Genomic DNA, 576716 nt, shown 5'->3' on the forward strand with positions numbered 1-576716 from the left:
TTTTTGTGTGTGTGTGTGTGTGTCTCTGCTTCTCTCTGATTATCTGAATTTTCTATATTCTATATTTGTACTATTGTTTTCCAGCACTTTGAATGTAGATCTACACTCACATGAAGCAAAACCACACTATGTTTCAACAGGTGGGGTTTTGCCCCATTTGATCTGAATGACCACTCCTCTCTTTTTACTTGTCTAAGGGATGTTTGCAAGTTTAGACACTAGTTGACAGGCTGATGTTTCAGACCACAGATGTTCTTGTTGATCTGTTTGTTTCATCATTCTTGTCAGCACGACTTTTAACTTTTATGGTAACTTTCACATTTTAACATTTCTAGTAAGGCATTTTTTTATTATTTTTATTTTATCATTATTATTATTATTTTATTTAGTTAACCTTGTTAAAGCCCTTCTCGCGTTAGCTCACATGACTCATACTGCATTGATGTGGGCTGACCCCAATGCAAAACAGAAACATTCTATTGTTATTAGATTAATTTTAATGACTATCTAATTAGAACCAAGCAAAAATGACCCAGAAAACCCACCCACAGCTGGGATAACTGGTGGTTTTCCACTACCGACTGATGCAACACACTCTTCTCACTTATGGCTTGTACAGAAGACTCTGTCTAAATAGTTGGTTTGCTATTACTGCTTAAGGAAACTCAAGCTCGAACACTAGCTTCATCCCTTCCTTTCTTTTCTTCTTATTGCTGCTCTTCTCCCAGCATGGGGTTCATATTGCGGAAGTGAGTAATGAGACCTGGGGGCATACTAGTGTGCTGGATTACCAATACACTTGCAGCAGATTAATATGAAGCCAGGTTTTCTAAGTGCATTCACTGTGCCGCAAAACAGACTCCAAGAACAGCAAACATAAATTAAACATCTTTAGAAATATGACCTGAGGTAGCTATTGCCTCCCTCAACCAAGTGCTGAGCGGCCAGTGGAGATAGCATCTCTAATCGTTTTCCCATGCTGTGAGGCCATGCTGCAGAAAGGCTAAACAGTGTTTTCATAGCTCCCAGATTACCTCCCAGAGTATGACTAATACATATCACACATACATCAGTTTTTTTCACCTTTTCTTACACTCTATCTCTGGCTGTTTCTCTCTTATCAGTCTGTATATCTGTGTCATGTCTGTTTCTATCACACACACACACACACACACACACAGATGGAGGAGGAGGTGTAGTGCAGTACTCTGGCAGCAGCCTGTCAGCAGCGTAAATGACCTGTGAAGAGTTTCACGGTGCGTGTCATTAGGCAGCTTAAGATTTGTTTCAACAGTGCTTTACCTGAAGGCTCCATTCATGGGCCCCCAGGTATGACTGCCCTCCCCACAGGGGGATTCAAAGGGTAGTTGCCAAATTCCAGTACTCCATCCACACCGGACAGTGATGGAAAACCAGTGAGCATCATCGGGCAGTATTTAAGTGTCGAACATGCTTTGAGAAAGAGGTGTCATGTTTTTCAAAACTTGTTTAGACTTATTTGTGCCGTTTTGCTGGGACACTTATTTTAATCATTGCTCGGTATTTTACCTTGTAACTGGATTTCTTTGGAAATTCACTGAAAGTAGATGGATTGTACGGCATTAAAGATGGAGTCACATTTGCGTAAAAGGATTTTAACAGTGTATTTGCGTCTTGTTAAGATATTGGAAGCTTTGGTGTGAAGACAAACATACATCCCTTGCAGTGATATTACTGTTCACCACTTTTTGACCTCCTCGGGCAGAACTTATACAGTATGTTGTTTATTTAACTCTGCTGTCTGACTAATTTGCAAGTAGTTAATCACTATGATATATTTTGTTGGCTAAAAAGTCATGTAAAGGTCAATGGCACTCAGACTTAAGAGCGATAAGGAGGATGAAGCTGTCTACCGAACTGTCTTGTTATTATAATCTAAATCATTGCTTTGGAATGGAACAGAGGAATAGAAAAAACACTATTTGTGAAGGATTTATTATCTCACTGAAAGCTCTGCAGTCAACTCAACTTTCTTAGATTCCTAAACTTGTACACTTTTCAAGCTGGATTATCACTGGGTTTTTTTTGTTGTTGTTGTTGTTGTTTGTTTTGTTTTTTGTTTTTTAATCTTCATCCAAATAGATCTCATGCTCTATTAAGCATGCTGATAAGGGGCTGCAGACTTTACTTTGTTTTGAGAAGCGAGACTTTCTTGCACACAGCCAACAAATATCTCCGCTGCCACATTCCTCAAGCCTATATCTGCCAACACCTTTGCGCTACAATGGCTTTGGCCCTTTTCTCCCCAGCCCATAATAGTCAACGTGGGCTGTAATGGTCTGTTGACAGGTTTAGGCTGAGGTAATTTTGTTGCTGGGCTTTACAGTGAGGTGCCAAATCTTCCCCTGAGGAAAAAAAGAGCAGCAGAAGCATTGAAGCTAGCTATTAGCTTTCGACCACTTAGTTATAAGCAGATTGATATTAAAAAGTCTGGAGAGAATGAGGCAGCAGATCCTTTCTACATTGGGGCCTTAAGGATCTGGAGGTAATTGGAGGCTTAGTTTTTGCTTTGTTGTTCAGTAAGTGACCCAATATATAAGCTGGGTGCTAAAATGTTAAGTGGCGCTAGCTTCTGTGAGTTGTGTGCTCCTGAGTAAAAATGGCCCCCACTGTGCAGAGACACAGTTCATTATTTGAAGCAGGACTGCATAAAGAGAGGCCAGCTGAGTGGAACTCCAGCTGCCAAACTAATACACACACGCACACAAATGCAATGCAGAAACACACCATGGAAAATGCAACGGAAAGCAAGACTGCTGGGGCCAAGGGGTTCCCTATGCAATGTGCAAAGCAGATCAACCACACACACACACACACGCACACACACACACACACACAAACACACACACACACACACACACACACACACACACACACACACACACACACACACACACACAGGAGTGCACAAGCACCTGCCAGCTGACCTCTCCTGTGGGATAGAGGTCCCAGGCTTCCCCACTGCTCCAGAGCCTCCCACCCACTGCACACACGCACGCACACGAGCTGTTGTTGTGACCTTTTCAGGGTCATGCTGGGCCCTGCCTGTGCCTGCAAGCTGATGGTGACTAGCTAATGATATTCGTCTCTGCACTGCTATATCATCTGGCTCTCATTTAAGACTTGCTTCAGAGGAGGGAAGGAAGTTCATTATAGTGTACGCAGAGTATGGATGTGTTTCTTGTATTGTAAAAAAGCCAAAACAAATGTAAATGATTCAAAAACATTCTGTTCTTCCTACATGCAGTCTTCACTGTATTTTTCTTATTCTTTGCCTTAAAAAACTACTTTTAAACTGAAGTACTGCTGCTGTCTGTACTGCAACAGTAGCCTTTACTCAACTCCAGTCCCGAGACTAACTCTAATCTCAACCCTTCCAACATAACACTATCACTCACATTGATCATTTGTATTTACCCTTGTTTCTCATTTGAATTAAACAAATTAAAAATAGCAAAATAGATAACCTCTTTTTGTATGTAGAAAAGTAAACAGTTCACACACACAGAACATGGAATGATAAATTCCTTGAACAAATGCCAAACACCAAGTCTCAGGCTTACTCGCCCTGGACATTTAACTCCAACCTCCCTTCTGGGGTAGAGCATATTAGCTGCAGGGGTGTACTCCTCATCTCGGCTCAGATGTCTCCCCTGTTTCCCAACCCTCTTTACATACTGCAGACTTGGCAGCTAACTAGCCCTACAAAAACAAGGTAGTTTCAGTTACTACCCGATTGGTGTACTCCCACGCTGCCAAGCAAGGCCCCGACTCCTTGTGAAGACATGCAAAACTGAATCCTCAAACAAAAACATACAAATCTGCGTCTTGCTCTCAACGTAGAAAACACAGGGCAAAGTCTTGATGGAAATGTTTCATTTCTTTTGCCTCCCAACAGATGCTAAACGAGCAGCACAGCACTCTCTCGATTTGCATCTTTAGTTGCTTTGTTGATTTGGTAACACATATTTGCATTTGGAAACAGCTCGAGTAATTTGACTGGGGACCCCCAATTTGCCTTTGAGGAGAAGTCTGTTCTACAAACATTGCTGCGTGTTGGCATTCCTTTCTTTTCCTTGCTGTTTGGTTTTTAGTGTGTTTGGGAGTGTGAGCTAGAAAAAGTGAGTACATTACTGAACATAACTTAAGTCTTATAACTGGGCGAGAGCCTCGATCTGCGATACATATGAGCCTCTTCTATGTGTTATACTTTATCAGAGAGAGAAAACAGAAAGCAGTAGGCTCTGGATTTGGACAACTTTCTGCTCTATACTGGGATTTGTATTTGTGTGTGTTCTTGTCTTGTACACTTCCAAAGAGAGATGCATAAAAGATAGATTAGGCACAGATCTCGAGGTTTGGTCTGTTCTCACATTTCTGATGGGCTACGTAAAGGTTCCGTTTCACTACACTTGCTGAAATACAAAACGTAATCTATTAAATCTTGTTCAATGACACAAATTCCACATTTTTAGTCAATATGGACACAGAAAACAGCTGCACTACAGCCTGATGGCAGTCTGTGAAATAGTCATGACATTTTTGATTTGTGCTTATGGACACAAACTGGAAAATACCCATTGGGAAGAAAGAGATAATGCAGGTGCAATCACAGGAGGTTCACATGAGAGACTAGAGTTTGAATCCCACACTAGACTAGTCTTATATTTCTTTGTTAGATTTAGACACTAAAATTAGTAGGTTACGTTTGGAAAAACAAAAGTCATGGTTTGGTCATATTTATGGAAAAAGTGTGCAGAAAAAAAATTATGAGGCCCTAAAAGACTACAAACATAAAAGAAATGCCACTTTTTTGTGTGTTTTCAAAATGATCCATCAGGTTTTTGTGTATTTTTATTTTGGCTGCATCCCTGCTGGTAATCATCAGACCTATGATGTTTCTGCCCAGGACATTTGGCTGGCGTATTAAATGCTGATTCAACACTGAGAACTGTTGTGAATACCAACCTTCCACCTTTGTTTACCCCAAACAAACTGCTATTCCCGCTACAGGAGGCCACGTTCCATGTGTGCCCGGGACATTTTTCCACAACAGACCTCAAACTGAATGTTTGGTGAAACACACGCAAAGGCTTTCATGACCTGGATCTTCTGTGCTGTGTGTGCTGTAGCTGTGCATGGATAACAAAACCAGCTCTTTGATTCACATTTTCAGCTTCTGTTTGCAGAAAACAAATGCAGTCAAAGCAAACAAGGACTTGCTTTGGTGGATGTGGGAAATCTCAGAACAGCTTGCATCATCTGAAATATAAGAATCACTCGTGCAGCCATAACTGATTTGTAGTTTTTCATTCTTCGAGTTAAATTAAGTGTAGTTTTTATTTGGTTATAGGTGCCAGTTTTCTTGCATCTACACCAAGCAGAGTACCCCCAACGAATCACCTCAACCGTGGTTTTCTCCATCAATACTATCAAAACAAGCCTGTTCTGTGTCACACATGCCACCTTGACATATAAGGCCTGTTTACATGCTGCAAACCCCCCCACTACACAGCCACTCAACCGCCCACATGCAACCCACGCTAAAGGTTACCATGCTGGGATTTTAATCTACATGTGAAATGTGCTCTCCTACGCCTCTTCTTCTGTCTAGTCAGCAATCTGGCTATTGCCCTGCGACTCAGAGAGCCTTGCTTTATTGATTGAATGGGTTTTAGTTTGGAACACACACACTGGAAAACATCCATCCATCCACGTACACACATACTGGTGACTTTGTTGCAAGATGGAGGGAGGGAGAGGGATGAGTGTCAGGCCTCGCGTGATGGGCGAACATCAATCATTGCTTGTCAGCCTCGCCTTTTTTCTTCACCCCGCTCTGCCCCCACCTCCTCTCACTTTTTTTCTGCTTCACTGATCAGCCTTTGTTTTGAATGGTGGTGCTGGTGTGTATGTGGGGAATGCAGTCTGGCCACACGGACAAGACGTGGGCAGCTTCCAGGTGTTATTATTCTCAGATGCCAATTAAATCTTGTGTCGTCTACTTTTGTACCTCCAGGTCATGACAAACACCATGCATTTTAATAAGTCTGACATGTGATAGACATTAGCATTGTGGGTCCATTAAAGTTTACGTGTATGCGTAGGAGTCGCTCATCTATGCATTTCTGTTCCTCTGTGTTGAGTTCATTTGCACTGTGTTTGTGAACGCAAGAATTTCAAGCAAATATGAAAGTCATTAGAGGTCTGTTATGAAAACTGGTCTTCAGAAGCAATTTTATTTTAATTTTAACAAATTGCAAAAAGGTAGCATATTACAAACTTAATCACATTTGACTTTTTTTAATGGTTCCCATCAATGCACCATTAAGATTGCACTCAGCTGTACTGTACTGTACAGTGATCACAGACATGATCTCCAGACACATTCATCCATTGAAGAATTCCAAAAGAATTTCCCACTGAAATCATCACTGTCTCCATGTGGTGTGAAGTGTGTGCATCCAAAGCGTTTCTCTCTTTGCTGTAACTTAACAAACGCCACCAGCTTTCAATCCCACAGAAATATAATGAAGAGGGTATGTCTTTGCAGATTTTATTTTATACTCACATATCTGCTGTTTAAGAGGTTGCTTGCTTTGCCCAATGTAGAGTAGGCCACAGGGACATGATAACTTGTAAATCACATGAGTGATACAGTCTTTAAATTCCCTAAGAGGAATTTTATTCCCAGCGTGGGGGTGATTTAATAATTCTGTGTTTATTACATCTTTCCAGGAGGTACATTTCCACATACACATGCCATTTGTTGTAAACCATGCATTCTTGATTTGATATTATTTTATATGGAAGAATACCGTAATTTATTTTTTCCTTTTCTTCTCTGACTGTGCTGCAAACGGTCGAGATGCAGGTTTTGACAAGAAAGAACAGTGTGCAGCACAATAAGGACAGCTGATGTAAGCCGTAGAATCAGATATGTCTGTTCTACTGCACTGATTTTAATCTAAAACTGTCAATCATGGGTCTCTGACTTATCATCTCTTTTCACAAGATACATTATGAAAAAAAGCCCTGACTGAGCTTGATTAAAAAGATATTTAAAGGTAAATGACAGAAAACTATGCTTTTTTTCTGTGCTTGGAGTGGCCTTGTATAGAAGCATATATAAGAACTGTACAATATGTTTTTTTTTAGTTTATTTGTAGAGGAACAAATATGTTGCATGAAGACACCACAGCATTCACGGGCTTATAAAAACATAAACCTGAATAAAAAATTACCAAAAGACGGTACAAAATATAAATTGTTAATTTAAAGCTCTTTTATTTTTGAGGATAAAATGATCCTAGCTATTATTCAATGTGAATTTTGCAGGTCAGGAATTCCGCATGTTGAAACCTAAAACTAAACAAACAAAAAAGCTGTTGGTCCAAATGAAGAATAATGTAAGGACACCTTAATTTCCTTTTGGATCCTACATGTGTTAAAAAAACCCAAATTCTGACTATAACAACAAGGTCACTGGGCATACGAGGAGCCTGATTATGAAGGCATTTATAGATCAGTTATTTGCTTTATGGCTGTTTCTTTTCATTTGTCCATCTCTGTGTTGGTTGACTTTTCTGTGTGCTTCATGTTCAAATTTCAGAGAAACTGGAGGATAAGAAGACACCCGGAACTAATAGACTTTCCAAAGACTTGAGCTCAGAATATAACGATTTATGAATCGGCCAGGGACAAGTGCTTCGTCTGTTTGTCAGGGAAACATATATTTCTTCTTTTCCCTTTTTGGAAAAATGGATTTGGCCCTCCACCAATCACTGGGAGTGTGTTCTCTTCATGTTGTGCCAAAAACTACAGCATGCTTCTCTTTCTCTGTTAGTCGCTCTCCCTCTATTTGTTATTATGCTTTGTGTTGTGTGGAGAAAGCCCCAGTGTGTCTTATTTGTAATGGGTGCCAGGGGCTGGGGGAGATGTTTTCAATTACCACTTGGTAGAATGACTGATGGTAAGACAATCAAGCACAGAACTTGAGCTCAGTGTGTATGTGCGCGTGCACATGTGTGTGTGTGTGTGTGTGTTCATCCACACGCAACAGCTACATTTGAATGTGTGCAAGCTTGCCCGTGCATGCTTCTTTGTGCACTTTTATGTGTGCATGAAGGCATGTGTGTTTCCATGAGATCTGCACTCTGATTTTTCTCATATTCTTTCATTCAACATTTTTGGGTCAGCAAGGAAATTGTCACCATTGTTAAAGAAATAATTGAACATAGCAGCCAAAAGCAATAGATTTTTTTTCTTTTTTTGCTAAAACATAATGACAGATTTCCATTGCTTAAAATTATTACTCTTATCTATTAAGTTTCAAAATGATCCTCGGGGATACCACCACATCATTTTTTCTTCTTTAGCTGTTTGCCAACATTTCCTCTTAAACCAAAATCAGACCACAACAATAAGAGGCATATGATACTAAGAGCAAAACCAATCCTGACCATGGTTGTTATGAAAAATATCTAGGAAGCATTGGTGGTCCAATACTGAGGGATTGTCCTCAGGAAACCAAAGCTGTAAAGACACAAGATACAACAGTCTGCCTTAAATGTACGTGTACTGAACAGTATAAAAAACAGAACAGAGTAATTTTGTAGCATTAACATAAATCGCCTTAACCATTACATCCAATCAAGTGCAATAAACTAAAGTATTAGATCCCATTGACGTTTCTTTTTTCACAATAACTGAATTGTCGTTTATCTAGAAGCAGCAACTCATTTGGCGCAAAGGCCTCCCTACTGGAAGTAGAAAGCCGCTTTGCTGTAGTTGTACTGTATATTTTTTATACCTGTAGTTGTGGATAAATGCATGACAAAATCCTCACCTTTTCCATTTAACATTATTCCACAATTTTCAGTCATTTTTAAAAGTGTTTCAGAGAATGCTTTGCTTATTTTCACTCATAAGGTGTATACCCTGAGTGTGGTCAGCAATATATAGCAATATGCATGTGCCGAGATTCTTGCAATGAAAGTAGATGGAACATATTTTACCCTAATCGAGGCTAACTACATGTTACCACATTACTGTTTTACCACACATAAATATAACAGATCATCGCTCAAACTACACCTAGTACTAGCTAGAGGTAGCAGACAGTTCTGTCGAGACGTAACAGTAACGTAACCTGACACTGTTTACTTGGAGATGCCCCCTGTGTGAACTTTGCCAGTCAAACAAACTTAAGTAATGGCAGCAGGTACTGATGACAATGAAATAACACTGAAGAAAGAAAGTGTCTAATATTTAGCTTTTACAAGTCCAACCTCATACATATGTTCCACAGCTAAACAATATACTTGCGAATAGGACATTTTCCCTCATCCTGTTGTGTTTCTCAAAAACTGGGCTCATAGCATTTGCTAATGTGATGTTAACCCACAATGTATCACTCTGTGCTACATTAGTACACTCTACATTCAAAAATATTTTAAAGTTTATGTAGTGCATTCAGTATGAAGGGATGCTGCTCAACTGTAGAGCAAGTTGGGAAGATCAGGTGCACTTAGTGAGATTATTAACTGAATCACAATTGTGCCATTTTCTGTTTTTTTATTTGCCACTAAAATGCACTAATTTCATCCTGTAAGATACTGTGCTTACTTAAGCCCCTCAGCATGCCTTGGTTCAGATGCTTGGCTAAGTATGCTTTCATGCAGTAGACTCCTACACTACATACTTACTTGTGTAGTACATAAATTTTGACAGTGTAGTGGTGTCTCAATCTGCACAACTTGCACATGGTGAATTGTGCACTTACTGAGAATGATGTTTCTCAGTGTTTGGCTGTGTTGTCATGCTAGCTTCTGTCTTTTCTGGACATTTTCAACTAGCCATGCCAAATTTAGCATATATATTAACAAAAAAAAATGTGTGGATTTACCTAAAATGCTTAAAAAATAAGGTTTAAGTAGTTAGATATCGTTGGTATGATTATAAGGCATTAAGTATACACTGTCCCACAGTCATTAACATAATAGAGGGTACAGGGGCATCCACACTTGGTGAAAAGACAGCCCCAAATGACACTCAGTGACTTCAAGTGACGACAGACAAAAGAACCAGTAGTGATGCAAAGTGGGAAAGATCGCTGGTTCAGTTCCAGCTGAAGACACAAATCCCATTTGTGGTTGTGCCAGGAAGCAAAAAATAGCATAATAGCCAAATCAATTATGCAATGCTACCCCGTGGGGAAACTCTGTGGCAAGGGAGTAGTTACTACTACTTAAATGTTGTTGAAATGGGAGCTTTACTGACTTCACGAAATTCCTCCTGGGTGTCAGTCTTTGAGATTCTTCGTTAAGTTTGTTGGGCTGCTGCGTGTTCGGCTGCTAGTGAGGGGAGGGGACGTGTCCTCGCCTGTTTGCAGTGCTGCTGTGTGAACTGGATGAGGCCAGGTTGGCACTGTTGGCATCAATACTATTGCAAATAAGTTTCCAGTCTTATAGTGATTTTTAGTATCAGTAATCACGTATACATTTTTTGACAATCATACTTGGTATATACACTGCCTACAATACTTACAGTACTGAGAAGAATGAGTAATGTAGTGTTTTCAGAATTTTATAATCCATACGTACCATACCTATTATTCTGGTGACATTCCTACTGGCGAACTTTTTTTTTTTTTTTTTTTGCCTGTCCCGTTTGGCTCTTTTGCCATCAGAATTGTTGTCTAAAGGCAAAGAAAGATGCCCAACGGATTTGCTTTACCAAATTGACCATCCCAGCCTTGCCGTAATGGTCCATTTGATTCACCTTTTATTGTTTATTTTATTTTCATTTACTGAATACGGGACAGACTTGACTGGGGGAAAGAAGGGGAGAAAGAAAGAGGGAAAGAGAAACAGCTGAGAAGAGGGATGGGGGAGAAGGGCAAAAAACAAAAACCAACAGAATGAGCAGAAAAAAAAATGCATATATCAATCACCTGGATCACCTGCTGAGAAAGAAAAAAGAAAACAAGCAGAAGAGAACAAGAGTAATAGAATAAACAACATCACAATGATATATGGGAATATGACAGTAAATACTAAATATTAAACATTATTGTGCAGCACATAAGATCAACAGAACACAGTGTGCTTTGAGGTAGAAGCCAAAAAGGGTGTAGTTTGTGGGTGTGATCACCCGTGTGTACACCTGTGAGCATGGACGCGCTTGTTTTTTTAAAAGGTTCCTTCATGTAATGATCTGCTAGAGGGTGTGGGGGGGCCACTACTGGCGAACTATTAACAACTGGAGTCTACAACGTCTGCTGTCTACAAAGTGTTGTGCAATGTGAAGTGATGATCCCCTTTAAGTATAGAAATATGGGATTTAAGACAAAGTGCTTGTTTTCCATTTTATAATGAGTCTTAGATATGCTGTTAAATGAGTGCTTAAATAGTCACAGTTGATGTGTTCAAAGTTCAAAGACAACCAGTTGCAATTTCAAGATGTGTAATACTTCTTGTCAGTGGTTTCTTAAAGTGTAAAAAAAATTGGAAGCAAAATTAGGGCATCACTAAAGAAAACAAATCCAGATACAATATAAAATCTTTTTGTCATTTTTTTGCCAGCATGGCTATCCAAACAAAGTGGAACAGTACTGTTGAATAAAAACACAAAACATCCACAGACACAGACATATGGGCACACTCTCATATCAGCACACAGTGTGATGAAAAACGGTGTATTAGAAGTGCATTGTATATTTATGAGGCCATGTGGCATCACATTTAGCCCACATTCATTAAAATATTGAAGAGCTTTCTCTCCCCTCTCTGACGGACTTAAACTAACTCAAATGACTCAAAACAAGAGCACAAGTTTTTTAGAGTGAAGATGGCACCTATTTTAAATGAATTTAATAATAATTTATATTATTTTTTTCAAACAGATTAAAAAAATATGAACACACAAAACAAGTTCTGCTAACAGGTTTACTCAACAGTAAAATTCTCTTTGTGGGAGTAATAGTCATAAAATCAAAAGAAAAGTAGCAGTCACATGTAGTGTGACTCATATAGTCTCATATAGTGTATTCAGTAACATTCAACTAATTTAAATAAGTAAGCAACTTAAGAATTAAAACCTCATTAGGAATAATGTCATTTTTATTCCATTTCTTTTTTTTCTCTTTTGATTTTTTGCTATTGATCCTCTTTTCCTTTGGAATTACAACAGTGACCTCTAGTGTGGTTGTATCCCTGAAGACCTGAGAGTAAGTCTGCAGCAGCAGAGATGATTGCACAAGTAACGTGTACGTCCATGTATGAAATTTTACTCTTGATTTTAGCCCACATCGCATCGTTTGAGCCACGGCTTAACAGCGTGTTTAAACTCGTTGCCTTTTTCAGTAGCTCCAGGTGATTCTGTTGCAGCCCAACAGTCTGAGTAGAATTTCCAAATAATGTTTGTTTTACTCAGCTTGCAAAACCAGATGGATGGAGTTCAACACTTGCAACAAATACCGGGAAGTTTAGATAATTTTTGGAACATAATAAAAAAAATACAGCTGAGTTTTGTGTGGCTGAAACTTTATCCACCATCATCTGAAGGATTTTTTGCGCAGTAAATTGAATTTGTTACTGCATGAGGGCTAATTATTCCCGCAAACTACAACGCAGCAATTACTTAGCGACTGAATGCTACGTAGATTGCAATCTTATGTTCTCTTTCAACTCAAAACAGATGACGAAGTGTTCCCCAAAAATCTGGAAAATTAAAATGTCAAGCAGTACACACACACACACACACACACACACACACACACACACACACACACACACACACACACACACACACACACACACACACACAGCCTAACCCTGTAGTGTGTAATATAAAAAGTGATGTGTGATCCCCTAAAAATCACTTTACGTTTGATGGGCAGAATTCAGAGTAAATCTTGCAAACCGAATGTTCCTTAAGGCAACAAATGGCACTGCAATAAATTATAAACCTTGTGTTCAGGTGTAAACACAATCACAGTACTCAGACATACTGACAGCAGCCACATGACAACAAACTCCCACCAGTACAAATGCCACCCAAGACCAAATCACCACATCTCAGAAACCCCTCTCTCTTTCTCACACACATGCTTGTTGAGGCCCTTTAGCCTCAGACTCTCCACAATGAAATTTTCATGCAGCCATATGGAGGAGTATTGGTGAGAGAGATTTACTGTCAGAGCTAGACGTCCCGGTGGAGAAAACAAGGAAACTTGAACATATTGGCTCCTGTAAATCAGAAGGAAAGGAGAAGAGCTCCTGGATTTTGCCACTGCTCCTCCTGACTATATGAAGTTTTAGTATAGGGAAAAGTCTCTGTGTTTATGTATCAGTGTGGGAATCTGTGTCTGCATTGTGTGGCATTTGTGTCAAAGTTCAGCTAAGCAGGTATTGCAGAAAAACAGTGGAGGTGTTGACCCCTATTCTTTGCCATGATATTATGAAGGAAATGGAGGAAATGGGGCCTTTAAATTGACCACAAGCTTTAGAAAAACAACCCACTGTAAGGGGAAAGGTCACTGTTATTGTAAGACAACTCTGCAGTGATGTTAATACTGCCCCTGTGAATGTGTGTGTTTTACATTGTACTGTAAATAGCAGGTATAGCTGGTTCTGTGTTGTATTTGTAATTAGCTGTTAGTGACAGAGCAGGTTGAAAATGATCCACATGTGGGTTGTTAACATTGTCAGATTCCTTGTCATTGTTACCCAATTTTCAGTTAAAGCAACATTTCAACATTTTAAGAAATGTGCACTCGATGGTGTTCGTTTTTCTTGTTATATAAGTTATATAAGAAGTTAAATTTGATTTTGAAGACTGTATGTTAATTTTGGAGTTAGATCAAGGGGATGATTAGCTTAGTTTAGGATTAAGTCTGAGCCAAGCAGCACTGACCAAACTTCCAAAATCCACCCTTAAGCTCATCTAAAGCTCACTAATGAAAGCATTTTTGTTTAATCCTCAAACTCAGCTGTAAGAGTTTCCTGGTACACTTTAAACTAAATTACAAACAGACAAAATAGTGTATAATCAATAAAAAGACAATAAATATCAGGTAGTACCGGAGGTAAGTAGATAAAAAGCAATATCCAAGTTACAGGCAGGTGAAAGATATAAGAGATACATGTATTGATCAACATGGCAGATAATGTAATGTAATTTACATAGCACTTTTCTAGTCTTACCGACTACTCAAAGTGCTTTAGACTACAAGTCACATTTTAGTGAATGGACGAACTGACATAATAAAAGTAGAAACTCTTTGCTGTTGTCACTGTTAAACCAGGAAAACTGTTCCTTTGATCACAGACATGCCAGAACCCAAATGTGCCAAGATGGATCAATGAGCAGCAGAAATGTCAACCAGATTCCCAGTGTTACAGAGCAAGGACGCTGAGGGGGATTATGGCGCATGGTCGTTCTTCCTGATAGCCTTTTTATCATTCATACATGCTAATGACTGGGTTTAGGATGGATGCATGATTAGGCAAAGACGGGCAGCCTGAGTGTTGACACTGTAATGAGACTGAGGGAGGAGATTTAGGGATTGGAAGTTGTCTGAAGTAAAAATGAAGCTTATGGGCTTACAGTTTTATCTTAGGCAAACGATCACACCTGCCGATACAGCACATTCTCACCTTAGAACATACTGAGGTTTGGTTAAGTCACATTTAAACACACTGGGTACACCTTTGGGGTCACTTTTCACCCGCTGTGTAGCATCTTTCTGTGATGGCATGAATGAAAAGATTTCCATTCAAAACACAAACATTTGCATTGCATTTACAGCAGCTATCAGTCTGTGGCAAGATTAGATGTTTTACAGATTAAATCTTTATTAACAGATATCTGCAGCTGAATGTGCAGAATGTGTGTTACCCGAGTCCTATGGGTCAGTCATTTTTGAACTGTTGAATAGGCTTTGGTTGCCTGCTGGTAAACAGACCTTAAAGAAAACAAAGAAAGAAAGAAAAAAAACAGAAATGTTGTGGAAATGTCTACATACACAGTTGCTTTTGGGTGTTACGTTACCTGCATGTCATAATGTTGAAGCATGTTATCGTACTGCATTCCAGTTCCTATGGATTTGCATGTGTTTAAGTACACACACATAGAGTAGACTTTCTTGTATATCCACATTCATGAGGGCATTTACTTTAAATGAAATCCCCAGGACATTGTTCTAAACTTATACATTAGAGGTAAACTTTGGCCACCCACTCTGAATCCAAACGTAATTTTTACCCAAACCCTAAAACCAGGTCTTTAGCTTCAAAGAGCCGTTCATAGGTGTGGCAGAACATGAAGACAGGCCAGAATGTCGCAGTGGAAGCTAGAGATTTCTGCAGACCAAAGGAACTTTGTTCTAACAATGTTAAATATAAAACACACAGTTTCCTTGAAGGTTTATCACTACTTAATGCCCAGCATTATTAACATCGGTCATTTCATGTCAAAAGCTTGGGGTCTTTCTCGTCTACAGTCTCTCTATTTCTCAAGTGAACCTGAATCGATGCCAAGATCAGGGGAGCAGTGTAAACATCCAGGTCTCAGCTCAGAGCCTGCCGGTCCAGACTGCACAAAGCCTCCAGCCTCACCTCAGCCAGCACATTCCCCCCGCGTCACTCAAAGACCACAACAATCCTGTCTTTGTTGGCCAGTGATTGATGACACACAGGAATTTCATTCATGACCGCCTTGTGTTTTTGGGTTACCGTGACGACCAGGTGAAAACAGAGTGCATTGGGGGTATTGAGTTTCCCAACCTTGATCACGGGGAAAGAGTTTAAGGGGGGGAAAAAAGGAGAAGCAACATCGGAGAGGTCACTGTAGAAGTTGAACAAACAGCCATCACCGTTATCTCAGAAGATAAGCAGTGGGAATTATATTATTGATCGTTCGCAGGTCCAGTCGATGCTCACTGTGTGTCGTTTCACACAGGTGACTTGAAATGTAACATTTCCTTCTCAGGTTCTCTGTTTGTTTGTTTTTTTGGTGCATTTGTAGTTTTTCTGAATTCAATAGAAGCCATAAAGTTTTAAGATAATTTGTTTAAGGTTTAAAAATTTGCTATTACATCATTTTTGGACAGATTGCATCGGTTTCACACAAGCCAAGTACACAAATGTGTTCATAAAACTGAAGCAGTGCGAAAGCAAATGCCACATTACTTATAAGTAAAGGGTCCCAACACACATGCACATACACACACATTTTCCCTGAGCACACACATACACACACACTCACATTAAGCGCACTCATTTAATGGACATAGCTAGTTGGTAAAGTGCACCATTAAGAGAGTCGAGAGGCTGAGCATAACAAAGCTCTGATGCAATATTCATGCCTTCTCATTCTGGGCTAATGCTGTTTTTCCTCCATTCCAAAGCAATGGATTTGCACATTACATGTCCCTATAAAGATTCTTAAAGTGTACGTGAAGATTTTCTTAGAGCACTTGATCACCTTATTCCACAGTGGGTAATTAGGAATTTGTTTGTCCACATACCCATCAGATAGACATAAACACATTAAATTGGAGGGGTCAGAGCTGCAAAGAGCAAGTTAAGTGTTTAGATGTCTTACCCAAGGACAAAGCACAGAGATGGACAATCTGAAAATCAACTTTAAAAACGTCATTCTAAGTGCTTGCTGGTCAGTTTAAGTTAAGCAATAAAAACTACTAGAGTACGATAATGGCAGAATCAGAAAGGCATTGAAAGTCCACAAACTGTGGACAGCAAGGGTCTTCTGTGTTTTTCACTGTAATTTCATTATGTCTGCCTCAGCAGTTTGTCTATAATGAAAAATTGTTTCTGCCATCAAAACACAAAACAAAATTAAGGTCATTATCTCAAAATTTATATTTGCTAACAAGCTTCCGTACCACTCAAATCAATACGAATAACAGCAACATTTTTAGATTTGAAATTGTAGAATTTCAAATAACGAACAGGAACCTTTTTAATCCAATAAGTTTTGTATAAATCTGTACATTTGTGTGACTATTCAGTTTTATTTATCACAACGTCACCTGAAGCCACTTTATATTTTGAGGTAAAGACCCTACTTTAACAGAAAATGCCAACAACCAGATTACAGCCTGGAAACAAGCACTAAGCGACATGGGGAGGAAACAGCACCCTTTTAACAGGACGAAACCTTCCGGCAGAACCATGATCAGAGAGGGGCAGTCATCTACGGAGACTGGTTCAGGATGAGAGGAGGGAAACGGGACAAAAGGCAAGCTGTGGAAGAAAGCCAGAGATTAATAATAACTAATGACTAAAGTGTTGCATGAAAACATGGAGATTTTGGAAACCTATCTGTAAAACTGCATAACATAACATGCTGACCAAAGCTGCCATTCAGCAACAGTCCGAGGTCATATTTCTGCAATGGCAAAAGTAATTATTTTAAGTTTAAAAAATGTCTAGATCATATTTCTAATTGAGAAGCATCATATGTTATATAGTCAAGTGGCCGTGCATAGCTGTATAAGATTTAAAAAAAAGATGAAAAGAAGTATTCAGTATCCTACCAAACTCTCCTTTAATCTCACTCAAACAAAGGCCTTTTAGTGACATAGATTTGCAGCTAATAAAGCACTCTAGCATATTTTAGCCTTCATCTGCCATGCAATATGTGAATATATAAATATGTTTGATATCCTCGTCTGAGCTCCCATCCAGGTATGAATTATTCACCTCAGCATGGCCACTCCATTATGTACCATTCCTGCCACTTAGGCTGATGCTCCTCCTCAGCTCCATGAATACAGAGGCATTAGGCTTCTCACTCTAACACGTATACACACAAACATGCACAGCTATATACAGTTCATGCACACAGACACAGGCATGCACTACAGCATGCACATTATAAACTTTATTCACATTTATATAGCACATAAATACAAATATGGAATATAAATACAACACAGGCATGCACACTCACAAGACATGCACGCTTGCCAAGTGATTTAGAGGCTGAATAGCCTTACACAGCCAGACCTCTCTCCACAGTGCTGTGTAGTCACTGAATAAAAGCCTTACCTTGAACATGAAGACATTTCTCTCTCTGTTCTCACACACACACTAATCAAACAGGGTCCTCTTTCTCTACTGGTAATCAGTGCCATGTTGAGATCATCTCCCACTCCCCACAGTGTACACACACTGTAACCTATCATTCCATAAACCTAGAAGAAGTCATTATCGACTTCCCTCTCAGTTTAAAATACCACTCCTTTATCAAAGGTTAGTTGTTATCGGCTGTTTGTTTTGCACACAAACCACAGGCAGTACAGAGGGAGAAGTGAGGAAGCGACCTCTGGCAGCCCAGACTGATGATGACAGCTTTACGGCCCGTGATTGGAATACAACCATCAATTACGGCACATTGCACGTAGAAAGTAGACAGTATCAAACAACAATGCAGACTAGCCTGTGAGTGATCTTACACCACACAAACTCTAATGTTATAAAGTATGCAAACAATCTAACTTTTGTTTATGTGCTTAGTCGAGTGATAGACCTGTCAAGGGGCATGCTCCAGTATAGGCTCCAGCCTGCCAATGACCCTGAACTGGGAAAATGAATTGATGGACAGACCTAGTTTTGTTTTTCTCTTGAACATAAAATTGTAAGTTGACTACTACTGGACTTACTATACTGATATAATGTTAAAAAGCACATTAAGTGACATAAAAGTACATAGGAAATATTTGTTTTACATCAAGCTAAAGGATGAACCTTCAGTGCACAAAATAGTTGAATTTTAAGGATTCATCTGCTCATTTAAATTTTGATTCTGATAATAATTGAACGGAAAACCTTTCAAGCCACAGTGGAAAAAATGTTTTGCCCCGTTAAGTTTTCCTCCATTTTTAAATTGGACAAAAAACTTTTGAGAATAGCCCTTAAGTCAGTGATTAACTTTCTTCCCGTCTGCCGCAAGCCCAGCACGCCTCCAGTTCGAATAGCACCAGCAGTGTGATACATTACACTGCGTTCTCCTTATGGCCACCTAGGGTTTTCCAACAGCTTGTACGGTCCACGGTGAGTCGGCTTTCCTGCAGTGCTTGAAGGGTTGGGCACTGCTGCTAGCTAGCACCAGGTGTGAGGAGAAACTAGAACTCCCTTTCTCCCTTCTGTACCACCACATGGATCTCAGAGCCAGAATCAGTTTATTTTAATCATGTACAAATGCAGAACGAGCTAAAGTGGGCTTATTTACTTGCACCTGTTCAGGATATCAAAGAACAACACACCATTCTAGCCTCTACCCTCATAGCCTCCTTATTGTGCAATTTAAGTCTATTTAAAAAGTCAGTCAAACATGGCCATTAATGAAATAAAGGAAATGTGATCCTCCGAAGGGATCTGTGGTTTTGATAATTGCATTCCTTGGTGACTTGTAATGCAGTCTTGATATAAGAGAAAGGAAAACAGGTTTTTCTTTTCCGTTAGTTTGTACAAAAACATGCTAATTATCCAAGTCTAATCTAAAAGTGCAAAACCTTACATATACTTATATATCAAACAATAGAACCTCATCTTGTTTAGTCCTTCTTAATCAAGCAAACAATTAAGAAAACAAAATTATGATAATTAAGGTATTATGTCAGTTTGTGCTGTGAAGGTTAGTAGGAATTGCTGCAGATTTCTCACACTTGGCCGTTAAGGCAGTTGTGATAGTATCAAGGAATAAGAGGAAGCCCAGTGTAGACACTGTAGGTTTGGGTGAGAGGGGAGCTGTAGCCACAATCCACGGCATCACCCCATGAAACATGCATGCAATCAACAGGGTCATAGCTCCACCGAGTTTCCAGCCAAAGCCATCCATCACAGGGAAACTGGATCTGCGGGGGCCTCCATTCTGGCTGCAGCACTGACCAACTCACCCGCACAGGACAGTCCATCAGCAGCATGCTAACACTAACAGGAATATGGAGCAGCAATATGATACATGATAAGCTTTGTTCTAACAGCTCCTGGATAGCTTCCAGTCTTTTTTCATTGTTTTCGCTCTTTTCCTGCAACCCCCTGGTTTCATACTAAAAGGCATTACCTCAGCCGCGATGAGGTGATGACTGAAAAGTCAGTGGCCGTAACATTAACGTGACATGGTGTAAAAATTTCTAAATGAAAACCAACGAATGGCGCTCCGCAGGCTGTAATGTTTCAACGTGAAACCCCGGCTCCCATTAATGTGGTCTGTGTTTTGAAATAAAGAGAGCTGCTCATTTGATGTCCACCTCTTTCCCTCATTCGCCTTAAATGGGGGGAAGTGAATTTTCAGCAGTAAGCTAGACAAGTCGGTTTTGCCTTTGGATGTTTTTGAGGGCACCGTACATCTCCCTTCAAAACCGCGGTCAAGCGGTGTGGTTGCTAATACTAGATTTCTAAAGAGTGAGTATGTTCTATCATCTTTTCCCACACTTGGATGAGCATGCTTCTATCTACGTATGTGCTGTTCAGAACGAAAATCCGACACTTCCAGTTTAATTGCATTCTCTGCTCTGATGCGGCATGTATATCAATCTCCCCTTTTTCTCTCTGTCGCCTCCCCTTCGACAGCTTTATTCGCCCTGTCGACGACCGCACATAATAAATTTGTGCCATCTATGCTTAATGTTTATTCTTTGTAAGAGAACTCCCTGTGACAAACCAATAAAAACTAGATTTACTGCCTGCTGAAAGCCATACCGAGGATTATCGCAAAATTCCAGCACCGCTTCCCTTTCTTTTGCTTGCCTATCCATACGCCATAGAAGCGCGCATTTATGGTGCTCATGCTTACGCGGCAAAGGTAATATATTTCAATATGCCTTTTAATCCTCTTTTTCCTTGGCATGGGAAATGGCCAACCCCTTAAATCAGCCACAACACCGGACTCAGCGTGGCAGGAAGAAGAGCTGCTGTATCCAGTGCCCCTGGCTGACCCTCTTTAAATAGGATGTCTGGATGTGTTATGGGGGCTATTGTTTCCTATAAACATCTAGCACCGGGGCAATAACAATCGCATCAGGCCAAATGAAGTTATCTGAGAATGGAATTAAACTCAGTGTGACCCCGCTGTCTGCTCAGCTCACAGGCCCTCCATTAATAATGCCTAATCTAATCAAGGGGCTAAGATGGATGGATGAGAGGCCTGCATGTGTGTAAGTGTGTATGTGTGTGTGCATGCGGGTTTCGAAGGAGGTTTTAAGTCTGCACATACGTGTCTGTACTTACATGCATGTTTGTGTTTCTGGCTGAGTTTCTTTTCATGTATGTGCTGGAGTGTCTGTAGCTTCAAAACCTGCACGTGCATGTCTCAAGTATATGTGCACATTTTTTTGTGCGCTTGTATGTGCGTAACAGAGGATCACAGTCAATGCCAGGCTCTATGCCAGAGCAGTGTTCTCCTGTTCAGGCCTCAACCAGATCCATGCCTGCTGCACTGGGCTAATGAACACAAACAGAAGACAGAGGGGAGAAGGAGGGAAGGGAATATGTGTGTGTGTGTCTGTGTGTGTGTGTGTGTGTGCATGTGCGTGTAATGTTGCAAACAGGGGGAAAGGGAGCAAAGATGAAGACAGAGGAAATGGGGCCAGATAAGGAAGGCTAAAGGAGAGAGAACAGACAAAGCAGAGTGGAAGATGAGAGAGTCAGAGGGAAAGAGGACCGCCACATGGTTTCATCCACTGTTATCTCATTCTTGGCAAAGACTCACTCTTGTAACTGATAGACAAATAACCCTACTGTGACTGATAAAGCCTGGTTACAGATGGAGAAAGAGGGAGGGTAAAAAAGGGAGCAGGGAAATGAAGAAGGGAGGGGAAAAGAAGTGGATCACAAAAACAGACAAGGAAAGAAAAGAGTAAAGAAGAGACAGAGGGGGATATGAGGGGGGAGGAGAGACTGTGGGAGAATGGAAGGCACTAAGGACCCGGGGTGAGATGAGGCTATGGAGAAGAAAGAAGAAAGAGGGAAAAAAAGGAATGTCAGAACTTTTCAGTAACATATTATTAAGCCATCTAAAACTTAAAAAAATGTCAGATCACTTCTTATAAATAACACATGAATTTGTCAGCCAAGAGACTGTGGTTCATGTACAAAGCTCAGTGTTTGGTACTATTCTTTGGTTTCATTGACTGATTTGTCTAGCTTTCACTTTTCACTGCTTTCACTCGCTGAGTAAGTTTAGACACCAAAACATACTTATAAAGGCTTACACACTAAAATACAGTTCATGCCTTGAGGATGAAAATTGGCTGCTTATCATGAATATCTACACAAATGTTCAATTAGATTGAGATCCGGAGGATCTGGAGGACAGTTAAACACTGTAAACTTTGTTTTCATGCTTCTCAAACTATTTCAGAAAAACTTTGGAGTGCTGTAGTGTGCAGTCTTTCCTTTTTTTTTTGAAGGATTCAATTAATATGATTACAATGAAGCAGTGTGTGTCATTAGGAACAATAAAGTAAGAATGACAAGAGAGCAAGGACCTTATGTCTTCTAGCAGAACATCACTCAGAGCATCACGCTGCCTCTGTCAGCTTGTCTTCTTTCAAAGTGCATCCTGCTATCTATTCCCCAGGTAACAACACACACACACACACACACACACACACACACACACACACACACACACACACACACACACACACACACACACACACACACACCTTGGCTGACCACATGAGGTAAAAGACACACAGAAAACTCCATTGTCCTTCATTTCTCTTCATTTTTTTAAACAATGGTCTGTGGTTGGCACAGATACTCAGACTGCTTGATAGCTTTTCATCCCCACGTGCAATAAGACACATTAACTGCCCACACTAAGGTGTTAAGGACCTTGAACTTTGAGATTAAATGTTGAACTTGGAGTTGTTCTAATTAAGTCCTAAAGCTATCCCAGTCTTATCATTTCCAAAATTGCTTTGATCATTATGTTTACTTCTTGTCATACTTCCAAAACATTTGATTTGCTGATTAATATATCCCACCTCCTCACAGGTGCAGTGTGACTGTATAATTAGTGTAACTCACTTCACCTGTCAGTGGATTTAATGTTGTGGCTGATATATGTGGCTGTCTTATTATTTATATTTCATTCCTGCACAGTTGGTGTGCATAATTTCATTATGTGTATACAGTGACAGTTAAGTGTCATTCTATTCTATTCTGTCCTAAAATGTATGTGACGTGTTGATCTGTAAAATGTGAAGATAACCTAAAGTTAAGTCCCAGCACATATAACATCCCAGGGACCAAAAATCTACTTTCATTTCATTGAAACATCTGGCCATCAAATGACCAGGCGTGCTTACAAAAACAGGAACTGCGGGGGAGTAGAAATGGTGGATTTCAATGCTGAAAAACATGATGATGTGGTAGAGGAAAACAAGGAAACATTAGAAAAAGTAAAGACTTAACAGGAAGTCCGGGAAGGACAGAGAAAGTGGATTAGGAAAAATGGAAAAGCATACAAGGGTTCAAAAGCTATTGAAGAAATGTTTTTCTGTAATGATGAAGAAAAAGATGATTTTTTTCCCCAACATCTGGGAGATGCTGACATGGGAATTTCTAAATGAGACCCAGAGCTGGTTCAAGGACTATTTGCAAACACTGTGGATGTTATATGTGAGTACCAGATGGCAGGGTTTGCAAGTAAATTCACTAAAAAAGTGTCAGAAAGTTTAGAGATTAAAAATGTATGTGAAGCACAGAAGGCAACTTTGGATATGAACAGGTAAAATAATGGCAGCCAGATTTTTACTGGTTTGGATTTCTGTAATACTACCACAGTGCGACCAACTCTTTATTTGAACAAGCATATCTGTTTTTGAGGTGAGTTCCCACTCAAGCTGACACCTTCACTTATTAACACAGCTCTACTTGTTTGTGCTTTGTTTTATAATAGTGCTAATAGTGGTAACAGGTTAGACTTAACATCACCGCACACTGAAGCAAACATTTGGAAAAAGTAAATAAACTGGATAAATTTAGGCTTATTCTAAACCGATGTGTTTAGGCTCCCTTGAGTACAAAACAACCATGTGATTTTTTGTTGTGTGTCTTTTACAGAGTCAAATGAGTAAAAGATCACTGAATTGTGATCATGAGTAGATACAAATACACAAACGATAATCCAAACAGATATGCTCGCCTAAAACGAATACAATTTGTGTACATGTGGATTGGTTTGTTCCAGCTGTGGGGAAACATGTTTACATGATTATGTATCATGTAACACAATTATTCAGTCAGGAAGCATGTAGTTTTAATATTGTGTGGGGAAGTGATCGCATAATCTGTGTTTTGGTGAGGGAAACAAAATCATGTGTTAGTGTATATGTTAAAAAGCCAGGTTTAAATATATTCTACCTAAAGTACATCAGATCCAGACACAATCTGGATTCATGTTAATTCCAGGTGGAAAGCCCGCTTTCCTGTTTGGACATTCATCTCTTCTGCAGGGTCCCCATGTTATTGTGTGCTCCTCTCAGCTTCAGCCTCCATCTCTCTCTCTCTCTGTCTTTATCAGCCTCTTGGCCCGTTTATATTTACGAGGCCTTATCTTTATATCACCCCTCTTCTTTTTTATTAGATGTTGTTTCAACTGTGAACTGTGTTGGGAGTCCTGGGCATTTCTCTTTTTCATGGGAACATAGTCTCACTTGACTAACAAAACTTCAAAGCTATAGGCAAGCTCCTTATAGAGTATATTATGTGTACACTTCACGTGCTTCAATCTGTGTTCACCAGAACCAACGCTCTCAACTCATTACACCCTGTGTTTTAGCCATGTTGACATTGTACCATATCACAAAATATCTTCCAATAGAGTTTTGACTTGCATAGAGGCTTTAAGTGATCTGAGTTGAACAAACCAGATATATCTTTTTAACCATCTATAGTCTTGAAATGCTATGATTGTATAATTTAGATGTGTTTTATTGATCTGTAAATTTTTGAGCTGGGTGAAACATGGTTTATAGAATAATAAGAATATTGATATGTTTTAATATTGATTGTATTATTAGCCAGAGATGCTATTAATTTCCAAGAATGGTGTTTGTGTTCTAAAAAAAAAGGTAAAACCAGCTGTGGTACTTGAAATGTTGTTTTTTCAATTATATTTAGGCTCATTTAGTCTCTGTATCATTTAGCTATCCATATACTGAGTTTAGTTCACATTTATTAATTTTTTAATTTCATTTTTTCATTACGTATTTAGACAAGGATTAATGTTAACATTGAAAATAAAATGAACCAGGATAAGAAAGTACGCACTATACTTCTCATAGACTATAAAAGACCGTATTGCTGAAAAAGGCATTCCAGCGAGGCTAACGACTGGGGCCATGTATTGGTCATGACATAAAGAATCAGATAAGCTCACCAACTAGCTTACCTTGCTGTTGCTTGTTCCGCACTCAGCCTCTTCCTCCACTCTCCTCCTTCCCCTTTCTGACATAAACAACTCTAATTTACGACCAATAATATCCTGATTCAATCACCTGATTGATTTTGGACTTGTGTCCCACTAATAAATCTCAGCTCTTCTTCTCTTATTGAGTCCTCCATCGGCTCTCCACACTCCCCCACCCAAACACACACACACACGCACACTCACTTATATATAGTCTAATGGTATTAGAAAATCAAAGTCTCTCATTTTGTCTCAGTATATCCGCAGGGCTTGGTAATAGATCTGGCTGTACTTATATCCGGAGAAGAAGGAGAGGATGAGGAGGAGAAAGAGGAGGATAAAAGAGAGGAGAGGAGGGCTATAAGCAGGGAAAAGTAGAATTAGACGAAAGAAGATGAAGAGGGTATAAAAAAGAGTAAAAGGAGAGCGAGACAGCCGCAGATATAGAAAGTTAATCAGGATCTGTAAGGTTTAGTATGTGTGGACTGAGGCTGAATTTACTGAATTAGGACATTTTATCTGTTCGGCAGCAGAGCGACAGGAATAGTAAACCACAGCAGGCGGTGGTTGTAAAATTTTCGATGTTTTCTGCTTGTAGATAGGCTTTAATCCACTGTGAGTGTTACAGCAAATCACCTCGAATAGAAGCATCACCTAAACAGGAATGAAAATTTCTGATTGTGCTTTATGTGCCCTGCGTGAACAGGGAACAGCCATGTGTAGGCTTTCAGCAATGAGGCCTATTTTACAATAATCGCCATTCGGTGCACAAAAGTTGCCATTTCCACCCCAAAAAAAGCAAAGCAAAATTAAAGACCGAGGAAGACTGTGGTGTTTTCAGGCTACAAAAATATTTTGCTTGATAAAATCCAAACTGTGCCTTATTATTTTATTTTACAGTCATACTCGTTTATGTGACACATGACAGACTACGCAAAGAGCCTGTTGTGCTTTAACGCCTGTATTACATCGGAAATTGTTGGAAACAACGGTTTACTTGTGCTTGAAAAGCCTTAAACAAAACACACATATTTAGGATGAATCTGTCTACTCTGATATCACACATTCATTTCTGAAACTCAACTTTGAAGATTGAAGTCTTGCATTTTCAGAGTCATCATCCTGCTCCATGTACTAGGGATAGGATGATCTGAATAAAAACCTAAGGACACTATTCACATTCATATGGTAATGACTTGTTAATCACAATGTAGCCACACCCTGAAGCGTGCCTTGTGTTTTTTTAATCTACTGTACTCTAAATGAGATCAAAATTTCCAAAATGAACATAATGATCTATTGAAGAATACTTTAAAATAGCAATTGAGACCATAGTGATTACGAACATTTTATACAGAGGTTAAAAATGGAGCAAGAAGTGGGGTAATATTCGTTTCCACTGGAATACAGTCTGAAACCCCTTGCTGTACAGAAGATACACATCTAAGTCACAAACTGAGCTATATCAGTTTATAGCAATATTCAAACTGAATACAGACTGCTACAGATCCAGGTGACTCTATGTCACCAAACACTAAAACATTAAAGCACATCAGCTCCTTGGCTGGCAACTCGCAATATACCAGCAGACAAGTGGACCAGAAGGTTAAAATTAACTAATCATCTCTAGTGATTTAAGATACATTAGCTAATGTTGTTGACTGTTTTTAGAGAACAAATAAAAATTAGCAGACACCTTATGAGTCACAGCATTGTCCCCGCATTATCAGAACAGTTTGAACTTTTGCTGTATTTCAGTTAAGGTGTGTTTTAAATCTGCATCACTGATTTGTGTCATTAAATTTACCTCTTTATCTTCTTTCTGTCACAGCATCAAAAGTCTTATTGTTGATGACAAGTGATGACACTTTATAAGTCACAATGCTGTGACTTATAAAGTGTCTGCTTCTGTGTGAGCGCACAGAAGACAGGACATGAAACATGTTTTCATTCTTTCACGTCAATGGATAACTTATTAAAATACACCATTTCAATATAATTCCACAAAATAATACTAGAATATGATATTATTAATACTTTTAGTAGTTATTTTTAGAGATGTTCTGATAAAATTTGGGGGCACTTGAGCACCCATGTCTCCATCCATGTCACCTATGTCTTTAAGCCATTAATAACATTGTTAAAAGGGTGTATTTTAACCAAAGCAACAATCTTAATGTACTTAATTTACTAGTTTTATTCGTTTATTTTACCTAATTTTATATTTACAAATAAAAAACAAATCAAAATGTTTAAAAAATTCTCTGAAAAAAAGGCTTTTTGACATAAGGTTGGCGTGTAATAAAACAATGAGCTTCAGTCACTTAAATGTTGTGACTGATTATAAATTGCTTTTAATTAAAAGAGGTTGGAAATGTGGGCTGAGGGGGGACAATCGGCTTTGTGAAGTTGTTTGACTTAAAGTTAACATCAACTTTGAAGTCTCTATGAATTCCTTAAAGCCTCTATGCTGACAAATTGCCAGCCAGGCGTGACATAAATCTAAAGAGTGCTGTGTGTCTGCATGTGAGTGTATGTACATGCACAAACACAGGTAAAATTGCACATATAGCCACACACATGCAAACGACATGAAGAATGTAATCACATCTGAGTTTGTGTCCATGTATCTGTTTACCAGTTCTCTTGTTGTCCACCTTGTGGCCTCCCCCCCATTAATATAATTAAATTCTATTACAAACTTTCCCTTTGAATCAAATTAATTAAGATGCTATTATTTAGCCATTGAGAGGTTAATGACCACCATTAGTTACAAAGGCTACATCCACTATCATCAGCCAAACTCGGTTATTTGGTCCATTTTGGTTATTTACTGAGCGTGAGATTGATGGCTCCTGATACTGCTAGTGACGCTAATTAGCTTTTAAAACATAACACACTCCATCACTGCTCAGGACCAGCAAAGAGGCTAAAGAAGAATCCCATCATGCTTTGCTGCTGACTGAACACATAGCATGTTTAGAAACTAGGATTTAGAAAACACATTGTGTGGTGTGTGCTGTGCATATTTAAAAATATACATATTTTGTACAGAACCGTGTTTAAATGTGCATTTTATGTATAGTTTACCTACTTATTCACTTACCTAGCAATAAAATATTACAGTCAATACTAATTTTAAATTCACTTCATAGTGTATGGGTAGAAGAATATTTCAAATGAAGGGTCATATAATTTATCAGTAAATCACACTTAGAATTTGAGCAACACAAAACTCATATTTTCAATCAAAACATAAATGATGCACTGTTCTTCCTCCTTATGTATATAAAATGCATTTGACACTTTTAATCTCTCCAGAGCCGGAGCTCCTTTTACATTTTCATCAGTTCCACACAGTACGAAAATTAAGTAATCCTCTGTGGTGACAGCAGTGTGTTTGTTGCACAAACACACAAACACTCGCACCCACAGATATTTTTAAGAGATGATAACATTTTCTTTCCCCTTCATTTCACACTTCAACCCTAGATTAATGGTTATGCATCACGATGTCACTGAGTGGACAGCAAGGGCCTAGCGGATGTTACTCCCACCCAAATCGAGTTTTCTCATTGGAGGACCCCGGAGCCGACCAATGGCAGCACGGGTTGAAACCACAGAGGGGTCTGGATGAGTAATGGCCGCACCACTAAAGGGCATTCAAATGACATTGCGAGGATAACACAACTTATTGTAAAACGTTTACGCTGCAGGCGATTTACGGCCATTCCATAAATGTTTACTGGCTTTTCCTCTATTTATAACTTCTGAAAATCATGACAGGCTTGACTACGCCCTTGTGTCCCTATACTTTTATGGTCTTGAACATATCCTGACATGCACTGCTGATAGATAGGTGTCTGATGGTGTGTGCGTCTGTATAGGTTTACTGTATCTACAGTTGCATATACAGTATATATATGTGTATATATATTTACAGCATTTATATGTATGCACACTGCTATATCAGATCTCACAGACATCCAGCCATAATCTCTCTCCCTGCCCCACAAATAATCCATGGATATATGGATTTAAAGCAAAAACCGCAAAAAGTGAAGGATGTGCTAAAATACACTCAACTGGACTTGCATTTAATCTCTACTTACAATACCACTGCATCAAACCTTTTATACTCCTGTTATTGATATAGTGTACATGAAACCTGATGAGCCTGAGTGATAGTTGCTAGAAGACAGTTTCACAAAGTCCAGATCTGTCACTTTGGACTCCCTTTGGCCTTCAGAAGGGCCTTAATTGTTTATGTCATACATGTAATGAGGAAACATTCCTGGAATGCTGGGAATATTCCTCAGAGATTTTGGCTCATCAGCACCACCAGTTGCTGCAGTTGCATGATGCAAATCTACCATCCCACCTCATCTCAACAGTGCTTTATTGGATTGAGATCTGGTAACTGTGGAGACCGTTTGAGTAGTGAACTCATTGTCATGTTCAAGAAACCAGTTTCAGATCATCTGAGCTTTGTGACACTATCCTGCTGGAAGCAGCTCCAGAAGATGGAAACCCTGTAGTCATAAAGAGGTGGACATGGTCAGCAACAATACTTAGGTAAGTGCTTAAAAGATACCCAACCCAGATAGCTGCAGCTCACTGGATGCTTTCCCTCTTTTGAAAAATTACCCATGATCTAAAGCTTTCTTTCAATCCTCTTGGCCTGAGTCAAATTAAACTGACTACAAGCGTAGGATGGGATTTTACTGAACGTTAAAGATGCAGCATTTTAAACAAAGAGGTATGCTGATTTTAGGACAAGCAAGAGCATAACTTGGAAAATATAGGACAAGCAAATTTTTTATTCTTATAAAAACTATTTCAGAAGTCACTGCTGTTTCAGGAAAGAGTAAAGATCAACAACAGGTCTCAACGTCTACAAAGTCTTAGATCCCAAAAGTTCACACAAAATGAGAAACATTTTCACGGTCTGCTATTACTTCAGTATGTTGCGAGGCAGGTGAATGCACAAGTCTCAGAAAAAAAGATACATTTATATATAAAACTATGGGAATTAATACATTTTCCTTATATGATAATAACAGGATATGTAACGCTTTTCTGCGTCTGATGCCCTTGGTGCCCCTTCCATCTATTTGTCATGCAGAAGGTATTTCTACAAATTGAGGTAGGCCGTGATTTTCCCTGGCTGCCTGCCTTCAAACATTAATCATTAGCTCAGGCTTTTTAAGTGCTGGCCAACTGTGGTCATCTGTGACAGCAGAGGTGTAACTTTATGAAATAATTACTTCTCAGGCCTTCGGAGTATGTGGAGGGCTGAAAATAAACAGCGCTAGGGGAGGGGAGGAAGGGCAGAATGGAGAGAAACCCGTGCGAATGAAATGCAAACGCAAGCTGTTTTCTCACCCCCCCCCCCCCCCCCCCCCTCCCTGTCCCTCTCTATGGGACAGAGATTTATGGGAGAACTACATGACATGGCAGCAAGTCAGAAGAAACTTCTCTCTTTCCTCTTCTCTTGCCTTCTCTTTCTCTCCCTCGATTCCATAGCAGCTGCTCTGGTCCACTTCTGCACCTGCCCAAAATGACCGCTGATAGAGGCTAGGATGAACAAATCAATCAACACTTGAAGGAACGCATCCAAACTATTAATGCACAAACATACTAGGATAAAAAAAAGATTATGGTTAGAATAGAATTATAGATTTGACTTTGTGCTTTCTTTGCTTTTGACCGCTGAAACAAAGATAAATGAAAGCATGTTTTCTTTTCCGTGACTGTCTTGCTTTTAGCTTCCTTGTGACTTTCATAAACCAAGAGAGGCAGATTCACCAAATTTACAGCAGCATCCTTTAACCCCAAATCACATGATTTTTTCTGCTGTAACTACTCCTGGCGCTTTGCGGAAAAGGGCTGTCTAATGTTAGTCCCACTGTCTGGGCTTGGTTGATTTATATGACTGAACGGCTGGCGAAAATGGTCCATGACTCCTTGTCCCAGACAGGAAATCAAAGAGAAGGAGACAGCATTATCAGTGGAGCAGGCTGACCTGGATTCAGATGGCCTTACATCCTTCTGGAACACAAGGTGGTGGACTTTAAGGATTGAAATTTGTTTTAAAAAATGGGAAATCTGTTAATATTTTACATGTTTTGGCAAAAGACATTCGTATTATTCAAATCTTATCTAACATCATGACATCTGGCATTTTACTGATAAGTGGATATTTTTTCACATCCTCAATGAAGATGGAAATTTTTTTTAGTGCATTACAAAGTAACAACACTTCATTTTTATTATCCATCAATTTTCCCCAATTTTTGGTTTGTTATTGTTATTAAATATTGTAATTCATTTTGAGACTTAATCTGTAAAATCGCATTCGCTAAAACTGATGCAAGCATTTAAATGTAACATGCAGGAAATAATAATCAGAAATCTTTGCTTAATTATTGGTAACACTTCATGATGTGGTCCACCACTAGCTAACTATCATGGAGTGAATTAATCTTGCCTTTTTACATTTTTTTTTTTACACACATTACTTTATTTCATATTTATTATGTTGAGGTGCAAGATGGATGTTCTAGAACAATTAGTCTCATTTCCTGTAAAATACCTGGAGTTTTGCAATACTTAAGTTATACATTGTACTTCCTAAAATTACTTGTGCATTGCATATTTTACTTGTTACCCTCTTATTCTTGTGTACCTACCTCTAAGTATTTGTAGGTAAATATAATCACAATGTAATTTTGAATAAAATATGCTGACATTTAAACATTTTTTAAGTTGAATATTTTCTTCCTGCTTACAGCAGATCTCAAATGTCCTATATTGTCTGGTATGCTGTTATAGATATGTGTGTATATGATGCATATGTAACAGTCTGGTTTATATTTATGCATATGAAGGTATTTTGCTGTGACATTAACATAAAAGTACTATGTTGCCCTTCTCCACCAGGAATGTATTAGATAAAAGTTATTACTGTGTCTCACAAGTTTATGTACTGTATATGATTCCATGTCTATGATAGTATCTGTGAAATGGTCAGTATGTGAGTTTGTGCAAATGTGAATGTGAACTCATGTATCTTAGTGAAAAATCTGCCTCTAATTCTCGTTAGAGCCCTGATGCAGCCATGAGTTGACACACTGCCTCAGCCAACCGCCATATGCATTAAAGTGACTGAAGAAAGATAAATGCACAGCACCCAGATTAAAGTGACAAATAGACTCTGCATGCAAAGTGGCAAAGGTAAATTGTGTTGCTAAATGTGAGTGGAGACACTTTCTGTGACTGCTGCGCCCAGACTGCCTGTGATAAACGAGAGATAGGCGCTTAAGCACCCAAGCTCAAGCCACTAAATTTCCCTCTGCTCTCTGTCCACTTACTTCCCTCCAAAAAGCATCAGATGCATAGCATTCAGGGATCAGCTGTAAATCAAATAAATGCACCAATATACAAAAATGCATGCTTTAAATTAAGCTTCCTTTTTTCCCCTCAACTGTTTGAAAATGCAGCTATGTTGTGGAGTATTTTTGGGTGTACATCACACATTAAACCCTGAAGGGAGCAACAATAATACAACAGGACAGGAGGCTATTACTCCAACCACCACACAACCTAACGAACTTTGCTACGGAGCCATTTCAAATTATTTTTTCACTTATAGTAAAGACTCGTACAGTAATGACTCTGTGAGTCTGCCACACAGTAAGATATAATAGAGTCCTTGCATGGTTTCCCATCAGGTGTCTTAAACACTATACACATATCCACACTTTAGGGTATGAGCGGCATGTTGTACGTGACACATGTTTCAGGAGCCAAGAGCAGACTGTAAATCATATCTGCATATTTTCTTTCTCACATGACAAGTCATGCAAGCACACATACACCACATGTGACACACAAGTAACAGAGGTAGCGGATAGCCAAAAGACATGCAGAAGTAGGAGCAATGGTGGTAACTGTGGTATCATTAGTAAAAAAATATGTTGGTTAATAAACCGCACAGTTTAGAAAGAAAGAGCCAATTAATAAAAACCAGTATTGAGAAAAGACACAAATTAATACAATATGAAGAATTTAAGTTGACATTGAGCCAGTATACCTGTTTGCTCAGTATGATGCAAATTATTCACAGGAAACATTTTGATTTAGCTACTCCTCCACTGTCCAATGGTAAATCATTAACATAACATTATATTTGGGGTAGGGCTGGGTATCGTCACTGATTTCTAGAATGATTTGATTCCGATTCACAAGGTCCCGAATCGATTCGATCCACGATTCGATTCGATTCAACACTCGCAAGACTTTTTCAAAGGTGTGAGCATCACAGCAGATACCTTTGTGTCAAAGTAGCTGAAGATAAAACACAGAAAAACATGAAGGTGATTTTCCTGTCCGGGATTTTATAAAAATATTCTGCAGTACATCAAAAACGAAAGAAAACCATTAATCAACATATGAACATTATCTCTGAAGTTACAGGGGTTTTATCAGAGACACAGCTAAGTGTTTTGCATTTTGTATAATTTTAAAAAGTTTAAATTTGTTCAGTAGCCTATTGAACGACAGAAATTAGGTTTTCTAAGTAAAAGGGAAAAAAACAGCGCTGTAAACAACAGTAGACTTGTGCATAACAAGCAAGCGAATAATGCAGAAAACAGATTTTTAGATGGGAAACTGTTCTATACAGAGAGAGCGAGAGAGAGAAAGAGCTGTGCATGAAGTGGGATTTTATCGTGGTGGAAGCAAAACAGCAAAAGTCAGAGGGAATTCATGACGATGTTTATGTGAAGCATAGTTTGGATCTTCTTTTGCTGCTGGTTCGGTCAATATTGTTTGGAGAGAGATCAAACTAACAGCTTTAGAATCAGCGCAAAAAGGGCGTAAACATAAATCGTGACCCGCCGAAACATCAGAATCAGCGAGATGTCGGCTTTCAGCCCCGACCGTGTCCGTGCTGTCGGGTGAGAAAGGCGACATCTCACTGATTCTGATCCGCTTTGTGTTTACGTCTTTGTGCAGAATCCGTGTACCTGCTCTCATTTACTGTTTTAGCTTTTGTGTGGATTAACCTGAGATTCTGGCATTTTGGGCAAAATTAATTTAGATTAAAAAATCGATTCAGGATTTTAATGAATCGATATCACGTTATCCAAGCCAGAATCGATTTTAATCGATAAATTGATTATCAAAACCCACCCCTAATTTGGGGAGATAACTGATGTTTGTTAAAAACACAATCTTGATAATCTTGATAGATATTAAGTGGTCCAGGGAAAAATATGAGAGGTGGGATCTTCTAAAAGTAAAATAAAATCAATTTATTTAGCACTTTCAGCGGGATCATCCTGACTGTCAGACTGTTTTATTTATTTTTTGCTCAATATCTGGCATCATGACTTTTTGTTTTTTTACTACTTGCTGCACCTGTTGAATCAGAGCTGTGCAGCCATGCAGAGCTTTCTTTTTTCCTTATACACTTGATTTACGAAAAGATAACCACAGTGGCCACGACTAATAAAAATGTCAACAACTAGGCTGAGCTAGTAAAATCTGGAGGCATGTTGAAGGCAAAAGGGTTCATTCCCACTATATATTATATATTACACAGCCTTATTTTATTTATTTATTTTTAACTGCAGAATTCACTACTGTTGATTCTGCATGATCTCAGCGGATGTAACTTACTTAACTACACACAACACCTCACACGGGAAAGGAAATTATTGATTAACAGTAGCAGCTGCATCAGTTTTCTGGGAGTGTTATTATTATTGCTTGTAGCAGTGGTGCAAATGTGTATGCAAATTTGCATGTGTCAGTGAAAGAAAAGCCAGGAGGTTGATCAAAGATAAAGGGGATGCACTGCAGGAAATGTTGATTCATTGCCTTATTTGCATCTTTGACGGAAAGTGTTGAAACACAATCCCGATCCTCTGCCCGTGGGGCACCTCGTTACACTATACTCCTCAGCTGCACCTGTGCCTTACTCATTCACACGCACATACTGTACGTGCACACAGCATGACAAAGGAAGAGAGTTAGATAAACACAGAGAGAGAAATGGAGGAATACAGAAACATGCCCATACATTATCTTGGAAAAAACAAAACTTAAACAAAGCTTTACATGTGATAACGTGACACTCTGGCTAAAGCAGAAAGAGAAAGCGCTGTTGACGCGGAAGATTTATTAATGAAGGTTTTTTGGAAAAGTTTTCAAAAGTGATCAAAGCACTGGATCAACACAATGTTCAGATATAAGAGATTAATAAAAGGAATTCGTGTTTGAATGCTATGGTTGAATCAGGTGTCAAGTTAGAGATGCATGACTGGTGGGAAAAACCCTACAACTTACAAATGTGTTGGCACTTTGATACACAGTAGGTGGAAACAGCCCATAAAACATATAATTAAAATCACAAATTGCTACATCAGGAACTCCACAATATTAAAACTGTTAAATCAGTTTAAATAAACTGTAATGTCTGATGGAAACACACTAATTTATGTATTGTTCAGCCTTCAGAATTAATGACCGACTCTGATGAACTAACCTTGTGACTCTACAGCACATAAAGAGTGCATTCACAGGCGTTTGGATCTGTGCATGTTGTTCCATGTTTGTGTTTGAAGAGGTACGCTCCTACACACTGTGGGTCGGCATGCGAGTGTTTATAAGTTTCGGCACAGACCTGCTTCTTTGGCCCTCTGGGTTGAAACATGAACCGACAGAACAGAGTTTACATCAGCAGACGGCAATCACAGGAGCCAACTTCCCAAAAGACTTGTCTCTGACCACATCAATGTGTCCTTCGAAACATAAACACACTTGATTTAAATACTGATACAGACATATAAAAGACTAGATGAACTTCATTTTACATTTACCCTTTAGACTTTTAAACTTTAACGTCTCAGTTTGACATTTGTTTTAAACTTCTCTTACAGAGAATCATCACGACATGTTCCTGCAGATTTTACTTCAATAGCTGGAACGTTGTGTGTTTATTACTTTTATTATACCATTATTATATATACTACTACATTTTACCATTTAATCAGTGGCTTGCTTGATCAGCAATTAGTATGTCCAGTCTGTACATGTGAGCTTGGAGTCACTGGTTTTGCAGCACTGACTTAAGTGCTGATTTACAAGAAAGTGCTGGCAAATATTTTTCATTTTCCAATTTTCATATTTTCATGTTATATCTGTGATATAAACCAATCGTTATTGCAAAAAATATTCCTCGTCTGCTTCTGCTGTACCTTCTAAACCTGAATTCTTTATTACTGTAACATATACCTGCATGTCCTCATCTATATACCCTGAATTTAATGGCATTTTCCCCTTGAGATATAGCAAGATATCAGCCTGCTGCTTGCTCACACACGACTGCAGCTGTGTTCAACATTTTAACAGCTAGCTTGGCGAGCAGTTCATCGTGCCTAATAAGTGTGATTAATTGCTACAGACATCTTGGTCATGTCAGCCCATTACTAGCTACACTGGATAGTGCCTCACACATTCACCACAAATAAAGTCTAATAACTGGAATAACCATCACAATGCCTCTTTACAGTTCCATGTTTCCAAAAAGTCATAAAGAAAACTAAATTACTGCACAGTATTTTGTGTTTTTGTATTGTTTAGAGATTAGTTTCTGTAGCCTTTTTTTTTTAAATTTTACGTGTCATGTCATGTTTTTACATTTTCACACCAGAGCATTATTAATTAAAGAAAATATTATAGCTTAAAAAATAGTATTTTTAAAGCAAAATTGAAAAAAAAAAAGTCCAGTCCTAAAATTTAAACTAAATTCTTATTTTATTTGGTTTATTAAAATAACAAAAAAGCAACCAAAAAAACTGAGAAAAAAATCCCAAAACAGCCATGATCTCAGATTTACTGCCCAACTAATGGAAGTTTCGAAGCAGACCAAAAAGTACCCATCAGAAAATGGGAGGGGTTTTACACAGCCGAGTTCTCGGTGAAACTATTTCCCCTTCTTTTAGTTCAGGCAAAGGGGAGGATGATATAAATCAAATGAAGGCCTTCATCCTTGGGGACCAGAGCGCTGAAACCCAAACCAAGCCGAGGTTAATGGAAGTTCACCTCAAGATTTATTTTAATTGTTCCATTGTAATTTCTCGAACTCAAACAAAATGTCTCCTTTGTTGAAGTCACTCACTAAAATAAACCACATCTGTAGTGGAAAATGTAAAGTGTTAAAAATCTTTTTCACCCCACTCTCGCTGGGTTAAAGTAATAAAGCGATGAGATGTTTAGCTCGGTGATTAAAAGCTCCTTTTAAGAAGCAGAGTGGGAATGCTGGAATTCTCAACAGGAAATGAGGAACTATTCCAACAGGCGATAATAACAGACTTTTGTTTTAGTTTATCGCTTGAATGAATGGAGGAAGCAAATTTAGGCAATAGATTTTCTTAAATATTTATGTAACTTTTAGCAGTTCATAGATGTATTTTCAACGCTGTGGCTTAAACTTTTACTTCCCGAGATGGATACATTTTTGCAAAATATATTTTTATGGTTAAACTAGAAGCGTTAGGTTTGCACAAATAAGACCTAAAATTATTATTATTTACCTTTAGGCAGCCAGTTGCTCATTTACAATGTTCCCCCCCATGTGATGCTCTGGCAGCAAAAAAAAAAGTCAGTTCCACGTCCTTCATTAGATGGCAAGGAAATTAACTGCCTCAATAAGCGTTTCAGCAACTTGTAACAATAGCACATGCAGATCAAATGAAAAGCATGTGCATAACTATTAGACAGGTGCAACATTCTCAAGCACACAATGAATGCCAACTTTTGCCCTTGATCAGTGGGCCAGCATCTGCCCTTGATCTCTGCTAGGGAACTTAAAGCATGGTTCTGCATGAATCAGTCTAGGGAGACAGCACATGGAGCATGAAAACCACATAAGACAGCTTTGGTATGAGTATTTGCAAACAGAAACTAGTTAGTAATCTGCTCCTCCTCCTATTCGTGCAGCCCCAGCTGTGCTGGGGTCTATTTTAGACATCCAAACTGCATGCTGAGATACACTGACACCCTGTGAGCAGTTATCAGCGTGTGTGCGTCTGTGTTTAAGTGTGTCAGGAGTGGGAGCTGATGATATTACTACCAATTATTGAAATAACTTCCTGCCACCTGTCTTGCTGATGCCTCAAACCAAAGTACAGTACATAGTGTTGAAACTGCTGAAGGTGCCTTTATTCAGCCGACAGTTGATATGGCAAACTGGCACGTTACACCGTGTGTCTTCTAATACTTAGAGTATTTAAACAGTTTTTTAATGATTTTAAGTAAAGTTGTGTTTTTGTTATACATATAAAACAATACAGATTCAGTGTGTTTATTGTATAGTTACTTGTAAGTTAGTAACCCAGCTGGCACATGATCCATTACTATTCACAGGTAATATTTGTAATATGTGAAGCATGCAATACATTTTCTTGTCACTGGTCGACTGTACTGAACAAACTAATAGGAATTTAGAGAAGTCCAGTGAGAAGTCTAAGAGGACTGCAAACAGTCACATCAAAATGAATAAAATTTTAGGAATATTTTGACTGAGCGCTCAAAAACAGGAAAGAGGGAAAAGAAAATCTTAATAATTTTGATTTTAAAGAATCCCCTTTTCAAGGATTATAGAACAAATGAGTGTTTTTTTTAAGAATTACTTGAGTCATATGTGTTATATTAATGGAATACTGCGCACTAAAAGATGTTCTTTTGGATTTACTTGATTTACTTAAAAAAGTGATGTCAACTGGTTCCACCCAGTTAAGTAACTCCAAAGAAACTGTTTTTGATTCTAAAACACTGAAGTGACTCAACTCGAGCCATTAACCTCCCAAAATACACTATTGTGTGTTAGATTTCATTTAATTTTTTGAGTATGCTTTTTGATGACTTTTGGTTAAAGGAGTTCCACACTTTAGTGTAAAACAGTCTGTTTGTTAGGAGCTACATACATTTTTAACTAAAGTTGGGTTTTTTTTGTTTGTTTAGTTTTGAGTGTGGTCAGCAGTAACCACGGGGAATAAAAACATGAAAATATTTTAACACTTTAGCATATCATAACACCGATCATATTGCTAATTCTAGCATAAACCAATAGGATTACAAGATTACACATATAAAAAAAGCAATATCTATCTATCTATCTATCTATCTATCTATCTATCTATCTATCTATATATATATATATATATATATATATATATATATATATATATATATATATATATATATATATATATATATATATATATATATATATATATATGAGGCGTTAAAGAGGGAAGGCAAATCTGTAAACACAGCACCAACTCACAACAACAGTCATGCCAAGTCATTTTTAATGTAAGGTAAAACCCCACAACATTAGAAAACAAAAGACAAAAAGCAATCACACGATCTTCTGTGAGCAAGCACTTGGTTGCTCCCTCAGACAGAACCAGGCTCAGGAAAGGGGCAGCAGTCCACCATGACTGGTTGAGGGTTAGGGGAAAGAGAAAAGAGCAAAGAGAAACAGGACAAAAAGCAAACTATAAAACAAAGAGCCAAAGTTAAAAAATCTTTGTTATTATATACAGTAGTGGTGTATGAACTCACAGAGTGAAGAGCAATGAGTAATGAAAAAGTTTCAGCCTAATCTTAAGAGTAGAGATGGAATCTGTCTCCTAAATCCAAACTGGGAGCTGGATCCATAGCCTGATAGCCAACGGCTCTGCCTCCCATTCAATTTTGAAAAATCTAGGAACGACAAATAAGCAGTCTACGATCACACTACATGAGGTTTGCACAACTGTGTTTGCGTGAGGTTTCTCCAGGAGCTCCAATTTCTACAACCATCAAAATTGTGGGTGTAATATAGTTTAAATATAAAGGTTAAAAATGCTTTTAAAATGTCCTCATTCCAAAAACGAAGAACAGATGCTGATAGATTTTACATACAACCCACGAAAGTAGTTGAAATCTTAAAATGTTTAAAGAGGACATAAACAGCTATTTGCTGTGTCACAAATCCATCCAGAGTCATCACCGTTTAACCTGCATCACTCTGCTCCTACTTATATCCAAATCCTCAGCCACACTAAGTATCAGAGCTCATGTAACTCAGGCCAGCACAGATTTGCCTTCCCTCTTTAACGCCTCCTCTGACCAGTGAAAGTGCTGAGCCAGCAGGGCTAAGCTGAAATGAAACCCTCTTTAATTTTACAGTTTGAATCTGCCAACATATGTAGGCGGCTTGGTAGATTATATCTGTATGGATCGAAACAAAGTATTAGCTATAAGTAATGTTTTTGGGGTGTTCACTACCACAGGTACAATACTGTGCATCACTCATTCAAGAAGCCTCTGGACATTGGCTACTTTTTCACTCAGTTTCAGTGCAGTCCTCACACCTGACCATTTTTCTGTTAAGCCACTTAACACTGACCTATGAATCTTTTATGCACAACAGCTCCTAACTCAAGGGATAAATCAGTGTACTGTCTACACATAACAGACAATTTAGCAATGAACCATTTTTTAGCATGCTGCAAAACACATATTTTATCCCATTTCTGTAGCTGAATCAACACAAATTTCCCAAAACAGTTTGACAGCCAAAAATTGTATTTGTGCACATTGAGGTGATTCCCAAATATTCATTAGCTCAAAAAAGTGGCATAGCTCAGCATAGCATGCACTGTGTCATTGCAAAATCTGAGGAAACAAATGGACAAAAGAAGTGGAAGAACAACAAAACTATCTGTAGCAGATAAATAGATTCTGAAAGTCATTTTCTGGTTTTAGAGACACAGTTACTCCTTCAGTTGATCTAGCTACTGTTCACTAAAACCCTGTGAGAAATGGTCCTATGAGAAGGTCAAGGAGCCATTCCTAAGGAAAGGAAAGAGGAGGGAAAAAGCTGAAATATGTCAAATTACATAACAGTTGGACTTACATTGTGGAAAGAGGTCTTATAGAAATCCAAATTTGACATTTTTGGTTCAAAACATCTTAAATATTATGGATAATAAATAATAAGGTCAGGAGAGTGGTACAATAGTGAATGTCTGCAGCCATCTCTAAAACATGGTGGAAGCACTGTCATGGTTTGGAACTGGATTTTAGCCAGTGATTTCAGAGATCTTGTCAAAAGTGTTGGATTTTTGATCCTCTGTTCAATACCTTCTGGAAAATTCCCAGAGTCTGGACCTCAGTATTTTTGGAGCAGTGTGGGATCATCTTGATAGAGAATGGACCAAAAGGCAGCCAGCAACCAAAGAAGTGCTTTGGGACATGGAAGCCTGGAGACTACTTAAAGAAATTGGCCTAAGAGAATTGGGGTTGTCTTTAAGAATGAAGGCATACTAAAACTTGACTTTCAAGCTGGTTAAAAATGCTCACACTAGAAACGTTTTTGTGTAATATAATGTATTTCCATGTATGTTTGCTAATGTTTCAGTAAACTGCTACACTTTTTTCTCATTTTAATAGCAAAATATAAAGAAATGATGGGTGCCTCCAGACTTTTGTTCAGTATTGATTGTGGTTGTAAGCAGATTAAAGCACAGTGGAGATCGGGGCTTTGTTGTAGCTCCAACTAAAGGTTTAGATCAGTCAGCCTCTTCAAATTTGGACCTTGACCCGACTTCTTCAAAATCCATTTGAAAAATCATTTTTACTCCTTGGGATTTAAACTAGACTGAGTCCTGAAATGTTTTTTTTCCTTATCTGTCTGTTTTCTGTATTGTGCTGTTGAATTCGTCCAATTGTTGTATTCTTTTAGTTCTACGGCACTTTGCTTGCTTTTAAATCTGCTCATAAATAAGTTGACTTGACCAGCGTACCACAGGTACTTTATCAAGTGTTTTCTAATCAGTTCATTATGAAGTTTAATCCCCAAATGTGTAGGTAGAACAAATTAAAATGTTTCACAGAAAGATTTCATTGCATTGAGATCCTCTAATCCTCATCTGCTGAAGCTTTTTTCAGACTTGTAATTGTTTGACTATTGTTTATCTGCTTTTCGTTCTTATTAATAACATGTGCAGCATTACATTGATCTTCCCATCCAGATTACTCAAATTTGTGGTTACTGGTTTTATAAGTGTTCATTTGATCATACTATAATAGAATAATGCTAGTTTTTCATTATTTTATATATATTTAGATTGTAAAAACATTGACTAAAGTTGCCTCCATGCTGATCATGTGCTGAATTCGTAGTTAAACAGACTGAGGAGTTTGTTTGTGCCAGAAAGTATCAGGAGGTGTATCTTGTCATGTTCTAAATTTTAATTGACTCCTGACCAGCTAAGTATATATTTATGAGCACATACTTGTGTGGTCTAACCGTTAACTCACTAGATGATCAAAGAGCGCTGACTAGTTTCAGCTGGCCTTTTAACACTACTAGATGGAGATAAATCTAAGATTTGAAGTGCATATGTTTCTGTTATGTAATTGCTATACTTGTTCCCTTTTCCTGCTTGCAATATGTGCTCTGTAAAGTTTTATTAGACCACTGTGACGTTACTGTCACTATTCAACTTTACAGCTCCATGTGCTGGAAAAAGAATGTGAGTCTACCCGCTACACTTACTGGCATGGTGGAACCCACTGCCCAACACACCAGCTGAGCAACAACTAGACCAACTCCCAGTGAAGTCCATGATGATGAAGTTTAAACCTGCCATGTGTGAGCAGAGAATGAGACACTGATGTTTCACACTGTCTAGATTTCCTCCAAGGGTATACGGTGATAGCCTGGCAGCCATGTTGGAGCTTTAACTGCAGAGGGAGTGTTGTGATCTCAAGGTTTCATTACCTCCTGCACAGTTAAGTACGGGATAGCATTAGCTGTTAATGTCCCCTCTAACTGAAAGGAGTGATTCAGACAAACAGCATTCAGCCCATTAGGTCACCATGGAAAGTATCTTGCTAAAAAGGGATGCACTGTTAAAAGTCAAGGTGCCGTTTTTAAACACTATGCGTCTACTTTCAGATGTGCTCGTTGGAACGGCATAAAATGTATTCTGCTACAAAGAAGCACAGGTTAATTTTATCTTTTGTGATAAGAATCACAATCTGTGCAAGCTTTAACATCGTCACAGTGAACAGTAATGTTTACTAACAACCTTAATTAGCTTTAATACTTTTTAATTTAAGCCAAACCAATGCCCTAATTTGAGCTTCTGCAGCCAAAAGTACGCTGTTAACACAGAAAACTAATATTAGCTTTACAATCACAAGATGAAAGCTTAGTGGTCATAAGATGGAAGCTCATCTACGACTATGGAACAAGATTAGCAAGATTTGATTACATGCTACTAAATTTAGCTAGGCAACTTATCAAATCAAATCGAAAAAGAAAAAAAAAGAGTACAGTTTAGAGCTGCTTAGATCTATTATTCAATATGAAAGCCCGGACGTAATCTAAAGTGTATCCAAGACATTTGCTGCTTTGTACTGATGCTCTTGAAATTAAATCTGTCTTTTATGCTTTTTATTGATATGCCTAACGTGCGTGCGTGTGTGAATAAATATATGACATAATTTCATTGTTCTGCTTGACTCTTCTCAATTTGTGCCTCTAAAATGAATTGAAGATTGTGTGTGTTGCTTGACTTTGACGGTAATAGATTCTCAGCAGGGACTACATCCAATTCCACACTATTAATCCACCATTTTCCATTCATTTTAACTACATACAGTATGTCAGTGTGGAATATGTGTGTACACAACAGTGAGAGTGAAAAAAGGCTTTTTGATATCCTTGTTGTGACAATATGTCTACCACTTTTATAGCTGTATTCCTGGTTTTATATATGTAGGGAATATTAAACTGTTTTATTTTTCCTTGATCATCATGTTCGAGCACTTTCTACATAGAGCACAGAAATATTTAAGTTTAGTGAAGCACACTCACATACATAGCCTCTAAAGGCATAAGATTTTCTCTGTGAGACTGTGTGCCAAAAGCATTTTATTTTGGCTCCGAACTTACATTAAGTTGTTTAACAGCACCTCAGATTAGCCTTTGACAGGGCATAAATTTATGATATGCTAAGTTATATGGGCTACTGTATACTGTCTCTGTATGGGCTGTGTGGCTAGGTTTTCCATGCTGTAAACTCAAGTATAAAAGGTCAAGGGCCATTTAGACATGTAGAGTGGATTTGGCAGCACATGACAGGCATCTTGTCTCTCTGATAGGTAATAAAAGCTAGCAAATTAAAAGCTCTCTGCAGCTCCCAAGACTGGTGACATTTACACACTGATCACCCTGTTTATGGCCACGGCGTTTGCCAAACCCTGGCCATTTTCTCCACATGTGTCATTGATCTATTTTTCTCCCAAATATAATCAGTTATGTTGGTATCTTTGCACTTGTGAGAGGTCTGGTGCAAAATGGGGAGTGTTTATATTATATTTATACAACTGGAGCATGCAGTATTTTGCCAGTTTACAGTGAACCGGCAATCAGTAATGTCGCTTCACTCACCACCATGAGTAATTAAGCAGATGGTACACATACTCAAAATAGTGTTCCCTTAAATTCCAAAACAATAGCTGCCCAGTGGCCCCCAGCAGGCCATGTTAAAACAATCATGTGACTATGTGCCATTAACTTCATATGCCTCCTTAATTTAACTGACAGGAGGCTACTGACACGGCCTTATACTGTATCACCCGATGCCATTCCATTGCTCTTTGATATAGTGATTGATGATGCGCACACAGTAAAGGAACATAATGTTAAAACATAGCATGTTGTCGGCAGGGGATACAGGCTCAAAGACTGTTTGTGCGGGTTCACAATGTTCGGCGGCCTTGTCATTCCTACACTGATCCTGCTTGTTCGTCCCTGGACTCACAAACAGCAGAGTCAGGTTTCGAGCCATCCTCAGTCTACTCTGGGACTGTGATGACAGCAGACAATCCCGTAATAGAGGTTCAGCTTTTATTCTCAACATGCTGTAGAACTGTATGAATGTGGGTTTCATGGACCAGGCTAGACCTTTTTTATTACAAATCATGCTTGGATTTCTCTGGGATACTGTATGTCATAATATACATATTGTACAAATTATCAATATAAATTATTTAGATGTTTAGGAGTCTTTATTTTACATCTTTAATCAAATTACATTTTTTCCATCAATAAATTCTCACAATTACATCATCCACCCCTGATAACTAGCTTCTGTCTCTTTGCAGGTCTTTTTTTCTTGCTTTTTTAAACTGTTGTCTTTGTAGGGCTATATCTATGTCTAGTTAATAAAGCCACAGTACAATAAAAACACTCAACTCCACACTTAACCATCCATTTACCAACCAATTGCAAAAAATTACAGAGCTGCCACAGATCCTGCATGGTCTCATGCTGCCCTCTAGAGTACTACTCTACCTCCCACCAACACACACACACACACACACACACACACACACACACACACACACACACACACACACACACACACACACACACACACACACACACACACACACAACACACACATTTAAGCTAGCACACAAACAGTGCAATCATAGTCACAGTTGGAGTTCCAGAGAACACCATCCTGGAAGCAGTGATACAATGTAAGGACAGTCCAAATAACGTTTTACATGTAACCTCTCAAGGGCATAAAAAATTTTAATGTTTCAAACACAAAATAATCCTTAGTAATCATTAACACCAAGTAAAACTCACATAATGTATAAAACTCTAAGTCTATGTGCCATAACAGTCAAACTTGCAGACATGGAGATTATTTAGTTTTAGCTACAGCACCTGATCTTCTGTACCAGCAACACCTGCCTCATAAAGTCAGTAGTAGTGAAGTAGTAACTTTTATAGTAATTGCTACACAGTGGTAGATAATTGAAGTAGAGCAGCTGGTAGTGCTCTAAACAAAATACCCGAAGACTCCACGAGTGCCTTTCAGAACACCGTTGTAATAGTTAAAACTTCTTAAAACATGACAGTGCCTGCGGTCCGGGGATTCATCTCTCCCTTTGCATAGCTATGTGGTGATGCCTTCATCAGCGAGGCATGTAGTGAGCTGCTTCTGTGATCCGTTTAGTGTCAGGAGAAGTCCTGCACATTCCCTCAGGTAAGCCTCTGTCAGACTCCAGACAGGTAAAGCAGTATTGGAATAACAAAGCGGAAGACGTATCCCAGAGTTTTTCCTTGAGGCAACTAGGCAGAATGTTTTTGCACAAGACCTGTCAAGTTCTTAATAGGAGCATGAAGAGGGTAATAGCCCCAAGAGGTGAGTGTGAGACAAAAAACAGAAGTTCAGCCACACAACTTTTGAGTAAAAATATGCAAAAAGTCCTCTATTCCACAGTCCTCTTCATGATTTTCAGCTTTTTCCTGGGACTTTAGTACCACACTTACTATGATTCAAATTGCTGAAAAATCCTTACATATCTTATACATTTCTTCACACAGCCCGTCACTTCATCAGTTGCCTGAAAAAAGTTTGTAGCTTCTGTAACTAAAGTAAAATTCAGAAGACCTGTATCTAATTTTCGTCTAGTAAAATTTATAAAAGAACAATGTTGCCAAAGATTTCATAGCAAAGTATATTGGAAATATTCATCTCTCAACTCCATTCAAACCTGTTCTGTAATATCTCAACTTTTCTAGTGTTGCACTTTGTAGATGGTATTGGTATTTGTAGAACTGATCTCATTTTTACAACCACTGACAACAAGTTCTAATCAATTTCATCAATTTTAGCTCAGAAAATTTTTAATGAAAATGACTCTAACTTGCCTAGAGTTTGACAGATGTGTTGTTTGTTTTTACCTTTCAAATATGAGCGATTACTTCCTGAAGCCTGCAACGATTGATATCTTTCCAGCTAAGTCAAAAACTCCCTATTAGACACACCTGAAGAGTTGCACGCACCAACTCAGTTATTTAATCTCATGTGTTTTTGAAGCCTCACTTTTTACACCATCTTCTGAGTAAAGACAGTTGAAATGTTTAAGCAGGAGACGGCAGCTAATTTATTTAGTATGTACCTAGTATGCCTGTGGTTCATATCATAGAAAGCCTGGCAACTTGGGTAAGATTAGACAAACATGTACAACTTGGATGTTGGCGGGTATATATTTGCAAAAAGGCTGGGTTTTTTTTTGTTGTTTTTTTAAAAAACAGCATCCTCTTTTCACATTAACTGGTAAAAGTGGCTACTTTTATTTATTTATTTATTTACTTTTTTTTTTCTAGAAAACTTCAAAAATACTTGAAAGATATATATTTTAAAAAGCACCCTGTTATGAAGGGAGAAATTAGCTACAGACACCCAGCTGTCAACATCTATGCTTTTTGTTGTAAAGTTGGACAGTATGTGGGGATTGACTTCCTTTTGGAGCCGGTGGCCATTCAAGGAACTGCAGTTTTGCACATTTTTTTTCTTTTTTTTTGTTTTAGGAGACAGAGGATTTTGCTCGCTAAGGAGAAAAGCAGAAATGTTGAAAAAGTAGAGCAAAGTGTTAACATAGTCTACTTTTGCATTACTTTATGTCATTATCTGGCCACATTTGAAACAATACAATGAAAGCAAAGAGGAAGATGAATAGAGCTTCTTCTAAAACGGTATGACAAATTAGACGATGATGACATTTTACTATTTGTGTGTGTTTTGTTTTCTTTTGTATTTAGCTGCTGAGTATCCAGGACAGGCAAGGTGTCAGACGGCCTCAGGCCATCTGTTTGGGGGTCCTACTTTAGCAGGGGATATGTGTGGCCGTTTTCTGCTTAATTAGGTCCAGTAAACAGGGCCTCATCAAAAAGCAGCTGCTAATGTCCCCATTAAGGCACCAACACACACATAGATACATGTACGCGTGCACGAGGACACAAAAACAGACGCGCCGCATAGATAAAATTACACAAACACATCAGTAATGACTGTGGCGATGATTACGGTCAGTTCAGAGGGTGAACTCTGTCACCTTGATCACTTGACACGCGTTGGTTCGTGGGAGCCTCCCACTGTTTACATGTCTTGTTAAAAAGTTGAGACACGAGCTATGCTTACTGTTCCCGTGTGTCTTAATCTGTTGTTTACCGTTGAATTATCTCAGCATGCTGCGTTGTTTGACCAAACTGAATGTGTGAGTTGCAAATGTGTGCAAAGACTGAACATTTGCCACATTATCACCTCGGAAAAATTATAGGAAGCATAAGAGTGCAAACAATCAAATGCCTAATAACACAATTATGGAGCTGCTCCACAATAAAACAAAACAACCCAACAGGAGAAGCAAGAGCAGCATTTCCACATTTCACACCAGCCTCCTTGTTTGTGATTTCACACAACAAAGTTGTAAACTGGAGGGAAATATACTTAACCACACTGGACGTTTGCCAAATTTCCATAGGGCATTAGCAACCAACTGGTGCAGGCTCATTAAAGAGCAGAGAAACCTATAACCATTAAAAGGCCATTAGGCAGCATGTAATTTTGTGGAACTAAATGGCGGAGAGTAATCAAAAGCACATGAAGCCCAGCTGGGCGACTGGGCAAACTGTTTCGATTAGGGAGGAATTCATCATCTACAATGGCAGCTTTTTGGGGGGTCAATTTTCCTGTGCACTCGTTCCTTTCCCTCTGTCACTTTCACTCTTTCTCTCTTTCTCTGTCTGTCATTTTTATGCTCTTTGTCATTAGGATCATTATTACAGTTAGTAAATGCTGCAATCATTATTACAGTTAATGCTGCACCGGGCAAAATTTCTATGTATGCACCTGTATTACCAGATTAAATCACAAAATTAGACTTTTCCTCCAGATTTAAACATAGAAGTGATAAGGAACGTTAGCAATCTTTGACTAATGAGCATGACTGACGCGGTCACTACTTCCAGGTTATGAAGGAAAATAAGGAGCATAGTTATCAAATGCCATAAGATTAAAACAGTTCATTTGAAAACAAAACAAAATAAAACTCTACCCAGTATTATTCTCAGCTTCACCTTCTCCTTACAGTACATGAAAAATGTGACACCACATATATATATCTTCATCATCAACTACCCATCAGATGTATACAATGCACCACCAACTATAACTTCCACCCGAGGCGAAAACAGTTTAAAGAAAGGCTGTTACCCTGGGCCTTGTAAAAGTCATGTCAAATTCAGACCAGCTCCCTGTAGTGGTAAATGGTGTCCAAGAGCAAGTTTATTACGTGTAAAATGTCATTAGGCCAGTCAAGGCACATATTTCTCAGGCTGTTCTGGCTTTGGAGGTCACTGTGACAGGCCAGACTCTGATTAGTCAAATTAGGAGAGAATTTGGACAGACATGGGTTAAATCAAGTGCATGCCACCTTGTTTCAATCAAATAGCATTCACACTCATACCAGAACATTGGAAACTTTTATCGCCTCTATGTTAAACCTTGAAAGTCTGAAGCAGACTTTTGGCCGGTGCAGAGAGGACTGATGAGAAAGGCTGGTTTTGAACATTTTTGAAATTGTTGATGAAAAGATTAACAATAATCTAACATGCTTGTTCCATAAAGCACATTTTGTTAGTGCAAACAGATTTTAGAATAAAAGTATTAGGTCATGTTTATGTTTAATTTTGCATTTATTCCACTTAACGTGGTTATCCTAAGGAATCATTCACTGATGACCACTAATATTGCATGCAACAAGTGGTTAGGAGTGGAAAACACAAATCATGCAAATGAATGGTCACATAAAGAAGCTGGGTGAAAATACTAATAAGTAATTAGTATAAACCCAGGTTGTGGAAAATAACGCTTGTCTGGCAACTTTTCACTGTTCTAAGTTTTTCTTCAGTGAAGTCATACTAATTTCTGATATAATGCAATTTTCATTCCAGGTATTCACAGCCTTCCATTTGCCAAAATCTGGACTTGAAATACTCAGTCACACATAAATATAGCAATAAACCTGACAAAACATGTATGCACTATTATTAGGAAATCCTTTTGTGGATCTTTGCAATTATGCATAATTACCAACTGCAGGTTTGTGTGTTTGGTACAAATCAAAATGACTGAGCTGCTCTAAACGTGGACAGTGAAGAACACAAAAGAAACCCAAGGTTTTTCAAACGCAAGAAGGGAAGACGAATCTAATATTTCAGAGATGAAAATAAGGGAGAGAGGGACATGGGGGTTTCTTCTTTCTACACCTCATTTACCGCACATCTGTGTGGTTAACCAGTTCCAGCATATAGGAAACATCGGGGCTTTACACACTGCCCATTCTTCACAATAAAACAGTATGATGGCCATGGTGGTTAAAGGGGAATCCCAAAAACCTAAAATGGGCTACTTAATTCTTCTCTGAGTCATGTTTGAGAATGTCAGGCACAGAGCTCTCAGGACTCCAAGGTCAATATTCCTTTTTATTCTTTAAAATGTGTCACGAATTACTCAGATACATCTGGTGAGTTCTACTTCTTTCAGTGTATTTCCATGATACGAACATTTAATTTCAAAGAGTGGCGTAAACAATTTGGATAAAGACGTTTTATTTGCTCATTTTGTAGAGGACAGATGTCTCAATCTAGTTGATTTCTTTTATTTTACAGAGTCACTGACATCAAGCCAACACTTTAATAAGCAGTCCAGTTAATCCAGGAAATGAAAGAACAAAAATGAGTCTTTGCCTTGTAAAGGCGCAGCACGCTTTGCAAGAGAAAGCAAAGTTGGAAAGCACAATTCATTAGCATCCATTTTATAGCCTTCCAAAGCAACTGAAAAAACTTCAGACGACCTCTCGTTGTACAGTAATGGCTGTGAACGCACCTCCAGTTTATTTCTCACACTTGATCTTTGTGCTCAACACTGCTTTTCAGCCTAAATACCAATACTAATAATAATAATATGAGGAAACTTTTCAGCATTCATAAAGCATATCTTGAAATTCTTAGGGTTTTACTGCCTTTCTGTTTCTTTCTGATGTCTTTGTGTTTAAATTATAATAAGGAAGTTTTAATTTTTGTCTTTTTGTTACTGTGTTTGCCTTTAGTTATGTCAACTCTATGAAGGAAATTTGTAATAAAAATAATACTTAATTTACTTAATATTCCATTGAGTATCAATATGGCAAGAGATACATTTCATGCATAATAAAAGAAACATTTATAATGTTTACTTGGTTTTCATTTGTTATTTCTCCTCTAAAAGTACTCTGACGTATACTTGTATATGCTTGAACTTCTGCACATCAAGAAATTCTGCTTTGGGATCTGGAGAGTATAATAAAAATAATAAGGGAGTGTATTATGTAATGACAGCCACTACTCACACTGTACACTCCATTACCAGGCTCCATCATTTTTAAAGAGAAGTGGAGCTTTATCATAGCTAAAGGGCACAATCAACTGATGCAACCTCTCATACCTCTCTGATGAAAAGACCACAGCCCCCAACGCTGTGAAAGTCAACTAATTATTTCATGTTTTCCACAGGTAATAAATAGTGGGGAGTCATATGTGAGTTCATTAAGGGCTGGGTGTTTCAGAGATTTTGGCACTGTAGACGGTTTCTGACCATTTGAAGTTGGGAAGGAATGTGGTGAGTTTTCATAATTCTAAGCGGGATGGCCGACAACCTTCATGAAGTGGATAAGTCAGACAAACTCATGATGTATTATGCAAGCAGCCAAATTAAACGAGAAGGTTACTTGGGTGGGTGCGCGATCTGGCTGTCAGAAAATGACTGGGTGTGTTGAAAAAATGTGGAGTAAAACTATCCACCCTTCTACTATTCGGTATGCAAATCACTATAAAAGACATCCATTCACATACATTTAACAGCGGGAATTAAAGCACCAAAACTACAAGCAACACACATCTCATATCACCTGGATTTATTCAACAGTTATACTGGAAGGTTTAAAAGATCTTTGGAAAGGCAATGCCCTGTACCTCAGCCCTAATGGTAGTAACTTCAACACAGAGAAAGTATGACACATTACCTCTTTTCTTTTCCCCACTCACAAAGCAGCAGTATACTGTGTGCGCGCTAATGAACCCCAATACCATCATGGATACTGTTTTGTGGACTGATAAGAAGCTGGATAATGTTATCGTTTTAGCCTGAGGGATGCAGCGTCTGTGATTTCCATAAAGAACTTCAAAATTCATTTGGTCAGACACAGGACAGTTTTCCACTTTGCCTCAGTCCTTAAATGAAGCTGCCCAGATGGTGTTTCTGGAACTTTTAAGACTTTCAAATAAATCTGGGGTTAAAACAATTTGCAAATCACTGCATCCTGTTTTCATTTTCATTTGATTTGGCATCCCAGCTTATTTGGAAAGAGGGTTGTATATGAAAAATATTGATGGATATCCACTCAGCAGAGGCCATGAGCCAGCATGCTGAATTCAGTGCACTGCAAAGTATTATTTCTGTCTGAAGAAAAGAACTGAATAACAAAATCTTTATACTGATAAAAACTAAGTGCTTAGAACAGGGTCAAAAATAATGACTCTCAAACTTAAGCTGGTTGAACACTGCGTTACTTTGATCCTATACATCATTTCAAGCACGCTGATAATAAAGTCAGTTTTGGCTTGTACCTCTAAATATAATCAAATCTGACAAAACATCCGTGAGCTGTGGGTTTCCTGAAAAGGCAAAAAAGAGCTACAGCTCAGACTCTATAGGCCTCATTTAGCATGTTAAATCTTAAAATTCATGACAGTACAACCAGAAAAAGACTGAACATGTATGGGTTGTTTGGAAGGGTTGCCAGCAGACAGCCTGCTGACTCTAAAACAGCAGCACAGCTTAGTTTGCATAATTACACTCGAACAAACCGCAACATTTCTGCAACAATATCCTTTGGATACTTAAGACCAAAATGGACATGTTTAGACACAATGCATAGAGCCTCATTTCACAAAAAACAAATACAGCATACCAGCACAAACACCTCAGCTGTCGAGCATGGTGGTGGGGAAGCGGTGATTTCTTTTGCAGCCACAGTCACAAGAGTTGCTAATGAACTCCTCTGTATACCAAAGTATTCTAAAGTCAAATGTGAGGCCGTCTGTCTGGCTGCTAAAACCTTTTTGAAATTGTGTCATGTAGCAGGACAATGGTCCCAAGCACATGTGCAGATCTACAATAGAATGGCTCAAAAACGAAAGATTCAAGGTGATGGGATGATGCTGTGAGAGCCCACGTCTCTATTCAGCTGAAATACTGTGGCCGAGCATTAAAGAAATCTGTGCATCAAACCCTCAAATATAAATGAACTCTTGCTAACAAGCATGGGGCCAAAATTCCACCACAATGATATGAGAGACTGAACAAATACAGAAAACTGTTACTTCAACTACTAAAGCTTCTGAAAGTATGTTAATACTGTCCGTCCATTCTCTTCCACCTTTCCAATTCAGGGTTGCAGGAGGGAGGCTGGAGTCAATCCCAGGTGTCTGAGGGTGAGAGTCAGGGTACACCCTGGACTGGTCGCCAGTCTAACACAAAAAAGACAGACAACCATTCACACTTATGGGCAATTTAGAATCACCATTTAAACGAATCCCCAACAACTGCATGTCTTTGGACTGTGGGAGGAACCCGGAGTGCCTGCAAACTCCACACAGAAAGACCCATGATGGTGTCGTTAAACCCAGGACCTTCTTGCTGTGAGACAACAGCGCTAACCATTGTACCATCCCGCTGCCTGTGCAATACTGTGTATTTCTAAATGGATCTAACTGTAGTAAAGACTAATAACAACCTGAAAAAACGGCTGGCCTCTTATCAAAAAAAGTGTCAAGATAAACAAACAAAAATGAACTTAAACAATAAGAACATATATATATTTAACTTTGTAATATAAATTTATGAGACTTCTTAGTCTTAGATTCAGTCCAAACAACAAGATTTATTTATATAAAATCTTTTATAGAGTTGGGTTGCTGCCACATTGCAGATGGTGTTGAAGCAAAATAGTGCTGTGATCCAGTGGAAAATTAAAGACTTCATGTTGCACATTACCTCATAGCAAGTTCAGTACGGGTATTTTGTGTAATGGAACAACTCTGTCTTCTCAACTCGCTCAGTCATCCCCCCACCTTCTCAACAATGTCTGAATGGTGCGTCCCTTGGCAGTGTCAGGCACTTAAGCCGCTGACTAGCCTGATTTACAGGGATAAAAAAGAGGAGTTAAGATGTTAGTCGATGAACTACAGCTATGCTGTGCTTTCAGTGCTGTCCTCACTCCACCGTAATAGTATTTTACAGCCGCCCAAAAAATCCATTGCTGCATCTAGCTTTGGGGCTGACATGTACAGGAGCCAAAGCCAAAAAAGGAGCAAAGCCAACAAAGTCCTGCTGTCCCGGACAAATACTGCAGACATAAAACTGCACAGACAAAGCAAATAATTATCACATGACATTGCTGATGTTGAAGATATGCAAGCAACAGAAACAATTTCATGACATGGATTCTTCAGCACTGCTTCAGCCTTTCAGGTTTTAGAGTCATTATTACATTTAGTGTAATGTGTGAAATTTAAGTTGAGTGAAATCCACTGGTTTTAAAAAGACACACAATCCAGTAGATAATGATGATATTCCAAGACTTGGCAAGTGGATAACAGGACTTGTTTCATGCAAAATGGATTGAAAGTCAGTACAGAGCACAAATGTGCTTACAGTCTGTAAGATATATAGTAGCAGCTCTGGTGTCTCCTTCTTGAATCATTCCGCCATCACCCTCTTGTCTGTTCCTCCCTCTCACTGCAGATTTATCCCATACTTCCCCACCAATCTCATGCTGCGATGAATGTGTGGGACATTGAAAGGCCCCACTACGCACCCATACGCACACTCACTACATCATATCTGAAGTTAAGAACACAGTAACCCAATATCTAGAGTTTCCCCTTGGTTTGCTGGTGTTCCCACCTAACCCTCAAGTCCACCCTTGGCTTCAGCCCCATGATTCACTGAGGACAGGAAAGGCTGAGTGGAGACATGTAATCCATTACTGAAGGAGACTGCGGAGGGTGTAGGGAAGGAAAAGGAGGGAAAATAAGGTGTGGGGGTGGAAGAGGAACAGACAAGAGAAATAGAGATGGTGAAGATATATGTGAAATGGAGGACTGGAGAAGGGGGATTTTGATACTCTCCAGCAGTTCATAACAGGACTCCCAATGGCAAAGTGGGATGTCTTCATTTTTTTTTCAAAGGTTTAATTTCTTAACACACAAAAAGTACATTATTTTAATCAACTAAATAAAGTCAGTAATGTTTAATACGAAATAATTCCCCTTCTTACTTTAGCAAGTAAACCTTTAAAGCACAAACATGTCATTTTGGCAACCTTATCATAAAGCAAAAAAGAAAAAATGTTGTTATTGATGTTACATGTGATGTGTACGTGACTCTGATGAGTTTAGGCAGTGCAGTTCTCCCGACTGCTTTAATAATTTTTTGTCATTGTGTGCTGGTTCTCCACAAGGGGCACTGAAAAATATCACCAGTGCAGAAGTTGCAAAAGCATGTAGTTCTTCCACTTGAGATTGCCTCCAGAAAGTAGTCGATCTCCATAAACTCCCATCTTAAAACTTGTTTCATATTTACAGACAATTATACAAACTACAGCTTCGGCCTCTATACATTGTTTCCCCACTTCTAACTGCTCTGAATATTGTGATTCTTAAAATTAATTAAACTACCTGAATAAACGACTTAGCAGTGTGGCTATATTGATCAACAGGTGCCAGATTAGCCAACTAGCATCCACTAGGCCTCATCTACTACTTCAAGTTATTAAACTGGACATCTGTGTGTGTTGTTTTTGGTTATTTTGGGGACATTTTAATGGATTATCTCACTAATATTATACCTTGTGGTACAAACTTCAGTGAGTGAAATTCTAAAGTGGTATTAATTCCTTACTTAATACTAATTAGCTGATATGTGTCCGTCGTTGGTAAGCTAGATAGCATTAGCAGATAACTTAGCAATCCATCCACCCTTCTAACTCAAATATTCAATACAACGGCGACTGAAACACAAAAGATCGGGCTTTAAAATGCAGAGTTGAAACGCAGTGTGCGTCCTTGTGGTGGCAACACCCGTCTTTTATGCGGTCTGTGGTTCCTTACTTGGAAACATGAACACTATAGCCATATACCAGATAGGTTCCTATAGTTTAGCACTTGGGCCAAAACTCACAGTGACCAAGCAAAGCAGGTGAAGGAAAGGTGAGCTTCCTGCAGAAACATAAGGGAGCCACCACAACCTCCTGCCCTGACTATACTATTTTCACTTTAACAACACATATATGTTTATCAAAAAACTGATTGATGTGGCTATTTTGTACACACAGGTGAATTACTGCTAATCCACAAACCCACGAACAGAAAACAAGTATTCGCAAGGTTTGATGAACAGTGAAGGGCAAATAGAAAATCTGACTAAGCCAATGACAGGACTCTATATAGATACAGAGGAGTAATGAGACCTACATGGAAATGAGACACAGGTGGAAACGATAAATCTAAAATCACTAAAAAGGTAAAGACAAAAAAACAGGAAGTAAAAACACAACAAGAAACTTGAAAAAACTAACCTTTGAAATAAAATAGGAAATAACCCAATGAGAGAGAGAGAGAGAAAAAAACAGCGACACTGAAACATGAAGATGCTGAAAAATGAAGGCTAACAGTAACAATGACGACAGTGAAATTGAAACACAGAAATCAGCTAAAGAAAATTAGTGGATACCATAAGAACCACCACAAGTTTGACTCCAAAATGTCCTGCCAACCATGAACATTCCCAAACCAATTCTAATTATTTAAGCTAGGAAACAAATATGAAAGCATTTGCAATTGAAGTAATATAAAACATATAAACCCTAATAATGCCTAATCAAAATGACTGCCTTTTGCACTGCACAAGCGCCCTTGGACAACCACAGAGAAAGTCAAACTGCTTCCTCATAATCCACTCATGCCCCTCACCGGATAACTTGCCTCTTTTTCTACCGAGGACCCCTGCTGCTTTGTGGTGAGTTGTCTGTTTTTATTTATATCAACAGGGAGGAGAGGTGGAGAAAGATGAGATGATGTGGGGGGGAAAGATACCTCCCACCCAACCACCCACCCAGGACATACTAGGACACAGCACTCCAGAGATGTGCTGCACCTGCTGTGGCTCCTGGCATGCAAGGCTCATCTCTACAAACACCTCATATATTATAGCCACACATGCACAGCCACAAACAGCAACCTTACTTTATCTCTAGCAAAGTTCTTTTGCTAACTCTTATTGAGCTTGCATTTTGTGTATCTTGCATGCACTGTCTATGTGGTCTGTATAGATACTTTTTTTCTAGTTATTGAAGAAACCATAGCAGCAGTGAGCATCTTTGATTATAATCCATTCAGGAGTCAGATATCTTACAACGGCACTAAAAGTAATACGGGGTAAGTGATGCTGTCAAGTGAATATCCTCTTCCGAGGCATCGATGTTGATGATAATATATTTTGACATGGAGTACGATCAGGTATCACTTCCTTGTCTTTCGACTGCCAATGCACCTCGATCTGCCCCGCGCCTCAGGTTGCATTTTACAAAGTGACAAGACCAGATCATGAAAGTACAGCAAAGACTCTGATCACTATCACTGGTGTAATGCTGACAGCTTAAACTTGAATCTCTAAATCAAATGATGCCACATCCTATTTTTGATCCATGCCTGTCGTTAAACCAGAATCCACTGCCCACATTACAAATAAAAACCAAATGGGGACTGATAAAAATCTACAACAGTATTCTGGGTTTGGTTACATGGGTGAGACAGAGATTTGCTAGTTCACGTATTTTCTTTTCTTAGTATTTTGTCATTTATACACTTGTGGTATGTTCTAAAATTGGCTGCTAGGGCAAACCTGTCCCAAAAGCACCACCACTGGCCAGTTCGGCGTGATGGAGAATGGAGATTGTTTATTTATAAAATGGTTATTACATCTGTCAGACCGCCTTTTGAAATCCCTGGCTTTTGACGGCGAGAAAAAGCCAAAGTGTTTTCTTACTATTTAAGCCTCAGAAAGCTTAAACAATAAACAGGCCTCTCAAAAAGCTAATATTTTCTGAATCAGATATTTATTTGAAAAGGCAACGCTGGACGAGCTACAGATTACTCGTGTGATCAAAAAGAGCGTTTCTCTGTTCAGTGCACGAACCTTTCAAGTTTGGCCATGTTCAAATAAATAGAGAAAACAGCCTGAAGTTTAAAATCCCACACAGATGATGAGGGCTGATGTGTGTAGTCACCCGCTGTGGGAGCTCATGTGCTCACTGCAGGAATATAAATGGAGTTTTTAATTGTTTCTGACTCAAGTCTGTGGGCTGGGTCTGGGTAAAGCCAATTAGGAGACTGGAGGAAACAGTGAAGGATTGTCTCCGGAAAAGGGCTATGACTTTCTGGTAGACAGGCAGACAGTGAAAGCAGTTGTGTGTTATTGTGCACATGTCTACATATGCTTTGTGTGAGACTGCTGAGCACACTGTGTCTGCATCCAAACGTATGCACGTGAGCACATTTCTTTGCGTCTGTGTGTCAGAGAGCTAGTGCTTTGAGTTTGGAGGAAGAAAATGTCATATGGCATATCTGATTACGTCTCACAGTGTTTTTTTCTACAGTATTTCGCTTTTTTCCCCTGACATTGAAAGCCCCGGCCACTGCAAAAGTATCTGGAGATTGAAATCAGACCCAGAACTCTGGCCACACTTGGAACCAAAACAGAGAGAAGAGCATTGCAGAGAAACCAGCTCTTTGGTTTTATATGACTTATGTGGTGCTTGAATTTCACTCATTGTTTTGCATAGTCAAAACAGTGTTTCAGGATGAAGAGAAAAGCGGTCAGTAAAATTTATAGTGCAGTTCACCAAAGTGAAACTTCATACTGCATGTGAGGTCGATTTTACTTGTACCATGTGTGTCACTGTGGAACTGACACAGGTTCCCGTATTTATATTGTATTTGGCATTTTAACTAATTCTAAAGCTGAAGCTAACATTCAAGAGGCAGACAGAAACAAGCAAAGAAAAGAGCTCAGAGAACAGGGCTGCTGACCAAAGTGCCTTTGTGGTCAGCAGCAAAAACACAATGCTGTCGCACTCCAGTTATGAACTGTAAGTTTCAACTGTCTCGCTATTCTCTCTGTAGAATATTGTCAGCATATGTTTGTAGTTTTGCATACATTTCGACCTTGAATGTGTGAGAACTTATATGTTTGGCACAGTCTGATTTGATATTACATGTGCGTAATGTCTTCCTTCTTCATTCACAGCTAGTGAGGGAATGTCCTGTCTCCTTTCTGTTTGAGTTAGGCATCTCTCCCATTAATAGCACACAGTCTATCACCTGTTGTGTGAGAAAGGACAACTTTGGAAAATGTCTTTTCTGGGAACTGAGTTTTTGTGTGAAAACAGGTCCAAACAGGTCTTTGCTTTTCAGTTTACTGTGGCCCAAACTGACTTTTACCAGTCATGTTTTGTTAGTGTAAATATTTCAGAACTTGTTGATGTGAAATATGTTTTTAACTCGTATCCACAGCAAATATACATTTTTTTAAAACCCTTTTGATGAAAAAGATAATTGCAATAGCTCCTTTTACCAGATCATTCTCTTTCTATTTCCAGTTTTACAGGATTTAAAGTTATTGCTGTAAATTATCTCTACAATGAAAAAATAATAATGCTGCTCTATTGAACGCTGTATCCCTGCTGGTTTATTCAACTGAATAAAGGGTGGAGAAGCTAAACAAGAGCAAAGTCCCCATTTAGACCCAATATATTTACAATGCTGTGTTATTACAAATAATGAAGTCCCAAAGGTTTGAATGCTGACAGTGTGGTGGTTGTTACCAGCAGCCATTTGGCCATTCATAATTCCCTAGCGGCCTTTAGTCTCCCAGAAGGAGAGCAGCAAAGCACCACACTCATTTCACCACTGCTACTCAAAAAGTGCATTATTCTGATGTTAATATATAGAGTCTGGATATTGTAGGAAAGTATGTGAGTAAAGGTATGGGTGTATATGCACTGCATTTCCATATGTCATAATGTTGGTCAGACACACTGTATATATCTGTTCGCCTGCTTGCTGCATGCTCATGCATGTGTATGCCTGAGGCTGTGAGCCAGTGTGCGTGTGAATAGGCAGATGACCTGAGTGGTGCCGGGGTGGCCAGCTGGTGAGGGTTAGTGTTCCCTCTGGCATGAAAACTCTTTGCTTGAATCATCACCATAACCAGGCAGGGGGGTGTGCATATGTGTGCAAAATGGCAGCGAGTACAGACTCTTTGGTGTTAACATTATATGTACAGGGTGGGCCATTTATATGGATACACCATAATAAAATGGGAATGGTTGGTGACATTAAAGTCCTGTTTGTGGCACATTAGTATATGTGGCACAAAGGGGCAAACTCCTCAAGATGGGTGGTGACCATGGTGGCCATTTAGAAGTCGGCCATCTTGGATACATCTTGGAAAAACAATGGTGTTCTTGGTTTCAACGTAACTTTATTCTTTCATGAGTTATTTATAAGTTTCTCTTTGTTCACAGCCATTGACATGTCGAAGAGGTTAACACGTGAGGAGCGGACCGAAATTGTGTTGATATCTGGTGAACACAGTAACCGGGTCATTGCAGCAGATTTCAATGCAAGACACCCTACGAGACCACCCATCTCCCATGCTACCGTTAGCAAACTGCTTGCTAAGTTTCGTGAAACTGGTTCAGTGTTGGATTTGCCAAAATGTGGACGCAAGAAAACTGTCACTAATGAAGAAACATCAGTGGCTGTCCTAGCTTCTTTCAGCAAGAGCCCACAGCGTAGCACTCGCCGCATGTCACTGGAGAGTGGCATTAGTCGAACATCCCTTTGGCGGATATTAGCTATACTCACAAATGGCACCCTTACAAACTCCAGCTACTGCAGCATCTCAACGAGGATGACCCAGATCGGCGCACAGAATTTGCAGAATGGGCAAAACAAAAATAGGAACAGGACCCTCAGTTCACGCAGAAGATTTTGTTCAGTGATGAGGCAAACTTTTATGTGAATGGTGAAGTTAACAAACAAAACCACCGCTATTGGTCTGACACTAACCCACATTGGATGGATCCCTCCAGGACTGTTGGACCAACAAAAGTGATGGTTTGGTGTGGTATATGGGGTACAACGATAATGGGTCCATTCTTCATCAATGGAAACCTCAAGGCCACTGGATATTTGAAATTGCTACATGATGTGTTTCCCTCTTTATGCACTGAAGCTGGCACGTTCCCTGAGTTTTTCCAGCAAGATGGTGCACCACCACATTATGGGTGCCAGGTCCGAGCATTCCCAGATGAACAGTTTCCTGGAAAGTGGATTGGTCGTCGTGGGCCAGTTGAATGGCCCTCAAGGTCTCCCGATCTGACCCCCTTAGACTTTAATCTTTGGGGTCATCTGAAGGCAATTGTCTATGGTGTGAAGATACGAGATGTGCAGCACCTGAAACTACGGATACTGGATGCCTGTGCTGGCATTTCTCCTGCGGTGTTGCTATCAGTGTGTGAAGAGTGGGAGAAGAGGGTTGCATTGACAATCCAACACAATGGGCAGCACATTGAACACATTTTATAAGTGGTCAGAAACTTGTAAATAACTCATGAAAGAATAAAGTTACGTTGAAACCAAGCACACCATTGGTTTTTTTTTGTGACATTACCAATAAGTTTGATGTGTCACATGGCCCTCTTCCTATTGAAAAAACAAAAGTTGTATCCAAGATGGCCGACTTCCAAATGGCCACCATGGTCACCACCCATCTTGAGGAGTTTGCCCCTTCACATATACTAATGTGCCACAAACAGGACTTTAATGTCACCAACCATTCCCATGTTATTATGGTGTATCCATATAAATGGCCCACCCTGTACTTTGCATGAATATCAGCCGGGTAGATCTACTGTAGCTCTATTGCATGTTTGCCATTACTAAAACTATTTTAACTGTTTGAAAACTAAACACATTTTAAGATAATAATAGGTATGTAGTCGCACTGCCTTTTATCTCTCAGATTAGCTTCCTCTGTCTCACCTCACATTCTCAAGGCAAAGATCATCCATCTCCTTACTTCCACTCTACGTGTATATGGTCTGACTCTGGGTGAGGCAGGTATGCCTGAGGCTCTTTGGAGAGGAAGCTTCCACTCATTCTGCTTGTAGGAAGCGACAGAAAACAGACTGTGATGATCTGATCTGCTGATATCTTCTTGACACTTTATGTTTGAAGTTTTCAGTGTTTCATTGCTAAACTAATTTTCATGGAAATGAATGGAAATGCAGGTATGAAATCTGTGGCAGCGGCTTTAGAATGTCGTGCAACACATACAAACAAGAAATACAGCACAATGATTTAGTCTCTTCCTACTTTTGAGAGAAATATCTGGATTTTTGGTTGCAACTGCATTCACTAGCCACAATAACCCTATTCAACAGCCCTGTGCAAGAAGTAGCTGTCTGCAGCGGGTTAATGTCATAAAATGAATATGTGGCAAAAGGGAGACACTGACGATGTAAAGAGAAACCACTTTATATTGAGCCAAATTATTTAATTCCCTTTCACATTAAAGTTAAAAATGCAAACATGCCGTGACATACCGCGGGATATTTAAAAAATTTTATGACTCCCCCCAAAAAAATAAATTATTGTACTTTATTCTGGGAACTATTGTTTGAGAATACATGAAAGTCAGAAGGACAGGACTAGAATAACAAGGGAGTCAGGGTAGCAAATGAAATATTGCTGAGAACATAAAGTGTGGGGTGTGAGAGACAAATAAAGAATATGGCAACATAATAAAAATGGATGAACTACATGCATTCACCCCAAGACCGCATTGCTGTCGAAGTTTACGACAAAATGAAAGCTCTACTTTTGCCCTGATTTATCGTCTGAAGTGCAGCAATTCGACCCCTCCTTTGTCTTTTGCTCACTTTCCCAGTTTTAATCTAATTTGTAGTGGTCAAGTTGCCGCCTATAAACAAAGCACGCACGGAAGATTGATGATGCATAGACACACAGCCCCTGCCTATTGTGTACACATTTTTGCAAACTCGCTGTTATAAGCACAATGCGACAGTGGAGGGATTTTCCCAAGAAGAAAAAGGTACACTTGTGTTTCACCATTTCATGCAGGCCAGTGCGAAACTGATTAAAAGGCCTGGGGAAGTGTTTGTGGATGTGATGGCAAGCGTAAATGTCAATGCATTCCTAGGCCACACACTCTTACATACATACATACTGACACTTGTGCACAACTGCATTGCCAAAACCGCCAAAAACTACATGAAGCAGTCCAGCAGATCTTTGAATGCAGCGTAAGACTGTAAGCCAAACAAAACCTAGAATGCAAAACCGCAATACATAAGCAGGAAACTCTTAAAAATATGGAAATGTGCAAACATAAACTTCCACACGTATGCACAATATAGGAATACCCATCGTGTACCATATACAACTTTGTAACACAACAAAAAAGTTTGAAGGGCAGAAGTGGTTACAGATTAAATTTACAGGAAAGGAAGCATGGTGTTACTACTAAAACCCAATATAATAAAAAAGCAATCCAGGGAATGAATTTGCAAACTCGACTGTATCCCTGAGTCTGTTCTCTTGTTTGGTATCTAACAAATGAGTTATACCCAAGGTTAACAAGCCAAAATAAGATCTAATCCTTCATCTACTGGAGACACAAACACATTAAAAGGAAATATAAGATGTGACATGATCGTAAAGTTCTGCTATGCCGTCCGTAAAGATTAAAAAAAAAATCTGATTTATTACTGCCTGCTCTCCTCAAGATCATGGGACTGCTTTCATTGTGACTCATCGTCCAATGTGTCAAAACAGCAGCCCTTCAACTTGGTTTCATTTTGGGGACAAAGTCACATGTATGCATAACTGACGAGCAGGGTGTGATTATGTTTCACTGTGCTGTGTACCTCGCCATTTAGGATTTCTCCAATAGATCTTGATAAAATACTGCAAAACATTACAGTGAAACTGCCTCCATGGCGAAATCAGAGAGAAATACATTAAAGAGGTCGGGAATCATTTTGGATGATACTGCAGGGCGTATCAGGGTTCGCTGCGTGGCGGGCAAAGTAGTACCCAAATGCAAGACTTAACTCACAAAGGTAAAACTGAAAAGCAGCTTTATTGCTGAATTAAAGAAAAGTACAAAGTACTTAAGTAGAAGTACCAATACTACTGTTAAAAACTACTCAAGTAAAAGCTAAAGTACTGATTCGACTTCTTTACTCAAGTAAAAGTGAAAAAGGACAGGCTCTGAAATGTACTCAAAGTAAGAAAGTACAAAGTAGCTCTTTTTGTGTGAAGCTAACTGAATCCTGTGCTATATTGACATAATGAGAAAATAAGTCAAGTAAAGTCAAAGTAAACTTTATTGTTATCTCTGCTTTATCCAGTGCAGATTACAGAGAGACGAGATGACAAGGCTTCGGTTACATCAGTGCAAAAACATAAAAACTAAATAATATCAGTAGATTGGAATATAAACTTTAACTTTTTTAAAATCCTAATTATACTCAGCTTGAATCTGGAAAAAAAGAAGAAAATTAAAAAATATATATCTATTTTCTTTTGCCTACATTGTAGAGGGTGACTTTGCCCCTAAATGGGACAGCGTGTACAGTCAGGGGCTAAAATTGGATTCAGCAGGTGGGGGGACTCTAAAATTGGTTGTAATGGCTCAGCGTGGGGAAAAGAATCACAACTGACAATAATTTCCACTGCGAGCTTGAGTAGATTTTCTTAGTGTTCAGGTTGTGATCAGCTGACCTGCTGCTCTTTGTGGATGTACACAAGTTAATTCAACCAGATGTCAGCAGATGTTTCATGAGCTGCCCTGGCTGATTTCATTCTCTACACTGACAGTAAACTGTTTGACTTTTTTCTAGATGGTGCAAAGGTGGTATAAAAGTGGAATTCAGTGAATGGATCTCAGCATCATCAGCTAAAGATCATTTGAATTTCTTCTACTCTTGATGTAAGCTTACTCTGACAATGAAGCCACAGCTGCTGTGCACCAGTCACACACTGTTCTTTACTTTAAGTCCATCACAGTACAGCAAACTAACCTGTTTATCCTGCACTAACCTGCAGAGGATTTTCAGGCAGCCTTTAAATAACATAGTTAGTCTACCTCAGGTTGTTTTGCAGCATGTTTCACAATATGACGTAATGTCACATGTACAGACCCAATATCTGATTTAAAAACACAAGGACTTAGATGTAAGCTTTACATATTCAGTTTATCAAACACCACTGAGCATCCTTACCTTTAAATCTAACCTCTCTTCTTCCTCTCCTGTCCTGCCTTTCTTATCTTCCTCCATCTCTGAGTCAAGTTAGCGCTTTTTCTTTTATCTCCCTGTGAAGTACAGCAGCTAGCTAAAGTACAGACCTTTAGCTAGCAACACACTGTGAGACAAACAGTTTGTGTGTTGGCTGATGTTTGTTGAGCTGATGGAAACACTGCATTTGAAATTACCGGACACTTGAAAAAAAGTCACTCACTTTATGTTCGTTCCTCTTTTGTAGAGCTAGCTAGATGCTGAAGTACCGCTTCAACCGCAACGTAAGGACATCTGCAGTCGTTCCGGTGTTATGGCAAAAAAAACAAAACAAAACAAACAAAAAAAACTACCACCTCACTTTTAACTCCTGACCTTGGCACACATAATCTCTTTTTTATCTCTTGGTGATTAATGGTAACAGGATTACCATTCATGTGTTTACTCATAGTGAGGAAATAATAACTCCCAACAAATGTGTTAGAGCAAAAGTAACAAGCCTGTTCTGAAAATGTAAGGAGTAGAAGGTACACTAATTTCTTTAAAAATGTAGGAGTAAAAGTAACAAGTATTCAGAAACAAAAAAATACTCAAGTAAAGTACAGATACCTGAAAATTGTTCTTAAGTACAGTAACGAAGTATTTGTACTGGCCACCTCTAACAATAAGTAATAAAAAACAATTTGATGAGGCAAAAATCAAGAACTCAAGAATTAAGTTCAAACTACATTCAACCTGAGGAACATGGAACACACAGAGCACACAGCAAAAGGGAGAATACAACAAAGGAGAGGGGAAGACTGAGATGATACATGCATGCAGAAGATAACAAGGGAACAGGCCACAGGTGGGAACACAGCTGTCACTAAGTAAGTAAGTGAGGTAACTAATGTTTATTTATTAAGCTCTTTTTACAGCCAAGCGGTCACAAAGAGCTGTACACAAAAGATTAAAACAAGCACAAACATTACGTGTCAATAGTCGATGAAAAGATTCATTGAAACAGTCAAATAAACAGGTAGCTTTAAAATAAATAAATAATACTTTAATAAAAAAAATTCTTAACAGAAATCAAAATCGTTGTTAACTGCTTTTTAAAAGGATCCACACCATCAAGATCCTCTCAGATAATAATAAGAAAAGCAGTCTAACGTAGAGCGAGATGTACCAGCCAAAACCAGACTAAAGAGGGGGAAGCAAAACTGAACACAACGCACACAGGACAACGGACTACCAAAATAAAAGAAGTAAGAACACAGAGACTTACAGACAAGCTTGACACAGAAACAAAAGACAAAAAACTGAACCATGAACTGAGAACACAAATAACTCAGAGGTGCAAGGAAGAACTAAACTCAAGACTAAACAGTACAAAGCTTGAACTTGAAGCATCTCTTACTGCAAAAGAATCAGGAGACGGTAACCAAATTTAAAATGCTGGGTGAAAGACCCAGGATTGTGACAGCTTGATAATGCTTGAAAGCACCAATATAGCTCACTGGGTTAAGTAGGTAACCCATAACCCAAAAGGATACTGCAGAGACCTGGTCCATTTCCTACATGCTGTTCTTCTCTCCTTTCCCATTTTAAATATCTAAATCTTGAAACACAGAATGACATTATTAAGCATTTATATAACACAGCTGTCTTCGTACCAAGCGGTCTATTTTTTTTTTTTTTTACCATCCTTCACCAGTCTCCATCACAGAAAGGATTCATTGAGCAGTTTTGAACCATCTGACAGGATTAGCTTAAAACAGATCAGATCAGAGTACAGGTACAAGTACAAAGGGGGAAAAACATAGTCAAAGTATTTTCCACCTAAAGTATTCATTGTATGGGAATTATAGTAATTACTGCGTTTCAGATTTAAATGATTGTTGTAAATGTTCAACATCCAGGACAACATATGATTTATTTAAAAAAACAAACAAAAAAAGAAAACAGATGACATGAAATCATATTTGTTCTTAAGTTAAGAATCCAACTGGTGTTACACTAAAGCAATCATATCACCTGACCTTTTCACACACACACACACACACACACACACACACACACACACACACACACACACACACACACACACACACACACACACACACACAGTAAGTGGTGGCTGGGGATGGATTCTCATGTTCTCTAGGGGGCAGTTTAGATGGTCACGCCTTTCCCTCTGTGACACTGAGGCATTGCCACTGTCTGTTTCACATTTAACATGGCACCATCCCCGCCCCCCACCCACACACACACCCACACACACACACCTAACACACATTCATTACAAAACACACATACATGCATTTAAATGCCTGCACTGACATTGCCTGTTTCACATTTCAAACACACACATGTGCTCGCATACTACACGTACGGTCATCTGGCACTAACTGACAAGCAGAAAGACACGCATACACCCACAATGCCTCTGTCCCTGTCTGTTTGACATTAAAGCCGAGTCCCTCTGCACCAGAAGGCAGTTGTTTATATAGATATAAACTATTGCTCTAATTATCCCATATGTAGTCCTCCAAAAACAATGACGCTCTCTGATGAATTTTTAACGACTGAACTCATACACACACGTATGCTTAATAATGATATGTGTGGCCAACATCAAACACTGCCTGATTAGAATTTATCTCAGGATAACAGTATGGCTTAGCCTCCTAAGTCCCTCAGTAATTATGATTATTGCAAACCTCCGCTTTCAGCCTTATTTTGGAGTAACGTCACATTGATAGAACTGTGACAGGCCAGATTTTTGACTCCATGTAACCATGTTTGGTCTTACTTTGAGGCAGAGGCGCAAAAACAAAGTAATCGTGGAGAGCTGTAGAGCTTCCCCAAGAAATGATTAAGTCCCTGCAAGAGGGCAATTATTGGACAAGAGTGTATGCTGATATTTTTACTTCTCTTTGGATATTGACGTGCATGCTTTGTTTGGAGAGAGCTACAGTTACTTTAGTTGCTATTCATTCTAACCTGTAGTGCTAGAGTGTCTTAAAAAACATGGCAAACAGCGGTGACGAAGCAAGTCATGCTCAGCTGCAAAATAAGACTGGTGCAAGGAACCTGTCATTATGTAAAACAAACAAATAACCAAACAAAAAAGCAAGTGGTTAAATAACGCTGACTCAAACCCGATCTATTTTGACCAAGTCTATTTCTATCAGTTCTGCTGAACTTATTATAGTCTTTGTCTTCTTATGGTTGTGTGTGAATTAGCAACATTTGTGATACATAAGAACAGGCCGTCGGCATTTGTCTGCATACCCAGCAGAAAAAAGCGTAACAAGAACACCTTAAACAGGTTGAAACCCAAGGCTTGAAGAGGGATATTAAGCAAGGCTATGGCAAGCTGCTCTGTCTGTCATCATTTAGCATGAAAGAGGCAGATGACAGCTTCCTGTGAAGAGCCAGGAGTGGGCTAAGATAGATTTCAGTTAGACGTGATGTGGGCAAAGATCTCATGTGTGTGCATACTCAGAGGTTTCCCTTCAGAAATGTCACATGCATCACCTTAGATATTAATACACAGTAAACATTTCACAAATAACTGCAAATAAGTAGACTTTCAATAGTACTCACTCTGCTCTCTCTTAACAAAGGCACAAATAGATTTTGCACATGATACAATTTTAACTTTTATTTAACAGAAAGTTCACTTTAGCAACGAAATTTATAAATACTGTACAAATAGTCATAATTGCAATTATTATTTCTTTTGACATCATGGGCCCATCATTATTTATATTTGCGTAAAAAACTTTATTTTTCTCTTTTGCATTACAGATTGTAATTCTACTGTACAGGTTTAAAAAAAAAACGAAGTAAGGGAAATAAAAATAATAGTTAACTTGACTTTCAGCACTTTTGTGACAGCACAATCACAACATGCTGACACTGCAAATTCCCTTAAACCTCAAGGCAGACCTTGAGTACCTCTAAACAAGTGCATCTGTAAACAAGTGCTTGTGTTGGTCAGCCATGGTTTCATGATTGCAGAATACATTTTGAGACACACAATCCTCGTGTGTTTACTATTATCTGTTCGAGGTCAAAGACCCAGATATATTACACTCCCCAACAAAGCTACAGTCGCTCTTCAGCTTACACAGTTTAAACTAATCTGAGCGCAGCAATGCGAAAATAAACTCCCTCTTGTGTGTGATGAGTGACAGAGAAGCGTGAAGATAAGCTGGGCTTTAAACTTTCTAACTATATTGAGATTAATCGCTTTTAGTACGTGGGAAATACACAAGTATGCGTGGTCACAGCTCATAGAAAACACACACAGCGGTTTAATCACATTGCACAGCACATTACCACATACTTTCACATAGTCTTGCCACATTTTTGCAAACACAACCAGAAAACAGCAATATTACTCACTCAGATTAAAGTAACAGTTTACATGGAAAAAGTGTTCCAGCAATATTCAATTCAAATAGAAAATTGTGCCACATAAAAATCCATAAAAGTAGAAAAGCTTAAAACATGCATGCAGTTTGCCTTAGTAAGGTAAAGGGGGAAAAAAGCACTCATCGCTGCTCAAATATCAGTTATGCTGAATAATCAGCCGAATACACAATGTGCAAATTAAAATACAGAACTAGCCAATTTTAAAAAATCAATCATACCATATTGTTTACACCACATTCTGGCCCTAGCATCTGAATCTTCATGAGTCATCAATCCAGATCTTCTCTTATACAATGCATATGTGAAATATAGCCTAAAATTCCTGTTTCTATTTGATACTGTATGGAGAGGAAACCAGTGTCATCTTCTGCTACTGTAGCCTGTCTGCTTCAAGCTTCAGTGTGTTGTGTGTTCATAGATGGTCTCTGCATACCCCGGTTGTAATGAGTGGTTATTTCAGTTGCTCCTGGCTTCCTGTCAGCTAAAATCAGCTCTTGCAATTCCCCTCTGACTTCTGGTATCAATTGGGCATTTTTTTTACTCAAAGAGTAAAAAGAGATAAATTAGCAGTTTCTGAAATACTCAAACCAGCTTGTCCAGCCCAAATAACTATTCCACTTTTAAAATCATTTAAATCTCCTTTCTCCCCCCCATTCTGATGCTCAGTTTGAACTACAGCAGATTGTCTTTACATGCCTAAATTCACTGATTGCCATGTGATTGGTTGATTGGATATTTCAGTTAATTAGCAGTTAAAATATGTATCTAAAATATGTATAAGTATCCTGTGTGTGTGTGTGTGTGTGTGTGTGTGTGTGTGTGTGTGTGTGTGTGTGTGTGTGTGTGTGTGTGTGTGTGTGTGTGTGTTTTGTAAATATATAATGAAAATGCACAAGCACATATCTACTAATTCTGATTTGTACAACAAATGTGTTTTAAAAGGGGTAATATGGGCCCCTTTTCATCAAGCGCAAACTGGAATTTGTCTGGATATCATTTCAGGAGAGACAAACAGGCATCAGATGGAAGGGAGGTGTTCTGACTTATTTTTGAAGTATCGAACAGATAGAAAAACCGACTGGGAGTAAGAGCAGTGAGACTTGCAAGAATAAAATTTGAAGTGAAAAGGAGGCTTTGCAAACTGTAATAGAAAGTAATGTACTTGTGTTTATGTGAATAAACTTTGTTTCTAAATATAAAACATTGGACAGGCCTTTAGAAAAAAAAGCCAAAGCCTAGCAGAGCGCTCGACAGCCACAAAGATGAAGAGATGAAGTTAAAGTGAGACACAGGCAGAGGAGACGTGTGTGAGTCACTGTATCACGGATGAATGAGTTCATCTGAGCCCTCTAGGTAACAGTCAGTTTTCCGTGGTTATGATATCGCTTCTGCGTGAAATTCAATAAGAGAAAAAAACCTGAATTGGTCTGCTGGAAGTGAGCCAGATATTTCACTAAAACAATGCAGAGTCTTAGATGAGTAAAGAAAAGCTTTTTTTGATTTAAAAGATATCATTTCTTTCCACTGAGCAGGACTTTATTTTTTCTTTTTAAAATAACAAAAAACTGTCTATTTTCTCTTTTTTTGTGGCTGTTGTATTTCTAAAGCTAAAGCTCTAAATTCATATGATGAAAGTGCATCAAAAGTGCAGCGCAAACACACAGAAACAGACAATGACTAACAACTATGGCTAATTTTGAATCATCAGATAACTTAAAATGTGTTTTGGTTTTGCTTTTTGAATGTGGGAGGAAGCCAGAGTACACAGATAGTACACAAAGAGAATCCACGAAGGCACATGGGGAAAATGCAGACTTTATATAAGGAAAAGCCTCAGATTCAAACCCAGGACCCTCTCCCTGTGAGGCAGTACCAATTACTGAGAGCTACCAGAATTTTCCAATATATTTGCAAGGCCTTATTCTCAGATGCTCAAGTCTTCCTCCAATATCTTTGCACTCATTGGAAGGTTTCCATTCATTTTTACAGACATCATTTTTAAATCAAAGTGATATCTATAGAAAACGTTTTTGTGAGACATAGAACATTTTTAAAACTCAGAAATGGCTCGCCTCCAACTTCAATGTCTTTTACTTGTTTTAAAGCAAGTAAAAGACATTTTATAGTGAAAGGGGAGAAACCAACAAAGAAGCGAGAACCCCAACGAAAACAGAAAAAAGACATTTACATTTTCCCAGCAGGTGCAGTGTTTACTGACTATTTGAAATTGCGAAAAGGCACTCATCCCTGCCAATAACGAGCAATCACAGTCAGTGATATTGGAATATGATAGTGAAACAGCGAAACCCACAAAGGTGAAGGAGGAGTGGGCTCACAAGCTAAACAAACCCCACAGTGCACAATAAACCTATTCCTCTGATCCATCACTTTGTAACCCAGTTCCAGCAACACTACAGAGCATTGACATGTTTCCCCTGGTGTGCCACCTCAGGCATAGAGCCGCTCCAGTCTTGGTGGAGTTGTAAAAGAGAAGTAGACATGCTGTAAAGAGTGAAGTCTGGCCCAGAGGAAACAACAGGCCCGGCCCCTCTCTGCACCTCCACCTCCCCAGTGACCTTTCACAGAACGCAGCACTGGCAGATATTACAGCTCCTATCTCACCAGGCTCTTAAAGGATCAAAGAAGCCCTAGACCTGAACCACACAGGCATATAAGAGTTTTTGCCGAAATGCACATTCAATGCACTTCCATAAATGCGGACATACCAAAAATAAATACCGTAAATAAAAATATGAGGTAATAATAGCTCCACACAGGCAACATATGCTTCCTCACACACCTGCACAGACACAGACTCACTCCAATTACATGTTGGTTTTTTTTGGTCTCCTTCAATGCAGCCTAAGGGAGAGAAGATGGAAGCGATAGAATAGAAGAGGATAAGAGGATGAGAAGGGTGCCTGAAGCCAAAGCGAGTTGGTTTTCAAGAAAAGAGTCATCTAAACTGCCAGTCCTTGTCTTTTCTTTTGGAAAAGTTAATCCCCGTCCCTCTCCCGGCAGATATGATCCTTCGTCTGCAGGAACTGCCGGCATGAAAAGAAGCAGGTGAACTGTCTGGGGGATTCTTTCACTACAAGAGCGATTGGATTCCACAATACAGAGATGAGCCTTTTTTTCATGGGCCAGCAGAGCTATCTTTTCCATAGCAGGTCCAGTGATCAGAAACTTACCTCTGGTTGTAGCTGTGTACGTGTCTGTGTGTGTGTGTGCCAGGTGAAACGTGAGCATAAGCATATCTGTGTGCATGAGACTTACAGATTACATGTCTATTCAAGGATGTTTTTTGAATCTGTGCTTTGGTAAGTAGGCTGTAGGAGTGGGCTGGGTGCTGCTTTACAACTCTTAATGGATAATATGCTTTTTCCACACACAAGTCGGCTAATCTGAGCTTGACTCTTAACAAAATGTTTGAGTAGAAGTGCTTTGATAAAACTGACTCACAGGGCCTGAGCCGAGTATCAAATGCTTAGCCAAGACCACGCAGACAAAGCGTGTGTTATATAACATTATTGTAACGGAGACTGGATTTTATTATGAATTACATCATGTTAAATATAGCAATACTGTTCAACAGGTCAATAAAAAGCTATTTTCTTTATTTGGGAGGTCGGTGTAATCCTTTTCTAATTAATATTTAAACTTACCTATTAATTCTATAATTGAAAGTTTTGTTTGTTCATTGTTTTAGCTTTTTGGTGATACAGACAACGACTCTTTACAGGTATGCTTTATAGTTCTGGAATACGTCCCTAATTAGTAATTCAATAATTCAATTCAATCTTGCTTTTCACTATAACAAATCAAAATGTCTTTACAAAAGAAATACATTATATATGTTCTTTAACTCCCTATTAAGTCTCTATTCATACTATAGTCTTACACTGTTGTATCAGTTCCAGCCTATTAGCCACCAAGATAGAAAAATGGTACCGAGAATGTTATGTTAATTACTACATGCTGCTACTGTTTCTGGTACATGCATGTGCATATCTCAAAACACACATTTGTATCAGTGCAGGTGTGTGCATGTGTATGTTCTCTCATGTGATCACAGTAAGCAGCTGTGAGAGGCCCCAGTCTTTGGGTGGTCTTACACCCTCATCCATAAATTATTAACCCACTCTCCTGTTGTTGGCCTTGAAGTGTGGTGGGGTTTGGGCTGACACGCTTTGCCAATGCATCACTATTGTGTAAGTATGGTGTCTTACCCGATTCCATAGAAGATACAACGGATCAAAGAACACGATTAGATAAAATGTTGGTTTTCTTGATTTTTGATTTTATGATTCAATTCAGATTATCTCAGACAAAATCTGCATGTGATCAAATCCTGGATTTGTTTTTCATATTACAATAAACCAGACATTTAATTATTTAAATATCTGCTTTTTAGCAAAAAAACGTATTTTGTGCAACACCTAATTCTTTTTAGTAGGTGTTGCAAGTTTTATAACCAGCATTTGTATTTGTTTAATAAACAAGGTAATTCTGCTTTTTTCCTCCGTTTCCAGTTAAAAACAAACACAGCATGGCTTCTAATTTTAAAAAAGGGTCATTTATGACTTATTTTGAAAGTACAAAGATTTTGTTTTATTTCATCTGGCTTAAGGCCGTCATTTTTTTGCAAGTCTCTTTGCATAATTGATGAAAAGTCCTTAAATAAAGTGAGAACTAGAACAACTTTATAAAATTACTCTATAAAGTCTAATATAGTGAGAACATGGGGATTTTGCATCTTGATTTACACATAATTTGCAAAAGCTTATCCAAAACTACTTTTATCTGTCCATAAAGCTGAGAGTAATTGGCAGACATTGTTTCTTTGACTGACACTTGAGATGATAAAGAAAACACACGCTCGGATAAAACACACAAACAAACCGCCACATGCTACTTAAAACATAATTCACTGCATATTTTGCTGGCGTTTAATCATTCCCGTAAGTATAAAAATTGCTGTAATTATCTTTGCCTATTATATCTAATTGTTGCCATAGCTCATATAATCAGAGTTATATGGGGCCAGAAAGTGTGCATGCTTAAAAGTGCTTATGGGTGTGTGCATATGTGTGCATAAATGAAAGCGTGCTAATGCTTGTCAAATAAATGTGTGTTTCTCTGTGCTTGGGCATACATGTGTGCATGTGCCATTAAGTCTATGTGTGTAACTGTCTGCATGACTTCTGCACATGCATGCAACCTAAACCAACAGAGCATGTTTGGGTGGAAAGCGCAGTGTCTGGAGATTACAGGTCTCTAAGAAAACAGTGTGTTAGTGCTCCTCTCTTTCCAACATACACAGACATCACAATGCACACACACATACAACTTAGCAGTCTTGCATAGTTTCCATTAGGACACATAGAGACCTGGTGTGTGTAGAAAAGTGAGAGGCAGACAGTTGCACAACCATAACTGTCATTTAAAATCTCCCTCCGGCAGCCTACGGATGACCCCTTGATGCAGTATTAAATCTTCTGTCATCATCAATCACTGTCATATCAAACTTTGTAAAATTCCCTCAAAATACATTTTAAAAAATGGGCAGGCATCAAAGTGCTTCACAGAGACAGACGCCATGACAGGTAAAACAACAAGACGTACACTAAAAACACTCCAATAACTGTACCGGAACTAATTTCACCACCACCAGCTTTCCGCATGCTAACTCAAGCAAGCCCGGTCACATAATAGAAACAATGACTCTTTGACTCACTATTACCACCATTTCTCATGAGCTGACATCAATTGTTTTGACTCCATCAGAAATCAAATGGAACCACGCACTTGGCGTCTTGCTAAGGTTAAGGCTGCAGCTTCAGAACCAATTCAAAACATGGCTCTCCACCAAGGCATTCACTGCACTGCTGAGCATTATCAAATTCCCAGTGACACTTCCCTTAACGCTTAAAATGCAGAGTGAGATTGGAAGTAATATGCTCAGCTGTGTAAGACAGAGATCATTTTGATACTGTGTAAGATTGGAAAAGCACAGGGGACGCGCAAAAAGCCTCTTAGATTGTATAACTTAATCATGCATGAAAGAAGGCAATACAGAAACATTCAGGGCCTATTCAAAAACACTGAGAATTTTTTCAACTCCTGCTAACCCTGTCCAAGTTCAGATCTGCACTGGCAGTGATGGCAGTGTTATGAAGCCAAGCTTTTATGAGCTTTGGCCGTTCACGTTGATGATAGGATCCCTTTATAGCAGAATAACTGTTTTCTGTTAATGACCTCTGGTTACTGTAGCATTAGCATGCTAGCAGAGGAAAATGAAGCAGAAATCCCACAAAATACATCAGCAGAGTCTACTTATTTTGTCAGTGTTTTGAAATAATTGAATTTAAAAGCATTCTAATGGCTATTGTCTATCATCGGACCCTGCTGATTCACAGTAAAAAGAAACAAAAAACAGAAGAAGAAAGAGAATCCATCCTTGAGCTTGTTTTCAAACCCCATCCCAAGGAACAGCTGTTGTTCATTCTGCTCGGCTGTGCTGGGGAAGAGCACCAAATTGTGCTGTTTTCAGCCCAAATAGCTTACGCACAATTACTCTGCCGGGGATCTGTGTGCGTTGGCACGTCGTTGCAGTTCACTCTTTGTTTTCTTAATAATTAGCTTGTGTTTTCACAGGGGGTTTATGTGTGTGGGGAAGCCAGTCTTTTCAAGGCTACTTAATCTACTCCCTAGTCGGTCTCCCCTTGTCTCTCTCTGTCTCTAATTCCTTGCTTCATCTCCGCCTGTTGCCTCACTCTCCCATACTACCTTATCTTCTGTGTCTCCTTTACGATGCCTAAGGCATGCATGAAAAGTTCAGGTGTTTTTGCTGCAGCTCATATTTGATCTGAGCAGCAAAGTAAAATGATGAAAAATGACACAATTTTGCATCACCGGGTTCGTCTTTCCTTGAAGGCTTGTGAATTCTGAAGATGATCAGATTGGTGGTCATGGTGAGCACTGGGTGACTTCATAGCTTGGAGTCTGTGTATCTATGTTTTACTAATATAAAATCATAACGATATTCACTACTATTCTAAACTATTCTGACACCCAGACAAATCACATACACTTTGTTTTTTTCCCTAACACCTCACTCCTTTGGTTTATCTCGACAAAATGGAATAACAAATCTTTAATCAGTATTTGAAAACTAAACATAGATACTGTGTCCAAGCAGAGCTCACTTAATGTGTATCCGACACATGAACCTCGTGTTAAACAGACTTCCACTGTAAACATGTCAATCAATAGTGTCCATGTTTGATTAGTGGTCGATCTGCTCTGTGCGAGCCAATCTCATTGATTTTCCACCTGCCCAGTCAGCTCAATCACCTTGACCCCAATAGGATCTGCTCACATGCTTTGTGTTAATTAAACTAAACTAAGAGCGTGCATTTGATAAAGCACCCATACACAGATAAAGACAGGATCACTTGTGGTCAGCTGGCTGGCACACATGCATTTGAGACGTTACAGAAGAAGCACTTTGGCCGCGGTGTCACCAGCACACTCCTTGGACTATCTTGGAAAATGTGGCTAAAGAAGGTGAATCAGTAGCACTTCCTTGAAATAGCTTAAACTTAGCTTAGAATGCTTAAACAAACATTTCCTGTGCAAATGTTAAGGTTAACAGACGCTGATTGTTGAAAAGAAAAATAATTGCAAAGATATAATTTTAGTTGCAAATGGTGGTAAATGAGGTATAACTATAATGAAAACTTGTCCAACTTTCATTATAGTTAGCCACGGCCAAGTTTTCAAGGCTAAACGATGGCCACAATGAATGGATCAGAATTATCCAAAGCGAGGTCTGTAAACGCCAAATGTTTCAAAGTCAACTGCTCCTGTAAAGCTGTGTCTGAAAGTAGAGGCTGTGCAGAGCTGGTCCCAGGTGTGAACGCATAAAACTTCATGAATGTAGGGTTGATGTTTATCAGCCGTGCTGTACATGCTTAGTTGACTTTTGATAGATTGTCAGACTCTCTCTCTTTCTTTCTCTTTCTCTCTGTCTCGCTCTTTCAATTTAAAAGCCTGGCAGACAGTCACATTGGAAAAGCAGGAGTGACGCTGAAACAACAAACAAAAAGTAAACATATGTGTCAAACAAATGTAACAGAAAAATAACAGAAAATATGAAAAAAGAACATAAATTAAAATTTAAATTCATTATTTTTTCATGATGTCTTTCTTTAAAGATATGCAAATGATCCTTGCAGGGACGTATAAAGTGGCTATCACGGCATTCTCCATGGCGTTTGTGTTCCACTGGACATCATTTTCCAGTCAGAACAGATCCGACTCGCTGCTGCGTTTGCATGTTTCTGCAATTCAGTTGGCAAATGTGAACTAGTCACACTCTCTGTTAGATCAAAAACAACCCTGGAAGACCTAAACCTAAACAAATGTCTCCTCGAAACACTGAAATAAAGTGTTTTAAAAAGTTGAAATCACAAGCACAGGAATATGTGGAAACTCAGGTCACTGGCAAAAACCCTGCATGAACTTGATACTCCCTACTTTCCTTAACCTGGCAAAGACCAAAGCCTCAAACAAACTGACATCATGGAATACTGATTCTAATAGTTTTGAGAATCCAAATCCTGCAAAAATATTTTACCACTCAATAATAAATTTCAGGTGCCACGTGTAGCATTATTAAGTTTGATAAATGTCGGCATTATATCAAGATAAAGCAAGCTCCTGAAGTTCAGTAATGCATTCTCCATCAAAATGAAGCACACCTAGCAGCTCTTCTTCCAACATATGTTTCACAGAATGTTTGGAGGAAAGAAAAGAACAGAGCACAGAATATGAGAGACAATGTAGGAAGTCACATGCACACTACCAAACTGAGAGCACAGATTGTGCATAAAGTGAACCTGATGAAGAGAAGGAGAAGATACAAATTACATTCACATGATCACACATGCATGCACACACACAAAGGTATACTTTCCCACCGGTCTGCGCTCTCAGTGAGGGCATAGGAATGGGGTCACACCTGCACCGGCTGGCAGGGGTGATAAACGATGTTGCTTTAAACTCTGGAGACCGTCATTTTTGGGAGCCACTGTTTACCCTCCATTGAAGTATAATGGGGGCCTTTGAAGACTAGAGTGTTCGGGACAGAGGCTGCCCTCTGTCTGCTGTTTTGAGAGGAGAAACTAGCACTCGTTTAGCTAATGACACATTCTGCTTCGATTTGCCATAATAGGATAGAGCAGGCCTCTGACTTAGGTCTGGCATTTCCTATTCTGGCTGCTCTGGAAAGTTTCTCAGAGCCTTCAATGATCAAATAAAAAAAAAAAATCAGTTTGTTTGTGAAGATTTTTCTTAAAATCCAGTACAGTGTCAAGTTTTCTGATGCAAATCAAGTTGCCAAAAAAGTAAAAGAGATCATATTGTGTAAACAAAAACTAAGCATGAGCTTCACTTCTATGCACAGCTCTTGCATTTCAATCATCGCCTGCCCAACAACTTTTCTGTATCACACACCAAGGCTGCCTTTTCATGCTAGTTTGGAAAAGTCATCAGCAGATCTTCTTACCACCCCTCTTATCAGATGAGGTTGCATATCCTCCTTGTTTGTCTTTAAAGCCCGAAGTGATGCGAGAATGACAGTCTAGACTGCAGCTGTCTCAGTATGAAGCATACCAAACCATCCCTGAAAAGAGCTAATCTCTGTCACACACGTGCATGTATACAGACCGACATTAACACCAATACAGCTACAGTAAAACAAGTAAAAGCACTCCACTTAGAGAACACACAATCAGGCACACCAGTGCAGATACAATCAAGTACTTTAAACACAAACACACACACACACAATTACATGGATATGCACGCAGAGCTACAGAAAAAACAGCCAATTGATGTCAATCCAAGCATGCAGTGGCTGTGTATTAGATCATGATTAACCCCTACTGCCTGCAGCTAGTGGAACGTAGGACATCCATTTTTCCTTTTACATTCACTGTTAGGGGATTTATGCAATTGGACTTTAACTGAAAGTCTTATATCAACAGTCATTCATGTTTTCAGTTTCTATTCAATGCATTTTGATTATACTGTCCATGCAGAACAGACAACTAAGGGTAAAGTGTAGTCAGCAAATGCAAAAGCACTTTGAATACACGTTACGTTTTATCTATGAAATTGTGGCGGATTAAAGATCATTATGTTCCCGCTTATGTCTGCAAACACTAGTTTTTCTTTCACAGTTAAAATGTAAACTGTGTAGTCTGTGTATGTTAAAGAAGTAGGAAAAGCACGAGAACGCATGCAGACCACCTTCAGAAATCCTCCCATAAAATCACAATTCATCAATAATCAAAACTTTTTTCTTTTAATTAGAAAAAAAAACTTCTCTTAGCTAAACAACCCTGGAGGGAAGTTGCAACCATAACAAATGGGTTTAAATAACAACATGCAGCAGCAATCTCCTCACAGCACGGTGCATTGCGGATGTCATTCATCACACCACCGCAGCATAACGCGGGACTTCCACAACAATTACTTCTGTCATTAAACTCCCAGTATTGTTGTCGTTTTCTTGTGTGATAAGGGTGATTACTGGCCAAGCGAGGGCTAATCTTCTCTGATCTGCTCTGTGGTGGGAAGAAAAGCAAACCTCAGCTTGCCACTCAAGCCGGACTAGAGGACGGGGTTGTACTGCTGTGTTTGACTGCCCCCCTGTGGCTGTTTTGGGGGACTTAAAGTAAAGAGTGCCCCGTCTGAGACTCCCAAGTGGCTTTACAGTCAGCTTATATGGGGGGAAACAGTTTAGTCAAATTAAATCAAATGTAAACGTTATTTTTTTTTTTGTCTCTTCAAAAAACAAATAAACAACGTGATGATTCATAGAAGAAGACTGAAGGATTTGTGTAGCATGTTAAGCCTGTAGCACGAAATAATTACTGGAAATTTTTAATTTTGTGAAAATGAAGCGTTTTTAAAAAAATAAATAAATATTAATTTGCTTATATGAGTTTCATTTCTATCATATTTTGCTAAATCCTGCATTGTTTTTAATTTATTGCGTGAAAATGTATTGTACAATATATTGACATTTTCAATTCGCAAACACTGATCTATCAAATAGGATACACCTGGATTTATAGGGCTAGTAGTTGGATCTTTTCATAAATGCATACAGCCAAGCAATGTTGCTATGAAAATACAAAGTATGCATTCAGTTTTTAAATATATCACTACTACGATATCATAGATATGTGTTTTCCAGAATAAAAAGCTAAATGACTCAAAGGAATCCTCAAATAATCATTTGTTTTGGTATTTTAAAAAATAATTTTCCTCTAATCTAATGTTGCGTTGTTATCATGTGTGCTTATTGCAGGTTTGCAACTCACAGAGCTCATATTTGTGAATCTTGTACGGACAGGTGTGGCAATAAAGTCAGTATATCTCACCGGTCCCATCTCCTCTTAATTGGACAGATAAAAATTGTATACAACAGGTGTGGGGTTGATGTTTTTAACAAAGGTTAAATCAACAAAAAATAGCTCTTAAAATGTAGCTAACTTAATGGTTTAGGTTACATTCTAATTCTGTGCTGACATCATCTGCAAAAAGACTTAAACTTGGTGTAAATATTAAGCAGCACAACATACAAGCTCCTCTTTTTACAGCAGTCCAGTCAAGTACAGTAAATGGACAGACTGCTGCTCTCACAAGCTTTTTTACTCTCTCAGGCTACATCATTCACATCATCGTAAAAGTGGGGGCCCTTCATCACTTTACAGTACCCGGTGCTACCGTTAGCCCCAGGCTCTCACATCAGGCCTGCAGCCTTCCGCCCCACAGTAGCTGTAAACCTCGCCTCTGAATGTACAAGCGAAGCGGGATGAGAGGGGTTATTGATGTGCTATAAACCCCATTATTTTATTGAGGCAAAGAGGAAACTATAGCGTGCGCGAAGGAGAGCGGACTCTCTAGCTGTTCATATCCAGCAGGTGTGTTTCTTTCGAGGAAGACTTAGGAGGAACAAGAGATGTTGCTGTTGTGGTGTTTGTTTGCACAGAGGCATTATAAAATGCAGCAAGTGCAGAGATGATTTTGTAACTTGGACAAGCATGTGGATATTTCCCCAGTGTGAGGAAAATATTATTCAGTTTAGTTTTCTGTTCAAGATCATAGTGCATGCATGAAAGATGAAAACAAAATGCTGTTCACTTCAATCTTTATAAGAGCCGTATCTGGATGTAAGTCTAGAAATCCACGGGACTTAGATGCCAGCAGGGTCTTTAATTTGACATACGCCAAAAAATGAACGTTCAACTAGTTTTAAAAGTGCTGAGCACACTAAAAACAGCTTGTGAATTTAAGAAGAGTGACTCATACATGATATTGTTATCACAGCAAATTTTACAGTGTCTTAAAAGGAAAGCAGAGTGAAAGCTGTGGCAAATGTGGCCCTGCAATATCAACTAATAAAGACATATGATCCAAGGAGAAACAATACTTAAACTTTTCCTAGTTGGCAAAGCAAAATCACTTACAAGCCGCATGCAACCAAATCTACCCCAAATATTCCTGTAAACCTACAAGCCTGTATGATTATATGACTCCAGGATTAGCTACTGTATAGAGAGGAGAGTGAAATTCATATTTTTTATATGAGACTGGCCAGCTGCTCTCCACCCTGCCCCAGCTGTTTGAGTCTTATATACAACAGAGGAGACCTGCTCCCGTCTGCACGCTAATACCATCAACCTGTGACTCACCTCATCCTGCAAAGGTAGCTGGCTTCACATGTAACACTGTGCACTAGTACTAAACAAGAACAGACACAATGGATTCAGTGACCTTGTACATGGCTGCTACAAAATAAAAATCCTTAGGGTGATCACTTGTCATGTGCAGAGGAATCTTCAGTCATGCTCTTTATGCTGAAGGCTCAGACTTAAGGCATTCCTCTGGAAATTTATGTCCAAACAGCTGTGGTCTCATCCGCCTCTGTATGGATCTAGAAGACAACGCTATCCCAGGAATTACGAGGGGATCCAATCCATTACACACCTCCAATCAACTCTGAGTGTACATATATGCACATGCAATCCATTTTCTGTGTGCTTTTGTACGTCTCTCAACATGTGTAACAGTCAGTGTTTTCCTGCTTTCACAGCATGCTTGCAGCTGCCTAACTCCTTCTGTATGTGCGTTTGTGTGTGTGAGACTGTGCGCACGTTCATGCGTGCTTGTGTGCAAAGGATTCAGAGATGGTTTCGCGTTCAGCTCTTTGATGGCTGGACGGTTATCCTGAGGCTTTATGCATCGGAAGGCCATGGTTTAAAGGGGAAAAACCCCGATTTCACATTGCAGCCATATGGGGTGATACATTCCGCCTCCTAAAAAGAGGTCCATGCCAGAGGTAAACATTGGGACACAGTAATAGATGAGGTCTTCAAATGGCCACAGAGTCTGCAGCACACTGACTTCATCTTAAGCCTGGTCTGCACATGTGAAAAAGACAATAAATAAGCCCAGTTTAATAAGACTGTTTCATTTTCAAAACTTTATTTATCTATTAAAAGGTCATTGAAAGCAATTTCCTATTTCACATTTAGAAACATTCAAACGTTGGAACTTCTCAGTACAATCACAGGTGCCACTTTGACTTGGTTTGGGAGAAAAGACAACATTTACTCACAAAGAAAACCTAATAGTTCATTTTAACCTGACAGATGACAGGCCAACCCCAACTCAGTAAATGAGGGGTATTTCTGGGGAGAGTTTTTTCTCTTCATTGGCAGGAGTAACGTCATTTTAAGGATGGAAACACAATGAAGTGTGATGGTGATGTGATGTGTTTAGCGAGAGGATTTCAAGGCCTTGGTTTCTATGGCGTCACAGTATCATATGGCTAAATCTCGCTGGGATGTACAGAGAAGGAAAGTGTAGATAGACACAAAGAAGTGAAGAAAGGTAAATCATGAATTTGCGTCCTTGATGAAATTGTCCAAGTACTACTGCTGTTTTTGTGTCACATTTCGAAAAATTCAAGAGAAATGAATGGAAACCAGATTTAGCATTGACAGTTTGCCTATTAATGCTTCTCCACAAAACTGTACTATAGTTTCTAATGACAAATGAAATATATTGAGTTTAGATGGAAACATTAGGTAAGGAAATAGCAAGTTCACAAGTTCAGTAGGTGTTCTGACCAGAAGCGTGTTATTAGCTTTTAAAGGGAAATGAATTATTTTTTGGTTATTTCAGCAGTAGAGAGGATTAACAGAACTTAAAGAAATAAAATAGAAGGAACTGACCCCACTCTCTGCTGGACAGTTTGGTGGTCTGAACTGTCTCACCTTCTGACACTTGAAAAAAAGCAATTTGTCTCTGTGTTGGGGGGCTAGCTAAAACAAAAAACATTGTTATCACGATTAATCAGCGGCTCTGTCATCAGGTCTGAGGTGAACAGAAAGTGGCACAAATGACTGGATGGAATTTGTGGTGTGTCAGATGGAATAAAGCGGCAATAGATGCAATCCTTCTCTCACATTTACTGACATTTCACCCAGCTATTCCAGAGAAAGCTTGTCCTAGTGGGCTTATATGCCCCATCATTCTCTGCAACACAGGCTGCAATGAAATGACTTTCCAGGTCTGTGTAGGTGATGCACTTTGGGATTTTAAAGGTTTTCACATTCAGCCTTATGAAATGCAACATAATTGTGTTTTTGTGAATTATAGCATTTTTAAACAAACCCTTTTGGTTTTCAATCAGGCACCTGTGCCCATCTGAGACTGATTCTTTTTTTTTGGCATGCATGCACATACAATTTAACCTCCAATTCAAATTACTAAAAACATACTCTGTATATATCATCCCAATTGTAAATTTGAATCTCAGCATTTAACGCGGACAGCAAGCCCTTCTTCGGATAAAGAAAATGCGATGTGATTGAAAGCTCCAGAACAGCTACTAAATTGGACCTTGTGGTAAGATGATTTTAGGTCAAGAATAAACTCTGGATCTCATTTTGTCAGTGCTTTTCATTGTTTATCTGCAGCGTGGTGCTTTAAAGGCAAAAAAAAAGAAAAAAAATCTTCCCGACTTTCCATTCTCGAACTAGAACACATGACCAAAACAATGTTCACTTCTTCCTCATTTTTTTAACATTCCCTTTCTCAAAATATGAGTACTTTATACTGGGCTGAAAAGCACCAAATACAAGAAAAGAGAGGTGAAAGTGAAGAAATACATTTTCTCTTGTGCCCCAGGAAAAACTTATGACTTCTCTAAAGAATAGATAAGACACCCCGAATGTATCTGATGAGACACAAATGATAAATTCCAGGATATTAGAGGCAATGCAATAAAAAGTCTGGCTAGTGATTACATAGACATTATTTGAGGCTTCTGGATTTCAGCACTGTAATCATAGTGTAGCCTATTTATAACATCTTGTAACTGACAATCCAGCTCAAACTCTGTGATTTAAAGCAGGTTAACACAGTCTTTTGTCAGCAGACTCCATCCTTTTAGGAGACAGTGTTTGCAACAAAGGCTGCCTCTAACGCCATCTTGCCTGAAGAGGTCATTTGGTCTGATGCCTTTCACTCCACGTAATATAAACTTCCTCACCGCAAGCTGCTCACAAACAGCATAAATAAACAACCGCGGGACAAATCAGGGTTTGGAACGAGTTAGGGCTCACAATTTCAACATGAGAGTTTGTTTGTTCAAATTTGCTCGCACTGTGACCTAACTCCTTTATACTCAGCACATGTGTGGAAGAGGGCATTTGAAGGCGAACATAACAGAGAGGGGAAAAAGCAGAAAAATCCATATTTTTCCAATATGCAGACGGGGCTGTTCATCAGGCAAAGTTTGACACATGTCTTTGAACAGAGTTTGAAACAACAACTTGGTGGAAAAACTTTAAAAAAAAATGGAGTAGGAGGCTTTGGCTAAACAAATGTCATTTTTGGACGCTGCTGTAGGGAGGATGAGAAAAGGAAAGATGATGAAAAGAATGAAATGATACATTCCTTAGAATCTAACTCACTGCCTCGCTGTTTCCTGAGCTTGATTAGAGGGATGCAGTGACTCGAGGGTACATTAAGATTAAGATCTTGGCTGTCCAGAGGGAATTAGAAAAAGGAAGCTATATGGGTGCCTTTATCAAATGTGACATTGGTTTTTATAAGGGGGAGTCTCATTACAGCCTATGCTTATACCATGCAGCCATCCAACTACAACACTGTTTGCCATGGTTACAAAGGCCACTTTGTAATCAAAAGGTCACCAGTTTGACCGACGTGAGGGCCGATACAAGTTGCTATCGTGAATTAAATATTCCTCTGCTTGATTGTTATTTAGTACAATGCAGTTTCACCCTTTTTTTGTCCTATTATTCTAATGAAATGAGCTCTACAGTATTGTTTACTTTGACCAAGAAGGTGAAACACAAACATATGGGTTTTTAGTATGTCAGTGTTAAAAGTGTTTCATTCAAGAAATGAATTTTAAAAATATTTGCATGTTTTTAACTCTCATTATTAGTGCTGAAAGTTTTTAAATGAAAGTAAAAACTGTATTTTTCGTCAGAAGGAAATCAGTTTGGGTTACATGTGATATTCTGCCTGTAAAGACTGGCTTAATTATTGCTTTGTTGCATGGTTCTGTAATATAAATTGCTGGTTTTATTGACTTTTTCACTACTTACTGTTGAGATGTTTGGATTGTCTGTATAGATTCTCATTCACCTGGGTCACAGTCATCTAAAGCAGCGATCCCCAACCTTTTGTGCTTAACGGACCAGTTTATGTCCAACAATATTTTCACAGACCGGCCTTTAAGATATCACAGATAAATACAACAAAATAAAACCAGTACCGGTACAAAAAAAAAAAAAAGGGGGGATTTATTCATAACACACAGCAAAAGACCCAGGGAAACGGAGTTAAGGATGAAAACGATTAAAAAAATAACAGTAAAAACTCTGAAAACCACAAATTTCACACCTGAGCCTCAACTCTTGCGGCCTGTTACCAAACGACTCACAGACTGGGCCGGGGGCTGGGGACCACTGATCTAAAGTGAATGGGAGTCGAGGGCAGTTGAACAATCTGGACGTACTTGTGAGTCACAGGCATGTTGAAACCACCTTCATTAGAACAACAGTAGAGGTTATATACTACCGATCAGCTTTTAGAACTGAAGAAGCTTTTTGAATGGTGTTCATCAGAACAATAAACTGGATTGGACTCACAACTCAAATGCCCTGTACAGGAAAGGGCAGAGCAGGCTGTATCTGCTGTAGAAGCTCAGGTCTTTTGGAGTCAAGGGCCCACTCCTGAAGACCTTCTATGACTCTGTGGTAGCCTCAGCCATATTTCACGGTGTGGTCTGCTGGGGACAGAAAGAGACTGAACAGGCTGATCCGGAGGGCCAGCTCTGTTCTAGGATGCCCTCTGGACCCAGTGGAGGTGGTGAGTGACAGGAGAATGGTGGCTAAGCTGTCATCCCTGTTGGATGCAATCTCCCACCCCATGCAGGAGACTGTGACAGCACTGAGCAGTTCCTTCAGTGGCAGACTGCGGCACCCATGATGTGGGACAGACAGATTTTGCAGGTCTTTCCTTCCATCGGCTGTCAGACTCCACAACAGAGACCAAACATTGAGTTGACCAAACACGTGCAGACACACACGCAATACCAATAAGTGTAATTTTTTTTGACAACATAGTATTTTATTCTATTTTATATAGCATGTTATTCTTTTATCTCATTCTATTTCATTATTTTTGCTGCTGTAACTTTGAACTGTCCACTTTCTGCTGTGACACAACAAATTTGGGACTAATAAAGGTTTATCTTATCTCATCTTAAAAGAAGGACTATTGAGGAAGACTATCAAGAAACAAAAACAACAATAAGCCTTCAAAAAGAGAAAATTAATATTAAGATGAACTCAATTCTGCTCAGTATTAATTTTAGCTTTCTGTAAGCTCAATGGTGCGGCCCTCAACAATAATCCTAGCTTCTCATGTGGCCCTTTAGGAAAATTAATTGCCGACCACTGCCTTAGATAGATCAGCAGTGTATCATACGGTCAATTTATATAACCACCACGCTCTCTCAGATCGACCAGAGGAAACAGACAGCTGAGCAGAAGGCTCACATCCTGCACTTGCTTCCTGAAATGTGACACTATTACACATTTCAGCACCATGCTGACAATAAACTGTATAAAAGAAAATAATTTAAACACTGTATTTTTGGTGAATATTTTTATGCTAAAGGCATTATACTCACAAAACCATTTTTTTGATGATGTTCAAAACATTGCATTTGTTTAAAATAAAAATAAAAATGAAACTTTGATTCCTAGAATCACTTTCAAAATACAAAGATTTAGACCAGCGCAACATTACAAGAACATTACAACATGTTTCAAACCTAGAGCAGCTATTAGCATCAAGATCCAAAAGTATGTGAGACTGCCCTGAGACGACGTGTCAAACGTAGCAACTACAGTCTTTTGCTTGTCAAACACATTTGCAGACTGCTGCGGGTCAACCATGAAAATTTACACGACTCCAAGCTATGATCCTGATGATGGATTGTTCTGTTTAGCTGTCTTGTGTAATTGTTGATCAGACAACCTTAGCCTTCAAATGTGGCTTATGACCAAAATGTTTTACCCCAGTGTTCATCACCCTTAAAGGTGGTGATCTTTTGCACTTTGACATACTCTGCAGCTTCTTCTTTATTTCATTTCTGCTTTGAACGCTTTGATGGAGGAGTTTCTGAAGATGTGCTTGCTGCTTTTTTTTTAGAATCCTTATCATCAGGATCATAAAGAGCACTCCGGACGAAGCGTGCAGCAGCTCCCTTATCCAGACGGGCAGCTTTTTTCTTCTCTGTGATCTCTTTCACTCTGTTCATATATGTCCTTATTCGCTCCTGAAACAACAGGATGGTTACTGAGGAATTAGACAATACATATGAATCCATGTGAGCAAATAATAAGTCAGAGATAGATGGCACATACCAATTCCTGTTTGATTCCATGTTCTCTGGGATTTATCCCTTGTGTTACCAAGTACACTGAGTAAGATAAAAAATAAAGCCACATGTCCACACTTTCCACACAAAATGACATCCATGTATGGAAAAGTTGTAATGTATTTGTCTCTTCAGTATGCTTTCGCTAAATTTATCTATATTCAACAAGATATAAAGATTACACAAAATAGGGAAAAAACTCACTCCAGAATAATGAATTAAGGGTGTAGGCAGACATCAGATCCAGCTTGGCTTGATCCAGAGGATCCAACTGTTAATGAACCAAATTGTATTTTATTTATAGCCTCCTGCATACGACAGATTAGTATCACTTTTTTCATTAAATGTATTTGTAACATATTCAATGCAGTATTGTTTCACTGAATAAAATTTTGCTCTATAAAAGAAAATAAATATAAACACACTAGCCACTTTATTAGGTACATCTTCCTAGCATTGGGTTTTGACATCCTTTGCCCCCAGAAGTGCCTTAATTCTTCATAGCATAGATTTAACAGGGAGGTGGAAACATTGCTCAGAGTTCTGGTCCATATTGATATGATAGCATCACACAGCTGGTGCCGCTATGTCAGCTGTACATCCATGAGGTGAATCTCCTGTTCCACCACATCCCAAAGACAATCTGTTTCACTGAGATCTGGTGACGATGGAGGTCATCTGAGTACAGTGAACTAATAGTCATGGCAAGAAACCAGTTTGAGATGATTTACGGACATGGAGTGTTACACTGCTGGAAGCAGCTATCAGACGATGCATACACTGAGGTCATAAAGGAAAAGACATGGTCAGCAACAATACTTAAGTAGGCCGGCACTTCTGTTGTTGTCTTCTGTTGCTGTCACCCATCAGCTGCCATGTTCAATGTGTTGTGTGTTCAGAGATGCTCTTCTGCATACCCTTACTGTTGTCTTCTTATGAGCCTGTGGCAGTCTGGCCATTCTCCTCTAACATCTGGCATTAACATGACATTTTCACCCAGAGAACAGACAATCACTGGATATTTTCTCTTTTTTAGACCATTGTATGTAAACCATAGAAATGATTGTGATGGAAAATCCCAGAAGATCCGCAATTTTCTGAAATACTAAGACCATGTTTCATCCCCATCTCAGTTGTTTTTCTTGACCATGTTCACGTTCCTAAATTGATTGAGCTATTGGCACATTAAATAATCTGTTACCAAGTATCTGACCATGTGTTTCTAACAAAGTGGCCGGTGAGTGCACGAGTGTATACAGATAGTAGGTACGCACAAGAACAAATCTAAGCCAACAAAAAGACCACAGTACCCGATGTGTATAATAGTATTAGGCCTACCTTTTGCAGCAGGTCATTTCTAGGCATCGACATCAACTGCTCCAAGATGGTTTTAACTGAAGTCACTGACGAGTCGAAGCCCGTGAGCTGTTCATCTATCTCGTGAGGGTAGTCCTCTGCGGCCATATTTCTGTAAAATAATTGAATAATTACAACGTCGTGTAACTTTCCTATAGGACTATTTTTCATTAGAAGAACAGAAAAACAATAGCAATATGTCCAGGGAGAGAGCTAGCATACAATGCTAACAGGAAACCAAACTAACGTTTAGATAAGCTGAGGAAAGTGACAAAAGGGATAGATGTAAGTTACTAATTACTGATTTAATAGCAAAACGGGATCACTGTAAATTAAATCTAACAAAACAAAATCACATATTTACCCTGTTAGCAGACAACACGCTTTAGCCGACAGGAAATGACGTTAAAACTGTGACCTAGTCGTCTTCGTTTTCCTCTTCGCTCCTCTACTGCCGTCTGCCGTTGGGATGAGTGGAACAGCTAGTTATCGTTAGCTAAAAAAAAAATTTCAGCGTGATAACAATTTTATTTGCAGTTTTCTATATTTTGTTTAATAACAATATCCGTTTTTGTGTAACCGTGTGTATTCTCTAAATCGACGCTCCTTATTATTGACTTATGGCACAATTTTTAAAAAAAGGGTGTAAACGAAAAACTTATTTAAGTATCAGCTGTTGTTTTCATTCCTATTAAATGCCCAAATGTATTTAAAATACTCATATGTAGTAGTAACTTAATATCTAAATACAACAGAAGTGGTCATGTTACTGTGGTAACGTGGGGCGTCAGTGTGGTAAATAAAACTGAGCGCGCTGGGATGGGACAGCAGTTTAAGTGCTGTGTTTTGGGACTGTTGTAGCTCAACCCAAGCAAGCTATAAAGAAGACGCCCGAGTCATCATGGATAACTGTGATTTAGAGAAGCTCTGTGTTTCTGCTGGGAAGCTCCGTCCATCGTTCACACCTGAAGTCACAGACTACAAAGTGACTGTGGAGAGCAGCGTCAACGAAGTGACACTGGACGTGATGACAAGCGATTGTGGGGCTTCATATAGTATTGTGAGCAAGCTTTATGCCTTCTATTTCTCAATTCAAGTCTCTTTCGCATCTAATTTAGCCTTGTGATGTCTATTTCAGCTCTTTGGTGATAGGTCTAACACGATTACACTGAAAGATGGGTTGAACAGAGTAGGAATCGAGGTGGTAGCTGAGGATGGCACCATAAAGAAATACAGTGTGGAAATCACCAAACTGTCAGCAAAGATCGCAGAGCTCAGTAACCTGGCTTTGGAAGGAGATATTTCACTTCACCCCGCGTTTTGCTCCAACGTTTTTGAATACAATAGTGAGTACAGCCTATCTGTGTTAAACAAGAAGTTGTATGTGAAATGTATAATTCTTTGTTTTGTTTTCTATTTCAATTGATACACAAAAGCAGCCGCAGCAGTACACATGTATGTAAATGTATGTATAAATATGCTACTTTGTAAGTGAATATTATTTAAAAATGCAGAGACATAAAAGGTTTGCAGTATTTCTCAGTTTACAAAATAAATTGTTATGTGCTTTTCTGGGGGTTTTTGCCTCCAGATACTGTTCCCTTTTGTTGTAATTCAGTGACACTCCTTCCTGAGGTGCCTGACAGACGCATTAAAGTTACAGTAAATGGGGTGAGCAGCTCGGAACCAGTCCCTCTGAATTTTGGAGACACAGTGGTGGAGATTTCAGTCTGTTCACCAGATGGCAGTGTTTCACAGGTATAATAAGACATGGATAGTGGTCAAACTTTATATATGCATCCTAGCTTTGAAATGCTTTGAAACTCATCATTATCCACCTGATAACATATAGTTTTCTTAATTTTTAAACTTCATAAGCTTTTAGCATAGCTTTTGCTTCTGTGTAATGAAACTTATTAGGAATTTGAGTCTTTTTAAAGGTCTCTGTTGGAGCCCTAATCAGAATCAGAATCAGAATCAGAAAGAGTTTTATTGCCAAATGTTGAGCAGGTTTACAACATTAGGAAATTGCTGCGGTGCTTCAGTGCAAACATGCTGTCATAAATTGCGCTTAAATAGACATGAAAAAATAAAAGTAAGAATAAGAATTAAAAGTGCTACGTAGAAAGATATATGCATGAGATATACATGAGATATATACATGAGAATAAGAATTAAAAGTGCTACGTAGAAAGAAGTTGTAAAATGTTGCTTTTTTTGTTTCTTTCTTTGGTTTTTGTGCAGGTGGTGATCAGTGCCAAAACATGGAATCATGCAGTGAACACAGCGTAGGGTCATGAGCTAGTGGTGGGAACAGTCATACGGTTATTGTTCATGTGACCAACAGCAGAGGGGAAGAAACTGTTCTTATGGCGAGAGGTTCTGGTGCGAATGGACCGGAGCCTCCTGCCTGAGGGTAGCAGGTCAAACAGACTGTGTCCAGGGTGAGAAGGGTCAGCTGAGATCCGAGCTGCACGCCTCAGTGTCCTGGAGGTGTACAGGTCCTGCAGAGATGGGAGTCTGCAGCCAATCACCTTCTCAGCAGAGCGCACAACACGCTGCAGTCTCTGTTTGTCCCTGATAGTGGCTCCAGCGTACCACACGGTGATGGAGGAGGTGAGGATGGACTCGATGATTGCGATGTAGAATTGCATCATCGTCCGTGTTGGCAGGTTGAATTTCTTCAGCTGCCTCAGGAAGTACATCCTCTGCTAGTACATCCTAATAACTCCTGCACATGAGTGGATCCATCTGCTTTGTACCCATACATTTATCTGTGGTAACCTTTTGTCAGTAAGGGAGTAGTTAGCTTTATATACCTAATGACCTTCTCACCTTTTCAGGTGTACAAAGTGTTGGTGACTCGAGAGCTGCTTCCTGTGCCTGTGACTTTCACTGATGTGAAGCAGCAGCTGGAGTATGAATGCCCAGTATCGCTAAGTGCTTTCTACAGGCCTTTGTCTATCAATCACAGGTAAGTCTTGAAACAACTCACACATATTGCAAAACATATTCGCCAATAGTCACATCCATTACTTATCCTTTGGTTCATGCTGAATATTAATTTGCAAATGAATGATGTGTTTCCTTTATATAAAAAAATAGTATAATATTTAGCAAATCACCTTTCACACATTTGTTATTTTGCTAAATTGTAGTGAACCAAAGAGCATCTTCTCAAGGCCTTATATTGAGATGCTTGCCCGAAGGTCAAAAGTTGACCCACTTAGTGACTGTCCTCTTGGAGACGGCTGGAAGGTTATTGAACTGGACCTTGACAAGAAGATGTCAGCTGCCTTGGTCAAGTGTTTCTTTTTTCACAGAGGTGAAGCATTTCAAACATATTAGTTTAAAGCTACTGGCAAGAGTGGATGTTCTTATTCTGGATGTTCAGATAGGAGGAGGTTGTGTTGTTCTTAAAGAGAGCTAGTAGATTCCTGAACTTCTAGTACAATGAATGTCACATCAATGAATAACAAATGAAGCCACTGCCCTAATATGGATTCTTTGAGTTACTTCATTATTTCCACACCTATAGAAAATGCTTACAGCTACATTGTTGACAGGTATCTTACCTCTTAGCAGAAGTGATTACACAAGCTATACTATCATGTAACATGATGTAATACTGTAGACAACGATCATGTTACTCTAATGACAGGGGGTATTATTACTTAACTAAAACCTTGTGCCACTAACTGTCATGGGACAAAGGCTGGATTTTATATCAGGCCTTTATGTTCAGAAGATCTGGCTTGCTTACTCAGGTGTGTATTTCTAAATAATCAAGGCTTCTCTTAAATTGTTTAATTTAGGTAAAAGTACAAATAAAGTAAAATTGTATTTATATAGCATCTTCCAAGATAAATATCACAATATGGCTTAAAAGACATACATAACTGATCATCTGTCATTCTCATAGCAGTGAAGGAAAATGTCCTTAAATTGCAAATGGCAGTTTTATTTATATACAACATTTCAACCTTAATATGCTTTATAAATGCCCCTTAACAGAACTTTGAAGCAAACTGTGATGAAGAGAAGTAGAAGAAAACGTGTTTAGAAGCAGCCACAGACAAAGATCGATTAGAAAGATACGACCATAACAAAAAGACCCAGAAACACCCGCCCAGTATCTCAGCCTATCAAGCCTTTTGCACCCGAAGGGACAGATGGACTGAAAGACATTTTTGAATAAAGATGCAGGTAAAATATCGAGAGTGCAGGAGCATGCTTTCATCGAGTCAACTAATTGCTAGTTTGGACACATTGCCTAGGGGGAGGTTGCATGGGGAGCAATTCTACAGATTTGTTAAATAACCTGACAGCTAAATCCATCCCGGTCCACCTCTAATGAGCTTTTTTCCCCTTTTAAACAAAGGGTGTGACACTACGATGAAACTGTCTGAGCTTGGGTCACACATTCTGGACTGTTTACATAAACCCACTGGGGACCTAGATGCAAAGGTCAGTGTAAAAGATTAAGCAGTAACCTCCATTGCCAGAATCGCTGACTTTGACACTGTTTATCCTTTATTTACAAGACAGTGCTCCATTTAACTGTGAGTAAACGCAAGTTTGAATTCCATAGTAAAAATAATGACCACGTTTATGGTGAACGAGTCAATAAAATAGTAGTTTTTATTAACCATGTATAATTTTTACATTTCAGTAATTGTTATTTTACCATTGCTAGAATGACAAACCCAGTTCTGTATATTCAGCACAGCCACCTCGTCAGTCCAGTTCGAAGCTTTATCAATGGAACCTGGTAAAGGCACTTTATAAAATCTTTATTTGTGATATAATCAGGATACTATTTCTTTTAGGATGTAACAGAGACAGATTGGTATAAGAAGCACTTTGAATCAGCCAAATGTCTGGAGACAGAGACCAAACACACCTGTGAGGTAATAAGCTGTACTGGATATTCCTTTCAGTGTCCAGTTAGTTAATATTCTGACTGATGTTGATGATACACAGCAAACCTAAAAACCTAAAATTACTTATTGCCATAGTTCTATCTTGTAGTGAATGTGGGAAATCGAGGACCTTTATAGTTTACCCACTTAATCAAATGAAAAGTATAAGTTATAATATGGCTCATATCACTACTCCTACTGTATCTGTTTAAGCTTTCCTGCTTGGTCTATTTTCTACTACAGATTCGTAACCGGGAGAAAAGACTACAAATGACAGCAGCAGAAGACAGTGTTGACAAGTTGTGTGCTTTGGCCCAGGAGCACCTGAAACTCTACAGGCAACATCTGCCAAAGCCAGGCATGTAGCACTTTCACGCCTACATTTTAACACTTTGTGAATTATTATGCTGCATTGTAAGATGGTGATCCAAAACAAAATGTGGGTCAGACAAGAGTGTAAAGCTATTATAATACAAACTAGAAAGTCAGAAAAAAAAACCAAATGCATTTTTTCACCTGTTACTTTTTATAAAGTGCTGACTAGTCTGTCCAAATTTCCATCTGCCCTAATGCCGAATGTCTGTAGTTGCCTTTATTTTTAAACAGGCTATTTACTGATTATTTAAAAATACTCTGGAGCAAAGGGACTTTTTCCTTGCCTTACCTTGACAACACAGCTCAGCTTAAAGCTAATAAAAAATACATGAAAACAGGCTGCTAAGTGGCTACTTCTGAAGCGTTCTCTTTTATTTGACATGCCAGACACTCACACTCAAGTTTGTGCTCATGTTTTCTCAGCTATCTTTGCCTTGCTAATTTTTTTGTGACTGAAAAGTATCAAAATGAGAATGAGTGTCATGAGGGTTGTTAGTAAAAAGTGTTGATTTTTGACCTTTCATTTTTCATGTGGCCTGGTGAAACGTTTTCATTTTTAAGACACTGTTTGTTGCACATTAACATTAGCTCAATGCTTCTGTCAGACTCAAAAATTTCATCAGCTAAAATGACTTTTCTGCTATGTAGCATATATCAGTTATAAAACAGCAAATGCTGAATGGGTCTGCTTGTTGGATTATGTAATGTACCAGGGAATATAACCAATTAAAAGCTTGACATCAGTGCACTTGGACAGAAAAAGGACGCACTTGCCAAGGGAAGATACTCTCTTTCAATATTTCATGCAAAAGGCGCATCCAGTACTCGGTAAAGAGAAGGCAGCTAGATGGGAGAGTCTGTTTAGTTTTCATTATGCATTGTGCTGTGAAGTATTCATGCTTGGATGAAACTGTCCTTTAATAAACTGTTCAAAATGAGCTCACTTCACAAAGCACACAATACCTTATCCAAGTTTTTTTTATTTTTCTGATACTCAATACAGTTGGAATGAAATGTATTAAATTGGAGAGTCAAAATTGCTGTACTAAGATTTACTTCCATATGAATTTTATTACTGCTACTACTAAGTACTACTAAGTGACATGATACGTGCTGAATTCTTTATAATTCCTGGAACAAAACACGATCATCAGGTTTACACTGCTGCTGGTTGCTGACAGCGTTTTGAGCATGCCACCAAATACAATCCAAAGAATTACAAAAATAGTTAAATTCAAGTCAGCGGATTATAAAGGGCTTAATTACTTAATAAAATTCGAAACTAAAGCCAATATTCATGACGCATGCTGTGTACTGATTAAATCAGTTTCTCTAAATACTTCAAGCTATGTTTATATGTGTAAGATCAATAAAATTGCTAGTGGTAACAACAGCCAACAGCATTTTATTCTTCTCACATTAATAAACACATTTAGACAGTGTTCTTAAGCTCAACCAAATACTTAAACTAGACACACTTATGGTAAAATTGTAGATAGGAAGTCTATTGTAAGTTTGGTTTGATCTTACATTTGAACTGAAGGGGGTTTTAAATGGGTCTTTAAAACTCTTAAATGTAATGTCATCCTGCGGCGATGAAAAATGTTGTTTGCCAGTACTATATAATCTATATATATGCAAATCCTCTGGTCTCTCTGTCAGATGTGTACCACAAAACAGTGTTTTATTTTTCCCATTTCCACAGGAGACCTGTTGCACCATGAAGATGGCCAGTCTCCTCTGCATAGCCTGGAGCAGGCTGCTGTCCACTATGCATCAGCTATCAGACTTAACTCCAGAGATGCCAGGCTTCACTTCCAGCTGGGTCTCGTGCTGGAGGAGCACCATTACGCTACAGAGATGTACAGCCTACAGAGGAAGGTGTGGTACTATTATACACAAATAAAAGCTCTCTATGCAGCATATTAGTTGTATTAAAACAATGAAAAAAATTACTGAAGGTTATTTTAATCAGAATTGCATAGTAAATAACATGCTAATTTTAAATTAAAATATATGGTCAATTACAGCTGAAATGTCAGTTAACAACATTGCTTTGATGTTGCAGTACACACTTTCATTATTCATAAGCATGTGGAAGTTTATGAAATGTGACAAAGCTTTCAGAAAATATAAAAATAGTACTTTTTTGACAGTTTATTGTAAATCAGTTGTCTTGTTGATTTTTGAGTTGAAAGCTAATGAACCTCGCATGTTTCAACTCAAAGGCTGACAAAGAGAGAGATGAATTAAGTGATGCCAAATCAACAGCACATCAGGATGACATCTTGGCTGTGTGTAAACTGCACGGTTTCCTTGGAACACCCACAGTAGAGAACCAGCTGCAGGCTCTGGATAAAGAGTATCATCTGCTCAAAGAGCAGGGACAGTCCAGCAAAGCAGACTATGTTCAGACTCTCTACATCTGGCTTTCTAAGAAAACTGGCAAGGTAATTGTGTCATATGCTGTCAGTACCTCTGCTTCTATTGCTTGAGGAAACTGTTTTATCTGATAGTGATGAAAAAGATTAGTGAGGGGCCAGTACAGACAGACTATCGCCGTCTTCCTAACATCAGTACAACTTCTCTTTGACTTATGAGTGATCTGTTAGAATGTAAAACCACCCTAACCCTTTTGTAAACAATATTCAGTTCAGCATCTCAGAATATTACTGTTAACATTTCCACAGGCTCTTCAAACACACTTAAGTCGTCACAGAGCTGAATTTTATTCAGCTGAAGATCTTGATGTTTTTCATTGCTAGTTATAGAAATCAGTATCGTTCCAGATACTTCCGTTCTGCATTCACTACCATGGTAAATATAGATATTGTTCTGTATGGTTGTTTTTAGTCTAAGCATCTATGACTGTTACTTATCATCAATAAACTTGGACTTGGTGGTTGCAGGACATCAGTGCAACTATGCAGGATAAAGAGAGCTATATCCACCGAGCCCTTCTGAAGTACCTGGATGCCTGGTCTCTGTGCCCAGAAAGCTGGGAGTACAGCCTCCATGCAGGAAGGCTGCTGCTGCTGCAAGGGAGGGAAAGGGAAGCCCTGCTGCACTTTCACAATGGGCTGGCCCTACGACCCCTACACCCTGCACTCAGGTCAGTTTGCAGGATTGTACATACGGTAGTAGAAGAAGGAAAAATATTGTAATACTAATAGTAACTTGTAATAGTAACAAGAAACTAGATTAAAGAAGCTGATTAAATATTGCAGAGTTAGGAAGCTGTGCAGCTCTCACTGTGATGTCACTGTGACATAGATAGAAATAGATTAGATATAAGCCAGAAAATCAATGCTGAAACTCACAGAGGTCCACTGAAAAATGATACTAACAATTATTTAGTCTGCTGGTAACAGCTTAAAAGCAAGAGTTTGACAATCTGTTGCTCAGCTACTGAGTTTCTGGTAATCAAGAACAAAATACAGAGAGGTTAAAATATGCGCATCCTTTCTGTGGCTGTGTAAGAGCAGGTTTGAAAAAGCCCTTATTCTCCTTCTTAAATTCTCACTCCATGATGAGCCCTCTATCATATAACCTTTCTAAGATTAGACTGTTAAACAGGGTAAACTGGGTCTAGATTCTAAACATCTAAAAACTAGATCAGAGCTCTTCAATGTGTGCTGCCTTTCTTTTTTCCAGATTCTTCGCAGGCCTGGGTCTGCTACTGCAGGAACAGAAAGCCTCTGAGGATGCAGAGAAGGTGGCTGCTTTGTTCTTACAACAGGGACTGGAGCACTTTATCAGCCAGCGCTGCAGCAAGAGGTGTGTGTGTGTGTGTGTGTGTGTGTGTGTGTGTGTGTGTGTGTGTGTGTGTGTGTGTGTGTGTGTGTGTGTGTGTGTGTGTGTGTGTGTGTGTGTGTGTGTGTGTGGTGGAGGTGGAGGTGGATATATTCAGTGAGAGAGGGAGAGTGTGAGGCCATGACAGCAACAATAATATACCAGCTTGTTCTGTTTAAGCCTGTTGAAAGGAGAGGTAACTGATTGAAAGAGACCACTATCATCTACAGAAGCACATTGATACACTTTAAGTTGTGTCATCTATAGAGTTATAATGGCTGCTTCGTGCTTGTACTGCCATATATTTTAGGATTTTGTTTACAGCTGGGAGGAGCAGGATCTATCGGACCCTCTGTCCAGCCGCAACACACAGTTCCTACGTGGCCTTCTTACTCTGGGGCAACTGCAGCAGAGAAGCACATTATGCACAAAGGCCATGAGTGCTGAACAGGTCTATCATATGTATGCAAAACTTTGGGAGTTTTTATTTTTTGCTGGTTTTATTATTCGGGGTTTGCAGTGGATATCGGCTCTAACGAGCTGTCTCACTCATCTCAGCAGTGAATGTGCGATCCAAAGAAAAGTCCTGTCATTTAAGAGTAGAAGCCAGTTTAGCTGTTTTAACCACTACATAAAAACACTGTCTTCTTGTCTCTGTGCTGGACTGCTTCAGTGTGGCAATGCTGAGTGCCCAGAGTGTGAGTCAGTGTGTACGTCGTGGTGAGGTGAGCAGGCAGCTGGAGTGGGTGATGCTGGATGCTCACTTTGCCCTGCTGCAGAGGCTGACCCAGCAGAGTGAATGCCAGGCTAAGACTGGCATTGAGAGGCAGTCTCTGGTGGCAAAAAGATGCCAGGCCCTCACAGCTCTAATACGTCACACCTCTATCACTCCCTGTCAGGAACTTCTTGACATGCAGGAAAGGGTATGTTGAGCTTTCTTTTTTACGAGTGCAGGGTACCTAATCCATAGAGTGACTGTTAATATCCAAGAGTGTTTCGTGTGACATAATTCAGACTTTTTTTCTCTTCTGGTTTCTTTACTGCTGGTGCATGAAGACGTGCCACCTTGCAGTAGTAACCACACCGCGTGACAGCCATGCCCTTTGTCTCTTGGGTCTGGCACAGCTGGCTCAGTACAACAATAACCCAAATTCAGAAAGGTCAAAGGAAGCTATAAGTGATGCCTTTCTCAGCCTCCAGGCCAGCATTGAGCTGGAACTCAAGACTCAGATTGGAGAGCCACCTGAACAGCTGACCAGTGAGTCTCTGTACATTAACTAAAGTGAGCTTTTCCAGAGAAGATGGTTTTCCCAGCAGCTTGCAGTGGTGCACTTCTTTTCACTTGTGAGGTAAATAAAGCTGGTTTACCTGTAATGTGTAGAAAACTACATAAAAATAAAGCAGAATTGTAGGCCTGACCCCAGCCAGATGAACCAGCTTCCTCCACCTTACAAGTGGGAGGAAGGTCACCACCGTAGGCTGCTGGCAACACCATGGGTCCTTTTCATTATGCTAATGTGCCTCCTCACTTCCTTCACTTGCATTTCTTGCTCCCAGCAAGGATGTGAGAGAGATGAGAGGAAGCGATGCCAAGATGCAAGAATCAAAGCTGCCAAATGAAAAATCCTTGCCTCCATAGTGTCGGTCTCAAGTTATGTTAGTTACTTAAGAAGGTTCACAGCTGCATCACTGAATGATATGAATGTCCACAGAACTTCTAATATTATAATTTCTTGTCTTTTTTCTCATAAGATATGTTCATTGATTAATGTATCTTAATTTTAGTGGCATTATTGCCAGTGTTGATTTTAGTCATATAGAATTCGTTTTAAATATTTTAATTTATGGAAAGGTCAGTGTCATAAACCTGTTTCATAGAACCCCCAAAATGGTAATCATAGCCCCTCATGTCCTTCAGGTACATTTACGGAACTGGAAGATCTCCTGTGATGGTCTTTAGGAAACAATTTCCATGCTATGGGAGGAGAGGGGATGCAAGAAAGCATATGTTAGGATAATGAATGAAAAGGACCTGATATTCTCTAGCAAACATACTTCATTGACATCTCTGGTGGTCATGTAACTTTTATATTCCATGTCTTGTGCTTGTATTTCATGCCAGAATTATTACTTTCTATCAAACTGATGATTGTGTTTCAATGAATGTTCTGTTATTTCTTCCAATAGGCTGGTGTTTTTAACACATTTTTAATGTAGCCTTTTTGGAATTTAACTTTTCCTCACCATTACCTGTTTGCTCAGAACAAAAGTGGTGGCAGGAAAAGGTGGAGGTTAAAACTAAGGAAGCTGCCAAGCAGTCCATCACCCAACCAGCTGGTGTAAAGGAGACTTGTGACATCAAATTGGCAAAAAGAGGAGTGCAGCAGAGCAGGGGAGGTTCTAGGTGTGTAGCAGTAGCTGTAACCAAAGCACCAGCTCCAGCTCCCACCAGGGGAGGGAAGGCTGTCCGGAATCCAGCCAAAACCCCTACAGCCAGGTTTGTACTGAGAAAGGTGTTTGTAGATACATGGTTTAGATGGTTTTCCCTTTCCCATTGTCATAGCATGAATGATTTCCTATGGATTTATAGCCTGTATAGCTTTGCCTTGCTTCCTACGTATGAAGCAAAAACAGCCTTTTACCATTTATGACTCTGGGTCTGCTATATGAAAAGACAAAACAACAACAAACAACCAAACTAACAAAAAAACAGACTTTTCACTTGAATATTAAATAAGTTTTTAGAGAGCCTGTATTATGCTTTCTCTCCTGTAGGGGGAGTTCTGGAGCAGCTGCCAAGCCAGATAGGGTGAAACTTTCTGGTCATAACACTAAACCTCAGCTCCCGCTCAACAAGTCTAAACAGGACAGTTTCTCTGATACTTTGAGGAAAGCTGAGGGTAAGGCATTACAGAGGCAAGTCTGGGAAACTGAAAATCCTTTCTTGGTGAGGTGTGAACAGGTTTTGCAAGCTACAATAAAAAAAAAAACTACACAGAGAAAATCTAAATCTTGATGATAAAAGAGGGCTTATACATTTTTCTGTTTAAGAAGTTCAAATATAATGCTGTTTAACTGAAGGTATAACATGCAAAACAGTGGTATTGATTACTTGAAATGCAGATGATTTGACATTAGTTGTTTAGCACCACTGTCATAAATATACAAATTTTCTTTACTTAAGGATTTTGGTTTCCAAGAACATTAAATGGGTACAATGTGGGATTCAAAACAATCTCTGTTCAGTTGCTGTGACAGACAAAATCCATGAGTCCAGTCTGATGAACCGCAGATCTCATGCAGCAAGACTGGGTCTGGCTCGAGCTTACTCGCGATCTTCAAACACCCAGGACCAAGCAAAACAGCTATACCAAGAGGTCATCGCAATGGCACCAGAGGTCAGTTATCTTTTATATTTGCATTTTAAAGCGTTTCCCAAAGTTTCACAATAGTCACATTAAGTAAGGATTTTATTAACATGTTCTTTCTCCCACCAACTCTGTGGAATAGCCACATGTTCTGCTGTTGGACTAGAAAATTAAACTATATATATTCAGATTTTAAAGTCTCGTGCTCAAGACTTGAAAGCGGTTACCCTTTGTTCATAAATCTTTGCCTGAAAAAAAGATCTCAATTATGTCTGAAGAAAATGTGCAGTATAATTCAAGACATTCAAAATATGAGGGAGAGATTCATATAGAACTAATAAAATGTCATTATTTGATCATTTGATTCAAATTTAGCTGAGATTTCTGAGTAAATACTTTCATACATCTCATGTACAGTGAATATAGTCATTCAAGAACATTTAGGAAAAAGATTTCCGATTACATGTCTTCGATATTTAGAAAACCTCTAAAAGTTGTAGTTTATATATTTTCAAAGAGTCTCATGCTCTTGGTGTTTATCTGGTTTAATGCAGTGCAGATCAAATATGATTAATGAACTGACTGTTTAGATCCATGATGCCTACATCGAGCTTGCGCAGCTGCTGGAGCCATCCGACCCTCAGGCTGCTTTGGATGTATACTGCAAATTCCCTTTGAAGCCTGTGGCTGAGCAAAACTTTGAGGATGCCTTCATCACAGGAGAGATTGTGCGCATGCTGATGTCTGAGGAGCAGTACGACCACCCACAGCTTGGCCCCAGCCTCATAGCTTATGGCAAAGTCATGGGCCTAAGTGATTACTTTTTATTATTATTATTATAAATACTATAAACACGTGGTATTAGCTTTGGAAAAAGTCAGACTTGAACAGTAAAAAGTTATTTACAGAAACCTTTAGAGTTTAAACAAAATGTCTAGTTAAATAACTTTTTAATGATTTTGAATGGACATGGGGAGCATCTACCTATAAAGTGTGAGTGTTGCTTATTAAGATTGCCAGCTACAGATACATTTTTAGGTGTAAAAAAAATACTGGTTTACCATGATTTTCTTTATAGGCAGCTGGACTATATTTACCAAATGTGTTGTACTGAAATCATGCCGCCAGACCCATGTGACATGCCATGTCGTGTTATTTATAGAGATGTATCACATTCAGCTGGTGTGATTGACAGATAGATGGCATATTGCATACTAAATAGTAATACATATATGGTGACTGCTGTCAAATAAACTGTGGCCACAGGGCAAGTCAGGATATAATGTAGTTATATAAAGATATTTAATATTTTGTCAGACACACCCAGACAATATGACATGCTACAATATTTTTGTCAGTGTGAGTGAACTAATTTTGTTATGCAAATCTGTGGTTGTGTTTGCAGGTTGCATAGAGAATTACATTCACATTTTGGATGGAAAGTCTAAGACCAAGCTGCTAAAGACCGTCTACGTGGGGATCCACAACAGACAAGAGGATGATGAGGATCTGCAGAGCTTCTTCAAGTTCAAGTGCTGGATATGATGTTTTTGATTGTTTGCTGTGTTGATGTAATAAATTCGGAGTCTTGAGTTTAATTCTAGTCTCTTCTCCCTGGCTGCTGCATATGGTAGGGTATTCACCATCTAGCCTTTTAAATGGCCCCCCATATTTAATTTCAAAGTGTAATTGACCATTAATGTTGTCCTCAAAAGAAATGGGACACACTAACACTTATAGTAGCATGCAAATCAAAGGGGTGATGTGCAACTGTGTTTGGGCCTTTGTGTGTTCATAAACAAAACTACTTATCTTGACTACAATTACTACTGCAGTATGAAATAAGCCATTTGTATTTGGTTAAAGCAACTGAGAAATCTTTTTTTTTTTTATTCAAATACAGATTTAATTAGGAAAAACACCTCTTAAAAATGTCATGTCAAAAGCCACAACTTAAACAATAGACAAAAGTGAACTACAACAATGTTCACTGACAGTGCAACAACGGAAAACGTTTCAGTTTCCTCCTACAAAAACAGAAATTGATGAGAGAAAATAAATCTTGATCCCACAGTAATTCCAAGCCAGAGGCTACAGTTATTTTTCCATCCACATAGAGACTTTACAGGAAATGTATAATTGCGTTACAGGGATACTTCTCTGCAGTAAAGGATAATATCATCTGCAGGGCTCAGCCAGACAATACACATTTTTTAGGGATATCATTTAACATAGGGGGAAGAAATGGCCAAACTCAAGTTTCCCAGTTAATCTAAAATACTTTTTAAAGGAGTATTGATTGAAATGGACATGAGCAGTCTCCAGGACTTGCAGTAGAAAATTGGTGTCTTCTACTAAAAGACTACTCATCATTAAGCCTGTGACTTACACACGGGTGGTGCAGCACTACAGATACTTGTTTGTTTTTTGTTTTTCCCATATTAGGCTGCACAGATCACAAAAAGTCTTTTATGCAGTGCAGTTGTTAAACTATGTTGAGTTTAGTGACAATAAGTACACGGACAGACTGGTCAAAACCCGAACACACACACAGGCCCTGCTTGTCTGGGCTCCAGTCCAGGCTGGCAATTGGCTGAGTAGACAGAGTGACATTCTGTAAGAGGTTGACAGATCCAGCTACACCTACGTCAACACCATCAGAGTCTTTCTTGCATCTCTGAGCAGGATACTCACTGGAAATGACATCAAAACACAAAAAATTATGGTTAGTTTACAGTTTACAGGAAAGAACATGGTGTCTGTTGACTGACTTGACTGGTTACTTACTATTTCCATAGATGTAGGTTGCCGGCTCCTCCTGTGGTCATAAAGATGTCTCTGTTCTGAGGCAAATGTCTCACCTGCCAAATGGTCGACTTATGAGCCTAAAACAGAAGAGTCATGTTTAGTACATAAAGTGTACCGAAAGACTGTAAAGAAAACCTTTCAACCACTTTAGACTGATAACAGTCACAAAGTGTGACTTGTGCTGTTTTTAGAGGTTCCTGTTTTGACTCTTCTTTGGTATAGACTTAAATTCAAAACACAAGTTAAATTTATATCATCAGTGGAATAGTCCGATCTCTGACATTGCATCTTTCCCTTGCTTCCATTGCCAAAAATGCTTCATTTTCCTTGCTTCAGCTGGACAAACTGAATTTGAAAAAGCTTTTGTTTTGCATATGCGAAGTATCTCCACCAAAAAATATTTTGCATTAAAACACACAAAAAATCTAGACATACGAAAGGACATTAAAAAGCGAAACAGAAAAACCTCGGAATCCACGTGAAAGAGGCTGCTCTTGATGCTTTGAAAATGACTGAAATTTTGACTATAATAACCATCAATACCATGATATTAATGGCGCCATCTCCAACAACGATGAGGCGGCCTACATGGATGAAGTGAAGAATCTGGCATCATGGTGCCAGGACAACCATCTCCAGCTGAACCTTGGCAAGACCAAGGAGCTGGTGGTGGACTTCAGAAGGAGTCAGCACAGAGACTACAAGCCCATTATCATCAATGGTGCTCCAGTGGAGAGGGTGCAGTCCTTCAAGTATCTCGGTGTCCACATCTCCTCAGACCTGACATGGTCTGCCTACATTCAGCTCCAGACCAAGAAGGCTAAGCAGCGCCTGTACCACCTACGACAACTGAGGAAGTTTAGGGTCTCTCCTGAGATCCTCAGGATTTTCTATACAGGCGTTGTGGAGAGCATCCTCACACAGAACATCACATCCTGGTTTGGGAACAGCTGTGTTAAGGACCAAAAAGCTCTTCAGAGAGTGATCTGTACAGCAGAACGCTGCTGCAGGATTGGTCTCCCCCCGCTTCAGGACACCTACACCAGGAGATGCCGGACTAAAGCAGCACAGATACTGAAGGACCCGTCCCATCCTGGCAACACACTGTTCCAACTTCTGCAATCCGGTAGAAGGTTCCGCATCATCCGGGCAAGGACAGAGAGACTCCAGAGGAGCATCTATCCCCAAGCCATTCGGGCCCTAAACCAACCCCCCTCACCCTCTCACATCATCTATAAGTGACTGAGACAGGACTCTCTTCTAGACACTCTAAACCCACCGGCACAATGTACATTTCAAATTCCTTTAATTTTATATATGTTCATTTTGTCTATTTTGTAAAATAGTCAGATTGTCTATTCTTATTTAATTCACTTAATGTACAGAATTCACCTGCTTGCTGCATACATGCTACTACTGCACATTCACCTAATGAGTGAGAGTGAGAGTGTGTGTGTGTATATGTATATATATATATATATATATATATATATAATGTCCCCCCCCCCCCCCTTGCACAAGTCGAGGGGCGTGTCAGTGAAATGTCAGGTTACATTTCACTGTGCGTTATACTTGTATAACTATGCATGTGACGAATAAAGAACCTTGAACCTTGTAAAGTCCATGTTGTATTTTAGTCTGAAATTCTTGGTGGAACCTTATGACTCATGGTTGGAGACACTGGTGTGCCAACTGTTGATTGCTCAGAAGAACTGGACAAATATTTAGAAAGCCAGGCCCCTGGATTTCCTGGGCCTAGCTAACACTTGGAAAGCTGGCCGTGCACTAATCCTGGTTTAAGTGTAGTTTTTCCAGCGTTTTCCCACAGAAAGCCACACATCTCTTCCCTAACATGCCCAGTCTCATTTTTCGGGCCGGTTACACAAAGGTAGTTAGACAAACATGACCCCAAACACTTCCAGCTATAAAAACGGTCAAATTGCCGTTTGCCCCCATTTCTTTCTATACCACACAAATGTAACAATAACAATAATAGTTCTAATAGCCTTTTGACATTTTCCCCATACATAGCAGCCAAACATCCATCTGAGTCACTCCACCCAGGTTAATTACCTTTTCAGAAACCGAGGCGAAGCCTTTGGTAGGGTGCTGGGTCCTCATGTCAAAAACGTGGAATTTTCCCTCCAGTGAAGTGGCCACCAGCTTGTTCATGTTGATGTCTTTCCTGTCAAACTCCACACAACATACCTAGTCAAGAAAAAAAAAAATAATAGAAATGAGTCACTCCCTGGATATTTACCACATGGCAAAGCTCCATCACAAATGATTTTACCATGCAGTAGAATGTGTTGAACTTGGCATAATGACTTCTGGCAGGTTTATACACAAGAGGAACTGAATGAAAGAGACAGCCATGTAATAAAATCAGAGCAATTCTTTGTACTGCTTATGGCATGTGAGGAAGTATTCACCTCAGACTGCCCTGTTATTTTATGTGCAGTGTAAATGATGTGGGAAGTCATTTTCAGTTCTGTCTCCACATTTCACACCGTTTTTGTCTGCATTATAGTTCAAAATCTGTTATTTGTGCAAAGGAAATATTATGTGCCAAAAGAATTCAACCCTTAAAAAAAAGCATTAGCTTTAACTATTTTGATTCATGTTTGGTTGAATCAGAAAAAAAAGTAGAAAATGTATATATGCCACATACTGACAATTTTTTCTTTCACCTCACCCCATTTTTAATGTTCGTTTCCCACCGTAGAGACATATTCCGCAGATCGAAGAGTTTGATGTCACCATTGTCATATCCAGCACAAACACAGCGGTCCTGATCATTAAAGGCATGACCTGAAATGTAAATGTAAAGGATATTTTAAGCCTGGGAAAGATCATTGAAAACAAACACAAAGGCACAACATAGGTTTATGGCTGCATTTCCATAGGTGTTCATGCTCATGTGCTTTTTTTTTTCCACTGTACCATCTGTTTGCACCTTTTGTGTTTGGAGGGCATGGATCAGGATGTTCTTAAAAAAGTATACATGAAAAACAAACAAAAACAAAAGTTTTGTTTGTCATGTCTTATCGGTTATGTGCAGTGCATTCCAGCAGCTTTATTTATGGTGGCTGATAGGTTAGCATTGTTGCTTCACAGAGTGTCCTTTGTCTGACCCAGAACAGGGTGCTTCTCTCTGGAGTTTGAATACTCTCTCCTGACATTGTACCTTTGACCAAGGGACTAGCTGGAATTTGGGCTTTGTTCTGCTGTTTAAAATTCAGAGAAATAATCCCCTTTACTAAGTATAAAGAAATCCCTCAAATTGTACACAATAGAATATATGATAAATATTTTTTTACTGCTTCTTAGAATTAATATAACCTATGACTGTATCAGTTCTTATCACTATCAAAAATGCATTACAGTCCTGTCTCTGTGGATACAGATAAAGTGGAGAGCATGTTTTTAAACTTTACTTGTGGATGTTGGTACTTCGGTCCTCAAGAAAATAATGTTCTGTGAGGACCCTGTTAAGGGGCACAAGCTGTAACAGTGTCCTTTATACTACCACAACTATTGCAGGAGCCTTACCCTCTTCAGACCTTATGTTCTTTTCTGCACACCATGGAAGTAGGGGAAGCACCAGCACTATCAACTTAGTTTCTGAAGAATATTTTACAAACCAAAAGCAACAGTCCAGCAGTCCCTCTTGGTTTCTCCTTCCATTGGCTCCATGTTGGCTACAGGGGAATCCTTCTGTCTGGGATCCCACACCTTGACTGTACCTATTAAAATACAATCATGTAGGATCTAGTCTTATTTTCGTGTACTTTACTTTCCCACTATCATTGCACTGAAAAGTAATTACAATCTAGTTTGTTTGTTTTTTAAATGCTCTTACCATCTCTGCTTCCAGTAACGATCTCAGGCGCACCATCACCAATCCCCAGACCACCAACACCATCAATACTATTCACGATCTCTTTGTGGGCCTTTACAGCATATACGGGCACATCCGGGGTCTCTAGATTCCTGTGAACCACAGGACATCAGTACTGAATAAGTCTAATGTCGACGTAACAGATTTTTAAAATAACATTTCCATTACATTTTTTCTATTCCATTCCAATTATAACTGTCTTTGGGATTTGAATATAAGATCTACAATTAACACAACAAGTGTTTTTTGGTTAAAAATAGAATTTAAACCTTGCTTTCCCAGTTTGATTCTTGCTATTACAGGCACAACAGTTACAATTGGTGTATACAATACCATATATTGAGATTTCCATCAAAATCCCCTGTTGCTATGTGTCTTTGCTGAAGAGACGTGGCCCCAAATGTTCCACATTTTATAGCTTTAGGTTTCTCTACCTGAAACATATCACAGAGGTAAGAGTTTGTTTAGTTTCGTGAATGGGACAATTCAGCATATAATGGAAAAGCAGTGTGGAAGGAGTGCAGTGAAAATGTATTTTCATAATCCAAGTGAGCTTGAGCTTCAGGGCATAAACTGACAGTCAGGCATTCTCCTTTAGAATTTTCTGGTTGAACCTATTAATTCAAGTCATCCAGGCCAAAAGCAGCAAAACAGCCCCAGACCATCACATCACCATGTTTGATTGTTTTCTTGTTTTTTTTAGCTAACGTGAGATGGCCCTTTGTGTTCATTTTGGTCAGCAGTGGTTTTCACTACGGAACTCTCCCATAGATGCCATTTTTACCGATTCTCTTTCTTATCATTGAATCATGAACACTGACCTTAACTAAGACGTTCTTGTCTTATACTAACATTTGCTTGATCATTTGAAACATGCGTGACAAATATGCAAGAACATAAGAAATTGGGAATAGGGCAAATACTTTTTCACAGCACTGTATCATGTAGGCACTCTTGATTCAAGCTTTAGCAGCAAAATGACCTACACTTGAAACAAACAGGCAAGATAAGTATAAAAGAATCATGTTTATACACGTTTTGTTACGTTTACTCTCCTTTATCTGTATCTTGATGCCTGGCACACATCCCATGGCGCAAAACTACAACAGTAAGTTTTGTTTGTAGTACGATACACTGGTGACAGCGTAGCAATCTTTTAATCGTTGCAAGTGATGCTGTAGTATTTGCTTTTTAAGTATAATCTGGATAAAGTATGCCAACTATAGGATAATCTACAGTAGAACAATAATGAACGGGCTGCCTTCAAATTGTTGTCATGGAAACACCCTTGCCAGACTTTTCTAGAACTCTTCGACGGGCTAGCTAGCTCTGTACGCCGTTTGTATGAAATATCTGAGAGAAAAGAAAGGAACAAAGGCCCACAAGAGTAGAACGTTAATGTACCTCCTTTATGAGCTGAGCCTCGCCTTGGTGAACTTCATATATTTGAATCACTCCGGTTCCACTAGGAAAGTTTCCCAGACAGACAAACTTCGCGCTGCAGGGAATCCATTTACTGTCAAAAACCGTATAGTTCAAACTCTTCTGAATATGCGTAATAATCTGAGGCTTGGACAGCGGCGATGACATTTTTATAAGAAACACTGATATCGGCGTGAAAAACTAGACAACTGTCGCTCTCTTCCAAAACAAACTAGGTACAGCTGAGCGAGCGGCTGCCTTAACAGATGCCTGACAAAATGCGTATCTTTCAATAAAATATCTATGTACATTGGTACAAAAATCATATGCAAAAATATATAAACAGCTTGCATTCAATTCTAAAGACAACTAGAGACATCATAGATAGTTATAATAAAATAATTTTGTTACCTCTCAATCTACAGGCGTCGTTGATGTGGCTGTTTGGGTCCTTTTCGTCCCACGAGGACATGCTCACGCGTCTCCGTTCACAGTCTGCTTAGGTTTCTACTCAAAGTCTGATTTTAAAAACTTTTTTCGAGATGGACACCGACAAAAACCCAGTCCCGGACTCTGTAGTACCCATTGAGAACAAAGATGACGCCGATTCTTTCACAAAGGTTAAGTCAAAAAAGTCTCAGAAGCGAAAACGTGAACAAGATGGAGCGAGCATGGACACAGAGGAGCCCGTGGCAAGCAAACGACCGCAATTTCCGCCCATTTCAGGAGACAAATTACGGGTAACTACACCACGTGCATATATAGACTCTGTGTATTCTCTCGGTTTTGTCAAATAAATACCAATAACTGTACATTTAATGTTATTTGTCATGTTTACAAAGTAGCTTCCCCGACCAAACCATTAACTATTATGCGCACGCGCGGTGTAGTCATGTGAATACACTAAATAAAGCTGCTGTTGTGGTAGTGTGGTTGCCCAAGTAGAATATTCAAATACACAACAAACACTGTGTTTAGGTCGTGACTGTTATTATAATACTTATGATTTCACAGTACTCTGACTGTTTAAAGCACTGTCTACTAAAGCAAAAATACAGTTAGGAAAACAAAACGCATAAATTACTCGTGGTTAATATCAGTCCAGTACTCAGAGGATTAATTAGAAACTTTGAAATTAAGCGTGCATATGAATGTTTCAGTAATTAAATACACCGTCAGGCACAATAGAAACCCGGGGTTGCTGTTTATATGTACTCTGCAATCTCTCTTTCTACTTCTGTTGTGGATTAGTGGTTTCTGTTATGATGACATTTTTTTCACTGTTTCCTGATGATTTAAAGATCAGACAGTTAAGTGGAAAAAAAGTCACCACATTAAACAATCGTAAACATGTTACATTAGTTGCAGCATTGCTTTGAGTTCGGGTTACAAAGCAAAGATGTTTTCTGATAAATCCTAACCAAATGTCATAGAGTAGTTTTGCTAACATTACACCGTATGATCAGAAATGTTCTTTGTGTTTGTTTGTTTTTTTAAGGGATCAGATGAGATGCGCAAAATCCCAGTTCCAGCTCACAGATACACACCGCTGAAAGATAACTGGCTGAAGATTTTCACTCCTATTGTAGAGAACCTACAACTTCAAGTTAGATTCAACCTCAAAACAAGGAATGTTGAAATCAAGGTAAGCTTCTCCTGTTCATGTAGACTTCGGTGATTTGGTGAGCCTATTTATTACAATGCTTATATACAGTATTTCATCTCTGATATGACTAATATGCCTTCTTTCTTTCAGACATGTAAAGAAACACAGGACATCACCTCACTCCAAAGAGCAGCTGATTTTGTTAAAGCATTTGTTCTTGGATTTCAGGTTGAAGTAAGTACATGAGTTTTCTGCATGTTTTAATTCTGCCTGACTGCTTTTGTACTGAATGTGTATTTGTCAAGCCAAAAGTCAAGTTTTGGCACAGTGGTAGAGACACTTGACTGAAACTTACTTCAGCTCAGTGTAGTTAAATAATCTATTGTTAATACAATAAAAGTTTCCTCCCTGTCAGTAGCCTCCATAAAGTGACTTGTAGTTGTTTTTGCTTTGTCTAAATGTGTAAATTATCTTTAGAAGCTGTCACAGTATTTTATTGTTAATTTTGAGCCTTGCTGGATTGTCACTCGTGATGTAACATTCACACTCTCTCCCCTCAGGATGCTCTGGCTCTCATTAGATTAGATGAGCTCTTCCTTGAAAGCTTTGATGTCACAGACGGTGAGTTTCCACCTCCGTAGCACTTGTGGCTGCTGTTAGAGTCGTCATAATTTCTTACCAGTTCTCTTTCCCTGCTGCATGAAGAATACAATGTTCAACCTCTCGAGATCTATTTAATTGTTCTCCCATGTTTTGGCAGTGAAACCTCTGAAGGGAGACCACTTATCCAGAGCTATTGGAAGAATAGCAGGGAAGGGAGGAAAAACCAAATTCACCATTGAAAATGTCACAAAGACTCGCATTGTGCTTGCAGACACGTGAGTAAATCCACTATTTTGATATGCTACAGTAAAATTACTAATTAATTTTTCACATCATTTGCTTCTTAATCCCTCATTAATTTTCTTTAGCCACCTTTTTGAAGTTGATACGGTTTCACTGCAGCATTAATCAAACATTTAGATTGGGATTTTTTCTCTTGCATTGTTTTAGTCATGATAAGTATTGGAGTTCAATACAGATCTTGCAAAGAAACTCTGTAAAGAAGAGCTTTACTTCTTAGGGATTAAACTTAAAAAAATAAAATAAACTGGCCTGATTTGGTTTGTTAATAAGTGCATAAACATACTATCATATATTACTTACTAACAGTTTTTGTCACACAAATGCTATTTTCCTCTTCACGCAGATGTTTTTGTGGGTACTCTAAAGACAATATAAACAACCTTTCGCATACATCCATACCTGCAGTATGTTTTCTAGTTATGTGCCTTGTATTCATTGTTCATTGAAACTGCGAACACTCTGCTTTGTCTGTCTACAGAAAAGTTCACGTATTAGGATCTTTCCAGAATATCAAGATGGCCCGGACAGCGATATGCAACTTGATCTTAGGTAAGACGAGCATTGTTTTTATAGCACAGTATATCATGTGGTTGATGCTATTGAGGTGGTGCTTTATTGGATGAGCTGGTTGGACACTCTGCTGTCTCAAATACCGTTACTCCTGGAGAAGTACAAGTACTAATTTATTCACTTTGAGGTACTCATTTAAACATTGAAATTTAGATTATAAGACTCCCCTGTGAATCCTTTTATGGATTTCAATTTTGATATATACTTAAATGCAGCAGTAAAAGTGCCTAAATTAAAAGAGGCTAGGCAATAAAGCATTGGAATGAAGCCATTTTTCTGAATCAGGTGTTTAAAAAGACCTGTTATAACACTTAATGTTTTCCGTAAGGAGTGCAAAAATCGAATTTCTTACTTTTTTTTTTTTATAAGCTGACAGTCAGCTTAAAGAAAAACCCTAAAACATTGAACAAACAGTTTAGCCAAGTCCTGAACAAACCTATTTAACTGCTGTGCAGCCTTTTCCAGTGTTCAGAGCATCAGTCACCTGACAGCAAATCCATCGAATCTAGCATTAACCATATTTGGAATTGAACTCTTTGTTTACACATTAGTGCTGAGAAGTGACCTTTAAATCCCTTTTGCCCCTACAGGAAGTCCACCTTCAAAGGTCTATGGCAACATCCGAGTGGTGGCTAGCAGGACTGCAGAGAGATTCTAAACCTGAAGCCTGATTGGTTACCATATGTATTTCTCTTCCCCTATTGGCTGGTGGAATTCCTATGTGGGATCTGTGTTGAGACCGTCACTGCCCTTTGGACTAATACCTCAGGTTCTTCTGTAATCTCGTGGTTTCTGAATCAGCTGGTATCAAATATGATTAATAAAATTATGATACGTGCATTAAGGGAATATGGATATCTGAAAGTACGTGTTTGTGCAAATGTGTTTAAAAAAAAAAAAAAAAACTAAACGAAGCATGTGTGTACTCTTCTTTCCTGGTGAATGAAGATACAAGTCTAGTCAGTCACATCTTGGTCAGGTTTAAAATAATAATAATAAAAAAAGGACAGTCAAATAGAATACTTTCAACATTTCAAAGTTTATTTAAATTTTATTTTTCATACAGTATCAAGTTTCCAACAGTCCCACAGCATAAGATGCAGCATGCAGAAAAAGGAAAAAAAAAGGTTCTCAAACTTAAATCTTCTCATATCCCCACACAAACTAAAAAGAACCCAAGTCCCTCAGAGAAAAGTAGCACTTACAAACTAAAGCGCGGTCTGAACTATACAGAGAACAGAGAGCCAGAACTGCATTTAACAAATACTTATATACAAAAGGAAAAAAAAAAAAACATCAAATTTTCCCCTTTAAGCTGAGTACAGTGTGTGGCAGTTTGAGACAGGATCAGATATGCAACTTTTACTGGAATCGAAGCATCTCGCTGACCCGGGTAAAATACAAAAAGTTACATGTAGTTCAGTTCAGTTGGATTACCTCTCATAATATGTGTACATTTACCAAAGTTTGGCAACATCCATATTGTATACCATTAAATTCTTAAATATATTAACATCACCATCCATGTGTAAACAAGAGGATTATTTCAAAAAATTGATCTACATGCACAACAAAAAATATACTTCCATGTCATGCAAGCACAGGGAGGCCCAAGCCGTGCAGAGCTTTGGGATAGGGGAAAAATAGAGCACTCCAGATGCACATCTCTTGACTGAAAACTGTTGTTCAAACCAGCAGTTGACCTCCAAAAGCAAAACCAAAGCTATCCCAATGCTGTTTGCAGTAGGAAGCATTTTCCCTAGAAAATAAAAATCTGGCTGAAGTTATGTTTTTTCTCCCTGTTAGTAGGTCAGAGGGTGAGAAAATGAATTGATTGTGACAGAAAAAAAAGTGGGAGAAGAAGCCAACTTTTGAAATGTACACGTTCAAAGAAAAAAAACAAAAAACTACAATTTACAGTCTACCCATTGCACACTCGTTATGCCAACATGTTAAGATTTTAAGTGTTTGTGTTGCGCTGAAGAAAACTGACCCATCCTGTGCTGTACTGAGACGTATTCAGAAGGGCTCATTGTTAAGCAGAGGCAAAGCCATCTCCACTTACGGTTAAATAAGCTGAGCACACTTTGATTACCTAATATACACATACTGGTTAACAAAAAAAACAAAAAAAAAAAAACACGCTGCCTGCAGATAAGTCTCTTAAATTGCTATGTCCTTGCACAAATTGTAATCTCACCATTATTCACTCTCAGTTCTAAGCCAAGTCCGTCCAGCCTCTGTTCCTAACATTAAAGTCTTGAAATACTAATGATTCCACCATCATTCATTAGTCAGTGTGAGTGCAGAGCTAATCTTTGCATTGGAGATTGTCTTAAAGATGCACACTGCTCTATGCAAAATGCTTCACAAGAGTAAACCATGTATCAGTTTGCAGCCACAAATTATTTTTCAAAAGACATTTTCTTGGCATTAATTTTTCTATCTATAATTTTATAACAGGAAACAACGATTATCTCCAACAATATAAACACATTCTTAAGTATAAATAAAACTACCACTCTTAATACAAAAAAAGAAAGGAAAATAAAACTGGAGTTGCTTTCCTAGGAGTGACTGGAAGCTTTACCGGTCTGCAAAACTGCGTGCGTAAGCTAAAATGGAGAACAAAAAAAAAAAAATTATTTTGATTTGCTTCTAATATGACTCGTAGTCGAGCAGTTGGAAGCGTCACGAGCCCATTTGTCTGGCATGAATGACTGCTGTGATGATGGGTAATAACTTGGACTGGTTTTCTGGATATGTTCTGGTTGGCACTTCATACCCTACACTTTCTAGTTGTGCTGCAAGTCAAGTGTTAATACACTACACACTTCCCCTCACGAGACAACCATAGATATACTTGTATTTTTTTTCTTCTTTATAAAAAACAAGAACAAAAAATAAATATCAAAAATAACAATTAACAAAAAGAAAAAAAGAAAATGAAAGGATGAAATATGAACAAGCCAACCAGCCTCTTCACCGCATCCCCTTCCCCCCCCTCATCCAAAACCGGAGATGCTCTTGCGAATTACAAATAGATGTCCTTCAGTCTCTTAAAGTGCTACGACCGGGTTATTGAGAGGATTTACAGTTCAATAACACTTCAAAGTTGGCTTCACGAGGCCTGTGTTTTGTTTTGTTTTTTTCTCAAAAAGAAAAAGTGGCTTCACAGAGAGAGAGAAAGAGAGAGAAAAGAAAGAAAAAAAAAGAGAGAAAGAGAGCGAATACTTCCATTGATTTACACAGAGAGCGTTTTGCCGGACGTCTTGAGCAGATCTTCAGAGATGGTGGAGAAAGCGAGAGTCGAGGACAAAGGGGGGGATTCAGCAAGCGGAGAGCGCTCACACATCCACCACCATCTTTTTGTGTATATCGAGGCCACCAACCACCTGGATGAAAGTGCGAAAGGAAGGAATAGAAAAGAAAATCTTTAATAGAGTGCTGTTAGTGCTGTGGAGGTAAGCATTAAAGTTCACATAGTTTAGTTTTCTTTATAAAGTGCCAATTCACAACAACAGCACCCGAGCTTTATATTTATATGCAAAATTTATGAATAAATTTTGATATGTGCTACGTTCAACAGTAAAAAGCCAAAAGTATTAGAGAAGAAGCTAACAATCAATCATCTCTGATGAACAACATGTGGCAAGAGTGGAAAGGAAGAACTCCCTTTTACCAGGAAGAGACCTGCAACAGAATCCGTCTCAGGTTAAGGCACCCATGCCCAAACAAGACGGCCCCTTAAAAACATTTTGACCTGCACAATAGAAGAACACCAATGTTTGGTACTGCTATTTTTAAAAAGTTGTCATCTTTTTATTACTGCCATTAAAAGGTAACCTGTTATGACCTTATATACTGAGAAAACAACTCAGTGTATTTTTAACTGACTAAAAATAAACATGTTGGTTCAGAGGGTAAACAGATTACTGTACATTACCTGTGAATATACGGCCTTCACCTCATTGTAAAGTGATTTCATATTGGTAACGTTTCATTCACCACATAACCATCAACAAGCATGTCAGTTTCACTATGAGTGACCGCATCAACAACAAGTTCTCGCTGTAACACTGCTGTGGAAATGCCGAAATGTAACAATGGGATCAACGGCATCCTGAGAAAATCTACTAAATTTATTCTCTTATTTTTACACACTTTCTCTTCCGTTGTTACTTTTACACAAAGTTGCTAATACTACAAAGCAAGAATAAAATCATGTCATGGAGCCTTTTCCTTGAACCTTGAAGTGTTTGAGCTGCACTGCTTCGGTAAGAAAAAAAAACTGATCTAATACTCTCCTGCACCACTCTGAAAATACACTCCCACGAGGACAGAGCCATTTTAGTTCATGGCTCCAGAGATATAGCTGTCAAATGTGGGGCTCATGTCTGTCAGTTGGAAGTGGAGTCTTTCATTTTAGAATATGTCTCAGAGCAAAGCCATTTCCACTGGGGTCCGACAACAGACGAGTCGGTGTATCACACTTTTCAACAAGATGACACTAATTGTATTGAGAGAACTTCATTTGCATCTGTGATCTTAAATTAGATAATTACAGCCACATACTTTCTAGTTAGTTTATGCATATCAGTACGACAGCAATGAGAATATTGATCTGGGTCAGCGCTTTTACAAACCAAATAACGCTCATCACTGCCAACCTTAAATTTGCTGGATGACACAGATCCTCCTACAAATGCCGTAAGTACACACCAGGCTATGTTTACAGCCCTTGACACCACATTTCAACAAGGAAGTGTGAAACTGAAACCCAATGCCGTTGAGCCTAAGCAAAAAGTGTTTGTGTTTCCAGAGTTTTCCGCCCCTTTGACATTTGCTTCCAACATACTAGGCTGCATCAGCACAAATGTCACCACCCCAAAATACCCCAGGAGGGCTTTGACTTACTGCACAGAACTCTTCAAAGGATATCCTGCCGTCTCCGTCCTTGTCTGCATTGATAATGGTCTTGTCCACAATCTGCTGGAGCTGCGTGTCCTTCAGGTTGTTGCCTACCATCATCTTCAGAACCTGGAAGAGCTCGCCATTGGAGATGTAGCCATCCTTGTCCATGTCATAGATCCTAAAAGCAACTGTGGTGCAGGGAGTGGCATGGGGAGGGGAGGGAGCAGAAGCACAGGTAGTTGGAAGTCTAAACCAATCAGCCTTTATTATATATAGTCTTTAACTCTTCTTTAATATTTAAATGGTTGTTTTTTTTCCCTTTTTTTAAAAAAGAAAACTTGACTAGCTCATGAAAGGTGACCCAAAAGGTTAACACTGTGCACTATAAAGGACATACTACCCCAAGGGAATTTGTGTTGCAGCAGCAAGGTGACGTGAGACAAACAGAAGAGGGGAGTCACAGGGGACAAAGCCCCTGACTGGTTTTACTCCCAAAGCAACAAAACAAATGGATGTGCTTGAGGATAAGAAACTTGTTCTACTACCCATGGCTACATGTGACTTAAGCGAAGAAGCAGCTTTACTTACATCGAAGCTTCTGCTCTTTGTCCCCCTTAACGCTGAACTGTGAAACACCCTCGATAAACTCTGTGAGAAAAGAGAACAGAACAGCAATCAGTGCTGTAGGTTTACAGCTAAACCAGGCTTCCCACACAGTCCTGACTTCAACATGGCATTTTAGAAACATCTCGATTTTATGGAATTTGCTCTTTAAATAGTATATTAAGAAAAACTTACACAATACAGAAGCATAACAACATCAAGTTTATTATCAAAACACAGAAGAGCTCATTTATAGACAAAGACATACACTGTTCTGAACTGTTCATTTGTTAAACTTGAACTTTATGATGATAATTCTTTTCATTAACTCTCTCTCTATATATGTTTTTTTTTCTTTTTTTGTGGAAAGTGTTACTACTGTACAGAAGAATGTCCAGGTTGCAAAGTCCACAGATATCGAACCTGGGCTATTTTTAAGCCTGCACTATGACTGAATTTCCAAGATAGTGGCACATTTGTAAACATGCAGACCAATAAAAGCAATCCTTATCTTTATGCAATAGGGGCAATTCCCCATCATGTGTGAATGACGTGTTCAGAATGTGGACTTTGTGCCCCATTGAAATGCAAATGACCTTAAAAGCAGGTGGCAGAATATTTTAATGGACTGGAAACAAAATAAAATAAATGGTTTTAGCATTGAAAACCAGCAACAGGTCTTATTAGTGGAACAGGATGCTGGATTCTACAAGACGGAGAGGAGCTGAATGAGCTTGTTGGATTCAAGGAACTTTATTCAGTCTTGTTTTGTTTTTTTTAGATGTGGCACATAATATGGCACACATTGTAGTATTTCTTCAAAGAAATACTACAATATGTGCCATATTTGCAGTGGTATTACTCTTAGTTATTGTACTGGCTGACCCAAGCTATGTACTGTAGGCTATTTCGCACATATCTTTAGGAAGCCTGGATGCTACTGCTTTACATAATGGTGAAATATGAATAGTCACTATCAAAAATGAATTTGCAGCACGTCTCCTCCTATGTTGTTGCTTTTTTTGGCTCACTGCACACCAGGCCTCCTGTAGCAGGCAGTATCTATTGATTCCATGTGTTTAGGTATGAGAGTAATACTTAAACCATGAGTAAACTAGAAGAATGAAAGCAAAGCAAACTTCCACTTAAGAACCAGGTTTGTTGCTGAAGTCACAAATGTGTAAAGGATTTTTTTTACTGTTAGTCAAATCCCCACAAGCAGACAGCTTTATTGCATACCTTTAAAGTCCACTTCTCCATTCCCATCTGTGTCGAATATGTCGATAACCCTTTGCACCAGTGGGTTCTGTTGCAGCTCTGGCAGCGACATGAACTCCTCCACGCTGAGTGAGCCAGAGTTATCTAGGTCGAGTTTCTTAAACCTCTTCCCTAGCCTCTTAATCTCATCAGCATCGACTGGACAAAAAGAAAAAGCAAGAGAAGACATGGGTGAGACATTGTCTTTCAAGACATTTAGCTGATGGCATTTTCTATCTTGTTAGATAATGAAAATTATGAGCAAACAACCACAAGTGTGCACGTGTCAAGTGCCTGACAGGCCCAAGTTCTATACAAGAGCATGAGGGGAAAAAACAGCTAAAAAGTGACGATGACAAATGCATAGTGCACTGTGCACCTGCAACAACATTAGCCCAAGACTGAGCAAACAAAACCAAACAAAGAGCAATAAATCAAACACACAAAAACACTAAGTCAGAGGATATTTATGCTACCAAATAAATATCATTATAAATCTCCGCATGAAATGTAGTCATAGATTTTGATGGTCACCACTTGTAACTAGGTCAAGGACACTACCTCTAGCCTGCAGAGGCCTGGACTACCTGCTACTAGCTGCAGACCCACAGTAAGCATGGTACAATTTGTTCTGCTCTTTTCTAGCCATACCTGAAATAGATGCAACTACAAAACAAAGCTCCATTTGGTAGCAAACCTAACATGAAGCAAACTGCTCCTGCTCTGAAAACACTGCCATGGATGTAGATGTTTTTTAAAAAATGAGTAAAAGGCAGAGAAATGAGAGCTGACAAGAAAGAGTGGAGGAGGGAGTAACAGAGGAGTTATCAGAAGAGCGACACAGAGACGAGTACATAAATATAACTTACAGCCTTTGTTGTCTACTTGTGCTTTTTTATCATAAGGGGTCTGGTGGATCTTTTCTTCCCTTGCCATGAGAAATAGTCTCCACTCCCCGGCCAGTATACTGAGCAATGGTAGTAGTAATCCACAAGCAATCACAAATCCAGTTGTTAATTACTATATAAGCTCATTCACAGAGAGTCAGGTGATCATACTGGCCAACCACAAACTACTACTACTTTACCCACTTTAATATGAGTGCTAAATGGCACAGGGTGTCTATTAAACTTCACAAACAGCTAACAGAAGGAAGAGTCACAATCAAGAGGTGTGACAAAGGTTATGAACTTATTCTAGTCACGATCAGGTTTAATTTCCTCCACAAGGCCATCCAGTTTAGTTAAATGGCAAAGACAAGATCGACTTAGGAAGAACAAGCTTTGTGGTGGTAACTGTAAGGAGTTACAGTTGGAATTTCTTGTAATTCTTGATGTGAGCACAGTTAGTGAAATGTAATAACCACTAAAGATACAACTGTCATCAGAAGAGTAAGAACCTGCATTCAAACTGACGCAATGTAGGGAACATACACATCTCATATTTTGGCTACGAAGCTCTAAATGCACATGTGAATGTCTGGATTCTTACAGGATGTTATCCTATTGTTCCGCTTTCTATTATACGATGCAAAGAGAGAGACGGAGAGAGACGGGTGTGGGTTGTGTTTTGGGTTTCAGAGCTCGAACACGCTGTGCTACATCAGCTCGATGACTAATCAGAGTGCGAGTGTGGTGGAGGAGTAGGGGAGGAATAAAGGAGTGAGAGAAAGACAGATTGAGAAAGTTGGAAAGGACATGACCACAGCAGCAGCCACTGCTGGTTGCAAGCAAAGCTTTACGTGAAGAAAAACAATACACTGTTGAAATCCACTTTATAAATATTCTTTATGGGTCCCTGCAGCATGTGTATCTCATCATCATGATAAATGAAAAAATTCATCTAGACCAACACCGTGAGCCAATAAGTTTTGATTTAATGCTCCTCTATTGACCGTTAGTGATTCTGTGTTCTTTCTAATAATAAAGCACATGACAGTCACATGATCACAAATTGAATTTTTATAGCACCTTCAAGCCAATAAAATTCAAAGGGCACTGAGAGAACAGTAACAACATTGTATATTGTAAATGACTCAACTACAGAACTCTGTTCATTGGTCCTTGGAAATAAAATATAAAATCGCATGTCAAATTTCCCAGGAGACTAAAAATATGTACAAATCCATTCAAAGCACTTAGAATGTCTCCAAATAAAGGCCGTCTCCAAAGCACAGTGCAATATGCTTGCCATATGGTGTACTACAAAGCTGGAACAATAAGCAGATCAATTAATTAGTCAGTTGTGCCAATTAATCATGAGCAATCTCATTACAGCTTTCAGCATCTTTACTATTACACTGTTAATAAACTATCCATGTGCTGTGTAAGTATGTGTACATTTAAATTAATGATGTCAAAGCCACTCTGATTTTTCCCCTGTTTAACAAATCAAGACGTTAGTCTGCATCAAATATCCACGACATCTGAAAACCCAGATTTATTTCTAATGAGAGGTCAGCGGTTCACTTCACTTATATGTTCCCGATATGACAAATCTACACACAAGAACACATTCACAAGCTGATAAAGACCACAGGGTGTCTGTGTCTACCAGGCACAAGTTATCGGAGGCGAGCACACGGCTGTCCTGCGACACAAAACACTTCCTTATCAGCGGCCTCCTGTTTCCTGTGCCCAGCAGATGACACCATCTTAGCTCATAACCATTTAGCCCGTGAAGGGGTATCAATGCTACAGATAGGCACCATATTGTGTTAGTACGGTAAATCAAAGCCATGTTTGAGATAATCTGTCACACAGCCGGACAGGTCTTTTTTCAGGGTGTTAAATCTTAGTATAGATACTTCTGACACACATCCAATAGATCTTGAACACTCCACGTTCTCCAAATTAGATCAAAACCAATAGCAAAGAATAACTCCGGGCAGCCCTCTCTATTAGTTCATCAGTAACTTTAAAAATACAGAGCACTTGTCACCAAATATCAGACTGTCAATTTTAGAGTTTAATGATGGGTGAAGTAGGGAGTGTTGAATCTGCATGAAAATTTAAACACATCAATTTAAAAAAAAAAAAAAAAAAAAAATCATCGCACAAAAACAACACTACAAATGCTTTATTTTCTCTACGATAAAAGAACAGGTATGTTTACAGGTGCAGGCTGCAGCCTGACTGCTCATTAGTTTGTCATCTCTTGAAGTTCAGGGTCTGGCTGCTGGGCTGGGGTCAGAATTCACTCAGCTTTAACATCATACTGGGGTCTTATCTAGCTCAGTGTTAGCATGCTCTCTCTCTGCGTGCAAAGAGCCAAAGTTATGTGTACATAATGCAGCCGTTTCCATCCTGGATGAAGTTTGCACACCACTCTCTCATCCTTTTGTGCAATAAAAATAAACATAATGGCCATATCCACGCTGCAGACTCTGCCACTATTTTCCTCCTTTGGCACACAAACAGAAATCAGCTGACTACAGTGCAAGTGGAGGTGGAACCAATAAAAAGGATCGTTAGGCACTCAAACTAACAATTCCAAGAAATTGAACTACTGGGAATTGGCTCTTGTAGAGAACCGGTTCTCGATTCCCATTCCTATTCTTAACAGAAATCTTGTTAAACAATCTGCTTTTTAAAAGGGTCCACAGAATCAACTAGTTGTATTTGTAGTGGCACACTGTTCCAAAGGCTGGTGTCACACTGAAAGGCGCCTCCGGTCGTTAGTCATGTGCAAAGAAGAACTAAAACTTTGCAGCAACTGTGTGATGCAGTTGAATCTATGCCATTTAAGGCAGTTCTGAAGGCAAAAGGAGGACCTCAATAAAAAGAATAATAATTACTTGCCTCAGAATTCCATACTCAGCTTTGTAAGGACACAAGGAAAAACCGTTCACAAAACCGTAACCTCAAAGTAACTCCCTGTCTCTGTTTAAGTTCCGTTTTGTGCTACAAAGTCAGGTTAGTAGGATAAGCTGGATGCAGTTCTGATGAAAAAGTACTGTGACATTTACAACACATAAACTTTGGCGCAGCCGCTAAGCAGGGAACATCTTAACACTGGATCCAGATCCCTTGTTGCTGTCAGGACCTGCCGAGTGAGTAGGTCCATGTATTATTCATGGAAGCAAGGACATCGGCCTTCCTTTTCCAGTGTCACACCAACAAGCCCCATGTCTGCTAGATTCACACACAGAGGGGAACCTACAGAGCCAAAATTAAAAATGTAAAAACATATTGGTTTGACTTATCCAACATATGGGTCCATCTGCTATGGTCAAGTGGTAGATTCCTGAAATCATATGGGAGCTGGAGGTTTAGCAGCTGATGAACAAACAAACAAGGTTCGTCAATTTAACTATTCTTATCTCATGTTCTTACACAAACTCATTCTAGTATGATTAAAAGTGAGCGCAGTGAAGAAAGTTGAATTTCTGAGCTTTACAAACAGCCTCTCTCCATTACAGAAGCTAAAAACCTTAAAATGTGGCACAATGATGTGTACCAAATCTAGCTGCAAATGAGGCATAGTTTGCGTACGACAGCAACAACAACTGATTCCCAAAAAGGCTGGAACAAACTGTGACTGGCAGTGGTCACATCCAGCCTGAAATGACCACGCTGGATGGGAAAGCGTCCTAGGTGTGAGAGCCACCATGATAAGATGAAATGTTCTTGGATTTTATTTTATTTTATTTTTTAAATTGCAACAACACCTGTAATTACCATCAACGAGAAAAGTGAGAAGTAATGTTGCAGAATAAACGATTGAGATAAGATAATACACCATACATTTCCTGAATGGGTTGGCACATCTTACTCGATTTCACACAAAACAGGATGCTGTTGAGCGACTGGCTATTAAAGCGTGTGATAAAACCTTCAACCTTCACTTTTGCTATTCACTTGCCTTCTTCGCGACCTTTGGTTGTATAGGGAAAAGAAAGAGTCATGCATCTAAGCCCAACATCAGACCTGCATGTTAAAGCCTGTCTTTGGCAGCAGAGAAACACAACAAGGTGGGTGATGTTGAAAACTCGCATTCAAACACGTACATCTGCTGTGGATTAAGGTGTAGTGGAGCTACATGTTTGCTATGATGACAGTGTCTAGTAGATTACTTTATACATTAGTTCATATACAGCACACCTTTGACAACAAGATGATTTCACTCTGGCATTTTTACACTTTACAGAAATTGATAGGGATGGTTTGAAAATGACACGTCTGTGCTTACCTTTACATTTATTTCGAGCAGAATAATATACTGTTGGATGCATTTTCATGTAAAGGAAGTTTAACTGAAATATTATCAAAAATGTTTTCCTATGTAAAGAAAAATGCTTTTCTGAGGTCTCCATAGTCACAGAGGATCCTCACACTGCTTTGCTAATGAGCATCTCTGAGGGAGACCCAATGTAACTGTGAGATGATTATGATAATCTCATATACTCCACCACACAGCACACAACACACACACACTTACTTCCATAAACGCTGTATGCACCCTTAACTGTGTTACTAGGCAACTGGAACCCGTTAGCCCCCTAAAGTAGCCCACACACAGACACACAAACAGACACACACACACACGAATATTTAAATAATTGTTCGGGAGGTGTATGCATGAAAACACATGCATATGTAGATGTCATCAGCCTTTGAGGGCACACAGGAGGCTAACATACATAAGCATTACTTAACAAAAAATAAATAAATCTGCTAAGGTCGGCCAAATGGTCCTCCTTCTGGTCTACAGCACACAGCTCGTCCTCCATGGCCTCCTGTACGGTTAGTGGCATTCTTGAGGTATGTGTGTATTTGTGCGTGTCAAACATTGTTAAATTCACAGCGCGCATATCACGAGTCATCTGAAAATGCAAATTCAGCCGATAAAAGAATAAATCTAAAGCAACAAAGGGTACTTTTTATATGAAACTGTCTATCAGAGTAGCTGCACAAAAGGTTGGTCTGATCACAAACTAAATGCTCTACCTAACTGTAACAAGATAGCAGTCAGACAGCGGCACAGCTGTGTGAAATGGAAATCTGCTAAGTGCGACTGGCTTCTCCACCCCATTTTTGTTTAATTATAAAAAACACAATGTTCCCAAAATATCACTAATGAGTGTGTCCTCTTAAGCATGCTCGGCCCTAAAAACGGCTCACCCTGCACATTAATGGAGACATGTGACTCCATTAACGCAGCTAACCTGAAACGAGGCAAACGGGGCAGGGGAGGGATGCAGAGTGAAAATTCAGTTGACATGTTAGTGAGGATCACAGTGCACATTCTGCCATATACAGCTGTCAAGGCACACAAGGTGAGGTGTGAGGGTTCGCAAATATGAAAAGGTCGCATGCACAGCTCAATAATAACACTCGACACTGGATGAAATATCACACTGTCCCCCAATAAGGGGCTGTTGTGAGCCAACGAGGGTGTAAAATCCAGAGAACATATTGAAAGACAAGATTACTGCTGAAGGGATAACAGGACTGCAGACCAATCTAGAGATTGGGAGTTTTAAACTCATGGGAAGGTAACATTGGGTGGGGAAGGCGAAAAAAACAAAAATTCCGCTTGAATTCTGACGATCCTCCTGCATTGCATGCCCAATACTACAGACGCAGTAACAAATTCTCTTGATCAAGACCATATTTCATATCTGCTATCCTGCCTTTTAAACAGGGAGGGGCCATATGGATGAAAAACCCTCTCTGTCATTTTTGATTGAGCGGTGTTGCATGACGTATACAGCCTGGCAGCATTTTGGTGGGTGATGTGATCAGTTGTAAGGTTGAAGTTAAAGCCACATGCAGGATGTCACAAGCTGTTTCTTAGGACAGACTGTCAAAATTCAAACACAGGATTTTCCTCCCTGTTTGAAAATGTATTAGCTCCCTCTATGTTGCAGAAGTGCTGCCAACTGTTACTCTTCACATTTGTTTACCTCCCTCTCAATCTCTGTGCACACGTGTACTGTATTTTAATACCGCAGAATTCCCAGTTAGGGAGCTCTCACTGACATTGTTTCAGTTTCTCTAATTAGATACATAACATCGCATTTATTACATAAATAGCAACCATTTATTACATATGTGCTAAACCTTTGATTTACATGCAAAATGTTGGCTCTGAGAAAGTTAGCTGATATGCACAGTTACTCACTCCTATGTCAACACCCATGTGGTCAGCTAAATGTAATTCAACTCAGGTTGCGTTTAGACTAAAATTTGAGCACAGCAGCCAGTTTAAAGCAGTGTGATGGAGTAGGCAGTAGGCAAGACTTCTGGTTTATCTGTCAAAATTTTAAAAATTTAGTCCAATTTTTGCACTAAATAAAAAAAAAAAAAAACACACACAAAAAAAAATACAGTGTTTCTCTCACACTGCGTTAGTCTTATCTCATTTAGACAGCAGGTGTGAGAAGGCTATACAGCTGAGAGCTGCAGCACTCTGTGCATTAGGCTGATTTATCTGGCTGCACCAACAATGTACAGCTTGCCTGCATGAACCAAACTGAGGACGAGGACAGGGCAAAGCATTGATGGTGTTTATTTATAGCCGTTCTGTCATGAGAAAACCCCCAACTCACCCCACTACCCCCCACCAACAGAGGCTCAGGCTCCCACCCTCAGGGAAACCCCTAGCAACAAGGAACTCCAGCAAGTCGCCCGCCATTTATTTTTGGCGGCTGCAGACAGACCTGCAATGGTTTCAAACTCGCTGCTGCGTTTCTCTGAGAGCATGAAGCGTTGAGGGGGGTTTCATGGTTATGTGTGTGTGTGTGTGGGGTGAACAGAGTGGCGGAACAGAGTGGGCGCGTGCATATACTTTAGCAGAGTGTACTGCAAAAGGATGTGTGAGGAGGTGTGTGTCCGTGTGGTTTGTCTAATTACACACTGCACACTGTTACAAGTAGGCCATTAAATTCTGCCTGATCTAAGCTCGCTTAAGCCAGCAGTGGTGAGACACTGCATTGAAAAGAGGCTACAGGCCTTTCAGAAATTCATCCTCCAGCACAGAAAATAGAGACAAAAATCATGTCAGGCTGAAATGCAACACACAAATATCTCAGTAATGTCTGCAAAGTAGGCTAAATGATTAGCAGCAAGTCAAAGCCACATGCTAGATGGCACAATTATTCCCATAATTACTGACATCTACTGTTCACTTGACTCGAGCCCTTTAGGTCAGCCAGAGTCCCTATTAATGTTGCTGTACTTTCTTCATGTGGCATTTCAACAAAAAACTCAGTTAACACAAGCCTTCAAATACAAGAGGTGCATTTTTGTTCGACTAGCCCTGCTTCTCATGTTGCAGGGCGAGTTTTGATCAATGTGGCCAGGGAGGGGCGAGTGGGATTGTGCATGGAACGTGACCCGATTTCACAATCCATCTTATCAGTGCGACACATGGAGAAAAATTCATGTTGATGTTCCACACAAACAGAGTTAGAAAGTGTCTGATGGCAGGTGCGAGTGAGCGGGCATCAGTCTCACGGTGGGGCAGTAAAGGTGCAGCAGGATGAATTTCTCTGACCAGAGGGCCAGAGCTAATTTCTTAGCAGCCAGTCAAGTGCCTGCCTGTCCAAGCACTTGATGAGCTGAACAGCTGCTCTGTCAGTGCAGGGTGAGACAGAGAGAAGACAGCGAGTGAAGGACCGAGAGAGGAAAAAATAAAATAACAAATAAAAAGGAAAAATAGAAGGATCCTGAACTAAGAAATAAGTTGGATAGCAAATTTTACAATAATAACAGAAGCAAATATATTCTAACATAATAATAATAATAATAAAAAAAAAACAATGCCTAATATATAGGAGGAAATCATCATTCTCTTTCCTAAATTCCCACATGTCTGCATATTATGTGTATCTGTACACATATAAAACAGTTTTGTCATTACTAATTACTTTGAACTGACAGTTGGTCACACAGATTTTGGTGATCTAGGAAGCACTTATATACACGTCCCACCTAAAATGTTTTTGGCTGAAACAAGCAGTAGCTAGCTAGCTGTACTCAATCATTGCTATATCACTGATGTATGCATATGGTCAGATCTAGAACAGGCCTTAAATGTGGGAGGTCACCCAAGTTTAATTTTGGCTCATGTCTGTGTAACCATGACACAAATGGAGCCATCGGAGCAATAGGAGAAACACATCCGGGTATTGCATTCTCAATTTGGCATTTCTTGTCAGTGTTTGTATTTGATGCCTAAGTAACGCATTTAAAAACAAACAGCAAATAGGATTGATAACATTTAAAGAGAAGGTGAAAGACAATTAGACAGTGGTGACCAGGAAAAATGTAGCTAAAGAGAGACAAAGACAAGGACAGGGAAGCTGTTAATATCCTGGACTGAATACAGAGTTCCTTTATGGGTTCATTACAGGGTCATGCATCAGCCAAAATTCATCTCCCTCATTATGGTGGTATAATCCTGGGGAAGGAATGGCTGGAAGGCCCGGCAGGCCAAGGTCCCGTTCCCCACAATGTTACAGTAGGACAGTCTAAGTATGGAAAAGCCACAGTCCACACGCACTGTGGCATTAAAAATATAAAAAATATTCAAAATGTCATTTTGAATATTTTTATGCGTATGTTTGTCATGGTAAGCATGCTATGCAAATATAATTATAATAAAATAGCAAATTAACTTTAAAACAAATTAACTCATAATTTGCAACTTAAACATAAAGCAAGCAAATCGTCTGTTTTTGCAAAGTCATCCCCAGCTGCAATACTTGCAAATTAATAAAATCCCTGTGCATGTTCCTTGAATATGAAAAAACCTGCAGAAAAACTACTACTACTAAAATTCCTGCCCTTCCTATATCTCTCCATCCCATCTCTGCTTCACCTGGTTTGATCAAGATTATAACATACAATAATAGTTGTGGAGAAGAAGTTTATTTTAATCCAATTCTGCCTCATACAAGACTTTTTTTACACTGTGACACCAAAACTCACAACAGCCTCGGTAATCCTGATGCAAAAATGATTGTTCTTGTCTGAAGGTCAATCTAAACAGCAGTACCCCTAAACTACGAGGGACCTGTCACAGTCTCAGCACTCATTAAACACATCCAGCAGCGCACCCTTTTAGCAGGTGTAAAAATGTGCAGTTTGCACCAAAGAGAGCTGGTGAGAAATCTGCATCTCTGAGGACTTTTCAACAACACAAAGCAGTATGAGCTTGTGTGGATGTGCATCATCAGGTAGGGAAGGTGAAGGAGGCCAGCAAAGAAGAAATGTGAGTCATATCTTCAGCTCTCCTCCTCCTCTTGAGCTCATAAACCTGAATATGTCTGTCTACCAGGCAGACATCTTGTAGATGTAAAAAGAGCATAAGAGACTGATTTCAAGACAATGTCTTCACCATTTCAGCACTTATGCATGATAAATCACAAAAAGCAGCTAAGATATGATGTAGTTAAAATAATACTGTAAGAGATTTTTAATTATAAAGATTTTTAACCCAAAGGAACCCAGAGGAAGTCAGATCAGCAGAAACACCAGACATTCAATGAATGGCATTTTATCAGAGGACATTCAAATTCTGTAAACTGGATGTTAAACCCAATTTGTAGTACTGATTTTTACCCTTTACACCAAATGAACACTGTCTCCTTACTGGAGAGTCATCAAAATATTGGTTATTTACTAGTCATGTCAAAAAGCCCAGAAAACGTATCAAAATAAGTATTTTCTTTTTACGTTTTTTTAGTAAACTAAGTTTTGTACAATTAGATCAAGCAAAGATTTAAGCTACTTACAGTGTGAGCACATCTCCAGGGGGTAACTGGCTTCATTTCCCTGAAGAAAGAAGAAAGGCAGAACGTTCAGTTTAGGTTGTAATAAAATATCACAAAAGCACAAATATTTTAAATTATGTGCAATAACAGTAACAAGTTCACTCATATCAGTTAAATGTATTTAAAGACCCCAGACTGCAGCAGTTTCTGAGATGGCCAATAGGATCCAGTCAATCTGCACAGTCTAATTCTGAACTTCTTCTTTTTTTATTTATTAATAAGAGTATGAAAACTCTTCAGCATATGTGTACTAATTAAAAGTTAGCGCAGCACAGACATGTACAAATACTTTTCTACAAAACAGACTGCTTCCTTGTTGATCAAACAAACAATGTCACCTACGAGGAAAGACAACACACAATAAGGCCACGTGATTTTTGTTAGGTACAGGATTCATTTTCATACCACATTTTATCAGTGACAGTAATAGTGCGGCCAACAGGACATTATTATGCGTTTATATTTGATTTGTGTATTTAATCTAACACAAAGAATTCCAGGAATTCCAGAAAAAAGAAAAAGAAAAAAAGAGATGGAAGCGTAACCGATCTTGCCAGCTCATCTTGCCAAGATCCAGAATCAAGACTGAAAATGAATGGCTTTATTGTTAAATTCAAAGTAATGGATTGGAACCATAGACACTGTAAACGATGTCCTGTAGCCTCTATATTTGAAAAGTGAAGTCAACTCAAAATTTGCTTAAGCTTACAGTCTTTTTTTGAAGAGCAGCAGGAGGCCACGGCACTGGCAAAATCCCTTCTCGTTGTACATTAGTCCATAAACATAACATTCCTCAGCTGTTTAAAACATGAAGTTAATTTAGTAAATTATAGTCAGTGCTATTAGACCCAGAGTCAACAACAACAACAACAACAATCTTTATTTATAGAGCACATTTAAAAGCCTTGGGCATACCAAAGTGCTTTACATAAAACAATAAAAGGTTCAAACATTGATAACGGATAAAAAAATAAAAAATAACGAGTTATGTTCATAGATAAAAGCTACCAATAAGAATGACTACAGCACATGGGTAATAGCAAGATAAAAGCTGTACCACCATAATAAAAGACACCAATAGAAAGATAGGAGGGAATTAATACAAGAGGTCAATAGGTCACAGCAACCAAACAAACAAACAAACAAACCAGCAATTAAAAGGTGGAGAAGGCAAGTTTAAAAAGATATGTTTTAAGCTGTGATTTAAAAGAATGAATAGAATCAGATGCCCGGATGCCAATCGGGAGATTGTTCCACAGCACAGGCGCAACAAGAGCAAACGATCGATCACCTCTAGTCTTAAGTCGAGATCTGGGCTGAGCCAGCAGTAACTGTGACGATGACCTTAAAGCCCTAGCAGGAGCATAAGGGTTTAAAAGGTCCTTAAGGTAGCTGGGTGCAGTGTTGTTAGTAATTTTAAAAGTAAACAACAAAATTTTAAATTGAATACGATATTTGACAGGCAACCAGTGCAGATCGGCAAGGACAGGAGTAATGTGGGCAAACTTGCTGGTTTTGGTTAGAATGCGAGCTGCAGCATTCTGAACTGTCTGTAATCTCTGTAAAAGGGAAGAGTGGAGACCACAATAAAGTGAATTACAATAGTCTAGCCTCGACGTTACAAAGGCGTGGATGAGCTTTTCGAGATCTTTATGCGGGATATAGCGCCTAGCCTTAGAGATAAGACGAAGCTGGTAAAAACTAGATCTGACAACAGCAGACACTTGTTTGTCAAGTGAAAAGTAGCTGTCAAATAAGACACCCAGATTCCTGACAGTATCAGAGAGAGAACAACTAAGAAAACCAAAGGCATCCCGGAGTTTGGCACGAAGGGCATTACTACCAAAAATCATAATCTCGGTTTTCTTCTCATTAAGGATAAGAGAATTCGACAACAACCACTTCTTGGCCTCAGACATGCATTCTCGGAGGCTATTCAGAGACAGAGCAAGATCGTCGTTTAGCTCAAAATAGAGCTGGATATCATCTGCATAATAGTGATAAGCAATATGGTATTTCTCAAAGATGGCACTTAAAGGAAGCAAGTATAATGAGAAAAGGGTAGGGCCCAGCACAGATCCCTGGGGGACACCACAGCAAACAGGTACAGCCGAGGAAGAGGATGTAGCCAGATGTACCGTAGAGAGCCGATTGGAGAGATAGGATTTAAACCAATCCAGGGCAGCGCCCTTGATGCCTACAGTGTGCTCAAGTCTCGCTAATAAGATATTATGGTCAACCATGTCAAATGCCGATGATAGATCCAAAAGCACTAAGACTGAGGGGCGTCCATTGTCACACAGAAGTGTTATGGGGGTTCATATGAAGGGGGTGAAATAGTTTAGAGCCTAAAGTCAGAGTTTTCAGTGTTTTCAGTGTCACAAAGAAGAGCTCCGCTTCACCTGGTCATTAGCAGCACAATTATTTTAGTGAGACAGATCCTCAGCAGAGGGAACAGGCTTTATATATTTGAACTTCTTCAAATGTGGTTCAAATATATAAAACCAAATGAAGGGGTGCAATAAAGCTACCTAAGATCACATCGCTATATACAAATGTCTTCAATGCAAACTTTGTGTGTCACTGTACCAAAGGAACTTATGGATGATACAGAAAATGAATAAATATCTTCTACATGTTTTGCATTACAGCTGAAAAGAAAAAAAAATGAACATTTATTACCAGAGAATAATGAAAATAGATTTGGCCAAGAAAGCCTGTGTTAACAAGTTGAGACACACTCTCGTGATACCCGTGATCTTTAACTGTTGTTTAAGATTTTGCTTACCAGATAATGCAAAGAAAGGCATTTCAAACAGTACACCAAAGGCCATGTAAAGTTTTTTGTACACAAATTGCAATCTTTACTATTCTACATTATAGCAAAAACACGACTTAGCACTGAATTTGTAATGTTTAACTGAAGCCCCAAAAAATTATTAAAAAACAAAAAACAAAAACAAAGTCATGAATCACGCACTGCATTAAATATTCAAAAGAACAATGCCATCCAGAAAACCCCGCAGTCCCTGGCTCTTCTGCATGGCAGTGTGTGGCATTGGCTGCAGCCACATGCGCATCCCATCTTATCCAACAGTGAAGTGTCGACTCAGCCCAAATATGATTTCTGGCAGAGAGAACAAATGAGGAGTCTCTGAAGCAGAGAGGTAAGGTTAATCAGTTGGGAACATGCAGCTGACAGCTACACGGCCCACGTTGCCACAAATGTCCTACAGTTCCATCAAAGAAGGCCAAACTCGACCTACAACGCTATGTGATCTTTCTTTTCTGATGGTACCACTCAGTCAGAATCTTTCAAATTCCATGAATAGCAGTAAAAAAATAAATAAAAATAATTCAGTGAGTGGTGGTCCATGTCCTTTCCACTAAAGTCTGACAAAAAAAGAGCAGTAGGGACACTTTCCAGGCAGACCCCACCTCGCCTGTAAAGTGGATGAGAGCAGGTGGCACCAACAGGGGGTGGAGACAAAGAGCTGCAGTAAAGTCGGACTGTTTCCATCAGCTTTTTGTTTCTACAGGAAGTCAAAGAAACACTTCTTTCCTGTGAGATCTGATCCCAACTTAATAAGATTGCCAACAATATAAATGCAAATGCGGTCTCAAACAGTTGAAATTATGAATTTTTATTATGGGTAGTCTAGTCAAATGCAAACTAGATCACTACATAAAAAAAATCTAATAATATCTGAAACAATTCAATATTCAATGCCATTTCTGATAGCCAGGACAAAAGTACTGCCACAGCACAGAGGGCGGAAATTTCTAAGTGTTAAAAGATGAACAGAACTAGGCTATATTATGACTTAACAATAAAAAGACAACACTGTGAGTGTGGGGAGGCTGGCCTGTATGGGCACTAAGGTGGTAGTATTAACCCACAACTAGTGTATCAACGCTGTATAAGGTGACCATTAGAACCATTTCATATTCAACATATTAGATTAAAATAAATTTGATTAAAAAAGATTAAAATAAAATACAGTAGATTCTTTTTAATTCCTATTTCAGAAAATTGTAATGTCTGAATTTGATCTTAGGTACAGAAAAAAAAGCAGTTGTATGAATGTATGTGTGATTGGGTGAATTTTTCTTTTTAAAAAAAGTCCATTTACTATCTTACCATCAGGCAGGAACTGGGCAACATCTATCGTGCCTCGGGACCTTGCAGTCAGTAGAGAACTGTGGCACCTGGCTCTAAAAACTGCAGTTGCCTTGATCTTGTGATGTTATCATCGCCTGTTTCAATGACGCAAGGATGTTTTCCAATAATCTCAGACAGAAATCTAACTACGGCGCACTGTGTGGTAACTGTCAGTGATTCAGCACAAGACACTGACACTGGTAAATGTAATGTAAATGAACTGCCGAAAAGAATCCTACCGTTTTTGATCTTGAGGATACATAGGCATTATTTTTACATCTGACAGCAAAACAGAGCTTTAACTATGCTGAAGCATGAATGTATATTAGATCTCACAATTGGTTGCCAGGACAAATATTAAAGTAGTACTCATATTATTAGCACTACTCATAATTTACTCACATTATTCATATTGATTAGAGAGGAAAAAAACAACAACACACAAACTAGAGCCAGTTATGTCATACACCAGGTTGTTGTTGTGCTGCTGTGTAACAGCAGACTTACCTCACAGAAGTTGAGGTATTTTAAGAGCAGTGAGGAGAAAGAGGTGACACAGGATTAGCCAGGAGAACGCCTTAGCATTTGACACCCTATCAGAGTGGAGTCAGTTATGATTAGAGGTTGACATGGTTTTTCTCTCTGGAACAAGTTGGCAATGGCTGGGTGCTGCCAGTTTAAGGGATTGAATTCCAATGCGTAGCGCATGACTCCACCATTACTGAGGTTGGGTGTCCCATTGCCTGTGTGGCTCTGTAATAGTGACAATGTGATACTTTATTGATCCTGTAGGGAAAAGTCCTTTTGTTTGCTCCCCTATATAGCGCTCACTCAGCTACAGAATAGCATAGCTTTACAGAAATGTGATGACTTGCTTAAAAATTTCAACAGCATTTGAAACTGAAGGCCTTGAGCAAATGTCTTCGAGTTCAAGGACAGGTTCTCAGTGCTTCCTCTACCTGCCATGAGACTTAACAAACAGCTATGACAAAACTAAAGATGATCCAGGTTAAACAGAACAGGTCACTTTTTTGTTCATGGCTTTTAAATCTTGTAAATCTTTTAGAGCCAAATGGACCAAAACGGATTAACAGATAACATTTTTATGTCATTTTTGACATTTAGGAAGCCTCTCTAAAACAAAACAAATAATGAAAAAAGCAGACTTTGTAATAACTACCTCAACAAAATGGTGTGCAAATGTTTGAGGAGCATACTTCTAACTACATCCCTAACAGCCACTCTCAGTTCAGTGTTAGCTATAGGGTCTCTGGAGGTAAATAGACTTACTGCAAAGAAGATTTGGTTTTGAGGATTACAGGTTTACTTACTAAGGCCTACCTCCTGGGGTCAGGAGTAACTCTTGTCATGTCTTCTGTAATAAACCACTTTGGCAGCTCTTGTTCAGCCATAAATACTCATGATGGATACCAGATGGATGAATATAAAAAAAAAAAAATCAGAAAAGGGGAGGGTGATACGTGAAATGAAAAAGCATCTTACATACACAGACCAGAACACAGGCACAAGAGAAAGACTAGTGTTGGCTCATTTATAATGCATGATTCATTCAGAATCAATTAGGCCTCAGCGCACAAAACACATTCTGTATAATGAAGAGCTTGGCATCACGGCCGGTTGAGTCGCAAAGAAATGACCGGCACAAGAATCTGGCCAATTACAGACCCACAGGGCCCAGTAATAACATCAGTGAGTGACGAATTCAATACATGGGCCTAAAGACTTGGAGGACTTTTTTCAGGCTTTGGCAAGATGTGAGAATATATTCTCATAACAAATTGAAACAATAAGAAGGTGCATAGTGAGCGAGAAACTGCATTTCTAATTTACTCTAAAAGGCAGAAAACTTAGTCATATGAAGTCATAAACAGGTGAACAGTACAGCAGAGGTTCCAATGTTTTATTTACTATTGGCCACCCTCCCTCTATAGATATAAGATCTAAAAATATTTTTTTTTCATTGCTAAATAAAGGATGAATTTTTTGTGTGTGTGCACAGAGCAGAGGAGAAACAGGTGAAGATAATGTTAATGGAGCTGATGACAATTTGTAACTTAAAGTGCAATAAAAGCCAGCCAAGAAATTTAAAAGCAAAAAATGGACCGATGCTGCCCCCCAAAAATCTATGAAATTGAGCCTTGAAAACAGAAGGTGAGGGTGGGCCACAATAAGACAGTCACAAAACTAAAACTGTATGCAGATTTCCACATAGAACCATCTGCAATAAGCCTTTGTGAGGGTTGGGATTTCAAACCTTCTGTCAAAAGGACAGCAGCAGCATGAGGCTGTGACACTAGTCATTCACTTCCCTGCTCAAATGATTGAAAAATAATACTTCTGACAAGAAATCAGTTCCTCGTTTTACATAAATAACAATAAAACAAAATGATATCATTGATACGAAAAACTTTCACATTTTTCTACTGTGATTAAATCAGAGTTGTAACACTCACGTACACACTTGCACTGAAGTGCCCTGAGTGCAGCGAGCGCAATGTAGAACATGCTGGAATGAAGCGATGACTTGCATAAATCCTAAAAATTAATCAACACTGCAGTGTGTGCTCTAGGCAAATTAGCATAGCGTAGAAAATGCAGGAACAAAGCAGAGGCACACATCACTCGCTGAATCCTAACGGTGGTGCATGAGATATTGTGCATAACACCACAAACGTTAGACTAAGAGACAAACTGGACCAATCGATACTTCTTGCCTAGGTTGTTTTTAATTTAGATGAAAACATTATCACTCTTAGTTATACATTCATAATGCATAACACTGAAACAGTACAAGCGAAAGACAGTCAATAGTATGCATTAATAATCAGTTATTGCTCGTTAAAGTAACTCCAAATGCAAGAAAAAAAAATCTGAAAATCCTACTGAATACAAGACAATATATGTGAGCTTCTTTCTCTGGCTTCTTACGATTCCTTAGGGTAAACTGCACCCTCTCCCTGCTGATGACACTTTCAGCAGATAATGTAATCAGAATTGCTTTGAGTCTTTGGCTTGGCCACCAATGTGAGTCTGAAATCACAGCAGCTATTATCACATTTCAAGTCAACACAAAGGCTGCCCTGAAAATGAATGCTTTCAAGTATTAAAGATCCCCGATTTGGCTTTAATTCTCTGCTTTGAGTATTTATGTATTAGACCTTCGTGGCTAAGGATGAAATCTGGACTGACACTCTACCTAGTGCCCATTTCTTTCCCTTTAATTATCGTTAGCTTGCAGGCTACATGTGTATGAGGCAATCCGTTTGCCCAGTACTTAAAGGAAACCCCTTTTTTTCTTTAAATTAACACACCTGCGGTTATGGTTAGGGTAAAGGTTAAGTTTAGCAACACCAATGAGTAAGAAGTTATGTCACCAAGACATAGCCACTAAAGCGTATGCAGACATGGGTGATTAACTATGTATTAATAGACCTCTCTGCATTGAATCATATCTGTTATTAACCTCTGTCTCTCTTCCACAGCATGTCTTTTATCCTGTCTTCCTTCTCTCACCCCAACCGGTCGGAGCAGATGGCCGCCCCTCCCTGAGCCTGGTTCTGCCGGAGGTTTCTTCCTGTTAAAAGGGAGTTTTTCCTTCCCACTGTCGCCAAAGTGCTTGCTCATAGGGGGTCATATGATTGTTGAGTTTTTCTCTGTATCTATGAAGCGCCTTGAGGCGACTTTTGTTGTGATTTGGCGCTATATAAATAAAATTGAATTGAATTAACTAACAAAGTTTCAGTGTAAGAAGTAGTATACCATGATTGCCGCCCTACAAGAAAAACAATAGAGGTCCAGTTCATGCAACGTTACAATGGTCCCCACCCGCGACTGTTCTCTAACACCTTCTCTTTGTTATGGAGCTTAAAGGTCTCAGTACGTTAGGAGTGGGGATGTTGGCTAGATAAAAATATGCAACTGATGTTGTCTTTAAGATCTATGGGAACTTGTGAGAAGCAAAATTACTGTTCACAAAACCAGAACGCTCAAAAGCAAAGAACTGCTATGTGCACTGTGTGGATGTGGACACAGGGAATCAATTAAAACAGCATTCCATGTAAAGGCATCTGTGTGTGTATGGTTTGGTGTGTCTGAATTACGTTTCCACACAATTTAAGTTACTGATCCATTAATCTTGAGGTGGAAAAAGTGTGTTGTGTGTGTGCAGAGCTGTCAGTTTATTTGTTGCGCATTTTCTTTCTGCTCTGCTTATTTGGTTAGTTCAGGGATCACAAGACTCCCCTCCTCCGCACAAATGTGTCTGTAAGTATGAAGCTTACCATATAGCCGAGCTTTGTGATAAACATTACCAAGTCTCACAGCAGAGAGCAGAGCTGAGCTGAGCTGTGCTTTCAGACTGCTTTTTAAATAGACTTCTAACCCTTATTTTTTTAGCCTAACTTTGTACAGCAGGCAAAATCCAGGCTAATAACCAACTGACTGAGAATGATCTCTTAAGAAGAAAAGAAAAACACCCAAAAAACAAAGAAACAAAAAAGAGGCTCAGTTACATAGACCAGAATTAAAATAAACCATTGCTAGTTTGAATCCATTTGTCTGTTTGAAGAGGCACTCAATTATTCTTCTGCTCATCTCCATCATCTCTCACCTTTGTAATCGTGTTTTGCAATATTGTCTTGGTTGCCGTGTTTGCATCTATCCTTGCTTTTATGAGAATGTGTGTGTGTGTTTCTCCATGGATGCGTGTGGCTGTCTGCAAATGTGGTGAGGATCTGTACAAGATTTAGGAGTCAAGTGCAAATATGAAAATAATTACCACAATCTCAGCAGCCTGAAGGAACTCCAGCAGGGCTAATCCTCTCAGCCATTTCTATCCTTGGTTTGGGCCTGTCTTCTGAGGGTTTTGAAAGCCTCATAATTCTATGTAAACTAACAATGCCTAAATCTTCTTATGAATTAACACAGTGGAGATAAAACTACACTGTATTTGCCAAATACTGAAAAACATCTTTCTTTCTTATTTATATTTATTTTTGTAAATCAAGGTGTCAAATAGATGACAAAGCATGGCATGATTAAGGCTAGCTCTGCAATTAGTCAAGAACATCACATCACGCAAAAGTATAATACCTACCAGATAACGGAAAAGTTGCTACCATATAATCGTGAGAGTTATCAGTTTTTTTCATTTGCTCATCACGCCCCATGTACAGACAAAATGCCACACTCTTGGGTTCAAAGCCATAGTGCATACAGTTGATGGGTGACAGGTGGCTACATATATTTTTCATTTACCGTCTGACCTGCCTGGAGTTTCACATAACAAAGCATGTAGTATTAAATGAGATGCAAGGTTATTTCTGGCTACACTGAAGTATGATTCATATATTCTTAGAATTGCTACTGAATGAATAATTTCAAAATCTTAAAAACGTAGCATTTTAGTTTAAACTAACAAATACTACTTCTGTGAGGATTCATTCAGGAGGCAACTCTAGCCTCAACGGTAGCCTCAGCAGGAGTATCAATGCAAGTAAGTTACAAGACCTAAAAGCAAATGATGTTCCTTTTTTATATATTGCAGCAGTTTATTAAGGATTTCAATCATTTTTCTCCATCACATTCGTGAAGAGTAGGTATTGGGGTTAGGCAACCAAAATCATCATTTCAGCCAGCAACAGGAGATTACATTAATGCGCTAAACCTATGGACCACTGCAGGTAAATTGTTTCAGGGCAGATAAAATGCTGAAGACAGTAGCTATTAGTTAATGAAGCCCCATACTGTTGGTTCCATTATTACCACTGACAGTGTGCAAAATATGCTTTTAGAGGTTAATTAAATGTAGTACTTTTGATGCCTTGAATGCTGATGAGGTAAATGTGATTTAAAAATCATCCCCAAAGCCATCAATCAGCTATAGATTCTTGCCAAGAGTAAAGTTATCATACTGACCACCCTCTGTAAGTCAACAAAAAAAAAAATCTGACCTTTAAGCTCTATTGAACTGTTTCTAGTACCACAAATCCACTGAGCATCAAGTTCCTACCAATGGTTATAGAGGTAAGTTCTGAATGATAATAAACTTTTCTTTTCACTGTGCACATAGATTTCCAAACAAATAGGTGTTTATTGAAGAAACTGACTAGTTTAGCTTATGCTAGTGACTGCTGGCTCCAGTGCAAGCCATGGATTCTGCAGAGATGCAATGGCCAGTGAGGAGAATAAATCCAGATTGAGTGGGCTGGTTGGAAGTGCTGTGTGGATCACGTAGTGTTGATCATCACTTCTGTTGGTGGTTCACTGTGGCTTTTATCTCTTTTACATTAGCTACAGCTCAATCCTTATGTGGGTGGCGCTTGATTGCTAGGCAGCATATGGTCCCCTTAGCATCAGATCATTCCACTACATGCTTAAGCAACTGCGCGTCCCTGCCCCCAACCTCTCCTTGCGGCTGAGAAGAATACATCTGACAAGCCATAGGTTGCCACAGTGCCTGCAGGACGTGCATGTCCTGACAATCCACGGTCTGATAGTTGAGATTGCTGCAGGGCAAATCTAACAAGGTAAGCATACACAGGAAAAAATGTTTCCTCTGACAAAGTAAAGAACCCCCCAGTTACTGCTGCCCCCAAGTAATGAGATGCTGCTCTTAATAGCTGGTTTTTGTGTGTGATTTATGAATTCCTTTCTATTTACAGATGCAAATTTTCTGCGCTAATTTATGCAGAATTAAAGTCAGGGATGATGTAGGCCCCTTAGAGTTGTTTAGCAATTGTATGAGTAACACTCACTTCTAATAACCCAGTTTCCAAATATCCTCTTTGCAATAATGCAAACATGTTCCTAGGCCCGGGCTGGTGAAGTGTCAGATCAGGAAATTTCATTTATTTCTTTACAATAAAAAAAGAAACAGCAATAACTCTACCAACAGACTGGACAACAGTTCCTTTTATGTACTTGCAAGCAAGGGACTCAAACCACCGCAATCACACCTCTTGTGTTTTCAATGAGAAGAAGAACGAGCAGCAAAACCAGTGAATGAGATGTCTACATACGCACAATGTTGTTTTTGTGGTTCGTTACCTAGACCGCAGCACTACAAATAAAAAACACAAAATAAAAAATTTTGCTGAATAAACATTTTACAAATATCCATGGGCATGATATACACCAGGTGTTTACAATCTTCTTTTTTTTTTTTTTTTTTAAATACTGTTGCGGTCATACAGTCAGGATTATTATAAATGCATGCTTAATTAAACTAAACATGTGCAACACGGTCATATTCAAACCAAAGCTTCTGCATGCAAATGCAATCTATAAACAGCGACTGCTGTTTACAATGATGTGTATAAATGCAGAGTCTCAACATGACAACATGAAAATTGCAGACAAAATGAGAGCAGGAATGACTTCATTGGCTTATACACCGCTCTGAATTCACAGTCATACCAAATCTCTGCTTTTTTCCCTCTTTTTTAAATTACATTAGACACTGGCATCAACATGGTCACAAAGTTTTACTTGGTCACAATAATCCCACCTCTAGTGTTTGACACGAGTAGTTCTCAGTTGTAAAGCTGCAAAAGTGTTGATACCGCCTTGACAAAGTTCTAATGGCGAGATCCTGCTGTCATTATGTGACAAATTGCTTCGAGATTAAGCACTGGCTCCGGACCAACCCTCATACCGCCTTAGTGAAAAGAGATTGTAGAATTGGTGATTTTACATCAGCTAGAATATACAGAAGTGAGGTTTTGCTTCTCTAATCTTGATTATCAGGAAGAATATGCACCTGGTGAGTACATACTACGTCAAGTAGCAATGCAGTGGCAAATGGGAATGTACTTACACAATAGCCTTCCCAAGATTGAATTTTCTAAGTCAATATGCATAACACAGATTAAAGAAGGGGGGGAAAAAAGGTCTAATAATAGCCAAGTCATGACAAACTATCTGACTTTGGTTAACATTTTATAGAAGAAAAAGATAAAGAAAATGTTAACACTGTTTCTAATAACCGTTTACTTTTTAGATGTCATAAGTGTTAGCATGAACTAACATGTTAGCATGTTGTTAGTATAACCCAATTAAGAATTAATATTTTAATTTTTCCTTTTCCAGGCAACAAGAAAACAGGAAATTCTCCCTCCCTAGACAGATTATAAATAAGACCAATAGCTAGTGTTGATGTGGTTGATACTGCTTATTTTATATCATGGGTGAACTGTCAATAAATACGGTCTGCAGTCATTCTGTAGTGTACATGAGGCTTTTGGGACAACATTTGGGTTAGAGGTTATATATGGGGCTTAGCCTTGAATATGCAAAGGTCAGCCTATTTAATGACCAATCACTGCTCTTTATTCCTGGTACTTACCTCAACCTGAAGACGACGAAGCATTTTCAGTTATTGTCCCCAATCTGGATTTTTCAAAGCCATCGAAGGACCCACCTTCATCCCCCTTAGCCTCCTCTTTCCCTATATCAGCCTATGCTTACACAATTTATTTACTTATGTACTACTACTACTACTAATTAACTACTTCTCTTATTAAAATAGGAATTAATTTAATCATTCTTAAGTTTATAATTGCTCTGTAAAGCAGAGGTGTCATACTCACTTTTTTTCATGGGCCCAATCTGATCTCAAGTGGGCCAGACCAGTAAAACTATTGCATAATAGCCTGTATGAAAAACACCCCTTTAAATGTCTCCTCTCTTTTATAAGTGCAAAGAACTACAAGCAGCTTCTTCAAATGTTCATTTTTTCACATTCGATGAACCATCAATTGTAAAATGAAGGTGTAATTAAGATAAATACGTAAAAACAAATGAATTTCAACACATCCATTTTACTATATTTGGCAGGTCCAACCGTCATTACATGTACATTACAATTCACAGATCACAGTGGATCTAAAATAGGCACAAAACTCTTACATGTCCAGTTTTTGTAAATAGACAAAAAAAAAATAGCATTTTATGCATTTACAATTGTAAAAATTTGGCTATATCTAAAAATACTTCCACTATTTTGCATACATGATTTCTCCTGTGTAGTAATGCTGGCATCACGTCGCCAGACCAAGAACTGCAGTGCATTTTATTGAAATAAAGAGAGTAATTAATGTCTTTGCAAAGCTATCCGGTGGGTGGAATTGGACCCTCTAGTTGGCTGCTTTTGGTCCTCGGGCCACATGTTTAACAACCCTACTGTAAAAAGCATTTGGGTTACAGTTTTTAGAAGCAAGTCATATATATATATATATATATATATATATATATATATATATATATATATATATATATATATGGATGTTATATATTTGAATGCAGTGCGATATAGTAGGAGCAAAGACCTAACATAAGCAGCCGTTATATATATATATATATATATATATATATATATATATATATATATATATATATATATATATATATATATATATATATATATATATATCCCTCGATGTATAGGCACACACGTACACCAAACAATCGTATGAAGTGTGTGTTGCAGGAACAAGCCTGTGGCCTACTATGGAAGCCTCCTCTACAACCACAGGTAGAAATGATACAAATGTAGCCTCGGCCGATTATTGCACTTATCACAGTTTAGTGGCTCAGACGAAACAATGTTGCAACCATCAACACAGCGCCATGCTATCTAGAAAACACACCGAGATGGATGTTATATATTTGAATGCAGTGCGATATAGTAGGAGCAAAGACCTAACATAAGCAGCCGTTACATTTTCCTGTCTGCTGTGTCAAATGTGCCACAAATAGTCGCCAGCCTAGGCTTAATAAGCGTGTATTTTTGTTTCGAAAACTCATTTGCACAGGCCTAGTTGCTAATAAGAGTGTAGGCTATGTCGAGAAGGGATAAGAAATATCTGGGCCACAAGCTGCAGGCTACTGTCAGCCCTGGGGTATTGCACAGAGAGCGCGACAGGGAGCCAAAAGTGGGTGAGAAAAGCGTTTCCTTCTCGCCACAGCTCTACGTTTTTTCGACCGTTCACTCAAAGCGGAACGCTCGCTACGAGCGAGAACCTGTCAAAACTGAGCTATATTCGACACATTAAAGCACAGGCCTGTCCACTGGTGTGTTCACCAGTCGGCGGAGGTTGAAAATAAGAGTCGTTGCTGCTTACCATCTTGCAGGTCGGATGATGAAATCCAAGCGATGTGAACGGAAAAGGAGGTTACAACAGCAGAAGTCAGCAGGCCGCCGAGCTGTGGCGAGAAATACAAGAAAAATACGCTGTAGGTGCTCTCGGCTCTCGTCCTGGCTTTACACCCAGGTTCAGGATCTCTTAACCGTTTCTCTCTCCTTCACCGAGGCTTTCACTGCAGTGGCTGAAGGGAGGGAGACCCGCTGGGAGGGGACAGTAAGCGGAGGAGGAGGTTCGGTTTGACAAGCAGGCGGTGGCGGAGGGGAGGAGAGAAGCGTCGAAGGGGGGGAGGTGCAGCAGTACTGTACATCCGGGAACTGCTGGGTCTATCGATTTATTTATTTATTTGTATTCCTGCTTCGAGTACAAGTTTGTGCACGTGCTCCCCCAACTGGCTTTATGACTGTACTACAAGAAGTGGCCAATCTAGCCTTCGTCTCCTGAACCTCAGTATATCCAAGTTTTACATGGAGTTCATTTTTGCTATAATGCCCTAAAGTGCTTGAATTATTCCTCGGCGATTGTGTTCCATATTGACACGGTAGCTTCACACAGTTGCTGCAGATTCACCTACTGAATCTCCTTGATATGCACCTGCTGTTTCACCACTTGCCAAATGTGCAATACTGGATTGAGAGCTGGTGAGTGTGAAGACCAGATAAGCATACCAAACTTAATTTCACATTAAAAAAAATAGTCTGAGGTGATTTTACCTTTGTGACATGGTACATTATCATGCTGGAAGCAGCAAGATGTCAAAAGATGGGTACACTGTAGTCATAAAGGGATGGACATGGTCAGCAGTAATACTCAGGTAGAGTGTGGTGTTTAAATAAGGCTTAGTGGTCCTACGGAGCCCAAGGTATCCCAAGAAAATACCCCCTCACATTTACACCACCAATAGTCTGAACCACTTATACAAGACAGAATGGGTCTATGATTTCATGTTGTTTATGCAAAATTCTTCTTTTTGACAATGTGCTTGTTTCTAGATTGTCTTATCCTTGTATTTATCCCCAAACGCCTTAATAAATCACCTATAAACATGACCCAAACAACAGCAATATGTTTTGTGCGAGTATGCACATAATGTGATTCTGCAGTATGGTTTCCTTTGTGTCAGCCATTTTCTTCTGTACTATACTTTTTTCGGAGGATGTGCATGGATTCTTTGTTTGTTCCTAATTCCATTCCATTTTTTAAAAATGTATACAGCGCCAATTCACGACAACATTCACCTCAAGGTCTATTATATTGTAAGGTAAAGACCCTACAGTTTTAGAAAGAAACTCCAATAATAACACAAACTTCTATGACGAAGCACTTAGTGACAGTGGGAAAAACACACTGAAAGTGAAAAGAGAAGATTGGAGAAGAAATGCTCCGTCCATTAAGCAAAGCCCCCCCGCTCCCCACCAGCAACATAAGCTTATTGCTGCATAACAAAGTTTTATTCCTAATCTTAAACATAGCACAGAATGAGTGTGCCACGCAAAAAGATTTTTCATTTTAATGTCTACAATGTAAACAGTCAACACTATCACAAAAAAGGTCAGAACAATACTGAATATAAACTTCACCACAGAAAAATTTTAACATCACATTTGACACCAATTTCTTGCATAGGTAAGTAAAGTATTTAATTGAAAATAGTTGTCATTTCTACAAAGTACACACAGTAACGTAAAAACATTTCACATGGTCCACTCACTGTACAAAAATACATTTTTTAAAATATCATATATTTACCACATTAAATAGAACAAAATGGTCCAAATATTCCAAATAAATTATTTGTCTTTATGCACAAATATCCGTGGCAAGGACCACTGTTAGAGGTAGAGAGAATAAACATACACTAGACAGGGGCACAACTTCACCCAAATCCAAAACTCCTATTTGCCACACTGTATTACACAAATGATAAAACACAGTGATCCACAACACTACCCTGAGGGTTTCATTCCAAAATTGGGACTATTTTAAAAATCACTCGAAGTGTGACAGCAAAGTTTCGATAATTTCATGGTTGCTGACTCACAAGACTCACAAGTGCAATCCATTGCAAAATGATATGGGCTGAAAACATTTATCAAACAAGACAGTTATGATTTTGGGTAACAACAACTAACCAAAGTTTGCATAGAAGCAGTCAATAATGACTTAAAATGGCAACAGCACCAACAAAACAGCTGTTTGGATAATAAGAACAGCCTTCAGCCTTGGCACAGCATAAATGAAGCTGAATTCAATTGAACCGAACTGAATTCTAAATTTATATTACAGTGACAGAAACAGTTGTTTTGATTCTTGTATAAATTACTGCACTTGTTAAATCAGACAGAGAATGATGTAATTCATTTTTAGGCATGTCTGAAGAATTTCTTTAACCACACTAGAATGCTCTGTGTTTCCTTTTGTGGAAAGTTTGGATTTTGAAATGAAACTCTCTGTAGACGTTCAGTAGCTTCAAAGTACATGCACGTCTGTACAAGCACCATATGTAAACAGATACTGTAACTAAACACACAGGCACTCTCACACACATACACCAATGTACATACATGTAACTCTTGTCACACTTGGGGTTTACCAGATGTCACAAAAAAACTGCATGTGAAAAAAAATATTTGCCTCATAAAACTTCATTTAATTTTAGCCTCAATAAATGCGAAAAGACTGGAAACATCACTGCATTTTATATTTCAAACCATTAGAAATGAATTAGCAGGAGCCTGAACACATTCTTGAGGGCATAATGGAGGGAAATCCTGCATTTTCTCTTCAAATACCTTTAGTTTTTCCGATATTGGCAGATTGCAGACAGACAGAAAACAGAGTAAAACCACAGAATTGTCTTCATTTCAAAACAACATGCAGATGATTTAAAAAATCTTTCAGACCATCACACAAACATCTCCTTGTTGACCCACATGAGCGTACGCGTGTCGTTGGGTTTGCATTCGTATTCAATGCTGTTGAAGCTGTTTCCCCACTGGCAGTGATCCCTCTTGTTGTAGTTGTAGTACTTCACCTGCCACACCGTTTCAAACATTCCCGCCTCTGTGAACTGAAGCAGAAGCAGATGTACCACTGTGTGCATACACTGGCGCACACAATGATGTAGAGCACATGCAGTGTGGTAGACTGGAACATGCATGGGTACTCTCTCTATAAAGGCACAGACTCCTGTTGCATCATGTGTAAAATCATTTGAAGATGCAGTGAAAAGGGAGCATACTGACAGCACAGATGGATGCACACACAGGCACACGCACACGCACACACACACACACTTCCAAACACACACACCAGATCATCCCATAGGCCTCAGCGTGTGAACTCAACAGATGGGTCACACATATAAATGTATGTAGACACAAATAACACAGTATTTCATAATGTATTTATATTTCATTTTACTGCCAGAAAACCAGAAACTTTAAATTTATTAATATATATTAATGTATTTTCATGTAAAATCTTAGCATTAGGTGTTCTCATTGCCATAAAAATCTATGTAGTGCTGCTTGCTGAAAGAAAAATGTACCATCTTCAATGATGTCACACTTTCTAAAATGGAACTTGAGCAAGGAAAGCGGAGGATGCTGGAGAAGCTGCGATTAAAGATACAAAGTGAATCTTCAGGGAAGTGTTTTTATCCATGGTGCATGAAAAGCTGTGACTGAGTGGGCAGTGCATGTGATAAAATATATACATGGGGTGCTGACGGTTCTTTAAGTTATCACTTTAACCTGTTAAGTTAAACTGTCTTAACTTGGCAAAGGCTAAGGCCGATTAACTTCTTATTTGCCAGCATAAAAACTATTTGTTTGACAGCACTCACTGGATATTCAAAACAATGGGATAGTCCATGGAGCTCACTGAAGTCTAAGAAAGAAGGTCTTCTTGAGATTTGCGATTCCATTTGAGAGTCCAAGATCACCTGTTGAAACAATTCTATATATTAAAACTTAGTTGGATTTGTCACTACTTTGCCAATACCCAAAACTGTCACCCTGAGATGAGAGGAAGTTGACTGAGATGTTCAGGAACTACTACCAAGGCTCAAGCCTGCCATGAACTGCAAACTGCTGGAAAACCAGCATCACTGTTCACAGTGAAAAGTTTTATGTCACTGTGGAGCGAGATGGTACAGACCTGCCCCTTGAAATTTAATTGAAAATCCAACACCTTCAGCCTATATGGACAAGCGGATTGCCTTCTGGAAAAAAGTTTTTGATAGGACAAAATAAAGATTGAGCTACTTTGGCCGCAGTGAGAAGAGGTATGTTCTGAGGAATAAAGATGAGGATTTCAAACCTAAGAACACTGTAGCAACCGTCAAACACAGTGGTGGTAACATCATGATCTGGGGGCCGTTTGCTGCCATTATTACTGGTACATTGCACAAAATTGATGGAATAAAGAAGGAGGAGACCTGCTTCCAAATTCTTCAACCTTGCCTCAAATCAACAGCTAGATGGTTGAAACTTAGACAGAGTTGGGTGTTCCAGCAGGACAATAACTGGAAACACACATCAAAGCTCAGTCCATGTCAGCAAACAAACCAGTTTAAATGAACTCTACCAACTCTGTCACAAACAGTGGTCAAATATCCAGCCATAATAATGCCAGGATCTTGTTTATGGCTACCAAAATTGAGATAGATCTTGGTGGAGAGTGGCCGAGCTAAGATCTTGTGGGACTTCCAGATACAGACGTACAAAATGGTGGTGGCAAACCAACCAGACATAGTGGTGGTAGACAAGCAGAAAGCAGAAGAAGATGGCCATAGTGATAGGTGTAGCGATACAGAATAACAGCAACATCAGGAAGAAGGAACACAAGAAACTTGAGAAGTACCAAGGGCTCAGAGAAGAGCTCGAGAAGATGTGGAGGGTGAAGGTAACAGTGGTCCTAGTGGTAATCGGAGCACTAGGTGCAGTGACTCCCAAGCTAGGTGAGTGGCTCCAGCAGATCCCAGGAACAACATCCAAGATCTCTGTCCAGAAGAGCGCAGTAAGGAACAGCTAAGATACTGCGCAGGACCCTCAAGCTCCCAGGCCTCTGGTAGAGGACACAAGAGAAGAATTTATATATATACTTTTGACTCTGTGTGGATTACAGAAAATATAAATAAATTCAAACTTATAATAATAATAATAATACATTTTATTTGAAAGCGCCTTTCAGAACACTTAAGGACACTGTACACAGCACAACACATAAAACAAATTTAAAATAGCAGAGTAGAAAGGTTATGTGGGATAAGCAAATTTGAACAAGTGAGTTTTGAGTCTAGACTTAAAGAGAGAAGAAAGTGATATTTCCTTAATCAGGAAGTAGGGAATTCCAGAGTCGAGGAGCAGACCAACTGAAAGCCCTGCTCCCCATGGTGGAAAGATGGGCAAGACGGGGAGAGGGGACAGAGAGAGAAAGAGAAGAAGAAGATCTGAGACACCGAGATGGGATGGTGATCTGAACCAAATCAGAGAGATATGGAAGGGAGAGATGATGAATTGCCTTAAGCGTATACAAAAGTATTTTGAAATTGATGCGATATTTGACCAGGAGCCAATGAAGCTGCTGCAGGACAAGAGTGATGTGATGGATAGAAGGGGTCCTGGTGATAATATGGGCAGCAGAGTTCTGGATGCGTTGGAGCTTGTGGATGGATTTTAGAGTAAGACCGAAAAGAAGTAAATTACAGTAATCGATGGCTATTAACAAGAATGGCAGTGGCATGTGGAGTGAGAAAAGGACAGAGATGATTAAACTTGTGCATCTAATTGTTGTTTTTTTGAAGTCATTAAAGACATATGCTTTACAATCAATCCACCCTGGAAAAAGTAATTAAAAGTTCAAAATTAACATGACATTCATGACCATGATGAATATATATAGCCTTCTGATCACAACAGTAATATTACACAAATACTGAGATATGATATAAATATATAATATATAAGTTGTGAATATGCTTAAATGTAGGTGTAAATATAAAAGTAGTCTTAGGTACTCCTACGCTCATAAAATACTGTATCAGGCTATCACAAATCAATGGACCGGTGATGCAGCTGTGCCACACATCACCGATTAAAATCACTTTAACATAATGTTTCTTTTTGATTAAATGCCTCAACTCCTCACATGTCATGTTTCTCCCTCAGGCATAAGAGGACCTAAGACTTGAGAACGCAAGGAAAGGAATCAAGGACATACCAGCTGAGACTCACTGTATATCATGAGGTTGCTTTCCCTCCATTGTGATTGTCTTTCCTTCTTTAATTAGTCTTGTCTATTCAATTACTCTCTGCACACCCACACACCCACACACACATGAATATGTATGTCCTGTGTAAATTGTCAGTCCATCTGTATTCTTGGATTCCTGATTTCTCCGTTTGGCTTATTGTGAGTTTGAATCAGCTTAGCATTAAACTGGGATTTTGGTGTATTCCTGCCTCATGTGTCCTTCATCTGGGTCCTCATTTGCATAAAACATAGTAGAAAGTTTGACAGAATTACTTCTATTAGTTCAGTGTTAAGTTCCAATCTTAATCCAAGTGTATTAACAAACTCTGTTAACACACAACTGACCGCAGTCACTGTTAACCTTTTTGGGTTTATTTCTTAGCCACCTGTGTTAGAACATTAGAGACATTTCTGGGTTTCGCAAAGCTGATTAAGAATAAAACATCACCATGGGCTCCAGGAAATTCAATACTTGATATTTTTACTGTTCACTGGAAGACAGAGCAGAGTTGAAACCCTAAATAGGTTATATTTCCACCCTCGAAACATTCATCATCTACCTGGTAACCTTGGATAAAAAAATGAGGCTATCAAGATACTCTGTAACCATAGAAACACTGCCAGAACCAGAACCATGACAACATAAACAGGCATGGTAAGACCATCACTTGACATTAATCTCAGGATTATAAGAACATTATGAAACACAGATATAGATAAGGTGAAGTGGCTGAACACAGATGAGATCACTTGGTGATTAAAGGGCTGGTGAAGACCAAATCTTTCTATCAGCAGGTTTTGATTTTAATCTGTCTCCATCCCATTTATTCCTATTTTCAGTAAAAATGTGTGCCACAGTTATTATTATGTTGAAGTAATTGTAAGATATGACACAACAAAGCTGGTGGAGGATCTAGAGATATATTAAGAAGACCAGGTAAGTAGTCTAAATGCATCCAGATTAAGAATAAATAGATGATCTGGTTATTTCTGGAGCCAAAAAGGGCCTTGGTTGCTACAATGAAAAACACAAAACACTACCATGTTTAACGTCTTAAAATGAGTGGAACTGTAAACATGACTTGCAAAACTGATAAAAAGTCAATCAAGAGAACCAAAATCCAAATTGAAGATACATGAATGATAAAACCATCGTTAAAGAATTAGAATTTTTTTTAAAGAGCTTACTGGGAACAGGGAAGCTCTTCATCAGGTTTCTTTACCAGCTCATATCAAAACATAATTCCTAAACACACGAGAACAGTTCTTCCACCTCTGTGCTGTGCACAGTGTATCCATACCTGTATGCTGACCTGAACTGGTTGCCTCTCTCCACTTTTGGTATGTGCCACACCTTCTGTCTCGTACAGGCCAGTATAGACCACAGACTGTGGGTCTTTAGACTGCTGCTCCAGGGGGAAGGTCACCCCACCCACGCTCATTGACCTGCATTGACCAGATCACACAGCAAAAATAGAATCATCACAAAACAGCAAAGGTATGAAATGCATGAATGAAAATAGTTTTACACAAAGAGGGAGGGAGAGAGAAAATCAGAGGAAGAGGAAGAGAGAGAGAGAGAGAGAGAGAGAGCCTTGTGTTGACAAATCAGTTGGTGAAATAGGGCTACAGCTGGGCTTCACTGGCTTGCCCCACATTCAGTTCAACACCACCTATGCATCACTGCGTGTGTGACCTAGTTTTATATTGGAGTGCTCCTTCAGTGATGTTTTTACATCCTGGTAGTTAAATATCCGACGCTAATCCTTATTGGGAGATGCGAGTACGACAACTCACATTACATAATCATGAATTGTAGGCAAATCCCAGGAGGGCGGTGCCACAAAGCCCAAACACTGGAGTCCTAATCTGCGGGGGATTTGACGTGCAGCCAGTTGGGGTTTATGCTGCCTTTATGTGCTCCACGTAAAATCCAACTTTTGAACGTTGAACTTGGAAACAGTCTCTTTACCCCGTTGAGCGCTCCAGCAAGGCTTGCTTCTAATTCAGTTATTATTATTATTATTATTATTATTATTATTATTATTATTATTATTATTATTATTATTATTATTATTATTATTATTATTATTGAAAGCTACTTAAAAGAGGAAAAGGGGTGTGTTGTTTTAGGCTCTCTGTATTTTAGGCTTGAAAATCAAAATCAAGCCTAAAATACAGAGACCATCAGAACATCGTTGTAATCGACTGCAGGTTTAAAATCTGCACTTGCCTTCTCTTCAGCATATCTGCTAAAGTCAGTGGTATCAGTGCGTCTGCCTTATCCTTGGTCAGTTACAACAAAGACATGTATCTAATTACTCTCAGTGCAGATGAAGCAGAAAAGCAGTGGTGCTGTAGTGCAGGCTATTTCGCTTTAAATGGGAAATACATTAAATCAGAAACAAACAATACGACAAAGAAGTCCCAATATTTAGTAAATTCAGGGAGGATTAATAAAATATTCGTAAAACAACGTCATACAACCCCACAGGTCGCTATAGAAATAATTATTTAAAGGGAAAATATCATCAAAAATAGCAAATCAGACAGAAGGAAAAATCTTCATTATTTGAAAGGCTTTCTGAGCTTTTATCGCCATCCTCCAATAACGTTTATCTGAATGCCTGAAAATATGTCAGCGACGCTCTTTGATAAATGAAATGATCTTTGCGTTTCCAAAAATAGAATATAGATTTAGAATATGGTGATCTGGACGTGATATTTGCCTCCCTGGATTAATAGGTTTCCTAGCAGTTTGGTTGGGTTATGACCTGGTCAGGAAAATCCACATGGGCTACCTACGTGGCCTCGACCGCTCCTGGTTTAACAACCACCTCGATTTTGTACTTCGACCCGGTCAGAAGCTTGATGGTTCGGGTCTGTCCGAACCGGGTCCCGTCGGATTTGAAGTACACGGCTGTGTTGTTAGGAAGCATCTTCAGTGAAATCCCAATTTTCACGATCTGCGGAACGTTGGCCATGTTTCCATATAGCTAGTGTATCTCTGGAGGACCGCGGGGTGTGGGAGGGATCGTCGATCAGTTCGTGGAAACTGAGAAATGCCGTGTGGTGAATCCCAGAGAGCACCGCGCAGCACGGGGAATTGCGCTGCGTAATCCCGTCCAACCTCCAGAATATAAACCTAATCCCAACCGTTGCACTGTCTCTCTCTCCCTCTCTCTCTATACACACTCTATCACCGACTATAGCCACCATCCTCTCGATCGCTCTCTCACCTATCGTCACTGTTTGCTTGCAACACAACCAATGCTGCTAGTATAATAGGTCATCTATTCTCTCTCTTTATATCTATGTATATCTACGTTGTCATCGACCAATGTAAAATTTGTGTCTCGCTGTCCTTGGTCCTGAAGTCGTGCCAGTTAAGACAGCGGAGCACTTAAAGTGATCCTCAAAGGACCGATTAATCCTTGAATACTCTTAACACCGCGCACAGCTCTTCTTGGGTTAGGCGTCGAAAGTGACACATCGTCACAAAAACCCTTAAAATGAAGCAGTTTGAATTTTAACCCCCAAATGCACGAAGAAACAAACCTGGTCTCAAATTCTGTTCACAGAGCCGAATGACTGAAATTAGTCAGTGTACAGTAAACAGCATTAGTCTAGCTGGCAGTAGTTTCGAATCTATTTATTGAAAAGAGAAGTGTTATCTATATACACTAGAAAACCCCAATTTTTTCAGGTTTTTATTGAAAATTATGCAGTTTAATGTCTCATTGAGCTCTGAAATGAAAGCATAGTACAAATAAGCAATAAGAGTTAAAAAAGAAATCATGGAATCAATTTAGAAACCAAACTTTATTCTAAACCTTTGACTCAAGTAGCCACCTTTGGCAGATATAACAGCTGAACACCCCGGTGGCACATTACAATAAAAATCGAAAGCTCTTCTCATATCTGTTGCAGAGATTACCATAAATGTGGGGCACATGTAGGTTGCTTTGCTTTCACTCTTCTTTCCAGTTCGTCCCAAGACCAGCTCGATGGGAGAGACTATGCTGGCCACTCCATACTTTCAAGCTTACTGTCTTGTTCTTTTTTCCTAAGTAAGTTTCTGGCATAGCTTGGACTTATGTTGTGGATCATTATCTTGCTGTAGGATGAACCCCTGACCAACTAGGGGCCGACCAGAGAGTGTTGCATGCCGCTGCAGAATGCTGTGGTAGCTGTTTTGGTTCAGGGTGCCTCTCACGCTGTACAAGTCATTGACCCTGGATCCAATAAAACAGCCCCAGACCATCACACTTCCTCCTGCATGTTTGACAGTTGATGCCACACACTGTGGAACCATCCTGTCGCCTACTCAATGGTGTACAAAGATCCTGTGTGATGAACTGAAGATTTCAAATTTTGTTTCATCAGTCCATAATACCTTCTTCCAGTCTTTCATGGCCCAGACAAGCCTCTTTGTCTTATTCTGGCATCTTAGGAATGGCTTTCTTGCTGCAACTCATCCTGTCAAACCTGCAGCTCGAAGTCTTCTCTGTAGTTAAAACTGAGACTTGCTTATTACGACCACTATTAAGCTATGCTTGAAGCTGTTGAGCCCCCTATCATGCAAGCTGTTAACTCCTAGAAACTTGTCCCCTGATTCAGTTGTGGCTTTGGGTCTGCCAGACCTCTTCCTGTCAGAGTTTGCCCCATTTTCTGAGTGCCTTTTGATGGTGAAGGAAACTGTACTCACTGACGCCTTGAGATTCTTTGCAATTTCTCTGTAGGACTGACCTACATTTTTAAATGTTATGATGTTTTGTCTCTCTTCCATTGTTGATTGTCTTTTTCTCGCCATTTTGGTAGCAACACACAACTTTCTGCAGTACAATACTGTTCAGCTGATGCTCACGAGGCTATGGTACCACAGTATGTTCCAACACTGCTTTTATGCAGACAGAGGCGCTTGTAAGTAATCCAGAAAAGTTGGAACACCTGTAGGAATTAGTAGACCAGCTTTTAAGGCTTGATCAACGTCTATTGCTGCAGAACAGCTTTAAATTGTTAACCCATTATGTGTCCCCCGAAAAAGGCCTTTTTTGTATAATTCTGAAAATGTACATTATTTTTCACTTTTGGGTAAACTTACCCTTTTTTTAACCTTTGCCAGTTCACCACTTACCTTTGTACCATTTCAAGCTATCCATTCATGGGTTTTTACGACTGGAATTGCAATAAATAACTGGAAAAATTTAGGTGTTCTAAAACGTTTGACCTGTAGTGTATATTCATAAAAAATTGAACATGAAATTACATTTTCCTCTTTTTAAATCATTCCTCCAGCCATGATTTATATCAAAAAATAAATATGAATAAAACACTTTAACTGATAGGGATAAACCAGAGAGAAAGAAAGAAAGAAAATGTCTTCATGTATGCTCAATCAAATCAATCAAAAGTCAAAACCACGATAAAATGGAAATATTCATGAGAAAATTCAAGAACGTCTAGATCAGGGGTAGGCAATTCCAGGCCTCGAGTGCCGGTGTCCTGCAGGTTTTAGATCGCACGCTGGGTTAACACACCTGAATTAAATGATTAGTTCATTACCAGGCCTCTGGAGAACTTCAAGAAATGCTGAGGAGTCATTTAGCCCTTTAAATAAGCTGTGATGGATAATGGACACATCTAAAACCTCCAGGACACCGGCACTCGAGGCCTGGAGTTGCCTACCCCTGGTCTAGATAGACGCTGTGGCGCAGGCCATGAAGTGGGTAACCCCCGTACGTCCTATGATTGACCACTAGAGGTCAGGCTTGGATTGGAACTGGAACAAGCCATGTACGCGAATAATAACTGTATTGTTTTTCTAGCTAACGTGGTGGAAACTGATGGCCATCACTTCTACAACTATTACTAATACAAAAGCTGTTAAGTTGGGCCTGAAAATACTTAGTTGTAATTAAATACAAAAGAAGTTAGTGAAAAGTGATCAGATAGAAGGTTTAGAGTAAAAAACCATTCAGCTTCAGGGCTACCGAAGTTGTTTAAGTTATTATGGCAAGCAAGCAATTAAATAAATAATTAATTACAGCTCTTAAATTCAAGCCTAATTCATGTTTTTTTTTCGAGAACACATCGTGTACATTTAACTGGATGTATCCAGTAAAGGTGGAAAATAAGGCAGTAGTTCTCCACGGGTCACGTGATCGGTCAGTAGGGAAGAGCGTGACGCAGCTGTTACCAGCAAAGCATATTCTGTTTTGGGCGGAAATAGTTTTGGACCGAGCGGACCATCTTTTCTACAGCTGCTGAGTCCAGTTCTGTTTACTGTAAACTCTGTTTCTCCTAGTATGTAATAATGTTAATGTGCTGTTCATTCTCCTTTAAGTGTAAGCAGTCATTCAAGTTTTATTTAGGCATATGTGTGTAGGTTAATCCTTGTACACTCTTTAGTATTTCCCTTTACAGGCTACTACTTCATAGTTAACTTCCTCTGAAAGTCTTACCCCCAGAGGGACTTTCTTTCTTTGTAGAAGCGTTTCAAAGAAACTATGTTATTAGCTGTAGATAAGGTATCTTTATTTTGCTATTTGATGCATTTTCTTACATAAACCAAGCACAGTGATCACTCTTTGGGGGGTTATTGGGCAGTTTCATCACCTGCGTAAAATCTGCGTCATCGGTGCATATATATCTCTCTTGACGTTTCTTCGGTTAACATTTATCACCCAGATTGAAAATCTGCTATCGTTCAAGTCCAGATTTACGACATCTAATAATCTCGTGGCGCGGGTGGTGCTGCGCCCTTCCCGTCTGATGCGTAAAAGAGCACCATGACTAGCAGAGCACCGGCAGGCTTCACACACTTTGCCAGAAAGAGCCAAACCGGCGTGAGAGTGAGTTGAGTAACAAAGAGAGTGTGGGAGAACCCTCCCCCCCGTCAAATGTATCGATGGATCCACACCTTCATAACCCAACTCTTCTTCAGCTTCGCGCAGATGGCCAAAGTGTTCAAGCCAGACCGTGAAACTGTTCAGCCAATAGATTAGTTATTTAACTCTTCATCCACTGCTTTGTTGTACTTAGTGTGTAGTGAAAGTCAAAGTAGCCACACACCCTCTGGCCCAAAAGCACTTGGCCACACGTGAATGCCTGCCGGTCTCCCAGCGCACTCCACGCTTGCGCTAGTTATGCCATGCCGCGAAGTCATACCGGCGACGAAAGCGGCGGCAGCGGGATCTGGCTAAAGACCTCGACTGGACGTCGGGGGCAGGACTACCCACTAAAAGATGTGGAGTGCGGACGGCAGACTATGAATAACGTTGTGGGTGTCGGGGACGGTCTCCTGTCTCCAGCCGCGGCAGGTGCGGTGGGAGCGGAGAGGAAACAGGGCGCCCGCCTGAGTCTGCTGGGGAAGCCGCTGACCTACAGCGCGCAGAGCAACCGCAGAAACGCACGCTACCGGCGGCTCCAGAATTACCTCTACAACGTTTTGGAAAGACCGAGGGAATGGGCTTTTGTTTACCACGCTTTTGTGTGAGTACTTATGCTTGTGCAGCACAGAACTAAACACTACAAGTCGTTTAGAATCTCATGTTTATGCTTTCCGATTGAATAGGAGTTCCCCACCTCTGAAAGCTGAATCAGTAAAATATTTTGTTAGGCAGGGATAAAAGTGAACACACAAGATATCAAAATTTGTATTGATTTTTCTGCTGATGATAATGATCAGTTTGGGTCATGATACATTTATATATCACTCTCTGTGGTTTCTTCTTCTCTATGGAAGATGTTTGCATCTTCCTCTAAACATCCAACATGTCAAAAAATCATGTAAACACTTTTTGATTTAACCTTATTTATCTTGAAGGTCTTATGCCAGTTGTTGATACATTTAAATGGAATGAATATGTTACTTTTTGAATGTGACCACCTGTTGCTCCAGGTGTGCAGAAAAGACTAAGAACACAAAGCTGAAAAGGTTAGAATATAACAAGCATGTGTGCTAGTGTTCAGAAAAAGCAGACACAGTGCAATGCTACTATCCTCCAGGACATTATTGGTAGCTCCAGCAGTTTTTGAGCTCTTTAAGATGAGCAGCAGACTGTCAGCTGAAAATGGAAAAATGTAATAACTGCTGCTCCCTTGCATGATCTTGGTTCTTTCATCACTTCTTTCTACAGAGAGTGGCACTGGGAAAAGCCCTGAAGGGACAATTTTAAAGCTGACATGTTGCAGTTCTTAAATTCAAACCAGTCCTCTACTGACCACAGCTTGTTTTTTCTTCCTTTTTGGTTATTTTTCTGGTGTGAAAATGCTTCATGATCAAAATTTCTGATTAAAAAAAAATAGCATCCAGCTTCCTCTTTCTTCATGCAGTTTCCATTAGCCATGGATTATTGCTAACATTCAAGCAAAGCTTTTCTTGCTCATAGCTGTCAAGATCTAGCTAAACTATCACAATTTGTTGTTCTATTGCTCTTACGAATCCTAGGATGTTTATCAACATGACACACACGTACTGTAAACTGTATCTATTATCCACATCCAACAGTTGTGGTCATATTTTTAGAGAAAGCTTTTTGAGCACTCATATACAGTGACAACCCTCAAAAATTCGTCTCTGCTTTTCCCTTTTTGGTGTGCAGATCACCTGTCAGTAGAAGTGTGTAGGTGGTGTTGGTGCACTGATTAAGCAAGGGTTTCTGGAAGTAGCTCTTATTTCACTGTCTGCTGTGGTGGCTTTTGATTCTCTCTGTTAAACACAGGCTATGCAGTAAACCTATGCAACTCGTTCACACACATACCAGTGTCAGCATGGTTATGGGTACAGATTAAAACACTGGATCCATTCCTTGTGCCAGTCAAGTCCCGTGTGAAGAGAAGGAAGAGGAGCTGTCAGAGGAGGGGCTCCACAGCCGGATGCTGACGTTTTATTTGCACAGGCAGGACAGCTGAGGTCGCAGGGGTTAAGTTGTTACATCTACTCACGACTGCAGCCTCCCACACTTTAGTAGTTTTGGATCAGCTGCACGTATGAAATGATTTAAAAGCCTCAAACAATTTGCTTAAGTGAGATGAAGAGAGCTTTGGAAAAAAAAATACTCCTCCGTGTCAGAAAACATGTGTTTTAATGTTCAGTGGTGGAGAAAGAAAACAGAAACCTAACAAAGCAAAAGACAGGGGCAAAAGTAGGTTAAATTACAGATTTAATTTACTTATTGTAAAAAAGAAGCAGGTGTAAAAAGAGGTAGATGCATTAGAATACTGCAAATTTTTGTCGTGAAGAGTCAAAATAAATGTATGGTTCCTGATTAGAATAGCGTTTCGTTGATTTAGAGGTAGGCCTGATGATTTTGAAATAATGGAAGTACTTTTGTGCAAATTGAATTTCTAGCCACAAAAAATTGCACTTATTCTTCACGGTTTCCGTTAGTGTATTGGAAGCGCAGCAGTCTATCAGGCCTAAGTTTACCCCCCACTGGGTCTGTGCATTGGTGATTAAAAAAAACAAATATATATATATAAATATATATATATATATAAAGCTGCAGGCAAGCACACAGACATTTTAGCTAGACAGACAACAGCATCAGGCAATACAGCAACAAAATGAGTAGAAATGTGCATGAGTTCGGTGATCTTAAAAGTGTCTTACTGTACAACGCCCATCTGAATGTCAGATTCTCTAATTGCCGCCACCACTTCTGGTGTTAGTCAGTTTTTAGATCTCTTCTCATGTGTAGTTTGTCCGGGGTCATTAACTTGTTGCTCTGTTACCCAAGAAACCTTTGAAGCCTTTGAGCAACACATACATAAACTTAAGTCACTGATCTAAAAAAAAAAAAATCTGAATTAATGAATCTTCACGCGTAACTGAAGCTAAACTTTGAAGTCTGGTTTTAATTGAATATAGCAAATCACATCTTCTATTGCAAACTCTTCAAATGCGGATAGTTTTGATCCATCTAGACCACAAATGAAAGCTAGTGTGTAAATGCAGCATCTCGCTGCAACTTGTCCACAGTGTGATGTAGATGTATGGCTTCACAAACTTAGAATCGCATGGCTTCACACATGTGTTACTCACAAACACATTCACACGTGGTAAGTGATGAACCAACACACAAACAGCACAAAGCGCATGATTTATAAAAGAAAAGTTCCTTTGATCGTTTAATTAGTAAGCACTTATGTTGAAACAGATGCTGCTGTGTGTGCGTGTGCATGTGTGTGTGTGTGTGTGTGTGTGTGTGTAGATCCACACCGTACAGATGCGTAGGAAAACAGCTGAATGGTGTGTGTAGGTATTTGAATTATAAGTATGTATACTACACTCCTTAGGAATCCCTGATGTGCTCCTGATATCTGCTGATGGGCTGCAGATATCAAGACACTGATAAGCATCTGGGCTTATTTCTTTCCAAATAATGCTCCCACACTGAAACACTGCTGGCATTAAGATTCAATCTCTTAATGAGATGGCGTGTGTTGGGCTAATCACATTTGCTAAAATGGGTTCCAGCCACAGTCTGCATTTGTGTTCTATACTCAAAAGATGATTCCTTCCTGTGCATGTGTTTTAGTGTGTATGAAAGTAATGTCTTACCTATTTTTTTCAGATCTATTTATTCATTTTTCTTGTGTGAGTTTAAGATGATACAAGCATCCATGTTTTTGTTTTCGTGTCTGAAAACGAGTTGCAGAAACGCTTCAGAGTTTGTGTGAGATTGAATGAGTCACACATGGTGTGAGTGCAACAGCAATTGATTCCAGGGTCATTTTGGTCTGCTGACAGGTAAAATGTCAACATCGCCTGATGATTTGCCAGGTGGATGGACACCTTCTCTAATGACCAACCTCTGTCCCACTTTATCTTTCAACCAGACTGGCTTGTACTGAGTCGCTTATGCGTTAACTGTTGACTTTAACTGGAACTGGGACACTTTTAATGCAATGTAATATTTACTATAATGGACAAAAAAAATCATTAAATGTTGTATGTGATATACATTGGTCTACCAATGTAAACCTGACTTTAATATTATTGTTTCTCCTGTGTCGCCAAAAAAGCTTGATCTTTTCTTGAGGCAGCATGAGACACCCCACCATTGTCAGACATATCCTATAGGCACTGGGTAGGGTGTAGCGATTACATGGCTTGGACTTGGGGATGTTTGATCACCTTTGGATGTGGGGAATTTGGAAGTCAAAACCATCCGTGGGGTCTTTGTCATGTTTGCGATCAGTTTCTGGGATGTTTTTGATACACAGTGGAGTACATTGTCCAGCTGGAGGAAGCTGTTGCTGCAAGGCGGTGCAATTTCTGTTCCTTCCTTCCTTCCTTCCTTCCTTCCTTCCTTCCTTCCTTCCTTCCTTCCTTCCTTCCTTCCTTCCTTCCTTCCTTCCTTCCTTCCTTCCATCCATCCATCCATCCATCCATCATAAACCTTGCAGTTTTAGGTTTCTGTTTTGTGTGTGTGGTTTGTAAATTAACTTTTAATGTTATCTGCAGAAGGTTAGTACATATCTCAGCATTTTTGGCTACCTACTTGTGTTAAACCATGACAGAATTATAGCGGCGAGAGTGAAAAGGAAAGTTTACAAGATGGCAGTGAGACCTGCTATAATATATGTTTTGGAGACGGTGGCACAAACAGAACGACATGAGGTGGAGCTGGAAGTGGCAGAGTCGAAGGTTGTAAGATTTACATTGGGACTCACCAGGATGAGTGTATCAGAGGGACAGCTCAAGTTGAGCAGTCTGGAGACAAAGTTAGCAAGGTGGTGTAGAGACAGTTTGGACATGTGAAGAGGAGGTGTAGTGGATATATTTGACAAAGGTTGTTGAATATGGAGCTGCCAGACAGGAGAAAAAGAGGAAGACTTCCGAGGAGGTTGTGTGGATGTAGTGAAGGCAGACATGCCTTTCAGACCTACAGTTAATTTGTCTGCCACCATTTAATGTAGCAAATATGCCTTTGGACTGTTAGAGTAAGCCATATTATGCAGAGAGAACCCATCCAGGCATAACAAAAAGACAGAAAGATTTTCTACTTATCACTGACTTTTTTTGGATGACTTCTTAATCATCTCATGTTGATTTCTGTTTTTTTCCCCTTGTGGTATCAGTGCACTGCCTACTCAGACCTACCATGTCCAAGTTTGGTTGTCGGCACATAGGCAGTGAGTGGAGTGTAGCAGATGCAAAAGAAATACCAGTGTAGTTACTGATTCAACACAATGTCTTATTATGCAACCCAAGGCTGGACAGAGGAATTGTAGTTGCTGGCTATTTATGATGCTAAAAAATAATTACTTATAAAATAATAAATATCTAGTAACTTAGTGTTCAACATGCATATATTGTGGAATATTGTTCCTCTGTAGAAATTAAGAAGAATTCAACACTTGTCTTTGTCTTAGTCTTTGTAATCCTCCTTTAGAAGTACATTGTGGTTAGACCTTAAAGATTTTTGTATTTGAAAAGTCCTTTAGAATCTTTAATACAATAATCATCAAACATGAATTTTATATAATATATGTAATCTCAAACAGTTATTGTACTCAGAGGGTATTTTCTCACTCATGAAACTGCAGGTGCACTGATCAAAAAAAAAATTGCGCTCAGATTTGAAGAACTTAAAAGGAATCCCGAAGAGGCTGCTCTTTGTCTCCTGAGATCATGGTGACATTTGAGACACCTGAGCATATAAAAGGGTCTCTGTGTTTAGGTTCCCTCTTGCTTCCAGGTAGGAAGGAGGTGGTTGGCCAGCACCCAGTGGAAAATGCTGGAAGATGCAAAAGGATCTATTTGATAGGGTGAACAGAAGGAGGGACGTGCGTATGTGGGTGACTGTATAAATACTGTCAGGATGCCATCCGGTGTTTGCATGAGTAGATACAGAGTTGCTACCCTATTAAAGATGTTTGGTGTATGTGTGTGAGCGGGTACTTGGTCATCACTGGGTAATGTAACATATCACAGACACATTGTGTGTCCAGGTCACAAGTTGGCTGTCTGTCTTTCAGGGCCCAATGAAAAGAGGAATGAAGAGGAGGCAAGAGAAGATAACAAACAAACAAACAAACAAAAAACCAACTGTTATCACATAAAGGAAGTGGTGATGTGGGAGGGATTTAAGTTTTGTTTTTTATGCATGAAAACACATATAGGCAGTTTTTTGTCGACTCAGTGTGTTGTAAAAGAAAGGTAACATCTGGCTGTGAAGTGTGATTTCAAAGAGTGAAAAAGAAACAGCACCAGCATCCTGTCTAGACAGTTGGATACTGGCCTTTATGCAAGATTTGCAAACACAGTGAAAGATGGATAGCAAAGAAGTAATAACTTTGTGAAGGTCATGTCAACAACAGATTTACAAATTATTTGAACAATTTTATTCCTCCAAAATTAAGTCAAAGAACATATTTAGGAGTTAGGCCCAAATGGAGCTATAGAAAAGACACCTTTTCACCCGGTGATGTGGTTATCAATTAAATCCTAAGCTTTCTAAAGTAACTAATGCACTGTAACAAACTTTTTCTCCCCTTTTGGCTTTTCTATGCTTCACTGTCTCCTGCTAATATCCGACTTGGAAGTGTATCATACGGACATTTGAGATGAGTGTCGATCTGGTGCAGTCAGTTTTGAAGTAAGTAAATAACAGACAGATTTACTTATATACCACACACTGATTTCCCCTCAAAATGAACAAATTCGATAAAAAAAAGAAACTCTTTAAGCTTCTTAGAGATATATGTCAGTGTTGGACCTATAGTGGTCCACATATAAGTGGTTCCTTCCTCTTCATAACATCTGTTTGAAAAGTTTAATTTTTATTCAGCATCATAAAATCTAGTTGCATAAAATTCAGTGTGTCAGCAGTTAGAGTAACACGTTATAGTTTTATGTTGTTGTGATGTCACTCAGCTACAACAAAGACCTGTTTCCAAGCCATCTTAAAGTTTGATTCACAGGCACTGCAGTATTCATTATTTCATAATAAGATGCCTATCATCTTTTTAATCAACAATCCTCTAACAGCGTATGTGTTAGATAATAGATAAATAGCACCTGACAGTACTATTCCTGAATCCCCAGATTTAACAGTCTAGCTAACTGCTGATATTCGATCCACCTCAATGCATCAGGAATGAGTTGCAATAAAATGTAGGGAGAAATGAGAATAGTTTGTTATTTAAACTGATGATTAATACGCGAAGAATCACTCCTGACACACAATGGATCATCAAAAAAAACCTTTTTCCCCATCGACGCCCACTATTCTGCATGATAACTTGTTTTTGTATTGCTTTTATGGCATTTAATTAACTTATTTATTTGACTCTATTTTGTGTACAGTGATTTGTAACCGGGCGTCGGTGAAAGACACTTTATAAATAAACACATACTTTCTTACACTCTTACTGCACTTGTAACCCAGAGCATTTCACGTCTTCTGACTGCAAAGAGTATGTAATGATTCCCATGACCATCGGTTTATTTACACCCACCACATATTCTCCTCAGTCTTCCTGTGTTAATCACGCTTGCAAATGTGTTTAAAAAAAAGAAAAGAAAGAAGTGAGCTAATTAGTCTGTGCCAGAGTGGAGCGATTTGATGAATCAGACTTTGATGTTAGTGTCATCAGGGAACAAGTCGTCTACATCAGTCAGAGCTCACTGGTGAGAAGAAGATCAGAAGGGATTGCAGTGATAAATATACTGTGACATTCAAGCAGGTCAGACAGCAAGTGTGTATTTCAGGTGTGTGTATGTGTTTTGAATAGGTTGGGAGCGAAAGACCTGGAGTGAGAAAAAAATTGCATTTCTTTTAAAGTGCATACTTGTATGTCTGAGTTTCATATGTGTGACATGGATATAAAGAAGCAACAGAGTGAATAGGAGGAGAATAGAGTGTGTATGTGTGTGACCATATGAGTAGGAATGCACTATGTGTCGGTTAGTCTTTTTGCGAGAGCGTGTGTGTGTGTGTGTGTCCAAATCAATGTATGTCTGCTCGTTAGTCATCCAGCAGTCCTCTCGTACATCAGCGGAGGTGCCACTTTGCAGAGCAGACTGCAGCGCTGATGGATGGAGACAGACTGAGCTTGTTGGTCCTCTTGCCCACACAGAGTGCACCTCAGTTGGGCACACATTACACCAGCCTCATTCCCCTGTCGCACACAACTCGGACATTACCCTGTCAACTCTTTTAATGAGAACATGGCTCAAAAGCACTCTCACAAATACACAATCATCCATGTTACGCTCATGTGCACACATGCACCTACGTCACTAAAAATGCACCCGTGCCATTAGAATGATTTAGTATGCAAAGTATGTAATATGCATTCTGTATAAAGTTATTATAATTAGATTTAGGAAGTCATTGACCGCCGTGAACTATTACTATTTTTATATTTTCTTTATTATTTTATTTTATTTTATTATATTTTCTCCTACTGTATCATGCTGCTGAGTGACTGCTGCTCGTCAAACACATTTCATTGCAATGTTGACCCTGTGCTAACTTGCATATGACAAATAAAACTGAAAACTGAAAACTGAACTCCATATGCACATGCATAAACATGGTATTGATCTACTAATTTAACTTTCTGCAAGGACACCTATAAGTGTATTTGCAGAAATTATTGTTTTAATATATGATTGTAATATGAATCTGCATCCCTATCTTTTGGTGGTCTAGAAAGTTTAAAGTTTAGTTTTTCCCTTTCTCATTTCTTAGTTTTTAGTCACTATTGCATGTTTCACATCATCAAAATATATATACATTAGACGAAGAGCAAATACAAAATGCAGTTTTCCAATTATGATTTAAAGTTATCCAAACCTAACCAGCACTATGTGAAAAAGTAAGTGCCCTCTACATCTATCAGTTGGTTGCGCCACCCTTTTGACTGTGGGTGTGACTTTAAAAATAATAAGTGCTGTGTTAGTTTTATATGTAATGGGACACAAACCATCCACAGAACATTTTCCTGAAAGTCTTGGCAAATGTGAAACAAGCCTTTGTGTTCTTTTTGGTCAACACTGGTTTCCGCCTTTTACCCAGTGTCCTTCACATTGTTGAATCGTGAACACTGACCTTAACTGAGACAAGTGAGGCCTGCAGTTCTTTACAGGGAGTGCAGAATTATTAGGCAAGTTGTATTTTTGAGGAATAATTTTATTATTGAACAACAACCATGTTCTCAATGAACCCAAAAAACTCATTAATATCAAAGCTGAATGTTTTTGGAAGTCGTTTTTAGTTTGTTTTTAGTTTTAGCTATTTTAGGGGGATATCTGTGTGTGCAGGTGACTATTACTGTGCATAATTATTAGGCAACTTAACAAAAAACAAATCAGTGACACCAATATAACATCTCCACATTCACAAATATACATTTCTGACATTCAAAAACAAAACAAAAACAAATCAGCGACCAATATAGCCACCTTTCTTTGCAAGGACACTCAAAAGCCTGCCATCCATGGATTCTGTCAGTGTTTTGATCTGTTCACCATCAACATTGCGTGCAGCAGCAACCACAGCCTCCCAGACACTGTTCAGAGAGGTGTACTGTTTTCCCTCCTTGTAAATCTCACATTTGATGATGGACCACAGGTTCTCAATGGGGTTCAGATCAGGTGAACAAGGTGGCCATGTAATTAGTTTTTCTTCTTTTATACCCTTTCTTGCCAGCCACGCTGTGGAGTACTTGGACGCGTGTGATGGAGCATTGTCCTGCATGAAAATCATGTTTTTCTTGAAGGATGCAGACTTCTTCCTGTACCACTGCTTGAAGAAGGTGTCTTCCAGAAACTGGCAGTAGGACTGGGAGTTGAGCTTGACTCCATCCTCAACCCGAAAAGGCCCCACAAGCTCATCTTTGATGATACCAGCCCAAACCAGTACTCCACCTCCACCTTGCTGGCGTCTGAGTCGGACTGGAGCTCTCTGCCCTTTACCAATCCAGCCACGGGCCCATCCATCTGGCCCATCAAGACTCACTCTAATTTCATCAGTCCATAAAACCTTAGAAAAATCAGTCTTGAGATATTTCTTGGCCCAGTCTTGACGTTTCAGCTTGTGTGTCTTGTTCAGTGGTGGTCGTCTTTCAGCCTTTCTTACCTTGGCCATGTCTCTGAGTATTTCACACCTTGTGCTTTTGGGCACTCCAGTGATGTTGCAGCTCTGAAATATGGCCAAACTGGTGGCAAGTGGCATCTTGGCAGCTGCACGCCTGACTTTTCTCAGTTCATGGGCAGTTATTTTGCGCCTTGGTTTTTCCACACGCTTCTTGCGACCCTGTTGACTATTTTGAATGAAACGCTTGATTGTTCGATGATCACGCTTCAGAAGCTTTGCAATTTTGAGACTGCTGCATCCCTCTGCAAGATATCTCACTATTTTTGACTTTTCTGAGCCTGTCAAGTCCTTCTTTTGACCCATTTTGCCAAAGGAAAGGAAGTTGCCTAATAATTATGCACACCTGATATAGGGTGTTGATGTCATTAGACCACACCCCTTCTCATTACAGAGTTGCACATCACCTAATATGCTTAATTGGTAGTAGGCTTTCGAGCCTATACAGCTTGGAGTAAGACAACATGCATGAAGAGGATGATGTGGACAAAATACTCATTTGCCTAATAATTCTGCACTCCCTGTACATGCTGTTCTGGGTTCTTTTGTGACTTCCTGAATAAGTCGTTGATGCACTCTTGGAGTAGTTTTGCTATGCTGGTCTCCACCTGGGAAGGTTCACCACTGTTCAAAGCTTTCTACATTAATAGGTAGAGGCTCTCACTGTGGTTTGCTGGCTCTGTAACCCTTTCCATAGATAGATGTCAATTACTTTGTTTTACAACAGTTTCTTTAGATTGTGCCATAATGTTCTGTTTTTTGAAATCTTTTAGTCTACTTCACTTTGTCAGACAGGTTCTGCTTGAGTGAGGGTCCCTTCACACATGTACTATTCACTTTTCCCCTTCACACACAGGGGGCTCAATGCTTTTCCCCTCAGTGACTCCTTTCTTTGTGCCCCTGAAAGTCAAAACAAGAATTATGAGTTGTGCATAGGAGTATAGCCATGAGGGCCAATGTGTGAATATTTCAGTAGGTTTTCTGCGTATGTCAGGCAGTTCAGTCTTGTCTGTGCACTTTTTATGATATATACACATAAAGTATATTGTGGCAAAAACATAAGAGCCAGCTCAAGCCAACACATACTGTGAATAATTTATCAGTGTAGTCATACACATTTTTCAGTGGTGACACACTGATTCAGACAGAACAGTATTAGCTCACCCATATTGGTAAGTTTCCCTCGAGAAAGAATAACAGGTGCCTGCTTCATGTCTTTCTTTGTTTCACGTGGGACTTTGCCATCACAGACAAATAATTAGAATTGGAAGAAAGTGCTGAAAGTTGAAACAGAGACATGGAAGAGTAGAGAAAAAGAAGGAGGGTTTGGCTGAGAAAAGAAAAGGTGAAGAGCAAGCAGGAATTTCACTGAATGACAAGACAGTGATATGTCAATAAAATATCTGCTAGTTAATTGCCCTTGATGGACTTGTTGTACGTAGCTGTACTAATCTGCTTGTATTCTGGCCTTTCAATAAAACTAAACAAGCAAAATGAAGATATCGCAGTCTGGTTGGGAACTGTTTTGTATTTCCATGATATGTTTTTTATGTTTTTTATCCTGAGCTGAACACATAATATGCTTGCCAGTTGATTTAAAATTTAGCTTCTAATGTTCTGCTAACAACTTCAGTTACACTGGGTTAGATTGTTAATATCAGCTGATTCAGACAATAACTTTAGTGAAGCCTGCAAAAATTTCACTATTAAAATTTGTCAAGTTACAGGCCCTCAGAGCACACAGGGCAAGTTTGAAACTTGGTGCTTGGCTATGTTGATGTCTTTTTCCCTACATTTTTAAGTTCTTGTTGTGTCTTAAGCACTGAAGCTAGCCATATGATATTTTCCAGGTTGAAAAACAATTAATTAATAGCTTCACTAGAGGGAAAACAGGGCAGCGCTAAATTATTTATTTATTTACATATGCTTTTGGTGACTAATTACAAGTGGCTGCAGTGAACAGCTGGTCACCCAGACATTGGGGAACCACATTTGATTGCATGGCAGTTGCACAGGTCCCCTGGTGGGAGGCAACCTGTCACACTATTGCAGACTGACAGTAGTCACTCTGAGACAGAGGCAAGTTGCTGTTTTATTTCTAAACAGATTGTCAACAGATTACAATCAGTCATTCTGCACTGACGAACCCACTCACATGTGTCTGTGCAGCAGAGGACTTGGTGGCCAGCTGGTTGTATTCTGGTTTAATTTCCATAATGTAAAAGCAAGGTTGCCTATGCCATTTTGCAGTCAAATTGCCATTCTGCAACATCTACAATTTGTAGAGGGATTTCTGAATTTCTGTTTCAAATCTATGCGATCCAGGCTGGACTCAGAATGTAAGCAGTCAATGTGAATTTCTATTTAGTGTAAAGTTTTTTCTTTAAAGACAGGAATAAATTTGCAAATTTTGCAAATTTGCAATTTTTGCAAATTTATCACCATTAACAGCAGCTGACTGCAAGTGGGCAGACCTGGTCCACATCTTCAAAGCAAACATTTCAAAGGCTTCAAGATCGCAGATTGCACATGGTGGCGTAAATTTTGCTGTGCTGTAGTTTACAGACAGTTTTTTCCAGAGCTGGGGAAAAAGCTCTGTAAAGTGTTTCTGTTTATAACCACAGTATGTAATTAAATTTGTTCATGTGCTATTGTTAAAAATAAATTCTCAGAATCTCTGAGGCTGAGGTACCTTTTCATGAAAGACTCAGATACATGTGAATTTGTGTTAGCAGCCAGGTGAAATGACTCCACAAATGCAGGATTCTGAACAAAGAACACACCAGTTTTATTGCAATATAAACAGTATATATGTATATATATATATATATATATACACTGTATATACACAGTATACATATATACTGTGTGTACACATATATATATATGTCCATATATGAATAGAGAGCGAGAAAGAGCGTGAAAGAGAGAGAGAGAGAGAGCGAGCATTAGCCAAAGTAAAATTGATGTAGATTAATAGAATTGTATGTATTGTATGGATTTATCTATTATTCATACAGATTATTTACCTTATTTCCCATACTCGAATAAAAGTGGGATTTGGAAAAAAAAAGTTTTAGTTACATCATGTAACTGGATTACATCAGAAATGGAATAAAACACCACATCTGGAAACAACAATACATTTGAAACAATACGTTAAATCTACTGTATTTTATGCAAACTAGAGTGACTGCAGGTGTTTCAGGTCTTTTTTGAGTTCATGACGGGTTAACCTCTTGAGTGTTAGTATTCCAACTGCTATAGACGACTAAGAAAAAGAGATGGATGGGTTGAGGAGCAAAGAGGCATGTCACAGAAATGCGACATGAGTACAAAATAAACCCAGCATTATTTATGCTCATTTTTATTTCCGCTCTCTCACTTTCCCTGAAGACACAGAGCTAATGTGAGTAGGCGTGTGATTTGGCTTTGCTTATTGTGTGAAGTCATTACAATTCTTCCATTAGAGACAGAAGCAGCAAGAGCTTCCCTCTCAAGACAGAAGTCAGACTTTCACAATCTGTTATCAGCAGTCATATCACACGTTTGTCCATCTGTACTACGTGTTTATTTTGGTTTTCCTTTGGACATTGACATAGAAAATGTTCTTTAAAGAAGGAAATAGATAAATGGTGTTCCTGCAACATTTTGACTTCATTTAAGCCCCCCATCCCCCATCCTCTTGGATGCCTCAGTCCATGCCTGCCCTTTTAAGTGCTCAGAGTAAAGAATCTCAAGTGTTTGTGCAACTGACTGAGACAAGCTTGATTCATTTATTTTATTAAAAGCCTGAACCAGAACATGACTTGTGTTCACCGTAGGAAATGAGTACTGTCCATCATCTTTGTCTGGTGAGTATTTTTAGGGTGCTTGGGAAGTCAGGAGTCACAGAGAAGTGTTTAAAGGTAGTGCACGGTGGTGTATGGGGACAGTGTAACTGTAGGAGGGATGGAGGGGTTCAAAGTGGGGGATTACATAAGGGATTGGCTCTAGGTTAACAGATGAGGGACAGCAGCTCTGATACGTGTAGATTCACTTTGACACCCAAACAGACTATTGCATGATCTATACGGACGGCACATTGGTTGTCCGCTATGGTTTGTTTCACCAGAAATTGAAAGAACACCAATCTGATTTCACCTAGCCAGCTGATAGATGTGACTATAAGTGAGGAATGGACAAAAATACGTCGAGTTGATATTTGGCTTTGGGCCTCTCACCTATCAATCCCTACACAATCACATGGATGCATAAAGGTCAGCTCAGCAGGGACTGAGGAGTGACAATAATGATTTCCACCGCGGGGAACATAAACTAATAGTACGTATGTGAGCTGTGCAGCAGCATACTGATGAAGAAGAGAGAATACTGATGGCTTAAATACAGTGCCTTAAAGCACAATCTGTGTTGAATAATCGCTGAGCTGAATAGAAGTTGTTGTGTGGCAGAAGGCAGGTGTTTTGTGCCTGAAACAGCACTCGCTTTCTTCACTTCATTTAAGGTAATTATGTTTGGTGTAATTCGTTGAAACATTTAGTGATAGAGTGACAGAATTTGCTGTGCATTCAACAAGTGATTTTGAGCACGTGGTTAAGCAACTCAGTGATTGGTTTAATTATTTTAACAGCTGCTGGAGACAAGAATCTCGAGTGTGTGAACATAAACGGATTTGTGCAAGCAAACAATGAAATTCATTCATTATTAGATTTTGGTGTCTCCACAGTGCAGTGGTTTACGCATTCATCTAACAAGCAGACACAAATTCCATTCGGAGTTATTTCAGGAAGGGTATTCATTTTTTAAGTAAATAAAACAAACAATATTTAACTTATGGAAGATACTTTAATTTGCCTTTGTATATTAAAATACCTTGACAACTAATCATGTGCTCAGTTGTTCTTTTGTTCCCGCACAATTTGTCAAACTAGATTTATATATAAAGTCAATGTAAAGTGTTTTCCATAAGCTATATTTTGCTTCCCTTGTAGCTTAGGATGAACCCTGCTGTGTTTTCTGTTCGGGAGGTATTTGCATATGTTACCACAACCCCCAGCCCTCCCCCACAATAACACTGTTTAGTTTTATCATAAATGAAATAAATGTTTAGGAGAGTTTTGTAGTTTTGATTAATGTTGTTGCAGGTCCAGCAGGTACCAGCAGAGGCTGATTTAGGTCACAGATTGATCTATTTTCTGTTAGAGGTCTGTTAGAGTCTTTCTTTCTTTCTTGCTCCTGGTCTTCTTTCCTATTTCTTTTCTTTTTTTTCTTTTTTTTTTGAGGGGGGGTGGGTAAAAACACTCTCTTGCACGTGCACATTTGTACCTGTATCTGAACCTCTGTCAGCCATATTTACAGTCATATTTACAGCTGTGGCTACAACCGTAGCTTGCCTCCACCAGTGTGTGAATGTGAGAGTGAATGAATAATGGCATTATAAAGCGCTTTGGGTGCCTTGAAAAGCGCTATATAAATCCAATCCATTATTATTATTATTACTAATGAAAATGATGATCTCATGAAGAAAAAGCTGAAAGATTAGGTGACACATAAGATTTTTTGGAACTTGTTATAACTGATTAAAAAAGTTTGATAATCATAATGATTGAGAAAGAGATGGGTTTTAGGCTCAAGTGTGTGGACATTTGGGTATAATAGCGTGGTGAAACGCTATTCCTAATCATGGTTTCCTCTCCAAATCAATGCTTATTTACATTTTAGTGTTTGTGTAAGTGAATAAGGAGGATGGGTGGATCCTTCATTTCCAATAATAATAATAATCTTTAGTTCTAAATCACTTTTAAAGCTCAAGTTGCAAATTGCTTTATACAAAACACAGTCAAAAACATGTGTTGCCACTGAGCCATAGCCTGTATATTAAAGATGGAAGTACTGTAATTTAAGTAAACCTTAAATGAGGTGTGGACATCATTCCTTTGAGAACTGTCAAGGCAGGCAGGTTGGACTCAAACATAGGCTGAGAATATAATAAAAACAGTTCTTTATTTACAGACACCAGGTGCAATAAATACAAGTGAGGGGGGGATCCAGGGGTTCCGAGGATCCACGGGAAGGTTCAGGAAAACAGGTTCTTCCCACTTGCACAACGATCACCACTCTGGGGGAAAATCCACTCCACACTTGTCACGCCAGACTTCTGTATACTCACGCTCAGACATCCAGGACTGAAGGGTTACAGGACGGGTCCGGGGAATGTATATACAAGGAGACGAGAAAGTTACAACCAGGAAACCACGAAGAAACGCAGAAGATCACAAAGCTGGGATTTACACTAATGTGTTTTACTCAATAATCCAGCAACGAGAAGCTCTGAGACACTGCTTTAAGTAGTGGCCGGAAAACCGGATGAGCCACAGGTGAGTGATTAGTCACAGGTACGCGGGCCAAAGGCGGGAACCCACGGTGAGCTCCGCCCATGCAGAGCGATGCAAGAGAGAGCTGTGTGGACCGGGCAGACACAGGGACCGTGACAAAAAGATTGCCTTGTTTTTTTCAGTAATTTTCATCATAGTTTCTATGTTTACAGTTTAAAACAAAATTTGTAAAGCCGCGCCCGTTCCTCTTTTAGTGACTGTGTAAATGTGTAGTTTTAAACACTGCTCAAAGTCATGTTTAGTAGTAATTAAGCTATTTTGACATATGATTTATAGGCTGATCAATATTTACATAAAACATGAATGATATGTATAACAATCTAAATAGCTGACGATGATTTCAGCCGTACCACATACATAATGCAGTTGTTGCCATTCTGTCTTTTCTTGTAACTTATGTGTTCCTATTGGATTTCTAATGGTTCCATATTAAGAGTAACTGAAGCTGTTTCGTTCAAAATCCTCAACTTTTAACCGCAACAAGTCTGAAACAGTTTTGCTAGTTATATTAAAAAAGGATGATAAAGGAGGGTTTGCTTCTGCTTCTGATTTCCTCTGCCAGGTTGCAGAACCTCAGGATCCCAACTGCAAACACTGTCTACTTTAGTGTTCAGCAAGGGCTCGGAGGCAAACAAAGACCTGCCTGGGTATCTCAAACCACTCTACCACATGACTCCACAAAACTATTTCCCCCCTAAAGCACGTTGCCCCTGGCGACCTAGCTCTGACAAAAATCCAGCTACTTATTTTGCACAGAATGAAATGTGCTTGTGTGTTTTTATGTCTGGACAAAGTGTTTGAATCCAAAATAAGAGAATGCCCCTGTGAATGCATGTGTGTGAAGCTTCCTGTAACTTCAGATTCAGCGACTCTGAATCGGACACCATTGTACTGTGGATGTGTCTGCACTGGCGTGCATGAGGACAGACGCGGTTGTACAGTCAGGTTAGACTTAGGTTAAGGTTAGGGGAAGAGTTAAGCATTTAGTTGTTGTTACATAAGTGGGTTAGGGTTATTGGGTGTATGCTGGTGAGTGTCCTCACAGTCATTGTGTGTGTGCTTTTGCATGTGTTGGGTCTAGGCCGTTGACGGGAGTCAGTCTAATGTAGAGTGAGTGTCTGTTTTATCTAAGTAAGCCCTCTCCCAGGCCTGCAGCCAACAGAACAGCCATCCTGACACAACAAGACAGCTGGCTGTTTGGATAACATCACACCTTTTTACCATGACTGTGCGAGAGAGAAACGAAGAGAGACAGAGCCTTTTACCATTCGATTAAGCTAAAGTAGACCCAGTTGACTGGTTAGTGCAGTTGTGTGTTGATCTGTGCAAGTAGACTGAGTAGACGTGTGTGACAATATATGTGGATCGGCCAGCTCGCCTTTTCTCTCTGACTCTCTCTCCTTCGCTGTGCGTGTGCATACAGTTTGAATTGGATCATCTAAATCTCTTCACAAAGCCGTACTGTGGCAAATTTTAAACTTAGAAATATACTTGTAGAGTATATTTACATTCGCTTGTCAAGTAATGGAGTTCTCCATTTCTACTCTGAATGAAGTGTAGTGGAATGGGGATTTTGTAGGAAGTGAGACATGTATGTGAGTAATCAGTACTGTTTTATAATTAACCGCTGTGTGACGTTCAGGTCTGCTGTTTTCAGTGTTTACCAAAGAAAAATTACACAATTAATTATTATTTGGAATTGAGATAAATTCCAACCAATGCAAACATCTGTTAACATCTGTTAAGTATTTGTACATAATCTTTTATGGCTAATAAAAACAGGAACACAAGGGTTAATCTTATCTGTTTCATGTCACTGTTACTCACACGTGCTGTTTTCCACACATGTTGTGCAGCCCTGAGCTTATCTACGCATTACTCAACAAAGCTGCATGTAAGAAACCAACCTTTCAGATTAGGGATATCGTGTTTTACTAGTATTAATGATAACCGTAACATTTAAACTGAGAAACTGATATTGTGTAAAAAGATTGCCATTATAGGTTCATGATTTTCTGTAAAACTGAATATTGCCCTTTTTTATACTGCTTTAGCCAATTTTTTCGATTTTCTTTTAATTATTTACATCAATAAATCCAATAAAGCAATAGAAAGCACTGCATCCATGTGATAGGGTGATCGTGAGAGTAGTTAACCACAAGGGATATTTGTGAGCCTGTGTTGTACACTTGCTAAATGTCAACTACATTCAATTCTGCATGAGGCTGTTTATAAGACCAAAGGCCAAAGATGACACTCTGCACCCAGCTCCCAGTTCAATCAATCCCCCCTATTCTCTCTCTCTCTCTCTTCTGCTTCCTACACATTACAGATGCAGTACATAATAGCACCACCATAATGGATTTACGGTGGTGCTATTATGCTTTCTTTTACATGTAACGTAGACCTTTATGTTCTCAGTCTTTGTAGGTTATAAGGCCATCATATTCGTTAGAAGGTGTCCAGTATTATCCTGCCTTTGTCTGCACAGGTGTTTTCTATTACTTAGAATAAGCGCTGCTGATGGATATCAGCTGTTGAGTCTAATGGATTTTCAGAGGAATGACTGCTAGAGCACAGTATTGCTTAAAAAAAAAAACTGCACTTGTGTGTGACAGCCGAGCTGAATGTTACTCTGAAAAAGCCTCTTTAGGCGTCAGTTTTAGAGGATTTAAAAGGTAATCATGGCATATACTCAAGAAAATCAGCAAACCTTTCAGTTTCATAACTTTCCTCCGTCTTTTGTCTTCTTCTGGCTTCTAAGGTTAGTGCTCGCCACAGCAGAACATGCCCCCCCCCCCATGCCTTGCATCCTTTTCTGTAGCATTGTTTCTACTAGTGGCCGTCGTCAATCAATCCAATATTAAAATCAAATTCTCATTGATCCAAATATTCGATTTGGTAAAGATTTTATGCTGGATGCCTTTCATGACACAGCCATCCTTGCTTGTGTACTCGTAGATGGGCTAGTTTCATCATTTTATGCACAAAAAAAGAAGAATAACTACTAGCAGGTGTACATAATGCTGAAATGTTGCAAGAAGTTAACATTCTAGTACAATCTCTTCATTTCAAAGGAACTTTTGTCGTTGGAAAACATTAGTGACTCATGTTTGTATCACTGACCAAGAGTCTTTCTGTAGCTTATTCATTGTATTGCACCATCCACTTCTGGGAAAGGAAGTGTTCCACAGAGGAGGTATAATTTATTCACATGTATGACAATTGAGGCAATAAAATGAATGAGTTTTTTGGACATATTGTCAACCAAGCTAATGGGCCTACTAACTGACAGGTGATATTCTAGTTATTTAAAAGGTCTCTATTCTCTTCTTTAGTCAGTGAAATAAAGCACAGACCTGAGAGCGAAATAACAGAGACAAGAACAGCACAGAACAGAAAAATATAAAAGAAATTTCTCTGCCCTGTCACGCGTTAGTAGTGAGTTTGCCAGTAATACTTGTTTGCTAAGCTATGTGAAGAGCCTGTGTCACTTAAAGTGCTTATTAAAGATTTTATTTCCCAAAAGACAAACTCCTTTTTAAATGTTAGTGCTTTGGATATCATGAAATCCCATTTAACTTCCTTTATCTGGGGTGGAGACAAAAATCTCAAAATAACCACTTGAGATGAGCTCAAAATTAGGTTTCTTTTCTTGTTGTTGTTTTTTTGGAAAAATGGTATTATCTATCTGATCCTTTAAATTTACTACTATATTGGCCTTTTTGTGCTGTTGGTGAACTGATATACTTAATCACACTGGGAAAATACAGGGGATACAGCTACAGCAGTTTATTTAAAGCACATACTGCAAGTACTGCAAGTGTCTCTAAATCATAACTACAGGGTTATGACTAAAGATTACAAGAACTTTTAAGTTGTTTGCTAGTAAATGTGGATGGCAGTTAATATCCGACTTCTAGTGTGGATATGTGGGCGAACACTTCCTATTTTGTGCACCCATCCTTGACTCCAAATGTAGTTACTTGTGTGATATTTTGGGTGTAACATGATGTGTGGGCACTAGTATGATCAGAAAACAAGCTGAAGCTGAAGTTGCACATATGGCAGGAGAAAAGAAATAGCATGCATGCCAGCCAGCCTGACAAAATGTGGAAGAACCAGGACTGTAAAACATGCAGAAGCAAAGCATGGACTGTAAAGCAACAGTGAAAGGAAAATGGCTCCATCCTCTAATGTGAGGCCTGCTGCCAGTTTCCTACTGTGGAAGTTAAAACATATTTAGTGGTACAAATCAAGTGTTTATATTCCAATACACAATAGAGACGTGTTATATCAAAAAAAGTTCCCCCTAAAAGGGCTTCCCGCTTCACAAGATCAAAGCAAGAGAAACAAAATGTTCTCTTTAGGAAAGGAAAAGATCATTTCGAACCCTAGCATTAAATAAAACTAAACCTGGAACCACGAAAGTTTGGAACATTTGACTAAAATCAATAGATCTTCTGAATAACTGCTAAACCAAATAACAACATGAGAAGCTGCCAAAGGACAGAGTTGTGGAAAAATGGGCTAATATGTGCAGAAAACATGTTTATTTAGACTCAGTTTTGTTTTTGAAAAGGAGTTAGGCTTCCTGGCACTTATCTGTAGATGTAAAACCTTGCATTGTCGGGTCCTTTTTGGAAACTAAAGGCTTCTCTGTGGTGCAATTTTCTGTGCAAAGTTTATTTAACCATTCTTAAAACCAATAAGGAACTCATAATGCAGTAGGGCTAACACTGACCCCGGTCTGCAGAGATATTGGAGCAGCAAATATTGTGCTTGGGGATGCACAGATCTCATTCACCTTGAAGCTCAGCTGTGTATGAATATATGAAAGGAAAAAAGTGCACATCCATGCAGCTTGAACACTCATAGTTGGGTCACACTTCTGCAGAGAGATCCACAACCATAATCTTACAAGTACTGAACCCTGCACACACAAAGTAGTTGTCGCACAAAGATTCCTGGTCCAAAATCTTTAGCTACTATAAATTTTCCATACTCGCAGAACCAGGAACACGCACGTATACGCCAATGCGACGATATGCAAACTATGACTGAGTGTGGAGCTTCTTCACCATGACAAGTCAAGTGACAAATGTCTTCTCTCCCCTCTGTCTCCTAACCTTCTTAAGTAAAGAAAGGAGGAGGCGAGGAAGGGAAGACGACATATTTTGGGGAGGCCAGCGGATAAGTTATGACCGAGGGTTTCTAAGGTAAATGGTGCACTGAGAGTAGACATGGCCACATTAAAGAAATTAGGACAGACACTAAACACAAGACCTGCTCTAGACCTCGGCTCCGCTCCAGCCAGCAGATATAGACTGTCCAAGTCATCACTTCTGGATCATAAACTCATAAGCTTACGGTAATATAAAATCATCAGGAGCCACCTCGCAATATCTGGAGTGTTTGCTAACGTCATCTGCTTTTCCTCTTCCTTTGATGCAGTCACTTATCATATCCTTCCTCGCGTCTGCTCTGTTATCATTATCCGCTTGCATCACTTTTTTCCCCCTCATTTTGTGTTCACGTAGGTGAGCCAGCAGCATATGCAATTTCTTTCTTCTCTAAAACACGAGGAAATGAAGAGGTTTAGTGTTATTTGTCCAAAGCATACAGGCAGAAAACTAGAAAAAGAAGATTTTTTAGTGTTTTTTCACACTTTGTTCAACAGAGAAGCTGCTTTTCAAAGTGTTGGTTGCTTTTAACTCTCTTTCTATTTGAAATCTGTCTCCTTAACACTTTTGATAGTGATCAAATGCTATTTACAACTACAAGCGACAATAGTCACATTTTAATTTCACATATCGTATTTCTCAAACAAGCAAAGATGTCCACATATATCAAATTACCTCCACATATGCAGTTTTTTGTCAGTGCTGGAAATTTAACGAGGTAAGCACAGTAAGACACATCTTACTGTATTTTATCTCTATTAGTGGTACAGAAACTAAATCAGAAGTAATGCAAAGGACTCGAATTTTAGCTTTCTTGTCTCATCAAGAAGATTGTGGAAAAAACGACAAAAGTTTAGAGTGTCCAGAAGTAATAGAAACAGGTAGTGATCTGCAACTTTGAGAATGTGGGAGAGAGGCTAAAAGTGAGGGGATAATAGGCTCTCTACTGCTGGCACTGTAGCAAAAATCATTTAAGAATCAAACTCTCTAAAATGCTCTATAAGCCTGAAAGGGATCTGAAAGGTTTGCAGTTTTCCCCTTCAGAGGATGACTACTGTAGTCAGCTACAGCAGCTACCATAGATATAAAAGATAACTAACAAAAAAGCTGTTTTATACTGTATCAAAGTATCCCTAGGAGTGTTTTCCACTCAAACCAGTTAGGTAACACAGTGCACCTAATTGCTAGTTTCTCAGTATATTACAAACAGTGTGTATTTGTCAGTGAATTAAAACCTGTATTACTTTTGTTGAAAGGCAAAAGAACATTTTAAATACTTTTGTTTACTAGTGTGACTAATTATTTCCAACAAAACTAATAATGACCAAAAAGAACATAGGAGGTGCACGCAATGTTCGCATGATTCTTTTTGACAGAATCCAATCTGCATTTCAGAGTTCATGCTCATCTTATTTATGAGAGGTCGTTGGAGAAATATGAAAGAGGATAGAAGTTTTACTATCACTGTTACCACAACAGTGACACAGATGTTCTCTCATGCAACGACAAGGCTCAATGCAGTCTTTAAACCGAATGAGTGTTTGTCTATGACACAGTGGGAGGTACTGTGCTAGTATATCTTTTTATAATGGCTTTCTTACTGTCTCAGTGACAAAAGTGTTGGGAAGCATTAACAGAAATAAGAAAAACATTTTTTATTCCATCGATCTTGAAATAATTGCTGGAAAATAGCGTTTGCTGGCCAAGAAATGCTCTTTTAACTTGACGTCTCTGGCAGCCAGTGTGTGCGTGTGTGTGATTGACTCAGTTTCTGTGTGCGTGTGAAGTTGTAATGCTTTTTCCATTATGAATCACTTTTATTATTCATAATTAAGAAAAGCAGTGAGTCCAATGCTACAAAGCAAAACAAAAACACCACCATTCAGAAATACAGCTGGCCTTTAATCCTTTTCTGTAATTGGAAGTAGATGAGTGGCGGAGATCAAAACGTATTGATGGCGTCGTGGATGGGCGGGGGAGCTGGAGGGTGTTGAGTGGCTTGATGTAACTGTACCCCCAGTTTTTTGGTAAAAACACCCCTCCTTCTCAACGATTGCAGCACATTTGTGTCAAACCCCACCGGGTAAAAATATTTCCCCTATTTTGGGGCTTTTAATGATTTCTTTGACCTGCTCTTTCTCTAGATTGTACAGCATCTTTAACATTTTAAGTTTGAAGAGTTTTTCTAATTCACACAAGCTCAAATATATCCGTACATCCCACTAATATTTGGCTAAACAATCCTTAGTAAATTGCATCTCAGTCAGGTGCTCTTGGCAGCCATTGACAAGCGTCTGGCATAATCTTAACTGGATATTTGACCACTCGGAATTGCTTTTTAGAGTAGTCCCCACATTTTCATTAGGGTTGAGGTTGGAGCTTTGGGAAGGCCATGTCAGAAGCTTAATGTCACCTTGCTTTTTTAAATGCCAACCCAACTGTAATGTGCGTTTGGGATCATTGTCCTGTTGGAACATTTAACTGTGTCGTAGATTCAGCTGTCTAGCTATTGATCTGAGATGGAGTTGAAGAACTTGGATGTAGTTCTCTGTTTTCATTATTCCATCCACCTTGTGCAATGTACCAGTACCAGTGGCAGCAAAACAGCCCCTGATAATGATGATGCTACCACCACAAATAACTTAACCTTAGTTTGATCTGAGCATAGAAGTAGTCTTCAGAAGGCATTTGGCTTCTCCATGTGGCAGCTGCAAATTTCAGCCAAGTCTGAAGGTGTCAATTTTCTTGCTCTCAGTGGTGATTTAAAACTTGCTTCAATATAGACAGCTGTTTCTAGTTCATGGAAGACTTGATCCGGGGTGGTTCCTGGGTTATTCCTGAACATCCTAGCCAATTTCCTCTCATCTGGGAGTGATAGTTCGGTTCTTCTTCCAGACTTTAGAAAAGTGGTGACACATTAGAATAACTTGTACTCAAATACAATTGTTTGAACTGGCGATCTTGGAAGCTGCAGTTGTTTAGAAATGACTCCAGGAGTTCTTCCCAACTTGTGTAAATCTGCAACTCCCCATTGTAAATCTTTTCTGAGTTACTTGAACTTTCCCATTGTTGACTGTATTGGCCAAACTAATGAGCACTATCAAACAAATCCTTTTTATGCTCGCAAAGAGAAACTACAGTTGTAGTCAATCATGATGACTGACAAGAACTTAATACGCCTTTTCAAATTAAAAGACATTCAGAACCTTCAGCAGCATTTATTAAAATACTTAAATGAGTGTATGATTATATTTGAGCCTTTATGTATACTTTTCTTGCTATAAAATCATTCATCCTGGAAAAACAGAAAACATGAAAAGCTCTAATTATGATGACATTTATGCCCATCATTAATGTCTGGAAACTTCCGACCATAACTGTATCACTAAAGCACAATTTAAAAAAAAATCATTGTCTAGGTTGGAGAAATGAGCATCAATTGACTTTGAAAGGAGGAAGGCCACACGTTAAGAAAACACCAGAAGAAACATCACACTCCCGCATTAGTCTTATTAACAGGAGAACTTCAACAGAAGTTCACAGGGAAGAACAGAGGGGGGATAATTTAAAGGTAAGTGTGAAAAGCTAACGATAATAAATATGTATTAAATCAAGACATAATCAATTTTTTAAAAAGTGACAAGGTGGAAATTTTAGAGGTGATTGTATTTAAAGGTGTGCCAATCTCTATGTACCCCATATATCACAGGGTTGAGGTACTTGCATCCAATACATATTTGCTGGTAGAACAAATTTATTTTTAATTTTAGTTTTATTTATATAGCAGTCATCTCAACAGGTTTAATACTGTAAGGTAAAGACCCTACGTTAATGCAGAGAAACCCCAACAATCAGACAACCCTCTATTAGCAAGTATTTCACAACAGTGGGAAGGAAAACCTACATTTTAACAGGGAGAAACCTCCAGCAGAGCCAAGCTCAGGAATAGAAAGCCATCTGCTGCAACCAGTTAGGGGTGTGGGTATTTAGCATTTTGTAGGTATGGGAATTTCACATTAGGTGAAGTTTATATTTCAGTACAAATGGGCTTTGTGCCCTATGTACTTTTATGCTTGCATGCACTATTAATCATATTGATGGTTAAAGGTCCTCTGTCATGATTGCTCATGGCTACTTACACTGGCAAAGCAGAATTTACTAAGGCTTGACCAGATTTATTGTAAATGACTCACTTGGCTGTCTTGCACACTCATTATTTCTTGCAGATATCAAAGATGAACACTTCTTCCTTTTATCTCTTTTTCTAACTCACAGCTTGTCCAGCTTAAACTCCCCCTGTGCCTTAGCCATTTCCATGGTGATGACAAACCCATTTCAAGAGGGGCAGTTCAATTGATCACCACTTGGCCTGCTGAGTGAGGTCTGTGTAGATGCTTAAAAACAGAGCAAACGAACAAAAGATCAATGCACTTGCCAGTAAACACACATGGACTGTGTGTAAGCTTAAGTTTTTTTTAGCTTATTAATTTCAAGTGGCCAAGACATTTACAACACAACCAAGCTGCTCCATGCTACTTCGTAGTTACTTAAATAAATTAGAAGACGCTAAACAAATGTCAACCTTTTTCCCATTAAATATTAAACCTTTTAAAAGATTTTGAAACATTTCAAAATTAATATCCGCTTTAGATTGTTTTTCAGTGTTGCCATGCAGTGCCAAGGTCTGAAACAGTCAATCAGATCATCTAGCCACAAAGTCTTACTTGCCAGCCACTCTGATGACACCAGCAAATCCATCTTTCTTCTTTCCTTCTATGCCTGATGCTTTTACTCAGGAAGCCAATGAGGCAGCCACCAGTTCAGAGCTGTTGAGTCAATAAAAGCAATTAGATATGAAATCACTTCTGAGAGAAGATTATTTCTTACAGGAAATCTGCTGATCTGAGCCCCAGCTGAGCCGCCTAGCAGAGTACAACCATGGGCTGTGAAAAGCTTGATTGTTGGGGAACAAATGGTGGCAAGACAAAAGCAATTCTGTGGCGGTATTTAAGGTGCAAAAGGCTTATTAAAGATGGAGGAAATATGTGTGAAGGCTTTCTTGCAGAGAGTGACAAGAAGCCTCAAGAAAGTCACTGTACCTGACTAAGAAATAGTCTAGTATGTATCCTTCCATATAACCCCAAATAATTCTGTTTTATAAAGTATACTAAACTTCAATATACAATCCTAACTCCGAAAACAGCTTGGACACTGTGTAAAATGTAAATAAAAACAATGCAATGATTTATTTACAAGTTGCAAGTTGATTTCACTTAATTGCTGAAACCTGAAATGTATATTTAGTCCACCATACATGCTTAATTCTACAATTAGAAAATACACTGTTTAGTAGGAAAAACACATATGTTCAGGGTTCATTTTGAATTTTCTGTCTACTTTTCTGTAGACATCATACGCTTCTATCATACAAAGCTTTCGTAATTATTTTATAATTAGTGCTTCAAGTAAGAGAGACTTTTGACCAGTGAATGTCTTCTTTGTCTCCCTTTTCTTCCTCCTTATAATCTTCTTCTGTAAATAAACTGCACTGTGACGTGGACATGGCAGAGTTGTAGTGACCTGCACTCCATCTATTCTGAATGTACATGTTAAACATTCTCAATAAGTTAATGCTCATTTTAGAATATACAGTGGATCAGACTGAACCAAACAAATACAGAGCTACTTAATCAATAAAAATGAAAAGGCAGTTGAAACTCCAGTACTTTATTCCAGCACTCAGCACTGTTTACCTCAGTGAAATTTTTCCCAACACTTTCTGCAGCTCACATGATAAATCCCTGTAATATTGGAAAGGGGATTTAGCCTTGAAGTGTGAGTGAATTCATTCTCTGAGTCTGATCCCTGCTGCTCCCACGCAGCTCAGAACTTACTGTACAGTATATACCATAATGACTCAACTCCTGTGCCACTCTTGAAAAACCAAACCATGCAGCACTGACTAATGGTGTGCATGTCAGTGCTTCTCTTCTCTTTATAGAAATGTTTAGTGATTTTTTTTTCAATACAAAGCTGCAGAAGTATCTTTAGTGCTCTGTGTTCTACAAGACTATATCTGCTTGCTGAGCTGAAGTGGAATACAGGGTAAACTAAGAGCCAGAGAAAGAAGTCTGCAGTCCTTATAGATGAAAGTCTTACCACTAGGCTGCCATCTTAGTAAAACAGCCAGGCATTTATATCAGGCTAAGGAAATCAATGCACCATCTAAATAAATGGACAGGAAGTCATAACGTTAACACTTGAAAATAAAAATCTCCTTGTAAATGTTCTTGGGCAAATCTGATTAAAGAAATTACTTTAAAAGTTTGGAGAACTTGGCCCCAAAATGAGTTGAAAAGCTTTCAGCCCCAAAGGCTATATTTCTATTACTCATGTGCAAATTGTTATAGAATCACACGGTTCAATGCCATTAATATCTCTGGTTCATCCCAACAGGGCACTTAAAAATGCAATACTTCAATTCATGTTTTAGATACAGAATAAGATACATCAAGAAAAATAAGTGCACTTCACTACATCCTACAATCCTCCTGCATATTATGGGTAGCTATACCTGCCACCACTGTGATAGGCTCCCCCCCCAAGGTTGAGTCCCTGCATCCATCCACTGCCCTGAATTAAATAAGAAGATGAATGGATAGATGACTATACCTGCCATCATCAAACAGATGAAACAGTATGGTTTCATCCCAACCCTAGATTAGACAAGTGATTCAGAGAATGGATGACAGATGTCTTTTATATCTCGTGGTTCGGCTGGCGCTTTGTGACAAAGATGCAGGAGAACCAGCTTCTTTGGTGTTTTGAAAATCTTCTATCAATGCTCTGCATTGGCATTCTTTGAACGTCATAGTTCTCCATCATGCATCTTGTTGCTGCAGTTACTTTGAATAAGATAAGATGTTATGCTTAGGTTTGATTAGGTTTCAGGAACTAAAATGCCAAAACTGCAAAAAGTGTAGTTCTAAGCATAACTGTAGTAAAATGCTCATATAAATAGCTCTCAGTCATGTAATTACTGCACTGACCTAGTTTATGGTGCATTATTTGAACTTGTTGGTGTGACTGAATATGAAGCAAATAACAGCATGATGGACCCCTAGGCATTTGTGTGTAGACTGACAGGTAGAGCAAAGCACTGAGGTGTGCTGTGTCATTTCTCAGTTCAGAACACTTGATTTCCTCCTCAAAACCCTGAGAGGAGAGAATACTTGGTTATGTCAACGCTTTTATTTCCCTGCTCTTTTCTTTGCACATTACAGTACAAAAAATACAGCAGAACAAACAATCTGTAACTGCAGTAGAGATGTGAGACTGTGCAGGCAGCAAAAGAGCTGAGTGTATTTTGTGTTGTACCTGAGGATCTGAGTTGATTTGTTCATTCTAAACTCTGCTTATTGGGTTACACTTCCTGCCTCCAGCTGTTTTAACAAATACCTCGCAATCTTCTTCTGTTTGTGTGTTCCTCAAGTACCAGCATCCATCATTCTGTTTTTCCTCGTGGCCCCAGAGAGTAATGTTGAGTATGTCAGAAGGAGGGGGAGACGTACTATTATAATGCAATTAGGGCATAAACGACATAATTATTTGTCATTTCTAAATGAGAGTACAACTTCAAAATCTCTTTCTGTATATGAATTTTTCATTTTAGGTGTCATGGTTATGGAAATCTGGACCCAAAATGCAGACTCCGAGACAGGATATAATAAACAAAAACCAAACTTTATTATGTGAGGCAGCAAATCCAGATAGCTGAAGGAAGCAGGGCTAAAAAATAACCCAAAGCAGGTAATAGACAAGGCAAATGCTTAGGCAGACAAATAGTACAACACAACAAAGAATTAAGGAAAACTGAGAGCTTGAATACACACAAGGTAATCAGGGAAAGAGACTCAACTGGGGAAACCAAGGCACACGTGAACAGAATCAATTAACAACCAAGAGGGAAGCAAATTTAAACACAACACATGCGAGACAAGAGACTATCATGATAAAACAGGAAACTAACACTGAGACAGAGACTAAGACTCATGAGCTTGTCGGCCCAAAGTAAATGCAAAGACAAAACTGACACAGAAGATATCGCAGAAACACAGATTAGGTATGGGGAACATAGGAGGACAGGAAAAACTCAATAACTAACAAGATCAGAATGAAAACACAACCGAGACAAAGGTAATGTCCAAACTGAAAACTACAACAACGCCAAATGGAAAATATCGAACAGAAAACAGAGTCCAAAACAGAAAATGCTGCATACAAAACCATAGGTGAGGATAAAAATATTCTAAGATAAAGTAGTAAAGTAAAATCTTGTCCTGATCAGATCTCCAATGACGTCACCTGGTTTGCCAACACAACAATCCCTGCACTTCATAAAAACCTGAAGACACTCCCTGCCAGGCTGCAGTCGTCAGTCCATCAGTCAGAGAGCAGTGTAATTTCTTTTCAGTTCTATTTATAGTGAACTCTGTTTTGTTTTCCCTCTTTGTATGGTTCATTTGGGCAGATGTGAACATGGTAATCACACCCGGGCGCGACCAAAACAACCTCACCGAGACCCTTTGTGGGAAATGATCTTGGCTCATTTCCAAAGGATCTCCAGGTTCAGAGAATATGAGAATGACAAGAATGTTATCTAACCTCGATCCAAGTATACAGTATACAGCTCCTTCTTCCATTATTTACTTTTATTTGTCTTGCCAAGATACTTCTGGCCAATGACTGGGGGGAACATTCTTTCATGGCTCGTAGTGACATATTTTATCAACTGATTCAGACCCGAATAAACAATCCATAGATGTAAATATTAGGGGTGCAACGATACACAAAATTCACGGTTCGGTTCGGTTCGATACTTTGGTGTCACGGTTCGATATTTTTTCGATACAAAAAAAATGTTCATGCCTTTTTAATTTGTCATTTATAAAAATTATAAATATATATTTTAACTCAAAAGTACAGTTTTTAAATTTAATGTTGCTGAAACAAAAGTAATTTAAAAAATAAATATATCTCAGGGCTCTCAAAATTTCAAAATCCCTGGTAGCCCTTCGGGCAGGGACTCTTCAGTTTTTGGTAGCCCAAAATAAATGTAAGTAGCCCGAATAAAAAAGAGAGCAATTTTTTGATTGATGTTTTGTTTCCTGTTTTGTTTCCTTTACAATATTATACATTAAAGTATAATATTGTAAAGGAAACAAAACATTAATCAAAAAAGTGTTGAAAAACAAATTACAACATTGTATAAAAATTACAATCATCAACTCAAATACTTGGTTCTAATTGAACAGAAATTTCTATGAACTTGTAAGAACTGTGTAGGACATGAATCAACTGACTGCGCTAACACACTAGTTCCCACCCATGTAATTGAGCATTGCGTGGCACATCCAACATACTGTTTTACTTTAGTCCATGACGCGCTTACCTTCAGGGTCATACGTCACATGAAAACCAAAATAATTCCAAACGCCAGATCTGAATGAGGGTGGAGAGGTTCAATTTGCCATGTTGCAAGGAGAGCTTAACTTCTGTCTCGCTAGCTTGCCCTGCGCTCTTCCTTCTGACGATGCTGTCTGTTTTGAACGCTCAGTGGATCTGCGCTCGACAGTGCAGCCTAGGCGGAGTAGTCGAACGCAGATTCACTGAGCGCTCAACACAGACAGCATCGTCAGAAGGAAAGTTGATAAAATAAATTACAAATTTTGTATTGTTCGATACATATGCGTACCGAACCGAAAGCACCGTATCGAACGGTTCAATATCGATACGAGTATCGTTGCACCCCTAGTAAATATATGCCCTGCAGGGCATATATTTCATATATACATCATAGGGATCTATCCACCTCTTCATCTCCCAGTCACACTGCATCCACACAGCCTCTGCTATTTCGAAGGACCCCACTCAACCATACTATGAGGTTCTTCAATGACACAAGTGAACATTGTGGTTGTTGTAACCACAAATGACTGTGCACCACCATCTTACCTTTCTTTTCGAAGAGCTATATCCCGATTGCACTATTTACTGTCATGCACTCAAGAGTGTTGCTGGAGACTGTAATATTCCACTGTCACCTTGCAAGAGTGCTGTTGTCTGCCTGGCTGTACTTTTCATGCATTTATCAGTGAATGTGTATAGTTGAATATATAATATGTCAGCTTAGTTGTGTTTGCTATGGAACAGAATGATGGTGCAGCTGTTCACTCTGTCGCCTAATGGCGTCAAAGTTTATGGTACAAACTTGCTGGTCATCTGGATAATCTGGAGCCTTTTTTGCTGTGAGTTATGCCTATATGGATTCTATACATGTACTTTGGCTTCACCCTAGCAATCCAAAGACATGCATCTTTGGCAACTCTAAAAAATGAATGAATGAACAATGGTTTGCTTTTCTGAGTTAAGCATATAGTGGACCAGCAGGCTAGCAGGCATGACAACTGTAATAGACGCTATCTTCCCCTGAATCTGATAAGCATATTGATTGATGTGTCTGGTCTGAAATTGTTACTAATTACTCATTATTCAGTGTGGGAAGTAATAAAATGGCTAAATAATTTTTTGTTACACAGAGGTAACTATTTAATCTCTTCTGTGGACTAAATAGACTTATTTGTATGTTGAATATGTTGCTGACAGAAAGATTTAATTGATATGATTTGGATTTTCTTTTAATTATGAAGATGCTATGGGTGGGTCAGCAATCGTATTGGAACCAAGAACAAGCTAAGCTAATGGAAGACATTCATTTGTATAGCTGATTGTTGTGTGTAAGCGTACCAGTGCGAGCCTGAGAACACTCTTTTCACTCATTAAATGGAGTCCAGATTCATCATCTTGAGCTGAGTTTGTTTCTGACCTTCACAGTCCCTTATTTAAATGTTAATTGCATTTTCGCATCTGCTACACTGTTCTGCCTTGTAGTATCACAGAATTACATATTCAATGTCTCACATATTGTACAGTGGCTTTATAGTTTCCCGACTCTGTAATAATAAGATACTAGTGTACACTCATGGCAGGTTTGGCAAATTTTTCACAAACACACATGGATACACAGTCAATCTCCTCTTCACAGTATGTGTGCAGTAATGACCCAATCTCAGCTGTGAAAATGAAAACTGCATGGATTTCACTGTGGTTTCTCTTCTCAGTCAGTCATTAGTCTCTGTGAAGCATGCATTAACACTGGTCCTTAAACTAGGAATTTCAAGACTGAGTCCTAATATGCTACTGAGATATTACCTGTATGAGTGATATAGCATATAAGCAGTAGCCCAGTTAACCTGTCATGCCAGTGAGCAATATCCATACTGGACAATTCTGCTTCTTGTTATTTATGCCCATTACTAACATGATGGTAACTCAGGAAGTGCCTGTTATGCAGCAAAGTACCAGGAGTGGGGAGGGTCTCTGCTGCATTTCTTTCTGGAAAATCAATTTCTTCTGGCAACCTATCCCTGCATCTGCCAGGTGGGCACTTCACTGAGTATCTGTTTGGCTTACATTAGGGTCCTTCTACACCAGTTAATTTGCTCTGAACCAACTAGATAAATTAACAATGCCTACCACTTAGTCATGTTTTTTTTTTTGGTCACATGAATTCCTGTTATATCAATCATAAATAGACCCACAAGTGGAAATCTAATCTTGTGACTGCCATTAAGTCATGCAGCAACTCATAATGTCCTCAGTCATGTTGTCACTATTAACAGAGAGTTCATGGAAAAATCCAAATCATACTAGTTGAGGCTGTAGGTTGGTTATCTGTTTAGGTCATGATTTACAGACAGAAAAGGGTCAGTTAATAATTGCACTATTAAATAATGGGTGAATGTTACTGTGTCACAATGTTTAACTCGAGTTTTTTTGAGCAAGCTCAGTAAATCCTTCTGGTATCAGAGAAAATCCTGCATCGTGATGCTCATGTGTATTTCAATCCATCTATCATCATAACTGCTTGTCCAGCAAGGGGAAAAGGTGGGGTGGAGCCTATCCCAGCTGAAATTTGTTGGTGAAAAGCAGACTACACCCGGGATAGGACACCAGTCCATTGCTAATTTATCTTCAACATAAGAGATGACATTTTGTTTCTATAGGCTGTTGGATGACTTTTGAAAACAGTAAAAGTAGCAGATGGATTTAACAACAGTATAACTTTCAAATTCATGCTGAAATTACAAACCACCAACTGAAACCTTGGTTGCATGTTGCATCTGTCAGGTTGTTTAATCCATACCAAGTTATAATTGCTTTCACACCAGTCAAAAGTAACCACAATAAACAGGCTTTTGTTTTAATTGAGTCAAGCAGGTTATGTATTAGAGCAACCTTTGCTACCTACTCCAGTCCCAAACGTCATTATGGCTTTTAATTGGATGTCTGCAGAGCAAATAATATTTTTGCTGGCTGATGTCTTGCTGGGGAAAGGCTGACACACTTGTACCTTTGTAATAATCATGAAAATTTGATGGGTCCTCTTTGGGACAATGGCAGCCTCACACTTTGCATCCCACTTCTTTTATTTCAAAGTTAAAGATGTTAAATTGTTTTTGTTGCACCTTACCTATAGTTCATTGAGCAAGCAGGAATTATACAGCATAATGTATTTGTAGCACTTATACAGAAGACATTTAGAGCCTACTGCTTTACTCTCTTGACTGGCCATTGTTTCAGTGAATTAATTGTCCTAATATGCAGTATATCTGCCTGACTTTACAGCTGTCCACTAACGACTGTGCTCTCACAAATGTCAATGCAGTCTGCACTCTGTCGCTTGGACAGTTTTTGCTCTAGCAAAGCATTCATAGAGGCATCGTTAACACAGGCTGTGTTTGCTGAATAGATAATTTACTGGGAAATTAGTTCATTTTCAAATCAAAAATTGCCTTTTAATCTTATGAAAAAGATGATTATTGATGCTGTAGCTGTAACAGAGATTATATCTGTTGCTAAATGCATAATTACCGAAGCGCAATCCTTCATATACGGGAAAAAACAAACTGTCAGTGAAGTGCTGTGCTGTAATCAAGATTTAATGGAGGAGTTATTAGTGCTCAGGTTCAGCATTATGGAACTATTTTTTTTATGATAGACATACGTGTTGAAGATTGAAAAGCTCAGTATTGTGATGGTTCTGAGTTTGCATCATTTCCTGTTTTATTTTGCAGTCCTTACTTGTCTTGCTTGCACATTAGTCAGTTCAGTTAGTTCAGGTATACCAGCTGTTCACTTTTCAGTCGCCACGTTGACTTGTCACTTTTTTTGGTAATCCTCTCCAACATTCTTCTGGGCTTTTGCAGACCTAGTCTGTTTTTCCACATTTATCACTCCTTATTTGCCTGGGTTCCTAATAGTCCGATTGTTGAATAAGTGCCCATTCATGTTGTTTGCCTTTTGATTGCTTCTTCTTTGGAATTTTTTGCTTCATCATTGCATTTATTGTGTATGACTACTGGCATCTGAATAAAGAGCTGGATTTTGCTGTTGGCACCAAAAGTAAGAGAAGGCTGTTATGCATGGTTGAACCGCTTGATGTGGAATGGTGGTGTTTTGTGACTCTTGCGTCAAATTGTAACCTGTGTCTACATTTAGAAGTATTTGGTACTTGTCCTCTAGATACAGGTGTACCACCATGTCGTCAATGTAGACAGTGCCTTAGTCGCTATTTTGTTCTGTGTATAAATAAATATAAAATTAAACTGCACGTTTGCTGTGACAAGTGCAATGTGTTCTGATGTTTTAAACGTCTTACAAAAAAGTACAAACTGACAAAAGACAGAATAATACAGCATAGCAGTAATATCCCAGAGTGCTGCAAAATTACAGTGTGTAAAGATCCAGCTTTATCCTCCTACCCCTCTCTCTCCCTTCTGTGGAGCCGTTGGTCATTCCTAATGATGCCGTACATTTTTCATGCCACCAGTTGCCTGCCTCCCTTTAATATTGCAGTCACCAGGAAGAGAGAGCTGACTGATATGGAGTCCAGAAATAACATCCTGTCTCTATGGGATTCTCTCAACCAGTCCTTTTCATCTGCACCATATGAAGGCACTGGCTACTGATCAATACACTGCTAGCTAAGTGTATGCGGATTTCTCATGAAATCAGCACGTGCACTCGTCTGAAACCTGTAAATATCATTAAGCCCGTTATGGTGGCAGTGACAAATATGGCGTAATTTGGCTACTCTGTTATATTTACCCACTGGACAATGGGTGCACCAGGCAACAGTCTGTGAGCTCACGTTCACGTGACACTGCTGTTGTCCGCCCTCTTCTATCTCTTTTTTTTTTGCTTTGTTTCCTCTTCATTTCTTTTCTTCCTACCTGAATGAGCATGACGCCTTTGTGTAGCAGTGTGTGCATTTGTCTTTGCAGAATACTATCGTACTATACTATACGTACATCTTTGCATCATTCCTTCATGCTTTCTGATGCAGATTTACATTTTCCAGTCTTGTGCTTTTCTCCTTCATATCTCTTCTTCTGCTCACTTTTTTGTCACTGTCTTTACTTTTATCAGTGGAAAAAAAATCTGAGCTGAAGCGTGTAAAAATTCTCAGAGGCTCATAATTCTTTTTACTAGAGTTTTACAGCTTTTCAAACTAACCAAACTGTCTGATTCTTGCTGTGTTTTACAGTAGCTTAGAATAGTTGGCATTGTAGTTAAGAAGTGAGGGATACAGTCTCACATGGTGGAGGCTGATGTTTGTCCTGCCCCACTAAGCCTGTCCTTATACCAGCAGCATTATGGATGTTTATAGATGTTTTAAGCATGAACAGACAATGTCAGGGTTCAGCATTGACCTTTGACTGATGCAATTTAGTTGTGTTTGGGCCAACAGAAAGACCATGCACTCAATCATTTTTCACCCTCACTCTTGGGAGAAAGGCTATTGTTTGTTCTGCACTTTGTCATGTACAGTGTGAGTATGCATTTTTATCAGACTGTCTGACTTTGAGCGCATGCCCATTTATATGGGGTTTGCATAGTGTGTGAATTAGATAATTAGTAAGTGTGTGCAACTGCATCCCTGCTGTTATAATCCTTGAATACACATACAGTAAAATTGTCAGCATCTCAGGAATCATGTAAATTACTCAGATACAAAGAAATGTGCTGCGATGTTAATGATCACAGTTAGCTCTTAGTTTCAACTACTGTGCGGGAGGTTTATAATAATTAGATAGAACAGTGATTCCCCACTGTGCAGTGTCCTCTCTGTTGGGTCATAATGCTAAATGCCATATAAGTATCATAAAAACTGTTAAAGTTAAATGCTTATGATCAAAAATATTTTAAACTAAAAATAAATCTCTATTTCTCTTAACTGTTGGGAAATTCTAATTAAGGGACAGTGTAACAGGATGGCCTCTTGTGGCTGGATTTACAGTGAGGCAGACCAAGACAAGTATAGTGGAACGAGGCATTTATTCACAGTATAGCTCTCCTCACAAAACAATTCACTGCATCTAATGACAACCAGCAGCCTTAAATACGTTCAACTGTCACAGGCTAAACCATTATTCCATAACAGGTGAGTTCTCAAATCACAACCTTCCACCACATTATACAATACATCATTTTCAATAGATAAATACATAAATAATTTTATATTTTCATATTAATAAATATTTTACACTTTATCCTTACAGCATACCCATGATTGTAAAAACACCAAAAAACCAAGCAGAAAAGATTCCCCACACTCCCTTACACTTACCTTTCACTTTATTTGCTCTCAACCACAACCTTTCCACTTCACAACCACCACATTTCTTGATGAGGAGCAGCTGTGCAGGACCTAGAACAAAGGCTGCCAACTAATTTTAAAATACACAATAAATATTCATTCATATTATAAACTTCTTGTGTGCCTATGTTCTTCGATGCGATGCTAAATAAAGTGCCAGATAAGGTGCTTTTAATAAAGTGAAAGGTGTGCTCCTAAAGTGGACAAAGAAAAAGCTGCTCATTGAAAAAAAAGAAACATTAATTAGTAAAGGCAAAAAGAGGGACTCATAGCAAGTACTCAGATACTGGTATTTTAAGTTTGGCACCAGAATATTAGAGATGTTGTTAGGAGTGTAGGTAGGGCACAGATTGTCTGATCCCAAGTTTGAGAGTGTTGAAGGTGGAATTTGTTTTAGCACCAATGCAAATATCAAGTCATCTATAAAAACCTCAGTGTTATAATTCTCTAATAACTTACTGTGGCAGCACTGATGCCTTAGAGGAACCATGTCCTGGGTTCTTGTGCAAGTTTTTTTTAGGGTTTCAGTTTCTCCCACTGTTAGAACAAAGAAATAAACAAAATGTAATTCTAATAGCATGGTACTCCTGAACAATGAAATAACAACACAGGTGAGGTATGTTGTTTTATATTGAATTCCATGTTTTTTTCCAGTTATCTAACACAGGGCTGCAGTGGGGCTGGAGCCCCAGCTGTCATAGCTGTCAACAGGCGGGGTACACCCAGGGCAGGTTGCCAAAGAGAGACAGACAATTCACTCTCACCTTCACACCTAGAATCACCAGTTAACCTTACACACATCTTTGGACTGTGGGAGGAAGCCAGGGTATCTGGGGAGAACATGCAAACGCCACACAGGAGGGCCCCAGCTGTCCGGTGGATTTGAGCCTAAGAACTTCTTGCTGTGAGGCGACAGTGCAAACCATTCAATTCAATTCAGCTTTATTTATATATCAACAAATCACAATGACAGTCACCTCAAGGCACTATTAGGGGTGCAACGATACACAAAATTCACGGTTCGGTTCGATACTTTGGTGTCACGGTTCGATATTTTTTCGATACAAAAAAATGTTCATGCCTTTTTAATTTGTCATTTATTAAAATGATAAATATATATTTTAACTCAAAAGTACAGTTTTTAAATTTAACCCTAACCCTTGTGCGCGTTTTTTATTTTGACAGCGAATGCGCACCTGCGGACCACTTATGTGCACCCCTGGTTATTTAGCTCGTCATATTGCAGCCACAGAAATTCTTTTGTCCATGAAACCATAAAGCTGCACTTTCTTTTTGCCTTATAGTCTCATTTGTCATAACTTCTCCGTTTTGTGGTAAGCTTTTCTTTGGCTGTCACTTCTTCACCCCGACCTGTCTTATTTGGCTCAGCAGAACTAAAATATATATACTGCTACTTTTACACACGGACTCACATAAGCTCAGCGATTCTCTGCGCGATCAACCTCTCACATGTTTAAGCTTGCTGCGGGAGATTTCACTTGTCATGTTTGCATAGTAAGCTAACGATTAATAAGACGATGTCAGAGGAATTGGTGCACAAATTATCATCACTCACAGATCAGTGCTGTCATTGCAAAGTGAAAGCAAAAAAACAAGCGCAAATTCAAACGCGATTTCAATATGTCACATATTGACAGTGGCTCACCGATGCCAATGACATAATTACCCAGCTACATTTCTGAAAGAATGCAAAAGCATTGACATATATTTTTCCTACAATAGCCCGACGGGCAGGGCAGAGAGATTTTTGTAGCCCGACTGGAAAGATCGCTAGCTCCGGGACGTCGGGCTAGCGATTTTGCAAGCCCTGTATCTGATTGAGGAATCACTCATCTTTGGAAAAGAGAGTTTATTACAGAGAAATGTCTCTTTCCAAAATAAAAGCTATACTATCCGCTTCTTCTGGGCTATATTCTCAGCAGCATAAGGAGAATCACGTGCTAACAGCTGTCTAAATGACTCGGCTAAAGTTAGTAGCATGCTTGTTGTTTTTGTCTTTGCACTAGGATGATGTCGGTGTAAATGTGCAGTCATATTCGTTGTGTTCCCACTAGTGCTTTCAGGTTAATCTCGTTGAAATGACCTTAACGCCACAACACGGCAAATCTCCGTTAACGAGCTACCGCCGATCGCCCCGTGCATGGGGCTAGACGGCCAACACGTTAACGAGCTAACTGCGCTAACACACTAGTTCACACCAATGTAATTAAGCATTGCATGGCACATCCAACACACTGTTTTACTTTAGTCCATGACTCGCTTACCTTCAGGGTCATACGTCACATGAAAACCAAAATAATTCCAAACGCCAGATCTGAATGAGGGTGAGAGAGGTCCATCTTGCAAGGAGAGCTTAACTTCTGTCTCGCTAGCTTGCGCTGCGCTCTTCCTCCTGACTATGCTGTCTGTGTTGAGCGCTCAGTGGATCTGCGCTCGACAGTGCAGCCTAGGCGGAGTAGTCGAACGCAGATTCACTGAGCGCTCAACACAGACAGCATCGTCAGAAGGAAAGCTGATAAAATAAATTACAAATGTTGTATTGTTCGATACATATGCGTACCGAACCGAAAGCACTGTATCGAACGGTTCAATATCGATACGAATATCGTTGCACCCCTAGGCACTATATATTATAAGGTAAAGACATTTCAATACAAAACCCCAAAAATGAGATGACCCCCTATGAGCAAGTATTTGGCAACAGTGGGAAGGAAAAACTTCCTTTTAAGAGGAAGAACACTGAAGCACAACCAAGCTCAGAGAGGCACGGCCATCTGCCACAACCGGCTGGGGGTTAGGGGAGGGAGACGGGACAAAGAGCATTTCAAATTAGGTCTCATAATTGTTTCTCACTCCCAAGTTCTCACATACTGATACTTGGTCAGGAATAACAGGGTTTAATATGTAATGAAGTGGATGTCCTTTCTGCACATTTTTTAATTGTGCAGGGCAGAGTGACGCTAAGAGCCCCCAAATGTCTAAAATGAATGTGATGAGTTTGAATTTTAATGTGTTTTTTTAATTTCAAAACCCTTAACCACAAATCCTTAACTTAATCACGGTTACATTTACTGTCTATCACTCCCCAGATAGTTGTAGGGCTTAAACCTAACCAAATACTGACAGTATAATTAAAATTTCAAACTAAAGCAAAAGCTGAGCGAATGTCTTAAACTGAATTGATTTGAGGTTCGTTTTGAAGGTTTTTTCTTCACGGCATCCTGGAAAAAAGCACACGAATATGAGGCTAGATTAGAAATGTGATAAGGAGTTACTTACCAAACATCAGAAAGTTGTCACACAGCTGCAAACTCTGTCTTTGTGGAGAGGTTTTAGGGTCCAGTCAGTAATCAGTGTTAGCAATAACCACTCCATAACTTGCACCTCCATAAGCTGCACTTCTATATTTAGTGCTGTGCAAAAACTCTTGAGTCACCCCTTACTTCTTTTCTTGTGGGATTTCAAGTAGTCAGGCTTTATATTTATTTTTAAAGTGGTCTTGAGAAATCGTTCTCCAGGCTTTACGAAGATTTTTCCAAGTTTTTCTTTTGACACATCCAGAAAAGACCTGACACAGAACCGGAGACTAATTGCAAAAGTCTCATGACAAATGGTCTCAGTGGAAGGATGGCCACCAAAAGCCATTCTTAAGGAAGAACAGGGAGAAAATGCTGAGCTATGCAAAATTACACAAGAACTGGACTGACGGCTTGATGAGCTTTTACAGTTTTGGTCCTCATCAGTATCTACAGAGGAGATCAGGAGAAAAGCAGAAAACTAACTATATCAATCTTTAAAACACGGCGGGGGCTCTATTATGGTTTGGGGCCACATTCCAGCCAGTGTTGTTGTGGATCTCGTAAAAATTGATAAAATCACAAATGCAGAAAAGGACAGAAATATTTCAATCCACAATGCAAAATTATCTGCAAAGCAGCTATGATCTCAAACACACTACCAGTGCAGTAAAAACATACATGAATAGAAAAACACACAATCATTCGCTATGAGTCATGGACTGGCCGAGAGAATGAGCCTGAACATTACTGAAGCAATGTGGGATCATCTTAACAAAGAAGAGAACAAAACACAGCATTGAAGAGCTTTGGAGAGCTTTTGGAGAAAGCAGGAAAAAAGACCTACACAAGCGTTTAAGTTCCTGTTCGGTTTGACAGAAATGAAGTTTGGGATAAGCAAAAAGGAAGAAGGATAGTATTTATTTTTAGTAGTAGAACACAAAGGTTGTTCCCATCATTTTAATTGTTTGTGCTGATGAGCAATCGCTGCAGTTTGATGATGTATGACCATGAGCTGATGAGACACAGGGAGGTCAGATTGCTGCTATTAATATTTTTTTCTTTTAGAAGTGGAGTTTTTAACAGTTTTATATGTATCTCCTGCTGCTGGTACACTTCTGTATAAGCTGTATCAGCAGGTAGAATAAAAAAGAAACTATATGAGATTTTAAGTTGGAGGATTTGTTCAGTTTGAACGATTCCAAAAACATGTCAGTCCACATGAATTTATATGTAACTTGATCTGATCCACAGTGACTGTCATATTCAGAGCTCAACTCTGACAGGAATACCAGCTATAAATACATCCAGTAAGGAAAATCCTCTGCAGGATGGAGAGAATGAAATGAGTAGAAATGCCAAGGAGAAAAATGAAGAATTATGACAAAAAGTATGACAATAGAAAACATTTTGCTACCATTAATAGATCACCTGTTATATATACAAATATATAACCCCTTTAGGTTTTATCAGTGGTGACTGAGATAAATGTTGTGTTTTGTGCCATTCATCATTTTCTCCAATGTTATGATGGAACAATATGGCTCAAAACTTTATTACCCTTTGTTCATTCTGGTGATCTATAACTGGGTGTGAATATGGAAATAAAACCAATGTAGTCTGTTCATTGCAGTCTACAGAGAATCTGTGATAGTTACTTGCATTTCCTACACATAGCACACGTTACTCTCTGTTACTGGACATCTTCTGACCCTTGGTGCAAGAGTAATTTCATAAAAACATCTTGTTTCGTCAGTCTGTTGTTGATTTGTTTTTGTTTCAAAGTTATGACGGGGAAGTTAGTGATGTAAATGTTTGATGCGGTCATGTCTGTTGTTCTCTTGACTGACATCATGCTATGATTATCATGAATGAGTATGGGGGAAACTAAGAAGAGTACATTGTTTGCCATTATGAAGAGGGCATATCGATTTTGGGAGACAGAACATAAGGGGAGTTCCCTGTCACTTTGGTTGTGATGATGAATGAGTGTGAGCTGCTGAGACAAATGAAGGCCAGCTGGCTGGAGAAGAAAAGAGCTCCTTATTGAATTTCTCATTCAGTCTTTTTTTATTTCTCATGTTTTTTTGTTTTTTTTGCTCAGTACATCAAGAAAAAGTGTTGAGTCAGATAGACATTAACTGAATGATTTCACTTGTGTGTATGCTTTATGTGTATGTACTGTGTATTTACTTGAATGTGGTTTCTAATTTAATATTTGAATAGTGGAGAGGAGAAAAAAACAATTTCACAAAGTAGCTGCCAAGGAAAAAAGAGCCATTAGAGGTTATTTTAGAAATAGATTTTCTAAGGGATAATCCTTTACATCGTGTGCTTGTACATACCAATCCAGTCTCGCCTGTGTGTATCTCTGGAGACTAAGGTTTTGTATGTGTTCACATTTGGTGTGTTTCAGTATGTGTGAGTGCACTGATGGCTGAAATCTTAGAGCAGCTGCTGCCATGAATCCATCTCCGTGAGTCAGGCGGCAGAGAGTAGTTCATAGAAGACATAACTACTCACTCACAGAGGAGGAAATAACAGGCTACAAATTATTACCCACCCTCAGCGCTGGCTAGTGCTAATTATGTTAGCTTGTCATATGATATTGTTTGTATATCTTTTCTAAAAACAGAAGAAGCTTCACCAACAGCACGTCGAGGTAGATTCGCTAGTTCCAAGGCTGTGTGCAGGAAATTACACATTAGGGCTAAAAAAGTTCTGTAGGACTGTATCAGTTTTGTTTTAGGATTACGTCACCCAGAATAATGGATTTCAATTGATCTTGGCCATATAAATACATATTAACTGAGAATGGACACAGTGAGTCACTGCTTCTGAGTTTTTCTTTTGAGGGGATAGTAGACCTATAAACATTTTTCACTGGATTCCTGTCATGCCCTGGAAAGTGTTTTGTGCATTTTTCTAACTACAGATAAAATAATTTTTGAATATAGACAAAATATAAAACACCAATTAAACTGTAAAAAGAAAACTTGCACTTAAATTATATTTTTTATTGAAGATAGAAAATATCTAATGACATCTTTATTCCCACTGTTGCCAAAGTGCTGGCTCATAGGGGGTCATGTGATTTGGGATTTTTTTCTCTGTATGTATTTTTGTAGGGTCTACCTTACAATATAAAGCCCCTTGAGGCAACTGTTGTTGTGATTTGGTGCTGTATAAATAAAATTGAATAGAATAGAATCTTACGACTAATTACGTCAACTGGCAACAGACCAGTAACATGATTCAAGTTTAAAAAGAGGATTTTAGAGGTTTTTCACACCTATAGTTTGTTTAATCGCATAGAAAAGTATTATTATTACACGTGATACATTTGTATCACGACATGTGAGAATAATTAATCTGCTTATTGGTCAGATGTCTCTGGGACTGGAGCAGTAAAAGTAAATATAGACAGAAGATGTTGCGCTCTGGCCTAGAAAATAACATGGAGAATTTACATAAAATTTCATGGATAGATGTTAACCTGACAGTTTGTGTGCTACACATCTGTGTGGTATACTGCTGCATCCCAGAATGCAAAGCATACCTGGCTACAGGAAGGTATTTAGCTCAAACTTGCAGAATAGACCTGGTAGGTGGCTCGGATCACATTCATAATAAGACCCCTTCTTCCTAAAGGGCTCGACGTAGTTGTTTTGATCTGCACTCAAGCGTGATTACCACGCTCACTCCTGTACAAGTTCAATTTTTTTCACGCAGCAGGTGTGAGAAGAACCCTTAGAGAGACAATTTTCTGAACTAAAGGTGATCAGAGGTTCAACAACCTGCAAAATACTGTGTTTATAAACTGTGGAATCATTTCATATTTACGTAGCTTAATGTAAAATTGACTTTAATTATCTCATTATCTATAATAAATAATATTGTTAAAAAATTCAGAGAATGTGCAGAAATTTCTCTGTGTAAAAAAAATCAGTACTGGATGCCCCCAATCTTTGGGTCCTCAGGCAGCACTGCATCAAAAAGAGGCATGACTTTGTCATGGAGATCACTGCATGGGCTCAGGATCACTTCCAGAAATGGCTGTCTGTGAGCAGTTTCCCGGGCATGGCATTAATTTGATTTCTCTCTATTTAGACAAATCAGAGGATTTTTGTTTTTTAACATATGTTGGCTTTAGAGCAACATCTGTACTTATCTTCATAATGTTCTTTCAAGGGAAAACCTTGTACATTTCAGCAAGACAATGTTAAACAGCATACTGCATCCACGACAGCCACGTGGCTTTGCAGTAGTAGAGTCCAGGTGTTTAACTGAACGTTCTGCAGTTCAGGTCTTTCACCAGCTGAAAACATTCAGTGCATCATAAAGAAGACCCAGGATTGTTGAGTAGCGTTTGTGTTCTTTGTCAATAAAATTTGGGTTTTTCAGATTTGCAAATCATTGCAATAAACCACAAATAATCCCCAAATGCTGTGCCTGAGTGAGTGTGTGTTGTAGGAAAAGTCCTATACACTATGTATTGTATAAAAGCAAAGTTCTAGTGGTGGATTAGACCAGAAGAACAATATGTAAATGTCAATCCATCTACCTTCTTGAAGGTTAGAACGTGAGCTCACTGGCGAGCCATTTTCTTTCAGCCATCTCCCTACACTCATTCATTGTAAGACCTTCCTGCAGTCCTACCTTCAGCATTTTACACAACAAGAAATGTACACTGCACGATATGTCTTTAGTGAATGTTCCAGTTAATCAGCTCAAAATGCCCGACACTGAAAATGTTCGTCTGCCATCTCTTCAGCAGGAATGTAAATTTAAAAAATGCTAGAAATTGTACATTGATGAGTCAGCATTGAGTTGAGCTCACTGCCTCTTAGTCTTGCTAGTAGGACACGTCACTGATGTGGCACTGAAATTGGCGAAAGTGCCATTTAATGCTCGATGAAGGAGAACGTCAACAGAAATCACAATGGTGTTTGAAAGGCTGAGGCTTCTCTGGTTAGTTCATTATGCTTCTAATTTAGTTCAACAACAAAGATAGTTTATACTAAAGTTAAAGCAGAAGTTAGGAACCTTGTGGATTTCTCTTTTGAACGAGATCACCAGTCACACTCCACAGGCTTGTTGACAGTGTGCAATACAATATTTCTCAGCAGAAAAATTATGTATTTAGGCCATGTCCTGTACAGGCTCAATTACAACAAATTTTCACATTTTGGAATAACACAAAAGTGGGTGAGTAATCTTTATCATTTTGCTCACTCCAGCTATTTCCTCGGTTAGTACCATTTTGATAAACTGGCACTGCAGAGCAGAAAGAACAGAGGCTTTTTCTGTGAAAACCAGCGGCAGCATCTGTCTCTGAGAAACACATGATATTTGCAGCCTTAATAAAATGAGTCACACCTTCACATATCAGTCTGTGACTCATATAGCACCGACTTTTTTCAAAAAGCTGGGATCTGAGCGGGCTCTGAAGCCATGATATTATTTAAATTCCAATCTAGTATCCTAGCACCATAGTGTAAGAACATATGGAATGAATGAAATTGGGATTTCTCAGGTGTGACGGATGCTTTTAAGTAACTACATCTGGATGTTTAAATACTACAGGGACTGGGTCACACTGTTAATATTTACAGGTGACAGCTAGTCTGTCAATACAGGGCCGCCTCTCCGTTCTTTTTATTTTGCTTCCAGGGAGCCACAATTTCTTGTGATTTTGTTTTTCTTTTAGGCCTCTCAGTACTAACCCATTAACCATTTATGCTTGAATGGTTGAACAGCACTGGTTCATCCTCTAAGTACTGTTTCCAGACAAAAGAAAATCTTTGGGCACTTTGTTACCTTTTATAAAAATACAAAATTTGCTTCCAACGACTGAAAAATGCCAAAAATAATGTCTTTTATAGGCATAAAAGAGTTCTTTAGCACCAGCAAGGTGATTCCCAAAAAACTTCCAGCTAAAAATTGGGAATGTTTGCACTTGGAATGGTGTGCAGTGTGCAGTTAAAAAAGTTTGAGGAAGCTGGAGGACAAAAGAAGAAGTGTCAGGCTTAAAAAGAAAGTAATATCTGACAGTCATGTTCTTAAGAAATGGGAAAAAAATTAGATTCATCTGGCCCTTCAGTCAATCTACTGTTTGCCTAAAACTAATCAGAAATGGTCTTAGTGGAAGGGTGGCTGTCAAGAAGCTATTCTTTAAAAAGAGGGAATAGGAAGAAAAGGTTAAGGTATGCCAAATTACATAAGAACTGGACTGAAGATAAGAAGGTGTCAGTCCGGTGAGTGTCTATAACCATCTGTAAAACATGATGGAGTCTCTCTGTCATGGAACAAAAGGAAGCCAATAGCCAAAGAAGAGCTTTGAGATGTCCTCTAAGAATCCTGCAGAACTTTTCCCGAAGGCTACTTAAAGAAATTACAAGAAAGCTTGCCTGGTAGAATTAAGGCTGTGTTTAAGAATAAAGGTGGCCACTACAAGCTTGTTTTGTTTGCATTAATTGTACAAATGCTGTTTTTGCCTTATATGCTGTGTCTTCCTGCTGCATTTGCTGTATATGTTAGAACATGTTTCAATAAATCACTACACCCTTTTCCCAGTATAAAGAAATGAGTGTTGGCTCAAGACTTTTCTATAGTAGTGTATATAAATATGGGGGTTGCCATCTAACTGTTGTGAACAAACTTTGTAGCCATGCAGTCAGCAAAGCCTTACTGATGACAGTGTCAAACTGCTACTCCACCAATTTTAGACCACAGCTTAGAAGCTGTGGATTGAGATGTTTCTTGTCAACTGAGGAGAAATAAGGGATGATGGGCTCTGCCTGAAAGGCAGACACATCATTCACAGGCAACATGTTTTCTAACTCCCCAATAACCACTTCAAAATGTTATTTCTGCTAAGAGATAGCAGTATAATATAGCACATTACGTCACATTTTGTCATCTCTTCTTATTCCCGTTATAGTATGTGAACAGAAGAGTTCTCGTAATTGTAAGTCAATTTTAAAACCTTGCCCAAATATAAAAATGAAAAGGGCAGGACACTAGATCACTGAGTGTAAAGAAAACATCTTTAGTCGATTTAATTTCATGTAAATTTTTGACTCCAGCACAGACACAACCCGGCATCCTCCTTCTGCCTTTCCCTGGCAGACTCTCTTGTTCCTTGGAAGTGTTAAAGTTTAATAAGCCCAATCTGCAAAAGAAAAGTATCCAAACAGACTTGTTGACAAGACAAAGCTTTGCATTTAGTGCTTCATTGCCAAAGGGGTTATCTCGAGTTCATTGGAGACCACAGCTAGAAATAAACAAATAAGTCCATAAAATACTGAAAATAGCAAAGCAAAACCTCAAACCTGAGTGCTTTGCTCTCAATACAGGCTATTTCGAAAAGGGACCTGCAGCATTTAACTGCTGTAGTGTTGTCTCAGGGTGGTCTATTTGTTTGGTTTACAAAAAGCCACAGGCACACCCTGGTAACTCTGAGTGCTTGCTGCTTTTTGGATTCAAAGACAAACAAACCAAATTTATTTTGAGCTATTTTCCAAATTCATGTTGATAAAGTTAGTTGTCTGGATTTCATAACATCTTCGTCTCTCCATAAATTCTCTAAATCATGTAGCAAAACAAAAAGAGGTTCAGACTGGAAAAAATATGTATTAATATATTTGTGCTTATTTTTGTTGAGGGGAATTTATTTCATTTAGTTTTAATCACTGAATATTTTGTAGTCTCTTTTTTTTCTTAGCTGCTCACCTCCATGCTGAAATCCAAAGTGACTTTCTCGTTTTTTAGTGTTTTTTAGTGATTTTTAGTGAAGTAGGCTAAGTTATGCAAAAACTTTACTGAAAATCAGTGGCAACAGGTCTTACGAAGTATTGAATGGGGAACTATTCCTCAAGACTACTTAAAGAAATGACGAGAAATGTTGAGTTTAGGCTGTGTTGAAGAATTTAATGTGATCATACCATATGCTAACTTTCAAACTTGTTATAAAAACTCATTTTTTTGTTTGCTTTATATACTCTATTCCCGTGTATGTTTGTATGTTTTTTTTCTTCTCATTTTTCTAGCAAAATATAAAGAAATGGAAATTGGCTCAAAACTTTTGCACATTACTACAGTATAATATTAACAGTACACAGTATTTAATATAGTAGTAGCCAAATACTTTACAGTGTAAAATTCCTATACCTGCACAACTAACTCAAGACTCATATACAGGCTGAACAGGATAAATCAGGAACGCTCGGTAAGCAACACTACATGTAATTAAATGAAACATCATCCAGCTTTGACGTTCACTGTTTAACTACACACTGAGTTAGAGCCTGTGTGTCTACGCTCCAGCCTGTTCCGCTATGTCAAGCCTCTCCTGTACTTTTTTAATTTTCCCATGGCAACAATTACCAAAGACTTATGATGTTTACACCACTTTACAAGTGCTTTAAAAGTGCTTCACTGTGTTCTAACAAGTACTTTGACATGACTACAAACAAGCTTTGCGGCTTTTCCGGGTACATTTAGTTTCATTTTATGTCCATTTACTTGAAGAATTTATGTAGCACAGTGAACACTTGTTGGCAAATCTGAGCTTTTCTTCTAGTGACTACTGTGCAGTGACATTACAATCCGTAATCCCAAACAAACTAGGCATGAAGATATATAAGACGTGGGCGTGGACTTCATTATCACACTTAAAAGCAGATTAACTTTACCAGGTCAATACTTTTTCCATCTGACTCTGAGGACCTGCATGCTCCATAAGGTTTAGTGTCCCCCCCCCAGCGCCATGTCATTTCTAGCCATGAAAGTTGGTAAATAGGGCCATGACTGGATGCATCTGTGGGGCACAGTTTGTCCTGCTGTTCCCTGAGCAGGGCCTCTCTTTCAGTAGCTCTTAAAAGCAGAGAGCTGGGGGCCGGGAGTTCCGAAGATGTCCATGCATCCTGCTGGTGATGGTTCTACCATAAACGGTGGTGAAGTCGGAATATGTTCCAGATGCTGTGGGAGAAACGAGCACTTAGGCACACACACACACACACACACACACACACACACACACACACACACACACACACACGCAAATCTTCAAGGGAAGAGGAGCTATGAGCCAGCATAGAGACAAAAGTTCGAGGGTCAAAGATCAAACAAAATTTCTGCTCATTATTCACATGAAGACAGCATTGTGTGTGTGTGTGTGTGTGTGTGTGTGTGTGTGTGTGTGTGCGCATGTGCAGACAGAGAGAATGTAGGGCAGTTAAAAAAAGAAGGTATATCCTTTACACTACCACACCCTGCCTGTTGCATACACTTAGTGTGAAGCGACTGATACCTCCAAAGAAGCCGCTGAGATACTGCTTAAGAGGCAAGACAGCCCTCAGACTGTTATACAAGCAGGTGGTTATGACATTTTCATAACAGGAAACTCACACAGGAACACAGAAAGACGTACACAATGCTGCTGGGAGTGTTTTTAATATAGTTTGACATTTGTGAGGACTGATAAAGAGACCCTTCAAACCAAAAGAGTCTTTACCACCATACCTTGTCTAGACAGAGAGATAGATAAATAGGACCTTTCACTCATTTCATGCACAGTCTTTCTTTTTCTGTCTCCTGGTTTCTCAATGTTTTTTACCCCACACAGGCATGTGTAATTTGCAGTGATTGTAGAGGAATTCCTGTCTCAGCTGGATACACAACAGATACTGGTCCTGATTTGTGCCGCCGTTTGTCATCCTCTGGTTACTCTAACGGTCACTATCTATAGACCACAGTATCTCAGCTGTCTTAGGGCAGGAGACAGAGCATACCCTGGATAGAGCTCCCCTAGGCTACTGCAGGGCATGCATACTTAGACCCACACTGTCAAATAATACAATTTTTAAAAATTGTATATTTTTCTTATAATTGGTTCCTTGTTTTACCTTACAAAACAGTTGCAAATCTGGGATAATTTGGTGTTCAGCATCTTACTCAAGGATACTTTAATGAACTAAGGGAGCCACAGAACCACGTTCAATTTGTAGATGATCCTCCTGAGTTACAGCTGCTCCAAGTGTGGAAGTCGGGTTCCTAGCTAGCGCTAACCGAAAAGTACAGTACCTTGAATGGCCACTTGAGGCTATCTATAAAAGCAACTTGGAGTAGAGGTAATCGTCTACTTTGCGAGAACTGCATGGTTTGAATTTTTATTTACAGCGGTGTGCAAAAGTCTTGATCAACCCCTAATTCCTTAAATTGTGTATAAGGAAAAAATAGAGTTTGGACAATTCTAACAAGGTGATATAACACAGTCTGAGCTTTTTGTGCTTTCTTTAAATAGTCTTCAGGAATAGTGGTCCAAGCTTCTTGAAGAACATTCCAAAGCTCTTCCTTGGTTGTTGGCTGCCTTTTGTTCCATGACAGCGCTTCCACCATGTTTTATAGATCGCTGTAGACACTCTGTATAACATCTGTTACCACTGATTTTCCATCCAGTTCTTGTGTAATTTGGCATACTCACTGTTTCCCATCCCTGAGAATAGCTTCTTCGCAGCCATATTTTCACTGGGACTGTTTTCAGATGAGGCTTCAGCAAACAGTAGCTGAATCAACAGAAGGGCCAGACCCACTCTTTCTTTTGTTCTCCACTTGTCCAGTTTCCTCAAGCTTTTTTAAGGACACACTGCACACCATGACAGCGACAGGATTTTCTGCCAATAGCTACTTGTAGATTTTGTAGATTCAACTAAAGAAAACAAATGATAGTATAAAAAATCTTTGCTAAGTTGTCTTCTATGTGCAGTTAGAACATTTGTTCATGCCGTGAGTTAGGTGCCTTTTTATGTTTCAATGAGTCATAGGTAGGTGTTAAATGGCTTAGCAAACTATCCATCCATCCGTTCGCTACCGCTTATCCTTTTCAGGGTCACGGGGGGTGCTGGAGCCAATCCCAGCTGTCATAGGGCGAGAGGCGGGGTACACCCTGGACAGGTCGCCAGTCTGTCGCAGGGCTAACACACAAGGACAGACAACCATTCATACTCACATTCACTCGCACATTCACACCTAGTGGCAATTTGGATTATCCAATTAACCTATCCCCACAAACTAATTAACTTAGCAAACTAATTAATAAATAAACGTTTTTCCAGTACAAGGGCTGGATTTTAACCCCCTAGGACCTGGCATCCACATATGTGGACATCACATTTTAAGTTGTCTATACCACAGTACAGTACAAGATTATAAGAAAGTCTGGCTACTTAAAAGTAAATGTTGAAGAATTGAGGGATAATTCCAAGACTTTGTCGACGTGTACTTTTTGATCAACAGTTGTGATTCTTTCAAAATTCTCTCTAAAATGTTTGAAGACATTTCACAGTAACTTTTACTCATTAAGGTAAAGAGTACTTCATAAAGAATAGGAGATGAATAATCTGAGTACTTGGATGTGCAGAACTGGAAACTTAAGTCTAAAACTTTTTAATCTTGCTTTTGTACCTGTCAAATGAAAACAGTGCAATGGCATTGAAGTGAAGTAGGAGAACAGCCTGGTGCAACAACTGTGTACAAACACTCATACCGCTCTATGAAAAAGAAAATCAATTCTTCCACACATCCACGTCCATACATACATACAAAGGTGCTGATGGATGGAGCCTATCCCCGCTGTCATAAGGTAAAATGCAGGGTGGCTAGTTTACTGCAGAAGTAACAAAAACCACCAAGTTATACAGTTACACTGGTTTTATTCACATGTTCATGGCTATATTTGGAAAAATAACATATACAGTATGAATTGAAGTCATCTGAATCAGGGTTTTATAACTGTAATTTGCACAGATTATAAGATGCTCCGTGTTGAATTAGTAATTTAAAGCTACATCAAAAAAGTGAATTTTTACTTGCCCTCGAAGACTGTAAAACAAACCTTTGCTCTGTTACATGGCGACAGTTTGAATTTGGTGTCAGTATGTGTGTGTGTTTTTGCATGTGTATGTGTGTGTTTGAAGACAAGTGTAAACTGTGTATAACCCAGACACTGCAGTGTTGACCGCAGCCTGTGATGCTGTCCAGACCACAAGCAGCTTGCAGACACCACTACAGTGTTTGTGTGTGTGTTTTAGCAAGAGATGAAACACAGCTACAGTAGTAAGTCAGACATGAGACCCCCTAATATTCCATTACGTAGTGCTCTTTTCCGCTACAAGGCTGTAGGCAGCTTACAGTCACATCATACAGCCATGATTAAACATTCACTGCGCAGATTAGATGCCTCCAGGGAAACAGTGATTACATTTACTTTAGATTTAAGGAATTTTGCTCAGTTTTTTTCCAGGAACCAAAAAAAGAGGTCTAATTTATACATTTACATTGAAAGGCGGAGCTTAGGTAATACAAAGCAGGGACCACCGAGGTCCTATTCAATTCATGTTTATTTTAGCATTAGTCAAATTTTCAGCCTGTATGTTAAAAAAAAGATGGGTTCAGTCAGTTTCTCTTCATGTTATCAGGCTTCAGTAAGGTTAGGTTAGCAGTTCTGTAGAAGTGGTTTCATGAAGCTGGTTACAAACTGGCTCTTTTTACCCCAGGTTTTCTAATCCACCTTTATCCATATGTGCATGTATCACATTACAAACTGAGAAATTAAAAAAGCAAAATTTTGGCATTTTCTTGATATATTTTTATGTAACGCTCATTAAACAAAATAATAGGGCAATGAGAGACCTCTAACAATTCCACATCTAGCAAGTGGTAAAATCATCATCATTCCTCCTCCTCTCGGTTTACTTTCAACAACAGCCTGGGTGGGCTGTGAGTGGCTGCACCTGAGAGGTGGGAATGTCAAGGAGTACATTTTATAACCAAAACCACTGAATGAAGAGCAAACTGTGTGTCGTATTATCAGAGGAACATCTGCAGCTGATTCTGCTGGAATTGGAGGTAGTAGAACACCGAACACACACCAAGAATACCTGTTCAACCAATTAAAATTCCCTTTAAAAAAAAAAAAATATATATATATATATATATATGTGTATGTATATATATATATATATATATATAGATAGATAGATAGATAGATAGATAGATAGATAGATAGATAGATAGATAGATAGATAGAGATATATATATATAGATATAGATATAGATATATATAGATATATATCCAGATTAAAGACTGTAATGTATAGCTGGTGTGTTAAAGATAAACATCAGCACTGAGAGTGCACTTGAAACGTATTGACGCATTTTACTGGTTTAATTTTTTATGTTCTTTATAGATCTTTATCACTATTTTCCCATCATTATCATCATCTGATAACATTTGTGATTAGAGTAGGCTCCACTTATGGGGATCATTTTGCGCAGAAGAAGAGTCATTTGACATGTGAAATGGCCGTTCTTATGTGAAGCAAAAAGCCTGACCTATCAGCGAAAGTTGATAGCTGCCGTTGTGATACCTTTTATCCCCAACTGGAGTTTTAGGTTTTGCCGAGCCAACTGACGCTACAAAAGCTTGGCTGTGTTGAACTTCCTTTGTGTTAAACCCCTCTGCTCTTTTAGTCTGCTCTCAGTCTCTCTCTCTCTCTGGATAGCTGCCACTTACTCATGATCCTGCTGGTTTGTTAGGTTATTTTGTCCTCTCCTCCTTATGTAACACCCTACATACACCTACATACACCTACACTCATCCACACACACTGTGCACCACTGAGACTTCACACTTTTACACATATCTACATGTTTAGTTAAATACACTGATTGGGAAAACAATTGCTGGTAACACAATGCTCACCATTTCTATTAAGTTTCATAAAAACTGGCAGATAAACAAACAAACAAATCAACCAACATAAAAAAAAACCTCTGCCGTTGCTCAGGTTAGGGCTAGAACAAACCAACAGATGGACACACGGAAAAAAGTGAGGAAAAATTGCATCACAATCGTCACATAGTGATTGTTAGTAGTCAGCAATGAGTGCAATTTTTTTGCATGATTAATTATGTGTTACTGAAAATGAGGTCACATTTCAAAAACTATCCACAAATTTTGAAAAAAAAAGAAATTCACACTACTTTGTATCAGTAATGAAATAAAATCAAAACTTTTCTTTTTCACTGAAATTTGTTAATTGAGCTCCCAAAGCTTGAACTAGCAGTGTGGCAACACTAATTAGTCTGTGAGTTTTTTTCTCATGGTTGTAATTAGTGGAGTAGGGCACACTGGCAGCTTGAGAAGTTGTGAAGTTAACCAGATGGAAAAAATGTTTTCTTGGATCAAATTACATTTTTTGCAATCTTAGGGAAACATATTAAACTAATTTCAAATATGCTGCATGCTGTATTATCAGCAGACATACTGGCACAAATCCACTTTAGAAAAATGATGAGTAGATGAGGAGCTAATATACACACATATTACTCACTCACTGAAAAACCAAAAGTGTCTAAATGTGGGACATAATACAGATACATTTGGAACAGTATTTAAAAAGTTGAGTTACAGTCAGGACCATAATTTGATGGACAGATTATGAACTTATTGTAGAAAATATTGTAAAATTCCTCCTTAAAAGTCTGCATTTCAGTAACATCTTGACTGTTTGATTTACAATTGACTGTGTTGGTTTGAAGAAACAAAACTACCAAAACTGTCTTTATCTAAAAAGTCATGGATCTTATAGTGACTTCCCCTGAGCTGTGCATAACTCACTCTTTGTGTGTGTGTGTGTGTGTGTGTGTGTGTGTGTGTGTGCGTGTGTGTGTGTGTGTGTGGCCACATTAATGGATGGAAAATCTCTTTACACACTCCAACACAAGATCAAACCACCCTAACTCACACTCACACTGACTTGTGCAAATGCATGGAAACACAGTATGTGCTGCTTTCACTCTGTGTTCTTCTCAGACTTTAACTTTCTTTACTGCTGAGCAGTTCAGTACAGACACACACAGACAAACACACACATACGCAGACATGTACTTTCCTTCCCTCTCTGTCTCTTGTTTCTTTTGGAAATCTCTTGGAACAATCCAAGTTTTGCTTTTAAAAAAGGTTATTTTAGCCAAAAGGGCCTCATATTAAAAACTGAGAGATGGTTGGGTTTTTTTCTCTCTTTTTGTTAGATAACTCAGCCTGAAGCGTTTAAATAACTGAACATGAAGTTCAAAGACAGATAAAATTAGCAAATGCAGTAGCTGTATGTTTTAACTGTAATAGCAATTAAAATGTCTGGTAATCTCTTTATGTTGGAATATAACCTTCCATATCACAGATTTCTATAGCTGTGTTCCAACACTGAAATGAAATACACAAGCAATCGTGGAGGGTCATAATTTAGACATTTGTTGGCTCATCCAGCTGAAAGACCAATGAGCTTATGGCTAGACATCTGTCATCCGTCTGTTCACTGCATTTTCACAAGATGTGCTTCTCCTCCTGCCGTATTGGGCAGAATGTAGTCAAACTTACACATATGATCAACTAAACCACACCTTCCCAAAGTGTGGGGCCCACCCCCTAGGGGGGGCGCAGAGCCATTGCAGGGGGGGGTGGTATGAAAAGGGAAAAAAAACAAACAAAACTAAACAACAGTTGGACACTGCTAGCACGAGGCTCCCACACAAACGCAAAGCGGGAGGTGAAGCATCGCTGAATATGTTTCCAAACCAACTTCCTTCCAACCCAAAGACTAGAAAATATGGTGAAGCATATCTTCTCTTTGGTTTCACCTGCACAAGTGCCGAGGTAGGTCTCCCCTGCAGAATTGGTTTCCCCTGCGTCGGGAGCACGCGCTGGGCTCTCCAAATGACAGACAAACAGTATCCCACATTCTTGATTTTTAGTTCACAAACACTTGTTGTAATGACTAACTACTCCTGACATTTTGGAGATGTTAGCTCTTTATACAGTAAAGTTACAGCGGGATACAAATAATATCAGGCTGATATTGCCACGATTTGTTCCCCCTGTCTAAATCACGGACAAACAGTATCCCACAGCTGTTTATGCTTTTAAACCCATTTTGCACAGAGAGGCATTTTTTGAAAAATGTATTGATAGCAATGTTGAAAATTATTACACAGGAAAAAAAAACAACTACATGTAAAATAATCACACCGTGACGCATCTGCCTTTCTAAGTGGAGGGACAGTAACTGCGTGTGTATATGTAAGTGTGTAAAACCTGCAGATAGTCAGATTAACAGTATTTTGTCTCTATCTGCCATTCTGCAATTATCTCAATGTAAACAATAACGTGGCGTACAGCGTGACGTGAAAAAAGGCACATCCCTTTGACGTTGCGTGACGAACTCTGTATTCCTTGTCCACACGTAAACGCAAAAAAGGAGATTTAAAAAATCTCAGTTTTCGGTTATTCGAAACGCCGTTTACGTGTGGACGAAACAGCTGCGTTTTCAAAAATACCCGTGTAGGTGTGGACGCAGCGTAAAAGAGTTAGTAGTTTATTTTCTCACTACCTGTAATTATTGCAGATTACTTGTATTTGCTTAATTGTTTACTAAATGTTTGAGGTGTGAAATAAACCGCAATGGAGCAAAATATGGGTGTGTGTGGTTGGAGGATGTGTTTGTGCGTGCGCGCGGGAGGGGGGGGCAACATTTTTCTTGTAAAACAAAGGGGGGCCTAGCAAAAAAAGTTTGGGAACCACTGAACTAAACGGTCTTCAATCAAACTGTGCTGAAGGTCAAGGTCGCATTTGTTGTTTTAAAAAAAACACACAGTAGTGTGTGATAGGTCACGAGTCACTGATGATGATGCTAGCAAGCTGAAAAAGTGTGGGATGCGGTAAATTGGATGGTAAAGTGCAACCAGGAGAAACTTAAACTCCAAAATGAGATAAACTTTGTGAAGTTGGCATCAGGCAAGACCAGCACAGTCGTTTAAAGTTACAGTGTTTAAATGATCTCCGGTAGATGTTAGCAGATTGCAGTCTGAATTCTGTCTTCTTACACATCGCGATTCAAGTAGCTGCTCTCAGGCGTTCATCAGTAGTGAGTGTAGGCTGTCGGTCCGCTGTTTACCTCAGTTGGTGTCCACATCTATTTACTCTGAAGGAGGCTGTAAAAGGTTTGTGAGAAGATTTGATGAGTCAGTGAAGCTCACTTCTGTCTGATGACAATCTTACTGAGGTGTTGAGGATATCTTGAACAGTAAGCGCTGCTGTTATGTGACGTTAGTGGAACTTTCTTGTAAGTGGGTCTAACTTTGTTGAACTTTGTTGACTATATTAAATAAATGAGGGAGTGCAATCAAAGCGTTCATCAGAAGGAAAGACTTTTAGGGCACTCGAACCTAACATTAGCTGGCATACTGTTAGCTTATAGCGACTTGTTGTTGCGTAGTTGGCTCGTTGTCAGCTGTCTGGAGACGTGAAGGCAACTTGTCTAATCTGCTGACACTAAATATTTGCAAAAATGTCAGGAATAAGTACGCTTGTTTGTGCATGTTTTTGTCTGTCAGATCAGGAAATGAGGCTTGAGGTGAGGAGAAACAAGATGAGTTTTTATCTCTGACCTTCACGTTTTCACTTCTTTGTACTCCTCTCAGTTGATAAAATATAGGTGCAGACAAAAATTAAAATTTACAACATTTCTGTTAAGTAATCTCAAAAAAACTTTAAGAATATCTTGCTTACTATTTACCTCTGTAAACAATATAATCCAACATTAAGAACAACTAAGTTTACTCAGTGAAGAATTTCCCCCCAAACCCATCTGTATTTAAATAAAGCAGCAAATAATGACATCCCCAGTTTGAGATCTGCATAATATTAGGACAGATAAACTTGCATATCTCTAAATCTGTTGCCAGTTTTGCTTAAACCTTTATTGCCTGTGTCACATTGAAGAAATTATGCAAGCAGACTTTGTTTGAATAAAACCAGCTGAATCCCTTGTAGAAAGAAAAATCAGTCATCAAACTTTCAGCGCTTCTTTAATATTCTTTCACGGCTATTTTTCCTTTTCTTTCTTTTTTTTTTGCAGGAGAAGATAAATGATTATATTAAATGTGTGTGGTGCCACCCTCCAGTAATACTGCATTAGTTGTAAGATGGTATAAATTAGATAATTAGGAAATTGAAGCAAACCAGTGTTCATGTGAAATGGCAAAAAGGGGAACACATTAGAGTGGGTAATGGTAGCTGCAGCAAATGCTCATTAGTGCTACACATAATCCCTTATTGTCCCAGTTAAAACTCCCACAAATACACACTCATGTACGCAGGAGTCAGCAGTCAAATGTCAGTCATTTCTATTATATAGAAGCATGGAGAAAGGCAGCTGCACTTGCTATCATGACAGACAGCTCAGGAAATAGCTAGCAGTCCTGGACACACACGCACAGACGCACACTGTTGGCTGCAGTCTTGTCAATATACAACAGCTGGGCACAGCTTAAATCAGAAACACAAGTGTGAAAGCATGCAGCCACAATAGTCTGTGTGAGTGTTTCTGCAGAACCCCAGCAACAGTGTCTAATGAACCTGCTGGTTACACATTTTGTGATGTTGTATGTACATTTTTACAGAGCTTGTTTATTTGTTTTTATTTTTTTAAATGCCTTTAAATGTTCTTTTTTTCTCATAGTCCATTGCATGAAACATCTAAAGTTTTGACACTGGAAATTTTAATACGTATTTTTTTGGGGCTTTTTTGGACTTACATTAGTCAGCTCAGGGAAAATATAGACTACATATGGATTCACTACATAGCTGCTAGTTTCAGGTCATCTTATTATAATATACAAAATCTGACTGTGTTTGTTTCGTTGTCTGCCAACTCCTCTTGCACAATCAGGAGCTGAGCAGCCAAACTTGGTACACAAGTACATCGTAGACTCCTGATGCTTCTTATTGATATCATATATTATGCCATCATCATGTTGACTAGAAACCTCCTAACAAACGGCTAAAATTACTTGTTTTTAGCTGTTCTTTACTCACTGTACCTTATAACAGCATCATATCTCAGGCCCATGCTACACTATCAAATAAAACATGAACTTCCTTTTACAGTTAGGAAGGAGGATAAACATGTGCAATGTGCTTACAGTGTGACTCGATTTCACAGTCAGATCCAGCCCTCGCTTGTCTTGTCTTGTACCAAAATGGCAACAGTGAAAAAGCTCAGCTTGAGCCTTCGCAGCAGGATTTCATTAACCAGCAGGTGATGTCACAGTGGCCATGTCCATCTTTTATATACAGTGGGACCGTTTTCACTAGCTCATACTGCGTTGCATTCTTTGTAACTGCATGGCCACATGGCATCCCACCAATATGAGGACGAACTAATTCAAGTTGTAGATTGAAAGCAGATAACACCACTGTGTAGCATTGTTAGATTTGCAGCAAGGGGTGTATTTATAGGACGATATTCCCCCATCTGCAGTGTGCAATTAATAATGCCAAAAGTCCCATAATGTAAAAATCAGTATAAGTGTAGACTTATAATAGCCTAAAAGATGGGAGAGAAATCAAGGGGAACAACATGCAGGAAAGGGCCTGCGGCAGACACAGACCTGCGACTCTGCAGTAGGCTTTCCTCAACGGTTCCTCAACTCAAACACTGCGCTATAGCAGTGCCTCAGCTATGTCATTTGTTTTAACAATAGTAAATTATGGATGCATATTTATGCACCTTTTCTCACAAGGTGTCTTTCCAGCCCTTTATTTGTATTGTAAGCACAACAGTTTCTCATAACGCACTAGAACAGCGCAAAAATCATTTTGCCACTGTGAGTGATCATACTAAAGCTTTTCTTCCAATAAAAACATTCACACCTACTATTTCTCTTAAAACCTGCATGGGATAACTCTCCAGAAAACAATTTTCACCTGCTACTTTTCTAATCTTGCGCCATTGTTGGCATTTCAAGGCTATTCAGCGAAGCTACATTACTATTACAGCTACAGACTACTCAATACTTTCTGAAAATTGGGGAGCCAAGACAGTTTGAACTAATGAGGCCTTCAAAAAACATATTCTAAATCAAATTTGTTGCAATACACTGGTCTGTCTGCTAGCTACTGCTATGTCTGAGTGATTACATAAACAAATACTTGGATTGAAGCACCCTTTCATGGTGGTGCGACTGATTCTAACTGGCAGCATTTGCTTTTCATCAGAACGTCAATCGTCTTTCTCATTCCTTTTCTTTCTACTCTTGTTTTTTGTCATCAATATAAAAAAGTTCAAGTAAGTCATGTCATATTTTATGTGTCAACTTAATGCTGTGTCTGTTTTCCTTAACTTAAAGTATTTAAAGTATTTGTGGTCAAACTACACAGGAAACTGTCAATGTGGTAATAATTACTAAGAAGAAGATGAGCATAACAAAAGAAAGAAATAAGTAAACAAAGGGAAACGTAGGACAGGAGAAGCTTGGGAGAAAGTAGCAAGAGGACAAAATAGAGCAATAAAAGAAAGTAAGAAAAACAGACAGCTGTTAGGGAAGGAACTGATGGGAAAAAGACACATACTGAAGACATTGCACTGTGTGTTGGTTAGCGTTAATCAGGGTGAGCAAGAGCCTCGCAGGCTGCGCTTGATGGGAATTGACATGCAATCAGCTGAAATAATGATTGGGATCTGACACAGGACTGTGGAACTGGGTAGGAGGTGTGTGTGTGTGTGTGTGTGTGTGTGTGTGTGTGTGTGTGTGTGTGTGTGTGTGTGTGTGTGTGTGTGTGTGTGTGTGTGTGTGTGTGGTGAAAGAGAGGAGACTGAACACCAGCCAGGACGATGCAGCATCCACAAAAACTGTCTTATTCGACTTGTTGTACTCGTTTTATATTCACTGTAGAATCACCGCTCACATTTCAACATCACAGACAATAATTGTTCATGAACCAAAGGTCAAAACTAAAGTGCCCCATCGACATTCCTGTGTTCTACAAACAAACGTGTATTTCATAAAAACAGCACAGTTATTTGAATTATTGAGTGATTTAAACAGAAAAGTGCAGAGTTAGATTATGAATACCTTCATTTGAATTTTAAAGGCTTCCACATTTGTACAATCTTGATTTTCGGCAACCTTGACTATAAAATATTTTCTTAGGATTTTTCACTTCTTTAGTGTGTGCAACACATGACTGTGAATTTGTTTAAAGGGAACCTATTATCATCATTCATAGCTCCACATCTAGCTTGAAGTCTAAAACTTACTAGCAATTACTAGTATTTACAATATTGGAATCATTGTCCATTTGTTTATGTAAAGAGCAAGAGAGATAGAGAGATAAATACCATAAAGTACATCAAAAGATGTACGTGGCTCTTCATTCTTGCATCTTTAAATCTGCTCCAAATAGTCAAAAAAAACCTTCATGACAAGAATTGGCACTATTTTTACTTTACTACATTTATATAATATATTCAGAATCATTTTTTTTCTTTTAAAATGTTATCCTATTTCCACAAATATTTTGGCTTGACAGCAAGTTTGTTACACTTAATTGTATAGTTGTATAGTTAGAAATCAAAAACCTATAAACAAATGATTAAAGAGAATATTCATACGAATAATATAAATGTACAAATAATAGTTATCTACTCATTGTTAGACAAGATGTGAAGCATTAATATGCAGATAAAGCTCATGCAGGCTACCGCACAGGGAGACAGGATAGAAACAGATGCGGCGTGCTGAGCAGTTTATACACATTCGTTACACATTTGTGCACAAAAAAATGCAAACACATCTCACTGATACCCCGCCTTCAATCATAAACAAATATGTTACACACATCATACACAAACGTACATGCACATTGGAATGCCCACAATTTCCCCACCAATCAGACATCAAACAGCAGTCTGAGGGTTCCCAGCCGGAGCTTTTGATCTGCTTAAATGGGTGTCATTCCGGTACACATTTCTCCAATCTCCTTCTATCAGCAAACAGCCATTTGTCCCCATCACTGATTATCCATCTTATCTGGAGGCCATCAGCTTGGCTGATTAGGACATTCCCAGAATTCCAGTTCTTCTTGGCTGATGGAATTTCTGCATTTCTTCTGGTTAAAATGAGGTATCTTACAGCTCCCATTTCACCATAATTCTTTAATTTCATATTTTATCTGTCAGTCTCTTCACCACACCATCATTTAGCACCTACACACAGTCATGGGAAAAACAAAGTTTTCCTAGTATTATGTGCAATCCTCTGAAAAAAGGAAGTGTACACTTAGTATTCCCATAGGAATTAAGAGGGTAAGTTGAAACCAAGTGCTGCTAATCAAATGCACTTGATTAGCAATTGTGACCACTTCTTTGAAAGCACAAGTTTTGGCAGCGCGCTAGTGTGGTGAGTTCAGGTGTTTTATCCCAATGCCACGGATTTCCCAGTAAAAGTGTCTTTTTTTGTCATTTTATATTCTAAATAATGTTTCACACTGAAGTTGGACTTTTGTATTAAATGCAGTGACGCTTCCAAACAAATCTGTAGGAGTTTCCAAACAAATAGAGCGCATTTCTTTGTGGGGCCTTGAAATGATTTCTAACCACAAAAAGGAGGGCCCTGCAGAAAATGTTTGGGAGCCACTGCCTTAACATGTGCGTCTGCATGTACACATGCTTTCCACACTCTTCCGCTGCAGTACTGGAGCAAGTTTCAAGCCAACTTGTAAAAATGTCGTATTTTACCTCGTAGTGCCTCTTGCAGTGACCCTGTACAAATCAGAGTCCCGCAGTCAGCACAACCTGCCAGCCTGTATTTTACTAGCAACACAGATATATGGAGCCCAAAGACAGTCAAGTATGCACAGGAAACCGAGGTTTTTACACTTCATCCCTCTTATCTAATACTCATGTCACTAATGGTAGGCAGTATTTCATTCCCTCCCCCTCATTAGTTCTTCCATTTCACTTTCTCTGTGAGAGGTATAAGATAGCACTCTTGTGTAATAGATAAAAGTTAAAATGTTAGGACTCATTTCACTGGTTTTATTTCTTTTGATTTCCATAGACTTTCCATTTTAAATGCAAAAAAAAAAAAACAAAGAAAGGAAATACATAACGTCACACGTTATAAATTACCCGTGCACATTAAAAGACTTAAATGCTTCTTTTTTTAGAGATCCCAAAGGAAAAATGGGAAGAACCCAGTACTGCAGCCAAGAATGATCCAATAGATACACCAGACACTGTTGACTGACGCAATTTCTTTCAAAAATAGCTTAAAAATCTTTACTTGGCAAGTTGCTATTCCATTGTTAATACAGGGAGTGCAGAATTATTAGGCAAATGAGAATTTTGTCCACATCATCCTCTTCATGCATGTTGTCTTACTCCAAGCTGTATAGCCTCGAAAGCCTACTACCAATTAATCATATTAGGTGATGTGCATCTCTGCAATGAGAAGGGGTGTGGTCTAATGACTAGAGATGGACCGATCCGATATTACGTATCGGTATCGGTCCGATACTGACCTAAATTACTGGATCGGATATCGGAGAAAAATAAAAAAATGTAATCCGATCCATTAAATATCACGAAAGCACCTCACAAAACTTGCAACACGCTGTAACTCACCTCAGAACGTTAGCACGTCGGAGCAGTATGCATCACGTGATAGAGCGGCTGTGGCATGCGGGACCTGTCGGTGGTCTGGATAGCATGTGGAGCTTCACTAGCAACCCGGCATTTCATCTCCGACAAAGTTATCCCCGAGAGAAGTAAAGCAAGTGTGTAAGTCCATCTCTGAATGTTTGTAAAGCATTCCTGCGTTAAGTTTAACGAGCGACTGCCTCTCGCTCTCCGGCTGCTACTTCAATCATGAAACTGCTTAATGATCAGCTGATCGGCTTTTCTGTCGTGAGTCCGTGTCTCTTGTTTGCTTTTGGCCCACTTTGCACCAGAAAGAGGAAACCAGCAGCTGAACAACAGCAGCACGTTTAAGCTTGATCAGCTGTTGTTAGAATGTATTTAATATTACTTTCTACTCGAGGATCTTTTTCTACATAGCTGACGCTGGTAACTGCAGGGGCGCATCTAGCAAAGTTTAGCCAGGGGGGCCGACAGGGCATTAACAGGGAAAAGGGGGCACAAAGACATACTTTTCTTTCTTATTCTCATTTAAAATGTCTCGCTTTTAATTATTTAATATTTATCTGAATCTTACACCCAAAGTTTTAATCTGATGTAAAATGAATAGAAGTCCATTACTGCATATAGTAACTGTTAAGTCTAATATACCCTAGTAAGCTATAGTACTTTTTCCTTTGGGAAGGTACCATCTGTGCAGTCTGCAATTTTGTTGAAGAAAGATGTTGAATCTATTTAATATTTCTTGAAAAATAATAGATTTCTGTGCATTTTTTTCCCACACTGCATCAAATTAAGGTTGATTACGTCGATTAAGCATCATGAGGTGGAGCGTGAGGGGTGGTTCCCTATTTTTTATTTATTTATTTTTGTTGTTGCTGGGAGTTGGAACCCTATTAGTTAGGTTGCTTAATATTTATGCTAAGTACTCTTTAAAATACCAGAATAGGGAGGATGGTGTAGGTTTAAGTTTATTAGATTGGTCAGTATTGCTGAACTATGAAATATTTTTTTTTGCATACAGGTATAACAGAATAGCTTTAGTGTAGTTGTTGTTTTAAACTTGAGTATGAACTTATACAAAATGCAGCAAGATATTTAAAAAACAGTTTTGTTGATTAAAAAACACTATATCGGATTCATATCGGTATCGGCAGATATCCAAATTTATGATATCGGTATCGGTATCGGACATAAAAAAGTGGTATCGTGCCATCTCTACTAATGACATCAACACCCTATATCAGGTGTGCATAATTATTAGGCAACTTCCTTTCCTTTGGCAAAATGGGTCAAAAGAAGGACTTGACAGGCTCAGAAAAGTCAAAAAATAGTGAGATATCTTGCAGAGGGATGCAGCAGTCTCAAAATTGCAAAGCTTCTGAAGCGTGATCATCGAACAATCAAGCGTTTCATTCAAAATAGTCAACAGGGTCACAAGAAGCGTGTGGAAAAACCAAGGTGCAAAATAACTGCCCATGAACTGAGAAAAGTCAAGCGTGCAGCTGCCAAGATGCCACTTGCCACCAGTTTGGCCATATTTCAGAGCTGCAACATCACTGGAGTGCCCAAAAGCACAAGGTGTGCAATACTCAGAGACATGGCCAAGGTAAGAAAGGCTGAAAGACGACCACCACTGAACAAGACACACAAGCTGAAAGGTCAAGACTGGGCCAAGAAATATCTCAAGACTGGTTTTTCTAAGGTTTTATGGACTGATGAAATGAGAGTGAGTCTTGATGGGCCAGATGGATGGGCTCGTTGCTGGATTGGTAAAGGGCAGAGAGCTCCAGTCCGACTCAGACGCCAGCAAGGTGGAGGTGGAGTACTGGTTTGGGCTGGTATCATCAAAGATGAGCTTGTGGGGCCTTTTCGGGTTGAGGATGGAGTTAAGCTCAATTCCCAGTCCTACTGCCAGTTTCTGGAAGACACCTTCTTCAAGCAGTGGTACAGGAAGAAGTCTGCATCCTTCAAGAAAAACATGATGTTCATGCAGGACAATGCTCCATCACACGCGTCCAAGTACTCCACAGCGTGGCTGGCAAGAAAGGGTATAAAAGAAGAAAAACTAATGACATGGCCACCTTGTTCACCTGATCTGAACCCCATTGAGAACCTGTGGTCCATCATCAAATGTGAGATTTACAAGGAGGGAAAACAGTACACCTCTCTGAACAGTGTCTGGGAGGCTGTGGTTGCTGCTGCACGCAATGTTGATGGTGAACAGATCAAAACACTGACAGAATCCATGGATGGCAGGCTTTTGAGTGTCCTTGCAAAGAAAGGTGGCTATATTGGTCACTGATTTGTTTTTGTTTTGTTTTTGAATGTCAGAAATGTATATTTGTGAATGTGGAGATGTTATATTGGTGTCACTGGTAAAAATAAATAATTGAAATGGGTAAATATTTGTTTTTTGTTAAGTTGCCTAATAATTATGCACAGTAATAGTCACCTGCACACACAGATATCCCTCTAAAATAGCTAAAACTAAAAACAAACTAAAAACTACTTCCAAAAACATTCAGCTTTGATATTAATGAGTTTTTTGGGTTCATTGAGAACATGGTTGTTGTTCAATAATAAAATTATTCCTCAAAAATACAACTTGCCTAATAATTCTGCACTCCCTGTATTCCATGGCTAATTAATCTATTGATTTTTTTACCTTAAGTTTTCGTGTATTAACTGCTGGAAAACAGCCAAATGTTGCTGTTTTATTCTCTGTTGATTGACTTTTCCATTAACCAGTAAGTAAATGGTGTATTACTAATAAGCAGATCTGCACATCTTTATTCATTTTTAGCTGTTGTCATTAGTATTTAGTTGTTAATTTTTAATGGGGAATGTGTTTGGCTTTGCATAAATGTGCCGTGTGTAGGCACAGAAATATTGCAAATTAAAGAGTATAGTTTTATATAGCGTTAAAGGATTTGTATGTTGTTACCAGTAAAACAGTAGCATTTATGAAATGAATCATAAAAATGAATCTGGGACAAAAACGGGATCACTGCGTGCAAAACTTTCTCAACTTTACTGCAGTAGTGGAAAGTGTTGATTTGTTTTAATCCAAAAGTGGTGATCTATAAAAGTTGGCTCTATTTATCAAGATGTAAAAAAATGACAAGTTTAAATACAGTATGATATGATACTAGATTTAACGTAACACCCCACGTGTTTTCTTCGCTGAATATGGGGACAAAAGTAGTAAAACTAGTCCCAAATGGTTTGTTTGAAAAGGAGAGAGAGAGAGAAGACAATAACAGGAGTTATAGCTGATTGTTTTTTTTTACTTGCCTGTAGGCTGGCTACGTCCCATTTCATCCAGACTGGAAATAGGGGAAATAGCCTTCTGCCTTTTTTTTTTGGCTTTTGTTCCTTTGTAGTCTCACTTGCTTGCTCACATGTTCCTTTTTGACTCTCTCCTTCTTTAAAAAGCCCTTTTTATCTTCTCTTTTATACCCATGTCTCAATAATACTTTTCACTTTAAGTCATCTGTAAAACACACAGATTTCCGCATTGGCATAATAAAATATTAATGCCTGTATTCATATTGAAAGGTTTGCTGACGTTGTCGGGTATTATTTGTGCTTGAAACATTCACATACATTTTTGTGAAATGAGAAATTTATGTTGAGCATTTTTATTTCTGTTCATCAAAATAATACATTTTGAAGTTTCTCCAGTAAAACTAAAGCCTTATGTACAAATGGCTTATGTTTAACTATAAACCTGGGCCTCCAGTACAAAAGGAAACAAGTGTGAAAATGCAAATTGGACCAGGTCTATATCTGCTCTCGCCCTTCCACCACTTACCTTGACTTGAATGTCAGCAAGACTGTGTGACACAATGACAAGATGGATTACTATTACTATTATTGTAATGTGGCCATGTATCACAATGATAATATTACCGTGTTATGTCAAATCTGTTTGTTTGCCCACAAACTCCCACAAAAACAGGAGTTGAGACACTGAAATTGGCACTGAAAGATTGGTCCCTGAAGATTCTTACCTATATCAGATATCACAACTTAATCATGTTGCCTAGCAACCACCTACCAATGGGTTAAAATGACCAATTTGTATCAGTTATTCACATATAATACCTTATAAAACATCTAATTTTTATTTCATGATGTTTTAGCAAATGTTGCACATTTCTGACATCTCCAAATTGTGAGATTTACAGCATCAGTATTACACTATTACACTGACACATTAGCTTGTAACATAAATTTTATTGTATTTAGAGAATACACAAAAAGTTTAACGTTGTCTACATTATGAACATACTTGCAGCCATGTGATTTCAAGTCATGCAAAATTAGTCCAGGATACAAAATCAGACGTTTTTCCAGCATCTCAATTTATGCATTTTTGTCAGGTGCAAGTTATAGACATATGTAACTAAACCACAGCACATGTAAACAGTGCTAATCAGTGCAGTGGAATTCTTATTTTTTAGAGAATCCATGGTTTACATGGTTCCTTAATCTCAGATTTATCTATCTATTTATATAAACAACATCTAACACCACTTTTTTAACTTTTCTCATTGTGGTTACGTTTATGAATTTGCCAGCAGCACAATCAGATCAACCACTACTGTACCATGGGCAGGTATTTGTTTGTTATTTAAGGTGTTGCAATCAAAATAGTGACACATAACATGAGCCTTAAGCTTGAGCAAGTTATGAAACAGCTAATAATCTGTTGGTAAAGTTTAATAAATCTTGCACTAGAAGTTAGAATAAAATAGGCCTTTATTTACCATCGTTCTATAGGTTTAATGCAGGGGTCACCAACCTTTTTGAAAGTGAGAGCTACTTCTTGGGTACCGATTAATGTGAAGGGCTACCAGTTTGACACACACTTCTCAAATAACAAATTTCCTCAGTTTAACTTAATTATGTGTTATCATTAATAATTAATGATATTCATCTATGTACGGACACTAATTATGTTAATTATTTTTCACCATAATTATAAAGAATGCAATTAGGAAACAAGGTAGGAAACATAAATATCAATATGCAACGCTTTATTTCTATATATCTCTGCAAGTATTTACATTTTGAAGTGATCACTTCTACAACATTTTCACTTACCACTAACAAATTTTAACAAATCATGCACTGTTACATACATTATTTTTGTATGTATGTAACATACAAAAAATCAACTTTCAAATTTTACAGAACTTTTCACCAAATTGGCAGCATTTTAAAGCAAATTGTCACATGTTACACTTAACAAACACATTTGTTTTTCAATAATTAAATTCAACTTTGACATGACACTGTAATGTTGCCACTGAGAACATCTAATATGGCTTTCTTTGTCTGTTAGTGGGAAACCTGGCATTGCATGCTGTTCACCAGTGTGTTGTAATCTGGGGTATAACTTGACACTGCAACTCTGAGTGAGTCTTGCAGATGTGCATCGGAGAGGCGTGTTCTGTGTTTGTTCTTGATGAAGTTCATGTCAGAAAAGGCTGATTCACAAAGATAGGTTGAACCAAACAGGCTGGCAACCTTCATAGCTGCTGTGCACACACCACTTTACTTTTCTGTGTCAACAAGGCACCAAAAGTTTGGTGCACCCAGATAGGCTTTGAGGTGGACATCATTTTGCAATGTTACAATTTCGATTTCCACCTGTCCAGCATCCAAGCTGAACATTGAACTTAGTTGCTCAGCAATGCATGTTGTGTCCACATTCATGAAAGGATTGGAAACAAATGAGACACATGGCTCAAGCTGATCAAGGTCACAAAACCTGTTCTCAAACTCTTGACCAAGTCGGTTTATGACTTGAGTGTACTTTTCTGCAACTTTGTCAAAAGTCTCAGATGCAGAAGCATTGTCTTTCAGCACCATCTGCACAGAGGGAAAGTGCAGCACCTTTTTTCTCTGTAAATGCACAGAGAAAATGTTCATCTGGGCTTTAAATCCATTTAAAGCACTTATCATGTCAGCAACAGTCTTACCTTTGCCTTGCAGCTCACAGTTCAAATGGTTCAGTTTCCCAGTAATGTCTGTTAAAAACGCAAGGTCAAGTGTCCACTCAGTGTCCTCCAGCAGAGATGTGTCTTCCCCTTTGGATTGCATGAACTCCTTGATTTCACCCAAAAGTGACAAAAAACAAAGCAAAATCCGTCCCCTGCTGAGCCATCGGATTTCCGTATGTAGTAGCAGGTCACCATATTCAGCTGACAGCTCCTCCAATAGCACCTTGAATGTTCTGTGCTGTTTAGCTCTGGAGCGGATGCTGTTTATGATCTTCACGACGGGAGTCATGACGTGCTCGAAGCCGATCACCTTTGCGCATAACGCCTGCTGGTGAATGATGCAGTGGTAATGCATGAAGTTTGGGAACTCTGTGTCACCTTTACAGTGAGCGATGAATCCCGTATGTCGGCCGATCATAGCAGGAGCCCCGTCGGTAGTCACTGATACCAGCTTTTCCAACGGTACCTTTTTCTTCGCGAAAAACTCCTTCACCGCGTTATAGATGTCAACTCCCTTCGTTGTTGTCTTTAGCGGCAGTAGTGTCAGAAGTTCTTCTTTTGTGGAGAAACCATCAAATACCATCCGGATAAAGACCATCAGCTGTGCTGTACTGCTGCTGTCGACGGACTCGTCACACTGGATGCTAAACCAACTGCACTTTGCCAGATCCTGATCCAACTGATCGGCCAAGTTCCCGGACATAGCCGACACTCTTCTAACAATTGTAGTTGCCCCCAGCTGGACATCAGAGAGAGTGGAGATTACATCGTTTCCATATTTCTCATCTTTAAGCACAGTTTTTGCAGTTATCATCATTGCTTCTTTGAAATACTCCCCGTCTAAAAATGCCTTCTTTTTCTTAATCATGAAATGTGTAGCTCAAAATGAGGCTTCGGTTGCTTTTTGAGAGTTTTTCACCGGTCTCGTGAAAAAAGACTGCTGTTTGCTCAAACCTGCCTTTAATTCGCGGGCCTTTTCCGCTCGCAGTGTGCTGCCCTTTGGGTAGTTAGCATGGTAGCTTGTGTGACACGTTCGGAAATGTCTCTCCACGTTGTGCCGCTTTGCCGTTGCCACAGTTGCCCCGCAAATGAGACACACGCATGAATCTTTCACAGTGGTAAAAAAGAACTCTTCCTCCCATTCACTGTGAAAATTATATGTTTTCTTCCTTTTTTCCGCCATGTTTTCCTCATCTCCTCACCTTTGCCTTTGCTGGTCTTCACGGCAACTGTTTCCGTGGAGACCAGCTAGCACTAAATATTAGATCATGATCTAATATTTAATAATAAACATTTTTTTTATATATTATCTCTAACAAATTAACGCCAATGCAATTGTGATTAAAAAAAAATAGCAAGAAAAAATAAAAATAGATGCAGCTTACTGGTAAGTTGTTATGGTGAGCTATTTTTAGAACAGGCCCGCGGGCGACTCATGTGGTCCTTGCGGGCGACCTGGTGCCCGCGGGCACCGTGTTGGTGACCCCTGGTTTAATGTATAAAACCCCGACTTTCTGAATCTGCTTTTGAGAGTGTTGAGAGAATTGATACACTACAATGCTCAGCCACGGCACTGACTACTTATCATCATCATGATATCTGTTCTAGCACGTGAAATAAAAGGTGTAGTCATATTAATGAGGATGAAAATGTAATTATCATAGGAGGTGGTTCATAAGAAACCATGCAATGGTGCAGTATCTACCCATCATTTTGCTCTGTTTTTATTTTGGTTCAAGAATTTGTGTGGTGCCTCTAAGAATTTCTAATCAAAAAAAGAGTAAAAAAACCCAGGAATTGAATTTTACTGGCATTAACTGGAGCACATCTCTAGTGAATCACAAGCAGCAGCAAAAGTAGAAAGCAAAATCTCAGAAATTTGAGATATCGCAGTAAACTGTTCAACTCATCAGTAAAATATACCGTAGAAACGACAGGAAAGATGAATACATTTAGTAGCAAAATGTTCTTTATCTGTTATGATTCTTTTTGTTTAGCCTCCTCATAACGAACCTTACGCTTATATAAATGTGTGACAGCAGACATCTTTTTAGGTGTTTTCACAAAGGCACATCATCATTCTTGAGCTTTTACATCAACCTTCACAGACACTGAAGACAAAAAAAAGTAAACAGAAACCCATACTCAAAACGCCTAATGTTCAAAACCTGCAGCCTAGACAGCAGAACAGATGGAGCTGTGTGGGCTGATACATGTGTTTGACACACTGGATATGTGCTTGGACCGAGTGTAAAAATGATAGCAAATATGCATGCATAAGCACACTCACTCAACTCAAAAAGCTATAAGCAGTGTGTACATAAAGTACAAACTCTCACACTTGTACTGACATAAGTTGCGCTGAGTCAGCTTCTCCAGTTCGGTTTTCACTATGTCTGTGCTAAGGGAACCAGTCGGCCATCTGTTGACCTAATGAGCTGACTCCACCAAAGCAATTCAACAGCCCAGATTTACTTCTCTAATAATTCCCTTATTCACCGTTCCAAAGTTCCAGAGCAGCAGTGCTTTTGCAAACAATTTTTGGCATGTTTCATGCTTTGATTTTATTTGTTCTGTGTTCTTTTTAATTTGCTCATCATGCAAGTAAACTGTTCAATTATCAGTCAGTCATCTGAGCTGTTAATTTCTAAGCCTTTAAAACCAAACATAGACTCATCTTCTTCATAAAGAGGTTTTGTGATATACTACAAGAAATACAGTATTTTGAAGGTGAATACAGATTTAAGACGTAGTTTTCAGTTAACATATGCACTGATGAAAATGTATCTCATGCTCGAGGACCTTAGGTATTAGGCCCCTGAGTTGAACTGAGCCTTGCCAGAGGCTCAAACTTTCTCACTTAGTATCCTGACACATTATATAAATAAAATTCTCCAGTAAGTACCTTAAAAGTATAAATATTTCAGACTCTAACTTGGCTTTAACATGGCTACACTTCTGTACTTTATACACATTTGTTTACTTTACTGTTATAGCTTTGCACTGCTACAGTATTTAAAAAACAGTTTTAAATGGATTAAGACTGATGGAGAAAAATATACTATTAGATTTTCATTCAGGCAGCACGGTGGCACGGTGGTTAGCACTGTTGCCGCACAGCAAGAAGGTCCTGAGTTCAATTCCAACATCAGGCCGGGGTCTTTCTGTGTGGAGTTTGCATGTTCTCCCCGTGTTTGCGTGGGTTCTCTCCGGGTACTCCGGCTTCCTCCCACCGTCCAAAGACATGCAGCTTGTGGGGATAGGTTAATTGGAAAATCCAAATTGCCACTAGGTGTGAATGTGTGAATGAATGTGAGTGCGAATGGTTGTCTGTCCCTGTGTGTTGGCCCTGCGACAGACTGGCGACCTGTCCAGGGTGTACCCCGCCTCTCGCCCTATGACAGCTGGGATAGGCTCCAGCGCCCCCCGCGACCCTGAAAAGGAGAAGCGGAAGCGAATGGATGGATTTTCATTCAGTGCGTTTTTCTTCACATTTCCACATAAGCCTGTTCTACGGACAGGGCAAGACTCAACCCACTCAAACAGGGCATTCTGCCTACTAAATCAAAGGTAAAAAAATAAATAAATAAATATGAAAAGGCAACAGAAAAATCACAAGAATGATTGCAAATGTCTGATTGGGTGAGCAGCTTACTGCCACCTCCAGAGTTTCCCACTGCAGAGAGAGATGTAGCACAGAGATGCAATAAAAACAAACATAGAAACAAAAGAAGCACATACACAAAAGCATGATCTACTTCAGTTAACTCAAGCAACTTTTTTGATCTGTGTCTAAATTTCACTGTATTTCCATTTTACCTGTTGTAGCTGTTTTTGTGCTGATTAGCACAAACTGATATGGGTAACTGTTGATTCCTGCAGTGACTTCTATTCTAAAGCCTGTGGGTACTATTTTTAATTTAGTTCAGATGGCTTGTCTATTACGCTTATTTTCATCAGGACTCGTATTTTTAAAAATAGACGAGAACATCTGAACAGGGACCAAAGTTGTCTGCTCTGACCTCCTGTCTTTGTCTCATCCAGGTTGCCTAGGGTTTATTTTAGCTGCACCCTCAAACATAGCAAGCTAGACTCAGCCCTGTTTTTCGCTACACAATATCCTGTGATTATAAATACGTAAAATTCAACAAGGCCTGTTACTGCCTATTGTGTAAGTACAAATGCAACAAAAAAGTGTTTTACAATGCTAAAGAGAAAAAAAATGAACTCAGTCAAACTAAACTTTTAGTCATAAAATTTAAATTGCAGTCCTGTCTAAGAAACAAAGGAAGTAAATGTGCTGTTGAAATGAGTTAAATAAAATGCCAAGATTCAAAACTGCAAGACAAAAAGCCAGACTTAATTCCTGACAAACCATATTGTGGTCTTGGCTTAACTGAGCTCATTTAAGCTGCACAGGCCCTGTACTTGATCAATCATAGTCCTCTTTGGGCTCAGCTAGCTGGGTGTGAGTAATGAGCCTTCATGCACATGCTGCACATAATCAAGTGGCATTAAAGAAAGCTACCCACTGAGCCCGGTGGATTTCCAAATACACAAAGGTGTGATATTTTCTGTCATAACGTGCATAATGCAGCTGGCTAAGCCAAGTGTCTGTCTTTAGAACACAGCAAGAAAGAGGAAAGTGTATCTACTCAATCTATACAGCCAGCAAAGATATTATTGTAAAATAGATAATTCAGAGTCTTTATCTACACAGCAACTGCAGATTTGTGCTTCTAATTTCCTTGCCTCAGAGGTTTGGATAAGCCTGTGTTTATGTGCGCTCTGATTTCTGAGAAATCAAATGATAAAAAGCTTTTGATTCGAAGTCCAAGGGAAATCAAACACAGAAGCTGAACCCCTTCCCTTTCCCACTCTGTCAGTGTAGGGACATCACTCTTGTTTATGAGGCTGTGTGTTCAAGAGAAACAAATAGTTTAAAATAAATAAATATATATATATGATTTTCAATGCAGGATACAGTTTTGTCACATAAACTTGTCTACCGTTCTCTCCTTTTTGAACTCTCCTTTGGTCTCTGGTTCACTGTCTGCCTCTGACATCTGCTTCACAGCATTGTGAACGGGAGTTTTGGAGTGGTTTAAATGCTGAAATGGGTGCTGATAGGAATCTCGTGTATTGTGTGTGTGTGTCTCTGTGTGTGTGTGTGTGTGTGTGTGTGTGTGTATAAGCCAGTATTTTTTATGAACCCCGTTAGCTGTTGGCTTTCTTCAACAATGTGTCAGTCTGTGTCTAGTTAACGAAAACACACATACGCACGCACGCACTGAAAGCTTTCCGAGTATTCTCGCACCAGTCACCCATCTTCAGTGCATCCCACATCATGGAAAATTGGCTTCTGTCCGGCTCTTTCTTGCTCTCTGCGCCCGTCTCTGAAGTCTTTCTGTCTGTCTCTCTTTGCTGCAGTAACATGGCTTCTAGATGTGGTGATGTGGCACGTTAATCCACTGGTAAACCGGTGAAGAGGGATGCTCAGACATACCAAATTTAGATGTCGCAGATCTGAACTGTGCAGTTACCTTTAATTCCCTTTTGCACAAAAAGTTTGGATTGATGTCGTGAATTTGTTGAGACATCTCTAAATCTGTTTCTAAACTTGTGCGCTAAGTCAAATCAATACAGAAAGCAAAAACTAAATAACACCTCTACCCGCACGGCTTTGCCAATTCTCTTTCCATAAACAATCATTTTATGCTAATAATAGCTTCCTTCTGTTGTATGACATTGGTGCAGCTCTCTATGTCTAAAGAAATAATATGAATATGATATGATTATTATATAAAAGTCTTATATTAGAAGTATTTCTGTCAAATAAAAAATGAGGTGATAAAAAAAAACTGCATATGTGTATAGATGGATGTGTGTGTGTGTAATATAAAATCTCCTCAGTCAAAGCATCTGCTGTGCCCACTGTGGGAGGTTTATCAAATTTTCTCTGTGAACTGGCACATGCTGAGCAGTTTATCTCCATTGCCTCGTAGGTCTTTATGTCACTGACGTTACTGGCATTAAATGACGCACGCAGATGCAGCTGGAGTGTGTCGTCCCCACAGACTGTATATAAAGATGGACGATGCATCACGATGCAGCCTCCCACTGTACAGAAGTAAAGCCAAAATATCCCGGAAATTAGCAGGGCATTCTTGGACTAGTGGTGTTATTTGCAACCGGAGTCCGTGCTCTTTAGTTCTGTATATAGAGTCTATCATTGTTTGGAGGCTGTTCAGTTCAGCAACATTTAAAGAAGACAAAACAGATCACTGAGAAGTCTTCTAGGGTTTATTTCCTACATATTATTTGAGTCATATTAGAACATGTGACCCTTAAATCTATCAGCTCAGGATTAAAAGTTACATACTTTGTAGATCGATTGAATTGAATATTACACTTCAAGCTTGGTTCATGCCCTTGTATTAGGCCTTTCTTATACTTCCTGACATGAGATGGTATCTTCTATCCACCTATATATTTGACTTCTGAGATTTAAAGATCGACTATTACATCTTCTTGCGTTTTTCTTTTAGTGGAGAAAGGCTCGATGGAGAAAGCCTTGCAACTCTTTCACAGGCTTGTAGAGCCGTGCAGCGCCATGTCCTTGGCCCGGCTGTGTTTGGTCAGGTAGTTGCTTAGAAATAAAACCGTATGTTTTATCACTGCCATCATCAGGTAAGATACTGCACTCGACTGGATAAACACAGGGATTAACTAATAGACTGCTGGCAAAGAATCACCCTGGCTCCGTCTTTCTTTCTGACTATGCCTCCTTCTTTCCCTCATCTTGCTTTTTCATCTCTTTCTGTCATCTCTTTTGGCTCTTTATCTACCGGTGTGTGTGTGTGTGTGTGTGTGTGTGTGTGTGTGTGTGTGTGTGTGTGTGTGTGTGTGTGTGTGTGTGTGTGAGTGATATCATTCAGTGACACCTGAGAGGTCCACAGTAGGTCCAGAGAGAAAGTAAGAGATTGGGCAGACAAAAAGACTGAAAAGAAAGAGTTGCTCCCCTTACCTTCATCTCTATCTCCCTGTCTTGTTTCATTAGAGATATACCGATTAACCAGGACTTTCTTATTTGGATATATAGTATTTATAGCTTGAGCTGTGTCTTCCCATTACAGCCACAACTAGCCCTGCTGCTTTCATCCAGGAGAACCTGCTGAACTAACTCCTATATTGTTCAATCATTTTGATTTGTGGGAGTCAGTATTTCCCCTTTAATCCACCACCGAGTTCTCTGCTGCTCTTTTGTTTCTTGTTTCTGTTTCTTTTCTTTTGTTAACTTGACACATTATGAGGAACATCATGTACTTCTCCAAAGTGAGTAGTCTCGTCAGCTCTCTCAGTTTGTCTTTTTCTCTCCATTTCAATCTTTTCCCCTCTGGTTCCACTCCCTTGATTGAAAGGGTATGCATGGCTGGCACAAAAAGAAAGAAGGAAATAGATAATGATACCAGACAGCATTGTGTGGAAAACCTTGACCTCTCACGTACCCAGTCTGTCTCTCTCTCTCACACACACTCAGAGACACAGAAACACACCACGCTTTCTCCATCCATGCTCAGATTCTTATTTAATTATAAAAACATCATGCGTGCTCTCTTACTTGGCTGCTCCCCACACTTGTTTAAACCAACCGTATCATGTTAGTATGTGCATACTGCAAGCTTTTACATCTCACAAACATATCTGTGCTTCACACACAGATGCACACATCTTACCATAAGCTGCTTGATGACTTTAAACCTTCTTCCACTTTCCATGTCCAGTCAGAGACAAATTATTATCCACAGAAAAGAGAAAAGTCAAGTGGTCCTCTCTCCAGTGTCAAGACTATATCTGCTTTGTTCGTATCAGTTTATAACTTTTTGCACTGATGATATCAGAAATTTAGTTTACTTTACACATGAATCTGAAAGTGGGAAAGTAATTTCCCACAAATAAATCAGTTGAAATCCTTCTAGTTACCTGTAAAGTTGGAGGTACATATTTGGAAGAAATAACAAATTGTGTAGCTTTAAATTTTGCTATACACACATTTTCAAGAAGGAACAACTTTTAAAAGTGATCAAATTGGAAACTGCTGTGCAGCTACTGTTTGTTTCCTGTTGTAGCCTACTTACCTTGTTTCTATTTTAAGATCTCATGTTTGTAATGAAACCGCCCTGGGAGTCCAGGCTGCAAATCTCCAGGGAACTGATTACTCACATACTCACCTCACTCTCCTGGCTTTTTTGGCATTATTGTCAGCTTGTCACCTTGTGGAGGAGTGTGTGTGTGTGTGTGTGTGTGTGTGTGTGTGTGTGTGTGTGTGTGTGTGTGTGTGTGTACAGTAGTGCAGTTCCTCAGATGTTCATCAGCAGTAAATAAGTCTGTGTCATATGTACCAAGGGGGGCAAACTATCAAACCTGCAGTCCTCTACTGAGAGTGTCAAGCACCAACTTAACCACATGTTGGTCTGACAATGTGATGCAGAAGTTGGCCAGCATGCAGTGGAGCAACCTAATAAACAAAGTTAGCTGACATTTAACAAACTGGGACATCCACCACAAATGTTCTGAAGAGGAACACTGTGAAATTGAATGGACTCTAAACATTTGGTGCTAATGTCAGTAAACAGCAACGTTTTTAGCAACAACAACTATATGAACCATATATGAGACGACACACAAATCGCCTGTTAGGTTAATATTGATATTAATTAATATTGCTTTTGTGCCTGAGTTGGATATTGAGCTATGAGGTGATGGAAAACTTGTACTTATGCAAATATGTATCATCACGTCTAATTCTTTAGTTTAAACTGAGCCAGTAACATTAAAGTCTTCATACTAAACACAGAGGCATACTGTTCAATCTTTACAAGAAATGCCATACGATGGAGCATTTTGCAAATGCTAAAAATATGTCTTTCCAAACACTTACATGAAGATGACTTCAAGCAAGGACAAGTTTCAGCATTGCTAGTCAACTGCCAACATCTATTAAATTCTCAAAGTCAGGATCACAAGTTTTTTAATTTAATTATATAATTTGAGACAAGTAGCTGCTTTAAAACCACTGGATCTGTTTTTCACAATGTGTTGTTAAACATTTGGAGATAAAATATTTGAATTTCAGGAGCAGGCCCACACCTCCAAACACGCTCCTTCCAGTTCTCATCTATATATGTTCCCCCAATTCTACAAGCTGTTCGTTCTCGTTTACGTGCCCCACCCTCCCTGCCCTTTTTAATTCTTTAACTTCTTCACTTCTATTTAATACATGAGGATCGGCCCGGGAGCCACTGCCAGTCAGCTTCAAGGCCTTCCCCAAACATCAGCTCAATTCATGTCCAAGCCTTTATCTTTATCTTAACCTTTATCTACCAATTGCTGTCAAACATAAAATAAGGACGTGGGCCCAGCAAGTGAAACATCTGTTTTATAAGTTATTCGCAATAGTATCAGCATTTTCTCAATAGCCTTAACGAAAACTAAAAATATATTTAATAGAGAGCCTTGCTTGAGATACTTGTACTGAATACATACTTGTTGCTGCACACTCAGCTTTCTCAGAATGAGCTACACAGATCTCAGCACTTCTACTTTATTTGTGCAGCTATTTTTAAAAAGTGGCAAATTCACCAAGGAACTGTTATCAACTATATCTCTCATCAGTTCTTCCTTGTTCGTCATGTCTGCCTGCATCCACTGAATAATTTCATCATCAACCGATGTCCGACAAGAGATGCAACAGATGGAAAACACACACTGTTCCTGGATGCTTAAAGCAATGTTGATACTATGCTGATTTCAGATGAGTGATGTAAAATTATGCCACTTTTAAACACAGAAAGCCGAGAGTTCATTAGACTTTTTTCATTATTCATAATCACACGGTTGACTCAGAAACCCGCAGTCATGCCTTCTTCTCATCAGCATGTCTAAACAATAATCATCTGATGACTGAAATCACAGATCCAGTACCTGTCCACCAAATGGTAAAGAGCTGTCTGATGTGATGGGTGATCTTTGCATCTCCTCTCCTCAAAAATGAAAACTGCTGCCATTGTAAATATAGCGTGGAGCGTTCATCGAGAATGCCTCTGCTTGTGTTGTTATAAACATCAAAGAATAATAACGTGTGTTTCCAAAGTTATTCATATAGTCCCCGATTGTAAATTGCAGGAGCTATTCACTCTGATTTTGCCAAAGGCTGTAATCAAGGTCTCTCATTGCTCTATTTTCACACAGTACACTAAACCGTTCACTCATTTTATTTATTCACTAAAAGCCTGGTACTGAAATGTTATTAGAAAGAAAATATACTTGAAACATGAGGATGAAAAATAAAAACATCTTGAAAATATGCAATTGTCTAATACAAAATAGCCTTAGAAATTACATTTGGACACTGAAATTTAGCCAGGCTTCACTTTATTAAGTCAAGAACTTTTGGAGAAAAATTCTTTAACCAATTTCAAATCACATCACAGTATAATTTGTACATGTCATTGCTTCTAAAATTACATGCTCTTACAAAGAGTACCAATGCAAACACGCAATTAATGTGCTAGTGATGCATTTTTATGTTTCTAAAACGTAGTGTGTGGAATAAGGCCTACATATACACCACTGCATGCAGACTCTAGGTATCTCTGAAAAACTTTTGTAAGTCAATTTTCAGAGTGGCGTGTTTAGTGAAGCTATCTGTGTTTCCAAAAGGTGTCAGATTGGCTGAAAGGTCAGCTAGATCGCAAGACAAAGAAGAGCACTACTGCTTACCTCTGAAGTTACAAGCCAACTTCTGCGATATTACCTTCTAAAATGTTGAAACCAGTGCACATGATTCAGAAACTCTTTTGTCTTCATATTCATAATTTCCTGCTGAAATTCAGGACTCACCAGCCTAAATAAATAAATAATTTAAAGAAACAAGCATTCATAGCATTCTAGCAATGAAAAAACATGTTGTGCTGCAACATTAGAGGGAGAATTCTTTAAATAGCCACACTTGAAGGATGTGTTACAAGCTAGGATATATTTTGCTCCATAAAGTAAACATAAATGAGACAGGAGAGGAGTGGTAGAAGTACATATACATAAATGCATCCATCCAGTCATTTAAGGGAAGTTGATCTGGTCTCTTCCATAAACAAGAGATCTGGAACATCCCACACTGCTTTTACAGAAAGTGTTTTTGTAGTCTTCAGGAGTACTTCTCCAGGCGTCTTGACGGACAGTCCAAATCTCTTCTTTGAATCTTTGCTGCATCTTGTGCTGTCATCATGATCCCTCACTGCTCTTGGCAGTTCATGACTGATAGTGCTCCACTGTGTGTTCTTCCATCATTATGCTGTTACTGCACTGCCATTATGTTTGGGATCATTGATGATGCTGTTGCCAAGCAGATATTTTCTAAATAGTATTACATGGTGGATCAAAATGTGACGATCCTTTACTGCATTCCTAAAAACATAATTTTGTTTACACTGTTGTAGCCAGCTCTACTGATCTCCTCCAGGCATATTTATTTGAACCAAAAGTTCACATTTGGGTTCATCATTCTATAAGACATGTAGTTACTCATTTTCAGTCAAGTTTTAATGTAATTGTGGCGTCTTGACAGCCACTGTTATGACCCCTGGTTGGACGGAGGGAGTAACGGGACAGCCACAATAATTTTGAGTCCTTGTGAAAGTGAAGAAAATTATTCAAGATTGTACAAAATGTGGAAAGAGACCATTAGGTTGTGTCTAACAGAAAAGAACCTACATGTGAAAATTACCTAGTCCTCTGTCTCCCACCACAAACCTTTTAAAAACAAAAGAATTGCTCAAGAGCAGCACCCCAGGTGTGCCAAATAGTCATCAGCAAGGAGAGAGTGAGAGTCTAACCACAGGTAGGTTTCCTTTATGGGAGAGTCCTCAGTCCTGATTGGTCCTGATACAATGACATAACCTGCCATCTAGTTTCTTAAATGGAATTGGACTGAGTTAGGAATGATCATGATCCTAACAGGAAAAGCCCATTTTGTTAGGTGACGGCTGTGTGCAAACAGGAATAGGACCCAAGATGCAGACTCCAGAGACAAACTTAAACCAAAACAGCTTTAATGCTGAACGCAAACATAACATAACTGGGAAAAACTGAAAATAAACTAACACCGGTGGACTGGCAAAACACACAGCAAAATAAACGGTAGATCGCGACACAGACACAGAGAAACACAGGGCTTAAATACACAGAGGGAGCAATCAGGGAATGAGTAACAGGAGGGAAACACAGCTGGGACAAATCAGAACTGACGAGACCAAAGAAGCGTAAACTGAACACACTGAGATAAGACAGAGACCTTCAAAGTAAAACAGGAAACACATAACACAGACTCACATGCAGGCACTACAGAGGGAACAGAGACGTGGGACCAGGGCAGACACAAACACTGACTGGATGTGGGGATACAGCAGACAGGGAAGACAGCAACTATGGAACACAGACAGAAAACCAGAACACTAAAACTCTAACCAACCCCACCCAGAGAACCTAAACTAAGAATGATCCTAAAACCCATAAAGCAAAGCTAGAATATAATGAAATAACAAAATCAAAGAACCAAAAACACAAAACACTGGGTCAACGACCCAGGGACCCTAACACATTTTTTCAAAGATAAGCTGACTGATTGAAGCCAGTCAGCACATCATTTTTAGTGGTCAAATTAGTGGGTTGGCAAACAAAACCAAACACATTGCCTGGGAGTGTGTTGTCACTGCAGTGAACGAGGTGGAGCAGAGAGATAGAAATGATCCACCGCAAGCTTGGACACTTCCCAAACTGCTAACGCCTAACAAAAATCATTAGGAAAGTCATGTTAAAACCTGACCTGTTTCAGACCAGGTCTAAAGGATTACCTATGCCTGGTTTTTTACTTTTCTTAACAAGTTATCCTGACGATCTGTGGTTACACACACAGACACACCAACAACACACAAACTTCTCTATCACAACTGGATGCTGTTTTTAAATGTGCTCTTCATGCTGTCTGTCTGCATGACAGTAAAGAGCTATTAGACAAGGAGCCAGTATCAGATACAGATGTGTGCTGGAAGTTCGAACCATCAGTCCTCTGCTGCTGTGAAGCATGCAGCCAGGTACACACATGAGCATTCACCTCACTTTTCATATTCCTTGTGGATCCCATGGAAAATAAATCCTGACATCAATTATACAAGGAAGCCAGAAGAGAGAAAATAAAATGCGTCCAGAGAAACAGAAGGCTGAAGGAAGGAGAGATTACAGTTGGAGGATGGGAGGTGAGGAGGGAAACAGTGTGGGAGGGACCAGTAAACAATTTGGTATATTAAAGAGACAAGTAAGAGCGAGGGTCCCGAAAATGAGAAAGGGAATAAGACTGGAAAAGAAACCTTTAAAAAAATCTGTGGGAATGAGACCATAAACACATAAATATCAGAAAGACAGATGACGTCTTGGAAAAAAACAAAAACAGTTCAGAGTTACTCTGAAGAACAGTAGGCTGGGACTGCTAGTCGGTGCATATGTTGCCTGGAAGCTGCCTTGTGAATTTTACTTTGTATTTGCTCATTAACCAAGTTGCCATATGACTTACAAGAGACTGAGTGGTTTCCTTGCAGGCACCAGTGATGTAGTTTGAGTCTATATTGTCATTTGAAACAACGCATTAGAAATTGGAGCTTTTACTCTGAGTACGTTAGAGTTATTCCAGATCCATACCCCACAGTTCCACTCTGATTATGACTCAAGCTTTACAGTAACGATCAGAAATCAAATTACAAGGATGTGCAGAAAGTTGGTGTGGCAGGGGAGGATGCTAGGGATAGAGTGAGATGGACGCAGATGATACGCCGTGGCGACCCCTAAAGGGAGCATCCAAAAGAAGAAGAAGAAGAAAAAGAAGAAATTACAAAATACTTTTATTCACGACTGGATTCAGTTTTGGATTGACATACAGATTGTGGGATATCAGCTCTGACATACAGATTTTCCAGTGACCCCCCTTTATATTGATATTTTAGCTTTTTATTTGTTTCTGTGTGGGTTTTTTCCTGTGAAATATAAATACTAAGCTCAGTGTCTATATAATCTCTATGAACCAGCGAGCTCTAGATGCTCAGTTTCACACAATTTTTGTATTCTTGGCTCTGCATGATACAAGTGAGAGTAGATATATCTAAGATAGATCACTAACTAAGATAACTAAGATCAATAACTAAGATAAGATCACAACGGAATAGAATTAGAACAGAATAGAATTCAACTTTATTGTCATTGCACACGTCACAAGTACAAGGCAACGAAATGCAGTTTACATCCATCCAGAAAGGGCTTTGAAATGAACTGAAGGGCCATTGTAGACCAGATAAGGATCATTGAAGAAGGAAGAAACAGCTCATTTCAAACAGGAAATCACGCCAACCTGCTCTAGTAGAGTAATAAATATATTAAGCTGGAAATTAATATAATGGCTCCCCTTTAACAGTTTAAATCCAGATTGTAGCCTGGTGGGGGGAAAATAATCACTTCCAGAGAATCCCTGAGCTAACGAGTCTAAACCTTTACAAAGATCTAAATCACCTTTATTACACATATATGTTTTGTATTAATATGCGTGTGCGTGTGCGTGTGCGTGTGTGTGTGCGTGTGCGTGTGTGTTTGTTTTGTCTTCAAAGGTTTATCCTGGTATTCGGATGTCTAGTTCTCTCTGTGTTTTCCACCATCCCTGCTCACCAGGAGTTCTCATCGCACTGCCTGCTCATCCTGGTAGGACACACAAGAAAACAACCACACACAAATGCACCTGCACTGACACATACATGCACAGACACACACACTCATACAAATAGTTGGACTCAATAGGTGGGTTTACATTATATGATTTTATGATAAAGTCATGCAGTAAAATAACTGTGTGTGTGTGTGTGTGTGTGTGTGTGTGTGTGTGTGTGTGTGTGTGTGTGTGTGTGTGTGTGTATGTGTGTGTGTGTGTGTGTGTGTGTGTGTGTCTAAATCAGTTTGTTAAATCAGCCAGTTTTAACAGTTTGTACCTTGGACATGCTTGAGCAGAAAACAAATCTGTCAGCTAAGATAGTGATGAAAAAATAAAAGATATTGCAAAAATAACACAAAACAGTTTTACTTTTTGCACAGCAGAGATATTCATGAAGTGCTCATGGTGAAGCTCACTGTGGATGACTGACAGATCACACAGTGTACCATTATACACAGTATAACCAATATTATATAACTACTTTTTGTTAGTGGAGCTGTAGTGGCATACAGTATTTTTTCTTCCTATTATTTGGATTTGGTCCGATTTTTTAAAGGAACAGTTATTTCCAGTTATGAGACTTGCACGAGAAAAGTGAAAGGAAAGCAGATAGCTAAGGTTAGCATACATTTGAAAAGCAGACTTTCTAAATCCTTGTAAAGCTCACTGATTAACATGGGGTATCCTGTTGGCTTACTCTGTTATACTGAGTAATTACTTTATAACACTTTTATGTAAGCACAGTGACCTTCTGGAGTTTTGTCACTTTTTTTAACCTTTATTGGTTCATCTCTTTAGATTTTAGCTAAAAGCTGACTATGACTTTATGTTTCATATGTCAAAGTTCTTAACAGCAAGATACTCTACAGGGTGGGCCATTTATATGGATACACCGTAATAACATGGGAATGGTTGGTGACATTAAAGTCCTGTTTGTGGCACATTAGTATATGTGAAAGGGGAAACTCCTCAAGATGGGTGGTGACCATGGTGGCCATTTAGAAGTTGGCCATCTTGGATACAACTTTTGTTTTTTCAATAGGAAGAGGGCCATGTGACACATCAAACTTATTGGTAATGTCACAAGAAAAACAATGGTGTGCTTGGTTTCAACGTAACTTTATTCTTTCATGAGTTATTTACACGTTTCTGACCACTTATAAAATGTGTTCAATGTGCTGCCCATTGTGTTGGATTGTCAATGCAACCCTCTTCTCCCACTCTTCACACACTGAAAACAACACCGCAGGAGAAATGCCAGCACAGGCATCCAGTATCCGTAGTTTCAGGTGCTGCACATCTCGTATCTTCACACCATAGACAATTGCCTTCAGATGAACCCAAAGATAAAAGTCTAAGGGGGTCAGATCGGGAGACCTTGGGGGCCGTTCAACTGGCCCACGACGACCAATCCACTTTCCAGGAAACTGTTCATCTATGCTCGGACCTGGCACCCATAATGTGGTGGTGCACCATCTTGCTGGAAAAACTCAGGGAACGTGCCAGCTTCAGTGCATAAAGAGGGAAACACATCATCATGTAGCAATTTCAAATATCCAGTGGCCTTGAGGTTTCCATTGATGAAGAATGGGCCCACTATCGTTGTACCTCATATACCACACCAAACCATCACTTTTGTTGGTCCAACAGTCTTGGAGGGATCCATCCAATGTGGGTTAGTGTCAGACCAATAGCGGTGGTTTTGTTTGTTAACTTTACCATTCACATAAAGGTTTGCCTCATCACTGAACAAAATCTTCTGCGTGAACTGAGGGTCCTGTTCCTATTTTTGTTTTGCCCATTCTGCAAATTCTGTGCGCCAATCTGGGTCATCCTCGTTGAGATGCTGCAGTAGCTGGAGTTTGTAAGGGTGCCATTTGTGAGTAGCTAATATCCGCTAAAGGGATGTTCGACTAATGCCACTCTCCAGTGACATGCGGCGAGTGCTACGCTGTGGGCTCTTGCTGAAGGAAGCTAGGACAGCCACTGATGTTTCTTCATTAGTGACAGTTTTTCTTGCGTCCAGTTTCACGAAACTTAGCAAGCAGTTTGCTGACTGTAGCATGGGAGATGGGTGGTCTCGTAGGGTGTCTTGCGTTGAAATCTGCTGCAATGACCCGGTTACTACGTTCACCAGATATCAACACAATTTCGATCCATTCCTCACGTGTTAACCTCTTCGACATGTCAATGGCTGTGAACAAAGAGAAACTTGTAAACAACTCATGAAAGAATAAAGTTACATTGAAACCAAGAACACCATTGTTTTTCTTGTGACATTACCAATAAGTTTGATGAGTCACATGGCCCTCTTCTTATTGAATTGAAGTTGTATGCAAGATGGCCGATTTCTAAATGGCCACCATGGTCACCACCCATCTTGAGGAGTTTTTGGCACTAATGTGCCAAAAACAGGACTTTAATATCACCAACCATTCCCATGTTATTACGGTGTATCCATATAAATGGCCCACCCTGTATGTTGAAAAAAGTGTTTGGCCACACCTCTTAATCTTTGAATTCAATTGTTTACAGTCCCAAAGGTGATTAGAATCACACACCTAGCAATGCAGTCTGCCTTTACAAAAATTTGTGAAAGAATGGATCTTTTAAAAGAGCTCAGTATTGGAGCATGGTACTGTAATAAGATATTAATAATCAGATCAATAATAATCAGTTTGTGAAGGTTCCTCCCTCCTAGATATTCCACGATCAAATGAAATGGTATAATTGCAAAGTTAAAGCCTTGATGGAACCAGGGCAACTCGGCCATGAAGTTACAGAGCAGGGTCGCCAAGTCCCAATGCTCTGAAGACTCATTAACTGGAAATTTCAAAACCTCTGGCATTTACAGCAACACAAAAAATGCACTAGGAGCATCATATCATGGGTTTCCATGGCTGAGCATCTCCTGTAGCATTAATGTGGACATGGACCAGTACATTGGCCACATTTTCCAAAGTAAAGTTTATATTTTCAAAGAATTGTTATAATTGTGGCTAATTATCAGCATGAAAACAAGTATTTTGAAAACAAATATTTTGGCAGGCTTTAGTCCAGCTGTTAGTCGCTTATCTGGAAAAAACAAAAAACAAAAAACGAAGCACTGTAGACTTTAAACAGGCTTTCCCTGTTATGATGAGTCAAAGTATCTGCAGTAAAGTTGTCTTTCTTATTACAGACATCTTTACTGTGTTAATGGCCTTGTAACACTGAATTATCACTGTAAGTCTGAATAGTGAATCAGTCTGCATTATGGGGAAAAAAACAAACAAACAAGGGCCTGGCTCACCTTAATGGTAAACAGTCATTAACAATGTTGTTAACTGCACCTTTTCTTTTCCTGTCAGGAACATCAACTTGTTTCATGTAGTGACTTTAAATTACCCTCATTAAAATGCATAAATATACAGTGATTATAGTGTAAGTGATGATTTTTTTTTTTTTTACAGATTTACCTTTTTGACTTTTTGAAAAAAGCTATTGAAAGAATAACTTTTTAAGTCTATCTTTATGATGCTACGAGGTTCAAGCGTGAACTATTGTGTGTGCGTCCTGCGAGAGTTTGTGATGATTGTGGTGTTTGACTATTTTTATGATGCTACAAGGTTCAAGTGTGTGAATTATTGTGTATGCATCCTGCAGGAGTTTGTGATGATTGTAGTGTTTGGCCTGGAGTACATCATCCGAATATGGAGTGCTGGCTGTTGTTGCCGCTATCGAGGCTGGCAGGGACGTCTCCGCTTTGCCAGAAAACCGTTTTGTGTCATAGGTAGGTCTGTGTGAAGATGTTGCTATGTAACTGTACAATTTATGGATGCAGCCATTCACAACTCCAAACAGTTTAATTGTGTTTGTATAGCGTTCTTTTAATATCTTCCCTGTGATGTTACATATAGTTTCTTATATAAACAGGTTCATAAGTAGGAAGTTATACTTTTGTTGCAACAATGTTGATAAAACTTGTCTTCCCTTAGTTACTACAGGTACAGTTACCACTGTCACAGCTATGGGTAGAACATAAAAACACACATTTTTAAAAGACTGCAGTTCTCAGTTCTTACTTTGGTGTTCAAGCAAGGAAGACGTCAATATTCTCGGGAAATTCAGTGAGACAAAATACGTATGATATCTTAAAGCTGTAGATTTAATGACAAACAAAGACTTATGTAAACATGTAAATAAAAGGAAAACAACAGCTTCTAGCGAATAAGTAGCTGTTTTAAAGGTGACGGATGGCAGGTTGGATGGATTTAGAAAGTAGGTGAGTCAACCACAGTTCCTGTTACTAATATTGTGAAACCCATGACCTTTAATTTCCCTCTTTTACTCCCCAGACATCATCGTACTTATCGCCTCAGTTGCTGTGGTTTCAGCTGGTAGCCAGGGTAACATCTTTGCCACATCTGCGCTGCGTAGCCTTCGCTTCCTTCAGATCCTGCGCATGGTGCGCATGGACCGTAGGGGAGGGACCTGGAAACTGCTTGGATCTGTAGTTTACGCACATAGTAAGGTAGGGCTTTTTTTAACAGTCATTTCAGGAGTCTATCTACAACTAAACATATAGAGAGGTGTTTGGATCTGTGTGTGTTTGTCTAGATCACTAGGTGGCCTGATTTTGTAGGTTTGCTAATGGTGTGTGTTGCTACATTTGCTAACAACCCACCTCTTTTATTGTGTATTACAAATCACTGTTGTATGTTAATTAAACGAATATAGTATACAAAATGTAATTAATCATCTAAATTATTTCAAATACAGAAATAAACCTATGACTGTTTCTGCGGCTGAAGTGGAGCTGGCTTTAAACTACTTTGTATCAGACTTACTGGAATGACTGTTTACACAAACCTTAACTTAAAAGCTTGAAAGCATTAAGTAACTTTAGCTGTCAAAGAAGTCTAAAATGTGACTGGACATTTTACTTGCTCGTTCTACTGCTGAGCTGCTCTTTGGACTGGCCCCAGTACCTACTCCAATAAAGCTGCAGTCTCACCTGCTTAAAAGGGCAGCAGAGCAGTTCGTCAGGGCCACTTTTGATTTAATGCGAGCAGCCTGTCGCCATTTCCGTAAACCTTGTTAAAAAAAAAAAAAAAAAATCATTTCAAAGCCAACATCCTTCTGTAAGACTTGAAACTTGCAGTGAGATTTTACATCAGCAAACTGAGCTAATTGGAAACTGTCACATTTATTTAAAATAGCATCAATGCAATGTTGTTGAGTTGTTATATGGCACCTGACAATCTGTTAGTGCTAGTTTTTAATCACCATTTTCACAGGTACTTTATAAAGTATGCTATTACTGTTCTGATTGATATATTATATGCAGATGTAATTTCTTTTATTTGCCAGTTGCATGTACTCCTGATATTGTGACCATCCGTCTTGTTTATGCATTTATGTTCATATTTATTTTGTACTGTATTCACTGTTGGTGCAGTGAACTTTAAATTGACCAAATTTTCATTGAAAAATATTGTTTTTTTTCTCCATACCACAAACCAAGTTGAAAAGTGGGGAAAAGATAATAATGTTACTTATTGACTTATGTGGAGTGGTGAAAATCTCAATAGGGAGCGATTATATTCAAAAGAAAAAATCAATCAGTATCTTTCACCATGTTTGCAGCACAAGGTTAGAAATCATCTTTATGAAAATATAAAGATCTTTTATCTGTATTTCTTGCAGGAGCTGGTGACTGCCTGGTATATAGGGTTTCTGGTGTTGATCTTCTCCTCCTTCTTGGTCTATCTGGTGGAGAAAGAATTCAACAAGGAGTTTGCCACCTACGCTGATGCTCTGTGGTGGGGCACGGTGAGCACATGGAGATGCACACTAACCTGGCACACGGCATGCTGTAAAACACAGCCGGTTAAAATTATTTTAGTCCTGTTTGTGACATCCTGAAGTCTCAGCTAAAATAACCATAACTTAATTGAATGACAGCTGAATCATTTGTATTAACTCTTAAAATGAACTCTTAACTCTTAAAATATTCCAAACCCATCATAATTTTTTCACATGCAAAAAATAAAGAAAACTTTTGTCGCTCTGATCTTGCAGCAGTGACATATTTCTTTTCATAGTTTGTCTGTGACCTTAATGACACCTGCAATACAAAAACAAGGAAGAATGGTCTTTAAATTCACACTTGGCTGGCTATACCGCACTGTTTCCTCCTTTGAAAATATGGACACAGACAACACACAAACAAGAAACGGCCCAATCAATAAAGTCAATTTTCTCCTGCGGCCAGGTGCGACTGGCCTATTCGGCTTGTGGGAATGACACATGCTGCGACCTTGGAGAAGATTCTGTCTGGTAGACACTAAAAACTGTAGTATTATACTTGCTAAAAGCTCAAGTTTAGATACATTTAATTTTAAGGTGAAAAAACAGAGATCCAGAAGCCAGTTTCACAGATTTAGAACCTGCATTTCACACAGCTTTCGAAATGCTGAGGATATTTTCCTTCACACTGATTAATCTTTTATTCCCTGGTTGGAAAAATATGAACATTTGGGAGATGCACAGCGTGCCATTCAGCAGATGTTGGTGTTCTTTAATTCTGTTTAATAAGTGCATTTGAGAAATTTGTTTGAAAGTAATTAACTCTTGTCTTTACCGGTTATTGAAGATTATAAAAATTATTAATATCACTTATATTTGGAAATTCATTTGAAATGAAGTTTAACAAATAATACTATAGCCATGTAGATAGGAATGTGGTACCTTGAAGGCAAGATGTTTTTGTTAAATGTAATAAAATAATGTGAACTGCTTCTGTGCACTTTTCAGTCTTTGTAAGAATATCAGTTAAATTTGAGGAAGTAAAACCAAAAAGCAGACAGTACATAAACGTGCACATCTCAGTCTCTACTTGTACTTGTACGCTTTTACAATACTGTGAATGTGATGCATGCTTTGATGTTCATATCTGTTGTGTATATGAAAGCGTTGAGTCTCTTTTATTTCAGCGTGCAAAAATATAATTTCCTTCATCCTGTGAGTTAAATTGTATAAATAAAATGATGTTGGCTATGATTATTTGAGTAGTGTCCTCTGAACTTTCAGATCACCCTTACAACTATTGGCTACGGTGACAAGACCCCACAGACGTGGACGGGGCGGTTATTATCAGCGTGTTTTGCTCTGCTGGGGATCTCCTTCTTTGCCCTGCCAGCTGTGAGTAAAACATCGTGGCGCAATGACTGATTACACTTTCTGTATTTCTTCAAAATAATCTGTACATATTACACAAATAAGAGCAGGTGCTTTTTTTCTCTATGGTGAATTTTCTTCAAGTTTAAACTCAGTGTGTGTCTTTGTTTTCTCCACATAGGGCATCCTAGGTTCAGGCTTTGCCCTGAAGGTGCAGGAGCAGCATCGACAAAAGCACTTTGAAAAAAGGAGGAACCCAGCTGCCAGCCTCATCCAGGTAGATACTCAGACATGCAGAGAACAAACACACCTCACCTCGACTGATGTTTTTTTTTCAGTAGAAGCAGCTGAGTACCAGTGTGAATAGAAAAAAAAATTCCCTTTATGTGAAAATGTTCATGGATTTGTGCGTAGTTCACGTCCGTTTTGCCTGTTTTTAAATAAAAGCATGAGTGTGTCCACTCTTTACCCTTTGTTGAAGTGCAGGTGTGCATCACATCTATTACTGTAATAATGGTAATAATAATGGATACTTTATTGATCCCCATGGGGAAATTACTTGTTTTTCTCTGCATTTGACCCATTCACTCAGTGAGGCAGTGGGCAGCCCACTAAGCAGGCGCCCGGGGAGCAGTGTGTAGGGACGGTACCTTGCTCAGGGGTACCTCAGGGTAGCCGTTAAGTGGATTCGAACCGCCGACCTTCCGATCATGGGGCGACCACTTTACCTACTGAGCTATCCCTGCCCCCTTTAGGGGCAGGGATAGCCCCTAAAGGGGTGTTTCATTAAGCGCGTACTTAATGTGAGTGTGTGTGTGTGTATGTGTGTATTATGCTCTTCTCGGCCTTGTCAAGGTGTGTAGTTGGTGATGACTAACAGTGTGTGAGGCACACTGCCGACTCTCAGGTCCAACTGCAACACACACTGCTGGGATTTATGAGCCGTTTCCATGGCGATCATTCCCTGGGCGGACGCTCCTTCAAACTATCACTTATTGTAATAGACAAGACCAGCTGCATTGCTTGCTAATGAACAATAAATATCTGCTGTGGAGTGTGTTCCCTGAAGTGCGCAGCTAAATGTGTGTGTGTCTCTTTTTTGCATGTATTTGTGAGACTGCATGTGTTTGTTTTTGTGTAGGCGTTTGTCTGTTCTGTCTACCTTCTCCTATCTTACGAACTACCTTGCACTACTTTCTGAAATTTTCCGGTCAGTAATAGAATCCAAACTCGAACGTCTGAGTCTCACGCTGCTGTTTCGAATGTTGTTCTAATCTGTATCAGTTATGATAATATGATAGTATCAAGTTCGCCAACTGTTAGACACAGCTAGACAAAAACTTCCTCGCACTTTAAATCCAAAACTCTACTGCTGACCCAGTTTTAAAACTGCATATTTGGAAGTGGAAATCTGGAAATCTAAATTGTTACCCAAACTGTCTGTCATCATTTGCATCTGTTTCTTAATGAAGGGGTTTCTAGACTGTCATAGTAGCCTGACAAGATCTTTCCCTTTCCAAGGATATCTACAAATGCGGCCAAGAAGTCTTGCATTTTCTTCCCTCATTGTCCCATATCCGCTGTCAGTCGTTTGACGAAGCAACCGAGCGATCATTGTCATGCTTGTAAAGAACTATCTCATAGTAATGTAAATATGTCAATCAAACTAAACCAAAGGAAATCTAAAGCATACAAACAATGGAAACTAAACTTCACTGTTGGTCACATGCAGCAGTCTGGTCTTAATATCAACCTGATAGCTCAGGGAATGCCGTTGTAATTTCTTTATGTTCTAAATAGAGCATATGTCGGTGCATATCATGTGTTTTAGTGAATAATTAATGGTAACATTAAGATACAATTTCTTAGATACTTTGCCATCTGTTTGACAGCATCTTCCTGATGAAAATAAATGAGTAAATAATTTATACATAGCATTATGGATCCACTTTATTCTCACTGTATGCGCACACATGGTATGGGTGCTTTTCCCTTCCAAATAAGTAGTCGGATGATATGGGTAAAGTTTTCATAAATATTTATATGAATAATTCATTAAATCAAACCAATGTTTTGTCTGATCTCCTTGTTATGTATAAATATCTGTTGTTAGCATAGACGAAATCCAGTTGGAGCCCAACTGATCCTTAATAACCCACTAAGTGAACAATTAATCCAGTGTGTTGGTCTTGTTCCTCTTTTACTGGCTGTGTATCAAGTATCTGGTCACTGTCTGTTATCTGCCAAGCTCATAACATTTTCCTCAACAGGTAAAAGGAAACTTGGAAGCACCTGTGAAGTGTTAAATATGTGGACGGCGTCATTACTCTGTCGCTTCACTCCCCTCATCTCACGCAGCTCTCCCTGCTTTTAATCGCTATTTTCTGTGTGTGCATAACAGAATATTACTACTGTCCTCAAGCCTTCACAGCTGGTCAATTCGAAATTTCAACATCTGTCATGGTCGTTTTGCCAAATAACTTTTTGTGTAATTTTCAGAACAAGATTGAATCTATAAATGATAAAAAAAACTGTCCACATAATAATCAGCAGCCAAAACTGACTAGCGTTTGGCAGGTGGTCAGTGTTAATTTTCCATCCTGTCTGTGTGAAGTGTTTATATTTGGGTTTTCCAAGTCATGTCTGAAATCTTGTAACCATACCTGGCAAGTTTGAGGAGGCTGAGTCAGCTGCAAGTAAATTATGGTTGACGATGTAAAGGAAGCAACCTTTAAAAGATAGGTGGCACACAGCTTGTGGCCTCATCAGTTATTACTTTTGAATTAGGTTCACTGTTAATCTGGCATAGAAGACTGTATGACCGGCTCAGTTAAATAAGATGATGTATAAAGAGTACTTTGTGTCCATCACTGGCTCTGACAAACACCCTAAACACACTGATGTCTCATCCTGCCCCACTGTTACAACTTGCTGATAACTTTACCAGCAAACACGCGATTTCCATAGATAAATTTAAACAGTCTGTTGCACTTAATATTTCTCCTGCACTGAATTTAGAAGGTGTCCTAATCTTTTAGTTTAGCCTAAATGCTAAACTAAAAGCACATATATTTTGTAGACATAGATATATACATGAAAATTTGATGATTTTTAAGTTTTGTTTTTTGTTTTTTCTGCTGTTATTTCAATTATATTTGCATGTTCGAAATAAAATTATATCTATCTATCTAAATGCCAAGAAGCCATTTAATTTCTGATGTACAATCACCATAGCGACAAAGAGCAATTAAATCCATGCACAGCTAAAAGGAAAACAATTCACGGCTCTCCACACTCTTTGTATTAGGCGGCTGTGTCTCCTTGTCACTTCCATCTGCCAGCAATAAACTGATAAATGCCTAAGAGCAGATGTTTGTGTGAAAGTATTACGACGGGTTAAAGAAACCCAAATGTTTTTTAAAAGCTGCTGAAATTAAAAAAAAATAAATACAGGAATGACTGAACCTTTATAAAGACCATATTAAAAGCAAAAATAGGAAAACTGAGAGTCAACATGCTTATGTAGGTAGAAGGCACATTTCTCACTGATAGGTCAAATACAATCTGGTATATTCCTCCAAGGTAGGCCTCCAAGATATTTTTAATTTTATTATATTTCTTAGGCCAGCTAGCATTAGATTTCCTACAGCTAATAGCCATATGGTGCTAAAATAATCCTTTGATATTGTGAAATCCAGCAAACCTGATGCTTTTTGTTAGCATTTCAGCCCATGTTTGCATTTTATACAGATATGTTTTAGACATATATAACAGATTGCACTCTGTCTCTGTAGTTTAGCATTGCTTTGACAAAAGTTTAAAAACTCCTTGCCTAAGTAGAAGTTAATATGGAATAGCATTAGAACACTGGTTTCACACTTTTGTTCATATCTTTGAGAAACTATGTCAAATTAACTACAGTGACTGTAAATGACACAATTTACTCTTCATGTCTGTACGGACAACCTCCACAATATCTGCCAGGTGGTTACAGGCTTTTAAACTGGAAGTTACGTTTTCACATAAACCTCAGTCTATTTTTCCTCACCAAGTTTGTGTCATTTCTGTGTGTTCGTGCGTGTGCACATGTGAATGTGTTTGTGTCTTGTCCATCTCTGCTCCTCCCCCACCCAGGCAGCTTGGCGTATGTACTCCACCGACGGTGCTCGTCCCTACCTCAGAGCCACCTGGCACCACTACCAAAGCGCTCTCCCCCCCCTCAGGCATGTATCCCCTCCACCAGCACCACCACCATCACTGCCCCACCTCCCTTCAACATCCCCCAACCGCACCGCATCAACACTCCCCCCGAAAACTAATCAGGTTTTTCTTTTTCCCTCCTCACTTTTCTTCTCTCACTTCCTACCCAACCTATATGATCCTCCCTCACCCCTTTTTTGCTCCATTTATTGTTCGATTTATCATTACTTTATTTATCCTGTTGACTCTGCACGTAGTGTGTCTGGCGTAGTTATGCTGCTGATGAGAACTCGGTTTCCATTGCTACCTGGAAGCCTCATTTGAAGGCGTTGCATACCTGCAGCCCCGCCAAGTAGGTAACAACTTACAGACTTACAATCATGGCCTCTGCTGCTCAGCCCTCCTTCTCATCTTTTCCTCCTCACCTGGTGTGTGTTCACCTCCTCTGGTGTAACCTTGGCTGCTGTTTCATTGCATAACTCATTGTTATGAATCATTGTAACGTTCTTTTTTTCATAAGCATACCAAACTCTGGAATGTTTTGCTGATGGCATAACTTTCACTATCCTCAGATTCACACATAAGATTTGTCAAATCTTATGTGTGCAACATATATGGTTGCTGATGTGTTTTGTTAACAGTTTGTCTGATGATTGAGTACATTTTGTAAATATTTAGTGCTGAAAATGCCTGCCAGACAGGTTAAAAGAAAATGCAGGCAAAGGTCATTTCAACATTAAAAAGAAAGAAAGTACTTTTTAAATTTTTTGGACTGTAGCACAAATTTAACAGATGCCAAAGATTATGAGATGCCATTAATTCAAATTCTAGCTGACTTGATGTTTAATTAAACTATGAATTCAGCCTGGGTAAAATTAGCACATTACTTTCAGCAAGTCAGACAGAAATATTGAGCTGGCATGAATATGAGTGAGTTTTGCGATGTACTAATATTTGTTTTGTCCTGCATTTTTGAAGCTGTGCCAGTATACAACCAGTCTTGTGGGGGGGAAAAGGTTCCACACGACTGTATGCAATCCTGTTAAAAAAAAAGTACACCCCATGATTCAGAAAACCACCTTCAGAAACAGTAACTTAAGTTAATCATTTTCTATTCACATCTGCCTCTCACATGTTTTTCAGAATTTTTCAGTTTGTGAGGTTTGTGGACATTTGTTTAAAAATCCTTCAGGTGACAGTTGTTGGGATTTGGCGCTATGTGAATTGAATCATTCATTCACGTTGAAGTGTGGACTTTGACTGCACCTTGATTGTTTTCTATTTCATAGATTTACTTTGTGCTTGGCATCATTGCACTGGTGCGTGTCCCAGTTTAGGGTAAGCTTTATCTGTCAGACAGATATCCTCATGTTTCACTCAAGAATACTTTGGTATACTTTATGGTCAACTCAATGAGTGCAAGTTGCCATGGTCACTATCATGCTTGACAGTTGGTACGACGTATTTGTGGTAATATGCTGTTTGATTATTGCAAACATGGCACTTCGCATTATGGCCAAACAGCTCCACTTTAGCCTAGTCTTTCCAAATTAAATTGTTTAAGTCTTTTGGTTTGTTAAGATGCAACTTTGCAAAGCTAAACCATGGTGTTGTAATGTTTTCACAGAGAAGAGGCTTTCCTCTGGCAACACTTTAAATAAGCCATAGATTTTTAGCTGTTTTTTGTAACTTAACATGCTTACTGAGGCCTGTAGAGTCTGACATGTAGCTCTTTTTTGTGCGTATTTTTGCTGATCATTGCAGGGTCTAACTCTGCGCTGAATTTGCTTTGAAATCTACTCTTGAGAAGATTGTGGCATTGTGTTAACATGTAGCTGAATGATCCAGATCAGGAAACTGCCAAAATACTTCTTTTATAGAGGTGGTCACACTTACTGATGATCAGTTAGTCACATGCACCTGGCTGCTACTTATCCTCTTAGTTACTGTAGAAGCAGTGAGGGTGTACTTTGTTTTTTCTCAGGACTTCATAGAGTCCTAAAAAACCATGACTGTACTTTTCTGATTTCCATGTCTATCCTTTACCTAACATTTAGCCTTGTGGTGCATGGCTGCTTGCATGTGATGAAAGTAATTAAACCATTGGACTCAAATTTATTTCCTTTTGCCTCCTTTTGGCTTGATGCTTCCCATATCCATTAATGGCAACATCTTTACAATCCTCATTTAATCTGCTGGGTTACTGATTTCTCTCCCTTTTTCTCCTCTTTTCCCCACTAACCCTTAAAGGAAAGAGCAGGGCGAGGCTACTTACAGGTTTGTATGACTCTCAGCTCATACTGACAAAGACACAAACACGTAAACAACTTAACATGTGATACAATTGTTCGATTATTTAGACGATTGTTTAATGACTTACACATTTTATAGACTGATTTCTGCTCTTATCTGGATTAGCTGGTTGTTTACTCCAGTCTTAGTTCGTTTGTCATTTGATTGTGTTGACAAATAAGAAATGGATGGTTTTTTTTGTTTAGTGACATTTATTGCAGATTGCAGCTGACATCAAAGGGCAGAGACAAAAGGCTCAGTTTCTTGGTTTCTTTATTGATTTATGGAATGACTGAACCCTTATTTGCCCTCACATTACTTAACAGAATCTAGCCATAGTTTTGATTTGACATATGCTAAATGTACAATATTGCCCAGATGAATTGGAGAGGAGAAAAACTGTTCAAAAAGAGAGAGGCTGTGCTGCAGTGTTATGATACAACATAAAAAGGGTAATGAGCAATAGTGGACAGTTAATGATTATCAAGGCTGATTTGTTCTGATAAAAGAAAACCAGATGTGCAGTGTCACCCTTTACTTATTTTCACTGTTAGGAAATTCTGCTAATATATTGCAGTTCATTGATTTGAACTAAAACAGTGACATAATTAAGAGGTCACAAATGAGACTAGCACTCAACCCAACAATATGAAATTTCCCCTTGTGGGACTAATAAAGGTATATCAATTCAATTCAAACAACAACAGACACTGAAATTCCTCAGGGCCCAGGCGATATACTTAGCAAATTTGAAATAGACTGAATGACAGGTTTCGAAACACACACACAATCTTGTTTTCATTTCTTAGTCGGAACATCTTATTGCCATAATGCTTTCCCTACCTGCATACCCTAACCATCAGAAATGAATGCCTAACTCTAGCCTAACCATAACCTAATTGTAACCATGACACTATGGTTTTTCTCAAATGCTAAAACACATTTCAAATGTTTCCACCATGTTCCCCAATGTCTAAACACAACACCCTTTTCTAAAGCTACATAAACACAACCACACCTTTCCACTGCAAAACTCAAACTTTCACACCAAAAGAGCAGCTTGAAGCTTTCAAAAATGTAAACAATATACACATCATTACACACTACAGCAAAACAATTGAAAACACAATGCTCAATTTGTGAGAAGGTTCTTTGTTTCATAATTACATATTTTTAGAAACCATACAGTAACGGATCGTCATAGATCTCTGCAGAGGATTAGGCATTTAGATTTGTGAGTTTCATATGAAGAGTATAAATCTATAGAAAATCCTGCATGTACGTACACTACTGTAACACAAAAACAGAATCTATTGCAAACAACAATACTCCTGAAAACATGATCAGGGTGTGAAGTTAGTCACACCACACACACCACAATCACTGTGCGGCATCATGTCGCTGTGCTGCATCGGGCCACATCACCTCATCCACATCGCAGGCTATATTGTCTCTTGCCAGGCACCGCGGGAAAAACGCCCTGGAATGGCAAATCCATCCTTGGAAGGCCTCCGCTGGGATGTCAACACAGGCCAGCTCCATTGCCCTTAGGTTCTCTCTTGTGTATGGTTGTCTGTCATAAACCTTCCATCTCCACGATGAGAAGAACTCCTCTATACGGTTCAGGAAAGGGGAGTATGGTGGCAGACAGACGTTTAAAAAGTGGTCACTGTTGGTGGTGAACCACTCTCTGATTTGGTTTGTTCTGTGGAAGCGGACATTGTCCCAAATGATCACATAAATGTGATGTGCGGGCCCAGGATGGTCTTGTTGGCGGTCCAGGAGGATGTCTTTTAGCTCTTCTAGGAAGGTGAGGAGACGTTGGGTGTTGTAAGACCCAAGGACAGCATGCCGGTGGACACGCCCCTCCAAACCCATGGCCGCACAAAGGGTAATATTACCCCCCGTTGGCCAGGGACCTCAGTGATGGCTCTTTGGCCAATGATGTTACGGCCTCTTTGCCTTTGTTTCTGCAGGTTGAAGCCAGCCTCATCCAGGAAGAGGTACTCATGAGGTCTGGTCATCACGTCCAACTGTAATATCCTCTGTGAAAATGTGAAAGTGCACAGGTGTTCAGAACAACAGTCAATCAGGTAGCACAGTATTGTCCAGAAGTAATGTAGGCCACTGAGCAACACAGTATGTCCACTAACTGTACTGTGAACATGGATACTTACTTGCACATACTCGTAACGTAGGTCTTTGTGTCGCGCAGAGTTGCGCTCAAAGGGAACCCTATAGACCTGCTTCATCCGCGTCTTTTTGCACCAGACAACTCGGTCTATTGTGGCCAAGCTGACATCGTCAATGCTCTCAAAGTTGACATTATCGGCAATGACTTTGTCTCTGATCTCCCGGAGTCTGATGAGGTTGTTCCCACGAACCATATCCACAATGAGGGTTTCTTGTGCTGCTGTAAATATGGCAACCCTCCCACCTCTATGTGGCATTCTTTCAACTCTAAAGAAAGAAACATGTGTTGTCAATTGGCATGTGTTACAATACAGTCACAACTGATTTGAAACCAATAGACTACTTTCACAGGTTTGTAAAACTTTATTGTGACAAAGAAAGCAAACGAGTACAATACCTGTTGTGTTGTCTGAATGCCCTGATAATGGTGGCCACGGTGAACCTACTCAGGTTCGGACGGACTCTTAGTCCTGCTTCAGCCATTGTCATGCCATGGACAATGACACGGTCAATGACTGTTGCTCGCATCTCGTCCGTAATGATGGTGCGAGGTTGTCTTGCACTCCCTCCTGGACGTTCTCCTCTCCCATGTTGGCCTCCTCCTCTTTCTCGTTGGCCTGCTCCTCTTCCTCGTTGGCCTGCTCCTCTTCCTCGTTGGCCTGCTCCTCTTCTTCCAGGGCCAGCTCTTCTCCCTCCTCTGCATCGACTTCCTCTTCCCTGACTCTGCCTTCATCCATTGTGTGTTTGGAATCTTCGGCATACTGTGCACTCTGAACTTGCTTTTATACATGTGGTCACAGCATTAGCAACAGGTGTCTTCAATTTTGAGTCGTTGTGTGTAATGAATGACGCCAGGTCTGTTCATTGTGTTCAAATATTGCTGACTGTGGCATGAGCATGTTGCATCACATGAGCTTTCATTTGAGAAGATGAGCAGAGTTCTTTTGCAACTTGTGTTTTAGCAAGGCAAGATGTGTTTAGATTTATGACGACGGAGGATTGTGTTCTGTGACTTGTGTCTTCATGTGACATGTGTTTATGATATTGGTAAATGATGGCTAGATTTAGTAAATGTGTTTAGACAACCGGTCATTTGGTTTAGAGCAGGGGTGGGCAATTCCAGGCCTCGAGGGCCGGTGTCCTGCAGGTTTTAGATCTCACCTTGGGTCAACACACCTGAATCACATGATTAGTTCGTTACCAGGCCTCTGGAGAACTTCAGGACATGTTGAGGAGCTAATTTAGCCATTTAAATCAGCTGTGTTGGTTCAAGGACACATCTAAAACTTGCAGGGACACCGGCCCTCGAGGCCTGGAGTTGCCCACCCCTGGTTTAGAGGATTGGCTTTTGTGTTTTAGCATTTGAGAACAACTGTAAAACCACATTTTGAGTCTCAAAAATGCCTTCAAACTCATGGGGACGTGCATTTTGTCCCCATAAGGGACTGTTGGTCCCCACAAGTGTAGTAGTATTCAAGTTTTGGTCCCCATAAAGATATGTAAACATGGTACACACACACACACACACACACACACACACACACACACACACACACACATACAGACATGCAGGCACACATATGGTGCAGAGACTGTGCAGAATTTAAAAGTCAGGTAGGCAGAAGTGTGGTAATGGAGACAATTTTTTAATTATGAGCAATTGCTCAGCAAACAAGTGCTACTTTCAAACAATCTTGTGAAACAACAGAATGCTTTTTCTTTCAATTTTTTTTACCTCAATTTTCTATCTCAGTTCATAAACTGTGATGGTGATTGTCTTTGCCGTGTGTCTGCGTGTGTGTGTGTGTGTGTGTGTGTGTGTGTGTGTGTGTGTGTGTGTGTGTGTGTGTGTGTGTGCATATGAACGCACACCCTTCTTCAAACACAGGAGCCTGTACCATGTCTGTACCATGACGCACATTTTCCATTGGGATTGTATTTATATAACTCATCAAACACAAGTCTAGAAGAGACAGACCAAAGTTGAAAAAGAGGGAGGAGAGGGGAGATAGAGGATTTCAGAGAGGGGAAAAAGACAGAGAAAGATTTGTGAGTTTAATTATGCTAGTATAATTTTTACAGTGCAGCACTTCTTTGGCAACATTTGGGGACCTTATGTTGAGACAGCAGCTTTTTAAGGCATTTAAACTTAAAACACCACCACACATACGTATATAAAAAAAACAGTTTACACTCTCAGTCAAACACACAAGCAAATGTGCTTCTCATCCTTAAACAAAATAGCATTTAATTAGGCTTTGTTGCTTTCACAACAACATTAATTCCCCAGAAATCCTTCTGTTTAAAAGACTGTGTTTAATTAGGTTTTCCTTTCTAAGAAACAATTTACACTCGTTTAATCATAATTATGCACACTTTTATGACACTGCTTCTCTTCTAAATGTTCTCCTCCACCAAGGGAACTCATAACACTCTCTGTTATTAGTGGTTTTACAGACTGCCAACTGTGGCTGTTTGGCGGCGGTAGGTGCCGTGGTAAACGGCTGGTGGTTTTTGTGTAAGCAGACTTGTAAACACCAGCAGTAGTAAACATTAGGCGCACCACAAAGTGCTACAGCAGGCATCATGCTGAGCATAAGTGTGCTGGATATTGGCAGTGAAAAGAAACATGAAATAAAGATTAACGGCGGTTTAATCATTAGGTTATGCGTATAGACAGGTGTGTGTGAGAGTGTGTGTGTGTGTGTGTGTTCATACCTCCATGTGCAGTGAAGTATAACTCAATCCCACTGATAGTAGTAGGTAGACTTCCAAAGAATTTGTCTTTTTTCTAACATTTCCTTTGTCTATTTTTAACCAGAGAACTATTTCTCATCATTTAAGTGTGAAATTATATCTCTAGCCGACTCACCTCCTTCCTGATAAGAAAACATTTCTTTGCAATGACACTGTTCATGTGAAAATATTTATTTATTCCACAACACTGTTGAAAAACCAGCATTCACTTCAAACTGGGCCAAATAAACTGGCAAGCATGGCAGCTTTTAATTTAAAGTTTTAGACAAGGGAGGAGAGGAGACAGAACATATGGATTTGGTTTACTTGTATTGGATGCAGTATTTGCACATAGATTCAGTTGGACATACTTTGTACTAATAAACTGTCAGTTTAAATTCTGATAAATGTCCAGTCTGACTCCAGCTCTGCAGCTCAGGGATCCAACAACAATGGCACCGACAGGAAATTTGTTGGATTTGTACTGTAAATATGTTTGTCTTCCCAAAAGTGAGGGAAAACTGAGTACAGGTGGTTATACCCATTCCCATCCCTCTTTGAATTATATCCCCTGCCCCTGTGTTTGCTGTGCATCAATATTGACTGTAGAGAATTTCTCCACTGTGAGCTGAAATCTGCTCCAGGTTTAATATCCTCCCTTATTTATCCCTTTCTTCTCCATCCCTTTCCCTCCATTTCATTCATCTGTCCCTTGTGCTCTAGTAAGGGTCTAAGTAATGGAAGGCTCTTCAGAAGGTATTCTCGGAAATATAGGAGGTACCTACAGTACTACCCAGCATCCTCTCTGCCCTGCCCTTAGCCCTTAGAGTAACTTGTGAGAATGAATGACTAATGGCATGGAGGAGAACAAAGAGAACCCCACTTAACTGCCTTCTTACAGTGCTTCCTTACCCGGTTATTTTTTTTATCCCATAAAGGAATTTGTCTCTTTGACTATTGCTGCCTGTCTATCCCAAACAAGTCTTTGTTACTGCATTAAAAATTAAAGGGAATTCCACCTAAAGTCATTGCAGAAGTAGACTTTGTTTTACAAGGTACTATTTTCAAAAGCAATACCAATTTTTTTTTTTCCTTAATATGATTAAGGAAAAAAAATGCAGCAGTAAACAAATTGCATGTTGAAACCCCTTTTGTTCTTAAAAGGATTCAATAAACTGACATTATGGCATGCTGCTTGTCACGACTCTTTCCTAATTTGATTTCATTTAATTGCAAATTATGGATATTTATACTAGTTTCTCAGGGAGACACTTTAATAAAATAAAGAAATCATGGATCTGGGCTTGTTATCCTAAATTATCTCTCAACAGCATATATGTAGCTCTTCTATATTTACTGTTAACGTCACTGTTACATTACTGCTGTACCTCCCATTTAAATCATTATGCCAATCAATGATGGAAACTATGATAACACAAAAAGATCTATTTCTCTCCAACTATTTGTCTCAGTCCACAATATTGGATTTTTATTTCTGTTTATTAATAACAGTACGTGTATAATATCACATCGTTACTGTATTGCTCAGTGATAATTTATAGTTTTAGCTTGTGCATTGCAGCACTGAATTGTGTTGCTACACAAGTAAGAGAAAGGAATGGTAATATTGCACAGGTCTGTAAGTTTCAAGAAACAATAGTAGATAAATTGGTAAATTGATCACTGAATCTCAGGTGAGATACTGTGGTCTGAACAAAAAGATGATTTTTTTTGGCATGGAAATTGTGCTGGAGCTTTGCATCTCTCTCATCGATCTGCTGCATTGCATGCTGATCAATTTGCCCAAGAAGCATACAGTAATAGTTTGCTGCAGTGCATCTCATTGATTTTGAACTTTCTGCATACCCAGCAGCCCCTTAAAGGTTTCCAAAGATGTGAACATTATGTCATGAATTTCATTTTTGTTTGTCATTTTTAAATGTTTGTGATATCATTAGGTATTTATTTAGCCTGACAAAAATTGGGGTGATAGAGGAAGACCAAGTTTGTTTGATTTAATAGAAATAAAAGTGAAAATGTGATCATAAATAACTACATTAAACAGTTATATGCTTCAAAAAACCTCATTAATGATTAACCTTTTGATACTGGTTTTAGTAGACTTACCTGTGACTATTAATTACCATGCTGGAAGCGATTTGGCAACAACATTCGTCTTGGAAAAATCTTGTTCTTTTTGCAAGTAAAGAAAATAAAATCTAAATTAAGATTTTGTCCAAAAACATAAAAGATCAAGCACCATCTAGAAATTTTAGAGGCTTTTTCTCAATAATGGTGTCATTTGTTTAATGTCGATTAAAAATGACCGTGGTGATGACGGTAATGTTACTATGCTTCAGCTGCGAATGACGATTACAACACCTCAGGATCACTGAGGGTTTGTTTTTGGTGGCTTGGTAGGCAGTCTGGCACTGTTCTGGTGTTTTGGGCATGTCAGTTGGATGGATGATGTTTGGTCTAAAGGAAAAGACAGAACAGTGCCCTTTGTCTGAGCTCTGAACTCTTCTCACTCTCTGAGGGGAAATAGGTGTTGACAGCATCCCCTTTTTGTCTCTCTCCTAGTGTCTCTCTCTGAACCCCAATCTGTGTCACACATAAGCTCTTTCTTTGTCACTTCAATCCTTAACTCACATTCTTCACTTTTTCCTCTCTATATCTGATCATTCTTTCTGTCCCTCCTACCCCCCCCGTGTCTTTTCTCTCGCACATCTTTCCTACTTTCCTACTATATTACCTCTTTCCTTTCTACTGATATGAATGTTTCTCACCATATCCGCTGTCATCTTCTCTGCTCCTCTGCTATTTTCTCTCTCTCTTGTCTTCTCTCCCTCCATGCAGTCAGAAGTTGAGCTTTAAGGAACGGGTCCGCATGGCGAGCCCTCGTGGTCAGAGTATGAAGAGTCGGCAGACGTCCATGAATGACCGCCAACGCTGTTCCCCTGGCAACGAGATGGTGGGCAGCACAGAACTGATGGGCGGCAGCCCTGCCAAAGTGCAGAAGAGCTGGAGCTTCAATGATCGGACCCGGTTTAGGCCGTCTCTGAGGTTGAAGAGCCAGCCTCGTACAGCTGTCCCAGATGGTGAGCTTGTAATGTTACTGTAACCAACCAAACCAATATCTGACAAATGACACTTTCAGAGAAATATGGAAGAAATATGGGAGTATATGTAAAATGCCCTGTGGAGTTACACCTTTCAAGACATTACCTTAAATATAACCCAAACAAGTTAAGTAAAATAAATTCAACAGTATTGTAGCACGTTTGAAAACCCAGTTATCTTACCCCTAAATTTGTGAAGTAGTTCGAGATATGTTTTGGATCACTGCCCTGCCTCCTTTCAGGTTCAGTCTTTTAACTGACTGTGTGACATTTGCACTCAGACTTATATGATTAGAAGAGATTTAGTGGAATCCATTCTTCCAAGTTTCTATGCCATCGTTCCTGTGCCAAGGTTGTTCATTTCCTCAAACAAACATTTTGCCCTGTGGTTAATTATAGTTTGGTAAAAATTTGGTTGAGGAAATCCATACATTACAATTCATTGTTAATATAGCTGATTATTTGTTATTGCTATGTCCAGTTTAATTTGTTGTCATTTTTTGCCAATTTTATGTTGCCAACTTTGTGGTAACCATTTATGATGGTCGCATCCTGTTCTAACAAGCAGAGCAAAGCAAAGTCCATAAAGACATGGATGAGCGAGTTTGGTGTGGAAGAACTTGGCTGGCCTGCACAGAGTCCTGACCACAACCTGACTGAATTACAAGCCAGGGTTTCTCATCCACCCACACCCAAGTTTGTGAATGTGATAGCTCGAGAACAAAGCAGCATAGCAGCTTCAAATTTATACCACAGGTGTATCTGTTAAAAATTTTGGACAAGTTCGAATCTCAGTGACCTTGACCTTTAGATTAAGTTCAGAGGTCAAGTTTTTTGAAAATCTTGTGAATGCTATAACTTGAGGTTCCATAGAATTTTGAAATTGATGATTTTATAATGCTTATTTAGTCCTCTTCAGGTCCACATCTCCCACTCTAATTGTTATCGGTAGTATCAAGGATATACACCCTCCTCTTCCATCTTATATCGCGGAGGTGGCAAAAATATGTCAGTTTCTTTGTTCCTGTCTTAAATATCCCAAACACAATATAGATTTTCACCTCCTAAAAGTCAAAATAGTATCATTCGGAAACATTCTCACAGACTCTTTTCTCTTCCAGCTTGCAGAAAGTTGCAAAAGGTTTTTGAGTTTCAAGACTGCAGATGCTTTCAGCAGAGCAACATTTGTTGATGACTCAACACTCTGTTTCTTTCAGTGGACACAGGCATGACCACAGAGGAATCCTTTGATGAGCGAGGGTGCCACTGCGATGTTACTGTGGAGGATCTATCAGCACCTCTCAAGGCTGTCATCAGAGCTGTCAGGTGAGGTCCTGCTCCAAATAAACTTTATGAGTGCTTTATGAGGTAATCAAAATCAACCCCAAATCACCAAACTGCTTGAAGACTTTGGGCGAGCAATTCTTTTTTGAAGAAGAAAGAACCAGCAAAAACACATTCAGATGCTAATATGCAGTCACACTCAAGAAGATTTTATTGAATTTTCTTACAATGTCGAAAATAGGGAGTACTATTACGAAAATAAGACAGATAGGGAGGTCACTTCTGCAGTTAGCTTTCCAAAATCGTGCTTTTATCCATTATCCTCTTCACTCACATTAGGTGCCAAAACTCAGTCACGTCTCACTTTTCACAGCTTTTGTTTTCATTTGTTGTTTAACACTTTAGATATATAATTGCTTTTTAGAGAACTGGATGGCAAGATTGATAAAATAAATCACATATTTTGGTAAATGTGAAGATGATAACTCCCGAGCTCTACCCACTTGTTGTCTTGCTGTCTAGTTAAAAAATGGCAACAAAATTACAATTTCAAATTTAGGCCTTTTTTAAAAGCAGTGCACAAACCATCTGTGGTGTCAGGTGGGCTACCTTTATCTTCTATCATATACTCTTAACCCTGAAACTACAACTATTTCTAAGCTCTAGTTCAAAGCAGCAATAATGGAAACATCATTTTGTTAGGGGTAGGAGATTGCAGTGATGTTGCACGTTGCACATTTGGATCCCTGGGTATAATATAATTCCATTTTTTGAGATGTCTTTGTGCCTCTGCAGTATACATGAGTCTTAGTGCGTTAGAATCAGCTGTGTCAGTGTCACCATAGATAATGGTCCTTACAAAGTCAGGATTAGGAGGCAGTGACAGCTGCATGTTTGTAAGGAAAGAGGATCTCACAGATTTCCTTTTGGGACCTTTGTGCTTTTCTCTTTAGCTTTTTTTACATGTTACTTTCACTGTCATCTGTTGGTTAGGCTTAGGCACTGAAAACTAAATTCAGTAAAAGATTGGTGTTTGGTTTAAAATATGCTCCTGGCAAACCTGCTGATGAGTTGGGAGTGACAGCCCCATCTCACTAATGCCATAAGAGCACAACCCACCAAAAGGACACCTTCTGACTTAATAAGCCACGTAAGCTTTTAACAAAACAGCTTTAATTGAGGCCTTGGGGATGAGAACGGTCTGAACCAATTCAACAAAACCATGAAACTCTGATTAGTCTAATATATGCACTTTAAAGAGCAGCCAACAGACAAATAGCTAGCTAAATTACAGGCTGCAATATATTATACCAGTGGTTCTTAAACTGTGGGGCGTAGAGTCTTTGGTTGGTTGCAGAACCTCTGCAGGTGGGGAACAGAAAACCAGGTGAAAAATAGGAAGTTAAATATAAGTGAAGAGAAAATGCAATTTATAATTGCCAGTTAACTTAACCAGCAGAGAAGCTGAGGGACGCTGGGGTAGCTGGAGAGAAGCAGTACAGGTACAAGGACAACATGCAAAGATCTAACCCTGTGCCAAATAATTCTGAAGCACTAGAAAATAAATCAGAAAGTCTAAACCTAACAGAAATATTTGATTAAACTACGAATAGAGCAGAACGCTGAAACTCTTTATATACTACCACATGCACTTCAAAGACCCGCCAGCAGACCAACAGTCAACTAATTAGTAGACTTCAGAATATTATACCAGTAGTTCTCAGAAGCAGGCATAGGAAAAAATCAAGTTCAAATCGAATGTTAAGCAATTTCAGGGAAAATCAATTAGTAGGGATTTGGTGATGCTATTTGGCTGACCCTTACTTAAGCTGTATTTTTTTTTTTTTTTTTTTTTTTTTTTTTTTGCTGTTGATGAAAAAGTGGCAAATGAGCTCTTTTTGGCTTCTGAAGCAAGACATGCCAGAAAATGTTCCTGCAGTTTCTTGCACAGAAGCACCAGGTTTCCAAAGTCTACACTTGGTGTGTAACAAGCTGCTGGTGCTGAAACTGTAACGGTAATAATAACTAAAATTAAAGAGGATGATGTTATTAGTATTTTTCTTTGCTAAATGCTAAATTGTACTAATTTTAACAATTATGCAAGTGAGAATATTTTCCAAAATGCTAAATTAGTCCTTTTAATCAGACTAACTAAAGTGTTTGTGCTAATAATAAAACCCATTATTTATAATTGGTTATAAAAGATAATGGTTTATTGAAATGAAGTTTGAGATTACCCTTTATCAGCAATCCAACTAAATTGTTGAGTAGATTTATTGTCTACTTTTACATATATGTCCTGCATGTTGGAACTAATAATACTGCTATTGATCACATATTTATTTTTTATCTTAGTAGTTTTACCTCTCCTGTGCTCTCTAAAGTCAAGAGTTTCTTCCCAATCAACTGGTAATGTGACGGCACTGACCCGTATTTATGACTGCTATAGTGCATGAATATAGTGTGTAGATGTGTTCTAGCTGAGCCTGCTCTCTTTCACTGGCACCGGCACCCTGTGAACAAGTGTTTATCCTACTAGCACCAGATGACTCTCTCACTCCACCGCTTCTTCTCACCTTTTTTCATTGTGCAAATGTCTAATTTCATATATGAATGAAGTATTTTTTAAATGGCCTACTTAGCTGTAGTTTCTATATTTTCTATGGTTTACTAAGAATTAAAATTTTGCTGCCTCAATTTTATAGATCATGAATTCGATTGTTTCCATATAATAAAGAGACAGATTGTTGACGAGGTAAAAACTGGATAAATTCAGCATTTAAAAACCATTAAAACAATTTACATTTATCAGCTTTTTAAGGCAGGGGTTCAATAATAGTTCAGTAATAAAAAGACAATGAATCATGTGTGAAAACCTGAAACCCCTGGCATGCCCTTAATAAAAGCTCTGAATTATTGATACAAGATAAAAAGCCAAATTATGATTTTCAGTTTTCCATCTTCAAATAGTTGTTGCCACTGCTAGTATCCCTGCATTTTGTTCCATGCTTTTTTTTTGTTTGTTTTCCTTCTGTTCAGTTGTCATCTTTATATAGAATTATGGAAAAATAAGCACATGCACTTAATATAAATGGTTAAAGGGGTTGTAAGTATACTTACAACCCCTTTAGAACCTCACATTTGTTTCTCCAGGCATTTGCTATAAGTTTGTTTATGCATTTCTGAGGTATCTTACAATTGATCTTAAACTCAATTGTATTCTTTCTATGTCAGATTTTTCATTTACCAGATTTTATCGTTGTGGCCTAATGGAGAGTAGTCAGTTATGTAACAGTTTGAGTGGAATCTTTTTGTAATCCACTCTTTAAGCGAATGAAATCATTCTGTCAACCTTTTGATAGTTCAGTAACAGTATCCACTCAATCATTCTTTTATCTGATCTGGATTATTGTCAAGTTTAGGGGTTTACATGCAAAGACTTTATATCATCCTTTTGTATAATGAAGCTTATTAAACCACTCTATCACCATCATCATCTCTTTCTAGATCTACATACAGTTGCACAGATAAACTCCCATCTACGAGCTATGCTGCTGCCACCTAACCCTGGCTGGTCTGCACACTCAGCAGGCCATTCTCCATGGGCAGCCAGATCCCAGGGTTTTCCCAGGGTGTCGGGTTGAGGGCTGGAGACCCCCTCCTCTGTCAGGGCTGTTATTACACAGGGTCATCTGTCACTGCTGCTTCCATTTAGGCAGTGAGAAAAATAGGCAGTGGGAAACTACCAGAAACCACTGGGGACTCTAAATGAACCAAGAGGCATAGATCTCCTTACCTGGATCAATATTATTACTCAGCAGCGGCTCTGTTCACCAAATAAAAGGAGAAAGAAAATTACACTCAGGTTTCACAAATTCGCCATTACGCACTGGTTTTCCATCAGATACTTCAGAAAGTATTTGAAATTTTGTGTTATCTTTGTTACACTCCAAAAAGAAAAGATCAACAGTGAAGCACAAGAACCTCTCTGTAGGTTTTCTCAAACTTACTGCTGCCACCTAATGGTGGTGTTTAGTAATTACACCCTAGATTTCACTTAAATTGACTCCCAGCAATCACTGTGTGTGTATTTGTCTTTTGCATGTATAGGATCATGAAGTTCCACGTAGCAAAGAAGAAGTTTAAGGAGACGCTGCGTCCGTATGATGTGAAGGACGTGATTGAGCAGTACTCTGCAGGTCACCTGGATATGCTCTGTCGCATCAAGAGCCTTCAGACCAGGTCAGGAAACGGCATGCACATTGATTGATATTGACAGATTTCTGTGTTCCTGCTTTCAAAATCAAGGAATTTATAGATGTATCAATAACCTGAGCTGCTATGTGTTGATTTTGCTGCAATTCGAGCTAACGCTATAGGTTATATAGCACGTCACAGAAAATCATTATAAATTAACTTTAAACTTTAACATTCTTTTAAGTACATATTTCTTTTCCAAACTAAATACATATGTGTAGATGTGTGTTCCCTCTCTCTCCCAGACTAGACTCTGTAGTGGGTCCTCCTCCAAGGCCTTTGCGCAGCCGTGGAAAGACCTTTTCCTCTCCCTCCCTGCATTTATATTACAGCCAGACCAGCAGGAAACGGTCGACACCGGGGTTAGACTCACCCCCTTTTCTGATCCTTCTGCCAAACGCTTCCCTACTAACTTTGCCAGCCAGTTTGAATTTGCATATGCTTAGATGTATTTGAACTAATTCAGCCAAATGTACAAATATAACTTATCTTAATACTTGAAGCAATCTTGGTGCAGTAATCATTTCACTGACTTAATAAGTGGACACATAGAAAACACAGGCCTTCTAGGTGAAAAGTCTGTCAAAATGGCATACACATAGCTTCATGCCACACATTACTATGACCACCGTTATTCTTCAGCACAGACTGAAGTCTTCTAGGTGAACTTTCTAGTATTTTCTTAAAGCAGTCTTCAGGAATAGTTTTCCAGGTTCTTGAAGGACATTACAAATCTCTTCTTTGGATGTTGGCTGCCTTTAGTTCTATTCTCTGTCCAGATGATCCTACAGTCTATGATGGTGCGTGGTTTTCTTTTCAGGTATGCTTTGACTGCATTAGCAGTGTGTTTGGGATCATCGTCAAGCTGATGAATTGAGCCATTGCTTTCCGCATGGTATTGCACAGTGGATTAAAATCTGATGGTACTCATCTGCATTTGTAATTTAGTTTTGATAAGATCCCCAACACCAGTGACTGAAATGCAGCCCCAAATCAAGACAGAGCCTCCACCACGTTATTTATAAATAGGTGTACAGTCAGTGTTTTCTTCTCTCCTGACCTCCTCAGTATAGACCGCTGACAATTTGAATCAAACTTTTCTCATTTGGATTCATCACTCAATAACACCAGTTCTTGCTTTCTCCCTTTTTCCCTTCCTTAGCAATGGCTTATTGACTACCACCCTTCTACTGAGATAGGTTTTGATGAGGCAACATCAAACAATAGCTGGATTAACTGAAGGGCTCGATGCAAATCTTGAGTTCTGTGTCAGGTCTTTGTACAGTTTTTTTTCCTATTTGTTAATGATAGACATTTAAATGTTGTTCTTCTGCAGTAGATATGGTTTTAGGCCTACCGCTTCTTCTTTTGTCCTCTATCTGTCCAGTTTCCTTAATTGCAGGACACACTGCACAGCATGCTGAAACATGCCATGTTTTTGACTAAAAGCATTTTAGGAATCACCTTGTAGAGAAATACTATTTTTTGCCAGTCGACCTGTGTTTCAGTCGGCATTAGGCGGCCTCATAAACAAAAAATCATTCATTTGAAAATGCCATCCTTCACCTCTGTGTGTATCTGTTCATTTATGTACCTGTGCTTAAAGCTTCATGGTGTTAAGTCAGAGAGAAGTGCCTGATCCAGTTTTTTTCCTATCTCCAGACTGGCCAGTGCAGCAGACTCTGGTCGCACCCAGCCAAGGAATATGTCCTCTCCTGCACTACACTATTATTACAGCAACCACATGAAGAAGCTTTCTGGCTCAGGGTTATTCTATTTCACTTAATTTAATTTTAGACTTTAAAATCCTGCCACATGCAGCCATAGCTGCTAATAAGTGCTATAGCAGTGGAAATCGGGTTACTGCGAGCAGATATAAAATATCTGAAATGTATTAACCTTCCCGCAGAACCAGATGGTTGGAGTTTACAGAAGAACATGTAGTTAATACCAGAAGGTTTTGACAATAACTGAAAGGCAAATTAAATTGCAGTACAATTCAATTCCTTAATTTAACCCAAAACTTGATGATTTTAATATGTTAAACTCCATCCACATGGTAAGGTTTTTATTAACCGTGTCTGACACATAAATATTTGAAGTAAATGCAAACAAACCCAAACACAGCTGTCTGACATCACATTAGATCTCATCTGTATTTCCACACTTCATTCTTTCTCCTTTCATCAGAGAGTAGAAACATTATTGTATGTGAATGCTGCTGATTTGTATGCAGTTGTGTGCGGTTTGGATGTGCTTTTTATTTTTTCCTGAGTGAAAACAGGCACCTGTGCATTACTTTGGAACTCAAAGTATGGAAATTAACTTCACTAACTGAACATAATTAACTGTCAGAGAACAAAGACAGCCATTGAATGAATACTCTGACATAATCTGACAATAATTTAAATCAAGCACTGCAAGAAGCAGCTCACTCAGAGCTTTTTTTTTTTTATTAAATATGCTTTATATTCAATAAAAATAAATAAAAAATGCAAACACAAACAAACTGCTACAAAATGTATTACATCCGATCCTAAAATTGAGTTTCCCATAGATTTTCCTCCTTTTTTTCCATAGTTGTTTTTATACTATAGCACTAATTCACTCAAGCCATGTGTGGGTTTTTTTTTACTAACCCTAACCTTAGCCTTCCGTTGCTTTAGGTTTGTTGTCTGACTGCAGATAACCTGAAATACAGCAGGGATGCCTTCTTATATTACAACGTCATTATTTTCTAGTATAATAATCCTAATGTATGTGTGTATCTCAGGGTGGATCAGATCTTGGGAAAAGGCCAGATTCCTGTGGATAAAAAAATGAGGGACAAACTGCACCCAGATGGAGACTCCCTAGAGGGCATGAGCATGCTTGGACGTGTGTGTAAGGTGGAGAGGCAGGTGGGTTTAAGAAAAAAAAATAAGGAACACAGAATGCATGTAAAATGCATTCATAAACTTTTATTACCTCACATTGTTGGTGATTTGTTTGGGCTCTTGACCAATACCTGTGAAATTTTGCTTTTAACAGTATCAATTTATCTGTATTGGAAACCCCCAGAAAATTTACAGAATAGTATTCAGCTCTTTCAGCCTTGGTTCTTATTCTCTTTTCTTTTGTGCCTAGGTAACTTCCATTGAATCAAAGCTGGACTCTTTGCTGGATATTTACCGCCAAGTCCTACAGAAAGGCCCCTCAGCACTCACCCTCTCCTCCCTCCCCCTGTTTGAGCTGGAGAACCAGCATCATAACTCGGACTACCCGACCTCAATCATTGGCAGGGATCTTCCCTCCCATCAGGGAGGTGAGCCTGTTGGAAGCGGAGGACACAACAGTGGCGGCATGCGTCGTTCTCTCAATCCCAACCCGAGAGGCTTGCGGCTCATACTGGCACCAGCTGATGATGATGCTCCTCCGGACTCAGCCCCTCCATCCTATCCACCATCCACAGCCTCGCTCTCCCCATCACCTCTGCTGCCCCCTGATAGCCCTTATCCAACTTTGGTCACCACCAATGGTACCCCGAAAAAAGCACACTTCCCTGATCTGCCGCCCCCACCTTCCTCGACGGGGAATTTCACTCTTCAACTCCCCCCTATGGTACATCCCTCTCACCTCCGATGCCCTGCTGACCCGATCTCAGATGATCTGACAGATGGAGTGGCAGTGGACGAGGAAAGCTCTGGCCCCTCTGTTGTTGTAGGATGCGGTGTGGATTCTGACCAAGAAGGTGACAACGAGGCAGCCTTTGGCCAGGGAACGGTTCAGCTGCGGGAGAAGCCTGGCTTGAAAGCTGAGGGGGTCTGGAGGAGGCACATGAGCCTTGAGGTGAAGCCCTTGCTGCTTCTCTCTTCGAGCCCAGATGGGATGGCTTCAGACTGGGAAGGTGGTCTTGGGAAGTCGATCTCTGTGCAGAACCTCAGTCAACCTTTGACCAACCGTGCCCCTGGTCTCTCCTCTGCACTCAACAACAGCAGCAGCAGCAATGGTAGCGAACGCAGCACTGCCCATGATGATCTTAACAACTGGGATGATACAAAACTCTTTATTAGAGAGTGCAAATTACAAACATCAGAGGAACATTTCGACTTCCTGTCACAGGGACCTGGAAGCAGCACCTCAGACCTTTTAAAGACTGTGGAGGAGGCTGCACCTCACCCAAAAGGAAAGTCAGAGTTTCTCAGTCAGTCCTCACACATACAGCTGGCATAACCACACTTACTGACAGACACACATTTCCATACTGTATGTAAACACCACTGTGGGTGAAGCCACTTTTTAAAATATTTTTACAGGGCAGTAAACAGATTATGTTGCAAGTTTTACAAATAAATCCTTTCTATATGAACAATGTTTTGATATTTTGTCTAACACTTTTATTCCCAGTTGCATACACACTTTTCATAGGGTACTAAAATTACTACAGCCTATACAGTAAATGAATGTACACGTATGTATGCAAGTGGCCATACTCATGTAAGACAAAATATACAATCAATACACAAAAATGAAAATAACCTTACTGGAAAAACAATATTTTGTTTTTATACAAAAATGACCAAGTTTTTCATATTTACTATCATAAATTAAAGAAAAAGATGCTTAATTTGAAGAGGAATCTTGGAAGGAATCCTAATTTTATTTCTAGATCCAGACTTGTTGGAAAAGCTGTAGATGCCAATCAAATAATGGGGCGCATTGTGAGAAACGGTTACTGTCCAACAATTTTACATTTTTGCTGAGTCTGACTCAGCAGCAAACCCAGTTTCGAGTCTAACTTTTCACTTTACAAATTAAAGGATAATGGAAGAAGAATGCTGAATAACTGTCTCACAGCCAGAACTACTTCACTCTAACTCATTGGTCAGCTTCTACGCACGTGGTGAAACCAGCAATCACATGTACATGCACATCCGCCGAACTCTTTTACACTCTGACAGTTGTGACCATTAACAATAACTACTACTACTCTAAGAAAGGCCAACATGACAAAGAGCTGAGACTGACTAAGAACTTTTCTTGGAAGAAGCAGAGAGTCACTCACTCTGCTAGTTCACTGTCTGTCTTTGGCAACTTAAAATTTCATCTTTTACTTACTCTATGCTTTCATACATATCACTACATGGACAGTTTGAAAAACGAAATATAAATAAAGGGAATAAAGGGTGAGGCCTGGTGTGAGAAAAACAGCTGAAGTATAAAAACTTAAAGGTTGAACCAGGGTTGCATGTGTGCAGACTACAGAAATCTCGTTTTCTTCATTTCCTACAATTGCTGAAGTGTTTGTTAATGTTGATGTGGTTGGATTGTTGGTCTAATCTGTCAGCAAACTGTAACTAAATTTGAATGCAGCAGACCTAATGGGAAGAAATGTCCTATCAGCACTGACTTAAAACAAGTGTTGGAATTTCTCCCACTTGGTTTGGATAGTAGCCCAGTAAGTTGGATGCAGCTGTTTTGAATATTGAACTGTGGTAGACTTTTAAGTGGGCTTTCTCAGCCAAGCATGAGATGCTGCATGTCTAAGCTGTAATTCAAAAGTGCTCATGCATTTCCTGGTGACTCAGACCTCCATCTGCATGTCAAAATAATGTTTGCTCCAAACTTTTAACAAAACGGTACGAACAAAGTCTGCCTACATGATCAATATTATCTGAACTAATTTGATAGAAGTTAAAACCTCTGTTGCTACTTATGTGGATAACCCACTTACTATTTTATGACAAAACTACAACATTTAAAGGCCATTCGTTGTGATCAAACTAGAAAAACCTCATTGATATTTTCTGTGACTTCTCTGATGAAGACTGATCTTAGATTGAGATTATATGTGGCTTATATAAGGACTCTTTTCACCAGGATGTTGGTACGCACTTCATCCTCACTCACCTCAGTCCTAATTAGAATATTTAACCATTCTGGGTTTTATTGTCACTATCTCGAAAATGACTAAAGTGGACCGTTTATATTATGGTACATTTAATCTTTAAGGAGATGTAGAGGCTTGTATGTTTTCAGTGTTAGATTTTTGAAAAACTGGTGTCTTGAAAGTGTCTTAATAAACAGTGTTTGTATTGCTGCCTTTCTTTCTTTTAGATAGGTTGACTGGTGTTTAAATGAGAATTATGCACAAAAACTATGTCAGCCATCTTCATTTTTGTTAGTCATTTTGATTTGTTTTGTATGTTGTCACAGAAGTCTTAAAATGTATTGTTTGTGCTATTCGTGTCCTTTTATTCATCATTTTTTCTGTTATATCCCCAGAGAGTTAAGTGCATTTCTTAGAATATTAACATCCTATAAAAGAATATAGCGAGTATTATCTTCTGACAAATGACAACTGCTAACACTTGTAGACTGATTTTAAAGTGTTTTATAGACCATGCAGAAGTTGTTCTGGTATGATAAAATATATTGTCATCATGAAAGCACAGTGTGTTTCTGTTGAGATTGACCTGGAAATGTGACATTGTAGTTTATGCTTATGTAATATTGACATAGATTTGAGTTGTAGCTATTGATTGAGCTTTGTTAAAAATGAGAACAGGCCAAATCCATAAGCAACAATGAAGCAAAACACCAAACACAGATGGGACAACCTTAAAAACTGCAATTGTTGCCCTCCCCCTCCCAAAGAAAACATGCCTATTTTTGCTGTCGGTATATTGCTTGAGAATCCTCCTATTATTTTTTTCTTCTTCACGGAGCTATAAAGGCCTCGTTTGCCTACAGACTATGCATATTGTATAGTTGAAGTCAAACTCCTGCTTTTCAGTTGGGCATCCAGTTCACTTAAGTTATGTCGCCTTGGTCACAGACTTTATATGGCTTTGATGGCTAATAATACCATTTCTGTATTGCTTGAACGATAATTTATTACACAACTGGCCTTAAAGCTTGATAATGTTAACTTTATTATTTCTTTGAAATTAATTTATTAAAGTGCACACTATGTTCTCTGGATGAGAAATGCAAAGAATTTTATTATTCATTAATAAAGTACAGGTTATCTGAACTTTTTTGTTTTTGTGTCTTTTTTGGTGGAAATTCTTAATCTTATTTATAAGAAGACAAAGGAACATTGTGAATCTATAGCCTTCAACTCTCTAAACGGTAGGGTAATTAACAAATGGATATTTCTTAGGCATTCTTTTTATCTGAAATTTCACAATTTTCTATACAATTTAAGCCACGTCTGATGTAAATTTATGAAAAAGTTTTAGAAAAACTAACTTTTCGGGAAGGACGTTAACGCGGCGCCGTCCGCGAATTCACTGTTCGACCGTTAATTGCGCTTACTGAAGTAGTGCGTAGGTAGCTGTTGGGTAGCCAAGCTTAAAATGTCTGATTGGGAGGATGAGTACGACCAGGACGGAGTTGCTATCTACAAACCTGCTACAAAACCGGCTTCGGCCGATTGGAAATTTTCATGTAATGACCGTCAAAGGGAAAATGTTGTTTTCGGTGTGAAAAATGGAACCAAATTTGGAGCCCCAAGGGAGAGGAGAGCTAATCGTAGCGGCCCGGGTCCCGAGGTCAACAAGTGGGGAGGTGGAAGTGATCGTGGAGACCCCGGACGACAGACGACGTTTAGCAAAGAAGAGTCTTCCCGGCCTCTGACTATCACAGTGGAAACTACTTCAATTGGAAGAGTAATAGGTACGTTGTCAGAATTAATGCGGAGATGAAATTTACAGTAACAAGTGTTTCACAGTCTTAGCAAAGCTGCATTTAGTTGTGTTGTTAGCGTTAGCTTAGATTTGATGGGTCCGCGCGAAGAAGCTGTGTAGGTGATGAGGTTGGCCTATACCCTGGAGGTTCTGCAGGTTTAGACTCTAAAACACATTTTATTCTGTTAAAAGGTCGTGGAGGAGCCACAATCCGTGAACTTCAAGAGAAATCTGGCGCAAGAATTAAGGCAAGTTGGTGATGTTGTGTTAAACTAGTACAACAAATCATGGGAAATCACAGTTTAGAAGCGAAAAACAAAAACTGCTTGAACTTTTAATTTGTTTAGATATGGTTATTTAACTTGGACTTGATAATGCCCTGATGACAAACACAATTTTGAGCCTTGAATGGATTCTCATTAACTTATCTTTTCCCTTCATTCCCTTTCCACTCTGTCCCCTCCCCTTTTCCAATTCTTATGAATTCATTGTATCACGTTTGGGTTCTTGGGTGCTTGTGTGTTGGGAGAGGTGTTAGGGCAAACAATGCTGTGCCTGGGCAACAATGCGTTTCCTCTTTCCTATTTCCTAAGAAATTCCTTTGTGGCGCTAAATCAAACTCCCTTCTAAAACTGAACACCCGAAGTAAGAAGCAAAGCACACACTCAAAACTTATGTAAAAAATTGGGCCAATCTCAGGTTTACCAGCCTATTCTCAACATGTTCGCTAACAAGCTCAAATTCGGCATAAGCTTGAGCAAAATGTCAGCATGCTCAGAGTGAACTGCTGAAATATAGATTTGTCAACCTTTTCCTGAGGTTTTCTTTAAATGGGTTTACCTGGCTTGGGGAAGGAACAAGAAAGCAGACTGAGGGAATATTGTAGTTGCCAACTTCCACCTACCAGTTTGTGTGTGGTGGGCCCATACCTTTAAAATCCAATAAAGTTCTGCCATAAATTGGGAAAACGTGTACATTTTTTTGCTCATTTTTAACTTAAAAAATGATCATTCTACTTTATTATTTAGGTTACATGCCTAAAAGATTTAGATTTCCATTGATAGTATCAGCTGATATTGGCTATTTACCAGTCTGTTGCTATCTGCATTATGAAAACCAGTAAATCAAAACATTTTAGAAAAGACAGGAGAAATGCCCTTCAACCATGTTATCAGTGATGTTTCATAGTTTGTCCACCAGAGGGTACTGTTTATCTTCTCTGTTAGTAATGATCAACAACCAGCTGATTCAAGCAGAGTGTAAACAAGAAGATGAATGATATTCAGGGAAATATGTCATGGCTCTGAAAGGTGGGGAAAGGCATTTTAAATTGCCAAATATCAGTAAAGTGGTCTTAAAAATTGTATTATGGTGTGTCACACACACACCATAATACAATTTTTAAGACCACTTTACACCACACGTGTTCAGAACTGCAATATATTTTAAAATGTTCTTAATATTTTGTCCCCCATGTGTATTTTCAAATCTCAGATTATAGATGCTAGATTATAAGTGTTAGAAACACTTATAATCTAAGTGCATGAAGTTTAAAATGCCATCAAACCATCAAAGTTGCTATCCAATGGTAACTTCTGGTACTGACTGTAAATGATAAAAGATATAGTTTTTAGCTCTGTTTCTAAAAGGCTTGAACACAAAATATATTGAAAACTTATTGGGAAGATGAGTCAAAATGGTAGTATTTTTAGAACGAGTGAGAAGTTTAAAATCCCGCAGCCAAATTTACTAAAAATGTGAATATCAGAACTAATTCAGTGCACAGGAAATATGTAAGATTTTATCCTTATACCGTCTTTGTTACTATTCTGTTTGTGTTTTCAGATAAACAAGGGAGGTTATGAAGGTGAGGTAGTCATTTTTGGGTCCACTGCAGCACAGCAGAAGGCCAAAGAGATGATCGAAGACTTGGTGGCAGAGGGCAACTCCCAATATTGTAATGGTGTGAAATTTATTTATTTGAATTTCTTTTCTTTTAGAAAATGATGTTTTCAAAACAATTTTCCTTGGGATTCTTGGTTAATATTTTTTCCACTAACATTTTTTTTAATTCACCAAAAAAGGAAATTGTTTTTAGTACAAATACTACATAATATACTTTTTTTTTATTGTAAATTAGAGCCATTTTAAGTTAATACAGTGGACAAGAATTTGTTTTGCTTTCTGTCTGACCCAACCTTTATATTTCTGAGATTAACATAAATCTGAATATCTCCTTCACAGCATTTAATTCCACCTTTATTTTGCTCATAGTGAGAGTTGTACCTAAATAAGAAGCCTGTGTCAGTTGAAGCAAGATGTTATGTATACCTGAGCTTTTGTCCCATAGATTGCTACATAAGGTTCTGACTTTTGCTGATACGCAGTTGTATCACATTTCATTACTGCACTGCATTCAATTCAATTCAGTTTTATTTATACAGCGCCAAATCACAACAACAGTCACCTAACAGGCGCTTTACATTGTAAGGTATACCCTACAATACTACATACAAAAAATCATATGACCCCCTATGAGCAAGCACTTTGGTGACATCGGGAAGGAAAACTCCCTTTTAACAGGAAGAAACCTCTGGCTTGACTCCAAGCTTCCTCACAGTGTTACTGGAGGCCAAGTTAATGCCATCCAGAGTAAGAATTTGGTTAGATACCATATCTCTAAGATTTTCAGGGCTGAGTACAATAACCTCAGTTTTATCTGAATTTAAAAGCAGAAAATTAGAGGCCATTCAGGTCTATATGTCTTTAAGACATTCCTGCAGTTGAACTATTTGAGGTGTGTTATCTGGCTTCATGGATAAAATGTAAAGTGAAAATGTTTGCTATGTCTTCTGATGATACTGCCTAAGGGAAGCATTTATAATGTAAACAGAATTGGTCCTAGCACTGAACCCTGTGGAACTCCATAATTAACCTTAGTGTGCGAAGAGGACTCCATTTAGATGAACAAATTGGCATCTATTAGACCTGTAATACCTGCAGCGTGCTCTAATCGTTCTAATATAATATTATGGTCAACAGTAACGAACGCTGCACTGAGGTCTAGCAGGACAAGCACAGAGATGAGTCCACTGTCAGAGGCCATAAGAAGATCACTTGTAACTTTCACTAAAGCTGTTTCTGTGCTGTGATGGGCTCTGAAACCTGACTGAAACTTTCCAAATAAGCCAATCCTCTGCAGATGATCTGTTAACTGTTTGAAATGAATGATATGAATTTTTGATTCTTAGTGAATGACTATGAAAATATGGATTTTCTTCTCAGGTTCTCGCAGAGGACAAGAGTATGGAGGAAGATGTGGAGGGGAAAAGAATGGCTCTGTCTGGTCTACTGCTGAATTGCAGGCTGCAAATGTTGTCCAGGACCGTCCATCCATAGACTGGGACGCCATCCGGGAGAACAAGGAGAAGTATAAGGAGCTCAAGTGGAAGGGTAAGTGATCATATTTGTCAAAAGGGCACATGACTTCTTATTCAAAACTATTTAGCTATTGATATAGCTTAATTTGGCATTATTGTAGGATAATTGATTAGAAATTAAACCGTGCGCTAAAGTTAAAGACTTTTGTTTTTTTTGGTGTTGGGGATGGAAATTGTGAACCCCATGCACATGTGCCATACCTATAAAATGGCTAAAATCGTACAGTTTATTAATGCTAAGTTACCCTCAAATATGTAAACATAAATTTGCAAATATAATTATCCAAAGCTAAACTTATTTTGTGATATTTTTGCTTTCTTCAGACATCCCACCTATCAAAAAGAAGTTTTACACTGAGGCACCGAGTGTGGCCGTGCTTACAGCAGAGGAAGTTGGTGAATGGAGGTAAATCTTAGTGGTTCTTGGTCATATGTCCATGTACTTCCATATGACAGGGTTTTACATGTATAAACAAAATTTAAGCCAGTTCAGAAAGGAAGATCTCCTCTGTGCTTTTCGTGATGTTATAACACCAGCCATAAAAGACTTAAGGTATTGTTGTCAGCATGGTAACCTAAGTTTGTGAATGTGATAACTCAATTTATAGCAGAAGTCTTTCTACTAAAATCTTGAGTATCTCAGTGACCTTGACCTTAAGGTCAGAGGTTAGGTTTTCTGAAAATCTTATGAATGCCGTAACTTGAGAACAAAGCTAATTTCTGCTGCTTGTATCCATGATCTCATTATTTCGGTTCTTCTGGTCAATACCCAGAGCTCGTGACCATAGGTGAGGGTAGGTAGGGTAGATCGACCAGCAAATTGAGAGCTTTGCTTTTACACTTAGGTTTCTCTTCACCGTAACAGACAGCGTTTGCATCACTGAAGCCATCTGGTCAGCACCAATCCCTCTGATCCCCGGCTCCGCTCACTCATGAGCAAGGCCCAGAGATTAACAGAGCTGTGGCATTTCTCAACAACAGTGCTCCACCTGGTGGCAGGTGGCTCCATAAAATTTAAGACTCAACAATTTACCAGCATTTGGGCATCAATTAAAATGTTGACAGTTACATTAAACGACTAGTACGTCTGGTAGCCACTGGTGACATTAGCAACAATTAGTTGACTACTCGCGCACATCCCTAGTTCAAATACAGACGGACAGTCTCCGAGTGGTTGGATTTTTCATCCAAAAACTGCTGTAACATTACTTTTGTTGGACTGTTTTTCCTCAGCAAGAAGGGTATGTGGTGGGTTTATCTAAATAACTACTTTTTAGAACTCTGCTCTCTGGCTTTATGGGTTGTGCCTGTGATCATTCTCTTTCTAAAGTCTGCCCTTGATTGAGTGGAGTCTCCCACTCTGACTTTCTTGGCGTTTTTATATTTGGTACATTTTGAATTTGGAGCACCTTCCCCTTAATGTCTGTGCTTTTATTTTTGTATGTGCTTTTTATCTAATGGCATAAATTTGACACTGACAATTGATCACCTTTTAACCCTTTAAGACCTACCATAGAACCAAGTCCGCCAGAGCTTATATTATATTTTTACATGCTGTGGAGCCATTTTTGGGAGCATTTCAAGTTGCTATACATCAATACAACCATTATAGCCCAGATTTTAATAATATGTATTCATTAAGTGCATAGTAATTACATAAATTGCAAAAAAGTGCAATAAACTACAAAAAAATTGAAAATCGTTTTTGATTTTTTAACATATATTTGTAGTTAGAGAAATTTAAGAGGCTTATCCCTCAAAACTGTAAATACAAAAAAGTTGCACAAAATAGTTTCCCACCACAGGAAATTTATTTTGAGTGTCTTCATAGTTTTATTTTTGAAATACACCAATTTTTATACACTGCAGGAAAAACGAAAATAAATATTATACTGCAAATTTGCAAAAAAGCAGCATATGCATCAAAATAAACTATTTCCAGCAGTGCAATATGAGTCCTAAGCATCCCAGAAACGACACAGAAAGTCATAAAGTCAAAGATAACTTTTAAAAAGAGCAGTATAGGCCCTGAGGCCCTGATCGCAAAAAAGACTACATTTCCGCGAAAATGACGTCACTTCCGGTTTCGGCCAGGTAATGGCGGAAATGCAAAAGTTCGCGCTGACGTCTATTCCAACGTAGGAAGTGTTTTGAACAGCTGATCGGACCAGCAAAGCGTGTTTCTGGAATATTATGTTTTTGTTCCTGCAAGCGCTTTTTATGCAGTTTTTGCAAAGCTTTATGTGGAAGGAAACCGTGACCTAGGACAAGCTGATGGCACAATATGTAAGTACAACTCCTCCGGTTTCATATGCAAAAAAAAATTTTGCGCTAGCTTACGTGGTTGCAGTGCTACCGGGATTTAAAAATAGTTACGCATAACAGAGCGTTCCCGCTCCGATCGGCTCTAAAGGGTTAAAAGAGGATGGAAAAAAATACACAGTTATTCAATTTATTGTCATGTTTCTGATATTTAACCTGGAACCAAACACATGGTATTCATCTGCGTTTAGCATGGTACTTGGTACTTTGAATCTGTTTTCATGTTTGTTTACACCTTTTCCTCAGGAAGGAGAACAACAATATCTTTGTGGATGACCTGAACGAGGAAGAAGAGAAACGGCAAATTCCCAATCCCTGTCGCACATTTCTTGAGGCCTTTGAGCTTTATCCAGAGATCATGGAAAACATTGACCGGGTTGGCTTCACCAAACCAACCCCCATCCAGGTATGATCGTGGCACCATAGCAGTTTTTGTTTTTGTTTGTTTGTTTGTTTGTTTGTTTTTTATGAGTTTAACCATATTTAAACTTATAAACTTATTAATAAGTTTTAATGATAAATATTTTGAATGTGCCAAATCAGATGAATCTGAATTAGCACAAATCTCTCTGTTGGAATTCTCAGATGTGTGTAAAACCAAATATTTTAGTTTGTTTTATGTGTAAAATGTTTCTTGGTAAACCAGGGAGATTCTTTACCTTATATGTTGTGTAAATGTGTTGTAGGTGGGTTTGGGAACAAAAACTTTCAAATCTGTTAGTGTGTGTGTTGCAATGACATATGCACCTGTAGTGACATGCCCTGTTTCTGCTGTGGGTAAATCCAGTGTTTGACTTTAGTGTCAGCTTTAACAGGAACTCAGCCTATTTTATTATAAATTCTTGGAACTGAGCCAGTAACTGTTGTAGTCTTTCCAAGAAGCAGAACTGAAAACCGGTTGTAGGTGGCATCATGTGTAGTTTTCTTTTCTTTTTGTTTTTTTTAAGAAGGGGGGGGGAAAAAAACCCTAAATGCATTTTTTCTCTCCGCACACACACAATACAACTTTCATTGAGTTCCTTGATCTAATCTTTTCATTTTTAAAGGTTTTCACTGTGTTAAACGTAATTCTAAGTTTTACTTCCAGTTTCTCACTAACTGAAGTTGCTATATAACAGGGCTGCCACGATTAGTCAACTATCAAAATCGTTGACGACTAATTTAATAGTCGACGCATCGTTTGAAGCTTTCTAAGATCCTGAAAGACGCAGGAATAAGTAAATGGCCTGTATTTGTATAGCACTTTACTAGTCCCTAAGGACCCCAAAGCGCTTTACACTTACATTCAGTCATTCACCCATTCACACACACATTCACACACTGGTGATGGCAAGCTACATTGTAGCCAAAGCCACCCTGGGGCGCACTGACAGAGACGAGGCTGCCGGACACTGGTGCCACCGGGCCCTCTGACCACCACCAGTAGGCAACGGGTGAAGTGTCTTGCCCAAGGACACAACGACCAAGACTGTCCGAGCCGAACTGCCAACTCTTGAGCCACGATCGCCCCAGTAGGATAGTAGGATTTAAGACTGAAACAGAAGATGGCAGCAATGCATGTACAACGATGGCAGCTGACCTTAAACGCCAAAGAAGAAGCAGTCTCCGGTATCGTAGCTGTGTCCAAATTCAGGGGCTGCATCCTTCGTAGGCCACATTAAAAGGGCGATTACGTGACAGCGATGTGATGAAGGCTGTCCAAATTCAAAGACTCTTCAAAATGACAAATGCGTCCTACTTTTCCCCAGATTTCAAAGACTGGTCAGGTGTATCCTTTGTGGCCCAGCTCATCCCAGAATTAACGCAGCTCAGCCAATTCCAGTTTCCAGCAATGGCGGCAGCTACTTAGTTTTAATATTACCCTTTCTGCGTCACAAAATAAACTTAAGATATTTTCAGGTGAGAATGTAGTTGTGTTAACTTCAAATGTCTGTTCAATCTATCAAGACATCGCATATTTGCAAAAGTCCTCCGACATTTTCGGAGACAAGCTGACCGGGAGGTCAAGGCTCACTAGAGCCGGCAAGAACAGCGAACTCCCGGCACAGACCCTGCGGTCTTTCGCTACTCAGGTTAAACATGATATATAAGTCATCGGATAACTTAAAAATGAGTAAATTGGTTTGGCTCAGATTAAAGTTATAGTTTTTACACAGCTGAATAAACGTCAAACTGAAAACTGATTAAACAGAAGTGTGAGATGTTAGAGAATTTACTCCAGTGTACTGTTATATTTGAGCGTGCAAGGAGCAGAGGACTGAGTTTATTAAACTCCACTGAAACAATCTGCAAATTTCATTAAAAGTTTAATAAACTATCATCTTGTCTTTGCTTTTAGTTAGCACATACTTTAAACACTTAAAGCTGTATGCTTTTTTTTTTTTTTTTTTGCTTTTTTTTTTGTGTGTGTGTGTGTGTGTGTCCTGTCTGGCACTGTGGCAATCAGAATTATTGTCTGAAGGCCAAGAAAAATGCCCAACAGATTTACTTTCCCAAGTGGGCCTTTTGCTATACTGGCCCACTTGATTGTCATAGTTTATTTGATCTTTATTAGTTATTTTTATTCTAAGTTATTGTAATCAGGCCAGACTGGACTCGGGACGGGAAAGAAAAACAAGAAGAAAAGTTCAGAAGAAAGTTAACAGAAGGAGAGGGAAAGAAAAAGGAGAAAAGAGAGAGAGAAAAGACAATGAAAATCTGCTTCATCACCCCCTTTTCTTTTTTTTTCTTTTTTTTCCGTCTTTTCCTGGATCACCTGTTGAGAAAAAAAGAAAACAAGCAGAAAAAGACTAGAGCAATAGAATAAACAACAACATGATGATCTATGGCAATATAACAGTAAATACTAAATGTAAAACATTATTGTGCAGCACATAAGATCGACAGCGCACAGTGTGCTTTAAGGTAGGAGCCAAAAAGGGTGTAGTTTGTGTGTGTGAGCACCCGTGTGTACACCTGTGAGCATGGACGCGCTTGTTTTTAAAAGGTTCCTACATGTAATGATCTGTTAGAGGATGTGGGGCGCCATAGCCCCGTCCTCCAGGGCATGAAGCAGGTATGGAGGAGATCAAAACTCCAGACATCCGGAGGCCCTCAGAAATGTTTAGCTTGTTGTTTCAAGGTACAAATATCTTTAATTGTAAGTTAAATCTGCATTTGTAAAATCAACCAGTGGTGACTAGAGAATCCCGTGTAGGTTGTTACTTATTTTGGAACAGACAATATTTGGATTTTTAATCAAAATTTAAAGAAACGATTCAAAGTAAACATAAATAATGAGAGGTTTTGACATTACCCTGCTTCTCACATGCCTGAAGCATCCTTCAGTGACTGAGCACCTAATGTATGATAAGATTTAAATTATCCAAACATGGGGAAATTTGTGTATTACCACATCTCGGGTACATGTAGCAGAATGAAAGCAACAAAGAGTATACCGCAATAAAATAAGCAAAATGTAATTACAGTGAGCTCTGTCATGCTGGATTTCATTTTTATTACAACAGAAGATGTACGGAATGGAAATGAGCAAGTAGCTGGGATGGCAGCAGAAATAGAGAGCAAGCCACTGAGCCAGTAACCGTTTAATAAAAGGATAAACACAGAACGCACTAGAGACTGATTTCGTTATCTGTTCTCATCCACCACAGGTGATTCAGTTTAATTTTATTTACAGTATCAGGGTAAAGTCCTTGCAGTGGCACAGACAGAAACTCAATCTTACCCTACCAGTAAGCACTGGGCAAGATGAGCTATAAATAATTTTATTAACAGTAATAAAACATTTCCCGCCCTTCACACTGAACCTACGCCATGGAGTACTTTCTGGAGTACTTTCTTTTCATACTTGGGTCACATCAGAATTCATGATGGTATGCTGCATAGGGAAATGAAACACCATCTCTCTTTCAAAGTTTAACTTTCATTTCCAGATTTAACTTTCATTTCACAGTAGGAATCTGGTCAGATTGAAAGCAATATTACATGTAGTGGAACAACCAGTTCTGTACAATGAATCACTATTTATAGCTCCACACTGCACAACAATGTAAGCACAAGCCTGCTGACATGATGTTGCAGTAATGACAAATACATACTTGCTTCAATATGTTCTTGGAGTTTTTTTTTCAGTTGCAGAATAAACAGTTTCTGTCTCTTCAACAGGAGGTTTCTAACATGCGACTAACCTAAACATATATTTTAAAACGTATCATTTTTTTTATACATGTCATAAAAAATGTTGTTTTTGTTCTTGCATAGTCTCCATATAAAAGATTTTGGGTAATCTTTATTTATTTATTTTATTTCTCACATGCTAACATTAAAGTTAGTCTTATACCAGATGTGGAGTTATATATGATGATGACTTTTTAAAATATAGTTTTTAATATTTCTTCAGTCTCAAGCGTGGCCAGTGCTACTGAGTGGCGAGGACCTGATAGCCATCGCTCAGACTGGAACAGGGAAAACACTGGCCTACCTGCTGCCGGGGTTCATCCACATGGATGGGCAGCCTGTGTGAGTGTAGAAAAACCTTATTTTTAGCACAATCTGAGTGTAACTGGCGCCACGTTCTCAAATAATAGATAGCGTTGTTTTGTTCAATTCCTTTCAGAAGAGGATACCTACAATAATTTTGCCTCTTCCTCTATTAAATCTTTATCTTTTTGTCCTTTGAGCAGACCTAGAGCTGAGCGGGATGGTCCAGGCATGTTAGTGCTAACTCCTACCAGAGAGCTGGCCCTGCAGATTGAAGCAGAGTGCAACAAGTACCGCTATAAGGGTTACAAAAGGTCATAAGTCACTAAAAATAAATTAAAATCAATGATCATGTGATGTAGAGAGGGCATGATAACGACTGTTCCTTCTGCATCTCTCTCAGTATCTGTATCTATGGTGGAGGTGATAGGAGAGGCCAGATCAACCTAGTGAGGGATGGCGTGGACATCGTGATTGCTACACCCGGCCGCCTCAATGACCTACAGATGAATGAGCTCATCAACCTCCGCTCCATAACCTACTTGGTCAGCTCTTTATGTCTATGCATGTTTGCTTTCCTCAAAGCTTGTGTTGGTCCACTGTGTAGAAAAAAAGCCCATGAAAGTGTTCTTGTAGCATTTGACAGGAAGCCTAATTAAATGCGTAAACAATAGGTGTAGAAATATCTGCGCAGGTCATAGCAAGGATCCACATCTAAAACTAAATCTAAAATTACCAATGTGTTTTAACTTTTCTAATCTGCAGCCAGCGAAAGGATTATCAAATTAAGAAGAAGGTAAAATCAGAGCTGTCTGTATGCAGATAAACTGTTGTTTGTGAAATTTGATTGATTTCTCATAGACTTAAAGTATCCCTTTCTAGTAGGCATACTTGCACGTAGAATGGATGGATTTATATTATAATGTATAAGTTGCTAGTAATTTGTGCCATAGTCTTATAGATTAAACTAGCAGTGTACACCATTGGTCCCCAACCCCCGGGCCTCGGACCGGTACCGGGCCATGAGAGTTGAGGCTCAGGGGTGAAATGTATGGTTTTCAGGGTTTTTATCGGTTTTCAGCATTATTTTTTTATCGTCAAGTCAGTTTTCCTGGGTCTTTTCACGTGTGTTATGAATAAATCTTCTTTTTTTCAGTTTTATTTTGTTGTATTTATCCGCGACACCTTAAAGGTCTGTGAAAATATTGTCGGGCATAAACTGGTCCGTGGCGCAAAAAAGCTTGGGGACCGCTGGTTTACACCATAATCAACCAGGCTTTTTTTGGGCCCAGAAAATTATACTTGTATACTTGAGGCTTGTAAACATGTAATCTACTGGCTGCTGACACATGGTGCATAGTAGGTGGGTTTTATTTTGTATATTTGGCGTACTCATGTTGTGTGTGTGGTGAAAACGAGATGCGCTGTCTTTAGTAACTACTCTTTTAAAAAGGTGCTGGACGAGGCTGACCGTATGTTAGATATGGGCTTTGAACCCCAAATTATGAAGATTCTTCTGGACATCCGTCCAGATCGACAGACTGTCATGACCAGGTATAAACAATTTGCCATCAGTTAATGATGAAACTGACCACATGAACACACAACACATCCAATTCAGGAACAAGTGCATTTAAATGGTTGACTTTAAACATGAAAACCATCAAGTATTGGTTGGTGTTCATCCAGAGTTGTAGAATATAATGTATGTATGGAAATTAAAACAACCTTTCTATGCCGTTATTTCTCATGTTTCAGTGCAACTTGGCCCACAGGTGTGAGACGACTGGCCAAATCCTACCTAAAGAATCCCATGATGGTTTATGTGGGCACCCTGGACTTGGCTGTAAGTAGAAATGAATCCAATCAGTGATTTAAATGTCCTGACTATTTTTTTTTTTTTTTTTGTATATTGTCCCATCATAATCCCACCATAAGGTCGTCAAGTATAAGTTTATTTATATGGCACATTTACAACAGCTCATCCTTCAAACTACACTGAACAAAAATATAAACGCAACACTTTTGTTTTTGCTCCCATTCCCCATGGGATGGACGTAGAGACCTAAAATTCATTCCAGATACACAATATAACCATCCCTCCCAAACAGTGGTCACAAATCAGTCCAAATGTGTGGTAGTGGGCACATCTGCCATATTGAGATAATCCATCCCACCTCACAGGTGTGCCACGTCAGGATGCTGATCTGACATCATGAGTAGTGCACAGGTGTACCTCAGACTGCCCACAACAAAAGGCCACCCTGGAATGTGCAGTTTTGTCTCACAGCAAAATGCCACAGATGCCACAAGCAATGAGGGAGCGTGCAATTGGCATGCTGACAGCAGGAATGTCAACCAGATCTGTCGCCCGGGCATTGAATGTTCATTTCTCAACCATAAGCCGTCTCCACAGGCGTTTCCGAGAATATGGCAGCACATCCAACCGGCCTCACAACCGCAGACCTCGTGTAACCACACCAGCCCAGGACCTCCACATCCAGCTGGTTCACCTCCAAGATCGTCTGAGACCAGCCACCCAGACAGCTGCTGGAACAATTGGTTTACACAACCAAACAATTTCTGCACAAACTGTCAGAAACCGTCTCAGGGACGCTCAACTGCATGCCCGTCGTCCTCATCGGGGTCTTGACCTGACTCCAGCTCGTCGCCGTAACAGACTTGTGTGGGCAAATGCTCACATTCGATGGCGTCTGGCACGTTGGAGAGGTGTGCGCTTCACGGATGAATCATGGTTCACATTGTTCAGGGCAGATGGCAGCTGAGAATGTCCCAGTTCTTGCATGGCCAGCATACTCACCGGACATGTCACCCATTGAGCATGTTCGGGATGTGCTTGACCGGCGTATACGACAGCGTGTACCAGTTCCCACGAATATCCAACAACCTCGCACAGCCATTGAAGTGGAGTGGACCAACATTCCACAGGCCACAATTGACAATCTGATAGACTCCATGCGACGATGTGTTGCACTGCATGAGGCAAATGGTGGTCACACCAGATACTGACCGGTTCTGGGTCCCCAGACCCCCAATAGCGCAAAAAACTGCACATTCCAGGGTGGCCTTTTGTTGTGGGCAGTCTGAGGTACACCTGTGCACTACTCATGATGTCAGATCAGCATCCTGATGTGGCACACCTGTGAGGTGGGATGGATTATCTCAATATAGCAGATGTGCCCACTACCACACATTTGGACTGATTTGTGACCACTGTTTGGGAGGGATGGTTATATTGTGTATCTGGAATGAATTTTAGGTCTCTACGTCCATCCCATGGGGAATGGGAGCAAAAACAAAAGTGTTGCGTTTATATTTTTGTTCAGTGTAAAATGCAATTGAAATAAGTAAAATGCACAACAATGATGAAATAAAAATATAAAAGAAAGAATAATACAAGACAATACAAATAACTAAAACAACAATGACTAAGGCTGTTAAAACAAAATGCTTGGGTCAACATGTGCTAAAGACAGTCCATAAAAATGTATCCTCAGTAAAGATTTACAATGTTCCAGGGTTTGCACAGCACTAATATTTAGAGACAGACTATTCCAGAGTCTGGGACCTACCATGGAGAAGCCTCTGTTGCCACAGGATTTAAGTTTAGACCGTGGTTAACATTAGTTTTGAACTGGACCTCATGGTTCTTTCTGGAGTATAAATAAATACAGCTAGGATAGGTAAGAAGGATGAATTAGCAACAATCAAACTACTGTATTTCACATGGTTGTTTAGTGACTTAAAAACTAAAAGTTAGCTGGATACTGGAGAGATGGTTTCTGTCTGACTTTTGCATGTCTGACAGTTGAGAATTTGTTCATTTATTCTTGGCAGACATGTTATTTACTTTAAAGTTCTAAATAGCGTATGCCCGTTTGGATTCTGTTTACATGCTTCCTGTGTTTCTATTCTTGTCAGGCTGTTAACACGGTGCAGCAAACAGTGCTGATTGTTCGCGAAGAGGAGAAAAAGTCGTATCTGTTTGACTTCATCAGAAACATGCAACCGGAGGAAAAAGTGATCATCTTTGTCGGCAAGAAGCTTGCGTAAGTGCGGAGTTGGTTCATAGTTGTGGCTGTTCACCACTGTTACATTTGGATAAACACACATCAGCATTGGTACCCACTTTAATCGCTTGTCCTTTGTTTTGCTCGTTTCCATTTTTGTTCAACATCAGAGTTGATGACCTGTCCAGTGATATGTGCCTTCAAGGTTTGGCTGTGCAGAGTCTCCATGGTGACCGTGAACAGTGTGACCGTGAAGAAGCTCTCAAGGACTTTAAAAACGGTATGTAACGTGAAGGGAAAAGTGCTTTGAAAAATAGTCTGCATGGCACTAGCAGAGAAAATGGAAACACATTTTTGTGTGTAGCTGGTGGTCTTATTTTAAACTAAAGACTACCACAAATAATGGCTGTTGGATCGAAGTTATGACAGAATAAGTGTTGTATCTTTTTCCAGGTCGAGTTCGTATCCTCGTGGCCACAGATTTGGCATCTCGAGGGTTGGATGTCCATGACGTAACACACGTCTTCAACTTTGACTTCCCACGTAACATCGAGGAATATGTTCATCGTGTAGGTCGCACTGGCAGAGCAGGGTAAGAGAGTGTGCATGCAGACTTTACTGCCAGGCTGTGCTTGTGCTAGCTTGTGATGTTGATGCATGTTTCGTTTCAGACGTTCAGGTGCTGCTGTGACCCTGGTGACAAGAGAGAACTGGAGAATGGCACCTGAGCTAATTCCCATCATGGAGCGAGCAGGACAGGTTGGCAAAAACATATTTTGTGTTGACATAAATACACTTTTGATTGAGTAGACTTTTTTTTTTCTCCTTCAAAATGTAACATAATTCCTGAGAATTCTGTGCATGTGTACTTATATTATAATACAGCTGACAAACTGATAGTCTTTTTTTTTTTTTTTTTTTTTAATTCTTTATTTCTAAACTGTTACTTCCCGAAGGTGATTACAGGCATTAATCAACACAATTTACAAGGGAAAAACAAAACAAAATGAAAGAAAAAGAAAAAAGAGAAGGGGAAAAAAAAAAGAAAAAACAGTCGGGAGTGACCAGTTAGCTAGGTTGGTGGTTTCAAGCTTTGAAAAGAAGATTCGGCTTATGGGTATTGGCATATAGGACCCACTTATCCCAACACAAATGGAACCAACCCACCCTGTCATTGACATAAGCTGTTACCTCCTCCATCCTATAAATCTCTAGCGTAATTTCCCACCATAATGACAAGGTCGGTATATCTTGCAAGGACCATTTCTTAGTTATACCTTTCTTACTTGCAACAAGTAAAGCTCTTAACAGACATGTATCATTTTTAGACCAGTTCTGCGGTATACAACCAAAAAAGATTGTCTTCATGTCCAAAGGGAATGTACAGTCAAAAATGCCTTGTAATGTACCATGAATGTCTTTCCAGTAGGTCCGTAGCAAAGAACAGTCCCACATAATATGGGTGTGATGTGCTCGTTGGTGTCCACAGTTTCTCCAACACACAGGAGGATTCCCATCATAATGAGCCTTTTGATACGGAGTAATAAGGAACCTTATCAAAGACTGATAGCTAAAAACTGATAGTCTTAACAAATCCTTTTGCAGGATATCCCAGAGGAGCTGTTGCTTATGGCAGAAAGGTATCAAAAGCACAAGAAAGAGAAGGAAATGTCCAATCCAAGGGGAGGACAGGGGCGAGGAGGAGGGAGAAGAAATGGTGGAACAGACCGCGGCCAAAACTGGGGGTTCTAATACAGAGCTCTCCATGTAAGTTTTCCCGCCATGTTCCTCCACCTTACTCTGACAGGAATTAACAGTCAAATTACTGTATTTCACATGGTTATGAGAATGTTCATTTTCTTATCCTTTTCTCCACAGGCTGGAGCAAGGTCTCAATCTACCTGTGTTATTTCTTTTTAATGTGCATTTTAGTTCTTTATTTTCTGTTATTGAAAGGTTTGCTTGCTGGATTATATCTATGATCATTTGGCAACTTGCACCTAATTGTTTTCTTCTCTTAAAAGACTTTAAAATGCACATTTTTCTCTGCCATAAACTTTTCTGTCTGTTATCATTCAGAATATTTTGTGTTATCTCTTGGTTGTGGAAAGTTTAATAAATTGTTATCTTAAAAAGAAATGACATGTTGTGCATGCATTAATGGCTTCTTCCTTTAGAACTTAACCATAGAATTGTGGTAATAATTGAATCTACTTTCTTAATTGCCTATATTAATGGTCAAAAATTACATGGACACTGTTGGGGGTAAATGCTCATAATTTGGGGGGGAAATAATAATATCATGGAAAAAGAGAAAAGTCAGGTCTTTTGGAAAAAAAAATTGTCAAACAGGAAGTGATGGTTTGCGTTAAGCTCAACAGCTTGTCTGCTTTACTTGCTCAAGATGTTTAGTCTGCTGACCACATCAGTTTACTTGGAGATCTGATTTATAAGAAAATCTAAGCACAAACACTGCTGTTCATTCCTATAAAAATGTGTATTTCAAAACTTAATGAGTCAGCTATGTTATGCCAGTCTGATGGCTAAATCTAAAATAGAAGTGCAAAAACTGAGCCTGTCAGCACTTGTTGTAAGCAAGCTGAAAAATTGTGCGTTTATTGTCCTCAATCACTACGTTTTTTTTTCAGCCCCAGTTAAGATGCCATTCTAAGGTGTATATATTTTACAAATAAGAGGTATCGTCTGGCTTCACAATAAAGTAAAAGTCAGTTAACAAAGCTTACAAATGTAATGTGTTTTTAATATGTCAGCTATTAATCAGCAAACGACATCACCTTTTCATTGACCATATAAAGCGATACATTTAAGGATTCAGTCAGAATATAATAAAGAAACATGTAATAAGAAAAGTATATTAGTACTTGTGTTATTGTTCTCCTAAATCTCAATTTACGAGTAACATTTCTTACAAATGGGTTGCAAACCAGAAAACAACAAAATCACATCAAAACTCAAAGCTGCAAATTAAAGTTTCAACTGTACAGATATGATTAAGGGGAAATAAGATAACTAAAACTAAAGCAATGAAATCGGTAAAACAAACTATTTGCATAGTTGCTGGATTGCCTGTGCTTATTTGAGGCATTGTAAACACAATGGGACTTCCCAAAAAAGTTGATTCTGTTTATTTGGATGCAGCATTTGATTGAGCATGCATCAAGACACTATAGGACTTACAAAAATCACGAGTCCAGATGTGCATTAATTAATTTCCATTTTTAAGTTGTTCCCTAAAAATAGGAAAGCCTTTCCGGCGTTCCTCCCTGATAGCATCGGACAGACCTTTGCAAACTCTAATACCAGAGAACAGGTTCTGACTTGGAATGAAAAAGTTGCATAGTTGACCATTTTCCAAGTAACCTTCAAAGTCCTGCAGGAGCACCTGGAAACAGTCGCTCAGGTCTGAGACTCTCCACTTGTTGTCATCAGTTCGCAAGCAACAGGCATGTAAGAGTGTAGTTTTGGCATGATAAGAGCAAAACTTGTCAAATGAAGAATCCCTTTCCTTCAGCAGATGTAGCAGGTGCTTTAGGAGTTTCAGACAGGACTTTCTGTGTGCAAGGAGAAAGATACAGAGATTTTGGGACCTTGGATAATTAAACTTTCACAACATGACATTAGGTAAGAAATCCTTAAACATATCAAACATTTTCTTCAGTCTGCTTACTTTCTTGAGTTGAGAGATAGGTATATGTGCATAGAAATGGATGGATATAAGTGTCTAGAGATGGAGATATAGGGGTGTGTTTGTGTTTAATATAGAGCTGCAATGATTCATCCAGCAATTGAATAATAAAAAAAAAATCTTTGCTTCGATGCTTTGTTTAACACACGACTCTGTAGCGCACCCTTATCACCATGGAAATGCGGGCATGTCAGCTGCATTTGTGACAAAAAGCAAACCTGTAATAGAACTGTATTTAGGAGCAGTGAACGACTACAGAGTCTGCCGACACTAAACCTATGAGGCCCCCAGTTTTCAACAAAAGCATCGATAACACAAAAAGCTGCAATGATGATGACGCTGGCAAAGTTTAACATGAATCTGCAGTAAGCCTCCAGAAGTTGTATTAAAACATGCAGACAAACTGTTAACTTAGCCTGATACCATGTTTAAATTATACAGCTTAATGAAGGCTGACGACGTACATGAAACCGATACCTGCAGCAAGCAAAGGGGGGACATGAGGCTTACTAGATCAGATTAATTTCAGGGCTTTCGCAACATTTATCAGATTGAAGGTGAAATGATATAAAATGATGTGTTAATTAAATTGCATTAATATTTGAGAATATGAAGAAACGCTTTTTCACAAGCCAATAAAAATGTACATGGGCCAATAAAACTCTGGACACTGAATTATTATTACTATTAAGTAACACCTGCACCATTATAACATTTGTTTTCAGCAGCACAGAAAGTATGCATCAAACTTTCCATCAACTATGGAATGCTGATATTCTCGCTTTCCTTCATTGCAGCCACCACATTCTCTTTTAAAGGCCTACAGATACAAACTCGCTCTTTGCTTGACCTCAAACACATAGGCACACACAGATGCACAAAAATTCGGAAACATGAATGCACAACAAATCTACCTCGTCAAGGAGATAAAACTTGTACTTGAAAGTATTTATATATTTTTGCATTTAAGAAAACACTTTCTTTAAAACATTTAATTTAATATGGTGCATAAATACAATGAAAGGGTTTCGTTCTTTCTGTTGTTGTTAACAGATTTCAAAACATTGCAATTTCTAAAATGGAAACTAATTAGCAGTTCATTTTGAAAGACGTTTTCGCTTTTAAATGTCTATTATTGCTCATTAATAAGAAATAAGACAAGTAGTTATCCAATTAATAGACTCATGTACCAAACACCAACAAACCACATGGTTGGATGAATAATTTTTTTGCCATTGTGTTCATTTTCTACCAGAAAGCAATAATTTGGTTTAATAAGCATGTTGTTCTAACCTGCAGCAGTTTTCTCCACTTTGTTCACAGCAAGTCTTCTTTGATCCATGATTTTTCAGGATGGCCTTCTCAATGTGAGAGAATGAAACTCTCCAAACATCTGTATGTTAGAGATGACGGAAGAGAACAGGGAAATTTTAAGCTTTTTATACCATCATGAAAATTGCACATTTTGAACTGTAGTAACATTGGTCAAGTGTTAAAGGGGATTTCTGCTTCAGTGGGAAACCTACACCGTAGCTACGATATGACTGCCAAACCCTCTGAAACCCTATGCCATTACTTTATATATAACCCTTTCATAAATCCTGTTGACTACATTTTATTTACCAACGTAAGCAACGGTAATACACATGAAAATGCACAGAAACATTGAAAATGACTTTTTGGCACAACACTGACAACAATGTCAGCCACAAACATTCTAACCAGGATTCAGTTGTCTTATAATACTGTGTCCTTTCTCACGTCTACTGCAGTTAACAAAAACTTTATCTATTTCGTTCAGTGGCTCACAATCACATGATTTTTTTTTTTTTAATTCACTAATTGAGAGAGGTTAAACTTACCTTTATTACGGACACCATCATTTTCCACTGTACCCTTGCCCTCATATTTTGGGACCAGATAATATGGCTCTCGCTTGTAATCTTGCTTAACTTTATGCCCGAGCCAGCACTCTATTTTAAGGCCTTGGGTTGTGAAAGGCGGCCAGCTTGATTTAACCATAAGGCAGAGAACAACATCCAGCGAAATTGGGACTGATTGTACATGTGTGGTCAGGGTCACTGCTGGACAGCCTTTTTTCTTCTTGTCCACCTTCCATCCTGAAAGAACAAACAAAACCTAACTCCAGACATTCTATGGTACTGGATGCTGTATATTAATACATTACAATATAGAAAGCATAGATAAATAAGCATGTTAAATTAAAGGCCTTGTCAAATTGAATTCTTCCTCAGGCCCTTTTTTACTGTAAAATTGAAATTTCACTAAAACTAACTTAAACTTTGATACTTACCAGTAAAATTCTTGACACATTTCTTCACTTCTTCTCTGAACTCATTGAGCATCTTGGTAGCAGATAAAATGCCATTTTCTAGAAATCTTTCCAGATTCTTCTGGCCACGTTTTAATTCCACACTGTAAAATGCGCCATCAGTTCCAAATGGTGCAAGTTTCACCCGATCAACCAAGATGGGCAGCATGACGTCAAATTCATCGGGATTACAAATCTGTGCAACATACAAGTCATACATCAGATTGGACCACAAATCCTGTCCTGAGTTAATTGCGGGAACTCAGAGTGTAAAACCTTACCTTTAGATTTTCATAGTAGCTTCCTGTTTTTAGGGGTTCTTGTACGTCATTAAAGCTTAATGTATTCTGTTTTAAATGATTGATTATATTTCGTATTATCGCATTTATGACTTCTGCTGCGTTTGTTTTGTCAATCATTTTAATTTTCATTTTTTTCAGAGTTTCCTTAAGGATATAATCTGTTGAAGCTTTTTCTTCGGTCATGTCTTTCCTTTTTAAGTCCTCAGATTTTCCTGGTGCAACCTTTGTATCCTGCACAGCAGATTGTACTTCTACTTTTGGCTTGGCACCACAGGCTTTTGCTGGTGGCGATTTGGCTTTGCCAGCACATATTTCGGTTTTTGTGGTCTGTTCTGAAGCCTCTCTTGTATTCTTTGGAGTCTGTTGCTCTGCCTTTGGTATCTTCTCAAAATATTGCTCATTTTGCATCTTTGCATCAAGTTGTTCTCTTAATCTTGGCTTGGTGCCACAGGCTTTTGCTTTGACAGTGTCCACAGAATCCTCTGTAGGATCTTTTAGCTGTATCTCAGTCATTTCTGATGGTTTGGCTTTCCTAACACGTGGGTTTGTTTTTCTGGTACTCTCTGGAGTCTCTGGCTTTACTTCCTCTTCAAGTCCTTGTGATTTTGTCCTGTCAGAACATCTTTTTGTTCTTGTGGTTTTTGGAATTTCCTTTTTCTCCAGTTTCTCCAGTGGAAGTTGTTCTGTTGACTTGGTCCTGGTCGCACAAGTTCTCTGCGCTCTGCTGTGTTGAGATTCTCCTCTGGCACTGTCAGGAGGAAACTTTTTTTCAGCTTTGTTTGGATTTTTCTGCTCCGCTTTCTTTGGTTTCTGTTTCGTTTGTTTTTCACTCTGCTTCCCTTCTGTTAAATCAGGAGAACTTACTTTAGTGCACTCAGCGTCGAGACTGTTTAGCTTGCGCGGTTTCCCTCTCCCAGCCATGACAGTGTAATGAATGAAACTTGTCTGCCAAGATTAATCCTTAGTGTGTCCTTTTATTGTATGAGAACACACCCCTTTACTTTGCCACACCCTGCCCTTATGTTGATTCAGCCTTTGACGTATACTCACCGGATGTAAACTGTGAGTGAAAGCTTTTCTGCAGGTCCTATTGCATGTAGTCCTCACGTACGCTATGCTGTGTGTATTGTGTAATAGCACAATCACTCGGTGAGTGCTGGGCTTATTACTTCCTGGATGATTGCTATTGGCCATAGGGTGAGGCTATAGCCTTCTAAGGTGCTGACACAGCACTGTGCCTGCAATTTTATAAACTTGATCTTTGTTTGAAATTCTTATTAGTTTCTCTTTTATTTCTATATCAATAGCTACATCTTGTGGATAGAAAGGTGTATTGCAGATATTGTGTCATATTTTAAGAATCTTAAACTTCAACACAACTGTTGCTCTCACAGCTTTACACAGAAGGGGGGAAAAACTGCTAAAGGCAGCACATTTTGGTTGAAATATGTTTAATGTTACAAAGAGGCTCATGCCATCTTACAATAAGGTGCTATAGCTTATGCCAATTTAAACTACAAGTGCAAGTGCAAAATTAGCAAAATGCCAATCAAAGTGCTTTAAGAGTCCACATGTGGACTAGAGTCCTGGGAGGACAATTTTTGACCTTTTTTTGTTTTAAGTTCTTTTTAAAGCTTAAACAGAACAAATTCTCTACTACTCCACTACACAGAAGGACACAGTTATGACTCCTTGCTCCTAGAGAGCGCCATATAGTTGCAAACAAACACTAAAAGCAGGACAACATATAATATCATGTAAAGAGTTCAGAACCTACACTCCATTGAACTAGAGAGGTGATAGGTTGCAGTATCTCTAATTATTAGATGTCTAAATAGCACAGAATAGGGTTTCCATGACGCGAATCAACAGTGCACACATTTGAAACATGTTGATGTTACACTGTACTTAATGGTAATCTAACCACTGAAATGGAACCAGGAGTGCTGCCTCAAGGACTAAAGAGCTAAGTGTTTTTCTTTCCTTCGAATGCTTTTGCGATGCATTGTGATGATTAACCAGTCTTTAATTATTAAGTTGAAGTAGCCAATTCTAGGATGAAGTTGGATGACTGATGTCCTGCCTTGGGAGACCTTGGGGTCGGCAGAGTAGCACAACATTCATTTGTTCCTCTGGGCCTTCTGGGCAGACTTGGTGACTTTACCAGTAGTGGAGACCTTTTTCTCCACACCTTTAATCACGCCGACAGCCACAGTCTGACGCATGTCACGCACCGCAAAACGACCTGCAAAGTGAAGAAGAATAAAAGACGTTTGAGTTCATCATAAAATATCGCATGACTTCAAAGTGGAGCCACGATGCCTTTTGATGAGGGAAGCTCTTGAAACTCTAGGAACTACTTGAACTCACCAAGGGGAGGATATTCAGAGAAGCTCTCGACACACATTGGTTTGCCAGGGATCATATCTACAATTGCAGCATCTCCAGATTTTAGGGATTTAGGGTTGTCCTCCAGCTTCTTGCCAGAGCGGCGATCAATCTTTTCTTTGAGCTCTGCAAACTTGCAGGCAATGTGAGCAGTGTGACAGTCCAGCACGGGAGCATAACCTGCGCTGATCTGGCCTGGGTGGTTGAGGATGATCACCTGCAAAGCAAAGGGACAACATCAGTGCCTTATTAATAACCGCAAAAAAAGCTTTGTTTTTTTTTTATTTCTAGTTTTTCTGCTGTCGTCTTATTTGAACACATTCTTATCTGCCTTGAGGATTGAGAATATAAATAGTTCTGACATTAGATGGAGATGAATTTAAGTCATGTGCTCGTTCTACTATAATTGGATTTTTTACATCCAAATCTTGTATCTACCTGAGCAGTAAAGTTGGCAGCTTCCTGTGGTGGATCATTCTTGCTGTCACCAGCAACATTGCCACGGCGAATATCCTTGACAGATACGTTCTTGACGTTAAAGCCAACGTTGTCACCGGGTAGGGCTTCGCTCAGTGCCTCATGGTGCATTTCTACAGACTTGACCTCGGTAGTCACATTGACAGGGGCAAATGTCACCACCATTCCAGGCTTCAGTAATCCCGTTTCCACACGACCTACGGGGACTGTTCCAATTCCTGCAAAAGAGGTCAGAGTAAAGCAGAGTAAAGCAAACTAAAAGTGTTTCAGTTCTCTACTGAAAAAGGTATGTGGTTTTCCATGTTTTGAAATGTCATAACTATCCTTTATTCCCAAAGTATCTTAAAAGTTTATCCATATGTTATTTGTACACCACTTGCCTCCTATCTTGTAGACATCCTGCAGGGGAAGACGTAGAGGTTTGTCTGTTGGACGGGTGGGGGGCTGGATGGCATCCAGAGCCTCCAGTAGTGTGGTTCCTGACGCATTACCTTCCTTCCTATTTATTTTCCATCCCTTAAACCATGTCATCTAGAGGAAAGAAGGAAAAAATAATAATACACAATTTTATACAGTAATAATTTCAATTCTTAATGAAAATAATAACAGAACATTTTATTGGTTTCTTAACCTCCAGGACATTTTTTGTCACTTTTTAAATGAATGAATGACGCGTCTTGATCTTATGAAGAAGTTAATTTAACTAGCAGAAAGTTGCATTTTATTTTTTCCCTAGCTAACACCACTATGATTCATGTTGAAGAAAAATACTTCTTATTTATATCTATAGCTGCTGAAAGGGAAATTAGAGAAAAAGTTCGCTTTAGATTCTTTGACAGATCATGTTTGAGTTTGTCCAAGAGCTGTATTGAGCTACAGCTTTCTATCCACGGCACCAGTCAAACAAATGAATATTCAAATGATGGGCCACATCCTGGCTTTTGCATAACTATGCTTTGTTTTAGTACTTACATTAGGGCTGGGCTCAAGCATGTTGTCTCCGTTCCAGCCGGAAATGGGTACAAAGGCAACCGTGTCAGGATTGTATCCAATCTTCTTGATGTAGGTGCTCACTTCCTTCACGATCTCCTCGTAACGTTTCTGGCTGTAGTTTGGCTCCGTAGAGTCCATCTTGTTGATTCCCACAATGAGCTGCTTCACTCCGAGAGTGTAGGCCAGGAGGGCGTGCTCCCGAGTCTGTCCATTCTTGGAAATACCTGCTTCGAACTCTCCCACGCCAGCTGCCACAATCAGCACAGCACAGTCTGCCTAAAAATGCAGTGGATGCAGCTTTAGTAGGATTCCTCAGTAACTTTGAAATACTACCACTATTGGATGCTAATACTGTAATGTAATGTACTGTAATAATTTCTACACCAAATTCAACATCTACGATAGTCACTAATGGCAACTGAAATACTTCAATGTAATAGCAAGTGATGCACTTTGTGTACACAAGCTTGCAAAAGCACCTTAAAACATGCAATACAGAAGCTAATATACTTCATAGTGGCCTAGCATCCTCATGTTACACACCTGAGAGGTCCCGGTGATCATGTTCTTGATGAAGTCCCTGTGACCCGGGGCATCGATGATAGTCACGTAGTATTTGCTAGTTTCAAACTTCCACAGTGAGATGTCGATGGTAATGCCACGCTCCCTTTCAGCTTTCAGCTTGTCCAGCACCCAGGCGTACTTGAATGATCCTTTCCCCATCTGGGACACAAGCAACACTAACCTTCAAGACTTTTTTGCAAACAATTTAATCTCTTTTAAATTATATAAAACTCAAACAGCTTCTATTGTGTCAATTTCTATTTGATCCGCATGGCTTCTGCCTTAATATGTGAAGAGCGGCGGGCAGTTAAAGAGGTCGTCTTCCTCTCCCGTCTCCTTACCTCAGCAGCTTCCTTTTCAAACTTCTCGATGGTTCTCTTGTCAATGCCTCCGCACTTGTAGATAAGGTGGCCTGTGGTGGTGGACTTGCCAGAGTCCACGTGGCCAATCACCACGATGTTGATGTGGAGTTTCTCCTTTCCCATGATGACTGGAGCTGGCAGAAGTCACGAGGCAGTCTGTCTGCTAAAGCCAGGGTTAAGTTACAGTCAGGAAGCAATGGATTGATGAACTAGCTGTTGTGACTGACATATAGTGAAATGGGCTTGTTGTGAGTGAATAACATATTATTTGATGGTGGAAAATAGCCCAGACTTGTTTGTGTAATTAAACACCATAGGGTTCAACATTATGCTGGCAGAAATTCAAGGTATTGCATGGCTCTGTGGAAAAATACTGGAGTGGGAATCTCAGCTGGTGCAGGAAGAATTTGTAATTACATTAAAATACTGCTCAAAGGAGTAAAGTGAAAGTAACTTGGGCTCAGATTTGCTAAGAAGAAGGCTCTTGATTGTCAGTACGTGTTTTCTTTAGCATCTCAGAAGACTCCGAGGACTAGGGAGGATATCAGTGAACTGCACAGAACACACAACACTCCTCCCTCTCTTACTCTATCCCTCCATCCATCCACACCCCTGCTCTCCTCTTTCACATCCACATGCTTCTCCTGTTCTCACCACTCTGTGCACCAACACATCCAGGTAGCTCAGATGATATTTCACAGCACCATCCTCTTTTTCACAGCCACAGACTCAGTACAGCTTCCCTCCCAGCCAGAATCCACCATTTTGTCAGGTCTAGTCTACTAACAGTGTAGCAGCCATTACTCAGACACTGCAGTGCACTGTGCACAGGTTCACGCAAAGGGAAACAGGTACTGTTAAAGACTCTGTGGGGGTGACGGGGTGATGACCCTGAACATTAGGCTTCACACATGCACTGCGAAGTTTTGTTTAACCAAACCCGTGTGACATATTTAGTCTGAATGCACTCTGCAGCAGGCTGAACGTCAAGTAGCTTAATCCAACTGTAATATGTATCCCCACATGTTCTTGCTCAGGTGAACTTAGGGCAAGGACAGTCATCTACATGCGCGCGTTTAACTCATCCTTCACAGATAACGTCACAGCGGCTGCCGCAGTGCGCTTTCACGTCTAAAAGATGGTTAAAAAAATAAACCTATAGAAACAGAGGGCGGAGCTTCAGAAAAATCTAAAGTATTGCACTAAATCTAATGTCTGAAGGAATTAACGGAAATGTCAACCCTCCGCCATGTTCTGTTATCTGCCCGCTTACTGAAGCCTGGATGCGCATTAACTGCCAGCCGCCTGTCCTGCATCACAGTATCCCCACACACAGAACCGCTAAAAATAAAAACAGGCCCAGATAATTGACTGCTGGCATCAAAAAATAAATCGATAAAATAAAGTCCACTTCATGCATTATATCGTGTACTGCGTCGTACCTGAGAGCTGGCCGGTGTCAGGTTGGCTGCAGGCGCGGATAGGCTGAGGGGAGACGCTGATCCGGTTATAGCTCGCAGGACAGGCGGGGGTGTTGCGTAATTGCGCGCACCCGCCGTTGCACAGCATCACAACGACGAGTTAACGTAAACGAGTTTATTATAGGGCACAAATATCAGCATCCATTGTCGGACACACCGGCGAGTTAATATGCGCTTTAATGTCTGCAGAAAGCTTCAATGATCGGTAATTCCCGACGCATAACTTAATCGTGGCTTTTCAAGGGAAGGAAAATGCGCATTTAAAATTCAAGACTTTGCATTCATTAATAATTAGCATAGTATACATAAACAAGGCAGTTGTCGTTATTGTTGCTTTGCTATCATTAGTTGACTTTGAGATATCAGGAATGAGTGACAGCTCCGCTCTTAAAGGTTTGCAGTAAGCAGCAGGTGAAGGGCTCACCTTTCCAGCCGCTCTCTAGTTGGATTAAAAGACGTTATGTGCTTAACGTCTCTGCCAATTACGTTAAAGTGCAGTGGCATTAAAAAATAGCAGTTAAACATAGAGGCGTTAAATGATATTTCCATGTTTTCACTTCCAGGCAAACGTATATTTAGTTAAGCAGTATCACCTTTTAAGGACAATTGTGTGACTATAGAGAATTGACTTAATGGGTGCAGGAATTGAGGGTTAAAAGCAGACAAAACGGTTAACCTGTGCACTAACCTGACTAATTTGTTTGCCATTTTTTCCCCCATGTTTTTTCTCATGAGTATAACTGGCATTTTCCCTGCTCTAAACCCTCACAAATGTATGACTGGTCCCCAAATGTAATCTACTAATCTTTAGAATAAAACAAGTCAAGGCTGAAAACTCAAAGTTTTTTGAGTCTTTTAGGAAATTGGATTGAGAGGATGCTACCAGCGACGAGGATTAGAAATTAGTATAATCAGAGGGACAGCTCAGGCTGAGCGTTTTGGAAATGACGTAAGAGGCAAAAATAAAAAGTAGAGGATAGAAGAGGTTTGTGGGTGCAGTGAAGGAAGACATGCAGAGGGTTGGTGTGACAGGAAGATGCCAGGTTGAGAAGGAGGCAGATGATGGGAGAGAAAGCAGATTAAGTCGCATAGGGCTCGTTTTTAGGCAACTTTGAGCTACTTAAAATTATTAAGTATGTAAAACCACATTATTCTTAGTTAATGTGAAAGGTGTTCTAGGAGATAAAGAAATAATACCCCAACACAAGATCTGATTTACACAGTCTTTATACCACAGCAATTTAAAACATTTCTCTCAAATGTTTTGAAAGAGGAATTTTACAATGATTTTTACTTAGTACAATTTAGTCCCTTTATTCTCTGTGCAAACAAAGCACAATAACAACTGAAATAAATGAAGTCAGTAACAAAAAGAACTCAAAAGAATGAGCCTGCATTGCTGATCCCTTTTGAACTTAAGCAGTAAGGCACATTATAAATATTCGGAAATTTCAAAGACAAAATGTTAACCTTACAGCTTAGCTTGGATTTACCTCTTAACTGAGATTATGTATGAAAGAAAATTGTACATAATGTATAATGTGTGCAAATATGATGAAAAAAATAAATCTGTCATTGACACTGAAAGAAGGCGATCACCACACTGACACTTAAAACTTGAGGAAATATGCCTCCATGTGATAAGCTTAATCAAAATTTAAAAGTAAACAAACGTCCTTTTAAATCCTTGTAAGATTTAAGATACCTGAGAATTCGGGGAATAATTTAAAGCCAAGTCCCTTTATTAATAAGATGTACTGGAGAGATCATAACCCGTGTGACGTTAAATCCTGCTATCTCAAATAAGAGTTGGCTTGTGAACCTGAAAACTCAAGACCACTGTTCCCTCTAAGCTGAGCGCGTGAGCAATCGTGCACTGCTGACAGTCTCCGCGCATAGAAAATCAGCAAAATAAAATAAATACATGTATTTACTTTCATTCCAATTCAGGTTGGATTTTTTTTTTTTTTTTTTTGTGCGCAGCACAGATTTTCTGTGTGGGGAGACCATGTCAGCAGTGCGCGATTGCTCACGCGCTCAGCTTAGAGGGAACATTGCTCAAGACACTGCACCATATTACAAGTAATCATTTAAAAAAAAAAAAAGTACATTTCTCTAAGAAAAAAGGATAAAATGCTTGGAGACATTTTTAAGGCATCATCCCTGAAAAAAGTGTACACTATAGTCATAATGCTGAATTTAAAACGTTTGGGATTTTTAAAATTCACTATAAAGCCTACTGGCACTTCATTATGGGCTACAAAGTAACAGATTTAAAAAAAAAAAAATTTTTGGTGGGCATCGGTGTGTACTGGATGTAAAACTTAAGGATTTACTGAGGCATTTAAAACTGTCCCTTCTGTAAAAAGGAACCATTGGGTATAGCAGGTTGAATCCACAAAACCACCTACAGTGGAATGATTTTCTTCCATAGCTTATTTATAATGAGTTAATATCTAAAATGCGTTATTATCTGTAAATATCAAAGTTGATGTACATTAGCCGGCCTTTATAGTTAGTTATGCAGCCTGTAGCGTCATAACTAACTAATCTCATTGCCCCCCCTCCACATACCAGCAAGCCCGTTTGGCTTCATAATGAAAGCTTCCTCTGATACTTCTTGGGAAAGCATATGTTGATTTCTTCCTCTGAGAAATAATATATTTGAGTAGGTACAGCTACAACTTTCTTTTTTTAAAATCACCGACATTGGGCTCATCTGTTTCAAGACCATGTACCCACAGCCACATTAAGGAACATCTTTCCAAGATATCATGGCAATTACACACTTATCCGACCATGATGAATACAGCTAGAACACATCTCTCCCTTAAATTACCCACCAAATGAGCTCATGTTTGAAACTTGCCCACCGGACAAATCTGAAAATTTAACCCGAAAGGGTCTCATGTCTCAGTCTGCATGATAAAAAGATGTGTGGACAGCCCAGGACTGCACTGTTCCTTTACCAAACACAGCGTAGAATATTGCCCCAAACACGTCGATGGCAGCAGCAATGTAGAAAACAATCTGCCATTCTTCGATGGTGTTCTAGAGGACCATTAGCACAGTTAGTGTTAACATACAGAAAAGGCCTTATTTGATTAAATATCACTACTAAGCTGTTTTATTGTCACGTGCGTGGTGTAAAATGATTACATACGATTACAGATTTAATATAATTTGGATTAACTGACTGAACATAGCATGCAGGTATGTAGTATGCTCTTCTCCGGTCTAATGTAACACTTAGTTACCTTTCTAGGACTATTGGTGCCCCCTATTGGCCAAACCTTAAACACCTTAATCCTGTACTTACTAAACCAATTACAGAGGAAATGAAGCATTATGCTAAAGTAAGGATACCATCTGTCAGGACACCCAGAGTGTCCTCATTTTGTATGAAGCAGCAGCACACTACATATTAAAATCCAATAAAGTTTACTGCTACCATTCACTACCTCTTTACTCGCAGCTATAAAGATACTGTGTACTCTATGTGTATGTTTAATCTAGATTCCAGACTTTACTTTTGAAACAAACAAACAAAAAAAAGGACTGGTTAGTTACATCGTTGCTGAACATGTTTCTTACCTGCTGAGTCAGAGCTCTTGCTATGACTGGTCCCACCATGCCAGGGATGGTGGCAAAGGTGTTGGTGATTCCTAGGAGAATACCGGCATATCTAAAGAGACAAATAAAAACATTAAGTCCTGAGTAATAAACCCGATAAAAGCACTATGTAGTACATAATGTTGCTACACTGATAATGAAATGTAATTATATTTATAAAAAGAAATATCCTCCATTATCTCATGGGCTATGTTGATGCCTAAAATTATTATCTTGATAACAACAGGCCAGAGGGAAACTTCAATATGTCAAAGATATCTGAACCTGAAGATACACTGAATTACACATTTATAACCATAATCTCTCATCTTCACACTGAAAATGATTCAAAATTAAAATGACTGAAGTATTATCATTATTATTAGTAGTAGTAGCATCCAACAGTTTTCTGAGGTGTTATTCTTACGAAGGAGCAATGTCAAGGTGGTTGATGTTGAAGCCAGATGCCGACACTCCTCCGAGAGAAGAGGAGATGGTGAGGAAGGTCACAGCCAAGGTGTAGTCACAGCCTGTATAACCTGCTGCCACCAGGAACACTGCAGGCCCAATCATCCCTACAGAAACAACACAACTGTGAAGTAGCAATACTGGTAATATTTTTGATGTCAAGAGCCTGCAGTCAGTTAAAAGTCGAGGATTCAGCAGTGACTGTCATGAATTACCAATGAGGGTGAAGGACTTCCTGACAATGACAGTGCGGTATTTGCGGGTTTCTCGCAGATAGTCGGCAATTTGGCCGCTCAGCACAGCGACCACAGCACATCCCAAGTAAGGCAGAGCCGACAGAAAACCATTCTGTTGGGAACAGACAATTACAATCATTTCATTACTGGGAGACTTTATTTTTTACTTTTTCATGTACTCTCAGAAGAGAACGATTAACCAAGGATGTTGAATGTTTTAGTATTGCAGTTAGTCATTTCTACTTTACTGGTTCATCTCCCTGGAGTTCTAAACAAACTAACCTTTTGTCCCAAGTTTAAAGGGGCTCTATCGTGCTTTTCTATATTTTCTGTTAAATATTTACTATTGCAATTATGGCTTTTCCTATGAAGCATGGCTAAAGTATCAGATATAGAGGTTAGTGTATGTATTTACAATCCCTGTGATCAAAAGGCTCCATAAGAGCTTCATATAAATAATACACATACATTTTTTACTAGGACTCATACTCTAGAGTTCCAGAATTTAAAAAAATCTAATAAAAATCAGCTTAAAATGAGAGCAAGTCCTCTTTAAAGTCACTCTGGTATTGATTTAAACTAATGTGGTTTCTCACCTGCTGTATGCTAAATCCCAGGATGTCACTCATGTAGGTTGGCAGCAGAGTGAGGAGGGTGTAGAAGGTCCAGTTGTAAGAGAAGTGAGCCACAACAATGGCCAACAGCGGCATCGAAGTCACTATGGATCGCCAGGGGATGTTGCTCGCCGAGGTGGACAGCTGGACCAAAGCGAATGTAGAAGTAGGATGAAGAAATAACAGAAGAAGTTCATTAGAATTTCTTCGAAAACACATCTGAAACAACAACCTTGATGTTCACCAAAGACTAAAGAAAAGATGAAGCTGCACAAAAAATGTCACTGCTGTGCTGATGAAGCTTTGACCTCCTGAGACCCGAACTCTTCCACAGCATGCATTTTTAATTTCTCTTTGATATTTGGGCATATTGGGGCCAGATGAATGCCAGATGAATTTTTTCCTTATTTTGTTTTTAAGAAAAATAAGAGCCACATCTGAGGATATTCGTTTAAAATTTTGATAGAACAGTAGCAGTATAATGTCCTTGTAGGTGGATATCAGGCCCTTGCAGAGCAAAATTGAGTATTTTGGTCTAAATAACCCAAAATGTGATGTCCACATATGTGGACGCCAGGTCCTAGGAGGTTAAAGCCACTGCAGTCTATCCAGCCATACTAGGGCTCCCAGCTGCTACATGCTCACCATCGCAGTGCCAGTAATGCAGATTCATGGCAGGTATTTTGACAAGAACAGATAAAGTAAAATGATGAAATACACTGATATTATGTAACATTAGAATCAGATAACTGGACTGGACTGGAAATGCCTGCAAACACGCTGCAGCAAGCACTAAGAGCAATGCAATAAGTGTATATTAAAGCTGCTCTTTAATGTAAGAGAATTTGCTTCTTTTTTAAAATTTACAACCTGTTATCATGTTACTACTGTTACCTCATTCTTGAGCGAGGAGGTGATATAGAGTCTCTCCTGCTCTGATATTCGTGGATGGGTATTCGGGCTGTCAAAGACGAAAAAAGCCCACAGGACGAACCACACCAGTCCGACAGCACCTGAGCAAACCACAAAGCAACACTGGTGACCTACACTCATCCAGCATAAATCCTCCATCATATGAGTGCCTTTATCCAGTAAGCAAATATGTGGAATGTGGTTTGGTTGTCTGTTCCTGAAACTGAACTGAAGTCTGAGTATCTCATTATCTCTGTCTTGCCTTAAGGGACTTTTACATCTGACATATGTTTGGTAGAAGTAAAAGCTCCAAGTAAAAAAAAAAAAATCAGACCTCTGCATTGTTTCCATTTATGCATACATTTTCTTCTTTCCATTTTCTAAATTGTTATTTCCACTGTCAAAGAGGAACAGATGCTAGAGACAGCTGCTAAACAGCACTGTGAAGAAGTGCTGACTAATCAACAAACAAGTCATTTGAGTTCAGACTGATACGTAAGAACCTCTTTAAGCATAGCTGACAGTATGTGTTAGGCATTGTAGCATGTTTACATAAGACAAGATTTTTAAAAAATTACCTGCAATGTGAATTCAACAGAGTTTTTAAGCAAATTGATCACTGACGAATTCACAATACCAACCATTATCAAAGAATGCTATTCTAAATAATAACAACAAACTGACAAATCTGTTAAAAATAACTCACATAAACAAAATATGAAATCAGGTTGAGGTAAAATTTGTACAAAACACCTCTTAGAGCAGGGGTCGACAACCTGCGGCTCTTTAGTCCTTATATTGCGGCTCTGCATGGTTTGGAAAAATAAATTATAAGTATTTAACTGAAGTGGATTTTATTTGTGTTAGTTCTTTTTTAAAACTTGTAGTTCTAACTTGGAAGATTATTTTTGTATTTCAAGATCAGAATAAAGTTATATTTTATTATTTTTCGTCGCTCAAAATAAGCGTCACACTCGTGGAAGCCGGTATACCCGCTGAAACGCTGTGCATTTACCGAGACTTTCAGCCCTCAGTAGGCCAAGTATGGAGAAATGTAAGAAAAGAAAAATATCTGAATAAAATACAACATTTAATGATGCCTGGGCAGATTCATTTGTATTTACTTCTGACGAGAGCGGCCTACCAGTATGCCTAATTTGTGGAGTGTCGATCTTTGGATCAACATACATATGTGAGCAGCTATTCTCCACCATGAACTATGTTAAAAACAAACACCGCTCACGCCTCACAGACGACAGCTTACAGTCCTGCGTAAAGATGAAAATGACTTCGCACAGCCCCTATCGTACAGCAGACGCTGCGCGCAGAGGTTCAGGAGCAGAAGTCCGATTGTAAACACATCACGGCAGACCCGACGATGTTTACATGAACATGCTCTTCAGCATCTCTTTATTGATCACTTTTCACACGCACAGCCGGCTGCAGCTTTCCAGCTCACAGCCCGACACATACAAGCAACAGCAGAGAGAGCAAGCCGGTGAGGCGTGATTGTGGATGACACTCAGGTACGTCTGCCTCTCCTGCAGCGGCACTGCGAGCCATGCCCCGCGAAGCACGTTAACCAGGTTAAACAAATATGCAGATATTTTGAAAATATTTATTTTTAATTTTTTAGGAGCATAGTGCTTTTTCCAATTATTTTTTAAATTCTGGTCAAGGCCACGCTACACTCCGATAGCCCAGAAGGCGATATAAGGATGACGGCTCACTGTTTTTGTTTGCTAATGGATAAGTTCAGCTTTTTAATTCATTTAAAAGAGACCATCAACTAGTTGACTTTCTTTTTTGTTATTATTTTTTAAGGGTTAAAAATGTGTTCATTACATAGATAAAATGTAATTTTCTCCGTAGCACTTCATGGATTTCATAAGCAACACACTATAGCTGTTTATACAAAGCATAAGGTAAAAAAAACAATATACACAGTGTTATCTTCATTTTAGATGTCAAAAAGTATTTGCGGCTCCCAGTGTTTTCTTTTCCGTAGAAACCGGGTCCAAATGGCTCTTTGGGTGTTAAAAGGTTGCTGACCCCTGTCTTAGAGCAACTACTGCACAAAGTAACTGTGAGACTAAGAATTTTTTTTTTCCCTTTAAAACAAATCTTCCTAAACTCGACTATCAATAGTATAATTTACATGTATTACCAAATATATAGAAGACATAGGTCCAGTCCAGGTAAAAGATGATTTCACCAGATACAGGAAGACTTATTACTGTCCCCAGCTGTGCTCCTGGGAAGAGAAAACAAGTAGGTTTGTGTAACTACTGAAGAAAGAACAAACAGAAAGTGGCAGGTGGACATGAATAGTTAAAGGACAGATGCTGGTCTGCAAGAGAAGCCTAAGCCCAGCAGCTTAAATATTCATGATAAAGGTTAGTGTAGCCAAGTGCTCATATTTTACTTAATGTAATATTTTTCAAGTGATCAGCTGTAGACTGAAATTAAAAAAAAAAAAATGCATAAAATAGGCTAAAAGTGCAATTTGTCTTTATGTTGACAGTCTAGCTCTTGCTGCAGTCTTACCAATGTAGGAAATGGTGAGAAGTCGGCTCCTCTCCAGCGGTGGGGCCCAGGCTGCCCACATGGTGTACATTGCTGGGAATGTAACACCCTGAGGACAAACACATCAGGAACATTAAGAGAAGTGCACAGATGACACTTAAGCATAGCCAAATATTAGCTTAACTATTCCTGGAAACCATTTCAGGACTGTCACATGAATTTTATTGCCATTTGCAAATCTTATGGCTGCAGCACAGATAGTGATTATGGTTCATAAAACAGGTCTGCACAAATGCATTCAGCTCCGTTTTCAACATCTTCATTCTGATCCCCTACCTCGCCAATCCCCTCCAGCACTCTGACAGCAATGAGGTAGCCTGCACCCAGGTCAGCAGCCACAGGGGTAAGCAGTGTAAAAATTACAGTCCCCAGGATCCCAAAGCCCATCAGCCATTTTGGTCCAAAGCGGCCAGCCAGGTAGCCCCCAGGGACTTGTGTCAGGATGTACCCGTAGAAAAAAGAGCCCAGGATCCATCCCTGTGTTTCTGAGTCCCAGTTGTAAACACTGGCCTATGAGGGGATAGATTAGAAACTTTAGGACTTCAGGGCTTAGGATATTGATATCATGTCAATTCAAGACTTACAAAGTACTGAGTCTTGGATGCCAACTATGTTTCCCCGTTCACATAATTCTGCCTAATGTATGTTATTTTCCTACAGACAGACATGAATAAAAATAAGGAGCCTGCAAATAATAGTAACTCCTTAACTTTAAAATCTTATCAGTAAAATCAGTAAACTGTTACCTCTACATGTACATGAAATTATACACCAAAAGACTGACTTCCACTGAGAATCCAACAGGTCTATATAACTGGTTTGCATTTAAATCTAACTTCAGGACCTAGAAAGACTTTAGGTGGCAAACATACTCCCAAGCTACATTGTTACTTTATTAAAATTGACTAAACCTATGGAGGACACACTTTAAAGTGGGATTAAATAGCTGCAGTCAAATTTCGGCTCACCGTGTGATTGTGTTTGCGAACTGCAGGGTTGGAATGGCGAGGGCACACTGTGCCACTGTGGTTGGTGTTTGATTGGTGGGTGTTGTTGAGCATGTCCACCATCGCCACACTGAGGTTTACCCTCAATGAATAGACTACAAAGAAGCCATAAGAGGAAAGCAATGCCAGGGCGTAGCGTGATGAACCGCATGCTGGAGCTGAGGGACAGAAACGACAGCAGTGTGAATCATCTGTTTGCACGTATGGTCTGTGTATTAATACTACAATATCACAACATCCGTGTAACAAAAGGAACACAACATAATCCTAATAAGTCAAATCTTAAAAACCTTTCATATTTTTATGCTGTGCTTTTGTATTATTATAATTGAATTTGGTTATCCTTTAAGTAATGATTCTAATTAGTTTATTTTAAATAAATAATATCAATTTATAGCATCAGCATGTTGATAATGCATCATGATACATTTCTGCATTGGTATCCTGTCTCAGCCCCATCTGTAAGTCAACTCTAATAATACCATCAAATCTCAAAATTCTAAGTCTTATTTTCAGAACTAAGCTACTCTGGATTCAGGAGGTTCCCCAAGGATACTTTGGCAGAAAGAATGTAGCAACCGGGGATTAAACCATCAGCCTTAAAATGAGTAAATGACAAGCCAAACCTAACAACAACGTTAAAGCTCTGAAACTTGTAGCACAACCTTATTTTCATAACTACACTTCACCATTTAATCAGTCTATTTAGTTTGCATATAGTACAACTACCTGCTGATACGACTGATAGTACACACCACTGTCACTGTTAAAATGGGTCTCCTTTATCCAGCCGACTGAACTTATCCAAAATGATACAGAGCTTATTTCAGTAAATCCTGTTTACATTTGGCAAACCTAAACTTGCCCTGTCAGTTCTGTCAGGACTGTGAGTTCACTGCATGCACAGTTTCTCAGAGCTAAACCACTGCATTCAATTAAAACCCGTTTTTCCTTCGAGCTGACAGTGGGTATGCAGGTATGACATGACTCATATCAGAGACACGTCTCATGATACGATTCCAGGGCAGACGTGCCTAACCTCGTGACCGATGCTCATTAAAAGATAAACTGCGTTTACACACAGGTGTGGATGACCAACTTAAATGTCTTAGATGGCAAAATACCATGAACACCTAAAAATGCACACTCAGCTGGTGAATTCAGTAAATCAACCCTTCTATAATGTCAGTGACGACTCTAAATTTAAGGTTTACACTACAGTCAGACATACCAGCCACTTTAACGATAAAATTGTGCTGTTCAGGTTGTTAGTATGTGTCTTTCCTGCCTCTTCCCAGTTAATCAGCGCGGCTTCTTACAAACATATGCTGCACAAAACGACCGAAGCGCCCGCATCGTTAGCTGAATGCTTTGGTTTTTTCTTTCACCTTTCTGGACTTCTTCTTCGCGTCCCCGGCGAATCAGCGGAGTCCTCTGCTCGTCGACCTCCACGTCCGACCCGTACCGCTCCATTTTTTTTAAAATATCAGCTTTTAGTTGGATTGCTTTACCGCATCACAAGCTGAAAGCTAACTTCCCTGGAGCCTGTCAGCTGAGCTCGACTCGGCAACTACCCGTCACGTGACGCTAATCACCGGACGTGAAGGTGCTGAGGAGGTGCTGTAAAAACTTTCAGCAAGAGTGTCAAACTGAAATAAACAAATACATCATTAAATAATTGACTAAACTCGCAAATAAATAATACATAATAAATTATTTACAATATCAGTTCATTTTTATGTTTTTTTGAAAAAGAAAAGCAACGTTTAAGCCGGTGCGTTTCAGGCTGATTAATTTTTAGACACCACAATGACATTTCTTTTTAATATAAAAAAGAAATGTAGTCAAGTCGACTTATACATGGTTGAATATGCATGACGTGACACTAAGAGCCATCGAAAAGGGAAGTCGACTTTTTCAGTCGTATTTCCTCCAAAAATAAATACTCTTGCCAACACTGAAAATACAAATAGTAAACAGTAATATTAAAACAGATTATGTATCAGTTTTTGGTACTTGAATCCACACATGAATGATTACCCAGGAATTTTAAGTTATCTTCTTTGTTGATAACCAGTGGTTATCAATGAACGTGCTGTAAGATGATCAAGGCGCTCTGAGGAAGTCAGTCTGTTTCAAGCTGATGATACAGCATTTTAAAATACCACAATGACGCTGGAATAGGTGGTTACAAATATGGGCATGAACATTTATTCAGGATTTGTTTAGTTTTAATAAAACACCCTCAGGGAGCACATCAACATACATGCATATACTCTCGCAAATGCCTTCATGTAAATTAAAATAAACAGGAATTGCCCTTAATTTTAGTCTCTGTCACTGTGGTCCGATTTGTTAATTTTTTTTTTTTTTTCAAACTGAGTTAACATGAATTGTTGTGTTTTTGTTGTAATGCCTGCTCTGAACTTCTTATATCTTGCTGGTGACAAATACCACACAAACATCATAATACCGAAGAAGATAAATAACATCTAAACTAAAATAGACATTTTTCAAGTAATAAAAGCTACATAGAAACAAGCATCTAATGTGAATCTAATCTGAAAGCAAACTAATCTAAAGTAGACTTAAAAAATTAATTAAGTTAAATAAAGCTTTAAACTAATAATAAAAATCTAATTCTGAATGATTTGTTGTCGGTTCATAGGCCATATACAGCCCCAATCTGATTTCAAGAGGGCTGACCTATAAAAAACAAGCATCCAAATGATCTGTTTAAGAACAAATAAGTTATTCTTAACACATGGCCTTCATTAACAAAACAGTAAAACAGGCTAAGAAAAATGATGTTACATCTTCTGTTCACTTTAGTCATAGTCTACTGTCAGTGGCACAAAACCTTTATCTGTAGTTTTTTATGTAAGTAACCAAAATAATGGGGTTGGTAAGGTCTCGCACTGATTCTCACAGTGATGGCAACGACACATGCCTTTTTTTGCAGCTCATGGATCATGTGATAAATCACATAAATAACAATGGATCAGCAACCCTCAGGACAACCTTCAAAGGGAACCTCCACTGCAACCTGAGACCCACTAACCTTTTGACACGAAAAAACCTCTTGGATGAGAGGTGCACTTTTTTTAGATGGTAAATGGCCTGTATTTGTATAGCACTTTACTAGTTCCTAAGGACCCCAAAGCACTTTACACATCCAGTCATCCACAAGCTACATTGTAGCCACAGCCACCCTTGGGCACACTGACAGAGGTGAAGCTGCTGAACACTGGCGCCACCGGGCCCTCTGACCACCACCAGTAGGCAACGGGTGAAGTGTCTTGCCCAAGGACACAATGACCAAGACTGTCCAAGCCGGGGCTTGAACGGCAACCTTCCAATTACAAGGCGAACTCCCAATCTTGAGCCACTCCAGTTTCCTGCTTTTTTCCAGCTTTTAAGGCTAAATATGTATACACTTAAACCACTTTAAAGCACTTCACACATAAAGCACAATTTAGACTCACCAATAAACTTATCATGCATGTATTTGGACTGTTTGAGGCATTGTCATAGTGCAAGATGTTTATAATAGTTTAGAGGACCAAAACTGCAAGTATGACTGGATTAACCTGCTTGGGACTCTGGAAAGCAAATACACCGTATAGTTCCTTCCTCTAAGGACAAAGATATATGCTTAAAGTGTAGTGAAGAACCATTAACAATTACTGAAAAGAGCAGCTTGTTAACCACCGGTTCAAAACCTGGATACTTTTTTACCTATTTCTCAGTTTGAGTGTTTTTTACACAGATGCCCAGAAATCAATCGCTTCTCATTCAAGATAAAAAGCTCCCATATACCACATGCAGTCATGGTAACAAAGCAAGTGCACCCTCTTTTAATTCTAAAGTTTTACATGTCATGACACAGTGCTTCCTTACAGAAGCAGGATGACGCAGCCAGATGCTGATGATTAAGTGCAGTTGACTAAGTGACCATTAGCAAGTGTGACCATGCATAGTAAACTTTGGGCACTTTGGAGGCCTGAAGCTGGGAAAGATTACAAAGCCATTTTAAACACTTCAAAGTCCATCATGCTACAGTGAGATGGATTGTTCACATAATCAAGCTTTCTAAGAGTGAACATCCTTGCAAATTCAACCCAAGGCCAGAGAAACTACAAAAAACTACATGCAACAGTTACCATGTTAAACGTTAGAGTTCATGACTGCAGAACTAGAAAAAGGCTGACAAAAAAGACTGAACAAGAATGGTTTGTTTAGAACGGTCGCCAGGAAGAAAAGACTGAAATCAATGTTTTGCAATGGCTCAGTGAGAGTCCAGAGCTCATCTGATTGATATGCTGTGGTGAAACTTGTATGAAGAGCTGTGTACGAATGAATGCCTGCAAGTCTCAACGAACTGAAGCAACATTGAAAAGAAGAGTCATACAGCCATGATACAGTCATACAGAAAACAGTTAATTCAAGTTATTGCTGCTAAATGTGGTTTTACTGCTGAATTGTGTGGTGCATCTAGTATTTTGGCTTGTTTTTTGTCAAATAAATAACAATACAGGGTAATCTATAATGTTGCTGTTCACCTGAGGTTGTGTTTAAATATTGTTAGAACCTGGTGAGGACCAGGTGATTTTTTTTTCAATATGTCCTGATACACAAAAACCTTAGAACTGAAGGAGGACATACTCTCTTTTTTACCATGAATGCATACACATGTTAGAGAAATTAAATTCTAGCATTTGTGAGGTTGAGCAGCAGTTGTTTTGCCCAGATAATAATCTAACCTCAGTCAGTTATCATAACTAAAGAGTTTTTTTCCATCGTGCTCCTCATTGACCGAGTCTCTTATTCTATTAGAGTCAGACGCTGGACACAACAGCTTACTTATTATTAGTGCCTGAAAAAAGTTTTCCAGTTTTTGTGCTGTAATCCCTGCACCAGACAAACTAATGTAAAACATATGAACATGAAAAGGTCAAAGAAGTGGTTTCCTTGCACAATAAATATGACAATTGGAGGACATTATTTCTTCAGATCAATACCAAAGAACATTTTTCTAAAGAAGATCATCTTGTGATGATGGCTCAGAGATATCATCACAGCATGATGAAACCTGTCCAAGTTCGAGATAAAAACCATCAAAGATTGCATTAAAACATAATCCAATCCCCAAAACCAAACATGTTTCACAGACTGCTGTATCGCGTGACTTTCTGTACATTTACTCAAATTAACTGTCATCACACAGAGGAGACACGCTAGATTTACTACAATTTCAATATTAAAACATGAGATTCGTAACACTTGAACTTTAAACTTTTGCTTTGTGACACTGCAAATAAATTGATTTTTAGGGTCCAGTTAGCAAATCATTAAAATGGCATTTTCTCCAAACTCAATTATTGGTGAATAAAACAAGTTCTGTTTTGTTTCTGTGTAGAGAGGAATGAACATTACACTCCCCGTCCACATGCTCACATGTAACCACAGAATCAGATGATGTGTGGGAAGGATGTAACCTTCAAACGCAGGTTTGTTGTTGAAATGAGGAGCAGCTGAGCTGTTTGTCTCCAGGCTTTGTTGTTTCCGACACAGAGAGCGAGAGAGAAAAGAAAGACAACCGTACTCTCTGTGTGACAAGAAGCAGACAGTCATGAAGACAGACTTACAATACGGTGATGTCACAGAGCTGACAGGAACACAAACACAGGCTCGTGTCAGCAAAAAGCTGTGACGCTAAATATGAGGGGAACAAATGTTGTACTTGGAAGTTGTTGATGAGGTTAAGGTTTTGCATAATAATTTTTTTATGTCAACAATTTACCAATTTTACAGTTTTAACTAGATTTGTAAGAATAATATAATATAGATAGATAGATAGATAGATAGATAGATAGATAGATAGATAGATAGATAGATAGATAGATAGATAGATAGATAGATAGATAGATAGATAGATAGATAGATAGATAGATAGATAGATAGAATCTTTTTTACAAATCAGGTTAAAACTGTAAAATTGGTAAATTGTTGACATAAAATAATTTATTATGCAAAACTTTAACCTCATCAACAACTGTTTAACTTCCAAGTACAACATTTGTTCACCTCATATTTACCATCATTATATTATATATATATTATACATAAATATATAAAGATCACTGTCCAGAAGAGCACAGTCCTAGGAACAGCAAAGATATTGGGACCCTCAAGCTCCCAGGCCTCACTGTTTTGTGAGCCAAAAAGCCCCTCAAGGGTTGGTTGAGACCAAAATGGAGCTAAAAATCAAGTGAATAAAAGATATACTGTAGCGTACTTTTAGGTTTAAAGCTTTTGCCCTCCCCCTAAGTGGTCTTTTAAAAAAGGAGTAGAAAAGACACTTTATTAGAACTGGCCTAGAGTGAGACCATATATTGCATGAGACTACAACACTACTTCCAGCACCTATATGCACCACAACAACTGGAATGTCCATTTCAGGCGTTCTCTGTTCAGTGCAGCTGTGTAAACTATCCTCATTAGCAACCAGTCACGCCTCCTTAAATCTAATGAGTTGGCTACAGTATGTGACTTTATGATGAACAAATGTCTCTCTCTCTCTCTCCTCCTGATCTTTCCCCTCCATCCTTCCACTCTCTGGAGACAAGGACCTTTTTGTACGAAAGCGAAATCATAGGACTCACATGCTTTGGACAAGAGAAAGTGAACGATCACAGCGAGAGATAGGGTTGCTCAGAAGAGAGGGAGGCAGAGAAGCAGAGTGAGGTCATTCAGAGCTGGAAAAGGGACTTCAGAACTGGACAGCTGTGAAGTACACTGTACCAGACTGGCCAGGATTATCTGAACATGGAGAGTGAGAAAACAGAAACAGAGGAGAAGACAGAAGGTAAAATGAGCATTTAAAAAACTTCTGAAGAGATGTTTCAGACAAGTATTTGCAGCTAATATGCATAATATTCAGTTTATTCTTACTTTCAAAAACCAAATGCTTAGTCTTTGTCTAGAAACTGCTACTTACAGCTTGTCAAAATTCAAGATATCCTCTTTATTATGTGTGTTTTCAGACCAGCAGGTTAATATACTAAATTTATGGGGACATATAAAAGAATAAGGAACGCTTAGTAAAGTTTTTCTTTTTCTTTTTTTTCTAATAAGACAGGGCAAAACCAAAAAGAATATTTTTGGCAGTTCAAAATGATTTTTTTCCTTGCATATATCAGATTTTCTTCTTTTTTTTCATCATTCCTTTACATTTCAATCAGTCCTGAAATATTTACTGGGCTGTGATACCAAAATTTGCATAACCAGCCACAAAGCTACTTTGCCTTTCTTGGACCAGCTGCATCTGCAAAGATGTATGATACAGGGATAAAACCAATGAGCAGCAGTAGTGTTGTAAAACAAACCTTAAACATAAAGCCTGGTGAACACATATAAATTTAAGTATTTAATATGGGTATTAAACAGGGATTATTTAGTTATTTTAATTTATTTTAACAGTACATCAAGATTGTGACCTACAAAAATAATTTTAATTATCCTTCATTTAATTCAAGCAGGGTCAAGAACCTTAGAAGGGTTTACCTAAATGGGATGTGGATGATTTTAATGTTATCAATTACTCCTGCTTGTTTCCTGTTTTCACAAGCCAAAATGTCTGCTGTTTCACATCAACGCTAAAGTACACCAAACGCAGCTTTGACCTTTTTGTCCTGATTGTTGGTTACCAGCTGAACGCAAGCTGTGATTTAGGTTTGTTTGGAGAACAAAGCCAGCGTGTATGAGATGAACTAAACATGCAGTCCAATGCTATACCAAAAATATGTCTTACTATCCAGACAGTTGTTGCTACTTGTTACCAAATGAGACATACAGTGCAGAAGCAACATCAAAATGTCACAAAATCCTTTTGGTTTCCTGATGGCAATAAATTTAAATATTTTTTGCATCTTCTGTTGAGGTCACTGTGGGACAGATGTTGATGTAACATGTTGACGTCAACTTTTTTGGCCTGAAACAGCTGAAGCCAAAAGCACAAACTCAAAATGCCAGAGGAAATTTGACAGAGAGTCTTCATTGTGGGACACATTCCTTGTTTTGCTCTTTCACGGACGAGAAGTGTTACTCATATTGTGCTCATGCTCCTCATCATTTATGCATGATGATATATGTAAAACGTGTTTCGTATGACCCCGTGCAGTTTTGACAGTAGCCTCGACCTGTGACATTTTCGCAACAGACACAAGCATTGTACTTTTCTATAACCATCAACTGTGCCCAAATGCATGAAATATTTGCCATGAACCACACTGCAATGTTTTTGTTTTTTTACCTTTAACATAGGAAATGCAGACACGCTGAACGGTGAATAATATAAATTCACACACTAAGTCTGAAGCTGCCGTGATGCTGAAAGCAATTTGCAGCAATGTGGTGATCACCAAGCGACTACAGATGAAAAGATGCTGGTGATGTGAAGTGAACATGGCTCGTGATAGACTTCAAGACCAGCAATGTGACTACCAATGAGAGTGAGGAATACTATTGATTGACATATGGCATGGTAGTCAAGCTCTTAAGCTGTGTCCACGCTGGAAGCAATTTGCTTGTCGTGCATTGCTTTACAGTCGACCGTGTGCAGAGGTTTCAGATTACCCGTTACCTAGGTAACCTTCTAATATATTTACTACCACATTATGTCAATCAAGGGTATCCTGTTCTCTTATTGGTAGTAATTCGCTTGCCTTGAACAGAGCCCTTGAGTAAGTGAATGCTATTAGAAAAAAGGTCCATTGGAGTGAATGGACCTTGTTGAATCCCGCCCACTTTGCATCACCAGCAGTTACTTTCCCTGTAATTGGTTGAAGTTGCCACATGTGGATACAACTTTAGGTTACACTGGGGTTGATGAAAAGAGTTTAATGCAGACATTAATGACTTTAATCACACGACAGAGAAAGCTCACGGCGCAGGCTTTTTTAAACTTTATTTGAGTGGGTTGAAATTCATTTGACGTTTACAGTTTGTTGAAATTACATGATCACAATTCTCTGTAATTCAGAGCATTTAACAGTTACGCCGAATTTTATGATTCAAGACAAAACATGAAACTCACTGAACTTTTTGGAGTCAGATAATATGAGGAGCAACTTTTCTTGTATATAAAAATATATTAAAAGTTTGTTATTTTATAGAATATCATCTGTGTAATTTATATTTATTCTACTTTAATTTTTGAGATGCATGAACCAAACCTGTTTTCTGTGGTCTTTTGTCCTGAATAAGTGTGATAAATAATCTGTTAGCGATGCCAATTATCGATGATGTAACAAGTAGAAATTCTTTGAACTTAATCTTTTTTTTTTCTTTGAACTTAATCTTACATGATGTGTTAAATGTCTGAGAAAGAAAAGGTAAATAAACTGTTAATTTACATGTGGTGGGAAAAAAGGGGTTTTCTTGTGGCAACCTCTTTCATGCCTTTTCCATACTTGCTTAACAAACAAACGCTTAACAGTGGATTTGTCTGTGGATTCAATCAACATTTTCACAGAAATTTAGCAGATGTTGTGTGGACACCACACTCAGCTTTTCATGTTTTCTCCTTAGATACAGAGGGAAATGTTGAAGAAGCTAGCCAGGGGATTTCTCAGGTAATCAAGAACTTTTAAACACTTCACACTTCATATTTATTTGTTTATGCCTCATAATGGGTGAGCTAAAAAAAAAACATGAATAATCCCAGCTTTATTATCAAATCAGAACAAGCTCATTTAGACAAGTTACCAATAAATTACATAATATTTGGTTTGTGACTTAAATTGTCTATTAACAACCGAGCCTTTCTGTCACTATTTATCAGAAGACGCAACAAGATGTTTCTTTAAATAGTAAAACTTTTATATTTTATTTTTTTTTACATTTTTAATACATTTTGTGTTGGTGACTTTGAGCAAACGCTGTGCTCTTTCTAGAGTAGATTTTGCTCAAGATATCAACATAACCAGTGCTGGCATTTAGACTCACTGTGCCTCACACTTTTTAAATTTAAGAATATTTGATTGGTTTTATTTTATGATGAAGTGAAACAAAGAGCAAGAAGAGTGAGTTATCCAATGTTGGACTCTGCAGACAAATAACCCAAATCAGAAGACAGCATATTGCCCGAGATAGTGAAGCATTTTCATCACAATGAGTATGGACTACCAAAAGTGAACAGAGCACACAAGAAAAATGCTGTTTACAAAGTTTTAAAATAAAGTTTCGGCTCTTTTAAATTTGCACCAGGTCTCATCACATTTTAACAAAAGCTCTTATTTACTCACAGAGGATGTGAAATACTTTATGAATAATTTATAGTACAGGACTCACTTGTACAGTATAAGAATTCAGTCTCCAAATTGAGTTCACTTTAGCACATCATGCTCTCTTAAGTATTATTTAAATAACACTCTTATTCAGATTAACTAAACTCAATATTGGCAGCTGATACGAGTAAATACTAAGATCTATGCATTGCAGTAGATGCAGATGCTTCTATGAATCATTATTTAGCCACTCCTTAGAGCTGTAGCCTCCAGGTGTATAGACGCATACTCAGCTATTACACAGGAATAAGAGCAATAAGGCAAACAGGACAGATGGTCTATTGAGTTTCCTGCTTGATGCCTTTCACATGACCAAGAGAAAAAGAAAAGCAAGAGAGCGATGGAAAGATAGGACAAGAGAGAGCTGCAAAACCCATGTAATGTTCCCATGAGCTGATTCAGTTATGCCCGTGAAGTAAATTCAATCAGCTATGCATGAGAAAACTGAGAATGGAAGAGCAGAGAAAAAACAAAGCAAGATAAAGATTTCTCTATGTATGGAATGTAATCAGGGAAAGGTTAACATAATGATAAGGGTTTAAAAGACAGCACAAAACAAGTCAAAACGCACCAAAAGCACAAAGAATCAAGTGTAACAAAGTTGGAGCAAAGTTGGAGCAAAGCACACTGGTGAAAACATTACATGTTAAACTGCTCCTTGTGATGCAGCTGTGGGGTCTGGTGGTTGAGCTGCGCGAGGGGCTCCAGGCGGCGCTGGGGGAGCTGTGCGAGCTGCGTCAAAAGGACCACGGTTTGGAAGAGAAGCTGCAGGCCCATCAGACTGATGTGGATGATAAGATAATGGGCCTCAAGAACACGCTCAACACATTTAAGGTGCTGGAGAAGCTAGACAGTAAAAACACACACATACACAGTCTACTCTTGGTGTGGCCTCTGAAACATAATTTAGAACATCTGACTTGGACTCTGTTGAACTGTAAACTAATTTAATTAGGCAGGAAGGCAACTCTTTCAGACTCTCACACTTCTTTTCAACAGGCAGTTCAACGTGGACTATGTTGCTAATATTTTTTTAATGTGCATGCATACGAGAAATTCTCTCTTTTGGATTTGAATCCCAAATTCTCCCCTTAAAATCTGACCCTGGTACTTCCCATTTCAGCATAGTGACTTTCCCAGTCTACCAAAGTAAAACTACTGGCACCTTTTAATCTTCTTGCAGGAGGAGCTGAATGTGGCGTTGTTCCACATCAGGGACATTTCCAGCAGACAAAGAGATGTTCAGAAGAGGATAGAACTGCTGCACTCAGAAAACAAAGATATGATGTCAGTTCCACACAGGTAGGGCTGCAACATTTTGAAAAAGGTGCTAGTTTTAATAAATGTACACGCATATAAAAATTATTCACAGTAATTATTCAATCATCCCACTCAGCTCCCTAATGGTGACCCAAAAAGTTCAACTTTCATATGTAACTTTGTCAAATAAGCGCTCTTTTTAATTCTCCTTCACCTGTGCTGATCGGGCCACTAGCAGAAAGAGCTCCAAGGCTGATGTGCTGACAGCATCCAGTGATGAACACATCTGTGTGCCCAGCCAATCAGAGCTCAGTGGTATTCAGCACTTTTTCCCCAATATGCAGAGCAGCGGGTCACCGCCGAGGAGCACCACGTCGACTCAGAGTGAGTCTGTGTATTTCAACATTTACTATGCAAAGAGTGTAAGCGAGAAAATGACCGGCTCGTAGAGGCAGTTTGCTCATACTAGTGTTTGTGTGTTGCAGCCTCCACGTCTCAGCAGGACCAGCAAAGATCTTGTCCTGAGACCAATAGTCAGACTGAAATAAGTAAGAAATACACCTGTTTCTGCTGATAAACATACTACTGCGGGTAGTCCACATATCTATGCACGGACCCACTAAACCACAGTCTCTTTTTACATCCTGAATCATGCATTACTTGGTAGTCAGAGGAAGTTTAAAGGCAGAAGTAGGTGGATTTTACCACCTCCAGACAGAACTATGGGTAGGAGTTTCACCACTCTTTTTAATTTAAGCAAAACTCAATATATAAATATAATTGTTAAAATGGGATTTTAGTCAACATACATGACCATATAAAAAGGTGTTTTAACCAGCTTTTGCCTTATGTTTGATGGCAGGTTTTATAACAGGTGCATATTACAAAAAATATTATACACAGGTAGTAAAGGCCAGCCAGTAAGCCTGGCCCCCTTTGCAGTTGTCTGTCTTTTATGGTTATAGAATAATCCTCTTTATTCTCAGAGTTTAAAGTAGATTGTGTTCTGTATGTGCAGATAAAAGACAGAGAGCAGCCTTGGAGCTGCTGGAGTCTGAGAGAGTTTACGTGTCCCACCTTTCTCTGCTTCTGAAGGCAAACATCTCCTTTAACGGATCAGAAGCCCTCACTTCCAAAGACAAACGGTAAAGCCTGCTGACACCCTAAGATGGCTCGATTCAGACTGATAATTGAAGAAAAAGACATGTAAAGCAGTTTTTTGGAAAGAAGAAATGTCCCAGCCACCACTAACCCCTACCTGATACACACACAGAGACACACAAATCAACACTCGCAAGAATATATTCCTGATCTAATTTGAGTGCTTGCAGTGAAGGGTGAACAGGAAATAAACAAATTAAATAAAGGCACATTGTAAACACCAGAGAAGACACTCTGTTAAAGAGACTCCACACAGCTTGTTAATGCAATCACTGCTTAGCTTCAGCACACGTGCTCCCAATGACTGAAAGCGCCAGTGAAATGGTGCCATCGCTGAACTGGGTCAAATGTTATTTGTGAATGATTGTATTTGTTTTAAATTGCTTATCCTGCTGTCAGATGTCTGCCACACAAGATGGCACACTAATTGACACAAATGCAGGTTTTCTCACGTTTTGTAGGAATGTTGATGTTTATAACATCTGCTGCCTTTTGTTCTACTTTTAGTCCATTTCCCAGCTCTTTGAGGTTTCTGATCCAGCAGCACCTTGAGCTCCTTCATACTCTTCAAGAACGTGTGCTCAAATGCCAGTGGCAAGGCATCATGGGAGATATATTCATGAGGCTTACAAGTAAAGAGGTAAACACAGAATGAGAGCGCAAAACGAAATGTGGATATTGTCCTTTTTGATGTGAGCACCATCTACTGGTAAATAAAATGAAAGTCTTTGAATTCTTAACATCTTTTAAACCAGCAGGCAGTGAATGCTACATATGCACTCCCTCCATTTTTCTAATAAGCCGTTGATTCAATATCAGTTATCTGAATCTATCTTTCATGGACTTCCTTTTCAGCTTTCTTAGCCTGCGCAGTTTGTTTTTCTATGCTATGTTTGAAATAATATAAGAATCTTTTAAGTGTATTTAGGCATTTAGAATTGGTCAAGACCTGCAGAAGTTCAAAGAAAGCATCAGACTGGGAAAAAAGGTGATTTATGTGACTTTGTATATAGTATAGTTGTTGGTGCCAGACAGACTGGTCTGAGTATTTCACAAACTCCTGATCTGCTATGATTTTCCAACACAATCATCTCTAGGGTTTAGAGAAAATATCCAGTGAGCAGCAGTTCTCTGGGTGAAAATGCCGTGTTGATGTCAGAGGTCAGAGGAGAATGGCCAGACTGCTTTGAGTTGATAAGAAGGATATACTAACTTGTTACAATCAAGTTATGTGTCTCTGAATGCACAACATATCAAACTTTGAAACAGCAGATGAATATATAGTGGTGGTCTGTCGGTTGAGAATTGGAAAATAAGGCTACAATTCACATGAGAATACCAAAAATAGACAATAGAAGCCTGGAAAAACATTGCCTGGTGTGACGAGTGTCATGGCTGTGTGCCGGCAGGCAGGAAAAAGGACCCAATATGCAGACTCCTGGAGGAAGAACTTAAACTCAAAAGTCCACTGCTTTATTGCAGGCAAACGTCAAAAACAGAACAAAACTAGGAGGGCTGGAAACTGGACTGGAAACTAAACACACAGGGCAGAATGAGGATACGACGTGACACTAAGCACGGGGAACACGGGGCTTAAATACAAAAGGCAGTAACACAAAAATGAGACACACAAGGCGAGCACGGCTGGGAGCAATCAAACCTGACGAGACTGAGGGACACAAAAGAGAATACAATGACCTGAGACACTGACCTTCAAAATAAAACAGGAAACAGACTGGCAGAGAACTAAACCCATACTAAACACTAGAAATCAAACCACAAATAAATTATACAATAATAATACACAAAACGCTGGCTCACTGACCCAGGATCGTCACAGTGAGTCTCAATTGCTGCTGTTTCATTTGGATGCAGGATCAGAATTTTTGGTGAACAATATATATACATGGATCCATCCTTCCTTGTATCAACTGTTGAAGCTGTTGGTAGTCTGGTAATAGTGTGGGGGATATTTGCTTGGCATGCCTTGGGCGATTTAGTACCAGCTGAGAATTGTTGCTGACCATGTCCACCCTTTTATAACCAATGTACCATCTTCTGATGGCTGCTTTTAGCAGGATAACGCTCCATCCAGTTTACATTATAGATGAGAAGCTGACAAATTTGCAGTAACTGTGAGATGCTGTCATGTCAATACAGACCGAAACATCTGATAAATGGCTCCAGCACCTTGTTGAATATATTCAATGAAGAACTGTTTACACTAATCTGACAGTGAAGGTTGGAGGTGTAAAATGTGTGATGATGGGTTATAAACACATTCAAATTCATATATGCAAAGTGCTTATGTCTTTAGTCTCTTAACTTGTGACTGTAGCTTTCAGTCATAAAACGATCCAATCATATGGTTTCCAACCTTCAATGAGCACAAGGTCCCCTTCTTGGCAGGTCTATCCCAATCGTTCTCCTGGCTTCCAGCTCACACCGATTCTAGAGCAAGATGCTCCCCCCCCCCCCCCCCCCACCACCACCACCACCACCACCACCAACCTGTGTGCTGCTATCATCCACTCTCTTCCTGCTACTTCCAGACCAATAACCATTCTCCAACAGCCCAAGCAGTGAAAACCTCTGCAACAATTTCAGCTGAGAACAGTCAGATCTGCCATCCTGCACTGTTAGCCCTGATCATGGTAATTAGTGGTTTTCCTCACAGAGGTTTCCTTGCATCCATCCTCCAGTGGGACTGGCAGTATTAGGATCATCTTCTTTCCTTTGTCAGAATATTGTCAGGTGGAAGTATAGTTTATTCCCCAGGTCCACCTTCATATGCCATACCTGTGCAGTCTGCAGGAGGGTGCTGTTGATCTTCTTGGAGGAGAGTGTTTTTTCTCCCTGCTAGATGAACTGGATTTATGGGATGGGTGTCCCACGAGTCTGATGCTTTTTCAGTTCATCCTTCTCCAAGGTGTCTGCCAGTGCTCTAAAGACTTGGCCGTACTCCCAGCTGTAGCTTCCCTGTACAGTCTTGCATCCCCACGAGTGTGTCTCAGCATGACTCTCCTTCAGCACTCTGTCATCCCAATCTGTGCAGATTTGATAGTGCAGGGAAGTGTTTCGTGCACTAAATGCAGGTAGAGAGAAATGCAGAAGGTCTCCAGTGTATATAAAGAGCATGCAAACTCAGGCAGTATATCTCTCCTTCTTCCTCCAGAGTGATTTCTTGGATTTTTATGTGTCCTACCTGAAGGAGCTTCCAGACTGTCTGTCAGTTGTCAACATGCTGGCCACCAGCTCCATGAAGTCTTCGGCCTTGCTTGAGGTAACAGAAAAATGTGAAATATGACAGGTTTTGATATTAAATTTAAAAGCACAGAATGTAACATGACGGGGCACAGCAGGGAGGACAGGATGAAAAAGAATACCAGCATACTTCTAAAAACAAAAAAAATCCGGAAACTTACAGCTCATATCACCAAAGAAACGCCAGCATATCTGTCGATTTCTGATTTAACTCTCAGATACTCTCAGAATTGCTTGAGTGGAGGTAACTTAAGTATCTGGAAACCCTGTCAAGTTTCATTTCAAGCCTTGTTTTATATAAAAGCTTCAGACAAATGACGAAATTCACAGTCCTTACACCTGCTGTGTTTTTCCCTTTGATGCTGATTGGTCCATCTGTGCTGCATTGTGCTTGACTGTGTGGTGCTGCTATCAGAGTGACATAACAGGTGATGAATCCAAACCCTCCCTCTACACTCTGCTGCTTCAGCCAGTTCAGAGGATCCCTGAGTACCTGCTGCTTTTACAGGTTGGATCAACACCACTGCCAGAATTGTCCTTATATGTTCATATCCTGCAACACACAAACTTGATACAAATATGATACTCTGAAACCATGCAGAAAAAGGTTATCAGTAAACAGAAACAGAAATAAAACGACAATTAACAACTCAGTATTATTACGACTGAAGATTAAATCTGATGTATGAATATTTAAATTGTCTATCTGTGTGTGTGTGTGTGTGTGTGTGTGTGTGTGTGTGTGTGTGTGTGTGTGTGTGTGTGTGTGTGTGTGTGTGTGTGTGTGTGTGTGTGTAGGGACTACTTAGGCAGACTGATGCAGAGCATCCAGACTACTATCTGCTGCTGGTGTGCATACAGCAGTTCAGGGCTTTTACTACACAGTACCACCACCTCCTCCAGCACAATCAGGAGCTTCTGCTGCTCAACCGCAAGGAGGTGAAGAGGTCAGGATTACCATCTTTCGAAAAATATCAACTTTAAAACAAACATTAAACAAAACATTTTCAGTGTGAAGGAGCTTAATGTTCTCTGTGCTGTGCACCCCTGCAGGTCTACCATGAAACAGCTGTTAAAGACAGTAGAGAGTGGGATTCAAGCCAGCAACACTGGCTCACCGTACCCTTGCAGCAGTGCAATGCTGTGAGTATTCAGTTTACCGGGCATTTAATGTAGTGTTTACATGACTCAGACATTTCTGTTAGACATTAATAAATGAATAAGAGTTAAAGCTAAGTAGATTATTCCTGGAAAGCAACAGACACACATAAATGCTTAATATTTGTTATTGCTTTCTCATTTAAAAAATATAGGTATAAAAGCAGTTACATACTCGCCATGTTTTCCTACCAGTCCAGTAACCTTTCAGTATTTCTTGATTTCTTCTGTAAAAAGCTGTCGGGTGCTGCTGTAAACAAAGTTTATTTCTTCGTTTCTTCACTGCAGGGAACATGCCAACCAGGTGAGGCGCAGAAAGCAGTGTCTCCTGGAACAGATTCAGTCGCACCGTTTCCAAGATTGGGACCGAGACCAAGAAACTGAAACTCATTGCTATGATGCAGAGTGGCCCTCCCGCCTCCCTTTCTTCAGCCATGAGCTGGACTCACGGAACCACAAACCAACAGGTCAGTAAAATAGTTCAATAAGAGGAGATCATTAGAAGGAACTGAGCGTGATTTAACGAAATAAAGAATTCCCAGCAGAATGGAAAAGGGCAGGACCCCCCCAGAGTGTAGATGCTGGCGGTAATGAAGATAAGTTGGGGGCTTTGGTGAGGTGGAAATGGGGAGGAGGTGGATTGCACAAAGGAGACTGCAAGAGAGACTGAAAGTTGAGCATTGCAATTTAAAGGCTGATTGAAGAAGAGAACAGAAAGATGATTGGACTAGAGCAATGATAGTGGCATGGAGTTTTACAGCGTGGGAAAGTGAATGTTTCAAGTTCAATTTGTTCTCTCCCAGCATTCAAATGCAGCCCTTTGGAGCAGGAATTAACACCTTTCCTTTTAGACATCCTCAGACAACACTTCATACTTCATCATGAACTTTTTTTAAAAGTGTAGCTTCAAAACGTCAGCACACAGGGCCACTACAAAGGATGTTTATCGCACAGGATGCTCTGGTGTCAGCATGCCAACCGACTGGCTTACCACTGTGCACATTTTGAATAAGAAGTACCAATTTCATCAAAAAACCGAGTCAAGTAAAATTAAAATCCAGGGCACAATTGAGTTAAACTCATCGGTATCTATCTGATGTCCCAGGTCAACTTTTACATTATATAGTTTTAAATCCATTGTTTGTGGCTTGATTGGGGCTTGATGGCTTGATGATTATTTTTTTAACCACATCCTCTTTAAGAAAACCTAAATACAAAACCAAAGCAGTATTTGGGCATCTCCTATCACAGTATTTTATTCAGCGTCAGACAGATGATTCCCCAGAGTAATTTTATTTTTGGGACATGATGAAACTTCCCAAACTTCCCTTTTCCCCAACTTGTCATTTTGGTTCTTATTTTACATCAGTCAACAATTCAGTTTTTTGTTTGTTTGTTTTTTTGCTTTCAGGTCTTGGCAGCATCCCAGAAAGTGAGCCCTCTGAGAGGTCAATGTTGTGCCAGCATCATCTGCCTCCCAGACCTGCAGAGTTCCGCCAGGTTCAGCCGGGATCTGCTCTGGCAGATGCCCTCGGAGAGTTTCTCCTTCCTCCAGATCCCCCTGGGCTGGAGAACCTCTATGAAGAAGATGGAGGCTCTTTTCATGACACCTCTATGTTGGACCGCTGTTCTTCTGCCTCTTCTGATTCCTCCATTGACATTGCCTTTGTGAAGTGCCCAAAAGCCCCCCCAGCGTCACATCACGGAATAGCAACAAATGTGTCGACTACCCGCGATGTTTTTGGCAACATAGGAAGCCAAGGGAATGGTTATAGCAAACTGCCCAACCGTGGTTGTGTCTCTCCAGACGAAGCTGTTCTTATGCGTCGCAATCAGCATCGCCCCCTTCAGGCCAGCCAACGTAAGAGCAAGGTGAGTTTATTTGTAAGAGATATATAAAAATATTGAAGAATCATTTTTGTAGATGTTCATAATCGACATGTATGCCATCTCTGCTGTTAAGTCACTGAATGGGCTGCAAATGGAGAACACAGTGAGTGGTCTGGATAGTGGACCTCTATCAGACCATCTCCAAAGGGTGGGATTGGGCAGCCATGCCAAACTGGAGCGCCAGAGCAGTAAAGGCAGCAAAGGAAGTTCTACCCCCTCCCGTAAGGTCCAGACTCCCTTGGCGAACAGAGCGGACAATGACAAGCAGAGCCCTGATCTTCATGGACTGCTCAGCATAGTGGGTTTCAGCAAACATCTATTATTAAAGAACTATTATCATGTCTGTACAGGAATTGCCTGTTACATTTTAACATTAAAACCACAGAACCTGACAACATGAAATTCATATTTTTAGTATTATTTCTTAATTTTCTTGGTAAATACTGAAATATTGTTTTCAACCACATCAGGACACAGGAATCCAGTCATGGGGCGATGAGTCCAAGTGGAGGAGTGGGACGGAGGACAGTAACCACACCCCCTTCAGCGAGAGGAGTCGCAAAGACAAAGGAGGCTTTAGGAGCTCTTTCAAGAAACTGTTCAAGAAAAAGTAAGAAAGATAGTGTAGCATCATGGAGTTAGACACATGGCTGGCTTGGCACTGCAGTTTCTTTAACTTGAAGAAACAAAGATGCCAAAAAGAAGGCAAGATTGAAAGGAAAAACATGTATTCAATTTAAACCCTTTTCTTTCCTCCTAACAGAACTAGTGATGAGAAAAAGGAGAAAGGAGGTGAGAAGACACCAGAAAGTCAAAATAATGGTGAATATGAGTCACCGGGGAAAAACCCCAAACTGGTCCAGCTGGAGATGAACCGCGGCACAGCTGTATGAGCACTGCTCTGCAAACAGGCACTGTGACACATGAACAAAGATGCTGTATAATACATGCATGTACATCATACATATATACTAATGAGAGAAAATAGAGGCTGTTTTTCCTTTCTTTAAAACTTATAGACGCTGTATAAACACTGTACAGATATAAGCAACTGATTTATGTTTCAATTACAAAATCCTTCACACTGAGGGAAATATGATGCGGTTATACAGTAAACATTGAGCTCTTTTGCTAATATTCAGTGTTATTATGTTAAGCTGTAGAGCGAAAGACTAGCAAAAAGACAGGCAGTAAACAACATAAATTAAACAGGACTCCATGGTTAAAAACAATATAATTTTGTGTCAGTTAACATTAGATGTGTGATGAATGGTGCCCCACACTGTAAAAAGTCTCACTCCATTTCTTTCCTCTATAACATGTTCCTTTTTCTTTTCCACCCTGACAAAAACGTTGTATCGCACGTTTAAACAGTTTCACTCCAGCTCATCTTTCTTTCTTTCAGTCTTCTTAATGATTTTAAGCAATACCCAGAATTACATTGTTGCATATACTCAGGAGAACAAATACTAAGCAGGTAAAATCTGTGTATGTTTGTTCGTGATTAAACATTTTGCTGAAAGACAGTAATGTACATTTTTGTCATTGTGCTGATTATTTCTATGAATTGTTTTGTGAAGAAAGACGAATGTCAGAATTTTGAATAAAGGTCCAGACTGTATAATTTGTGGAATCTGGTTCTTTTCCCCTAATTTTTTAAGTACTAAGATTAAAACACTCAGTCTGAAAACAGAGTAATATCACTCCCAACTTTCTACAACAGTTGGACAATCTCAAACTACGAAGACAAACTTTGGTGACACTAAAAACTAAATACATCCCACGATTCACTGTTGCCACCTTTCCAGCAATAATTCTGAAACTTTATTCTTCAGCCATAATGTAGACGTTTTGCTGCTATGCTTGAGGTAACTGGGCCTCATTTACTAATTTACAGCTTGTATGCACAAACCTGCGTGTACAGGCCGCTTACAAAATAATTTCTTGGCACCATTTCGTAAATTTTTCTTTTACTGCAGTAAATGTCTTACACGATCCTTGCCCTCCACCCGTTTTCTCCTTGTCAGGTTGTTTTTCACATTAACCATTGAATATCAGACACTATTATTTAACTTCTACAGTCAGACTTTCTCCTTTTTTTTTTGTCTTAGAGATGCGAACTTCTCTTTTACAACTTCATCACCACGATAATATCAGTTGTACGGAGCTTGATCAAGCCTATATGTTACGAATGATTCTGACTTACTAACATAGGCATGGTGGTGACAACAAAATAGGCTGCCACACACTCTTCATAAATCCAAACTTGCATGCAAACTCATTTTTTGTGCAGGGTACGAATGTTTTCATGCAAATACTGTAGTAAATGAGGCCCAGTCTCCTGTTGCAGGGACCCAGTTTTTGTGCAAGCTTCACTTGTCTGCCTGACAATTGGGTGAGGTCTAGCATCCTTTATGACTTGTCACAGTATAAATGCCACAGGTGTTTCCAACATTAACAATGGCTGTTCTGCTGAGGGTTCCTGGAAAGCTGTAACATGCCACCCAGCCACATTTAACCCCGTCAGCCACACAAAGTGCCTTTCCTACCACGTCATCAGTGAAAACGACCTTCACTGAATTGTGACCACAAAATGACCACACCAAGACCCAAATGGTTCAGTTCCATCTTTTTAATGTGTTAACCTGTCATCTCATAAATCTGTTACACTTCTGAAACAAAATATAGGCAATTATACAGTATGTAAAACAAACCCATTTTATTTTACACTATATACATTACATAACATATGCATTGCAATATGAAAACAGAAGACAAAGGTGATGAAATAGCCACAGAACAGAGGTGACGTATTGTGTTTTGTTTAAGATAGGGATGAGACCCGGATCAAACGGCTTTTGCAAATCTGCTCTGGGCACCAGGTAGGGAAATCTCTTCTGTTGGAGAAAACAATCCCCAACTCCAAGCACATTAAACGTCTCCGTGACTTATTCTACATGCGATTTGATCCAGGCCCAGTTGAGGTTATGAAACACACACTTTTAACATTTCAGCAAAAACCCACAAAGGAAGGCCATGTTGGCACCTGCTCTAAGGATTATAGATTACGCTTGTGTGCATGATGGCAGAAAGAAGAAAACAGAGCATCATTCAATCCCACATGAACTTTGTTGTTATGCTAAATAGACAGATTTCCCAAACTTAAATGTTTTTAACAGGAAAGAATAGGCAGAGGTGGTTAGGGGTGCAGGAATAGCTCCCCCCCCCCCCCCCCCTTTTTTCCAGCCATGTTGAAACATTATAGAAGTCGGGTGTGCAGCTAAGAGGATACATAGAAGTGTTAAGATATTTAAGAATTATTTGAGATGGCTATTTTGAGAAAACCTCACACTGAGAAAGCCATTTTCAGCTAAATGAATTTTTTTCCGTTTACACACATCAGCTGAAAGGACACAGACAGTTAAGAGCCAGTTTAGAGAACATGGTTGAACGCTAACCTCATGTGCTGCTGATGGCTGTCTTTAGTATTAGATTTTTTTTTTCTTTGATCTAGATACCACGAGGTAGATTTTCTAAATATGGCCAGAGGAAGTTTCAACAACATATTTTAGCATTACAAAAATGAAGAGTGAAATATTTTCGGAGTGCTTGATTCATTTCCCCTCTAAAATAGTACGATTCGCTAAGAGGCTGGTCATGCGGGGTTGATGATGACACTGGCATTTCAACCACTCAAGTGAAGAAAATCAATCAACTTGAATTCATAACTTAAAGGGTAAAAATATGATTATTGTGGCTTAATCTTTTTTGTTTGGCTTAAATAACTTAATAAAGGACTTGGCTGCAGCTATGAAATGACTCCCAGTCTATAATCACGGTTGTTGGCAGGAAGCACATGTATTCATTAATGGCTAAATCAATCACCTGGGACACTAATGCACTTTGCAGGCAATTTATAGTAAAATCGATACATGTTATTGTTTGCTGAAAGAAAAAGGGCAGAGCATTTCTATTCTCACGCCGAGTTCAACCGTTCTGCACTTGATCCTATTGCTTTACAGCGAACTGGAGTCTAGTAAGATGATTCCAGATGTGTCCACAAATACATCGGATGAAAACGTTATGAATAGTTTGTGTGGTTTTACTCTTTACAGGTGGTAACAGATTACCACCTGTGGTGAAACTTTCAACTGTCAGTCCCAAAGAATGGCAAGATTTCTCTTTAATCAGACTTGTGACAGATGAAATCATTTCCCGTGAAAATTTAAAAGACAATGCTGCAGCCGCTGCTGTGCCTCATCTCTGGGACAGAGATGCACTAAAAACCACAAGGTTGCTGAAGCAGGATTTGCGGCCTGTAATAAATTTTATTTTCAATTTTCAGTGTCACGTGTTGATCTGATAAAGAGTCGCTTATATTCATTTTGATCAATTTACTGCATTTTTTAATTATTTGCTTTAGCCTATAAATATAGGGGAAAAAAATTCGGAGAGAAGCTTTGAGAACGTGAACCATTCGACAGGCAAATGTCTCAGATTTCAGGATTACGCACGGTATCTCGGGTTCATCTACACTGGTGTCCTCAGTAGGAACCTCTAGTGTCACAGCTTGGAAAACTAAATGGTACACGTAGACTCTCCTACATAGACAGTGCGCATCTACATGCATGTAGTGTGAGCTCTCATACAGATATGGGTCTTTAAAAAAAAGTCACAGCTGACAATGAAAACTTCTGCAAATATTTCTCAGGAATACAGGAAAAAAAAGGTGTTACACAGAAATTTCTATTAATGAGTCTGACTGGATTATTGAGCAAGCCTTTGCACCATATTTAAACCAGCAGACCATTATTCATAACGCTACAGGCTACACCACTCAATACCACAATATGGAGAGTAATATATTTGGATGTGGATGCACTGTTAACACCACATACATGCTGTTATTGTTACTGCATTATTTCACTGAGATCAGATAATGGTAACCCATCACTGTTTATTGCTCAGTGTAGTGAAATGTACTATAGCCTATCAGCCATGTTGTTTTAGTTTAGAGTTGCCTGTGTTACAGCGGTGGCTCACCGGTTGGAAATCACTTGGATGCTGGCGATTTCAGACTGTTGTTAGCCGAGACTGGTTACAAATAGGGTGCTGCACAAAAAACGTCTTGTGATTGCTTTTGGTTGCTAGTACACCGCTGCAGTTACCCATAGTTTGGATGGTAGATCCACAAATTAAGTTGTGCTTCATCGCAGCAAACACCATTTTTTAAAGGAGGCAACTATTGCTTTTATACCCAAATTTAAGCCTGCACACTGAATCAAACTAAACATTCAACAACTAATTTTTCTGCTCAGGAATGTGAGCAAATAACTGTAACTGTAACAGTTTTTATAAAACAGTAAAGCAGCTGTGGCATAAACCTTACATTGGGTGGTGGTCTAATAAATCTGTAAAAGCGTTGTACTTCTTTGTGACCAGTTTCACCTAGCAACCAGCTAATTAACTGGTCAGACAACACTAGGGCTAACTTTTCTCTAGTGATCAGCGGCGGTGGGTCTCTGTTCAGTCTCTGTGTGACTGTGGAACGCAGGCTGGCTGCAGATGATTCAGGTCTGCATTTTACTTTGTAAACACATTATTTCTGTCCAATGGGCTAAAAGCTAATTCGATTTCAGCCTAACCAGATATAATTAAATGCCTGTATATCCAGCTCTTTTTGTATTTTCTTATCTGCTGATGCTTTTTTTTTTTTTTAATAAAGTGACCAGAAACTTGTCACTTGTTAAAGACCAGATCTGTACATGACACTCTTATATGTGCATATTCTATGTCTACGCACACAGACGCGCACACACATACACACTATGCATACACACACAAGGTCATATATTATAATGACATCACATTTGTTTATGAAATACATTTTTCTCTGTGCAAATTTGTAACACCAGTGGTTCAATAAAAATAGCAAAAAAATATATATTGCTGAAGAATAAACAAAGATTTCTGATTTAAAAATAAAAGAAGAAACAAAATGAAACGAGCGGAAATGATCATTTTCGTCCACCCTGATGACGGTCACGTGATGAAAACAAGCAGGAAGTCATGACAGCGACGCGCTGAGAGTGAAAAACGGCCAATCGGTGTCCTGTGTTCGCTCAATTTGATCCTGAGGTCCAAGCCATGAGAAGAGTAATATCAGATTACTAAAGATGTTCGTCTGTGAGACTGCAGGGGTCACATGATCAAGGAACTAGGGAGTGAATTTGCTGTTGCAACGTGTCTATTTGTCTCGCATTTCGTCTCCACAGTTGTACAGACCAACTATACGCACACCTATCTACACAACCCTTTTAGTGTTCGTCTCTGTCAAAAATAATACTACACTTATATTTACAACAATTAAATAGAGGTCAATTAAGCACTTGTGTGGTGACGAGTATTGGAATTTGATGCTAGGGAAAGTGGCAAAGCTTTTTAGTTGGTTTTCTCTTTTTTATTTTTTAAAAAGACAACAAATAAAAAAGGAAATTCATCCTGGTTGTTAAAAGCATGTCATGCCAAAAATAAATAAAGGTGTCGTTTTTAAAAAAAAGGGACAAGTAAGGAAAAAAGGAAGGAGGAGCAATGAAGAAGAAGGGTAGGCTTTCTGTGCAAGATGGCCCTTCTGTGACGCTTTAGCGCAAACAGCAGTAGCAGTAGCAGTAGTGTTAGTAGCATATGTAGAAGTAGTAGTAGTAGAAGTAGTGTTGGAGTCAAATTTCCGTGCTAGACATTGTTCCCAGGGTGATGTATCCAGGGTAGGGGCCAGAGATTCAGCTGGCTATCCCGATCTAAAGCGGCCTCAGGCCAAGAGTTTTAAAACCCTGACACTGTCAGAAACGGGTCTACAACCCACTGCTCTAACGCCACACGCACACTTCACTGATACACATAACACTGCAGCTCTTTATAAAACGCTGCAACTGGGATTCCGCATGTGCACTGATGAACATCTCCCAGACACACTGCTAGTCGGGCCAGGGGAGAAGATGAAGGCTGGGTGGGATAAAAGTGGAGTTGGGATGAGTGTGTCGCTTGCTCCCTTTCCTGTACTAATGCTGGGATGTCTACAGAGCGTGTTTTATGTGCACGTATGTTAGTGTGCATGTCTCAGTAGCTGTTTTCATGGCCTGCCAGGATGTAGAGGTTGCTGTGGGCTGTAGGGTTGTCCGTAGGCCTGCTTTCCAGCACCACCACCCTGCAACACAAAACACACACGGAGATAAAACATACACACACAACATCTAGTTTAGTTTCAAGTCAAGGTAGCAAAACAATTCACCCTTTCCCAGACGAAAGAACAGCCCAGCTGTTTTTTTAGCGTGTTAAAACAAAACAAAACAAAAAATAAACGGGATATGGTCCAAGCTTGTAAAAACCCTGTTATTTGGAAAAAGGCAGTAGAGAAACATGACTTACTCTGAAGCTAAGAGTACTCTCCTAACCCGGAGGAAAACTGTGAGAAAGCTGTTAGTACTCTTTCAGAGCAACCCAAAGAATCACACATCACAACTTGAAGATACTCAGCCTCAGTAATGAGAAAACAGACACCAAGATGATCCAGCCTCTACACAAGTATGTCTGTTTTGGTGCTTTGTCGAGGGTCTACAACCCCAGCATTAAACTGAAAGAACTTATGGCATCTGACAGTTTAAGCAGGAAGGAATCAGACCAGATATAATTTTGGTGTCTCTTCTCTCATCATTTAATCAAAAAAAATTCCCATATTTTCTCTCTCTGAATTTTCCTGATCACCATCATCTGGCATCAAGCAGGATTTGAAAGTTCTGATAGAAAGCGGCAGAAGTTTTGGGCCGTCTGTGGCCAGTGACCCGTGAGTGTACCTGGGAAGTTTGAGGCCTTTTTCCTCAGCCTCTTGCTCTCTACAGTCATCATGTCTTTAGTGGTGAGACATTAAAGAGAGTGTTAACAGAGACCTAAATGTGTGTCCATGTGTGTGTGACAGGTATGAAACTGTAAGGAAATGCTGGCAGGTAAGTGTTTCTCACCTGTCTGATCCCAGTAGTCTGAAGATGCGTGTGCTGTCTGAGATCTCCTGAGTGATCTGATGAAAGAAAGCAGAAGAGGTGCTAAATGATGCCGTAAAACACTGATGATCTGACTCAGATGTCTCATCAGACTTTTGCCAAATACTCACTAATGATTTAATATAAAGGATTAAGATTTTAAAAAGTGATTTTAAAGACATTTTGCACATGAATAGTGCTAATAAAAACCCACAGAGACCGACAATGACCACTGATTATTCTTAGAGACTTGTGCAAAATAAAACAAGAGACAAAACACTGCAGCAGTTTAAAGTGGCGACAGCCTCAGTGAACACAGTAGCAGAGTTTGGACCTGGAAGCACGGTTGATGCGTCATTGCTTAACAGACAGATAGTCAGAGTGAAGCGTTTTGACAGACTGTATGTGCATTTAATCCTGGTTTGCAACCATGTAAGAATGTGTAATTATGATACTATCCATAAGGCCACATAAATATTGGGTAGAAATGGAAACTGATACACCCTGTTATCCCTTGAATTACTGTGATGTGATTTTTTTGAGGCTATATTGAGCACCCACAGTAAGGCCCAAAATCCTAATAAAGTAAGATTAAATAAGACACCCTGATGCTGCGGACTAAACATTATTACAGCGCACAGAGGCCACCTGAAGGGCGTGTTTTACTCTTAAATGTGCTCAGTATGAATCTCACCTCATTAGTCTTGAAACTCCGTCCCTGCATGCCATGTCTCCAAAACGCCAATACACTGTCTTGGAGGCAAACTGGATAAAAAAAGGAAAGAAAAAAACCCCAAGGAAAAACAATACGGATTAAGGTTTGTTTATAGATCAACAGTAACCCACTAGAAGATATCCGTGCCATGTAGTCTTTCTGTTTTTGTTTACCGATGTTTTCAATCTGGAAGTTGAAGGTGAGCTCGGCTGACAACTTTCTGCTGGATTTCAACCGACCCTGGAGATTCACTATCTTTATACACCCTGTAGTAGGAAAAACAAAAAAAGACAGAGGAAACAGTTTGGTAAAACTAATAAAATAAGTGTTAATACCTTCTAAATCTGAACCTGAAAAGATCATAAATGGGTAAGATGAGTTAAAATCTATTAGCGACTCACTGTCGAGGCAGACTAGGATCGTGTCTCTCTCTAGCTGAGTGACATGGATCACACATGTCTGTGGGGTTTCTGCAGAGGAGGAGAAAAAGGCAGAGGATTACTTTGGCTCTCGTGCTGTTCCCACCAAAGAAAACTGTTATTGGTTTAACTTGACAGAGCCGGGCGGTGTTCTCACCTGCTTCTGTGAACCAGGAGGAGGTAGAGTTGGGATTGACTGTGCCAAATCGGACCACCTGGCTGAGTTCAGTTCCTTTACTGACTGCGACACAGATGAGAGGGTAGGTCTGTTCGGGGACCACCAACATTTCAAAGACCTCCAACGGACAGGGTAGTGGGAAGTCAATAGTCTGTTACATAGAAAAGGAAAAAAAGTTTAGAAAGCTATGTGTTGTATTTCGATATAATCATAAAATCATTTGACTGGAATCAGCTGAGCCATTTGCTGACTGACTGGCACCAATATCAGCTGATCTGCCAGGACTGCAGAACTCGTGGCCAAGCAAAATTAACACTGTGCTTGGTCTTTTCAAACTTTTGATCTTGAAAACAAAAACTGCTAGCATTGTGGAAAAATTTCTTGCGTGTGCAAATACTTATTTTCTTTCTTGTAACTGTGTAATAAAACGTGCTTAGGAAAGGAGCTTAAATTAAATGAACATTATCTTGATTTTTGGGGAGATTCAAAACTGACCTTGATGAGCATGAACTTCTGCATTGACTCCACCCACTCCAACAGCATGACACTTGACTGGAAGGCTCCACACAGGTACTTATGACCTGTGTATGGGTTACGAACTGCACAAAAACAACAACGACCATGAATCCATTTGAATTTTTCCTCTTTGCACAAAAATTATAATTCAGTGCTATTTTTTGTTCTGCACAAACACCACACAGGACAGTACAAGATAACACGAGGTAGTTTCATGCAACGAGTCCGAATTTGATACAGTTAAATAAAGTTAGTCACAGAACATAATTAAAAAACAAAAACAGGTGTTCGACAAAAGAAAATATAAAATCAGCATTTACAGAAACTCACCTACGCAGCACTTTTGGCACCCTTTAGTCTCTGGAATCTTATTGGACACAGCAAACTTCCTATAATAAAGAAATATGATCCAAATATAGAGCTGAACTGGCACAAACTTCTGGTTTTATTGAAAACATATTTAAATTAGTTAAAATAAGCAGGAGTGACATTTAATTTATGTAGGGGGGAAAAAACTACAAGGAAACAGAGGCTATAAATATTTCACAGCTTAGATTTTCTAGTTGTAGAGTTACCTGGGAATTATCTTATCAGGCAGCTTGTGCGTGGGAATGGCTACTGGTAACTTCTGTAACTGTCTGGCCTGTTCAAACATACCGCTTAGACTATGGGAGTACAGCTGAGAGGCTTTTCCTGCAATGAAACAGGATATAGAAGAAACAGTTAAAAGGAAATAATAGTAGTGACCTACGATACAAGCTACAAAAGCATATTTGAAGAAATAAAACACATTGTATTGTTGAATTCTCCCAATTCTTTGAATCTTTGGGCTGAAGGAGGGACAATACTCGGTGTATCAATGCTCAATCAACAATCATTTATTTCCATACAATTCAACAGTCAGAGCATTACAACGTCCGGACGGGAGAGATGCTACCAGAGGGTCAGGCACATGTCTCAAAATGGTGACGGGTTGCTCAGCTTTTTATAGTCTCTAGTGGCCCCCAGCTAGTCGTAAAAGCCAAAACATCACATTTTTTCTCTGTTACAGCGCCTAAGTTATGACCTCAGCAGTTGTTTCTCTGCTTTCTGTAAGGTGGGGGTGTGGAATGTGGTCTATCTATCTCCCCTGTCTTTAGACACAGAGTCTCCTGCTTACAACCTTCTCTTCATGATTCAACAATTAAGCATGTCAAGAAAACAGTGTAACACATTCCCAGCAGATCAAGGATACAGAGTGATGCACATTTATCTAATGAACTAATATGTGAATATGTTCTGTTAACTCAAAAGTATAATGAGAACTAAACTACATACAGCTCACACACTCTATATTAAAGGGTATAATGTGATCTACAGCAGTATTCTAATTCAACTACTTTGATTATATATATAAGGTAACATATAATAACAGAATAATCTAATAGTATCAAAAATCATGCGCCGATGATCCAATTTAAGAACAATTTCAGAGACAAATGGGTGAAAGTAATAAGGGCAGTCAAGTGCCACACACTTCTATCATAATGATGTTCGACAACTCACCAGATATGGAAAGAAGACAGTTGTTCATGACATATAACCAGGTACACCGCCGAGGGAAGAGCTGCAGGTGGACACAAAGTAATCTGAGCATCTCAGAGTGCCAGAACATTTAAAACAGTCTGATTCAAAGACTGGACTATCTCACATGTATAACATTACAACTAATATACCCTGTTTTCAGAAAGTATATAGCATTATGTTAAATTACCGATTTCTAGTCTCACCTGTTCCATTGTTGTCTCATGTAGCTCATTGAGGTTTAATGTGTAGATTCCCTCTTCTGCTCCGAATATCAAATACTGGTCTGAAACGCACAAAAGAGCATTTGATCCGTGCTTAGTGAAAAGTGAAAACAACACCTGTAAAATAAACTTTGATAGTGTTTTCCTGTTGGTTACCTCTGGTGTCAGGGTTGATCCACGAAGTGGCACAGTGGATCTTGAGGGGACAGCCGTTGAACACCTTGGAGAAACACGCACCCATCTGGAAATGGGAGAAAAAGAAAGAAGTTCAAGATTATTTTTTTTTAATTTAAAGGATTCGGAGACCTTGTGATCTAAATGCCTTTAGTGAGACACTCCACACTAAAAAGTAATATTTTAACTTGCTTATGGATTCGTTTTCCATTTTTTTCCAAATGAGTAAATTCATTTCATTTAATATTTTGCACATAAAAAAAACTTTTGTATAGGAACAAAAAGATCCGCAATGCCAAGAAGTCTTTACAACACTAATCCAATTAACTCAACTACATTATTTTCTCTTAAAAACAAACAAACAAAGCAAAAAAGACCCATACTTACATGGACTTTGGGTGTTGGGGGGAGACCATTACTGATTGGCTTCTAAGGAAGTGATAAACACAAACACACATTAAAAACATCAATAATAAAATGACTGGATGATATATATGAGCATAACAACCTGTATATATAAAATGTATTCTCCCAGCAGATAGTCTATAGTGCACTTAAAACATGCTTTAAATAAAAGAATTGTAGCTGAATTAGCTCACTAAGCTATTAGTCATAGTTTGAAGTACACCCATCTGGTGCTTCAGTTTGACAAGTATGTAGATGAAGCTATCTAGGTGCATAACTTCTCATACAGCACTCCTCTAAACTTTCTCAAGGGTTGAACATTATGGAATTTATTTTTCCCCTGATTTATAATCCATTATTGACTTGGGAGATGCCCAAATTCCACTTCTTTAAAAAACAGTGATGATCAGCAAGAGCTGCAACAACAACAAAGGTCAGGATCCTTCACTGGCTTTGCACTGACAAGAACACTACCCAATACATTTCACCTGACTTGGCCTTTCTTCTCCACACAGTGTTATGCCGATTATTAATAATTTTAACAATGGCAGCACTCTGCATCCTCCCTCAAGACCTCTGTGGGTCCTTGAGCCACTCCTGCATGCTTACCGGAACATCCTTCTTGTCCTTCCGTATGGGGACACTAGGTGGCATGGTGGACTGCCTCTCTGCTGGGCTGGCCCTCTCGCCATTGTGGGGAGAGTTCAGCCCATTACCTACAACAACAACAACAGACACAACAGACACAACTTACTGTGTTTGAGTGACACAGGAAACAGAGAGAGCAGGTAAGAGACAGAGAGACTGTGTGTGCGCATGTGAAGCCTTGAAAACAAAGAAAGCCAAAATAAACATGACGCATCTACAAAAACACTTGATTTAATGAGAACAATTTAATTTATAAGACTAAAGACAGCAAGGAGTGTTAATATTAAAGAGTAAACAAAAACAAGCTATTGGGAGCAGAGAGGGGGGGGGGGGGAGGAGGGAAGGAGCAGGCCAGCAGGAAGAAAACAGAGGATCAAATATGGTCATGATCGAGGGGGAGTGTGAATGCACCACAAACTGCAGTCAATTATTGATCAGTTTCTCTCCTTTACTACCCCAGCGAGTAACCAGCGAATGACAGGTAGTTAACGGCAAAACCATTTGAGCTACGCACGAATGTTGCTTCCTGTCGTGATTAGAGCCATAACCATATCGTCAAAGACAGTTCAACTTTCACCTGAGCGTGCCTACAGCACGACCATTCCAGCATGACTGTGCAATTCTACACTATGCTTTCAATCTACTGAACTGTTATTATTTCCAAAACACCATGGTTAATATATCTACCATATACTGCTTATTAAATGTAACACTTTACTGTAAAAGCTTCCAAAGCGCAATCAAAAAACTAGAGAAATAAACTTAAAAATATGCAGGATCTACATTCTCTGTGCAAAATCAAAAAGGCAAAAATAATATCCAAAGAAGCATATCCCTGTCCTGAGATTAGGTCATAGGTGGCAGCAAATTTTAATTGCTCAACTTATCCACTTCCAAGTCAGAGTAACACTATATAACACAATAATAAAAAAAAAATCAGAGCATGACTGAGATACCCGAAATGCTCAACAACAATGCAAACATTTAAAAGGCACACTAGAATGGGGATTTAGTCACTTGCCTAAAGTATAAAACGGGATTACAAACTTTTATAAAATTTGGCATTTCTGTTACTGTTTAATAAGTTCAGTTATAATTTGGCATCTGTAAACTCGTATAAAGAAACATGAAACAGCAAATTTAACTAAAAAACACTTCATTGTCAGAATGTCTACAACGACATATTAGGGCCACTAAAGGCCAAAAAAAGGGGGGGGGAAAGAATAATTGGAGGACAATGAAGGGCTTAATATTCTGAGAGTTAAGAAACTACTTTGAGATTAAAATTGGAAACTTAAAATGTAAAAAAATAAATAAGTTATATTTGAGCTTTTGGGATCCATGCCTCACGTGAAAATCTAACAACACAACAGCTCATTTTCATGAAAACCTTTAACCTCCACTGACCCTAATAGGCCGCTTTTAGAAAGTGAGAGCTGACAATGCACAGAATAATTTTTTGTTAAAAGAATCAAAACTGGACCAGTCAGCCAGGACTATGTTTTCTCCTCTTCCTTTGTCCTAAGAAGTGAGGGGGAGTGGTTTAGCAGCATTTGATTGTTTGGATCACTGGATTGGATGAACCAATCAGTCTTCACAAAAATGACTTTAGAGACAAACAATCATGTTGAGCGTGAGCTGATGAACGGAAGAAACAAAGCAAATAAAAACTTTAAAAAAAGCATTACTGTTAATGGAATCATGGAACAAATAAATCAGACTACAAGGACAGACTAATGGAAGACCACACAACCAATCGCAGGGGACGACAGGGTCTGCGGACACTACCCAGCTACCAAATCAGCTGCTCTTACTCTCTTTCTTTTCCTCCTGTTTTTCCTGCTCCTCTTTCACCTCCTTGAGAACCTCCCATGCCTCCTCCAGCTCCTCCTCTGTGTGAGGCGTGTGGAGCCACTCCCAGAAATGCCTAAAGCTCCCATCATCCTCTGTGGCAGAGTTTTCGACGTCTTTGAGCTTCGGGCTCTCGTTACCTAGGCTACTGCGGCGGTGGGGCGGCAGCTTCGGAGGCGGGGGACGCGGGGGGACATAGGAGGCGGGCTTGGCGGGGCTCGGCGTCTCTGGCACTGGGCAGCGCTTGATGGTCCCTCCCCCTCCACCGTCATCTTCACTGTGTGAGTGGCTGTCGTCGTGTTTTTGATCCGTCTGATTATGGGGTGAGGAGATAGATTTGGGCTTAAGAAGAAGAAGAAGAAGAAAAAGATTGTATAAGAAATCAGTTACTTATTACATATTCTGAGCACTAAAATTGCTACTACTTCAAAAATTCTGCTAACTACAGACACGGTTTTTCCTACCTTAGGAGGAAGTGGGGGTGGGACCCTTGGCCTCATGATGGTGCTTGATTTACTGAAGAATAAGAGGGAAAAATCTGTGACAAGATACTCAAGACAGCTGCCGTTTTTTACAACCAGGAAATATATGGGAAACAATAAATATATGTTAGAATGTTAGCACTGAAGCTATGGTTTGACTTGCCATTTTTAAGCCATTTATAAGCTAAGTTATTACATTCAACGCATAATTACAATCCAGAGTTTTTCCTAAAAAAAAAAAAAAAAAAACCCCAAACCCAACCATTTTATTGGAAATAGAAAATAAAATTGTCGGATTTGTTTTTAAAAATAATCGAAAAAATATGCTGACACATTTGTGAACCCAGATCAGATGAGATGTAATATTTTGCAGGCTCACTGAATGTGAAATCAAAGGCTCAAATAACAGGTTTAACCACAGCCCAATGCCACTTACACACAAACTGATATAATAGAAAGGTCATTAAAGGTTAACCACGAAATATAAAGTAAGACAAGAACTTTAGACAACAGTAAAACAAAGAAGGGTCAGCGTGTGCAAAGCCTCTGAATGGATAGCGCTGATACTGACAAACTTAATAATATTTTAGTAAAAGTATTACTTTTAAAATTAAAATTTATGTTTAGTGTAAATAAATTAGAGTTTGTGTCTTGCTCTCATTTAAAGCACCTCTTAAAATCTTTTTTTTTTAAGGAAAAGAAATAGAAGAGTAATTGCAATTATGCCTTCCGACCAGCACAATTTCAGAGACTTTATCCATGACATTTTATAAATGTTGTAGTTAAGTTATGGACAAGAACCAATCACAGCACACAAATCAGAATGGAGAGAGGCTGGGAGCCAATCACAGTGAAAAATGAAGATGGGGGTACCAAGAAAAGAAGTTGCAGTATTTAAGCTGAGTGGGAGACACAGAAAAAGATTACCCCCCCTTAAAGAAGCTTAAAGTGTAAACTTTATCAGTACAAAACTAATCTGTGACTGACATAGTTTACACATTCACTTAAGGTGGTAAGCCACGCATGGGTGCAGTACGCATAAAAGCATCTCTAAAGAAAGCCGGAAGAAAGCAGCTCTCTTAGAATGCACTGATGCTAAACACAAGGCTGGTGATAAGGACTATGCAATCAGATTATGACCAAAATATGGAAGCCCGTTTCCACCACTAAAAAAAAATAAAAAAGTATCCACAACTCTAAATTTGAGTTATTTTCCCTTATCAACTCGAAATTCTGAGAAAAGTAACTTGAGTAAATTTCGAGTTAGCTCTACCAATCAGTAATCTACATGAATGATGTCATTTTCTTGTACCTGGAAGGATATGGCGCAGAGGAATGCGCAGTCAAAACCGTATCGCAACAAACTGGTGCTTTTGAGAGTACGTTTGCTGATAGTAACGCCATGTGATTCAGCTAACAGCACAAGGATTTCATCATTTGTGAAGCCACGTTGAAAATACTCAGCAATTTGTGCATTCATGACTTACTTACTGGTAGCTTAGCTGTAGCATTTGTAGCTGAGGGCTTCAGCTTCCGGGTAACAAGGAAATGATGTCATTCACGTAGATTACTGCTTGGCAGTGCTACTTTTCTTGAAATATCAAGTTAATAAGTCAAAATTTCGAGTTATGGATACTTTTTTTTTTTTTAACCAAAAAACACCAACAAAGCTGAAATCATAACTTTAAAACTTTAAAATGCTGGATGTGCAAAAGGGAATTTATTTGCAACTGAAATTATTTTAAGATGCTTGAAAAGAAACAAAATCTATTCGAAATTTTGATACCTACACTAAAGATTTTCAAAATTTAGTGTCTATGTAATCCAAATGCTCCTAACTTTAACTTTTACTCAGTAACTAAGTTGATTTGGGGACCATCCGTTGGTCGTCAAGTCTGGATGTGAAGGCTTAAGCTGAGTGTTTTCGTGATCAGCAACAGTTTGTGTTCTCAAACTAAACTGGAGACTGAGAAACCAACGGATACTGTACGCTCACTGGCTACAGACTTGTCAATGACAAGCACACCCAAGTTTATCATCCTTTCTCACACTAAAATGCTAATGAATTAACATCATACTTAATCAATAAAACTTAATAACGCTTCATCAAGTCTCCAGTTTAATTAATGTCTAACGTCTCAAAGCAAAGGAGTCAAAAGTGTTATTTTTCCATAGATTTGTATAAAACTGGAAGCCCTTTTTGGAACCAGAACAGTCCCAGCAGAGTGCAGGTTCAAGTCGTTTCTGCATCGGCTACACCAGGGGAAGGCAACTCCAGGCCTCGAGTGCCAGTGTCCTGCAGGTTTTAGATATCACCCTGGGTCAGCACACCTGAATCAAATGATTAGTTCATTCCCAGGCCTCTGGAGTTCTTCATGACATGTTGAGGAGGAACTTTAGCCATTTGAATCAGCTGCGTTGGATGAAGGACACATCTAAAACCTGCCGGGCACCGGCACTCGAGGCCTGGAGTTGCCCACCCCTCGGCTACACTTTCTCTATATTGTTTACATAGAGTCTGAGGGACTAAATATTTTTGTTCCTTTGTCTGGAGGAAATTTCCTTTTTTGTTTGGCTAGAAGATTTTGTTTTTTATCGCTCTTAAACACCTTAAAAAAAAACCTTGAGAGAAAAAAAAAACCCCTCCCCCCCACCACAACAGAAACGACAAAAGCTAGAAACTGCTACAGCACAACAGGTTGCAGCCACTTTAGGAATTCAGGTTATTTTCATTTGTGCAATCACAGCACTGTGTGTTGTGGATATGACTTGAAGGGAAAATCCTATAATATAAAGCACAAAAGGCCTCTCTGACGGTGGTGGAAAATATCTGTCTAGAAAAAAGGGGGGGGGGGGAAAGACTCTGGCCTGCCGCAGACATTTGGCTTTTACACTGAGGGGAGAGGCTGGATGCCAGATCTCCAGTTTTATAGAGGCAAGATAAGACAGAAGGCAGTGTGATCTCACACACACTCATACACACACAGAGCAAGAAGGAACACAGATGGCGAAGCCAGTGAAGAACAAAACAAGACAACGGCACACAAGAGGACAAGGTCATGAGCATCAGTTATCTAAAGAATGAAACTGAACTCAGGCTCAACGATCCATATAGATCATGTCAAATCTTTAGCTATAAAGTGTATTTTAATGCTGTGTTGTTTGCGTGACACCTACACTTCTCCATTTATTACATTTCTACTACTGAAAGAATATATGAGGAAATATCAATAGCCTCTTGGTGAACATTTAGGGTTAGGGTTACTGTTAGTAGCTTTAAGAAAGCGTGGACAACACACAGGCAGCAGGCACACACACACAAACAGGTGGCGTATGTGGCGTGATGGTGGGGTGTGCTCCATAAAGATGTGTGGATGAAACTGGCAAAGGTAGGAAGCCTTAACTCCTTGTCTTCCTTCTCAGTCTTTCCTCTGAAACAAGTGAGGGAAAGATGGGAAAAGAAGAATTTGGAGAGGCTTCCAGTTCTAAGACTGAGAGGGAACTTACTGAGTGTGAGTTTCATCATCATCTGCACCATCATCATCCTCATCCTCATCATCCCCTAAGTGTGCCACATGGCCCCTGGGAGAGGAGGTGAAGACAGGAAGGGGGGCGGGGAAAGAAAGGACAAAGGAGGAGTGGGAGAGGGGGCATAAGGAGGAGTGATCAGGGGAGAAAGGGAGCAAGCAAAGGAGATAGGGGATGACAACAGAAGGCAGAGGCAGAAGAGGACAGAGGAAGAAGGGGGAAGGGGAGGGAAAGCTGAGTGAAGCTTGGTTCACAAACTACTTCTGAACTCCTGACCCTGTGCAGATCTGAAAGGACTGAATAGGTTCAAATAAAAGCATGACCCAATTTTTACTGCGATCCACAAAAATCAGCAAAATGACTCATCTGAACAACCAAGAGAAACGGTCTGAGGACTAATTACTTCCACAACCAGACACTTTCAAACCCAGCGGTCCAGTTTGAACCATTAAGTCCTTATAGATCTACACACGTCAACAGTAAGCGTAACCTTTTAAATCATATTATATATTATATTATATCAAATTCTCAAATACTGGTAAAAGTCCTTTCATTATCCCAAGGACAGAGAAACCCGGCCTTTGTTTGAAACTCTCTCTATCCTAATGTTTTACATATCAGGAGATAATAAAAATAATTTGGCCCTTAGCATGTCTTAAAAATGGGTAAATATAACCTCTGATGAACAACAACACATAACATATTAAACCATGTCATAATTTTAATACAAAATACCAAAGCAGTATGTGAAGGACTAAGTACGCCGTTACTGCTTCCACAACAATTAAAAGAGTGTAGATACCAGGTGCTACTAATTAAATGCACTTGAATATATGATGATAAGCAAGCATGAGCACCTTCAAAAAAGTAAACGTTTAAAAGCTTGCTAATCGTCCCAGGAGTGGATGCAGGTTCACCCAAAGCTCAGATCATGCAAGGCTCGGAGAAACTGCAAGAAACCCCAAGAGCTTCACCTCAGGTTCTACAGCACTCAGCCTGCATGTTAAACATCAAAAGTTCATAACACTACAATCAGGAAAAGACTGCTCAAGTGTTGCTTGTTTGAAAATGTTACCAGGAGAAAACCTCTTCTTTCTCCTGGCAAAAAAACCCTCCAAAACAAAAACATGGCAGTACAGCTTAGGTTTGCAAATTTGCATCTGAACAAACCACAAGACATTCCAACCAATTTTCTTTGGACAGGTGGGACCAAAGTGTAGATGTCTGGCCATAATGCACAGTTCTACATTTGAAGAGATAAAAATAAAAAAAAGGAAACACATGACTTCAACGTAACGCATAAAAACTTCCATGCCCAATGATGACCTGGGCTTATTTTGCAGCCAGAGGACCCGGGCATCTTGCAGTCATTGAGCCAACCATGAACTCATTGGTATGCCAAAGGATTGTAGAATCAAATATGGTAAAGCTTGGCCACAATTAGGTAAAAAAAAACAGGACAGTGATCCCAAGCACAGAAGCATGACTAAAAAACAAAATCAAGGTGTTGCAATGACCTAGTGAAAGTCCAATCCTGACTGAAAAGCTGTGGTAGAACCTTAAGATAATAATATGAACTTAACAATGGCCACAATGATGTGAGACACTGATGAAGTCATACAGAAAACAACTGCTTCAAGTTATTGGTGGTAAAGGTGGCTCCAGATGCGGTTTACTTAGTGTTTCACGCACTTCCTCTGGTTTCGTCTTAGTTTTTGTTAAATAAATAATGACACATCATACATCACGTGTTGCTGTTCATCAATTTAAAACATCTGATAAGGTTATTTTTCATATTTATTTAACGTGACTATACATGTAAAAACCTCAAAGATGTTAAGTAACCCTTTGATCAATAAAGGAGCCAAAAAGACAGAAAACCTGGACGTGTTAAGTTCCAAGTAAAGCCACAACATTTTGTAGCCTTAGATGTTTTAGCCTAGAGACAATAATGCTAACATGTTCCTGCAGCAAAGCAACCATCCAGCAGACCTGCTATTAAGATTTGCTGTTTAACATCTAAGGGAAATATTTAAGACAACTTTGTACCTGATGCCTAATAATGTACAAGCTAATCTAGAGTTCAGTGAAACACATTTTTCATATCAGACTTACTCACCAAAAGTAGCAAAGCACATAAATAGCAATCATTATCTTTTGAGCAGTGAAGAGGAATTTCTCCATAGAAAATGAAACCCAGTGGCTAAAACTCTATGTCCATATGTGTGACTGCACATGTTTGTTGGTGTGTGCGTGCATGTGTGTGTGAGAGCCATGCTCTGCAGGAAGCTTCTATGAAGCGCAGCCATTTCCTAATGAGAACAAAGCAAGAAGCAAGCCTGAGAGGAAATAAAACCCAGCAGAATCCAAAACGCCCAGAGCAGTGAGACAGCCTGAAGTAATTACTATAGCATTAGTTGCATGTGATTGGCCTCATTAGTCCTGCCGTTAAACAATGATTGGCTCATGGGTAGGCGTGGTTAGAGCACCAGCAGATCCAAGACACTGAACGTGGACGCCAAAGTGGAGTAAACTCACCTCTGCTGCAGCTCCTCCTCCACCGATTTGAGAAGACTCCTGTTTGACAAGTCGGAAAAGCACAAATGACAGAATAAAAAGAAAGACAAAAGTACCCAGGTTTTGATTTTGTGTATCGAGAATAAAATCTTAGTCCTTCCCAGTCTAGAGGACATTCTGCTGTGCTTATCTGAACCTCAGCTTTCTGCTTACAATGCATGCTTGTGAGCAGAAAGCTGCATACAGACAGTGTCATAAAGTTGGCACAGACTTTGAAATGCACAACAGAAAATCTCTTCACATTCCAAGTCTTCTTATTGTCTACATCCTCGCTCAATCTAGACATTAAAAATTTAAAAAATAAAATAAAATAAAATGAAGGATAGCTGCAACTGACAATGAAATGAAAGAAGAGAATCCAGGGGGAGGTAAATGTTTAAAAACAGAAAATAAACAAGCCAGACTTACTTGTTTCCTCCCAAAAAACGCGATGAATCTTGACCGTATTCCAGCTGCAAATCCTACAAGACAAATTAGATTACAACTGTGACATAACCCTTCATAAATAGTTCATTTATACATATATTAACAGGTGCTGTAGATCTTGGCCAACTGAGGCAGTAAACCACGTTTAAAGTTGTGGCCATCACTGAAGCCCTTTTCAGTTGCCAAATGACTGCAGACGCTGCCACTGTAGCAGCTGTGGTGACCGTTACAGCAGCCTGCTGGAAATCATACCCACAATAAGAAGCTCTTTCACCTGAAGTATAATTCATAACCACAGACATTCACAGATGTATATGGTGAGCATATGGGTATTTATAGTTATACAGAGCTGACACTTGCTGAACTCACATTGTGGTCCAATACTACATATATTAATCATCGGGCGTTAGCCACAAAACAAGTCTGGCATTTGACACATTTAGGAAAAGGACCAATAATTAGGTGCACACCAAGTAACTAATTTCAATGTCATCATTAAACAATGATGAAAAGAAACATTATCATCCTACTCATCCTGCTAATTTTTGCTAGTACTGGCTTCACAGATAGAACACAGAAGTTGTTTCCAAAAAGTGGTTCCCTGTCGTTTGGGCTTGTGAAACCCTAAAATTTTGCATTATGGTCTCATGCACTGACTTGTTGTTGAGTCAATGACTTATTTTCTAGATGAAACAAGTTCCTTTTAGGTCACAAACAGGTGAAAACATGCACTATTTCACAAAACAGTTGAGGGAAAGACAGAAAATGTAACATGCTGTCGGTTACTGAAGTTACCAGCTATGAATTAACCCAGAAACCCAAACTCCACTAAAATCCAATCCAAGAAATACAGGACAGTAGATACGTTAATCATTTTTATTAACTATCATTAAATAGGTTTCACTAATGTAAAATATTGTAGTGCGGTGGTTGTGATGTGCTCCTTGTCCTTTCGATTGAACATTCTGTTACTACTGTTGACTGCAGTTACAGTATTTTTGTATTTGGAAACATGACTAAACGAAAAGGTTTTATCTTCCAAATGCATTCAACACCTCTAAAGGAGGCATATAATGTTAAAATTGGATTTTCTCAATTCATTATCTTTGTCAAAATAGTCACAGTAACAAGATAGAAATAAGTCTCTCTGCAATATCTAGACAGCAGTACTTCTATTGGTCAAGTTTATCTAAAGCTTTGCTCTTTTGTGTTGACTTCTTGGGTAAAATGACAAAAAACACAAATGTATGACAGAGTCTGAAGCCATAACTTTACAGAAGCATGCACAAAGAGCAACTACAAACGTATTTCTAATATTATTATATGTCATTACTAACATATTTGTTTTCTAAATCAATCAAACAATCAATACACATTTTTAGTGACACCTAGGGCTGTGCGATATGACCAAAATCTCATATCCCGATATAAGACATCTATCGTCACGATAACAATATAAATCACAAAAATGTAACATTTTCTGTAAATTCTGTGAATCTCGTGCAGCTCGTTTTGCGGGAAGTGTTTCCAGCTGCGCGTCATGTAGCTGGAGTCGAGTGTTTTAACCGATGCATGAAACTACACATTTTTAGACATAAGTTTAACGGCCGCCGTTTTCTTTGTGAGTATTTATTACACGGCGTGCTGCGGGGAAAAGCCTGTTCTAACGTTTGAGTCTAAGGTTTATTTTTTTTAGCACCTGGCGGCTCTTTTTTGCTTCTCATCCATAAATAATCTGCTCTTTCACGTGATTCAGTTTATTTTGAAAAGTCTCAACAGGATCTTGAGCTTTATTGTGAAAGGTTTATATGGAACATAAACAAGCGGACACGAGATGGTGTTACCGTCGTTGTTGCTAACCACAACGCATAAAAACAGGCGCTTGTCCGTCCGTAGTGTGGTTATATTAAATATAAGAGAAAGAGAGAAAGAAGAAATTAATATAGCCACTACAGTGACCGTCAAAAGGATGAAAAAATATTGCCGTAAACAGTTTATTTTGCAACACCACGAAACAAACGATAGCGTAAAATGAAACGATAGACGTTTTTATATCGTCATCCGATATATATCGTTATATCGAACAGCCCTAGTGACACCCCTAATACAAAGTATCTGTAGTACAGTAAAGTACACCAGTAACTCTTTGGAGCAGTTATCAGATACATTGGTGGACGCCTAAGTGACTCGCAAACCGTGGATTGGGAACCAATGTTTTAGATAACTTTGGTAAGAAAAGTGTTATGTTGTCATAAAGCACATTTGAGAGTGTGCGGGCTAATAAAGAATCAGCTGTGCAGATTTTATGATTCTGCAGGCTGACAATAAATTCAGCACTATGACAACGGTCCTGAATTTAAATCAACTAATGAAATTCTGGTTGGATATCGGTGACATAAAAACCACAATGTGAATGCAGCATCTTGTCAGAGAAATATTTTTGAATGTTACGCCTGAAAGCAAAAAGCATGCAAGAGGAAATGCGCACTCCAGATGAGCAGACACAAAACACCAATGCTACAAAGAAACTACAAAGAAACACGCATACTAACAGACAAAAAACAAAGCAAAAAACAAGGCCTCGCTACTCTGGTTAACTACAAGAGGTTAGAAAAACATAAGCAACACTTTACAAATGAGAGAAGCGCATTCTGTGGAAACATCAGAAATATGGAAAAGAAATATTGAGTACCATAGAACACACATTAAAAGTGTATGTGCTAATAAATTTGAGCAGACATGCCTTTTATATATTTTAAATCTCCTTTAGATGTCCTTGAGCAAGGCACTGCACCACTACCAGCCTTTAGAGCTGCAGCTCCACTGCTGAACCTGATATATCTTCCTCTATATTAAAGCCTTTCTTGAAGTAAGTCTTACGACTTGGCAGGTATCTTGGCAGTCATTTTGAAGCACTTTAGAACAAACTTTTAATTCAGTGGTTACTGACACATAAAAACTGCATGTACAGAAGTCCAGTTAAATCTGATTTTAAAAGGAGAAAATACTAGAAAAGTTAGCCAACTTTCTCCAAAATATGCTTTTCCCCCCTGAAAGCTACCCTTCTGTCACAATTCTTCAATACATCTCAACTAGACATTTGCTGAGTAACATGCCTCTCCACTGTAGTGTCCCTCCCTGTGTTTATACCTCTGTGTGCCAATCTGTGTGTTTTATGCATATATAAGAACAACAACAACAACAATAGCACTAACGACTCTAATCACTATGACAACTACAACACCAGCTCGTGAGGCAAAAGCTGAAGCTGGAAACAGAAGATAAAGATGGGCAGTAACAGACGGGTGGACTAGAAGAGATGGATCAACAATGTGAAATAACAAATATACAGGTTGGACATCGAGCAGCCGAGAGATTCAGAGCTCTGAAAAAGGACAAAAGTAGGACAAGGACTCATCCTTCAGAGTTTAAGAATGAGCAAGATGGAGAGAAAAAATTAAATTATATTTTAAATAAAGCATGACGTTAAAAATTGACAGACTGAAAATAAATGGGCCAACAGCTGGAGAGATGGAGAGGCTGAAACAAAGAGAGACTAAAGGTGTACTACCAGATTAGATCTTGCTGTATAGTAGAGCTCCTCAACACAGTCCAGATAGGGCTCAGAATCACACTGGTCAGCAAGACAGAGCGAGAGAGACCTCAGTTAATACATTAACCTGTCCTGGACTAATGGTGGGGAACAGGTAGGAATGGTGATATGGAGGGAAGGGATGACTTGTGAAAAATGAGTTTGGGTTAAAGCTGTGTCCACACTGGAAATGATTCGCTCGTCGCACATCACTTTCAAGCTGGTGGCTCATCGCTTTTAGACATTCCAGGTTCCGGTTGTCTAAGTTACTCTCTATAGTTTACTACCAGGTCATATGTCAGTCAAGGGTATTCTTCAGTCACTTGCCTGGAAGTTGGGAACAGTTTATCTTGTGTCCCGCCCACTTCAACTCAGCAAGAGTTAAGTTGTCTTTATTTGCTTCAAGTCGCCAAATGTCATTCTATTTCTATGGGTCACTATGAATCACTTCCAGTGTGTACGTAGCTTAAGGCCATTTTTATTTAGTTTTTAATAGGTGCTTGACTTGGCAAGAAAAGGATAGAGTATATTTGAATAATAATCTCAAGAGAGGAGGAGACAGATGTGAGTTTAAAACATAGATGGAGGTTTGGAATGGAGAGAAAATAATAAACTGTGCTACAACAGCATATATGTGAGCCTACAAAATATAAAGTTAATAAGGGTATAATATGGGTACTTTTCATAACATTCCACATACAAATTAAACAACTAATGGTAGCCAGCTGTATTCTGGGTAGTATTTCCACACATGCATTTCTCACTCATCATGGGTATAGATGTCCTGGTACGTTTAGGCTATTAACATTTTCTTTGAATCATGCTGCTAAAGTGTAATTTAAATGAGTTCTTCCAATTTTGACAAGAAAAATGGTCAAATATTAAGCCAGAAGACGGTTGATGGATACCAAAAGGTCTGACTTGCTAAGGGACATTTATCCAAATATTAGTGGGTGAGTATGTATACTTTAGAACCTGTGTGGATTAAAGAAATCCAAAAATATTTCAAACTTGTGCACTCAATCCTTGCTTTGTTAAGTTATTAAAGACATATGCTGTACAATCATTTCATCCTGGAAAGAGAACAGTTCATGTTAAAAGCCAGAATTTACCAAGTTATTCAAGCCCATGATGAGTGTCCGTAAACTTGTGATCAGCGTTTTAGAGGTACTTTCTGTTACTATGGGTCTGTTTGATTTTTGGCCACTATTGCAAAAAAAGAGAGAAAAAAAATACTTGCACAGAGTCTCTTTTGATCAAAATATTATAATATGAATGCTAAAACAGCATGGCAGTCCTCACTGGATGGATCTTGGAGCTACAAGCTAAAAGCTAAAATCTACACATGTCACAAGACAAATGTAATGCAAGCTGCCAGAGTTCCCTTGAAAAGAGAGTAGAAATTTAATGGACAGATGAATGATTGTTGATAAAAGATAAATTACAGATCATATGAGGTTAATATGATAGCATTAATCTAAATTTATAGATCAAAAGATAAAGAGACGACAAAATAAAGGTTTGGTTAGATTTTTTGGTGAGCTATCAAAGACAACTTTAAGAGGGTGGGGACAGTGGAAGACGTGCAAGAAAGGACAAAAAGGTGAAAAGGAAGTCGGGGAGCAACTTATACTGGGAAAAAACATCAAGAAATCATAGCTCAGCCAAAGATTTTTTTAAAGAACCTATGCTAACTTTTTGACCAAAACTGAGCATAATCTGACCAAGATAAATTACAAATTTTATGCAAATGAAAGCCAAGAACACGACTTTTATTCTACTGAGTTCTGTCCAACCAGTAGCGAAAGAAAGCTACTACTGACAAATCATACCTGTGTTTGTCAAACAGCAATAACAAGAGGTCTACAGTTACAACTTCATTAAAATGAATCCATAGAGCTGTTTATCCAGCTGGGTTGTGTATTTTAAGCTACTGCAATAACACTGTTCAGCCACAGCCTTCAGGGTTTGGTGAATCCCAAAACATTCCAGATCAAATTGGACTTTTAATTCCTCCAGCAAGCACAAGATCCACCAGGGACTACTCTCTTTACGATATATTCACAACAGCCTGCTGGTTACTGTAAATCTGATTTTATATGCAACTGGGCATTAGATTTCTGCCAATTCTGTTGTTATACCCATATAATAATTAGCGAAACATGCCATTCCTAAACCTTAGAATATTTAACTAGGATTGGTTCAACACAGACAGAGAAAAACATAGATTGGTGGAGGTGCCATGTGTGATTAGGTGAGGGACAGCCAAGTTGGTACTGGTTAATTAACAACCACACAAATCTCATCTCATTCGCACACATACAAACATAATGTGATCAACTCACCGGTTCATGATGAGGTTGTGTCTCCTTTTCCAAAAGACTATCAAACTTCACTTGATCGACTGAGAGAGGCAAAATAAGAGAGAGGGGAGGATGGGAGAAAGGGAATATCATGAGGTAGGGAGATATATATACTGAGTAAGTTTATTGAAGAAGGAGGAAAAAGATACTAAAGACATTGTATTTGTTCACATTGACCTTTTGTAGCAACTCACATTTCATCTCGGACAGTGTTTTTCCTTCTCTGGTGCTCCTGCTGGTGGAGCGGATACGATAAGGAACCGGGGACTATCAGGAAATAAAAAGAAGAGCAGACAGTGTCAAAGCTGCTCTGGACACTCGGTGTAGTGGTTTGCACTAGATTTGGAAAGATCACAATAGGTTTAAGAACAAAAACATAATCCCACTGCTATTTCCTGTGGGTGGGATTTGATGACACAGCAAAAACAGAGAGTCTCACACACACACACACACACTGCAAGAACCAAAACAAACAACAGCAACACAGTCAGAGGAAAAACATTCATCCACCCTTTTGGTTCCAAACACTGGATACCTGTAAGCTGTAAAGTCCTCTTTACATTGGAAGCTTTATAACAGAGAGATTGTCACACAGTATCTCATCATCATCATCTGATGATCTACATTCTTAATACAAGCGGAAAAACAGGGTTTAAATGCTGAAATGGAAAACGGTACTTAGTTATTTTATATGTCATGAGTGCAGCTGGCCATTCTTATTTTGAACCACAGTTATTGTTAATTTAAAATAAAATCCAAACTCCATCCCACAGAAATCTAATGACACAGCAACCTCAGTGCATGCTTATGAAGCACTGGAAGACAAACCAAGACAACAAAAGACCATGCATCAATCAAAGCAACATTTAGAACTCGGCTCCTCCAACAGACATTTTTGTTTGCTTGTTTGCAATTATTCTCATAGTCCATTCTCATTAGACACAAACCACGATTAATACCTGAAAGGTTAAAGACAGGTGAAGATGGCGTCCATAGCTATAACACTTTAGCAACCTACAGCCTTTTGGCCTTCCACAACACTACATTTTCTTTTGTCTAATATTTGAAACATCAACATGCTGGAGGGTTTTTTTTCCATGAGTTTGTGTATGAATTTAATACTTAAAAACATAATTCTAGAGAGAGTGACAATGTGATATTTTTGAAGCCATCTTTATGAATTTAGGCATTTCTTTATCATCCCAGGTGCTACAGAACTGAAGTGAATGGAAAAGATCCTTAGTGATGCTATTTATGCCTTTTTTCCACTAGCAACCGCTCAAGTTGACTTTTAGGGCTTTCTGTTTGGTGGTAGTGCCGACTTGGCCGGGTTTCCAAGCAAGCCAAGTTGAGCTGAAAATGTGACGTCAAAACACTGCATGCCACTGATAGGCGAGGAAGTAATGTCACTGGATGAGTCATGAGGGTGACTCCTGCGCAAGAATAATACCGCTATTTTTTTTAGACATGGCAAATAAGGAAATGGGCTACACACAAACCAACACTGGTCCAATGACAAGATCCAGATGTATTTGTGCAAACAACAGAATCCAGAGGGAGCTAGACCATGGTTGTGTTGTATTTGTGTTGCATACATATAAGACATTAAAATGGTATAAAACTGTAATGGAAAACAACTGAAACTGAGTAGAGCAAAGTAGAGTCAAGTTGAGGTGCTAGTGAAAAACTGACCCGATTTCTTGCATTCACCTTTGATTCTCACCGATGTCGCCAGTTGTTGTTGTTGGAAGGTTACTTTTATCTGCCTATAGTCACTATATGTCAGTCATAAATAATATAAACTTTATAATTTGTTACATTTATGAAGCCATTTCTATTCTACCGCTGTTTTTTAAAGTTTTTTACTTAATTATTTTTTGTTTTTAATTGGGATCTGTGACATTTTTACCATAATGTTTTATCTTATTCTATTTTAATGATCCAATGATTTATTCTACTTAATGTTTTGGCTGCTGTAATACAAGAGTTTCCCAAATTATTAGGAGAAATACAGTGGACCTTATCCTATTATGGCCTTTTATTTGTTCACAACTACACAGAGATGACGTAAAACCCAGTAAGTAATAAATCACCGGAATTTCCTTATAGCCAACCCTTATCTTTCTATTTTGTTCACACATGAGTGCTGTGCAGTTGTGGCTTAAATCATTAACTTCAACTGTGTTCTGAAAATGTTAAAGTTTAGGAGCAAAGCTGAATTTGTTTTTTTATCTCTAACAATCTCATTACTTAAAGCATTCAAGTAAAATGTGCATAAGATATAAGCAAATTTTAGAATAAGAATAATGACGCAATTTTGTGTGATGCAGTTGTATAAAGTCAGCTGATTTGAATGTCAACAGAAAGGTCTATGAAACCGCCACAGTAAGCTATCAAATGACTGTTTCACATACCAATGTCGACTTCCACGGCAACACCAGCAGAAACTGAACTGGAAATTTACTTTTTATTCATTCAGTTCTGTAGTCCTATTCCCCCCCTGCCCCCCCCTCCGAAAAAAAAAAAAACTACAGTCAGAAGAGTTTGTGTTAGAATGACATCAGTGCAGACACTGCAGGAACAGTAGTACCTTCCGACGGGCTGCAAAACGGGGTGCACGTCGAGCACCGGGACTTATGGGAAGAAAGTGACCCCTGTACTTAAACTAAGGATTCAGAGGATCAGGGATGGGGAATAGAAGACAGGAGAGGAAAATAAAATGTGGGGCGATACAAGCAGTGCTAAAAAGAAGAAGAGAAAAACAAAAGTGAACCAAAAACAGAAAATGAGAAATAAATCTGAGAGAAGCAAAAGAAGAAGTGGATAAAAAGGAATGAGTAAGAAAGGGAAAGACAGAGCAGAAAGATGACTCACATGTGACAAAGAAAGGAGGGAGTAAGCATGGAGAGAAAAAGCTGTGAATGACAAAGGAATTTAATGAAAGGACAACTGAGGAGACAGAAGGAAGTTGAGGAAGAAAAGAAGCATGATCGAGTAAAACACAATCACATTTATGCTCGGCCCGACAAAACTTTGGGTTTAACAGAAAATCCTGAAGGTCAAAGGTTACCTCAGGCTCAGGGTCGTCATCGTCAAAGTCGTTGAAGGTGCTGTGGTCGGGGTTGTTGGATTTATCCAGCAGCTCAATCGCTAACGTCCTGCTGAGAGGCTGGGAAACAAAAGGGTGCTGGAAGAGAAACAAGAGTTGGAATCAATCCAGGTGACATCACCAATGGCACATTTTTAAACCAAATAAATAAAAAATAAATAAATAAACTGTACTGGGTAATATGTGATTCTTAAATAAGCAGAGCTGCAACTAATCCAGCAGCTCATTAGGGTGCTGACAAATTGATATGCCGTTTAAATAACAGCCCTAACTGCTGTAGCACACAGTGATGAATGATGCTTACAAAGCAAACTGAAGTTTATGCTTTCCTTCCATTATTTAGATCTTGCTTCATGCATCATGTATCACGTTGCTCCAGCTTCTTTTATACACAGTACCTTTTAACATCACAGAATGCACCTAGTACACATGTGAACGCTTCATATATAATACATGACACCATGACCACTTAGAAGTTTTAAAAGATATTGAGGACTGATCGAATGAGGAAAAAAAAATATTGCAAAAGGTTAATTTTTTAACAGTGGATTTTTTAGTAGACTTATTTTGGAAGTCTAATGCTGCTTGCTTGAGGTGTAATCACACATCCTGTTTGGGCATCTTGTTTTAAATTTGGCCAATTTCAACCTTAAAGTATGGCTCGTGGGCAGTGATGCAACACATTAAAGTGTAGCTTTACAAGTAACCTTTTCACTGTGTGTTTTGAGATACTGGTCGGAACTACATTGGGTTAAAACAGCAACCCTTTAACCTGAATTTCACTTTGAAGAAAACAACCAAGTTGCAGGCAACAAATCTGCACAAAAAACTGCATAGTGTGTGGTAGTGCTGTGTGGTTGCTCTCACTCAGGCATGCGCCTTAAAAACTGAATACTGGGTCAGTTTGACACAGTAGTTTATATATGCACATTTTAGGTTCATGACAAACCTGCAGAGCCCACATGCAGGTGGCCAGAATAGGATTTCCACAAAGCAACCAAAAAAAATAGCAGCAGAGCTGGAAGCTATCCATCAGACCGCCTCAGAAAGGAGATCTGCCAAATCTGAAATGGCTTTTGATATTTATAAACACTGTTGAGCAATTTTGTCAGCATGGCTAGTTTCCTAACTTAACATAAAAGTTGACTGGGAAGCCCTATCATTTTTGTTTGTTTTACATCATGTAAATATGATTGGAGATGGACTGTAATGTCTGAAAGTTAAACTTTCCTCACCTGCAGCAGTTTCTCAGCTGTGGGCCTCTTTTTTGGGTTCTTGGTCAGAGCCAGTTTGACAAAATGGTGGAAGTTATTTGTCCTATTAGAAAAAAGGAAAAAGGTTTAATGTTTTAGCCCTGTAAAATGATAAAAACTGGTCATTTAAACAGCTGGGTGTTACATCTATAGCAAATGTGAGCAAGACCAGCATATATGCAAAAGCATGACAGTCTTACCACTTCATTTTATCTTTCAACTTAGGAGGCTGGAAATTACTCTTTGTCATTAAGAACAGAGCCCTGTTGGGAGAGAAGAAATACAAATGAGAAAAATCACCTTTAACAGTGTAGAAAGACATGCCTTCCTAGCATTCAGTAATAAAGCCAATTTGATACACAATATCTACTCCAAATGACTAAAGCCAGTGTAATATATGAATAGAATAAAGATTAAAATCTCCAGGACATAAATATAGCAACATTTTGTAAAGTAACCCTTTAGACTTGTCACACAAAAATTATCTAAAGCTAATAACATTAATGTCTGTCAGTGGTTCTGACTTTTATTAAATACATGCAGAGATACATGGTAAGAATTAAATCTTCCAAATAATATTGTAAACATTCTTTACTATCATTGCATCATCACAGCCCGCACACACTCCTACCTCATTGGGTGCAGGTCGAACATGGGTGGCTGCAGTTCAGCCAGTTCTATTGCAGTGATACCCACAGCCCAGATATCACACAACTGGTTGTAACCCCCTTTCCTCTCCACCGCTGCTACCTCAGGAGCCATCCTATACAAGGAAACAAGACAGAAGGACTGTATGAAAACAAGATGCATATAAGAGGGAGGAATGATCAACTATCCAAATGGGTTACACAACTACACACAAGAACAGAATATGAACTTTGTACAGTATTTCCCAGCAGCAGCACAGAAAGTTCCCAACCTCAAATGCAGCTCTATGATTTCTCTACAACTAACAAGTACTATTTATTTCTGGGTTTTGTTCTTTTGCATTAAAGAACAGCTAATATAATAAAGAAGAGAAACACATTAGTTGACAAATCCCTATGTGTACAACATTGGCCCATTAGCAGCAAGCATTGTATTGAACTGCCATCAATTCCAATGGATTAAAGCACTCTAACAGAACAGGAAGAGTAAATGTATCCAACAAATCAGTGAGTGGATCAGCCAGAACTTCCTTTAGCTCACCGATGAAAAGGCTCAAGTAATTGTTTTTGGCTCCAGAAATGCAAGGTTAGAAGTCTTTCAGGTCAACTTTGTTACCTTATTTTAATCATTAATTTTTATTTTGATAATTGTAATTTTTTTCCATTAATTTTTTATAATTTTAATGCATTTGTCTCATATTTTCCTCAGTAAAGCACTCTGTATTGCTGAATTGCTTCTGTATGAAAAGTGCTTGCCTTGCCCTGTCCTGCTGGGTTTTATTTTTATTGTTCTACCTGCGTACCCCTATGCAACGTCAGTGAAGCTTTTGGTTAAATATAAACAACTTACCAGTAAGGTGTTCCAATGAATGACTTCCTCTTTGCTAGGGTCGCTGTGATCTGGGCTGATACGCCAAAGTCAGCTAAGGAATAATGAAGAAGAAAAAAACAAAAAGGAGAGGAAAAAGTGGATAAAGGGAAATAGAATTAGAGGAATGTAATGAAAAGGAAGAATGTAAAGAAATAAATACAAAGTGAAAGAGGAACAGCAGAGAGGCCAAGAAAAAAAGAAAGAAAAAAAAAACAAGTCAGCAAATGAGGCCATTCAGATTCAGTCTGTTGAAGCAGAAGGTAATTGCAGGCCTTGCGTGTTTCTCTCACCTAGTTTCACATAGCCATTGTCTGTCAGGAGGATGTTGGCTCCCTGTAGGGGAAGGAAAGAAAAAAACAACAAAAACAAAATATACTGAGCTTTAGGATAAAACACACAATTTTACACTTCAACTAAATTTTAAATAATACTACTAATTATAATAAGTATTACTAAGTATAATCTGAAAGGCAAAACAGTTACAAAGTGCTTTGTCATTGACTTAACTGGTAGTGGGGAATGACTATTCATTTTTCCTATAACAAACACATGCTTAATATATGTGGTTGTGCACCAACAACAGGTTTCCCAAGCATTTATTAAGCTTAGTCCCAGTGTAAAAGAATAATAATAATAATGATGATAATAATAATAATAATAATGCAAAAAACAGCCTTACTGAACCAAATGAATGACCCTAATTAACTAAAAATGAGCCTAATAGCTGAAGTAGATTGCTATGTTACTCACAAAGTGTAAATGTAGAGCCAATATGTAGATTTTCAGAAATCAGATTTAACAATTAATCATGACTATAACTTTATTTATGAACAAATCACTGCCCACTGCCTTTTTCTCCAAACTCACCTTAATGTCTCTGTGCATTTTGCCTTTATTGTGCAGGTAGTATAAACCCTGCAAATAGAATTACACAGCAAATGACGTTACCGTTACTATTACTCATAAAATAAGACAACAATAACATGATAAAGATGATGAAATCTTAAATCTTAATCTGGCACACATTATCAGTACTGTAGACACTACCTGTAGGGTCTCCCGTGACATGTAAGCTATCTGTGATTCTGACAAAGGCCCGGTTACTGGAATATTAGATTAAAAAAAAGACAGAAGGCATGAGGGGGAAAAAGAGACTATCAAAGATCACAGTAAAAATGAAATGGTTTGAATCATTGTGCCTGGGTGTCCTTACCATGATAGATATCTTGCAGAGAACCACCTCCACAGTACTCCATGCTGATCCATAACTTATCTCTTCTGCACACACACAAAGAGAACTCTGTCTAAGTGCATGTTTACATTTACTCACAAGGTATGAGCCCTTCGCCTCCTTCGATCTATCTTACACCAGCTTGTGTTTTTCCTCTCTGACACTCATACTTTTTTCGAATAAAAATATGAGTCACTTAAATATCAATTAAATGCACTCTAATAATAACCATAAGAAAATACTGCACTCCACATCTGGCACACACACACACACTCTCTTACCGGAGATAACTGCCAAAATAGGCAACGATGTTGGAGTGTTTACAGTCCTTCATCATTATAATCTCCTGCTGCACGACTGCAAAGTCCTCACCTTCAATAAAAACACACACAATATTATTATAGTGATCATTTAGTATGCATCTTGGCATTGTTATGACTTACAGAATAGATGGCTGGGTTTGTTTGCTATTTTCTGTTTCTGACAGACTGTTCTTGCACTTGTGTCTGAACCACTAAGAAGAGCATAAACTGAAGCAAAGCAGTTCATCAGTCCAAAATCATAAATTGTACAGTAATTAAACAAGTAAGTAAACAGTATTTCTTTATATAGGACTTTCTGCAGATTGAATTCATGACATGCTATAAAAAAACAAAACAATACATAGCATACACATTGGTAGGATATAGTTTAACAGCTGTCCTGTAATGTCTAGCAGTGTCCCCCAAACAATATTTTTTGGGCTTGATATTGTTAGTGACAAATCAGCTGTCATGAATTCAAAGTTACAGATGCACCAACTGATCAGATGGGGACTAGTTTTCAGGATTCCTAGCCTGGACTGGTAACCAGCTGCTCAACATCGTGTATGTCCAATTATGAGCCAGTTCCTTTCATGCATGTGCAAAATGTGCAAACTGACACTGGCAAATATTGCACACTCATACGGGCAGCCACACATTGTTAGTGTCTGCCTGTGGCTGTTAGCGACTTCTTCGCTGCGAGTGAGGGTGATGCAAAGTTCGCCAAACTAGATCATCAGTGAACTGGCATGAAAACTTAAATTAAGTATCGTCACAGAGCTGAAGATGATTAATTAAACTGAAGAAGAAAAACAAAGATAACAAAAGGAAAGTGGCCAAAGCTACGTGGCGTGCAGATGGAACCGCAAAGCATGTAGCTTCAATATGAGCCTCGGTATGAGCAGTGGAAGAAAAAGAGAAAAGGGTTGCTCCCCTGTTATCTGGTGAATGATGTAAGTTAAACAAGTTAAATGATGCAAGAAACGTACATTTGTGTTTTTATAGAAATCTGTTACACCTGCTTTTGTTTGGAAAGGTAAATTATGTGTACATTAACTCCTTTATTTTTTCTATTATTTACTTTCAGAGATGTTTAACAGTGAAGATCGTGTAACTTGTGCAGTTTAGGGGAACTGTAAAGTCTGATAACTGATTTAGTTATAAAAATACAATTCTGCATTGAAGAAAAGTTTATTTTTACCTTGTATTTGGTGTGATTTGAAATTTGGAATTTTCAAAAATTGGTATTAGCAAGTAAAAAACAACAAATAAAAAAAAAAAATACAACATCAGAAATCAGGAGGCCAAATAAAATTCCATTGCTTCTAAGATTGAACTCTAGATCTCCTGGCTTGATCTCCTCTCTCTAAGGAGGGAGAGAGAGTTGCACCTTTGTTGCTAGGTGGTTATAAAAAGCCTCTAAGTCTAGCCTCACTGTCGCTTGGGCAGTAAAAGTAAAGTAAAGTAAAGTGAACTAAAGTGTCATCATCGCTACTTAAAGAGGGAGGGTCGACTCAAGCAAAAGCACAGATGACATCTATTACCACAAAAAAAGAAAGAAAGAATATTTTAATGTCAAAAATGACAAAAACTCACTATCTACCCAAAGAAAGGGCATCTGAACAGCTGACTATTTGGATTATTCAAATATTTTACTTACTAAATGAAATGCCCGATTTAAACAAGAAAAAGACAAGGAAATTAACCTGTATGAGGGAAAGGACATAGTTAAGGGGGGGGGGGGGGGGGGGGGGGGGGGGGGAAGCACAAGTATCAGTGAGTGCTGGGTAAGAGGGCATAGTATGGAAAAGAGGTTTGTAATGAAGAACTTCACAGACTAAAATAACAATCTGTTGGTGAATCCTTAGAGAAAACATAGAAAGGAAAATGACTTACGAGCGAAAGAGAGATATATACGCACACTAAATACAAACTGGACAGCAACAAAAAGGGGCAGAAAAGGGAATAGACAAAGATGAAGAGCAAGATATAGGAATGGAAAGACAAGGAGTAAGATAAAGCAAAAATAGGGGATATAAAGGAATAGACACGAAGATAAGAACTATTATTTAGCAAGAAAAAGTGGGGTAAAGGATTTGAAAGAGAGCATAAGTAGGACAACACCTAATGATGCTCCAGGTGACTAACTCGTCATTTAAACGAGAGAAAAAAAGAAAGTATGCTATTTGATTAAATCTGGGACTCTCCACCATTTGACCCTAGAACTGAAGAAGCTTCTCGGATGAGAGGTGAAACGTCTTCAAGCAACTTAAAGAAGTCCAGACGCTTTTCTTTCCAAGCTCCTTAGACTACGATGACCTGGATGACTGAGAACCTTCACAGACATATACTATTTGTCTTTTTCTGTCTTTTTAAAAAAAGAAAAGAAAAAAAAGACAGAAATGCAGAGGGTGTCCTAACATTTCTGAACCAGTACGTGTCATTGTACGTTTAATAATATAATAATAACATGTTTAACCAACTGGTATTTCCGGTGCCAACTAGCAAGGGTGTCAAGTTTTAAACGTCTAGTCAGCTGGTTGCGCACATCCCTAGATTCAGCAAGAAAATAAAGTAGAAAGAGGAATTCAAAAACATGAGGAGTAGGATACAGCGAGAAAAAAAGAAGGGAGATAAAGTAAGAGAGACAAAGATGAGGTAACTCACCGGGTTCCAGTTTGATGACTTTGATAGCAGCCAGCTCTCCTGTGTTTACATTACGAGCCTAAAGTATGACAAGAAGGAACGTGAGTCATTGTAGGCTTGAACATGAACAGCAGTCATTAAGCAAAGTTGTTTAAGCAACATCAAGGTACAACGTGACAGAACTGGAGAGCAGATAGAGAGAAACCCTAACTGTTTTCACTGCACTTCAGAGCACAAGAAAGACAAAACTGTAATGTTCATTAGATGAGTTTCAATCAGCTGAGAGGAAGCTGATAGAAACACCGAATCCACAAAAATGCCACCATCAAATATTGATGGTAAATATAATTGGTGCCTTTTTGTCATGAGTGGTTGTGTCGTACTTTTCAAAATCAGTTGTTTGTAGCCAGTATAGCAAATAAAAAATGTTCTGACATAACTCATTCGCAACCCTTTAAACCACAAACAGGATGGGGGAGGAATGTGTGGACTTGTTTTTCCTAAATTCCTGAAAAGCTGGCATAAGTCAGAAAAGAGGGGAACGACAGTACAGAGGCAGATTTTCTATAAATAGCAGACTGTTGTTTACATTTAGCAGGAGTGCTGATGGGGTCAGAGAGGAATTACATATGAAATATACATGAGGAAAAAGATTCTTTTTCTTTTGGGTGAGGCATGAATTGCGTGCTTCACTCAGGGCAAGAAAATGCCCAGTGGCCTGTGTGACATAGAAGCAGCACTGTATGTGTGAGAGAATGGGGAAAAGAGTCCAGCACATTCCACATGGGAAGGAAAAATGAGCTTCAATACTATGAACAACCTAGGAGTATGGTGACATTGATCTAATACATCGGCTTTTGGAATATTATTGAGTCTTAATGCTTGGTGGGGGGACATCACCATCAACATGACATCAACATCTCCGTTCATTCTGATTCTTGACACAAGTTCATATTAATTTAACATTAGGGCGACATGCATTTACATTCCCTAGTACACAAAATAATGACACAAGCACAAACATAGGGCGAGAGCAGGGTGACAGCCTCCCAGAATGATTTAGTACCTTTAAGACAAAAAAAAAAAAAAAAAAGGAAACGGGAGCTACTTAAGTAGTATGTAAGTCGTTTGGCTTCAAACAGACCTTCAACATAAAACAGTGCTGCGCAAAATATGCAAGAAAAGAAAAAAAAAAAAAGCTTAAGGGTGGAAACATCGAACTTGTTTCAGTACTTGAGCAAAAACACAGTGTAGAGTACATCCACGCTATGGATGCGAGGATGTGATATGAGCAGCTGTTGATGTGAGGCCCAAACGTAAGCTCGCTATACGAGTTCATATGATGCCAATCCAAACCCCGGAAACAGCTGGTTAAAAGCTCAACCCAGGATGCAAAATCTCAAATAGCAAATATTTTTTAATTTAAATGGATTATGAGACAATATTATGCAAGATCCTGAAGAGCTACAACGTAAGTTACTTTATTCATTGTTAAACTAAATTTATAAGCAGTTATGATATGCTTTTACTTACATTTCCAGATTTGTGTTCACATTTGACTTATGCTGTAGTACTGATATTGCACTATAATGGTGCTGCTGGCACTCTGTGGCCACAGATTCGCACTTTGAATCGGGCAGTCTGTCATCACTGACAGCAGCTCGTTGGAAAAATGATGATAAATGTCCTTCATTTGTTTGCACTAATAAATGATGCTCCCTGCACGCTGCAATCACAGATAAAACATTATTAAGTATGTTTTTCTCTTTATTGTCCTAAATGGTCACTTTGCGGGGAAGCTAGCCTATATAGGAGAGTAAAATAAGTGTACATTTTAACATAAAAAGACTATAAAATTAAAAACCCTTTAAAAATAAAAATAAAATAAGTATCAAAATGAGAATAATTTAAAATGCAATGTTCTTTTTACTGGCTGTGATATCACAGCAGGTATTGTTTTACCATGGCAGTCCATCTGTCTGTGGCAAAACAAGATCTTGAGGACACCTACACAAGAACTACCACAAAGGCAGAGTACAGCCAGACAGAAACATAAGGGAGGGACTCGCCACTTAAAAAAAAAATAAAAAATTCTGAAATTCTGACACATGACCCGACCATACTAGCAAAAGCCAACACACACACGATGATTTAAACAACCAAACTATGAAGTTGCAATTGTGTTGTTGCACTGACACAAGCACCTGTGTAGCAGAATAAATTAGTGCTGCCACAACCGCTCGGATGCTTTACTAAGAAGAACGCCAAAAGGTCAAGACTTGTTAGGCAGGAATCTGGAACATCAAGACTCAGTCACAAAACTTTACAGGTGTGTAGCTGCACTATAATGAAACCACAAGGGTGTGTCCCCAGAATTCATTGGCACTGCACTTGGTTTAATTCCATCACCACCAGGATACTGTGTGTCAGATGCTGTGAAGCATAAGGTGCTGACAGAACTTAGCAGTGAAAACAAAACAAAGTGGCACAAACAATGACTCAAACTTTACCGAGATCACTTCAGTAGTGTGCACTGTGGTCACACAATAGTGATGGCAAAATAAATTTAAGGGGTAACCACAGGAAAAAACAATGTTAATGCCAAAACACAGACACGTGAATTTTATTTTTATCCAACTATAGGATTTAAAAAAAATAAAAAATTCAAGTGAAGGAGGGGAACCAAGACCGATCCACATCAAAACAAAGCGGGGGGAGGGTGGGAGAGACAAAGAGAAGCAAAGAGAGGAGGAGATGGATGCAGAGTGGAGAGCAGAGACAGAGCGTCTTCAGACAGACCAGAGATGACTCATGGTCGCTCGGTGCCTCTGTTGGTGGCAAAAACACGGCCACACTCAATTTTAGAGGCTTGCTGCTGGGACTGACTGATGGGTATTCCATCTTTCTGCAGCCAAGGGCCTGAAGGTTTGATCATTTGTTTAAAAACCAAAGTTTAGGCAGGAACATTAGTAAAAACCTCTTTCTTCCTGAAATATTACAGTGGCCACAACACAGAAGCACACTGTGGTTCTAAATTTTACAAAGTAAAAGAAGTCAGTGTTGGAATAAAACATCTAACAAATTCTCATAAAAGCATACACATAGTTTTGGTGGCAGACTGTGGCTCAAGCGGTTTCCCCCTCCTTTCATGATTCAGGGTATCAGCTGCTCAGTTCAGCTCTTTTCATAATGAATAATTGTATTTATTCAGTGAGTGGGGTAAGTCAAGGGTGGAGGCAGGCCTGTTCATCACCCGGACATTTTTTTTTGCTTTGGGCATTGCTGTTGTAATACAAAAAGAATGTGGTGTGGCACTGTCTTGCTGAAATAGGCAAGACATTCCCTTGTAATTATGTAGCCTGAATTGCAAGAAATGTTGCTCCAATATCTGTATACAGATACAGTGTTGCAGTTGTGCTAAACCGATGTGCCACACTAACACACACACAATGATTTTAGAACTTTACTCAATCTATCCTAAATGATCTTCAGCCCAGACAGGCATCTCCAGATCTTGGTTAAATGTCTACATGTCTCTTTCCTGTAAACTGTGCTGTATGGTACTGTACTGTATGGTACCATACATATACTGTATGGTACAGTTTAACCTTGCATAACCTTCCATATTAGCACTTCAGATCCCCATCCCCTCCTGTCTCCGTAAACTTGTTGCAGTTATGATCTTATACCCAGTTACCATCTCATCTTCACTTTGTCTAATTTCTTCGAACTTTGAGGGTGAAAAAATGTCCATTAAAAACTAACACACTTCCATGTAAGAGTGATCCAGTATAATCAGCTCCTTCTGCTAAAGGCCACTGAGCAGCTCCACTGCAAAAGCACTGGAGTTAATGCCTGGCCCGGGGCAACAATTACAATAGTAGTTAGCCATTTACTTCCTTTGACAAGATTTCTCCAAGCGATTTCAGCTGTCCTTCCAATTACCACCACGCTTCACTGAACTTTAAGATAACCAGTGCATTAAGTAATGTCAAGTTCATGACTTAAGAGTTTCTGCTTTTAGTTTGCTCATTAACATTAATTACTCAACTTACATCTTAATTCTCCCTTAAGATTGTTACTTTTTTAAAAGACAAACATGATCTTTTCCTCTGCTGGTTAAGCGATGAAGCTTGAACCATTTTAAACATACTGGAAAAACATAAAAAGCTTACACAATTTTTAAACAATTACTCTTGGATTTAACTTTACCAACTTGCTGATTAGTCTGCAAGTTAAGTTTATAAAGATGGTGTTCCATAAGTAACATATTTTGGCTCCATAGCTTGTTTACTCAAAGTTTAGTCCAATTCACGACGTCATTGAGCCATTACAAACACATGGCCCCAGGCGGCGGGGACAGGTGAGGTGAAAGCCAAATGCAGTTGAGTGCGCTTAATTTGTACACCTGTTTTTTAACGAAATACCCACTCATTCAAGTAGAACACCCATAAGCGCTGAGACACACAAAAAGAATCACCCAGAACTTCAAGTCCACTTCAACCGTTCTTTCTTTTTAAGCACTCAAAGTTGTACCATGTATGCATGCTGCAAATTATCAGTATAATTCACATCACTGGCATCAACATTTAGTGTCAGCCTGTGAAGTTGCATACCACGCACCTCACACACCGCTGTAAGTCCGACCCACCCAAACGTCTGCATAAATATGTGCACTATGTGTATGCAGCAACAGTGTTAGTGGAGTAATAGAAAAAGTACATTTATTCATAACACAAGCAACGATCGTCAAAACAGACATAAAAATTCCTTCCAGGAGTTTGGCATTTAGCCCGAGCCAGGGTTAAGAACTCAATATCATCACATCTTGAAATAGGATTTGATGGTTTTGCTATTACGGTGCCAGGAGTTACTGAACAACTTCAGCAAAAGCGCTGTACTCTGGCACAAGTATAATCAACAAGATGATCCAAACAACACAGAGATCTAAGGCCTTCCTAGTCCTTAGTAAAGAGGGGCCTATAAATTTCAGTGACATATTACTGCTGAAGAGCGTAAAATTACCCCTGCTGTATTTAAAACAATTGGTGTAGGTGGCAGTCAGCACAAATAGAACCCAATCCAAACAGACATTTCCGTTAAAGATGAGGCAAATTCACAGAGTCCATTGCATCTGAAAACTTGAGCTTGTTGCCAGGAATACAGGAATCTGTATTACTCCTCAAGCCATCAAAAAGGCATTTAACCAAGTGTGGTAAAATAGCGCTTTGTGTTTCTTTCTGTGTCATAGTTAAGCAAAGAGACTAGGAGCCACATATTTGGAAGTCCAATGTAATAACTAGCTCTCTTTATTTTCATTGTGGCCTTTCATTAGCTTTAATGTTGTCCTGATTTAATTTAAGCATTTAAAGTGCCAAGTAGGGCTGTTCTATATAACGATATATATCGGATGGCGATAAAAAAAAACGTCTATCGTTTCATTTTACGCTATCGTTTGTTTCGTGGTGTCGCAAAATAAACTGTTTACGGCAATATTTTTTCATCCTTTTGATGGTCACTGTAGTGGCTATATTAATTTCTTAAAGTTCTCGCTTTCACTTTTATGTAATATAACCACACTACCTACGGACAAGCGCCTGTTTTTATGCGTTGTGATTAGCAACAACGACGGTAACAGCATCGCGTGTCCGCTTGTTTATGTTCCACATAAACCTTTCACAATAAAGCTCAAGATCCTGTTGAGACTTTTCAAAATAAACTGAATCACGTGAAAGAGCAGATGATGAGAATTTAAAAAAGAGCCGCCAGGTACTAAAAAATAAACCTTAGACTCAAACTTTAGAACAGGCTTTTCTACTCAAAGAAAACGGCGGCCTTTACAACTTATGTCTAAAAATGTATGTTTCATGCATCGGTTAAAACACTGGAGTCCAGCTACATGACGCGCAGCTGGAAACACTTCCCGCAAAACGAGCTGCCCGAGATTCACATAATTTACAGAAAATGTTACATTTTTGTGATTTATATCGTTATCGGGACGACAGAATTCTTATATCTGGATATGAGATTATGGGTCATATTGCACAGCCCTAGTGCCAAGTATTTGAAATGACAAAAATAATACAAACCATAAAAGCTGCATCACAAAACATGCAACACAAGAGTCAAATCAAGTAAGAAACAACTTCAAAAAGTAACAGTAGCAGCTCCTTTAATTCAAAAGAGCAAAACTTGCTGAGTGGAAGTTTTCCAGTTCAAATGCAGCAAATATGCTGCTTTACAAGGGAAGGCCCACAGACTTCCTCACATCACACCATAACGTCTTTTGTGCTCAACTGGAGTCACACCACTCACTGTGTGGATTGTGCAAACCAACAGCTAATCCTGGCAGACTCTTTTTATTACTCATTTAGGATTAAATAAAATGATCGACTCCAGCCTACAGGATTGTGCATGGACCTGTATTAACCTGATTAAGCTGAACTTTAAATAACTGGTTACACCCTCGTTCAAGATATTGTGTACCAGAGTGGGCTGCTGATTTGTTTACATAGTTAAAATGCTTTGAACAGGAGACTGACATGTCAATTTTGACAGTCTATACAGAGCAAGGATTACAAAGTGTTGCACAAGAGCTCTGAATTCATCTGTTAAACAAAGCATTTTAATTTTGCACTCCCTAAAAGAAAGGCAATTATGTCTACGCTGAAAATCTTTGATCACACAGTAATCCCAGGAATACACTGTCGTCCTGTACCTCGGATGAGGCTGACAGAGCTGATCGCACCCACTGAAGATAATGGTTCTGCCTCCACCTGACAAACTACTGTATGTTTCTGACGCACCCTAGAAGTATCTCTCCATGTTGTAAAGCTAATAACACTTTCTTACTCCATTTTTGTCAACTACATATAGGAAAAGATGCTGACAGGAAGATAGTAAATCCAGTCCAATTTCAAAATAAAAGACCCTGTACCAACTAAATGATCTGACTTACGCTGTGCAAGGAAGTGAACAAAACTGTCAGAAACGCAGTGTTTTTTGGTTTTAATGTGATCCCTGCTTGACTGCAGGCAACAAACTTTTAGCATTAGCATTTTTCAGCAGCATTAAGGCCAGGATTAACACCTACTGACACCTCATGGATGCTTAGCTGCCATGCCACAGTACTCTTGCAACATAATGGCAGTGCTGGCTTACCACGACAATTTGACTGGTATGTGGATGCCTTCACAGAGCCACATTTACACCCTTAAAATTTGACATCACTCAGACCCTCGCATATATGGAGAAGCAGAAAGTATCACATCTGTATTATACCTACTGTAACAGGAAACCAAACTACAGTATCTACCACGCTGCATGACAGCACAGTCACAGTGTTGTTATTACCAGTTCCTTGCCACTGCACTGCATTATTAATTACCCTGTAAACATGCAAGTTATCGGTACTTCGCAGCACTAGTGGCGCAGAGACAAAATCCTGCAGAGTAGATTAACAGGATAGCAACTAAAATTTTCAACGTACTTCACAAACCATGCATTGCTTGAAAGTATGTACTCTGAAGTCTTTATACTCCACCACAGTGAGAAAACAACTGAAGGAACAAGGACAAAAACAGGATGGTTGTGGACCAGCAGCTTCAATTGTGACTCTACAGCCATCTGTGCTTGCGTGACTATGCAGGTGATGATACATTCATCTTATTCTGTGTGTATGTGTTGCACTGGGGCTCACCGCTCCACCGTCTTCCTCTGTTAGACTGCTGTGAAACAATAGGACATGAACACACACACACGGAGGAAGCGAAGATTCCTGCATTCCTATACTACGGAGACTCAACTGTGCCACACACACAAGTTCAGGGCAGGGGAACTATTACTGTCACATTTATAACCAATATGGATATCATTCTTTCCATTCTTTCAAAAAAGTAAGTGAATGTGCAAAGAAAGCCACGTAATACAGCTTCAACTGTGGATGACGGGACGAAAGGCTTGTATTACTTTTATGACCAGCCTGTTCTCATTCCCTGGGAGCCAAATACTGCTTTTTCGTCAAAGCCACTGGTGTGTCGCAGATACACACTCGCCTTTGGTGTCTCCATCTTCACACATTGGATGATGGCAGTAGTGAGACGGGCCCTATCACTCCCAACACATTGTGTATGGATGCCTGTAAAGCAGTGGTCCCCAACCCCCGGGCCATGGACCGGTCGTTTGGTACCAGGCCACGAGAATTGAGAATTGAGGCTCGGGTGTGAAAATTATGGTTTTTGGTGTTTTTAAATCAGCTTTTATTGTTATTTTTTTATCGTTTTTATCGTTAACTCGGTTTCCCTGGGACATTTCCCGTGTGTTATGAATACATCTTATTTTTTTGGTACCGGTACTGGTTTTATTTTGTTGTATTTATCCGCGACACCTTAAAGGCCGTGAAAATATTGTGGGACATAAACCAGTCCATGGCGCAAAAAAGGTTGGGGGCCGCTGCTGTAAAGGATCCCTTGATATCACATTTGAATGTTTTGGTTAAGTATCATTTTCTAATGCACAGAATGAAGAAGCACAAGCTTTCCTGGTTAAATCAAGGGAAGTAAAAACCAGACAAAGCAAAACATAAACCTCAAAAAAGGACTCGAACCACACCGCAGTCTTCTTTCTGACAACTGCGTGACTTCCTCCAGCGCCAGTTTTCCAACATCCTAATGCAGAGTTTCAAGTTAAGGCCATTTTAAAACGCAAATTCTCCCCACAATACATTTAAAAAACGTTCTGCTTTTCTCAGTGTCAATAACCAGACACAAATAACTATGTCGACTCTGGCATATGCAGATGTCCATGCTAGTAAACGGACTCAAAATCAGTTTAAAAAAAGGTAAACAGCCATAATACCATTGCTAACCTCTTACATGATATCTAATATTTTGCAGATTCTTGAAGTGTTTCGTGAGAACACAACAATCTCAAATTCTCAAACAAAGAAGAGCTGATACTTGCATTTATTGAAGCAGTATAAATGATAAAGTGGAACTTAAAAAGAAGAGTGTAGTCGCTCCACCGCTCGCCCAGAATTAAGTGGCAAATCAATAAAAATGGTAGTGAGAGAAAGCTCGGTTTGTCAATGTCATTTTTTTTTCTGTTGGCTTATCTTTGACTCACCAACAAGACTGGCAAACATAAGTGTGCTGCGTGCAGTTTACTGCTATCATGTTCCGGTAATTCTTAACATGAAAGTTGACACTGAATATACCTTTTGTTTTCAAAAGGCAGTGTAATCCACGAAGGTGAGAAGGAGCTTAATATGTGAATCAGACAAAACTGTCACCTCTAATACAAGAGGAGTAGGAAGGCTGTTTTCCAGTAACGATACGTGGAGGATTTGCGTTCAGGAATACCAATCCTGTGTCTAGTTTCTGTTATTTATTTCTGGGGAAATAATGTGGTGTTAAATGCGGATAAACTGACCACCATTAAATACTCACTTGTCCCAACTTACTACACAGCCCCAGGGTTGTGCCACAACCCTTATGTCTACCTTACGTCACCTTACTTTGAAGGTAAACATTTTAATCATATGACACAGAGACTTGTAGTTCTACTGACTGTTCACCATTTTAAGGTATTTTCCTCCATCCTTACCTGGGTTTTGGGAGAAACACCTGAACCCTTGGTGCTTATTTGACCTGAAATGGCTCGCTTTACATATATTACTAACTACCATGGTGGTGGTTTCACAAAATACGGGTTCCCCTCTTTGTAAAATTTGAGCCACAAATTCACCCTGAAAACTCTCTTTTGTGAGGCTCAGATTTGTGATCTTTTACACAGAAGGCCTGTCTCAACATCAGCCAATGCTCCTCCTACAGTTTCTAACAGATACACAAAGAGTGGCAGGTCCACAAACAGAGGAGAAAACAAGCTAGCAGAGTTCATGCTTTATTTCCTGCTCAAACATTCCTGTCCAAGCCACACTTTTTCACACAGTGGTAGAACCAAATATAGGCATCGGTGAGGTTTACCATGTCCCTTGGTGCTTAGAAGCACATCCAGAGGTTTCAGGTCTTTCAGTAAATTCCTGCTGAAACAATGAAATAGACATTTAGCTACATAATGATCATAGTTCCTACAGTATAGCATCCTTATCAACATATTAATCTGCTTCCAGTGAGAAATTACAACTTAACTCATAATTCTGCCATATTTAAGTTGTGTAGTTGTGTGATTTTTGTCCTTTATAACTGTTTTTCAAGTTACTTTGGTGCACATTAATCAGCTATGTGCCGCTTGTTCCAGGCCTGGAAGGGGAATCAAGTCTGAGATGCCAACCTACCTATCTACAACAAGGCAAGATACTGAACTTAAATTAGAAACAAACAAGATTAGGAGCAGCGGAGGGTGGGCGGGTATGAGGGGCACTTGTGAAAACGCACACAAAATAAATAAGGATATAATATGCATATGATGGACTATTTAGGATTGAAATTAACAGACTGTGCGTGTTCAAAAAGACTGGAAACATTTAATATCTCTAGTCTTTAGGATTCCTGTAATTACCACAAAGACCCTGGAGGTTAACCAAACATCGTCAAGTCCTATTACCGTGTTTAATGAATCTCCCGTCTACAAAAAGCCTCCCTCACACAGCAGTTAAATTCCACAACAGAGTGACTATTACACAAACAAATACATAACTGAGGGTATAGATGGTTAACTTTTGTAACCTTACTGATTTGCTACAGAGGGCAGATCAAACGGGTGAGACTGATAGGTTTACTTTTTTATGTCCATGGTTCTTAGTTTTAGAGTTACAGTATCCTGTCCTACATATTCTCATTGGTTTTCATGTACTGCAGCATTATTTGGGGATACTTTGTCATATTTTGTATCATTTCCCATGATACATGACCAGCTTGTTGTGTTTCTGTTGTGGTACGTGGCTATTACTGCTGTTGTTTTGTGTTACATATAACGAACAATGACACAGTCGTTGAGACTATGATGGAGTTGCACAGCATTCAGGAACTTCCTTACAGTTTGGATTACAGGCTTTGGGTTCCCAGCACTGGGCCTCGGTAAAGTGTGGAGCCCAGTGACTAAGAGGCCAACTGTATTACACAGCCTACATAAAAATGAGCACCACAGTTCTTTAAAAATGACCCGACGAGTGCCTACTGACGTTAAAGTGTGAAAAACAACAATATGAAGTGGTTATTTCACGGTTGTTGTTGTTGTAGCTTGGTCAGATCTGAGCGCTTTAGCCAAAGGAAAGGCAGCTGTCAGTCTCTGTCCGGGATACGCGGACAGGTTTAACATGTTTTGCGAAGCCTCTACGATACTACAAACAGCCAGTAAACTATCAGGTAGTCTCTTTTTTAGTGTGTGTTCGTGTAAGGGTAACAAATCACTGCATGTTCACTACTTGCGACAGTTTTCTCATGTAGCATCAAGACGTCCCAGCTAGCTTCTTGATGCTATCAAGTTAGTAGTCCGTTGTCGGACAGCTAAGCTACCGCAGGTCTATTACCGGACAAGCATCAACCACTCCTACTTCTTCTTTAACATTAACTGCTGTTATTCACAACGCAATTTAGACCACAGCCACAGTCCAGCGAGTACAAACAAGCACGTCGACGTAGCACAATTTGTGCAACAACTCACTTACACGGAGGTAAATATGATCGGTGCTCAACAAACCAAGAATTAACGTTGGGTTTACATTAAACGTTAACTAAGTCTTAACCCAGGCATGTTAGCAGCCAGAAAACATTAACATAATGGTAACCCGGATCTCTAAACAAGCATGGATAAAAAGGCCAAGACAATAACAACCATAAACACAAGCGAAGTCAAACAGTTGCTGTGTGTCCGACAATGGAATTATAACATGAGTAGCACAGTAATTACTGTACCAACAAGCATCAAAACAAAAACCTTCTGGTAACAGCATATTAGAAACAGCTCACTTATGGCTATAGAAACGATTCGTTACTGTTATAACACCACTGTAGGACCACAAGACTGTAAATACGCTGGTGGTGTTTAACTACTCTGTGTCCGAAAATGGAACTATGTGATTGCGCACTGCAGTTTTACCTTGTACACATCTCCGTATGTGCCGCTTCCTATCCTCTGGATCAGCTCGAAATCCTCCTGTGGATTCCGCCGGGACAGGTCGACACTGGAGTTCATCATTTCCACTGCCGATTACGGCGCCGATCGCGCACGGTTTACGAACCCCAACAATGTACGAAAACAGATATTTAAAGAAAAACATACGGCGTCAGAAAATCCCAGCCTGAATCCAATGTAGCTCCAACATGGCTTCCACTGCGCATTGGGCATGCGCAATGGACATCATGGCGTACCCTCTCCATGGTGTCTGATGGGGGAGACGTGTGTTGTTAAATTTTAATGCGTTTGGAAACGGATTTCGTAGTTGAATATGGTAATTAAAATGCAATTAAATTATTACTATTTGCTTACTACTTCACTAGTTGCTTGTATGGATACATATTAAGAAACAGCAGAAAAAATACAAATTATAATCCAAACCTACACTGATTTCACTATATAATGAAAATAAAGTCAGATTTTGGGATTTACACAGGAAGCTGTAGGGGAAAGGAAATGAATGAAAAACACTAAGCTCTATGGCTGCATTATTTGGCTCCCTTAATGTAAAACTGGGCTAAGCAGGGCTAAACAGTGGCAGATGGCAACTTTATGATTCAGTGAGGGGGTCTGTGATGCAGGGAAAAACAATCCCATCTTTTCCTGTTACCGTTTTAGAGATATTTCATATTTTCCAGTGGTGTTAGCAAATAATGAAACAGTTAAACACACAATTGATTTAAAAAGTAAACTATTTTCTGCCATAAAACTCTTAAAAAAAAACCCCATACAGTCACCATGGAATGGTCCCCCATTAGCAAAACAAAAAGCAGGGGACTATGCCAGTGTTATTAACCTGAAAAGTGTTGAGAAGAAATTCACAATTTATCACAGTTTGATTAAAAAGTAATGCAAAAAAAGGCAGTGTCTGGCAATTTTATGAACATGTTGAGATACTGAGCAACATTTGTGAGTTGCTTTTTAAAGATAACCATAATCAATGAATAAGTGAGCTTGGGAATGAGTGCCACGGGCAGGATTTTAGAAATTAGAGGTCAAGCACTGCTGGAGGATTGGAAAATCAAAATTTCTTTACTTGTAAGCTTTCAAAAATAATTTCTCAGCTGCTTCCAAAACATATTTTAAATACCTGGAAATCTCATTTACAATTAAAAAGTTGTAAGCAAACCAAAACATGTTACAGAGCGGTTAAAACACAGTGGTATTTCAACATGGCCACTTTTTTTTTTACATGTTAGCAACAAAGAAAATCAAACCAAGTGCCTTAAAACATAACATCCCTGAAAACACAACAGTCTGTTTTGACATATTTATGAATAAGTCCATCTATTGCTCCTAAGCTGACTCTGAAAGTTGCTTGATGCTTCAATGAGGACACAGTGAAAGGCAGACTGTGTTGAAGCTTGGTTTCTTGGCTTGGTGAGGATTTGACCCCAGAGTGGATTTGGAAAGTCTGCTTCTTAGAAGGAGATCTGGAAGAAGATGGGCAGTTTTGCATCCCAGTCTGAGGCTTTGTTTCAGGGTTAGATGTTGGTCCAGTATCATATTGTATTAGAAGTTTTTTGAGTAGACAGGACAACTGAGGACTCAGGAGGAGCACCAGGATACCACCAGGACGGAGAACTCTAGACACAAACATTTGTTATAATAGTTGCATCTCTATCTTTCAATGCTTATTCCAATAATGGCTATGACATTTTTATCTATGCATTAATTTAGTTTTTCCTATTAAAAAAAAAACTAACTAACTAAAAAACAGAACAATAAGACAGCTTAGGATGTGTACTGATGTGCAAAGTGACTCCCAAGCTAAAAATCCACAGTGCACACACATTCACAGAGAAAACAAGTAATGTTTTCTGTTTCGCCAAACAATTCTAAAAGAAACAATTGAGACCGACAAACATAGGAACAAACCTCTCCATCTCTGTCAGGATGAGTGGCAAGTTGGCAGCCATGTCTATTCTGGAGCCAAACTTCCTGCCAAATGGCAGGTCACAGATCACAGCGTCTACAGTGGCACTGGGCACAGGCAGTACTGCACACACAGAGGAGGACAAACAAGCCTAGAGGTAATTTAATATACGACAACAGGCTTCACACTAACCTCCCACTCACTGAGTCCTATCCAAAAAATGCAGCCATGCATCCACAGTGAAAATTCAGGAGCTAAGATTCAATATTTAACTTCTCAAAGACATGAATTTGTAATATAGTTAAAATTTAATTTATAGTAATTCAATTTATAATTTAATCCTTTTTAAAAATGTGAAAATGTGAGCTACTTTATGGTGGTCGGTCTTATCAAGATATAATTCCTCTATTTAAAAAAGAAATGTACTCTAAGATACCATAAAGACTAACCTCATATAAGTAACGCCAGTCAGGTTTGATAAGACTGAACATGTCATATGTGACATTCAAAGAAATGTGCACATTATAATTTTTTCATGTTTATCTATATTTTCACATGTCTGGCTAATTTTACACATGACTAGATTCATTCATGCACACAGGGCCATCTGTCGTGCGCCTTAAAATCCACTTGTATTGCACTGGATTTACAACTGGTGCGATTTAAAAAGTTAACGTCTGTCCCTCTTTTTAAATGAGAACATTAGTTTAATACAATTAAGTAAGACATGTATTAATAATGTAATATTTAGCTTACTTTACTGCTCTTTTTGTGTGCAGCTGACCTACCCAGAGACGACGCTTTCAGCAGGTTTATTCTGTTTTCCAACTCAGCAAATGCTATGTTCTCACTGGCCTTCTGCAGCTGTGCTTCATCAATATCCACACCCAGGAAACAGGCATCCTGAAAATCCCAGAAACAGGGATTTTTAAACCTCATAAACAAACTTTTCTAAACATTTCTACACTTTAAAGATCAACAGTACATGATTTCTTTTCTGACCTTATGCTCCTGTGCAGCTTCTATTAAGATGGTCCCCACCCCACACATTGGGTCAACCACACGGAAGCCTGGCTAGAAAACAGAACACAGCATACAGCGCATACAGCTGGTTAACCACAAAAAGTATGACTGTGACTGGTTCACCACACTGAATGCCAAGTGACAGACAACTAACATCATACTAAGGGCTCTTTAAGTGGATCAGATGGGGGGTGGTAGACTAGCCAAAGTACTTTCACTTTGTAAAAACACATGCTACAGTAAAAGTTGTTACTTTAGCACATGTAATTAAGTAAATATCAAAAATCTTCCCAGCTCCAAATAGGCAAAACAAACTAAACTATCCATCCGTTTTCTACTGCTTCTCTGGAGCTGGGTCACGGGGGCAGCAGCTTAAGGAGAGAAGTCTTGACCTCTTTCTCCCCAGCCACCTCCTCCAGCTCATTTGGGGGAATGCTGAGGCATTCCCAGGCCAGCTAAGAGATGTAATCTCTCCAGTATGTTCTAGGTCTACCCCGGGGCCTCCTCCTGGTAGAACATGCCTGGAATACCTTGCCCAGGAGGCATCCTAGTCAAATTCCAAGCAGCTGTACCTCCCAAATCGTGGAAGTCCTCACCCTATCTCTAAGGGAGAGCTCAGTCACACTCATTTCCACCACTTGTATCTGCATTCTCATTCGTTCAGTGGCTACCCAGAGCTCATGGCCATAGGTGAGGTGTAGATCAACAGGGTAAACTAAAAGCTTCATTTTTACGCTCGGTGTTTACAATACACAATAGACAGATACAGAACCTACATTACAGCAGATGTAGCTCTACTCCATCTGTCAATCTCCTGCACCCCTATGTAAAACCTCTACCTGGGCCAAAAACCTTTCCCTGAGCCGGAGTGGGAACGCCACCCATTTACAGTAAAAACCACAAACAAAACTAGAGGCAAATCATTTTGCTACACAAACATAAATGGAAGAGCTCTGCTTGCATGATGTGATGATGCCTTCTTATTTGTGCACATAATAATATAACTCCGTCATGGTTTCAGAATTCATCAGCACAATTTTTAACTGGCAGAAGGAAATTTGATCACATCACTCCGATTTTGACCTCTCTACACTGGCTTCCAATTGAATTTAGGACCCTTTTAAAGTCCTTTTATTGGTTTTTAAATCTCTAAATGGTCTGGCACCTGTTTATTTGTCTGACTTGTTGAAGCCCCATGTACCCACTCGTTCCCTTCGGTCAGCTGAGCAGTTGCTGCTAACTCTGTGGGTAACTGATTGAGATATATATATATATATATATATATATATATATATATATATATATATAAATTTTATTGCTATGTCTGGTTTTATTACTATGTGCATATTAGTATTGTACAGCACTTTGGTCTACCAGGTGTGTTTTAAAGTGCTATATAAATAAATGATGATGATGAGTATTCAAACCATAACCTGCAACAGGCACAGAACAGCTGTGTGTACAGTAGTATATACACCTGTATATGAGCCAGTGAGGCCATGGCCCAGGCTGTTGTAGACCTTAGTCCTGTGATTTTTATATAGCTCCGGTTAGCAAGAGGCAACCTGAAGGAAAGAAGACTCAACTTATTACTTCTTATCAAATTAATTACAGATATAATATTAAAGAGACCGGTTCATCTTAAGTCATTTGACTAAACATTTGTGGGTCTTAATGGCAAAAAGCAGTAAGCTAAACTTGTAACAGACAGAGCATATTATAAGCAGTGACAATAAAAGAACTGCATAATGTATAAGAGGTCTGTTGCTGTACTGAGACTTCGATGTATATTACTGTGTTAAATGTAAAACATCACTGTCAATAACCTGGTCAGTGGGATCCCGAGCAGGCAGTAGTCATCACTCAAATGGACATTTATCTACAGAAAAACAACAACAACAATAGATAATATTACAGCTGAAGTGCCAGAAAAGACAGGCAAGACTCTCTGCAAAGCAATTAACTACAGATGGACTATTTATATTGCAAACATTTCTATTGTAAGACAAAACTTAACTGAACTTATAATCAGTGCAATCCAACAGATTGTTTTTCAAACACAACTGATTACCTCCAACTGTGGATTCTTCAAGTCAGCCTTCCAGCCCAGCAGTCTGCTCAGACCTGCTCCAATCACTCTGCTCACCTCCTGTTTCACACAAAAGTAGAACATTTTTTTGAACATATCCACTGAATATGAATGTCTGTTTCTATGTGGATCCCAGGGATTGCACTTAGTAATATAGAGAGATTAAAAGTATATATCCTTTTAAACAATTATTGCCGCAACACCCTTTGTCTGGGTAAGTTAAACCGATAAACTATTAGAGGAGAAATGACAACTCGTATCTCTGAACATTTGTGTTAAGATAACTTATTCTTACATAAGTTGTGGTGAGTGTTGTGGTAGCATTAACATGTCGTGTTTTTCAGTGGTGGGAGAAACTAGAGCTCTTGGAGAAACCTGCTCAAAGCACTGTGAGAACTTTGAGACTTTACACTGAAGACTCATACCTACTTTAAACCCAGGTGCAGTTAATGCTAACCACTGAGCTACCATGCTGCCCCTGCACTTCATTTCTGTTAAACACCTGTAAAAAGAAGCAGAGACACAGACTTTAACATTTCCTACCTGTGCGCCCAAGCATCGTGACAGAGATCCAGAACATTTGCAGCTGATCCTGAAGGAGACCGGGATACAGGAAAGCAGCTCTGGTTTATCCTCACAGGTTGTCAGCAGTGTCTGATTTTTTTCTCCGGTGGTCTTCACTTCATATGGAGATAAACACGAGGAGACATAAATATATAAAGACTTTAACCTCAGAAGTCACTGATGTATAAGCCGTCTCAAAAATAAAATGTTGCCATTGCATTACCATTTTCCTGACTTTCTTCAGTGAAATCCTTTGCTATGTCATCCATCTTCCTGCTGCTACTTGCTCCACGGTGCTCCAGCCTGGATGCTGTGTGGTCACAAACTGGTCCTCCCCCATTGACGTATGCTCCATGTGTACAGTCGATAAACTCCTCTAACATCCCCTCTGCTTCTTCCTCTCTCGTCCTTTCTTCCTCACATGCCTTCCCCTTTTCTACAGTCTTCTCAATGCCTGTGTCCCAAGCTGCCACTTTCCTCTCCTTCTCCTCCTCCTCCTCATCTCTCTTTCTCTTCTGTGCCATTGTGGATACTCCATTTTGTCCACCACTTCTCTGTTTGTCAATCTCCTCCTTCCTCTCCCCTCCTGTACTTCTAAACTCTACAAGGCTCTTCTCCCCCTCTCTGCTCTGTTCGTCACTCCCTCTCATCTCATCCTCCCTCTTCCTTGTCACTCCCAGGGCAGGGCTTGATGTTTTGATGGTGTTTTTGCTGCCTGTCAGCTCCCCCTGCAGTCGACTCCATGTCATTACAGCACTGGTCCACTGATTCTTGTCATCCAACAGTCTGGACTGTAGCACAGAGGCTGCCTTTGCTATAAATATTACAAAAAACGCGATACAGAAGTCAGTTCAGAAGTGGTATGTAAACACTGAATGGTATTGCTTATGTTTTTGTATTAATTGTATGTATAGGTTCTTGGAGTTAGTTTGAGGCTACTACCTGTGCTGGTGTGGGCAGACAGACTCACCGGCGAGTCTTGTTTCAACAGAAGAAAGAGTCTCTCTGCACCCTTCAGGTTACTAACTCTGTTGATCTTTGCAGAAGAGCTGAATAACACTTTACCTGGAATTTGACACACCTAAATGCAAAAGTCCACATTCACATTTAAGAGCTCTTCTACATCTTTCATCAAAAAGTTAATTTTTAACCCCGTCTTATAGTAGATTAACCTTCAGAGAAAGGCCACTTTGGCTTGGTCGTAGTGATTGAACACTGATAACCACTCATGTGGATGGCCAACAGTTTCTCTACACACTGAGACAACAGCTGGCTCAGATCATGTTAACAGTTGTGATCAGAAGTTTGCATACACTCATCATGGGCAGCAATTTGGGACTGTTGATGATTTCTTTGAACTGTTCTTTTTCCATAGTGATTGTACAGCGTACATCTTTAACAACTTTAAAAAAAAAATTGGTGCACAGGATTAAATTTATTTTGTATTTTCTCTAACCCAAGCAGGTTCAAAAACGTACATACAGGCTCAAATAAATATATATTAGCCCTTCTAATATTTGATTAAATGTCCCTTAGCACTTTTGCTAGCCAACAAGCTTCTGGCATAATTCTAATTAGATATCTGCCCAGTCTTCTTGTCAGAATTAGTAGAGGTTATTTAAACTGGTTGGTTTCCTGGCATAGACCTGACTTTTAAAAAGACCCCACAAATTTCCATCAGGGTTGAGGTTAGGACTTTGGGATGGCCATTCTAGAGGCTTAATTCTATCATTCTTTATCCATTCCAAAACCAGCTTTGATGTGTGTTTGGGATCACTGTCTGGATGGAACAGCCAACCTTCAACCATGTGTCTGTTGCCAACACTTATTGAAGGAGTGTATGTACATATTTGAGGCTGTACGCATGCTTTAACCCTGTGCGGATTACATCGCGTGACAGCGACAATCACAAAATTACGTAAAGCCTGACTAAAACGTTTAAATAAAACTTTGCTGTAAATTTGAATATTTCCTATAACATAAATAAAAAAAGATTTCGTAATATCAACATTAGAAGTTAATTATGACTTTTTTCCCCTTTTCTTTCCACACAAAGAGCGTCCGTATATTTGTCTCTTAAAGGCTTTTAAATCATGAAGACCCCGAGGTTTTTATTTTGTTTTTTTGGGGTTGGGGGGGGGGGGGGGGGGGTAGCTGTTAGTTGTTGCATGTAGCTAACACTCACGTCTTCAGCCGCTAGCTTCGTCTTCACCTCGTTGATTAAAAAAGCCTCCATACCGTTACCGGCCGTGCAGTAGTAACGAACCACATTCCCACCACTTCCCGGTTCATCCATGTTATAAAATGTGTCAAATCTCAACAAGCGACGCTCTCTACTAGCAACAGTCTGCTGAGTCTTGTTTGACTACGAAAGCCGCCATATTGGCTTGTTTGTTTACACCGGAAACGGAACTATGTCATTAATTGTTGCCAGTCGTTTGCCCACCAGCAGGGGTCTCTGTTGCACAGGGGAAAAAGTTATAGGTGTGTATTACATTTTTAAAATTAGAATACAAATTTAACGCCACAAACTTGAGTTTTCATATATATCTGTGAGTTTATTTGGACAACAGTATGCACATGTGGTCTGTGTATGTATACACATGAAGACTTTGACCTTTGTTCCTTACATTTATGGCATTGTTTCTATGATGACAGATATGCTACTCAGTGTCTTTTGCTCCCTGTTTTTAAATCAGATGTCACTCTCAACATAAATACCAACTACAGCAGCCGAGCTGTTTTAGCTGAGGAAACAAAGATACATTTGCTCATTTTGTGTAAAATATTGTGAAGATGTTAAGTTACATTAGGCAGGCAGCTGCCCACATTACACTGTGACAATCACCAGTTATCTATTTTGAAAGCCTCAGCTAGAAAAAATGCAAAATGGTTTGTAAGGTTGGCCACAGGTCTGTATGTAAATGGGAGTTAGAGGACTGCTTCATATTTTGCTATGTATAATGTTAGTGTTTCTGAAAATCCCCCCAAAAATCTTTATTAACAAAGTAAACTAAAAATAGACATTATTATATTTTATAGTTTTAAAATTGGATAACAACTGACTTGAACATAATATGAAATAAAGTCTTTTTACTATGGGCACAGTGAATCCATTGATAGCTTTACTAATCTGAAAGTTACCTACCGGTATATTTTTATTTTTGTAGTTTTCCTTTTGTATATAGACAGGCTAATGCATTGCCGATTCTCTGATGTGAAGCAAGGCAGAAGAATGTACTCATAAAATGAACAGAATCATAAGAATATAACACTAAGAGCACTGCAAATGTAAGAAAAATATGCTGAAATCAAATGGTATATTATTTGAAACCTATATGAGACATTGGCACATCCATTTTTTTTCCAATTTTTTAAATGTATTTTTTCCTAATTGTCCAAATTAGTCTGTGATTGGCCTTAGTGCCCCACAAATCAAATTTATATACAACTAAATATGACTCGAAAATATGATTTAAATGGACGATTCCTCACTTGATGATGAAACATCCACTTACATACAGTGGGGCAAAAAAGTATTTAGTCAGCCACCGATTGTGCAAGTTCCCCCACCTAAAATGATGACAGAGGTCAGTAATTTGCACCAGAGGTACACTTCAACTGTGAGAGACAGAATGTGAAAAAAAAAAAAATCCATGACTCCACATGGTAGGATTTGTAAAGAATTTATTCGTAAATCAGGGTGGAAAATAAGTATTTGGTCAATAACAAAAATACAACTCAATACTTTGTAACATAACCTTTGTTGGCAATAACAGAGGTCAAACGTTTACTATAGGTCTTTACCAGGTTTGCACACACAGTAGCTGGTATTTTGGCCCATTCCTCCATGCAGATCTTCTCGAGAGCAGTGATGTTTTGGGGCTGTCGCCCAGCAACACGGACTTTCAACTCCCGCCACAGATTTTCTATGGGGTTGAGGTCTGGAGACTGGCTAGGCCACTCCAGGACTTTCAAATGCTTCTTACGGAGCCACTCCTTTGTTGCCCGAGCGGTGTGTTTTGGATCATTGTCATGTTGGAAGACCCAGCCTCGTTTCATCTTCAAAGTTCTCACTGATGGAAGGAGGTTTTGGCTCAAAATCTCACGATACATGGCCCCATTCATTCTGTCCTTAACACGGATCAGTCGTCCTGTCCCCTTGGCAGAAAAACAGCCCCATAGCATGATGTTTCCACCCCCATGCTTCACAGTAGGTATGGTGTTCTTGGGATGCAACTCAGTATTCTTCTTCCTCCAAACACGACGAGTGGAGTTTATACCAAAAAGTTCTACTTTGGTTTCATCTGACCACATGACATTCTCCCAATCCTCTGCTGTATCATCCATGTGCTCTCTGGCAAACTTCAGACGGGCCTGGACATGCACTGGCTTCAGCACCAGAACACGTCTGGCACTGCGGGATTTGATTCCCTGCCGTTGTAGTGTGTTACTGATGGTGACCTTTGTTACTTTGGTCCCAGCTCTCTGCAGGTCATTCACCAGGTCCCCCCGTGTGGTTCTGGGATCTTTGCTCACCGTTCTCATGATCATTTTGACCCCACAGGATGAGATCTTGCGTGGAGCCCCAGATCGAGGGAGATTATCAGTGGTCTTGTATGTCTTCCATTTTCTGATGATTGCTCCCACAGTTGATTTTTTCACACCAAGCTGCTTGCCTATTGTAGATTCACTCTTCCCAGTCTGGTGCAGGTCTACAATACTTTTCCTGGTGTCCTTCAAAAGCTCTTTGGTCTTGGCCATGGCGGAGTTTGGAGTCTGACTGTTTGAGGCTGTGGACAGGTGTCTTTTATACAGATGATGAGTTCAAACAGGTGCCATTCATACAGGTAACGAGTGGGGGACAGAAAAGCTTCTTACAGAAGACGTTACAGGTCTGTGAGAGCCAGAGATTTTCCTTGTTTGAGGTGACCAAATACTTATTTTCCACCCTAATTTACGAATAAATTCTTTACAAATCCTACCATGTGAATTCATGGATTTTTTTTCACATTCTGTCTCTCACAGTTGAAGTGTACCTCTGGTGCAAATTACTGACCTCTGTCATCATTTTAAGTGGGGGAACTTGCACAATCGGTGGCTGACTAAATACTTTTTTGCCCCACTGTATTTGCCGAGTCCTGAATTTGATGCCAGTGAACCCATCAGCGGTTGGTTTTAAAAAAAAAGCCCCAAAATCCCCTATGAGCAAGCACTTGGCGACAGTGGGGAGGAAAAACTCCCTCCTAATAAGGAGGAAACCTCCAACAGAACCAAGCTCAGGAAGGGGCAGCCATCTGTCGCGACCGAGTGGGCTTAAAATGTTCACTGACAACTGAGGTGTATGCAAATATGATTTTAGGACCTGAAGTTGAGGCCAATTAGGTAAAAAGAAAAATGCCGAAGCAGCCAGTTCTTTGTCTATGGTTTTATCTCTAGCAGGCTCTTAACTTCAGGACTTAACTTCAGTCCGGGGTGCAGCCTGGACTGTTTAGAGACAGACCAGACCACCTGCACAAACCAAACACTTTTTATTAAATTTTTTCTACAATCTCAGAAGGAGAGAGGCACTGAGGCACAATCTTCCGCCCCCTCGCTGTGCCCCCTCCTTCTGACAGAAACTTCCTACAGAGCAGGCATGAATGCTGCCTGAGTGGACATACACAACTCACAAGTTCCTGGCTCCCTCAGCTCCTCTGCAGAGGGTTTCCCTTTAGATGGACTGAAAATGCATAGTCAGTATTTTGAGCCATACACTTCCATACACTTTGTCCACACACTTTCAATTTTACATTTCTTCCACATGAGTTTGGGCATTCACATTACTTACACGCACCTCTGCCGCAGTACATTACCTGGAGGCGGCTGTGAGCAGGTGTCCACTGAGAGTTGAGAGGAAAACTAATAAAATCCTGCAGCAGAAGTAAGTGGTTCCATTCAATTGTCTCTATTTTTCTTATCTAGGAGATACAGAGGGAGCCTCTTTCCAAATGTTTCGACACTTACTCTAAATCCCTTTCTTATCTGTGTTTCTCTGCGTGCCTTGCGACATTCTGTCTTTTTAATCTTCCTTTTTTTCCTGTGACATTTTAATGACCCCAACATATTTAATCCCTTTACTTTATTGGATGAACAGTACTGTGCCTGCTGACTTGTGCTATAAAACCCTCAAATGTTGGCAAGCTGGTGTAACCTATCACGGTGTGATGCATGCTCACGACAAAGTGTCAAATTATGGTGAGTAAATGTGTTTTCATAACAACAGTGAGGAAGGGAATAACTTTTGATTGATGTAATATTACTTAAGGCGGCAGTGTTTATTCTAGATGAATTCATTAAGTGTGATTTGCCTACAGTTTTTTTCTTGTATGCATATTAAACAAAATTGTATCACATACATAGAAAGATTTGGGAAGTAAATGTTTGCAGTTGCTGTTGCTAAAGCCACTTCATTAAATCATAAAAGCACATCAAAGTGCCTTAGATCTAAACTTTTGTGGACTGCAGGATGGAGATTAGAGCGCCTTTGCTCAATGACACCTTCACTTAAAGTTCAAGATGGATTTACTGGGTTTAACAAGACACCCTCTCCCCCTTTTCTTTACTGCACTCCTTCTCTTTAAAGTTTAGCATGTGCCTACTTTAATCAGCCCAAACTAGGGGATGTAGCCATGTAGAAAGGAGACATTAATACTCTTTTCAACAGCCGTCATTTGCAATAATTAGCCTCGCAGCTGCTAAGTGACTATAACAGCTTCACAATATGGATGCAGCCTGCTACACCAGTCAAAGCATGATGTATTACTGTACATTAAACTTGTTTTTATTCTCCTCCACACTCCATAAATGATGGGAGGAAGGAAAGAGTGAGGAAGAAGGAGGGAGGCAGATGAAGGAAGAAAAAGAGGCAGAAAATGTCAGATGGAAGGAGAAAGAGGGTGAAACTCTTAAATGGGAGAAAGAAATGGGAAAATGATGCACTCAGGAATCCCATGTGCTTAGATATGCCATACAAAATGAAAGCTTTTTATTACAGCTCTATAATGCCAGCCTTATTAATGGATTCTTGAACACAATACATTATAGGAGGAGAATAATAAAAAGTGCAGCTACAGTTGCAAATAAGCACAGAATTACAGTGTTAAATTTCCAGAGACACAAATATGATCAGAGCATCTCTATGGTGATACATGCTGTCATTTGCTGTGCACTAAACATATTTTATGTTTCATTTAACTTAATAAATAATGAAAGACCGAGCGCCAGCGTTTCCCACTTCACACATTTTTTTTTAGCATTATTTCTTTCAGCTACTCATTTTAGAGGTCGCCACAGCCAATCATCTGCTTTCTTGTCCCACCTTATCCCTAGAAATCTTTGATTCTGCCCCCTCTGGGTCAGCCCCCTGTATTTTTCTTAGTACTATGGTAGCAAACCATGCAACATAGCTGGTCACTACCATCATATGGGACCAGAGAGAATTAATCAGCTGACATGAATGAACAGAAATGGACTCCATATGAAAAATGGAGCTTCATCTGCTGGGTAAGGTCTAATGATTGTGGCTGAAAGTTTGGAAAAACAAAATACAAGTTTTCCAAAAAAGTTAGTGCATAGTGTGTAGATGTCAGCCATTATGTGGATGCTAATGACACAGCATGAAGCACAGTCACACAATGATCAATTATGCACCATAAAAGGCCGTGCTCTAAACCACAAATCCACTCCCACATGAGTGGATTTCTGACACGATGACATAGGAAAAGACATACAGAAGCTTCGCTTAGGCACGTTTTCTAATCTACACCTGTTCTTCACACACGCATAATAATATTAAGAGACTTATAATCACACTCGCACAGACTTAAATGTCACAGATTGAATGATCAGTTTTCTAATTAAAAACTAAATTGGAGTTTCAAGTGGTATTATCTCCTAAAATTACACATTCAGCATGTGATGATTAATATTCAGCGCAATTTCAAGAGAGCTGTCATTTAAAAGGCCAGACTATTCAGGCATGGTTGCGTGTGTGTGTTTAATTAAGGTAGGTGGAGTCCATCTGTCATGCTCCTCCAACTCCTGTCTTTTATAAGCACCACCTTTGCTTTATCTTTTATTTTCTCCTTTTTTTCTCTCTCCACACGCTCTTTTTATTCTCTCTGCTTTCTTTCCTTTTAACCTCTCTCCCAGGAGGAAGTCTGATCTTTAAGAGGAGAGTGTAAAAAAGATAGAGACCATGAAAATTTCATTACTTATATGTGTCATGTATGTGTGCATTCTTGCCTGTTTTAAGTGCTGATGTGTGTCTGCTTATGATGCAGATAAATAATTACTGCTCTCAGAGGACTGCAAGTGTGCCAAGAATCCATGAGGGGGAGAGAGTAAGATGGAGACGCACTCTGACAGCGGCAGAGCTCAGCTAGCAAACACTGCAACTAACTGTCTGTGAAGGTTCTCACAGACAGTTACATAGATGGCTTCTTTCACTCCTCTTTGAAAGAGGAGTGAAAGAAGCCATCTATGTCCACTATGAGCGACCATCTTTGAACAGAGGCGGTGGTTTACGACACCAACTGTCTGCCATCTATAATCCAGTTTTGAGTTCCCTCCCCAGACGCCTTAACGCCCACTCACATCCTGGGCCATCTGACCTCAGGAATTCGCATGACAAGGTGGGGCCAGGTTTCACAATGAGCTCACCCGAAACCCTGGTTGATTGGGACCCACACCCGCTTTCACACCTTGGCTCAGGTGATTAGAGGATCATCAGGGGGTCCTTTTGTCCCTCTTTGGGGGGATACTCCCACTGGGTTTAAATCTGGGACTCTCGGCCATTTGACCTTAGAACTGAAGAAGCTTCTCGGATGAGAGGTGAAACGTCTTCAAGCAACTTAAAGAAGTCCAGACGCTAGGGCTGGGCGATATATCAAGTTTTTTAAAAATATCGATATATTTTCATACGATATAAGATGGGACAATATCGTTTATATCGATATAGTCTATGTTACGTTATAATTATACTTGTGGAGCCGCAGGTTTGCCTCTCTTTCGTCCACTTTTGTCTCTACGCAACGTTACTCGGCCTCGCCTCTCCTTCACTGAACACAACTCCCCCTCCCCCATAGCTTCACCTGCAGGCAATGACAAGATGAAAGCGGAAAATCTCCGTTAGCGAATTACCGTGCGTGGGGCTGGACGGTGTCAACGTGTTAGCGAGCTAACCGTGCTAACGAGCTAACCACGCTAACGACATGCAGCCCAGAGGGGCTGCACGGCCTAAAATCCTTTCCTTTTCTCAAAAATCGACAGTGCGCCTTATGTATGAATTCTGGTTGTGCTTACTGACCGCGAACCGATTTTATGTGGTACACAGCGCTCAGCAATCTGTCAAAAAATGTTTTAATATGACTTTGCTAAGCTACGGAGCTGCACCGCTTGATGGATTGTCGGAGAATTACGGCTACAGAGGAGGAGCCTCGCGGAGTGATACGTACTGTGTGTGTATAAGGACCACAAATGGCACCTGTTCAGAGAGGTGGTGCAGCTGTGAAATCTGTCTCTTTGTTATTATGCTCAGCGTCTATTAGTTTACATTTTGACTGCACAATTGTGAGCTTTTTGTTATGCACAAAAACAACAATGTTTTCTTTTATTTATGGACCATGATTATTTAATAAATGCTGATAATTTATTTTTGAGTAATATCTACGCTGTATGTAAATAAAAGTGCCCGTGTGACATCTGGGACACAGTGTGACTAAGAACTCTCTTTTTGTTCTTAACTTATGGCTTAAAAAAAAAAAAATCGAGATATACATCTTATATCGCCATCCAGCTAAAAAATATCGAGATATGAATTTTGGGTCATATCGCCCAGCCCTACCAGACGCTTTTCTTTGCAAGCTCCTTTGACTGCAACTAACTGTCAGCTAGAAGAAGTGATGGGGAAGAGCGCAACGATGGACAGCAGACATGTGGATGCTGAAAAATGATTTTGTTTTCTGCATGTGTGGTTTATTGTGCTGTCTGGCAATGTTCTCCATCAGTTCCTGAGGGAATCCTTTTTTTTTTCCAACTGCCGAATGTTCACCACCCATTTACTAATTTGGTCTGTTTTCTGTGTTGTGCTGGGCAGGTACAGGAGTTCATCAGAGAATTTCTGATAAAAACAACTGCCATCTGCAGCTTTAAACGAGGCTGATTAGGGTTGGTCAGACTGAAGCAAAATACAAAAAAAAAACTTAAAACATATTTAATTATCTGTTATACAGATAATATTGCAACACAAAAATTAATGATTAGCGCAACTTTAAAGTATCATACTTGAAAGCTGATATACTTATATAGTCACCAAACACTGGGCCAACACTCACCAATGACCTCAACAATAAGCATTTGAATTTGTGATATTGTCAGTAAAAAAAGAAAATGTGTTTCACCCCCCCCAAAACAAAAACAAAACCTTGACCTTTAATTCTTTCCACCATCTGCTATTTTTTGACGCTGAATTATAAAGATCAACAGAGGCTGTCAGGCGTGTCTGCTTGCCACTCCATTTAAAGTCAGCATCCAATATGCTGCTTGTCCAAAATAACATGATGCAACCCAACACACTAACAAATAGTTATGTCTATAACTTCTGTTCCCTGAAGGAGAGGAATGAGGTACAACACATAAGTATGGGATATCACGCCCTCGCGTGTCCTGGCTGAAGAAACCTTTATTCACGCCTTTAAGGCAGGTGACGTGTGATGACACGTGCATGGCCCCGCCCGCACATATAGCCACTGCTCAGTGGGGCCACCTTGTGTTGTACCTCGTTCCTCTCCTTCAGGGAACAAAAGTTATAGAAATAACTATTCGTTCCCTTTCAGTCGATTCACTCGGTACAACACATAAGTATGGGACATATATACACGCCCCGCAGAGCAGCCACCGAACCGGAATCGGACCACCACATCCTTAGTGAGTGGTAGACCCAGCAGAAAGGACAGCATGAGCCACCGAAGGGGCTGTAACGTCCAACCAATAAAACCGCATAAAAGTGTGCGGTGATGCCCAACTAGCTGCCGCACAAATATCAGCTACAGGCCCCCCTTTAAAAAGATGAGGTTGCCATCCCCCTGGTGGAATGAGCTCTCACCCCGTGGGGCAAAGCAAGACCTTTGGTGCCGTATGCCAGTGAGATAGCTTCTATAATCCAGTGGGACAGCCTCTGTTTGGACAGAGCTCTACCTCTATTTCAATTAGCGAAGCAGACAAACAGCTGGTCACATAAACGCACATTCTGAGTGCACTCAATGTAGGTGCGTAGCACACGCACTGGACAAAGAGAATGCATCCTCATCTGCTCGTCAGATGCAAAAGGACTGCATTACTTCTCGCTTTGCCGAAGCCAAAGCGAGAAGTAATGCAGTCTTATATGAAAGGAATTTCATATCCACAGACTCAATGGGTTCAAACGGGGGGCTACAAAGGGCCTCCAGCACCAAAGACAAGTCCCAAGCAGGGACACTGGACTTAAGCACGGGCCTCAGCCGGCGAACCCCTTTCAGAAAACGTATGGCGAGGGAATGTGCACCTGGTGTCAGCCCGTCAAAGCCAATATGACAAGCAGATATAGCTGCTAAATAAACCTTAATTGTCGAAAATTAAAGGCCCTTATCCAGCAGCTCCTGCAGGAATGTCAAAACATCCACAATAGAGCACTGAAATGGGAGAGTGTGGCGGTACAAGCCTTTAGTAGATCAGGCCCTAGCGCTCTGAAATGGGAATGCCGACGCACTCTCTCTAGAACTGGAGATATCATTTCCACTGGGGGAAATGCATACAGGAGCACGTCTGGCCATTGGCGCGCTAGCGCGTCCAAGCCCAAGGGTGCATCGTGGTCGATTATGGAGAAGAACAGGGGGCAGTGAGTATTTACCCAGGAAGCTAAAAGATCTATTTGCGCATTGCCAAATAGATCCCACATCTGAGCCACTATTAAAGGGTGTAACCTCCATTCTCTCACCAGAGGATCCTCCCTGGAGAGAAGGTCCGGCCCCAGCTTCAGGTGGCCCGGGACATGGGTGGCTCTTAGAGACAGAAAATGAACACTGCATCATAACAGCAGAGAGCGAGACAACTTCAACAGGGGGAGAGAGCGTGTTCCTCCCTGACTGTTTATGTAAGACACCACTGTTGAATTGTCCGTCCTGACTAAGACATGCTGGCCCTCCAGGACTGGGCGGAAATGCTTTGGAGCTAAGAACACTGCTAACAGCTCTAAGTGGTTGATGTGCAGCTGGCGCTGGGCTGCGTAATATCGTCTCGCAGTCTGCGTCCCAGCTGAAACTGAGCGAGGCAGCGATGAAACGTGGCCACTCTGTGCTCTGACAAACGTGCGCGGCTGGACAGCGAGCATATTTCCAAACCGAGGAAAGAAATCTGCCTACTCGGGATTAGCGAGCTCTTTTGAAAGTTCACAGAGAACCCCAGTGTCTGAATGTGTGACAGAACCAGCGACAGCTGAGCTGTGTCTCCGCCTGCTCTCTGGAGCACGCTACAAGAGCCCAGTCGTCTAGGTAGGCTAAGATGCGGATGCCTCTCTCTCTGAGGGGCGCAGAGCGAGCGACAGCCTGAACGGCAGCACTAGGTATTCGTAGGCTACGCCCTCGAATGCAAACCTCAGAAACTGCCTGTGTTTTGGGTGTATAGCCACATGAAAATAAGCATCTGTTAGACCGATTGTTGCAAACCAATCTCCCGGCCGACTGCATTCAAGAGCTGTCTGAGTGTTAGCATCTTGAAGCTGTACGTAGGTAGCTATGTGTTCAAGACTCGCAGGTTGAGGATGGGACGAAGCCCTCCCCCTTTTTTTCGGAACAACAAAACGGCTGTACCAAATTTTGTCTGTCTCCGAAGCGGGGACCACTCGCATTGCTCTTTTCTGCAATAGCGCCTTTATTTCCTCTATGAGCATCATGGCCGCCTCGGTGTTGACAGTCGTGTTTACGACTCTTTGGAAACGAGGCGGCTTGACCCGGAACTGCAACCGGTAACCGATGGCAACGGTTCGCAGCACCCACAGAGAGGGAGCACAAGCGCGCCACTGAGGAAAGTGAGCAGCCAGCCGGCTGACCGGCAGCACCGTCGGCGGGGCGTTGTCGCCCCCCAGTGTGTCTGCAGGGGACTGCATCACCTGCCTGACCTGGCTCATTTTGCCTGCAGGCTGCCTGTGCTGCCTATTTGTGATTGTTTGAGAATAAACAACACTCTTTATTGATTGTAACATGGAAACATGTACATTCATACATTTTGGAGGCACCTTTTCTGGGGCACAACAATGAGAAACAGCGGGAACACTTGAGGTGTCATCGTGGCCGACCGGCGCAGCAGCGGCGGCACATTGGGCCGACAATGAGGAAAATTTGAAATTAGCGCTCCGCGGGCAGCCTACACACCAACTGCGTGGTAGAGGCTAACACCAACAGGGGCAGTTAAGCTAAGTTTAAGTCGGCAGACAACGCTAGCCCAACTCAGCAGAGGTGTTCTTAGCGAGGTGAAGAGCGTAAGAACTGAGGGATGACTGTGATGACAGCGGCTATATGTGCGGGCGGGGCCGTGCGCGTGTCATCACACGTCACCTGCCTTAAAGGCGTGAATAAGGGTTTCTTCAGCCAGGACACGCAAGGGTGTGATATCCCATGCTTACGTGTTGTACCGAGTGAATCGACTGAAAGGGAACGGTGAGTTGTCTAAATGATCAACATATAGACACTGACCTGATCTAAGGTCTGCAATACCACGTGGGGCATTTAATTTAGCTGTATACACAAAACTCTGACCTGACGGCGCACAAGCCCTTGTCCCAGTTAACAAAGAATAATACTCACACTACATAAAGTCCCAAATCCCCTCGCCCCATATTTCATCAAGGTAAAAAAAGGAAAGAAAAAAAAGTCAGTATCACACCACTACCAAGGCCATTGTTCCATTTAGCTCAATAAAAAAAGATGAAAGACCTTGGCCTATTTTTTCAATGTTTAACACTGCCACAAAGAGTAGCTATTACATTCATTCCCAAAGTCCTCCGGCTTATTTCAGGAGGTCCTTCATATAACTTCACTATGATGCCTGCAGTTTAAAATATCATCTAAAAAAGTAATGTAATCTCAGAGGCCTTGGTTCTCCATATACCAAATGCTGACAGGAACCAAAAACCTTCTCGTATTGAGAGCACTCACTGCTACTGAAGATGCATCGAGCTTGCACTTGCAGGTATCTGCCGCCAGGCGGAGCTCTAGGTTTACTGCTGAGCAATATTGTGCAGGTGTGTTGTCTTGGTGACAGTCGACTGCAGCATAGAGGAAGTAGAAGGGTCGGCTGCCCAAAACACAAGTCACTGCAGTAACAGAGAGCTCAGATGGGACCAAAACGTTGCTGAATGTTAGTGCGAAACATTACGGTGATATTTGGAGGTAATTTGCGAATCCTGTGACAGCTCATGAGTCAAATAGATTTGTTGTTTGTGTCTTGAATTTTGTAGACTGTACAGCTATTCGCAAGGTGTGGTAAACCCCCTAATTTTAGAATATTTTGTTATCCTCCTTTCTTTTTTCTTCCACAGATGCTGTCATAAAGTTGGGATATTTTCTGGTTTGTTGATGTAAATACACTAAAACAAAAGAAAGAAAGAGACAAAAACACACCATGGGGCAGCTATTCTCAACTGAAGAAGAAATTTCTCAAGTGAAGGACGCTATTGGCTCTCTCCTCTACGATGCCATGCTGGAAGGTGGTGCAGTACCTGACCTGGGAGTCGTCCATCCGCTCCTTTTAGCCAGTCATGATGACAGCTCTGTCTCCCAGGACCGCCTCCAGGAACAACTGCAGCAGGTTAAAGAGCTTTAAAAGAAAGTGCGACAGTAAGCTTTGGAAAGTTGTGATGCTGTTCATGAAAGCAGAAAACTGAGATAGCACGGAGAGAGAGAAAATAAAACACAGTGTTGTGTGTTAAGTGTGAAAGTGCTCACTGATCACCTTTAAAGCCACTCAGTCATAAGGCCCAGATGAATATTAGCAAGACGAGCAGGACGATGCTGTTGCCTTGATACCTGCGATTAAAATGACACTTAAAAGGAGTCCTACTGGGACTGTAAAGAATTTACAAATGAATATAATAGCCTACACAGACCAATATCACGACGAGAAGGTGCTGTTCACAGCTGTTAATTTTATTGACGCAGATAATATAAAACAGTGTGCTGGATTTCTGTTACCACTCAGCAGGCTATAAAAGTTTGTTCTTTTCACCCAGTTGCAGAACGACATTGGGAACAAAGCGCCCACCTACCTGAGGGACCTGATTAGTCGATTGTCAACTTTCTCAGATGAGCCACGCTTGGCGGGCTTGGTGGGATTAGTGGTTTCTATGGTTATGGATATGGCATATACGTCAGCAAAACAGTCGGGTGTTAAAGGGAAGTCAGCAGGATCATCGTCATGCCAGGTAAAGCCTTAAAGGAACTAGTGAAGGAGTTATAATAGAAAATAAAAAGCAAAACAATACAAACAATACATGATGATATCCTTTCTCTGTGTATTTCCACTGTGTTGATCAGTATTATTCAAATCTTGGCTCTTGGAGCAGTTTCTGAACTGAAGTTATACAGGTTTACATGTATCCCATTACTCTGTAAAACGGACCCATGCAACAGTTTTTGCATACTTAAGCTGACCTTTCTTGACCAAGAATAAATGCACCATTAAGTCACTGGATGTTTATAGCTATATATTATAAAAAAATATTCTGACAATTCACCATGTAACTAAATCCAAATGTAGAATAAAGACTGTTAATCTACTGGGAATGTTTAATGTGTTAACCATTACCTCTTCAGCTGGGTTACTTAGTTTGGTTTATAACAGTACATTTCAGCCAGCTGTGTGCATGCTCCTACAAATACTGTATGTTAAGGGTGATAAGAATAACTGTAAAAAGCTGCAGGATGTCAACACCAAATGAATTGCTTCTAAAATACTGAGGTATACATCTTTGAATTTCTTCCTGCAGCAGAGAGTCTGGGAGCTTCAGGAGGTGATGGAGGAATACCTGAAGCGCTGTAGGATCAGCTTGAATGATAAAAGCAGGCTGATCCAGGATGCTGTCAGACTTGAGGCCCAGCTCAGCCTCACCCTCACCCAGCTGAAGACGTGTCTGCTAGGGGGAGATTGTGATTCCAGGTGAGAGAATACAGTAGAGTAGAGGATGATATTATAGAGTAAAAAAAAATACTGGACAAGTTAAATAACTAACTACATAGAGCAGACTAAAAGAAAGAAGTACTCTACAAAGAACTATCCAGTCAGATGAAGAAGGACTCACAATTAGTGTTTTTTTTGGTTCCTTCAGGTCTTTGAGACACTGGGCCAGCGGAGCATCCTTTCACACCCAAATGTTGGTTCACCTGGCTCGCCTTGAGAGCAAGGCTAAGCCTCTGTCTGCAAGGGCAGCACTGCAGCAATACAAAGAAGATCTCACACAGGTCCTGCCTGCTTACAGGTAAAACACTAAATGCTCCAATCAGACAGGGAGGAGAATTTTACTGCTTTAACAACAACAACATTCCAGCCAATAATGCTGTATGTGATGACTTTGTGTCTTTTTTAGATGCTCCAAAACTTCACTTTTGGGCACAGCATAGTTCAGAAATTGCATCTGATGACTGTGTCAACTAAACATCTCAACTAGGCTGAAAGCATTTTCAGAAATTTCTCTTCTTTTCCTCCTTGCTGTTTAACAATCACTTCAACACTTACATATTTGGAATGATACTTTAAAAAGGAAAACAACAACGACAACATCAGTTTACATGAGTCATTGACACTGTGGCCGAATGTACAGGCCTGTCACAAAGTATTTGAGGCATTGTTACACAGCAAACACACCACACTTCAGCGGTAGCAGAACCCTAACAAGCACCCTGACAGTGGATACTAGAGCCGCTGAGTGCCTGCTTATCTGCTATGAGACACCCTCTCTAGCTTGCTCTAAATATGACAGCAGAAACACAAAAACGCTAATCAAGCTGTCAGAAAAATGTAGCTCTAAACTTTCTGCTGCATTTAGACTTTCTGCTTACAGTAGAAAAAAATCTGAAACCAGAGAGGCAATGCTTGAAACCCTTACATAAGATAAGTGAAAAAGGGTAAACTACGAAACATCCTTGCAATGCTGTGGAAATAAACTGATGTTTGTATAAGTTATTGATTAAGATTTTATAAAGTATATGTTATGAAACAACTTTAGAGCAATGGTGTTAACTCAGAGATAAATGCGTCACTTGATTGACATTTTCTGTCCTTTCTTCTTCCATCCCAATTCTTCCTGCAAACCCGTCACTCTCCACTTTCCTCATTCCAGGCGTTATAAGTCTAAAACAGTGTGTGTTGTAAAATGTCGAGGGAGTTTTCCTGCAGCAACTGACCCCTGCAGTGAGGTGCCAGAAGAAGGCACCATGACTGGACTCACTGTGACCGACAGAGAGACAGGAAAGAGTGTGACCATCCCTCTGTCCACCATAGAGACTGAGACAGGTAGATTTTGTCTAAGTAAGTAGTGAAATTACTTTTGTCAGTCTCAGTGGATTTGCATTAACTGAATTGTCTTAAATTAACAGGGAAAAGAAGGAGAGTCTCTGGGCTTGATACATCCTCTACAACAGTGCCCTCCTCAATTAACCTGGATCTGATCACCTCGGATCAGTACACTCAGGCATACTTGGATCACCTGTTCTCTGCTAAGGGTCCTGTGGCAGAGCTGGAAAACTACTTTAACAAGGCTAGTGAGAGACTGAGAGTGCTAACAACTGAACTGGGATGTAAAAGCAAGGCAGGGGTGGCTAATGGAATCGAAAAAAGTGAAGGAGTGCATCTTAAAGACCAGGCTGAAGGAACAGATGAAGTACAAAGTGTGGAAAAGGTGATGATGGAAAGGAGAGGAAGACAGGGAGAGGAACGTTTGAAACTCAGTATTGTAGAATCACAGCTAGAGCAAAGCCTTAATTCCAATTAGCACAGTGCTACAAACCCATGAAAGTGCAACAGCCATATGACTTTTAGAAGTATACATGCTTCTGTTCCTAAACTTGCCTTTTTGAGTGCTTTAATGCTCTCATGCCAACAAGCAAGACTACATTAAGTGCACTACAAAAACAACTGACCACCGAACACAGCCCAACCTCAATGCTCATTGTCCTGTTTCTGTAGTTGAAGCAGAGGGGCCATCAGCCAAATTTCAGCCAGAAGGATGATGGAAGGATGAAGGACACTTGGAAATGTACCAACACAAAGATCTGAATTGAGATCCTTGAGAAGATTTCAGTCCAATAATGCTGATAATCAAAATTCTGCGATCATGGCATCATAAAATAACCCATCGTTCTTAAGTTATTTTAATTTATTTAGATAAAAAAATATTGCTTAAGCAAAATGTAAGTTCCACAGACTTGTCTGCAGTGCTGTGAACCACGCAAAGTTCAGCAGCCTTGACTGAATATGAGCTTTGAATTTTTTTGTTTGTTGTTGAATTGGATTTTCTTTGTGTTGATACCCTCTTTAATGGGTCACCTTTTGTCTGTGAACAGTAATAAATAATTGATTGCAAAAGGTTTTTCTTGATTTCTTTTTGATACTTTTTTTTTACACTCATACTTTATTTCATTTGGTAACCTATTAAAGTTCATTCCCAGTAGGACAGTTACACTATACAAAGGAAAAAACACCCCATGATTACTACATTGTCAAAGTTTTAATTTCAGAATTGAATACACCAAAAGGGCACTAACAGTTATCAATAACAAATTTCTGAGAAAAGTACAGGAAGAATTCTACAAGCAAGTATTTATTTTAGCCGATCTGAAATTCAGATGAGATAGAAAACACCAACAAAACCAAAAATCAACAGAAGAAACACAGGAATGGGAGCAGGGATTTAAAATGATACAAACGATATCTGGACCAGAACTGAAATACTAACATAAAACTTGAGCTCAGCATAGAACAACTGAAAAATGAAGCGAAAGAGAGGATCGCAGAAAAAACATTTAATTCTGAAAAAGAGGTTAAAAAAAAAAAATCAAGAGCACAACAACTAAAACTCCAGATTGCTACTATAGTAACTGGATAAAAACAGGAATCAAAACCTTTCACACACGTCCTATGGTGGTACACTGGTACAGTGTGAATTGTGATGGCTTACAGTGTAAATGTACTGTATCCAACTCTGGCCTGGATAAGAAATGAATAGAAATGATTTATGAATTAACAACATTATAGCCAAGGAAACATATTTCTGTGGTACAGTTGGCACAAATTCTGCTTTGTAATAAAGTATATATCATATATATATATATATGTTCATGTATTTTCCATTGATTAATTAAATGTCTTAATTAAAGTCTTTTAGGCAATCTTTTCAAAAGACTGGCATTTTCTTTTCTTTTCTCTTTTGTACTTTGGACCTTTGGCTTGCAGAAAAGTGTGCTGAAATTACATGGCATTCTTTCTTTTAAGTCTGTCTCAAAAGGTCAGAAGCATAATGACCAGTCCACCACCTGCACAAGACAGCTTTGTCTATGTATGTGACAGGAAGTCCATGCGCTAAAAGGGGACATTCACAGGAGAGATGGCACTCTCCCTCAAGTGTGTCTCACTTGGAAAGGTTGAAAAGATGCTTTCTGTCTCCGTACTGTGGCGTTGCGATGCAGTAGGTGGGCGAACAGACTGCAGGAAGGAGCCCTTATCTGGTGTATAGCTGCAGCACTGCGTGAATGTCAAGACAAGAGGGAGAGTGTAAGGATTTCTATGTGTGGGTGTGTTGGCGTGAGTGTGTGAGCATGCATCTCTGTATAACTGAATTGAAGGAAGATGTATCCAGGCAAAATAACGAGTGCTGGACATAAAAATGTGAGAGTGATTATAGTTTTGTGTTTACATAAAACGTGTGAGCTACATAGACAATAAGAGATGATAGTGATGACAGATTGTAGCACAAGTGTTTAATGGGTTTTTGTGTGTGCGAGCTTTAGGTCCTGCTAACTGTAGATGAGTCACACTTTGCAGTTCCACTTACTCGACTCTTCTCTGCTAATGCTGTCTTATTAGTTTTAGTTCTCTCGCTGTTTTATTCTCCTCTCCTCTTTTCCTTTCCCCCCTTTTTTCAGCGGCTATCAAATTAGTGTGACTTTATTATTCAAATGAATGCAAATCTGACTGGCTTTGTAAGCACAAATGGGTATTCATATACACTATAGAGTATTAGGACATCTAAAAGTGAAATTATTCACATAGCATCTTTTCTCATGAACTGTTTATTGTTTACACTGTGTTTTTGTACTCTCTGTTTCTCTTTGCTTAATTTTAAACTTTCATTCCATACTTTCTATCTCTGCTCTTAACTGTCCATTTTTTTTTCAAAATCAATTTTCCTGACTCTGTCAGTCTGTGTTTTTATCCTTGAGGCGCACTGTCTTTTTCCAGCTGTTCATCTCTGTTCAGGCCCATTTATTGGCAAGGTAAAATGCTGCTATTATAACCAGGTATTCATAAAAACATCAAAAAATAGGACATATCTCAGGGGACGAGGGTGTCATTGATTCATCAATTTAGAAAAGAAACAGAATGGCTACGAAACAAGCATTATTACCATCATCGTCATCATCAAGAGCTCGCTATTTTTCTAGGAACATCAATCCGGTAATTGCATACAATCTAAACTCAACCTACTGTTGTTTTTCAGGATAATAATGTAACCAGTTCTCATTTTAAACTTTAAATATTGCTCTTTTGTAAAAGTCTCTCAATGAACTGACCTTTATCATTTGTTACATTTCTCAGATCTCATCTTTACTGTCTGTTAGAAGGTGTAGTCCTGTTGTTTTGACGAACGATGACTTCAAGCGCATGCTCAGGGAGCTGATTGTGAAGTGGCTGGGATGAGAATTAGCACATCAAAGTCTGAAGCTGCGGTTCTCAATCTTAAAAGGGTTTACTGCCTACACCAGGCTAGAGATCAGTCTCTGCCTGAAGTGAAGAGGTTCAAGTACCTTCAGGTTTTGCCTTCAGGTGAGAAGATTGGAGCAGAAGACGGGCTGGTCTGGTGTGGTGAGAAGTGAAGCTGAAGGAAGTGAAGCTGTCTATTTACTGGTCAGTTTGTGTTCTACATTCAAGATGTAGTAGTGATTAAAAGAAAAAGATCAGAGATTCAAGCAGTGGAAATGAGCATTCTCTGAAGGAATCTTGGGCTCACTCTTTGAGATAAAGTAAAGAGGTGAGTCAGGGTAAAACTGGTGCTCCTCTACAAGAGAAGAAGCTAATTGAGGTTGTTTAGGCTTATTTGGTACATTTCAGACCAAGAAGAGATCCTGGAACAGATGCACACAGGCTAAGCTCGAGATATTACATCACATAGATCTTGGTATTCACAGGAAAAAGAGAGGGCTGAGCAATTTTGCATACACAAGTGTTATATTTTCCAATTCAGTGATTATACTGTAGCTAGAAAATTGTACATTTCATTACATGCCCGCCGGTGTCCTCCAACTGAACTTGGAAAAAGTGTAATAATTCACGTGCTTGGCCAGTAATGATGCACTTGTGTTACTGGATCTAGACAAATAGTGGAAAATGTGTGGATAGTGCTGTTACGGTTGTTGTGATTATACAAAATATTGCAGTCATGTTTACTGGGACTTACTGTCTTATTTTACACAGTTACCTTATCTTTGCAAAAAATAAAAATAAAATATAAAACACGCACAGACACACACAAAGGATCAGTATCAATCCTAACATTTACATTGCACACCATTCCCAGACCACCCACCCCTCCTGAACTACTCAACCCTAATAAGAATGTCTGACATTATAATCAACTAGAAAGGCTCTGAGTGGGTGAATCCAATGCCAAAACCATATTTTGCAGTTTCAGAGAACAGGAGTTTTATATTTATTTAATTGTTTCGCTTAATCTTGCTGATGAGAAACTGAACCTGTTCACCTCGGCAGTGGTATTTATGCATACTTCCAGCAGATATAGCATAATTGCACACATTTATACTAATGTGTCGATATTTGTAGACCTACAACATGTACATAATAAACAACTCTGTATCTTATCTTGCTCACTATGTATGTTTACCTTTGTCTTTTGCCTCTCTACCTATCTAAACTTGGTGGAATCTATATGGAAAAACATTTCATAGGCGCCTCCAACTTAAACATTCTCTGTTAAAGTACGTTAACTCCACTTTGCAGGCTCCGATTATGTGGGAGTAAATACAGGTGTATTTGAGAGCACCTATGTCTGGACTTCCATGTGTGTCTGTGTAAGTGAGACTATGTTGCTTTTCCCGTCTCCCTTCTCCAGTCCTGAGTAGAGGTGTGCGTTAGCGTGTGTCCGTGCTTGTACGCTACATTTGGTTGTTGTGAAAGCGTTGCCCAGGCAACAGATAATCGCCACAGTAACTCGACATCATCACATCGCCCACAGCCTCTTAGCAGAGAACAGTCACTGACACATGGTAACCTGCTGTCGAGTGTGCACGTTTGTCTAAGTGTACTCTGTGTGTATTTGTGTCAGTGGATGTGTTAGATCATGCTTTGTATGTGCGTGTTCATGTGTGGGTGTCTGCAAATCAAAGAAAAGAGGACTTGGTGATCAACTTCTGCCAAGCCAAAGGGTGAAAGACGAGCAAGATGGCCAAGAAAAAGAGAGCTAGAAGGTAGAAGGGAAAGGAAGGAGAAATAGAGGAGAGAGGATCAAAGAACCAAAGACATGGTTCAAGGTGGTGTAACAAACTCAGGGAAGGAATACGCAGTTAGGGCCATCATTTCTTGAGCAGAGACACAATTTGTGTAACTTTGCTTCTACAAATTACTACAGTGGATTTTAATTCATACATTCAACATGTAATTTATGTGGAGGCTTTCAGCTTTAATTCAAGGGGTTACACAAACATCTGTCGAGGAGTTAGAGCCAGGAGTAAGCCAAAATATGCTTTCAGTTATTAAATACAAAACTGAAGGCAGAAAAAACAAACAGCAACTGAAGGTGGCAAAGTAGAGCATCGCAAGGGAGCAAACATATCATTTGGTCAAGGGGATTAACGCAGGTGGACTCAAATGTGGGTCCTTTAGAATAAAAGTTCAATAGTTTATCTACAAGCAGGAAATATGCAACAATATTTTGAGGCAAATGCTCTTAATTCTGCACAGGCTCAGATCTGCAAAATAGCAACCCAACAAACAGAACAACTCTCACAAGACACAAGACAAACATAGCAGGATTTCCAGCACAGATGGACATTAAAGGTGATGATTGATGATCAGGCACTGGATGAAGGGCTTCTCTCCATTTAAGTAGAGGCAGTGGAATCACATAATGAATCACAGGTGTGCTCATTAACACTAGGTGTGCTGGGACGAAGAGCAGGAATCCCAAAAGGATCCTGCCCCTGGAAACAGAGGCATGGTTAACACATTCGTAAAAAATAAAGGGGCTAAAGCGGAGAGAGATTTTCAGAAATTTTCAGAAAAGAGACAAAGGTCCCTTTTCCATTAGTACCTACTCGGAGCGACTTGACTTGATCTGTTGACTCAGATCAACATTTCCATTACAAGTTAGCACCTCCAAATGTGCGTGGTTGTTGTCATAGCATTAATTAATTATGTCGCGTCCCATAACATAATCACTATGCAACACAAACACTACAACAAAGATGGAGGTCAAGGTGAAGATATACCTGCTGCCCAGTTCGTGGCTTTTCTTCACTCCCAGGGAACACTGCGTTGTTTTTTTGTAGCCATTTCCTTAGCTGCTGGGTTTCAAAATAGGCAGTTTTGATTTTTGTGAATGATATCCTCTCATGACTTATCAAGTAACGCTACTGACCAGCCATGGTGGCATTCAGTCTGACCACGTCACATTTTAGTACCTGCTTGGATCACTTGGAACCCTTGCTGAACAAGTACTAAAAAAGTACCTGGTACCAGGTACTATGACCTAATGGAAAACCCTGAAAAACGTAGCAAGTTGATCTGAGTAGATACTAATGGAAAGGGACTAAAGCATGCCTCACCCTAGCAGTAAACATTTGTATTGTGTATTTTATTGTATAAAAACAGAATGTTAACATAATTGGTCAGAAAGTTGGGGGAGCAGCTCACGTCCGGCATACGTTTCATCTTCTACACCTTTCGGACATCTCCCTGTAATAGGTGATGTCTCTTCCCACTTCACCATGGCAACAATCCTCTGTGTGTGTGTGTGTGTGTGTGTGTGTGGTGGGTGGGGGGCTCTTGCTAGCATCGTGATTTATAGTGTTGTTTTCTGGTTAGTGGAGTGAGCCTGAAGTTTCTGTACCTTATCGTGCCGTCACTAGTGCAGGAAGACCATCCTCCCAATTCATCAGAAAAGGGGGCTTCGCCCTGTTTATGTCTGCTAGTAAAACGATTCTACAGTACAAAAGTCTTCTTGCTTAAAAAGTACTTCTCTATGAATCAACAATTTCCTTTTGTGCATATTTTCACACTTCAACTGAATACAGACATGTATTAACCAAAAGCCACAGAGTAGCATACAGCTGTAGAGTTTGGTGACTCTTTTACACGACACTTATATTATCCATCTTCTTTAGAGAAAAATATTGATTAGTGCATTTTCAAGAGTTGAATAAGACTTAAGTTTAAAAGCACCACTCTAGTGGTTGTGCATGTTTTAGCCCATTAATTCTAAATTGAATACACTTTACATTATTGCAGAGCCATATAGGTTCTCAGATGGATTTCCTACCTTCAAGGCAGCCATCGGATTCAATTCATTTCATGAGGGGAAAATTAACTTTCACTGAGTTGGAACTTGCTTGACATAGATAATCAATCTCAGTGAACAATTTATTCATTAAAGGTCCATTATGGTCAGCTGTAAGCAGCGACTGTTGGTGTGGTCACGGATGTTTCAAATTCTCTGAGATTAGACAATTGATTCCTAACGGTGCCAAAGCCACAGTAATCTCCTAAAATCTGAGCGATGACGTTGTGAAACCACAATATGCTGTCAAGGGTGATTTTATTACAAATAAAACAGGCCATCCAAAAATAAAGTAAATCCAACAAAGACCTGGCGGAAACTATATGAGTGGCTAAATCCCCCGTTTTGGTGCAATCTCTGGAAAAAAGAAAAAGAAAACACAGTCGAGCTCAGCAACATAAAAAGAGCTGAAAATCCACAGAAGACAACAGAGGTGGAGGATTGCAGGATCAAAGCAATCCCCTTTTACAACATCCAGCCAAATGAAGAACACTCCACAGGAAGTAGAGATATAATTATCCGAGTGAACCATGAATGGTAGGCGGAGACATTTGAAGCAGAAGTCTGAAGAAGCTAGACTTAGTATGGACCAGAATAATGAGTTTAAAAAAAACGTGTTCAGAGGCCTTGGTACGGCTCATGATTGAGGTAAATGACATCACCTGTAAAACACAGTGAAAACAATATGCATGTTTGTTAAGTCTAATTGTTGAATGTTGTCATTGTGGTTCTTAAATTTGTAAAGTCTGAGTTCAAACTATAGGATCAAGACATTCCTTTGTCTCTGACCACCTCTCCAGCCACTCTGTGCTGGGGGAGGTTTTATTGTAGATACATCCTATCTGAAAGATCTGTTTCTTGTGTTGTAAGCTTCCTGCTTTTATGATCCTTTTGGTGAGCAGGAGGTCACACACACACGTTCTTGTACATGCATACAGGTGCTTACACATACACGCACATAGTGCCTTGTCTTAGAACCATTGGGGGGTCTTACGAGGGGAGGTGCTTGTGTTGTATTGTGTATTGTAACTGTCATGTCAATAAAAAGGCTACGAGGACAGCTCGTCTTTGAAGGATTTGGGTTTGGAGACAGGTGAGGAGCGTGAGCTCCAAGAGCTGGTTCTGACCAAAGCTTCCCTCATTAGTGAGTTAAAAAAACGGTTGAAGATGTTCTGTTATGTCTTGCATTCTTCATGAGGAATTAGTCGCTAAACTAGCGAGGCATGTGGAAACACAGACCCAACAATGTTTATTGATAATGTTAAAGAAGAGAAAACCAGCTGGATGAACTCTGGAGTGTGCATGTTACAGTCCCATGAGAAGGACTTGGTGAGAAGTTTTAATAAAGGAATTTAACAAAGTTTCAGCAACAAGAAATGAATGCAGAGACAATGGTCAGAACATGGACTTTAGGTGAGTGCACCAGAGAGTGAGAGAAGATTTGGCGTTAAATAGTGACAGTGTGAAGTGAAAACATGTGTGGCCTGGGCCCTTCAGTGGCCATGTCCACTCCAGGATCAAGGTCAGAGCTCACACACACAGATGTGCGGGAGGGAAAGATAGATTGATTAGTTGGAGAAAAAAGGGGGGCAATAATAATGTAGAGATGTGCTGCCTCAGATTCAGCCAAATTATAGCATTTTATTTAAAAAGGTGGAACATTCATGTAATCTCAGCCTACTATATGTTAATTTCACTTACAGACAACAAAACTAAATACAGAGACACTGCCTTAAAGGCATCAGAAAGAATGAAGTTCAGATTCTGAGGAGAGAAGAAACTAGATTTGGCTGTTTATCTAGGCTTCACTAATGGAGACCCTTTGCTTAAAATGTTGCTATCCTTGTGTTCTTGTAAATAAGCTTGTTTAACTTCTAGTTTGGAGTTGGTCTTATGAGTCTGGACTCTTGGCCTATGGCCTATATTAATTAACTGTAGCATGAATAGGTTTTTCTTTGTTTGTTTGTTTTTAAACAACTAAAATAACAAAAGAAACACTTTACAAAAATATCTTTTTTTCTCTAGCCCTTCATTGTTTCAAAAAAAGCCAATGAAAAAGAATACAATCAACACAGTTTATTATAATAATTAGTTATTTACTTATTGGAAATAACCTAATAAGGACCTATTTAGACTAAAAAAAAACCCCCCATAACTGTATAAACATGTAAGCTAGAAAAGGTGTAGTCACATACACATCCATGCAATAAATACTGAAGTAACAGGCTTTAATTTACAGTGGAATGTTTAAGAAACACATGCAAGAAGAAAGACATTGCCACTGTAAAGAAAAGTGCATGTATACACACACAAGCATGCACGCACGCACACAAATCTGGTTGAAAAGTTCATGCTCTGGTATTTCCCTGACATTTAATTTCAATCTGTTCCACGTGTGTGAAACACCTGCGGTTAGGTGCTCACACACATACACACGTGGGCTTAATGCGACTACTTTAAGCCTTTCAATCAAGCCATTATTTGCAGAGGTAAGTGGGCAAAATTTGCAGTGTCGGAGCCTAGTGATGGCCTGGAAGGCATCTACTAATTATTCTATGTGTGTGTGTGCATGCAAGGAAGAGTTCATGTGTGATGAGTCTACATAGACCTTAAGTGATGTCCCCCCCCCCCCCCCCCTTTCTTCTTTTCCCACAGGCCTGACATTTCTACGACACAAATGCCAGTTGACCTCCCGTATGCAGGGCAACGCGGTTGGAGAGAGTAAGGGAAAATATTTAAAGGGAAAAGATCAACACAGAGATATGTCAAGAGAAAAATTAAGTCGGAAATTTGCCAATGGCTTTTCTAAAATGAAAACTTTCAACAACTGGTTTAAAATTAAAATTTCTATATAGAAACAGTTATAGAAATAGTTTAATATAGAAACAGCTATAGAAATAGTTTAATATAGAAACAAACCACTATGTCAGAAGTCCTTGATGTTGAATTCTGGACCACCTGAAGATTTGCTGAGAGAGAGACATGGATGTGTTAGGCACAATAGCCAATGTGTATTTTTATAAAAACACCTCATAACATGTTAGGATGTAAGTTTAAAAAAAAGTATATATATCCTTTAATCTCGGGCAATTGCACTGGCAGAGTGCAATAACAGTTTGTCCATCTGTATTAGGAATCCAATCATCTTGCACCCTGCCGTTGTGCACTGGATTGTCTCAGGGGCATCTTAGCACAGCCTGCACCTGGAGTCTTGCCTAGTATATACATAATTTTACTTCACAAAAATAACATTTTAATTTTGCATGTGTAATTCAGACGTACATGATCCTGGAAGGATCCATGTCAGTGTTTTAGGTTTGCCTTTCCTTTTATTAAGTAAAACTTGATTTTCTATAAAATTATATATTCATGCATTTTGATGAAAAATCTCCACTTGCCATTTCTTGGCAAGGAATTACATAGCTTCACAAATTCAGTCCCATGTCACATGTTTAGGAAAAGTTGGTCTGATAAGATTAATTTCTTAATCTTTAAACAACAGCAACAAAAATGTCAGCATCTTGTCCTTGTAAATTAGTGACTTTGATCTCAAACAGGTTATAATTTTTCTTTAAAACTTTAAAATCTGAGTATTGAATAATTTTTGCTAAATGTTCAAATATATTCCACATTTCTATTTGCCCACCAATAAAATATACCATAAGAATACATTTAAATTACATTGTGAGCAAAGTCTCTATGGCTGTTTGACAATACATTTCTATTAGGAAATCTGCACACAAGCCTAGCTGCTATTGTTATTCCAGTGCTGACTAAGCTGTCATCCTCTGAGACAGAAGCAGATGTAAGAGAATAAATAAGTATATAAAGGGAATGAGTGTATGTGGAGATAAAATGACTGTCTAGACATTCAAAAATAAATTGACATATCGAAATATAAAGTGTCTCTATAGGCCAGGCACTTCTTCACTTACAGCCCTCTTGAGAAAATGTTGTACAAGAGTGGCATGATCCCAGGAAAACATTTAGACAAAGATGCTTACAAAAATAAACTCATATAAAAAGGTACTTTCCATCAGCACCTTTATATTAGAAGGACTTAACACAAAGAGGCCTCACTGAATACACGGTAAGGATAAAACTGATGTCAAGTATCTTCTGTAATTTTAGATAGAACAACATATTCTCAGAATATTTTAGACATGTTTTATTTTTATTTATTTCAAACATGTAAATAATATACAGATACATTTAGAAAAGAAAATAATAATAAAAACAATACATTTCAATATAGCTATCGTTCTGATTAATTTACATGTTGAAAGGGAGTGGGAAGAAGTAAACACTTATTTAATCCCACGCCATAAATTATCAGTTAATATTTAGTCAGCTTCCTTACTGATATAATTTGCAATAAAAAAAAGTGAACAGATTTCTGATATTCTATATACTATAATATCACATCATGATTTTTTTTTTTTTAAATAGAGACATTCACTTAATTTCAATATTTTCCTTTTCTTTATAGTTCGAGGAGATCATATTTTTATAACTCTTTTTGAACAGTTTTATGTTTGGACATTGCTTTAATTCCATATTCAGACTGTTCCACAGTTTCACTCCATGAACAGAAACACAAAAGCTTTTTCTTCTAGTACGTACCTTCCAAACTTTAACTGAAGCAGGGCAGAGGTGTTTCAACTTAAAGCAAGGACACCAAACACAAGTTACCAGTTAGACTGTTGAAACCTTATAATAGAATGCATTTTAAGATACTCTAAAATTAATCACTGGGGAAAAGAAAGAAAATTAAATCTCACCATCGTCTGTTTTAAAGTCTCCTTTTTTTGGATTTACTGAACAGTCTATTATTTTTTTAAACTTTTTTTTTTTTTACTTTAAATGGTCCGCCCAACTGTGTTAAAGTAACTTCCAAGAAAAAAAGAATCTTATTTATTTGGATTTACATAACAAATTTGTGTTTTGTTTTGTTTTTACTTACGTGAGTCATTTGTGTTATTTCAAAGCAATAAGGTGCATATTATGTAAAAGTCACGAACACTCTGACTGACTCAATAACCCCAAAGTTCTAAAACTCCTCTTTCATTAACATCAGCACAGAAATTGTGCACCTGGAGCTTCGTGGGATGAGCTTCCATGGCTGAGCAGCTGCTGTAGGTGTAATGTGTAAATGTCCCAGTACTGTTGTCCATATGGTGTATTTACAAACTGCATGTTCAGACTAATAAGTTATTATTTCACTGGACACACGTGCACACACTTGCCTTTTATATCTTAGTGAGGACATCTAATTGACATAATGCTTTCCATGCCTAATCCTAACCTTTAGCCTAAACCTAACCATAGCCTAACTGTAACCCTGACACTAAAACCACATTTTGAGTCTCAAAATGCCTTCAAAATATTTGGTCCTCACAAATATATATAAACATGTACACACACACACACACGCGCACACACACACATCTTTTAGTATATCTCTTTTGTGACAAAAGTCAGAGTCACAGGTCATACCTGTTAGGGAATTATTCAGTCTAATCCATTCCAGTAGTGTTCACTATTGCAAACCCAAGCAGATTAATCACTGTCCCATGGATAACTTGCTATTTTATTAGCCCGTTAAAGTAAATACCTGCAATGCTTCAAGATGTGCACTTTTAATCTATATCTTAAAGGTATAGTACAGCATACAACAAACTATCTTTAAAGTACTTGATTGTTTTGTAAAGCAACTTGTTGTTCAGAACACAGGCTTTGAATGAGCACTGACTGACAGAGAGCTAAAAGAAAGGATTTTCTTTAAAACAGAAAATCAAGGCTTGCCCTTTTGTCTCTCACTAAGTCGTTGCATATAGTTTGACAGCCAACTTTGACTTTCTGACAGTTTTAGGTTTTATTCAGCATTCAGGATCAACCATGCACACACACATACACATGCATAAATTCGCATTAAGTTCCCAGCATGTTAACCTTCAAGCAGTGGGCTGCCCAGACAAGAACCTGTCTAGAAATCAAATGTGACAGGCTAATGAGATTTCAGACAGACACAGCAGAGGGCAAATAATGAACAGCCAAGGCAAACACCTTTACATAAGTAACGGCATGAAACATGCTGCAACACGGTGTATTTTGCTGACTTATACGCAACCTTCAAACAACAAAAATAAAAAAGAATTTACCTAGTCTCTTGTCTCTTACCTAGTCTCTTGCACTTTAAATAACTACACCAGGGTTCACCTAGTCTCAGGGTGGGCCCATTGTTGTGTGGGAGTGGTTTGCCCCCTTGCCTTGTAGAGTGGGCCGACCCACGTTAGGATATCCAGTCTGCACCTGCAGGGCTCGTGGGTGCCCGTAGGCCAACTGGGTGGGATGGGGAAGCAAACATTGCTGGGTGCACCTTGTCTCAGACCCAGACCAGTTTGTCTTGTCCTTTTACTGTGCGTGTCTGTTGTTTGACTAGGTTGTTGTGGATCACCATGGATGTTGAAGGCCATTCATGTGGCTTTGCTGGCTGTACTGCCTGGCGACACCCTGAAGCACCACAGTGCTTCAATTCTGTTTGCAAAAGGTGCTAGACAGGACAGGATTAAAATAAATAAAACATCAGCCACAACTAAATGTAACAAACAGGAAGAGGATTTATTTGTGTTTGGAATAATCCATCATGCCTGCAGCAGAGAACAGGCATGATCCATCATGGTGGCAGCTAAGGAAGAGGAGAAACCTAAACACAATTCATCTATCAATCAGCTCTTATAAAGGCTTTCTACTGACCATTGTGTAACTTTCTCTATATTTACATTCTGTTTATTTCTCTAAAAGCCCTGCAGTTTTTTCTTTTTACTCAGTTTCAAATCAGACCCCCTACTTTACCCGGAAGGCGTTTTTCCTAAGTGAGTGCTTTAGGCAAGTGTAACATGCCGTTTGGCTGCTTTTAGTTCAAATAAACCTAGAAGACATTCAGATCAAGAAAATAACAATTTACAGCAAATGGTTACACAGATTTATGAGGGAGCTCTCACAAAATGCCAATCACGGTCACACTATGAAAATCAATTTTGTCACGTGCAAGATTCGGCAAAATGTTTTTAACTAGGATAGACTGGGACTGAGCTGCAGCAGCAAACAGTGCCAGCATGGATGTATCAGGATAGTGACAGTAACAAGGTTGCATGTAATATAGTAACTGGATGTTAGGTAGTAAACACAAGTTAAGGTAGTGATTTGGAAAGGTAAGTGAAATGTGTGATGTCAATATTTGCAATGACTAATTAGTATTAAAAGGGTTGTAATATTAAGCCTGCATTCTTACTAACAACAGTGGAAAAGCCTTTTGTTGTCTATATGAACCTTTAGATCTCTCACTCTGTGACCTCAAAACACTTTTCTGATGGGTTTATGGCCACAGAAGCCCATTTACTGAATATAAAATGATAGCCATTTTTAAAATTATGGTACCGCTGCACCATTGAGAGCATCCTGACCAACTGTATAACAGTCTGGTGTGGGAGCTGCTCTAGCGTTGCAGAGGGTTTTGAAAACCGCACAGCGCATCGCTGGAGCACCACTTCCTGCCATACAAGACATCTGGAGGAAGAGGTGTCTGAAAAGGGCTGGGAAAATCATCAAAGACCCCAGTCACCCAGCACACGGGCTCTCCTGCCCTCTGGGAGCATCCGGACTAAGACCACCAGGTACTGGAACAGCTTCTTCCTTACAGCTGTATAGATCCACATTCTGTAATATATCTATATTATTGCAAAAGCACTTTCTGGATGGATGCAAACTGCATTTTGTTGCCTTGTACTTGTGACATGTGCAATGACAATAAAGTTTAATTCCATTTAGAAGGACTGTTAATCAAACATTACTGTGTGATTTAGCCTATAAGCATACAGTATCCCTTTGTTTCTCAGTTAGATCCTCATGTCCGGTTTCACATCAATGGTAATGGCAGATTGAAGCTTAATAGTGGGATGTCACTAACCAGAGGGGGATGTCACGATTCAATTCAATGAAATCTGGTTGAATTTTATTTATAAACTACCAAGCAACAGTCATCTCAAGGCTATACCAGTATTTTACTTCATTGCAAAAGTCACAAGCCAACCTTCAGCTCTTTGTGCTTTGCTTCCAAGAAGCAAAAGTGAATTGTGTTGGTCAAACCTCATTAGAAATATACTAATATACAAATTTCCCATTTATATGTGCAAATTATTTGCAAATTTTCCTCTTTTCCAAGCTATATATAAACAAATGAGTGGTGACTCAAGATTTTTGCAGAGTACTGTATATAAAGTCTATAACTACTATAAATTACACAGCAGGGGACATAATTTGTCAGATAATTAAAAAAGACCAGTGCAAATGTGAATTTAGAACATTTTTATACTCTAAAGGACAGATGTTCTATCTGTACTGCATAAAATTTATATAAGGTAGTCTCAATAACAGTCTATCCACTGGTAGATTTTTATTTTAATCCATATTAATTATTTAGTTATTAAAATCCACAGTATTGGTACTATTGGACCTTAGTGTGGCGTTTGACACCGTTGATCATGACATATTACTGGAACGTCTCGAGAGCTGGGTCGGACTCTCTGGTACGGCACTCGACTGGTTCAAATCCTACCTTAACAACAGGAATTTCTATGTGTCAATAAGCCAATTCTCATCACAAAATATAGAAATCACATGTGGGGTCCCCAAAGGCTCCATCCTAGGGCCCCTCTTATTTAGCATTTATATATATATGGATGTTCAAGTGTACAAGAGACACACAGATTCTATTTACTTATTGAATATGTAGCTAATAATAGAAACTGCATAATAAATATGTTTGATACTAAAGCTTTTAAATACAGACAGGATGTAACACAAACACACATGCTCACAAACACACACTGTAGAAAGGCAGTGCACTCACAGGGTCTCTGAAACAGGGTATCCCAAACTTTATTTTACTGGTTTTATCAGAATTACCATGTACCATGGAGAGCAGTCACAGTTAGTGGCAACACACATACAACAACTTTCCTCCTATCATTTGGTCTTGACCAGAAATTAATTTAAAAAAGAAAAGAAAATTAATACATGCACACACAGAGAAACAGCGGCAAAAAGAAAACAAATCTTAAAAATTATTACAAACATGATTATTAAAGTTACTGTTCCGTTAAGAAAAGAAAAACCCCCCACATCAAATCAAAGTGACAAACATAAAAAACCCTGAAACACCCCGAAAGTGCAAAGAGGACAGAGAAAGAAAGAGAAGATGAATGAAAGGAAGGAGTGAAGAAATAAAAACCAGAATTTGTTGGCACAAAGGAAGAATTTAGGAAAGAAAAACAAAAAGAGAATTATTCAGCAACCAAGATAAATGATCGACAGCTCGGAAAACAGATGGTTTAAATACAAACAAATTATCCGTTGAGAGACTAAATCAGATGCACAGGCAGATATTCATAACTATACTTGGATGTTGGTGAATAGAAGCAGTTCTAGAGATAATGATTTAGGGGGCATAAAAAGCAACCATAAGTGAGACACGAGTCAAAAAGACAAACTAAAAACATAACGCTGTCTGAATCAAACGACAACAATCACTGACAAAAGGCAATCTCAAAAGCCTCCAACGCCAAAATAAAAGTAAATGGAAGCAGATGGAAGGAAAAAAATTAACCAACCAAGAATGAAGAAAGAGGATGCATGGGAGGGCAGAGTGAGGCAGCGATAGAGAAATAAGCTCTAAGCAAACTACAACTTCTCCAAAAAGGCAATATATGTCATTCTTGAGTGTAGCGAGTGTTGTTGTTTCCTTTAAATAAATATGTAGAATTAATTCTCTATGGTTAGTGTGATGGTCGTATAGTCCACCTCACTTATAACACTGTACAGTATATACACATTATTATTATTATTATTATTATTTCTTTAATGACAAAATAACCTTTAGATATACATACAGTATTCCTCATCCTCTGTCGGAGAATACAGCCACAGTATTAGAAGTAGCAAGCAGTGTCTCTTTTTTTGTACAAATAACCCATGCAGCTCCCATATAGATTACTTATTTAAGATACATAACTTCTTTAAGATCACATCTCTCATTCAATAACAGCAGATATTGCCTTTTTTAACAAAAAAACTTGATGAATTCATTAGTAATGTGCAAGTTACTCCAAAAAAAAAAAAAAAGTCATCGCATCTTTGTTTAAATTAAAAACAAAATGTTGTTAAGCTCTACATACATTACAAAATGTAACTGAACAGAAAAAAAGGAAAACCTGAATCTGTACAACATTCAAACCTTTTTTAGTCAACACTAAGGAAATGGGATACAATTCTCTATAACTATATACAGACATGTTATCATTCATGCACAGTGTCAACAAGTAGCACATTGACATTCCAAAATATGGAAAACATGGCATAGGGAGACAGAGGGTAGAACGGGAGCTGGGAAGAAGATACGGAACAAAAGGAGAACTGCCTGTTTTGGTTACTTTGGCAGCAGTGAGATTGAGAAAGCAAGATAGAGAAAGAGGGTGGAGAGACACAGGGACAGATAAAGACACCATAACAATACACATGCTGGGCAGGAGAAGTCCACATCAGTCTCTCTGACCCAGAAATCAACATATGGCTGTAACTTCATTTTTTAATTATTATTATTATTATTTTCATCTTCTTTCGTGTCATCTTCTTTTTCTTTCTTCTTCTCTACATCACCATCCTTTTTTCTACATGTTAAATGTTGCATTTTAAGGTAGAGAATAGCTCTGGTAGCCTTTGTTTCCAGCGGTACATTTTTTTCTCTGTAGTAAATATTGCTCCGCTTGTACCAGTAGGGGCGTTTGTCCTTCCTTTTGCTCATTTTGTCTGTCCGATGTTGCTGTTATTTATTCCTCGGTCTGTCAGACAGACAGTCAGTTAAAAAGTGAATATGGCAACACAAACATATCGTCAACCCTTACATTAGAATCAACATTGTTAATGGTTTACAACTGATTCAACACCACTGTATTTTTACATCAGGTACATCATTATTATTGTGTAAATCAGAGACAGAAAACACAATCTCTGTTTTTTACATCAGAAGCAACTCTGTAAATGAACCAACGTAGTAGCCGTTTCACATAAGCGACAAGAACCAGTGCAATGCTTGTCCGTCATTTAAAAACCTGCCCAATTCTGTTTCAAACCCCACCACAGAAGAACAAAAGTTAAAACAAATGCAATCTACAGCTCATTTTTCTACTCCTTACTAGCTGTTAGTGTTAATATATACAGTGATGACCTGGCTAACTTTTGACCCTTTAAAATGCAGAATTTCAAACCAAAGCACGAAGCTGGACTCAAGCGTTATTGTGACTTGAGCTGGAACAAATTGCTTTACAGTCTTTGCAGGAAAGTTGCTAGTTGCAGATAGAAAAAAAAAAGTTCAACCAGAAAGTTAATATTTGATGATGTACAGCCAAGAAAAGTCTTTAGCTAAACAACAGCTAACAATGTTTAGTTTCCAGCCTTGTTTCAAACTCTGAACAGCTGTCATTAATCTGCCAATAAGGTTCATGTCAGACTAGCTCTTAAGCCAAAGTGAATACACCCAGAGAGACGGTGCAGCAACGCCAGTGCAGCAAAGCCAGTGCAGCAAAAGAGCTAAATTCCCATAAAAGAAAACTTTTAGCATTTAAAAAAAAAATACAAGCCATAAATTTAATGCACGAAACTGCATTTTTGCAAGCATTTGATTCCTGCTCACGCTAGAGTTCACCTCAAAATATTAGGCAGCTGGCACATTTTAAGTAATTCCAACATGATTTAGCAATATCAAAGACAATACCTTACTGAAGGTACTCAAAAAGTGATGCATACAGCTTTAATATCGTTATTCCTTCTTTTTTTTTTTAAAAGCAAGCTAGCATAATTTAGTTTTTTTACAGTGTATAAACCCTCAGCTCGTGCCAGTGAAGAGACAAATACATACAAATTTAAATAAAAAGATTTGAGTTCTGTTAAAACAACATCAAGCCTTTTTTAATGCTTTTCAGATTACTAATCAAATATGAATTATATTTGGTGTTTTAAGAAAGATCCATTGGTTAGAAAACCCTTTACAGATTGGACTGCAAACATTAATATCTGATATAAAGTTTTCCCTTTGGCAAAACAGGGGTAAACTGCCACTCCAAGGCCTTCACTTAAGAACAGCTACTCTAATGATGAGCCACAGATTGTGCTGAGTTTGACAAATGCAAGTAATGCAATATCTCATTATACTGTAGCTATCAAACGACATATACACCAAATGTCTTTTCTTAGTAGTTTTCAAACTGTACAACAAACAAAACTGCAGCAACAAAGCCATTTTTCTGTAGCACTGTCTTCTCAAATTTTCATCCTAGTGTTGTTGTGTAATTAATAATTTTTTCAAAAGCTATATTCAGAGTATTTATATCGTTGCAATTATCTGGATTTGCCAAACTCATCCAATCTAAGCCAGCCCAGGTCTACTTTCTCAGGGGTTAAAATCTGCCTTTTACAAGAATCCTGCCAAGTTTAAAATGGATTACATCTAGTCCGGACTACTTACTTTTACAGATGACATTATAAATACAATTTATCATATACATCAAGTAAAAAACACATTAGAAGCAGAGGAATTCTGGACTTATGGACTTTTATTATGCCTACATATACTGTAAGTTACGTGTATGCTGAGATCTTTGTGAGTTTAGCTGAATGTTGCAATAGTTAACAGTCTGAAGTCTAAACTTCTCTGACAGTCGAGACAGGCTTTAAAATGTACATAATTCTGGGCCCTTGGTGTTCGAGGTTTTGGGATCGATTTGTTGTCTGTCTAATACTGAATTACAGAAAGCAGAAGATTTCCAGACATTTAGTGTTTTGGAATTTTAGTTTGTGAGTCTTACGATCTGGCAGTAAGTTTGGTCTGCATGCAGTAGACGTAGTGTTTCATATGCCCCGGTGTCCTTTTAAGCTACTAGCACACTATTAGGATGATAAATAAGTCCAAGTGGGCCTCTGTCACATCATGCACACAGACCAGGGGTAATAATTTAAGATCAGTTTACATTGTTAAACTAACAAAAGTATGCTACATATATAATAGAATAACAGAGACTGTTTGTGCCCATGTCACAAAGAGAGATTATACACTTTAGGAGTTAATTAGCTTTTAACCAGGGTGGACTACCATGGTAACCTGGCTACTGAGAATTAAAACACTGGGCTATATACTCCACAGCAGGAGGAGATTTGTGGGGACAAGTGTTGTAACTGTATCCCTGTTAGCTTTCTGTTATTGCCCTGAAACCGGTGTGAGCTTGTCAAACACAGGCTGTCTGAGATTAGATGTAACCTGTGTTACATATCCACATTTACCCCGTCCTCTACGCTGACGTCCGGCCCAACAGAAAATCATTTTCAGCTATCCCTTTATCTGATGGCTTTTGTGTTAAGACTGAAAACTGGCAGATGAACTAATGTGTCAAGTTCAACAAGAATGAGTAAATCCCACAGATCACATTAAGGTTATTTGTTTGAAAGCAACTTACCTTTGAATAAAGAAATATGACAAAGCCAGATGGTAATTGCTTTCTTTAGGTTAAGGCCTTCGTCATCCAGACATATTATGAGTAAAATGTTTTTGACTAGTAGTGTTTTTTGGAATGAAAAGTTGAAGCCTTGTCTGAATGAGTACTTAGAAGCAGCAGGTTGCTTTTACAATATCTAGGAAATTCTTGATGCCTGGTGTGGTAACATAACAAAGACGTGCAGCTATTATCTCATGTAGCCCTGCGCTAGTTTGAAGCAAAGCTCTTTTAACTGAGAAGTCAATGTGTAAGGTTTACCAATATAAGCGCCTGTTAAATATTCCCCTTAACGACCAATCTATGTGAAACATTATAAATCAAGGGTCAGGGTTAGGGATTAGTGGTTATTACAAAGCCCTTGAAGATTTTGATTGGTCCAGCGACCAGCCAGGTTGGCGATGCACAGAGATAATGACTGAAGCTGTTAAGTAAACCAAGTGGCAGAAAATGAAGGAAAAGAAGGCCTATAATGGGTGCTAGCTAGAATTTTCAGGCTATTTAAAAGTTATGATTCAGAAATGATGGCGGCAATCCCACAGGTGGAACACCAGGTGGTTCCATAGTAAAATCAAAAATACCTAGATATTTATGCAGTGATAATAGTTTCTAACAGTTTTCGACGGTAGAGTGGCCATTTCGTCTTCTCAGACATGACCTTATTAAAGATAAAAGCACACTAACCACTTCTTGGTTCAAATTAGTCCTTAATTCATTTACATTTACAGTATAAAGCAACAGAAAGAGGGTCCGATCAGGAGCGCATGGCGTAACCGAGACATTCAGAAGGAAAACCGTGAAGCTGTAATGTACGATCAGCTCTTTATATTTACAATTCGAACCTCAGTGACGCTTAAAACATTTCATCTCACTGAATTTGCTCTCCTGCGAAAGTCATACTCGGCATTTCTACAGGCTGGGAGAGCGAGAGTCAAAAAGACCTCGAACACGAAAGCATATCTCGCCTCACGCAGTGAGAGCAAGACGAGAGGCGTTTTTTTTCACAGTACTTGACCATCTTCCCACAACACACAAGCAGGGACACCCACTGTTACACACCAGCACACACACAGTTAGTTGTCATGAAACAATTGTGGCAATGTATCCGGTTTCTTCTGATTATGTTTTCAGTATTGTCTGGTCATGCATGCACATACTGATAAAGTTATTCTTTCTTTGTCTGTCTCACTCCTGCCTGTTACAGTGTTTGGATACGATGCACTACACTGAAAGAGGGCTCCTGCTGAAACCACTCGTTCTCAATAGGAGCTTTTATGGTGCGTACCTCTGTTTTAACCTCAGTCCAAGTGTTTAAATTCATTGTAATTCTGTAAGGTCGAGCCAGTTGGGACACGTTTAATAAGATGACTTGATTGGTTTGCACTTTTAGAGTGAGACGCGAATATATATCTTTGATTTTTTTCCTTTTCTCATTAAGCTTCCACCGTTCTGGATAATTTCGCTTCCTATTAATCTCATGTTTTTTGTTATCCTTCCATGCATCTGTACCTCTTTCCATTCTGTCTTTATCTGTTTAAATGTGCACTCCTTCATCTGTACATCCATCCATTCATCTATCATTAAATCTATTGCTGAAGGGGGGACTTATAGAACAACGAGACAGCCTTAATTCCTAAATCCAAATTCATCCATTCATCCACCTCCCCCTTGTTTTTTCCTCCATGTTTTCTTGCTTTGTCCCACCCTTCTCTTCAACATCTCCTATCATCTTAGAAGCCCTGGATGTGGCAGTAGGCTTCCAGTGAGGAGAAGAGGATGTAGAGGAGCCACAGGCTAACGAACAGCATGGTGGTAAGGGCCTTCGCAGTCCGGGGCCCACCCAGCTCTCCACCAATGTCTGGTCGCCGTCGGTACATCAGCATGGCGACACAGATAAAGGCAAAGATGGTGAAGAGTGTGACCGAGAAAGCCAGCGTGCCAGGATCTACCCTGAACTCCTCACCCCTGCTGTTGTGGTAGATGGCAGCAATGGACCACGCCACCTGTTGAACAGCAGCAAAACTGAATTTAATAACATGAGACGCGGTGAGCATGTACAACAAAGGAAACAAAAGCAAATATAGACTTTGCCAAAGGAGACAGATGGGTGTGACAGACCATACCACTTGTCAGTCACACACTCATTCATGCAGAATTAAAGAATAGGACTCATGCAGTAACCTATCATTTATACCAAGCACAACATAATAATTTATACTACAGCAAAATGACAAGCACTACTGCATTTTCTCTAAATAGCTATCAATCAATACATCTTTAATCAAATGTGCTGGACTTACCCCAATGCCCAGAAACACATTGACAGCATTGGAGCCTGTCACATTACCAATGGATGCATCTGCATACTGATCCTGGATAGCTGCTACCTTACTGGCAAATGTGTCTGGATGAAGAGAGAGAGAGAGAGAAAAAACAGAGTTGTCATTGGCCATAAAGTAACTGGTGATCGTTGTTACAATCTCTCATGTTCAAGTTAATGAGAAAGAAAAAAAAAAGATCAGATACAGCTGATCGCAAGATAAAAAACACTCTTAATTCTGATGATGACTTATTAAAAACTTTGACTTTCCTATTCTTCTTCCGTCACCAAGAAATGAATGCAACCGTTTTTGTGGAGTGAAAGTGTAAAGCAATAAATAAAACAAAATGTTCCATTCAGTGTAAATTAAGTGTTACTGACTAAATGTCTAACACTGCAAACAGACTGACACGCCTAATCACAAAATCCCCCAACTGTGCCTGTTGCCTGTAACAGTTGCCTTTGTTATCATAGAGTATTTGAACTTTTTTTTTTTTTTTTATGTTATTTCCACTTTCAACCAGAATAACAACAATGGATATCTATGCCAAAGGTACAAGGAGGGGAGGCAAAAGATAGATGAGGAGAGGAAAGAGGAGATATAAGTTGGATTACACTTTTATCGTCATGGACAAGGTAAGATTTCTGCACAAAAAGATGGATGACTTTGTAGCTCTTCTAAGGAATCGGTTTGACTTCCATCAGTGTATGGTTCTGCGTTTCACAGCAACACAGAATTAATCAAGATCCCATTGCTCCCACTGACAAACAGGAATAATCTAAGAGTGGTAAGAAAAGAAGGTTTAAAATACAAACGATGAAACACTGGTCACACTGCAGTGAAGATATTGGTCTGTTAGAATCAATGTTTCTCCAACAAACAGCCATGCTGCTGCTGGAAAACCCAGTAAGACTGTTACTGGAAGATTTGAATTATGCATCGTGCATTCTACGACTTTCACATGACTGAGCAGCTGTAATGGGATAATTTCCCGCTGTGAATTATGAAAATTATTCAGGATCTGGTAAATTTGCAGTGATTTCTGTGTTACACAAGACTGCATGGACAGATAAGGACACTTTTCATGCATGCATAATGTATATAGCTATTAATACAGACCACATACAGAGCACTATATAAATCTTGTTTTCTATTTTTAGACAGGCAACCTTAAATTAGGAGCCACAATCTTTAATCCAATTGCAGTGTTTCTTCTACAGCAGCCAGCATATGCACGATTTGCTCCGAGATCAAGAATTTACAAAGTTGAATTGCAGTTAGGGGGAACAAACAGATTTTGGCCTGGTGACTAAGAAGCAATGTGCTGCGTAGTCCTAAAAATTTCCCCTGCCTAATGTTTGCCAAACTACAGCAGCTCCAAAGTCATGCTCTTCCTTCCTGCACTGAAAGGAGCAACGGTGACTCTGCCAGATCTCAACAATAGGCTGTTTGGTGAGCAAATAGCCAAATGGTCAGTTAGCACTCTTTTCTGGCTAGCTTCTCTTTGTTAGTGATTCATGTCATCTTGCCTTTCTCTGCCAGATACAACAAGAAGAGACAAAAACTGTGATTACGGAAGAAAGAAAAAGATGAAAAGAGAAGGAAGGGATTACTTGAAGCAGCAGCCAACCTGGCTTTGGAAAAGAGGATGATGGGAGGATCAAGAAGTAGATACAGGGTGGTGATAGATATGACAATTGGCCTGTGAAAGAGACTAACACCTGTCTGCTGGGCTTATGGATGTGTGTCAACGCTCTGTGTGTTCCTGTTTTTGTGTGTGTGTGTGTGTTTTCTGTATTAAGAGCGCATACTGTATGTACACTGTGTCTCTGTGTGTTTGCGAAGTTTGCCACCTGGGTCCAATCTGATGCCATGTCTCTACCAGCTGGCAAAGGCATGCACGCCTGTGCATCAAATGGTCTTAGAGTGCTTGTGAGCTTGATTGAGTGGGTGAGTCCGTGGGTGTGTACGTGTTCAGCAGTGACGTGAGTGTGTGTTACTGTGAAACAGGTTCCACTCTGAAGCTCCTTATGTGACACTATGGCTCCCTGGAGAGCTTTTTGCCCTTTTCCACTACCTCTCTGTCAATCAGTCACTGCCTCGCTCTTCTCTTTTTGACGTCATGCTCCTCCTTCTTCCCCTCTCCCCTCTGTTCCTGTTTTTCCCCATTGCCTCTTAAAATGGAAGAACATGCAACTAATATGCTCAGGAAAATCTTGGCATTTGGAACGTTTATAGTGTTAGCAATAAAGGAATAAAAACAGAAGCATTAATCCTCTGGGGACTGTGACTATCCAAAGGAAATCTGGCCCTCTTGAGATTCCTTATTATAGATCACTGGTCCACAAAATACTGAACAATACACAGAGGGGTATATAAATACTCAGGGGGTATAAACCAGTTGAAAATCTTTTTAAAGATATTTTGTTCTGAACTGGACAGTGCTGGGAGACTGATGTGTGGCAGCTCTTATTAGTTTAATTGAAAAACATTCAGGAATATTTATTAATTTGTTACTTTGACAGAGGGTCAAAGAGTATTCGAGTATTTTACAGTGACTGATCATAAATATCTTATCTATTTACATTTATTTGTCAAAAATCATGTCTTACATGACATATTTATTGTGATACAATATTGTGAGGATACATGATGACTATCAGCTTCACTGTCCTGAACCAACATTTATTGCACAATGCTTTTATCTTCTGTATGTATCTTTTTTTTTTCTCTTTTAAATCCCTGCGTATTTTCCTCAGTTTATATGCTCGGATCAAATTTCTGAAGCCATTAGGAGTCATGATAATACACTGCACACATCAAGTGTACTGTGGAATCACGAACCAACAAAGTTTTACCTGAAATTTTACCCGAATACCCGCAAACTACAAAGAAATGTGAGCTTCTTTAGTTTCAAATTTTCCTAACAGCACCGCTTTAGTTGTTTTCTTTCTATCTCCCTTTCTCCATGTGTGGGTTAGCCTGGCTAACTGTGATAAACGAGGGTAACTGACATAGAACCACAGCACAGGATGGGTTTTATTAACTGTAATAGCCACAGAACTGAGGTCTGTTTCTTTGTGTGTGTGTGTATGTGCGCGTATGTGCGGTGAAGCCACAGGAGGCTCTGTTAATAAGGCTGAGAGCTTCAGAAAGGCTGAGCCACTTTGTTTTCATTCGGCAGCTCTACACATTGTGTGCAGTACTGTGACTTGAGCATCTCTGTGTATGTGTCCATAAATTCAGCTGATATCAAGTGCATATTTTTCTTAGTGTATGAGCATATATTACATGTACAGCCATATGCTAATGTACTATGTGTGTATGTATATATGTGTGAGTATAAAGTAGTATGGAGCACACGCTTTTTATCCCTAAGCTCCCTAAATGGGAGGCAAGGGAGCACCTGAGCCTGACATGACAAATAGCCTTATGGTAATAGCACATGGTAGTCACAGTACAAGTCATTGTGTGTGGGGGTGTGTGTACACAAGTGTGCAAAATCTCTTTCAAGCTTTAATGTTTTTCAGATAGATGAGTGTGCTTGTCTATTACTCAAGTCGTGCAGTCGTTTATGTTTTTCCATGTTCTAGTTTATACATCTAGCAGTCAAGTACACACTGTATGTCTGATGTATTTGTCTGTGTGTGCATGTGGGGACCAAGGTTAAAACATATAATCACCCAGCCATCGCATTTGGTCATTCTTCACACTTACGCAAGATGAGCCATGTTGCTTTCGGCAGACTGCACTGCTTTGTCTAACGGGGACCCATATGCAAAAAATATTGTGGCAAGACGCCGAGAACTACTGGGTTAGTTCTGGTACAAGTTCACTGAGAATAAGAGCTCGGGAAATGTGAGCTCTGAGGTTCTTTTGATCTACTTTTATGTTGTTTTTCTTTGGATTTGTAATAGCAGAAAAATAATATTAATGAACATCAATACAAAGATGCTTTCATGTGGAAAAGCTCTTCAAAGCTATTTGTGTAAAGCAAATTTAGTGAATATTATCATGATGCCAGAATTACGCCGATCATTTTCTAGTAATGGATAATTACCCAAGTCCCATTCCCTGTTACTAAATAACCATGACATTTCTTTTCTGGATGAGTGAATTTGAGTTGAGACTGTATAATTTGCCATAAACCAACATAAAAATCCCCTGCATACTTTGTAGTCTATAGTGCAACAGATCACGCTGAAATATATCTCATCTTTATGAAAGTTGCTACTGTATATATAAGAATTACTAGTTACTTAGTGTTTCTCGAACTTGTGAAGTTTTAATAGCGTGCCTTGATATTCATTCCACTGTAGCTTTTGTTGATTTGTGTAGTAAATTGAGCAAAGAACTGAAAATATCAATATATATTCCTTGAGGTGGATCATTGATGAACAAAGATCTTTTCCTTATAATGACTTTACAAAGCTAAATAGCAAATATAAAGAGAGAACAGGATTTGATTAAAGCTGGCACAAGGTCCAGTAGATGGCAAAAACATATACTGTGATGGATTCATGTACGCCTACACATACATGTATATAAACATAAAGGATAAGTGCTCACACGCTTACCTGGTACTGAGGTTCCCAATGCAACAAATACTACTGCTGTGACAGAGTCTTTCAGGCCTACTGTGCATCCAAAGTGAGAGGCCAGGTCCCCTGTAAGGATAGGAAAGGAATAATTTCCATCACTATACTTCACAGCATATACTTAGAAGAAAACAGATGCGTTCAGCTGTTGAACAAACCATCATTTGTTGTGTATCTCTTGTCAATCCCTCAGGATATTTAAAGTCTTACCAATCATAGCGGTGAGCAGTCCGATCATGCAGATGGAGACTACAAAGCAGGCCCAGCCATTCCAATACTCTGTGGGCGGGACGAAGGCGAACAGAACCTTCCAGAATACAGTGAGGAAATGCATGACGTAGTCAAAACACGAGGGCAGCTTCTCCTCCCCACACTCCTCATCGTCGTCATCTTCACCTGGGAAGAAATAGGGGGAAAAAAACATACATGGTAGCTAGTTGAATCCTTGAGTCTTTGTTAAAAGCGCAGATTGTTTACACCAATTTAACCTCTTAAGCCCCAACGCCCCCTGATATGGGGGCAAAAGGCAGGAGATCAGGTAGGCTTGGGGCTTAAGAGGTTAAATAAGATCCACAAGTTCGAGACCCAGGCACATCACAGATCAGATTCAATGTCATCCCTGCACTCCCATGCCTTTCCTGTTGCTGTAGTTGAAAATGTTGTTTGAATCTATAGTCTATAGTGATTTAGCCTGATAACCTGTATTTGGCCGTGTTTGTACACGCGAACAAGGAATTAGACTCCAGTACACTTTGCTCCCTGCATGCAAAGAAAAGAAACATTTTTTTAAAAATAGGCTGTATGTTAGAAACTATGCAAACTGAGTAGTGCAATGTGAATATGTGCATATGGCCTGAATGAAAGCAGGGAGTTATTTCATAGTGTTCATGAGAGTCACGGTCCTGGTTCTTTGACTACGTTTTTGGGTTGATTATGGTTATGGTATTAGTTAGTCTTTAGTTTTATATTTCCTAGAGCCTCTGAGTTTTCATTATTTACAATTCTAGTTCTGTAATTCTTGTTGTTCATATTTGGTCCCTTTCTGTTACTTGTGTCTTCCATGATTCTCTTGTAGGTTCCGAGTTCTTAGTTTCCTCCTGGTCCAAGTTTTTATGTGTTTTTATATTTTTGCATTTTCATACTACAGCAACAAAAAGCAGCTTCATTCAGTTGATCCTTGGTCTCCGAGTCCTGCGTTTGGGTCTCACCTTACCTGCCACGGAGCGCATCATGACAATGAGAGTAACTGCCTGGGGGAAGAAACTACCTCTGTGGAGTCTGGTTTTCACAAACAGCGCTCTGTAGCACCTGCCTGAAGGTAGCAGTTTGAACAGTTTATGTCCAGGATGTAAGGGGTCTGCAGAGATGTTTTCTGCCCATTTACTAACCCTGGACCTGCACAGGTCCTGGATGGAGGAAAGATCAGCATCAAGAGCAATCCTCTCTACAAATCGGATTACTTGTTGCCGTCTGACCGGCAGCTCTTGTGGCAGGTTGTACTACCTGATTTGATGTGAAGTACAACCTCTGCTAGGTCTTCTTCCGGATAGGCTATATGTGAGGACCACTTCGAATACTGTGAAAAGGTGGTTCCTAGGAATCAGAAGTAATCCACAGTAGGTACTGTATTGTTGAGGATGGTGGAGGGGGGAGGGTTTCTCTGAAATTCCACCACAGCCAACCACGTTTGGTTAGGCTGCTATGTGCGGATCTGTGTGAGTGTTTGCTGAAAGAAGGGAATAGCTGGAACCTGAAATTTAAATTACTCTCCTCACTCAGTAAAAGAGAAACGCTCACATGCTATTAGAAGTCTGTGCGCTCGCTGTATAAGTGGCTGTTTTTCTGATCCATTTATAAATGAATGAATAAAACGAGACCACCTGCTGCTTCCATGAAACATGCTGACTTGGTGATTCCAGGGAAAGCTATAATCTCTTATTGATTTCACCCTTGTCATTCAGTCACTGCATACTATTAACATTCAAAGAGGTGGTGATGCATTAAAATGTTCCAAACAACCGAATAAAACCCCATTAGCACTCTAAACCCAGGCGAGTTTGGAGAGGTTTCAAACTGCAGCTGCTTTCCCATACGGAGTTGTATGAGGTCTGACCTTAAAAAATATATTTAGTTATGTTTTAACCTTACATCTTAACATTTAAATATATAGCATTTACACATTCATGATTGTCATGAACAACAATCCATTTGCATGTTAATAAACTGACTGCTGTTTTTTTTGTTATGCTCATGAAACAACTGGAAATAATCACTGTCTGAATATTTTAAGTAACCTTCAAAAAGAGGCAGACAGCAAGACTGTTAAGATGCTTATTATTATGATATTACAAGAAGCCTGATATTTAAGTCTTAAACATACTGTACTGTGCAAAAGTCTTGAGCTGCATTTGATTTTTGATGCATATGTTGCATTCAACGAGTGAGACGTGGTTTTGAATAAGAGTTCTTTAGGCTTCTTAAGGTCTTTCAAAATTTTTGGGACATTGGCTGCTTTTTTACTCATTTTCAATCCAGTCGTTCATCTTGATCAATTTCAAATGAAATTTTTGGTTTGTTTTTTGTTCGTATAGCCACTTAATAAAAAAAAGGCCCCTCAGCCCATTAATAAACTAATCTACACATAACAAATAGCTGTTATCTATCTAAATAGAAAATATCTATTTCAAAAACAAAATTGTTTTTACTATTTTTTTTAATTGAATCTATGAAAAAATTCACAGTTTGACAGACTTAAAATAGTATTTTTGCATCAATAAGGTGATTCCCAGTGTGTCCATAAAAACTGGGGAAATTGGATAATGGGAGAACAAAAGAAATGGCAGTCCTAAAAACTATTTACAGATGGACAGTATCTGAAGCCATGTCCTGACACAGGACTCAATAGACGCATCAGACACTTAGGTTGATTCATTTAATGTTTGGCTCATCCGAAATGTGTTAATGGAAGGGTGGCTGTGAAGAAGGAATTCTTAAGAAAGGGAAATGGGGATAAAATGCTGAGGTCAATATGTACACAGGAGGTCAGCAGAGAGGTGCAACAGTATCTACTGCCATTTGTAAAACATAATAGAGGCTCTGTTGTGGTTTGGGGCTGCATTTTAGTCAGTAGTGTGATCTTTTATGAATTATGAACACAGTAGACCATCAGATTTTGATCCACCATGCGAAAGTTTTTGATTGGTAATGGATGGCTTTTTCAGCGTGACAGTGATCCCAAACACACTGTGGATAGTGCATACCTGCATAGAAAAACATACAGTCATGGAGTTTAACATTACAGCATCATCTTGGCAGAGAACAGAACAAAAGCCAGCCAACACCCAAAGAAGAGCTTTGAACATCCTCCAAGAAGCCTGAAGATCTATCTCCAAAGGCTACTTGAACAAAGGCTTGCTGAAGAGAGTTACGCTGTATTAAAGAATAAAAACAGTCCTATCAATACTTGACTTTCAAGCTTGTTATTCTTGTACAAAACATTTCAATATCAAAATATAAAGAAATGTGGGTAGTGCAAGACTTTTGCTGAGTTATGCACCCGATCTTGGCTGTGTGCTGTGCGGTTACTACACACATGAACTTGGATTAACATAAAAATAAATGAACTCTAATAAGGCCAATAATTTCCTCTTGGGTCACTGTTTAATGCCATTAAAAATAAATGTTTCAAATCATCAACTATAAATGAACATAAGGGCAGTGGAAAGAGCAATACCCTCATCTACAATAATGGTTTGCAGGACACACTCTTACACACACACACACACACACACACACTCTGCAATGAATTATAAAACAAGACTCTCTACCTGAGTTATGTCACTTTTCACTGTCAGCAGCTCTCCTTCCCTCCCACACAGTCTGTTACGGCTGAATGGAGCCATTTCTCTCTGGCTTTCTTTCTACTTCAGTTAATGTTTATATGTGCCCTTTTATCACAGCCTTGGTCTCACTATTTGGCTCTTTGGTCTTTTTTTGATTATTTATTTTCTAGCTCAGTATGTTTAGGTGCAAGCATCTGAGCGACAGAAATACCAGCACATTAGCAGACTGCTAATGTCCAGTAAAGTTAAAATATCTACTGCATACAGTCTAAAAACAATTTGATCTAACACAAGGAAAATATGCGCCGTTCCAACCTGTTTTGACTGTCTTGTTATTCTTTAAGTGCATCCTAAAGGGCTCAGTGTTCAATCAGTGCTTTTGACTCACACTGGGATATATGCAGCACACTGCTAGTTGACTCATTTGTCTTGAAATTTAGCATCCATTGTGTGAAAACAGGAGACAAGATAATGACTGCTGAACTGTTGTTCCTACATGCTCAATAATATGCACAAAAGCAAAAATCATGTCCAATTAAGTCATCTTAAAGGCCTTATATAGCAACAAAGACAGAGTTGTTCAAAAACTATGGATTTAATTCATTCATTTACTTTTACAACAGCATTAAAAATGTCAACTTTTCCAGTTTTCAAAGGGAAAGGGTTGCAAGGGAAAATGTGTATTCCCCAAGTGGTTGGCAGCGTTTTGGTTGCTAGCATGTTGGCTGCAGTTTTTTGCTACTATCTGTAGTACAACTTCAAAAAGCAAAGTTGTACCTCAGTACTCCAGCCAACATGCTCCAGCCAGCATCACTTCCATTCAAACAGGTGCAGTAATATGCTAGTGACAGGTGGTTGCCAGTGGGTCACTAACCGGTCTGTATTACTGTGTAAGTGGAGCTTCAGCATTCATTTTCTTAGCAACTGCCATCAGCCTTCACTGACCAGGGAATACTTATTCTTTACTCATGACTGAGGTTGCCAGGTAGTCGTTGACCATCTGTAGCCCTGTGAGGCTGGGGTCTTATTCATTGATCCTAAAGTGTCACCGTGTGATTGTCACATTTGTTAGTGTCGTAGCTGACCACTATGTTGTAACATACATAAATTTCTAAAAATTAGTAAAAAAAACCCCCACATTTATAAAACCCTTTCTATATAAGGATCACAAAGTGCTTCACAACAACAATGAACCAATGAGGAACAAGCAACGGATTATGATCAGATAACCAAACTGCACCCTCATCCCTCTATCTCAATCTTCTACTTATGCCTGACTTGCATGCTCTCTTTCGCCTCTGTTTATCTATGTCACACCTCAGTAACGTGTCATACTGATAATGTTTTTATACTAGAGTAAGTTCTCAATTTTCTCTTTTCATTCTTGGTCACATTTGGTTTCTACAGCAATTTTGTAATTGTAATTTGTAATTGAATATTATGTTACTCCCCTTCAGTCGTCATTCTTCACTCAAATATGAGTGAAGAAAAAGCCAGAAAAGGATGGAGGGCCCACTCTGGGTCAGGGATGAGACCCTGCCCCAAGTGGAGGAGTTTAAGTATCTCGGGGTCTTGTTCATGAGTGATGGGAGAAGGGGGCGGGAGATCGACAGACGGATTGGTGCAGCGGCTACAGCGATGCGGACGCTGTACTGGTCTGTTGTGGTAAAGAGAGAGCTGAGTGTAAAAGCAAAGCTCTCAATTTACTGGTCGATCTACGTCCCTACCCTCACCTATGGTCACGAGCTGCGGGTAGTGACCGAAAGAACGAGCTTGCGAATACAAGCGGCAGAATAGGCTTCCTCCGAAGGATGGCTGGCCTCTTCCTTAGAGGTAGGGTGAGAGGTTCGTAGAGCCGCTGCTCCTCCACATCGAAAGGAACCAGTTGAGGTGGTTCGGGCATCTGACAAGGATGCCTCCTGGGCGAGGTTTTCCGGGCATGTCCCACCTGGAGGAGGCCCTGGGGCAGACCCAGGACACACTGGAGAGATTATATCTCTCAGCTGGCCTGGGAACGCCTTGGTGTTTCCCCCGGATAAGCTGGAGGAGGTGGCTGGGGAGAGGGAGGTCTTTGCTTCTCTACATTTTCCAGCCCCAGCCCCAGATAAGCATAAGAAAATGGATGAATGGATGGATGGATGGATGGATTATGACTAAATGGCATTGTGAGTCTCTTCACATCATTCGGGGCATGTGTTTGATATCGTATTGGCATTCTCTGATATTTATTCGAAACTTTGTTTGCTTCCACAAAACAATTGCCTTTTGGGAGTGTATATAAAATCATAAAAACAAAATGAAAGAGCAATGCAAAATCACATAAAATAGTGTGTGATAAGGTTGGGCAACTAATCACTTTCTTAACATCAGGGAAGAATAGCGAGTTTAAGGGCTTTAAGAAATAAAAATTGATTTGTGGTGTGAGATGGGCTGAGGAACAGCTGTTTCCTGAGTCATCTATGTATATACATAATATGGTCTATTCACCCACTCCACATGCAATCAAGCTTTTAATAGGCCAACTTCATAAATTATAGTATAGGACAGCTAATGCATTCCTCCTCCCTCTATCTCAGTCTTCTCCCCCATGCCTTACTTGCACACTCTCTTTCCTCCATCTCTTCCTATGTCACTCTTCTGTTATGTGTCATACCGATAAAGTTGTTATTCTAAAGTTAGTTTTCAATTTTCTCTTTTCATTCTTTCATTTGGTTTCTACAGCCATTATGTAATTGAATACTCTGTGTTAAGTCCTTATTTCATCCCCTTCAGTCTTCATTCTTCACTCAAATATGACTAAATGGTATTGTGAGTCTCTTCACATCATTTGGTGCATGTTTGATATCCTATTGACATTCTCTGATATTTATTTGGAGCTTTGTTTGCTTCCACAAAGCAATTGCTAGCCTTTTGGGGGTTTATATAAAATCATCAAAACAAAATGAAAGAGCAATTTAAAATCACACAATGCTGAAGAAATGGAAGTCCAAACAAGCTAAAGACACCAGGCGCTGCCCCACATAGATATCAATATTTTTTATTTCTCACCCTACTACAGTAGTAGATATCTCTTACTTGTAGTTGCTCACTGGGCATGCCCAAAAGCTGTGCTCTCATAATCTAGGAAGAAGATAACAGACTGCAGCTCTTCTCTACATGCTTGCAGCCAAGCAGGATGCGTTTCCATGACTATGTCTGCCTATTGGAGTGTGTCCCTTAAATGATATGGTCAGTGGTCCTGGGACTTGTAAAAATCATGCCACTGTCTGTTTCTCAGATTTATAGACACACATCCAGACTCTAAAAAAGAAGCGCACAGAGGTTTGAAACTGATGTGGCCAAACAAGCTGTTTGCCAGAAAACCCCAGAGTTAAACAGATCACTTCCCATTACAAAAGAACAGAAAGAAACACTTTATTAATTCTGTCAAGCTTCTTTGCTGTTGCAAGCAATGGCGTGTCCAGCGGGGTGGCCTGGGGGGGCACAGGCCACCCCCCCAACCAGACTGGCCACCCCAGGTGCCACCCCAAAGGCAAAACAATAAAATTCAATCAAATATCAAATGTCCGATTATGTTTTCACGGTGACGCTCAGATATCCGAGTGTAAGTGAATGCAGCATCGGCTTCTGCGCTATGTGCATCACGTTAGCAAAGGTAGGAGAGCCAAGCACGAAAGACGGCACTACAGGAAACAATTTTTCGGTGAAAGAAAATGAGGACAGAATAAATGTCCCGGTAAGTAATATTAAGTTTGTTGAGTTTAGTAAACTTCGGTGAAATTAGAATACCAAGGAAAAAAATAACACTTAAAGAATTATTGCAGCCGTGGAATATTTCAGACAGTATGCTACAGAGGGGAGCTAACATAAGAGTTATGAGTTATAAGATGTAATCTAAGTCGTAACATTGCTGTATGGAGCTGCAGATTTGGTTGCAGGTTAACATAGCTGGACTGGCCATCGGGCTTATTTGACTTATTTTTTATTTTTTTTTTGTAACGGCATGAACAATGAGAGGTGGTGGATTGGCCAGATGCAGGTCGATGTGTAGAAATAACTCCGTTGTTTGGTGGTGGCTATGACGGGGCTTCCACAGAGGCAACAGGTGGATGAGGGAAGGGGAGGCAGGAGGAGAGACCCGAAGCAGCCACCAGTCCGAGTGTCAGGTGAACTGAACTTCAGGTAAGAAGTCATGACCTGCAGTCTATCTGGGTCAGATATGAACTAAGTTTAGGTGGAGTTTATTTTCGTTGTGCTGACTTTTTACTGTCAGTTGCAATAACTCATACTGCGTTCTAGCCAGCTTGACGGAGTTTTTATACAGCTGTTCGGTTGCTATGATGTTACTGATAGTGAACTTTATTTTATTCATAAGGTTAGTTAGTAGAGTTGCCAACGGCTCCTTAAAAAAATGGAATGGTCCCTCAATCAGAGAAAATATTACACGTTTCGTATTGAGCTGAGAAGAGACGCAGTTTGTCCCGAACTTCAGCTAGGATGGAAAAAGACACAAAGCTGGATTTATTCTGTCTTTATGCTGCACAGCTGCCTCTTCTCTCATTCTCTCCCCTGCCTCTCCTGTTGCTACTTCAATCATGAAACTGATCAATGATCAGCTGATCAGCTTTTCTCTCTTGTTTATTTATCGCCCACTTTGCGCCAGAAACAGGAAACCAGCAGATGTCGCGCTAAACAACAGCAGCACGTTTAAGCTTGATCAGCTGTTGTTAGAATGTATTTAATATTAATTTCTAGTATCAGCTGATGTTTGCTGGAGCCACAGCTGTAAAGCTGCTGGTCATGATGTCTGTTTGTATATGTGGTGAGAGGGAAACATGAAACCAGGAGATGTCCTTACTGAATCATCAGAGCTGAACAGGTGATGGAGAAACAGGTTTACCTTTTAGGTGACATGAATGAGTTGAAGGGAAGTTATGAACTGTTTCTGAGAGACAAATAACACCAGGATCCTTTTCTAAGTAGCTGACAGCTGGTAACTGTGCAGGGGCGGGTCTAGCAAAGTTTTGCCAGGGGGCCAGGTAGGGCATTAACAGGGAAAGGGGGCACAAAGACATACTTTTCTTTCTTATTCTCAATTTAAATATCTAGCTTTTATTAAATAATTATCTAAATCTTACAACCAAAGTTTTTATCTGACGTAAAATGTATAGAAATCATACCAAAAAGACTGTACATCACTGTCACCACAGCGTTTGTTTTCATTCAAAGTCTTTATGGCTTTACTACCTGGTGGGCCGGTCAGTAGTCAAAATGCCCGATTTTCTGTCCCAGTCCAGCCCTGCAGGTTATACTGGCAGTGTCACCATGCCAGCTGACTGTATTTCATCATCAGCCAGTGCTGTTCTTTATCAATATTACCAAAGTTTACCATAAGGCAGCATAGAAAGTATTTACTTGCTTTCAGGTTTTATTCAAATGTTAGTCTTTTCAGTTGTTTCTCCACTTTTTTCCTGTTTCAAAATCAAACACCAGTTTGTGAGAAGATTATCTTCTTTTTTTAACAGGCAGAGAAAGTTTTACATTGGAACTGGCTAATTTGTCAATTGTTTGTTACAAATGTTTGTATTTTAATATTCAAAAATGTTTTTGCCCAAAACATATGTGCACTATATGTCAGTAAAAATACTATGCAAATATTGATGTCCTTGAATGCTGAGTAAACACTGACAAAGCACTGATTGTATCTCTTGTACTTTATCAACGCAGTATCTAAAAACTTTGCACCGTAGTGGTTAAAATCTCATTCTAATAAGAGTTAAAAGTGCATTTGGTTATTAGGTTTATAGGATTATTGAATTATGGTTAATGGTTGGTAGAATTTTTTTTTTTTAAAACATTATCTGCCAATTAAATCTGCCACCCTTCTCCAAATCTGTGCCCCTACCTGGCCCCCCCAACAAAAATTTTCTAGACACGCCACTGGTTGCAAGAATTGTGAAAAAATGCCCAAGCGCATTGAAATCAACAGAAAAGGGGAACAATCCTTACAACAGGACTGTTAAGTCTAATTGTTGAATGTTTGCCATTATGCTTCTTAAATTTGTAAAGCCTGAGTTCAATCTGTAGGATCAAGACATTCCTTTGTCCCTGAGCACCTCTCCAGCCACTCTGTGCTGGGGGAGGTTTTATACAGAAACATCCTATCTGAAAGATCTGTTTCTTGTGATGTTGCTTCCTGCTTTTATGATCCTTTTGGTGAGCAGGAAGTCATGCATACAGAGACACATGCACACAGAGAGACACACATTCTCACACACTCACTCAAACACACACATTTTTACCTGCATACATACACACACACACACACACACACACACGCACATATACATACAGTGCCTTGTCTTTGTAACCAAGGGGGTTACGAGGGGAGGTGCGTGTAAACTATTGTGTATTGTGTGAACTGTTTTCCCAATAAAAGGCAGCAAGCGGAGGCCGGATTTGGGGGTCATCTTGTGGTAGATACCAACAAGGCCTCCCTTGCAAGTAAATCGATCGATCGTTGACTGTCTTGTTTTCTTCATGATGAATAAGTCTCTAAACCAGCGGGGCTTGTGGAAACACAGACCCAACAAGGACATCAAGGAAAATTTGTCACATTGAAATACCAAAAGACACAATCATATACCCAATATATGCACAGAATACCACAGAAATAAAACAAACAAACAGTGGAGACAACTGCATGTCAGTCATCCAGGTACCTTCAAACGTGGTGCTGTGATTTGTGCTGCTCGTTAGTGTGTTTCTTTGACACTTGTAATTTGAGTCAAACCACAGACGCAAGACACCATGGTTGTTAAAAATAGGCAGAACTCAAATTTCGAGAGAACCCCAGGACTTCTGAAGAACCTCCCTGCATTTCTGAGGACATGTCCATAATCTTCAAAGCCTCGTTTGCCAATAAAACAGATTTTAGCTAGCTCCTACATTCTTTGATCAAATAAAACCAGGGACCATTTTCTACTGTACTCTGACAGCTTTGAGACTGATTGTGTGTGTTTGGTGCGTCTATCAGAATTCATGCTGGCATGCTCATGTTTATATTCATGTTCCACTGGTCCTGTCATCCTGTCTGTCTAGGGCACACATTGAAACATACGCACACAAACAGACTCAGGCTGTCAGGCACCAGAGTCACAGGAGAGCTTCAAGTAGACACTTGACAGTTAAACTGGGCTAAATCTTTTCTCAGTATGACATAAAAAAAACTAATTAACCTAACTTTGTTATTCAAAACATTTTAATTACTGGTGAGATGGTCTTTTATTGCATCCAGCAAAGACTCATGCCATCCATGGATATGCTTTTGAATTTGCTTTATTTGTGCTGTCAAAGGTTTTGAGCAGCTGTCACATAGAACCCATCAGTGAATTTCTTCACTCAAGACAGACAGTAAACAAATAACAAAATCAACGGTGACTCAACCGTTCATTGTGATTCATCATCTAAAGAATGGAAATTACAGTTTGTGCACAAAAGAGATAGAAAAGTGGTGACATCAATGTAAGAGAAACAAAGTTCTTTCTTTTTGCAAACACCAGCATGAGAGTCACAGTTTGTGAAATTTTTCTCTCTGATGTTTGTCAAAAGCACCAAATCCCATAACAAAACTTAAACAAAGCATCAGCATTGGTTTAATTAGCACTCAGAAATAATAAAAAAAACCTAAATCTGATGCATGAACGCACAATACAAAGACTTCTAAACGTTCTCAATCTGCGTATTTGTTCTTGTTGATAACATTTGTTGCCAGAAAATTCTCTTGTGAACATAAGTAGAATTCCATTTCTGTGGATTTATCTTCTTTCTGTGTTTTTTCCTCGAATACCTATGTTTCCCTCGGGTGTGGATGCACTCCCATAAATAACACACCCACATGGACCAGGTGATGAACAGCAAGATGTGGGCTTAGTAATTAGAGGGCAGTGGAGTATGGAGTGGTTGTACATCAATCTCTTTTACCTTGTTTCACTTTTTTCCAATCATTCCGTCTTAACAGTCCCTCTCTGTCCCCTTGATTTCCTTTCCATTGATTTTTTTGTCTTCATCTAGTTGTCCCTTTGTTTGCGTCTGTGCTCTTCAGTCGGTATTGTTCATTGCATTTAAACAAAACTGTGTTCAAAACTAAACCAGGGCCCGCATGTTCATGCAATCAGTGTGTTTATTGTTGTTTAACCACTTATCAGCCACCAGATCCACTGGCAACCCACTTAAGACAGATTAAGATCAATTTCTTTTCATGGAAACTGGCATACTCAAAGCTTGTGAAACAATAATTGCAATGCATATTTGACACCTTTTGGTTTTTAGTTTAATGTCTGAAAATGCCCTTTTTTGGCATGTGGCTAATTTTAACCTAACCTTCCCATATGGAAAAGAAATAGAAAAAACTTATAAAAGATTTGCATCAGCTTTAGCTTGCTTCATATAGTGAATCATATAAGGCTTATATGATTTACTCATGAAAGTGGCCACTTTCTCATTGCTTTCATATATTGTTTTAGGAAGTATCCAAAACATACAAGTTTCATTTATATAATTTTTCAAGGGATCTTATATCTGTTTTCACTCTTGTATGCTTTTCATACAAGTTTCACACAAGACAGATACAAACTTTATAAGAGTTATATATATCTTTTCCATATCGGTTAACCCTAAAGTGTATGGATCCCAGGAGACCTGGTGGATTTGAAAAGTGTGTGATAAGCTTGGGTAACTAATCACTTGCTTACCATCAGGGAAGAATAGCGAGTTCCAAGGTTTTAAGAAATAAAAATTGATTTGTGGTGTGAGATGGGCTGAGGAACAGCTGTTTCCTGAGTCATCTATGCATACAATTAATATGGTCCATTCACCCACGTTGCACACAATCAACCTGCTAATAGGCCAACTTAATAAATCTTAGTAAAGGACAACTAATGCAGCGCATCTGTGACATCTCATGCCAGTATACACGTCAGCCACATTCCTTCCTCTACACAGAAGGATAAATTAAAAATGCATTTCGGTGAAAGTGAAAAATTCACACTTGGATACAAGAATTTTGCTTAACTAATCTTCTGAGTGAAACATCACCCTCAGATCTTTATCGCTGCTATGCACCCAGCCGCTACAGAGACAGACAATTAATGTTTACGGGTCAATTTCAATCATATAAAAACATTCAAACATTGGAGCCAGTCTGCTAGCGCGTCAGCATGATGTCGCCTCTCGGCCTCGACTTTTCACGCTAACTACAAATAAACTAAAATCAGGCATGAAAATAAATTCTCACACTATTCCACAGATTTTTCACACCTATGCACATATGTGCTTATTCATCGCTCAAATTATGCACAATGGGAAATCATCGTCATTGGGATCTTTGCACTCATAGTGTGTATTCTTACTGGACAATACATATGGCCTCACCCTTTAAGAAATGCTCAAATTTTGAAACACAACATTGCAAATATAATGATAATGAGGATGAAATAAGAGCAAAAACTGTAACAGGCCCCATGACAGCCTGCAAAAGAAAGGAAAATAATGCGTTTGGGACTCGACACTATCAAGCTGCTCTCTAATGTGGATGATTTGGCCCTGCATTGTAAAGACACAATGTTAAATACATGCATAATCTCCGGCTATCTTCCAGCTTGTCTGGGGAATATTCTCCATGAGCCACACAATGCCAAAAAAGACACACACAGAGGGAAACAGGTCATTGTACACACACGAATCACAGTGACATTTGAAGGGAGGTGAATGCAGGTTTTCTGATTTGAGATGAATGTCATGGATTTGGAAGAATTAGGTTGGGACTGTGTGTCAGTGTAAGTGCCAAATTGGTTACACGATCTGGTGACCTTAAGGTCAAGACTTGGCAGACTTTAAATGTCGTTACAAAGCTGCAATCTTAGAAGAAAAGCTGTGCAAAATTTGTACCCTTCCCCATCGTTTCTTTGCGAACATACTCTCTGGAGGGCTTCAAAGGATGAGATCCTGATTGACTATAAAACTTGCGTTTGGAAGGCAGGACTAGGATGACAACAAGATGTTGTCTCAGTGATTTTTGTTTAAGATGAAGGAATATTTGAGGCTCATTTAAAGTCATTGTAATCTCAAATTCAATCTAATATGCTTGAGAGGAGATAAGACAAAGTAGGGAAGGATAATAGAGAGAGGGACAGAAAGAGTATAAGAAGCAGAAAAAGACCGACAGACAGAGAGCGGGAAAGGAAAGGATAGAGATGAGATTAGACGAAGCCAGCTTATCTCTCTGTGTGTTAAATCCACAGTATCAGTTACAGCCACTCTGGACTTGGTCAAACCAGCAGTGCGTGTCTGAAGAGATGAGCTGCCAAGTAACAGCACGTCTTCATCTGGGCTTCTTGTTTGTGTGAGAGTGTGTGTGTGTGTGTGGCAAGTTTGGAAAAATGTGTGTGAAGTTCACGTCATTTGTTCACAACAACACAAGATGCCCAAAATTAGATGTGTGAGATTATTGTGCCTCATTTCATTTTGTTAAGATAATAATTGCCCTTTCTTATTTTTATTCTCGTCTTTCTCTCTTGACACCTTTTAAAAGCCTGAAGGAGAGTTGTTGGAGCCATATTGAATCATTTTCCTTATGTACTGCAAGTTTCGGACCATTGTTATTTTTCCCTGTTAGTACTCCTGCCTTTTTGGTAATCTCTGACTGTAAGTGAGGAAAGCACACAAAAATGGACATTGTGGTAAAAGTGTGGGAAATTGGTATAAAGTGAAATATTAAAAAATGTGCCACTGTTTCAGAAATCTAAATATTTCATTGCACCTCTATTCTTGCTATGAACTACACCGAATAAGCCTTGAGCCTTATTCGATTTATAACTTCTTGAGCGGCTCTATAGGAAACAATCCACAAAGATCTGACACAAGAGCTGAGAGATGAATCTGTCCCATCACTTGATCCACCTACTGTTTGCAAAGGACTCATCAGAAGAGGTGTCGTGGAAGGGTGGCCATCAGAAAAGTCATTCATAAGTACCCACGACTGGACAAATTTTAAGTTTCTGATTCAAACTGTTGTCAATATGTATGGAAACAATCAGGAGAGAGGTTCAATAGTGAGTGTCTACAGCAATTTGTAAAGCATGCTGGAGACAGTGGTGGTTTGGGGAAGAATTCCAGCCAGTAGTGTTGGAGATCTTGTGAAAATTGATGGAATTTTGAATATGGAAAAGTACAATCAGCTTGTGATCCACTGTGCAATATCATCTGGAAATGGTATTTTCAACATCTTTATTTTTATTTTTTTCATTTATACATGCTATTATATAAGATACTGTAACTTGTATACAATTACAGCTTTTGTATTATGTTTTTATTCTTTGGATAAGAGTCGTGCGGGTAATCCAAAGGATTTTGTGCTAACTCGGTAAGTTTTAAATATGTTGTGAATGAGTCTTGGTGCAAAACCCAGTGAATGAAGCTGGTGATAAGTGAATGGAGGTGTGACTTTTCAGTTGATTACAGCTAAACAAACATTTATACTACACAATAATAATATAGCAGAACAATTATTGTAAGCATTTTTCATACTATACATGAAAAAGCATTTGTTTCTATTTTCATTTATAATTTTCACAGCGTGAAAATTATTTGTTCCATCAGTTATTTTGGCTTTATTGTGTTTTCCCTCTCCTTCTCCTCCGCTTTCATTTCCACTCTCAGTTGTTTCACAGCTGGATGCAAACTGCCAGTTTGATCTACAAGCAACCAATCAGCTCGTAATCTTAGACACTTTGAACTCACACAGTGCAATCAGCTGCAGGTTTAAAGGCTCAGAAAAAACCAATCAGTCTCCAGTCTCCAGTCTGACATGATTTTGAACCTGATTTTGTTTGTCATATGCGCTTGTGTGGGCTTGTTTTTCTGTGTTACAGTTAACCTGTTCTAGTCTGCAAGCATTACAATTGTGGATTGTACAATAAAGTAAATACTATATTGAAACTGTACTGTATATGTGTGCAAGATGAACCAAGGGTGTGACAATAAGTCTGTCCTTTGGTGGAAGTTGCTCTCATTACCTTTAAACAGTTCTCTCTTTAAAACACACACACACACACACACACACACACACACACACACACACACACACACACACACACACACACACACACACACACACACACACAGAGCACTCTGTCAGGCTAGACAAGCTAATCCCAGATAAGAGAGCAAAGACAACCCTTTTCATTAATGGCATCAGCTCACCAACAAAGGCTGGCTGACAGGCTGGCTAACTAAAGCACAAACAAACACACGCACGCCCACACAGGATAAAGTTATTTGAAGACACTAAAGTGACTGAGAAAGATCCAGGCAAACAATGCCCTGACAGAAACCCAGTTTTAAATGCAGCAGCAAATACGATTTCTTTCTTTAAATCCAACTTTGTATTTTGATGTGCACCGTAATTATCGGTGACATTTTTATCGCAACAAATCAACGGTCCCAGTTTAACTGTGTTAACAATGATTGACTTCTTTCTGATAGTAATTCAGCTTATATATACACAGTTGCTGAAATCCTAAACATTGTTGATGAGTTCGGGCAGTCTGAGCTGTGGAAAAAGAATACACGTTGGTTTATCTTGAATAATTGAAAATGTTTGAGTGCTCCATCCAGATACACTGATTCAACTTTCCGATTTTTCCTTACGTACATTATTGAGCATGCAGCAAACTCGTGCCAAGAAGGTAAATCCTGAAATGCTGAACCAACCCTTCATGTACTGAATAGCACTGGTGTATTGAATAGTAAGTGCAGCTATAAAGCATAGATGTTCAGTAATTTTTCAGTCAGTGTTACATTTGCGCATTTGAAGAAATCAGTTGATGAACATTATCAGTAGAAAGCAGCCGATGGAGATTCTCTGGAGCTGAAAATAAAGCCAGCTCTAACTCTTCCAGGCACAACTTCAGCCTTCCTTCAAAATGGAGTCAATCCCCATTGACTCTGATGTAATGTCCCAGCATTACAGCATCAATGTTTTTACAAGCCTGCTACATAAAACTAACTAACTAATAATAATAATTGTGTTGGGTCATGTACGGTTTGATTGATGTCCTGACACCGGAAGCTGATGCTGAGTGGTCTCTGCTAGCGTCACCTCAGCTAATTTGAGAGATTTTTAAAATACCTTTCGGGCTATTTTTAAATCGTTTGTCTGATCTTTATAAAGTCCTTGCAAGAAGTTTGAGCTTCAGCTTTGCTGAGTAAAATTCTAACATCCCAAGTCCATTAATTAGGACTAGCTAGCTAAGTAGTTTATGGAGGCAACTTGATAACCAAGCTAACTAGCCTTTAGCTGATAAATTAGCACTCCACTCTTTTTTCCTAATATGGTTTCAAAACTAACATGGTGGCATCTAGAACAGGAGATAAAGTAATAGTTCAGTCAAAATTTATTTAATATATAATCATCTCACAATACAGCAATTAGCACCATATGCCATTTTATTATAAAAGCTGCACCTCATCTATGACCATTGTTAATCTGTCCCTGGAGTCAAGCAGTAGATGTGATAATGTCCAAATACTTTGGAGTGAACTAAATGTGCAATATGCTATACTGTCCGTTGAGCAAGACACTTAATAAAGAAAACAAAGCAAAGAAAGAACAAAACAAAACAAACAGACGCTGCTTAAGGATGTTTAAAGTTTAAAGAGCTGCAAAAGCTTGCCATTTGTTTGTGAATCCTTTTCCAAATAAAATCCACAACAGAAGTGACCGACAAGAAATGACAGTCAGTCATACATAAAGAACAGATTACAGCTATACCTTTCTACTCACTATTTCTCCTTCCTGCTTCCATTGATGAACTGCAGTAATGCCTCTCTGCCTCCAGAGGGCAAATTCCCACAAGTAACCACTGAACTGTGAAAATTCTGCAGTGAATGTGAAAAAATGCTGCCGTTCTCCCTTGTCCCTTTTCCCTCTGTCACTCTCTTTTGAACTGGGTGCCTCTACTTTATTTATTGCACGTGTTCATTTGGTGTCTAAATTTCCATATTCATAGCTAAAGCATCCTTTGTCGTTATACATGTTCTTTGTTCCTTGGATTATCTTTAAATTAATGCATATATTTTCTTTTCCACACTGTGCGTGTTTCTCAAAGGCATTTTCACACTGCAGGCGCATCACCTTCTGTTTGCATAATAATGTCTGATGCTTTCACCACCTGTGCTTATATCAGATCCTGGCAGTGATGTAACATTAGTTTTAAATATTCTTCCCCCAAGATTAAGATACACTTTATTTGGCTTCACCAGAAAAACAAAACACTTTTTCATTCTTCAGTTCTGTGAAAAATTATTTAAAAAAGCAGGGCAAACACACACACACACACACACACACACACACACACACACACACACACACACACACACACACACACACACACACACACACACACACACACACGAAACAGAAGCCTAAAAAAAACTACACATTGGACAAACACCCATTTCCAGGAGCATCTTTCATTACTTGGCGTTTAGTGTCTTGATGCTGACAGGAATTAATGTTGTGTTTCAGCTGGTTATGTACCAGACGCTAGAAGCTTAAATTTACTGTATGAAATGTGGGTAGGGCCAGACGCTATTTTTTATACTTACTTGGTCAAGGCCTGCACAAAAATCAGCTGCAGGCAACAACGATTCTTAACACCAATGATTTTCATGGCAGATTTAATCAACTGGCCAGTTTGCGATTTCAGATGAACTCATCCCACAGCAGATGATACTCTCTCAAACTGCCTGGCAGAAAACTATCATCAGTTTCTGTTCAACACTACAGAGCTTCTTTCTCTACTCCTCTCTATCCCCAAAACACACACACACACACACATCCTTGTTCTTCTGCCTTTGTTGGGCAGAAACACACACAGTCACTCTCACGATTACTCTCGACGTTATCACCCATCTGGTTAGTGTTTGTCCAAACCACACAGGCCAATCCACTCTCCAGTAACCAAAACACACACACACAAACACATGATGCCATGAAACCACGAAATTACTCTAATTTGTTTTTAGACAGAGAGGGACATTTTGATTGAGGTTCCTGATATTTTAGGTTGCACCGATTGTTAGGGTGCAGGGAACAGAGGACGTCTGAGAGCTCAGACTGTAAAACTGCAGCTGTTCATACTAAAAAGAATTTACACCACACTCTCTCACTTTCTTTCACACGCACACACACACACACACACACACACACACACACACACACACACACACACACACACACACACACACTCCAGTTAAAATCAGAGTTGGACACAGGGCTTCTGAGTCTCGCCGTTGGTCTTACCTGCGCTTACAGTGATGGCTTCTATGAACTGGTCTCTCCAGCTGTTGGTTCCCACCAGCAGAGCCAGGTTGGTCTTCTTTATCAGCTTGTCCACTGTGTTCTGCCAAAGGAGAGACAGATTATCAGTCATTTGCATCTAGCATAGGAAATCTCTTGGATTTCGACACAGCATGAAATAAGAAACTGGCACTCAGCTTTCACAGGAAATGCATTTTTTTATGAATTTCCAGGGACATAATAAAGGTGAAAACATAAACATACTCTGTATCAGTTTCATACAATTCATGACTGAAGCTATAAGACGCACACTGCAGTGAAATATTAAAATTCAAGATTCTCTTACAGCTGCATCATTCCTGTGCATCACTTTATACATCTTCCCCAGCCTTATATTTGTGATATTTCTGCAAGAATTCAAAATATAGTTTTCACTACCATTTATTAAATAAACATTTAGATCTACAGTAGACTTGTTTGTTTTTCTTTCCATATATGTCTCTGTTTACGTCCATTTTCCTTCCTTTTTCTTTCCACGGTTTCCTTCCATGTGCATTATTTTACAGTATTTACATTTTTATTACAGTCTTCTTCAATAGGAAGAAGCTAAAACAGACTGGGGTAACACAAACAATCCAGCATGCACACACATATACTAATTAGTGAGCACTGGGGGAATGCACTCTCCTTTTCTGAGGGAAGCTGTGATGCTACTTGTGTTGAATGGAGCTTAGGTGTGTAAATAGGGCTTCTTAGCTGTGGACACAAACATGCACAGACACAGCCAGCTTTACTCTGCCTATTGTATCTGGAGTGTTCGCTTAACTGCATTCACCTAGGTTTTGTGCATAATACCGTCTTCTACGATTGCCATTTTATCATTCTCTAATGCTGTTACTTTTATCAGCTTTGCTTTCCATCTCTTTTCTTCGCTCCCTCAATTACTTTGGACTCAGTCAGACTGAAACATGCATATGCATGGGTTTCCTGTGTGTATCCATGTGAATTTCCGCTTTATTTTGGGAGGGCCCCATGCTGGGACTGAGGAACGTTATGTATTTTTCTTCTGAAAGACACATGAAAAGACTTCTTGACTCTGTGTTTATCTTAGAAAGGGGTCAAAATCATCAAGATTGGTTTCATCATAGAAATCTAACAGACACAATGTTTGCTTTAAATGAGTGAAAACTAAATTATGTCAAAATCAAAAGAAAGTAAGTACTAGTGAAAATTATACTTGAGATAAAAGCTGCAATTTGCACATTGTAAAGTCAGTATTTTGTGGCTTATGTAATTTAATTATAACTTAACTAAAAATAAATTGTTTTTCCTTTGGATGACAGTAATTACATAACTACATAAATGACTTGAGAAGGAGTAAGTTAATATTTTGGGATGACAGTTTTTCTTACAATACTTTTCTAATCTTCAGTCAGTAAGCTGAACTGGAGTTTAGTTTTAATCCTCCAGCAAGTGGTGCTATATAATCCAGTGATGATTGAGCTAAAAGTCACAAGTAAAATTAAAAGATAACACAGTCTGACAGGCATAAAATTATACTTTTGTATCAACATAATTCCCAATGAGCTTTTATCCAAAAACTGGTATACAGGTCCTGAGTGAGTGCCTATACCCATCTGTAGAACAACATGGAGGCTCTGACATAGAAATAAGAAAGCTTGCCTAATAGAATTTAGATTGTGTTGAAGAGTAAATGTGGTCATATTGTAGATTGCAGTTCAATTTCATGAGAAGTGTAGAAATTCTCATGATTTTGAAAGTCTTATGAGAGACTTTTTGCCTTCTAGGCATTTCCATTTCTAGTCCCACATTTCAATAAATTGCTCCAGACATTTCTCATTTTCCCAGCACCATATTTAAAGAAATAATCAGTGGCTCAAGACTTTATTATTATTTATTTATTTATTATTATTGTGCTAAAAACACAAGGGTAAAAACATTGTAAAACTTTTTTTCCTTTAACCTCTCATCCTTGTTCAGTCTCTAATGTCACTCTACATCTGCCAGTGGACAGTACTTTAGATAACTATAGGATCTCTTTACACACACACATACACATACACACTGAACTACTTGACAAACTATAGTATCCTGTCAAGTGGCAGGCTATTAGTGGGTGCTATTAGCTGTCTTTTTAGAGTGATTGTGTAGGTGGAGCAGGAGCAAAGAACATGCATTAGTACACACAGTCCCACACATACACACACAAATGTAACATGGATGGTAATTACATCTGCACTCGTCTTAAGAGTCTGTGTGGGTGAAGGGAAAGGAGGAAATTAAGCAAACATAACAAATATCCAATTATTTCCTATATGTATCAGAAAAATTTGTGCATGAATATGTTATATGAGCTTTATTTTAATCCTTTGTTGCCCTTTTGTGAACATATTAGCATATTACTACACTCGCAATAGACAATAATAATAATAATACTAATAATAATAACTTTATTTGTAAATCAAAATCAAGTTCTCCATAGTTTGACTAAAACCACACAATAAAAAATAATCATACATGTTCCAGCATACAGACATGCAGTCAGCCATATGGTCTTATATTAATTCCAACATACACCCTTCCGTACACCAATTTGAGGGTCTCGAAAAGCGCTATATAAATGCAATCCATTATTACTATTATTATTATTAGATGAGAACTATGGCCAAAAATAATGGGAGAAAGATTAAGGAAAAGCTAACCTATAAAAAGGAGTTTTGAGCAGTCATGTAAAACAAACCACTGCTTCAGCCGATCTAATAATGTGAGGAAGGCTTTTCCAAAGTTTAAGAGCTACAACCTCAAAAGCACGATTGCATGAAGTTTTCATCAGCAGCCTAGCTGTTGCATTCTAAACTAGTTGAAGACACACAGAACGAAAAACATGTAAACAGCATGTCTTTCATCGTCACTTCCCTCTCTCACACCAACCGGTCGCAGCAGATGGCCCCGCCCCTCCCTGAGCCTGGTTCTGCCGGAGGTTTCTTCCTGTTAAAAGGGAGTTTTTCCTTCCCACTGTCGCCAAAGTGCTTGCTCATAGGGGGTCATTTGATTTTTGGGCTTTTTCTCTGTATGTATTATTGTAGGGTCTACCTTACAATATAAAGCGCATTGAATTGAACTGAACTGAATTGAATTGAATTGAAAGACAGGATAAGGAATACTGAGACATGTATGTGAAAACAATAATATATATGGGAGAAAATTAAAGCATGTATTCAAAGTTCCAAATTGTTGGATAACAGACAACACGTAGGTTTTGAAAGCAGACAGAGATATGTCTGCTTTTAAATATCCTATTGTGTCATGAAATCTTATTGTTCAAGGATGTTTGAATCCGAAAGTTATACTTCAGAGTAAAACATCCTCAGTTTTCCTGCCATCTAAACTTGTTTTATTGTCCTCAGATGAGATCTGTCATCTTTATCTCACCACACAAAGGCTTCATTTCAATCCAAAGTACCTAAACTGCATGCAATCTGTGTCCACTGCCATGTGCAAACTTACAAAAACTATGCAAACCAGTCAGCTGATATATGAAAAAGCATGGGATGTCTTTTTCTCCCGTTTGACTATATAGGCTTCGTTTCGGTATATTTGATGTCAGCAATGCAAAAGATTACACACTAAATGTCACAGTGTAACAGGATAGCTTTCTCCCTAGTATAAAGGGTAAATATAGCCCATATCCTTTTGTAAATCAATGCTAATGTGTCAAAGCACAATGAAAAAAGCAACACACAACTCTATATATGGCTACAGAGTTTTAAAAATGGTGGCTGCTATAAAATTCTGCTTACTCAACCAATCAATTCACCTCTACAAGCTGTATCCCCCGGAGTTCCTGTGAAGTGAAAAATGCTACCATTTAAACAGAGTCTTTTGGAGCTCTGACTTTTGTTCCTGTAGTAGAAACACACTTAGTTCCTGCACTGGAAATATAGTCAATGTGGCACCGCCTTACCTTGAATTCATATGATTCCTCGATGATCACCTCCAGTTTGACATGATCTCCCAACATTGGACGGCCCATTTCAGCTATGCGGCGTTCCTCTTCATCTTTTCCTGTCAGCGGCTCTTCTTCCACTTCTTCGTCTTTCTGCTGTTCCTCTGAAGAAACAAAACAGGGGACACAAACAGTTAGAAAAGAAACAGCAGTAAGCCAGTCAGTTGTGTTAATGCAGATTGGAATTTATGCAAGAGATTAGCTGAAAAAAAGATAATAAAGTGAGGGAAGCTAGTTGTGTAGCACACCAGAAGAAGTAGTTTCAAATAAGAAATAAGCTGATATTGTTATTTTATTTATTTATTTATTTTTTAAGTTTTCAAAATCAGTTTTCTCAAAAGTTAGCATGTCAGGTGAAACCATGTCAGGTGAAGTTGTCAGGTACAACTTCAAGGTCACATTCTGGATGATCTTGTTCTAGTGGAGTGATATCTCTTATACTACAATGAAGAGGACTTTCTTCTTCCAGTCTTTATGCCAGTCACACTGCAGTTACCATACCAAAGTGCGATGTAGCTGTTCAGGATGCCCAAACAGCTTTTATTGAGACCCAACATTGCCTCCATAAAACGGGGTTCTCACTTGCTTCATTTACCAACCTCTACACCTTTGGAGACAGAGCCTTCAGTGTGTCAGCGCCTACCCTGTGAATTCCCATCTGAGCTCGGCAGTGTCCCTTCATTTAACTTCTCAAAACCTTTTCAAACAGGCCTCCAACCTCTAGCCTGTTTACTTATTTCATCGTAGTTGCTGATGAGATGATGTGCGCTAGTGTTGTATCATCAGTCTTGTTTCAGCAAAGTATGGAGCAACGGACAGAGCACACAGCCCCGTGTGACCCCTGTGTTCAGTTTGATGAGGTCTTACTGTAAGCATTTACTGTTTGCACAGTATGCCAACTGTAAGGGCTCCAGAGAAGGTGGGAGGCTGGTTTTGATAAGATCCATGACTAGTCGGATGAATCTCTTCACATTAGTTGCACCTGCAGGTTTTCTTCTCTGGTGTAAGTTTCAGTGCCTTAAACCTCCCATAGAACTCATTCAGCTGGTTTTGGTGGGAGGGTTGTGTCGTCCACTTGCGGTATTATTTTACAGCCCGAATCTCCTGCTACATGAGCCCAGTGTCCCTGGAATCACAGAATTTGCTTTCAATTTTTCTTATGTATGCCAACTTAGTCTTCTTGATGGCTCAGTAGAGATCAGTTTTTGCCAACCTGAGCACTACTTTTACCCCCAATCAGAAGGCAGCATCCTTAATTCTCAGCTCTTTAAGGCTCTCTGATGACATCAGAAGAAGGGTTTGATAACTGTAACAACACACATACACTTGGAGCATACATGCTCCAATCAGTACTTGCAAAAAAGTCCTGAAGTGCTGTAGTTGTATCTGGCCAGGATGCAACTACTGGTCTGATCGGATTTGCCTTAATGCGTTTCAGTAATGTTCTCTATGCTGGAAAAAGCATAACAGAAATGTGATGTTTGTATACACCATATTAAATGTGTTATTGCGCCTGGTTGGAACACGCTATTGGAATTTGGATAGAACAATTTAAGTTTATGTATATGAAATCTCCAGCAACCACCTTGAAACTGTCTGAATGAACAGTCTCTAGCTCACTGATGGCACTGTACAGCTGCCACAGGATGTCCTGGGTGGTGACAGTGAATTACTATAGCTGGTAGAAGGGTTGGAATTTCACTATCATATCTTTCAAAAGAAAATGAGTTGTGACAATTCCACTGTTGCTGCACCACATATAATGTAATGTATACACACAGTCCTCCACCTCAGGTCTTACTGGTGCTTACAGAAGGCTGTTAGTCTGTCCAGCAGGAATGCAACATCAGAAATGTTGCTACGGAGTCAGGTTTTGGTCAAAACAAAAACAATACAGTGTCTCGCATCCTGCTGTGTGTGTACTTGCAGCCACAGATAATCCATCTTATTCTCTAAGGAATGAACATAGGCAAGTAAGAGTGATGGGACTGATGGTCTGTTTGGGTTAGCTCGGACGCTTTCTTCATTCACTTGTGTGTCTGTGCACACTGCTTCATGTACGTCATACCCCACACAGCTCTGTCAGACCAGCTCAGTGATCTCAGCTTTCTTCAAACACAAAGTCTCCCACAGACTTCTCAAGGTTACGCCTCATTTTCAGCAGCATCTTTCGGTTGGTCCTTAATATGAGACACTCATGATGCTCAAGACAAACACAACAAATATGATGCCGTGTATTTTCCTCTAAAATTCCAAACTTTTTATCTGTAATGAATACACGGGCGATCGTGGCTCAAGAGTTGGGAGTTCACCTTGTAATCGGAAGGTTGCCGGTTCGAGCCCCGGCTTGGACAGTCTCGGTCGTTGTGTCCTTGGGCAAGACGCTTCACCCGTTGCCTACTGGTGGTGGTCAGAGGGCCCGGTGGCGCCAGTGTCTGGCAGCCTCGCCTCTGTCAGTGCGCCCCAGGGTGGCTGTGGCAACAATGTAACTTGCCATCACCAGTGCATGAATGTGTGCGTGAATGGGTGGATGGCTGGACTTTGGGGTCCTTGGGGACTAGTAATGCGCTATACAAATATTTACCATATAACACAAAACCCTCAGCGTACCAGGTACAAATACATTTTGATCACTAATTCTTCAAAGAGAGCTGGTGATCATATGCCATTATTGGCACTTTATTCATAATTGCCACTTCAAGTAGCAATCTTTGTCTTAAATTATTAACTAGAAGTGTCTGCAATTTTAACTTATTTAATTAGCTTTATATTCTTCAACTGTTTTAGCACCATTACTAAATGGAAAATACTTCCACTAGTTCCCCTGTTATCTCATTATCCCTGTCGCTCTGTCTTTCACACGCCACCCCCATCTCTTTTCTTTTCTCTGTCTTTATGGTCTGTGCCAGTAATTGAGATTCACCGTCGAGAAAGAACTCACTGCTGGTATCAAAGGGTGAGGCGTCAGACAGAATGGCCTTGATCATATTTTTCACGGGGGAACAGTTATCCATGCTGTTGCCTTCCATTATTGTGCACTGCATTGTGGGTCTACACCAACCCGTTGGTCATTTGTTCCCCTCAGTTGGGTTTGCTGCATGGAGCTTATAGCTCACTTGCACAAACAGCCATGCAAATGTCTGCCAAGAGCACTTTCATCAAACTTGTACTCCACAAGCAAGGGGCACAATTTAGAACTGTGGTGCCCAGCGTGTTCATGTAGCAACAGAGTAAAGTCTAGGGCAACCAAAAGGCAGCCTGCTATTTTTCTTTTTAATTACTGCAGTATACAAAAGCCACCTGTTAATAACAAAGCATTCACCAGGAATAAATTCCTAGCAGACTTCTTTGTTAGCCAGCTGTAGCACACAAAACAGATTAAATTAAATTAGCTGAGAATATCACCTGCCTCTTCAGTCTATGCAGATGCTTTCACTGTTCCTATACCTTAGAACCACTTTCAACACCACACTGTCTGCCCATAGCCTTTAAACTGCAGGGAAAATATAGCTGGTTCACTTCTGCCTCACTACCAAATAGATAACAATGGTCATCTAACATTTCTGTTTTTCTCCTTTAATGGTGCAGTGTGTCCTGTAATAAGTCCAACATTTTGTTGACCTATCAGTCCACCCTGACCTTCACCATATAAGGATTCTGTGGCTTAAAATTACAGCTATGTCACCTCACTTCCTTTTTTGACCTGGCCAAAGGTCGACGGGTTACAATAAACTGTGTCTGTAAACAACCATGTGTATTTTTTATACTAACAGTCACTTCAGATATGACGGCAGTCTCTAAAAATAAAATTTTTATCTCAGCAGACTTTCAATCTTCGCTTTTTAGCTAACTTGAATTTACAATATAGTGATTATCGCACACACATAAACACACACAGCTGCACCAAAGCTAATTTAATGAACTCTAATACCAGCATACAATAAGTCATATGTGAGATGAGGATGACCTGGCAGTATCCTCGTTAGCTACACTCCTTCTGTGTAAATGAATCTGACAGAGGTTGAATGTTGCAGGGTAAGATGCTGCTTCTTGTCAAAGCTACTGTCTGCACAATTTATCATTCGGATTTCTTCTCCCGTTGTCCTTCTCTGTGCTCCTTTGAAGCTAATTCAATTAATACTACTGAATATGCTTTTAAGTCAGGACAGCTATACAGAAATATTACTAAAGCATTTAAATATGCGTTGAATTCAGCATTGTACATAATTAGATTCAAAATTGCATACTTTTAAACTTTTTGATAATGTATATTTGGATGAAAACAGACCTAAAATATGAGGATAGTATACGCTGTGGTATGTGTATTTTTGTTGCGTAACATTTTATACCTCCAACTCCAGCTGTCCTACTCTTTAAAATCTTTTTCATCTCCGGCTCTCATAATTAAAATCTCTAATTTGTATTCACCCTTTTCTCTGTTTGATTCTAATTTTTTCTCCTTCCTGATTTGGCTTTGTTTCAAGGGGGCTTCAGAAAACTGTGAAAGTTAAAAAACAAGGAACACATCACTAATTCAGGTAGCAATACTGACAATATGACGCAGCTCTCGAGTTAATTGTGCTCTGTGGCATATTCAGTGGGAACAAATGAGCCCATGAGGTACAGTTAGTACAGGTTAGTGCTCTCTGTCCCGCTAGCAAGAAGTCACAATTTGTACTTTTGAAAATGTAGAAAGATTATACTGTCAACTTTGCCTGCTAGGAAACAGAATTATTATTATTATTTCACTTTATTGTCCTTTCCTATCTTCCACAATGGACTGCAAATACCAATGCTAGACAGTTACAAGTTTGTATTTTATGCGACCTTTTGCAGATGTGTCTCTGATTTTTTTTCTTTAGAAAGAACCTTTTAATTCTAAAAATCTAAGCTCTAAGCTGTTTTCACACATTCATTGTGCCCGTTTTCAAGACATTATACAGTGTCCAACTTACCCAGATTGGACATCAAACTAATTTTTACTTTACAAGCTCCTAATAGCAAGTTCCTTAATCCCTGATTGATACCATTTGAGTGTGAGTAGTAGAACTTCCTGCATGGTTTATGTAAGCCTCACATGCATATCCAGTTGTGAATGTGCAGCTAGGGCAGCTATATAGAAATATAGTTGTAAAGAAAATCTGACATTTTTGTCTGGTACATGTAAGAAGGGGCGACTTCAAATAATTTCCAAATCTGATTTTTCTGAGACTGTTTGGAGTTCATGTGTGAAATTATCAAAAGAAGGCCACAAAAGAGCAGCTGAGAGGCATACACTTCACCAACCCCAATGTACTTTTATTGTTATATCAGATAACAATGATTTGGGGCTTCATATAGTATGGCACACCATAACAATTAGATTAGACTCAGTGATTACAGCATGACCATATTTGATATTCAACTATCCAACAAGAGTTGTTGTTGGATAGTTGAGAAGCTTATTGTAGAGATCAAGTAAAGAAGCAGGGTCTAAACTTGTTTATTTATTATGGCTAGCATATAAAGCTTTTCTATCAGCATAAAATTGATCCAGGTAAATCATCAGTCCAAATTCTAGGCAATAACATGTGGTCCAACACCATATACAGATGCTAGCTTCAAATGTACACCCTGGAAAGGAACATTCAGTTTCTGAACTTAAATAGTGCTAAATTTAACTCAGTCTACGTGTGTTTCTTTCTGAATTTTCTCCACGGTATTGTCTTTAGTTTAGGAATTGTGTCTGCCTCTTTGTCTGGGTGAAACATCTGTCAATACGTGTCTGACAGGAGGTAGCATGTGTTCGGTGTGCATGTGGGATTTCACACCTTGTCATGTTTGATGGAGCCCCTACTTTAACAGAAGTGATAGAAGGTGACTTGGAGGGGAAGCAGAGAGTAGAAAGGTTGAGTAAGGGGCAAAGATGAAGGAAAGAAAGAACAATCAGAGAGAAGAGAGAATTTTTGTCATGTTTAATTGATTCAAGATTCACTGGAGAACGTAGAGGAAAAAGAGGAAAGGCAAGAAGAGAAAAACAAAGAGCAGGAACAGAGGGGAGAAGCATCAGTGCTTTGGGAAGGAGGAGATATGCAGATGGAAGGAGGAAGAAGACAGGAAGGAGACAATTGAAGACAGGGCCTCTGACAGGATTAAACAGTACAGCAGGGGACAAGACGGAGGAAGAAGCAGTTGTTATACTGTCACAATTCTGAAGAGTGTCACAGAAGGAGTCACAAAAGCAGATGGACAAGAAGAACTTTTAAAGACTTAACACAGTTTTACCAGGTCCATTACATGAGATTAAGGAAAAGAAAGGGAAAAAAGAAGGAAATACAAATAAAGGAGAAGAGTATGGGGATATAGATAAGAAAGAATATCATATGGAACATTTTGAAAAAGCAAAAAAGAGACAAGAAAAGAGAGGGTGAAAATAAAACAAAAATGGGTAGAGGGCAGGTAAATGAATGTAGCAAGAGGAAAAAAACAGGAAAATGCATATGAAAGTAACAACTGGAGTTTATGCTGCTTTTCTTTTCTTTTCAGAGTTTTGTTAGAGTGACAACCCATGTTAGTCACTACAGTTAGGTACTTGTTTTTGTTTAGAACTGAAGGATGTCTGGATAATGTATCTGAGGCAGACTCCTGAAGTGCTGTGTGCTGTCAATAAGGCTGAGCTAGAAGCTGGGTTAAATGCTATCGCTTATTGTCTCCCTAGCAACACTTTCTAGTTCCTCCTGGGGGATCACAATGCATTCCTATGCCAGGTGAGAAGTAATATCTTTCCAGCAGGTTATGGATCTTCATCAGGGTCTCCTTCTAGTTCAGGGAAAAATCTCCCAGAGGAGATGCCCAGCGGGGATCCTAACCACCACAACTGACTCCTTTTCACACAGAGAAGCAGTGACTCTTGTCTGAGCTCCCTCCAGATGTCTCCTAACTCTATCTCTAAGGGTTAGCCCAGGCGCTAAGTTACACCCAGCAAGAATATGTGCTTGCTGGGTGTTGTTTTCTGTAGTAATTGTATAAGCTGTACAATACTGATTTCAAAAATTTACAATTGCTCTTATAAATAATCTTAACTTCTACAGATTTAATTAGAGTAGTAATGAGAAATTGAATGATATGAGGAGCCTGCAATTTAATTAACCTAACTTACTCTTCCATTTTAAACAATCTAGCACTGAATATGAAATAAAAAAAATAGTAATCAGTGTCCTCATTCAATAAAATAAACAAAACAACACAAGCATTAATGTGAAATGATCATTAATCATTGCATATGTGAAATTTACTTAGAATTGCATATTGCTGTATTGCTTGGTGATTTTGCAGAGTTAATGACTCTGTTTTGCAATCTCTCATTAAATAGATTTGTAATGATGTTTACTGTTCTGCACAACACAGGGTTCAGTGGGTTTGTACATTATGGATATGTAATGTACATACTAATAAACAAACAGAATATGGAGAGATACATAGAAACATGTACATAAACATACTGACTGGCATGATGAAGAGTATCATGTGTCCAATTAGTTGATGCTGTTTTGACACATGTACCATCTTAATCAATACAATGCACATATGTTTACCTCTGCATTAGTATAAATTGTATCTGTCTGTGCCTGTTTTATACTGTACACATGCTTGCATGTTTTAGGACATGGGGTCATTATTACTTTCTGCAGGGCATGTGTGTTTTCAGCCTTTTTCCTCTCAGCAATATTCCTTCCTCACGCCGCACTTTTTCCCCCAATGTGAAATATTTAGCTTCATGGGTTGTGGTGAACTATCTACTGCTTGAGGTTCCTCGGGACAAAATTTGAATGATGCTGTATCTGAGGGTCATCCAGAAACTTCAAAAATTCCATGTAAATTCAATTGAGTTTACCCTCAGAAAAAAAACAACTATGTGCATAAAACATGTGATCACTCAAAACATCTTCTGTGGGAGTCCAAGATCCATTTACTTTATTTAAAGAGAGAAACCAACACTTCACATCTGCAACAATACTGTCACCCAATTTGATATCTGCCTACACATGCAAACAATAAATATCCAGCTGCACCTGCACAAACAAGCCAGAGCTGAACAGGTACTCATACCTTCTCTCCAAAAGTTGTTGAAAGGGAGATGGAGGAAACTAGTACAAGAAGAGGATAAAATAATCGACAAAAACACATTGAAAGGCATCTTTTGTCAATGTGCTACGGTTCTATTAAGTAAAAGCAGACTCGGGTTGAAAAATAAGTGAAATTTAAGGCAGCTGAATGTTGAAGCACTGACACATGAACTTAAGATGCCTTCAAAATACTGGAGCCAAGCTACAGTTGTGGTAAACTGATGAGGTTTAAGCTGAAATCTGAGGTGGGGTGATGCTATTGTTATTGGCAAAACATTGCTCTAGGGCATCTGTGCATAATCAGTCATAAAGTATCTGAGTATGCACAGACTAAATCTTGTGCGTCACGTTCTCTGCCCTGCAGTAAAGAAAATAAAGACCAGGTTCATGCAGTGATGTCTCTCTCATTTCATCCTCCTTATCACTACTGAGTTGATCACAATAAAAAACTTAGCAAACAAACCAGGTATGAGTAAAGACACTGCAGCATTCTGTGCTTCTGAATACCTGAATAACAAGAACAGCATAACAAGAAAAAATTTCATGGACTCCTATGATTGTATTTTATGTACTCTGCTTACTGTCCTAAAAAAAAAGCCTTGTTATCAATATCTCTTCTATTTCCAGTAAAGTCAAGTGACTACAGGAAATTACTGAACTACACGGTTCCCCTCTGTTCTCTTTGCATAATATGTAGCTCCTTATATCAGTGCAACAGATGTCAAACCAGTTGCCTGTTTAGACACTATATGAATTCTGTGAACCTAATTTCCTTTAAGCAAAACACAGGTAAATGAAACAGCCGCATCAAAAGACAAGAATATCAGCCTTTTATCTTTGGTTCAGAATAAAAGAACAAGAGATGAAACGGGACCTTGCTGGAAGAAAAGCTGACTATATTCTCCCAGTCATAAAACCTTGTATGTCAGAGCTGTTTTCTGGGATTCATATCTGACGGCACAATTAGCAAATTAATCAACACTGGAGAGTGAATGTGCCTCTTTTGGACTGTGCTCAGCAGCTGTCTCAGGGGTAGGACACTTAAAAGCCAATTTAAAATATGTTGGATTGTGCCAAAATGCTCTGAGAAAACCAATTCTACATTCCACAGTCTCTCTGCAGTACTTTGTACTAATTTACTGAGTTTACAATAATAATAATAGTTTACTGAAATTGCAACCTCAGTAAACACTAATTGGAAATTAAGAATACAAAACAACATAGTCCCATGTTTTCACATATTCAACTGTGTTTGTTATAAAAAGCTGCCAGTGCTACCCCTCAGCCTCCTGAACACCTATGGTATAAACTTGAAAAAATGTGGTGACTTCCTTCTTGAGTTACCACATTCATCCACAAGATTTTCTGAGAAAAGGTCCTCAGACTTCTGAGATTTTGACTTTTCTAATTCAATTCAATTCAATTCAATTTTATTTATACAGTGCCAAATAACAACAAAAGTCACCTCAACGTGCTTTATATTTTAAGATAGACCCCAAAATAATACATACAGAGAAAAATCCAACAATGATATGACCCCCTATGAGCAAGCACTTTGGTGACAGTGGGAAGGAAAAACTCCCTTTTAACAGGAAGAAACCTCTGGCAGAACCAGACTCAGACTCATCTGCTGCAACCAGAGATTTTTAATTTGAAAATCCTAGTTCATCCTTAGTTATTAGTAAGTAGGTAAGTAAGTAAGTAAAACTTTATTTATATAGCACCTTTCAAGATAAAAATCACAAAGTGCTTCACAGAAGCTAAAACCTAAAAATAAAAATCAACTAAAAGCAAGTTTAAAAAGATGGGTTTTTAGCTGTTTTTTAAAAGCGACCACTGAGTCCACAGATCTCAGGCTCAAAGGGAGAGAGTTCCACAATCTGGGGGCCACAGTTCCAAAAGCTTTGTCGCCTTTTGTTTTCAGCCTCGTGTGCTGGACAGCAAGCAAGCCCTGGTCACATGACCTCAGGGACCTGCTGGGAATGTATGGATGCAAAAGTTCACTTATATATGTTGGTGCTTGTCCATGCAGGGCCCTGAAAGTCAAGGTCAAAACCTTAAACTGGATCCTGAATTTAACGGGGAGCCAGTGCAGCTGAATCAGCAGGGGTGTGACATGGGAAAACTTGGAGGACTTGGTCAGAAGCTTTGCAGCAGCGTTCTGAACAACTTGCAGACGCTCCAAAGAGGCTTTACATAAACAAGTAAACAAAGAATTACAGTAGTCCAGACGAGATGAAACAAATGCATGAATGACAATTTCTAATTCGGAGCGCGATACAATGGGACTCAGCTTAGCAATGTTTCTCAAATGATAAAAACAGGAGCGAACCAAGGATTTTACATGGGCATCCAAAGTCAGAGCTGAGTCAATACTAACACCAAGGCTCCTGATAGACGGTTTTGCAAATGTAGCAAGTGGACCCAAGCTTTCCATAACACTAGGTACAAAATTTTTAGGAGCACAAACAAGAACTTCAGTCTTCTCCTCATTTAGTTAAAGAAAGTTTCCAGCCATCCAACATCTAATGGAGTCTATGCACTTGTGCAAAATCTGTAGCTAGAACAACTATAAGCTGCTTAGCCACAACCTTTTCTAAAATCTTAGAAATGAACGGTAATTTTGAAATCGGTCTGTAGCTACTGAGAAGAGAAGCATCAAGCTTAGGTTTTTTTTAACAGTGGGTGAATAACAGCATTCTTACAATAAACAGGGACCTGACCAGAAACCAGTGAGGTATTAATAATTGTGAGCACACAGGGACCAATAGACTGAAAGACATTTTTAAACAAAGATCCAGGTAAAATATCAAGAGAGCAGGAGGATGCTTTCATTGAATTAACCAACTTGACCAGCTCAGTTATCATGTTCACAAGAGTTTCAGAAAATCAGAATCTGACCTTGGTCAAGGTCATCATTATTCAAGCTTGCCTGAGACTCAACACTCTGTTAAATGGTAAATGGACTGGTTCTTATATAGCACTTTTCTAGTCTATCTGAGCAGTCAATGCACTTTTATTTGCCTTTACTTGCCTCATTCAAAGATATTTGGCATCCAGACTGGAGGGAATCGGACCACCAACCCTCTGAATAGCAGATGCCCTGCTCTACCACCTAAGCTACAGCCATCAGTCGTTCAGGCTGAATAAAAGTCTAAACCCAGACTTTATTTCAGACATTTATTTCTGTGCCTAACACAAACACTGAATTTGAAACTCCTCCTCTAGCGTCCTCCTAAAATAAATCGGAGAATCGTGATTAGCTGATGGCAGCTGTGCCAGCCAATTTCCCCTGGTACTGCCCCTGAACCCGCTACTGCATCCCTCTCGTGCAGTTGAGCCACACACCACATCCCACCACCATACTAACAGTTTTGGGAAATCTTAGGATTTTGCCTGCCTGCCTGTCCAGTGGAGTCATGCCTTTTATATATGAGGGGTAAAACTCCCAGGAGCTCAGCTATGAAATTACAGACCACTCAAAAGGTGGTGACTGCTGAGGTGCATGGAGCATAATAGTCGTAATAGTCACAAATGCCCTGGCAACTCAATAACTCAATAACCAGCAAAACCAACCTCTGCCATTAACATCAGCGCAAAGAATGTGTGCCGGGAGCTTCGCGGCATGGGTTTCCAGGGCAGAACAACCCTGTAGAGGTAATGTGTAAGTGGTCCTATGTCTTTGAACAATGCAATGCTGTTTTGACCAAATACAGAACATTTTTAAATGTTCAAATTCTTGAAAGAGTAGTTGTCAAACAGCTAACAGTACAGAAACAGCTTTAGTGAAGGTTACAAATGATCTTCTTATGGCTTCTGACAGTGGACTCATCTCTGTGCTTGTCCTGCTAGACCTCAGTGCAGCATTCGATACTGTTGGCCATAATGTTCTATTAGAACGATTAGCACACACTGTAGGTATAACAGGTACTAGGCTGCAGTGGTTTGTATCATATCTATCTAATCAACTCCAATTTGTTCACATAAATGGAGAGTTAATTATGGAGTTCCACAGGGTTCAGTGCTAGGACCAATTCTATTTACATTATACATGCTTCCCTTAGGCAGTATCAACAGAAGGCATAGCAAACATTTTCACTGCTATGCAGATGACACACAACTTTATCTGTCCATTAAGCCAGATAACACACAACAATTAGTTAAACTGCAGGAATGTTTTAAAGACATAAAAACCTGGATGGCATCTAATTTTCTGCTTCTTAATTCAGATAAAACTGAGGTTATTGTACTGGCCAAGAAAATCTTAGAAATATGGTATCTAACCAGATCTAACCTTACTCTGGATGGCATTAGCTTGGCCTCCAGTAACACTGTGAGGAAGCTTGGAGTCATTTTTGACCAGGATATGTCCTTCAACGCACATATTAAACAAATATGTAGGACTGCTTTCTTCCATTTGCGCAATATCTCTAAAATTAGAAATATCCAGTCTCCGAGTGATGCTGAAAAACTAGTTCATGCATTTATTACATCTAGGTTGGACTCTTGTAATTCATGTTTCCATAAAAGAGGGGCCTGAAAACTAAAGGCTCTGATGGACAAAGAACAAACATCAGCATCTGTGTAGAACTGATAAAAGTCAATTATCACTGCTGATGAAAGCTGTGTCTCACCACTCTTCAGCGGAAATGCCTGCAGTTTCCATGCCTGAAGAAATGATTTCAGAAGTGCAAGCATTTGAATGCTTGTTTCTTTTGACATTCACAGGGTTGTGCACCATGCTCTTAATTTGTCCCTGAGGGTCAGACTGTCAATCCAAATGTAGCAGGAGGAAGAAGAAGCCTAGAAGTGGAATATAGCTGCAAAAACATAGCGAGTAAATCAGGTCCACTTTTGGTTTTTCATAGATTTTATGTAACCCTGCAACATAAGAATTCTAATTTTAAAGACGTATTTCTAGAGATTTTTTTTTCTGTCTAATCTCATCAAATACTGTTTTTTGAAGACAAAAGATATAAAAATATTTAGTATATTTGTTTATTACTAAACAGCAGTCTAAGCAGAGACACCCAGACCTCCCTCTCCCCAGCCACTGCTTCAAACTCACCAAGCTTGAGGAGGTGCTTGAACACAGAGGCATTACAATTGCAGACCAAGCGAGTCGAGGGATATAACCTCTCCCTTTGAGGTATGCCCTGAGCCTTCCTCCTATTGTGGCATGCTCAAAAAACTTCACTTAAGAGGCTTCTAGGAGTCTGTCAATCTCCCACCACTCCCCTCATTCTCCAACAAGATCCCAAGATATACTTAAATTCCTCCACTTGGGGTAGCAGCTAGGCCCTGACAAGAAACATAGCTGAGAACTATGGGCTCATACTTGGAGGTGCTAGTTTTTATTCCCACCACTTGACACTTGACTCCAAACCACTTCTCCAGTGCCAGTTGGAGGCAACCACCTGATGAAAAATCAGAACCACATCTACAAAAAGCAGAGACCAGAACAAGTGGAAACCATCTGCTACTTGGCAATTCCTAGAAATTATATCCGTAAAAATTATGACTGACATTGGTGAAAAAGGGTAACTGTGGCTGAATGGCCCTAACAAGAGGCCAGATACCTGGGCTAAGTACCCCTACTGGATCCCCTGCAGGACACAGTCCAATGCCTTCTCCATAAAACACACAAAACCTTGAAATACCTTCGGGAGGATAGAAAATTGGTCAAATGTTCTATGACAAAGACAAAAACAATAATGTTGATAATGCAAGCATACAGTGATATGTGTACGTGGCTATATGCATACAGAACATGCACAGATAAACAACAGGATGGACAAACACACGAAAAAGGGGTTAATGCCATTAAGAGATGTGCAGGGCTCATTTAGTACAGACAACCAGCACATCAGATCATAAAACACACAGACAGTGTGTGTTTGCGTGTTCCTGTGTATCCCGGAGGTGTGGTTGATCTCCTGACTGTGATAATGTGATATCCAGCCCTTGTCTTTGATCCCCTCATCACTATAAACACTGCTGATGCCTGGTAAACACATGCTGCCATTAGCACACTGATATGGCTGCTCTGTGTGAGTGTGTAAAACAGAGAGAGAAAGAACTACTTTTAATGAGTGTACCCAAAAGAGCTAAAGTACATTTAAGGTCATAAAACTCATTTTAGACAACATGTAAACAGAAAACTGAGGATATATCTCAAACTCCTTAACAGTATGTGATTTATCAATCTCTGTAGTGTGTGTCAAAATAACAATATATATACAATGGATCATTTCTCACTTAAAACCCCCCCAACAACTTTACAATAAATTACTTTGTAATAAAAAACAAGGGGGATGAGCATCTCATATGAGATAATGGATAAACACACTGGAGATAGATTCAGCAAGTGATTAAGGGCAAACACAGAGTTGCAGACAAACACTAACATGCACATCTAAAGCCTAACTACATGGTGGAAGCATTGAAACTGAAATACTGTTTGATTCAATCATTAAATCAACATCATAGAACAACTTAGAATCAACATTTCAGTGTTATTAACAGGAAATACATATTATTATAGAAAATATATTTGGGAGCTTATAAAATTTCAATTGACTAAGCTACTAGATTACAAAACATTTTGATCACTGGTTTAACTGCACCAGATTGCTTAACAATGATGTGTGAAACATTGAAGCATTCCTCCTCCTGGAAGAGTAAAGGCTTGATATGACTCAAATAGGACTAAATTAAACTTTAGGAAACAGCTTCTGTCTGTGGAATATTTAATTTTCTAGAATGTAGAAAAGCTACAAAGTTCTTCATAAAAAGTGGCTCTGTGGAATGTCAACATGTCATGAGCAAAAGAAGAACAGCCCTGTGTCACTGTGGGTTTTTCCACCCATTAATATGTTATCAGCACAGTGAATGGCTATTATCAGTCATTATGACTCCCATAGATATGGGCCAATAGTTGCTCTTCCATCTACTAGCATGCCCATTATAATCAGAGAAGTCCTGTGTCAGTTATGTGTACTTAGGGAATTGTTAACCCCACAGTTAGCAGTCTGTTAGGTACTGCTTCTATATGTTTTTTTTAACCCAGTGATCCATAATCCAGCTGTACGAGAACATTTTGAATCAAGCAGTGACATTTTCAAACGCCAACAGAAAACATATCTCAGAAAGCTCTTGGCTGAATGACGGGGGGAACAAAGTAGATAAGAGAAAAAGGAAAGGAGAAGAAAGGAGAGGACAGGTGTAATTCCCGCTCAATTTGCTCAGGAGCAAAAAGACTAAGAATGAAAAAAATAAAGGAGGAAAAACAGAGAAGTCCAGAAGGGAGCAACACAACTGATCTGTGTATGCTCAGGCTGAATCCCAAATCAACAGACCTGCTAAATCAAGAGCAAACACAAGGGTGCTGCTCTGTGTCACTTCAGAAATATGCTATAAGTGCAACTGATGCTTTGATTTTATGTTTTATAGTGTTGCCAGCTGTAAAGTGTCAGTTCTTCCTTCTAACTGCAAAGTGCTCTTGTCTCAAATATCTTATCAGGGTTTACATAAAATAAATATGATAAAAAAGACTGAAACAAAGCTGGCTCGCTGACTCTGTAGTCTCTTTTCTTTGCTTCCATGTTTGGAGATTTGTGTAATCAGCTATGCTGGCAATGTGCACAGATGCAAAGGCTCATCCAGTTACAAAGCTGAGGAAAATCATGTTGTATTGCTTACAGTGACAAGAACAAGGCTTCTCTCGTGCACTGATAACCTGATGATAAAATCTATATTTTCCCTGGATATTGTTTGAGATTTTGTTTATATGCAAAATATATTATTTTTTAATTAATGTATGTTCTTTATATATGAGATATATTAGACCATGCCCTGCAGCGATTAGTCACCTTAATTATAAGTTATGTCAACATTTAAACAGCTACTTTAATTATCAAACAACCGTTTCCTGTGGCGCAAACGTTTCAGATGCTAAAATTTACCGCTTTTCTTCGTCATATTTAAAAGTACATTTTAAATATTTAGGCTTTGGGTTGGTGGTTGGAAAAAGCAAATTTAGAAATCATAAAATAAATTCCAACATTTCAAGAACACTGCCAAATAAACTGAACAGAGACAGCCAAATGCTCCCTCCAGAAATCATATTTTTTACTTAGTGTTTCTGGAGCTTTTTCACCACCACCCACAACTGCTTTATATTTTTCTAGTTGGAAGTAACTCCATCATTTCCCAATACATAGCACTGTAATAGAACAGCGTAAAAATTAGCTTTAATTTTTGTCAATTATACGTTCTGAACATTTGAAAACTTGCTCAGATTGAGTATATTGCACGGAAATACTATAGTTATTCTTTGCGCAGAGATAACAGTTAACATTAACAGCCCACTCAGCAACTACAGTAACAAAGGAGAACTGCGTTATAAGAATGAATGAGGAACTTATTTCTGGTGATGGTCTGTTGAATCAGGATTCATGAAAGTGCATTCTCAGTGCTCATTAGTCGTCAAACCTGTCTGTTCCTTCCTGTTTCGTCTCCACTGGGGGGGTTCAAGCAGAATGTAGAAGGAGGATAGCTTATTGTACTCCTCCCGGTCTAAGATCCTAACGGTTATGGTCTTCCTGTATGGGACAACACACGTACACATACATAGAGGGAGGTGGTAAATGCATGCATGATAAACAAACATCATGGCGAGGTATATACACAAAAGGCACACACAGACATGCACACAGACAAAGGTGTAGTGGATGTGGTTGATGAGATGACGTACAGTCTGCCGCATGTTCGCTGTCATATTTAGGACACAACAGCAGGAGAACAATAAATCCCCTCCTGTGTGCCTCCATGTGTTAAGAACATGCGGCCTCTGCAGTGCGACGGACACTCTGGGGTCAAGGCTTCACTATTCGCAGGATCACGAGGCTCACCCTCTTCCTGACCTTTGGTGTCATTGCTCTCCACCAGGCGAGGCTCCCCAATCTCTATGTAGAATGTTTTGTTCTTCTCATACTCCTCGTCGTCAATTATTTTCACCTTGATGGTTTTGCTGAAGAGAAGGAGGGGGAGGAGGGAGGGGGGGGGGGAGAAGGGGAAAAAAGGAGGAGAGAAGAAGAGAAGGCAGAAAAGTGAGGAAAGGACAGGCTGGAAACTGGAAAACCAAGAGGAAACAGAAAAGAGCAGTACTCGACTTTCCCACAGATACACGTCCAGTTATCAGGTTACATAATATTTTCACATGGACGTATCTGAAGGCTGTTCTTTTGCTTTTAAAACTATGGAAAGTTTGCATATTTCCTCTGGATGTCATACTAATCTTTATTATTATGTTATTGGAGCAGCTCACATCCGTCTGGAATGATCAAACTGATATACTCTTTACTCTACCAGCATGATCAAAGCTCAGTTAAATCTTTCAATCCACCATGATATCAGGCATCTTCAGTATAGAGAAAAACAATCTTGAATGTTACCGGCTAAATGAACTGTGGAGAGTTTATCAACTCTGCTAGTCAGTTTGGTGAGTGAGCAGTCGTGAGACATGATGATGAATTTGTCAAATGCAATCAGTCAACTTTTGGGATGCAATGTTGACAATGCACTTTTTATTTCCACAAGTATTCCCTTTAAACCTTGATGACTGTGGGAAACTTAAGCAAACTTAACAATTCAATTTCCATGAAAATGTGTTGTATCTGATGTTAAAGGCTGGGATATCCAGCCTACATAAAATTAAGAATGCTACATGCATATGCTATAGCAAACAAGCATTTGTGGTTCTAGCTCTATTTAAAGTGTAGAAATTCAGCACATTTTTTAATTAGACATATCTAAGGCACTAGAACAGAAAGATCTCTGCAGCATTATTCATCACCTTCAATTAATGCTTTCAACAAGATGAGGTCAAGATTAGCTGTGCCTTGCAATTTAACACAAGAGAAACTGGCTAGAATTTAGTACAGTGCGAACAACAAACATGCTGACACGCCACGACTAAAATAGCACGAGCAAAATAACCATCTTTCTCTCTCAAAGTCTCAAAGTTCTGCAACTGGCTGAGATTTAACACAAAAACCAGCACTGAGAGTTTTATTCCACTGTTGGTCTCCATCTAAATTACAAACAACACATTGACCATTCTTCCGGCAAATTTTAACAGTGTTTTGTCAAAGAACAAAGACAAGGCAGGGATTTCTTTCTTTGAAAATTAGATTTCCACCAATAAAGTATACCAGCAATTCTGGAGAGAGAGTGTGTATCTGTGTATTTATTGTGGGAGTTGGCCTTGATCGCATTTGGCATGGCAGCTAATATTCCAGGTCACAGTGCTACAGAGTGGGGTGCGGTGAATGTAGCATTTGTGTGCTGTGTGACTGAGTGCCTCTGGACATATGCTTATGAGTGTGTTTATCTTGTGTTTCCAGTCTGGAACAAAACCCATATTCTAATCCAAATCCACTACAGGCAATAACAAAGACAGCTCAAAATCTGCCCTATAGCATGAGAAATGGGAACATGAACACACGAGCTTATATAAGCGTTATCTCTCATCGCAGACCTGCAACCAATGTGGAATCGTCAGCAAACACCGTGTTAGCAGAATTTGAATCCCTCCCTCTCTCACCACTGAGCAGCCATGTGAAAAGTAAAAGGTGTATGACAGTGCATATAACAACTTTCAAATAGAAACATGTGTCAGTCTCTAACATCAGAACAAGAAATATTCAGAAAAGGGCTTAAGGAGTAATACCATACAACAGAATTAGTATTTTATAAAATTTTGCATTGCACTGTTATTCTATTTACAGTAGACTAAAGTAAATAATGATGCCTTTGAGAGAAAAAAAAATAATAGCAGTACTACACTGTATTTCTACAGTACAATACAGTATGTGTTCTTGCTGTACTGAAGAGTCATGTCATTGTACTTGGAAAGGCAAGAAATTGAATTCAGGTAACGCTGGAGAATTTATGCAGTTAGATTACACAGTAATAACACAGTAATTAAGTGTAAGTTAGCGGAGGAATTTGTTACTTTGTAATAAAGACTTGTGATTGAGGTGTAAGTGAAAGTATTCATTTTGCATAATGATTATTATATGATTATATCATTATCCATCCATTTCATTCTACTTATCCAATTCAGGGTGATAGAGGAGCTGAAGCCCATCCCAGGTGTTACTGGACATGAGACAGGGTACATACTGGTCGCCATCTATTGCATGGTTGACACACAGAGACTGACAACCATTGATACTTGCACATTCACACCTAACACCAGTTTAGACTCTCCAGTTAACCTAACATGAATGCTGCTGGAGTTAGGTAGCCTGGAGTAGCCAGAGAGATCCCACACAAAACACAGGGAAACGATGCAAACTCCACATAAAAAGGACCCAAAGATTAAATTAAACAGGTTCATATTTACTTCTTAAATTTAGTTGATCAGAAATATATAGCAGGATAAAATGATAATGACCTGGTAATTACAAATGTCCCACACTTATCTAGCTTATAGTTTTTAGGATTGACATCCTTAGCATCCACAGCACACCTCTTTTGTGACTGAATACACACAGCAGCTCTGATAATAATTTAATTATACACAGGAAGGCCAGGGGTTAATCATTGTATTACATATACAAATGCAGTGAAAGTCATTTCATTAAACTATTGAGAACACCAACACACACACATGCAAATGTCAGAGGTTAACTTATTACACTAGAGGGATTAGTCCATTTATCACTGTCCTATAACTGCAGATGGAGAGCAGTCTCCACCCTCTGGGATGGAGAAGATCTCATCCACAGGCTGCCAGCTAACATTCGCACAACAGCTGGAACAGCTGCCTCAAGGTGGAACCATTGAACAAGACACTGCCACTCCCAAATGATAGAGTGGAGACAGGTTATGTTTACTTTCCCCTTGTGAATAAATTCTGTTTCTACTTCCTATGAATTTACAATTACACCATCTGGACTGACACTATTGTCAGGTTTTCCTCAAGAGTAACCAACTTTGAGAGCCAATAACAGTTTTTGTAATTTTAATTCCTTTTGAAAGCAATTAACAATTTTGTGTGACCCATATTTTAAGCATGTTTTTTTTTCCTTTTTTTAATATTGGCAGATTTGCACAGGATTGAGAGCACAGAACTCTGAAATTAACACAAATCACAGAGGGACCCAGAACAACAGCGGTCTCATGTGAATAGGGATCTGGGCTCCATTTTCCCCTAAAAAACAAAAGCATCAGGCACAGGCCAAATGTTTTGTATTATTACCCTCATCTGTCAGTGCCTTTGTAAAACATTCTATTAGTGACAGCTCGCGTGAATTTATATATGAATATATGAATATATACTTAAGACTGAAATGAAAGGTTTTGGATTCAGGCTTTTCTTCTGCAAACTTTGAGAATGACGACTTTTCTGTTGAAACTGGCAAACAGATGACCAGCTTACTGGAAAAATAAACACACACTCACGCACACACACACAAACACACACACACACACACACACACACACACACACACACACACACACACACACACACACACACACACACACACACACACACACACACAATGTATGTCTTTACATACTCATGACAAACAAGCATATCCAGACAGTGCATCAGCGCAGATATAATTGATTAATAATGCAGTGGATTTATCATCAGCACCTTCATCTCCTATCCAATCATCCTGGCTATACGGCACGCTGTTTGGTTGCCATGGTGACAACATGTTTGGGTAACCAACAGGGGTGGAGAAGATTGTTTCCAGACCAATAATGTGTGTGTGTGTGTGTGTGTGTGTGCATGCATGTGTGCGCGTTTGTGTGTCTTTGAGTTTGTCATGACAAGTGAGTGCATTTTAGACAAAGGCCAAATACTTAACATACACTCAACATTTTGTCATTCCCAGGCGGTTTAAAAAAAAACCTTCAGTTTTGTCAGTGGGGCTGGTAATAATGGACACCGGGAGCTGGAAGTTTGAAAAAGTAGAGAAGCCCTCATAAGGACACAGAGGGCAGAATGTGTAACAGCGGCTAAAGTCACGACCAGGCTACCAAGCTACTAAGTGACCCATTTAGCGTTTTGCACTCTGTTTTCCTTTGCTGTCTGGTCAAGTTTAGATACCAAATCTTACTTGGTTAGGTTTGGGAACATGGTTTGGTTTAAGGTATGCCCGTTCAAAATCGACCCTGCATTTTGAAAGATTGTAGCTAAAGGGTGCATTCAATATATATGACAAGTACCAACCTTGTGTGAATCTCTGAGACACCAGCAGGTTTTACAAAACTGTAGTATTTGACACCCTGAGGATGAGGACTGGCTCCCACACTACACTGATTTGTGTGCACATGTGTGAGAGGGACTTTGATAGCCTACACTGTTTGTAGTAACTAGTGCCTCTTTGCCTCTTCCTTTATAATATAATATAAAATAAAGCTGATGTGAACAAAGGTGTGTGATAGTCGCATATCAAATATACAGTTTATGGTTTTCATATAAACATGTGCAAACTCATTGAAGTTGTGCACTCTATAGTCTTTTAGCTTCACCTAACCAAACACTAACATTAGCCAACTGTCAAAAAGAAGACTCCACTCCCCTTTCCAAAAGTCATATTAGTCCCCACAGGTATACAGCACACACTCACTCAGACAGAGGTGGTATCACACTTGCATGGCAGCATTCACAAATGTATCACACTAGCACACTTTCACGCCCATGCGTGAGCACACTAAATTTCAGCTGCAGGAATACAAAAATTCACACACACATGCAGATAAGCTCAGGCACGCACATTACTCCAGGGAATACAATGTGTGTACATCTGTGTATTTCCACAGAGACGTCCTCCATCTGACTTTGCTAAAGCGTATGATAAACTAAGGGAACATCTGAGCAGCTGTGATCTCTACTCCACTGCTTCTCCAACACTCCACCACTCCTCCTTTTTCCCCTTTATTGCTTCCACGTTTCACCTCATAGCCTTTCATACATAGGATTTCTGTCCATGCTGGTATAACATCAGAACTCATCATGAAATAGCCAAACAGATAAAACAACAAATTAAACAGACAAAGAATTGCTCAAAAACAACTGACCTGAGTCACATAAACTACAAACACATACCTTTGGCACTGGGTGACCTCAATGTACCAAAATAGAATTCTCCCCCTCACTTTTCCTTTGTGGTGATCCAAGATACTCCTGTTTGGTTTCATTTTCCACAATGATTTTGTAGGTTCTAGTCTCTGGTGCTCATTGAGTTTGGACAGTTTGACAATAGTAGAGAAGACACTTAGTTACCATTTTGGAAACAGAACAAGGGAGACATCTCTCTTTTTTTGCCTTACAAATATGAGTAATTGCTCTAAGCTTTAACTTTTCACCATCTAATTGGATCACCATAATGAGGGTACAAATTAAATATGTCTTAAAGTCTATGCAGCTCAGTGGTCTTTTGATTTTCTATCCAGTTACAGATGTGTGTTTAGCCTAAAATATATTTATATTATAGGGCACGCATGTGACACTAGGATAGCATTTTCCCTAGCCTCACACATCAACATCCCCCATACATCCACACAGGAAGTCGTAGAGCACAACAGGCATTAGCGCGGGTCACTCCCTTCTCCTCAGCAACCTGCCTTAGCGACGTATTTGGATTGGAAAATTTGAGGAACCACCGCTTTATTTTAAGTTTGAGGGGGAAAGTTCTGCTGCTCCGTTGGTGTGTGTGTGTGTGTGTGTGTGTGTGTGTGTGTGTGTGTGTGTGTGTGTGTGAAATGGACAGCTGGAAAAAGGAGGGCAGAGGACAACCAAGTCCAAATAACATCACCATGATGGAACAAGCCCGCATGTTTGTCTCTGTTTGTGTCGAAAGTTGTGATTAAAACCCTAATCACTTCAAGTGCTTTTAAAGAAAATGACATAGCTGAGTGTTTACAGCCAACATGTGTTTGTTTGTGTCAGGTTTGCCTGCCTATCTTTTGCCCAAACTGTTTAAAAGTGAGTTTGGAAAAGTAGGAGTTGAGTGCGGTGTGTGCGTGTGCATGTGCTTGTGTGTAAAGAACTAGCTTTTGAGACTGTGAACTGGTTTGTTTGTGTGGAACAGATTGCTGGTGGGTGGACTTTGGTCACAGACTAAACAAAAGAGGCAAGTGTGTGTGTTTGTGTGTGTATATAAGTGTACGTGATATGTATCTGTGTGTCAGCTTGTATGAATGTGTGTGCATTTATTTTAGTTTGAGCTAATTTCACTTTTGCATTAAGAGTCATTATGTAACATACAGAGAACAAGTCTATATATTGATGTCTGCACTTGCATAAATTAGAATTTGGCAGTAATTTTATAAGGAAGAGTATTGGTGATGCCACTTTACAAAAGAAAGGAGGTCTGTGTTGGTGTGTACCGTCTGCATGCAGTGTTTTTATAAGACAAAGCTGATAATGGTGCTGGCCTCTGTGGGAAACTACAACAATAAGCTGACAGCGATCAGCCATGCCTTCTCTAATAAGACCCACTCTGCTCACTAATACGTGTAATCCAGAGTGCATAGAGGCTAATGGATACAAAAAAGGTTACACAAACACACCTGCGATAAGGTTGCAATTAGTTCCTTGTGGACTATAGGGTTTCCAGTTCATCTGACTGCCTATCTGCCCATCTGACTATATGACGTTTTTGTTTTAACGTTATTTATTACTGGCTAAGAAAAAGAGCCTCTCATTTAACGTGTTCACTGATGCTTTTGATTACACAGTTGTGCCATGTATATACTGTTAGCCTGCAGGTCACAGATGTAATTTGCACGTTTAGCCTGTTTCTCAGTGTGGTCTTCTGAAAATAAGTGGTTGTAATTCTAGATGAGAGTTGTGACATACAAAGAAAAAAAATCCTGGCTTGAGTATGACTGGCTGGTTGGTTATAGCCAATCCCTCAAATGCTTAGAGGAAGAGTTTATCAAAAAGATTATCATTCCTTTGAAAACTTTTACATCTTCCAGAGTCAGCTAGAACTGTGTAGGTGTGTGTGTGTGTGTGTGTGTTTGTATTTGCGTCAAACCCTCCTCCCCTTGTGTCATTTAAGCTACTTTCTATCATCACCGGGAGTTTCCCTATCTTCTCTCTATTTCTCTCCACACTCTGTTTGGCTATCTCACTCCCCCTTCATTCCTATCTGCAGTATATCTTGCTGGCCAAATAAGGAGCTGGGAAAATCCACGGGACTCCCTGATACACACACACACACACACACACAGATTCTCAGAGGAAATGTTTTTAAAGAGCTTACATCTGATTAAAAAAAACATGTACGTACTAGTGTGTTTATATGTGTGTATATTTATTTATCTTACTGGGATGGAAATCTGTTTGCGTTTTGCAATGTTGAAACGTGCTTTCCTTTACGTAATGTAAATCCTTACAGTTATGGGTAAAGACAGCTCTAGCGTAAGAATTTCCCAGAAATGAGAGCATTTAAAGATACTGCCCACGACACTGATGGAAATGAAATGGTGTCTGAGTGTGTGCGCATGTGTGTCACCTATATCCAACTATTTCTTTACTTTTCGATAGGTGTTTTTTTTTTTTGAGACCAGAGAGAGAGAGAGAGAGAGAGAGAGAGCGAATAAAAAGTGAGAAAATGGGAATGATATGGAGAAACTAACTAATGTTACCTTTAACTATTCCAGTCAGAATTAAGTAAGAGATTACTTTAAGATGCTGAGTTCAGCAAAGTACTAAACACACTCACATGCACATACACATACACACAAACTGCAAATTATAAATGCAATTAGACTGATAAAATAGTTAAAGTGAAGCATAGGAGAAGGATTGACAGATGGGTAGGCCACAGAACAGTAAAATGTAAATATAGGGCATACATCATGCTCAGTATCTAGGAACAAACCATACATAATGAGATAGGATACAGAGACAGCCACACAGCATGTGTATGTGTGTATGTGCGTGTGTGTGAGTGAGTTAGATGGAAGCAGAAAAAGAGCAGGAGAGGATATGAATGCTAATCAGCTGATGCGGCCAAACAGGCTGCAGTGCTCCATCGTTACCAGGGCTTTATGAGCTTTAAGCTGCATGCTGGGATCAGCACTGATGGAGAGTGACGCAGAGTCAAGTGGACTGAAGAGCCTCTGCAGCCACAAGCCACAGTTGCGGCAGTGAAAACATCTCCCTTCAACCAACTGTGCCTTGATGTAATTGTAGACTGCCTGCAGTACAAGGAGCATTTGTTTAGCCCATAGTTAGCAAGCTCGTGCTCTGAGCCTCAAATCTATCATAGGCTTTTTAAAAATGTTGTAACATTTATTTACACCTTTCATGTTCTAACTTCAAGTCTAATTTGTAACATAATTGTATTATTATGAACAACTTATAGCAACATGCACAGTATGTCAGTTTGAGCAGATGTATATTGCTAACTGAAATGCTACGCTAGCTTGAAAAAGCAATGCAAAAATGTAAAAAAGGGGAGGTCTAAAAGGTGTAAAATGCAATGATCCAGCCAAAGGCTAAGAAACATTCTTGCATCATATTCTAGCTGCAATGCATTATATCTGTGGAGGCTTTATTAAAGAAGGTTCAAGGGAACTGATATGGTGCATCGGTGTAATCTGAAGATGATGGAATAGGTAAAATATTTAGCGATTGAAAATCTTCATATTCATTTAAAACAGCAGGAAAACACAAGTTTATCTTTTTATTGCTCTCTCCCAATCTCCCAGAGTGACACAGCCTTGCAGAGTTTCAGTACATTCAAAGTTTAGTTTTTTTTATTTTTTATATATATATATATATTTTTTTAAGTCAGATGTGAAAACCTTCACCTACACTGACACAACAGCACTTGTTGTGGGGGATCTCATTCCTTATCTATTTCCTCACACAACAAGACACAGGTGTCAAAACACTGGGCTGATGATTTCACTGGGGAAAACCATGAAGTGAATGTTTTCATCAAAAGACTGAATAGAGATCGTTTCATTTTCTTTGGTTTCATGTTTCACTTCGTGGTCCCTCTGCCTCTCCCTCTGTGTTTCTTTCTTACCTACAAGATCAACATATTTGAAAGTTTGCCGTGGATATTTTTTAATTAATGATTTTTTTAAAGGAGCATTTAAACCCAGGATTTAGATTAATTTAAGCTTAGCTAATAAGATCCAACCTCACATCCAGTTTCAGTAGAACAAGACTGAAGAGGTAAAAATAACAAATTGAAGGCTCCAAAACAGGTATGGTTAAGCCCACTTTCAATTTATCCTCTTTAGAATTTTTTACAATATTTAGAAAGTTCAAGGAAAATTATGTATTTCCATGTGGTTCAGACTGATTAAACTCAATACATCTGCTAGTTCTATAGCTATCTTATTCACTTGTTTTGATCACTTTATCTCCTTATACATACAAAACTCTAACCCTGATCCCGCGGTCTCCATTACCGCTATCACAGGCATTTCCCTTTTCAAAGACAGCTTCTACCTTTACATTATAAAAAAAACCCCTCTAAGGACAGAAAGCATCACCACAACACCCTCACAGCATAAAGATATGGACTTCTAATATTGATGTACATTGCTGCCACAAGGGAATCTAATCACAATCAGATCTTTATGGAAAAAGTGAAGCTATATATAAAAAAACAAATCAGACGTCACTTCACATTTATACATTGCATATGTAATATGCAATGAAGATGTCAGGTGTTACACATTCTCTGTCTTTAAATGCTCTCCCTTTAACATATTTATCACACAGGAGAATATAGTTTGTATAGCCAGGTGCTTTATATTCTCTGTGATTACATATTAATGGCTGTCCAACATGGTTTAAGGTTGTTAGTGATAAAAGGGTAAAGCTAATTCCATCTGTGGTGCATAGGTAGAGGATTACACCTCCTTTTCTCGCTCTCTTGCAATTATGCCTTTCATGATTCACTCTCTCTTGAGCTTGTGTATTCAAACAGCAACATTTTACTCTTCAGTATTCATGTGACTCTTATTTCCTTCCATTTCACCACTGTGCCTGTTTGACACACGTGGCTATGGTACATATGTTTACCACAGAATTACTGATTTTCTTTCTGTTTCCATTCACGTTATCCTCAGATACACAATCGATCAGTCAGTGAGCTAGGGGATGTATTTAATGTGTGTATGGAAGGAAGTTCAGACAAATATTCTGCAGACTAGAAGAGAGCAGTGACAACCCTGGGATACAAATAACACATTTCTGCAATACACACTATGTCAAAAGAATCAGACTCATTTTATGAAGTGGTGTACAGGCAGTATAAGCCTATATATTTACTGATCTGTGATGCATATTTATCTAAAAGTGAATTTGAGCTGTTCAAAGTTAAACTGATCTCTCTTATGCTGCTTGACAACATTTTGCTGTCCTCATTCTGCACTGCACTGAGACCTGAAACAGTGATTTAAAAGAAGAAACAATCTGTTTGACCCTGTAAGCTTTGACAAGATGAATGACATTGGCATGTATAGAGACTGCAGGATCCACTACTTCATATTAGAGAAACTATAAACATAACCTAGTCTAGCAAACGTTCCCAAACAGCAACCTCCAGGCCTGAAAAATGAAGCCAATATGAATATGCCAAAAGAGAGTGAATCCCCATGGGAAAATGCTCAACTTGAGAACAGAAATAAACATGCCTGGAAAAATTTGTAAAAAGTTTTGGGTCTCTAGAGCTAATCTCCCACTTCAGTCCAGCTTTATAAAACCGATTTAAATTACATATTAAAGTTTTAAGTTAGCGAGCGTGCTGCTAGCTATCTGCTAGTCTATACTTTACTAATAGCCTACTAATTTAAGTCACTGAAATCTACTTCTTGACCCTGTAATTGGAGTTGGTGCCTTTTAGAGAGTTTTTTCTCTATGGAGTTTTCTGAAAAATGATATGGCTTTTAGAATGATTAAATTACTATTAGAGTAGAAGCCTGCTCACAAGTTCTGTTCACTGAAATACTAATATTTTATTTGTAGACTTAGATATCTGTGTGTGTGTGTGTGTGAGACGATGCAGCCATACAGTCTATGAATGCATCATCCTTAAGCCTGCTAAATAAAGCTGATAATTCCACCTTCTCATTCAAATATGGTCACTTCTGGTTCAAAATGCAACTCTGCAAACAGGTATGGTGTCTATGCCTATCTTTTATCTACAGTCTGTGGAATTAGCTCCATCCAATATGCTTTTAACAAAGTTTATTACTACCAAAATATTTCTTTCTTCAACTGATCCTATTTTTCATGTGCCCACCACAATTTAACTTGTTGTCCTTGAATTTAATTCAATAATAAGGTTTTCCCAGTATATAATTCCTGGGCCTTAATAGAGAATTTTAAACTCTTAATTAGAAATTAAGTGTTGATTGAAAGATGATTACATGAAACAAGCCTCCTTGATTTAATGATCTTTTATTACTACCCTGTAGAGATTTTGGACGTGATGGCAATGTTATAAAAACAATTATTTCGATAGCGATGTCACTGATTAGCATTTCCTGTCTGAAGCAGCTATTTTGTAAAACATTGTACATGCTTGGGTCTAATTTGCTACCAGGAAACAGCATGCACTGGTTGCTGATGTTGAGGCTGACCGCACAAAAGACAGCAGGGGCAAAGCAAATGGCAGCGCTATTCACAGGGCTGGAAACCACACAGTATGCTTCACTGTCTTTCTGTTAACGGCTTGCTCTGTGCCATTTTCCTTTACAAACTTCTGAGGGAGAAAAAAAACTCTTTTCTCAGACATTTCCCCTCGTTTCTCAGATCTGCAAAACCTCTTCGTTCCTTCTTTTCCTCACCTACCTCTTCTTGTTGTCTTATTAAGTTTAGCAGTGGCACACTATTCAAGTTGGCAATAACTGCCTCTTTTTCTGCCACTTACACGCAGACTCCAAATCTCTTTCATTTCCACTCCAATTTTCAAATGAATTTTACTGGCATGAAGTGAAGAGGCCCATTCACCTCCCCTCTTCACCACCTCTCTGTTTCTGAGTCCACTTCAGAAAGCTTTATTGGCATGATTCAATGACAATAACTCTTTCACCCTTCCTGCTTCCCCCTCCCTTTTCCCAATTTCTTTGTTTCCCTCTGTCGATTGAAGCTGCTTTTTTGGCACGCCTCAAGATAACACTTGCAAAGACAGACCCAAGTGTATAAACTTAAAAAAAAAAAAGATGCTATGCTGATTTGAATGTCATTTATTTTACTGCTTTCTTGTTTTTGTGTCATATCTTTGCTTCCTACACTTGTTACTGTGATGCTTTTATTTTGCTTTCGTCTTCTTTTTTGCTTTGTCTCTCCTGGCACTTTAAATTATTGTTACAGGAGTGAATCTATCTAGATTTAAAACCCGCTGTTTAATTAAAAAACAACAATTAGTAGGAGCCAATTTTCAGTTCCAATTTACACAGTGTGATAATATAGGTTGAATTATGTAAACAGGCATGGCATAGCTTATAAAGCAGTTGCCCAGCTCTACTCTGAACTTTTCTTAAATAACTAAAAATTGCATTGAGATGCCCAGGGGCATGACATGATATTCACTGAGAGAGAAAGAGAGAGAAGAATTTTGATATAAAAAATGTCAATTTTTTATTATGTGGACATTAATTTCCGAACCAGTTAAAAAAAAGATAGTTTGATGAGTCTAGGCTTGGCCCCCACATTTAAATATTTTCTGGCATGGAAATAGTTGGTAGAAATATCCAACAACTCCTTATAAGGTTGTGTGTACATGTTTGAATGTATACAACTGTCAGCATGGAACCTGGAGTTTCAGGTCACAGAGAAGACAGTCAGGGAAAATTTACAGTCAGATCTCGCCTCTCCTCTCTCCTCCGCTCCTTCTGTTTCTGTTCTTTCCCTTTTTAACCAAACATGGTTGACTTGTGTTGATGGGAAATGGTCAAGTTAACTTAATTTAACGGCAAAAAAAGTATGGCTTTGATTCTTTTTTTTAAAAAAAGAGAAGAAATAATTTAAATGCACTGGTTTAAATTTCTCCTCCACTTTTAATATAATTACATATGCAAAACAGGACAAACTGCATGTAAAAAATTGATGTTACAAATGTGTAAATAGCAAAGTGTGCCTACACAGAAATGCTGTTGGTGATCATTCATCACAAAATGTGCCACAAACTAATAAGCTTAATTTACGAATGTGGTTTTACAACTTTGTTCTTCAACCAGAGGCGACCCCTGGTTGAGGTCCACTTGTATAAAATTCTGAATCAATAAACACTTTCCTAATGAAATTATGGTCTCAGATGTTTTAGGTCTAATGAAATACAATGTAAATTTGTAATCTATACCTGTCAATGTCAAAAGAAGCATAAGGCAGGGTCAGAAAACTCACAGCGATTCCATTTTAAAGACAAACCATCTCCTACTGAAGGAGAAGTAAACAAAAAAATGTTTTTCCATGTTATATTTTGGCCTTTAAGGTAGGTCTACCTTTCTTCTTGTCATCACCTCACTCTTGTTTGAGCTGCAGGAGTCTAATCTTAGTCTGTAACAGATAGTGCGGAGGTCAGTAATTTGTTAAGAGTCTGATAGAAATGTTGTGTGAATGTTTTTGGCTCTTTGATGCAGTCAGATGAGGTCAAATGTATCTCTTCCGCCGTGGAAGCTTAGCTGACCGACCGCAGTTGTCATGCACACACACACACACACACACGCACACACACACACCAACACACACACCAACAAAACACAAAACCAAAGCAGACACACACTCGACCTTGAGCTAGTCTTCACAAGTGTATCTGGGAAACTGCATGTGCATTTTGCTTTCATTCACACAGACACAGACTTGAGCACTGTGGCAATCTGATACAGCAGACATGTGAGGCACTTGGCAACAGGCAGGCGTAAATATGTGCACACACGCACACTGCTTCATCTTCAGGACATAAACAGATAGCTGACCCATATACAATCTTTGAGAGCACACACACACACACACACACACACACACACACACACACACACACACACACACACACACATATACGCACACCCATATACACAACTTATGATAATATAGTCGTACCGACCGAAGATAAATCAGAAGTGACAAAAAGGATGAGATTGACAAGGATGTAAGTATGTCAGTCTCCCCTGCATTACAACGGCATCATAAGGCAAATCAAGTGAGCTATAAACCGATGAGTGTCATCTGCTGATATGACTGATATAACATATTTTGAAAGACAACATTAAAGTGAAAAAGAAACTGAGTGAAAAATTGATAGGAGCCTGTTAAACAGACAAGATAAGATGGTAACACTGTGACTGACGTGAACAGAACTTAGCATGCTAAGATGGCTCCTCAAGGTCCGCTGGGCCACAGGAGTTTAATTTTGGAGAGGTAATTTGCGCACAAACAATTAATATTTGTGTCTGTTCAGTGTGCACTCTCCAGGAACAGTACACAGCTTTCTAGGACACAAGAAACAGAGTAAAGACTTTTCAGTCCAAGAAAGTAAACTTAAAAAACTATGATGAAAAGTTTCCCGTTACATTAAAATCCACGCATGAGGAAGAGTGGGTGTTAAACTTAATTGGGAATTCATAATAAGTCACTTTATAAGCCCTACATGACTGAATCAATATGCTGGACTATGATTAACATGCTGCCAAAGCTGGCATGCAAAATACCACGAGCCTTATCTATTGCTCATCTGGAGGACAGATTTAGAGCATGAGGGAGATGAAGAAGATGAGAGGAGACGTTTAGTAATTTATTGGTAATCACCTACCTCTGCTATCTAGGATGTGCACACAATAGAAATCTTGATGTGAAAAGGGACAACTCCTGGCTGATCAACGTCTGTCTATCGTACATCTTTTGCTTTCATAGCTTGTCTGATTAAGATTAAGTATAACATTAAGTTTCAAACCAGGTCACAAACTTCAGATACCGCCCTCAGCCTGCACAGCATTTAAGAAATCAGTCTGTCAGCCACACAAATCACCAGCTTCGCTTTTTAGCTTAAAATATGCCGAGCAAAATCTGATTCATGTTCCTGCTCTTCCCGGTTCTTGGTGCACATAGATCATCTATTTCCTCCACACTGTAAAAACACAGGTGATATCGGAGGGAAGAACAGGAACTGCTGGTCTGATTTCTATAGATGGCACTGAGAAGAGAATAATTGTGTTAGCTAATTACTTATTGTAAATATTGTCTTGATCAGTTTACCGGTAGTGGAGACTTGATTCATATTAAATCAAATCAGACGAAAGGTCAATTATGAAACTGGACCCATATATCAGCTTGGAATTCTCAGTGATAATTGCAGGATGAACTTAATGTTTGGCTCTCTGGGACTAAGAGAAAGAATGGAATTGAAGACAATCATATTTGCACACACAATCCAGATTACAATCGCCTCTAAACAAAATAAACCCCTCATCTAATTTTTCTATTTTGCCTCCTACTAAATGAGAAGGGTGCTGAAAGAGGGATGGCGCTGTCATTATCTTGAGATAGATGGATATTTAAGATTAAAGCCTCTAGCATCAGTTTTCTTTTTTCCCCATTTTGTCTTGCTATTGAGATGGTTTCATCTTCCTTTGTCACGAATAAACCTAAATGCTGAAAATATTTTTATTTGCTTTCCAACACAGTTTTAACAAAATTCAGTAATTGCAGGCACATTTAATATTTTATCAGCATCCTGGAGTCCAGCAAGGAAAAAATTAAAGCCTATGCAAAACACCACAAAGAAAGCTATCGCCATAGCAACATATATACACCCTAAAAGCAAGTTATTTGGGTTAAATTGTTAGAACAAACAAGCATTCTTTACCAAATCGAAATGTTTTGCATTCTGTTCACCATTGTCTGTCCTTTGGCTTAAACCTGTTACACAAACAGGAAGAGCTTGCCTCACTCAATCCCCCCCCCCCCACACACACACACACACACACACACACACACACACACACACACACACACATGCATGCAGATGACCCCACTCAGCTCCCAATGTTGTTTCCCTTGAGACTCAACTGTAGCCCTGCCGGAAACATGACATAGACTATAGATAGTGTGCTACAGATGGCTTACAAAATGACTAAATAACAACAATAAATTAATAGAATGGAATAGAATAGAATAGGAAAACAAAACATAGAAACTAAAAGGGGGTTTAAAAGGAACTTTATTGCCACTATAAGCTTTGCTCCAATAATATTAGGCGTTTACGCCAATTAAAAAAAATAATTTGTACCATTTTCCTTCATGCATGCTTTTGTTGTCATAAATTCCAAGACTCTCAAACATGACATTTAAAATTAGAATAATTTATTCAGCACGTTCTTTACAAAAGCACAAAGTCATCCATGCGCACAAAGGAAATTTGAACTTTCATGGACTAATTATTGCTTAGCAAACAACTCATTTTAATGTTGCTATAATAACATTTTAAACAAATGTTTAAAAGTCATTGCACTGGTACTCCAAAGGCAAGAAACTGTGTCACTGTAATTATATAACAAAACATGTGGAATGAAAAGATTCATGCTGAATATCTTAGGTGGTTCAGTCACTAGTTCAGGTGGTATCTTTGTTCAGTGGTCAATACATATACTGCATATACTGACCTAAACAATTAACACCCCTCCAGAGAGTGATTTTGGGTTCAAAATTCACAAAGGTCAAAGGTTAAATATTGACTGACTGTTACTATTGCACTTTTTCACAGTTATAACTAACCAGACAAGGACTGGTGTTTCCAACAATTGCACATATGTGTGTTAGCAAGTATATAGGCTTTTAAGTGTGCATGATTTGTATACATGAGATCTAACTCTAGTGCATTTGACTGTTTCCTATTCTTAGATCACTCTGTTAAGACTGCTTGCTCAGCATAAAACCATGAACAAAGATGGCCAATAAAAATAAAAGTGAATTCCAACTTGAAGCTTGGGCTTTATTCTCATCACTAAAGGTCAGTCCTGACAACCAGTTTATTCCTCTGCACCTGCCTCAGCTAATAGATTAAGCTCTTGTATCGATCGGGGAAAGTTCTATTGATTAGAGTGGCTGAGCTTTCCTAAGCAGGCAGAGCATTTTGATAAATGATCCGAAAATAAAATAAAATCATCGTTATTGACTTTCATCAGTCCCAGCTCCAAAAACTTATTTGTAAAGGTCACAAGGAATCTGATGTAAATCCACCAAAGTAACTTGCAAATAAATATATCAACTTCAGTTTCAGCTTTTCATTTTTCACCATAGCCATACTGTTAGCTTGATATTCTGAAGTCAATCCGCACCCTAAAATTACATTAAATTCAATGAAAAGGTGAGAGTATTCGACTGCCATTCTGATGCTGAAATTATTTGCTCATGGACACATCAGTGGGATGCTGTAAGACACAGGTCATGTCATTGCAATACATTTTTCAAAATGCACTTATGCAACTGTGATTCAGTCGTACAGGACCAATCTGAGGATAAACGGATGATAAAAACTATATGATGGGATTAATCTGACCCCATTTTAGGCCAGTGTAGGTTCTCAGTCATCCAGGTCATGGTAATCAGAGGATCTTGAAAAGTTGTTTCACTTCTCATCTCAGAAGAATCCTCAATTCTAAGAACAAATGGTGGAGAGCCCAAAATTCATTGAATTCACGTTTTTTTTCTTTTCTTCAGATTTCCCCTCATTGGGAGTCTAAATAGGAAACTAAAACATGTTTAGGTAATGAACCAAGCCCAGCTTAATTGCTTCGTATTCTGTCTACATTTTTAATTACTTTTTATATATGCTTATTTTTTCATTTTGTATGTTTTCCTAATTATATTGTCATAACATTACTGTTTGTAATGTTTACAAAACAGTTTGACTTGCTTTTTTTCTTTAAATGAAATAAAACTTTGTACAACTTCCACAATAGTTGCCTAAGTTTCTTACTGACTTTTGCGTTGGATTCCCGGGAAGTGTTCCCACCAAAACAAGCACAAAACTTTGCATGCAAGACTAACTAACATCATCGTTATGCCACAGTGACGGGCGCATGTTGACAAAGCAATCCTTCCTTTCCTGATGTTACCGGACACATGTCAATCACACCGGCCTGGCAGAGGGGTCACACTCACCCACACACAGTGCCAGTCATCGGGGCCTGCTGTCTCGGACCATTACTTGCTACTAAAGGTATGAGTGACATCCACTGCAAACTGTACTCACTGTCATACAAATGTGCAAAATACACTGGAGATGGCACATGCACCTTTACATATTTCAAAAATATTTATTGTCAGAATTTTAAAATGTGACTTACATATACTGTAAGGTATTCAGTGGTGCTTTGTAATATGAAACCCGACTGAAAGAAGTGCTTCAAATCAGTCAGATTTTAGAAATCTATTTATTAAATGTATACCTCTCACAACTAAGGGAAATATTGGGGAATTAAGTTGGAACATTGACAGTGTGGCACATAGCAGGAAACACTGCAGCCATATTCTCTCTATTAGATTTACCCTGTTTGGGTTTGGGGAAAGTACTGACTGAGCAGAGCAAGCAGGAGGCAGGACACAGGTTGTCCACACACTCACTGAATTCACAGGAGTATTTGCTGTGCCATTCACACATCTGTGCACATTGGTGCATTAAATGGGCCTTGTACTAAGAGGCTGACAGGTTGAAGGCCCTTTTAATGTCTGATTTAAGTGCATTGGACATTTGCGTTCTCACACAGCTGCATAGGGTAATGTCTTTGAGTTCAGGGCTCAAGTGCATATGCCTTAAGTGTCTTAAGTCGCCACATATCCTGAGATTTGCCTTTAATGTTTTATTTACATGGAATTATGGTATTTTGTCTATTTGTATTTGTTAAGCTTGAAGATTGCACAAATTAAAATATAATAATTTATAATAGTGCTGGAAGAAGAGACTAAGAAAAAAGAGATTGAGTCGCTGTGATTATGTGTAGGATGTATGTACACAGTGATTATGTAATGCGCATGTGCGTGTGCGTATTATTGTGTAAGACAGACAGAAGCACAGTGATAGAAATACAGAGTTGTTGACCTTGCCTGGAAGGTAACCAGCTCGTGACTTGGCAACTTTTCTAACAACAACACATACATATGTACACACACACACACACCACCCACTGCTGTTTTTGCTTATTGCTTGTTTTGCCTAGAAGCATCCATGCTGATTCAGATCATGTCACACTAAGACAGATAAACCTGAAAGTACTGTACACACCTTTTCTTTTTGTTTGTGAGCATGTATCTTTTCAAAAAGCTGCATGGTCTCTATATGCAGCTGGAAACACTGTACGTTGAAGAGAGGACAGCTACTCTTTATGTATGTGTATCAAATACCCCCAAAAGAAGGCTTATGTGGACTATATTTCTGAATTTGTGGGGTTTATGTTGTGTGTGTACGTGAGGGTGCCCGTGCAACCAACTGATAAATTGTTTCCTCTTTGGTCTTTTACATTAGCGACTTCATAATTATCACCCCATCTGCTCCTGGATTCAACTGTTCTTCTTTTCCACCAATGACTGTAGAAAACACTTTCTGTCCCATTTCACTTCGCAAAATAAAAAAGATTTCTAAACACAGCCAGGAGGATTGCTCAGTGACCAGCAAATTAATACTAGCATTGATCCACATGTAAGAAACGCTCCCCATGATACTCTAAAGTTATCTGCCTCAGGTCTCATCAAAGACTCTATCGTCTTTAGTCTAAAGGTAACTTGCTGACCTATGAGTAGGTAAAACGTTTTTAGTAAGAAATATAATGTGAAAAGTGTGTTTAGGCAGCATCAAAACCAAAGACAATCACTTGATTCCAGAGTTTTACTGAGTACTATGGCTGTTATCCATGTTTCCACAACAAGAAACTTTGATGAAACAATGTGACTAACTGGTCATCATAGTAAATCATTTAGCAGTTCAATAGCCAGAAATTTCCTTCAGGATTGAATACGCAACGAAAAAAGTAAAACACCAGCAATGGAGGATTTACACAATATATTGTTCAGTGTTAAAAATGTCAGAATGTCACTTTCATGCAATGCTGTTTATGAGAAATCTGAACATTACGTTTTTGACAGAGTGGGTCTTTGACCCAGGTTTTTTAGTTTGCTTAGTCTTTTGTTCATTTCCTGCAGGTTATTGAGATGCTAATGTTCAGTTTTGTGTTTCTAGTTCTTAGTTCTTGTTTAATTTTGTTCTGTTTCCCGTTCAGTCTGTCTTAGTCTCTCCTTGCTATGTCCTCCCCTGTGTCTCCGGTGCATAGTCTATCATGTGTGTTTATGAATGTCAAGTTTAGTGTCACTCTCTTTGTCTCTCGCGCCTTGGCTCTCTCTATTGTCTCTAGCTATTGGCTCCCCATGTTAAGTTGTTTGTCTTAGTCTTCTGTCTCATTGTGTGTTTCTCGTACTTCCTGTTTTATTCTGATAGTCACGTGTGTGCATCATGTTCAGTTTTGCTCCCCCTGTCTCATCAGTTAGATTATGTCCAGCTGTGTTTCCCAGGTGTTTCTTCTCTGCCCTTATTCCCTGTGTCTAGTTATCATCTGCATTTCCTTCTGTTCCTTATTGCAATCTCCTTCAATGCTGTGTGTTCTGCCTGCCTAGGGTCTTCCCAGTTTTCTCGCTATCTGCGAATCGGCAATAAAACTGCCTTTAAGTTCAGCTTTGCTTGTGAGTCTTGCATTTTTGGGTCCTATCCTGCCTGCTTCACACAGCACATATGACACTGGGGGGGAAAAAAAGAGCCAGGACACAGAGAAGCAGTCTGCTTTCATATAGTGTGTAGGTTGAAATGAACAGGTGGATTCCCAGCAGGGAGAAAGAGCAGCATCCATCTCCATTCTCAGACCAGTTAGACACTGCGAGGGGTTTCGAAATTAACAATGTAACGACGCTACTAATTGGCTGGAAAATTACATTTGGAAAAAACTGTCCACCCTGCAGTGCACTGTGGTCAGTAGGTGCACAGTCATAAAGCCAGCCTTTATGAACATGAGCATATAGATGAAGCTGTTTATAGTATGGGTAACCTTTGCGCCTGTGAAATTACAGATACATTCAGGCACATCCACAACCACGTATTCAGGTGATGCTTTTATATACTTAAAGATTTAAACAGAAACCAGCAAAAACCGACTGTTGCAACTTGTTCTAATGGACTGGAGTCATTGTATACAGTGAAAACTTACACTAACATGAATGTGCATACACATAGTATTGACATTCTGTTCATCCAGCAAGGCATCAATGTCAGCACACCTCTTAGAATAGAACTGCTGAGGTTTCAGAGAAGAAATCTGAGATGTTTTGGAGCGGAGTCATGAACCTGTGTTAATAAATGTACACAGATGAAACAGGAGGCAAGAAGACATGCATAAAGGAATTGTGTTATTGATTGACAGATAAATATTATGGAATAAGGTGGACCGACAGTAGAACATTCAAGAAACGCTTCATTCTTTGCACAAGACTTTATATTATTGGGACTGCCACACCCTGTACCACAGCTGTTCCCCCAGTGTGGCAGATGGTGGATTGCTTAGATATTAATTTGCAACATTCAATGAAAGCATCTATATGAACCTCCATTCATTCACTTCCGCTTATCCTTTCCAGGGTCGCGGAGGGGTGCTGGAGCCTATCCCAGCTGTCATAGGGCGAGAGGCGGGGTACACCCTGGACAGGTCGCCAGTCTGTCGCAGGGCTAACACACAGAGACACAGACAACCATTCGCACTCACATTCACGCACAGATTCACACCTATGGGCAATTTAGATTGATCAATTAACCTGTCCCCACTAACTATTGTGATTCTTTTCATAAAATCTAAATTTTTCTATGATTTTATATATTCTTCCCTTTATTGTCTTTTTAAATTAAAACTTAAAGCTTAAAGGTCTGTGTTTTCTTGCACTGCATTCTTGTCCTCAAACCAGAATGGCCAAATGTGAATGTATATTTATACTCATACTGAGGCAGCAGAACACAATTCTACCTTAAATATGGCTATCCATCAAGAGAATTTAAAGTGCTGTATGAACTCAAGGACTGCACATTAGTGGCCACCTCAGACCAGCTCCCGTCTAAAACACTGTATTCTCTGTTGACAATTGATTGCAGATTATGTGACCCTGGTTGCTGAGGCTTTATTGGTGAAGGATCAATGACCTCCTAGCTGGACTTAGTGGATCATACAAGACCTTTGGGATTTACACACAAACACACACATGCACATCCACACACAAGGCTTTGTGTTTCTAAGTGCCTATTAGATTTCTCCAGGCTCTCAAAGTGACTGTCATTCAGAGCCATGATGGCTGCCTGCCTCTCCGTAGGGACCTGCGCAATTACAGGCTATTACAGGTTGGCACATAGATACACGCTGCTGCAAGTAAATTTGGGAAAGTAGGGGACAATTTCGAAAATTAGATTTGCAAATGAGGAACTGCCTTTTGTTTAGATTTCTTCAGGCAGTATGCTACTGATATTATTTGTTCAATTTCCTCTGAGCAGATTCAATCATCATCTTAGAAAGGCTATACCCTTAAGATTCCATGAGTCTTCTAAAACAACAAGGGCTGTTCTTTGTATTAAAATTACTTTCATGTAAAGTGTAAAAAAATGACCCCCCCAGTAGATGAAAATGCAAATATTGTTTCAAATATACATTAATATCTCTTAAGGCTTAATACAGTTCAGTTTCAAACCTGTGAGGTTTTAATGGTGAGTTCTAAATAAAGTAGAGGAGTTACACAAACAGTGAGGTCTAAATTTTTTTACCATGAACCCAGCTGGGTGTGACCTTTGATAAACAGAAGCCAGTATTTACACCACTGCAAGACTGATAGCCTCTGCTTTCTCTGACATTTACAGAGTTGGGCTTGAGGTTGCCTCAGGCAAGGGAGATGTAAAGATAGATCAAAAGAAAAAAGAGTTTTTTTCTTTAAAGAAAATCTTATTTTTTCTTTTTTAAATCCTGATTTAACACAGTAAGACATAGTAAGCCTGCATTATGTATATTACCTGCCATTGATGTAATCTGTTAATATGTGTATTAAGTAATCACAGTGCTGGAATCATGAAAACCAAACAGGATGAACAACCTATTACAATCAGTCAACCTTCATCAGCTCAGGTATGCCACATTCACTTCAAGATAGGAAGTCTAGTTTTAAAATAACCTATAACTGAAGCGCAAAGCAAAGACAAACTTCTGATAAACTGACATCCTGTCAAATGTTGCACCTATTTTGTTTTAACAGTTATCACTCAGGCTTGGAAAATAGCCTTAGATACTATACTTAGATACTGAAGCAAAAAATCATCCAGAACAAATTTGTAGCTAAATGTGTGTTTTTGAATAACAGTGATGCTGTAATCAGCTGAGCCTGGTGGACGATGCCACTGTTCACTGTCGATACCTGGGCAGAAAATCGCTTCGTCATGTTTGCTTCCAAAAGAAAAAGAGAAGATTTAGTTTCTCCAAACATTTTATAAAAAAATGAAGAGAAGGTACGAAAAGGGTCTTTACTTAACAATATAAAGCACCTTGAGTTGACTGTTGTTATGATTCATAATAATAAAATATAATTAAATTGAATAAAATATGTATTTACCTCCTCAGAGCAGTAACTGGTGTTCATATAATGGCATGTACTATACTGCTATCTTTTTTGGGGGGCCTGCAAAAAAAAATAAAAATAAAAAATGAAATAAAAAGTATATTTCCAGCAGACTACTGAAAATCTATATTTTAAGGCGTAAGAATGTGCTGTTGAAAGTCCAAGGCTTAAAAGTCTTAAGGAGTCTGGTTTCAGGGGACAGATGGTCAAGGCAACGCAAAGTCTGTGATCTGATCCGACATATGAGATGAGGTGAGAGAAAGACAGAAAAAAAGCAGATAGTTTACTAAGCATAATACGAACAGGGGGCCAAGAAAAAGACTTAATTTCAGACATACAAAGAGAGAAAAAACACAGATCAAGTGTCTGTTGAGATTTAGAGGTCAAAAACGTCTCATGTATAATTTTTAAAAATCAAGTCACAGCTTTTATTTAGATATTAGCTGGACCTAATGGGTATTAGAGTTTTAAAACCCAATGTTTGGGCTATTTTTCTTATCCCAAGGTTTTACCATTGCAGCTTGCTTTAGTGTAAAAGCATATAAACAAACTGCTCCAAATAAATCAAAATTTTTTCCCCTTAATTTGCCAGTTGGACAGCAGCATAGCAGTTATTAGTGCTCCATATTACTAGGACCTGTTGGAGGATGCTTCACACAGAAGCTGCTGGGTGTAATCGCCATTAAAACTCCCCCACAACCACAGAAAATGCCACCAAGAGTCATGTATCAAGAATACAATAACAAAATTATTAAACAATACTTCTGGCTGTTTCTGGCAGTGGAGATGATTTAGCTCTCAAATTTAGGGCTCCGCTGTGGGTTTTTCAACTATATTAGCGTGCTTGTTGGGGTTTATTGTTTTCTGATATCAGCTATCCTTGAAAATATTAAACCATCATATCTGCCTAGTGTTGTTGTGATTATGCCAGCAGGGGCTCTGCCAGTGAGTGCCTTTACAGTAAATATTTGTACAGTCCTGTGTTCATGCCTGATTCTATACACATTAGAATCCTGCTGCATCAGTTTTTGTTTTTTAGTTTCTTTTAATATCATTCAGCATTTTTTGGTTGCAAGAATCCGAAAGTGTTAACCCCAATCTGTCGCAGCAGATCCAGCACAGGTTTTCCATGGAGAGCAGCTTCTGAGGCAACATCAGTAAAGCAAGCTGCTGCTGCAGAGCTTCAACAAGCTTACTTTAGTACACAAGCTGTTTGATTTCTTTATCAGTGTGTGACACAAATCTTCATCATGCTGAAAAGTTGGTGCACAGTTTTCTATCTATATACATTTAATGTGTCAGCATGTTTACTGTGTGAGAAATTGTTTTTTTATATTTAGTAACAAAAACTGTGATGGCTGCTGTTAGGATACATCTGACAAATGTGACAGTGCACATGTTATTGGACGTATTAGAATTAATTATTTGCACTGACAGGCAAATAGCAGCCTTTTTAAAGTGATTTCATAAACAGAAAAGGAGGCAAGTCTGCTACGTGTTACTACAGTATAACTCAAACCAAAAGGGTAGGTCATCAGTGAGAAGAGTACCACTGGAAAAATTACCACTGAGAAATACCTCTGTTTATATATGTGTGTTTGTGTGTAAATGTGTCATTACACATTTTCCATCTGTAAATGACTGTGTGTGTCTGTGCATGTGTCCTTTTACACTTTTTGTTTGCAAAGTCATAAAAAGGTTAAAAATAGCTCTCTGCATGTGTGCCTGTGTGTGAAGGAACACAGTAGGCTACAGTGCCACAGTAACAGTCAACATCTGTCATGTTAAAGCTAAACATGGAAAGTTTTCACCCCCTCTGTGCTCTATGTGTGTGTGTCATATGGAAGCGTTTAACATGCTATGATTACACACACACACACACACACACACACACACACACACACACACACGAATAGAAAGAAAGAAAGTAAGAGAGAAAAATACGTTTTGCACATAGCTTATTTTTATGTAATTTAGTAAGGGATTCCCCATTTGACCTTTTCTCCCTCTCACACTCTCTCTCTCTCTCTCACACACACACACACACACACACACACACACACACACACACACACACACACACACACACACACACACACACTCCCCCCTTTATCTCTTCCTGCCATTATATGTTTTCTCATTTATTTCAATGTATAACAGGAACGGAAGCAGAAAACAAGTCATCAGATTCCATTTAACGTTTGAAAAAAAAGGCAAGAGCTATATATCTGTCATTGATCTACCCATGCAAACCCTGCCTGTTCTATTATTCATCTAGTTGGGGAGAAGAAAATGAAGAGAAAAGAAAAGGAGCATGATGGTGACAGAGAGAAAAGAAGAAAAAGAGCAGTGTTTTATACTTGAAGTGTGTGTGTGTGCATGTGAGCAAGTATGTATGTGCAAACAGTATGGCATTCACTGTAAATAAAAATGTAATACAATATGAGAGCACACACACACACACACACACACACACACACACACACAAAGACCTCTTTTTGTAGCTGATATGTGAGAGCAGGCTGTAATGTGAAAACTGGAGGTTAAAACCTGAGCCTCTCCATCCCAATCTACATGTACACAGACACACAAACGCGCACACAAATAATAATATACTCCTAATATGAACTGCTTTTATTAAATTATTGAATGGTTGTATCACTCATCTTACTTTAAAGGCAATTGTATGAACACAGAGAGAAGGAATGCGCAGTGCTGCAGTGAAGTGGTGCAGCAGCCTCAGCATGTGTGATAAGAAATTGGGTAAGTGTGTATGTACATGAAACTGCATCTGCTCATAGGCATACATTACTGCATGCCTGTGAGTGAGGTGATATAATATTAATGTTCCCTGACGTAGTGTTGCACCAGTTTCACATCAAAGCAAAGAAGAGTGGAGAAACAGCCAGATACAAGCTTCTTAAACAGCACAACAAAACACTGCAGGGATGGGCTGCATGTGTCTCAGTGCGCACGTGTGTGCTATTTACGGCTGTAATGGCTTCCTTGTCACTGTGGTTATTAACCCCAAGGAGGCTATACCATGGGGGTACAGGAGGTTGCTCCTTGCCAGTTATTGAGAGCCAACAAAGGACCAGTATGTATAAAACCGAATAATTTAAAAAATATTAAAAACATTACTAGAAATTTGACATCAGTGCTATCCTGACTGGAAAAACTGGAAGCTGTGGCCAGTGACAAAAAGTTCCAGCAAAGATGATCCTTTCTCTATCTTTTTCTTGCTCTCACTGTCGTTATGTTTGGATTAACACTTGACTGCTTGAAAGCTTTTATTGTAACAAATGTGGTGTTGCCCACTCCAATGATATCATTTCACTTCACCTGTGTCCTGCCAGCTCTACGTGTGATGTGTGTGAGTGAGGAGCATTAAAAGGAGGTGCACACGGACTGAGAGGAGGAGAGGATAACAGCATGGAGGATAGCAGTATGGAGTCTCACACTGCGCTGAAATGAGACCAGCGCAAAGAGATTATGTGAATAACACAAACACATCTTCTTTTCATATTTAACATTTCGGTTCTGTTTTTTACATTTTTACGACTAAATGGCAATTTAGTAATTGACATTATCCGATGCATTTGTTTGTCACATTGTTTTCTTTTACAAGGTTAGTAAAGAAATGTGTCCCAGTCTTTTCCTTAAAGTGAGCATTACAGTTTGTTCATTTAACTCTGGTTAAACTAAAACTAAAACTTAACTAAACTAAAGCTTAAAAACTGGATCAGTGAAGCTGGGTTTCAGTTATAAACTAACATTTCTTTCCTCCCTGGGTAAATGTGTGCAATGTGGTGTGAGCAGAGGACACTTTCTTTCCGTCTTTCTTGGGGGTGGGGTCTCATATCTTTATTTTCTTATACTAATCTTTTATTGACCAAAACACGTAAAATTGTGCTCCAAAAGAGCAAATAATCACAAACCACCACACAATACTGTCATTGCACCAGTCAAATGATAATTTCCAAATAGCAAACTAATATTGGCAGTAAATTCAACTTGTAGCTTGTTATTGCACCACTGAAGGACTCTCAAGTCAAAAACAATGATAGGCTAGAATTGGGGGCTAAGCAGTGAATAAAAACTCTGGTTTCTGCACTTTGGTTCATTCATTCCACGAATACCTCCTAACATCTGATTCTTTTCATTTCTATTCTGACAAGTACTTTTAGTTCCTCAGTTCCACAGAGCCAGGGAAGCTAAGAATTTTATGGAAGGCAATATCTGTTTGCATTTGATTGTTCAGGTGTGGATAATTCTTGGTCTCAAAAGAAAATGAAATACTGAGTAGTTATGAGCAGACACTGACTGTAGGTATTGACAGCCTTTGGTTTTTATGGGTCTTAATAAACCAAACTGTAAAACCCCCACTTCAGGTCCTTCAGCATTTGTGAGGGTGAGTGTGGGCGTTTCTCTCAAAAGCCATGAACCAAGTGTGACACGCTCCGTGTGCCCTCAGAGTGTGTCAGTACACTTTCCACAGTCAGTCAGCCATTTTCACAATCACAGTTTGCTCCATTTACTGTGGCTCTGCGTTTCAGTATTTGCATGTTCACGTTTAAGTAGGTGTGCTATGTGTGTAGTCTAGAGTTGCAGGTTGCTCTGAAGTGTGAGCCTGAAGTCATGGAAAATATGCAGCAAGTTTACCCTGGTTCTCTAAACAATGAGAAAGTGACAGAAAGAGAGTGAGACATACACAGGGACTAGGTGCGTGTGGGAGAGGGAGCAGGAGTGAGAAAAAAGATTGTGTGAAGTATAGCAAAGGAAAAAAACTGTGAGTCAGAGGAAGAGAAGGAGAAAGGAGAGTGATTAAGAGGAAAACATCTTTTTTGGGGGGCTCTGTCTGCCCTTCCTTGGCTGGAAAATCATATTTCCATGTGTGTGTGTGTGTGTGTGTGTGTGTGTGTGAGGGGCCTGTGTTAGTCAGCAGAACACAATGAAAGGCTGGCCAGTCATGTTTTAACATTCCCACATGTGAAACAGCCCGTGTAAGACTGTACAGCAAACAGCTTGGTGGTACACTGATGCAAAGGTCCTTTTTTAATGCTTAATATAAGTTAGTTTGTTCAATCACACAATTTTAGGTCTTGCTGAAACACAAATCAACATCATAATGTGCACGTAAGACATCAGTTATATTTTGGAACATTTACCACAAACTTTTGAATGGGATAAAAAAAAGGCAGCATCAAATGTTTCCCCCAGTGAGACTGGAAACTGTGATTTGTGCATCAAAGTAGATAAATGAAGGTTTTACAACAATTTGGAAAGCATGCAAGAGAGATCTGAATTATACCCTTTTTGTCCTGAATAAAAGAAAATGATCAAGAGACAGCAGGTCGGTGCTTTGAGAGGCAGAGAAAAACGCTATCAACTCTAAAATTGCATGTGCAAATACACTACTCTCAAGACACTCATGAATATGAATGAATTAAACACATAAATGCAGCACAAACATAATAGTTGTAATTACATGCTCCACATCAATATACAAGAGAAAAATAAATCACAAGTATACACCGAAAGCCTTGTTAATGCCTTCTCGAGCAGCACATGGAAGTGTTTTCTGAACTGATGCTTCTATCTGATTAAAATCTCACCTAAATTTTTTTGCTGTTTCCAACCTATTGTGCTATTTATCCATCTCAACCTCCTCTTTTTTGGGATTTCAACATACTACATTCTTATTTTCCACCAACACATTAGAGCAATAATTTCATGTGTCATTTTTGATGTGTTTATCTAGAAAGAAATGTGCAGTAAATGGCCACAAACCTGTGCATAAGACGTGAGATATACACCAAGCAGCCCCCTAATCAGCCACAACTTGTGCTTCATTTTCTCAAGCAACTGATTTCGAGGCTCAAATTAGAAACAGTGAGACTAAATCCTGCTTCTTGTTCCTCTTCTCCTTGTATTTGAAGGACCCATCTGGGCCCATCCATCCTGGCTGCCAGTCTGAATGAACAGCCCTCACTGACAACAGCTGCCAATCATTCTACCAGGCCACTGGCCAATTAAGGAAAGGGTTGTCATAGTTACCGGAACACACTCACACTCTCTCATTTCTCACCTCCGACGATTTCCGCCTACTCATGCCATGGAGAAAGATATGGAGGGAACGATATGAAGATGAAAGGAGAGAGTGTGAAAGAAGAAATGAAAAAAAGGCAACGGCAAAAATCACATATATTCCTACATTAAAAACATTTAGAACCAAGTGTCAATGCTGAGTGCACATGAGAGCCTAGGACCTCAACTGCATTAATAAAATACGCCAAGCAGAAAAAAGCAAACAGGTTAAACAACTGTGCACTTTGCTTTATAGGACGTAGTTGTTTTCCAAAAGCAGATATAGTCTTCTATTGTGGTACAGTTTTATATTACAGTATATCATCAAATCCTGCTCTTGTACTTCTGTTACAAGCAACAGGAACAAAAATTTTCTGTCTGAACCATTAACATGGGTGAATACAATGCTACAATCTTCAATCTGAGTGGAGGACCCATCAAATTCACCCAAAGGTCAAATAATGCAATGCTCAGAGAAACTGTTTGCAAGTGTTGAAACCGACACAAGCACACACATGCACACCCTTCCAACTGGAAATGCTGCCTTAAAGGGACAATCAATAAAATTTTTCTTAAATTCCTGAGCTTTACAGAGAGTGAGAGAAAGAGAAAGAGGATGTCTGACAGTTGTTCCCACTCCTTGCTGATTCAATCTTTGCTCGGTATGGATGGGAGAAAGACAGTATGCAATGGGAAGAGAAAGAGAAACCCGTAGGAGGAAGAAAAGTGTGCGCAAAGGGAACAGAATCAACATTTACCGGAGGCTTTACAAAAGCACAGGGGTGGGGGGTGGGGGGTGGGGGGTGAGTTATTCATTGCACTAAGGATAACAGAGACTGGAAGGATCGGAGAGTGAGAGAGGGTGAGGCAAACCTCCGAATCCAAGACCAGAAAGGTGAACGGATAGATGAGAAAGCAAGATGAGTTATTTGAAAAACTAAAAGAAGGCACGGAGATGGGGGATAAGCACAGGAAGACCGTGGGATCAGTTACTTAAAGACAAGAGGGCCTCTGGGAAGAGTGAAGGGAAGGCTGAGTGACTGAATGAAAACTAGAAAAAACAAGAATGTATTGAATTAATACATGAGTAATGACACAAAGAACAAAACACATATAACAATGACTTTTTACAGGCTAGACAAAAAAATGGACAGCAGAACAAAAAGATGGAGCTACGGAATGAGATCAAGCCACTGACTGAAAAGAAAGTGTACAAGAGGGTAAGGACTGAAGAACAAAGACAGCAAAATAGGAACTGACAATTGAGAAAAGACAGAGGAAGAGGCAAGAAAAAAGGAACATCAATGCAAGGATGGGAAAGAGAAAAAGAGAGTGGCTAAACTGGAAGCCTAGAGGGAAAAAAGAGATGGTAATAGAAATTAAAAAGGGGACAGAAGAGAGAGGGGGATGAAACCTTGGTTATCAAACATGTGGAAGAAAGAAAGGGAAAGACGGATGGATGGGAAACATCAATACATGATCAATAGTGATTAACTTGGGGCAGAAAATAGAAGGAATTTAGAGAGAGGTTATAAACTGAGTCAGTTGAAGAGACCATAAAAATACTAAAAAACATCTGCTCAGTTGAGATATGATTCTCAATGACAAGCCCCATCAGCTGTCATACCACCAAATTCTTTCCTACTCACAGAAAGGTTTTTACAGAGATTTGCAGGGAAATACTTACAAATCAGTCGTTAATCCCCAACGTTTTAGAACTTAATTTAACTCCTGATTTGTTATGTTGCTGATCTCCAAGGTATTTGAGATTGTCCCGAGTAAGAAAATCCTAATAACTCAGCTGTAAATGCACCTCAAACAGCTTCCATCAGAGCATGTGATGAGAACGAAGGTGTACTTTCAACAATGGGGACAGCTTGACTGATCAAAGCAATACTCTAACAAACAGAACTGCAGCTGAATTTGTACACCAATTTCCCCCTGGTGTGTTATTACTGTCAAAGGGGTCAGCTTTCAGTCTTCCTACCACTTTCTACATCTGAATGCATGTAACATTAAGGGCTGACACCAGGAGGGACCTTGGATTAAAAACTATATTTTACAGATGAAAGAATTAACCACAAAGAAAAGGTAAAAGTTAAAGACAGTGACAGAGTATGGAGCTAATGATAAATGAATTCAATTTAAAGATAATTCTATATCCTTGAAACGTGTTCTCTCTCTTGCTCACACATATTCTGTATACACCAGTTCAGACATGCTCCTTGTGAAACATTCATTATACCGACCACAGATCCCACAGATCTCTCTCAGCCATCCATCATTTAAAGCTGGAACCAGCTGCACATTTTGTAGATGGATGTGTCAATTTTTCCAAATCTCAGAGTGCAGCTAAGGACAGTACTATGGAATGTGCTGTGTTTCATTTGCTATGATTTTAGAGGATCTTTCCGCTTTCAAACATTTTTTTTTGTCATGGACCTAATTGGACATGGTGCGAGTCCAAATATACACACACGTGCACTATCTAATAAAAAACTATCCAGCAATCAAGAAGTTGTAATCATTTATCCAAATGCTCTGCTTTCTAAAAGTAGCTTTTAACCTCATTTAGCATGTCTCAAGCTGACACACATGCAACACACTAGACAGTTGAGCTGGTTTGTAGCTAATTGATTCTCCATTGATTGCTCTGATTGGTCACTTAATTGAACCATCGAGTCTCCACTGATTAGAGCTGCTCCATGCACATTTGTCACGTTCCCAACACACACACACACGTATGCATGCATATTTAATTTCCCATCAAACTGAATGACACCTTTCGTTTTTGATTTAACAAGAAATGAATCATGAAATTAATACCAAATAACTCAACTAGGAATAAACATCACTTCATTATGCTTTTTATCACAAAAACATGCAAACCTAATCACTCAAATAAAGATATTTTACCATAGCTAAACTTATTTGAATATATCAAAATCACCAAAAAGGACCCATTAGTCCCAGCATTACCCACAGCACATTGTAGTTGTGGCTCCTGAGATGCAAGTGAGATGCACAGCAAAGCTATTCCACCATAAACATCTTCTTCAGCTTCAAAATGTACGCTTTACAAACTACACAAATATAGGTATTAACCTATTATCCTCTAAATCCCTTTATATGGCAACATATGCTTGCACACAGACACTTCCACTCAACCATGGATATGAAATACAAAATTGCTGAGTGGCAGATGAATAAAAGATGACAGCAGAGGCTGTGTGGCAGGACCTATACTGTCACATATTACTTAAATCAAACCTTAGCTGGGATTTCCTCTTTCTTTGTGTTTATGGGGAAGTGTCAGAATGTAGCCACATGGGCAGGGTTACATTTCCCCTGAGTCTATCTTTAGTCTCCTACCCTTTGCTCCAGTATGCTTAGCTGACAGGTAGCAATGCTACATATCCAGCTGACCAGAAGGATCTCAAAAACAGTAGAAGGCTAGTTGTGCATATTTTCCTATTTAGATGCCTGCAGTTTTTCCCCATGGTTGAACAGCTTGTAATAATACAAGTTGCAGTTTAAAATAGGTTAATGTGCCATGAGGATTTATTGCCTGGCTTCTTTTCTAGATCCTGGCAAAATCACAGGGATGACAAGAGGTACTGATGTGGATTTTCTTACCTTCATTGAGGCAAACTCTTACTAGATTGTGAAAATCCTTTGAAAATGTGGTGGGTATTAATAAACAATGTACTGGGTTCTTTTTATAACTTCGCTCAGCATTTCACTATGGGAATTGCCTTGGCGTGACCAACTACGGAAGCTCCACTGACACCTTGTCTGTCCACGACAGACCTATCAAGCCATGTTCAGGGCTCCACCCCCTCAGCAAAGTTAGAGAAAGAACATAATCACTGGTTTACCAATACTTCCCTTCTTGCTTGGGCTCATTAGAATGAGTAGCCCTGAGCACAACTGTCATGGACAGACTTGGTGTCATTGGAGCTTCCGTAGTTTGTCACACCAAGGCCATTTCACCATGGTGAAATGCCTCACTCTGTTATCAAAGAACCAGGTATTACATTAAGTAACCCAGTGGGTTTTTTTTTTTCCAGGATTCACTTTTATAACCAGCAGGTATCAAAATCGCATGGTCAGTGTGGCATTTCAGAGGCATCAATAATAGCACAAATGAGCCTGAGTTAACAGTAGATCAAATAAAATACTCCAAAGCCCCCTAGTCCCTCTGATTTAGTTACATCAGAAAAAAACATCCTGACAAAAACACAGATTCTTGACTTCCAGACTATGATTGCAGTGAAAAAACACATCTGGCTGATTAATAGATAATCCAGATGATCAATAAACCAATTTTTAAACTGGATTTTGATTAGAAACTACCTGCATCAGTGAAGCTATTAGAGATAGAAAAATAAAAAATAAAAATCAGCAGAGTGACAGAGGAAAAAATGGATATAAACTGAAAGAGATGCTGAGAGGATCCGGCTAACAGAGAGTCTTAGTGTTTTGGAGTATGTATGATTCAGCTGATGCACCCATCTGGTCCTCAAAGAGAAGCTCCAGGCTTATCTGCCTTCTAATGATCAACCACAGGACTTTGAATTCATTCCAGCAACTCAATCAAACTAATACAAACCTGCAGGGCTAAGGTTATTTTTAAAGTAATGTCCTCTGGTATATATAGAGCTCTTATTTACTGATGTACTAATGGGCATTACTCCTTTCTTATATTCCGTTGTTAAGCTTTATAACATTATGGTTTATAATGTGTTTGTGATAGAGCAGTCTCAAACTGGGTTCAAGGGACTCTTTAATGACTAATGCATGTTTTTTTTCCAGGAAGAGACAATTAAATGTTCATAGATAAGTGAATGAATTTATTAATTTGATTAAATGCATGAATCTAATGCTTTACAGAGAACGCAGCAAATAGAAACCAATGCTACAAATGAATGCTACAAGAAACGTGACAGAATAATCAAATAAAAAACTGAAAGATAGTAAAAATTTTCATGAATGTCTAAAATAAATAAGAATGAAACAATGGATGGTAATATCACCTTTCTTTCACGTATAATAATCATAGAGTAAAATTTGATTTGTAGGCTCCGTTGTACGTCTGGCTCTACTCGTAAGATCTTCATGTATTTTAATGCTTCGAATACCGTGAGCAGATGATAACTGGTAATTGAGTACTGAGCAGGGTACACAAGTGACATCAGGGAGAAAAACATACTAAATACATGGTAACTAAAAATGATCAGCAAAAAGGGCACAATATTCTAGCAACTTTTAAACAACACAGAAATAAAAAACAAAGAAATAAAAAAACGATAAAAAAAATGAATCCTATGGATGGGCAGATGGAAACTAGGAAACCTTTCATGACCCACGTATAGGCTATAATACAATTATGTAACATCTATCAATAATAGAAACGTTTTTATAAATATATAATCTGCTCCTTGCTTCTACATATATGTGATTGAGCAGGCAGTGGGGGTGGAAGTACAGCCCCAGGGTTTTTCAGGCGGTGTCACGCAACAGTAAAGGGGAAGAGTCAGACAAATTTATGGTGAGAGAAGCTATAGCTCAGATGGCAAACGATGTAATAGACACGTTGGTAAACTGTGTCCATTTCACGCTCAAATCGTGAAATAGACACGCATGCAGAAGTTGCAGTAAAGGAGATATTTTATTTTAAAGCAACATAAAAATCATGACAAGAAAGTGTTTAAACAGACATTATTAACACATTTACTCATAAACATATATTAGCTGCTTAGCTTAATAAGGTCTCTAATTAATCAATTAAGGACACTGGAATGTACTTCATATGTTTTTTGGAGAGGCAAAGCGTAAAATGGTAACGGTGGACCAGCGTGTCTATTATACATTTTGCCATGATATTGTGTTGAGAGCAGTTAGATGTTACAGTGATGAAGTGATGTATATTTGTGTATACAAATGTACGTGATAGTATGAATCCCATTTAAAAATGCAAACACACATATGCATCTTCTTAGCTGTATGTATTGTATGTTATTTATTTCAGCCTATATTTGCAGGACAGAGTGGAGTTAAGTCAGCATCTAATGCTAGCAAGCATGCTTTGGAGGATACATCCATACACTGTATGCACTCAAGTAACTGTAACTGTTCAGCGTCAGAAGTTCATGCTTAATTTGAACATTTAAAAATGCAATGATTAATATGGGTCTTATGGATTCACCACACGAGCACACACACAAAACCTCCAGCCTGTTTGTTGTATTGTTGATTGGACCTGTAATATTCTAATTCTTAGGGCACAGTAGGTGTTCATCACATGCATACATGCTTAACTACAAATACGTGAAGAAAACACAGCTACTAATGGCAGATGTTAAGGTGAAAAAGTGACAACATTCAAAATAAAACTGCTTTTAAAATGTGTGTGTGGTGCTTGTGCTTCTCTCTGTCCCACCAAAACATGGAGAGCTGGGGAAAGGTCAAAGCAAATAGTGGAGCGTCTGACCTGCTTAAAAGGTTCAACTGCACACACACACACACACACAAATACTCAATTTTAGATTAGTCTGACAGAAAGATCTGGTCTCAGCTGGACTGTAGAATTGTATATCGTTGCATCTTTATCTGGCTGTATTCAGTACTAAGTTGGATGTTATCAGCCTTCTGGAACCACAGGCGGTTAAATAAGAGCCATTTAAAAGTAACAAATCAGTGACTAAAGAACTTAATTAGATTTATGCCTACATTTTTAAAAATGTATATAAAATCATTTTGCATTTGGTTCGATTGTGTTACCTGATTTCTTCTGTTATGGCCCATAATAAGATGCTGTGCCGCTGATGCATTTTGTCTTATTTAAGTTCACTATAGAAACGACAGTTCTTCCTGAAACATTCTATCAAACTGATTTACTTCATGACTTTGCAAAACAGACACACAGATCGCAGTTGAAAGCTACATCATTTTCTTTTATGGCTTTGGCAATATCTTCACTAGAAGGGCTTTCTTCAGTCTTGTTCCCACTACAGAAATATACACCTAAACAATGCTTATTATTATCTTGAATGTCTATATTAGACCAACTGCAAGCTTAACAGGAGGGTATCCCAGCCTTGTTTTTGCAACACGGCCACAGAGAGCTAATCACGGTATACTTTAGTGTTCTTAAACAGAGCCAAAAGAGGGTTTTCAGTACTTACATTAGCTTTAACTTGGATTGAACTATACAGCTAAACAGCCATGCTCATTAAGCCTTTTTAAGGCTTGCTTCTCTGTAGGAACCAAGGGGACCAGCCAGAGAGGGTGAATGCTTATTTATTGGCTTCGATTTTTATATAATTGTAAAGCCACAGAATGGAGCTTGTTAGTGGCTTACTACCGCAAGGTTTCCCAGCACAAACAGCCAATGCTAACTTATTGTTGTTTAATCCCCCGGTTTTGTGACTTTCATCCTCTTCATTGTCACCATATGGACAAATACCAGCTCTTCTATCTTTGTCAGCTATACCACACGCAAACACATGCTTACACAATAGTCAGTTTGTACCATATTAAGACAATCTGATGAGAATGTTCTAGTAATATGTAGGGGCTAGACACAAAGTGGATAATGAGAAAAGGAAAACAGCACACTAATCACTCAGCTGCCGTGGGAATTAACAGTAACACACACACAGCCTGCTGCTTTTCTCCACCTGCCACAGTTCAAAAGTGAGCTGATATCCTACAAAAAAAATGTGTGTGTGTGTGTGTGTGTTAGTGTATACTTTGTATATTATTTATGGGTGCAGTTTGAATTTTACATGTGAGCGTGTGCATGACTGTGCACCACAGCTTTGTTGCAGCCCTGCAACATCTCTGCACTAATAGACACAAAGTTTTACACACAAAGAGAGGGAGTGGAGGAAAGAAACAGTGAATGTGAGAGGGCGAGGTAGAAACTTGCAGAAATGTCAGCGTGATTACTAGGACCATGTAGAGAAGTCTGCTAGTGCTGATTCAACAAAAAAGTTAGAAAGTTTTAGGGAGCACAGAGGGCTGCAGGAAAGGAATCTGAAAGACAGAAAAAGGCAAGTAAAAGAGGGATGGGAGAGGTGAGAGAAACTACTGCAGCATTTCCTTATGACATTACGCTACTATTATTATTATTATTTCTCTCCGATTGACAGCTTTAGCTGAACCTAAAACTTGGTTGCTTAACGGCTGCTGTTTTTTTGGGCCCATCGCACTGACGTCATTCTCTTACACAACAGACTAGAAGTGCTGTGCAGCTGTGCAAAAGTAATGTTGGATTATTTATGAGTAACTCTTTGGAGCACAATTTTCAGATTTTTTTATGCTACATTTTGTTATGCACTTTTGCACAATATGAGTTTATTGTGAAGCTAGAAAAACAAAGCTGGGACCATTTGTAAGCAACAGCCTGATAATTTTCTATATTATATTAAAAAAAATACACACTACCTAAAAGATTTTGGCTTAAGTTCATTTTAAAATGTGAACTTGTTTTGGAAAAAGCCAGATAAATAATTAGAGCAAAGACAGATTTAAAAGGTCATGGTTTCCCATAAGAGCTCTAATAATTTCTCATTGTCACTTTGACTCGCTCCACATCTTCAAGCGAATGTGCTCTAGTCATTCAGCTGAAATTAATTTCCCACCTGGAACTTATCTTTTATGGCATTCCAGGACATTAGCACATACATGGCAATTTGTCGGGAGCATAAGAATATACGTACAAGTGAAATTATGTATGAAACTGCCTTATGCCAGCTGACACCTAAGTGAAAATGGAATCAAAGTGCATCAAGTACTCAGTCTTACGTGATTCACTGTACTTCTTACTCACAGCTGAGCCTAAATCATACTCCAGGTAGTAGCAAATTGGACTTCCACAGCAGACTGTAGATATTTTTATAGCATGATTAAAGAAAGGGGTAAAAAATGAGCTGGAAGTCTTCTGATGTGTCTAATACTACTGCTGTCACAAGTGGTTATCCTCATTTACAGTAGACTAGACTCTTAGTCAATTCCAGGAGAAATGTGTCTGCAATTCAGTCTGCTGCAAAAATGTTAGTAAAATATACCTTAACAAAATCAGATCACACATTTAGCATGCTGAAAATATGTAAACTGATGTGACTGCTTGGGATATCAGTTAATGGGATCATTTTCACTGTATTTCTTGGTTGGATCACATTGCTTTTCATGGTTATCACATGTATTCTGAGCCATAGGGCAAATCAAATGTGCCACATTTCCTACTGAATAGGTCGATCAGTAATGATCTTTTTGTTTGCCCTCAAACCTGAAGTGCTTTCCCCCCTTTTTAGCCACGAAATTCCACTTAAAAAGAGGCCCAGCTACAAGCAGTGTGTTGTGTAAGCCAGTGGTGATAGATGATTAGCAATGATAATATTAAGCTGGGGTAGAGTGAGAGAGCAGTGTCTGGGAGGGAGAAGAGGGTAACAAGTAACAAAATAAACCAAACTATGTGTTAGTTTTAGTAGATCTTCTGTCACCAAGTTTAAACAATTCATGGTAGGATTCGGACAACATTTAAACACCAACTTTGCTGTAGTGAACTTCACTAAACAGAAGAAATTCCATTCAGTACAGCTATGCAACGTCCCAAGTGAGCCACAAGGGAAGACAGCAGAGAACACCATTACATCATTTACAGCATAGATGAACGAGACTTTTCTGCTTGGTTTGGTCTCCAGCTTGTGTGTCTTTGTTTTGAGTGCCTGTGGTTCAGAAGGCTGATCACATTAAAGATTTGCAGCAAATACAGACAAGATAAAGATACAAGGATATGTGATTCTACAATCCAACTGAGACCGGATCTTTCTGTCAAAAGAATCTGCAGTTGTCTATTCGTGTTTGTGTGTACAATGGTGGTTAAGTAGGTCAGACATTGCATTGTTTGCTTTCACTTTCTCCAGATCTCCATGTTTTGATGGAATGTAGAGGAACAAGCATGTCCGCACACATATTTAGAAAGCAGCTTTATTTTGAGTGCGGCCACATTTTTCTTGTTTTGTAGCTATGCTTCCTTCAAAAACTTGCAGTTATGCTTATGATAAGTATGCATGTGTGCATCTGGTGAACACCTACTTTGCCCTGGGAATTAGCATATTAGAGGTCAAATCCGTAATACACCAAGGAGGCTGGAGGGTGTTTATGTGTGTGCATGCTTGCCATTTTAACCTCTATGACACTGACTGCACAACTATGACGCTTGCTCCCTTGTTAATGATGACCCCTATTGCATCAGATATATACACATACTAGACATAAATGTGAAATCCATTTACACATAGACACACACCCATAAACAGATACACACAGCCACACGCACTCAACACAGTGAACCACAGACATCAAGACGCTTTCCCAGAGGAATTCCACCCAGCTGTTGTGGAAAGCATTGCTTTAAAGTGGCGGCTTGGTGCCTCACTTGGTTATTAGGGGGTCAGCGTGTAGATAGAGATAACTACTGATATCTCTAAGCAAAAACTGGTTTTACAGTTATCAAACTATGTAGAAAGCATAACATAAACAAATTAAAGAAGACCATGTCACGGAGAAAATAGGTAATGCACAGTAATCTGATCAATCAATTAGTCCAGGTTGTTGGATGAATACTTTAGATGCTATTTCCCCCACTTTTTTTAAATAAAAAAAAATAAAAAAGGCATTATAAAAATTATAAACATGCCTATAAAACTATATGTACTATATGTATATGTATATGTAGAGAAATGCTCACAGTAATTGTCTGACAGACGGTAAATTAGACCTAGTTTAAAAAAAAATCACTGATATTCAATTATCATGGATTTTATACCCATGAATTAAAAAAAAATGGAGGTTTTGCCTTTTCTAGACAATCCATTTCACTACTGCTCAACTTTTAATAGGATGAAACACACAAACACACACACATGCTCAGACATCACTGTAGGTAGGTGCTATTAATATGCGCCTGAACCAGGACGTGGAAGTGGGGAACGGAAGCAGGCCGGTATCCACTGGGAAACAGATCGCTGCCCCTGTTTTAACCAGAATACTGCTGGGACTGTCAGTGGGAATGACCAGTGGGAATAAGTAACGGGAAGACCGCTCATTCGCTGATAAAATCTGCGACAGCTCAGAGAAGATACATTAATGCTTTAGTCACTGACATAACAGTTGAAATTTTCGTCTCTTAAACAGTAAACCAACTTAAATCCTGTGCTTCAAATCATAACAGAACAATAACTATGCTGTGAATATTCTGCTTTATTAAAAGATCTTTATTAAAAGGGGAGGATGAGGAGAGGCAGTTTTAGGAGTGTGAGAGCAACACTCACAAAAACAAGACAGAACAACAAATATGGTGGTTAAACTAAAAAACAGATTTTTTTAAACACCAAGACAGAAATGGAAAAATATGACATATAAAAAAAAGCCCTACGTGGTCAAAGAGACACAACAGGGGAAAAAAGGGAGAGAAGATGAGAGTTTGAGGGTGAGAACTGTAGTGAGGAAAGGATGGGGCTTCATTAACTGCAACATAAAACACACCTGTTGTCCTGCTCTTTGTCTCTCCCTGCATGCATACTGTATAGTGTGTGCGAGTGTGAGGCTGTGTGTGTTATGACAGATGTTGTACCATGCTGCTTCCCAGCAGAGGACAGGCTTAAAGTTCATTAGGAGGGCCTCTTGACATTCAGCCTCGGATACAAGATACTTCTAAAACACTGAAGACTGCTGGTAGAATAATAAATACAAACCCAAAAGCAGTGTGCATGACCTGCGATTGACCAAAGCATCATGCACTTTCTTGTTCTCATTTTCAGTTTTTAAATGCCATTTGTACAGCATGATACAGCAAGAACACTGACAAAGAATCACTACAGCATAGAAGAATACATTTCATTTGCAGTGTTTCAGTGTTCAGAACAGTTGCACTGTAAGTATCACCGTAATAATACCCAGGGCAAAGTTCAAAGCCAAACAATGTTGAACTCTTTGTATGTATCTTGATATAAATTAAACTGACCTCAAGGACAGAGACAGAGGTAGAGAGAGGGCGACACATAGAGAGAGAGAGGGAGGTAAAGTCCAAGTCAGAGGCACAGAGTGCTATGTGCATTTAATGTTAGCCTTTGAACTCTTTTGTATTTAATGGAAGACACAGTAATTTATTCTGTAACCACCTGAGAGACTAGGCATGATCTTTTGACTGTGCTATATAATGAACTGATATTCATAGACGATTCAATCTCACGTCCATACAGACATGAGAAGCATGTCCTGATATCCTGGGACTTGAACTCATTTAAACCCAAGTCACGATTACTGAACAGCAGATCCTTCAGCTGTCTCTGTAAAATTGTCTATACATTAGAAGCCCAATGCAATCTCCACAGAGTATAATGAACAGTACTGACAGGCTGTTGAGATCCACCATCTCTATGGAGTCTGCTGATTATGCAAATCTCCACTTTTGACAGAAAAGTCGTTTACTGAACATTTAAATATCTCGCCGTCTCCATGGTCTGCTGAGCAGTAAAAGCCCAGCTGTTTCCATAATCATAAACTTTAGAACCCCTTATGTAGAGTCTACTAAAGATGAAAATCAGTCCTCTGCTAAAGACTACACCATTCTCTTGTGTGCAGGGAATAGAACATAACTGTACTGTACCTGAGAATTTACTCTACTCTGTACAAAATGCCTGTGACATACATTATATGGTAAATGGTAAATGGCCTGTATTTGTATAGCGCTTTACTAGTCCCTAAGGACCCCAAAGCGCTTTACACATCCAGTCATGCACCCATTCACACACACATTCACACACTGGTGATGGCAAGCTACATTGTAGCCACAGCCACCCTGGGGCGCACTGGACAAAAATATTAGGCCACACCTCCTGATCTTTGAATTCAGGTGTTTTCAGGTATAGAAAACCAAGCACCTGGACTTGCTGTGTGGTATTACAAGCATTTGTGAAACAATAGGTCATCCTGCAGAGTCATTATCATCTATAAGTGGTTTTATTTACATGGCAGATCACATAAAGTTACAGAACTAGACCTCTATCAAAAACTTTGTCAAAACTAAAAATTAGTCAGAGTTTTAGTTTTGTCAGTCAGAAATTAATTAAGCATTTGAAAACATTTAACCACTAAAACTACATTCTCTGTTCAGGAGCACAAGTAAAGAACTGTAATTTGGCATCTTAATCAAAAAATTATAATGTGCTGTACTGTTTTACTAGAAAACAGAAAATTAATGGGTGACAACAATAATTACATTTTAGAATTAAAAGTATTTTGATTCAAATGATTTGATTTCATTTTGATTAAAGAGCTTGTGTATACTGGTGGAGTAACCATTACAGGAGCATAAAATGATTTTAGTAATTACCAGTGTTATTAATTAAGGGCAGCTGTGGCGTAAACCTTACACTGGGTGGGGGTCTAATAAGTTTGTTAAGTAGTGTATTGTGCAGCGATGTCTGCAAAGACTCTACTCAGTATTTGAAACACCTGCTACCTCTGTATTCCACATGGCATTCGAGCCTTCTGTTTCCAGTAAATGTACTTGTCTCCAAGGTCTCTGTTAAATGTAACACATTAATGTTCTGCTGTCTCTATTAAAACCTCTCGTTACCTCTTGTCCGTTACATTTTGTGTCTCCAAAGAATCTACTGATGAGTCGAATCTTCAGCTATCACCAGTTGAGAAGATTTCATTCAGTCCAAGTTGTACTTAGAAATTCAATCTCTGTCAGTCAGTCTGCCACACACTACAGCCAACTTGCCTTCACAGAGATCCTTCTTCAGCTGTGTGCACTGACAGCATAAAAAGGAAAATGTAGACTAGCAGAGCAGCCTTCCGCTCCTTGCTCTTAAATGTTAGAGTCAGGATGGGAAATAAGAAGATTTAATGTCATGGAATTGGACAAATCAGGGTGAATTACATCACTGACAAGACTTATGTGATAGTATTTTATTAGAAAGATCCAACATGGTTAGGTTGAGAGGTTATTCACTGAATGGGAGACTCACTCATCCTTCAGGTCTGGTAACCCAAGATAGGACAGGGCAGCTATCTGGTAAGCTGCAAAGGAACCTTAACAAATGTACTAAATATATAACAATGCTGCCAAATCTTCTTAGACCAGAGATGAAATTCCCTTGAGAGTTGTGAGATGGGCCTTTAGCCTCAAGTTAAAGTGACAGGCTCTGCATCTAGCCAAACCTAACATATTTAGATGAGATCAAGTAAACATGGAAGAATGATAATTCAGGTCATGAATTGCGATTCTACTCAAAAAGAGTGTAATGTAATCCATTTTAGTGTATTTCTCTTTACAAAGAGTCCAAATAATAGTACTGTCTCTCCTTCCTGGTGCCTTTATAGACTCTGTTTAGCGATAAAATCCCCACAGAGCCTCCAAAACACCCCCCCTGACTCCACTATATAGAACATTATAGCTAGCCATGTTCCCCCAGGTGATATCGGGGCAGAGAACATATCTGAACAATTTAGGGAATAAAGCATTTTTGTGACAATTGCCCTGCTTTTATTTTTGGTTGTCTTGATATGTAACTGTTTCTGTTAAGCCATGCTCTATTGAATTCTTGCACAGTGTAGCATGACGATGGCCCATCTCCATTTGGTTCTGCTGTACTGAGACAGTGTTTGGACCTATTTCCTTTTCTGGTGTGTTAAAAACAACAGACTGTGCATGTTGCTGTTCTTCATTGGACAACTGGTAGAGGTGAGAGCATGAGAGAGCTCATTATTGATTTCCACTACAGAGCCACTTTATATGATCAGGAGATTTGAAAGGGGTGAACAAGGAGGCTGACTGACACCAGAGAGAAGTGGGGACATGCTATAGCACTAAAATTGTAATGTATCCCTGTATAAATATTGCATATTATAAGAGGAGCTTAGATGTTTAGGTAGCTTAGGTAGAGTAGGAGACTGTTTTTAAGGGATATTCTGCTGGTTGAGCATATTTAATGGTCATTCCTATAAGCAGGGGCTGAATCAGGATGACTATATGTGTTGTTTTATTTAAAAACAATCTTTGAATTTCAATGTGAAATTCAAATACTTCCAGTCATATGGGTTCACATTAGGTCCACTTTGATTTGGGATTTATTGGAATAAATTATCTGCTATTAGAGCAAAAGAAAGAGGACAAAAGGAGAGCCTGTGTGAGTAGACAGTGAATAATGTGGAGCAGTGCACTGAGCCCGCTGCTGTCTTCAATAACCAATGATGGAAGCGAGACCTGATCAATACCAGCGTGCGCGCACACTCACAAACAGACACGGACACGGACGCAGAGCAAGAGAGAGACTGTACGCAAACAGAAGTAAAGAAACATAAGATCTTTTTCATTTTTGTACTCTCCACACAGAAATATGTACGCAAGGAGCCGAACAAACACACATGCACACTGACCCCTGCAACTTCGTCTTTTTTTGAATGCTTGGGAATGGAAACATTCCTGTGAGAGAGTCCCCAGAGAGAGAACGAAAAGAAGAGAGAGACAGGGAGAGCGGGTTGGCAGTTTATAGGGATCTGACAAAGTCTTTGCTTAAAGGCATTCTTGCAGTCATTAGAGTTACCATACAGTATCAATAGTCTTCTTTCTTTACTCCCCCTTTACTTCATCCTCTATACACATCCAAAGTAACCTTCTTACTTCCTGATTTCTTTCCTGTTTCTCTTTAGTCATTTAACATTTTGCGTTTGTGCCTTCATTTTTTCTCTCTTTGATTTTTTTCTTCATGTCAGCACCAGTCTTAAAATAGTCTCGGTGTGGTGGAAACTGCTAGCATGCTAAGACTGCAAAACATACTTACCTTACACACACACAGGAGCAAGTGGAAATGAACGCCAGAGCACTGCAGGCCTTTTGTGTTTTCAATGGCACGGTAAAGTAATAATCATAAGTCTTACTAATTAAATATCTTGGTGATGTATGGTTGTCCCTGTGCACGGCATGTTTTATGAGCATCTTTTGTCTGTGAAGGTACTGAAGAGAGTTAAAGGTGTACCGTTCTTCTTCTGTTTAGGCAGGTATAAATCTACACTAGACAAAACCCAACGGGGATGATGGAATGCATGGATAAATGAGAGAAGGATGGTGCGAGGAAGAGCAGAAAAGAAAACGATAAAAACAAAGCATGGAAGGGGAGCAATTAAAGATAGAAAGAAGAATGGTGACATTTTAGCAGTCTGTGATAAAGCAAAAAGCATAATTTCAGCTTTTGTCTTTATTTGGAAGGGGTTGCCACAGCAGGCTCTGCACAGTGAATTTGGCAGATTTTGAAGTTGGATGCCATTTCTGATGCAACCCCCAAGGTATTTGTGTCTCCTCCAGGGACAGAACCTGATCTATCGCTTAGCTGAATGTGTGAACCACTTAGTGGTGAAATAATAAAGCATTGCAAATTATGCAGCACTCTAAGATTACCCATGCACTAAACAGAATTCATAGGTCACCTGTGTAAATATTCCAGCTATCCCACACATTATTTAATCTCTTTGTCCATTTTTAGTCTGTCTTTTTTTTTTTAATAGGTTTTGGACTGCACATAGTTAGTGCAAATGCTGAAATAGCAACTTTTCCTGCAGGATATTCTGACATTGAAACAGTGTGCATGATTTGCATTTGAACACCAGACAGAAAATCCCTGTACTGGTTAAAATGTCCCATCTAGATTTTCCAAAGCTTAAAAACAGAGCTGGAGAGGCGATGTGGAAGTTCACTTCTGAACAACTGACATATAACAAGTGGAAATTTCACTGTACAATGGCATTTTTGCCCAATACCACCTACCTTAGCGTTAAATGTATTGTTATTTCTTTTATCATATTAAAACAGTAAGATTTTGTGTTGTACAGTCTTGTGAAAATGGGAAATTGACACACATAACAATAAGCACCATATAAGCTGCAATGAATTAAGCAGAAGTGACAGACATGGAAAAGGACAGATTAAGACCCTCAGGGACTGGACCAGCCATGTAGTAGTTGGTCCTACATCAGTGCAGTGAACTGTGAGGTGTCTAACAAAAGGCTGGTTTCATATCAGCAGCTACGTTTGACCCTCTCTCTTCTCCACTTTCTTTATGTCTCCCTGGAGGTCATGGGGGTTCTATTGATCCATTATAAACACACTGATGTAGCAATGTGGAAAACAAATCACTTTAAAGCTAGGATACAGCAGAAATATATACAGTGCATGTCGCATGGCACTGGAAGGCATGCACTCAGATAGCTACTTAACAAACATAATCGACCTTGTCTGGCATATGTGAAAAACCATACCAAAATACTGTACATTAAGTCATACCCACTCACACACATACGCACACATACTGTGAAATGACTTATGTCATTTGGAGTTTCCAGAGATGCACCACAAGCCAAGTCCAACACAACGACTGGGAGAAATGATTTCAGACCCTGGTAGTCACAGCTTTAATTACATATTCTGCTCTCTCTCCTTTCCTCCTCTCTCTCGCTCTTCCTTCATCACTCCCTCTCTTTAGTTCTGTCTCTTATTGGCTTCACTCTATGGCCAGACATTTGTCACGTTGCCATCCCCCTTATGGCTTCCTCTTTCCCTCTCTCTGTGTGAAGCAATGGAAACAGGATTTTTCTGTTCAGTCTTTCTTTCCACTTCTTTTTCGTTTACTCACCCCACCTCTCTTGCTCTTGCTCACCTTCGCCACTGACTCCTCACTATTTCAGGCATATTGAAAAGGCAAGCTTGTGCACGTTGTGCTTATGATTGCATGCAGCTGTGTGTGAAAACAGCATAAAGGTGACAAGAGTGGCTACAAATTGCGCAATGGTGACATGTGTACTGCTTATAGAGCATTTTATTGGTGTGCATATGCTTTTAAGCGTGAGTGCATGAAGTGAATGTATATAGATGTGCTTAGCCTCTGAGGATAGAGATCAATTATAAGCACTGTGAAGAGCACAATTGTGATTTGCATCACTAAAGCTCTATGTAACACTAAAGTGTTACATTTAGTATTCTCTTCAAAGTTGATAATATTTGGTGTTTTAAGCAGATTTTGAATGGAAGTAAAACACATATGGTATGTGAGCCCTTTTTATCTGATATGGACCAAGTTCACATGCAGTCCAAGAGTAAATGAGCTACCTATCAGATCGCTGAAGTGGAAATCCTTCCATTTTATCCTTCTCCATGGACATTGACTCAAACTGAGCATGAGCAGCTTTGCATATTTCTCATATTTGAGAAAATACATGCTGTTCCTAATCCTGGTAAAACATCCAATACATGCCTTCAGTTCTTCATATGAGACTAATGAATACATTTTTTTTTCCAAGAAAAGACTAATCAAAGAGTGCTTTCGGCATTTGAATAAATCTGAAGGACTGTACCCTGAGATCTTTAGAAAACAGAGAAGGCGGCTGGCAGTGCAGTCTGTGTGTGTGGGCCACTCATGTAAAGCTTGGTTTTACTGTATGGTGGAAGCAGAGGATGTAGGAAGAGTGTGTAATGGAGGAATTTTTTGTAAAGGCTCGGAAGTGGCACAGAGTGATATTCACACACACACACACACACACACACACACACACACACACACACACACACACACACACACACACACACACACACACACACACACACACACAGGCTCAGTCCTAAACCACTTGCTGCAATTGTGCCAAGGAAAGACCTACCACACCTTCGCCAGAATAGAGAGACATTGTTGATCAGACAGGGATATGACACGCACAGAGGTCTGTGTTTAAACAGCGGGGCATGGCTAATGTCTGCTTGTCCCTATTTGTTCCCTGTGTGACACACAACAGACAAAACAGAAGGGCAACTGTAGGCTAATCACTGTGAAAGAGTGTGTGTTTGTGCACATTAAAACCATTTACCTCCGTTCATTATCTGCTGTCTAGCTATCACATGCTGTTTCAGCTTGTTAGTATATCTAAATGCTTAAATATAAGACAAATTAAGATGTTTTTAACACGGGTTTTAGCTAATTAGTCAGTCGATCAAATATTACACATGCTGAAGAAAACTAACAATGAAAACCGTGTGTTTTTTTGAGGAAGCACATTTTGCCACCTTGTTTGAAAAGTACAACCTATAAAACATTTGTATTGTATTTTGACCATTAAACATTAAACACTCTTTTAGCACTAAAATTAGCATCAATGTATTTTCCATTTCCATTTTCCATTGCTGGATACTGTCAGCAGACCATCCAAAAGAATCTCTGTCCTCAACTGCTTGTTCTTCCTCCCCTTCATTCACTTCTTTTAATACCAAGTTGGTTGTTTCATCTTTTGTTTATGCAGTGGTTTGTATTGATTGTCATTTACTCCCACTAGCTCGCAGAGTGGTGCCAACAATTCTGACTGCTTCGGGTTGCTTGTTTTTGAATCAAATTTAAGAAAATTCACAGCCAGAAATCAAAAACATTAACACGTCAAACACTCCCACAAACCGCCTACATTGATCCATGGAGGACAGTAGTCCAGATGATACATGAATTTTTGATAAAAATAAAATGCCCGATGATAAAATACAAAAAAGTGTGATCTTAAATATCGAGTCTTTTTAACCCACTCTGTTTCAATTTTATAAGCACTTAATTTTTACCACGAGAACCACTGTAATATCTCATTCTATCGATCTGACATTGATAGATATGCTATTAGCAAAATCTCCCATCTCCCAAAATCTCTCCAATGAAAGGGTTAATATATTTAAAAAATCAACTTCTATTTCTCTAGTTGTCTCAGTAGCACAAAAACTACTACTGCCTTTGTAATCACTTTATTTAATGTGCAGATGCAGACTCAGTTTGCACCCTCCATCAGCTGCGTCCTTTGAAGCAGGTGGCTCTTGAAATGGGACACAATATTAGGCTGCTAGCATCATCTCCAGAGTCACAAAATAACAAATTGTACCTCTAACAGAGGTAGGTCAATGAAGAACAGGCACAGCAAAGCATTACTGAACAGAGGATGGATATGCGGTTTCTCCTTAGAAAAAGTCCACCTTTTACCCTATGGAGCCTATCCCAGCTACCACACTGTAAGAGGTGGGTACTCCCTAGACAGGTTGCCAGTCTGTCGTAGGACTGGCACAGAGACAGACAACCTTTAACACTTACACAGTATTCACACCTATGAGCAATTTAGAATTGCCAAAACTAACCTAACCCACTAACTGCATGTCTTTGTACTGTGGGAGGAAGCCTGGAGTACCTGGAGACAACCCACGCAGACACAGGGAGAACATGCAAACTCCACACAGAAAAGTCCCCGGCCCTTGCTGCCCTAAAACGTGGCATCTACTCATAAAAATGTAAAAACGAGTCGATAGATCATCTCTTTTAGGTTTTATGTATTCATACAGAGAATGAAAAATGTCTTTATTGTAATGCTCTTCATTGAGTATTACTGTGCATACTGAAAGCAAGCATAAGTGAAACAGTGTGAGAAAGTTCAAAGAGATCACATGAAAAGAGCTGAGAGTGATGAAAGACTTAAAGTATCCCTAAGAGAAAGTTAAAATGAGGGTAAAAGTGTGATTGAGGTGGACATATGAGAGATTGTGAAAGAGTACAAGAAGCAAGAGGAGCCGGAGGCCTTTCTCTCTCTCTCTCACTCCCAGTCTCTCGTCCTCTGCAGCATCATGGGAGTCAGTGTGCTACATTAGAAACAAGATCGGCTGATAGCCTACATCCACTGCTGGCCTATCTATGTTATAATACTACTCCACAGAAGTGTCTTTCTTAAAGCATTAGAAACTATCTGCAGTCACATAAACAGATATGGTAGAACATATTTAGATGTTAAACATCTAAAATGAGGACAAAAAGAGGTCACCAATGATTCGAATCCAGGTATTCTAATGCCAATTTTTTTTTTTGTTTTTAACTGTAAAAGATCAGTTAACAAAAATATGTTAGGGGTACAAATACAATGGCTTTAAATGTAAAGACCTAAAACATCACATCTGCAACTTTCCTCCCTGGGAATCGATCTTAGTGTAATTGTGCTTGTGTATTTCTTTGTCTGTTTCCCTGTGTATGTAGGGCTGTGTGTTTGGAGATGATTGTGATTCCACCGCTACCCTTCATCAAGATTAAAGGCACCTCTCTGTGCCAGGGGACTACAATACCACTCACAAAAGTCTGTATTTCCACCAAGACAAAAAAGCTCGAATATTACTTCTCAACTTTCATCCTAAAATCACATTTAGACTTATTTTCCATCAAGGCAGTGAAGGTGTCGTTGAAGAACCACACAACATTTCAACATTCCATAGCATTACATAGTGAAAGTTATGGTTATAAAAAAAACACACGAGCTACAAAATCTATGGGCTGCATCTGCAAATCACTGGTGAATTTCCTTCAGCAGTTCCTTACATCATCACTGGTGTTTTCAGTCGCTCCTATTACTTTGTCTCCAAACCACTCAATCTGAAGTGTTCCTCAAAGACAAGAGATAATAGAAAGCCCATTTTCCAGCTTCACTTCAAGACTAGACTATATTTATTACTCAGCTAGAGCCAAACATGCACAATTACACAATTATCTACTATAAAACAACAATCATTAAAATACTAAATGGATGAAATTTTAATGTAGCTAAGCATAAATTTATTCATCTTCAAACTAAAAATTAAACTGCCTTCATTAAATTTCCCTTGACATCGACCGGTGCTCTCTTCCACTGGGCCACAATATTTCTAACTCTTAATATCTAGTCATGCCATATGTGAGTAGCCCGTGGAGCCCCAGTGATTAACCCACAGGTCTTAAGAACAGTCATTTATAATATGATCTAGAAAAAAATGTGGGGGAGTGGGTGTGCATGAGAAAGAGAGCGCATGTATGAAGCAGGCTGTTTCTCATTGTCAGTGTGTGAACTCATAAATCTTTATACACACACACACACACACACGGATGCGAGGCCTCCACTCACCGACAGTTCGTTCATCCACCAAGGAGACGCTTGTCACCGCGGAGACAGAAACCAGGACCACCCGGGGATTATGTGATAGCTCAGTCCTCCAACATATAGACAACCTGCCATTGCTGATAGATTGTAGAGTGGATTCATTTGCCCGTCTTCCCCTCCCTGCCTCACTCTTTTCATTTCATTCAACATGCTTTGCTGGCTGCCTCTTGTCTGTTGCTCTTCTATCTGCCGGCTGCTTTCCTTGCTGTCTTGGGGTTTATATTAGTACAAATATTATGAATCAGCACGGCATGTCAAATCATATCGATTGCTTGGCTCACAGGTAAAGCTTGTAAAGATGTTTAGATTGTCACAGCTATTACTTTACTTTATAGGCACAAAATTACCTCATATTTCCTATGATTATTTAATAGGGGCATTGCATTTTTTTTGCCCTAAGAGCTGCTTATGCTGAAAGAATTTCATTAGCCTGCATTTCCATGGAGAGTTTGGTTATGATCTTATTGCCATTTTGGGGGTGTTTTCCATAGTGCCAAGGAAAAACTGTGTTTTTGTAATTAGTCTTGTATTAGAAAAAAAAAGTTGAATGTCAGCAGCTTCTCCTCCGTTTCTCTTCTCATGGATCATTTGTTATCGTTAAACTCTCAATAACCTCATTTCTCTTAATCATGAGCTGTCACAAGCTTTTCTAGAGTCCGGTCTGCATTGGTTACCACTCCTTTTATTAAAGACCTGTAATAACTCTTAACAAACCTGGAGACACTCATATGTTCAAATGCCTTCATCCTAAGACAGGAACCACAGGGAAAGAGGATATCTATCAATTTCAAAAACGGGGTGGCTCTGACCTTCGACCAGATAATCCTGGGTTCAAATTCCCCTGGTCAGGTAGGGTTTTTCTGTGAGGAGCTGCATGTTTCCCCTGTGCCTGCACCGATTCTCTCTGTATTCTCATGCTTTGTGATTGTAAATGCACAAAATACACCATAACAAACTCTGTAGAGATTCTATTGTAGCATCCCACCTCACTGCAGAGGTTGAACACTGAGATTCAACACCTTACACACGATACAAGCAATAGACTGTCAGCCTCACACTTAGATTAAGTTCCTATGAGAACCACACATTGCTAAATTATGACAGCTCACTGTGATATTGAGGCATTAAGGTAGTAGTCATACACACCAAATCCTACTGCTTAATCTGCACTATTAAATTCCAGGTTGGGAAAAACTGCAAGGGAAATCCCAGCTGGAATTCCCGAATTACATTCTTTTTCCAGGGATCGCGGGAGAACTCAGTGAGGTCAGATCCCAGAGGACCCAAAATGACATAAAGAGTTATCTGTTGCATTGTTACACATGCATTATGGATATATACCAATCACACACACGTTTAAAAAAAAATATGGCAAATGCTCATTCTCCCTCAGTCGCAGAAAACCTACTTGTCAGGTCAGTGTTTAAACTGATGGCAAATCGTTAATTTGACTTAACAGGGTCCCACTTTTACTCCCGCTCAAAGATGTGGAAATGTTTACTTCGAGTAAACCTGACACACAAGCTAGCTTTTAACAGCCACAAAACCACAGAAAGTATACTGGCAGTGTTTTTAAACACACACACACAATTATATCCATACAAATCTTCTCTACAGTGTTTTGTACACTTCGCAGTTTGAAAACGAGCTTAAGGGCAACAGCGATGACAGAAAAAAAGCTCAGTGTCACATCACAACACACAGATGTGACACACAACACTGTGGCCAAAGGTCTCCAAATGCCACGATAGTTATATTCATCTCGGTTTCTGTTGGCATTATTTTGTTATTGGTTTTTGTAAAGATTAAGTTGAAGTTGAATTCCACTATTGTGGAAAATGTTAGATGACACAAATATAGCTCAGCAAAGCCACACTTTGTGGATTTTTTCCCTTAAGTTTAAACATAACTACTTAACATAAGCAATTACATTAATTAGCTATGATAGCTAGTTTCTAGCTATAGCTTCATAGAGGGAGTGATATTAGTACTGTTAGGTCTTGAGCTTTAATTGTGAATATGGTTTGCTTACCTTCTACTTTTGGCTTAGGATTTAAGTGTTTTGCACCATATGGGATTAAATTGAAGCCTCCTCTTGCTGCCAGGCCAAACCCTTTCTGGGATGTCATACTTCAGGATACAGAAAGAGCATGTGCATGTGACTCGTGGCTAATTACACGCCTTTTATACGATTCAAATGTTTGTTAAAGTCATTAAAAAGCTTCTAGTGCAAACAGAAAGGCGCAGTGGAAGGAGGGAGTCTTCCTGCCTTAGGTTTATCGCCACAATCCACATCTGTTAAGTCTGAGTGTAACTGAGGTCACCAGACATTTTGGCACAAAGTCAAAGATTTGTTTGGCTCATCTGACAGTCACTCGTTCTCTAACACACACACTCCTCACTCACATCACTTACCACTTTTGTCACCTTGTGCGCATGAGAGCAATTATTTGGACTGGAAACTGAAGTGCACTTCATCAGTGCATTTTCAGTTTTTGGATAAAGACCTGCAGTTTGATGCCTGATTGTGTCAATGAGTGTAACGGGAGTAAGAGAAAAATTGTCATAAAAGGAAGAATTCAAATTCTTGGCTCCCCCAAAATAATATTTCAAATGCTGTCTTTAATATTTTTAATTAAATTTATGGTCTAAATTCCATTTTTATTAATAGCTTTACACAGCATCCAACTTTTTCAGATACTAGGCTGTGTTTCTAGGCTTGTCTGAGTCCGAGCACAAAATCCAGACACCGTCCCTGGCAAACTAGGACATCTTGTCATCATAGATTACATGGAAAATTCATCTAGTGGTATGACAAGGCTTTTCCACCATCAAGGAATATTATTTGTTAAACCCCTCAAACCAGGATTGCTGTACAGCAAATTTTCTTAGAAACAATGAGAATACTGGTGTTTTTTTATCATTATTATTCATTTCAAACCATTTAAACCTCCTATAGGAAAGTAAATAGCGCTTTTCTACAAATGCAGACAGAAGCTTTTAATCTGAAAAGGTAATGAAATAAATGCAAAGACCTGAGATTTTGCTTCCCCGGATGTCTTTCAAATCTTTAAGCTCCCTCCTCCCCTTCATCTAAATCCCAGCTCACGACTGAACAGATTTAATAGATGAAATCAATCAAAGAACAGAGCCTGGATTCTCCTGATCAGCCCATTTCGGTAAGAGACCATGGGGATGTAATATATTTACAGCTTTGAACACTACAGAAAGACACAGTCAGAGAAAGAGATGAAAAAGAGAGACAGATGAATTGGTATCAGATCTCTGTAAGCCCAGGATTCTGCACACTAGAGCCTGTACAGATTAGCTAACACTGCAGCTGCTGCAGCAAGAGTGTGTGTTTGAGGGTGTGTGTGTACATGTGTGTGTATGTGTGCCTGTCTAGCAGTGCACATTACTAGGGAGCATGGTCTGTGTCTTTTCTGTCCATGCAGCTATCAGAAGAGCAGAACTGTGGCTGTGAGCGTGTGTGACTATCCTCAGTGCGACTGCTATCAGATACATATTCAAGCTAAGCTCCAGGCAAGACTCACTCTCTTGCATCAAATCTGTTGCAGTGATATGGGCCACTAAGCACCATAAATCTGTTTAACTTTCACTTGGTTATCTCAGCTCAGTTTGTCCTAAGACATTTTTGTTTACTTTAATCACACAGGGTTTTACGTCTTCTTTGTACTGTACAGAGACAAACATCATAGTCACACTAGGTGCACCACTGTTTGTGGTTTGCTGGCATTTCCATCTGTGATGCAAACCGAAATCACTGATCATTCAGGTTTTACGAGTTTTGCAGACAAAATCTTCCAGTAGAAAAGTACGAGCTTTGCATTGCATCATAAATGTATTATCTTACACACATTTCTTTGTGTTATCTTTGTATGTATACAGCTGTAACTAAGGATTGTTTTGGTTGTCAACTAATCTGTCATTTTGCTTTGATTAGTCAACAATTACTTCAATAACTCTTACCTCAGCTTCCTGCGGGCAAACTTTCTGTTCTTGGCTCCAGTACCAGTACCTCAACTGCTTAAGTCTGCGCGCCTGTGAATATCAACCTGCTCTCTCACCCACTTAACAGAAAATTTAAATAATGACCCAAGAAACATGATTTTGAAAATAATTTAAAAAAATGTAACATTACTCAATAGGACCGTCAGAATAAAATATAAATAAATAAAAATATCAAGTAATACAAATGAAAGTTTTAATGATAAAGAGAGGAAGTGGCGTTAGATTTGCGCATGCGTGGTACCGATCGGGTTTCCGGTACGGATCAGGTAGCGACAGTGACATTCTGTTTTGCGTTCACACTGCATTCTTCTTTTTTAGCACTAAGTGTAGCCTTGGCAGACAATAGAGGCCATATTGCTGTCATAGCTTCCTGTAGTGTATTGCAGTTACAAAAACACATTTATGTGGTATTCAAATCAAATCAAAATTTATATATATTAGTGTATGACGCGTCGACAATTTTTTACAGTCAATTATTTTTACAATCTTTGCAGCCGTAGTCATCTAATCATTTTAGATGAAAAATAAACAATCTTAAGTAAGATTGAACAATGTGTAACCTCTACAGATAGTAGTTCATACTTTAAACGACTGCATGTTACAAAAATGTTAATGGCTTTGTCTTAGACATTGTCTGCTAAGTTGAGTATGCAGACTTTTCCTCATTTTCCACCCTTTGCCTGTCGCTCATTAGCATTGCACATACATCTCTGCTGTGCTCATTAACAAAAAACCTGTTCTAGAGTCTAAGTGAAATACGAGAAAAAACAGTTTGCATCCATCTGAGCAATGAAAAAAGAAGGTGGCTCTTAAGTGTTGAACTTGTCCTCCTCTAAGTGGATTTTCTTATTTATTATTTTTCTTCATACAAGGGCATACAGGACAAGCTTTCCTTCCCCCAGAAACTACCATTTTTGTTTTTTTCTTCATTCAGCTGCTCAGGACAAATGCAAATCTCTATTGCTCAAAGCTGGAGCACCTATAGCGTATGGGAGATTACCTCCTCAGTAGGACAGCTATTGGTATGATGCCACAATTCCAAGGCCACTCCTTTACAACACCTGGTCATTGGGAATACATTTTACCATTGGGTTATTATTCATTTTTTTCCACTCAACACAGAATTACATATTAAAAGATGAGCAAAGATAACTGTTTTCCACTAATTAAAAATGCCATATAATTAAAAGAGTGCCTTGCTTTTGGACAATATTAGAAGGCGAATTTGATTTCCACTTTTCCAAATCTTGCCATTGTTTAAAATTCCTTTTATATATTTCAACACTTATTGACACATTCTATCAAATGGATAACAGTGATTTGCACATTAACATACCAGTCTGCAGCCAGCCGCTGGACTCCTTACATCATTTACCACATCTGTACCAATGTTAGTCCAGTGTGGCCAAACATAGTCTAATCCTTTTTTGGGAAAGTTCCCCTTGTTGCTAACTGACCAAAACTATGTTGGCTGTGTCAACATGTTGTAAACAGAAAGTGGTTTACACAGGGTGTGAGCGAAGGAAAGGAGAAAGAAAGAAAAAGACATGTTTCAGAGACAGTCAAGAAGTACTTCTAGATACTCCATCACTTTGATTACTTGAGAATCTTTGCAGAAAAAAAAAAGATATGGGAATTGTACAGAGGGAGACGGAACAGAATTCCAGCCAAGAATCCATAAGCTATCATGTGTGATTATATTGTAGCAGATTTATTGGTGGATCTCACTGCAAGCTCACATCTCTCTTCATCACAATGAAAAAAAAAAGGATCAAGTGAGGTACAAGCAGGTGATACTGTAGATCATGATTAATCCTCTGGGAATCATGAATCCTAGTGAAAGCTTGTCAAGGCAATAGCTGTTACATTTTACTTGAAATCACAAAAGTCAGCCTCATATTAGGATAAAACATAAATTCATCCTGATTATCGCCATTGTCTTAACAAATAATTAATTGCAATTAGACTGTGATTAAATATGTAAGTGTGGAAAAAGTGCTAGATAGACCAACTGGCAATATCTAGAATCAAATCAGAGCTAGCTAAGGTCTGGGTCATATACTCAGCAACTTCCTGGCAACCTGTTGTGTAGGAAAAATGCATATTCCCTGACTGGTAAGTGGTTGCTGGAGGTTGCTGGCTGTTGCTGGGTGAAACTTGTCACAATGAGGGCACTGCACCAAAAATATCCTTGTGATTTCTTTCCTTGTTAGCAGACTGCTGAAGTTACTATACTTTGTATAGAAGACGCACACTCACCAACTGCTGGCTGGACTGGATTTAAACCTGAATGGGAAAAAATGCTAAGGAAACAAGAAATGAAGAAAAATGACCTTTAAAATTTCTCCCTACTGCAACAAACATTTGCTAACCGAGGTACTATGGAGGTACGTGTCTCCATGGTTCACCATGGGGGCCACTGACAGGTCTCTAGGCCTGTGTGACTCAGGCCTAAGGTAACTTAAGACAGCTTAAAACCAACACTTTTTTGTTATGGTTCATACATTTGCACAATCACATTTGTCATCATTACTATTATTGTTAGACACGTTAAAGATGAGTGTATGTAATAGTTATATTATGAATGAAGATAGTGAGACACTGGATTAAGAGATACAGGAAATTTAGTAAGGATGAGGATGAGAAGGAGGTAGCAGAACAGTGCACTTTTATCTTTCACAACATTATTTTGTGGTCCTGCAGTTTGTTTCAAGTATATTTGTCAAGTTTTGTCCTTGTTTTTTGCAATGTGAGCTCTTGTTAGCACTCTCCTTTCACCTTTTCTCACTGTCCTCCATTCATTTCTCTATGGTCCTTTATTTGTGAACTTTTCTTCTATACATCCATTGATCTCTTGCTCTCTCCCCTTCCCTCTATACTCTTCACTTTCTCTGTGTGCACTGCAATAAGTGGCACACAAAAAGGGAGAGAGAGAGATGGAAAGAGAAACTCATCAAAGCGTGAAATAGTCTGAGCTTTTACTACAACTGGCAGCATTTGACCACATACTGCACCAGCCATTATTGTGGTTACCCGCAGCAACACTGCGCTAAGAGAACGGCATGCTGAGAAAAAAGAAGTGGAAGAAAAAAAGAACACATACAGACGGTGTGTTCTGCATATGGAGCAGGTGTTAATGGACAAATTAAAAACATGCATGATCTCGCTTTCGCTCGCTCTCTCTAACACACACACACACACACACACACACACACACACACACACACACACACACACACACACACACACACCGTCTGTCTTCCCAACTTCTTGTAAAACAAAGAAATGTTTTGCTTTGGGTTAATGTCTTTTACACAAAAGGCAGTGCAAGCATTAAACCAAGCCCCTTTCAATCAGCAAACTCCAAATCCTAGCAGTAAAACTGAGACCTATACCTGACCTGTCCTGTTGTAATGTTTTAATTACGTTCTCACTAAACAGAAGGATGCGATATGTGCTTGTTTTTGACACATACACAACATTTCCCATCACTTGCAATACCTTGGTTTTAAATGAAAATGAATGTGAACTAACTTTAGATTCTAAAAAATATTGTTTTCCTCGCTGAACTTGTTCACATTTGTATGTAAAACAAAAAATGTATGTAGAGGTGTGATTATTGGCCATACAGGTTATACTGATCATACAGAGAAGAGGCCTTTGCTAAATAATTGGGGATTTGGGGAAGCTCTCCTTTGGAAGGTTTTTGTATCCTTACAACTATTAAAGGCTTAAACTCTTTCCTACTCAATTTTCCTGCTGAACACTGCATGTCTTCAAAACGCATGACACGCAGGGCGAATTTCACCCAAAAGTAACTGCCAACTGAATCTGGAGATTTGGATTTAAAGCCACTCTGGTGATCGAAGTGTATGAGGGTAATATATCCTTTATTTATTCCTGTAGTGAAACTGATCCTTTAACTTGTCCTACACATTATGATGCAGTAGGAAGCCACTGTGCAGAGAATGTAAGCCAGTACCTTCATGAAGAACACAGTGATAGGTGAAGTAAGTGAACATGTTTGTGATAGCATGAGCCCCCTGAGGAAACCTACACAAGCACAGGGAGGACATGCAAATGCAACTCAGAGGGACTAATGAGGAGAATATTGCTGAAAATGAACATGAATTAACTAAATCTAGTAATTGAACCCAGAAATCCATGTTTCCCAACGTCACAGAGAAAGGGATCAGAGTACTACTCTTGCACAGATTTCTATACAAACTGAAGTGTTTTTGCAACCACATGAGTCGCCCTCTGCTGGCCAGTAAAAATAACGCAATGAAATGACTTCACTTTTCAGACACAGAGGTTATATCCATCTTTGACTGTGGCAGCTGATAATATTCAAAGAACTCTCACACACAAAGTTTAACAAACGCAACCGAAATATCCCATGGTATAAACAACAATGATCTGTTTCACTTAACCTGTCAAGTTCATATACATACAACACACATTTGGCAATCTTCCGACCTCAGCGATTCCTCTGCGACTAACGTGAAGAATAAATAACCCAGTGGGATTCAGTTCCAATATCACAGACCCCGCTCACCAAAAAATTAACATCAACATAATAGCATTAGCCTGCTCATAGTCATCCATTAGAACTACTTAGTGGAGACAGACAGACAGACCAGGGAATATGCCAGTGCTCTTATTAAAGCCCCTCTTTCATAAGGATAAGCACCAAGCAAAGAGCTACACTATATACACAGTGATGCCACAGGTTTAAAAATGGCTCATGATACCTAAAATAGGTAAAGCAAGTGACCAGACTGACTTAAAAGCAGAATGCTCTTATGTTAAAACCACCACTTCAAAGCAAATGCCTCAGTTCCTGCTTTGTTGTAGGGATTAATTCATTAAGAGTCACATCCTTCTTGAAATTCTTTACTGTGAAAACAGCACTGCATGTTTGTGAGCTCAAAAACATCGCTGTCAGTGTTTTGTCCTGGACTTGGTATCGGCAGTTGTAGATGCCTATACATGTTTAAGTGCTTGAATTCTTAAAGTGTGCAGTGGATCTCAACCGAGTCATCACAGGGTAAAGGGAGTGGCTGTTCAGTGGAAGCGCTGTTCCTTGTAGCTGAATGTGCTAGTTGGCAAACTTGTGAATGGAAGATGTGACACAATCAGTTGCAGCTATATTTGCCAGAGGGATAACAAACAAGTTGGAGGGCAAGTAAGTGAAAGCTGTAATTCAAGAATGGTTGGTGATGTATTGTGACATCTTTTTACATAGATCTACTCCTAAAAACTTCTATTAGCTTTTGTTAAAACTAGAACGACTGCAAAATTCCCTGTATCCTAAAACTGCTAAGATACATATTCATGAGCTGAGTGTGTTGCAATAGTGCATCAAGTACTTGTTTAGCAGCTAAAAAACAGTGCAAAGTTTGCGCTCATAGATTATAATCACGAAATTCAAACAACACAATTAGAAGCCACATCTGGCAGCTGTAAGAATAAATGAGAAAATATTGTTTCCCATCTGGCTTCTTAGTCTATGCCTCTGCTCTTTATCTCTTTACCCCAGACCAACCTCTTTTCCATCTTTCTCACTCTCCTGTCTTTTATCACTCTCTTGCTCCCTTTATGTCTCTGAGTATCTCTCTCTCTCCCCCTCTCACTCTCTCTCTCTCCATCCCCACCGTTGCCAAGGCAATAGTGTTTTGTGGAGGCAGCTGGTTAGGGCTCATTTGTCAAGCTGCTGACCTGCCCTCTCTTGTCCTCACCCCTTTCGCTTGCACTCTCTTCTACTTTTCTGTTATTCGGTATACAAAAAACACTGAAGAGCCTAATTGTCATACTTGTATATCCCAAACAATCATGCAGTACAAGTGGAAATGGCATATTTCAGTCCGGTCCAGTTCCCTCATTATGTTTATGAGTGTCCATCTAAAATGATGTGTGTTTTTCCATGTGAGCAATAGCTTGGCAATGATTTAGAGGTATATACAGTAAACAAAGCAACCGCTTATGGGTTAGCGTAATGAGCTTGACAAAGGATTCTGAAACATTGATTGTGCTCTCCTTCATGAGAAAGACTGTGGCAGCCTGCCGGAGATAAAAGCTGATTTTGTGGAAAGTAGGGTGAAAAAACGCCAAGATATGATGTCAGTCTTGAGCCTCTCTCCTCATTTGCTACATGTTTCCTACACTTTTTCCCAATGCTTGTGCCTTCATGTGACTGCAGCTATGATCTTAATCATCCATTAAAGATACTAATCTTTTTAATTAGTCAGTAAGTCATCCAAAAAATAAGTCACAGAACTGGAAATCTCAACCATGTTTGTGGTTTTGGTGGAACATTTTTAGTGGAATTATCTGATAATAGCCTGCTGTGTGGTACGGCCTTTCCAATAAAATTCAGCTTTGTTAAGTGTTTTATTAGTCTGCGACATAGCACTAATTAGCAGAGTCTGCACTGGATATGCACCAGTTTATGGATGTAGCTTGCTAACTAAGTTTGCTAGCTTAACACTGCAATCAGGGTGACTTCCAGCTCCAAAAAAACAAATGGGATGACATCAGTAGTGCTAACACTGAGGCAAAATCCAAAGCAAATGTGCAAAGACGCTACGGCTACATCCATCCTTTATATACAGTCTCTCATCTAAACATGTGTCAAGCTGTTACCAGAAAATGGCAAGCGAAAAATGATTGAATTTCACACAAAAGGACGTGATTTGTTTCAGTCAGTTTACTACTCCAGTCGTTTAAGCATTAGAAACAAAATCATTTCAAAGCTGAAGTCAAATGCATGCACGGTAAAAGCGCGCGCAAGATCACAGGTGTCTCCTACGTTTAGATGTGCGATAACAATGTACTCTGTAACACGAGAACACAGACTTCACACCTCATAAAGTGCAAGCTTGTTTGTGTGTCTGTGTTGAATGTGTGTACATGTAAGGAGGAAAAAGATTCAAGCAGATATTGTTTCACACTTTGCTTCATTGTCCAGAGCAACAGAGGAATTTATTAAAACAAATACGAAACACTGCACAGACACCAACGCACACACACACATACATAGTTTTAATCATCCGTCCTTAAGTGGAAAAACAAGTGCTCTCCCACAACACTTGTTATCTTTCTCTACTAATTAATTCAGAAATGTTCACTAATGGTACTGCTCTGACAGAAGGGTGCAATGTGTATGGGTACATGCATGTGACCTACAAACCCCATCAAGCCTCATTACCACCAGCATTCAAACGTATGCGTGTCCATAAATATGTCTGTTTGTTTATTGGCATGTGCATTTTATAATGATACAATTACATCATGCATGCTCGAGGTTTAGGAACTATGCAAACTGTTAATGAAAAGAAGGAGACAGTTTGATGATCTGCAGGTGTTAGCCAAGTGGTTTTTTTTATTGTGTGGTTCTCATTTAGGATTTTCTTTTTTGCAAACTTGACGAAACATTTAAAATATACATTTTACTGTGACGCAGTTCTCTTGAGCATAGAGAAACAATTCAAGTAAGGGAACAATGAAATCTATATCGATGCTACTGTGAATCTTAGAAGTAAACCTTGATCAAACCGAACCTCGATGACAAGCAAAATGTTAAAAAAAATCAAATTTCTTTACCATCTGAATGTATTTTTAAAAAGCACACAGGCCTACTCATAAAAACACACAGACACATCCCACATTTCTATAGCTTCTAACCATGCATCTCAAAAGGCCGATCTGTCCTGGTTATTAGAGTGTGAACTCCCAGTCTGCTCATCGTGTGTATGCATGTGTGTGTGAGTGTAGGAGGGAGCCTAATTTGATTCTCAACTACACCATGTTTCTCCACTTGCTGCCTGTTTATGGAAATTGCATAATTGGTATGTATCTATGTGTGCATATATTTGCTCCCTCGTGGGGTCAAAAAGTGACTGATTGCACAGCAAAACAACTGATGTTGTGTTCTGTAGAAGTGTGTGCACCACCAGTTTGCTTAGATGTGTAAGTATGCATGTTTTTCCATATTCGCATGTCATTGTGCATATTCACCTGCATGATCTGTTTACTCAACTTTTTGACCTCAGTATGACGGCATGTGAAACAAGGGCTCGCTCTCTTGGAAAACACTGCTTCGCTGATTACTAATGAACCACATGTTGATTGTACTTTAATTTTTTCTATATAATATCCAACCTGACTGCCCTTTCCATTTTCTAAAAATACTGTTTCAATGACAAGCTTTAGAAAAACTGAATTGCTGGCCCAGTTTGCATTAAGTAGTCTGCCAATTCCATCAGGATCATCTATAATAAAAATAGAGCCACTTAGACCGCTGGAAGGTGCTCTGGATAAAACTGCTCATCATAAGACAGGTGTTATGATACTAGTTTATAATAGCATGTATGCAATACAATAGCAGTGGTAATACAGGCATATACAGAAAAACACATGCAAATTATTTTGTCCAATATTTAGTTTTAAAATTTGGCATTTATGTGCCTTTATTGTAGCTTCTTGTAGATTTCTTGCTACGCAAAACAAACAGCTGTGGGTGGAAGCAGTTCACTTGTTGATCAGATTGTTTGATGAGGGACTTTCATCTGCTTTTTCCCAGTAAAGGTTTTAATGAGGCAGTTTTGGATACTAGAAGCATTCTTTCTTTCACTCCACCTGAGCTCACCTTGATGGCTCCGCCTCTTTGCTGTCTGTGTAGACAGACTCCATTCTAAACAATGACAACACCATCCTCACTTTGGCTTGTGTTATCAGTCTTTTTGTGGGGCTACTTGAGGTTAATGTTGTATTAGTTTATATTCTTATGCACACTCCTAAATACATTTCCACTGCAGGTCTGATTTTAGTTACAGATGTAGTAGAAACGCTTACATGGATTAAATCACTGAAGCAAAGAATTTGGCCCAAGGATTTTTGTAATAGAGTTATTTGAGTTACTCGATGAGTTGTTGCAGCCCTAGTAGTAGTACTTTAAATTACTGCCTCCCAAGGAGTTCTTTGACTACATCCTGTTTGCACTTGGAAACCTTCATCACTGTATCTTGCAGTACTATTATTGTGGCAAAATCTGCATAGAGACAGACAAATAAACATCTCCCAAGGGCTCAAAACCATCATTGTGGTAATTCCAGCAACATCTTGTCATGATGACGGATAGACAGACCTACAAAGTGAAAACAATACCAGTGTCAATGTCACAGCTGGTAAATTCAAGCATCTGTATTGGCACATTAAACCACAAGGTGGATAGCAAAGTACACCCACACAAACACAAATGTGCAGCACTGAGCTGGTAGAGAGGTAATTTGACAGCACTGAGCACTGGATGTGGTGTTGTCTATGTGCTCTTCCTATTGTTCTCTCTCTCTCACACAAACACACACACAAGCACAATCATGTACATTTCCGTCTTTCACAAAACACACTAGGCAAGACCTCACAAGCTACTCTGGAGACAAATTGCACAGGTCCTCTTTCAGACGCAGAGATACAAAGGGGTGAAAAAGAAAATTGGAGAAAAAAAAAAGGCAGGGGCTAGTACGTATAGAAAATTACCACAACTTTAGAGAACTACAACTTTTCTCTTTCTCACTCCCTCCTCCGTCCACCCCACTACGCTCCCATCACTGCCTCCATTCACACTAATCTCTCTCCTCACAGTACCACCCCTATCTCTCTCTTTCTACCTCATTCCCTCTCCTCTGTCACAGAAAACAGAATCAGGGTAGAGTCAGCCTCGAGGCAATCATATTTAGATCAGCTATTTTGTAATTTCTTTTTTCTCAGCAAAATCGTTCAATGCTTTTCCCTAAAGGGACATGTCAGGGCCCCAATGGCTCATTTCTGACTTACACTGTGTATTTCTGTGGAAATGCATATTTTCTAAAAAAGCCCAGCATGGGACAAGTGTTGCAAAATAATTAGGGCCATAAATGGTATGGAACGGTAAGTTGTCGTTACTATTTGTTACCATATTATTCGTTACATGTATCTGTCCTTAAAAGTTTAGTTCCTTTGCTGTGCTTGCAACAGCATAACCAGTTTCTGGCCATATATCAAGAGCAGCTATTTTTTAATCGCATCACATTAAAGGCGTGAAACTTTATCCAGAAGACAAGGCACAGTGTAGCATCCTCCTTTTTATATGCAACAACTGCTTGACTCCAAGGCTTGGAAAGAAGGACGGTACAGTGAAGTATAAAACCACAAAGTTAAAATACTTTAACTAAGATTTATGCATGTGCACAAATTAAGTTACCATGTTGCAGTCATGTGTGTTATTCTTAAATGAAAGCTCAAGTTTTGGTTAAATTACTGTTAAAATTTCAGATATTCTATCGCTCGCCATGACATGAAGTCTTAATTTTTGGTCTCTCTGTTATTATTATTTATAATGCTTTGGGGTTTCCTTTTGATTTAGCACCTACAGTTTTAACTTATTCATATAAAAAAGTCACCACAGATGAGTTATAGGCACACTTACTCCCCAAGTGGTTAAATGACTTGTCTGGGAATCAAACCCCTGATTTCCCAATAGCAAAATGGCTTCTACATATCATAGATAACATTTGTGGCATGTTTAGAATACTTTTCACTTCAGGCACATCTCCTGTAGTCTACAGTCATCACTTAGCAACTCAGTCTTCCCCTAAAGAAACACACATATACACACACACACACACACACACACACACACACACACACCACACACACACACACACACACACAGTAACCATGATAGCCGGATGTACAGTCCATCATTTGATTTGGACAAAGTATTATTAAAACCCACTTATTCCTGGCTGTAAGCGCTATAAGCTGTGGAAACTATTCTGTCTGCCACAGGCTGAAAAAGCAAGTCCTGCAGACATCTGCTTCAAATCTGACCTAAAACAGTAGAGGCTGACACAGAAAGAGTTTAAGACTACTGTTACTAAGACAGCGTCTCTCCTATTCATTCATTATGGCAGCACACTTTGTTTAATGTCATTACAACTCTTCTTCCATCTCTCATACAAACTGAACATTTCCAAACAAGCACTGTAAGCAAACCTTTGGTTTCCAAGGCAAACTACAGTAACCAATAACTGAAGCCAGCCAGCTAAAAGAGCACAGTGCTTTCCATCTCTTTCCGCACTGCTAAACAAAGTCAAGTACAGTTTATTCCTGTAGTTCAATATCAGCTTTAAAATCTCATTTACTTATTATGAGACCACACCAGCAGCAGTTCACAGTCGTGCTCATGTTCTCTGTGAAGATAAAGAACCTCCTCCACAGCCAGAAAAGCTAAGATAAACAGTATGGGCAAAGACTCACTAACTAAACACTCTTAGCATCTGATTTATAGGTCAGAAATCCATTTTATAAGGAAGCAGTACAGTTGATTTAGTGAAATCATTTCATCAGTATACTCAGTATCAGTTACTTCAACCTCATTCCAGTTGCTATACTGGGATCGATTGAGTGGTCAACGAAACAGTGATGGTGTGGATATTTAAATGACGGTTGTTATACAGCCGGTAACATGTGATGATATTTAGGGATGATCACAGCTCCCATAAATAAACATAATGCCTAAAGGTAACAAGGTAAACTGCTGAAGTATGTTATAGGGTATATATATCTCGCTAAAGGTACAAGCCCAACAACCTTACAGAACAATGCCCAGAAATGATAATTCGCAAGAGTATTTCACCTTACTGTGAGAAATACACAATACAGAGCTCCTATTAAAAGAACCAACAGACATTCAGTTTTACATGTATACAGCTACAGGAGTGCATGTGTGTAGGCACTTTAGCAACACTGAATGACTGCATTATAACAAAGCAGACGTAACCATTAAAGACATGAGATTCAAGTCAATCACAGTTACAAGGAGAACAAATGTATACAAAACTATAGTCCACAGCAAAACTAATATGGCCACCAAAACTGGCTAAGAACCACCGCGTCAATGTGTAAATGAAGTCTGAACAACATAATGATACAATGAGCTTGATATTTACTGCTAACAAGGTTAAAACAGCTATTAGGAGACTAACACACAAGGCTACAGTCTAAGTACAATACCATTTACCTGTATCAGCTGTACAGTTGTACTGTCAGCATGTCACCTAATGTTTTGGCAAAAAAAAATTCTTTATAATGGTTGGTAATGAAAGGACTTCAGTTTTGAAAAAATATATACACAAGAATAGAAGACTGTGGAATTATCTTCAGTTTCAAAGCATATTGACCAGTATTATACAAACATTAGACTGACAGCTGGAGCTAATTTCCCACACTTGGTGTGGGTCAGGATGCCGTGAGCAAAATCAACAGCGTGGTAAAAGTCCTCTTCAAATGTGGTCAAATAGCCATCACAAACCTCACCATGAGTCACCATCAGATTTTAAGCATTGGGTTGAGAAGAGCTTTAAACTGTGCCGCTCTTATTTCACAGCAGGGATCTTTAAATGGAGCTCCAGTGGAGTCCCTTTTCAACTAAGAAAGATGACAAATAAACTTCAAGCTGGCTTCGTGAGTGGTTTGTTCTGGGATGTTCTCACACATTATTAAGCCACCTAAAAGGGCAACTGTTGTTGTTTTTTTAAATCTAAATTAAGTTGACTAGATAGATGTCCCTCCTTAGCATTTCTCCAGCTCCCTGCTGTCTGTTGAGTTCTTGTACCTTTTCCAGTGTCTAGGTCCTCTTTGTTTTCCACTGCATGACTTACTCAAAGAAAGCTCAATGCATCTCGTTCAAATTCAGCGCTATGACATTCGAATTACTTGAAATTCAAACAACCGACCACCCAACAAATAATTCACTTTCCCAACTTCTCGGCACTGGAACTTATAAGTTAAACTACACTACAGAGTGCAAAAATCAATAAAATCTACAGAAGACTAACATCGCAGCACGGCAGAGACCAAGGCAGAGACCAAGGCCGAGGTCTGAACAGTCTGATGAAAATAAAAGAAGAGCATAAGTAAGGCAAAGTAGGAAACAGAGACAAGGCAAAAAGCATAAAGGGGGTGGGGTATTGTTGATTTTGTTGTGTGCTGAGAGAGCAGTCCACCTTACCGCTCATCCCAACCACCACATCGCACTGACACCATCGCCTTTTCACTTCATCACCAATAACATTTGCAACATTACACTGACAAAATGCATAATAAACAATTACGAAAAATATGAGGATAATGACAGTGAAGCTGATCATTATCTACATGAAAACCAGTTAATGATTTTAAGAGAGACTGATCAAAGTTACTCACAATATCTCATCGTTTTGAAATTCCAGGACGCCGTGAGAGTCTTCAAAGTCTTCTCCACCACCTCGCGCTGTTCCTTCCAACGTCTTGTATGGCAGCATGACCACGCCACGAGCCCCTGAGGTTCTCAGCACCTTCACCTCCATGGTGCCAACGCTCTCGCTGACATGGCATACGGGCTCCTCAAACGTAAAGATGCCGGCATGATCGTCGTCAAAGATGGTAACGGTTGCTGTGGATGGCATGCCGAGACAGGCCACTGAGTCAACGTGATTAGCTGACTCGCCCCCCTCCTCAGGTTCCTCGCCTTCTGATGTCAACACTTTGACACTGGAAAGGTGAATCAAGAAGTTTTCATCCTCCTCAAAGATGTCATCATCAATGATCCCCACACGGACCTCCTTCATCGTCTCACCAGGCTTGAAAACCACTACACCCTCGGTGAACTCGTAGTCCGAGCCAGCGTTGGCTGTGCCATCTTCTGTCCGGTACTCCACAGAAACCGTCTTGCCCAGGTCGCCGCCACGCCGCACCACATTCACTGCCACTGTGCCACAGTTCTCAAGACACTGGTAAGAACCGGGCTCAAAAAAGATTTTGGAGACAGGATCGTTTTCGCCAGTTTCTGAGCGAACCTCGTGCATGCTCACAGCCTTTCGTGCTTGATCAGCAGCATGTTTTTTCAGGATGTTGCCAGCACCTGTCATCAGTCGGGTGGCCTGGCATCGATAGAAAGCACGGCTCTTCTGCTGCTGGCTCAGGACTTGGTAGTTGGCAAGCTCAATGAGTTGCTCCACCTGGTAAGAGAAAATACAAAAAGCCACAAAGAGTGCAACAACATGCATTAATAGTAGATTTCCTGGGGGTATAAATCCCGACTCCCAGACTGCTGAAACAGTATCCTATTTTATGTTTTTAAAAGCTGTGTGTCACTGAACCAATGTGGTGGAGTTTCATCAAGCTCGGATGGATAAATAAGATCTAACTACATGTCACATCAATGACTACTGAACAAGAAACTGTCAAATAGCAGTAAAATTATAATGAGTCAAACACTTACAGTAAGTCAAGCACAGTCTGGGGGAAAAAAACAGATGTAAATTACATGCCAAGCCAACCACTTAGTTCTCTTTCGCAAATCCTTTTTCTTGTAGAAGGACAAAAAGTTTTTATTTGAAAATGTTTTCAGAATTCAGAAATTTCGTCTTTGTGTAAATAGTAAGTCTGCAGCATTTTCTTTGTGAGAGAACAAATAAAAATACTGCATATTTTATTTGGAAATGTCTTTGGTTTCCTATTAATTTTCTATATTCACCAATACATAAGTGTGAAATTCACTTGTAAATATATATAAATGCCTGAATTTATTAAGAATTTATCTAATATTCTGCAACAGACTGGTGATCTGACCCTGTAAAAATGAAAGCAAACAGCAGTAGTTTTATATATTGCAGATTACCTTTGGTCTTGTGCAACTAGAGCAGCAATAGCAAGATATATTTCTGACTTTGTTACAAACCTCTTTGTCAGGATGTTTCTGTTTAAGCTCCTTCAGGATCTTGGCCATATCTCTCCGTGTTTCCTCCTCATCCAAGTCCTTCTCATCTATATCTAAGCCCAGTGGACCATCAAGGAAGTCAACACCATGAGAGTTCAGCATCTTTCCATCCATCTCAATGTCCACCTTAAAACAGAAGCAATAGAAGGACGGAAGGAAGAAGTAATCAGTACACCTCATTTAAGATTTTGTCAATATATCAATTCTTTAGGCGCTCTTCTGTAATCTCAAAGGTCAAGTGAGAACTGCATGTATGTGATGAGAACACAACAACAAGCATGAAATCAAATAGTGAGTGTTTGTGTGAATCCAGTCATGTGAACATGTTGGTGTCCAATAACACCCCTCAATCAAAGCAAAGAAGGGTGCTATTAGACACTGGTCAGTGAGAGTTTTATCTGTCAGTGTTTCAAAGCTCAGTTCTCACTGTTTTATTCTTGAAACTATTTGTTTTGTCAGCCACATTTAGGTCAAAAAACTTTTGCTTTCACATTTCCAAAGGTTTACTTTACATGTAACCATGGTAAGCTAACAGTACCAGATCCCAAAGGATGGGTAGGTAATATATTAGCCGTCAGTATTTGGATGTCACTTTATTTTGTAGCTGTCAGAATAAAGAAGTATTCTGTTTTTCACTGACATTGCATTTTTCGTAGAGAATCATTTCATTGATGAAATGTCCTTCGTCTCTTTAAACGGGAAGGCAAGAAATACTCATTTTTTCCCCCAGGAACATATTTGAATTTAATTTAGTGATTTTTTTTCAGAAGATGAAATGAAAGTGTTCTTCATATACTTACGGAGCACTGATTCTTTATAATGCCATCAAGCAATAACACCATGGGCAATTTTCAAATGCAGAAGAAGAGACAACCAGGCTTCAAATTAACTGTAGCAAATCAACACAATCTACACCACAGTACTGAAGATTTAATTAGATGTGTGTGATGCACTTCATCTTCACATGTGTCATCAGATAATAGTCAAAATGAAAAATTAATAGCTGACAATACTTAAGAAGGTATTTGTGCGTGTTTCATAACAACAGTTTAGCATGGCAAAATGTCATTCTGTAATACAGATTTGAGGTACACATTACTCATGAACACTCTTCACGCACATACCTTAGCACCTTATCTTTTCCACCATGTGTTTGGATGAGGACAGCTTAATTATGTTTTTACTAGCTGACTCTTCTCACAGATATGTCGGATATGCTTTAGTTATAACTGTTAAGATTTTTATACGACACTAAGGAAGGCATTTTTTCTTCTGCAAAACTTGGTAGTAAGACATTGGTGCGATATGGGAATAAGAAACTGCTACAACAACAAAGTCTAACAGGGCAAATCAAGCAATTTAAGGAGGTTCCAAAAAGGAAAGGTCAGGCACATTAAAACTAATTTATTTGAACTGAAGATAAGAAAACTGTTCATTGTCCTGTCCTCACTCTTGTGTTCATTGCAAAAAACTGTACATGCCAAAGCATAGCAAAGAATAGTAGGTAGTAATGTGTGTCTTACCCTTTCTGACATTTTATTCAGTGCATTCCCCAGATTTCAGTAAATGACTAGTTAAATGCAATAAACAGTTATATGCTTTATACAAAAAATGTCTGTGGAAAATGAACCCTGGTGATAACGGCTGTGGCAACAGTGACAGCATCATACCTTGGAAGGAAGTGGACGATCACCCTCGGTCTCAATGATCATGCCACGCTGCTTGCCAGTGCGGTAGCGCTTGTACACATACTTGTAAAACAGCAGGCGGCGATCGGCTATCCAGGCGAACACCACACAAATGGGGAAGAAGAGGAAAGTGAGCAGCCCCTCCCACACCTGCACAACGCCAGGTGAGATCACTGACAGAATCAGGTAGAGCCAAATGTAGGCAAAAATACTCCAGGTGGCCGTGACAAAGAACACACGGAGGTGCTTGACCTTCCTCGTCTCGCCATCAGGAACGACATACACACAAATACCGATGATGACAAACATGTTGAATGCTGCAGAACCCACAATAGTGGAGGGTCCCAGTGTGCCAGCCTCAAACCCATGACCAATAATTTCTATAATGGACAGGAGGATTTCAGGTGCTGAAGAGCCCAAAGCCATGAGGGTAAGGTTGGAGACCGTTTCATTCCAGATCCGGACAGTAGTGGTGGTGGTTTCTCCATTGGGTTTCTTAATGGTGATCTCCTTTTCCTGTGATGTTATAACCTCTATTGATGCCATAAAGCGGTCTGCGATGATGGACACACCCAGGAACATGTAGACCAAAGCCACAAAGTAAACAGTTGCACGAGCGACCTTGTCTCCAAATGATGGGTTTTGGGGCTCCCAAATAGGCAGAATCACCCCATGTGAACACTGCTCAGGTTTACTGCATTCAGTTTTATTGGTGGACACAGCTGAAACAGAGCCACCCAGGCTTGCTTCAGGGGGTGCCCCGGCCAACGAGGGATGGAGATTAAGGAAGAGGATCACCGTAACAACTGTTAACCTCATGGTCGGGGACAGGCGGGAGGAGTGATCCCGACGGGCCATGTTGGTGTCAAGACCAGTACTCTGAGGTGTTAATGAGGATGTTGAACCTTCAGAGAGAAAACAACAGGAGAAAATACAAAGTATTATTAGAAATAAGACAAATGAATGTTGTTGAAAACAGGAACCAGTGGGGAATTCTAACATTTAAATCTCCTTTAACATGATTTTTATAATGTAGTGATTTTCACAGGAAAATATTTGTTTACTTCAATTTACTTACATTAAATGATGCTGCCTGCAAGGTGCCAATATCATGAAATATTATGATAGAATGTTGTACAAGAGCACGTCAGCATTGATAAAGTACATGATAATAGGGCTGGGCGATATGACCCAAAATTCATATCTCGATATTTTTTAGCTGGATGGCGATATAAGATGTATATCTCGATATTTTCTTTTTAAAGCCATAAGTTAAGAACAAAAAGAGAGTTCTTAGTCACACTGTGTCCCAGATGTCACACGGGCACTTTTATTTACATACAGCGTAGATGTACATGAAGAAATTACTCAAAAATAAATTATCAGCATTTATTAAATAATCATGGTCCATAAATAAAAGAAAACAATGTTGTTTTTGTGCATAACAAAAAGCTCACAATTGTGCAGTCAAAATGTAAACTAAGACGCTGAGCATAATAACAAAGAGACAGATTTCACAGCTGCACCGCGTCTCTGAACAGGTGCCATTTGTGGTCCTTATACACACAGTACGTATCACTCCGCGAGGCTCCTCCCCGGTAGCCGTAATTTTCCGAAAATCCATCAAGCGGTGCAGCTCCGTAGCTTAGCAAAGTCATATTAAAACATTTTTTGACAGATTGCTGAGCGCTGTGTACCACATAAAATCGGTTCGCGGTCAGTAAGCACAACCAGAATTCATACATAAGGCGCACTGTCGAGTTTTGAGAAAATGAAAGGATTTGTCGTTAGCGCGGTTAGCTCGTTAGTGCGGTTAGCTCGCTAACACGTTGACGCCGTCCAGCCCCACGCACGGGGCGATCCGCGGTAACTTGCTAACGGAGATTTTCCGCTTTCATCTTGTCATGCAGGTGAAGCTATGGGGGAGGGGGAGTTGTGTTCAGTGAAGGAGAGGCGAGGCCGAGTAACGTTCCGTAGAGACAAAAGTGGACGAAAGAGGCAAACCTGCGGCTCCACAAGTATAATTATAACGTAACATAGACTATATCGATATAAACGATATTGTCCCATCTTATATCTCGTATGAAAATAAATTGATATTTTTAAAAAACTCGATATATCGCCCAGCCCTACATGATAAGTTGGGAGGTGTGTGACTAAAACCAAATAGCTCAGTTCACATGAATGCCTTAGGACCTTGTAAACACAACACCACAGAGATTAGCAGACATGTTTCAGGGCAGATGTTTGCGTAGTTGTTTAAGGACACCAAGTTTGAATAATCACACCAAAGATAAACTTGAGCTCCTGAGCTCAGCACTTTGGCTTTTCAAGGAGCAGCTTCTGAAACTTCCCTGCAGCGGTCCTCTAGCAATAATACTCTGCTCTACCTAATATGACACTGCTGGCAGTGGCCTTTATGAAAACAGTCTACTTCTCTCAGCAACAGTAACTTGTGAATAAGGTGGCTTTATTAAGACATCTTTTAAATATCACACACCCATAAGATGCCCACAGAGCTTCATCAATCTCCCCCGGTGAACCTTTCAGAGAAAAGGTGTAGCATTCTGAGTAATTATTTCAGATTGTATTTTTCAATGCCTGATTTGGGCTTATTGTTTCCAAAACACACTTTAGCATTGAGATGTGGGTAGTTCACAAATTAATCGTGTGCTTATTTGTGTTTTAAGTGTAGGCATTCACACAGACTAATCACTTTTGTCATAAAAAGCCCATGTAGTGACATTTAATGACAGGTACCAAAGAAAATGGGGGGGACATGCAAACTAGGGCTGCCACAAACGATTATTTTGATAATAGACTAGTCACCGATTATTTTTGCACCAGCATGCATCTGCTCTTATATAACTATCATTAGCTTACAGCTTTAAGTGTTTAAGGTATGTGCTAACTAAAAGTAAAGACAAGATGATAGTTAATTAAATGTTAATGACATTTGCAGATCGTTTCGGTGGAGTTTTATAAACTCAGCCGTCTGCTCCTTGCTATCTAAAATATAACAGTATATTCTTGAGCATCTCACAGTTCTGATAATCAGTTGTCTGCTTGAAGTTTATTCAGCTGTGTAAAAACTATAACTTTAATCTCAGCCAAACCGATTTACTCAGAAACAAATTAAATACTGAAAAAAGCCAAACAATAACATTTTTAAGTTATCTAAGTGACTTATATATGTTTAACCTGAGTGGCGAAAGACGGCTTGGGTTTGAAAACGATTTGCCAGGAGTCCAGTGTTCTTACCGGTTCTAGTGAGCCTTGCCCCCGGCTAGCGGCTCTGACGTCTCCAAAAACGTCAGAGCGCTTTTGCAAATATGTGGTGTCTTGATAAACTGAGCAGATATTTGAGGTTTACACAGCTACATTCTCGCCTGAAAATATGTTAAACTTTATTTTGTGACCCAAAAAGAATAATAAGAGTAATATTAAAACTAACTAGCTGCCGCCATCGTTGACAACTATTCTGGGCCGCTATGAATTCTGGGACACAACTTCTTCGGGGTTTAACCAGCTGGCATCCTTGTACATGCAGTGCTGCCTTCTTCTGTTTCAGTCCGTTATTACACTCTTAAATCATACTACTCATTCCTGTGTCTTTTGGGATCTTACAAAGCTTCAAACAACATGTCGACTATTAAATTAGTCGTCTACGATTTTAATAGTCGACGTAATCGTGACTAGTGGACTAATGGCAGCCCTAATGCAAACTGATACAACTTAGTCCTAACATCAGACTCGTATCCGAGAACTAAATTCTTGCTCCAAGGTAAACAACATAATTGGAAATCTGGCATTGCAACACCTGAAATGTATCATCATAAATACAAATCACTGAAAAATAACATGGATATTTTTCATAAGGCCGCTCATTTTTTATGGGAATTAATCAAACATATTGGAGCATTGGGACTCTGCTCTATAACATGATGAGTCTATTAGTGGACTCAAGGCAATTCTCTGGCATGTTTCTATCTTGGTGGCCTTGGAGTCTTTGCCTCATCTGTTTCTGTATTGCATGCACTTTTGTATGCAACAATGTGATGGTCAGACAGCAGAGCAGTAGACAAAATATTAGAAAGTACTTTATCTGAATGAAAGGAGGAACAGAAAATATTAAATTGCTCCAAGTGAAAGGATAAACTTAGAATTGCAATGTTCATGTGAGTTGTAAAAAAGTGCAGTTACACTGTAGTTTGTAAATACTGCACAGCTTAAATTCGAGTCTCCTGAATTAGTGAAACCTCATTTCATCAAAATTTGCATTACTATAAAAGGTGCTGGGTTGCGGATGGTTATATAATTTAGTTTAAACTTCAGGAGAAGAACACATATCCACTCCTGGACCATTCCACAGAATTAAAGCCACACAGATTTTGCACGTTTGTATCTATACTTTGAATGCCTCTATGTCTAAATACAATGAAAAGAATCTTGAAAAAAAATCCATATTTTCACAGAAATTTTTTTTTAAATGTTCTTTGCCTTTTGCTATAGCACAAAAGTGCTATAGCAAAAGTCGTCATGACTGAACCATAAAATGTGCTTGATTAAAATTAAAGGTGGCCTGTTGTGCTCATTTCCAGCTTGGTGTTACTCCCAGTTATAAATAGACTTTTTATGTGATTCTTGCCTTGGTGATGCCCCACAATTCATTCAGTTTCTGAAAAATTAGATTAAATTAAATTGTCTTCTGACTGGCTGCAGTTCACAACATACAGCACAGCTTGAGAGATCTGAGTTTGCCAAATGCATCGACCATGCTGAAACAGAACAAGTGTAGCAAATTAAAACTAATTTACACAAAACAGCAGTGTAAATTAATTTTACCACTTTTTAATTGTTTAAGAAAAGCAATAAAGCAATGATAAAAGAGGTAATCCATTGAATTAAAGAGCAATAACCAGAATTAAGAGACAAAACAAAGCTCAGATCAGAACCTTTTTCAAACAACCTTTTTTCTTTTTAACTATTCACCCACAAGTGGAGCATGCAACACCTCCAACCTCTCAGTGACCACTCTCCATTGCAAGCTGATTGTGGAGGTTGCCTGCAGGTAGGCAACCTGTCTCCAAACAAACATGGTCTGACTCAGACAGTCAGGTAATGTTCTCCATCTAGCACCTTTATCCATTTGCAGTTAATATAGCGTGGTGCAGCAGCTACGTCAGGAGGGATTTCAGAAAACCTTGTCCAGGTATGAGGTTCTGGCTGGTTTCTGAATGTAGTTATTGTGAATTTCTGTTTAATGTTAATTTTTCTGCACATTAACAGCAACAGTCTTGTGATTCTTGCCACTTTATCATAGATAATCACAGTAATATCACAAACAGACTGTATGTTCATTTGTTCATTTGATCCCATTCAATCACAAACTGATAGCAGACTGACTCTGTCTTACTGTTGTTTTATCAGTGTCTTGACGCACCAAAGTCTCCTTGAAAATGGCAAGTGACTGCAAGCAGTAAAAGCCCTGGATCTCATCTTTGAAGCAATGATTTAAAGGGTAATGAGATCGCATTGCATACATACAAATTCATTGCATACTGTCGCAATAATTTTGATTATGCTGCAGTTAGGAACCACTGTTTTTCCTATGTGACAATAGCTGTACACAGCACAATTTTGCCAAGCTACTACAATAACTATTATGAATATAAATATATTTTTTCAACATGAATAAAATTTTCTGTCCTATTAAGCCAAGAATCCATTCTGACGCTGTTCATAGCTAAACACACAATAAAAGTTCCTTCAAGAATCTATTGAGAATATAATACAGTATACAGTATGGAGAGTATTTGTGTGTGTGTGTGTCTCGCTTAATGGTGTTGAAGATGTTTGCTGGCTAAATCTGTTACTTTGTAATGTAAAATCCACCAGTGGTGAATTTAAATATTTGGGTTAAATGGACCAAATGTTTAACTGCTGCCCCGATGTTTACTGAGTGGGCTCTGCTGTGGTGTAAGAGCTTTGTGCTCAGACATTAGGAAAATCAACTCTCAACAAAATTACATGTCTACTTAATTAAACTTCAATTTGCCAAGGTCATAAGAAACCATTTCCCCCTTGGTTAATGCTAGTCAGCAGCTCCTTGCCTTATATGGGCTTCTTGTGTGGTCACAAAAGCCTTTATGTTACTTTTCCAACTGATCAATAATTCAGTGTGCTCTGGAATTTGGCTGTTTTCACTTAGAGATGTCATTTTTCTAAAAGGCAGATGGCTGAACATAACACCAAAAGCCAGTTCTTCTCCATTCAATAGAGTGTATGTTCTAAAGCTTCACGACACAATTGGAGGTTATAAAGGTCGCAAAATTTGTAGATATGGTCAAAAAGGACAAAAGAAAAATTACAACTGAACCTGGAACAGGGTAGGTTTGTAGAAATTCAGTAAACCATCCCTCTAAATTAGCCGTGAGTGGGAATTTTACTATGATTGATGTTGCTCAATTGGTGCAGGTACATTTTTATGTCAAACAGAAGCAGTATATTGCTACAAGTCTTTGCATGTTTCCAGTAGTAATGTCAGAAAAGGAAGGAAAATGTGGTTTGTTTTCCTGCTTAGCGAGGTAGAGCCATTCATTTATTATTGCCAATTAGCAATTGGACCTTTAACGTTCCCCTAAAACATACAGGGTATGTGGGAAAGTGACAAGAAGTGTCTGGGTTGAAAAAAAAAAGGTGACATGAAGGTGAACTTGTTAAATTAAAGGTTTTTATTAATGTTTTTATTACGAATGAAACTGAAACAGACGGACAAACGACTATCACCTTTAAAAGAAAGGAAACAACCAAACCCAGGAGTTAGTCACTAAACTGAAAAATAAGTAAAAAAAAAAAAAAGGCTAAGTCAACAAAACACACACTCCTCTCCACAGAGCAGCAGTAAGCAGCCACCACACACAGCTCTCTAGCTGCAACCCAGCAAGGCTCTCTGGCACTAGAACTCACCTTTCTCTGACCTTAAGCACTCTCTTAATTGTAGAGTTATTTGCCACCATTTTTGTAACCTAAGGCAGGACACACCCAAACAAGGCCAAAATCACAGCAGGCCCTGCTCCACAAGCACCACACTTGTTTATTTTGCGGGGCTTAAAAACATCACTGCAGCACGTTCATGGATAGAACTTGTTCAATGCTGTTCATATGGCTTATTTAGCCAGTCACAAATACACAACTGTGGCTGTCCTGATAACAAGTTTCACAGTTTTACTGCCGTTTACATGCATGCCGCCATCTTGGGTTGTGAAGTCAGGGTTGGTGAGGCTGCTCCAAAGTTTGTGTTCCAACTTTAGGGGGTGTTCCAGTTGAAAATTCCAACTGGGAACTAGGAAATTCAGCCCTCCAACTTAAAAAAACTGCTCTAGAAGTCCATAAGCACAGGAAAAAAACTACAAATGGCACAGCATAAGCTACTAATGGAAGGTCACAATTAGTGCCGTTATGCCTTTCTTATCTGTGATGTGGAGGAGAACTCAGTCAGCTTTTGAAATACTTTGCTTTTGGTACTTTCTGGTACTTACTGGTCCACGGCAACTCACTTGCTTAAAAACCCACGGCCTTTATTGCTCACTATAGCAGTGGTTCCCAACCTTTTTTGTGCCACGGACCGGTTTATGCCCGACAATATTTTCATGGACCGGCCTTTAAGGTGTCACGGATAAATACAACAAAATAAAACTAGTACCGGTACCGAAAAAAAGAAGATTTATTCATAACACACGTGAAAAGACCCAGGAAAACCGAGTAAACGATAAAAACGATAACAAATAAACGCTGAAAACCGATAAAAACCCTGAAAACTATACATTTGACACCTGAGCCTCAACTCTCGCGGCCTGGTACCAAACGACTCACGGACCGGTATTGGTCCGAGGCCCGGGGGTTGGGGACCGCTGCACTATAGTGTTTTTCCTGTGTTTTTATCTGTTCAAATGATTCAGTTCATCTGTGCAATTTTGATGGGTCTGTGACCCCGAATAGGACAAACAGGAAAAAACATAAGGATGAATAAATTATTGCAGTGACAACAACACTGGAGCTGCCAGAGCCCTCTCACAAACAGAGGAAGGGTGAATTGTGTTAAACTGCACAAAATACAGCAGTTGCTGGCTGTTTTTAGATCGTTTGGTCATTTAAACTACTTCCAGGCTTTCTTCCTTTCCCCTTGGGGCTTGAGTCTCCTAGCTTTTACCATAAAACATAGTTAATAGTCTGCATTCTTAAAAAATAAAGCAGTAGATTATGTATATACTATCAGCTGCGCATGCCACAGTTCCTAATATAACACAGTTCATTGGCTAACCCTGGGTAAGCACTCCAGTTTCTGTTCCTTCCTCCATTTTTTCCATCTGGCTTGCTTAAAATTCATCCTCACGAACAGGAATCCTTGATAGACCTACCTTACACAGTTTTGGTTGCTTAACGCTTTATCAGAAGATTACACTTCAGATGACATAAGATAATCACCCACACTGTTTACAGTTCAGGGCTTGTTTCTTGCCTGCAAAATACATCCTGTAAGAACATCCTGTAACATTAATGGCCACTTGATAAAGGAAAAGATAATGACCTGGATCGTATCAGAGCCAAACTTTAGGGAACGTGTCTGTTGTTAGTGCTTGAGTGGCTTTGTGGCTGAACAGTGGCTGCTATTTTGGATTTTCTAATTGAAATATCAGGTTTCAGAATATCCGTCATGATTTTCCCTAGTGTTATGACCTCAAAAACTTGGCTCCATTTCAAGAAGAACACAGCAGACGAAAATCCAGCCTCAGAAAAAGACAACAGACACAGAAACTGGACCACTGAATCTTACTCCCCAGAGGCAACAGCAAAGACAGAAAGCGTAAAGTTAACGAAACGAAAACCATGTGCTGCAGCGAAACAAGCTGTTGCTTCTCTGGCCCAGAACTGTTATGTCTTGAGAGCCTTTGAAGATAGCACCCAAAGATGCCAAGAAGGCAGCTGATCAGACCAACAGGAAACAGAGCAAGGACAGAGAGAAGTCAGGAGGAATACATAAGACAAGACCTCACATTTTGCATAAACTTCTAATGTTTATCTGAAACTGAATCACATATTTTTGCAAATAACATAGTGGTAAAATAATTGAAAATTATTTTAAATTAAAATGAAATGCTGTGCTTGAGAATGCAGTGAGTGAAGGTAACAGCCTCAGCGTGCTGCTCTCAGCCTATCTGCGATGCATTTTCCTCACTATGGGACAGGCAGCGATAATGAAATATTTAAACCAGTGAGTGAAAGCGAGACAAAGAAATGTGGTAAAGTAAATAAGAATGGGAGCACAAGAGATGTAAGAAGAAAGGGACTGAAGGAGAGGAGTGTAATGTGGAAAACAGTACCATAAGGAGAATCAGAGACAGGCAGATGAAAAGAAAAAATACAAGGTAGCAAACAGGAGGCTAATCTAACATAATCTCACCTCTTCAAATGAAATAAAACCACAGGGATATTCCACTGAATGTGAGTGCAAGCACAGGCCAAAATAGACACACACACACACACACACACTATCGCCTGGAAACAACTGAAGATTAATGGTCTCCATTTACCATCATTAGAATGATGTTGAGCCTTTTTATCTGGATCTCTCTAACAGCCAGTCCCCCGACAAAGACGTCCTGTCATATTATTACACTTGTAGAGGTGGAAATGATCAGACTGCCACTGCAGTACACTGGGTTATTTCCTACTTTTACGTCTGACCAATGACTATCTGAATACCTGGGTTGTGATAAAAGACATGAATGTGTGGGAGGGCAATGATGAAGAAACAGGAGTTGTGCAAGACCAAAAAAAAGAACTAAATTGTTAAAGGCTGAAACAAATTACCAAATGATTTCCCTTATTTACAGTTCCCTACTCATTCAAGAGATGGGAAATGATATAAGGCACATAATTATCTTCAACTTTGCCATCTTTAACCCTTTCTATGTTTATGGTATAATCCACATAAGGAAGCACGTGGGTAAAAATATCCTGCATTATGTACATTTTGCTAAAGAGATGACATCTTCCCCTTTCTTCAATAGGTTCAAATTTCACAAGAATTCTGTGGTTTTATCTTATGTGGTTATATAGTTTATGTCATCGGGCTTCCTAAAAATTAAGCAATTTTCTAGGAACATGCAGTAACAATGTTACACGCCACCAGCAGCCAATTAAATCTTCACAATAGCTTCATGTATTTTGTAATCTGAAATAGTGAAACATTGAAAAAAGTATTTTTGACAGTGCCCTTCCACCAGTCATGAGGTGACATCATATTGTGTAACCAAAAAAATAATTTCACAGTAGGTTTCTTCAGCTCTATGGAGCATTTTAGCGACTTCCAGCTCTGTTTTTGTTTTATTGCCTGTGACTGTGCCACTTTAGACCTCTTGCAGTACTGTCAAAAACCTATTTGTTTGTTTTTTATCACAGGGAGGATGATATTATCAAGAAAATAAACACTAATAAAACCACTGCACACAAACTGCTGACAGACAATGTTTGTGACTAGCTTAGGGATCATAAAGAAGCATCTAGCAGCTTAAGAGTTACATTCCCTTGAGGAGCTGGACACAAGCTATTGTTTGTGTCAGTTGCTGTTATTTAACCTGCAGACACTACTTGGGTGCAATTGCTCAGTAAATAAAGGGAAGTTGAAGCTGATAATGAATACTGGACTTAGCATTTCCTTTCTAGTTAACAGTCACCACATGTAAATAATTAGATACGTCAGTGCACCAGTTCTCTTCTGAACAGCAATCAACAAACTATATAGCTTTATTTTTTAAGTGTCTAGTTTTGTCTTGTTTAAGCCAAGAGTTCCAAATATGAAAATGTTCTACGCCAAACATCTTATAAAAAGTCAAATGTTTTTCTTTGACACAATGCATGTAAACATAAACATATTTGGACCTATTTCACCGACACTTGTCTAATACTCAGTATTCAAATCAACTAATGACTCCAGAAAGCTTCCATTTCCTGTAAACGCTATTCACTCAAAAATAAAGGTACAATGGCCATTGGCTTTGTTGACTAAGACTAAACACATAGCACTTACAGAGATGAAGCCTATGCATAAGTTAGATAAGGAAGATCTGTCGCCACACATCTCTGCTTCCCTGATTTTTGCAGCTAATCTAAGCTTTACACCATTTCCAGTTTCCCATGCTGTCAAGCTGATTGTGACAACACTGATCAAGTCCAAACATCTTGCAGATGCCTTCATGCAACCAACCTCCTCCCTATTACTCAGCCTCCATTCAAGCCTGTGTCGTCATCTCCACTACCAGCATCTAAACTCCCGGGGGTCCTGCCCTAATCTCTATCACTGCTGGGATTAAATTCTGATGTGATGGGCCAGCTGAGTCTAACCACTAAATATCTAAAACTGAATTTGAACATCAATAAATCATGTTCATTTCCTTCTAATGATCTTATTGAACTGAGTATTGCTTTTTTAACTTTCACAGTTTAGCACACTTTTAAAGGAATTAAAGAGTCTAGCATTTCTATAACAAAAACAACCGTTAGTGTATAAGTAATGATCTTTACAAAGCCTTTAATAAATTTTCTATCCACCATTACTATTTTAGTATTTGTATTTGACTTTACTGATATATACTCATGGATGGCACATAGAACACAAGGAGGAGCAACTCAGTGCATTTAAGTATATCAGGACAACCCATTCAAGTTGGGGAAGAACGATGACTTAAGTGAATCTGAACATGCCATGGTTGCTGATGTGAGACAGGTTCTCTAGAGTTTAGAGAGAATGCTTGAAATAAGAAGAAAATATCCAGTGAGTGGCAGTTCTCTGGGTGAAAATGCTTTGTTGATGTCAGAGGTCAGAGGAGACTGGCTATGCTGCTTCAAGCTAATAGGAAGGCGGCAATAACCACTCATTACAACCAAGGCATGCAGAAGGGCATCTCTGAACTCACAGCAGCAGAAGACCTCACCAGGTGTTTCTCCTGTCAGCTAAGAACAGCCTAATCAAAAGTGAACAATAGAAGACTGGAAAAGTGTTGCCTGTTTTGATGAGCGTCTGATTTCTGTGCTGATCGTAGGGTCAGAATATGCCATAAACAATACAAAAACATGAATCCATACTGCCTTTTCTGGTTCACACTGCTGCTGCTGCTGCTGGGGGATTTTTTAACACACTTTGGCCCTCTTACTATCAATAGAGCATCATTTAACCGCCATAGCCTACATGTGTATAGTTGCTGACTATGCCCATCTTCTGATGGCTGCTTCCAGCAGGATAACGAACATTGTCACAAAGGTCAAGTCATCTCAAACTGGTTTCTTGAACATGGTGATGACTTCACTGTACTCAAATGACCTCTATTGTCACCTGATCTCAATCCAAAGACAGCACTTTTGGGATGTGGGAGATTCTCATCACAAACTGGCAGTAACCATGTCATGTTATCATGTTAATATGGTCCAAAATCTCCCAGGATCTCGTTGAATCTATACCAGCATTATTTTATAGCAATACACCCACAAATTAAACTAAGGATTCCCACTAATCAGCATAATTAATTACTAAAAATAATGATAAATCTCAGTGACTGCACCAAACTGCACACTGATTTCTAATAGATAGACCCTGTCTCTGAGCTCATCTTGAATGGCTAATTACTTGCCCATTGAGTGTTGAACTGACTGTATTAGCATAAACACCTTGACAAAAAATGTGGCAAAACAGTGAAAAAGGAGCATTTACTTTACAAGGGAATGTCTGAGATGTAGCAAAATTTACTGTTTTTCTCATGATTTTCTCATCACCTAATTTGTTCTTGTTTACTTTAAACTATAGTGAACAGGGTCTCTTTTGCTGAAAGAAGCAGAACAGCTTAGGGATGTGTGGGGGAAAAAAGATGAATGGAAATATTTTTTTCAAATGATGTCATTCTTGAAAAAAAGTCATTTTGACCTAATGTTAGCATAACCTAACAATCATAGAGGAAAACAAAGCCTTAAACTGAACTATTACTATTAGGATTAAAACAAAAATTCCCGTCCTTTAATGAAAAAAAAAAAAATTCATATCCGACGTGGAATTTTTTTCAGTACACTCATGGCATTAATAATACAGAATTATTACATTTACATCAGATACAGTTAAACGTCTAGTCACAGACTCAGCTTCCTCTCAGACACTGAGCACTGACTTAGCTTTAGCTGTCACCTACAAGTGTGGAAGTTGCGTGCATGTGTGGTACATTCTCACACAACCAGGTTAAGAACAAGCCTAATGTACACCCACTGAGAGGCGACCTGAATCTGGTGTCTGATATGGGAAAAGTTCCAATTTTATTATTGGAAAATGGGTCTGTTACCGAAAATCTTAAACTGTTTTGTCTTAATACCTACTCTGGATTAACACCACTGCAGCAGGACGAGTTCTTTAAAAATAAATAAATAAATGCAGCACTGCTAGGAGTTAAATAAAGCTGTAAAGGCTGACTGACATTCTTTTTTTATTGTTAAAAATAAATATTTTATATCATCCACACTGAACGAGCTCCAGTTCCTCTGTGTCATGACCATTAAAGCCCCGACTCATGTCAGGTGAAAGCGAAATGCCTAGAAAGCCTACATGATACCTGCCTGATTTGCCAAGTAATCCTCAACAGATGAGACACTTGGAGTGTCACACGGGGGCAATAATTACTTTACGGTATAGGTTTACATTAACTAATATGTGAAGCTCTGCTACCGTTTGGTTTAAAAACCTTTGCCAAAAGCAGACAGAAAATTTAACAAAAATTAAGCCAGTTTTCCCCTCTGTGTCTTTAAATCCAACTTGTTAGTAAAAAAGTACTAAATCAGAAGCCCACTGAAACTCAAACACCGGGTCCACGCGCAGGTTTTCCCCGAAACCTGCTCTCCACTGATGCACAAAGGCACTCCATCACCTCCGAATTGCACTGCTTGGCGCACAGGACATGGAACCTGCAGAATTGCTCAAATGTGTCTTTCAATGCGCATTCACTCTTTACAAGGATTACCATACAGAGCAGGGAAATTTAGCTTTGGTTGCGAATGTTTGTCACCCAACTTCCACATTGAACGCCTATAAAAAGGTGAGAGCATGGCTGTCTGAACGTGCTCTGCATCCGTAATGACTCCTCTATAAATAAGTGGGGCAGGCGGCTAGAGGAGTGGAGAGCGTGGAAGGAGCGTGGATGTGTAGAGCAAATAAAGAAAAAAAAAAGAAATACACCCCATGAAACCATGCTGTCTGTTCACTTTGGCGAAAAAACATTGATAAGCACCTCCCATCGTACTCGGTTCTTTCTAAGCCCAAGCTTCAATCTATGTACATTCCCAAATCACAGTGGAAGAAAGGCGCAGTGTGGAAAGCTCGGTGGGGGAGAATGGGAGTGAGGGAACATCGTTTCCACACTGCATCCAAACCCTTCCAACGCATGGTGCTTTCAGTCTTCAGTCGGAGCTCCACGAGACGAAAGGGTCCGCTTTCCATCCCATTCACTTTACCTCCCTGTGTAAAACTTGCTTTTACCAGACAAAGCCGCAAAATGTATGCAAAGCTGCCCACCTCGCTATTAATGTCATTATCCGTAATGAAGCACACCCAGAAAACTGCAGAGTGCCTACCTTTTATTCCCTTGAGTGGCCACGATCCGGAGAAGTCCGTAGTAAAAGCTGCACTGTAGCTCTACTAATAATATTAGTAGAACAAGGAGTAAGAGGAGGAGTAGTAGTAGTAGTAGAGGTAAGCCAGTGGTGGGGAATGGTAATGGAGACGCAGGGAGCTCTTATATGCCAGCCAAGACGGCGTATCCACCGATCGAGACGCACGAAAGGAGGGAAGAGTCTGGATTCCCATGCAGCGCCTGGTTATTTGTTGCTGTTATCTTCGTTTGTTGCCTACTCCTCGTTTCCATGTAGTTCGACCCGGCTGACCTGTATGATCGGATGACCGGAGCGGTGCTTCATTAGCATGCCCGCATTTGTTGGGACAAGGCTCGCAGCAGATCGGACTTCTTCCTCATTCTTCCCTTCCCGTCCCCCCCCCCCCAAGCGCGAGTAAGAGAGCGAGAGTGTATGAGACTGAGAGTGTGCCTGTGTGTGTGTGTGCGTGTGTGTGTATGTGTGTCAGCGTGTGAGCAGGTCTCTCTTTCGCCTGTTCCCTCACAAACCGACTGAGGATCAGCTCAGCCTCTGTCTCTCTCTCCCTTCTTCTCTCTCTCTCTCCCTCCCTCTCTCTCCCTCTCGCTCTCTCAGCATGTGTGTTTATAGGTCCATACACACTGTGTGTTTCTCTCTCGGATACTCTGCCCCCCTCCGTTACTGGCATATTCGCTTACAAGAATGTCCATTTGAAAATAGTCCAAAAACATGTCACGCTGTTATGATAATCCATGTCTTAATTTTCTTTCTTAAGAGAGGTTTATCATTATTATTGGATCACATGCACAAGAACAAAGTATCATGTAGGTGTAGCAACCAGTTTCTTGACCATTCCCTCCCTGAGGCTTGAAGCTTTTGTCCCCTTATCCCAGGACTCTCCATTTAATCCCCAGCGTCTCCTCATCTCACCTTGCTCAGCCCTTAAAATGTCCTGTGCAAAGATTTTCTTTTATGTTGTAGTTGGAAAAGACAGTGCGTATAGGAGTGTTGCAAGGGGGAGAGGTCATAATGGAAACCAGGGGTGACTTGGACGCAGCTAACAACATCTTTTACAACAGACTAACATTCACATGCAGGAGTCGACTATGAGAACACCGAAAAGCAATTGTTTTAATGTCAGAACTTAGTAGTTACATATGAATGCAAAAGTTTATTTTAATATAGAGAGGTATCTGCCCAAGAAGTGCTCTGAAAGTGATCCCAAAAGAGGATAGAATCAGTGTCACGTGACACCTTTTAGAAGACCTGCATGGTGAGAAGCCTTGTAGGATGTTGGGCTGTTTGTAAAAGATCCAGGGATGGTTTGCTCAGGCAAAGGAATAACGAGTTACAATAATGAGTCTTTCAATCAGGATGTCTTGATCAGCTGTGCCAAAGGAAGAAGAAATATTCAACTGCACAACAACTGAATACATGGATTTGAGCTACAAATCAAATGTATGAGCAAGATGGGTGTTGAAACAGTGTTTTGTGAAAGAAAAGACCGCGTTCCAGCAACAGAAACCTCCATAGATGTAGAAACCACAGGACTACAGTTTTTCAAAAGATTAGTCTTCAGTAATAGAGTATCCATTTTTTTTTTTTGTTTTATACAAGAAAACATGATTTGTTGGCACTCTAAGGCCAGTCATACGCTTCATGAAAACAGTTTGGTCCATCAGTCAGTACACGGTTCTGCACTGCAAACCATTCAATATGATCATCACTTAACTGGAAGGCGGTCAAAGATACCGATTTTAACAACAAGGAAATAAACAGATTCGAGGAATTGACTGCTAATGCACAAAGGTCAGATTCTGCTGTCAGGTAACATGATTCATTTTGTATTTATTCATATGAATCTTTTCATTAGAAGTAGCAGTGATTAAAGGAGTGATTCCCTTTATGATTACTGGTTAATTGGAATTTTACTTCATGCCATTCCCCTACTTCTCCCAGCCATGTGATGGGAAGATGACATCATTTTTCTCTCTGAGTTAGCATCTTATGCAATAATCATAAGGTTGCCGCATACAGCTAATAAGTTGATCCAAAAATCTTGTCTAACCTGTCAGTCCTATCAGATGAAGAAGGCGAGCACAGTATATTAATTTATGTGAAAACAGATAATCCTAATCCAGTTTTAGGTTAAGTGCCCTGTCACAGGGGGGAAATCTGAAGTAAAGCAAAAAATCACCAAGAGTATGTGAATTTAGACATCTAGTACACATCTGCATGTGTAAAAACAAGAATTTATACCTTCAAAAACAGACTTTTGAAGAGAGACCTGAACAAACAAATAAAGGCAACTTGGGTATAACACTTCAAAAGGCAGGATCAGCAACCATGGGGTATAGATTTGGATAGATGCAGACTGCAGCAGACAAAAGGGCTCTGAAAGGGACACTAAAACAAGTGACAGATACTAGCTTGATGGGAAAATATAGAATCAAGCAGTGAAACAGAATAGACAAGCTCTTGCTATGACTAAATCTTTTTCCTTTCTCATTCTGAGAAAGAGAAAGATTCAGACTCAGATAGAGTCAACACGAGAATCGACAACAGAATGGAAGCTGGGAAGTAATTTAAAGAGGAGCAGAAGCAAAGCTAATAGGCCAGAGGGACGTTTTCCCAACTCAGAGGCAGAGGGCAAAGCAAGTGTCACAGGTCTTATAAGAGAAACAGCTGGAGAGTCAGGAAGCAGAAAAACAGATAAGGTGGTTTACTGAGGAAGTGAATGGTTGGGTAATGAGGTTAGAGGAGTACAATCGGGAAACAAGAGTTGTCAGATGGGATGAATAATGGGCTGCATGATGAGTGTCAAAGAAATCGCAAAGAAGACTCCTGGATTAACCCATAGGTGGTATTAGGTGAAATCCCTGGAGATGATGAGCCATGAGCCCATAAATTCTGCCTGGTGATGCAGCCAGCTCACCAGCTGATTTACTACAGGCTTGGCAGGGTGATGCTATAGAGCAGAGAAAGGCATGGGTATCTGAAATGAGGTTTTTAAGGTTCGGGAAAGAGGATTTTGTTAACTTTGAAGATCACACTAACAGATGTACTAAATGGAAATTCAAACTGTTCAATTAATCGTTTCAGGTCAGTGCATTTGTTTTTACATTTATTTCTTCCAAATTATTTTTAAAAGGTGTTAATGAGGAAAAGCTGAATAGAACGCCCATAGACTGCATGTGCTCCATTGACACAGGAAGGTAAGAGCTTGAGCCTGTTCATTCATAATTCAGAGGTGTTGCAGCCCTGTGTGCCTCCTCAGAGCACAGAAATTCTCACAACTGTCAATCAAACAATCCTGCTAAAATTGCAGGAGCACAGCAAGCATATGCAGGGGACATAGGTTAAATAAAGGTATAGCTTTAAATTGATGGGATATGACACAATTGGAAAACAGGTTGAGGGACAACAGTATAAAATTAGCCATTTAGCAGACTGGGATCATTCACAGTTATGCTGATTAACGTGCATTGTCTCTGAGGCAAAAAGCTCAAGGCAAGAAACATTACTCCACTATCTCCAACTCCTTACAAACAGTAGCAACCTGAAAAACCTAATGTGTTGCAGAAAGAAAGGGAGAAATATGCTGTGAAATGTGCAATAGGCAGTGTGGTTGCAAACGGAATGCAGCCGTTTAGCACATTTCACTCAGACCGGTTTGTGACAAACTATTCCTGTCACGGATCGCTGTGCGGCAGGCAGGAGTAGGACCCAAAATGCAGGACTCACAGGCACGAGGGAATAAACTCAAAAGGCAGCTTTATTGCGTAACAGAAGATGATAGGCGATACAAAACTAGACTGGGAAAAACTAACATAAAGCTCACCAGGAAACACGGGGGAATCACACACAGCATGAGGGACGACGTCACACTGAACAGAGGGAGACGCAGACAGAAATACACAGAGGGTTAACGAGGGAAGTGGGAACACACGGGGAACACAGGTGACACTGATAATCATAACGAGACAGGGCGGGGTGAACTGAACACTGACGGGAGAGGTGAAACAGGAAGTACAGGAGGAGAGAGAGCACGAGTAGAACCCCAACGTAACAGGCAGGGGAGACATGGAATAAACACGAAAGGGGACGAGGGCTCATAAATACATAGAGGGTACACAGGGGGAAGAGAGAGCACGGGGAGAACTTAGACATAATGGGCAGGGGAAGCATGGAATAAAATACAAACATACAAGGAAACTAAGAACGCTGGGCCAACATGGCCCAGGACCATGACAATTCCTATGGGCATAAATGCCACTATAGGCATATGAGCAAGAAAAATGAATGTGGTCCTTAGTTTAACTTCATGTCCCACTAATCTCAAGTAGAAAGGAGAAATTAGAAATACATTTAAAGTCTAAATACATGGTTACTGCTACAATAATTTCATGCATGCAAACTCTGGCTCGGTGTCTCTTTTATAACTGCTCTGCTTATCATACTCTGTTGAATCATGTAGAATATGATCTGCTATACTTTGTTGATTTACAACAACAGGATCAATAACATTAATATCAGAGAAATTCAAAAGATACCTTTGAATATAGTTGTTGACCTTTTTGTACCACTAAAATAAAAATATATGTACACAATTCTAAACTGTTAAAATGAATTGCCAAATTCTTCAAATAAGTACTTCCTATTTAGCCACAATCTACTTTCTTATGGAGAAATTATGACTCATCAGTAGGGATGGGTACCAGTATCCGGTGCCATTATAGCACCGGTTCTGACATAAACAGTAGTAGCCAGACCGAAAAGCAGCGCACATTTCGGTGCTTTTTTTTCCTGAGATGTCATACACTTTAGATTCTAGCCAATCATTTTACCTTTCCAAGGATAGTAGGCGGGCCCAGGTACGTACGTTCTTTTAGAGCAGAGCTACAGATTAAAAATGCCCAAGGCGAAGCGGTCAAAAGTCTGGCTGTATTTCACAGCAAAAGATGCAAACTCAGCAGCCTGCAACAAGTGCTTTAAGGTGATACTGTGCAAAGGAGGTAACTCCTCGAATCTGATGGAACACCTGGCAACGCATGGCGTTTTTTTAAAAGCCGAGAAATGCACCGTATTTGATAGCTTGCTGCGAGACCTCACACCGAGCACATCTACTGCGGGTGGGTTGCCTGTTATCGGACCCGAAGTTAGCAACATCCCCCAAAAACCCGAAGATTAGAGTCGTGGCCCGTAGCCCTGCCAGTGTAGCAGAAATGATGATGGATGATGATGATGGCAGCAGCAGCCGTTCTTCTCTGCGTGAGTAGCTTAATGTTGTTCATGTGTAAGCTAACCACGTTATTAAATTAATGCATGTAAGGTGAACTAGCAATCATCGTCATAGTTACATGTGGCTGTCTTCTTGTTTGATGGCAGATACTCCCTTCACCCTGGCCAAAAAGGCTAAAATGACCAAAGAAAAAGTGGAAAACAGCTAAACATGAGAGGTTTTTGGACAAAGTTTGTGTTTTTTCCATTGATTAAGCACTGCTTCCAGCCAAGAGTGATGCCATAAATCCTCTATAGCTGCAGAAAAGGCTAACATTGTTATCTTTTTACAAAAAAAACAGCTAAACATGAGAGGTTTTTGGACAAAGTTTGTGTTCTTCATTCTTTAAGCACCGGTTCGAGCACCGTTTAAGCACCGGCACCGCTTCAAAAGTACCGGTTTGGTACTGGTATCGGATAAAACCTAAACGAAACCCATCCCTACTCATCAGCAGTAGCGTGTTGGTAATCCATGAGAAGCCTTGGAGTTTCCTAAACTGAGGAAGTTAAGCATTAATGTTGCAAAAATGTGCATATGCTATACAACTCCACAAATGTTAGCGAGAGTATGTTGAAAAAAAAGAAAAGTTTCATCCATAAATGTAACTTTTGCACTTTTGTCTCTGCCCTTTCTGCAGAATGTTCAATTGAGACTGATGCCATCTGGTTTTTTAAAAGTTTTAGCTCAAATGTTAATCCTGAATGTTTAGTTTAATGTTTTCCTGCCACAAAGTTGCACAGTAAAGTGTCCATTAAGCAGCAAACATCCACTGAGACTGAAAAATTAAGCCAAAGTGGAAGTGCCACTTGGGGCTGCTCCAAATGCAAATAAATATCCACAGAATCACAGTTTAAAGTTTTGGAGCAGAAATGCACACGTTTTTAAACACACCAATGTGAGTTATATAAGAGCTTAGTATTGTATGAATGGCAGCAATATAAAGATGGACAGTTCCCATGAAATCACCTTTGGTCTTGAAGCTCCATTTTAAAACCCCAAGATGAGCATTTCCATTACTGTCATCTTTTTACTGTCATCAATTTACTAAATCGAATCAGTGTTTTACTTGGTGTGACCCAAAATAAGTGACTGAGCCCTTAAACTCATCAGGATATTGTGACAGTGGAAAGATGCTACAGGTAGGGTGAAATGGAGACAGACGATCGCTGTAGTGACCCTTAAGGGAAGCAGTCAGAAGAAAAGGAATTTCATTGTTGTTCACTTTGGGAAAAAGCAAGCAATTCAAAGTCCTGCTTGTGGTAGTTTGTCAAACTGCAATACATTAAAGTCCTTGTAGGATACAGGCTGAGACGTGGTCGTTATCTCTGCATTTTATTTGACTGTCATGATTATAATAATTCTAGTCTGGTGTTTTGAAGAAGGATAGTTTACATTTTGGTATAATTAGGATGTGGCAGTTTAAAAAATGAATAAAGCTTTATGCCAAAACCAGAAATTTATCATCCGGTTATGCATATACTTGTACACACATAAAGCCATACAAAGTGAGTAAGAATAGGAAACCCATATGTGCAATATGGATTTAAGTCTTGCTCTCTCGGTAACAAACACACACCCACTCGCACCTCTGTGCATACAAGGCCACACTTTTTAACAGGAATGAGATGCACAGTCATACACAAAAAGCCAGAGGGGGATGTTTTGTCTTGTTAAGGCACTGTCCTCCAGGAGTAGTTTACAGCTCCAATTAAACCTCAGTGATGTGATTCTTCTGGACACCAACAGCTAAGGTAAAAAAGCCACTAATGGCGTGTTACTCAAACTACTACTACTACAAAACATCTTACATAAAGTGTTTATACGTGGGCACTTAAAATACCATCAAAGCAAAAGCAGAGTGCTTAACAAATTATGTGAAAAAGTGCCAGTACGTTTCTCCAATTAATTGATTGCATTATCTTAGTGCTCATGCGCTAATGTAGCTGCACTGAAGAGTTTAACGGCTGATAACGGCAGCAAGGATAGGAAGCACATCTGTTAGAAAGGTTTTCTAACTGAAGTGTAAAATTAAAGAAAACAAAAAGTAGCTTTTTTCAGTTTTTGTTTACGTGCCTACTTGTGCATCACCTCCATCACTGTCAGTATAGAGGGAACAGTTGCTTGAAAGCCACAGTAAACAGACAGTGGCAAAGTGGAAAGTCGAGGAAGGAACTTTTGCAAAGAACTTGAAATTATAGCCTTTTTAACACCTAGGCAACCTTTGGAAAGTTTAGGGAAGTATAAAAGCTGTTTACAGGACAACATTGATTTAGATGTTCTAGAAGAAAGTCTAAACAAGCAAAACTGTCAATTTATCAGTCGGTTTGTACCTTCACCTATGGGCATAAACTCTGAGTAGTGACTGAAAGAATAGGATTGTGGATACAACTGAGCTTCCACAGAAGGACAGCAGCGCTCTCCCTTAAGGATGGCAGGAGGAGCTCATTCTTGAGAAGCTAGGAGTAGAGGGGCATATCAACAAAAATCACTTGAGGTGCATCTGACTAAGAAGCCACCGGGTTTTCTCCCAGAAGAGGTGTTTCAGGCACGTTCTTCAAGGAGAGGACCCTGGAAGACACTGGCTATTGGTCGGCTTGGGAAAAGAGTTGGAGGACATGGCTGAAGAGGAGGAGGTCTGGGCATCTCAGCTTAGACTCCTGCCCCTGCAATCTGGACCCAGATAAGTGGCAGAAAACAGATGCATGGATGACTTGTGTATTTAGTGGCAGCTGTCTTTGGCGTGTTCCTATAACTAGAGTTTTCAGTGCCAGGAATGGTCATTTTGTGTGGATAAATCGTAATCAGTGCTGTATACACACTGATAAGAAATCAAAAATTCAATAAAGGCTGTTCTATCATATTTGCAAAAAGTCATATATCTATGCACACACACACACACACACTAATACACATGGAGTGGGACTGTGGTGAATAATCTTTCCAAACAGAGTATCTGTAAATAATGCTGAGTCACAAAGCATCTCTCTCTCTCCTTCTCTGCAGAAGGTGTCAGCTGAGCTGGCAGAGAATCCATAATATGTTTGACATGTTCACCCAACTTTGACTGTTTTTGCACCTTTCGTCTCTTGTTTGTCACTTCAAGTGTTTGTCTTTTCAGTGCACACAAAACAATACAATTTAATAATAAAATGCTGTTAAAAAAAAAGCACAATCACATATGTCCACCAGTGTTGAGCAAGTTCCTTTGAAAAAGTAATTAATTATAGTTACTAGTTACTTCTTCAAAAAAGTAACTGAGTTAGTAACTGAGTTACAAGATTCTAAAAGTAATTAATTACTTGAAAAGTAACTATTGCGTTACTTTAGAAAGAAAAATGTTTAACCCTCCAGGGTCTAATTGGCCATTTTTAACTACTTTTGATTTTCCCTCTACATTTCACCTTTTAAAACTGTTTATTTGCCTTGTTTGGTATCATCCTTTTCAGCACAACCTCACGTGTCTGAATTTACAGTTATGTTTTCATTTTGACATACTGTTTTAACACAATTGATCTAAAATCAGACAAAAAACATAAAATCCAAGTAGAAAACGTTATATTTTTTACTGTAACAACCACAAACATGTTTATTGAATCATATTTCATAACTTTAAATGCAAATATAAATTGTCAATTTTAAAATCATACGCACAAGTTTTGCAAACAAAGTTATTTGCAGCCATTTACCTTTTACCCTTTTTTTAAAAAAAAATAACCATTTCAAACTATTTACAGAAGAATCAGCTGTTCTGCATTCAATAAGATGCTTCTGTCCACTATAAAGGAGAACATCACAGCCTGATACCTGCAGGTCTGACAGCAGCAGGTGTATCACTCCTGTTCTCTACCTGGAGACAGCAGTCGCCTCATTGTTCTGACACACAACACAAAACTATCCACAACACTACACATTAACTACATACTCCAAACACGCTAAGCGTCATAAATCTCTCACATCTCAAAACTTGCTCTCTCTCTCTTTCTGCTGTCTTTAACTCTCCCTCTCTCTCTCTCTCTCTCTCTCTCTCTCTCTCTCTCTCGCAGTCACTCCTAAAACTTCCCCCTCTTCCTAAACAACCAAATGTCATGTTGCCATATAATTTTTTGATTGGTCGACATGGTGCATTTTTCCACCAACACAAAAGGGCAGGGTTTTTTTTGTTGTTGTTGTTGTTGTTTTTTATTTTTTGGTCATAAGCAGAGAGTGCATGCTAGCTCTGTCCTTAAACAGCAAACATGACGAAACTAGGAAAAAACTGGTATATGTCACCTTGTTGCTTTGTCATCTTGAAGTGGTCATGTGATTGGGTTACCACGACTACTTTATTTGTCCTCAGTCAAACAGCAGCACTCATGCGATTGTTTTGCCCCTTAGCTCCAGGTGTTGTGCCAAAAAGTGATCGTATTGTAAGAATTTTGGTTCTAACTCTGGTATTATGACTAGAGTTAAATATACTCTGCGTTGCCTTAGTAAAGATTTTTTAAAGCATGAATCCTGCACTTAATTTATCCTAAACAGAAACAGTTTCTAACACCGATTACTCTAAGTGCTCCAAAATTCTGGCACGTGCATGCAGAGAGTCATGAGGTCCATACACGGGTGGACGTGGACACTGCTTTTAGTGCCTTGGTGCAGATACTGTACAGAATAGACTATAGATGCATTTTTGGAGTTTTTTTCGACAGCATACTCTGAACACAATTCTTTGTGTACTTAGTATTTGATGGCCATGGTGAGTGATAAATGGGGCAATGTTAACACCTATCTAAAACTAATTACTGCACTCTTTGTAAATGCCAGTCTTCCACCACTACACTAAGGAACATCATCACTTTTCTGTCTCTCACCTACAGTCAGGCGTACCTTGTCTGTATTGAAATGTTTTGTTTTTTTAAACCTAAATAGACCCACAGAAAAACTAAGTAAATGACAGGATGTAACAGTTCCCAAGCCCAATCGCAGGACATCGAATACAGCCGTTTTGTCAAACCCACTGGGTACTAAATATGCAAACGGTGTACTTTAAACTGCTGTGTAAGGGTTATGGCATGCATCATTTTGATGTCTTTATGGACACTTGTTTAGGACCACTTGACATCACATTTACCATAATGAAAGCCTCATCTGAATCTTATTTAATTTAGGTTTTTGGTTTCTAACCTTAACAAGGTTACCATAGACTGACAGCAAAAGTCAAATGCAAGTGAAAATTAACCTGAACTAAACATTGTGCAGAACAGAATTTCCAAATTCTTGTTCACTTGACGGAAAACATTGGACATATTGCTCCTCAAACCCTTCAAGCTCCAACTTTGCCTTCTCTTCAAAGGGGGGCCATTATCTGCTGTAATGTTTGCATGTCTGATGCATTAAGGAGCCAGCATTAGAAGACCTTTATGCCTATCTTCAGATATCTCCCTTCAGTGAGAATGCATTAAATTTCCATTTTCTACAGGTTGGATGATTGGATTGGGACAGGTGAAAAAAAAAAGTCTACTTGGACTGAAATTTAAAACTATATTTCTTCCTTATACTAGCTAAAAACAGACCGGCTGTAATGTGGTTGATGTTTCAAGAAAAACACAATGCACAAATCTAATACCAAACAAGAAGGAAAGTGAACCAAAAATAAAGGAAATCTATGGGAATCTGTGAGGAAAGATGAGCAGGTTTGTTGAAAGGTTGCCCTTGCTGAGTGGTGAGGTTTCTGGAGGGCAGCGATGATCAGTCTGCTGAACTGAATTAGTCTGAAATGTCAAGAGAGAAAAACTGTAGCAGAAACAAAATGAAAGAGGGGAGAGTATCAGACATCAGCTGTGAGGAGAGACCAGCCTGCAGTCGGCTGTGTCCTTAAACACTGACTGAGATGACACACACACACATAGTGCACTTTCACTTTGTCCTCTTCTTCTCAGAGAAAACCTTCCAAGTCATGCCACAGGTCAGCAGATATCCAACCATACATTTAATCCCAGACATAAAAACCTATCAGTGGCATGTAACATCACCTGCTCAAAGTGTCTTTGTTGGGCTGGAGGCTTTTGACTGAGAATGCATTTAATACGATCATATATGCAATGCAACTGTTTTAAGACAATATCAAAGTGTGACCTTTAAACATTTAACAACTGTAGTAGAGCTCAAACATAAAACAGCTGTTATGCAACAGTCACATATGCAAGTTCATTCGATCTTTTTTTAAAATCTCCACGTAAGCTGCAGAGTTTCACCCGCAAAGGGTCAAGTTTCTGTCTGCAGCAACACAAAGGCCAGTACCCCACGCACATGTATGCATGCTTGTTTGTGTGCGTGTTTGTCAGTGTTAGTGATTTCAGATGCATGAAAACTCAGCTACACCATCTATGCAGACACTTCTTAATGAGGATCAAAGGTAACATCTCTCATAATCCCACACAGGTAGTAAAGTAATTCTTATACTTTGTGCATGACATTTAAAAAAAAAAGGCACATTGAGAGTACAAGCTTGTACTGAAAAATGCCCGTCTTAGTATCTTCCTGTTTGCTTTTATTAAAATGACCCTGAATTAGGACTATGATAATGCCCTGGAAAGAACAGTCATGTGTTCATTTCTCTCTCTCACCTGCAGCCACACTCCTGTTATTGGGGACAGCCTAAAAACAGGCAACTATTTTGGGGGTTGGGAGGGGATTGTGCTAAAAAAAAATAGCCCTGGGCTCCTCTTTTTCTTCTTCTCCTCCCTCCTTTCTCCTCTCATCTACTTTCCAGTAGCCCTGGGCTGCAGTAAAAACAGAGCAGTGCAAAATACCATAGTACCAAGTGGCACAGTCCAGAGCATTACATTAGGTATACTATATTACAATAAAGCCACGAAGATCAGATTTTAATACTAATAAAAATCTTCATTATAAAACATCAGATCCTTGTAGAACTAAAGAAAACACACAAAGGACCAAGAAAGGGCCATAATGTGAAAAACTGATATGTTTTTATTATATAGTTGTGAATTCCCCTATTTGAGATCCGTTTGTCCAAGGCTTTCTACAAAGTAGATTTGTAGTTTTGCAAATGAAAGTTTTTGCATTTTGTTGTGCAACCTAGCATAGCGTTTCTGCTTGTTTCTTCTATTTCTGGTGCTCTATGGTTTTTATCTTAGAAATTATTTTCTGACTTGGTAAAATAGACTTGAGCGTTAATAGTCCCCTCTTTAAAGTTAGAAGAGCTCAGCAATTCACCAAAGAAAAAATAGTTTGCACAGTTTATCAGAACAACTGAAGCAAAACAAAAAAAAGAGATGGTAGGTAAACACTATCATCTATGCGACAAATTTGAAAGGGGATTTTCAGAAGAGTTGATCTCTGACTTTGAAGGCAGTAAACACATGTCAATCCTGGGGAAGAGATGTTTGTTTATAGGTTTGTCCTGTTTTACATGGGTTGCTGTGTTTTATCTTTTCTTTTAATCTTTTCAAAATGATGAGTGTTTTTATTCTTACAGTTTTATTACATGCTTCTATTGTGATGTTTGTTTGACTTGTTTCTGGGAGACTCCTCACCTCTTTATCACTAATTTTACACACCAGTGGGAGTTCATGCCCTGGAAAGACTCTGCCATTGACAAATCAGGGTGAGCCTTGCGGGCACCTAAAGACCAATAAGAGGACCTGGCAAGAAGGATGAAAGAGCAATCATGGGGTGTTGGAACACGAAATGGAGACAGCCATGCAGAGCAGCACGTAACAGACAAAGGACTCGATGATGATGATGATGATGACGATCACTACCGGGGACCACAGCTGGAACAGGTTACAGCAATGTAGCCTGAAATAGAAAAGGAAAGGCACACCGTTTGGTAGACTGTGAGGAGGGGACAGGAGAGCATGGCTATCTCCTCGGATGGTGAGACACTAGCTACGCTTGTCAAACAGAGAACAGCGACAGGCAGAGTTAGGAGCTCTGCCCATTTAGGTACGTTCTGACCCAGTCGTTAGATGAAGGTCTGTTGGTAAATAAAAGAAAGTGACTGCATCTGTCCTCCTTTTCCTGTAGTTGGCACTGGTGCGAAGGAGTGGAGAGGAAGTGTGAGGACACTGCCAGGATTTGTATTTTAAAATGGAATTTTATTGGACTTTTACCTAATTGGCTGTCACTACTGGAACTGCAACCCCACTGTACTTCCCCATTTAGAAGGGTTTTCCCTTGTGACTGAACTTCACGACACACACAAGAAACAAAACCAACATACACTATATACTTCACA

The 576716-nt window shown here is 39.2% G+C and overlaps 16 protein-coding genes and 1 long non-coding RNA gene across 35 annotated transcripts; 6 read left to right on the forward strand and 11 right to left on the reverse strand.

Moving 5' to 3' along the window:
- Positions 1-88026: 88026 nt before the first annotated feature.
- On the reverse strand, positions 88027-91284 carry c1d (C1D nuclear receptor corepressor). Its single transcript, XM_004553449.4, has 5 exons — positions 91128-91284; positions 90746-90875; positions 89612-89678; positions 89394-89449; positions 88027-89305 (listed from the first exon to the last, which is right to left on the reverse strand). The coding sequence occupies exons 2-5, from the start codon at positions 90869-90871 to the stop codon at positions 89114-89116; spliced, it is 441 nt and encodes a 146-aa protein (XP_004553506.1). The 5' UTR covers positions 90872-90875; positions 91128-91284; the 3' UTR covers positions 88027-89113.
- Positions 91285-91455: 171 nt separating this feature from the next.
- Positions 91456-104818, forward strand: LOC101470025 (uncharacterized). Its single transcript, XM_076891979.1, has 22 exons — positions 91456-91823; positions 91902-92109; positions 92382-92521; positions 93008-93379; positions 93607-93737; positions 93922-94088; positions 95145-95230; positions 95593-95673; positions 95929-96043; positions 97766-97941; positions 98289-98510; positions 98970-99172; positions 99489-99545; positions 99715-99837; positions 100177-100314; positions 100526-100775; positions 100909-101110; positions 102115-102349; positions 102628-102752; positions 103099-103250; positions 103811-104033; positions 104626-104818. The coding sequence occupies exons 4-22, from the start codon at positions 93371-93373 to the stop codon at positions 104763-104765; spliced, it is 2835 nt and encodes a 944-aa protein (XP_076748094.1). The 5' UTR covers positions 91456-91823; positions 91902-92109; positions 92382-92521; positions 93008-93370; the 3' UTR covers positions 104766-104818.
- Positions 104819-105060: 242 nt separating this feature from the next.
- dnaaf10 (dynein axonemal assembly factor 10) lies at positions 105061-111610 on the reverse strand. The gene is made up of 8 exons (XM_004553446.3): positions 111334-111610; positions 110263-110363; positions 109891-110021; positions 109673-109774; positions 108724-108839; positions 108102-108236; positions 106008-106105; positions 105061-105913 (listed from the first exon to the last, which is right to left on the reverse strand). Exons 1-8 carry the CDS (start codon positions 111517-111519, stop codon positions 105706-105708), a joined length of 1077 nt encoding a protein of 358 aa, XP_004553503.1. The 5' UTR covers positions 111520-111610; the 3' UTR covers positions 105061-105705.
- A 175-nt stretch (positions 111611-111785) lies between these two features.
- On the forward strand, positions 111786-115282 carry pno1 (partner of NOB1 homolog). The gene is made up of 7 exons (XM_004553448.6): positions 111786-112091; positions 112850-112996; positions 113108-113191; positions 113518-113578; positions 113718-113835; positions 114342-114412; positions 115024-115282. Exons 1-7 carry the CDS (start codon positions 111894-111896, stop codon positions 115089-115091), a joined length of 747 nt encoding a protein of 248 aa, XP_004553505.1. The 5' UTR covers positions 111786-111893; the 3' UTR covers positions 115092-115282.
- Positions 115283-115453: 171 nt separating this feature from the next.
- Positions 115454-146573, reverse strand: ppp3r1a (protein phosphatase 3, regulatory subunit B, alpha a). Its single transcript, XM_004553445.5, has 6 exons — positions 146292-146573; positions 131949-131988; positions 121190-121366; positions 119936-119995; positions 119351-119535; positions 115454-117828 (listed from the first exon to the last, which is right to left on the reverse strand). The coding sequence occupies exons 1-6, from the start codon at positions 146292-146294 to the stop codon at positions 117781-117783; spliced, it is 513 nt and encodes a 170-aa protein (XP_004553502.1). The 5' UTR covers positions 146295-146573; the 3' UTR covers positions 115454-117780.
- Positions 146574-147926: 1353 nt separating this feature from the next.
- On the reverse strand, positions 147927-155835 carry cnrip1b (cannabinoid receptor interacting protein 1b). Of its 3 annotated transcripts, none has more exons than XM_004553443.3 (3): positions 155376-155820; positions 153884-154016; positions 147927-149382 (listed from the first exon to the last, which is right to left on the reverse strand). In XM_004553443.3, exons 1-3 carry the CDS (start codon positions 155552-155554, stop codon positions 149218-149220), a joined length of 477 nt encoding a protein of 158 aa, XP_004553500.1. In that variant the 5' UTR covers positions 155555-155820; the 3' UTR covers positions 147927-149217. The 3 variants fall into 3 exon arrangements, with proteins under 3 accessions (XP_004553500.1, XP_004553499.1, XP_076747599.1); XM_004553442.3 differs by having other exon boundaries at positions 153872-154016; positions 155376-155801; XM_076891484.1 differs by lacking the exon at positions 147927-149382 and adding an exon at positions 149389-150258 and having other exon boundaries at positions 153872-154016; positions 155376-155835.
- Positions 155836-159413: 3578 nt separating this feature from the next.
- Positions 159414-278980, forward strand: kcnq5a (potassium voltage-gated channel, KQT-like subfamily, member 5a). 3 transcript variants are annotated; one of them, XM_004553439.4, is made up of 17 exons: positions 159414-160064; positions 244623-244713; positions 248366-248492; positions 249058-249233; positions 250409-250534; positions 251795-251905; positions 252063-252158; positions 256016-256204; positions 256339-256433; positions 258332-258358; positions 264026-264079; positions 266162-266403; positions 267642-267750; positions 271819-271950; positions 272211-272327; positions 274739-274865; positions 275092-278980. In XM_004553439.4, the coding sequence occupies exons 1-17, from the start codon at positions 159724-159726 to the stop codon at positions 276175-276177; spliced, it is 3246 nt and encodes a 1081-aa protein (XP_004553496.3). In that variant the 5' UTR covers positions 159414-159723; the 3' UTR covers positions 276178-278980. The 3 variants fall into 3 exon arrangements, with proteins under 3 accessions (XP_004553496.3, XP_004553497.3, XP_004553498.3); XM_004553440.4 differs by lacking the exons at positions 256016-256204; positions 272211-272327; XM_004553441.4 differs by lacking the exons at positions 256016-256204; positions 264026-264079; positions 272211-272327.
- LOC143421773 (uncharacterized) lies at positions 197498-199651 on the reverse strand. The gene is made up of 3 exons (XR_013101342.1): positions 199329-199651; positions 197808-197945; positions 197498-197580 (listed from the first exon to the last, which is right to left on the reverse strand). It is a non-coding gene; the product is annotated as an uncharacterized LOC143421773 (long non-coding RNA).
- A 240-nt stretch (positions 278981-279220) lies between the features above and the next one.
- On the forward strand, positions 279221-296046 carry ddx43 (DEAD (Asp-Glu-Ala-Asp) box polypeptide 43). Its single transcript, XM_014407755.3, has 17 exons — positions 279221-279624; positions 279828-279883; positions 281481-281598; positions 282921-283088; positions 283400-283481; positions 285644-285803; positions 289797-289915; positions 290080-290190; positions 290280-290421; positions 291330-291430; positions 291635-291722; positions 293819-293946; positions 294078-294187; positions 294361-294499; positions 294579-294666; positions 295513-295674; positions 295786-296046. The coding sequence occupies exons 1-16, from the start codon at positions 279306-279308 to the stop codon at positions 295657-295659; spliced, it is 2076 nt and encodes a 691-aa protein (XP_014263241.1). The 5' UTR covers positions 279221-279305; the 3' UTR covers positions 295660-295674; positions 295786-296046.
- A 601-nt stretch (positions 296047-296647) lies between these two features.
- Positions 296648-301586, reverse strand: cgasa (cyclic GMP-AMP synthase a). Of its 3 annotated transcripts, XM_024804684.2 has the most exons (6): positions 301298-301387; positions 300227-301089; positions 299928-300141; positions 299476-299733; positions 298907-299006; positions 296648-297479 (listed from the first exon to the last, which is right to left on the reverse strand). In XM_024804684.2, the coding sequence occupies exons 2-6, from the start codon at positions 300758-300760 to the stop codon at positions 297134-297136; spliced, it is 1452 nt and encodes a 483-aa protein (XP_024660452.1). In that variant the 5' UTR covers positions 300761-301089; positions 301298-301387; the 3' UTR covers positions 296648-297133. The 3 variants fall into 3 exon arrangements, with proteins under 3 accessions (XP_024660452.1, XP_076747601.1, XP_004553495.3); XM_076891486.1 differs by lacking the exon at positions 300227-301089 and having other exon boundaries at positions 301298-301586; XM_004553438.3 differs by having other exon boundaries at positions 300227-301377.
- Positions 301587-301681: 95 nt separating this feature from the next.
- eef1a1a (eukaryotic translation elongation factor 1 alpha 1a) lies at positions 301682-306599 on the reverse strand. Of its 2 annotated transcripts, none has more exons than XM_023152411.2 (8): positions 306474-306599; positions 305011-305191; positions 304649-304828; positions 304085-304381; positions 303493-303643; positions 303074-303330; positions 302618-302852; positions 301682-302492 (listed from the first exon to the last, which is right to left on the reverse strand). In XM_023152411.2, exons 2-8 carry the CDS (start codon positions 305152-305154, stop codon positions 302368-302370), a joined length of 1389 nt encoding a protein of 462 aa, XP_023008179.1. In that variant the 5' UTR covers positions 305155-305191; positions 306474-306599; the 3' UTR covers positions 301682-302367. The 2 variants fall into 2 exon arrangements, with proteins under 2 accessions (XP_023008179.1, XP_004553494.1); XM_004553437.4 differs by having other exon boundaries at positions 305011-305194; positions 306474-306577.
- Positions 306600-307721: 1122 nt separating this feature from the next.
- Positions 307722-317539, reverse strand: slc17a5 (solute carrier family 17 member 5). Its single transcript, XM_004553436.3, has 11 exons — positions 317336-317539; positions 315909-316105; positions 315217-315450; positions 314902-314989; positions 314522-314608; positions 312337-312455; positions 311425-311586; positions 310808-310940; positions 310552-310699; positions 310107-310197; positions 307722-309563 (listed from the first exon to the last, which is right to left on the reverse strand). The coding sequence occupies exons 1-11, from the start codon at positions 317418-317420 to the stop codon at positions 309426-309428; spliced, it is 1482 nt and encodes a 493-aa protein (XP_004553493.1). The 5' UTR covers positions 317421-317539; the 3' UTR covers positions 307722-309425.
- A 5119-nt stretch (positions 317540-322658) lies between these two features.
- Positions 322659-336653, forward strand: arhgef33 (Rho guanine nucleotide exchange factor (GEF) 33). 2 transcript variants are annotated; one of them, XM_004553558.6, is made up of 17 exons: positions 322659-322815; positions 325539-325582; positions 326966-327130; positions 327480-327598; positions 327792-327940; positions 328042-328104; positions 328575-328701; positions 329225-329357; positions 331893-332000; positions 332397-332489; positions 332780-332928; positions 333035-333124; positions 333428-333606; positions 334551-335011; positions 335103-335327; positions 335500-335639; positions 335793-336653. In XM_004553558.6, exons 1-17 carry the CDS (start codon positions 322776-322778, stop codon positions 335920-335922), a joined length of 2415 nt encoding a protein of 804 aa, XP_004553615.4. In that variant the 5' UTR covers positions 322659-322775; the 3' UTR covers positions 335923-336653. The 2 variants fall into 2 exon arrangements, with proteins under 2 accessions (XP_004553615.4, XP_012775157.3); XM_012919703.5 differs by having other exon boundaries at positions 327795-327940.
- A 993-nt stretch (positions 336654-337646) lies between these two features.
- LOC101484057 (mitogen-activated protein kinase kinase kinase kinase 3) lies at positions 337647-385082 on the reverse strand. 8 transcript variants are annotated; one of them, XM_004553435.4, is made up of 35 exons: positions 384840-385082; positions 372804-372861; positions 370116-370206; positions 369817-369881; positions 369651-369706; positions 369471-369518; positions 368894-368936; positions 368583-368655; positions 367717-367848; positions 367286-367348; positions 367068-367149; positions 365794-365910; positions 362918-362990; positions 362706-362764; positions 360340-360402; positions 356751-356803; positions 356304-356342; positions 353745-353819; positions 350220-350271; positions 349896-350097; positions 347866-347972; positions 347239-347280; positions 346834-346918; positions 346660-346739; positions 346436-346496; positions 345466-345583; positions 345221-345279; positions 344870-344973; positions 344354-344525; positions 344179-344247; positions 343951-344043; positions 343757-343827; positions 343045-343100; positions 342880-342933; positions 337647-342233 (listed from the first exon to the last, which is right to left on the reverse strand). In XM_004553435.4, exons 1-35 carry the CDS (start codon positions 384936-384938, stop codon positions 342146-342148), a joined length of 2802 nt encoding a protein of 933 aa, XP_004553492.2. In that variant the 5' UTR covers positions 384939-385082; the 3' UTR covers positions 337647-342145. The 8 variants fall into 8 exon arrangements, with proteins under 8 accessions (XP_004553492.2, XP_004553488.1, XP_012775168.1 ...); XM_004553431.3 differs by having other exon boundaries at positions 349719-350097; XM_012919714.3 differs by lacking the exon at positions 360340-360402 and having other exon boundaries at positions 349719-350097.
- Positions 385083-385869: 787 nt separating this feature from the next.
- Positions 385870-392869, reverse strand: thumpd2 (THUMP domain containing 2). Of its 2 annotated transcripts, XM_004553427.2 has the most exons (11): positions 392655-392869; positions 391412-391550; positions 390693-391283; positions 390449-390585; positions 389888-389965; positions 389643-389695; positions 389294-389381; positions 387796-387867; positions 387582-387696; positions 386796-386916; positions 385870-386503 (listed from the first exon to the last, which is right to left on the reverse strand). In XM_004553427.2, the coding sequence occupies exons 1-11, from the start codon at positions 392763-392765 to the stop codon at positions 386143-386145; spliced, it is 1866 nt and encodes a 621-aa protein (XP_004553484.1). In that variant the 5' UTR covers positions 392766-392869; the 3' UTR covers positions 385870-386142. The 2 variants fall into 2 exon arrangements, with proteins under 2 accessions (XP_004553484.1, XP_004553485.1); XM_004553428.4 differs by lacking the exon at positions 392655-392869 and having other exon boundaries at positions 385903-386503; positions 391440-392618.
- An 11933-nt stretch (positions 392870-404802) lies between these two features.
- Positions 404803-409123, forward strand: LOC101483092 (uncharacterized). Its single transcript, XM_004553426.2, has 7 exons — positions 404803-404934; positions 405084-405352; positions 405774-405965; positions 406530-406699; positions 406869-407018; positions 407880-408052; positions 408136-409123. The coding sequence occupies exons 2-7, from the start codon at positions 405167-405169 to the stop codon at positions 408528-408530; spliced, it is 1266 nt and encodes a 421-aa protein (XP_004553483.2). The 5' UTR covers positions 404803-404934; positions 405084-405166; the 3' UTR covers positions 408531-409123.
- A 15117-nt stretch (positions 409124-424240) lies between these two features.
- Positions 424241-563718, reverse strand: slc8a1b (solute carrier family 8 member 1b). 3 transcript variants are annotated; one of them, XM_004553424.4, is made up of 11 exons: positions 563182-563718; positions 548497-549419; positions 546788-546952; positions 545272-546065; positions 475674-475783; positions 459034-459179; positions 455052-455151; positions 436056-436241; positions 435825-435914; positions 431227-431330; positions 424241-430929 (listed from the first exon to the last, which is right to left on the reverse strand). In XM_004553424.4, exons 2-11 carry the CDS (start codon positions 549370-549372, stop codon positions 430657-430659), a joined length of 2844 nt encoding a protein of 947 aa, XP_004553481.2. In that variant the 5' UTR covers positions 549373-549419; positions 563182-563718; the 3' UTR covers positions 424241-430656. The 3 variants fall into 3 exon arrangements, with proteins under 3 accessions (XP_004553481.2, XP_004553482.2, XP_004553480.2); XM_004553425.4 differs by lacking the exon at positions 475674-475783 and adding an exon at positions 476105-476211; XM_004553423.4 differs by lacking the exon at positions 475674-475783 and adding an exon at positions 476093-476211.
- Positions 563719-576716: the final 12998 nt, after the last annotated feature.

This window comes from Maylandia zebra, linkage group LG13 (assembly GCF_041146795.1).
Source record: "Maylandia zebra isolate NMK-2024a linkage group LG13, Mzebra_GT3a, whole genome shotgun sequence".
NCBI lineage: Eukaryota > Metazoa > Chordata > Actinopteri > Cichliformes > Cichlidae > Maylandia > Maylandia zebra.

Excerpts from the sequence above, each read along its gene's own strand:
- ppp3r1a (XM_004553445.5), bottom strand. Across the intron at positions 119,536-119,935 it reads CAAAGAGCAGAAGCTTCGAT|TTGCTTTTAGGATCTATGAC; the intron begins GTAAGTAAAGCT and ends CCTGCACCACAG. Across the intron at positions 117,829-119,350 it reads CCTTTGAAGAGTTCTGTGCA|GTGGTTGGTGGCCTCGATAT; the intron begins GTAAGTCAAAGC and ends ACTTTCATCCAG.
- LOC101484057 (XM_004553431.3), bottom strand. The coding sequence starts at position 384,938 with ATGATGAACTCCAGTGTCGACCTGTCCCGGCGGAATCCACAGGAGGAT. Across the intron at positions 346,740-346,833 it reads GATCAACCCTGACACCAGAG|ACCAGTATTTGATATTCGGA; the intron begins GTAACCAACAGG and ends TGTGCGTTTCAG. Across the intron at positions 346,497-346,659 it reads ATGAGACAACAATGGAACAG|CTCTTCCCTCGGCGGTGTAC; the intron begins GTGAGACTAGAA and ends GTCCACCTGCAG.
- ddx43 (XM_014407755.3), top strand. The coding sequence starts at position 279,306 with ATGTCTGATTGGGAGGATGAGTACGACCAGGACGGAGTTGCTATCTAC. Across the intron at positions 285,804-289,796 it reads CCAAACCAACCCCCATCCAG|TCTCAAGCGTGGCCAGTGCT; the intron begins GTATGATCGTGG and ends ATATTTCTTCAG. Across the intron at positions 291,431-291,634 it reads CGACAGACTGTCATGACCAG|TGCAACTTGGCCCACAGGTG; the intron begins GTATAAACAATT and ends CTCATGTTTCAG.
- LOC101470025 (XM_076891979.1), top strand. Across the intron at positions 96,044-97,765 it reads GCAACATCTGCCAAAGCCAG|GAGACCTGTTGCACCATGAA; the intron begins GCATGTAGCACT and ends CCATTTCCACAG. Across the intron at positions 99,546-99,714 it reads CTGTGGCTGTGTAAGAGCAG|ATTCTTCGCAGGCCTGGGTC; the intron begins GTTTGAAAAAGC and ends TCTTTTTTCCAG.
- LOC101483092 (XM_004553426.2), top strand. The coding sequence starts at position 405,167 with ATGGGGCAGCTATTCTCAACTGAAGAAGAAATTTCTCAAGTGAAGGAC. Across the intron at positions 407,019-407,879 it reads CAGGTCCTGCCTGCTTACAG|GCGTTATAAGTCTAAAACAG; the intron begins GTAAAACACTAA and ends TCCTCATTCCAG. Across the intron at positions 408,053-408,135 it reads CACCATAGAGACTGAGACAG|GGAAAAGAAGGAGAGTCTCT; the intron begins GTAGATTTTGTC and ends TTAAATTAACAG.
- thumpd2 (XM_004553427.2), bottom strand. The coding sequence starts at position 392,765 with ATGGATGAACCGGGAAGTGGTGGGAATGTGGTTCGTTACTACTGCACG. Across the intron at positions 391,284-391,411 it reads GTCTGCCCACACCAGCACAG|CAAAGGCAGCCTCTGTGCTA; the intron begins GTAGTAGCCTCA and ends TAATATTTATAG. Across the intron at positions 387,868-389,293 it reads CCTCACTGGCTCATATACAG|CCAGGCTTCCGTGTGGTTGA; the intron begins GTGTATATACTA and ends TCTGTTTTCTAG.
- arhgef33 (XM_004553558.6), top strand. The coding sequence starts at position 322,776 with ATGGAGAGTGAGAAAACAGAAACAGAGGAGAAGACAGAAG. Across the intron at positions 333,125-333,427 it reads CCTTGCAGCAGTGCAATGCT|GGAACATGCCAACCAGGTGA; the intron begins GTGAGTATTCAG and ends TCTTCACTGCAG. Across the intron at positions 335,640-335,792 it reads AAGAAACTGTTCAAGAAAAA|AACTAGTGATGAGAAAAAGG; the intron begins GTAAGAAAGATA and ends TCCTCCTAACAG.
- slc8a1b (XM_004553423.4), bottom strand. The coding sequence starts at position 549,372 with ATGGCCCGTCGGGATCACTCCTCCCGCCTGTCCCCGACCATGAGGTTA. Across the intron at positions 476,212-545,271 it reads TTTCAAAACGATGAGATATT|CAAAACCATCAAGGTGAAAA; the intron begins GTGAGTAACTTT and ends CCTTCTCTTCAG. Across the intron at positions 431,331-435,824 it reads ATTGGGAACCTCAGTACCAG|ACACATTTGCCAGTAAGGTA; the intron begins GTAAGCGTGTGA and ends CTCTTCATCCAG.
- cgasa (XM_004553438.3), bottom strand. The coding sequence starts at position 301,168 with ATGGCTGGGAGAGGGAAACCGCGCAAGCTAAACAGTCTCGACGCTGAG. Across the intron at positions 300,142-300,226 it reads GCTACTATGAAAATCTAAAG|ATTTGTAATCCCGATGAATT; the intron begins GTAAGGTTTTAC and ends TATGTTGCACAG. Across the intron at positions 299,007-299,475 it reads TGATGGTGTCCGTAATAAAG|ATGTTTGGAGAGTTTCATTC; the intron begins GTAAGTTTAACC and ends TCTAACATACAG.
- c1d (XM_004553449.4), bottom strand. The coding sequence starts at position 90,871 with ATGGCCGCAGAGGACTACCCTCACGAGATAGATGAACAGCTCACGGGC. Across the intron at positions 89,679-90,745 it reads GAAATGACCTGCTGCAAAAG|TTGGATCCTCTGGATCAAGC; the intron begins GTAGGCCTAATA and ends GTTCATTAACAG. Across the intron at positions 89,450-89,611 it reads CCTTAATTCATTATTCTGGA|TGTACTTGGTAACACAAGGG; the intron begins GTGAGTTTTTTC and ends TATCTTACTCAG.
- slc17a5 (XM_004553436.3), bottom strand. The coding sequence starts at position 317,420 with ATGGAGCGGTACGGGTCGGACGTGGAGGTCGACGAGCAGAGGACTCCG. Across the intron at positions 314,990-315,216 it reads TGCTGGAGGGGATTGGCGAG|GGTGTTACATTCCCAGCAAT; the intron begins GTAGGGGATCAG and ends GTTTGTCCTCAG. Across the intron at positions 309,564-310,106 it reads CAAGAGCTCTGACTCAGCAG|AACACCATCGAAGAATGGCA; the intron begins GTAAGAAACATG and ends ATGGTCCTCTAG.
- kcnq5a (XM_004553439.4), top strand. The coding sequence starts at position 159,724 with ATGCCGCGAAGTCATACCGGCGACGAAAGCGGCGGCAGCGGGATCTGG. Across the intron at positions 248,493-249,057 it reads AAAACCGTTTTGTGTCATAG|ACATCATCGTACTTATCGCC; the intron begins GTAGGTCTGTGT and ends TTTACTCCCCAG. Across the intron at positions 250,535-251,794 it reads ATGCTCTGTGGTGGGGCACG|ATCACCCTTACAACTATTGG; the intron begins GTGAGCACATGG and ends CTGAACTTTCAG.
- dnaaf10 (XM_004553446.3), bottom strand. The coding sequence starts at position 111,519 with ATGTCATCGCCGCTGTCCAAGCCTCAGATTATTACGCATATTCAGAAG. Across the intron at positions 108,237-108,723 it reads AAACGAACATTAAAAATGGG|GTATGTTGTGTGGAGTTTGA; the intron begins GTGAGGTGAAAG and ends TTTCTTGACTAG. Across the intron at positions 106,106-108,101 it reads TCGCCTCGGTTTCTGAAAAG|GCTCATAAGTCGACCATTTG; the intron begins GTAATTAACCTG and ends CTTCTGTTTTAG.
- cnrip1b (XM_076891484.1), bottom strand. The coding sequence starts at position 155,554 with ATGGCCAACGTTCCGCAGATCGTGAAAATTGGGATTTCACTGAAGATG. Across the intron at positions 154,017-155,375 it reads CCAGGAGCGGTCGAGGCCAC|GTCAATGAGCGTGGGTGGGG; the intron begins GTAGGTAGCCCA and ends TGGTCAATGCAG. Across the intron at positions 150,259-153,871 it reads CAGTTCAGGTCAGCATACAG|GTGATCTTGGACTCTCAAAT; the intron begins GTATGGATACAC and ends TTGTTTCAACAG.
- pno1 (XM_004553448.6), top strand. The coding sequence starts at position 111,894 with ATGGACACCGACAAAAACCCAGTCCCGGACTCTGTAGTACCCATTGAG. Across the intron at positions 113,192-113,517 it reads TTCTTGGATTTCAGGTTGAA|GATGCTCTGGCTCTCATTAG; the intron begins GTAAGTACATGA and ends CTCTCCCCTCAG. Across the intron at positions 114,413-115,023 it reads GATATGCAACTTGATCTTAG|GAAGTCCACCTTCAAAGGTC; the intron begins GTAAGACGAGCA and ends TTGCCCCTACAG.
- eef1a1a (XM_023152411.2), bottom strand. The coding sequence starts at position 305,154 with ATGGGAAAGGAGAAACTCCACATCAACATCGTGGTGATTGGCCACGTG. Across the intron at positions 303,644-304,084 it reads TGCTTGAGCCCAGCCCTAAT|ATGACATGGTTTAAGGGATG; the intron begins GTAAGTACTAAA and ends TCTTTCCTCTAG. Across the intron at positions 303,331-303,492 it reads GGATGTCTACAAGATAGGAG|GAATTGGAACAGTCCCCGTA; the intron begins GCAAGTGGTGTA and ends CCTCTTTTGCAG.